The sequence below is a fragment of the Cervus elaphus genome, chromosome 12 (genome assembly GCF_910594005.1).
Source record: "Cervus elaphus chromosome 12, mCerEla1.1, whole genome shotgun sequence".
NCBI classification, from domain to species: Eukaryota; Metazoa; Chordata; class Mammalia; order Artiodactyla; family Cervidae; genus Cervus; species Cervus elaphus.
Window position 1 is genome coordinate 26,869,890 of NC_057826.1, and position 576,716 is coordinate 27,446,605.

The 576,716-nt window shown below is 37.4% G+C and overlaps 1 protein-coding gene and 1 non-coding gene across 2 annotated transcripts; both read left to right on the forward strand.

Annotated features, from left to right (window-relative positions):
* The first annotated feature begins 58,338 nt into the window (after positions 1-58,338).
* On the forward strand, positions 58,339-58,464 carry LOC122706019. Its single transcript, XR_006344278.1, has one exon. It is a non-coding gene; the product is annotated as a small nucleolar RNA SNORD22 (small nucleolar RNA).
* A 27,216-nt stretch (positions 58,465-85,680) lies between these two features.
* Positions 85,681-434,168, forward strand: KCNH5 (potassium voltage-gated channel subfamily H member 5). Its single transcript, XM_043920302.1, has 11 exons — positions 85,681-86,501; positions 116,763-116,886; positions 127,745-127,851; positions 132,795-132,923; positions 144,487-144,602; positions 152,651-153,043; positions 177,303-177,729; positions 300,510-300,709; positions 342,141-342,393; positions 365,138-365,334; positions 432,283-434,168. Exons 1-11 carry the CDS (start codon positions 86,429-86,431, stop codon positions 433,228-433,230), a joined length of 2,967 nt encoding a protein of 988 aa, XP_043776237.1. The 5' UTR covers positions 85,681-86,428; the 3' UTR covers positions 433,231-434,168.
* The last annotated feature ends 142,548 nt before the right edge of the window (positions 434,169-576,716 follow it).

Here is a 576,716-nt window from a genome sequence, read left to right on the forward strand (position 1 = left end):
CTCTCTAGTCCTGGCTCAATTACCTACTAGTCGTCTGTGCTAGAGCCTTTAACCTAAACCTCCTTTCCTCATCTGTAAACTGGGTGCTATAACAGTACCTATGTCATGAGGATGACATATGTTATGACATGGTATAATATTACAAAACTTCAAATAGAACACCCAGCAGAGGATGAGTGTGCATAGTGAATGGTGCCTCCATGTTGGAGGAATTCCCTATTTTCCTACAACACAATCTGGTATTCCTGTCAGCAGAGCTTCTCAGCTATCCAAAGAATTCTGAGCATTTTCATTTTTGAACCTTCTGGTATATGAAGAAGTGAAATGCAAAAGCAGATATGTAGTTTACATAACTATATCTAACAAATCAATTCTGGTAGCACATGCACGTACACACAAAAAGTATCATGGAACATGATTGTACTATTCATGGGATCCTGGTGCCCTACAGGGTGGTCTGGAAGGGATCCAAGTTTGAAGTTGTGTGGGAAGTGTCTTTTAGTTCGGTTTATGTCTTTCTGTAACTGAATGTTAATCTTAATCAAAGATAAAGTGAAATAGTGAAGTCTAAATTTGAGTCTTGGGCTCATGGCCCTCCGAACCCTTCACGTGATAAACTCCAGCAGTTAGAGAAATCTGAGCTGTACAGATGATGCTGTTTGCTTCTGCTGGTGGAAGTCAGAGTGTCTGCTATTGTTCAGAGCAACAAACAGACAAAGTGCAGGCTGAACTCAGTTTTATTTCAGGAAAATTGTAATGTGGAATGAGCACTGGACTAGGACGAGGAGCACTGCCTTAAGATTTGAATCCATCCATCAGCACTAGAAGATGCAAGGGAAGGTGCTTTCCTTCCTTAGAGTTCGATACCCTGTCGTTTGAATGACAGGGCTGAGATTAGCTCTTGCCAAGGTCTTCACTCTGAGTACTGTGATCCTGTTTATGTGTGGAGTATGCACATATGCATGGGGCTTGCTTTCTTAAAGGTTGAAATATCTAACAGAATAAAAGATTTGATCTCACAATTTCCAGGCCAACTAAGTTAGTTATAGAAGGTAATAACCTGGTAGTTAATAAATCACTAAGTTACCTATAGGAGTTTTTCCTTGAAATAAAGTTATTGCTTATCTTTAGTCTACTGCCATCTTTACAAGATCTAAAACATCAGGGAAAGCAGTGAATCTGGAGATAGAAGGAGTAAGAAATCAATTCTGAAAAGACTTATGGTTAGAAAGGGATGAGCCTGGGATACAAATCAGCAAAAAAGTCTTTAGATACAACCCCACGACCCTGTTAAATGTTTTTCCATTCAGTCTTTACTTCTTTCATTTTCTCACTGTGTTTCCTTTTTAGCTTTATAATCTTTAACTAATTTTGCCCATCCACTATTCCACTTTATCTTTTCATTTTCAAAATAACTTTAAAGTGTTAATCATAATGGCATATTTATTTTGAAATGATTACCTTAATAAGTTTAGTTAAGATCCCTCATCTCATATAGTTATAAAAATTTTTTTCTTATAAAAAGAACTCTTAGGATTCACTTCTTACATTTTTAAAATTTATGTAAGATTTAAATTGGCAGAGCTAGAATATTCTTGGACAAGAAGAAAATCCTATCTACGAAACAATAATGACTTTTTATTTTTCCTCTCTGCAAACAGTGATTAACTGTAAAGTGGGAAATATTTTCCAATAAATAACTCACACATTTGGACATGTTTGGATGAAGGGTGAGAAAATAAACATATAACTTTTCTTGAAGAGAAAGTTAAAAACCTTTATTTAAAGTCTTTTGTGAAAGTGATTAATTCATTAAAATTAGGAGAGATGTATTAGAGAAAAACTTTAGAAAGGAAAAGAACAAAAATTATATTGTGATTTTAAAAGTTTGAAAGACAAAGAACATAGCAAAAAGGAATTTAATAGAGTTAATTTTTAATAAAATTTACCTGAATAAAAATGTCTTTTGACTAGAGGAACAAATTTCTTTATAAAATACTATTCACATAAGCTATTCAAGATAGCAGCAAATTTACTATGATTCAGGTCAAGACAGATTCTGGGTGAGTTATGGGTGTGCCAGTCATGGTTCTCAAATTTTACCCTTGAGAGTTTTCTCACTTTTGATTTTAAAGATCTTTTGTCCTTCCGAGGTCCCCAGTAAAAATTCAAACATTTCTGAAGGGTATGGTTGTGTTTTTGAGGGGAAGGGTGGTATCTGAGTGTGGTACAGGGCCTGGAAAATGACTCATGGGGTGTCCTCCCCTTTATTTCACCCATGGAGCAAGAACTATGTTACCAGTGCACTCAAGGCTGAGAGGCAGAACAATAACTCATTAATTCAAATTCTGAGGGTTATCTTGATGAGAAGGGCAGGGAACTCATTCTTGCAAAGTGAATGCACAGATTCCAGGGAAAAGAATGACCCCCAAGTGCATGGAATACTTGGCATCACCATTCATAGAGATTTCCTTTGTTCGTAACTGAATCCGACCTACTATTTAGAAAAATCACTAAGTGAATCTGGGAAACTAAAAATTCAGTTCATGCCTTTAGCTAGGGGGTCACTTGGTATCTTTCTCCACCTAGTGGCCAATGGCTTCCAACCACAAAACTAAAAGATGATTGGTTATCACGGCAACGAAACCAGCAAGGTTTCTTGTTTTGAGATACTAAGCTATCAAATCCTAGAATGAAGAAGATATTTAAGCATATGGTTGGAAAAGCCAGTAGGCGTATTAATAATGAGGTTGGCTTGCATAACTTTCATTGTTCATCTGACATGCTTTGCATTCTAGTGTGGAAAGAGCAATCGGGAATGCTTGCTGATTAGCAATGCACACAAATAGAGTTAAAGCTTGAGGCCAATTTCATGATATCAAATAGTCACATTATAAAGCTCACTTTTCAAGGACAGAAAAAGATAAGAGATTCAAATAAACTTAAATTATTAGTTTTATTTATTTATTTATTTTTTAGTTTTACGTGATTTTTGGATACTCAGTTTCAGTTACGCTCTGGGCACACTGTAGGTGAGTAGTAAAAATCTTTTGTATTGAATTGAATTTGATAGATCTGCTTGTGTCTCAGTCTTTAAATTGCCCTGTTGTTTCTATTTTTCCCAGCTAAAAACATACTCCATTAAAAAACAAATACATATTTTAAAATATGTATGTAATGAGCATTTTTTGATTGTTTTCATGTTGATCTCTGCAGTTTTTGACCCTGTTGGATACTCCCTCCTTCTGGAAACTTTACTCTTCTTCTCTGCTCTGGTTTCCATGACACCAGCCTCTCCTGCTTTCCTCCTACCTCCCTGGCAGAGTTATTTTGTGTTTGCTTTCCAGTGTTGCCCTCTTTTCACAGTCTCTTAAATGCTACTATGGCTTAAGGTTCTATTCTTAGCCCTCTTCTTTTCTCCACTCAGCTTGTCTTTCTCTATGATCAAATATTAATATTTGAACTCTAATGTAGATACGGGTGGTCCTAGAGTCTCCATCTCCCACTCTTATCTGTTCTCTCCTAAGTTCCAGACCCAAATTCCTATCTGCCTGTTAGTTATCTTCACCAGAGTACCCTGTAGGCACCTAAAACCCTGTGAAGTCCTAACTGAGCTCATTATTTTTGTGCCCTTCTGCTAGTTGCACTCTTGCTGGCATTTCCTATCTGGGTCTGTGTCATTATTATTCAGTATTCAGGATCCAAAGGATGAATAGGGTTTGTCTTTCTATAGCACAGAGTTGATTCTGATAACATAATTGATATTAAGAACTATGATTTATTCAGGAGTTACTATTTTCCAAATGCTGTGCTTGATGTTTCACATATTGTGCTAGAGAGTTTCTGAACCTATTGCCATTGGTGTTTAGTGCAGCCAAGATGAAAAGTTCTGTGCTTGTTGATATCATCTCACCTCAAGGATATGCCTCAGCTGTCCTGCCTCTGGGCTTCCTCTGAAGCTGAGGAAGTCTGCTCAGTCAGAGAATAAGCCAGCCAGCTTGCGAGGGGGAAGTTAAGCTACTGGCAGTGAACCGCTACAAATGAGGAGTAGGAGTTAGCGGACTAATGCCTCCAGCTTCCTATCCTTTGAAGGTATAACTTTGAGGGTCATTCTATTAATATAAGGCTCTTCAGAAGTCTCCCTGCAGGATTGAGCCAAGTGACTTGGAGCACAAACCAGTCCTAGAATGAATGCATCTGAATGGACTTGGAGTTTCTCCCTCTGTTGTCTTACAATCTCTGCTCCCTGGGAGCACCTCCCAGACAGGCTACCTGAACCCAAACCCACTTCATTCTCAATTTTGAGAGGACCCAGTTTGAGACACACACGTTTAATCCTCACTGTAGGCTTCCCTGGTGGCTCAGACGGTAAAGCGCCTGCCTACATTGCGGGAGACCTGGTTTCGATCCCTGGGTCGGGAAGATCCCCTGGAGAAGGAAATGGCAACCCATTCCAGTACTCTTGCCTGGAAAATCCCATGGATGGAGGAGCCTGGTAGGCTATAGTCCATGAGGTCGCAAAGAGTTGGACACGACTGAGCAACTTCACTTCACTTCACTTCATAGACCTTCCTGTGAGCTGATACTAGTCTTAGCTCCATTTGATAGAAGAGGAAACTGAGGCACAGAGAAGGTTACTAAACTTGCCCAATATTATTCAGCCTTCTAGTTGAAGAACTGAAATTTGAGCATAGGCAGACTTCAGAACCTTTTGTCAAATCAGTGATCTGAGGGGCAAGTGAGAAAATAGCTGGGAAGGATACCTGATTGGCTCTGATCACTGGCCCTACATTGTCAAGAGATTTTTTTTTTTTTCCTCAGCTTTTTCTCAGTAGATTTTTGGTTTGATGAAGAAAGGAAAGATTGACAATTTTAAATGTCTGTACATCTAAAAGAAAGATAAAGTAGACTTGTATTTTTTTTACAGATATAAAGGATATTAATGTTTTATAAGGGAAAATATGAATGATTTCTGGAACTTTTTGGCACTTTGGGTCAGGAAGATGCCCTGGAGGAGGGTATAGCAACCCATTCCAGTATTCTTATCTGGAGAATCCCATGAACAGAGGAGCCTGGGGAACTACAGTCGAAGGGGTCGCCAAGAGTTGGACAGGACTGAAGTGACTTAGCACACACACATGTACTTGAGGTTAATGCTTAGATGTTCTTGTGAATCTCTGTGCTTTAAAAACAGGCATCTAAATGTTTCCATAAAATGAGTACTCAGCTTCATTGTAAAAAAGCATTTGAAAATGTAGATAAAATGCTGATAAAAATTTTAAAAAACATTAATGGTTCCTTGTATGATCATACTGAATCAGACAAAGGAGAAATCAAAGAGGGAAATTCACCTTAACTCAGAGTAGGAGATGGATTTTGGAACTTTTTTGAAATTGGAAGCAGAATGATGAAAAGGAGCCATTCTTTGCCCCAGGCATTTAAGATACATGATCTTTCACTTCGAAGCAACTCTGTAAATACTCCTGTCATTTTTCTTGTCTTGCAAATGAAGAAATAATTTTAAAGAATTTGACAAATTCTCTTTAAGTTACACAGGTATTAAGTGGGAAGCTGGGATTAAAGCATGGTTTGAGTGGCTGTCTGTACCACACTCTCATTACACTGCCTGGGAAATAGAATAAATAAACTAGATGAAAAGATTTTGCAGATGTAAATGTATCATGAGAAATCACTATATATAAGTCTTTCCAGATTACATGATATGCCTCCTGAAGACAGATGATGTGTTACAGGATATGTATAAGTATATTTTGTTGTACGTTAAATTAAAGTAGACAGTGACCTCCTGTGGGATAGCTACTTCCAATTTCCTCTGACAATGTTTATAGAAACAATCAAGAATTTTATATATAATATAATCTCAAAAGTATTCTAATTTAGAAAACTGCCAAACTTGGCTGAATTACTACACCAAAAGGAGTTAACCTGCATTGCTTTTATGAGAAAACTGTCCAATGTGAGCTGTTTCTTTTATTTACTTATATGCTTATTTTTTAAGTAAAATATATTTGGTTTACAATGTTGAATTCATTTCACTTGTATAGGATAGTGACTAAATATTTTTTATAGGTTACACTTCATTTAAAGTTATAAAATGTTGACTGTTTTCCATGTGCTGTACAATATACCCTTGTATCTCATTTATTTTATACATAGTCATTTATACCTTTTAATTTCCTACCCCTATTTTACCCCTCCCTCATCTCTCTTCCCACTGGTAACCACTAGGTTGTTCTATTGCATCTGTGATCTGTTTCTGTTTTGTTGTATTTATTTGTTTTATTTTATTTTTTTAAGATTATACAGGTAAGTAATAATGTACAGTATTGATCTTTTCCTGAAGTTTCACTAAGCATAATACCTTCCATGTCTATCCATGTTGTTGCAAAATTTTATTCTTTTTTATGGCTGAGTAATATTCTATTGAATATGTATACCACATGTTTATCCATTCATATGTTGATGGTAACATGGATTGCTTCCATATCATGGCTTTTGCAAATAATGCTGCTATGGGCATTGGGAGTACATCTATCTTTTCAAATTAGTTTTCATTTTTTTTTTTTCTGGATACATACCCAGGAATGGAATTGCTAGATCATATGGTAGTCCTATTTTTAATTTTTTGAGGAACCTCCCTACTGTTTTCCATAGTGACTGCCTTAATTTATATTCCCACCAACAATGTACAAGGTTCCCTTATATCCACATCCTCTCCAACATTTGTTATTTGTAGACTTTTTGATGATAGATAGCCATTATGGCAGGTGTGAGGTGATATCTTCTTGTTTTGCTTTGCATTTCTCTAATATTTAGGGATGTTGAGCATCTTTTCATGTGCCTTTTTGGCATCTGTATGTCTTCTTTGGAAAAATGTCTATTAAAGTCTTTGCCACAAGTGGTAAAGAATCTGCCTGTCAGTGCAGGAGATGTAAGAGATACATGTCCGATACCTGGGTCTGAAAGATCCCCTGAAGGAGGACATAGCAATCCACTCCAGTACTCTTGCCTGGAGAATCCCTTGGATAGAGAAGCCTGGCTATGGTCCATAAGATCACAAAGAATTGGACATGACTGAAGTGACTTAGCATGCACACCCACTTAAAAAATATTTTTTTAAATAAATTAAGTTGTACTAGCTGTTTATATATTTTGGATATTAACCCCTTGTTGGTCATATAATTTAAAAATATTTTTTCCTATTTGTAGCTTGCCTTTTCATTTTGTCAGTGGTTTCCCTTGCTGGGCAAAAGCTTTTAAGCTTAATTAGGTACCATTTGTTTATTTTTGTTTTTTTCTTTTGTCTTAGTAGACAGATCCAAAAAGATATTGCTATAACTTATGTCAAAGTGTATTCTGCCTATATTCTCTTTTAGGAGTTTTATGGTTCGAGGTCTTAAATTTAGGTCTTTAGTCCATTTTGAGTTTTGTATATGGTCTGAGGATATATTCTAGTCTCATTCTTTTTGCAGTCTCATTCTGAACAGCTATAGCTGTTCAGTTTTCCTAGCACCACTTATTAAAAATACTGTTTTGTTTCCATTATGTATTCTTGCCTCCTTTGTTGTGGATTAATTGACCATAGGTGTGTGGGTTTATTTCTGGGCTATTCTGTCCCATTGATCTGTGTTTGTTTTGGTGCCAGTACCATACTGTTTTGATTACTATAGCTTTGCAGGATAGTCTGAAGTCAGGATGCCTGATTCCTCTAGCTTTCATTTTTCTCAAGATTGCTTTGACAATTTGCAGTCTTTTGTAGTCTCATATGAATTTTAGGAGTATTTGTTCTAGTTCTGTGGAAAATGTCATGGGTATTTTGATAGGGACTGCATTAAATCTGTAGATTGCTTTGGGTACTATGGCCATTTTAACAACATTAATTCTTCCAATCCACAAACACTGAATATCTTTCTATTTATTTGTATAATCTTCAATTTGAGATGTTGTCTTTTATACTAGGGGTTGGCACATTGACCAAATCTGGCCTGACACCTGTTTTTAGTACATTCCATGGGCTAAGTGTTTTCACATTATTAAATGGTTTCAAAAATCAAAAGTAGAATAATACTTCATGGTCATTTAAGAATAATGTAAAATTCAAAATTTCAAGTGCATAAGTAAGGTTTTATTGGAAAACAGTCATTCTCATGCATATGCATATTGTTTACAGCTGTTTTTGCAATCTGAATTGAGTAGTTGTGATACCAGAGATCATATGGTTTGCAAAGCCTGAAATATTTACTCTATTCTATACTATTTAGTGGCTGAAAGCAAGACTTGGATCATTGGTTTCCTACGGCTTAATTTCCTAAAAATCATGAAAATATTCAATGCAAATATACTCTATGCCAAAATACCAGTGTACATGTACATTTTGTTTGTACATACTATATTTTCTTATCCAATTTCATGATAACACTACCTGAAACTTTGTCTTTCACAGCCAGCTCCAATAATAAGTAACTACAGGAAGTGAGGGCTAAATCCATATGGGGACTGGGTCATTCTTTGGAAAGCCATTTACCTTGTAGGAATCATAATAACAGTGATTATAATGGTGACCTAACACTTTAGAGTTTAGAAATCACCTTTACTTACCAATTCACATTTAATCTTGATATTTAACTCTGTGAGATCATGTTATGATTACTTCTCTTTTGTTTACAGATAAGTATACTGAGGCTTTGTAGGATTAATTGACTTGTCCAAGATCCCCAAATCAGTAAGCATCAGAGCCCAGACTCAAACAGTAGCTATTTAATTTTCTTTTGTAGGGAGAGTTTTTATTGTTAAAAGGAAACATTTATGTTTTTATATCTCTAACAAATAAGAATGTTTTGTTATCAACAAAGTGATGGAAATTTACTTAAAAGAACCGTTTTTAGAATTCTGATTTTATTTTTGGACTGCTTTACTATATATGGTGTTCTTCTAAACAACATCCTTTTGTCACCGTAACTGCCAATATCTATTTTATGCCAGTTAAATTTTCAGCAATGAGGTAGATTTCATAAATAGTGATAAATGTGAATGTACACTAAAATTATTTTTATTTATATGAGAAAATGTTCATTTGATTATAGAAAAATTCCCTTTTTAGTATTTCTCTGAATGAAAGCCAAATTTCAAATGAATAAGATATAATTAAAAGAACCAGTGTCCCAAGACATAAGAATGAATGAACAGGGTCCTAAAAATGGTTTATTTGGATTTGTAGTTTGCTAAGATATTAGTACAGAATAGTTCCAAGCATTATGTGAGGTATTGGTGAAAGGGAGGGTGTCTTTAATAAGTTCATGGTTTGTGAAGAAATTAGCATGTGAAGCAAAAGTTACAATATAACTCAGGTTGGTATGTGCTATCTTGGAAGTCTTTGTAAAAGTGCTGTGGTTACTAATTAATTTTGATTGTAAAATGAGAATATTGTCAAAGAATGGGTTGAAGAATTGAGTGAATAAATAGTTTCATCTGAAGCAGAAAATACAGAAGAAGGGAAGTTTGGGTGATGGAAAGTGAATGACTGGGTGAGTGAGGCAGGGGTGAGGAGAAGTTATTGAGCTTGGCTTGGACATGCTGAACCATAAACAGTCTAGCAGGGGCTAGCAGAGGAAAACAGATGGTTACAATATTCTGTGAAAAGGGATGTCTTCAATATCATGATGTTCCAAAGGAGGACAGAAGACAGGTCATAACTTTGATCAAGAGGGGAAGTCCAGAACTTCCTGAAGAAAGGGAACTTCTAGCAATGACAACCCACTCCAGCAACACGACTGAGCGACTTCACTTTCACTTTTCACTTTCATGCATTGGAGAAGGAAATGGCAACCCACTCCAGTATTCTTGCCTGGAGAATCCCAGGGACGGGGGAGCCTGGTGGGCTGCCATCTATGGGGTTGCACAGAGTTGGACACAACTGAAGCACCTTAGCACCAGCAGCAAGCAGAGACTTAAGGAAAGAGCAAGAACTGTATGGATAACACTGGTGGACCAGAGCTATCATGTATGACTGTGTAGACCTATCATGTAGACACTACAAAGGTCCAGAGGATGGTGGTCATATAGACTCAGATGTGAATGGAGTTCTGGAGTTGTTCAGTCCACAGCCTGTACAACCATATGTGCTGGACCTGTATGGGAATTGGGTGTTCTGAGTAGAAAATAATGAAAGAGGGAGAGAGTTTCAGGCAGAGGAGTCCAGCAGAGAGGATAAGGGTTCTGAGGCAGGAGGAAGCATGGAATGGTCAAGGAACCAAAAATGGACTTCAGTTTCTGTTGTGGAGTCAAGAATGGGATGGAGAGGAAAAGTTGTTACTGACCCTTTCAAGTCCATCCTCAGCAAGGATCCTCCTGCTTGGTGTCACTAGAGCCAATAGAATAGACCAAGTCCAGGTCAGAAGTGAAGGAAAACTCTTTTCTTTTGATCAAAGAATGAAGAGGTGCGACCTCACGCTCTAGAGCACACACTTCCCGACAGGCAGGCTGTGGGTGGGGCTGCCTCCTAGGGTTCTTGTCAGAGGCGGGGAGGGGGAGCAGCGTTCTCCTGGGGGCAGCCGCAGGTGAGCTGCTCAGGCTCCAGGTGGTGGTGCTGGATGCAATGTCTGCACACGGCCCGCTGCCGCCATTTTGAATGGCCTGCGCTACTGAGGTGTCGGCACAGCAGCTTTGCACCAGGAACTCTGGTCTGAAGGGCCAGGTAAGGCCTCAGTGTGGGCTCCTACAAGCAAGTGAAACTAGACAAGGCACCAAGGGAAATTTAAAAAAAAAAGGTTAGATGTTATTTTATTTCCCAGAGCCTATCTTTATGAGAATTATTAATGGGCTTTGCCGGTGATAAATCCCTTCTCTGTCTTTTGTCCTGATCCTTGTTCTTGAGGGCACTAAGGGACATGGGTCTGTCTTCCTGATGAGTTTGGGTGTTGTCAGAACCCCAGGTGGAGGGAAAGAGTTTCTCCCCAAATGCCTTTAGATGTGTGTGATGGTCACCAGGCCTCAGTCCAGACTCTATCCCTAGGGACCACCTTTGGGTGGTTTCTACTTCAGATGAAACTATTTAACCTTTGGGAGACAAAGGACACCAGACAATTTCAGATGCTTGGCCCATGTATTAGCAAGAAAATAATAGTCACAAGTCAAATTTTTCCTGAAAACAAAGGGATCTAGGTCTTTTGCCTGAAGGCACAGTTGTGCCCTGCTGTTGGGCTCACTGCCCCGGCCTGAGTATCCCTGTTCACATTTTTAGTGGTTTTCAGGAGAGAAGCTTCAGGTCAGAGAGAGGGTCACACCAGTAGTGTTGGGGTTGTTCATTGTGTAAATGGGACATGTCTCAACTATCTGACTGACTGTACTTTTAATGCCAGGAGTTACCATGACCTCAACTAACCAGTTACATAGGGCCTCCTTCCCGTAGTGAGCTCCTTGATGAGCGTCCGTGATGGCTTGAGAAGCTGCAATTTGAGGAGAGCAGTATTGCCATGTTCATTAACTAGCCACACTTGGCCTCTTTGGTCTCTGTTGAAGTTCTTTCTTTGGGCTTTTTCTAATCTTCCTTTGTGTGGATTGGATAATAATTGGATGGATCTGGCTTTCAAGGTGTGAGTGGATGTAGCCAAGTTGCTGGTTCTTGGGTTGCCCTGTTGGTAGTTTGGTCTGCTGTTTTGTTTTCCTTTATTACCTCTGTACCCCCATTTAGCGGCCCCCAACGATGAATCACCACCACCTAGTTTTGAAGCTGTACTGCTTCTGAGAACGTGAATATCCTTAAGCCACGTTTCACCTGTTTATTCTGTGCAGTAAACATCTCTCTTTTCTTTCAAATAGCCCCGTGTGTGTGTTGGGTGACATACACCTACAAAGAGTCTGTGTAAAAACTTAAGAGCTTCCCTGTCCTGAACATTAAGACTCTGGCAAGTACTGCCAGCTTGGCCTTTTGGGCAGGAGTCCCTGGAGGTAGATTTCTTGTTTCTGTGACTTAGGTCTATGAGGTTACTGTGTATCCTGCCAACCTTTCCCTGTCTCTGATAAAACTGCTTCAGCCTGTGAACCATTTTTCTTTGGCATTTGGCAGAAGCTCACTTCCCAAGTCAAGGTGACTGGACTAGATTGTGTCTATGGTTTCTGTACAGTCATGCACCAGGGGCTCCATTTCTGTGGGTAGCAGGGTGGGAGGATTTGGTGTGAAACAGGCTTTTATGGTAACCACTGGGTTATCTAAAAGCAGAGCCTGAACTTGAATCAAACTTCCAGGAGATAGCCATTCCATTTCCTTAGAACTCAGTACAGCCTGACCTGGTATAAAATCCATTTAATGACCAGCTTACCAAACTGCTTAACTTTTTGGCTTCCTTTAGGACTGTAGTGGCTGCTACTTCCTGTGGGCAAGGAGGCTATCCCTTTGTGGTTTGATCTAATTGTTGAGAGAAATAAGCAACCAACAGAGTAAGGAGTCCCAGTTTTTGAGCTAATACCCTGAAGGTGATTCCCCTTTTCTCATGAATGTAAAGGTCACAGGGTTTAGCTAAATCTGTGAGGGCCAAGGCAGGGGCCTGAAGTAATTGCTTTTTCAATTCTTGAAAGGTCCCTTTACATTCTGAATTCCACCCAAAAGGATCATCATCTTTTTCCTTAAATTTTTCACATGAAGGCTAGCTATTAGACCATAGTTGGGTATCAGATGCATCAAAATCTGATCATCCCAGGGAACCCCTAGGTGGTCTCCTAGTTTTAAGAGAGGTGACATTGCAAAAATAGCTTCTTTCCTTTCCTGGGGTAGGGTTCTCTTACCTACTGTGAGAACGAAGCCTAGGTAGGTCACCTTAGCTTGTGATATTTGAGCCTCTTTCTTGGGCTTCTTATATCCTTTATTGGCTAGATAATTCAGAGTGTTAATAGTATTTTTGTCAGAGGCCCCCTTAGCAGAACTTGTGGTCAGAGTATTGTCCACATACTGGCAGAGGGTTCCCTCCTCCAGATGTAGATCTTTTAGGTGTTTAGCTAAAGTTTCCTCAAAAATGGTGGGGAAATTTCGAACATTTGGGACAAGACTGTCCAGCAAGATTGTTGTTTGTGTTGCATGTTTGGGTCCTGCAACTCAGAAGCAAATGTTTCTTGTGACACTGAGGCTAATGAATACAGAAGAAGGCATCTTTTAAATCTAGCACAGAATACCACATTCTGGTGCTAGTAGAGTAACCAACACGGTATGGGGATTAGAAACTACTGGATGTATATCCTCAGGAGCTTCACTGACTGCCCTAGGTCCTGTATCATCCAGTATTCCCCACTGGGTTTTTTTAACAGAAAGAATGGGGGTGTCACAGGTCTAATAAGACCATGGTCAGTTAAGCCCTGTATAACAGAGGCAAGGCCAGCAAGGTGTTCTGATGGAGAGGGTACTGTTCCTTTTGGGCCATGTATGTTAGATATTAGATGGACTAGCGTGGGACTGGCTCCCATAGCTTGTTTTATCTATTTCTGACTCCAGGGAGGTTGACTCATTCTGTCTGCAGAGGTCTGTCCTCAGCCATTAAACATTATCTGGTGCCCTTTGTCTAAGGGGGCACCAATCTCCAATCTGTCTCCCATCATGTGAACACTAGCCCTCAATGTATGTAAGATAGCTCTTCCCAGCAGGCGTATAGGGCATTTGGAGACATACAGGAAGGAATGGGTAAGCATGTGTTAATCCAGTTTACATTCTGATGGCTCTATGAATGCCCATTCTTGGGCCTTCCCTGATACCTCCATAATTTTACAGCTCTGTGACTGAGTTTACCTGATCTGGTATTCAGAACCAAATAAATGGCACTAGTGTTGACTAAGAATTTAATAGGCGCACCCCCCTACATCCAGTGTCAATTGGGTCTCCTTGAGGGTCAATTGGACTGCCAGCTTAGGAGGCCCTGGCTTCATCTTTCTTCCTTTATTTGGACCATCTGCCTTCAAGAGTGGAAGCTGGGATCTGCCATTTCCATTCCCCTTTGGGGGCGATGAGGGCCTTCTCCTTTCCAGTGTTCCCTCTTGTTTACATAGGTGCATGCACTGACTGTTCCTTGTTCCTTGGCTTGCTATCCTTTGGTGGGGGCTGAGGGTGGCTCACCAGACTCGAGGGTTTCTGTGGGCAGTTAGTCCAGATTCCCTGTGCCAACCAGTTGAGGATGGAGGGCAACAGTAAGTAGGTGGGCTTACCTCTGGACCTTTTAATGCTCTGACTTTTCCTCCTCTATATCTCAGTTATTGAACACCTGGTAGATAGCCTCAACCAGGTGAGAGGTAGGGGTATATGGTCCTATTTCCAGTTTCTGAAGTTTACACCTAAAGTTGGGGGCACTTCGGGAAATGAAATATGACCTCAGGATTGCATTCCCTTCCAATGACTCAGGGTCAGTGGTGGTATGGATTCAGAGGCATCCTCTGAGTGTTGAAGAAATGTGGCAGGGTTTTCCGTTGGCTCCTGGTTGACTATCTCTTTCCAATAGAGAGATTTCTTTCCTGCTGCCTGTACTCCCTTTAGGACCATATTTTTATACTGGGTCAGCCTCTGTCTTCTACCATCTTCTCCATGGTCTCAGTGGTCCATGTTGGGTTTGGTATCTGGGACAACTTGTTCTCCCCCTCTGATAACAGCATGACCTGCACTGTTTCTGTTCTCTTTCTTTGCTTCATCTAGGTCTTTTGAAAAGACTGGTCTTTCCTCCCTGTTAAGAGTAACTTGAGGAAGCTCTGGATGTCAACCAGGTGGAGTCATTGATCTGAAAGATCCTCTAGTAAGATTCAGGAACCCCTCTGGATTTTTCCTCAGTCCTTTACCATGACTTTTCCAATTATACAGATCAGAAGTTGTAAATGGGATGTGTCCCTGAATAAGCCCTCCTTCTCCATCAGTACTTGCCCCAAAGGGCGTGCTTTTCCTGGTGAGCTGTTGGACCATGGTTGGCAATTAGTTCTGCTTTGTGTCATTTCTGGACTGGGTTCTGAGAGTGGGGGCTAGTATGGAGGGGACCCAAATTGGGACATATGAAGGAGGGGAGTATGGAGGGAGTGAAGAGTGACTGTACTGGAAACAATTTGAGAAGAGTTGTCTAGAGGGTAGCACATCTCAGATTGAAAAGTGAATGGGAACTAGATATATGGAGAGAGCCAAGGTATATGTTGATGGACATGAACTAGAGAAAAAAGTTTGATCAGGAGGGAAAAATATCTCTTTTGGGCTGGTCTGAGGAACTACCCATCATATAGCAGAGCAGGTTTATACCCCTGATATAATTAAAAAATGCATTTCAAGTTCTAGATTGTTACCATTTGGGGTAAGTTTCATTTGGATGTTGGAAATTCAGTGTTTGTTGTTTGTGCATTGTTGGTGTATAAAATACTTTGAAATATGTTCTCTTTGTTAAGAAATCTTATAATAATGTTCATCCTATTAATCCTAGTTTTGATTATTTAGTAAAAATTTAACCACCAAGAACACCAGGCCCTCAGTCTTCTTGTTTAAATCTGCTTTATTATGGCCTGCTCAATTGGGTAGCATTTATGCCACAAACGTTCAGAAATCAAAACTGGCCTACAATGTGCCAGGACAATCAGGGAGGTACTTTTCGGGGTGAACATTTCTTTCCCCTTCAGGTAACACTATCCAGGCAGCCATTTACAGAGAAAGGCTGACTTGTGCTCTATGTAAGTGTGACAATTTTCTATTGTCTACATGGTTAAGTCTTTTATCTGGATTGAGTATGTGGTGTACTGTAGGAAAAAGCAAAACATGCTCAGCATTTTAGCAATTTAAAACACGGAGGGAAAAATATCTATCCATCTATCTGTCTATCTAGTGTGGTCACCAAGGTGATACGCTCCACAAGCTCTGGATCAGCAGGTAGGTTATTTTTGATACCTGTTGTGTATTAGTTTCTGGAAGAATCAGAGTGTCATCTTTGGATGTACCAAACAGAAATGGCTTTCAACTTGCCCACCTCAAGTGTGGCATGCTTGAGGGGGAAGATTGTGCCTGGAAAGCTATAGGAAGCCCCAGAATTTGCTCAGAGAGTTATTCCTTCCTTTTGTTACTGAAGATCCACCTCACTGTAGTTTCTGCCTTGGTTTCCTTTTCATTTGGCTTCCCTTTCTCATTTTGTTCCATTCAGACTGTTTACTGTGTAACCAACTTGGAAACTCTATAGAATACATTATTTCTGGCTACACCCCCTGTAATACCTGCATTGCAAAAGGTCCCCATGGCACTGCTGGTGAGACTCGTGGTTCTTCTCACAAAAGAAAGTGATGAGTCACTGAAGTCACTTCTATTAATAGGTGTGCTTAGAGACTGATGGGAAAAACCCTGTAGGAAGGCGATGCTTTGTCTCCTTGATTATTGAACTCATTTCCAGAGCCTTCTAAAATCCTTATATTTTTCTCTTACTTTAAAAAATTATATTGTTGACTCATAACAGTAGGGAAAAAAGCATACAAAGAAAATGTATGTCTTTCCTCAAACTCTGTTCTATCTCCGTCTCTCTTTCTCTCATTTATCTACCTTATGTTATGTTATTGAAAACTAGCAGCACTTTTCCCATAAGTAGTAGCTGACATCTTGTTTTTAGGAAAATGTTTTTGCTCTGCAAATTTTAGCAGTTGATGCTAGAAAAAGAGAGATTTGTAAAATTAGAGCCTGTGATTCTATTAGTCTAGAAAGGTTTGTGTTAAAGTTTTAAAAATTATCTCAATAGTGTTAGAGAAAGAGAAATATCATATGATATCCCTTACATGAAGAATCTAAAAAGATATGATACAAATGAACTTATTTACAAAACAGAAACAGACCCACCAATGTAGAGAATGAACTTATGGTTACTAGAGGGGAAGGGGAGGCGGGGAAGGGATGGTTAGGGAGTTTGGGCTGAACAGGTACAGGCTGCTATGTTCAAAGTGAATAACCAACAGGGTCCTACTCTATAGCATAGGAAACTGCTCAAGGTCATGTGGCAGTCTGGATGGAAGGGGAGTTTGGGGAAGAGTGGATACATGTATAGGCTTGGCTGAGTTGCTCTGCTGTGTATCTGAAACTATCACAACACTGTTAATCAGATATACTTTAATATAAAATAAAAAGTTAAATTACTTCATGTAGTCTTCTACAGTGACAATCAAACACAAAGAGATTCCTTTTGTGACTATTAAAATGGTCAATTATTAATTACCAATATTAGATATTTATAAAATGTGTCTTTGAAGAGGAATTAGCAAAACTCCCTCAAGTAAGGACTTGTTTCTCTTCTCATCTATTTATTCATTCTGCTTTGCACCTTTTCCCGCCACCCCCATGACATAGTAAAATGACTGTATACATTGTTTAGTCGCTAAGTTGTGTCCGACTCTTTGTGATCCCAGGGCTGCAGCGTGCCAGGCTTCCCTGTCCTTCACTGTCTCCTGGAGTTTGCTCAAGCTCATGTCCATTGAGTTGGTGATGCCATCCAACCATCTCATCCTCTGTTGCGGTTGTTTATTTGTTGTATTGAGTTTCTGTTTTAACTCATTCATTTCTGCTTTTGCCTGTGTTATTCAGTGATAGGAATTGGCCCATGATATTCTGCTGTTGAACTCACACATCACAGATACCAAAATCAGACAAGGTCACAAGGTAGTGTAAGACAAAAAGACCACACTGTAATAATGATGTGTGAACAAAGGCAAAAGTAAATGCGTGTGTGCTCAGTCACGTTCAACTCTTTGCGACCCCATGGACTGTAGCCTGCCAGCTTCCTCTGGCCATGGGATTCTCCAGGCAAGAATTCTTGAGTGGGTGGCCATTCCCTTCTTCTGGGGATCTTCCTGACCCAAGGTTCAAAGCTGGATCTCTTATAGCTCCTGCATTGACATGCAGGTTCTTTACCACTAGCGCCACCTGGAAAGACCAGGGGTATATAAATCTATCTATAATCTTTTAGTCCTGGCTTTTAATTTTTTAATTTTTTTTCCATTTATTTTTATTAGTTGGAAGCTAATTACTTTACAATATTGTAGTGGTTTTTGTCATACATTGACATGAATCAGCCATGGATTTACATGTATTCCCCATCCCAATCCCCCCTCCCACCTCCCTCTCTACCCGATCCCTCTGGGTCTTCCCAGTGCACCAGGCCCGAGTACTTGTCTCATGCATCCAGCCTGGGCTGGTGATCTGTTTCACCATAGATAATATACATGTTTCGATGCTGTTCTCTCGAAACATCCCACCCTCGCCTTCTCCCACAGAGTCCAAAAGTCTGTTCTGTACATCTGTGTCTCTTTTTCTGTTTTGTGTATAGGGTTATCATTACCATCTTTCTAAATTCCATATATATGTGTTAGTATACTGTAATGTTCTTTATCTTTCTGGCTTACTTCACTCTGTATAATGGGCCCCAGTTTCATCCATCTCATTAGAAGTGATCCAAATGAATTCTTTTTAATGGCTGAGTAATATTCCACGGTGTATATGTACCACAGCTTCCTTATCCATTTGTTGATGGGCATCTAAGTCCTGACTTTTTAAATGTAGTCCTTTTTGCCTCTTTCTATTTTACTTTGTATTTTGTTTGATTTTCTATCCTCTCTATTCTTACTGATGGTGTCTGTTCTTCCTTGTATTTTTTTATAATTTAGTCTTTATTTCTGAAATGGCTTTGTCATTTTTTTTTTTTTCTTTTTCTTTTCTGAGCACTGTCAGTTCATCTTGCCTATCCTCCTGTTATCAACTATTACTTCCTCTTGTCTGATCATCTCTTCTTTGAGCTTTGGTATTTCTCCTTTACAGTTTCAGTTGGTACATAAAGGTTTAAAATTCTCAGCTGAAATGTTAAGTTGCGCTTCTTAACCTGTTTTGTGTCAATATTTTTCTGGTGTTTTCACTATCTGTAAGAAAGTTATCATGCTCTTTTTCATCTTTTTATATTTCCTTGTTATTGTTACTCATATTTTAATGAGATGAGATGTTTTGTGGTTAGCAGGAAGCTCCTGTGGAGGTGTACGGCTAGGGTAGATTTCTAGGCTTCACAGCTCTCAAGAGCGCCCTCTCCTGCTATCCTAGCAAAAGACTTAAAGCATGAATACAGTTTGTGATTTCTTGGCAGTTCTTTCGTCTTTTATACATTCTCACGGGGAGATACACTCAAATGTTATGTTTTAGAGTCACTTGAAATAATTCTTCTCTATATATTCATACTATTAATTTTATTTTACAGAGCACTTTAAAAAATCTATCTTAAAAATTATGTAAGATCATTTACATGGCTCCAAAATATAAACAATAAACAAGGTCCATTCAGAGATGTAGCTTTCATCCTTGTTGCCTGCACTCTATTGTCTTCCTGCCCTGTATGGAGCAGTTTATTTATTTTTGGTTTATTCCTCAATTGTTACTTTTTGATAAATATACATATTGGTATCTCCCTGTCTCCATTCTTAGATAAAAGTGTCATGTCATAAATATTGTTCTGAGTTTCAATTTTTTACTTGACACCATATCCTGGAGATCACATCATCACGCCACAGCAATATGTAAAGTTCTCCTTCCCTCCCCTTCTCTCCCCTTCTCTTCCTTTCTCCCTTCCTCTTCTTTCCCCCTTCCTTCCTACTTTTAAAATTGAGACATACAACATAAATACAGTAAAGTGCACAAATCCTAAGGGTTCATTTTATTGAATGTTTTCACGTGTATATGCCTGTGTAACTGCTATCAGATCAAGAAAGAAAGTTTAGTTGCTCAGTCGTGTCTGACTCTTTGCAACCCCATGGACTGTAGCCTACCAGGCTCCTCTGTCCATGGGATTTTCCAGGCAAGAGTACTGGAGTGGGTGGCCATTTCCTTCTCCAGAGGATCTTCCCAACCCAGGGATCGAACGCAGGTCTCCCACATTGTAGGCAGACGCTTTACTGTCTGAGCCACCAGGGAAGTAAGGCTTTCTCTTTCTCTTCCATCGGTACTCCTCAAACAAAATCATTATTTTGATGTCTGTTTTCATGAGCTAGTTTTACCTATTGTAGACATTCATATAAATGGCATCACACGAGTATATAGTCTTTCATGTCTGGCTTCTAACATAATGTCTGTGAAATTTATCCATTTTCTTGAGTATTTAGAAATTTGTTCTTTTCTAGTCATGTGTAATATTCAATTGAATGAGTACACCACAGTTTATCCATTCCTCTTCTGATGGATGCTTGGTTATTTCTCATTTCTTGAGAATATTTTATTTTCATACACATGTCCAATTGTTTAAATGACTATGTCTTCTGCATTGAATTTCCTTAACATCTTTGTCAAAAGTCTATTGGTCTTGTTTCCATGAGCCTATTTTTGGAGCCTTTACTCTGCTATGTTCATCTGTGTCTATTCTTTCACTTGTACTTCCGCTGTCTTGGATACTAGAGTTTCATATTTTCTTGAAATTAGGTAATAGGAGTTCTCCAGCTTTGCTCTTCTTTAAAAAAATTGTTTTGACTGCTTAACCCTTTGCCTTTGACATAAATGTTAGAAACAGTTTGTTGTTCTTTACTAAAAATACTAGGATTTTCACTGAGATTTTGTTTTGTTTTTAGTGGCTGAATCATGTCCAAACTTTTTGTGACCCCATGGACTGTAACCTGCCAGGCTCCTCTATCCATGGAATTTCCCAGGCAAGAATACTGGAGTGATTTGTTGTTTCCTTCTTTAGGGGATCTTCTCAACTCAGGGATAGAATCTGTGTCTCCTGCATTGGCAGGTGAATTGTTTACCACTGAACTACCAGGGAAGCCCTTCACTGAGATGATGTTGAGTCTAAAGATCAATTTGGGAAAAATTGACGACAGTCTTCTGATCAATGAAAAGTGTGTGTCTCCATTTGTTTAGCTGTGCTTTATCCTAAATGTGATTCCTTTAATCACTGTTGTATATTTTTCAATATAAAATAACTATACTTATTTTGTTAGATTTGCTCCTGAGGTGCTATTGTAAATAGTATGTTTCTTTAATTTGTTTATAATTGTTAATTGTTTGAGTATGTTCAAATACAATTGATTTTTGTATCTTATGGTCTTGCTAAGCCCACTTATTGGTTCTAAAGGCTTTTTTTTTTTTTTAATAGATTTAGTGGAATGTTCTAATAGATGATCACATTGTCTGAGACTGGATGACAAACTCAATGGCTTTTCTTTCTTTCTTGCCTTACCGAATGTGCTAGAAATTACCTCTTTTATGCTCAAACTCTTCAATGTGAAGTTCAGGTGTTAGTCAGTGACTTGAGCGGGATTTCTATACAGATCGTGGGGTTGCTTTCCTGAGGCTCCTTATCTTCTGTGATTTTAATCTTCAAGTGCCAGCTGCGTTGGCCACCTAACCCCCAAACTCTTTCTCCATAGCCCGTTTAGACCTCCATATTTCTGCTAGGGGTTTACCTCTGTTTACAGGAAACTAGAAAGCAACCTCAAGGAAAGAGACAGATGAATATGATAAATCTCACCACCCGTTCCTTTCTTCTCACATGTGCCAAAGTTCCATTCCCTCCAATGCCCATAGTTATTTAAAAATATTGTAATTCATTCGTGGGGTGATTAGTTTGATTACCAGCTATCCCATTATGGTTGCTATTGAAGGGTTTTAAATATACCTTTAAGTGAAAGAAACAACAACAAAAAAAGAAGCTGATATCAAGGATTTGGTTGTACAAGTAATTTTCAGAGTTTTAAAATATGAGTCAGGCTCATGTGTAGGTATTTAAAAGTGTTATGCAACACCAACCAGATTGAGGAGGAATTGCCTTGAGATTAATCACAGAAGGTATGCAGCAATGATATTGTTTGCTACTGTTGTACAATGGTTGGAATTTCTAAAGTGGTGGCTCAGATGGTAAAGAATCTGCTTGCAAGGTGAGAGACCCAGATTTGATCCCTGGGTCAGGAAGATCCCCTGGAGAAGAGAATGCAACTAACTCTAGTATTCTTGCCTACAGAATTCCATGGACAGAGGAACCTGGTGGGCTACCATCCATGGGTTGCAACAAGTCAGACATGACTGACTGACTAACACAAACACCCACCATTGTACAATAGTTAGAATTTCTAAAATGGAACCCCAAAGTATGAATATGCACACATGATACTCCAAGCTCCCTAGGTTTTTCCAGAATCTCTTGATAACCTGAGTGCCTAGCGTCGCCACCCTTATCTTTCCCCCGAGAGTCCCAGTCCAGGTACCTTGAGTATCTCTATACTTTTCTTGCCCCAAGCAGTACCCAAGAAGTATTAATCAGAAAGAGTCTGTCAAAATGCCTATCTCCATCTGATATTTCTATTGCCCTTTCCAATTTTTGTATCCAAACTTGAGGCCTTTTCTACTATTCCATAAAATATTTTCATTTGTTACATCTTCCTTCTAAACAAGCTCCCCTGAGTATGTGCCATACACGTTTAACCCTTTCTGGTTTGTGTCATACCTTCCTTTGATCGACTCTTAGAATGTACATTCTCAATTTGATTTCAGGTGAGTTTATACCTTTCCTTACCAAACTACAGCATTTTCGTCTATGCTCTGGGCCCTATGTAGAGTGTTAGTTTTTTTTTTGAAGAAAAGGACTTTGTCATCTATATATTTTGTGCCTACCTCAAATCTTAATAAAATCTGTTGATTTACAGCTGTTCTCTAAATGTGCTCCCTAGCTAAATTACAGCATCATATCACATTGCCTTTTAGTTGCTATTTGTGTAGTTTTTCAAGGTTATTCTTTTCAGGTGTTATTGGTATTCAACCTAAAATTAGCTCCTTTAGTAAACAATTTGAAGCACAAAAGCTGTCCCAAGAACACCACAAATACTGTTGATATCCACTGCCCATTTAGGGCTATAGGACAGACTTTACCAACATTTTCCCATGACCCTTAACTGCAGGGATTTATAATTGCAAAAGTGAAAAAGAATATAAATAAAATTTCAGGAACACATAATGCCAAGCTGTATTGGAAACAGAATTAGTGCCACAGTTATGTGTTGCAATTTGTTGTAGAAGAACTGAACACTTAGGTCATGCGGTGTCATGACTGAGGTGATGATGGTAGTCATTCTATCATGTACAGCAGCCCTCATTTGTGATCCATTAATCTTCTGTATTTGGTTTTCTTGTGAACAGATTAATTGCAGTAGAAGAGTGTGGATATTTTATAATGAGGCTCAATTTATTTTGGAAATGAAGACCATAAGTGAATGTTTTTCTTTTTGTATTTCCTGATAGGACTTCAAATTGAAAGACAAAAATAAATGTTCAGAATAGCTAGAAGTTGGTCCTAGAAATTGAAAATGATCATGAGTTCTTACATTTCTGTTAACATTGTGGTCTATTCCTTATTCTCCCCACACTGAAGCTTCCTTTTGTTTTGTCAGAGATTAACGTTCCTTCCGTATTCACACAAAAGATTAAAGAGAATATATAAATATGAAACATGTTCTTTTCATTAATCAAAGTTTTAATTCATCTTCTTGATAAACATCAAAAGGCATAAATTGCTGTGTTCGAATTATATAATACAACTAATATGAAATATGTAGCTTTATTTTAAATATGAGAAGTATTTAATATATTTATTTATTCTCATTTCAGGTGAGTTGTGTGGTGGGTGATTCTTTCCCCACAAGAATCACCCTGTTTTTTTTTTTTTTTCCCCTACAGCAGGCTAACCTTTTCTTCTCTTGATGGAAATGACAAGGGTATTTGATTGAAAGCAGTAGCTGGGTAGAGGGGGAAAAACTGTGTCCAGGTGAAGGAAAATGGAGCTAATTTATTGTGATATACAGTTAGAATTGTAGTGCTGTAAAAGACATTAGAGATGATCTACTCAAGATTCTTACAGACGATGAAAACTAGTATCTGGAGTAGAAGTGAATTTGCATGAGATAACATCACCAGTTGGCTAAGCAGGAATATAGCTAGGAAAAATGCTCTTTATCATATCGTAATGGTCGCTCAGCACTCACACTCCTCTTCCTTGGTGGAGAGCTCCCCCAGCTTCAAGCGTTCATGGGAGGAAGTCCTGCTTGGGCTGTTTTGTGACCCAGAGAAAATAGGGCATTCATACTTCAAAGATCTTTAAGATAAGGTCAAATAAGTACCTTTAATGGAGGCTCATTCTCATTCAGGCTATCTGCCAGCTCCCCTCCAGCTACCGATTCTCACACCTGGTGAGCCAGATCGCATCTGCTAAACCAAAACCACAGTTCAGGTGAGATTTGTTCAGAGGGAGAAGTAGAGGTCAATGCTACAGCGACTCAGACATTGCTGACTTTTGTGATTAGTGCCAGGTGTTTTGACATTGAAGATAAAGGCAAAATGGTTAAAAGTTGGAATGTCTGGTATTTTGGAAATCTGGGAAAATTGCAAAAGTGATACTAAACCAAGCCAAAAAATGATTGAAAAGTATTTAAATAATACCAAAGAAATTTCCACTTATTCCATCCTCCCTTCTTTGCTCCATGGTCCCCACTGGATGAGATTCCACTTCATTTCCTACCATTATACAAACAAAAAGAACTAGGATTTCATCTTGTTTTTACAAAAATGAAGCTGTGCCCTGCATACTAGATTTTTATCCCCCCGAATCTTTTTTGGATTGCATTTCATAGCAGTGGCCAGCTACATAATATTACAAAGTATGCATTATAACATTCCTGTGCTGAAGGATGTATGTCACTTCTGATTTTTTTTAATTTACAAGTCATACTGGAATGAATCTTTTATGCCCATGTATGTGAACATGTGTGAGTATTTCCTTTTGCTAAATCTGTGGAGGTTGATTTTCTTTGTCAATTCATTTAGGTATTAAAAAAGTTTCTAGATATAGTCAGTTCAATTGAGAATTTGATATGTAAGTGAAAACCAAGAAAAATAGATTGTATAAAATTTCTAAATGTTTTTAATACCAAAAATCAACAGGGATTAAAAAAAGCTAAAATACTTGGCTTCTTGTCCTTGGTATTCACTCAAAGTGGCTCTGAATCAGGGTTCCTCAAGATCATACTCAGACTTGATGATTTGCTAGAAGGACTTGCAAGGATTCAGAAAAGCTGTTACATTCACAGTTATTGTTTGTTACAGTGAAAGGATACAGATTAAAACCAGCAAGGGTAAAATGTGAACTGGTGAAGGCTCTGAGATTGTCTCCCAGGAGCTGACCAAGAGCCAGGTCCTCTCAGATCAGACTTTTCTTTAGAACATGCTGGGGCTGGAACAACCAGCCTGAGTTAACCCCCTTCTGTAGAGGCTGCTTGAACTTTCTTGGAATGATTCTGTCAAAATAGGTCTTGATCTATTAGCAAGAAGGAGATATTAGGGTTAATTGGAGGATGTTTGATCATTTCTTTATTTTAGGACTGAGCAATTTTTACTTATGATGTGGAACCATACTACATGTGGTAGTGTCAGTGTCTGATCAGAGCTGACATGACTTGATTTGAGTCCTAGTCTGGGCAAGTCTTGAATTTGAATCTGCAGAGACTCATGTACTCCCATAAAGATCAGGGATTTATACATGGGAGCAAAGTAAGACTTTTTAAGGATGGAAGGGCAAACATGTGAGCTTGAAAGAAGATATAATTTTGGGGTATTGGTCCTTGGCCTGGTAAGGAAGGAGTGACATTAACAAATATATACTATCCAACACCAGTTGATATTAAAAAAACACAAACATTTGCTATATACTTACTGTATGCAGATACCATGATATCCAAGTGGAGACAGGACAAATAATTTTTCAAGGGGGTATGTGTTTAGCCTGATAAAACTTTGGCAACCCAGTATCAGTGACCCAGTTCCAAGGAGAGTGAAGTCCAGGACAAGAATATACTTCTTGTTCATATGGAGATAGCAGGCAGAGAATTCAGAAATTGTAAATCCTACTCTTAAAGGGGAAAACAAGAATCTAGCCATGAGATCCTGGGCCAGAAATTAGGAAGAAGAAAAGGTAAGGATTCAGTCACAGACAGCCTGGATCACAAATCAGGAAATCAATTACTGACAACCTGAAGCTTTCTATTAGTGTGGAACCAGAAGTATAGCTCAAGACCAGACTCTTACATTCACTGTGTATTAGTAAGATTGGATTCAGAGCCTAAGACTGACTCATTGGGTCCATCTGTAGATTAGAGATATTCAGGGACCAGTTATGAAGGGCTTTATGCCAGTCTTGTGCCTGTGTATGGTAACTTTGGTTTTGCTTTATTAAGAAGGAATGTGCTTTATTTACTAAGTGACAAAATATTCAATTAGATAGGAAAATATAGATCCAGTTGATTTATGAGAGGAGAGGAGTTGGATAATGTGAATTAAGTAGTGATAAGGCAAAAAATATGAAGGAAAGAATTTCTTCATGTGACAGTTTTAAGTGACTTATTAAAGAGATATAAGCTTTACTCATTGGATAGCAGGTGGCACCAATTCTATGCTGGTCCATTCTTAGGAAGGGCCATCCCTCCTGTTACGGGTTCAGTTGTGTCTCTCCCCAAATCCCCCAAAAAGAAAAAAAAAAGATATGCTGGAACCCTAGTACCTCAGAATGTGAACTTTCTGGAAATAGAGTCTTTAAAAAGGTAATCAAGTTAAAATGAAGTCATTAGGGTGGGCCTTAATCCAGTATGACTGGTATCCTTATAAGAAGGGGAAATTTGGATACAGAGTCAGTAATGCACGGAAGGAAGAAGATGCGAAAACACACAGGGAGAAGATGGCCATCTACAAGCCAAGAGAGGCCTGGAACAGATCCTTCCCTTATGGCCCTTGGAAGGAACCAACCCTGCTGACTCCTTGATCTCAGACTTCTGGCTTCCACAGCTGTGAGATAACATAGAAATGTTGTCTCATAGTGTCGTCTGTTGTTTAAGCTACCCAGCCTATAGCACTGCCTTGCAGCAGTCCTAACAAACTAGAGTACTTTCCATGTGGTATTTCTCATTCTGCACTCTACAGGGGCATGGATGATCCTTTCTACCTTTGCTCCTTATGTTATATTTTCTTATTAACCAGTTCCCCTTTAAAATATTTGAGTCAAAACAATAGGTCAATAAGATGTAATATTAAGTACGTAATTGGATAGGTGGTAGGTAGAATATAGGAAGACATGGTAACCTGGTATGGTATTCTTACCTGGAGAATCCCATGAACAGAGGAGCCTGGTGGGTTACCGTCCATGGAGTGGCAAAGAGCCAGACATGACTGAAGTGACTTAGCAAGCATGCACAGTTAAGAGTATAGCCTGGGTGTAGTGAAGAAGAAAAACAGAGAATACAGTAAGTAGAACAAAGACCATTGTGAAAAGATAGAACCATTCAAGGCTATTCAGTTTCAAGTAGGTTGCTGATTAGGATAATAAAAGGTAGGAGAGAGAACTAATTTTGAAATCTTCATCCTGAGGTGGTTTTTCTTCCTCCACTGAATAAATAACTAGAACAATTCTCCAGTATAAATAATTATATTATGTTACTGATACATTTTGACAGGTAGTGATTTTATTTTTGTTATTGTCAATCTGAAATGATAGTTTTGATCAATTTTTAGAAGTTATAATAGTTTTTGCTCTGCATAGTTGATGTAAACATTTATGGTGGCTTGTTCTTTTTGTTAACATAAATGCCTCTCTTTGCTGGTTAAATCTTTGTAATTGGTTTGTGTCTCTTATGTTTTTGTTTCTTTGCCACCTGATAAATATATCTCCATCTTCTTATTTTTGTTATGAAGGGCTTCCAATTTGCTTCCTAATGTCTGGAAGGCATTCATGTGGTGTGGTAACTGCCTGGTTGAGGTAGGATCTTATTGTGTTTCCACTGCTTCTGACTCTATGAATCACTGTGGCAGGTGAAAAGTCATTATCCCCAGCATTGACTTCATCCAGGGCTCTTCCTTTCTCTACCTCCCTCCGAGGTTGTACACCGAGGACTGCACCTCATGCCCCTTCCCCCACCTGCCTACTTAGCTGGTTCCTTGAAGTTGTAGCCTCCCGGTGTGTGTGTAAAGTCAAAACAGGTGTAGTACTGTCTGAGCAATCTGGGGAGTGGTATTTCCGAATAAATTCCCACCACAGGAGAGGGACTTGCTCAGTTTTTCATTAGTGCAAACTCAGAATTTCTATCCTGAGGGAAACCAAGAGTATAATGGACCTTGTTTTTGCCCTCTTTTATGTATTCGTCCTTCTTTTGGTATCAAATTCAATTTTTTTGAGAGACTGCTCTTTTTCTATTCTCCAGAGCTGACATGAGATGGGAATAAGGAAGCAAGTGTTCCACTCGAGCACATTTTTCCAAAGTGATTCTGTCTCAGAAAATTGAATCATTTGAGAAAGTGGCCAAGGTGTAGCTTTGTATGTCCTCACTGCCCTGTAGGTAGAAACTGACAATAACTGATGTAATTCCACTCAGTTCTTGTTGTCGACTTAAAAAATAGTCACAACCTGAAAGCTGAGAGTTGTTTTATTTGGTGGGAGTTTTTAGGATTTCAAACCCAGGGGACAGCCTGTCAAGTAACCCTGAGAGAACTGCTCTGAGAAGGTGAGGGGAGGAGCCAGGTTTTATAGATGTTTAGCAACAAAGGGTAGGTAGTGTAAACATCAAACGATTACTGTTAATTAAAGAAAACCAGATATCTCAAGGAATTTAGTGCATAGTGTCCCAAAGAGTCAGAAGGGTGAAGCAACTTGGCATATGTATGGGAAGATGCAACAGCCTGGGCTCACTGAAATCATTCCTTTCACATGCATCTCAGCTATCCTGGGGCCAGTATCCTGCGCTTTTCATATCCTGAGCTTCCTTGGAAGGACTGATGCTGAAGCTGAAACTCCATACTTTGGCCACCTGATGTGAAGAACTGACTCATTGGGAAAGACCCTGATGCTGGGAAATATTGAAGGCAGGAGGAGAAGGGGATGACAGAGGATGAGATGGTTGGATTGAATCACCCATTTGATGGACATGAGTTTGAGCAAGCTCTGGGAGTTGGTGATGGACAGGGAAGCCTGGCTTGCTGCAGCACTTGGGGTCTCAAAGAGTCAGACACGGCTGAGCAACTGAACTGAACTGAACTGAATTTCCTTGGGACTCACTGTAGGGAGTGGCTGTAGCCTGTTGGCTGGCAGCTCAGGTATTGTTCTCCTTCCTGAGTGCCCTTAGGGTTCACATCAGAGGGCTTCAATAGCTGATGACTGTTACACTCTTGTTTACTGATATGACAGTAAACACTCCATTTCTCAAGGTATTTTCAAAGGGACTCCTTTTCTGGTTCTAGGGAGGAGGCAGGTGGCTCTGGGATGGGAAATCGGAGCATTGCATGTTTCCTTGGTCACAGTGATTCTTTCAAAGATAGGATATAATGCAGGCAGAGCCAATGAGACATAATTTTCTGAGACTAAGAAAGAAAGAGATGTTCTTTTTCTTTGCATTTGAGCCCAGGAGAATATGATTTGTAGCTGGTGCAGGCCACCTCATGGAACCTGAAATCCATTCAATACAGTCAATGTGAGAAAGCACAGAATCAAAACATGAAGAGGAGCTGAGTCTTAATAATGTAGTTCAAGCTCCTAGATTGCTCTCTGCCTGAATTTTTATGCTAATTTGTGTTGAATTTCTATTATTTGAAAACAAGCACTGGCTGATATAGTGGCAGAGGGACAGAGTGTCTGTCTACCTTCTTGTTACCTATGCTTCTGATAGCAAAGGATGACCCATAGGTCACCAATTATTTTTCATTCCAACTTTAATGGCCTCACACTTGGTTGAAATTCCTTTTCAAATTCTTAGGATACATTAACAGTCAGCCCTAGTTTTCCTTTATGGTCCTTGTGCATGCCTAGTGGGTGGTTGAATGAGAATTAATGAAGGACTCTTTCAGATGCGTTTTAAGCTGGACTGGTGACACTAAACTTTATCATGTTCTTGTTTGACAATCTTTCCTGGTCTTCTCATGTTGATCCCTTATTAATTAGACTTTTTAAGTTTGGCTGCGTGGAGCAGAAAAATCAAAGTGAGAGTAGTTTGGATATAATCTAGCTATGTTTTCTGTTTTCCTCACATAATGAAAAGCTGGAGGCAGGCAGGGTAGGGATGGCAATGTGATCAAGGATGTCATCAGGGACCTGACTTTTATCTTTCTGCCAAATATCTCAAGCATGTTTTCTCAGCCTTCAGGTCTCAGGGCCTTGACACAGAATTCCAGATGGGGGAGAAAAAGACTGAGGAACAAACATCATGTGACGGAGTGAATTCTTTAATAAAGTCTTCTTGGAAGCCATGACTTATATTTACTTTCATTGGCTCAGACTGCCACATGGCTGCAAAGGAGGCTGGAAAGTATAATTTATTAATTGGGCTCAGGGTGCTTCCAAGAATAGCAGTGTCCTTTTAGCAAAAAGGGAAGGGAGAATGGATATTTGACAGGTAATTGACAGACTAATCTATAGGGAAAATAGGTATTGGGTGGGTAGGTAAAAGCCTAATCTGTGATACTTTTAATGTAACAACCCTTTCTAACATACTCAGTGCTTTGTATTATATCTACTCCTATATTTTTTTGATTGTTACAAATAGTCTCTGTAATTTTTTTTTAGCCTTGTGTCTCTTTGCTATAGTGCTCTGTTCTCTGAAGTCTCTGAAGCTCACACAAACTCACATGTTGGAGGATACTAGTAGGTTGCATGTTACTCTGTTCAGAATTGTATTTTACATATATAGGCTGTGGCTGGACCAGTTGTGTGCTAGAAACTGCTTTACTGTCCCCTGAGAGTTGATTATTAAATTTTTGGGATTTTGCAAGCTGGATGTTAAGCATTGTCAACATGAAATTGTGTAAACTTACAATTAAATTATGTAAACTTACAATGAAATGAGTTATATTAAAAACAAAGGAAAAACTTGTTATTTCTTAATTATTTCATACTGTAATTATCCCTATGCTCTTGAGGTTATTTGTATTTATCTGTGTGATGAGAATTAGTTAATATTAAGCTACTGTGTATCTCTTCCCAAGTGTGCATTCATTGGCATTCTGTTGGTAGCTGGAGGGATTCATGGTGAGAAAACTTACACAATGGAAATCAGCAAACACTAAAAACTAAGGCTTGAGCTATTATTTTGTTAATTGTCTATCTAGACCTAAGAAAGTAATGAAGGAAAAGCTAATAATGAAGATTAAATATAAATATATGATGTTTGTAGCTGTTTCATTGTGAGTAGCACAAAAGAGGAAAAAATATTCTTCCATTGTTAGAAAATTATCAGAAGTTCAGCAAAGAATGTGTTCACATAATCAGCAAACTGGTAAAGTTTCAACTTAAATATTTTAAATTCATCTTTCTCTCTAACAAAAACCAAAACATCAACCAAAATGCAAGTGAGAATTACACTTAGAGAGCTGGTTGTTAAGCAGTTAACTCGCATACCATCGGAGAAGGAAATGGCAACCCACTCCAGTGTTCTTGCCTGGAGAATCCCAGGGACAGGGGAGCCTGGTGGGCTGCCGTCTATGGGGTCGCATAGAGTCGGACACGACTGAAGCGACTTAGCAGCAGTAGCATACCATGCCTGGAGCTTAAAGGGGAAGGAAGTTATGTTCTTGACTTCTACAGTTATTTTATGTTGGAAAGTAACAGAGTACTTGCTTTACTTGACTTCTAGACTAGAATTAGTTTTTGTTGGAAAAAAGCATCAGAGAACTGGCTTCACTCGCAGGTGTCAACACAGCTTGACTAGACTCTGACTCTAGCTTCTGCCCGCCTCTTATGCTGAAATAGAACCTGTCTTTATACCAGGTTTGCTGATTTACTTTGATAATATTCTTTACTTTGTGTGTGGTTTTTTAAAATTCAGTTATGCTTATTTGAACAGAGGGCTGGTTTGGAGTTTACCTGTATTCATTCATGAAGAACAGAGATGACTAAATGAATAGTCAAATAGGAAGAAGGAAGCAAGAATTTTCAATTTGTGAATGGTTTTATTTGCTGATATTGCTAATTAGCTAACCATTAACGCCAATCTTGTGGACCTCCGTTTGGCTGGGTTGTATCAATCACTTGGTGTGTTCAACTCACTAAAAAGTAGTGTAATTGTATATCCTTAAAAATCACATATGATTAAGACTTTTCACTAATTCAGATTTTTCAAGTAGACTAAAATGGGTATAATGGTATGGCGTTAGGCACGGTTCTCAAATATTATGCAGTAACTTGCATATAAGCTCATTGGAATGCATTTCTCACTGTTATCAAAGTTTTAGCATTTTTCATCCCTTGAGAGTCATCACCCTCTAGTATCTTTGTGTAGTTGTGTGTGTGTACAAGCTCAAGGAGAGAAGTCTTGGATCTTCTCCTCCTCCATTCACTGGATCACTGCTCTTCTGAGTCTCATCTTCCCACCTACCACTATTTATTCTACTGCTGGACATGGTTGTTGTTGTTAAGAGTGAAATCTAACAACCAATTGTCCATAGTACCTTTAAGACAGTGTTGTTCCTGTCTCAAGGCCACTGTGGAGAGGGTTGTGGAGGAGGTAGAGATATCGAACATTTGGCTTGGCTCACTTCTCTTCATGCGCTTCCTCATTTTGTTTAAGGACTTCAATGTGCTAAGTTGTCTGAACAACAAGGATTATATTAAAGGAAGACATTTAAAACTTTCTTCAAAGCGCTGTCTCATGACTCAATAGAAATGTATCCAAGAGGTTAAACCGTTGTCAGCCACTTTGTGGGCAGTTGTCATTCTGCTGTAATATTTCCTAACTTTATTTATTTATTTTTAAATGTAAAAAGCAAAACTTAAACTTTTATTTTTTATAATTCACTTTTTTTAATTGAAGGATGATTGCTTAACAGTATTGTGTTTGTTCCTGCCATATATTAACATGATTTAGCCATAAGTATATGTATGTCCCCTCCCTCTTAAACCTCCCTCCCGCCTCCCATCCTGTCCCACTCCTCTAGGTTGTCACAGAGCACTGGATTTGAGCTCCTTGCATCATACAGTAAATTTCTTCCTGCTATCTAAATTTACATATGGTAATATATATGTTTCAGTGCTACTCTCTCAATGTGTCCCACCCTCTTCTAAATTTATTTTTGTGTCCCCAGGTTTACCTTCTCTCCTAACTTCCTCAGGGTAAATCTCTGCTCATCTTTTGGAAACCTTTTCCATAGGGTCAAGTATGACTTCAGGATCTCTCCTTTTAACCCAATAGTATATTTGTCAAAGTTGGAGTAATGTAGTGTAGAGATATGCCTTAGGGGCTCTAGGAAGACAGTGTAGGATGGCTTTGGAATGGAACCTTCAGTCTGGAGCCTAGTCCTTTCCCCTAAATCTCTCTATTAAGAGTGCAGATTTTATATTTCGTTACACTCCTTGTTGAGTGATAAATGGTTCCCTCTCAAATATCACATTACAACATACACATACTCCCTAAGGACACATAAATTCTCAGAAATTAGTTTAATATAGTATAAACTTACAGATGAAGAAATATTCTCTACTACATTATAACCTGTGAGGTCACTTATCTCAAAATATAATATTTCACACTTTTATGTACAGCATAATTCACTCATCTTCATTCATTTCTCTCCATTCCTTTCTAATTGTGCTCTTTGAGTTTCACTGAAGATTAAAAACCAACAAGTGGTGTGGTATATACATCTTAAAGAAATCATTTAGTGACAAAAGCCCCAGCTTGTGAGATCTTCATTAAGCTTTCAGGTGAGCTGTCAGCTATTTCTTTAGATTCTGTCTAAGCTGGAGAAAGTTTGTTTTTCCATTTGCACCACTTTTCCCCATCATGCAGTCTTCTACTCATTCTTTGTGACCAAATATTGGAAGCTTTTCTCACCACCATAAACAATTGGTCACTCACTTCTCTTTGCTCCTAATGTTACTTTATATGTATCTCTTCAACAGTCTTGGTTGCCTGGTAATTATTTCTTTATATAATGGTTTATATTATGTTGTCCAGTATGGTAATCACTAGTCAAGTGTGGCTATTTAGATTACTTAGAATTAAAGAACATTAAATATTCATTTCATCAGTTGCATGAGTTATAGTCCAAGTGTTCCATAGCCACATCTGGCTAATTGTCACTATTTTGGCAAAAGAAACTGTAGGACATTTACATAATCACAGAAAGTTCCACTGACCATGTTGGTCTGTACTTTAGACTATAAACTCTTATATTACTAATCTTTGTGATCCCTGCTCTTTGTATGGTGCCTGTAATCAGTGCTCAGTAAGTGCTTGTTGAATAAAATGAATGATGAAGAATTCCTTTATGTCACTTCTGAAGTCTAAGATTAGTTTTCTACAAATGTTTAACCTTTTTATTTTTCAGATTGGACTGAAGGATCAAGAGTTTATTTCTGGAGTATTAAGAGTCCAGTAGAAGTCACAAAGAATGAGTAGGAGACTGCTTGATAGGGAAGACTGGTACTAATAGAAAAACTAAACTTTCTCTAACCCAGAGCAAATGTTAAGAAGTAGTTGATAATGCATCTGAAAGCTTAGAGTCCTCACAAGCTAGGGCTCTTGAGTGACTTTTGAACAGTGAGGATTTTGCCTCGAAAATAAAATGAGGAAGGGGATTTGAGGAAGATGCACAGAGACGGAACAAAAAATCAGGTTCAAAGAAACTTGGAGTGGTTTGTCCATGAGACAGTAACTAGTGTTGGGCTAGGCAGTGTTTCACATACTTTGCATATATTACCTCACTTAATTTTCAGGGTATATTATTTTATAGATGGGAAAACAGAGACACATAAATGTTAAATTGCTTGTTCAAGTAATTAAGGAAGTGACAGAGCCAAGATTCAAACTCAGGGAGTCGAACTTCAAAGTTCTGGACTCTCTCAGTAAGACTCCTTCTCCTCATGAGTAGGAAAGACTTAGAAATTAGGCTGGAGACAAGTGAAAGTGAGACTGTTAGTCACTCTGTCCTGTCCAGCTCTTTGCTATCCCATGGACTATAGCCTCTGTCCATCGGATTCTCTAGGCAAGAATACTGCGGTGGGTAGCCATTCCCTTCTCCAGGGGATCTTCCCAGCCCGGGGATCGAACCTGGGTCTCCTGCACTGCAGGGAAATTCTTTACCATCTGAGCCACCAGGGAAGTCCAGGCTAGAGACAAAGTGAGGACTAAATCATGGTGAAACTTTCAGGGTCCGCTGAGGTGTTGAACTTTCCACAGCTGTGGGAAAAAATTGTAAGAAAGAAAATAACTTTGAATGTTTATTTTAGAAATATCATTGTGGTTGAAGGAGGGAGGATTGACTATCAAGGGGAAGATGTACTACCATGGGATTTATTACAAAAAACCTGGCCAAGAAATGATGAGGGTAGAGGGCAGTGGGTAGAGTGTAAAGGAGTTGGTTTAAGAGAGATCTGATGTTTTTTCATTAATAAAAGGAGCTGAATGGAGGAAAAACACTCCCGTGGTTAGCTGGATGTTGTCATCTACCTGTGATATTTGAAATTCTCTAGTTTTTTTGTGACCATTAGGGGATGGGCCTGCTCCTGCATGCTGAGCATGCAGAGCAGAGAGAAGAACAGAAATTGGAGGCTTTAGGATGTTATTCTGAAGCTAAAATAATTGGTCAAAGCTGAGTCAAAACTGTCCTTTCCTTGGTTTTCTAGTTGTGTGACATAATAAAATTCTTAATGATAGACCTCTGTTCTCAATAGACCTCTGGTCGTTGGCTCCTCCATTACTTATAGCTAAAAGGATCATAATAGATTGAACTATTCTTTTGGCATAAAGGTGATGGTCCTCAGAACTCATTAATTATTTTATATATTTAATAAACATTAATTGAACTAATTAAACATGTATGTGCCAAGCATGGCCTAGGTGCTGAGTATGTAGTAGAGGAGATCACAGGTATGGAGCTGATGAGCTTGTAGAGACAGAGTGAAACTTGGTGTGTCTGGAGCCAAGTGAGTAAGGGGAAAGAATGTTGTGGGATGCAGTTAGAAAGATGGGTAGGAACTAAATTATGCATGGTACTATAAACCAGGGTGAGGATTTTAAAAAATTTTATTTTAAAAGGATTAGAAGGCATTGAAGAATGTAAAATGGAGGAGACATAATTAGATTTGAAGTTTTAAAACAACACGCTGGCTTGTGTAGAAGCACAGAGTAAAGTCTAGAGTAGAGGCAGAAAGGATAATTATTCAGGTTAGTCCAGTGAGAGATGAAATTGGATTGAACCAGGGTGGTTGCTATAGAAATGGACCTAAATATGTGACTTCAAGTTATAATTTAGTGGTAGAATCATTGGGACATGATGATCATTTAGATCTGAGCAGTAAGGGAGATCATCATTAAAGTTGACTCCCAAGTTTCTGGCACTAGGTGAAGAAATGCCCAATTTTTTAGGTAAGGCACACTAGAGAAAGAGCAGTTTGAGGTAGCATAAGATACAAGAGTCCAGTTTGGGATATGTTAAATACGAGATAACTGTGAGACGTTTAAGTAGAAATTTTGAGAAGGAAGGTGGAAGTCTAAGTCTGGATCTCCAAAAAGGAGGCTGACAACTAAACTCATGTGACTGCAAGACATCTGCGTCTAGGGTGTTTAGCCAGGAGAGCTTTAACAATGAAGAGGAGCAAAGTTAATAGGAAAGTGAGCTTATGCTCTCAGCCTCATTGTGGTAAACTTCTAATAACGTGAAGTAATCTGCATCTATATGTCATAGACATTCCCGCTGACACAGCTCTCAAAATATATCCCAGACTACTTCTTTCATCCATCTTCACAGCTATCTGTATAGTATTTCAACTGGATCAATGCCACAGACTCCTAATATCTCTTGGTGGAGATGAACAAGTCAATTATATGTATGGTTTTGGGAATCAGGAGAGAATCTGGGAGTAGAGATTTGAATTCAGAGTCATTGGAGGGATGAGTTAGTAGACAACAGGTCAGGGCAGGGAGTGTTTTAAGAAGGAGGATAATGTGCCAAAGCACAGAAGCATAAGGTAATATTAGCTGGGGGAACTAAATTTTAAAAATGAAAATTAACATAGAGAACCAATTATTCATTGAAATAAGCACTTATAGGGAAGATAAGTAATATGCTGAAGACTTACACAATTTGTTCTTTTAAAATAATATGTACTTAGTCGCTCAGTCATTTCTGACTCTTTGTGACTCCAGGGACTGTAGCCTGCCAGGCTCCTCTATTCTCCAGGCAAGAATACTGGAGTGGGTTGCATGCCCTCCTCCAGGGAATCTTCCCAACCCAAGGATCGACCCCACATCTCCCACATCACAGGTAGATTCTTTACCATCTGAACCACCAGGGAAGCCCTAAAATAACATGGTACATTTTTCTTTGAGGATTGCTGTTGGCTCAGTGGTAAAGAATTTGCCTACTATTGCAGGACTTGCAGGTTTAATCCCTGGATTGGGAAGATCCTGGGGAAGGAAGTGGCAACCCACTCCAATATTCTTGCCTGGAAATCCCATAGACAGAAGAGCTTGGCGGGCTACAGTCCATGAGGTCTCAGAGTAGGACATGACTTAGTGGCTAAACAACAGCTTTGTTATTTAATCAATATAGCTTAAAATATATATGAGTTGGCACATAGTTCTGGGTGGATGGAAGAGATAGGGCTGAAAAAGGGACAAGTATATGGCCAGTCTTGTATGCTACACAAGGTATTTAGATTTTGTGTTGTAACTCAGTTTGCTTGAACTGGTGTCAGAGGAGGCTTGGATGAAAAGGAAAGAAGAATTTTGGTTCAAATTCAACAAATAATTATTGAGAACCTATTTTGTAAGCTTTGGTTGATATAATACAAGGCCTGACTTGGTTCTGACCTTTGAAATGATCATCTGGTAGGGAAATGAGACATGCAAACTAATTACATTAAGAGGTGTAATGTGGGGACTGAGGACTTTAAAGTCAGGAAGTAAGGGAAATAAAGATGTTCCAGGGAAGGTGGGTGAAGAATGATGGGCAGAGACAAAGCTTCCGTGCATATGCAAGTGCATTTGTTGTCTGTGCAAAAGAAAAAAGGACTGGGATTGTCATAGATCATGTGGCACAATCAGAAAGGGATGAAGACGGAATTTGTGAGTAAATGAAATTCATTCAGTGAAACCCAACAAATAAAGATCCAGATTTAAAACAGATAAATAAGAGGAAGTTTAACTGTGTCACCAAGTGATATTTGGTTTTATGAAAGAATTCACTGTAGAATAAATCAGCAGTGTTCTCCGGAAAGACAAGAGAGAATTTTATTAAAAATTTTTTCTTTATACATCTTTCCAGCTCTAACTCAATGCAAGGTCTGTCAATTTCACACAGGCCACTAGCATTTTTTCTCTTTTAATGCATGTGACTCTACTGCTACATCTCATTGCCTGAACCTGTAAACTGTACGTGTGTGCATGCTAAGTTATTTCAGTCATGTCTGACTCTATATGACCCCACCAGGCTAAACTGTATCAACCCCAAAACAACTAGGGGCACACACAAAGTAGAATAAAAATGTGGGTAATGAAAATAGACTAATAGCCTAAGCAGGTAGTTTGGGTGGCTGCTCTGGGGGAGGCTGATCACTTTGCTTTACAAGATAAGGTCATTGTGTAATGTTGGTCAAAATCTGCCAAGGGGAAGCAGACCACTTTTATCTGCACTACTGCTGGTTGGGAAACCATTAGGCTGATTTTCGTGTTTGTTTGTTTATTAATTCTCCATTAAATCTGGATAATACTATAAGCATAAAGCAGCAAGCTTAAAATTAGAAAAAAAAAAGGGTTTTACTCTGAAATCATGGCAATACATGTTAAAGGAGAAGGGAAAGCAAAACTGTCAAAGCTAGACATTTTGCTAGAAAAAATTGGGAGATTCATAAGGTAAAACAAAAGTTTTATTTTTATAGTCTGAGATCCAGAGCAAACAGGAAGAGAAAAAGAACGCCGAGTAATCTTAATATTTATTTAATAACTAGTTTGATATCTATTTAAAAAATTGCTGAATTAAGACTTGCATGCTGAAGAAGTGTGCTTTTTTGGAATACAGACCTATGTTTCCCTTTGGTTCCCGTTCATTGTGAACTTCCCAGGTCAGAGGTACACTGTATTGTGCATGCCTGTGTGTGTATTTAAAGCTTTTGCTAAATTGGATTTTTTTCATACCGATCTTACAGGAGGATTTGTGGAATCCTTTCCAGATATAATATTGCATTATTGTAAAAGCTTTACTCCTCTTATCTTTGTGGGCAAAGGGTCAGAAAGGACTGCATATGAGGATTAAAATCAGCCTGTCCTAGAGTCAAATAAACCGGGATGGATTACACAAAACATTTTAACAAATGCTGGAGGTCCTGGCTTGCCTTTATTTTTTTCCTCTGAGATTTCAGAACATGTTCCCAGAACATCGTTTGGAGGAGAAGAGAAATCAGATAAAAAATTTCAGCAGCCATGAAGGCTAAACTTATGCAAAACATTGATCTTAGTTTTCAGGAACCACTTAAATCCTTCTGAAAAATAGTAGAAATATTCTTAGCTCTTTCTGCACTGGGGAGATGGGGCACTCCAGAGTCCTGCCCTGTGCTCTTCTCTCCCCACTCTCTGTCAAGGGAGCTTGTTGCTGTTTCCTGGTTTCCGTTGTAACCTACCAGTGAGGGTCTGAGCAGTTTCCAGCTGCATTTCTGAGCTCTCCTCACATCTGGGGCCATCCCACTGCCTTGGAAGTTCTGGAACACCTCTCCTTCCATGTAGCTAAAACATAGACCCGTCCCTTTGTTACAAAACTGCTATTGCTAAAGATTTTGTGGAAAAATATTAACTAAAGAGCATTTTAATAGCATGGTCTGGGATTAATAGAATACTTTTTCTCTAAAGTGTTATCGTCTAAGCACTGTACTGGTCTGCCAGTGACCTTAGAGAATTAGTAAGAGCACCTCTTGCTACTCCATTTGAAGAGACAGATGTTTTCTGTGTAACTAAATTATTAGTAAGTTATAAGTAACTTCTTAGTTAATGTTAGTAAGAGCACTAAAAAAAAAAAAAAAAAACCCTGAATACAATGAAAAGCATCTGACTTTCAAAGTAGGTAGAATAATTTACATGGGTGAGAAAAACGAACCCCTATCTGAGAGCTGATGGGGGAGGGGGAGAGAAAAGAGAGGAAAATGTCCTCTTCTTCTGGACACATAAATCAGGGAACTTGGAGAAGCTGGTCTGTTATTGAGCAAAGCACATGAATGAATCTTAGAAAAGCAGTGATGCCCAAGCCAAGCCACAGTGGGCAGAGCACCAAAGTGTTCTGCAAAGAGGATTCCCAAGGGAGGAGAGCTTGGGGAGTAGAGAAGCATGGAATTTTTGGGGGAATATCTAGTGTTCAAATTTCATTTGCCTTGCCATACATGGTGCTCAAACTTCATGCCTTGTGTTTTGGGTAGGAATCAAATAGGTGTTGTGTTCTTTCTCTGACACAGAACTCAGAGGACAGAGAAAGTATGACTCTCTGTGTGTGTGCTAAATTACTTCAGTCCTGTCCGATTCTTTGCTAACCCATGGACTGTAGACTACCAGGCTCCTCTGTCCATGGGATTTTCCAGGCAAGATACTGGAGTGGTTTGCCATTTCCTTCTCCAAAAGTATGACTAGAAAAGACAAAAGCATCCTTTTTAAAACAAAAACAAAAACAAACCATTTTTCTTTCCATCCTGCCTCACTTAGAGGGAATCCCTGGTGGGGATGATGGGCAAGGTTGCCTGTTTCCACTGCCTGGGTATCAAGAATCACCTTCCTGACCTATAAGGGCATCTGAGTTACACCTGGCTTTGTTTGGTATTTTCAAAGGGAATTCTAGAAATGGTAGTGAAGAGCATACTTAAATAAGATCTTTGGAGCTACCCTGATCTGGATTTGAATCTTGGATTTGAACATGTATAAAGTGTATGACTATGGATAGATTTTACGACTTATGAATTTTAAGACTTTCATCACCTCTGAGTTAGGGGCAATGATCCTTGCCCCAGGATGTTGTACTGAATTCTATAATATTTGTCAAGCAAGTGGCCCTGAGCCTGGTATGTGACAGGCATGCACTACACAGCATCTTATATTAATGTCAGCAGATTAGGTTTTTATACTGAAACTTAAGGATTAACCAAAGCTGAGGCAGGAGGACTCAAGGCGGTGACTCACTGATTTCTCTTCTCTCCTTTTTAATTTTCATCATCATCTGTTCTCCCCGCTCTGAACTGGTGGTGAAATGATGTAAGAATTGAAGTCAGGAGGTAGTTCCAGGTGAGGAAGAAATTGCTAGCAGAGAGCAAAGCAGAAAGGAAATACAAAGATGAGTATTTAGCAGAAAAGAATTTCCTTGGTCTTCTAGTCAGGACAGCACTTCCTGCGCTCACCTGGCTGACCCAGAGGGATGCCCGCCTCTGCCAGACCCTATCTCAGTCCATCCACTTCCCTTTGTAACTTTGTCTCGGGTACTTCCTTTTCTCACGGGTGCTTCTCACAGTTGTCACTACTGGACTCTAGGGAGGAAGGATTATCCTGTCCTTTGGTGCCTACTGCAGCTGGCTGATTACAGGTTGGTGCCACTCATTTGTTATACAGAGCATGGCGGGAGGTAAAACAGCTTCCCATAGCCTGTTTTCTGTCCATGGTTCCTGGCCATCTTCTGTTCTGAGCAGCCATTTTCTGTACCTCTGGGTCCTAAATTCTGTCCTCACAGAGGTTCCTACGGTTTCAGGTCTTCTGAGTTCTGTTAGCTTCTTCATGGTGTCTGAGCATCTCCAAAGCTCAGTTCAAGGATGAGAAGGCTCAGTTCTGTGTGTGTTATCTCTTCCCACAACTCCCTTTGGGAATTTTTTTTTTTTTTTTTTGCATCTCTGATTCTGCTCAGATGTTATTCAGTGTATTAGAAACTTTAATTTTATAATAGGTCTTTTGAATCTGAACGAGTTGATTCAGTATTGTGAAACCTTGGTTACACAGATTAAGTAGGAAGGGAGGGTGCCATTGATTTCAGATAAGGAGAAAGTCTATTAGGTGCTCATTCTGTGTTTTGGAAAAGTTGTTAAATGCATGTTTTTAAAAGTACTTGCAAATTGACCCAAAATATAATTTGAGAAAATGGCAGAGGGTCAAGCTTATCATTGAATTCTGCAGGAGGGACATCATCAGACTCATCAAGGTAGAGCTGTCTTTTTGTTTTAAGATCACAATAAAATATTCTAGATTCAAGATGGAATAAGAGATAATAAGAGCCTTCATTGCAACATGCAAATAAGCTGTCTCAAGGGGTGAAGAATGTTGGCAATTTGGCTCGTTTTGTTTCCTTTCCTGAGGGAGGATTTGATCATCTGAAGGCATTGGGTGAAGAAAAATATTGTAACTGCAAATCATGTCTTTATGAGAAACAGTGAAAAGCCTATTCAAATTGGCTTATTTGCTACATCAGCTTCTTTGTGCTATGGAACTTCAAAATGTAATTACTGGACCAAGCAAAGACAATGAATTAAAAAAAAAAAGACCATACAATCAAGAAAAATCACACTCCCCACTGCTTCCACACAATAAACCATCCTTTGGGCTTTTAAAGCTTTATTAATATTACAGCAAATTGAATATCCTCAGAAAATGATTATTTTCTCTTAATGAGTAATAATAATTGTTCTGCGCTGGCTTACCCAAGGCCACTTTTCTCCAAAGAATTGATGATCTCTGTACTTCTGTTACACTTTTGTGTTTATGTTTGTGATTTTATTTTTATCCTAGGATATTTTAAAATGAGGTCATTACATATGCTGTATCTGTACCATTAAGTGAACTTGTGAGATTAGAGAAAACAACACTAAATGTTACCTGGACCATTTACTAGCTGTGTTGTCTTGGTCAGGATAATTAATCTCTTTTACTTCCATTTTTTCTTCTGTATGATATGACACAACATATGGTATTTTTTGAAGACTTAAAAGAGACTATGAATCTGAATGTAGTTGTTAAACATAGTAAGCAACTCTGTAGGTGCTTAAGTTGCTTCAGTCATGTCTGACTCTGCGACCCCATGGACCATAGTCCTCCAGGCTCCTCTGTCCATGGGATTCTCCAGGCAATAATACTGGAGTGGGTTGCCATTTCCTTTCTCCTTGGGATCTTCGTGACCCAGGAATTGAACCAGTGTCTCTTATGTCTCCTGCATTGGCAGGCAGGTTCCTTACCAATAGCACCCCCCGGGGAAGCAAAATATTGTTATTAGTTGCTTTAATTATTTATAATTGTAACAATGTTAATCATAATAACAATTACTAATTATTGAAAACATGTGATAAACAGGTTCCTTTCATATACTGAGTATTCTGATTTTTGGAACGTTTCTGCCTCAGTTTGATGAAATCTTTGGATCAAGATGAAGTGATAAAAGTCCTTATTTTTAGTTTGAGCTTCATTCATTTACTTATTTTTATTTGACTGTGTCAGGTCTTAGTTGCAGCATGGGGGGTCTTTTGTTGTGTCGTGTGGACTTCTCACTAGCTGTGGCATGTGGGCTCAATAGTTGTGGCGCCCAGGCTTAGCTGCCCTGCAGCATGTGGAATCTTAGTTCCCCAACCAGGGATGGAAGCTGTGTGCTCTGCATTGGAAAGTGCATTCTTAACCACTGAGCAACCAGGGAAGTCCCACTAGTTTGAACTTCTGTAGTTAACTTCCTTTTTATCTCTCAGGAGTATATACCACCAATGAATGGTCTCAGGGAAGAGAAACTTTGACCCTACCCCATATACCCTATGACCTCTCTCTGGTGTTTCCATTCTTCAGTGTGTGCATTAACTGTTAAACAAATAATTTGTTGCCTTTTATGAAAATTATCCAATTTATTTGACTCGAGCTATCATTAAGACTCCTGCTGGGCTTAAGCCATTATGTCCACTGATAGATTTACAAACCAACATTTTACCATTATCTTCTGGACTCTGCATTCATGCTTTGTATGATTCAAGTGGTTCCCCACATAGCATATTTGCCCTTATCTGTGATCACTGTATAAAGAAAGAGCACCAAAGACTTAAGTCACTCAGCTTAGAAGGTTAAATTTGGTTTACTCCTTAGGTAATTTGTTTGTAGGACAAATGGCCTTTAAAAGATGTCTATACCAGTACAAGTTACTTTATTTTATTCAATTGACCTCACCCATTTTAGATAGTTCTCAAAAGGTTTTTCTATGAATTTTATTGCTATGATTTGACTGTGCACCTCTAGAGCTTATAACAAGGCTCTTTTGAAATGATGGAGGCCCATCTGTCTGACCAGGTTTAAGTCACTCCAGGCCCAAGTGTAGGCCCAAGATTCACAGAGGCCTGAAGATACTACCTGGCCTAATAATTATATGATCCCCAAAATATCATACTTAGCTGGAAAATGAAACTTGATATGCTGTTTCATAGTTATCATTTATGTTCAATGTCATGACTTTGTAGAATATCTTCTCTCTTTGATAATTCTGTAAAAATTATGTTACAGATAAAGTCCATGCGTTCCCATTTGGATTTAAGAGGTCCTTATGCTACCAGTTTCAAGTTGATGAAATTTCAACTCTTTAAACCAATGCCTTAAAGCAAAACGTCTCAGAGATAAATTCCTAAGAAAAATACATTTCAAACTGAAACTTATAATTCATTTTCATAAGACAGCTAGGGTTATTTTGATTTTAGATCATTCTGAATTTGTAAATATTCCATATTGTTTTCCAGGCACTTATATGTTTTGCCCTCCATATAATTGTCAGTAATTTTTGAAATATGAGTTGGTGGCCTACCTTTGTGACCTAATGGTGCCTCTGTTCTTCTTAGACAGAGACTTTCATTGATATTAGCTCCTGGGTGCTGTGCTGGGTGAATTACCTGCATTATTTTATTTATTCCATAGAGTGTTATTATGAGGAAATGTATTATTGTCCTTATCAGTTCAGTTCAGTTCAGTCACTCAGTTGTGTCCGATTCTTTGCGACCCCACAGACTGCAGCACGCCAGGCCTCCCTGTCCATCACCAACTCCTGGAGTGTACTCAAACTCATGTCCACTGCATCGGTGATGCCATCCAACCATCTCATCCTCTGTCGTCCCCTTCTCCTGCTGCCCTCAATCTTTCCCAGCATCAGGGTCTTTTCAAATGAGTCAGCTCTTCTCATCAGGTGGCCAAAATATTGGAGTTTCAGCTTCAACATCAGTCCTTCCAATGAACATTCAGGACTGTCCTTATACAAATGAAAAAAAAATGAGAAAAAGAGAGGTTTAGTAACTTGTTCCAGCATAATAGCAAACAAACTAGTAAATGACAAAACTTCGATGAGAGGTCAGACTCTGAAGTTTATGATCTTTATACTGTACCAGGTAGTGGTAAGAATGTTTTAAAGCGTCCAAGTATAGTAAATCATCACAGAGTGCAGATTTAATAGGTAGATGTGTATGTGTGTGTTTGTGTGTGTGCACGTGTGCACATATTCAGTGATAGTCTACCAACTTGCAAATCAAGATTTGAAGTAGTTTGGAATCCCAGCGTATCTAGAGACCACAACTGCAGAGCCTAAACGTGGACGTGGTCTAGCATTTGCCTGAACTGCTTAGTCAGCATGGACACAACACATAAACACATCACTTTGGAAGCAGAGATCTTGCCTTTGGGTGTTTTTCCCCGATGACATCTAGTGCAAGGGTATCACTGCTAATGAATTGCAATAAATTTAGAAAACTGAAACTTAGAAATCTCTAAATTATTATAAAATTCAGTGCAAGCTGCTGGTGGGACTTTGAATCACTATGAGACTTAAAGTTAATTTAATGAGCATGAGATGAAGCCAGAGGTTTGGTAATAGACAGTTTTAGAAATTAGCACTCAGGACACAGTACTGGCAGTGATTCATACTTCTATCTCTCTTGGAAGGAATAGGAATCATGAATGCTGAACAATTGGAAGATTAGATCTTTTCATGATGACTCAGATTTTATAGAGAAGATTTTAATTCCCCAGATGAACAGAGACTTGGGAAAATGTAGGCTTCTCTATGACTCTATATTAGTAAAGTGGCATATAGATAAAATTACCTGGCTTATATGTGGCTCTACAAAATTATTAAAAAATCTACATTTGCTTGAATATGGAGGAACTGCTCATGTAAAGTATAACAACTTCCTATGAAGGGGAAATTGCCTATGCATATATGTAGATAGAGGGATATATCCATTGATCTATCCATGCATGCATGCATGCATGCATACCATAAGAAAGTAGATTATATTAGATTAGTAATCTAACAGTAGATTATGAGATTTAACTTGTCTTCTATGACCAGTGGAACAACTTCAGCAGTAAAACGGAATCAGCAATACTAATATCTGGATAAAAAAATCCTCAATACTTTCAATGACTCCAGTCAAGAATTATCCTGGCTTTGTGTTGCTATCTTCATCAGCAGAACAATGATGTCTATGTCTTCTCAACTCTCAGAGTCAGGAATCAGAAGTTCTACTTTAAGACCTTTACTTTTTCCCACATGTAAAACAAGAGGGTAAATTTGATGATCTCTAAGATTGCTATGAGCAGCTTAGGATAAAGAGAAAGAACTAATTTTTAAGTCTGACCTATGTTTGAATTCTGGCTTCATTCCTTTCTAGTTATATAACTCCTCTCTGCCTTGAATTTTGTCTGTAAAGTGAGAATGTAATATTTTTTCATATGGTTGATGGGAATATTAAATTAGAATAACAAAAATGGTTTGCTGCACTTTAGATAAGCAAGGGATTATTTGTTCTCTTTCTTTGACTATAGAGACTAACCAAAATACTAAAATTTAGCTATTATTCTGGCTCTTTATTTTAATGGTTCAGATGAAACTGGTAAAAAGTATAATATTGCATGGGCCAATAGACAACAATTGCATTGCAATAAGCTGTGGTTAAGAGAAATGTCTCACAGGGCTGCTGTGGAAATTATGTAAATTGAACATTTTAAAATGACTTGTGGTTTCTTTCATTCAAAATATGTTTACTGAAGGACTCTGTGTGCTGGCACTATGCTGCATCTACGTGGGTGTGCAGAACCAGATGAGGTTGCTGCTCTTGGGAAGCTGAGAGTCTAGAGTGTGGAGACTGTCATTATTCAAACAAGCACCCTGAAGAACCACTCTGTAGGCTCTTCTCTTTAGAGAATAAATCTACCTGGGTTCCAAAGAGATACTGATTATGGTAGGCTTATGGTTACTTGGTGGTAAGTCAGAAATAGTGCAGGTAAAGTGCTTTTTAAAAAAATTGAAATATAATTGCTTTACAATGTTGTGTTAATTTCTACTGTACAACAACGTCAATCAGCCATATGTATACATATATCCTTCCCCTCTTGAGCCTCCCACCCACCCCCTGATTCTACCCATCTAGGTCATCACAGAGCACCCAGCTGAGCTCCCTATGCTACATAGCGGCTTCCCACTAGCTGTCTGTTTTACACATGATAGTGTAGACGTGTCAGTGCTACTCACTTAATTCATCCCACCCTCTCCTTCCCCTACCGTGTCCATAAGTCTGTTATTTATGTCTCCATCTCTATTCCTGCCCTGCAAATAGGCTCATCAGTACCATTTTTCTAGATTTCACACATATGAATTAATATACAGTATTTGCTTTTCTCTTTCTGACTTCACTCTGTATGACAGGCTCTAGGTTCATCACTACACCGACTCAATTTTGTTCCTTTTCATGGCTGAGTAATATTCCATTACATTTCTACATATACCACATCTTCTTTATCCATTCATCTGTTGATGGACATCTAGGTTGCTTCCATGTCCTGACTGTTGTAAATAGTGCTGCAGTGAACACTGGGGTACATGTATCCTTTTGAGTTACGCCTTTTGCCTGGGTATTTGCCCAGTAGTGGGATTGCTGGGTCATATGATAGTTTTAGGTTTAGTTTTTCTTTAAAAGGAACTTCCATACTGTTCTCCACAGTGGCTGTATCAATTTACATTCCTGCAAACAGTGTAAGAGGGTTCCCTTTTCTCCATACCCTCTACGGAATTTATTATTTGTAGATTTTTTGATGATGGCCATTCTGGCCAGTGTGAGGTGCACCTCATTATGGTTTTGATTTGCGTTTATCTAATAATTAGTGATGCTGAGTGTCCTTTCACATGCCTTTTGGCCATCCGTATGCCTTCTTTGGAGAGATATCTATTTAGGTCTTCTGTCCATTTTTTGAGTGTATTGCTTGTGTTTTTTTATATTGAGCTCCATGAGCTGTATATATATCTTGGAGATTAACCTTTTCTCTGTTTCTTCCTTTGCAAATGTTCTCTCTCATTCTGAGAGTTGTCTTTCGTCTTATTTATGGTTTCCTTTGCTGTGCCAAAGCTTTTGAGTTTAATTAGGTGGCAATTGTTTATTTTTGTGATTCTAGGAGGTGGGTCAACAAAGATCTTGCTGTGGTTTGTGTCAGAGTATTGTTCTTGGTGAAGTGCTTTTGATACAAGAAACTCACAGTCGTGCTCATCCCCGTTTATCATGAGGGTGTCTGTGAGCAGGTAAAGGAAAGCAGCCGAGAACTGAGATCATCTTACAGACCAGGGGAGACTGTCTCTTCATGCTCTGCCATAGTCTCTGTGCTCGTGGCGTCTTGTTTCTCTCTGTGGTTTCTTTTCTGCCTCTTAACTTTGGTTTTCTGTGATCTACCATGGCTCTGACAAGATTTCATGACTGCGCCAGTTTCTGCTCTCTTGCAGCCTCATTATCTTAATAATGTCTAATTAAAATTTCTAAGGGAGGCAACTTGGATCATATCACCTTTTTTCTCCAAGTCACACCAAGTCCCTGACCAGAGCGGAATGCTGCTTCTGATTCAGATCCACACTCATGATCCTGTCAGTTGTGGCCAGGGTTGGTAGATAACCCACAGGAGAACGGGTGAGTACAGAGGTCCTGGGTTGTTTAGTGGGGGTCATCAGAAATCTACAAAAAACTTGGATGAATATATCCTCAGGCCATTGGTTTCATATACTTACCAAAACACTTTCTGTTAACTCACATTTCTTCTCAGGTACCTGACCTTGGGAACATGGGGCTGTGGATAAGTTATGAATGCAGTGGTGGCAGAAATGTCGTGGTCATGCCATTGAAAATTAGTACATGGATATTTGGCCTGTAGACCTCTGGTTGGGCAGCGACCGTCCATCTGACCAACCTTAGGTGTAATGACAAAACTAAATGTGCAAAGTGGAGAACTACATATTAGGATGGTGACCTCTTCAAGAGTCAGATTTGGTTTTGGAGTCTTTAATCTCACAGCATTTGGGCATGACCACAGTCATTAATTTCAAATTTGAGAATTAATTTGTTGGTGTATAATATTTGAAATTACCTGTTTATATAAGGGAAACAGAATAAACATAAACAAAATACAGGTAATAAAAATAGCTTTAATCCTGCTACTGAACAGTAACTGCTATTTATATTTTTATGTCAATACATCCTTCCCCAAAAGGGGAAAGAATGTGTACAAGATAAACATACTGCTACATTTATAAAAATGGGATTATACTGTTTATATTTTTGTGGTCTGTCCACCTCACGATATTTCTGGAATTTATTTCTACTTCTGTAAATGGTCTTTTAGTATATCGTTAATGGCTAATGGCATCCTGCAGTATGAACAAAATATATACCTCCTAAATTTTTAGGAAATTAAATGTAGTTCTTGTTATTACAAACAATAATAGGATGAATTATTTTCCTTAAATATTTTCCAACTTTCATGAGAACTCCTTTGGGATGACTAGTAGACTGGATGATGCTGTGCCCAGATCCCCTGTACTGGACCAGTGCCTTCATCTCTTAGGGGCTGTGTTTTGACCGCTAATGACTCACAGCTACTGGCTTTCACCAGATAGATGGCAGCTCTCAGCTAGTGGGTACCTGCTGCTAAAAGGTTACAACCTCAACTGCTGGTGGTGGCTGAAAGCCAAAGCCTGACTAATATGAGGATAATAAGACCAACCCTCTTGATTCAAAGTGGACTAATTCTACAGGGGCAGTTTAGGCTCCAGAACTAAACTTGGTCCATGCCTGACTCTTTCCTCTTCTAGAACTGCAGTCCTCACTCTCTTGAAGGTTTTCCTCAAGAGCAGTCCCTCAGTACACTATATGCATTAGAATCCCAGACTCTCTCTGCTGCTAGGGAAGATGAGCTAAGATAACGTGAATTTTGAGAAACAGAGCATGCATATAGGACCATTGAATTTTTAAATTATGTCTTTGCTGAGAATAAAATTCATTTTATTGGCCCTTTTAAAGAAATCAGATCAAGGGTTCTAGAATATTCATGGATGGGTGTGGCCATCACCACAGTTTTAGAATATTTCATCACCTCAAAAAGAAACAGTTTAGCCATCATCCCTCTCCCCAACCATCCTCCCCAACTCTAAGCAAGCACTAATCTACTTTCAGTTTCTGCAGATTTGCCTAATTTGGATATGTCATATAAATGGAATAATATGATTTGTGGTCTTTTGTGGCTGGCTTCTTTCACTTAGCATAATGTTTTCAAGATTCATCCATGTTCATATTAAAATTTCATCAATTGCCCTTGTCTTGATCTTGGAGAGAAAGCATTCAATATTTCACGATTGTGTATCGTGTTAGGAGTTTTTGGATGCCTGTCCCTTGTTAGGTTAAAAAAAAGTTTCCTTTTGTTTTTAACTTGCTAAGATTTATTATACATGACTATCGAGTTTTGTTAAATGCATATTTTGTGTCTATTTAAATAATCATATGGTTTTCTTCCTTTATTTTTCTTTAACATGATGAATTATACCAATTGGTTATGGAATGTTAAACTAAACTTACATTTCTAGGGTAAACTCCACTTGGCCATGCGGTATGTTCCTTTTTATTTTACTGGATTTCATTTCCTAGAATTTTCTTTCTTTTTATTTTTTTCATTTCCTAGAATTTTCTTAAGGAATTATGCAACTTTGTTTCTGGAAGATGTCAGCCTTGATAAAGCTAAAAGAGACAAAGCTGAGACCATATTTTTAGTTATAATGACTACAATTAATGACTTGAAAAGCAGTGTTGAAAATTTTGAGTTTGTATGAATTTGTATATATATAAATCCTTTATCGCAAATTGTCAAATAGATTAAGTTCACAAAGAATAAAACTAGAATTTGAGGCTTTTTAGCTTTCTTCTGTGTAGCAAATAATAATAATAATCTGTGTCCAGATAACAGAGATTTCTTTTATTAATAAATTGTTCTAACTCTGTGCTTTTTGAATACTCTTAAATTGCTTTGCAAAAGGATTATTTTCTTAAAATTATTAATAGTTATGGTTACATATTTTTAAATGTTGCATGTAATTGTTTGTCTTTGGGTATTTATGACTTATCTTCTGCTTTGGCCTGACAAGTCACTTGGATTTTGCCTTTCCCAAACTCAAACCCCAAATTCATAACAATAAAATTATTAAGATGAACTTTATGTCTAAATTATATTTGGGTTTCCTGGAATAGCCACCAGGAAACTCAAAGATTTCCTCCTCCTTCATCCTTATAAAAGAAAGTATATAGGAATAATTATGCTTGCTGGGCACTCTCTACGTTTTAATTAATTCACAACTATTGTGAGGGTTCTTTTGTTTACCAAACACAAGATAAAAGAACAATACATGAAATCAGCAAATCAAAAGAGAATTTTGGTCTTCTTAGGGTATTGATGTATAAATAAAATGTGTTAATATGAATAGATCTCAATTGTATCTTTTATTTTAAAATAAGCATTATCATGTTCATGTACAAAGGCTGAGGCTATCTCCAGGAGGGTTTTGTTTCTTGGTTTTAACAGTCTTGTCAATCAGGGGCAATTATAATGCAGTTTATGGGATAAGTTAAAGGCCTAGAGGTATGCAGTTCTCTCACTTTTCATAATGTAATTTTCTCCTGGAATAATCAGTGACTACATTTTTATGAAATTGATTATGTGTTATAGCTCAGTAGAAGGTTTCATTTTCCTTCATTCTGATATTACTAGCTGTTGCAATAAATTAAACAGAGCATTTCGTTTTATCATTCACAGGGGTTTTTGCTTCTTTTTTTCATTCCCCTAAAGTCCTCTGATTGTAAGATTAGTATCTGGAATGTGTCTTCTGAAAGCAACACTAAAAGAATCTGAGTAAAGGACTGCAACAGTCTCTCTCTCCCTTTCCATCCCTCTTTCCCCTCCTCTTGGGATGCTCACTCATGGAAAATTGTCACTATATTGCCAGGAAACCAGGCCATACAAAAGTGTTCTGGCCAACATTGCCAGATAAGGTCTCAGCCCACAGCCAGCATTAGACATGAGTCAAGTAGATGGGCAAGATTTCAGGTGATTCCAATTCTATCCTTCAAGTCATCCCAGCTGGTGCCCAGTAAGGCAGGGATGAGCTGTTTTAACCAAGCTCCGCTCAGATTACAGACCCATGAGCAAATTAAATGTTGTTCTGAGGCTCTAAATTTTGTAATAATTTGTTATGCAGTTATAGTAACTGGAATTGATTTTTGTTCTGAGATGCAGTAAGTGGAACAGATAGTATAAATGAAAATATTTGTAGTTATCATTGCCCTCACCACCACCAACAGGTGACTGAGTCAGGATTTCCATAACTATTTGGGTTCAGAAACAGGCAACAATGTAAAGCAGGTTGTTTCCTTCCCAGATCATGGCACCCGACTCCTAGATTGCAAGAGCCGCTCATTGCCATGAGCTTCCTGGCAGATTTTTAGTTTTTTTATGCTCTTTGTTATTGTTACATCTTTATTTAAAAGTATTAGTAGGTAGCCCTGTTCTTTAGTCACAATAGTCCCAAATGCTTTATCCTTGACGATTATGAGATATGTGACTAATTCTTCAAATGCTGCAAAGCTGAGCAACTCATACCCAAAGAAAAGGAAAGGCTAATTGGTTATCTAAGGAGGATTGAAGTAGATTATGGGATATATGGGTATGTTTCAAGCTTTAATAATAATCTTTGTTGCTGGAAGCAGATGTCTACAAAAGTGATTTTGATGTATTGGAAAATTATTGCTCAGGGTAACTACTACCAGAAACAAGTGAAGGATCATTTCTACATACTTGAATAAATTTTTTGTTTATAATATAGAAATATCTTAGTCAATCTGATAAATAAAAACAGATATCAATATTTTTTAAAAAATTTAATGATAGTTGATTTACAATCTTATTTTGGTTTCAGGTGTGTAACACAGTGATTCAATGTTTTATAGATTATACACCATATAAAATTACTTTAATATTATTGATGATTTTTCCTATGCTATACATTCTGTGACATTAATTTTGTAACTGGAGATTGTACTTCTTAATCCCCTTCACTTGTTTTGCGCGTGCTCCTCCTTTCTGGCAAACACTAGCTTGTTCTCTGTATCTGTAGGTTTGTTTCTCTCTTGTTACATTTGCTCATTTGTTTTTGTTTTTGTTATTTTTGGATTCCACATATAAGTGAAAACATACAGTATTTGCCTTTCTCTGTGTGACTTATTTCACTTAGGTCCTTCTATGTCACTGCAAATGGCAAGATTTCATTCCTTTTAATGTCTGTTTAATATACCTTTGCAATGTAAATGACCTAGTTTGGGCAAAATGTATTTTAATACGTATAAAAATGTTTTTTGAACATCAGTCTATCTTGAAATTACCAAATACAAATGTATCAAAGTTTAAAAAAAAGCCATCTGGTGATTTAAAATAAACGTCTAATCCTATATGTCATGGAGAAAATTATAAGCTTTAAAATGAAAGCTACATATAGAACAGGTATGCTCTCATTTATATTTAATGACAAAAAGAATGACTGTCTTTATTTGTAAAACTCATACAAAAATATCATAGGATGAATCATAAATAATGACAACATTGGAATTTACTCATGTACACATTTCGTATACAATATATTTGTTCCTGCTAGAAATTGATTTGTTAAATCAATTATAGTAATTACAGTATTTGTAGCTCTATGTGTTTCAATGTTTACAAATAATTTGAGACTGTGTTGACATGGAAATATTTACAGTTTCTCTCTGTAGTGCAATTCTTAAGTTTCCCGAATTGACTTTTGCACCTATTTGAACCGCTGAAATCCTGCCCATCCTTTAAGGTCCTGGTTATTTTGCATCCAGTGTCAGGGGTCTCCAGGACCACACTACGATTTAGTGATTCACTAGAAGGTCTCATAGAATTCAGAAAAGTTGTTATACTCATGGTTGCAATTTGTTATATGAAAGGATAGAGATTGAAATCAACAAGGTACCCAGTTGCACAGGGCAGAATCCAGGTGCGACTAGGTGCAAACTTCCAGTTGCCCTCTTCCAATGGAGCTGTCTGGACAGTGCTTATTTCTTCCATCAATGATGTATGACAGTGTGTACAGAGTCCTGTCAGCCAGGAAAGCTTCCCTGAGCCTAGGTCTGCAGAGATCTAATTGTAGGTGAGGGAGTTGGTGATGGACAGGGAGGCCTGGCATGCTGCGATTCATGGGGTTGCAAAGAGTTGGACATGACTGAGTGACTGAACTGAACTGAACTGAACTGAGGTAGGTATGGATCATCCTTTGTAGCTGACCTTAGTTACTCAGTCTCCAGCTCATCAGAGGTTAAACTGATACAGTGTAGTCTCTGTCCCACATCCCCAATAATTCAGATTGTTGGCATAAACTACTTGTCATTGGCCCAAAGCCCAGGTATACAAAGATGATCTCATCAAGTATGATATTCCAGGTTATATCCCAGGAACTAGTCAAGAGTCAGTCATTTCTTTCTAATGTGCAGATTTGAACCACCCAGGCCTGCTGAGTTAACCCTTTTTCACACACGTCCCATATCTGACATGCTGAAATCCTGCTCATTCTTTGAGATCCAGATTAGTTTGTACCTATCCATGAAGCTCTTCCTGATCCTGTCTCCTCCACTGAGTGGCAACAACTCCTACCAGCATTATATGTTTCAACAATACTTTTCATTGAACTTGTCTTATTGTAATACATAGTAATGTGATAGAGAGTTATAAGTTAAGCTAGTGCAGAGTGTTTCTTCTCAACACCTGGGACAAAAGTTTGCATATAATAGATAGGAGCTACATGTTTACTGAAAAGAATTACTGTTATCTCTATTCATGCTTTGGTGTTCCTACTACCTGGTGAATGCCCGATAATTAGGGGCCACCTTGTGTTCATTTACTTGTTTTCCACAGAGTTTAAGGCCTTCCATGAAATGTGATAATTATTTTTATGTGTCAGCTTGACTAGCCCAAGGAATGCTGGGATAACGGGAGAAACATCATTTCTAGATGTGACTAAAAGGGTGTTTCCGGAAGAGATTAGTATTTGATTCAGTAGCCTGATGAAGAGGCACCCCCTCATCAGCGTGGGCAGACATCATCCAGTCTGTGGCAGGCCTGACTAGAAGAAGAACAACAAAAATACACAGAAGGGCAAATTCTTCTTGAGCTGGGATGTCCATTTTTTCTTACCTGTGGACATCAGAGGTCCTAGCTCTTGGGCCTCTAGACTCCGGGCTTATATCAGTGAACCCTAGTTCTCAGGCATCAGCCTTGGACTGAATTGTGTCATTGACTTCATGGTTCTTCAGTTTACAGATGGCAGATTATACAGAGTATTCCATAATCACATTAGCCAATTTCTATAATACATCTCTTTATAGGTATGGCTATAGATATCTATAACTATAAGCATCCCTGGTGGCTCAGTGGCAAAGAATCCGCCTGCCAATTCAGGAGATCGGCTTCGATCTCTGGGTTGGGAAGATCCCCTCGAGAAAGAAATGACAACCCACTACAGCATTCTTGTCTGGAAATCACAGGGACAGAAGAACCTAGTGCGCTACAGTCCAGAGGGTCATGAAAGAGTTAGATATGACTGAGTGACTAAACAACAACAACAAATAGATATAGATATAGATTGTTCAGCCGCTCAGTCATGTCTAACTCTTTGCTACCCCATGTACTGGGGCATGCCAGTCTTCCCTGTCCTTCACTATCTCCCTGAGTTTGCTCAAACTCATGTCCATTCAGTCTGTGATACTGTTCAACCATCTTGTCCTCTATCTCCCCCTTCTCCTCCTGCCCTCAATCTTTCCCAGCATCCGGGTCTTTTCCAGTGAGTCGGCTCTTCACATCAGGTGGCTGAAGTATTGGAGCTTCACCTTCAGCATCCATACATAACTACTGGATAAACCATAGCTTTGACTAGATGGACCTTTGTCAGCAAAGTAACATCTCTGCTTTTTGATATGATGTCTAGGTTTGTCATAACTTTTCTTTTGAGGATCAAGCATCTTTTAATTTCATGACTTGCAGTCACCATCTGCAGTGATTTTGGAGCCCAAGAAAATAAAGCCTGTCACTGTTTCCATTGTTTCCCCATCTATTTGCCATAGTGAAGTGAAGAACTGGATGCCATGATACTTGCTCTTTGAATGTTGAGTCTTAAGCCAGCTTTTTCACTCTCCTTTTTCACTTCCATCAAGAGGCTTTTTAGTTCCTTTTTGCTTTCTGCCATAAGGGTGGTGTCATCTACATATCTGAGGTTATTGATATTTCTTCCAGCAATCTTGATACATATAGATATAAATAATTTCCTATTGGTGCTGGTTTCTTTGAAGAATCCCAACTAATACATGGAATAAGGGATTAATATATATGTATTGAATGGTATATTCATGCAACAGTGGTTACTTATAAAATGTTATTTAATCCTCACAAAACCCTTTGTAGTAAGCACTGTTACCCTTTTCACTTTACAGATGAAGGTTAAATCCGTGGCCACTTAGCCAGCAAGCGCCAGAACTGGGACTCAAGCCTGACGATCTTGCTCCAAGGCTCTTACCCTTACTTGCCTCAGAGACTTCCTATTCTGACCGCAATGCTATCAGGCTGCCTGTGACTTTTAAAAGCCTGCCTTACCTTTCAGAAATATTAAACGTTAGTTTTGACTTATTTCCTAAGCTGTAATTTTCTTATCTAACTACTCTCCAGGACTACATTGTCTTAGTTTAAAAACATGCATCGGTGACATTTATTAGTCAAGTAACTTAATTTCACTATCTCTGAGATTTAACATCCCACTAAAGTAAACACTGTTAAATGTTGGTGACTGAAATTACCGTGTTGTCTTTCAACAGTGGAGGCAGCAATCAGAGCAGAATAATAATTTTATTTTCTGTAAACCCAGCATTATCACTAGCTGTATTAGTAAACTGAAGCACAGACTTAATCATTCTCAAGAAAAAGGAATTTAATATAAAAGATAGTGCAGAAGACAGGAAGGTTCTTTCCACTCAGCAGCTGTTATGCTGTTATAATTTTTTAAAGCTTAGCCTACATGGGTGGATTAACACCTGACGCTTTCTACTTCAATTAAATAAAATGAGTCATTTTCTTTCTACCTCATGCATCAGAAGGTAGACACTTTTATGGTTGACAGAAATCCTTGCATTTGAAAGTTTCCAGTAATTGTTGAATATTCTTTGAACCTTCCAACTTCAACAATATTTCACAAAAGTGTGCCATTGGCTTTCCAGGTTTTAAAGCAGATTACACATATAATGTGATCGTCGACCGTCTCTTCTCTGCAGACACAAGCACCTTCTCTCTTCACTGGCAGTATGCTAGATAGATAGACCATAGGGTAGAGACCATAGCATAGAGAGCCTAGTGGTTTCTATTGCACCATGGTTTTTACTTAAATCATGGTTTCTTGCTCCTATCTCACTGTCAGACTGATTTCTCTTAAGAAACAAAAGCAAAAATGATAACACTGCTAAAAGTCAAATTTTGGCTCACCCCAGGCCCCATACCTATTTAAAAAGAGGCAAGATGTATATTAATATCAATATTTTCCCCACTTCTCTCCATTACATAGCAGACCTCTCCAGTTTCATTTTGTATTCCTCTATTTCTCTGACCACACCCTGCCCCTGAGTCTTTTGCTATAGCCAGTCTTTGGTGTCTCGAACACTCCAGGCTCTATTTCGCTCCTTCCCTCTTTCCTTCTCTCCTTTTCTTCTTCTCTACTCCCTCCCTCCTCCAACCCCACCTTTCTTTCTCTCTCTCTTTCTTTCTTTTCAGTGCTGTGGCTTTTGCTTTGACATTTCTTTTTTCTCTTCTTTACTTATTCATTCTTTGAGTCCCAGGATCAACCTGCTTTATGAAACTTTTCTTTTACTCGTGCACTCTAACTTCTATATTCCTGTCCTACTTTGTTCATTGCTCTGTAAAAGCAGGTTTAATTCCCAGTGAAGAAATATTCACAAGTCTTACTTCCTGTCCTAGTCCCAGAGCCTGTAAAGGTGAACCCACTGGGGCTGGCTGGGGGAGAAGAGGAAAGCTCATTCCAGAGGGAACTGTCTGAGGGATCATGAGAATTTCTAAACAAGAAAAAGAGGGGAATAAATGACTGGTTTATTTATCTGGGGGAAAAAAAAAAGCAGGTTTAAAAAAAATCATATTTTTTTATTTGGCTGCATCGGGTCTTAGTGCAGCTTGTAGGATCTTTTGCTGTAGCAGGCAGGCTCTAGAAGACACTGGCTAAGCTGCCCTGTGCCATGTGGGATCTTAGTTCCTTGACCAGGGATCAAATCCATGTTCTCTGCATTGGAAAGCAGATTCTTAACCACTGGACCACCGGAGAAGTCCCTGTAAAAGCAGTTTTTGTGTATTGTGTATTTTCCTCAGTGAGACTGCATTGTTTGAAGGCAGAACCTTGTAAAAATTGTCTTTTGCATTCCCATCATTGCGTATCACAGTGACATGCAAAAATTATTTTTATTTAATGTATAATTCAGAAGTGCAATTTTAATCATTAAACATGGGCTGGAATCTCAGCTCTATGACTTACCTGTGTGTAAACCTAGGCATGCTCCATATCCTCTCTGAACCTCCTTTTTATTAATTAAAATGAGGCTGTTACAATCTTTCCCACAGGGTTATTGTGTAATTTAATGAGATTATGTACATAAAGTTCCTAACGGAATTTAGCATGTATTTTTCTTCTAATAGATAAAGTAGTTTCATCCCCAACATTTCCAAAATATGTGCTTGATTATGTCAAAAGGATCAAATATAGCAACTGATGATGAAATGTGAAAAAAAAAGTTATGTTGGAATTGGATATTTGCTACTGGGATTTTATAAATTGAATCATATCAGTTCAGTTCAGTCGTTCAGTCGTGTCCAACTCTTTGAGATCCTATGGACTGCAGCATGGCAGGCCTCCCTGTCCATCACCAACTCCTGGAGTTTACTCAAACTCATGTCCATCGAGTCAGTGATGCCATCCAACCATCTCATCCTTTGTTGTCCCCTTCTCCTCCCACCTTCAATCATTTCCAGCATCAGGGTCTTTTCAAATGAGTCAGTTCTTCGCATCAGGTGGCCAAACTATTGGAGTTTCAGCTTCAACATCAGTCCTTCCAATGAATATTCAGGACTGATTTCCTTTAGGATGAACTGGTTGGATATTCTTGCAGTCCAAGGGACTCTCAAGAGTCTTCTCCAACACCACAGTTCAAAAGCATCAATTCTTCAGGGCTCAGCTTTCTTTATAGTCCAACTCTCACATCCATACATGACTACTGGAAAAACCATAGCCTTGACTCGATGGACCTGTTGGCAAAGTAATGTCTCTGCTTTTTAATATGCTGTCTAGATTGGTCATACCTGAATCGCCTACATGTTGTTGAAAATTGACCATCCAAGGGTAAAGGTGGGAATTAGGACTATTGGGTAGATTTATCTTAATTTTATCTTGTGGGGGAAATTGTGAGCAATTTTTCCCTTTTTGAGTAACAGATTGCAATCTTGTCCATGGTGCATGCATATAGAATATGCCTACGGCAATCTTTCCCCTATACCTGCTAGGGCCGGATGCCTGGCTTATCACTTCTTTCATTCATTTTTTTCCCACTTAAGTTAGAGATCTTTTGGTTGCAAATGTCAAAAATCACAATTCAAAAGAGCTTAAAAAATTAAAGGAATTATATGTCACCCTGACGTAATAATCAGATCTAGATACATGGATGCACGTGTGGGTGTCAGTTGGAAGCTCCATTTGTTGACTCATTATAGCCCCAGGCTCTTCTAGGTACCAACAATCACCGCTTTAATTCTAGGCTTCATAATCCACTGACTAGGAGAGAGAGAGAAAGCTTCTTCTTCCCAGGAGTGTTCAATAAAGTCATTTCACATCTCTTTGGTTCTGACTAAGTAATATGCTCATTTTAAAAACAGTAATGGTAGATAGGAAATGCTGACTGACCTAAGCAATATAGACTTCTTTCCCAGAGTTGGTCGTGCAGTCTATACCATATGACTGAAATTGGGAGATGGATGCTACCAAAGGTACCTTGGGTACAATTGAGAAGGGAGAGGGGGCAATAGGGGAATATATTTCACAGAAGGAGCAAACAAACATCCCCTACACATGTACTGATAATCTACTCTGTACCTAGCACTGTGGTGGTAAATGCTGCTATTTTTTTTGGCATCCCTGCTCCCTTCCTTTTTCATGGGTAGAATCTTGCACAAAAGAGAATGCAGAGGAGGTAGGAATGGAATAGTCTTTTTTTCAAGTGTTCTCAGTTGCATATGTTGATAGCATTAACTTGGATATTGCTGAGAAGGTGTGACTTTGCTTGTAATTTATTTGTCTTTCATTTGATTTTTGTTACCATGGGCAGCTATAATATGTTTGGTGTTTGCTCAGTTAAATCTCTTGGGAAACCCTCTTTTCTCCAATGAAGAGGTGCTTTCTTTTCCTTTCATTTGGCATTGTTTAAGGCAAAATGGATTTTGAGGATTCCTAAACAAAGTGAGTTGATTTTTTGAACATGACTTAGCTATTGTTTGGTTGCTAAGTCATTTCTGGCTCTTTGCAACCCCAGGAACTGCAGCAGGCTAGGCTTCCTTGTCCTTTACTATCTCCTGGACTTTGCTTAAACTCATGTCCATTGAGTCGGTGACACCATCCAACCATCTCATCCTCTTTACCCCTTTCTTCTCCTGCCCTCAATCTTTCCCAGCATCAGGATCTTTTCCAATGAGTTGGTTCTTTGCATCAGGTGGCCAAAGTATTGGAGCTTCAGCTTCAGCATCAGTCCTTCCCATGAATATTCAGGACTGATTTCCTTTAGGATGGACTGGTTTGATGAACATGACATATAGAAAAATATTTTTTAACTCTTAGAGGTGGTTCTAGCTTTTAAATTCTTGATTTTATTTCAGTCTGATTCTCCTCAGTGCATATAAAACAAAGTGAATTGAAGAGTTATTAACAGTTTATAAAAATCTATTGTGTTAATAGACATAATCTCACTCACTGGAAATTTTATTCTGAATACTTCTATTCTAGGTTTCATAGGTTCCAGAATGAAAGCTTCTTTGTCAAATTTCTTTTTTTTCAAAGTTAACTGCAGACATCAGCATATAGTCTGTAGTATTTATTTACAGTTATTTTCATTTACAGTAAAATATACATATTACAAAGAAATGCACAAATCTTAAGTATATATTTATTGTCTTGACAAATGCAAACCTCTGTGTGATGCAAATACCTATCAAAATATAGAAAATTATCAGCATATCATGCCTTTTCCCAGGCAACCTCCACTTTTGTCAAATTTCTTTGTCTTGTAAATTTTTATACATCTTAAACCTAAAACATAAAGGTGAATGTGTCATATATTAATAGTATCTAATCATTTTATAGGTCTTCCCTGGTGGCTCAGATGGTATAGAAGCTGCTTGCAGTGCAGGAGACCTGGGCTCGATCCCTGGGTTGGGAAGATCCCCTGGAGAAGGGAATGGCAACCCACTCCAGTGTTCTTGCCCAGAGAATTCCATGGACAGAGGAGCCTGGAGGGCTATAGTCCGTGGGGTCACAGGGAGTCAGACATGACTGAGTGACTAACACACTTTCAATCATTTTATAAGAAGACAGAATAATTTTCTTTAGCTGATTATTATTATTTTGTAAGATATTTCCAAGTATCTGGTCCAGATTTTACAAAGAAAATTTAAAAGACATCAGAGTGAATCACAAAATAAATAGCATTCTTACAACTGACGTTTTAATTTTGTGGATCCTTGTTATGGGCTGAATTGCATCACCCCAAGTGGAAGTCACTCAGTTGTGTCCGACTCTTTGAGACCCCATGGACTATACAGTCCATGGAATTCTCCAGGTCAGAATACTGGAGTGAGTATCTGTTCCCTTCTCCAGGGGATCTTCCCAACCCAGGGATCGAACCCAGCTCTCCCACATTGCAGGCAAAGTTTTTACTAACTGAGCCATAAGGAAAGCCCAAGAACCCTGGAGTGGGCAGCCTATCCCTTCTCTAGGGGTCTTCCCAACCCAGGAATTGAACCGGGGTCTCCTGCACTGCAGGTAGATTCTTTACAACTCATATGTGAAAGTCATAACATCCAATACCTCAGAATATGATTGCATTTAGAGATAGGGTCTTTAAAAGGTGATAAAGTTAAAATGAGGGTCCTAAACATGGGCCCTAATATGATCTGACTTATAAGAAGAGGAAATTTGAACACACAGAGATGCAAGGGATGCCCCAGCACAAAGGAAAAACTATGTGATGGCACAGAGAGAAGGTGGCCGTCTGCAAGCCAAGGAGAGAGGCCTCAGGAGAGACCCAGCCTGCCAACTGACCCCTCGCTCTCGGACTTCCAGTCTCCAGAACTCAGAGCAAGTAAATTCCTGTTGTTTCAGCCACACTGTCCATGGCATTTTGTTACCCTAGCAAAATGATACAATCTTCTACAACTGTGTATCTAAAGCCAGGTTGTTTCCTTGTGAGTTTATTGAGGTCACAAAATATGGTGGAGTGTGGCTCAGAATAGGTGCATGGGAAGTGTCTGTTGAATAAACACAAACTGTATTTTGATCACAGCTGTGACAGAGCAGCTGGCTGCCAGTCTGGCTCTTTCCAGTTTCCATCTGAAGTTTACAGACTGTTGTTTGTTTCATTTTCCCTAAATAAAAATGACTGTTTTGTTCTTTGACTATAAAGATGTAAAGCATATACATATAGAAATGTGTATTCATTGTAAAGTATAACCTGGTAATGTATCAAAGTATGAAGAAGAAAGTAGAACTCACCCAGAATTTCAACACCCAAAGTAACTATTTAAATTTTGGAACATATATTTCTCAAGGCTTTGGGGCGGTCATATCCATGTGGTTATTAAATTATCTCTAACAAATACATGACATGACTTATATACTCTTGTTTTTATAATATGCCTTTTCTGTATAACACAATTAGTATATCTTACATATTAGAAAATAAATATAGATTTATGGTAGTAATTTCTAGTGGCTGAATTATATTTCATCTAAGGAATGTGCAATAACTTATTTAGCCTAGTGCCTACTGATGGTAATTAGGTTTTTCTAGTGTTTTCCTAATATGACTAGTGCTGTGAGAATTTAGTCTTTTTGTTGTGGTTCTTTTCTTATTGTACCTCTTTCTACTTCCTTTTTTTAATTTACTAAGACATGAAAGGTATAAAACAACATACTCTGTAACATATGTGTGCAATTGTGGAACTGGTAATGTAGACACAGAGGTAATGTAGATACCTTAAGAGGAAATCCTTGTAGAATTTCCTTCTGGGATAGTTCCATCTGCTCCCAGAACTTCTCTGGTGGCTCAGCAGTAATGAATCCACCTGACAATGAAGGCGATGCAGGTTTGATCACAGCTCAGGAAGATCCCCTGGAGCAGGAAATGGCAACCCACTTCAGTATTCTTGGCTGGGAAATCCCATAGACAGAGGAGCCTGGTGGGCTACAGTCCATGGGGCCACAAAAGAATCAGACGTGACTTAGCGATTAAACAACATCATCTGCTCCCAGGAGTCAAAACCTTTCCTGTGAGCTCCACAGTCAACTATCAAGTGCCTTCCTTGACATTTCCACTTTGGATATATCAGATTCAAGGTGTCCAAAACGCATCTTCTGATTTCTCTTCTGAAACATGTCTTTCACTAATAGAACTTTCCCATCTCAGCCAACAGCGCCATTGTTCACCCAGCTGCCAATGGCAGGAACAAATTTATCCCTTACTTTTCCCTTGTCCTTTCTTCCCACAGGCATTTCATCCATGAGTCCTTGTTGATTTGATCTTCTAGTTTTATCTGCACCCTGTCCTCTTCTTCCTATCTCCATTGTCCATTTTGCAGCAGGATACTCACCTCTTGCCTAGATGATGGTAACAGCCTTCTCATTGGTCCCACACTCTCTCCTGTTTCTTCCTGCTGCAGAGTGATCATGCTGCATCCCACTTATAAATGCCTTGATGGTTCCCCTTTGTACTTTGCAGGGAAAAGTTCTACCTCCTTACCTTGGTCTACAAACTGAATGATATTGCGTTTGTTATGTCCAGCATCACTTTTCTTTCCTCTCCCCTGCGCTACCCCACCGGAGCCTCCCTTTCTTATGGTTTCTTTAACATCCACCCTTAGCGGCACTTGCAGCCTGTTACGAGCACTTTCCCCTCTGCCTGGGCTGCTCTTCTTTCTGCTCCATTTGGCCTATGTTCTCTCCTTCCCCTTAGTTTGCAGCTTAAACATGACCTTCACAAAGAGACCTCCTATAAACATTTAATCTAAAGAATGTCCCTTTTCCCTTTACGTCTCTCTTTGATCTCCATCTTTTGTTTTTTCCTTTCTTAGAACTTTTTTGGCGTTTACAAATGTTTCACTTCTTTTTTGGTCTTCTTACTCAATCTGTCTCTCCTCTACTAGGAGCCATGCTCGGATACCAGTGCTGAAGACCTTCAGTCTGCAGGCTTGACTCCACTCAGAGACTGAGCCCATCTCAGGACCTAAGGAGGTATGTCCCCATCAGATGTGATTTTGCTGCCAAAGTCCAAGGTTCAGTGACTGGGGTGCTAGGATCTTGTGGTGTATTTAGCTGCAACTTTCATCCCATCCTCTTCCCCCAGGCAGCTGTTCCATATGATGGGGTTCTACCTCCAGTTTGAGTTTGAATTTCAGTTGCCAACTAGCATTGACAGTTCCTTGAGGACAAGCATACCTTGGAGATACTGTAGGTTTGGTTTCAGACCACTACAATAAAGTGAATCTCAGAATAAAGCCAGCGACAGGAATTTTTTGAACTCCCAGGGTATATAAAAGTTATGTTTACACTATACTGTAGTCTATTAAGTATGAAAAAGGATTATGTATAAAAAGTATATACCTTAGTTAAAAATACTTCATTTCTTAAAATTTGAATAATCATCTAAGCCTTCAGCAGATTGTAATCTTTTTGCTGGTGGAGGGTTTTGTCTCAATGTTGATGGCTGCTGACTGATCAGGTTGCTAAATGTTGGGGTGGCGGTGGCAATTTCTTTAACTATGACAGTAATAAAATTTGCTGCATTGACTGGCTCTACCTTTCATGAATGGTTTCTCTACAGCATGCAGTACTATTTGATAGCACTTCACCCACAGCAGAACTTCTCTCAAAATTAGAGTCTATCCTCTCAAAGCCTGACACTGCTTTATTGACAAAGTTTATGTAGTATTCTAAATCCTTTGCATTCATTTAAAAACTCTTCATAGCATCTTCACCAAGAGTAGATTCCATTTCAAGAAATCACTTCCTTTGCTCATCCATATGAAGTAACTCTTCATCTATTAAAGTTTTATAGTAAGATTGCCACAAGTCAGTCATATTTCAGACTTCATTTCTAATTCTAGTTCTCTTGATATATATACCATATCTTCATTTTTTTTTTCTATTGAAGTATTGAACCTTCAAAGTCATCTGTGAGGGTTAGAATTAACTTCTTCCAGACTCCTATTAATGTTGATATTTTGACCTCTTCCCATGAATCACAAATATTCCTGATTCCATCTAGAATGGTGAATCATTTCCAGAAGGTTTTCAATGTACTTTGCCCAGATCCATCAGAGAAATCACCATATATAGCAGTTTAGTTCAGTTCAGTTCAGTCACTCAGTTGTGTCTGATTCCTTGCGACCCCAAGGATTGCAGCATGCCAGGCCTTCCGGTCCATCAACAACTCCTGGAGTTTACTCAAACTCATGTCCATTGAGTCGGTGATGCCATCCAACTATCTCATCCTCTGTCGTCCCCTTCTTCTCTCGCCTTCAATCTTTCCCAGCATCAGGGTCTTTTCAAATGAGTCAGCTCTTCGCATCAGGTGGCCAAAGTATTGAAGTTTCAGCCTCAACAGTAGTCCTTCCAATGAACATTCAGGACTGATTTCCTTTAGGATGGACTGGTTGGATCTCCTTGCAGTCCAAGGGACTCTCAAGAGTCTTCTCCAACACCACAGTTCAAAAGCATCAATTCATCAGGGCTTAGCTTTCTTTATAGTCCAACTCTCACATCAATACATGACCACTGGAAAAACCATAGCCTTGACTAGACAGACCTTTGTTGGGCAAAGTAATGTCTCTGCTTTTTAATATGCTGTCTAGGTTGGTCATAACTTTTCTTCCAAGGAGTAAGCATCTTTTAATTTCATGGCTGCAGTAACCATCTGCGGTGATTTTGGAGGCCAGAAAAATAAATCTGCCACTGTTTCCACTGTTTCCCCATCTATTTGCCGTGAAGTGATGGGACCGCATGCCATGGTCTTAGTTTTCTGCATGTTGAGCTTTAAGCTAACTTTTTGACTCTCCTCTTTCACTTTCATCAAGAAGGTCTTTAGTTCTTCTTCACTTTCTGCCATAAGGGTGGTGTCATCTGCATATCTGAGGTTATTGATATTTCCCCTGGCAATCTTGATTCCAGCTTGTGCTTCATCCAGCCCGGCGTTTCTCATGATGTACTCTGCATATAAGTTGAATAAGCATGGTGACAATATACAGCCTTGACGTACTCCTTTTCCTATTTGGAACCAGTCTGTTGTTCCATGTCCAGTTCTAACTGTTGCTTCCTGACCTGCATACAGATTTCTCAAGAGGCAGGTCAGATGGTCTGGTATTCCCATCTCTTTCAGAATTTTCCACAGCTTATTGTGATCCACACAGTCAAAAGCTTTGGCATAGTCAATAAAGCAGAAATAGATGTCTTTCTGGAACTCTCTTGCTTTTTTGATGATCCAGCAGATATTGGCAATTTTATCTCTGGTTCCTCTGCCTTTGCTAAAACCAGCTTGAACATCTGGAAGTTCACGGTTCATGTATTATTGAAGCCTGGCTTGGAGAGTTTGGCAGTTAAAGCCTTACAAACTGTAGTTCTTAAATGAGAATACTTGAAGGTCAAAATTACTCTAAGACCATAAAGTGCAGGATGGATTTGTGTTAGCAGGCATGAAAATAGCATTAGTTTTGTTGTACACCTCCATCAGAGTTCTTGGGTGATCAAGTGTATTATCAATGTTTTGAAAGGAGTATATTTTTTTCTGAGCAGTAGGTCTCAAAATTGGGCTTCATATATTCAGTAAACCATGTTATAAACAGTGTATGTTCTGTTATCTATACTTTGTTGTTCCATTTTACAGGCACAGGCAGAGTCGATTTCCTAGAATTCTTAGGGGTGTTAGGATTTTCAGAATAGCAAATGAACACTGGTTTCAACTTCAAGTCCCCAGCTGTATTAGCCCCCAACAAGACAGTCAGCTGTCTTTTGAGGATTTGAAACCAGGCATTAAGCTCTCCTCTCTATCTGTGAAAGTCCTTGATGGCCTCTTCTTCCAGTAGAATGCTGTTTCATCTACATTCGAAATCTATTGTTTAGTGTAGTGACCTTCATTAATTATCTTAGCAAGATCTTCTGGATAACTTTCTGTGGTTTCTACATCAGCTGCTCTACTATGTACTTTTATGTTATGGAGATGATTGCTTTCCTTAAACCTTTTAAAACAAACCTCTTCTAGCTTCAAACTTTTCTGCTACAGCTTCCTCACCAGTCTCAGCTTTCACAGAATTGGAGAGAGTTGAGGCCTTGCTCTGTCTTAGGCTTTGACTTAAGGACGTGTTGTGGCTGGTTTGAGCCTCTGTTCAGATCACGAGAACCTTCTCCATATTAGCAGTAAGGCTATTTCACTCTTATCATTTGAGTCCACTAGAGTAATGCTTCTCATTTCCTTCAAGAACTTTTCTTTTGTATTCACTTCTTGGCTAACTAGTACAAGAGGCCTAGTTTTTGACCTGTTTTAGCTTTTGACATGCCTTCCTCACTAAACTGAATCATGTCTAGCTTTTGATTTAAAGTGAGAGATGTGCAACTCTTCATTTGAACCCTTAGAGGCCATTGTAGGGTTATTAGTTGGTCTAATTTAAACATTGTTGTTTAAAGAGGGGATAGAGAGGCTCAAGGAGAGGGAGAGAGATGGGGTATTGTCTGTCAGTGGAGCAATCAGAGCACACACATTTATCAATTAAGTTCACTGTCTTATGTGGGTATAGTTTGTGGCTTCTCAAAGCAATTACAACAGTAACATCAAAGATCACTGATCATAGATCACCGCAACAAATATAATAATAATGAAAAAGTCTGAAATATTGCACAAATTACCAGAATGTGGCACACAGACATGATGTGAGCAAATGCTGTTAGAAAAATGATGCCAGTGGACTTGCTCAATGCAGGGTTGCCACAAACCTTCAATTTGTTAAAAAAAAAAAAAAAAGCAATATCTGTGAAGCACAATAAAGTAAGCCTGTATAGCCATACCAGGCTCTCTCCCTGGACCTGGACTTGTTCCCAGGTCCATCCCTAGCCATTGGCTAAGATCCTGCATCTAAGATCCTGAATCAGATAGAATATTCTCTTCTACTTGTCCTTCTACTCTTCCTGCTTGTTTCATGACCTGACTGAAAATATTGCCACTGTCTAGAGCTTTCTGCTGTGCTTCACTCCCAGGTATAAACTACAGCCTACACTGGAATCAAGCTCATCACTGTCCCTTTGGATATTAGGATTTGCATTTGCTTGCTGTCCAGTTTCATTGGAACCAAATTGTAGGAAGAGGGGTTTGGAACCAGAGTTCTAAATTTGAATTCTGGTTCTAACACTTTTTAGCTGTGTGATCTGAGACAAGTTATTGACTTCTCTGAGCCTTCGTTTCACCATCTGTCATTTGGGGGTATATAATACCTATCTTGAAGAGAAGATTACTGATTTCCTATGACAAGTAGCTAAAGCAGAGCCTCACATATAGCTGGCACTCAAGCCTCCCCACCCTGCCTGCTCTAGCTCCTCTGTCCCAGCTCCTTTCTCCCATTCCACTAGCCCAAGACACAGATTCTGTCCGTGTAGAGTTGCGTCAACTGTTTCAGGCTGTTTTTTCTCTCTTGATTTGAGCTGAGTTGACTGCTTTACCTTCCTGAGCTTATGTTTTCTTTTTGGCCTATATCCTTTAAACAAAAACTCTTTTTTAACTGCCTCTAGTTTACACATCTGAGCCACTTTGATCTATTTCTTTCTAGCATAAGAGCCATTTGTTCTCTTTTGGAAGTAAGTAAGATGCATTTTCAAAGAACACTATAGTCATCTCCAGAGAAGACATTGGCCTGATCTCCCCAAAGATGAGGTATAGGGTGGATGGCATTCATTATGTTCACATGCAAAAGATGTTCTTACAATAGGAGGACATTTCTTGTGCATTTTTAAGGCTCTAACAGTGCTTTGAACTGCAAATAGGATGTAATGTGATGGCCCTTTGTGATAAGAGTATTTTTGTAATGATTTCCAAGTGCACAATTCATTATTTTTTTCAAGGTTACAATTAGAATTACATGACCATATGACTTTTCTGGAAGGCATAAAGCTTCTCTCTAGAGCCTGGCCCCCTCAGACACCTTAGCAGGAATAATTTGAAGAATGACTGGGATCCCATATGTTTCTTCATTCCTCCTAGACAGCACTGACATTTGGGGATTTATTCTTAGAGTTTGCCTCTTTGAACATGTTTGGTTCAATTAGTCTACTGAAGCTGAGGTGGCATAAACTGTTTTTTAAAGAAGTGATACCATATTCAGAACAGGATGTTTGAGACACAACAGATGGGCTTGTGATCAAGCTAAACTGCCATTTATCAAATTTAGAGTAAACTTAAGTAGTTCTAGAGTACCTAACCCAGTTCCTTAAAAAGTAGAAGGTCAAGAAATGCTGGTTAGAGGAAAGAATAAATCATAAACAACTGGTGGCTGAAAACCTATTGGCGACTTAGGGAAAGGAGAATATTTAAATATGTTGCAGGTTATTTAATCTTAGAGTGTCAGATGTACTACTGCATGAATAAACTGTCACTAATTTTCTTTCCTGAGATTAAAAGGCCAGAGCTGCTTTACGTGATAGTGAGTTACTATTTAAGGAAGACCTACTGTAATGGGCATCTGCTGGTTTTGTTTGTCCAGTATCTTTGTTCCTTTTGGGGAACTGTACCTGTCTCTGTAGTCAGAGAGATTATCAAACATGGTATTGCCTGGCATTTGCCCCATGTTAAATCAGTTCCTGTACTATGTACACTGTGCAACCATCCTTGGTGCAAGCACAGACGTGTAGATGTGTGACCCAGTTGGACAGATGCTTAGATAGTGAAAAGAGAGCTTTCTATTTAAACTGGGACTACTAAACTCAGAATTGATGAGTCTGGACATTAGCATTCAGGTAGAGTTGACTCATTGGAAAAGACCCTGATGCTGGGAGGGATTGGGGGCAGGAGGAGAAGGGGACGACAGAGGATAAGATGGCTGGATGGCATCACCGACGTGATGGACATGAGTTTGAGTAAATACTGGGAGTTGGTGATAGACAGGGAGGCCTGGCGTGCTGCGATTCATGGGGTCACAAAGAGTCAGACAAGACTGAGTGACTGAACTGAACTGAACTGAACCGAAACGTTTAATGGCTATCTCTGGCTGACTTCCAAGAAATGCATATATATGCATATATTTAAATTTATTATAAAGTCCACTGATATAAGAGGTGTATAGCACAAATCTTAAGCAATAGTAAAATATTCAGTACTGTTTATTGTGAATTTCATATAGTCCATTGAATCTCACAGGATACTTTCACTGAGTTTTGCTTGACTCTTAAGTCTGTCGTCAACCTGTGGTTGTCATTGAGGATAATGTAGTTCCAACATAATCATTAGTTGGTATTTTCATTTATCTTAGTGATATAAATGAAACAAGATATGTGCTAGAATTTACATTCATGTTAATGATGTGAGTGACTTCTTTACTGAACTGGGTAATAGTTTTTGAACATTGGAAGAATATTTGCTTATTAGTATTTACAATGTAACAGCTATAGACACGAACACTTAAATTTAATCCTCGTTATTCATAATCTGCATCTTCCCCATCAGTTTCTGAAGTCTAGATAATCAACAAACAGTAAATCAAATCCTGATTTGTAGTATTAGCTGAGATCAATGGCTGACTTCAAGGTTCCAATATGACATCACTGAATATGGGGGTTGGAAATTAATGTTCTGTAGCATGCCAGTATAGTGGATTTCCACTATACAGATTTATCAGAAATCAATAGCCTTAACAGCAGAGATAATACTAAAATGTAGTTACACAATTAGGAAGCAAGGAGTTTTGAATATTGATTGCCTTCCTTTTTAATATGTTATTTAATTGCAAATCACTATAATTTACTTTTTGTTAGTGATTAACCACTGACTCACTAGATTCCTGAAAATTTAAAAGTGGGCTCTCACAAGCCAGTAGAAGCTAGTTTCAATGTATCACTGAACAAAAGGCTGTTGCGGTGTGGACAGTTCCTTCACTAGATAGAGTCTGTCTGTAGAATACAGGTTCCTCAAGGGGAGCACTGTGGAGAGACCTACAGAAGGGATTCTGCCCAGGGATTCTCTCCATTTCCTTTGGTTTTCTAGCTAGAAGGACCTGGATTTTTGTTGCTACCAAATATTTCTGAAATATTGAGAGCTCTGAACTTCATTACTTACATTTAAATAGGTCTTCATTTTACAGGTGAAGTTTTTTGTTTATTAAATGCTGTCTCATTTAATCTTCAGAACAATCTATCAGATGTCTGAATGCCTGTTTTTCTTTATTCTCATTTTTCCGATCCGCTATAAGAAGGGAAGTGACATGGGCTTGGGTGAAATTCAAGTCCAGTTCTGTCTGACAGCAAAACAACTTCCTCAGCCTGCCTTCTCAGCAAATGTAGGGTTACTAAACAGCAAATAGATCAGTGTCTGTAAGGTTACTAAGCTTCTGACCTAAAGAAAAGAAAACATCTGTTCACTGGCTTCTTCCACCGCTCAGCCCCCTCCCTAGTCTGCCTTTTTGGCATTTCCTGTATATTTCCCCATTTAATCCTCTTGTTCTCTCAAGTCTAGAGATGTTAACAGCTTAGGGGGAAAAAAAAGTGTTTCCTATTCACCAGAAGGAGTCAGTCTAACTTCATTTCACAGATAAGAAAACTGCGTTACCAAAACTTGAGCTGAACCCCAAGAACTGCAGGCAGCGTTGGATCCAGAGTCCCCACCCCACTTTCCAACTGGGGATCATTCCCTCTGGCTGTCTCTTGGTGAGAGAAGAATTGAAAAATACCACTGTGCCTCCGTCAACAAATTCTGCAAATGCCAGAAGGAAATTATGTTTTCGTCATTATTAATGCCCTTTGACAATAGCTATCAAACTTTAGTGTACATGGAAATCATCTTTCTAGTCACATCCACAAAAATGTACCTGAATTTTAAAGTAATTATCCTGAGTGAAAGAAGACAAACAACAAAAAAAAGAGTACCTATGGCATCATTTCATTTACATACCATTCTAGAAAATGGAAACTATAGTGAAAGAAAGCAGGTCAGAGGTTGCCTGTGGACCACGAAGGAGGCATGGATTGCCAAGGGGCATCAGGAAACTTTTCAGTTTTGGTGATGGTTTAACAAAAGTTGGCTTAAAGCTCAACTTTCAAAAACTAAGATCATGGCATCTGGTCTCATCACTTCATGGCAAATAGATGGGGAAACAATGGAAACAGTGATAGACTTTATTTTCCTGGGCTCCAAAATCACTGTGGATGGTGACTGCAGCCATGAAATTAAAAGACACTTGCTCCTTGGAGGGCTTCCCTTGTGGTTCAGCTGGTAAAGAATCTGCCTGCAATGAGAGAGAGCTGGGTTCAATCCCCGGGTTGGGAAGATCCCCTGGAGAAGGGAAAGGCTATTCTGGCCTGGAGAATTCCATGTACTGTATAGTCCATAGGGTCGCAAAGAGTTGGACATGACCAAGCAACTTTCACTTTGCTCCTTGGAGGAAAAGTAATGACAAACCTAGACAGTGTATTAAAAAGCAGAGACATCACTTCGCTGAAAAAGGTCCATAGAGTCAAAGCTATATTTTTTCTAGTAGTCATGTACAGATGTGAGAGTTGGACCATAAAGAAGGCTGAGCACTGAAGAATTGATGCTCTCAAAATGTGGTGCTGGAGAAGACTCTTGAGAGTCCCTTGGACTCTCAAGCAAGGAGATCAAACCAGTCCATCCTAAAGGAAATCAACCCTGAATATTCATTGGAAGGACTGATACTGAAACTGAAGTTCCAATGCTTTGGCCACCTGATGCTAAGAACTGACTCATTAAAAAGACCCTGATGTTTGGAAATATTGAAAGCTGGAGGAGAAGGGGATGACAGAGGATGAGATGGTTAGACGGCAACACGAACTCAATGGACATGAGTTTGACCAAGCTCCAGGACTTGGTGATGGACAGGGAAGCCTGGTGTACTGCATTTATGGGGTTGCAAATAATCAGATGTGACTGTGAACAACAAAATGTCAAAAGTCAATAAATTTAGCTTTTTTTTAAATTTAGCTTTTTAAATATGTATAGTTTATTGTATGTCAATTATACCTCAATATAGCTTTTTATTTTTGGAAATAAGTTGCTTTATACTTATTCCCTAGACATTTTATGTGTGTGTGTATCATTTCTTTCAGGCAGGTTTTGGCTTTGGTTTTAAATGATCTATTAACAACTGACAGTGAACATTGAATAGAAACATCAAAGTCAGTAGTAACATGAAATATTATTATATGAAAAGGAAAAATAAAACCCCAATCTTGTAAATCACCATTGAGTCATAAAATCTATAGCCTTTTATCATGTTCCTGATTACAAGTCAAAATGTATATTGTAGAAATCAAAGAATATGTAATGTTTCACATTACATGTTTTTCCATTGGCCTGTGTTTTCAAAGATCTTTTCCATATTTCTACATAGTCCTTGAATGTGTCAATTCTAATGGAATTTTGCTTATAATTAAATTCACATACTGTGATTTGCTTATTGATTTAATCATATCTAAATATCTGGGTCATTTAAGTTCATTAGCAATAATGCATAGTTTAGTTTTAGCAATTTTCATAAATGTATTTTCTCATTTGGGTTATACCCTTGTCCTATATTGTTGATATTTCAATGTGACATAGAGGAAAGGATATTGAACACAGTATCCAAAGAATTGGGCTGAGTTTTGACTTGCCACATACTGGCTGAGGATCTTCTAAAAGTCACTTAATATATTTGGGGCATTTAGAAAATGTGAGCAATAGAAATAATTATACTTGTTCTATTAATCTCACAAGATGTGGTTGAGAATCATGCAAAAATTTACAATTATGGTTATTATCCATTAATTCATTGGGCTATTTGTTCATTGGAATCTTTTACATATAGATTTGTATTCATTCCAAGCAGATTTTGAAGAAAAAATTTCCCAGTCAAATTAATCATGAATGATATTTCATTCTTTCAAATTCCTCATCTCCATTATGCTTTGTGTGTGTGTGCAGGTGATATGGTTTGATGTAATCAAACCTGCTTATCTTGTTATTTATAATTTCCTATGTTTCAGAAATAACTTAGAAACCCATTTTTAAGTTTTAAAGCATTTAACTCAGTAGTATATTTGGAATTTATAGTGGTATGTGGTGTGAATTGTGGGTGGAAATTAAAATCTTTAATTCTATACTAAAAATTTTTCTCAATAGCACTGAATAATTAACAAATCAATTTATTTTGTGTTCTGCATGTTATAGGCACTTAATAAAAGCTAAATAAATATATATATGGGTGATAGCAAGAGAATAACAGTAAATATAGAAGTTGAAGGAAAACATTTACTGTTTCAAAGTATGATCTCTTCATATGCAGGAGTCTCTTATTTTGTTTCTCTAATCCTGATCTTCTCTTTCCCCAAAGCAAAAAAAAAAAAAAAAAAAAATTAAGGTATAACTCACATACAACATTATATTAATTTTGGTATACAACATAATGGCTAGATATTTGCATATACTGTAAAATGGTCACCATAATAAGCCTAGTGAACATCTGTAAAAATACATAGTTACCAAAAAAATTTTTGTGATGAGTCCCCAAAGCATCTTGTGTACTCATTACATATAGATTCCTTCTCCTAAAAAACCATGTTACTTTTTTACTCAAAACATATCTTTCGTTGTCTACAAAATAAGCCAAAGTCCCTAATAATGAGTCCCTATCCGTGTGTACAATTCTGTCTCCTGTTTGTCTTTGTTAAATCTGAATTATTCACTTTTAGTCACATATCATAAACTTTCCTATTACTGTGAATTTCCCTTTCCTAGTTCTCTCATGTAGAAAGACTTCTTCCTTCTTTCCACTGAGGGCACCCATCAGAGGGATAAATAGAAATAGAAATCCAGATCACAATAATTTCAGCAATTGATTTCCTTGCCTTGGGCCTGTGATTGTCCAACGAAGATTTCTTAATTCTCATGAAGATGCCAAAGTGGTTAGTGGCAGCTCTAGTGAGAGGATAATTAGGATCTCAACTGTATTTATAACCTTTTTTTTTTTTTTTTAATAATAGTGAAGCAAATGCTACAGCAGAAAAAGCATATGGTGGCATTGGAAGAAGACACAGGAAGGGCTCTTCACTAAGTCTTGGACAGTCAAAGAAGGCCTTTTGGAGGAAAAGTTATCTAATCTAGGTTCAGAAGGAATATGCCTGGTGATATAGGACATGGGTAAAGGAAGAAAGGGCTTTCCCTGGTAGCTCAGTGGTGAAGAATCTGCTTGCCAATGCAGGAGACATGAGTTTGATCCCTGGGTTGGGAAGATCCCCTGGAGAAGGAAATGACAATCCACTCCAGGATTTTTGGTTGGGAAATCCCATGGACGGGGAGGCTGGTGGGCTACAGTTCATGGGGTTGCAAAAGAGCCAGACGCGACTTAGCAACTAAACAATAACAAAGGAAGAAAGAGAGAGCATAGTAAGTTCAAGGAACAAAAAGGAGTGTGGGGAGCAAGGAAGTATGAGGACGTGGGTTGCAAAGGGGAATGGTGAGCACTGACACTGGGGTAAGTAAGCAAGAGTCTGATAGGGAAGGATTAGAAAAAGGCTAACTTATGGCATTGGACTTTTAGCTGAGGGCAAAGAACAACTCAGGAGTGGGAGGTAAATAGATTTATGTTTTAAGAGCTTTAGCTACAGTGTAGGGTAAAGAATGAATTGGGTGGAGCTTGGGGATGGAGGCGGAGAGCAGTACGGCAGGGAGATAAATTTACATCACTGTTACGGTAATCCAAGTGGATGATGAGACCCTGAAGTATTTATCCTGATGGATACAGATTATGAATATGCTCTAGGTACATGAAATTAAGGTAACAAGAATTCTCAATGTTGATTGCATAGGAGAAGGTCTGATCTCCAGCAGTGCCAACAGTGATAGTATATGGGAACTTTTAAGAGACCTCTGGATGGTAGAATAAACAAGATTGGCTGTCAGAGCTAGGGATAGAGAAGAACTGAAGTTATCGACTTGACAATTGGGTGGATGGAGGTGATATACACTGGAGGGAAAGAATGATTGGGCAGGCTGCAAGATGATACATTTGTTTTGGATATGTTGATTTTGGGATCTCCATGGTATCACCACATCAAGAGGGTCAGTCAGCACATAGGTAGACATGTCTAGAGTTACAGGAAGAGATCTGTATTTTGGAATTCAGAAATTTGTAGATTTCTATATATTTTTATCTCTTCTGTAAAGATTATTGACAACATTTCCTGTTATCAAACACATTAGTATCTTTGAAGCAAAACGTCAAGATTCACAGCAAGTGGGATAACGAAAGAATACAAATAGCTTCATGACAGTTCAGGTCAGACTTTTCTGGCAAATGAGTTTGTGACAAATTTATGAAAAAAAAGTTTAGGATTTAGAGTTTTCCATTAAAAAATGTGGATACAAGACTGCCCACATGTATGATCTCATTTAATTCTGTTTTTTCTTCTTTAATGATTTTTCTCACCTTTTTTTTTGGGCTGAGAAATCAATATTTTTATTATTTTTTAAATTTAATTTTTATTTTATATTGGACTATAGTGGATTTACAATGCTATGTTAGTCTCAGGTGTATAGCAGAGTGATCCAGTTATATATCTACATATATCCATTCCTTTCCAGATTCTATTTCCATATAGGTTATTACAAAATAGTGAGTAGATTTCCCTGTGCTATATAGTAGGCCTCTGTTGACTGTCTATTCTTAAAAATTTTTTTTTATTGGAGTATAGTTGATTTACAATGTTGTGTTAGTTTCAGGTACATAGCAAAATGAATCAGTTATACATATACATATATCCACCCTTTTTTAGATTCTTTTCTCATATAGGCAATTACAGAGTATTGACTCTATATCTCATTTAATTCTTCAATCAATTATATGAGATAAGGACTGTTATTATTCTCTTTTTACTAATAAAGAAACTCAAACACACATAGGTTAATTAAAATGCTGAGGTCACACAATAATATTCAAAACCAGGCAGTCTAAGGCAGGAGAACGTTTTGAGTAGACAGGAGTTGGAACAGGGTCAACCATCATAGGCAGGTAAAGTGAAATTAAGAATGAAATTGCCTCACTGGATTTGGCAATTAAAAAATCTGAACAGAACAGTGAGTAAAGGAAGCATTCTTAAAGCATATTACATGTTGAAGAGAGAGCAATGAGGCTGCTGCTGCTAAGTCGCATTAGTCGTGTCCGACTCTGTGCAACCCCATAGACATCAGCCCACCAGGCTCCCCCGTCCCTGGGATTCTCCAGGCAAGAACACTGGAGTGGGTTGCCATTTCCTTCTCCAATGCATGAAAGTGAAAAGTGAAAGAGAAGTCGTTCAGTCGTGTCTGACTCTTAGTGACCCCATGGACTGCAGCCTACCAGGTTCCTCCGTCCATGGGATTTTCCAGGCAAGAGTACTGGAGTGGGGTGCCATTGCCTTCTCCTAAGAGGAATGAGGGGGCAGCTAGTAAAGTGAATTCCTTCCAGAGACATGAGTGAATAGGATCCAGAGTGCTAGTGGAGGGATGGTGAGGGGAATTGCTTTCTGCTTACTCTGAAGAAAGAAGATAAAGAAGAGGGAGCCAAAGCAAGAAGTCTAAGGGTTGACAACATAACCTGTTCTCTGTGGCTCATCTTCTGAGATGGAGAGGTAAGAGGGTACATCTGAGGTGTGAAAAGAGAGAAGCAGCGTTGGAAAGCTACTGTAGAGAATAGAAAGATCAGTTGACTAGGGATGTAGAAGGATGTAGAAGGACGTAGAAGGATGTAGAAGGCATCCCTAGATGTCTAATATATTAAATGGAGAGGCAGATTGATTATGGAGACCTTGAGTTTCTGGTGCATCAGTCTTGGAGCTTTTGTGATTCTCTCTTGAGAAGCACAGAGGCTACAAGTATAGAGAAACTTATAGTTGGATGTATTAGCATGGAGTCTTTGCTGGGTGGTTGTACCACAGGTCTGATGCTTGACAGCTGAGGTTGCTGCTGCTGCTGCTAAGTCGCTGCAGTCGTGTCCGACTCTGTGCAACCCCATAGACGGCAGCCCGCCAGGCTCCCCCGTCCCTGGGATTCTCCAGGCAAGAACACTGGAGTGGGTTGCCATTTCCTTCTCCAACGCATGGAAGTAAAAAGTGAAAGTGAAGTCTCTCAGTCATGTCCGACTCTTCGAGACCCCATGGACTGCAGCCTACCAGGCTCCTCTGTCCTTGGGATTTTCCAGGCAAGAGTACTGGGGTGGGGTGCCATTGGAGGATCTTGGCACAATATCTGAATCCCAGAGAGTCCCATAGAGTGCAGCATTGCTCTAAGACAATGGTTCTTTTTATATGCAAATACTATGCATTTTATTAAAAAATATTATTGGCATGTTGTTGCTTTACAATGTGTTAGTTTCTGCTGTACAGCGAAGTGAACGAGTCACAGGTACAGTTATCCCCTCGTTGTTGGATTTCCTTCCCACTTAGGTCACAGAGCATTGAATAGAGTTCCCTGTGCTACACTCTCAGTAGATTGTCTACTCAGTAGATTGTAGATTCTCAGTAGTTGTCTATTTTACACATAGTAGTGTGTGTATATATACACATATCAGTCCCAGTCTCCCAATTTATCTCCTGCCCCTTTGGTGGCCATATGTTTGTTCTCAACATTTGTATCTCTATTTCTGCTTTGTAAATAGGTTCATCATACCATTTTTCTAGATTCCACATATGTGTTCATGTGCAATATTTATCTCTTTCTGACATCTCATCCTGTATGACAGCCTGTAGGTCCACCCACATTTCTTCAAATTGCACAATTTTGTTCCTTTTTATGGTTGAAAGCATAGTTGATTGTATATGTACCACATCTTCTTTATCCATTCCTCTGTTGATGGACATTTAAGATGCTTCCACATAGGACAATGGCTCTTAACTTTGCTGCACATTGAAATCACCTTGGGAACTTAAAAAACTACTGATGTATGAGTCTCACCCTCAGGAATTCTGATGCACTTGGTCTGGGGGCTGTGGCCAGGACATTGGGATTTTTATAAGCTCCTCAGGTGATTCTAGTGTACAGTCAGGGAATTATTGTTCCCCTAATTTGCTGTAGCTAAAGCAAGTTCACAATCCATATGAGTCAGGGTAGATTAGGGTATGGTACAGTAAGGAACAGTGCCAGAATCTCAGTGTCTTAACAGAAGCTTATTTCCTGCTTATATAATGTCTACCAGAGGTCTAGGTAATCCTTCCTGTAGCTGTTCTTGTGTTGTTTGGCATTCCACAGTCACTGAAGCAGAGGAAGAGGAGCGTCAAGCACTGGGTTCTGACTCTTATCTGCTTTCACCAGGAAGTAATAAACATTGCCTCTATTCACAGTTCATTGACCAGAACTATTAATAGTTTATGGCCATAATTAATTTCAAGGAAGTGGAGAAGGTGCTTGCTTATTGGTGAGCACAAGTAGTGACCACCACTTAGAGCTATTACTGTAGATGAAAATAGAAAGGGATGAAAAGGCTTATTGACAAACACTTATATGGTCCTTCTTACATGACAGATACTATTTTAATAGCTATCAAATAAGATCTTATTTCATCCTCGTAACAACTCTCTTAAGTAGAATTTCAAATTTCCATTTTTACAGCGGGGGAAATTGAGGCTAAATATTCTGCTTTCTCTTAGATTCTGGGGTGGGAGGGAGAAGGAGGAAGGTTATAAGTTTAAGTGTGGGACTTTGTGCAAGCAAGGAAATCAAATAATAATTTGGATATTTTATTGCTAGAGCAGAGGTGGGGCTCTGGGGGAGGTGGAGAGTGAGATTTGGAAAATGGATTGGTAAACCAGAAATGTTTGCACTGATACTGCAGCTAATGTCACCAATCCTGGAGGCCAGGATGGAGAACAACTTCTGGCTTTTTGTTTTCTTCTTTCCTCCCATTTCTCCATCAGTTCAGTTGAGTTCAGCCACTCAGTCTTGTCCGACTCTTTGCGACCCCATGAATCGCAGCACTCCAGGCCTCCCTGTCCATCACCAACTCCCAGAGCTTACTCAAACTCATGCCCATCGAGTCGGTGATGCCACCCAGCCATCTCATTCTCTGTCGTCCCCTTCTCCTCCTGCCCTCAAGCTTTGCCAGCATCAGGGTCTTTTCCAATGAGTCAACTCTTCGCATGAGGTGGCCAAAGTACTGGAGTTTCAGCTTCAGCATCAGTCCTTCCAATGAACACCTAGGACATATCTCCTTTAGGATGGACTGGTTGGATCTCCTTGCAGTCCAAGGGACTCTCAAGAGTCTTCTCCAACACCACAGTTCAAAAGCATCAATTCTTCTGTGCTCAGATTTCTTCACAGTCCAACTCTCACATCCATACATGACCACTGGAAAAACCATAGGCTTGACTAAATGGACCTTTGTTGGCAAAGTAATGTCTCTGCTTTTTAATATGCTATCTAGGTTGGTCATAACTTTCCTTCCAAGGAGTAAGCATCTTTTAATTTCATGGCTGCAATCACCATCTGCAGTGATTTTGGAGCCCCCCAAAAATAAAGTCTGACACTGTTTCCACTGTTTCCCCATCTATTTCCCATGAGGTGATGGGACCAGATGCCATGATTTTGCTTTTCTGAATGTTGAGCTTTAAGCCAGCTTTTTCACTCTCCTCTTTCACTTTCATCAAGAGGCTTTTTAGTTCCTCTTCACTTTCTGCCATAAGGGTGGTGTCATCTGCATATCTGAGGTTATCCATCAGAACCATCCATTTAGCATCTACAGGTTGCATCTTATACCTCTGCCCAGAAACAGTAGGGATGGAAAGAAAAACCACCCCCAGAGAGAGTAGTAGGTGGGCCATTTTCAAATAAAAGATCGAACAGTGTTAGACTGGACCTGTTTTTAATGTATTTCTGAGAGTTTACACATCATTACAGCTACTGTCAAATAAACTATATTTTAAATCCTCAAAGGAGGGATAAAAGAATCCTTCAGCAAACCTATAGTAATTACAAACCATTGCTTCCTAATGTATCATTTTCTAACTCTTCACTCTTGTACTGGTTGCTGTTAAACTGAAACACACCTGCAGCTCAGCCAGCTTTCCCTTCATTTCATAGCTGTGACTTAGGAGCTGGTGAACACCTCTGGGTATTGGAACTCTTGGCTCTCACAGACAACACCACTCTAATACCCCAAGACAGAAGGAAAGGACAGTGATTCTGCTTTAAAATGTAATCTTTGCAGTGAAATGCCCTTTGTGTGACATTGAAAGCGTGCTGATTCCTGTCTGTCTCACCTGTATATCCTGTGGCTTGGTTACAACATATGGACTCTGTCTGAAAACCACTTTTAAAATGCTGCATCGGCACCTGCTGCAATCTGCCAGCACATTCCTTAGAGCCAGTCAGTCCATACGGTGCCAGTGCTGCTCTGTTTTCCTTAATTCTGTGTTGATTAGGAGCTGTTGCAAGTGATTATCAGGGGTTTCTCTTCTCTCTAGTTCTGCAAAACCAGCGATGGCAATAGAGATCATCAGATGTTGCACACTATACCAACATCAGGTTACTTTCTATTATTTACAAGAAGCTCTCACTACAGGTTTAGAAGGCTCGATTCTAGTCACAGTGTAGCCTCTAAAGCACTGTGGCATCTTGGATTAGGCACCTTATCTCTCCAGGCCTTGTTTTCCTCTTCTGTAAATTGAAAATTTAAACTAGAGGATTAAGAAATGTGTGTAAACCAAGGATTTGACACTTTCTAATGATCATGTTTTTTTTGCAATAATCAAAATAATTGCAAGGTTATAATGCTATGATATTATGAAGGACAAAGAAGAAAGGATGTCATTTTAATTAAATCTGCAGCTGGAAATAAATGGGGAAATTCTACCAGTAATTGTGTAACTGTGTCTTAATGGAGTCCAAAAGACTTTCCTCTTTGGGAAGTGTGAGCTAATACACCCACAGAGGAGTAATTAGGAACAGGGATATTTATACTAGATGGGAAATGCTGGCAAGCTGAGATTTATATCAATACCCAGAGGCGAGATGTGGGCAGCTGACGATGTGCAAAAGAACATATAGATTTGAGATATTTCCTGTAAATGTTGATGATAGATTTATCATATGTTAGAAGTCTAGGATCACAATCTATGAAATATATTGATATTATATATGTATTTTATAGATATTCATATATTTTCTATTATATATATGAAATTAGCCTGCTTGTTCATTACCTCAGTACCTCAGACTGTGAATGGCTGATTAGTCGTGGTCTGTACAGTAGCCTAGTAGCCATAAGCAGAGGTCACAGAAGAAGCACAGCAGAATTCACAGAAGAAGAGGGGTAAAATCCAACTGTGTGTCTAAGCTGAGGTTTCCAGTTCCTCTTCTGCTTATACAGACTTCCCTGATGGCTCAGACGGGAAAGAATCTGCCTGCAATGCAGGAGACCTGGGTTCAACCCCGGGGTTGGGAAGATCTCCTGGAGAAGACAATGGCTACCGACTCCGGTATTCTTGTCTGGAGAATTCCATGGAGCCTGGAGGGCTACAGTCTAGGGGTCGCAAAGAGTTGGACACAACTGAGAGATTTTGACTTTCACTTTCCTTTTAAATCACACACAGGAAACTTCAGAAAGAGAGCTGTAACCTCAGCCACATCTCCGACTCCTGCTCTGGCAGGCTAATCACCAGGATCCAATCTGAACCTGAGCTCCTTGTTATTTAACTGAAGACACCCCAATGCATTTATACTAAAAAACACCCCTATGCGTTTATAAGACATTCTAGTTGTAGGGAAATGAACTGGCACCACCAGGAGTGCTTGGGGTAGAAATCAAGGCTGCTGCCAGTGTACTAAGTTGCTTCAGTCACGTCAGACTCTTGGAGATTCTATGGACTGTAGCCCGCCAGGCTCCTCTGTCCATGGGGCTCTTGAGGCAAGAATACTGGAGAGGGTTGCCATGCCTTCTTCTAGGGGATCATCCCCACCCAGGGATAGAACCTGTGTCTCCTGTGGTTCCTGCATTGCAGGAGGATTCTTTACCACTGAACCACCGGAGGAAGCCCAGAAAGCAAGGCTAGGCTAGTGTTATTCCCAGTCTCTTGATTTTGTGTGGAAAGAATCCTAGCAGAGCAAACTGCTTGTTACAGTGCATCAACCTTCTGGATTTGCTCAGTCGCCCAGTCTCTGGAGGAACTGGTGGAAATTTCAGAGGAGAGGGAGAAAATGACCCTAAACTAAAGCCTGGATATTGGCTGTGCATTTATGTGTCTCTTGGCTACAGGCTAGCTTCTCTCCTGGCTCAGAGGGTAAAGCATCTGCCTGCAGTGTGGGAGACTCGGATTCAATCCCTGGGTCAGGAAGATCCCCTGGAGAAGGAAATGGCAACCCACTCTGGTACTCTCGCCTGGAAAATCCCATGGATGGGGGAGCCTGGTAGGCCACAGTCCATGGGGTAGCAAAGAGTCGGACACGACTGAGCGACTTCACCTCACTCGCTTTGGCTACGGGCTACGGCCCTTACACAGACTGCTCTGGAGAGGGGGACAGTAACTTGAGACAAGTGACTGGTAATCTAGGGGTCTCCAAAGGAAGTTGAGACACCACCCCCACTTCCCAATCCCCTTGCCCAGAGTAGGGGCGGAGCAGAGGTTATTTCCTCTGACCCCTTCCAGGGAGAATCCTACTGCTTCTGAGTATAGCCCAGTTTGACCCTTTCTAGCAAGGGTTATCTAGCACAAGTCTCAGCAAAGGGGACGCCCCCATCCAACTCTCCTTTAGCCTTCCTACTTTATGCTTTGCCTCGCCACCAACCTCTGACCCAGCCGGAGCCAATTTCTGTCCTCACTCCTCGACCCTGTTTACGAAGTCGTCCTTTCTAGACAGGCCCAGGCGAAGCCTCCGGCGCGAAAGCCTTCGATCAGTTCTTCTTAAACTTGAGCAATAAGAATATTTATCTGGAGGGCTTCTTAAAGCATTGTTAGCCCCAGCTCCAAGAGTTCCTGGTTTCCGAGCTCTGGGGTAGAGCCGAATAATTTGCATTTTAAACAAGTTCTTAGGAGGTGCTTCCAGTCCGGGACCACTTAGAACCACGGCCTTAGATAAAAGGAAGTACCCTTGCTATTCTGAGCTCCCTCATTTCTTTCCCTCTGTTTCCCCAGTCCTTTCGCACTTAGGCTATTTTCCCTTCTCCGTTGCAGACTCTGAGCTTGTGGGCTTGTGGGCTCGGTTTTTTACGGTTCCCCTCCTGTCGCCGGTTCCGAGCTTTGTTGGAAACGATTCCCGCTCGCAGTCTCTGGACCTGGGCAGCTTCGCGCCCACCGCCTTCACTCTTTTTCCACCGCAAACGCTGCTTGCTGCACTCTTCTCTCGGAGGGTGAATTAGTCACCCTCTTCCTCTACTCATTTCACTAAGTGCAACCCTTCCCGCAACTTAGCAGCGGCGGGGCTCGCCGCTCGCCTCTGCGCTCCGCAGCCCTGGGAAGCATCCCAGTGTAGTCGCCGCGCCCCACCGCGCACCAGACTCAGCCAGGGGTGCAGGGGCCATTTCTGCGCCCCCAGCTCTGCGCTCGGACCTTATCTGGCTCTGGCTCCAAGGCGTGGGCCAGGGCGGATGAGGAGAGCTCCTCTGTTGAGCTTCAGGCGCCCAAGCCCAGAGGGGGGCGGTAGCAGCGTCAGGTGGCTGCTCTGCGTCCCCGCGCGCCGCCCAGTCAGTCCCCTTTCCGCTCTCAGCCTGGGCTGGAGCGGGAGATGATCAGCACCTCCGCCCCAGCAGCCGCGTTCCCGGGAGCAGTCTGGACTCGGGACCTTGGCAGGAGAAACCGAGATGTGACCCCCTCCGACTGCCCATTGCCCTCTTTGGCATCCTGCCTGCCTCTCCCCACTTCCTCGCCCTCTCCAGGGACCCACTGGGCAGCCAGCGTTAGCCTCGATCTCCGGGGAGAGAGGAGCGGCCACCGGGCGCACCGCCGGGCAGAAGTTGGACTCAGCCGGGCAGCCCTGAACCAGCCGCGCCAGAGGGGTGGACTAGCGAAGGGAGAGAGGAAGGGGCAGTAAAGGCTCTGGGAGAGAGGGCTTTGTGTGGGCTTTTCCTGCTCCCTCGGCCCCGGTGGTCGGGGCAGGGGGAGAAATGCTGAGCCCGCGCCTAGGTGACCGCCGCCGCGACAACAGCCTCAGCGGCAGCTTCAGCATCAGCACCGGCGGGACAGCGACAGCGGGGGCGGCGCAGGCGCATTGTGCCCCGCGGAGCCTGCAGTTCCCGAGCCCCGTGCGCGGCACCGCCACAGTCTGGGCAGCGGCGGCCGGGGGAGTGCTACTACCATGAACTGCCTGGTCCTTCTCCCCAGAGCTGCTCATCCGGGTCGGGCTGGAGACACAGTCAGGGGACCCCGCCGCCGCCGCCGCGCCCCCTCTTCTTTCGGCTCGATCTTCTCTTCCACCTTTTCCTCCTCTTGCTCCACCTTCTCTTCCTGCAACCCCCCCTCCCCCGCCGCGGATCCTGGCCGCTGCTCTTTAGACCCAGGATGCCGGGGGGCAAGAGAGGGCTGGTGGCACCGCAGAACACGTTTCTGGAAAACATCGTCAGGCGCTCCAGTGGTAAGAAGAGTTACAGTCAGAACACCCCTCCACCTGCATCCTGCCCACCCACGCCCCCCATCCACCTCATCTCATCCCTCTCCCAAGGGGGGAGGGGGATACGGACAGCCCTTCCCAGTGGCTTCAGTTACCAGCTGGACCTGATGTGAGGAGGGGGTGGGAAAGAGGTGGCAGAAGGAAAGTTTGTTGCAGCCCCTCCCCAAAAAGTACTCACCCCCCTCCCACCTGTCCAGAGCCGGGAGCACAGGAAGTCGAAGGGGAGCAGCGGGTAGGGAGGAGGTGCAGCTGGAGAATAGAGTTGAGTTTGTTGAGGGATGTCTTGTGTTTCTCGTTCATCTTTCCACCACATTTTTTTTACCACCTGAATCAAGTAGACTGCAGAGACTGATCAAATTTTTAATCTTGGTGGAAGGGCTTCCCTTAAGTCGGGAATGGCTGTGAAAGTGGCTCCTTAAGATTTAAGTCTCTGGAATGGCTTTCAGGCCCAATGGGTACCTTTGAAAGGAGCCGAGTTTGGGAGGATGGTTGGAGTTGAACCTAAGAAAGAGTCCGTCCTGGAAAAAGGGAAAGGCGATTATTTTGGTCAAATTTGAAGTTTCTCTTTTCTGAGGCATTGGTCTATGTTGATCTATATGATATATTTGATTTGACTTAAACAGGAGGAAGGTAGAGGGGAAGCGATAGCTACTGTGCTTTTAAAGTAACTAAAGAAACAATTTTAAAAATGCCGGCCTACCTTGCTACAGAGGCTAGGGTTTTCTTGCCTTAAAGTGACTTTAAATTTCTGTCCTTTTGTGCATTCATTTCCTCTAAGATATCTGAATGGGGATGGTTATATATTTCACCTTTTAGGACCTTGTAAACTTTGCATTTTACTGAAATATACATCTTCTACTTGTTTTCAAATCTTTTATATAATTTTTAATTTTACAAGCAAGACATGTAAAAAATGCTTTAAAGTTGCTCCTTTTTTTCCTTCAGAAGCCAGTTATTTTATCTTGAGATCCTTTGCTTGGAGATTTATGAGAAAGACATTTCTTCATATTAATTACAGTAGATCTTGGACTAATGCAGTGGAAATGCTCTATGCAGTTCCATAATCATTGTTTAATCATTCACTCATTCATTCATTCAATTAAACAATATTTATTTGGAAGCCTTATACAAGAGACACTCTGTGGGGTCCTTTGGATAAAAATGATTAAGACACTTCTGCTTTCGAAAAGCTCCCTGCTTAGTGGGCAAGACAGAGAGAGGCACAATTGTGCTTTTCCTGAATTGGTAGATTAGGTTGTGTTAATTTTTAGGATTTAATCTCTTCTAAAACTGGTTTGCAAATATTTCCCTTGATTTTGGGACTGTAATGTAAGTGTCCCAAGGTACTTTTCATCAGTCTCTGACATGGTATTAGGCTTTAATTTGTGACTTTTGACTTTATTTCTTCCTATTTTATCAATGCCTGTTTCGAATCTTGAACTGACTTTTTGGGGTTGGAAAAATGACTAATACCCCTGGTCTAGTTTTAAAAAATAACTATATTTTTAGCCATTCCAATGTGATTTCGAATGTGTGTTTGATTTTTTATGATAATATAAAATATGAACTCATTATGGTAGACAATTTATATGTTTATACATTATTTCCTATATTAATATTGTATAGAAACCTGCAGTACAAAGAGATATTACTGTTAAAAGAACTAGTTTGGGAAATTTAAAGTTTATTGGAATTAGCTATTTAAGATATAGCTTTTAAGATAAAGCCCTTTTTTTCAGCTTTCTCATCCTCTTGGGTTATTTCAACACCATGCAATTTGGTCTGCAAGAGGACTTTTAAGAGAAGGCCTTAAAATTTGGAGGGTTCTCTATTGCTCTGCATGGTAACTAGAAAGTAGATGAGAATTGACTGAAGTTTACTCATATAGCATCTTTGGATGAAACTTCTTATACAGACTGAAACTATGAGCCAGTTTGCAGAATATCTTTTATTTCTGATATACCATGAAACTATGACTTACTTTATGTGGCTTAGAAATAGCTGCTTCTATTGCCTCCATTTTAAATCCACTATCCAAATTAATGAACGTTTTATCTTTTTTACACTTCATGTTATAATTGCTTCACTGGTTTAATGTTTCTTTCCATGCATAGCACCAAGTACAAATGAAAATTCATCTGTTTTCGCATTTTAAATATCACCTCTAATTGCTTGTGGCTAACTTACAATACAGCTACTCAAAACTCAGCTTTGTTTGAAATGTGTTAGATATTTGAGGTAAGTATATGTCCTTGTGTATGTAATCAGTACTGGAATGTCTCAATGCCACTTACAGAGGAAGTACCTCAGAAATTGAAAATTACAGTGTTATATTTTGTGGGAATATCCCACAATTGTTGTCACTTCTATATGATTTGGCAGAGAAATAAAAAAATTTATTCTGAGAAATTGCTTAATTGAGATTAACAGAAAATACCCGTCAGGGTTCTCACAGATGGATCGAGTTTGTCACAGTAAAGATTTCATTACTCAATAACTTAACAACATTGAAAGTGATGTATTGGCAGAGCTTTAGTGGGAAAAAAAGGAAGCAGTACTCCCAATATATTTAAGAATTGAAGGAAGATGGTTTGGGACCGGCTATTTACCTGTACTCCATGAAATTTTTGTCTTTCTGACACAACCTCATTTTCTTCTTATGAAAAGATCAGATCTTTTAGTGAGAATCAGATGGAGTAGAAACACATGTAGAGATGCACACAGATAAAATACAGACAGGTATCCACTCAGACACAAAGATAGATGCAGAGGAAATAAATTCTTTCACACCCTCAAGGGGCAAAAGAGAGATGTAAAAAGTAGCAGAATACAGAGAGGGAGGGAACAAGAGGTGGGGGAGAGAGAAAAGGAGGGATACACGGTTTTATTTATTAGGCTATCGCTAATGAGCTGAAATCTCAATTAGAAATCCATCAGAATACTTCTTGATGAAGAACAAAAGAGCAAGAAGTGTGATATATTTGGGTATAGTTTTTAAACACGAGGATTTCCTAATAAAGTTCCAAACGCCTCAGTTGCAATTTTCTAGAATAACCGTGCTATATTCTTTGCCCTAGAGTGGTACTATAGCCTATTTGCTGTTATTTTACACTTCTCAAGATTGGATTTTTATTTTCCTTATTTAGTTGATTCAGTCTGTTATGGGAAAGCATTTCAAATTGTTATTGGTGATTCAAAGTCTATAAAATAAAGTAATGAGGGCCATTGAGTAGGATGGATACAAACATACTATATAGCCAAATACCCAAATGGTAGAAGTAGGAAATTCCTCTTTTTAGTTTTAAGATAAAAGATAAGATCATTTTTAGACAAATAAAAGGAATTACAATCATTACATGTGATTCTAATAGGTAGAGAGTGCACATTATTTACTCCAAGAAGTTGTAAAGGTCAAGAGCATAAATGCAGTAGCGAGATTTAGATACATTTTTGGCTAGTAAAATCAAAATATGTAGTTAGGAAGATAAAGTTTAGGAACTATGTGGCCAGTTCGTTACAGGCATGCAATGTCTTATGGAAGGCTTCCATCCAAAGTGCTTACTGACTGAATCTGTGTCTGAAACATTATTAGGTTAGTTTTCCTTATTTAAATTTCAGTATTTTTGCAAGCTCTTCATCCATATATTTTGGGCTGTAGGGAGCTGTACCCTTATGGGTAGAGGGTAGGTACCTGAAAGAAAGTAGGTTTTTAAGGACTTTTAGGTGGAACTTTAGATTTAAACAAAACGAGATATTTCCAAGGCCTTCAATGTGATTATTGCTTTGGGCAGTACATTTTTGTGTATATGTTGTCTTTGATTCCTTAGCAAATAGGCAGGCATTATTACTTTGAGTGACAGTAAACTAGTTGCCATTTTGAAATTTTTAACTATAAAAATAATTTCTTTTAAATTAGAATATAGCTATTGTTCTTTAATCTTTTAGACATTAGGAAAAACTAGAAGTGTTTTCTTTTTAGAGATAAAAAAGGGGCTTAGGAAAGAAGAAAACAGAAAAAGCAGTATTTTATGAACTGCTTAACCTTCAAGAGAAGCTACTTAGTAAACTCAGTTTTCCATTTTACTTGAAATACCTCCCCAAATACTTTCTTTGCTCTTACCAATAGGAAAATCTAAAATAATTTTTGTGCTATAGTTAATATTTGTAAAAACTGAGACCTTAAATGAGATCCTATAGGAGAGAAAGTAGAAAGCTAGTGATTTAAAAACAAAAGAAAGAAATAATGACTCATAAGTATCATCCGATTTAAAAAAATGATGAAGGACAAATTTTTTTTTGGTATAGAGTACTTGATATTTTTTCTTGAAAGATCTAAAACATTCTTCAGGATATATTGATAAAACCACTTAGAATTTCTGAAGCTTTGGTTCATCCAAGTCTTATGATGTATCAGTTCTATTTTTATAATATCATAGAGGTTGAAATTACACTGACCACTTCCTAAATTATATTTATAAGTAACCCAGAGGATTGTCCCATCCTTCAGGGTCCACATTGCCTTATATAACAGATGCAGTACTTTGTTGACTAGGGAGTTGCTTATCCCAGGACATCCTTGTGTTCACTAGAAATTGCTCTGTTTGTCTATCTTTTGCTTGATTCCAGAAGTAGTTCTGTTCAGTCGCTCAGTTGTGTCCAACCCTTTGCGACCCCATGGACTGCAGTGGTAGAGTATATAAGAAGTAGAGGGTATAAGAAATCCACATCCTTGGCCATCTGTCAACTGCCCTACTAAAAGAAACCTATAGCACAGTATTTTATAGAGTAGAAGGGAGTAGCTATGATTGTTTTGACAGTGACTGAGTAAATTTCTGTAAAGGAGTCTTTTAGTTTAGTCAATATTTATCTTTTGCTTTCATTGTTAATAACAGCTGCTTGCTAGCATGGAGGAACAATGCTTCCACATTCTCCAGCCTTTAGTCTAGGAAAAGGTTGCCCTGTTCTCCAGAGCCTGTAGTTAAGATTCACCACAGGAGGGCAGTATAGGTTCTGCCACAGCTAAACTAATTTATGTCTGTTTCTCTTTTCTGTCCTTTTCCTCAAGTTTGGGGGTTAAAAATTAATGAAGTTAGTTGTTACTCTTGGCAGAAAATATCTAAAATAGAAGACCTATAAGAAAGTGAAAAGAAGAAAGGAACTGCAATCTTATATTGGTTGATGATAACCAACATTTTCTGATTAAATGAATGTGATATTAGTAAAAACAGTTTATGGAAACAAATTCAAATTTTAGGTTAGTATAACTTTCACTTTAGCAGATGAACAAAATGTTATTGTAACCATCTCTGTGTGGTGATAATATATATAAAATATAAAGTTTTGCAGAATAATTATGTATAATTAATGTTCACATTAGAAGGATGAATACATATTTTCTGTTTCAACAAAAAATTCTCTCATCAGATGTCTTAATATAATTTTGATTAAGTTTGATCAAGTAGAATCAGTTCATGATAGTGCTTTGATTTTATTAAAAGATACTTTACAGATTTATAGATACTTACCTAGGATGTTACATGATTCTAGTAGTTCAATGTTATACAAACTTTAAAAATAAAATACAGAGCTAAAATAAATATTCTTCAAAGTTTTCCAAACTTATTAAACTCAAAAAATATGATTGGAGGTACAGTACTACTTTAAGAGGTTTTATTTCTTGTCCATCATCAAGTTTGAATCTTGGTTATAGGGATTTTTTGTTTTCTTTTTGGTAGGGTTAGAAACCATATTTTGAGAGATGCTCTGAAATGTCCCAAAGAAAGTCAGTTTTAGTGGGGAAAATTAAAATGTGTCATACAGTACTTTTATGAATAACATAGACATAGTGTGAAAGCAAGTAAACCTGAATAACAAGTCACAAAACCAGTGGTAATTATTGTTGTGGAAATCGAGGTCAAAGAAAGTAGTCTTTATGTGTTGTAAGAAATGGACATTTGTAAAATATTTTTCTTTAATAATAGAATTTTAAAAACTCCAGTCTAATTCTTGCCACACACCCAATAAAGCAAAGTAGTAACTATGTGAAATGATGGACATGTTGATTAGCTTGATTGCATGTGATATCAAATCATCAAGTTATATACTTTAAATATATACAATTTTTATTTGTCAGTTATACCTTAGCACGCCTGAAAAAACATCCTCAGTGTATTTCACTAAATATGCTAGCTTAATAATGTAGGATATAACTCCTTTTCATCATTGAAGAATGACTAAAAAGAGTCATTTGAATATTCTCATTTTATATAATGTAGATATTTTAATATTTGAAAGACTTGGTCTTGAAAGATAGTTAATCAAATGAACACTGACAATATTGTCACATATTTCAGAGTGCATTTTAGACACTATTTTAGTATTTGGTTGTTTATGAATATTATTACTAACACAAAGAAGTATTTGGATACATTCTAGATAATGGTTTTTTGATATATTAAGCTTTCACATGGGAAAAGATAAGAAAATTAAATAAAAAGTGAAATAATTTATAAAGGAAGAGTGGTTGAAAAGCAATTTGAAATCTTATTGAAATGGATTTCTTTCTTTATTGGGTCTGGTCCCATCAGCGAAACGTAAGTACTGAGTCCTATTGATTTCCCAAGATATATGATTTTAGGTCTGAGCTTAGGTGCACAATCAGCAGTTTCTAGAGATAATGACAGATAACTGGGAAGTCAGGGAAGTGTTGGTATATGGGCTAAGCTTCTTGAGGATATGGGTTATACCTTACACATACTTTTATATCCTCCACTGTGAAGAGCACATAACACTATGTACTAGTTGAATAAATGCTTTTAATTTTGTCTCCTAAGTTAACCAAGTCTAGAATTGATTCTTTTCTAAAACACTGCCGATTAAATCTATTAGGTAAGCTTGTATCAGTAACTGCATAGTTCAAAATATTTAGATAACCAATGTGTAGATCTGAACATGGAAATCACATTGAATGAGGAATATCAGATGCAAGTCATGAGAGCTTGAAAGGTGAATGTGTGAGTGATCTCACATTCATCTCTTATTGCAACTGGATATTCAGCTGAAATATTTCCTATCATTTTTTGTTCTGATCTCCAAGGCTTAAAATATAGGCTATAGGAAATAACTGTTTATAAATTTTTTGATTCTAATTAATTCCTTTTGTAAAACGATTTTGCATTAGGAGTTACTGATGGTAAGTTTTATCCTTGGGAATTGATCTATATCAATTTATGTATCTTCCGAGTGAGTTCCACCTTGAGAAGCAGCTTGCAGTCCTGTGCAGTAATCAGAAGAAGAGGCAGGATAGATTTTGGCTTGTTAGAGCCTGCAGGGTCAGCCTCAGGTCACCAAGTTTAACTGGAAAATAACTTGCTTAGATTAAGAAAGAGCAAAAGTTCATCTTTATCCTCATCTTTTCTGTAAGCCTTTTCATGTCTCCTGGCATATTTTTAATTTGGGACAAATTATAGCACAATGAATTTACTTTCATGGTGTTGAGAGAATAGAGAAATTTTTCAATGAGGGTTAAACAGTCTGGGAATAAACTCACCTAAAATAGCTCCCATCCTTTTGCTTGACCTTCATACTCTTTCTAGTTAATCATTCACTAATTTGATAATTTGACATAAATTTGTTGAGTGCCTACCATGTGCTAGACTCTGAACTAAGCACTGGGGATGCACATTGAACACGATGATAAAACTAACGTTCCCCCCCGCCTTTTTTTTTTTTTCTGTGATGGGCAGTGTACACACTGGTTAGGCACCACAGGTTCTGGAGGCTTGCATTAAGGTCCTAGCTCTGATGCTTACTAGCTCTGTGACAAACCTGTCTGTCCCTAGTTTTCTGCTCTGCAAAATGCAAGTAATAATAGTGCCTGACTTACGGTGCTGAAGTGAGGATTAAATGAGAGGACATGTGCAAAGTGCTGAGAACAGAGTCTGGCACTTAACAAGTTCCATATCAGTATTAGTGTAGCTAGTTATTGTTATTATTTAGATGTTTAACACTTTAGATGTTCAACACCATTTGTAGTTGATGCCTTTAATTCTTGGTCACCACTTCCTTTTGAACCTACTTTCAGTGGACTTCTGACTAAACTGTAGTGTTGAGACTTCCTAGAAGGTTACAAGTGAGCATTCTTGTGAATCCAGAAACCTTTCATTTGTCCATATTTTTCTAGTTCTGCAGGATTTAAGACTCTGCTCCCCTATCCTCTCCACACTTTTTTTGGCTTTCATGACTTTGTATTTTCTCTTGCCCCTTTCCCTTTCATTTTCTATTCTCTTTCCACTCCCCTTCCCTCCTATCCCTTCCCTCCTCCCCGCCTCCCCCACCCCCCCACCAAGGGTGAATGGGCATTCAGGTTCAACTTTGAACTGTCTTCCTTACATTTATACCCTTCTTTTCAGAGCAAGTTTGTCCTCTGTCATAATTTAAACTTTATCCTTTCTGTTCTCTAGTCACATGTTACCAGGGGCCTACAGAATTTCTCCTGTACTCCCCACAAGTTATCTAAAACTCAGTGTGGACACAGCATTGGTTTATCATTGCTTTTGGCGTCAAGCAGACTTGCTTCCTTTGGTATTTCCCCATTTCTGTCAAAGGTGTCTTTAATATTTTAATCTTTTAGTCTAGAAATTTTAGGGTCATTTTTGGCTTCCCATGCAGTATAATACTAGTCTTATTTCCTAACCAGATTATTAACCTCCAGGGGTAAGAATTTTGCCATATATTCCTGCTGTACTCTTTATAAGTGCTGGGTGCAGAGTAAGTGAATTCATGATAGTTCACTGTACTGACCCATCTCAGGGCATGAGATGTGTCCATAACTGGCGTCATGTATGGCCAACGTGTACAAGTATGATGGACTAAAGTAGGAGTTACAGGTTGAAAGAAGAGTTGTGTAGTTAACTGGGCCCAGAAACAAAAGATCTCTGAGAGTGAGGAATGAAAGGAATGTAATATGTTCTTGTTCATTCCCAAGCAGCCTCATTTTCTACTAGAGCAACCATAGTCAAGGTAACCCGTCATCTTTCTGGAACTCTGTAGGGCAGAAAACAATGCTCTCAACAGATAAAAGGCATTTCTATCTTGTCTCGACACAGACTTCCATCCTGACTCTAGCCATCACTCTAGATGACATCTAGGACTCTATAGGATTACAGTATTAATGATTACCTTGCAGGGTTGCTGGAAAGATACAGCAAACTCACAAATGTGGTGGCTCTGGCACAGTGCCTCATCAAGGGCTTAAAAAATATTCACCTGTTCCTATTTTTTCTCTAAAGTAGGGGTGATTTTTCTTTGTTTTTAACCTGAACAAAGCAAAGTATTAAATTGCTGAGACTTTCCTAAGTTTTATCCTGGTGGATCTTAGCTTAAAGGCATTTGCCTTCACTTTACCAAGGACGTACTTATTTGGAGAAAAAAACCAAAACAAACAAACACCACTCTTCCCTACAATGACAACAACAAAGAACTACTATTTATAGTCAAAGAAGCATCAGTTCTTTTTACCTCAGTAATTGTTAATGCTTGGATAAGCTCAAGAAGAAGGCAGAAATTTAGCCTCTTTTTGTAACCGGCTCAGTTAAATCTGGCCAAAGGAGAGAAAGTTGAATATGTGATCTATATCTTTCCTTTGAACAATTAGCTTCTATTGCATAGATAGTAGAAATTTTAAAAAAATATAGGACAAAGCTTTAGCAATTAATTGGATTATAAATGTATTAAGAAAAGCCTCACTTCTATTTTTCTACCAGGTGTGGAGGTTAGACTAGTCTTTTAATTGAAATTCTTCATTAGTTATCTTGCCATTAGTATTTGATAGCCTTAAAAGGTAAACTCTAAAGGAAATAGAATCTCTTCATAACAGCTGCAGTTCATTTGCAAAAACAAGGTTTATTTGCAAGATAGAAAATGATGCTTAAACATTAAAAATGTAATACTTCTCCCCCCTGATAAACCTAACTTGACTGATTTAGCTTCTATCCAAGATTATATAACTAGTGAATGTTTTACATCCTTGTGTATTTTAAGAAATATCATTGTAATAAAATTCAGTAAAAATTTGTTTTTATCTACATGGGTGAGGATTTTCTGTTGTACTGTGAGACTACAAATCACATAGGCCATCATTGCAGTTATCTTTTATTTTTAATGATGCTGACGAGTGTACTTTTAAGAAACATATCTTTCATGAAGAAAACACCAATTATTAAAAGTAGAAACCTTGAATTGTTGGACATTCTTTTATATGTGTGTGTACATATATATTTTCTATAACAAAATTGCTATTTTCCTACCATTAGAATTTCAGGAATATATGTTAAAATAGCTCGTGAATCCTGAACCACTTTGGCTGGATGGAAAAATGAATTTAATGCCATCAAAGAAACACAGAAACTTAAAAATGTACCTTTGATCTTGAAGGAGATGAAGAGTGGAGGCATATTTTTATCTTTGATGGCAGCTGAACAAGTTTGAATAAATTAACAGATTTTTTTTTGCATATTTCAAACTCCCACAGTGATGGTCTGCTTAATGTTGCCAATATTATTATATAATAATTAGTCTCATTGTGGAAGGTACAAAGAGTATGTGTCTACACACACACACACACATACTCGCACACACACACATTTCTTTGATACAGAGCTGTAAGATAAAGGTATATTTGTGAGGACTGAAACATACCAGTCTTATATTCTATTATTGACATAATAGAAGTGGATAATGCACCTACCAGAAATCAACATTGTGGATGTGGGCATGACATATAAATTATTTATGCTTTTGTTTAGCCATCTGTGCCAGGATTTTATTTAACCCAAATAAAATGTGCTGTATGTGCCTCAGGGATTGTTCTGCTGTTTCTGTTCTCTGAAACTTAAATATATCTATAGACACCCAGAAGACAAGTTTAAAAAGTAATATATGCTGCATGATTTAAATTCACAAGTTTCCAGAGTTCAGGGAAATCTGTGTTGGAACACCTAATTTTTTTTTTTAAACAAAACTATTCATTCTTTGAAAAAAAAGTACCTAGCACAATCCTTATCTATATTCTTGACAATGTCTAGCATTGCTCTAATAATTATTTATTGACTGTATGACTTTAGGAATAAGAATTTTTCTATTTGATTTGCTCATTCAATAAGCTTTTGTGGGTATACAGTGGTGAACCGACAGATGTGGTCTCTGCCCTCATGGAACTTGCAGTCTTGTGGGGAAACAGGCATTTCACCAATCCAAACCAAATATAAATTATAAATTGTGGTAAGCATTTTAAAGGAAAAGGGGAGGATGCTGTGGTCAGGTGTATTAGAGACTACTTTTGACCGGGAGATGGTGTCTGGGAAGACATTTCTGAGAAAGTAGTGTTGAATTCAGACCTAAAGTAAGAGGTAAATAGATGATGAATGGACAGAAGAATATTTCAGACAGAGAAAACTTGTGAACAGTCCTAAGAAGAAAGAGAAAACGAGTGGCTGAGTTTGTGAAGCTTAGAAGCCAGTGTAGTTGCATCGCAGTGGACAAAAAAAGAGAAATGTGGAAAACCAGGGAGGAGAGACAGAAGCCTGACTACTCAGGGAAAGGATTTTGCATTGTATTCCAAGTCAGTGGGCAGATCTTCTGGCTACAGGGTTCACTTGCTGTATAATGGCAAGTTGTGTTGGAGGAAAGAACAGTGCTAGTAGGGGAACAGCCAGGAGACTCTTGTGATAGTCCGGGCAAGAAATGATGGAGTATTTTGCCTGGGATGGTACCTGTAGAGTTTAAGGGAAGTGGGTGCTTCTGCTGGTAAAATTATGAGGGTTAAGTGTTGAAGTTTGAACCAGTCCATTATTCCATGTCCAGTTCTAGCTGATACTTCCTGTCTTGCATATAGGTTTCTCAGGAGGCAAGTAAGGAGGTCTGATAGTCCAGTCTCTTCAAGAATATTCCATAGTTTGTTGTGATCCACACAGTCAAAGGTTTTAGCATAGTCAATGAAGCAGAAGTAGATATTTTTCTGGAATTCCTTATGATCCAGTGTTGTTGGCAGTTTGATCTCTGATTCCTCTGCCTTTTCTAAATCCAGCTTATACATCTGGAAGTTCTCAGTTCATGTACTGCTGAAGCCTAGCTTGAAGGATTTTGAGCATTACCTTGCTAGTATGTGAAATGAGCACAATTCTATGGTAATTTGAACATTCTTTGGCATTGCCTTTCTTTGGGATTAGAACGAAAACTGACTTATTCCAGTCCTGTGTCCACTGCTGAGTTTTCCAAATTTGCTGGCATATTGAGTGTAGCACTTCCACAGCATCATTTTTTTAGGATTTGAAATAGCTCAGCTGGAATTCCATCACCTCCACTAGCTTTGTTTGTAGCAATGCTTGCTAAAGCCCACTTGACTTCACACTCCAGGATATCTGGCTCTACGTGAGTGACCAACTACACCATTGTGATTATCTGGGTGATTAAAACCTTTTTTGTACTGTTCTGTGCATTCTTGCTGTCTTTTTTTAATCTTTTCTGCTTCTATTAGGTCCTTGCCATTTCTGCCCTTTATTGTGCTCATCTTTGCATGAAATGTTCCTTTGGTATCTACAGTTTTCTTAAAGAGACCTCTAGTCTTTCCTATTCTATTGTTTTCCTCTGTTTTGTTGCATTGTTCACTTAAGAAGGCTTTCTTATCTCTCCTTGCTTTTCTCTGGAATTCTGCATTCAGTTGGGTATATCTTTCCTTTTCTCCTTTGCCTTTCACTTCTCTTCTTTCCTAAGCTATTTGTAAGCCCTCCTCAGACAACCACTTTGCCTTCTTGTATTTCTTTTTCTTGGGAATGGTTTTGGTCACCACTTCCAGTGCAGTGTTATGAACCTCCGTCCATAGTTCTTCAGGCATGCTCTCTACCAGATCTAATCCCTTGAATCTGTTTATCACCTCCACTGTGTAATCACAAGGGATTTGATTTAGGTCATACCCAAATGGCTTTCTTCAATTTGAGCCTGAATTTTGCAAAAGGATGAATTGCAATAGTGATGAATTGGATAGCATGAATGAAGAGGTGTGAAGCATGGGATTTTGGCTCGAGCACCTGGGAATAGATGGAGGTAGGGATGGAGATGGGGAAAACTGAGATGGAGAAAATTGGAAGATTACCAGGTATAGTGTGAAGCTCTAGATATCACCTGCATTATCACTTTGCCTTCTAGCTCCCTTTTCATTCCTTGGAAGAAAATAATGCAGCCGAAGAGAGCTTTGTTCAGTGTGATTGTGTACAGAAGTGATTTCTGTATTCTTCTTTCAGAGGTCTAGAAAAGAGTATCACAGGTCAGGTAATTAACCTGATCAGTCTGGTTGTCTTGTGGATTAGAAACATGTAGCTTCAGATTTTAATAGGAGGCCGGCTCATATGAAAGAAAATTCTGAGGGGTATGTATGTATGTTTCTTAAGTGGGTTTTTTAAATTGAAGTAAGTATCATTGATTTATAATATTATATTAATTTCAGAACTATAATGATTAAAAATTTTTTTAGATTACACTACATTTAAAATTATGATGAAATATTGTCTATACTCTCTGTGCTGTACAACATAACTTGTAGCTTATTTATTTTATACAGTATCAATAGTTTGTAGGTCAATCTCCTATCCTTATCTTGTCCCTACTCCCTTCTGTCTCCCCCGTGGTAACCACTGGGTTGTTCTCTCTATCCAAAATAAAATTTTAAATAAAACCAAAATTCTAAATCAAATGTAACTTTATAATGAATATTTGACAGTCAGTAGCTCAGCTGGTAAAAAATCTCCTTGCAATGCTGGAGACCCCAGTTCAATTCCTGGGGTAGGAAGATCTGCTAGAGAAGGGATAGGCTACCCAATCCGGTATTCTTGGGCTTCCCCGGTGGCTCAGATGGTAGAGAATCTGCCTGCAGTGCAGGAAACCTTTCAATTTCACTTTTCAGTGTTGAAATACCCTTTTCAATCCCTTTTAGAAAACGTTAGTAATTGGCTCATGAATTTCATTTTGTTGCTTTCAAGCTCCAAATTTCCCTTCTTGGCCACTGATCTTTGGAATTTGAATTCTCTTGCTCTTTGAATTGGAGGATTGTGGAGGGCAGGGTAATACTTGGAGTTGTGAGAGTCTACACTCCAGTCCTTCCCTTCCAGTGCTCAAATTATGGGTTTCACCTCTGTTGGAGGAGCTTTATGCCAGGGCTTTCAGAATAAGAGTGATGACTTCTAGGTGATGTATTCTCCAAGGTTAGGACTAAATGAATGTAATCAGAAGGAGAATCTGGTTGACTTTCCTCAGAAGCAGCTCTAGACCTTGGAAAAAGTATAAATTTGTGAGCAAGTTTTAGTCAGTGTTTCTGGCTTCTTTTTGTGAAGGCCTTTCCTTTCCTACCTCCACTGCCTATTTTCTCTTTTCCTCAGGACTCTATAGAATTCCTTTGTGTCTTGTGAAAGCAGAAGTGTTAGTCTCTCCATTGTGTCTGACTCTTTGCAACCTTATGGAGTGGGACCCACCAGGCTCCTCTGTCTATGGAATCTCCAGGCAAGAATACTGGAGTGGGTGGCCATCCCCTTCTCCAGGGGATCTTCCTGACCCAGGGATCAAACCCTGGTCTCCTGCGTTATGGTAGCACTTGTTAAAATAGCTGAAAATTTCTCTGTGCTTGTGTGGTGAAATACTTCTCTTTAGGGTAATTTGCATAAAAATGATGAGAGGAAGAGAGAGAAGTTTAACCCCCCAACAGGTATTTCATGCTTGTTATTGTTTATGAAATTTCTGGATCAGAAAAGGGTGTAGTTTTCATTAAAAGCAAAATAAATGAAACAAACACCTCAATAAGCATCTAATCATGCCAGATATAGCTAATGTTGCAGTAGAGGAAAGGCATCATTTTCCTAGAATTGCTATGGAAGGGGAAAAACATCTAATATGCTTTTATATTGTTTTCATTGACTGAATATAACCTTTCTTCTTCCAGAAACTTCTGTCAGCAAAATTATTGACCTCATGGTTTGTACACGATCTCCTTTAGGAATGGGATTCATGTGTAGTGGTGTTAAACTGAATGTAGTTATTTTCCTTGTTGTCTGAAGAAATAGCCCTGTAAAGAGGAAGGGCTTCCTTTTTATTACATGAAAACAAAAGTTTAAACAGCAGTTCAGAAATATAATGGCGGAAGAGAAAGTCTCAGACAGTGAGACCGAATTCTATCTTTCTGCCCCATTAAATTCCCTTTACCTGTGTTTGCCAAGTCTTCTAACGTCCCTGGCCAGCTTTCCTGTCCTTAAAAGTAAGGAAAGCATGCACAAGATGAGTGTATTCATGAGCTTGGGGAATCACTTGATGACCTCACTAAAAAGCAGATTCTGATTCATTCGGTCTGGGGTGGGTCCCAGATTCTGCATTGCTCATAAACTCCCAGGTGATACTGGTCCACACTTTGAGTAGCAAGATATGAGAGCAAATTTTTCCAAACCTGACAGCATTAGGCTGACCTTTGTGGCTGTGTTTTTGTGTGGCTGCCAGCATTTAGGATTTATTGAAGTAGATCAGGACTTCTCCACCCTGGCTACATGTTAGACCACATGAGAAGATTTAAATATTGATACTTATTCCTGTTTCTCACTCCAGATCCATGAAAATCACTCTTTTGAGAGGTGGGGCCCGGAATGAGTAACTCCTGTGATCGCTTTCAATTCTCCCCAACCTCCATCCCAAACAAATGAATAGTCAAAATTGAGAAACACTCGTAAAGATTTTGGTGGTCTTGTGATTTAGTTTTTGACCTTCCAACCCTTGAGGAAAAAAGTGTTTCACTTCATGTCCATCTCTGGGAGGATATTGGATGGTCTTGAAAAAAATACAATGAAATGTTTTTGAGCCCCAGTCTCTTGCAGAGATCCATTTGAGAATCTATTCTTATGTGCGATTATTGCTTCTGAAGTGTTTTACCGGACTACTACCACCCGTGACAGAAAATTACCCAATTCTTAGATGCCTCAAATAGGAACATATGTGTATTTAAAACATTTGGATATGATTGTTGCTAAATCACATGGCTTATAACCAACAAAAATTTATTTCTCACAGTTCTGGGGTCTGCAAAGCCATGGTCAGGGTGCAAGCATGGTCAGATTCTGGTGAGAATGCTCTTCCTGGTTGCAAACTGCTGACTTCTCATCATATCTTCCTCATGTGATGGGAAGCCAAGCAGAGGGAGCAAGCTCCCTTGTCATTATTATAAGTGTCCTAATCCCAGTCATGATGGGCTCCAGCCTCATGACCTCATTGAATCCTAATCAAATCCCCAAAGTCCCACCTCCTAATACCATCACACGAGGAGTAGGGTTTCAACGTATCAGTTCTGGGAGAATGCTTACATTCATTCCATAATAATCAGGATTGTGATGGTCACTCAGAGTTATGGGCAATTTCTTTAATGGCTTTGTGTTTTCAAAACTTCTGAGGTGGTCTTGCTTTTGAGATTTTCAACTATCTCCTTTGCAAAAGACATTATCCTTCAGTAACCAGGTTGCTTTTCCCTGCCATGTTTTAAAGCCGAAGGGAATTAAAATTTTCTGGAAGCAATTTTAATTACTCTGCTATCTTGTTCTTAATATTTGTTAATAATGCCAGATTTCACATTTATTGCAATAATAATTTTCATGACTATAGAGAAATGGAGCAGTTGTGTGAATATTTCATATATACATACTGAGTTTCAACAAATAGACCAGTTTCCAAAAGAAGCTCCTGGACTATTTATTTAATACGTAGTAATTTCCATTTAATTTAGCCTTTAAAATAAAAACAAGTTTGTCTTTATCTTTCTTTCCCACTTTCTCCTAATATTTTATTTTGTAGTTTAGCTCTGAGTATAATTTTATAGGTTTTGGTTTGCAGGGTCAACATTTAAATTTTTATTTTTCCTAGGGTATTTGTTTATACACACACAGAGAGAGCTTACATATAGCTCTCTCTGCGTATATAATACAGTTGTAAAAGAATCTTGTACACAATAAACAATAATAGTCTATAGGCAATTTTTACTCCAATGGTTAGCTTATAAAGATTTTGCTGACATTATTCTAATCTCCATAAACTATCCAGAGTGGTAGGCATTGTTATGAGGAAACCAATAACCTAACTAAAATTCCCCAGGTTTTTCACAGTAGCTCCCTTGATTGTATTGAGACAATCCAAGTGTTGGCAGAAAATTTGTGGAAAAGGCTTCTAGGAATAATTAAAAAACAATTTTTTTTTATTGGAGAATAGTTGCTTTACAATGCTGTGCTAGTTTCTGCTGTATAGCAAAGTGAATCAGCTGTATATATGCACGCATCCTCTTTTTCAGATTTCCTTCCTGCTTAGGTCACCACAGAGCTTTGAGTAGTTTGGTGATAATTTGTAATGAAAGTTTACTAGTTGACCCCTTGCTATGTGAAGGACCTGGCACTGTGGTTAATTTTCCCAGTTCAGTTCAGTTCAGTCGCTCAGTCGAGTCCGACTCTTTGCGACCCCACGAATTGCAGCACACCAGGCCTCCCTGTCCATCACCAACTCCCGGAGTCTACCCAAACCCATGCCCATTGAGTTGGTGATGCCATCCAACTATCTCATCCTCTGTCATCCCCTTTTCCTCCTGCCCTCAATCTTTCCCAGCATCAGGGTCTTTTCCAATGAGTCAGCTCTTCACATCAGGTGGCCAAAGCATTGGAGTTTCAGCTTCAACATCAGTCCTTCCAATGAACAACCAGGACTGATCTCCTTTAGGATGGACTGGTAGGATCTCCAGCAGTCCAAGGGACTCTCCAGAGTCTTCTCCAGCACCATAGTTCAAAAGCATCAATTCTTCGGTGCTCAGCTTTCTTTATAGCCCAACTCTCACATCCATACATGACCACTGGAAAAACCATAGCCTTGACTAGATGGACCTTTGTTGACAAAGTAATGTCTCTGCTTTTTAATATGCTGTCTAGGTTAGTCATAACTTTCTTTCCAAGGAGTAAGCATCTTTTAATTTCATGGCTGCAATCACCATCTGCAGTGATTTTAGAGCCCCCCCAAAATAAAGTCAGCTACTGTTCTCACTGTTTCCTCATCTATTTGCCATGAAGTGATGGGACCGCATGCCATGGCATTAGTTTTCTGAATGTTGAGCTTTAAGCCAACTTTTTCACTCTCCTCTTTCACTTTTATCAAGAGGCTCTTTAGTTCTTATTCACTTTCTGCCATAAGGGTGGTGTCATCTGCATATCTGAGGTTATTGATATTTCTCCTGGCAATCTTAATTCCAGCTTGTGCTTCAGCCAGCCCAGCGTTTCTCATGATGTACTCTACATATAAGTTAAATAAGCATGGTGACAATATATAGCCTTGACGTATTCCTTTTCCTATTTGGAACCAGTCTGTTGTTCCATGTCCAGTTCTAACTGTTGCTTCCTGACCGGCATACAGGTTTCTTAAGAGGCAGGTTAGGTGGTCTGGTATTCCCATCTCTTTCAGGGTTTTCCACAGTTTATTGTGATCCACACAGTCAAAGGCTTTGGCATAGTCAATTCTCAGTTAGGTTTTATAAAATATTCAGAAATGGTAGAAGCAGTTCTTTTGTTTGCCTTCCTAAACCCAGAGCACATATTGCTAACATGTAATCATTAAGACCTTGAGGTAAGGGCTGGTGAGCACACAGTCTAGTTACTTTGCTCTCTGTTGGTCTAAATTAATGGAATCAAACTCCAAGCATAAAGATGAATGGAGAGAATATTTCTTTGACTATTTTTTTAATACTTTAAACTCTAGTACAAGCAAATATTCTATTATGTACCTAGCATATATCTGGATTATCCATATTCTATATTATTAGTTAAAATTAAGTATATTTATTTTAAAAATAAGATTTAAGTCAGGAAATATTTCAACAACTCACTTTTTAAAAAAATTTATTTTTAATTGGAGGATAATTACTTTGCAATATTGTGTTGGCTTCTGTCATACAATAATGTGAATCAGCCATAAGTATACATATGTTCTCTCCCTCTTGAAGACCCCTGTACCCCATCCCACCCCTTTAGGTTATCACAGAGTACTGCTTTGAGCTCCCTGTGTTATACATCAACTTTCCATTAGCTATCATTTTACATATGATAATGTATATTTTTCCACACTACTCTCTTGATTCATTCTACCCTCTCCTTCCCCCGCGGTGTCCAAAGTCTGTTCTCTATGTCTGCATCTCTATTCTTGCCCTGCAAATAGGTTCATCAGTACCATTTTTCTGGACTCCATAAATGTGCATCAATATATGATATTTTAAGAAGTTGTGGTACATATATGTACAGTGGAATATTACTCAGCCATAAAGAGGAATGTATTTGAGTCAGTTCTAGTGAGGTAGATGAACCTAAAGCCTGTTAAACAGAGAGAAACAGCTTGCTTTTGATTCCAATGTCTGTATTCTTTTTCCCAAACCACTCTGCCCTCAAGCTAATATAAGAATTAGTCTTCCTTGGCGTGAATTGTTTTAAGACTTGCCTTTCATTCCTAGTCATATTTCCCATAGAAAATGTTTGAATTTGCAAATATCTCAGTCAAGAATTGTAATTTAAGGAGCTTTGTGCTGCCTGCTTCTGACCTTCTGGGGCACTGGGGCTTTGTGAGTCTCTCACTCATCGCTGGATGGAGTTGTACATGTGACATATGGTCCAAGACCTGGCACAGAGCAAGGGCTCTGCTCCTGGCCGCTTTTGTTATTAATTTTTTTACACAGTAATACTAGGATACAAGTGAAATAACATATCAACAGCAAATGGATCATGATAGCTAGGCCCTGCTGAGCTGGAGTCTTCATTTTCCCATGTGGAACTATTGAAAGTAGTATATTGGGGCAGGCTAATGTTTTTAATAACAGACTTAACTAGGGACAGTAAGAACTTCTGATCTAAATCTTAAAAAATGTCTTGAAAACAAGTCTATTTATGAGAGAGGCAGACGTGAAAGGCCTTTGAGGATAGTTTTTAAAACCAAGAGATATGACGCTTCACAGGGCATAGATCGATTTAATGGGTCTTGACTGGCACAGTAAAAGATTGAAATAGAACAGAAATGGAGTACATCTTGTATAGTAAGAGCATTTTCTGAGAAATATTTTCAGTTGTGTGTACATGTGTACATGTGTGTAAACACACTGAGTCACTGTGTAAAATTTATTTCTTACTATGAGCTTTAATTAAACAAAATTGAAAAACACTGATTTGGATAGTTTTGGGGGAAAGAAGGCCCTTTAATGTTTATGGTCTTTCTATTTTAGAACTGTGAAATTCCCTTTCCTGGGATACTGGGCAATTCCTCTAATCAAAAAAGTAATTACTGTATTGGGACTTTGTATGCACAGTAGGCATAAAATTTATAATTCTGAGGACTATATCATTCATATGATAAGACAAAAATTACCATAGATGAAAGCATACATGAAGTATTTAGGGAGGTACTTCACACTAATTTTAATGATATTAATTATATAAAGAGATCCCTGTAAGAATCTATGAATATATCTGTTTATTGATATAGTCAGGGCTTCCCAGGTGGAGCAGTGGTAAAGAATTTGCCTGCAGTGCTGGAGATACAGGCTCAATCCCTGGGTCAGGAAGTTCCCCTGAAGAAGGAAATGGCAATTTACTCCAGTATTCTTGCCTAGGAAATCCCACGGACAGAGGAACCTGGCGGGTTATAGTCCACAGGGTTGCAAAAGCGTTAGACACAACCTAGCAACTAAAACAACAAAAAAAAACATTGATACAGTCACTCAATTAGCAAGCATATGTTATATGCTAGGCACTGTGTTAGGTATTGGAGGGTCAAATAGGAATTTACAGCTCAACAGGCAGGTGTGTGTTAATCATGTCATGACACAGATAGGTATAAAATTGCAACCTTGATAAGGGCTGTGATGGAGAGGTACATTGTGCCTAACATTATTAGGGATGACCTGGTCCAAAGGTCAGGGAAAGGTTCACTAGGGTCATGACAATTGAGTTAAGGTCAAAATAAATGTAGATGTCAACTAGATACAGAGGGAAATGAATGATGTTTAGACAGCGAGAATGTCAAGTTAAAAGGCCTCCTGTGATGGAAGAGGATAAAACTTACAAGAGAAAGGAAAAGTCAGTGTGGCTATCATGCTCAGGGCAAGGGGCAGAATGCTGAGAGCTGAGGCGTGACAGACTTTGAGGTCATTATAGACCATGGATACGTTGGAGGGTTCTGATAAGTTACTGATGGATGTTATAGCAGGAAGGGGACGTTGTCTGGTTTGAATTTTAAAGAGACCTACTTGGCTTCAGTGTGGATAATCCATTGAAAGAGTCCTTCATTGAGAGGGTCTGAGTAAACCAATTAGATAGATCTTGGCATGCTCTAGGGGAGAGATGATGGAAGCTGGGAAGGAAGATGATGATGAGGATCTAGAGAAATTGTGAGATTTAAAAGGGTTTTAGGAGATAGAATTAATAAGATTTAGTAATACATTACATATAAGGGTAATCAGAAGGATGTTGAAAGATGGCTCCCAGATTTCTGGTTTACATAATTGCATTGTTGTTGTTGTGCAGTTGCTGAGTCATATCCGACTCTTTGCGACCCTGTGGATTGCAGCATGCCAGGCTTCCCTGTCCTTCACCAACCCCACGGAGTCTCCTCAAACTAATGTCAATTGAGTTGGTAATGCCATCCAACTATCTCATCCTCTGTCACCCGCTTTCCTCCTTCCCTCAATCTTTCCCAGCACTAGGGTCTTTTCCAATGAGTCGGCTCTTCACATCAGGTGGCCAAAGTATTGGAGCTTCATAATTGCATAATTCCTCTAAAACAGGAAACATTGGGAGGATATCTGACCTGAGGGAATGACAGGTCATATACATGTTACTAAGGTGCATTTAAGCTATCTAAGAGGAGAGGTCAACCTGGGTATAAAGATCTAGAGTTTATAGAAGAGGTCTGGTCTGGTGATATAATACAATTATAAGTTACTGAATCTATGGAGATCGGTGAAAGCATAAGAGAAGCGGACATGAAAGAACTTGAATATATACTCACTGGATAAAGAATGTTGAGCCTGCAAAGAACAGGAGGAGTATATAGAAAATCAGGGAAATGTTTTTCTATGTAAGCTAAGGATTGAGACATTTTTAAGGAGGGAGTGGTTACCGGTGCTTCTGAATTAAGCGGAAAGAGCAAAAAGTGTCCTTTGGGTTCAGTGACGTGAGAGGTAATTAGTGACCTAGGTTGTCTTGGAGTGGTGAGGACATAGCCAGATAGGAGTGGGTTGAGTGAATAGGAGCTGAGAAGATAGAGCTTGTGAGAACAGACAACTTTTATGGAAAGTTTGTCCTTTGAAGGTTTGGACACACATATTGATAGCCAGAAAATGTGGGTTGACTGGTAACCACTAAATGTGCCATAGGGAATGGATAGTTGAACTGGTTTTTAAACATTTTGATAGGCGAAGGGATAGAGAAAAAGTGTGGACAGAGGGCATCATGAAGATTGTCTTTTGGTGACATAATGAGGAAAACTGACTTAAAGTATGGACTTTAGGAATAATGAGAAATATGTTTGTACAGGCAGAGAGGCTGACGCTTATTTCAGAGGACTTTGTAAGTCTGGAATAGGACCCAACGATATAAGCAGTTGTGAGATTTGATCTGAATGAAGAGTAGTAGGAAGGAGGCAGGGTTTGAGGGGGGCAAATGAATGTTAGTTTGAAAATCAGCCTGAACGTCAGGATGAGTTGAGACAGGGAGACCTTGTATGACAAGCTGTATGCACTGCCACAGCTACCTAGGCATGAAGTGGGGAGCATGTGAATTAGGGTAAATTGGCTAGGACTGACCTGGGCTAAAAGGGGAAAGAGGTTAATTTTAGGTGATCCTATTACAAATCTTTATAATTAATGTTTTATATATATGAAAATATTATATATTTATAGAAGAATTTATATTTTATGAAGCATATATATAGAAATAAGCTTATTTTAATCTCTAATCACTATATGTATCAGAGAAAGGTAGTATTACCATTCTTACAGCTAGAGGACAGCTTAAATGACACTGGTGTCCTAAAATTTGTGATCCTCTGGCCCTTTGTGCTCCTTGTGTTTTCTTTGAACTTTGAGGTCTACTTTATTTGAAGTGAAAGATATAGATCTTGGGTTCAGTTCAATTAGTTTGGACAAATGTATGTATATACCTCAATATTTTGTATCTCTATAAAGATAGAAAATGACCTTCTCCAAAAAGTTCTTTTTGCATCTTTCCTGTCAGTCCCTATTCCATCCGTCCCCCTCAGAAATCATTGCTCTCATCCCTATCATTGTAGATTAACCTGACAATATTTAAACTTCATTTGAATGAAATCATAGTTTCTGACTTCTTTTAGTCATCATAATGCTTTTCAGATTAATTTGCAGTATTGAAATCTATCAGTATGGAGAAGGAGGGAAAACACACGTGTGTGTGTGTATTAAGTCACTTCAGTTGTGTCCAACTCTTTGCAACACCATGGACCATAGCCTGCCAGGTTCCTTTGTCCATGGGATCCTCCAGGCAAGAGTACTAGAGTGACTTGCCATGCTCTCCTCCAGGGGATCTTCCTGACCCAGGGATCAAACCCACATTTCTTATGTCTCCTGCATTGGCAGGCGGGTTCTTTACCACTAGCTCCACATAATGTTTTTCAGATTAATTTGTATTGTTGCAATCTATCAGTAATTTCATCATGAGAAATGCTGGGCTGGATGAAGCACAAGCTGGAATTAAGATTGTCAGGAGAAATATGAATAACCTCAGATAGGCAGATGACACCACCCTTGTGCAGAAAGTGAAGAACTAAAGAGCCTCTTGATGAAAGTGAAAGAGGAGAGTGAAAAAGTTGGCTTAAAGCTCAACACTCAGAAAACTAAAATCCTGGCATCTGGTCCCATCACTTCATGGCAAATAGATGGGGAAACAGTGGGAAGAGTGGTTGACTTTATTTTTTTGGGCTCCAAAATCACTGCAGATGGTGATTGCAGCCATGAAATTAAAAGGCGCTTACTCCTTGGAAGGAAAGTTATGACCAACCTACACAGCATATTAAAAAGCAGACACTAATTTGTCAACAAAGGTCCATCTAGTCAAAGCTATGGTTTTTCCAGTGGTCATGTATGGATGTGAGAGTTGGACCATAAAGAAAGCTGAGCACAGAAGAATTGATGCTTTTGAACTGTGGTGTTGGAGAAGACTCTTGAGAATCCCTTGGACTGCAAGGAGATCCAACCAGTCCATCCTAAAGGAGATCAGTCCTGGTTGTTCATTGGAAGGACTGATGTTGAAGCTGAAACTCCAATGCTTTGGCCACCTGATGTGAAGAGCTGACTCATTTGAAAAGACCGTGATGCTGGGAAAGATTGAGGGCAGGCAGAGAAGAGGATGACAGAGAATGAGATGGTTGGATGGCATCACCGATTCAATGGACATGGGCTTGGGTGGACTCTGGGAGTTAGTGATGGACAGGGAGGCCTGGAGTGCTGCAGTCCATGGGGTCGCAAAGAGTCGGACATAACTGAATGACTAAAGTGAAGTGTGATCAATAATTCATTCCATTGTACAGCTGGGTAGTGTCCTGTAGGAATATACCATAACTTTTAATCCATTCTTTTTTGATGGACGTTTGCATTGTTTTTGATTTTTGGCTACTATGAATAAATCTGATGTGAACAATTTTCAAGTCTTTTTGTTAACAAATATTTTCATTTCGCTTGAGTAAATGCTTCGTAGTGAAATTTCTGGGTCATAGTTGAATATTTAAACTTTACTTGAAACCGTTTTCCAAAGTGATCATACAATTTTATATTCTCATTAGCATTTTATAAAGAATTTCAGTTATTCCACATTTTTGTCAGCATTTTGTATCATTAGCCTTTATAACCACTCTAGTGGTTGAGCAGAGATATATCATTGTGTTTTTAGTGTGTATTCCCCCATGATGATGGTGAACATCTTATTTTTGTGCTTATTGGCCATTGTGTATCTTCTCCTGTGAAATGTCTGTTCAAGTCATTTGCCCATTTTATCAGTTGGGTCATTTGCCCTCTGGTAGGATTTTTGGGACTTGTTTTGGATAGAATTTCTTTCTTGGGTATCAGCATGTGAATATTTTCTCTCAGTCTGTGGATTTCCTTTTCATTTACTTGACAGTATCCTTGAATGAGCAGTTGATTTTAATTTTGATAATGTCTAATTTATTTATTCTGGTGGCTCAACAGTAAAGAATCTGCCTGCAATGTAGGAGATGTGGGTTCAACCCTTGGGTTGGGGAGATACTCTGGAGAAGAAAATGGTAACCCATTCCAGTATTCTTGCTTGGGAAATCCCATGCACAGAAGAGGCTGGTGGGCTTCAGTCCATGGGATCACAAAAGGGTTGGGCATGACTTAGCCACTGGACTTCCATGGTGGCTCAGAGGGTAAAGCATCTGTCTACAATGAGGGAGACCCAAGTTCGATCCCTGAGTTGGGAAGATCCCCTGGAGAAGGAAATGGCAACCCACTCTAATACTCTTGCCTGGAAAATCCCATGGATGGAGGAGCCTGGTAGGCTACAGTCCATGGGGTCTCAAAGAGTCGGGCACGACTGAGTGACTTCACTTTCACTTTCACTTAGCCACTAAAACAACAATTTATTTATCAACACTTTATTTTATGGTTATTACTATAAAAGTCTTGAGCTTCCTAGGTTGCGCAAGTGGGAAAGAATCTGCTTGCCAATGCAGAAGACTCAAGAGGCGCAGGTTTGATCCCTGGATTGGGAAGATCCCCTAGTGTAGGAAATGGCAACTTGCTCCAGTATTCTTTTTTTTTAATTTTTTTTTTTTTTTTAATTTTTTTATTAGTTGGAGGCTAATTACTTCACAACATTTCAGTGGGTTTTGTCATACATTGATATGAATCAGCCATAGATTTACACTTATTCCCCATCCCGATCCCCCCTCCCATCTCCCTCTCCACCCGATTCCTCTGGGTCTTCCCAGTGCACCAGGCCGGAGCACTTGTCTCATGCATCCCACCTGGGCTGGTGATCTGTTTCACCATAGATAGTATACATGCTGTTCTTTTGAAACATCCCACCCTCACCTTCTCCCACAGAGTTCAAAAGTCTGTTCTGTATTTCTGTGTCTCTTTTTCTGTTTTGCATATAGGGTTATCGTTACCATCTTTCTAAATTCCATATATATGTGTTAGTATGCTGTAATGTTCTTTATCTTTCTGGCTTACTTCACTCTGTATAAGGGGCTCCAGTTTCATCCATCTCATTAGGACTGGTTCAAATGAATTCTTTTTGACGGCTGAGTAAAATTCCATGGTGTATATGTACCACAGCTTCCTTATCCATTCATCTGCTGATGGGCATCTAGGTTGCTTCCATGTCCTGGCTATTATAAACAGTGCTGCGATGAACATTGGGGTGCATGTGTCTCTTTCAGATCTGGTTTCCTCAGTGTGTATGCCCAAAAGTGGGATTGCTGGGTCATATGGCAGTTCTATTTCCAGTTTTTTAAGGAATCTCCACACTGTTTTCCATAGTGGCTGTACTAGTTTGCATTCCCACCAACAGTGTAAGAGGGTTCCCTTTTCTCCACACCCTCTCCAGCATTTATTGCTTGTAGACTTTTGGATAGCAGCCATCCTGACTGGTGTGTAATGGTACCTCATTGTGGTTTTGATTTGCATTTCTCTGATAATGAGTGATGTTGAGCACCTTTTCATGTGTTTGTTAGCCATCTGTATGTCTTCTTTGGAGAAATGTCTGTTTAGTTCTTTGGCCCACTTTTTGATTGGGTCATTTATTTTTCTGGAATTGAGCTGCAGGAGTTGCTTGTATATTTTTGAGATTAATCCTTTGTCTGTTTCTTCATTCCAGTATTCTTACCTGGAAAATTCCATGGACAGAGGAGCCTGGTGGGCTACCGTCCATGGGGTTGTGAGTTGTGAAGAGTTGGATGTGATGGAGTATGCACATGCACACACACACAGACACACACGCACCCCGTGAAAGAATCTTAGAAATTTCTGTCTCCTCAGAATTGCAAAGATCTCCTCCTATGTTTTCTTTTTAGTTTTCACTCTTGTATTTGGGTCTATGACCTGTTTTAAATTACTTTTGTGTGTGTGGCATGAGGTAGGGGTCATGGTTCAGTTTTGCTTGTGTGGATAGCCAGTTGTTTCAGCATAGTTCATTGAAGTTGTTTTTATTAATGAAATTGCCTTGGCATCTGCCAAAAATCAGTCGACCATATATGTGTCTATTTCTGAACTCTTTAATCTGTTTCATCGATCTATTTGTCCTCACTCCAATTTCATACTATATTAATTACCTTAACTGTATAGTTCTACAACTTGGTTCTTCTTTTTCAGAATTTATTTTGGGTTATTTTTGGTAATTTGTATTTTCACATTCTATAATTATTTTGTCAGTTACTTCAAAAAAGCCTGTTGGTAATTTTGTTGGAATTGTTTACAACTGTAGACTAATTTGAAGAGAATTGAAGTCTTAAAATATCTAGTCTTTCAGTTCTTTCACATGGCATAACTCTCCATTTGTTGAAGTCATTTGAGAGCAGCCTTTTTTAGTTTTCACTCTAGAGGTCTTGCATGTATCTTGTTAAATTTATTACTAAGTACTTTATATTTTTTGATATCATTCTAAGTAAAATTGTTTTTCATTTTCCAATTTAATGTTAGTTAATGGAAATAAAATATACTTTTATAGTGACTTTATATCTGGTAACCTTGCTAAATTCACTTAATAATTTTAGATATTCTTTTGACTATACCTTAGGATTTTCTATGTAAACAGTCATATCATCTGCAAATAGAAAAAAAGTGCATTTACCTTTTTAACATTTTTATGTTTGGTATTTTTTCTGTTTCTTTCTTTTTCTTTTTTTTCCTTTTTATTTCATTAGTTGGACATCCAATAAAATGTTAAGTACATATCATTGACTTTTTCCTAATTTTGAGGGAAAAATGTTCAGTGTTTCAGCTTTAAAAATGATATTAACTATGGATTTTTTAGTAGGTCTCCTCTATCAGTTTAAGGAAGTTTTATTTTATTCTGTTTGTTCAGATATTTTAATCATGAATAAGTATGAATTTTGTCAAATGCTTTTTTCTACATCTATTGAAATATAATCATATGGCTTTTTTCTTTTATTTGGTTGATGGATCACCTTGATTGATTTTATAATGATACATCAAATTATGTTTATGAGATAAACCCCACTTGGTTATGATCTATTTTCTTTTTATGTACTGCTAGATTCTATTTGCCATTATTTTCTTCTGGATTTTTACAAATACATTCATAACATCTATTGGTCAGTAATTCTTTCTTTAATAGTTCACTTTCCTTTGAATGTTTTTTGTTTCACTCATCAACATTCCAATGCTTATTTATTTTCTCCTATTTAATTTCGATTTAATAGCTATTATTTTTCTAGTTTTTTTTCCATGTAAAAGTTTAGATCATTGATTTAAAACTTTTTGTTAAAAATAAACTTTTAAAATGAGAAATTTCTCCCTAAGCACTGCTTTAAATATATACCACAAACTTATTATCCAGTTAAAAATATCTTTTATATTTCTTTTAATTCTACTTTGACCCAGTGGTTTAGAAATGAATTGGATAACCTCCAAACATCCAAATGCTTTAGATTTTTTCTAGATAATTAAAAGATGACTTCTGATTAAATTACTTTGAGGTCAGAAAATATCAATCAGTTCAGTTGCTCAGTCGTGTCTGACGCTTTGAGTCCCCATGGAATGCAGAATGCCAGATTTCCCTGTCTATCACCAAACTTCCAGAGCTTGTTCAAACTCATGTCCAACGAGTCAGTGATGTCATCCAACCATCTCATCCTCTGTTGTCTCCTTTTCTCCTGCTTTCAGTCTTTCCCAGCATCAGGGTCTTTTCTAATGAATCAGTTGTTCACATCAAGTGGCCAATGTATTGGAGCTTCAGCTTCAGCATCAGTCCTTCCGATGAATATTCAGGACTGATTTCCTTTAGGATTGACTGGTTTGATCTCCTTGTAGCATGTGATTGAAAATAATGTCTTTGAATAATTTTATTTTAAAAAGAGGCTTTAAAAATTTTAAGTTAGACTTCTGTAAATCAAGGAAATCAGTCCTGAATATTCATTGGAAGGACTGATGCTGAAGCTAAAACTCCAATACTTTGGCCACCTGATGTGAAGAACCGACTCCTTGGAAAAGACCCTGAAGCTGAGAAAGATTGAAGGCGGGAGGAGAAGGAGATGACAGAGGATGAGATGGTTGGATGGCATCATCAACTCAATGGACATGGGTCTGGGTAGGCTCCGGGAGCTGCCGATGGACAGGGAGGCCTGGCGTGCTGCAGTCCATGGGGTTGCAAAGAGTTGGACATGACTGAGCAACTGAACTGAACTGAAATAAAGGAAAGGAAAGGAAAGGTTTGTCATTCAGTCATGTCTGATTCTTTGCAACCCCATGGACTGTAGCCCTCCAGGCTCCTCTGTTGATGGGATTCTCCAGGCAAGAATACTGGAGTGGGTAGCCATTCCCTTCTCCAGGGGATCTTCCCAACCCAGGGATCGAACTCTGTTCTCCCACATTGCAGGCAGATTCCTTCCCAACTGAGCCTCCAGGGAAGCCCTTCTGTAAATCAAACTGATGTACAAAGAATTTGTCCCATCATGTTAAAATTACATTAATACACTTTTTGGAGGAGTCATCCAAAGTTGCCTCTGCTTTTAAGTTTAATATTCTCAATTTGTGAAGAAGTGACTGTAGCCTTAGTCTTAAATTAAACTATTTTTAGCTGTGATTGTTATAGTTATTAACATTTATTTAATATTAACCATACTTTATTTTCATAGCATAGTATTTACTTGAATGCAAGAGTATTGTAAACTAGCTTCTTTTCAATGGAATTTTTAGTTCATATGCAAATCTCGTACTTGTTGCAGATCTCACTTGCTGGTTATGCTATGCTAATAATAATTTCAAGGATATATTTTATTATTCATGCTATAAAAACCACAGTTACATTTATTTATTTTTATGAATTTGTATTTTTAATTACTTGAAAGATGTACATTGTTAAATGAAGCTCAAAAACTTCCCTTTTCTTTTTTCTTCTTTAGAATCGAGTTTCTTACTGGGAAATGCCCAGATTGTGGATTGGCCTGTAGTTTATAGTAATGACGGTTTTTGCAAACTCTCTGGGTATCATCGAGCTGACGTCATGCAGAAAAGTAGCACTTGCAGGTAGGTAAAACAACAGCTCAGGAATGTTTTCTAAAGTTTAACTAAATGTTGAAGGTGATTAAAAGACAAATTTAGACTCACTGTGATATCATGATTTGTGATAAGAAATACATATTTGGTCTTCCACCCTGGCACAGAGCTCTGTTCCTGGCACAGAGCTCCTCAATTCTTGGCTTTTCTTGTGATATGTTAATTAGGTGACTTTTGGAAAGCCCTTAGATAACCTAAGGATGGGGTTGACTGCCAGAGAAATCAACCATGTGATTAGAAGCGCAACTTTTCCCCAGTCTCCTGGAGAGGGGCTGGAGGTTGAATCAGTACCAGTGGCAATGATTCAATCAGTTATGACTGTGTAATGAAGCTTCCATAACAACTCAGAGGACAGGTTCAGAGACCTTCCAGTTTGGACAACGTGTAGAAGAGCCAAGAGTGGCATATCTGGTAAGGCCGTGGAAGTCCCCTACCTTGCCTCTGCATCTGTTCCATGTGCCTGTTCCTGAGTTATTTCCTTTTATGATAAACCAGAAGTCTGGTAAGTGAAATGTTTCTCTGAGCTCTGTGAGTTGCTCTAGCAAATTATTCAAACCAAAGGAAGAGGTCTTGGGAACCTCTGATTTATAACTGGTGCTGAAGTCTAAGGGTGGTATCATGGGAACCAATCTGAATAGGTGGATCAGAAGCACAGCCAACACCTAGGCTTGTACTGATGCCTGAAGTCAGCAGGAGGGCAGTTATGTGGTACAGAACCCTCAATGTTCAACCTGCAAAATCTGATGCTGCCTCTGGATAGATAGTTGGAATTGGAATTCCAATTACCCTCTCCCCCAGATTGGAATTGAGAACCTATTGACTCATGTAAAACCTATATGGCAAAAGGTATATTAGAATGTTAAGGATATTAAATTGTCAGTAGAAATATATAGTTTAAGAGGCACTGGTGAGAGCTTTTGCTAAGAGAAGTATTTTTGCATAGCTGTGAATGTATCAATTCATTCAATAAATATTTTTTGATCACCCTCTATGGGCCATGAACTATTCTATGTGCCAAGTGATCAATGTTGTTGTTGTTCAGTTGCTCAGTCGTGTCTGACTCTTTGCGACCCTGTGGACTGCCACACGCCAGGCTTCCCTGTCCCTCACCATCTCCTGGAGCTTGCCCAAACTCATGTCCATTGAGTCAGTGATGTCATTCAGCCATCTCTTCCTCTGTCATCGCCTTCTCCTCGTGCCTTCAATCTTTCCCAGCATCAGGGTCTTTTCTAATGAGTCAACTCTTTGCATCAGATGGCCAAAGTATTGGAGCTTCAGCATCAGTCCTTTCAATGAATATTCAGGGTTGATTTCTTTTAGGATTGACTGGTTTGATCTCCTTGCAGTCCAAGGCACTCTCAAGAGTCTTCTCCAACACCACAGGACTGGAGAAACAGACTTATGGAGGGCACAAACAAAACCTTGTGCTCACCAGGACCTACAAGAGACTGAACCAGACGTGCCTGTGAGTGCCCAGGAGTGTCTGGCAGAGGTGTGGGTCAACAGTGGCATGCTGCAGGGTCAGGGGCACTGAATACAACAGTCCTGGGGCCTGTGGATTGATGGCATAGGTCCTTTTGAAGGAGGTTGCCATCTCCTCCATTGTGAAATTTGTTCAGTCATGTCCGACTCTTTGTGACTCCATGGACTATACAGTCCATGGAATTCTCCAGGCCAGAATACTGGAGTGGGTAGCGTTTCTCTTCTGCAGGGGATCTTCCCAACCCAGGGATTGAACCCAGGTCTTCTGCATTGCAGGCAGATTCTTTACCAGCTAAGCCACCAGGGAAGCCCATTATTGCCATTACCCCTACCATAGTTTGGCCTTACACCAAACTACAAGGAGGGAACACATCCCTGCCTATCAGCAGAAAATTGGATTAAAGATTTACTGAGCATGGCCCAGCCCACCAGAGCAAGACCCAGGTTTACCCACAGCCAGTACCTCCCATCAGGAAGCTTCCGCAAGCCTCTTATCCTCATTCATCAGAGGGCAGACAGAATGAAACCACCATCACAGAAAATTAACCAAAACTGATCACGTGGATCACAGTCTTGTCTAACTTGAAACTATGAACCATGCCATGTAGGGCCACCCAAGACGGATGGGTCATGGTGGACAGTTCTGACAAAATGTGGTCCACTGGAGAAGGGAATGGCAAACCACTTGAGCATTCTTGCCTTGAGAACCCCATGAACTGTATGAAAAGGCAAAAATGAAAAGTGATCATTGGAGTAGCCTATATCAGAGACCCACTGGTATCATCAACATTTTTTGAGTTGCTGAAACTGTCTTGAACATAGTGTCAACAACCCTCAACCAAGTAGGACATGGTTTTAAACATTTAAAGAGATCAAGATAAAGTTCTTTCATCTTGAATAAATCACACATACTTTTGTCATGTTGGTATGTTGTACCACTGCTATTTTGTTTGACTTATGTAAAACAGAATCTGGCATTTATATTATTTATAACAATGCTTTTAAAATATTCTATATCTGTGAGCTTAAAGAGAGTATTACCAAAAAAGATCATAAAAAAGAAAAGGAAGCTCTATATAAGGAACCAATTTAGAACTGAAAACTTTTCACAATATTTCAGTAAGACCAGATGGGATGTTTTTTCCTTGAGTTAATTTTTCTTTACCGCTCCCACTTAACTAAGTACCAAAATCATGTTATTTTAGAACTGCAGGGTATATGAATTATTTTCTACTCCATATTCTTTATTTTTCAGAAGAAAAAACTTGAGGTAGAGTTAGGTTAAGGGATTTGCCCAGGGAAACAGTGATTGATTTTTTTCTACCTATTTTTTTTTTCCTTTTTTCCTACCCATTTATACTGCAAAACATTATATGCATGTACAAATATATATATATTCTACATCTTCATGGAGGGTAGGGATTTCATATGGAGTCTAAACCTGACTCTTCATGGAAATCACTTAGAGAGGTTTAGCAAAACATAGGTTCTCAGACCTCACCTTAAGCCTATTGAATCAGGATCACCCCAGGTGGGTAGGTGGGAGCCGGAATCAGTACTTTTAACCAGCAGCTCAGATGGTTCTGATGCTTAGTGAACTTTAAGAAATTATCTGTTCAAATATCCTCTTCTTCCACTTATCCTCTTCCAGTGATCCTCATTTTCTCTCTATTAAAGTCATTCTCACATTCAGCCTTCAATTCCAGGCGTGAAATTGGTAAGTGGGAACAATGAAAAACGGTGGCCCCTCTTTGAGAGACTCCCCTTTTGAGCACTATTGTCTCTTGTGCCTTTGATCTGCTGGGTGGATATTAGCTCTTGGCCTAACACTCTCATTGAGGTGTGTGTTCTAAGTTCTGGGAGGCTAAGGTTTGTATGGACCATTTTCGCTCCCTTAGGTCTCAGCAGGGTTTAGATTAAATGTTATTATATAGTTCTGAAATCACTGAAGTCTAGTTAAATATGGACACAAATAATTTCATAGTGAGGGTAGCCTTGTAAACAAATCAAAGAATTTCACTGATTTTAATAATGACAAATTTTAGACAGAATAAGAAACTACACATCAGTGAGTATTTGTCTTTCCCAATCCTTCTCTCATTAGACCAGGTGTATAGAGTAAAAAGTTAAATATATTCCTCAGTTTGTTCCAATATTATCATTGTGATTACTCTGGATAAAGTCTCTATTTTATTTGTTTCATTTTATTTCTTCTTTTATTTCTTTTCTCCTTCATTCCATCCTCCTTCATCTTCCATAGTTATTCATTTTAGTGTATATATTTTATGTCTTTCTAACAATTCCATTTGTAAAATAAATATGTGTATTCTTGTAATGATGTTGCCTTATATGCATTTGTTTCTAAGTCCTGCCTAATTTATACCATGCATTAAAATATACAATTTCTTGCTCTTTTCATTCACCATTATGTTCTTGAGATTTTTTTTTTGTTGCTATATCATAATCTGTGTCATCATGTCTGACCATTTTATAGTGTTCTCATAGCCTTCATTTTCGTCATCCACTTTACTAGTCTTGAATTCCAACTTCTGCCACTTTGCTACTCCAACAACTTGGAGGTAAACATCCTTATAGCCATCTTCTTGTGGCCCCATGTGAGAAGTTGTCTGTCACTATGCCCAGAAATAAGATTGCTGTACAGTAGAATATATGCAGAAATTGTAAATTAACTGCTGTCAGATTGCTGTCCAGAATGGCCCTCTGTTTCCACTTTCATCTGCCATGAGGGAGGGTTATAGACTTCCCTGGTGGCTCAGACGGTAAAGCGTCTGCCTCCAGTGTGGGAGACCCGGGTTCAATCCCTGGGTCAGGAAGATCTCCTGAAGAAGGAAGTGGCAATCCACTCCAGTACTCTTGCCTGGAAAATCCCATGGACAGAGGAACCTGGTAGGCTATAGTCCATGGGGTCACAAAGATTCAGACATGACTGAGTGACTTCACTTTCACATCCTTATACTTTATAATAGCAGCTAAATTTCTATTTAAAAAATCTGCTGTGTGCATGTACTGTCTCATTTTTATTTCAGCTAAAATTTCAAAAACTATTTTTTATGAAATTTCTGGATTCCTAGGAATTTCAAATGTTCATTTTATTATTTAATAATTGCGTTTCCAAGCTTTTGAACTGTTGCTCTATACTGAAGGACATAAAACACATTGTGTGTTGGAAAGAGATTGTATGTAGGTTTTGGGGGAATGGCATTTAAAAACGTCTGATCTTATCTCAGGACCCTTATAAAGCCCTGACATTAGAGACATACTGTCATAGTTCAGGTGAAAACCACTTTAGCATTCTACTTTTGATTAATCTGAGCCTTTTAAAAACCTGTTCTGCTTTTTAAAAATTATTTTTATTTATTTTTACTTTTTAAGATAGAAGGGTGGGAAGACCAATCATATAGGTAGGGAGGATAGGAGTAGACAGATGCATTTGAATACAATTTTTTTCCCCCCATGAAGACACATTAATAATCCTTAACCAGGCTATCAGATTAGACAATAAAGCAGAGATGTTAAATGACACTTTGTTTTCACGAGTAGTTTTATTAACACAGGGTTACCTCAGTGAACAAGAGAACATTCCACATGATGGATGTCAGTCAGTCCTTTCCATTTGGCTGAGGGCTCTGCTTCACACTGAGAACAGTACTGGAGGGCAGAGTGCCTCAGTGATCATGTCACACTCTGAACATTAAAGATGTCTGATTCTAGTCCTGGTTTCCCTTAATTGCATGTCATGGATTTACCTTTTATGACATGATCTAAATCCTTTTAAGCTCATATAAATTAATGGGCTATGAAACCTTTTATGATCCATTGTAGAAAGTATGTAATGCTTTGATTTATTATGAAATTACTTCTTTCAGATTTTGAAAGTTGTTCCTATTTATTTCTAAATCCTTCTCCTCACTCGCTCTTAGGCTTCTTTTTGATCCTTTGACTATAGATTTCAGCCCATCCTGTGATTAACTTTCATGATGATTTTACTTTTGCGGCTGATTCTGAGGTGGAGACCACATATTTTTAAGTCACTCTGTGTGGTTTCTGTGATGAAGCATTTGCTAGGCTGTGAACTACAGCCTGTATGTAATATTATCCTTTACTTGTGGGGACTGAATGTTTATGTGCTTAGTCCAAGAACATTGTTAACCCTTAGCAGATACTTTGAAGTTAATTTTTATTGGAGTATAGTTGTTTTACAATTCTGTTAGTTTCTACTGTACAGTGAAGTGAATCAGCTCTGCATCGCAGTGGATTCTTTACCATCTGAGCTACCAGGGAAGCCCTTATGTATACATATATCCCTTCTTTTGTGGATTTCCTTCTCATTTAGGTCACCTCAGAGCCTTGAGTAGAGTTCCCTGAGCTATACAGTAAGTTCACATTGTTGACCGTTAGCAGGTTAGGGTAGATAGGCAGTATTTATGATTAGCTTATATGTTTTCTCCATGTGCACTCTGCTTTCTCCCATGGAAGTCTGTCAGCATGGTAGCCATCCTTCCTCTCTGGTATCATAATGAGGCTCATTTGTGAGATTATGATGGCAGAACAGGGGATCCAAAAATAAGTCAATCTTGCTATAAAGCAAAGCCAGTGGTCCCTAGAAGTTTCCGGGGTAGGATGTACATGAAAGATACACTGTCAAATGCTCAGGCAAGCTGGGTATGGCCCAAGCTAGCCTTCAGGAAATCTCCCTTACTCCCAAGATCAGATCTTCCCTCGAGTTAGTTGTATGGCAAGATAAGTGGCCAAAGGATCCAGCAGCAGGCTGTGGGTGAATTTATACCTCAATGTCATGGGCTCACAAAGAAAGAAGACACACAAAATGATGTGTGTATCTCTTTCAGACACAGTGATTCTGCCCAGTAGCAGGAATGAACCAGCTCTTGCCCTCAAATTGTAAAGGATCAGGGGAGTAGGGTTGGGGCTGGAAGGGCCCTCTTCTAACCCCACCCATGAGAAGCATTCCAGTAATAATTCAGTGATTGTATAGTACATTATAGTTTATAACTTCATGTACATTATCCTTTTTAATTCTCACTGTCTGAGTTATATTAACATTATCATCTCTGGTGGCTCAGAAGGTAAAGAATCTGCTTGCAGGGAAGGAGACCCCAGTTTGATTCCTGGATGGGGAAGATCCCCTGGAGAAAGGAATGGCTACCCACTCCAGTGTTCTTGCCTGGCAAATTCCATGGACAGAGGAGTCTGGTAGGCTACAGTCCATGGGGTCACAAAGAGTTGGACGTGACTGAGCAATTAACATTTTCACTTTTCATGGATGAAAAAACTAAGAGAAGTTAAACAACTTGGCCATGGATTATACAGTTTATAAGTGGTCCTCTAAGTGCAGTGGTCTTCTGTTATATCATGGCTGCTCCATAATATAGCAGGGATAGATTGCTCTGTGCACCTAATTTTATTTTCTGTCCAATAAGACAACAGTGCAGTTGCGGAAGTCATGTATCATTACTGAAGGGAGTTTGGTGATTCAATAGAGTAATTTGAAGTTCTATAGTTTTTTAGTATTCCCATTATATATTCCTGGAGGATAGTCAATCAGATACATAAAAGCTGTATAAAGTTATTTTATAGATATGTGGTTTCTAAAGTCTGATGATTATCATTTCTAAATCTTGTTTCCATTCAAATGCCATTAACCATTCAAAGACTGCATTGAGCTTCAGTCATCTGGAGTCATGTTGCAGGAAACCTCAGTAAAGAAATTCAGCATTTACACATAAGGAAAACTGAGCAAGTAAGCAAATATGCCATACCCAGAGTACCCATAGTATATGCAGAAGCACTGGTTTAGTCATTTTGGTTTGGACAGTGCTGGTTGGAAATACTTTCAAAATTTGAATTACTTTCTAGAACACTTGCCTTGGAAGAATGGATAATACATTTCAGACATTCTTTTGGGTCATTTTGAAATACCTTTTACTATTTAACTGTTGCATTTTACTGCTTAAAATATGTGTTCTGTCACTGGAAATACATAGTTTAATAAGCTTAAAATAAAAATATGAGATATAAGATATAAAATATTATTTTTGAAAAATTATTCAGAGTATAATAATCTGGGATTTTTTTCTTAAAATGCCCCTATTTTTCTTAGAACAGGCTATTTTAGTACTGGGAGAGCTAAAGAGGAATGGGTTATAGAATTTTCAGAGTTTATTTGAGAAACTGCTGTTTTCACCTCTTTAGAATTTTAGCTGAATCAAACTTGTATTTCTTCTTAAGTGTTACTGTTACATCAGTTTCCAAGATGGTTTCTTTGAATTTTTTTGAGTTGTAATTTATCTTTAATCCTATTAGAGTTAAATTTTCACCAACTTTATTCTAGTTCCTTGTTAGATTTTAGTTGATTTCTTTTTCATATTTTTTTGTTGGCCAATTGTGAATATTGTGTTTTGGTTTATTGAATCATAGACTCCGACATTTAGTAATAGGAGTAAATGCTTTTTCTTTTCTTAAAGACCACAAGCATTTAGTAGCTTAATTACTGATATCATACTTTTTGTTTTTGTGTGTTTTAATATTTTCTCTTTAGTAGAATCTTTAGATTAAAAATATCAGTCAATAAAAAGTTTACCTGTCTGTAAAAAAATATTAGCAGTGTTAAACTAGTGTTTTGTTTTGGTGGAGGAAAGGAGGGTGACTTTCTTCACTTTAACTGAGAAATTCTAATTTAATTGTGATGCCCTCAGGAGATTTTCATAAAACTCACATGATGGTAAGTCAGGCTTTGACAGAACAGTGGCTTTTCATTGCCCTCTGAAGCATCATGCGCTAGTCTGGCTGTAAGATTATGGAGTTAGAACCTGTCATCCTATTCTAAGATTTTCTTGCTTATTTAATATTATAATGACAATTAACTATTCCTTTTTAATAAAAAATAAAAGTAATTGAAAATTCAGGATACAGATTGGAGAACATTTGGTTGGCCACATCTATCAGTGGCCTTTCCTAATGGCTCAGACAGTAAAGAACCTGCCTGCAATGCAGGATTTGATCCCAGGGTCCAGAAGATCCCCTGGAGAAGGGAATGGCTACCCACTCCAGTAGTCTAGCCTGGAGAATTCCATGGACAGAGGAGCCTGGTGGGCTACAGTCCACGGCATCACAAAAAGTCAGGCACAACTGAGCTACTAACACTTTCAGCTTCATCTATCAGTACTTTTTTAGTTTCTAGAATTTTAGTTGCTCAGGTTGGTGTTACCATAAGATGGGTCTTTACTCTGTAATTTTTAGCTGTGATATGGTATCATTGTTGAATCCTGCTAGTTTTGCTGGGTTTTGCTAACGAACTATGCTTTTCATGTTGTAAACTTCCTAGATTGAGATATTCAGGAGCAGATTTCCTATGAAGATAAAAGACCTTAACCTTTATGCCTTTCCGTGAGTGTATGGCTTTCAAGGCTCTGTACTTAATTTTGTTTTATAAATTTAATATTCTGCTCCTTAAAGAGGGCCTCTAGAGCTGTATAGGCTTCGGGTCCCACCCCACTTGGATTTACTGCTGGCTAATAAGTTAATTTCTTGAAAATTCTAAGAAAAACAATGACAAACATATACTTGAGGTTTCAAAAACTGTCAAGTCACACATATTTTTCCTGGTGGAAGAAATGACATGGACAATCATAGCAACTAGTAGAACTAGGTATTTGAAACCATATGCACAGCTTATGATTGCAAAAGCATCAAGAATAGTTTTAGAGTCTTGTACTCCTTTGACTGAGTTCTGTTTAATTTGCAGACTTTTGGTGAAGTTCTCTTAAAAAAACAGATAATTTCAAATGTTAGGAAATGTTTGTGAGATGTGGAAGTTTACTCTTTGATCTCTGTTTTTATGCTCCTCTAGCCACAGTAATAGTGTATGTTTCCTTCAATTTCTCTTCTTTATTTTCCTTCCGTTAGGTCTACTTGTATGTATTTCAAAAAAATCCTCATAAGTAACGAGAATGCCAATTCAGTAATGCGTATAATACTGAATCTTCACATTTCATTGTAGTATAGGAATGTGAAAAATCCATATAAGCTGAAAGCATGTAGTGTGATCTTAATACTCAATGAAAAAGTATGATTGTTCCATGACCTTTAACAATGTTGGTCAAAGCATTAAATAAATAAAATCTCTTCCTGTTGGTTTTAAGTGCAGGGAAATGAAAACAGTAGTAACACTAATATTTATTTAGTACATTACTTAGTGATCTATAACATTAGAAACATTGAGATTAAAGTGTTTCATTTCTTTGCAAAAACCTATCATAAGTCATTTGAACAATTCTTGCATTCTTGTAATATATTTTATGATATGAAGAGAGCATTTTTTCTACCTCTTAGCAAACAGTGTACTTCTTTTAAGTTTGAATCCTCTTCAACTTTCAGTACTATCCTTTTACTTTCAGTACTATGAATTACTTCCTAGTACTCCTTTAATGTGAAGGGTTTTTTTTTTTTTTTTGTAATGGTATTACGTCCCCTTGGAAATGTTAGTCTTTTTTACAACAGTCCTTTTCCTGATTTATGTTGATAGGTTTGTCCTCACTAGGTTCCTCTGGCTGCATATTTCAAGTCTCTCAAGTACAGCAGTGTCAACATCCCACCATTCTTTCAGAAGAAATAACTTCTTTTATGTTTAATTTGAATTTCACCTCCACCATGATCACTTTACATTTCTTTGGTGGGCTTTAATCTTTGATGGTGAATTCCTGCTTTTATTTCTCCATTTTTGTAAAATGGCCCATGAGTGTACCACTGAGACAAGGAAGCAATACAACTGCACACTTTGCTGTCTATGCATGAGCTGAGTGGTGGGTGCACTGTAATTCTGACAGGCTTTAAAGCAAGTAGTGAAATTGATCACTGATTGTTATGTGTACCTGTTATTTATTCGTGACTTGTAGACTGATGATATAGCAGCAAAGTTTATACTTTATGGTATCGATCATAGTTAGTATACTATGAAAACCAAAATTTGAACTGTGTTGTTGGGAAACTGGTATTATTTAACAACAGGAATGTTTAAGTAACTAAAATTGATGCATACTGGACTTGTGTAAAGTAAGGACTGTTTTCTCTCTTACTCTTTCTCACTATATGTTCAAAATCACTTAAAAAGCTAGCTTCTAGCAAGAGTTTAATAGTCATGATTAAAACATGGTTTAAATATTTTAGTTCATTTTGTGGAAGCAATTATTTTGTAACTAACTTTGAATACTTAATTTAAAAAAGACAAGTGTATGATTTTGTGTAGCATTTGAAAAGCAACCCCAAACTGAAATGGATTGTTTGGTGTTTTTTTATTTTTTTCTTCCAGTTTTATGTATGGAGAATTGACTGACAAAAAAACCATTGAGAAAGTCAGGCAGACTTTTGACAACTACGAGTCAAATTGCTTTGAAGTTCTTTTGTACAAGAAAAACAGTAGGTATCTAAGTCATCAATAAGATGTGTCAACTCCTTATTAATATTATATATTGGTAAGTGGTAGCTAAGCTATAGTGTAGAGAGAATATAAAAGATTTATTGCTTCTCTTGGCAGGAGGTATTTGTAAAAATTAGATAGTAAAATTAATAAATAATGCTTATGAAAAACAACCTTTTTAGGAATGAAAGAAAAAGATAATGCATTTTGAATGTGATTTCTTTTGTGTGTCAGACGGCAGGTTGTTTTGTGACTAATACCCATGGTAAAGATCCTATAGTTATGTGACAACAGCTAAAGATGACTGAGAAAAACCACTACAATATTGTAAAGTAATTAGCCTCCAACTAATAAAAATAAATGAAAAAGAAAAAAGAAAAAAAAATCACTGAGAAATTCGTTCATTTCTTCTTATGGTTAAAGGGAAAGTGGATTGTTATCAGTGAGTATGTTATCTTTCAACATATACATAGATGACATGTGAGTGTATGGTATCTACCTGAGGTGAATCTTTACCAATATGGTTGTTTGCTAGACCAGGCTGCTTTGTGGGAAGACTGGTGAGAATAGTTGTTACTTTCGGAAAGTACCATTCACATCTGGTAACTTTGTATTGATTGTATGTGCTGTTGTCTAATGATGGGAGGTATGAGTGGTCAGTTGTCCATTATATAATCACATAATACGTCATGATATGGGTCTTAGGTAATTATGAATGAGTTTGATGAGACTCTCCAATAGAGTTTGGAGGAAACAAACAACAAACAAAAAACCAACTAATACACTCATCAACCAAGTCTCCTTTCTAATTTGTTTTTTATGAATAGTCACTTACTTTATTTCTTTTTTGCTGCATTTCCAAATGGGCCCCCTTTTTTTTTCTTCTAAAGAGCAGTCACTGCATAAGATGAGTCAGCTTATTTAGTGTTAATGGTTAAACGATAGCAAAGCCAATTATTATCTTTAGTGAAAATTGATGGTTACTAAATTCTTCCCCAGTTCAGGAAGCATTCTAGCTTCAACAGGAAATGCTTGTATCAAGTTTAGTGCTGGTTGGGTTTTGTGAAGCATAGTTTATCCTCTCCATTGTACCTTAAACATTTGTTCTCTGTTGAATATTTAGGTTTTCTTTTTATTAATAGGCCATCATAGGGATAACGACAACCATAGGCATTGCTTCACATTAGTAGTGAAGTTCCCATTACCAGGTGCTATTGGCAATGGAAGAATTAGTTTCAGTGGTTTTACATAAGGAATGTTCTGTCATCTTATTTTTCATTATAGAATCAAGACTGAAAATATATTTCTCTTTGACATCATATCCAAATGTCTATTGGCTTGTCAACTAGAGAACAATCCATTCTGAATAATCAGCTCTGTCTTCTATAAGAGAAAAGCCAGTTTCTAGGTGCTTTCTGGGCTTTTTCACTAGATCCAAACACATACTGATATTTTGTAGCCAAAACTTGTATGCCAATACTCCCTTTCTTTCTTTTTGCCTCACCACAAGGGAGGATCTTAATTCCCTCACCAGGGATTGACTCATGTCCCTGCAGTGGAAGTGTAGAGTCCTAACCTCTGGACCACCAGGGAATGCCCCCTTTCATTTTTATACAGGGTTGTTACCCCTTGAATGACTTCAGAATATACCTCAAGTTTAGCAAATGATTTAATATTATTCCATATTACTAAGATCATTTTAGGGGCTTCCCTGATAGCTCATTTGGTAAAGAGTCTGCCTGCAATGTAGGAGACCTTGATTTGATTCCTGGGTTGAGAAGATCCACTGAAGAAGAGATAGGCTACCCACTCCAGTATTCTTGGGCTTCCCTTGTGGCTCATCTGGTAAAGAATTCGCCTGCAATGTGGGAGACCTGGGTTTGATCCCTGGGTTGGGAAGATGCCCTGGAGAAGGGAAAGGCTACCCACTCCAGTATTCTGACTGGAGAATTCCATGGACTGTATAGTCCATGGGCTCGAGGAGAGTTGGACACGACTGAGTGACTTTTACTTCATTAAAGTCATTTTTACCCTGAGATTTGAACAGAATAATCTTTTTTTTTTTCTTTCTGATTTTAAAGCTTTAAAGTCAGATCCATAGTTTCTGACTGTCTCAAAAATATCTTGTGGAAATTTTGTTTTGTTTATATCCTTTAAATCATGTTAGCAATAACTTTAATATTTCATTTCTAAAAGTTTCCTGTGAAGGTGGTTTGGATAGTTTGCTTTACTTTAATAGCTTGTAATAATTGTCTGGCCCTTGTTCAGGCCTATCTGGTTCTTTTCAGATAACTTATATATGCATAGTTGTCTGTTTGGAGTCAGTAGGAGTTATGGCACATAGCACTCTATATTAAAACTCCTGTCATTTCTGGATAGTATCTGCATTGAGTTTTTTCCTTAATATGAAGAATAGATATTGTCCATGCACTATAATGGAGTTCTACTATACTTAAAAGCAGCTTTAAAAAATCTTGTAAATAGTTAGCTAAAGGCTTCTGAACATCAACTGAAAGAATTGTGCTCTTATGATGTTTTTTAATGTTAGAAAAATTCACACGTCTGTAGAGAACTGTTTTGGGAATGCCAAAATCTTGGCCTGAATGCCAAGTCCTCCCAACATTTCCATTAAATAGTTAGCTAAACACCATTTGCAAATGGGGAGGTTGAGATATCTGGTTTAATATGTATCACAATTGACATTTCAGTTTGCAACCTCAATTCTTTAGGTCCATTGCCCTGATTATAGCGGGTTGCTTATACTGTTGAGAAAAAATGCAGTGACTCTGGGAGGATGACTGAAAATGGATCTTTCTGTTTGCACAAACGCAGAACTGCGATAGCTAGGGCAACTCAAAATAATCAATGCCAGGGCACTGCATTGAGTTTCCAGAAGCTACAGGTCTCTCTACCTAACCCTCCCAGACTTTCCATCACCTTGAACTCAAATCCAGAATATAGATATTCACCACCCATGCAGCAAAACTCAGCCTCCTTGGAGAAATCTGAGCCTGTGACTAAACTTGAAAAAAGTATACTGTGATTTCTGAAAGCAATTTTAACAACAGCTCTGACTCAATGCCGAAATTTGAAAAGTTGCTGTTTTCCTTGGAAGGTCTGAGCTGTAACATCATCTCTTTCTGTTTAGATTTCTAGCAGACCTTGGAAAACGACTTATTTTTAATGCCCTTTTCTCTCTGTTTATGACCTACTGCCTCAAGCTCACTGTGTTGGAACAGCCACAGGCCATGTATCTGCGAGCGTCTGGGTCTGGTGATTTGTCAAACTGTGCACATCACTCACAGTTCGTGGACACACTGTGTAAAATAAGAAGCAGAAAACAAAGAACAAACCTTTCTGGGAGATGGTGGGATTGTTTTTGAGGTCCCTGTCTCATCCTGTAATCGTTTTGGAAAAGACTGTGTCCTTCTGTAGGCTCCCTGGGGTTGCAAAGGACCTGGTTGTCAGAACAGAATATTTATAAAAACCTCTTCTTTGGAATTCTTTGACTTCTAGCATCCGGTAGTCAAGTCACCTATTCTGTGTAAATGGCAAATTTCCCTTTATGGTTATATTATCACCGGACAATTTTTGACCACAGATATGGAGATGCTTCTTATGGGTTTTCATTGAAAGTCACTAACAGGCTGTTGACTTTCCTCTAAAGATTAAATATTAACAGCTGCCCATCTCACTCCCCAAATCCTAAACCTGACAAAAGACCATATGTCTTTAAAACAGAATATTCAGAGAGGCTTTACTGCACTGTGCCTTGGAAGGACTGTAATGAAAAATGCATCATTTTGATTCTCATGGAAAATTCCCTCAGTGTTTTATCATTTAGTGAGTAATTACTCCTTTGAAGACATTTCTTGTGTCTTCAAATATTTATTATTTGATGTAATGCCAATTTCTGATTTGTCCAAATCCTAAGGCTTGAATACTTTAAAACACTGTGTGTTCTGAAGTGTGCAGGAGCTATTGTTTGAAGATCATTGTGACAGAGTCCAGGCTCATGCTTTGAGCAAGGAGGTTGGAAGCAGTGTCTCATGAAGAGGTCTGAGACTTTCAAGGCCTGGGGACATTTTTTTCTTTAACACTGCCTTAAAGTCTTCAGGTATAACTTTCTGTACATCAGGCTTGTAATGTTGCTGACATCCTATCTCTCTGATGTGGGGATGTGGTCAAAGCTGAAGAGTTTAAGTCTGTTTGACTGATGAGAGAACCTTGAGGTAGAAACAGCAATTCGGAAGTTCCTACAAGAGAAATACTTATCAAAGCATCAGGTATTGATGTTGAAATCGACTGGAAACACTTCTTGATGTAACACGGAGAAGCACATAGGAATGCTCACACTTGGTGAGAATATGGAAGGGAGTTGGTGAAAGCAGCAGTGGTGTAGAGACCCAGATCTAAAGGCGACACTGAAAGAAACGTGGACGTTAGTCCCTCAGTCATGTCCAACTCTTTGTGACCCCAGAGACTGTAGCTCACCAGGCTCCCCTGTCCATGGAAATTTCTAGGCAAGAACACACGAGTGGGTAGCCATTCCCTTCTGCAGGGGACCTTCCTGACTCAGGGGATTGTCCTGACCCAGGCCTCCCTCACTGCAGGCCGATTCTTTACCATCTGAGCCACCAGGAAGCCCCATTAACAATACTTAAATAGCAAGACTGCCTATATTCCACTGTATTATGAAATGATGCCCTGTGCTTTATTTTCAAATTTTTATATTTTGAGTTGAAAAACATATTCATTAATTTTTGAGCAACTGGTAGTTGATATAAAATGAAAACTTTACTGATTCTTTTCAGTAATTAAAATACTGTTGTTTTGGTGCTGATTCCTGGCATAGCAGTTTGTGGCTGAAGGAGGAGGGAAAGCAGGAGACGAAATCATTGTGGTGGCTGCATCACACTGTTGTCCTTTCTCTCTTTTACAGGAACCCCTGTTTGGTTTTATATGCAAATTGCACCAATAAGAAATGAACATGAAAAGGTGGTTTTGTTCCTATGCACTTTCAAGGATATTACATTGTTCAAACAGCCAATAGAGGATGATTCAACAAAAGGTAATTTTCTTTTTTATTTTTTTTCCATTTATTTTTATTAGTTGGAGGCTAATTACTTTACAATATTGTAGTGGTTTTTGCCATACATTGACATGAATCAGCCATGGATTTACATGTGTTCCCCATCCTGATCCCCCCTCCCACCTCCCTCCCCATCCCATCCCTCTGGGTCTTCCCAGTGCACCAGCCCTGAGCACTTGTCTCATGCATCCAACCTGGGCTGGTGATCTGTTTCACCCTTGACAGTATACTTGTTTCAATGCTATTTTCTCAGAACATCCCACCCTCGCCTTCATACTTAAGGATTAGCCTATCATTTAAATATAGTATTATTATTTTAACAATATCCATGGGTTGAACTTTTAAAACAAAATTTTACTACGTGGCCTTTCTTTGGCTTTATATTTATTCTAGTAATTGTCCAGAATCAATTTTATTCAATCATATGGTTTGAATGGAAATAGGACATTGAAATATTAGGTGGTTAACTTATTATAAGAGAAATTGAGATGAACTATAAGGAAAGAGATTTCATGGAGCATTATAAATTTTGAGTCAATATGGGAATTTCAAAAGTATTCACTTTTCAACTTGTACTATCTGTTGCTCTGATTTTACTTGTAGACCCGGTATCTAGGAAGTTTAATTGTAATACTATTTTTAACAGAATAGTTTTCTAATAGTGTTTAGGTTTATTTCACCTTTGTTTTGAAATTCAAGGTGCTCCATCCAACAGCAGCAGAATGCATATTTTTCTCAAATTAAGTGGAACATTCACTAGACAGATCATATTCTGGCCATAAAACACACTTTAAAAGCTTTAAAAGAGTATAAATGTTGCAAGGTATGTTCTCAGATCACAGTGGAGTTAAGCCAGGAATCAATGAGAGGAAGACAGGTAGAAAAATCCCCAAATATTTGGAAATTAACAGATTTCTAAATACCCCACGGGTCAAGGAAGAAGTCTTAAGATAAATTATAAAAATATTTTGAACTAAATGAAGATTTAAATATGACATATCAAGTTTCTGAGATGTAAAAGCAGTGCTTAAAGGGAAATGTATATCATTAAATGCATATATTTGAAATGAAGAAAGATATGAAACTAAATAGCTAAGCTTTCACCTTAGGCAACTAGACAAAGAAGAGTAATTTAAACCAAAGCAAGCTGAAGACAAGAAGTAATAAACCTTAGAGTAGAAATCAATGAAACAGAAAAAAATTAGAGAGAATCACTGCAACCCAAAAGCTGATTCTTGGAAAAGAATGTTAAAGTTAGCAAACCTCTAGCCAGGATAACCAAGAAAAAGGGAGAAGGCACAAATTACCATTACCAGAAATTAAAGAAAGGCCATCACTACATATCCCATGAGCATAAAAGCACGTAAAGAAATACTTTGACTGATTTGATAGCCACTGAATCGATAACTTAGTTAAAATGGACCAATTCCTTGAAAGACACAAACTACCTAAACTCATAATAGGAGGAATAGATAAGCTGAATTGTCCTGTATCTATTAAATAAGTTAATAATTAATACAGTTCCAAAATAAGAAGTGCAGATAGTTTCATTGGTGAATTCATAGTCTTTCCCAGAAAACAGTGGTAGAGAAAACTCTCCTTACTCATTCTATGAAGCCAGTTGTTCCATCATACCAAAACCAGAAAAAGATATTACAGACCAGCATTTCTCGTGAGTGTAGATATAAAAGTCCTCAACAAAAATAGATTGCGAGGGTGTGTTAAAAGACTAAGTGAGATTTATTCCACATGGAAAGATGTTTCAAAATTCAAAAACCTATCACTCTCATTCGTAGTACTGATATCAGGTTAAAGAAGAAATTTGATTTGATCATATCAGTTGGCATAGAAAAAGCATTTCGCCACACCAAATAGTTGCTCATGATAAAAACTCACAGCAAAGTAGGAATAGAGAACTTCCTTAATTTGACAAGAAATATTTATGAAAAACCTGCAGCTCACAGCTGTCTGTATCTGAAAGTGCCATATATATATATATTTAATTTTTATTTTATGCTAAAATAAAATGATATATGATATGTTTGTAGAGTTGATTAACTATGTTGTATTATTAATAGTTTCAAGCGTACAGCAAAGTGATTCAGTTATATATAAACATGTCTATTCTTTTTCAAATTCTTCTCCCATTTAATTTATTACAAAGTATTGGGCAGAGTTCCCTATGCTATACAGTAGGTCCTTATTGGTATCCATTTTAAATATAGCAATGTGCACATGTCAATCTCCCAATCTGTCCCTCTCTTTACCTTTTCCCCTTGGTAACCATAAGCTTGTTAGTCTGTTTCTGTTTTGTATATATTTGTTTGTATCATTTTTAAACATTCTGCATATAAGTGATGTCTTATGATATTTGTCTTTCTCTGTCTGACTTACTTCATTTATTTTGATAATCTCCAGGTCCATCCATGTTGCTGCAGATGGCATTGTTTCATTCTTTTTAATGACTGAGTTATAGTCATATATATATATATATATTATATATATATAATATATATATATTTATACCACATCTTTATTCATTCATCTCTTGATGGACTTTTAGATAGCTTTCATGTCCTGGCTATTGTAAATGGTGCTTCAGTGAACATCGCAGTGCACATATCCTTTCGAACCATGTTTTTCTTGTGATATATGCTCAGGCATGGGATTGCTGGGTTATATGGTAGCTCTATCTTTAGTTTTTTAAGGAATCTCCATACTGTTTTCCATAGCGGCTGCACCAATTTACATTCCCACTGACAGAATGGGAGAGTTGCCTTTTGTCCCCACCCTTGCTTGTATTTATTGTTTGTAGACTTTGATGAAGGTCATTCTGACAAGTGTGAGGTGATATATCATTATAGTTTTGATTTGTTTTTCACTTATAATAATTAGTGATGTTGAACATCTTTTCATGTGCCTCTTGGCCATCTGTATGTCTTCTCTGGAGGAATATCTATTCTTGTCTTCTGCCTATTTTTTGATTGGATCATTTGTTTTTGTAATATTGAGCTTCAGTGAATTGTTTGTAAATTTTGGTAAAGTGCTATATTCTAAAATAAAAGATAAATGATTGGCATATGACTTGTGACCCAACATATTCTTCAGATGAATTTTACTTGCCTTCATACATGAATGATAGCCAGACTGAGTAAAAAACCACAGACTTTTCCCCTCAAAAATATTTATACATTTTTAACTTTCATATTTAATGGTTATTGTTTTTCTCATTCACTTTAACTGACTTCATGGCACAGCTAAAGTTGGCCAAGAAAAGTACAGTGCTTTCTCACAGGTTTGACCTGCTGAGCATTAATGGTGGTAGCTGTTTATGGAAACTAAAAGTTGGCAGCATTTTACAATGAGGTTGGGAGAAAGGGTGCTCATATTGAAAGACTGACCTTTATTTCTCAAGCTAATTGCTCTCCATTTATCTGCCTCTACATCCATCTCTCTGCATACTTTCATCAGACTCATAGAGCTCTTTCTCTTTTGAATGCATTATTTTATTCTCACAAAAATGAACTCCATTTAAATAAACTTGAGACAACTTAGACCACTTGATTTCTGAGTAATCTGTTTGATAGACCTGTAAATTAAAGTTTATAGGGAAAATCAAACTTCATTGTGAAAACCTTAGAGTAAAATATCTCTTTCCAAACCAGAATTTGTAGTGGAAGAGCTTATTTTAAATAGATTTTTATTTTGAGACTCCTCCACACCTTTCAAATACATAACAGATTTCTAAAAAAGTATTGCACAATGTAACTGTGAATGGTGTATATGAGCTACTTTCTATTATTCATGTGAGTTGTAAATTTAATATGAAAAATTCAATAGAACTAAAATATTTATGCCATTAAGCAATCATCCTACTGTCCCTATGAAACTAGCATATCAGAAAGTATATTTTGAAAACTTGGTGCAAAAATGCATCTTTCAACTTTTTGAGCAAAGGGGACCATAGAACTTTTGGGAAAGAGCAGATGAGCTTTCATGATAACACCAGAGTATCAATATGATTCGAGTATAGATCATTGAACATGGAGGCAGCAATCTTATTTTTTTATTGGAATATAAATGCTTTGCATTTTGTGTTAGTTTCTGCTGTTTGATCAAGTGAATCAGTCATGTGCATACATACATCCCTTCCCTCTTGGAGCTCTCCCTCCCACAGCCTCCTCTCACCCCTCTAGATCATCACAGAACACCTTGCTGAACTTGTGCTTATAGAAGCTTCTCACCAACTACCTATTTAACACACAGTGGTGTATATATATGTTAATCCTAATCTCTCTCTCTCTTCACCCGACCCTGCCCCACCCTGCACCATGCCCACATGTCCATTCTCTATGTCTGCATCTCTCTTCCCACCTTGAAAATAGGTTCATCTGTACCATTTTTCTAGATTCTACATATATAGTAATGTTACTTTAGATTCAACCTTGGGCACCAGAGTTACTTAACCTGAGCCTTTTTGTGACTCTTCTAGGAGTATTTTTTCTTTTTGTTTATTTTATTTATGTATTTTTCCCCAACCAAGCATGCTGACTGAGCACACAGTATGGTGCTGGCACTGTTAACTAGGTCTTGGAGATACTAAGTTCCTTCCATTATATCCTAATGGGGAGAGGGGTGGTGTGAAAAAAAAATAGATATATAATGGAAGCTTTCTTCCGATTACTCTTATTTCCTCAGTAAAAGAGGAAACATGGTTATCAGCTGAGAGTAAGGATGGTGAGGCGGTAAGGAGGGGCTGAAGGGGAGAGGAGGAGGAGGTGTGAATCAGTTGTGTAGAGAGTGGAGCAGTGAGTGGCTAAGGTGAAATTCAGCAGGTTTTCAGTGCAGCACTGAGGTCCATGTGAGACTTGTGACCATACATTTTGTTCGTATCTATGAGTGTGATTATGTGCTTACTCCACCCTAGTATAGTCAAAGGTGTGTAGATGGTAAAGTAGGTGAGTTGGATCTAACCAGAGTTGGGATCTGGTTAGGTGAGCAAGATGAAAAGAATCAGGGAGCTCAAGGATCAGGGAGAAGGGATCAAGGAGCCGAGGATATTTGCAACAGAGTAGGTTGAAGGTGTTTGCAAAAATTGGAAGCAATACTTCGATAATAAAAGCTTGGCTGGGGATATAGAAAATAGTGTTTTAAATGCAGAACAAACAAGTGAATCCACACATAGGAAAGCCAGGATATAACTTTTAAAAAAATTTCTAGAACAAGGCCATTTTACCTTTTTTAATGTGGAAAAGGGCAGTGATTGGAACAAAGGCCCATATCTTTTAAGAATGTGTCAAAATTCATTGAAATTGGTATCAGTCTCCTTTCTTATCTTGGTATTTTTACCAAGAAACTCAGACATATAGGTCAAAAACATGAGTAAATTGGCTAACTGTGAATTGTACTTCTAAGTTGTATCTGGAATGGTAACTAGAGTGTTATGGCAGCCAACTAACTTGAGAGTAGTACTTCCTCATAATGAATCTTATGATCATCAAAACTTCATTCTAGATGAATTTCTGCCTTTAAAATGAATGGCACTGAGTGATGTCAACTTATATATACATGATGGGTGGTAGAAGAAACTATTGAAGGGGAAGAAACCAGTCTTGATGAAGCAGTTAATATGTGTCAGGAGCTTTGTATTCTTTATAGCTCATTCCTATAATTTTGAAAATTAGTGTTATTACCTCCATTTTGCTGTTGAAGATTCTGACACTCAAAGTCTGACTGATTTTCAATCCAGTGTTCTCTCTATTGGACCATGCTGCCTTATCCCTTTCCAGTGGATACTTACTGGAGTTTGGCCATCTTAAACCCTCTGCTCTCCTTTTTCCCTAAAAGATGAAGCACAGGTTGAGAACAGTCTGATTCTGACAGGGCTGTACTGTTTTGAATCAACAGAATTTACTGATGATAATTCAAGGAGGGAAAGGTTTTTTTGTTATCTTTTGTTTCTGATACTGAGGTCCTGGGACTGTTGCTCAGATTACCAGTCAGTGGTACCTGATACATCATTTATAATAATACAGTGGGGAAAAATTACAGCCAAGAAATTCATTCTGTTGATTATCCATATGTGTTCTAAAAGCGATGGTTCAAATCTCTGCCCATTTATACAGTACAGTATTTTCAAACAGATTCAAAAACTGCCAAGACACTTAACAGTGTGAAATATCCTGTGCCAAATAGTTATGGCATCTTTGTGCCAATAATTGAGACAAAAAAAGTTCCTGTAGAATGAAAATAACAGCAAAAATAGCAGCCTTCCCCTTGTAGGAAGCCAATGGTTTTCTTTAGAGAGGAAACAACAGATGAAATATGAGTAATTATACCATGCAGTCTCTTTGGCCAAGAGTATAATTGTTTACCTAAGCTTTTTTCTTATAGATTAGAATCTTGTGTTGCAATCTAGTAGACTGATTGAACTGCTTCTGTGACTTCCTTTTATTTTTAAGATTAGGCAGTCCATGACAAAGAGGTTAATTGCAACCCAATAGAGCTAAACTAATGTTTTATTAAGAAGGAGTTGGCATCCTAAGCTTTTAGGAGAACAAATGTTCTCATAATGCCATGAACAACTTATAGAGCAAGTATTAGGCTCTTCATACTCAGCTGTCTGTTCACATTACCCCATATCGACCACATCTAAGTAACGTCAGCGAACTGTGCTGAATAATCAGTCATACCAGTTAGGTCTCAGTAAAGGTGAAATCAGTAAATGTATCGCTGGGGAAAGTTAGAACTGCTGATATGCCTTTTTTTCCCTCTGACCTAGACAGTGTGACTGCTTAACTTTTTCAAAGTTTGACTGTTTAGTGGGGGCTGCTGACAGATCAAATAAACTAATTCATTTAGTCACACGGGCAATTCCAGATGTATCCAAGAGCACAAAGGTATATAGGTATAAGGAAATTCACTGTGGCGTTGTTAGTGATAGTGAAAAATCTAAAAGTCACTTAAATGTTCGTAAGTAAAATATATATTGATCATCAGAAAAGAGCAAATGCCTAATTCTCTGAGATAATAAAGGTACAGGCAAGAATCAGTTACTATGGTTGGGTGGAACTTGAGATGGAGGGAACAGAAGGGAGGTTGAAGGCTGTTGTGTTTCTTCTCTCTTCTGTTTTTTCAATAATATATTTGATAAGGTAATCTGCTGAGAGTGAAAACAGAAGGACAGCATAAAGAAAATAATGCTGTTTAGAAATGAGGACTGCCAGAAAGCTCTCACCAGAGACAAAAGATCACTGAGCAATTTAGGGAATGCATCTTTGAGTGCTCCCTTTGATTTAAATGTGAATCAAAACACTCCCCGGCTTTGCATTGGTTTTCTAGCTCTGCGAGCATTTTGATATTGAAGTGCTTAAATGGTTAAATGATTAGACAACTGCCTTTGCTTTCTCTAGGAAGAATCCTTACCAAGTATTGATATTTCCTTCTAAACATTTTCTCAGTATGTCTGAGTCAGTTTGACAATTGTCACCACCTTTTTTTTTTTTTTTCTGTTAGCAACTTCCCAGTTTTCATTTTGAGAGAAAAATTATAGTCCTCCACACTTCCTCCTCAACCCTCTACCATACCCTTTCTAGCTTCTCCAACCCAAAGCCCTTGCTTCACAAGACAGAGTTGTATTAGTATCTGCTAAGAGCTGAACATAGAAAACCAGAAGATTTGCTTCTTTATATTCTAATTTTAACTATTAATACATATAATCTGGATGCCGTGTTAATTTCTATTTAACTTTTTAAAATGTTCTCATTCATTCAGAAATGTGTCTAGTGCCCACTATGTGACAGTCATGGAACTAGACAACTAGGGATAGAAAGAATAAAATCTGGCACCTAAAAGTCATATCATGCAGTAAACTCCCTTTTCATCTATGTTTAAGGGTTGTCTCACTCAGAATACACTGTGTGAAAATTTCAGAATGAAGAATTAACGTTTTTCTTTCTGTTTCTTTCTACTGTTTACCATGTTTTATTTTCACAGTTTTAACATTTTGTCTTCCTCCAGAACATTGAAATAAGGTAAAGGGATGAAATAGTTCTTGATTACGTTGACTTCATGTGTATGATGAGATACACATACACACAGGCACAGTTGTTTTATGTTTAAATGAGGAACTGCTGCTTCCTCATTAAAAAACTGTAGTGTGTACTCATGATTCTTGAAATAGAAAACCAGAGGATGACAATAAACATTCATTATTATGTTTATCCTTCCTTCCGCATTTGCTTCTTTGTACTATCCTAGGAAAGGAGTGAACACATGGTATTTGATGATTTGTATTCTTCCATGTGTTATTGAATTTATTCCTTTGATGTCTCCTTTAATTTTTTAAAAATACTTTCTGAACAAACCGTTATCACACACAGGGAATAAAAATTATCTTCTGTTTTAATCCAATAATCAGATGTACTAATAGGTGCAACATTATTCATCTTAGAAATATGAACCTTGAGTTAGTATAAGATTGACTTGCAGTAATTCTTGGCAGTCCAGTGGCTAGGATTCTCTGCTTTCATTGTTGAGGGCCTGAGTTTGATCTCTCATCAGGGAGCTAAGATCCTGCAAGACTTGTGGCCCAGCCAGAGAAAAAGAAAAGAAAGGAAACTGAATCAATGTTGACTTGGAAGTTTCTAAAAATATTCACTGCAATTATAATACTCAGTTGCTGTAAAAAGAGAAATGATCAACAGGAAATATTTTAATATACCTGCTGCCAATATAGTTGCTGTCATCTGAGGACATCCTTATCATTTTAACCCAATAAATCAAAAACCAAACCAAAATCCAGTGATAATAATATGTGACAATATTTCATGTTAATGTTCATGCTAATAAAAATGCAGCTTATTTTTAAATCCTATTTTTAAAGTTACAAATAACTCTTGATTAGTTAGTCAATTAAAGGTCTATTTTATGGCAAGCCTCTACCAAGTTCTGAGAATGGAGAGATGAATGGCAACTTAATGGGAGTGACTGACATGCTTATCAATGACTGCATTAGTATTGTTAGTGCCATGTGAGGTATGTATCCTGTAGTGTGAATGCACAAAGGAGAGTACATCTCTCATGGGTGCATCCAAGAAGCTTCCAGTGGATCCCAGGATGCTTTGAGTTTGGAGGTACCAGTAAGCATTAGCCAGAATGATGGGAAGGGAAAAAGCATTTTGAGCAGGCAGCATGATTATAACGTGTGAAAGCATGAAAGCATTGAATGTCATAGGGTGAACAAAGAATTCCTAATGGATTTAGTTTTGTTTTTCAATTTGTCATTTTAATTTGGTAGTGATTTGAGTACAGAGTGTGTATGAGAAGTAGAAGGAGATGGATGCAGAGCAAATCTTTAGGGTCAGAGACTAAATGACACATATACCAAGGATAATCAGTGTTATCCTGAAGGCCTCTAGGGATCTCTTAAAGAATTTAAAATGGGAGAAGGGCATAGTAAAACCTGTGCTCTAGAAAGAGCTCTGGCATCAATGTGGAAAATATGTGGTCAGAGAACAGAATATAGACTATAGTTTTTAGGAGCTACTGTCTAACTCAGGTGAAAGATGATATATATGACATGACATATTAGAGATGGAGAAAGGAGATTAAATTTTAGGATATTTATGGAAGGAATTGGATGTGTGTGTGTGTGTGTGTGTGTGTGATGTGATAGTGAAGGAGGCTGGTGAATCTCAAGTTTCTGATTTGGACAGCTGGAAATATTGTTGAGTCATTCACTGAGACCAAGAATCCACGATAAAAGCAGAGTTGGAGATGTGGGGAGAAGGTGATGATAAGATCAGTTTTGAACATGTTAAGAGTCATCTGAGTAAGAGGTGACCAATGGCCAATTAGACATAGGTCTAGTACTTGGAAGAAAAGTCTAAGTTGGTGATATCGATTGCTTGATAGTGTTTTATGTTGATGTTTAGTTCTTAGAGTTGATGGCATATCTGGTACTTCCTTGTTTTTCTAGCATATTGCACAGGGCAAACTTTAGGGTTGCATGCAATTTCCAAAACCTAACATTCTAGTCACTAGGATGAGCACCATTAAGGAAAAAGAATAAAAATCTTCTATCAACCAGTACCAGTTTACTCTTTTCCCCAATCCAATAGTTGATATCATAGAGTGAGCTGAATTGATGGGCCAATATAAAGCCTAAATGAAGCCAGAATTAGATTGAAAAATAGCAGTAAAGTATGATGTCATCTACCTTGTGTGGCTTGAAAGACATTTGGTTGTGTCTGCTCAGGATTTCTTCCTTCATTTTTTGTCACATTGTCTGAAATTTCATCAGTTCCATTAGAGTCATTCCATTGGACCATCATGAGTTTTCATTTTTAAGGAGTTGTTTGGTAAATACCCTAGTTAAAGGTAATAATGTGGAAATTATCAAATGATCTTACTGGAGTTTGTAATAGATTAGAGCTTTTGGGGATAGCTAGAGAAAGGCTGATTGAGATAGGAGCAGACTGGTTGGTTTTGTTCCACTTGGTCACATCTCATTGACATTTCCTTAAAGTTAATTAGCTTAATAATGAAAAATTAATGATTTTAATAATGGAAATAATGGAAGAAATTTCTTTTTTATTAAATTCACATTCCTTCCCCTCAGAAGTTAAAGTTGCTACACTTTTAGAAAACATTATTAAAGATTCTATATAGTCCCAAAATAATCTTTAAATACCAGTGAAATTGTTAGTAAGAGAGAAATAACATTTTGCTATGTTACAAAGAAGATGGAGGTCTGTGATATGAACTACAGTATGTGAGATTTGTTGAAGTTGCACTTTATTCTCTTATGTATGTATATCTTCACATAAGTATACAATAAGACTGTTTTTATTATGGTAATGCTACCTTCTATAATAAATACCCCCCAGCTTAAGTAGTTTAACACAATAGAAGCCTATTTCTTGCTCATATAACAATCCAAGCAATTGATCCTTGGCATATGGCATTCTTCTGTGCTCTGATTCAGTGGCTGTGCCATCCCCTGGGGCCTTATTGTCATTTTCATACAGCTAGCAGAAGGAGAGAGAAAGGATGGAGAAGTTTCACTTGCTTCTTAAGTTATTGCATGCATGGAAATGACACACATCACTTTTGCTCCCATTCCATTGGTGAGAACTAGAGACATGCCCATACCTAGAGGCACAAGAATGCTGGAAACTGCATTCCTGGCTGGGCAACTGTTTCCCAATAACAAACCTATACAGTGCAAGGGGGAGGACAGAATTTTATGGACACCTAGCTGCTTGGACTATACGATATTAATAGATTTGCACAAAACACAAAGATCACACATAAAAGTTACTTATTATTTTATAACTGCACTTGAAGTATATGATGATGCCTGTGTAAAAATAAAACGCTTTAGGTTGATACTTTTCAATAGTTCTGCATTTTTGTTAGCATGAAGTGCTAACTTTTCATTACTTATGTTATTTCTGAGATCCCTTGAATATGAGCAAGAATATTGACTTCTATATTCATTATGTGTGAAAAACTGAGAGTTTCTTTCCTTATTTTTAAGGTTGGACAAAATTTGCTCGATTGACACGGGCTTTGACAAATAGCCGAAGTGTTTTGCAACAGCTCACGCCAATGAATAAAACAGAGGTGGTCCACAAACATTCAAGACTAGCTGAAGTAAGTGCAAGATTAACTTTACCTCTCAACATGCTGGTGGTGGCACATTTCCCCTGTCCAAATGTCTCAATATTGATATTTCTAGCTATTATTTTACAAATACTTATGTGTTAATTGATTTTCCCTTGTAGAATTGTAGAAATTTCATATATTTCTTTTTATGCTCTCCTGCTTTGAAAATGGGGAGGTACTTTACAACATCCCAGGTGATGTCTGTAGAATATGAGGGTTTCTTTGAGCAAATGAGATAGAAAGTTCATTCATTCACTTGTGTGTGCAGCATAGACTTATTGAGGGTTTGCTCTTTGCTTGGTGCTATGCAAAGGATATAAAGATGAATAGGCCATGGACCCTATCATCAAGGAGTTAAATATCCAGCAGAGAAGGGAGGTGGTACCTGAATGAGATGATACATGGGCTAAGTGAATTTTTTTTTTTTAGTTTATAGTTGATTTATAATGTTGTGTTGTTGGTTTCTGGTATACGGCAAAGTGATTATATATATATACATATAATATAGTATATATATTTTGATATTCTTTGAATCATAGGTTATTATAAGACATTGAATATATAGTAGTTATTATAAGATTTTAAATATATGTTGTTTATCTATTTTATGCATAGTAGTTTGTATCTGCTAATTCTAAGCTCCTAATTTTTCATTCCCCCCTTCCCCTTTGGTTACTTTAAGTTCGTTTTCAAAGTCTGTGGGTCTGTTTCTATTCTGTTGTTTATCTATTTTATGCATAGTAGTTTGTATCTGCTAATTCTAAGCTCCTAATTTTTCATTCCCCCCTTCCCCTTTGGTTACTTTAAGTACGTTTTCAAAGTCTGTGGGTCTGTTTCTATTCTGTAAATAAGTTAATTTGTATCATATTTTGTATTCTATATATAAGTAATATATCATATTTGTCTTTCTTTGTCTGACTTACTTCATGTAGTTTGATAATCTCCAGATCCATCCATGTTGCTGAAAATGGCATTATTTCATCCTTTTTAATGGATGAGTAATATTCCATTGTATATATGTACCACATCTTCATCTATTCCTCTGTCCAAGGACATTTAGATTACTTCCATGTCTTGGCTATTGTAAATAGTTCTGTTATATTGGGGTGCATGTATCTTTTCAAATTAGAGTTTTCTCCAGAATTATTGGGCTGAGTGAATCTTGAAGGAAAAATGTAGTGAAGAAGAGATGAAGGTCATTTATGCAAGAGAGGCCAGCATGTCCAAAGACTCAGTGATGCGATAGTATGGTGCCTTTGACTGTGAATTCAATGTGGATGAAGTCAGGTAGGAAAGGAAAGGTTAAGGTGGTATATAGTGAACAGTGGTGGTTGGTGTCCCATGTGCCAGGGAAATGACATTGTCATATTTGTGCTTTACAAACCTCTCAAAGGGAGATTGGTCTCAATGGTATTTGTAATCTTGTTTTAACTGTATTAATTTGAAAACATTATTCTAAGAAGTTGACACCCATAGATGTCACCAGATTCCCGAGAGACCCATGGCACAAAAATGGTCAAGAACCCTTGTTTGACCTAGTGGCTCTATGTTGAAATGGTAACTAGAGAAACAAGTTAAGAGGTTCTAGTAGTAATTCAGCTAGGACAACTGTGACCTTAAGCAAGGGAGCCAGTAGCAGAAGAGGGCAGATTGCAGATGTACTAAGATTAGAGTCAACACATTTGTTGATGGGTTAGAAATGAATGTGAGAAAGGGGATGAGTCAAGGACAACTCTATGTTTTTGGCTTGAACAACTGGATGGACAGATAGTATTGTTGTTGTTGTTCAGTTGTTACGTTGTGTCCAACTCTGCGATCCCATGGACTGCAGCACGCCAAGTTTTCCTGTCCTTCGTTACTCCCAGAGTTTGCTCAAATTCATGTCTATTGAGTTGGTGATGGTATCTAACCATCTCATTCTCTGCCTCCCTCTTCTCCTTTTGCCTTCAATCTTTCCCAGTATCAGGGTCTTCTCCAGTGAGTTGTTCTTCCCATCGGTTGGACAAAGTATTGGAGCTCTAGCTTCAGCATCAGTACTTCCAATGAATATTCAGGGTTGATTTCCTTGAGGATTGACTGGTTTGATCTCCTTACAGTGCAAGAGACTCTCAAGTCTTTTCCAACACCACAGTTTGAAAGCATCAATTCTTCAGTGCTCAGTCTTCTTTATGGTCCAACTCTCACATCTGTATATGACTACTGGAAAAACCATAATTTGACTCCGTGGACCTTTGTCAGCAAAGTGATGTCTTTGCATTTTAATATTCTTTCTAGGTTTTTCAGAGTTCTTCTCCCAAGGAGCAAGTGCCTTTTAATTTCATGGCTACAGTCACCGTCTGCAGGGGTTTTGAAAGCGAAAGCGAAAGTTGCTTAGTTGTGACCAGCTCTTTGCAACCACATGGACTACTACAGTCCATGGAATTCTCCAGACCAGAATACTGGAGTGGGTAGTTTTTCCCTTCTCCAGGGAATCTTCCCAACCCAGGAATCAAACTGGGGTCTCTTGCATTGCAGGTAGATTCTTGGAGCCCCCACCAGATAAAATCTATGACTACTTTCATTTTTTCCCCCTTGTACTTGCCATGAAGTGATGGGACCGGATGCCAGGTTGAGTTTTTTTTTTTTTTTTTTTTTTGAGTTGAGTTTTAAGCCAGGTTTTTCACTCTCTTCTTTCACCCTCATCAAGATGCTCTTTAGTTCCTCTTTACTTTCTGCCATTAGGGTAGTATCATCTGCATATCTGAAGCTGTTGATGTTTCTCCTGGCAATCTTGATTCCAGCTTATTACTCATCCAGTCCAGCATTTCACTGATGCACTCTGCATATAAGTTAAATAAGCAGGGTGGCAACATACAGCCTTGTAGTACTCTTTTCCCAATTTTGAACCAGTCAGTTGTTTCATGTCTGGTTCTAACTGTTGCTTCTTGACTTGCATACAGGTTTATCAGGAGACAGGTAAGGTGGTCTGGTATTCCTATCTCTTTAAGAATTTCCCACATTTTGTTGTGATCCACACAATCAGACTTTAGCGGAGTCAATGAAGCAGAAGTAGATGTTTTTCTGGAATTCTCTTGCTTTTTCTATGATCCAGTGGATATTGGCAAAATATTTGATCTCTGTTTCCTCTTCCTTTTCTAAATCCAGCTGGTACATCTGGAAATTCTCAGTTCATGTGTTGCTGAAGCCTAGCTTGAAGGATGTTGTGCATAACCTTACCAGCATATGAAATAAGTGCACTTGTATGGTAGCTTGAATGTTCTTTGGCATTGCCCTTCTTTGGGATTGGAATGAAAACTGACCTTTTCCAGTCCTGTGTCCACTGCTGAGTTTTCCAAATTTGCCGGCATATTGAGTGCAGCACTTTAAAAGATGATGGCTACTGTTGGTTAATAAAATCTCAGATAGAAGAGGAAGAAAAGGAGGTTTGGGAACAATGATAGTAAATTTACTCTTGGGCATGCTAAGTTTGAAGTTACTGACAGGAAATTCAAGTGGAGATCTTTAAAAGGAAGTGAGATTTATGGGTCTGCCTCTCAAGGGGTATCTGGGTTTGAGTTGCAGGCCTTGGTATCATCCTCACAGATATGGCTGTTAAAGTCAGAGGACTGGGTGATGTTACCCATACAGAGTGTATTGAAACCAAAGAGAAAAGGAATGAGGACAGAACTCCAAGGCAGCTAGAAATTTTGCTGTTGACTTGTTTTACATAATCATCTTGTGTCTTATGGGTACAAAAGATGACAAAATAGCTAATCAAGTTACCAAGACTCTGCTGAGCACTTACTGGGCACTCACAAAATATTCTGAGGTAACTAACTAAGGAAGACAAAGATACAGTTAAATATGTAAGTTCATCAGTTTGTTTTGCTGGTGAAAAGTTAGCTGAATTTCTCCAAAGTAACCTTCTTAACTTGTTGCAGATACTAGATCTCATTTGGAGAAAGTTGGGGAGCAAAAATTCTTCAAATTGGGAGAGTTTTGGAGTTTTTCTTGGAATATAGCTAACAGGGCGATGTGTCTGATTTTCTGGCACCTTTGAGGAGAGAGTAATACTTTAATGTGTAGAAATGTTTTTAAAAGCCCAAGTAAGACATTAACATACCTAAATGTTAAATGATAATAGTAATCGTAATATTTTAAAAGATAATATGCAGTTGGCACAAGATTTAATGCACTCAATCAGATACAACTTCCTTTTTCATATAATGTTTTTTATTAAGTACTACTTGACTTTGAAGCTACTTTCTTTTCTGCCTTTGGTTGTTTGTTTCTTTCTATAAATCAAGGTAAAGTGTAGGAGCTTATTTCTGTGACTACCGACTTTTTTGTCGTGATTCTTTCTAGGTCTTAACTATACCCTATCCAGTTTTTCTTTCTTTGTTAATACAACTGGGAAAGCACATGAGGAAAGAGACTATAGAGAGGAAAAATTTCTACCTTAGCACCCCAAATCACTGAAGATGGTTTTTTCCTCTGCCTCAAATGGAGAGTTCCTATCCCCTGGACAGCTCATCACTTTTCATTTTTACTCTTGATGAATTTTCATTCCTGTTTCTTCCCATCTGATTTTTTTCTTTGTTTGCTTTGCCTTTTGGTTATTGTTCATTTCTTTATCTGTCATCCCTAATTTATAAAGCTGATTCAGATACAAAACTGCTTTATGTCAGATCTTAGGCCTTGATTTCAGAGAACATGTGGAAATAACAAGTTTTTCTACACAGATAGTCTATGTATACTCTCAGGTTTTCAAAGACTGACCGAAAAGAGGCACCAAGTTAGCAGAAAGACTTTTTCCATCTGTAGTCAGAATCATGTAATTTGCTCAGCTTGAGTATTTGGATTTGCTGTTAAATTTCAGGCCCTTTTACTTTTTCCAACGCATATACATTTTATCTTATTTCCACTAGGCCTCCTAAATTTAGAGCTGATCCCCGGTTTCAAGGATTCTGGTCTCTGTGTAGGCAATTCATCAGTTTTCAACATGCTCTGACATTCTACTGATTGAATTCAGCTTCCACTTGCATTTGTGGTTCTGATTCCTTTAGAGTCAGTGTTCTCCCGATATTCAGAGAGAAAGAATGTGTCTGTATCAGTACAAAAATACATCAGGGCATGTGATTTCATCCCCGTCTATCCAAGGCTTACTGCTCCTGAAAGTACAAATGAAATAAAGTGAACAGTTGTTACTCACTGCTTTATAAAAGCCCCAGTGACGGGGCTGAGATTAAAGCAGTGCTCTACCTAGGAGAAACATCAAAACTGAAGCACTGGTGTGTCCCGTCCCTTTCTTTGTTGGTGTTGCCTTTCTTCTCCTACTCTTCCTGCTCCTCCTTTTTCTCTTGGAGCAGTTTTGGATTGCTTTAAAAATTCAAGTCACCGTCTGAAGAACTGGGTTATGAATGTTTAAAGAAATAGAAGACAAGGATTTTTATTTTGAGCTATACACTATCATCACCTGGAAAGATTTTGAAAGTACAGATTCTCTGAATTTAATTTAATACACAAAATGAATTTAATTATTTTCTGGCATGGGGTCTAGGCATGAGTATACTGTATTTTTAACAACTTCTCTAGATGATTCTAGTTTGTAGCCAGATTTAAGAAATACTGAACTCAAGAGTGAGTTCATCTCTAGAGGAGACACCTCATATTAATCCAGGGTGCTGAGTGGGACCAATTTGTCTATTAGCACAGAGTGTAGCACCAATAACACTTTCAGGGGTCCACCACGATGCCTGAATTTCTACTAGCAGTTGAAGGAAACGATGAACTTTTAGGTAAAAAAATAAATAATTAAATATTCATCTTTGTAATAATGCTGTTAAAATAAAAATATAATTTTAAATAAAAATATAAATATTAAATAAACTATATTTTTATTTAAAATGCAATTTTAAATAAAATTTATACATTTATGTTGCATTTATATTTAAATAAAGATAAAAATATTAAATAAAATAGAATTTTTATTTTATTATATTTAAGGAGGAAGGGGTCCAGGAAGGCAAAAATCCCAAGTGCCCATAAAGGTCCTAATGCAATCTGGCACTGAGTTTATTTTTTAAGTGTGTTTCTTTGTGCTCAAACTACAGAGTGTATAAATACATATGGTATAATACTAACAATGAGTATGAAGGAAATTTTCATGTTTAACACAGTGATGTTGGAATGAATAGATCTGTGGTTGAAAGGTGAAAGAGAAGCCATGATTCTATAGGAGTCTGTACATGTAATTCTGTGTCTCAACATGAAACTTAACTTACCTGTAGGATAATTTGTTGCTAAGTAATTTAAGATCTCATGGAAAAAGTATTACTGGGGTATTGATAATGAGCATAAATATGTAAAAATCTTTATAAATAATTCTTATAGCTCCCAAACTTAAAACAATAATTATAATATACATCTAAAGAGAATATCAGTGATTTTTGCACATTTCAAAATAGCAATGATTATATTATATGCTGTTTTCAGCCGTATAAGTTCTATGTCTGAGAGACTTCAGGGTAAGTCTCAAATTTCAAAAAATGCTAGTTTACTTATTTTGCTTTGTGGCATATAAATTACAGGCTAACAGGTATTTTTGTTTACATCTATTTGTGCATTGACATAAATTTAGTGCATTTATGATTTTATAATTTGAACTTATTGACTCCTATTTTCTGGGTCCCATTAGTCTTAGGGGCACTGAATAATTGAATGTGTAAGTGGTAAAGCTGCTGAAAATATTGTTCATCAAAGTCCCACTTATATACTCCTTAATACACAGGTTTACTCAGCTATAGCTTCATTGGTGGCATGAAGCAGAGGTCTTCAACCTGCTTCTTCAACTCCTTTTCACAATTTCCATGTTCCAGGTTCTGGAAGGAGGTGCCAAGTCCTGTTTGTTACCTTTTCCCAGGGTTGCCCAGACCTCTGCTCTTGCACTGTCATCTGCTTTTTCTCATTGTCTCTTTAATGAGACCTAATCAGTATAAGTCAGGGTTCGTATAAATTTGTATGAAAAATTGTCAAATTGTCCAAAAGGTATGGAGAAACAAACCTGACTAGAATTTTTTTCTAAAGGAAATTTGCGTCTGGGCAGGAAATCCAGTATTCTTTAAATCTGATTGAAAGGGAAATGGGGGAAAGCAGGCTATAACATTTATAACTCTGATACTGCTGTGCCCATCAGTAGGGCCCTGGTTGAGTCCCATGCAACAGCAAGATCATGAATAGTGGGGCCCTGGGGTTCAGCAAAGCCTTTAAAATCAAAGTTATGCTCCTTCAAAGCCCAAATATATAAAGAATGGATAATGGTGAGCCATGCAAATAATAGCTGGACAGTCTGTGAGATGTGTGATTCTAGGCACCTTTGCCTAGTGAATGTGTAGAAGGCACTTCCAGTAGTGGGTGTCCAGCCGTGCTGTGGATCAGTGTTGGTGTTGGAGGAGGTCATCAAGAGGATGGGACTGCCAGGTGATCCTTGAGCGGGACCCAGGCACTTGGAAGCTCCTCACCCCCTCCCTTGTCCTTGAAATGTACTTTCTGCCCACCATTCCCATTGTGAGAGCTTTTCAAGGATACAATCTTGAGAGAGTTAGCTGTGGTTGAGACCATCTGGACTGTATATATGACTGAAGCCAGTTAAACCTCTGTATAAACTTTTAAGATTTGGTGGTGGGTTCTGAGACCTCTGGTTTTATGGTTACCCAATAAAACCTTGTAAGTTCCCTTGCCTATGAAAACTGCCACCTACCAATCTGGAGTGGTCTGCCTTTTTTTGGTCTCTTTCTGCCCTCCGTGTGTGGGGACCAGTTTCTGAACGAGTTGGCCACGGGAGAGGAAGTTAGAGGGAATGGCAGACAGATCAACTTCTTTAGAGTGATTGGACTTGTAGTGACTTTGGATGAACCTTGATACAACTCTGGAGAAGAGATATAATTACAGAGCATGGCTGGCTTTGAAACCAGTGGTTTGCCTGCAGAAAATTTGAATTCATTACTACCTTTGCAGAGATGTACAGGTCACTTATAAATACATTTTGTCTCTTTTAGGTTCTTCAGCTGGGATCAGATATCCTTCCTCAGTATAAGCAAGAAGCGCCAAAGACACCACCACACATTATTTTACACTATTGTGCTTTTAAAACAACTTGGGATTGGGTGATTTTAATTCTTACCTTCTACACCGCCATTATGGTTCCTTACAACGTCTCCTTCAAAACGAAGCAGAACAACATAGCCTGGCTGGTGCTGGACAGTGTGGTGGATGTTATTTTTCTGGTTGACATTGTTTTAAATTTTCACACAACCTTTGTGGGACCTGGTGGAGAGGTTATTTCTGACCCCAAGTTGATAAGGATGAATTATCTGAAAACTTGGTTTGTGATCGATCTGTTGTCTTGTTTACCTTATGACATCATCAATGCCTTTGAAAATGTGGATGAGGTAAGTTTCTTTTTTTTTTAGTACTTTAATCACATGTTTTGAGAAAATTAGGATAAAAGAAGTTTATAAATAGCCTAAACTTCTTTATAGTCACCACTTTCAACCTTCATCCTACTAAATACCTTCCATAAATGATCATATTTTATTACTTTATAATTTTTATTCACTCTTTAAAAAATTTCTGGTTAAAAATACTAGGAAATGGCTGTGGTTGAAAGTTGTGTTTGAAGGAGGAGAAGAAAAGCCACAGCATTTGAAGTCAAATATGGTTTATGAACTAGACAGTTGATTGAAAGATAATGAAATAGATGTATTTTTTGGGGAAAACAGTAGCATTTTAAAACTCTGTGCACCCACAGATGTTTTAATTCCTCCTCTCCAGATACATATGGTAGCAGTGCTTGTGTTAACAAAAAGATCCAGAAAACCTTTATGGTAGAGAAATTCTTGAAGTTTTGCCTTTTTGGTTTCTCTTTTTTATACTTTTTTCTTTAAATTTTGCCTAATCATTTGTGGTTACAGACTGTATTAGATGACTTCTGATATCTGGTCTAATTCAAGATTTTGCTTATTCAGTGTCATCTGCACAACTAGAAATGTTAAAACATATGTAATGTCTTAACGACCATTTCATCCAAAGCTTCTCAGTTTCTAACTTAGTTGTGGATGATTTTCAACTTGCTATACCAAGGATGTATATAAATGAATCAATATAGAATGTATCTGTTTTTAAAATGTGTTCATAATAGTAATTGCAAACTTAATTTCCCTAAAGATTCTACTCTGTCCTCATAGATTGTTCAGATAGGAAATTCTCCACTACATTCATTCATTCTGTGTGTGTAGGGAGGTAGATTGCAACTTTTCTTCAGGATCTTTTCCCATAAAGATTTCTGCATTGAATCAGCTTTAATGATACTAAAAAGTATTTCCAGAAAGTTTAGTATAGACATTGTATTTTGATCCTATACACATAATTGTTACTTTAAAAATTCAAGGAAAAAAGAATCATAGTAATTTGTTTCTGATTTTAAATCCATCTACATCAAGCTTTTAAGGTATATTTCTTTCCTATTTCCCTTCTGGAAGGATTGATATGGGTTAATTTTGAAAATGCTAATCTTATGATAAGAAGATAATAAGTAGTATTTATATGTTCACTTACTGAATAGATTAATATATTAAGATCAATGCATTAAGATTTCCATTATTTAGAACATTGGCATAAAGATTTTAATACAAATAATCAAAAGATTGGTTTAGTTTACAGAAAAGAAAATAAATTAGATTGCATTATAATAAATGCATCTAAAATACTATATAAATATATGACAATATCCTCAGACTTATTAAGGAAAATGCAAAGTAAACTTATAGACTATACTGACATGCCATCAGTTATCACACACACTGGGTTGGAGAATATGGTGTCTGAGAATGTGTGCTGCTCAGATCTTCCTTCATGGAAGCCTGCTGCATGAAGCACAGTTAGGGGCTTCCTGGAAGTGGCTCCTGGTTTGGAAAAGACTTTCTTTAGCATCCCTTTCAAACTCAGCATTCAGTGATATCACACTGTCACCCTGGTACTTTGAAATTGGCCACAGTGGGAGTATTTACACCCTTAAAGTGGCAAATGCTATAAATAAGGGCTTAAAAAAAACTTTCTATGGCATTAGTTGTTAATCATTTACCAATATACCACTGAATACAGTTGACTGACACTTGCTATGGCTTTCTGATCTGCTGCGGGTCACAGTTCAAAGCTGTTTCCCCAAGGCTGCACTCAACCAATGCCTAGGAATAGTGGTAATATTATGATTGGGCTTATCAGGTGGCTCAGTGGTAAAGAATCTACCTGCCAAGCAGGAGACATGAGTTTGATCTCTGGGTCGAGAAGATTCCCTGGAGAAGGAGGTGGCAATCCACTCCAGTATTCTTGCTTGGAAAATCCAATGAACAGAAGAGCCTGGCACAGTCCATGGAGTCGCAAAGAGTCAGACATGACTTAGTGATTAAACCACCACCACCAATATCATGATTAGTTACTCCTGCTCAAGAAGAACTCCTCCGCTAAGCAACTTTTGCCCTGGAACTTCCCATTTACCTGTGCTGTGGTTGAGGCTCTTTCTACACAATTCTTCCTTCCATCTTCAAAGGTTTCAGATGTGCACTGTGGTCTGAAGACTCCTCCCTCCTTTCTCCTTCATAGGCATTTATCTCAGTGAAAGTCTTGCATATCTAACCCTGACTTGGCATCACTCGGAAAGGGATCTGAGTTGATGCAGTGGTGGTGTGAAGTCTCTTATACATTGCTCAAGGGAATACTGGTAAAACTTACATGAAGAATAATTGGCAATATCTAATTTTTTAAAAGAGAAGACCCTAGAGACAACCGCTTTCAGACTGTTTAGGGGATTCTTTTAATATTTGCTCCCATCACCAAACAGCAAGACTGTGTACAACAGCTTTCAGACTGTTTAGGGGATCTTTTAATATTTGCTTCCATCACCAAACAGCAAGACTGTGTAGTTACCCGTTTTGGGACTTGTCTTTGATGTCTCACTATGAAATTGGAGGTTTCAGCCTCTTTCTCCCTGCCCTCACTGTATCCATGCACTTATTTCCATCACCTCATTCTCACACTATAGATATATCATCCTTTTGGTTGCATAAATAGTGTTTATATCACCATGTCTACAAATAATGCTATTTATAACTGAAAGTGAAAGTAAAAGTCGCTCAGTTGTGTCCGACTCTTTGTGACCCCATGGACTACACTGTCCATAGAATTCTGCAGGCCACAATACTATCGTGGGTAACCTTTCCCTTCTCCAGAGGATCTTCCCAACCCAGGGATTGAACCCACATCTCCCTCATTGCAGGCAGATTCTTTACCAGATGAGCCACAAGGGAAGCTCATTTGTAACTGAACCTTCAACATATTGTGATTACTTTTCCTCTTCTGCACTTTCCATTTTCTTGAGAGTTGATAATTGTCTGGTTTTATCATTTGCTTTCTTTTATGTACTCATCACTCACTCAACCACTAAACTCTGCCAGTTGTCTAAAGCTCCCTTCCTTACCTTGATGCAAGCAATATCCTATCAACATCATTTTCTTAAACAGATCTCTCTTCATCCTACCCTCCTACCTGATGGATAGTTTGACTATCTATAATATTCTAGACCATTGATAATTTATCCTCAGATTTTGAAGGACACGGTGCCATTACAGTCTACCTTCTAATAATTCTCATAAGACACTTGGAGGCATTGTGACCTATTTTCTCTTTCTGGAAATTTGATATATCTTCTCTGTCTAGGGTTCTGAATCTTTCCAGTACTATGCTTTATTGTGAGTCCATTTTCATCAGTTTTGCTGGGCACTGTCTGGGTAGTCTTTTTCAATCTGGAAAAGCATGTCTTCTGTTTCAATTTTTTTTCTTATAATTTTTCTCCGTCTCCTTTCCCGCTCTTCTCTGTTCTCTCTCTTGTTGAAACTCCTTTTATTCTAATACCTACTAGACTTTTCTAATTCCTTTTTCTCTCTTTCCTTATTTTCCAATCCTTTATCTTTTTGCTATACTTTCTGGAAAATTTTCTCAACATTATTTTCCAGCTTTTCTTGTAACTAATAATGCCTTTGTTTTCCCCTTAAAGTTTGTTTGGCTTGATACTAAGAGCTAAACTAGCATTTGTATATTACTCGATATATGTATTTCTATCGTTTAACTTTTAATCATTCTAGATCATTATACTCTAGTTGTGTCTTTTGTAAATAGTCTATACATACTGAGAGTTTCTCTGACTGGGAAGGTCAGTCTGTTTACATTTATTGTGATTAATTACTTTTTGATTTAGGTACAGCATCTTATTTTCCACTCTAAAATGTGTCTTATTCACTTTTCTCTCTCTTTTTTACTTTATTTTTCTTCTTTTCTTCCATTTTTTGGATTGACTGAATTTTTAAAATCTTCTGGATTCCCTCTAATGGATTGGAAGTTTTTGTATTAATTGATTGCTCTTAATATTTTTATCTTCAGTATTTGACTTATAATTGTCTTTGCCCTTCTAAATAAATCAAGGGCCTCTGTTTGCTTTCTCATTTTGCAAACTAGCGTTGTCTTATATTTCAGTTCCACATTTTTTTAAAGTTTCTCTTTTAATTATTGGGTGACTTCTTTAGGACTTTGTTTATTGTGAGCCTTTGGGATGGTGACTATAGATTTCAGTTTGCATATCTGTAAAAAAAAAAAAAGGGAAGGGATGCTTGACTTTTTTACTTCACAAGATGTTTTTAAAGAGTCAAAGGAAAAATAGATATGAATGATTTTTATTTGTAGAATTGTGCATGTCTGAAGGGATATTATTGTTTCGCTTGTGTGTGTCTATTTCCTCAGCTTGGTGACAAGCTCTGTGATGGTTAGGAAAGCATTCCATCTCCTTGGCAATTCTTCACTGCTTACTGCATATTGGTGACTCACTGACCTGAAGCAATAAAGTGTTAGTAAGGTTTTAGTAGATTGTACCAGGACATAAAACAAAATAGAATTTAAAAATGAGGAATTGAGCTACTGGTAGCTTGGGAATAGGAGAATATGACTCTGAAGATCACAGTTTACTCCTTTAACATGATATGGTGCAAAATAATTTAGGATGTAATGACATTTTCATATTCAAGAGTGTCTCAGATGACATGCTTTCTGAAGACAACTTGATTTACTAGGAATTCACGAACTGGATATGTCATTCTTTAAGATAACTGTGAGGCTGTGAAGATAGAGTCCATTGAAGGAAAGAATTCTGTTTGAAAAGAAAGAACGTCAATTTCCTAGATAATATAATGGGGGTAAAAGACATTATCACAAGGAATCTAAGGAATAAAAACAAACTCCTTTGTAGTAAGTATTTGAATACAGCTCTAGGAAGTCCAGGGAACTTGATTTCTGGGAGGTAAGGGGGAACTGAATTATAAGACGTCATAGAAATATGGGGCAGCTACAGGTAACAAACAGTTTGGTGAAATAAATGGAATTAGGAAACATGATACTTGGGGAATTCAGGGGACAATGAGTGGTATTAGTAAGTGGTAAACACAATAAACCAGGTAAAATTGGAAATTTAAAAGTGATCACTAATGCACTGTTTGAAGAGACAAAATGATTGAGCCAGAAACTGCTGGGTGGAAGTATTACGAATATTTTTAATTTCCAGAAAAGTTTAGGAAAATCATTTTCTAAATTATAATTTTTCTTGATTTATGCTTGTCAAATGGGCACATACATCATTTCATTTTAGCATATCTGTTTATATATAAAGTTTTTATCTCTTATCTAGACATCAAAGCAAAAAATTGGATATCAAAGCTAATTGTATTCATATATTTATTTTGTCACTTTTGAGAAATTTCAGACCCTCCATTAAGGATATATTGGAAATTGCTATTTAATATAATTTGATCACCATTACTTTTTCATTAATACCTTTAGATAATTGAAAATCATGTTTGAGTGGTATAGGAGAGGATTTCATAGTATTTGTTTTTAGTTTTACTAGTTTGAATCTTATTAAATCCATAGAAACATTGCCAAGTCACCTTATAATTATTGATTTTTCTTATTAGTATGATAATAAGACTGTTTTAAAGAGCCATTTTAGGTTCACAGCAAAATTGAAAAGAGCTGCAGAGACTTCCCATAACAGAGGTTGCCCCCACACACGCATAACCTCCCCTGTTATCAACACCCCCCACCAGAATGAAACTACATTGACACATCATGTTGTTCAAAGTCCATAGTTTACAGTAGGGTTCACTCATGGTGTTCTGCATTTTATGGATTTTGACAAATGCATAGGGGCATAGTGTAGTATCATACAGAGTAGTGTCACTGTCCTAAAACTCTGTGCTCTGCCTCTTCATCCTTCTTCCTTCCTAACCTCTAGCAACCACTGATCCTTTTACTATCTCTATAACTTTGCATTTTCCAGAATGTCATATAGTTGGAATCTACAGTAGAAAGCCTTTTCAGATTGACTTCTCACTTAATAATATGCATACATTTAAGGTTGGACTGCAAGGAGATCCAACCAGTCCATCCTAAAGGACATCAGTCCTGGGTGTTCATTGGGAAGGACTGATGCTGAAGCTGAAACTCCAATACTTTGGCCACCTCATGCGAAGAGTTGACTCATTGGAAAAGACCCTGATGCTGGGAGGGATTGGGGGCAGGAGGAGAAGGGGACGACAGAGGATGAGATGGCTGGATGGCATCACCAACTCGAGGGACATGAGTTTGGGTAAACTCTGGGAGTTGGTAATGGACAGGGATGCCTGGCGTGCTGCGATTCATGGGGTCGCAAAGAGTCAGACACGACTGAGCGACTGAACTGAACTGAAATGAAGGTTCTTCCATGTTTTTTTCATGGCTGATAGCTAATTTGAGTGCTGAATAATATTCCATTATCTGGACATATCAAGTTTATTTTTCCATTCACCTACTACTGAAGGATATTTTGGTTGCTCCCAAATTTGGGTAATTATGAATAAAGCTGCTATAAATGTTCGAGTTTAGGTTTTTGTGTAGGCAAAACCTTTTGGGTAAGTTATCAACTCATTTGGGTGAATATCAAACAGCATGGTTGCTGGATCATGTGGTAAAAATATGTTTAGTTTTGTTATAAATTGCCAAACTATCTTCCAAAGTGGTTTTCACCATTTTGCGTTTCCACCAACAATGAATGACAGTTCCTATTGACTCACATTCTCGCCAGTCTTTGGCATTATTAATGTTTTTGATTTTAGCCATTCTAGGACTTGTGATATCTTGTTTTAATTTGCAAATTTCTAATGATAGATGAGGGGACTTCTCAGTTGGTGCTAGTGGTAAAGAACCTGTCTGCCAGAGCAGGAGATGTAAGAGACGTGGATTCGATCCCTGAGTCAGGAAGATCCCCTGGAGGAGGGCATGGCAGCCCATTCCAGTATGCTTGCCTGGAGAATCCCATGGGCAGAGGAGTCTGCTTGGGCTATGGTCCATGGGGTCACAAAGAGTCAGACATGACTGCAGTGACTTAGCATGCACGCACAATGATATATGAACATATTTTCATATGCTTATTTGCCATCTGAGTATCTTCTTTTGTCAGGTGTCTGTTGAGATCTTTTGCTCATTTTTAATGGGGTTGTTAATTTTACTATTGTTGAGTTTTAAGAGTTCTTTGCATATTTTGGGTAATGCTCCTTTATTATTTGCACATGTCTTTTGCAAATATTTTCCTCTAGTCTGTGGCTTGTCTTATTCTTTTGACAGTATCTTTCACAGAGCAACATTTTTAATTTTAGTGAATTCCAGTTTTTTATTTCTTTCATGGATTGACCTTTGGTGGTATATCTGAAAAATGATTACTCAAGGTCACCTAGGTTTTCTCCCATGTTATCTTCTTAGAGCTTTACAGTTTATGTTTTATGTTTATGTCTATGATCTGTTTTATTTTATTTTTTGAAGGGTATAAGGTCTGTGACTAGATTCATTTTTTTTTTCCATTTGATGTCCATGTGTTCGATCAAGATTTGTTGAAAGCTTGTCTTTTCTTTATTGTATTTCCTCTGCTCCTTTGTCAAAGTTGAGTTGACTCTATTTATGGGGTTCTGTTTCTAGGCTCTCTATTCTGTACCATTGATCCATTTGTTTATTTTTTTCCCACCAGTACCACACTGTCTTGGTTACTGCAGCTTTATAGCAAGTATTGAAGTTGAGTGTCTATCCTCTGACTTTGTTCTCCTTCAAATATTATGTTGGCTATTTTGCACAATTTTTATCCCTCCATATAATCTTTACAATCAGTTTATTGATATATACAAAACAACTTAATGGAATTATGATTGAGATTACATTGTAGCTTTAGATCAAGTCTAGAATAACTTACATCTTCACAATATCGAATGTTTCTGTCCATAAATAAGGCCTATTGCTCCATTTATTGAGTTCTTTGATTTCTTTCATCAGTTTCATAGGTTTCCTAGTACACAGCATGTACATATTTTGTTAGATTTATACCTAAGTTTTTTATGCTAATATAAATGGTATCGTGTTTTTAATTTTAAATTCCACTTGTTCATTGTTGGTATATAGGAAAGTGATTGCCTTTTGTATATTGACTATATATCCTGCAAACTTCCTTTAATTGCTGATTAGTTCCAGACTCCTCCTCCCTCTCACCACCCCCAGGTCAGTTTGTTTGGATTTTCTGTGTCCGACTATTATGTCATCTCTAAAGAAAGATATTTTTTTCCCTTCCTAATCTGTATACCTGTTATTTCCTTTTTTTTTTTTTTTATGATATGAAATAATCTGTAGGGTTTTGTAGATGTTCTTTTTCAAGTTGAGAAATTCTTCTCTGTAGCTAGTTTTTTGAGACTTTTTTATTATAAATAAGTGCTGCATTTTGTCAGATGCCTTTTCTGCATCTGTTGATGTAAACATATAACTTTTTCTTCTTTAGTCTGTGATGTTATGGATTACATTAATTGATTTTTGATTGTTGAACCAGCCATGCATTCCTAGGATAAATCTTACTTGGCCATACTGTATGATTATTCCTATATATTGTTGGATTTGATTTGCTAGTGTTTTGGTGAGATTTCTACATCTATGTATTAGAGATATTCATTTGTAGTGTTCTTTTCTCATACTGTGTTTGTGTATTTGAGTATTGGTATTTGAGTAAAGCTGGCCTCAAAACTGGGTTAGAAAGTATTGTTTCCGCTTCTTTTCTGGAAGAGACTGTAGAGAATTGGTACAGTTTTTTACTTAAATATTTGGTAGACTTCACTCATGAGTTAATCTGGCTCTGGTGCTTTGTGTTTTGGAAGATTATTAATTATTGACTCAATTTGTTTAATAGATATAGTTCCCTTCAAATAATTATTTTTGTGTGTATATTTGAGTTTTGGTAGACTGTGTCTTTCAAGGAATTGATCCATTTTATTTTGATTATCAAATTTATGGGCACAGAGTTGTTCATATTGTTCTATTATTGTTGTAGTTATTATTGTTGCTATTGTTATACTGTAATTGTCTATAGCATCTGTAGTGGTGTCCTCTTTTTCATTTCTCATGTTAGTAATTATGTCCTCTTTTTTTCTTGGCTAGTGTGGCTAGAGGTTTTACAATTTTATTGATGCTTTCAAAGAAAAAGCTTTTAAAATTTTGTTGATCTTCTCTACTGACTTCCTGTTTTCAATGTCATGGATTTTTGCTCTAATTTTAATATGTTTTTTTCTTCTTATTACTTTGGATTTCATTTGCTTTTCTTATTCTAGTTTGCTAAGCTTAGAAATTTAGGTTATTGATTTTACTTCTTTATTACTTTTTAATATGTGCATTCTAAATTGTAAATTTTCCTCTGAGTACTGCTTTGCTACATCCCACAAATTTTGGTAAGTTGTATTTTCAGTTTCATTTAATTCAAAGAAAAATACATTTTTCTTGAGATTTCTTCTCTGATCCATGTTTTATTTATAAATGTGTTGTTTAATTTCTACATATTTTTGTTTTTTTCTAGTTATATTTGTTATTGATTTCTAGTTTAATTTCACTGTGATCCAAAAGCAGCTGTTGTATGATTTCTATTGTCTTAAATTTGTTAAGGTGTGTTTTATAACCCAGGATATGGCCTATATTGGTAAATGTTTCACATGAGGTTATTTTTTTGCCATTACTGTATAAAGTAGTCAAAGATGTCAATAATAGACTGTTGATTGATGGTGCCATTGCCTTCTGCTCTGTCCTTACTGGTTTCCTGCCTGTTAGAGCTGACCGTCTCTGACAGAGGGATGTTGAAGTCTGTAAAGATAGTAGTGGATTAATCTCATTTGTACTTGAAGTTCTATTAGTTTTTGTTAGGTTCATGCATATAAGAATTGTTATACCTTCTTGGAGAATTTATTCCTTTATCATTTATATAGCTTTTCTCTTTATCTCTGATAAAGTTACTTAACTGCAAAGTGTAAGATGTTTCTGGATGTGCTATATTGTATTACATGTATTGTCTGTGATGAAATATATTATTTCTGGGAGGATTTTTACCTTCTCCATGGGACTTTCTCCATTTAAGTTTTTTTTTTTTTAGTTTCTTAGTAGCTTGCTTTAAAATTTTAGCTGCAATTTTAAGTCCTAGTTACCTATCAAGTCTTTACTTAAGAAAGCCCACTAATAATCCTAGAGCTTCTGATAACAATAAAAACATTTATATTTTTATTGAGGATTGGATTAGTGGTTTACTAACACTCATCTTTCATCTGTATGCTCAGGGTAAGGTTTATGGGTGACCCTATTTTTTATGCTTCAATTTTACTTCAAGTTAAGAGGTCAAATACAACAAAGATCTTTAGAAAACTGGGGTTAGGCCCTGTGCTCATTTGTGGTAGAATCAACAATAGACCTTATGCTCTTCAATGCAAAGCCTCTATCTTCCTAATATCTTGGATTTGCAGTTCCTGGAACATAATTGTCACACTATACGTATTTCTATTGAAGTGAATGAGGCATAAATCATTTCTTATTAGTAACAAAAAAGACAGGGACAAAGGCAATCTTTGTGACACAACTTTATCTGTGACTCCAAATCCTCCACTCAGAAAATCTAGCATTATCCTTTGTCTGCTCTGCTCAACTTTCCTTTCATAAGTTTCTTTTCATGAATTTTCATGTAAATAATCTTCCAGTCAGATGTCCTACCCTACCAACTTTCAATACATGTTTAGGTGTTACCAAAGGGTTTAGATCCCCAAGCTGGAATCTCCCACTATGAGTACAAAGCATTGTGGACAAGTGACTACAAAGATGTACAAGCCTTAGTCACTGAACTCAAATGTACCTACCTTCTAGCTTGAGAGTAAAACTTTCTCACAAACTATTCAAAAGTGTGAATAAAAGGGAAGTCAGTGTGAAAGAGGAGATGGGGAAAGGATTTGGGAAATGGATGAGAATCAGCCACAGATTTCAAATTGGAGCAGAGTGGCAGTACGTTGAACTTTTAAATTCTCTTCCAAGTGGGGATTGGTGGCACAGAATGTTATCAAGTTTGGGTAATGAGAAGGTTTAAAGATAGATATCCTTCTTAAATTTGAAAAAGCTGGTGATGTTCCAGGAATATATTCTTTTGCATTAATTTTCTACAGAGAGAAAACAATCTGTTTAACTGAGTAAATTAGCTTTGGGAGGATAGGAAGTTATAAGCGAAGAGGACAGCAGTGAGATTCCTTTGTTTGATTTTGTTGCTTACATAAATAGAAATTTTTATGTGTACTGATCTTCATTCATGGTAAATGCTTCCTATTGTTAAGCATTAGGAAATTATTCTGATATAAAGAACATTACAGCATACTGACACATATATATGGGATTTAGAAAGGTGGTAATGATAACTCTATATGCAAAACAGAAAAAGAGACACAGATGTACAGAATAGACTTTTGGACTCTGTGGGAGAAGGCGAGGGTGGGATGTTTTGAGAGAACAGCATCGAAACATGTATATTATCTATAGTGAAACAGATCACCAGCCCAGGTTGGATGCATGAGACAAGTGCTCGGGCCTGGTGCACTGGGAAGACCCAGAGGGATCGGGTAGAGAGGAGGTGGGAGGGGGGATCGGGATGGGGAACACATGTAAATCCATGGCTGATTCGTGTCAATGTATGACGAAACCCACTGCAGTATTGTAGAGTAATTAGCCTCCAACTAATGGAAATAAATGAAAAAAAAATAAAAAATAAAAAAAATAAAGAAGAGATGCTGTTGCAAAAGAAGAAAAAAAATAAATATATAAAAGAAATAAAGGCAAAGAAGGGTGAAATATATTACAATATGTATACTATAACTCTTAAAAATTTTGCCTTAATTAACCATGGATACTTGCTTAGAAATTGCTCTTTACTATTTGTATAATAATTATCACTATGTTGAGAATTCATCATTTCCTCATTCTTCCTTGAAGGAAGTTCTAAACCTCCATTCCTACTCCATTTAATCTTCTTATTACTTTATTTTATACTATGATTTTATCTCTGCTTTCAGAGATAACACATGCTGCCTCACAGGGAACATGGTTACCTTTATATCAGAATTTTTTTTTTTTTTTTTTTTTTTTTTTTTTTTTTATTTTTTATTTTTTTTTATTTTTTTTTATTTTTTTTAATTTTTTTATTAGTTGGAGGCTAATTACTTCACAACATTTCAGTGGGTTTTGTCATACATTGATATGAATCAGCCATAGATTTACACTTATTCCCCATCCCGATCCCCCCTCCCACCTCCCTCTTCACCCGACTCCTCTGGGTCTTCCCAGTGCACCAGGCCCGAGCACTTGTCTCGTGCATCCCACCTGGGCTGGTGATCTGTTTCACCATAGATAGTATACATGCTGTTCTTTTGAAACATCCCACCCTCACATTCTCCCACAGAGTTCAAAAGTCTGTTCTGTATTTCTGTGTCTCTTTTTCTGTTTTGCATATAGGGTTATCATTACCATCTTTCTAAATTCCATATATATGTGTTAGTATGCTGTAATGTTCTTTATCTTTCTGGCTTACTTCACTCTGTATAATGGGCTCCAGTTTCATCCATCTCATTAGGACTGATTCATGACCCAATCAAAAAATGGGCCAAAGAACTAAACAGACATTTCTCCAAAGAAGACATACAGATGGCTAACAAACACATGAAAAGGTGCTCAACATCACTCATTATTAGAGAAATGCAAATCAAAACCACAATGAGGTACCATTACACGCCAGTCAGGATGGCTGCTATCCAAAAGACTACAAGCAATAAATGCTGGAGAGGGTGTGGAGAAAAGGGAACCCTCTTACACTGTTGGTGGGAATGCAAACTAGTACAGCCACTATGGAAAACAGTGTGGAGATTCCTTAAAAAACTGGAAATAGAACTGCCATATGACCCAGCAATCCCACTTTTGGGCATACACACTGAGGAAACCAGATCTGAAAGAGACACGTGCACCCCAATGTTCATTGCAGCACTGTTTATAATAGCCAGGACATGGAAGCAACCTAGATGCCCATCAGCAGATGAATGGATAAGGAAGCTGTGGTACATATATCAGAATTTTTTATCCTTAAGAAATTTGTTTATTACACATTGTGGATAAAGGGTTAAAAAACCATTTCTCCTGCATGACAGCTTTACCTTTGGTCAGCTGTCTTCCATTCTTCCTCTGATGAAGGAAATATGCTATCTGTGTTTCTAGGCAATATTACTTATATTTAAAAATGATCTCTGATGGATAAATTTCATCTGAACTGTAAAGAACTTTTAATGAGCTATTAATAACTTGACAAGGACACCATAGCTTAAGGCTTCCCTGACTGATACAATTCTGAGCCTATCTCTTGTGGAACTATGAAAGTTATACTTGTATTGTCATTATAGGTATTAAGTTAGGTAGGGCATGAAGCATCAAAAGCTAGAACTACAAACACAATTCATTGATAAGACAAAGCTGAGTTGAGTTTATTGCTTACCATTTGATGGGAGAACACTATGTTGCAAAGATTTGGTAGTGTCTCAGACATTTGATAGTATCTTCTCAGAAAATGAGAGAATTTATTGGGAACTGGAAATTTGATTTAAGGTGGATCTTTCAAATTGGGAAAGGTTTAGGAGAGGCTTTGTTAGAATTGGGTAAGGTTTAAGAATCATGATACCATAGTCCAGCATTGGTGGAAACAGTAAGGTGATGATTTTGAGGCGAAAAGTTCAAAGAATCTTAGGGCTTAAACTGTCGATGCTTTCCACTGAAGAGTTAATGGGTCTTTGGGTAGTTCCTATATTGCATAATCAAACTATTTGCCTGGGCAGAAGTCCTGAAGAATAAGATCATGCTAAGGAAGACACGAATAGTACTAAGTCATGTCAATATAGATGGCTAGTTATGGTTTCAATTCTCTGTGTCCAAGCAAAGTACGGGGCTAGACAATTTCAGTTCTTAAGGTTTTTAGAGTAAGATGGATTCAATACTGGCCAGTTAAGTCTTATTTGCTCACTTCTTATTTGTCCCCTGGTGGGAAGTTCACAAGGAACATAGCTCTGAGGACTGCAATAAAGACTGCTCTGAAGTCAGATCCTGTGGAAAAATGCCTGGTGTTCTTCCACTCATAAGCAGTGATTTCTGCCCTATATCATTTTTTTCTTAATATATATATTTTATTGAAGTAAAGTTGACTTACAGATTTCAAGTGCATGGCAAGGAGATTCAGTTATACGTATACACATATGTTATTTTTCAGATTATTTTTCATTATAGGTTATTATAAAATATTGACTATAACTCCATGTGCTATACAGTAAAACTTTGTTGCTTGTTGCATATCTATTGTTTAAATTAGAAATCTAACATTCTATTCATGCTAAGTCAAACAAGTAGAATCAAAATGTCATAAGTTTTCTAGTGAGGCAAAAATTCATAAGTTTTCTAAAATATGTATAGTATACATAATATTTATATATATGTATATGAAAGCTTTTCTATTATGCTTGATAAAGCCTTGCAAAATAACATAAAAAAAAGAGATGGAGCAGTTGGAAAATATAAACTAAATGAAATAGGAGCATTGAATGTGAAATAGAAAAAGTGAAACAAGCTAGGTAAAGGTAGAAGATCATCATATAGTCCAGTTGTTTTTAAACATGGCTGCTCATTAGAAACATATCTGGAACTTTGGAGAAAAAAAGTAATACCCGAGCTTTGTATTTTTCAAAAAAAATCCAAGATAATCCTGATATGCATCTGGATTTTAAAAAGTGATTACAGATTTTTCCATTAAATGGTAGTTTTGGTGATATAGAATTCTATTATTTTTCTGTTGACCAATCATGATAAATTCTTGCAAAGCAAGATAGTGACATATGTCCCAACACAGAAGGTAAACTAATATCTACCAATTGTATATTAAAGTTTATTTTATACATTCATATCTTACCTATTTGGGAGACTGTCTTGTTAAAATGAAACTTCTTTATCAGTTCAGTCACTCAGTCGTGTCTGACTCTGCAACCCCATGGACTGCAGCACACCAGGCCTCCCTGTCCATCACCAACTCCTGGACTTTACTCAACCTCACGTCCATTGAGTTGGTGATGCCATCCAACCATCTTATCCTCTATCATCCCCTTCTCCTCCCACCTTCAGTCTTTCCCAGCATCAGGGTCTTTTCCCAATGAGTTAGCTCTTCGCATCGGGTGGCCAAAGTACTGGAGTTTCAGCTTCAGCATCAGTCCTTCCAATGAATATTCAGGACTGATTTCCTTTAGGCTGGACTGGTTGGATTTCCTTGCAGTCCAAGGGACTATCAAGAGTCTTCTCCAACACCACAGTTCAAAAGCATCAATTCTTCAGCGCTCAACTTTCTTTATGGTCCAACTCTCACATCCACACATAACTACTGGAAAGACCATAGCTTTGACTAGATGGACCTTTGTTGGCAAAGTAATGTCTCTGCTTTTTAATATGCTGTCTATGTTGGTCATAACTTTTCTTCCAATGAGCAAGTGTCTTTGAATTTCATGGCTCCAGTCACCATCTGCAGTGATTTTGGAGCCCCCACCGCCAAATAAAATCTGTCACTGTTTTCACTGTTTCCCCATCTATTTGCCATGAAGTGATGGGATCAGATGCCAAGTATGTATTTATTTTGCTTCCATTTTATGTCAAACAAGTATGAAATAATGTGCTCACAAATACATATGCTTTCCTCACATTTGTATCAGTTAGCTTTTTTTCCCTGCATGACCAACTACTCCAAAACTTTATGGATAATTCTATCACCATTTATTTAACTCGTTTGTCTGTGTTCTGAGTGATTCTGCTGGCTTTGGCTAGGTTTGGCTTATTTCAACTGCATTCATCCATGCATCCATGGTAGATTGCTGGGATGGCTGGTTACTAGCTGATCTGGGATGGCTCATATGGATAACTCAGAGGACTGTTCTTATGACCTCTCATCCTCCTCAAACCTAGTTGCCATTCTTCATATGACAACTTAGAATGACCATAGGTTCTAAGACCATGATTAGAGGTTATGCTTCTTGAGGTCTAGGCTTGGAACTGGCACAAATGTCACTTACACTACATTCTACTGGCCAAAGTAAATCATAAAGCCAGTCTAGACTCAAGTCAAGATGTGGAAATAGAGTCTATCTTTTGTTGGGAGAGGTTGCAAAGCAATGTGGTGAAAGGGTATAGATACAGGGAAGGAAATGACTGCAGCTGCTTTTTTTTAAACAATCTACTACACATCCTATGTGAGAGAATGTTAGATGTAGGTGGAAAACTGAGCAACTGAATATTATAAGTCTGTATTCCTGTTCTCTCACCCCCACTTAATTGTCATATGTCCTTGGACAAGTTCTTTGATCACTCCTTTTCTATTTATGAAGCAGTGGGGGAAGAAGGTAGGAAAGAATACTAGCTGAGTTATCTATTATCCTTGACTCAGATGAGAGAATTGATTTGTATTTTAAATGGATTTATCATTGCAAGGCATTATTTTTATGCTGATGACACCCCATGTACTTTTAATGTGGGAATCCACAAAAATACCTTGAAGAGTAAATAACACCGAGATATCTCCAGGATATTGTTCTTTGTGCTCTCATGGCTTAAGGGGCTTGTCAAGTAGGGAAATTGGCTAGAAGGGAAGGCAGATGATGGAAAGTTCTCCATTAGCCCCGCTGTGTTCTATTATGCATTTGATGTGTTTGATATTCTCTTCCACCAGTGGAACCCCAGGGATTTGTGAGCTAAGAGCTCAGAGATTGGGATAGAGGCAGAATGCCACTGGAGTACAGATGAAGGCACAGAAAAAATTGGAAAGCGTGCAGTGAAATTAAGCAGAAAATGAATGAGCAGACAAAACTGGTGGAAAGTACAGAATCAAGAGCTTGTTATAAATAGGTGGTAGTACAGAAGGAAGTGATTTTTATTTTGGACAATCAAGGTATCCAGTATTACCACATGGATTAAATTAAAATTCCCGACAGGGGATTAAGTATAATTTGAGACCCAATCTGAAGTTTATGAGGGTGAGTTATAAAATAAGTAAAATCTTATTTTGGATTGAGTTGAATGTGACTCCTCTTCCCCTCTCTCCAAATCATATGATGCAGAAGAAATCATTAATCCAGATTATGTACTGTGGTGAAATGTTAACCTTAACAACACAACAATGACTAATGGATTTTTCTTAACACTTTTTTCCTGCTATATAAATACACTATACGTTAAAAATTCCATCAATCTTACAATCATAAGTAGAGTTTGAGGGATTTTCACAAAGCAAACACATCTAGTAATTCCTAGTAATGCCATATTAGGAAACAGAATATTGACAGAGCCCATTCAGGCCTTACATAGTCACAATCCCTCCCCAAAGAAAGAAAGCCACTTTGACTTCTAATGACTTCTAATCCCTAAGAGTAGTTCCATTTGTTTTTAAACTTTTATAAATGGAATGCAGTATATACTCTTGTTCAATATGACACTTCTTAGATTTATTCTTGTTATTTCATATAATTATAGTTTGTTCATGTTTATTTCTGGATAGTATTTTGTCGAGTGAACATGCAATGATTTTTAAAATCAATTCTACCAGAGATGGACATTTGGATTGTTTCAAGTTTTAAGTATTTTGTCAAGTTTTAAAAGAAAGTCATTTAACTTTGAATTTTGATTATAGTGATTTCAGTAAATTTTTTTTGGATACAAAACAATGGAGAATGATATAGTTGGAAAAAAAACTTTCTAAATAAAGCAAACTTCCTTTTTTCTATATTACTTATTTTGAATAACAGTTTCTGGTTTCATAAGTAGATGAAAGGGCTATTGTGGACAAATTAAAAGGTGAAATTTTGGGGTTGTTTTTGAGAGCAAAAAGTTTGGTTTGACTGGAACATTATTGTTCAGCAAAATCATGGTTGGAAATGACCCAGCAGATTAGAGATGGGCTTGTAGACCTTGAAGGCCAGTAGAAGAGATTGTGTTTAATGTCTATGATGAGCCCCTGGAGGATACACTTGATATTCTCTTCTAGGAAGATTATTATTGCAATGATTATTGTGGTTGAGGACAGGAAGACTGCTGCCATTGGCTATTGTGGGAAATGCATGTAGAATCTGAAGGACTAGGTCTGAGTGATGCTTCCATTCCTTGCTAGCTGTGTGACTTTTGACAGGTTGTTTAACCTATCTGAGCTTCAGTGTCCTCCTATGAACAGTGGAGATAGGAGTCCTGATATTGTGAGGATGAAGTGAGTTGGTCCACGTTAGAGAACTGTAGATTCTCCAGGGCTCTAGGGCCTTCACAGACCCGTAAGGGGGTCACTGCTGTGCCTGGAGGGGAATAAGAGGGAAGCAAGCTATTTAATCTTCTTGATTCAGTCTTCTAGAGGATGCTTGTGTTTAAGCCAATACCTTGGGTACTAATATGATTAGTTAAATAATATATTATGCTCTAGATATAGTGAGGTTTAGAATGAGGTCAGATAGTGAAGTGGTTAGTAGCAAGGAGTGTGGATGAGACTGTCTATATTTGAATCCTGGCTCCTCCTCTTACTAGCTGCATAAACTTAGCCAAATTATTGTACTTAATTTTTCTAGGCTATGTTTTAGTAGTGATACCTATCATATAGGATTGTTAACTATGCTACCTCCCTGCCCCATGACACGTTCAATTCATTACACTCACAAATACTTGTGTTGTAAAAAAGTTTTTCATACATTACTGGATATATTGATTTCTTAATATATTACTGTAAGTCAAGCTTTGGAATACAATATGTTAACAAATTTGGAAAATTCAGCAGTGGCCACAGGACTGGAAAAGGTCAGTTTTCAGTCCAAAACCAAAGAAAGACCATGCAAAAGAGTGTTCAAACTAATGCACTAATGCACAATTGCACTCATTTCACATGCTAGCAAGGTCATGCTCAAAATCCTCCAAGCTAGGCTTCAACAGTACATGAACCAACAACTTCCAGATGTACAAGCTGGGTTTAATTAAAAAAAGGCAGAGGAACCAGAGACCAAATTGCCAAAATACATTGGATCATAGAAAAAGCAAGAGATTCCAGAAAAACATCTACTTCTGCCTCATTGACTATGCTAAAGGCTTTGACTGTGTGGATCATGGCAAACTGTGGAATATTCTTAAAAATGGGAATTACTCAGCCATTAAAAAGAATTCATTTGAATCAGTTCTAATGAGATGGATGAAACTGGAGCCCATTATACAGAGTGAAGTAAGCCAGAAAGATAAAGGCCATTACAGTATACTAACACATATATATGGAATTTAGAAAGATGGTAATGATAACCCTATATGCAAAACAGAAAAAGAGACACAGATGTACAGAACAGACTTTTGGACTCTGTGGGAGAAGGCAAGGGTGGGATGTTTTGAGAGAACAGCATCAAAACATGTATACTATCAAGGGTGAAACAGATCACCAGCCCAGGTTGGATGCATGAGACAAGTGCTCGGAGCTGGTGCACTGGGAAGACCCAGAGGGATCGGGTAGAGAGGGAGGTGGGAGGGGGGATCGGGATGGGGAATACATGTAAATCCATGGCTGATTCATGTCAATGTATGACAAAACCCACTTCAATACTGTAAAGTAATTAGCCTCCAACTAATAAAAATAAATGAAAAAAAAATGGGAATAAACTGTGTAAACTGACCACCTTACCTGCCTCCTGAGAAACCTGCATGCAGGTCAAAAAGCAAAACTTAGAACTGGACGTGGAACAACATGGTTCAAAATTGGGAAAGGAATGTTTCAAGGCTGTAGATTGTCTTCCTGCTTATTTTACTTATATGCAGAGTACATCATGTGAAATGTCAGGCTGACTGAATCACAAGCTGGGATCAAGATTTCCAGGAGAAATATCAGTAACCTCAGATATGCAGATGATACCACTCTTAGGGCAGAAAGTGAAAGGAACTAAAGAGCCTCTTGAAAGCAAAAGAGGAGAGTGAAAAAGCTGGCTTAAAACTCAACATTCAAAAAAGATCATGGCATCCGGTCCCATCACTTCATGCAATATAGATGGGGAAACAATAGAAACACTTTATTTTAGAAATAAATAGAAAAGACTTTATTTTCTTGGGCTCCAAAATCACTGTGGACGGTGACTACAGCCATGAAATTAAAAGATGCTTGCTCCTTGGAAGAAAAGCTATGAAAAATCTAGACAGTGTATTAAAAAGCAGAGACATTACTTTGCTGACCAAGGTCCATACAGTCAAAGCTATGGTTTTTCCTGTTGGTGTGTACAGATGTAAGAGTTGGACCATAATGAAGCCTGAGTACCTAAGAACTGACGCTTTTGAACTGTGGTGTTAGAGAAGACTCTTGAGAATTCCTTGGAATGCAAGGAGATCAAATCCGTCAATCATAAAGGAAATCAGTCCTGAATATTCATTGGAAGGACTGATGCTGAAGCTGAAGTTCCAATACTTTGGCCACCTGATGCAAAGAGCTGACTCATTGGAAAAGACCCTGATGCTGGGAAAGATTGAGGGCAGGAAGGAAAAGGGGACAACAGAGGTTGAGATGGTTGGATGGCATCACCAACTCAATGGACATTAGTTTGAGCAAACTCCAGAAGATGGTGAAGGGCAGGGAAGCCTGGTGTGCTGTAGTCCATGGGGTCACAAATAGTCGGACACGACTGAGCAGCTGAATAACATCAACAACAAGCTTTGTAATTGATACTAGGTATGTCCTTCAAGTGATTTAGCATTTCCTGACATGTTGTCACACAAACGGAGCCTTGTAATAAAGTACTATTGTGATAATTATTGTAATATAGATGAGCAAAGAATATATAATAACACAAAGGAAGAATACCTGACTTTCACAGTGGGTATGACCATGTAGATGATAGGTTGGGGAGGAACATGTCAGAGAAATGCATATGGAGGAGAGAGTCTTTGTCATAAACTCTAAGTAAGGCCCTGGCTATCAAGACAGTGGGAGGGAAGGGTGCTTTAAGCAGAGAGAACAACTTATAGTGTGGCATGAAGAGCACGGGCACTCTGGGAGCTATACATAGCTGAGCATGGCGTGAGCCGAGATAGCATGGGGAGGAATTGCTGGCGGAGATGCTGACCAGATAGACAGATGCAAGGTCCTGAAGAACTTCTCATGTCACAGTAAGGAGTAAGGAATAAACTCTTAATCCTTTATGTAATGAGCTAACACCAAAGATTTTAGGTCAGAGAGGGACATGATTTTGTGTATATATATATATATATATATACGCATATATACATACATATACATACATATATATATATATATATATGTAATATAAAACAATACCAGGCTAGCCTCTCCAGGGTGATCAGATAAGTAAAAGCAGTGAGAATGGAGTTGGGGTGACTGATGGAGAGCCTTTTTCTGTCACACAGGGAGGAACACTATGAAGCCATAACCAAGACATGACCTTGGGAATGGGAAAGAAGGGACATTTTTTGACAGATTTATTGAGATTTATTTTGAGAAGTTTGAATGCTGAGATCCTCAAAGCTTGATAACTGTCTGAGTGTGGCAGGAAAGGGGGTGGGGTTCATAGTGATATTGTTCACAAGAGAAGCAGATGAAGAACTGATTCAGGGAAAACGAGATTCCCTTTGGGACGTTTACCTGTTGAACACCTATGGAATACCTAAATGGAAATGTGCAGCAGGCATTTGGCTTCTGTATCGGGAACTTAGGGAAAGAGTTTTGTGCTAAGTTTTGTGCTGTGAATCCTTCATGTATTGAAGTCAGTTGAAAGATGGATAGGCAGTAAATCAACCCGGAGAGGTTGAGGGTAATTGTATTGAGAATCCTAATGCATAATAGAAACAGGGATAAAGCTAGCTCCAGAAAATGATTTTGCAAGAGATGTCAGTGGGGAGCTGACTAAGATCTAGGAGGAAGTGGTATCATAGAACTCTTTACGATTCTTACCAAGTATTTTGTAATATTGAAATGATATTGAACATGTCTACAGAAAATGGTGCCTTTTGATTGTTTGGAGTCTAGAGCAGGTGGTCCTCAGGGTGGATCACCTCCTCTTGTAGAGATCTGCCTGCATCAGAGGTCAAGAGAGTATGTTCTTCCCTCATTTGGCCCTAATTCTGGTAGGTCCTGATTCTTTACAGTCTAGCTGAAGGTTGTGACTATTTTTTAGTTTGATTTGGGGATAAAGTTTCTGTGTCTTTTTCCTTTGTTTTTAGAAAAAAAAATTATGGTAGAAATAAGTTTTCTCTGTAGTATTTAAATAGAAGTACCACGGTTCTTTAAAAAATTGGAGCCAAGTGGAAGAAAACATTTACAGCACTGTGTTTATTTTTTAATTTAACCCTGTTTAAGTTCATGCATTTTGACTATAGGTTTCTTTAGAGCAGAAGCAAGGCATATTTGTCTAAATGTCCCCAGGGCCCAACTCATAGCCTGACATATAGAAATGCTTGATAAATACTTATTTTGGTCTTCTTGTTCATGATTACATAGTTCCTTTGTTTTGAGAGCTTCCAGACTCTCTTGAATCTTCTTGCCTCTCAACATCTCATATCACTGAATGATGCCATTCATTATCTGAATTTTATTAATGCCATCCTCTCGAACTGTTTGAAGTTCAATATCTCCCCTCCCCCAAATGTTCAAGTGAAATAAGAATTGATTTAAGGCTGTGTATATGCCACAGCCTTTGAGAGTAGGAATCTAAATAGAGCCAGGCCTAAGGATATTGAGCTTGAGACAGAAAACTGAGACAGGATACTCCTGTTCCTCTTTTGCTTCCGCTAGGTCTCCTGTTTGTACTTCTCTTTGTTTTCACTCAATCTATTTCACATTTTTCTTTTGCAAAATTTCAAACATATACCATCATATAGAGTATAATAAAATGCGTTCTTAACCTTTTTCACTGTAACTATACAGTGCCATAATTAGAGTCTTATTAATATTTCATCTGTTCTGCTTTACCAAGTTCTTCTATATTGGTCAGAATTAAGCTCAGATTAGGTAAAGAATCTACCTGCAATTTAGAAGACCTGGGTTTGATCCCTGGGTTGGGAAGATCCTCTGGAGAAGGGAATGGCTACCCATTCCAGTGTTATTGCCTGGAGAATTCCAGGGACAGAGGAGCCTGGTGGGCTACAGTCCATGGAGTCACAAAGGGTTGGACACAACTGAATAGCTGATGCTTTTACTTCACTTTCAGGTTATGTTAGATTCCTTGTCTCCCCTCTGGGAGACAGAATTAGCCTAAGGAAGTCATGGACTCTGTGAGAACTGAGGTGATGATCAGATGAGAGGGTCCTGGGTCACTGTTTTGTCTTCCTCTTCTGCACCAGGAATGACGTTAACCTCTCTGAGTGGCTTATTGCATGCTTTGCAAAAGAAGTAACTTTGGGAACTTCATGGACTGAAAAAAGTCTATGCTGTGTTTCCATTTGGATAATTCTCTATTTGGTATTTTGAGCTTCTCAACAAAATATGAATCTTCTTGCTGCTATTCCCTTATAGTGTTCTTTTCTATGATTATTGCTAGAGGATGATAGGATTTCATAGGTATCCCATTCTAGGTTCAACTCTTCACTTTTTCACAGCTCTACAAATGTAGTGATTTTCATAACTGGCAGGAGGTGGTGGAAGCATCAGTGACATTTGCTCATTCTCCTAATATACGCAGAAATATTTCCTGTTTCTTGACAGTAAAACTAGGATTCCATTTTTCAGAAGTTTTGCTGTTCGTAGCATTTATAAAGTAAGAAATAAAATAAAATCTTTTAGAGTAGAGGAAACATTTTACAAGGAGAAGAAATGAAAGATCTGAATTTATCACCCTATTTCTATACTCTGTGTATTGCATCTGAGCTATTTTCTTCTTTGGTTTTTCTCTGTGCTATTTATACTCCCCTTATGAAAATAAACTGGGTCTTACCTAATGAAAGTTTTTTGTAAATCTAATAATTCACAAATATCTTATTTCCTGGTGGGAAGGAATCTGCATGTAAAAACTTTCTTTATCATTTAAACCTTTTTGTTGGCTTAAAGTCAGAGCTGTATTATGTATGTGTATGTTCTTAGTATATAAATTGTGCTTGAGTTCATTAAGGTGAGCCATTGTTTTGTTTTCACCAGCCTTTGCTTTTCTGAAAGCGTTGTATCATTTCCTTTCTTTGATTCAGGGAATCAGCAGTCTCTTCAGTTCTTTAAAAGTGGTGCGTCTCTTGAGACTGGGCCGTGTTGCCAGGAAACTGGACCACTACCTGGAGTATGGAGCCGCCGTCCTTGTGCTCCTGGTTTGTGTGTTTGGACTAGTTGCTCACTGGCTGGCCTGCATATGGTACAGCATTGGGGACTACGAGGTCATCGACGAAGTCACGAACACCATCCAAATAGACAGTTGGCTCTACCAGCTGGCCTTGAGCATTGGGACTCCATATCGGTACAACACCAGTGCAGGGATGTGGGAAGGAGGACCCAGCAAGGATTCCCTGTATGTATCCTCTCTCTACTTTACCATGACAAGCCTTACAACCATAGGATTTGGAAACATAGCTCCTACCACAGATGTGGAGAAGATGTTTTCAGTGGCCATGATGATGGTTGGCTGTAAGTATCTTTTCTTTTTTTTTTTTTTTAAAGTATTATTGTTGGCAGCTCTCCAGCTCCAATCTTGGATAGAAGTAAAATGAAACTACTTTGTCTTCAGAAGGATATTCAATCCATTTCATTTACCTTGCTTTAATTTTTATTCAGCCTTAGAAAAGAGAAATGCAAACTGATATATATTTTACTCTTTAGGATGTATTAGCACCTGAAAAACAGTATGAATGGAGTGATAAAAAAAATCAGAATGGTATCTCTTTGATTTAATTCTGTTTATAGCATTGTACCCAGCATAGCTATTTCTAAAGGAAGAGCAACATCAAGAAAAACAGTGTCTGGCATGTTCCATAGGTTTTGTTGGCAGTGCTTTAAATTCTGAAAAGTAGACAGGATGTGATGTGAGATAGCCTATTTAGAAATGTTTTAGTTAACAGTCTTATGTAGGTTTGTACAGTTTAGACTAATAAAAGTGTTTATAAATCTAGTCTTCATTACAGAATTCTAGGTGGAATATATGCCAATATGAGAGAATGAAAGGATTAGTGATTGTCAGTGCATTCGGCAATGATGAATGTGTCTAGGATGAGGCATGCAGACCTGAGTACTAAATGACTTGATGATGTTCTTGGGAGTAGGATGCTTCTCTACAGGAGTGAAGGACCAGGTATTCTATCACCACCATCAGACTGAGATTGGACAATACAGGAGATCAAAACATTAAGGAAATATATACAAAAGAAGCTGTTGAAAAAGGAGATTTTGAGGGGGACTTCACCACCATATACACCATGTGTCGCATTGACTTGGATGATTTATCCAAGCCTAGTTCTGAGACCTTCAGGACTGAAGTTATGATTAGTGTTACTATGTAGCCTCTGGGTCATATTAATTGTTTTTGGTCTAAGCCATCCTTTTTGAGATTCCATGTTATACAGTTTTATATTTTGACATTAATGGGTGATGAACAGGGAGGCCTGGCGTGCTGCAGTTCATGGGGTTGTAAAGAGTCGGACACGACTGAGCAACTGAACTGAACTGAACTGAATGGGAAAAATGTTAGAGTCTAGGAATGTCAGTTGATTTGTGAAAGGTCAGTATATTGGGTCTAAACAAGGTAATTTGCAGAGTTCAGAATGTCTGCAAGTTATTGGACACTGATGTTAACAGTGTTTTGTTTTCCATACTCTTTTAATTGGGTACAGAAACAAGAACACACAGGTTCTCTTTGCTGCTTAAAAGTATGAGAGGTAGAGTGTCAGTTCCAAGGGATGTTTGCTCCACAGGCTTTTAGGAGGAAAATGTTCTCACAAGAGATCTTGATGATCTCTTAATTGAACTGCTGCCTACATACTGAAAGTGATAAGATGTATTGGCAGAAGAGGTGCTTTATAAATTCAGAAGACAACATTTTGTCAGATGTAGTATTTATTATTATACTACTTTTTAATATTTATATAATGCATTTTGCCTTATACTTGAGCATGGTTAAGTAGAAAAAGAATTCATTTTGAAGTAATTATAGATTCACTGAAATTTGCAAAGATCGTCTAGTGGAAGGGAAGGATAAGACAAATTGGGAGAGTAAGAGTGACATTTATACACTGTGTGTGTTACGTAGGTAGATGGTGGGAACCTGCTGTATAGATCAGGGAGCTCGGTTTGGTGCTCTGTGATAACCTAGAGGAATGGGATGTGGGGGTCGGGAGGTGGGAAGGAGGCTCAAGAGGGAGGGGATGTGTGTATACGTACGGCTGGTTCTTTTTGTACAACAGAAGCAAACACAACATTGTAAAGAAATTTAACTCCAGTTTTCTTTTTTTGTTTTAGTTAAATTTCTTTACAATGTTGTGTTTGTTTCTGTTAGAGCCTCCTTCCCACCTCCCTACCCCTTCTGGGCATACACACCAAGGAAACCAGATCTGAAAGAGACACATGCACCCCAATGTTCACTGAAGCACTGTTTATAATAGCCAGGACATGGAAGCAACCTAGATGCCCATCAGCAGATGAATGGATAAGGAAGCTGTGGTACATATACACCATGGAATATTACTCAGCCATTAAAAAGAATACATTTGAATCAGTTCTAATGAGATGGGTGAAACTGGAGCCCATTATACAGAGTGAAGTAAGCCAGAAAGATAAAGACCAGATATACTAACGCATATATATGGAATTTAGAAAGATGGTAACAATAACCCTATATGCAAAACAGAAAAAGAGACACAGATGTACAGAACAGACTTTTGGACTCTGTGGGAAAAGGCGAGGATGGGATGTTTTGAGAGAACAGCATCGAAACATATATATTATCAAGAGTGAAACAGATCACCAGCCCAGGTTGGATGCATGAGACAAGTGCTTGGGGCTGGTGCACTGGGAAGACCCAGAGGGATGGGGTGGGGAGGGAGGTGGGAGGGGGAGTCAGGATGGGGAATACATGTAAACCCATGGCTGATTCATGTCAATGTATGGCAAAAACCACCACAATATTGTAAAGTAATTAGCCTCCAACTTATAAAAATAAATGGGGAAAAAAAAGAAAAAGAAATTTAACTCCCCCCCCCAAAAAAAAGATAGAATAGTGAGGACTTTTGTGCTCTTCCCTTAGTTTCCTACAATAGTTATATCTTATAGGGCTCTAGTACAACATCAACACTGGCTGTGATACAGTGTGTGGATAGCTCTGTGTTGTATTATCACATTTGTGGATTCCTGTAACCACCACTGATATCAAAACACAAAATTTTTCTGTTACCTCAAAGATCTCCTTCATGTCACACTCACCCCTTCCCCCAAGCCTCCCTAACCCTGGCAACTGCTGATCTGTTCTTTATCTATATAATTTTGTGATTTTGAAAATGTTACATAAGTGGAATCATGCAAAATGTGGTTTTCTGAAATTGGTCTTTTCCACTCAGCATAAGTCTCGAAATCCATCTAAGTGGTTGAATGTATTAATAGTTTGTTCCTTCTTATTCCTGAGCAGTATTTCATGGTTTGGATATATTGCTGCTTAATCATTCATCCATTGAAGGGCATTTTGATAATTTCCAGTTTTTGGTTATTATAATAAACAAATTCACTAAATTCATTGCTAAAGGGCTTTTGTGAAAAAGAACATTTTCAAAGTTTAGTTCTGAAGCAGTTGTGGAGAATAGCATACCTTGTTTGTGTATAGTTTTTTGTTTGGACATAACTTTTCAGTTCTCTGGGGTAAAAATCCAGAAAAGAGATTTCTTAGACAAGTAGTGTTCTGTTTTTCAAAAATAACTTGTCAAACTATTTATCAGAGTGGACATATTAATGTAGTTTAATTTTTCAACAAGACAATAACAGAAAAATAAAATCTATATACAGCTGAAGGACACTATTATTCACCTTGTTTCTCAGACCCCAAACCTGGGAATCATCTTAGATTCCTGTTTTTCTTATGTATTACATCTATTCATAACAAGTCTTGTTGACTTTACCATCAAAGTATATTTGATTATTTCGCCCCACTTCTGTAGCTTACCATCCAAGATCAACTAGTAATCTCCTATATGTTGCTCCTATTTTTACCCTTGATTCATAATCTCAACTCAGAAAGTAAGGACATATTGTTCCTGTGTTCAGAGTCTTCCAGTGTTTTACAATGCATGTAAAATAAAATTCTGATCCCCCACCCCTTCAATCAAAGCTTTAATCGTCTGGCCCTCACCTGCTTCTCTCACCTCACTTTTTACCATTCCCACTCTTGCTTGTCCTACTCAAACCATGCCAACCGTATTGCTGTACACGTCAGAAAACAGTACTGTCTCAGGCTCCTGTACTGCTTCCCCCACTGCTTATAACCCCCTCCCCTGACTTATGCCCCAATTCAGGCAGGTCGCCATTCAAACCACCTCTCCAGAAATTCTTCTCAGTGCTACCCACTGCCATGCCAATCACTCTTATTCTCTTCCCTTTAATCTATTCTTTATTGTATCTACAAGGCCTGAAACCATGTTTACTCTGTTTTCCTTTTCTTCAAAATGTAAACTCCATGACAGTATGGCCTTTTTTTTTTTTTTTGGTCTCTATATCAGTTCACTTCAGTCACTCAGTCGTGTCTGACTCTGTGACCCCATGAACCGCAGCACGCCAGGCCTCTCTGTCCATCACCAACTCCCAGAGTTTACCCAAATTCATGTCCATCAAGTTGGTGATGCCATCCAACCATCTCATCCTCCGCGGTCCCCTTCTCCTCCTGTCTCAATCTTTGCCAGCATCAGGGTCTTTTCAAATGAGTCATCTCTTCGCATCAGGTGGCCAAAGTATTGGAGTTTCAGCTTCAACATCATATACTCTCTATATACTCAACTTCTAAACAGTTCTTAATGCTGTGCCCAATCAAAATTTGTTTGTATGATGAATGAAGTTGAAGATGTCCCTGATGATCATAATGAAAACCTCCAGTCCTTGAATCCACCCCATTTGGATCGCTGATGAACCCACATGCCAGAAGAATGCGCACTGAATTTTAGCCATGACTCCTTTGTGAAAGCCTGCTGAGCTCACCTGCATTGTGGGCCTGTGGTGGGGAGGCAGCTACTTCAGCTGGATTGCTGCTCTTGTTTTTTAGTTAAGTCCTGTCCGATTCTTTCATGACCTCATGGACTGTAGCCTGCCAGGCTCTTCTGTCCATGGGTTGTCCCAGCCTTAAGTTTCTCATGTGGCCTGATAATAAGTTCTGAGAGGTGAGGCAGTAGAATCACCAAGAACCATTTCTCCCACCGTAGTTTTTGTTTTCTACCAACTACCTTCTGAAACTAGCATCTCTAGAAATTTTCACATAGATTCAGTTGAGTTTTCAAAACTTCATTTAGTTCACTGTTGGCCTCCTTCTTCCCTAATTCATGTATAGCCAATTATATTGCTGTGTCAACATTTCTTTCTCCTGTCTCCTCTTCAGTTCCTGTCTTAATTTCAAGATGAAGATCTGGGCAAAAAGTGGATTCTTTTCCTTCTTGAGTTTCTGCTGTATCTCCTTTCAAACCTGAATAAACCAATTTCTGATATCTTTTGAGCTTGGTTTTCTTTTTGTGCCTCTGAAAAAAAATCCATCTTCTGTAGCCAGAGTGTTCCAAGGAGATGCCTTTTAATTTCCTTCTTAGTCCTTGGGTCTTTGGTAATTTCATGGCATGCTTCCTTTGAAACAACCCAAGAAGATGATTGAAAACTGTTAAGCGCCATGAAGTGTTACAGTAACTTCCCACAATTCCAAATCTTATTAGACACACGTGTACAAAATATCAGCCAAATCCAAATTTGGCTGTTGCAGCTGTTTGTGTTCTTAGCATAAGTTTTTTCCAATATAATTATTTTCCTGTGACAGCACCAAGGAAAACAGAGGAAAACAAACCTAGGAAGTGTTTTTAGAACCTAAGAAGTGTTATCAGCCTCAGACTTATCCAGAGATTGTATGCGCGTGTGTGTGTGTGTGATCGACAAGGGGAGGAAGGGAAGAAGGAGATAAAAAACAGGTTTGTGCTTTAAGTTGTGCTAGGATTCCAGTCAATCTGTGCTGGCTGCTTGAGAAGTACCACTTGTAACATTATAACTCAATAACTGACAAAGATGTTTTTCAGAAGGTTGATGGAGATACCAACTGCCTATTTTCTGTTGAGAAAGTAATCACTACTTGTAAATGATAGATTCTTTTTTTCTGGAGAAAGCCACCTGAAACTTTTGTGCCTTCCAGCAAAGTTTAAAAATTTAAATGGCAGCAATTCCAGTTCCTAGAACCTTTCTGAACCTTCTTCTTTCTCTAATGGCCTGTCTTCTCAGACTCCTCAGTTCTTTCGCCTTGATGCTGAATTTTGTGAACTCTGTCCTGGACCACAGTCTCAAGATTCTCCTTGTTGATATCATAGTTTATGACCATGGCCTCCCTTCAACCCCAGGCACCTTCTGTTTCCTCTTGATACCTTCTGTGTCAGCAGTGTCCCAGGGTATTTCTCTTTTCTGCTACCTAGGGATTTCTTAGGCTTAAATCTAGTGTTCTTACCTTTGCTCCTGCTCAGATTCCAGATCTGGAAGGGTTGTTTCTTACATAGGTCTACTACCATTTGTTCTTTTTCTCAGGTTTATCTTTTCGGCTATGCTGTCTGCCTTGAGTGTACCCCTTGGTTCTGGTAGCAGCCATTACTACCCCATGATGGTCAGCTCCTCCTCATTCCTCTGTCTAATCATGAACGAACCTAACTACTCTGCTAATATTCACTAATCACCACTAAAGGGCTTTTGTGGAAAAGAGCATTTTCAAAGTTTAGTTCTGCAGTAGTTGTGAAGAATAGCATACCTTTTCTTTTTTAGATCAAGATGTGGGTAATCTCTGCCAATTTGCTCAGTAAATACTTAATGATGCCTTCCTTAAATGCTTTCTATTCCATTTCATTCACATAATCTTATTATTGAGCCCCTATTAACTTTCTTTTTCTGAAGATTAGCAGACTAATTTTGCTTTTCTATTCAGAAAACACCTTCGTATGCTAATGACTTGTTTTGATTGCTATAAAACAAAGAAATATGAGTTATAGAATTTTCTGATATAATTATCCTTTTTGCCTAATATTTTTATGGATCCTCTTTTAAAGATGTGTTAGGTAGTTAGAATAGAAAAAAGGACTCCAAAATGGCTGTGGCTAAAAGACAAAGAAGGGAAAAGCCCGTGAAAATAGAACAAAGGAAGGTCTGAGGACCATAGTAAGGACCTCAGGTAAAACAAACAGCCCTCTTGGCATCCTAATTTACATAGGGCAGGCTCAGGGGGAGGATAAAAACATGAAAAGAGGAGCCAAAATTGAGCCAGAGCTTCTCTTCTCTTTGCGTCTTTTGGGTCAGCCCACCCACAGGCCTCAAGGATGTATTTTCCTTTGCTTGCCAAATAAAACTGAGCTATAACACGGAGCTGTAACACTGGTCTGTCTGTCGCTTCAAATTTTTGCTGTGGCGAGACAGAACCAAGGAAATTACACACTCCCCTGACAGATGTATCAAGAAAACAATTGCTTAGCTCTTGCTTCATTACTAAATAATCACATAAATTGTGTTTTAGCTTATTACAACCATTGTAAAAAACTATACACTTGTGTTTTTCATTCAGTTCAGTTCAGTTGCTCAGTCGTGTCCGACTCTTTGCGACCCCATGAATCGCAGCACGCCAGGCCTCCCTGTCCATCACAAATTCCCAGAGTTTACTCAAACTCATGCCCATTGAGTCAGTGATGCCATCCAGCCATCTCATCCTCTGTCATCCCCTTCTCCTCCTACTCCCAATCCCTCCAAGCATCAGGGTCTTTTCCAATGAGTCAACTCTTCGCATGAGGTGGCCAAAGTATTGGAGTTTCAGCTTCAGCATCAGTCCTTCCAATGAATATTCAGGACTGATTTCTTTTAAGATTAACAGTTTTGATATCCTTGCAGTCCAAGGGACTCTCAAGAGTCTTCTCCAACACCACAGTTCAAAAGCATCAATTCTTCGGTGCTCAGCTTTCTTCACAGTTCAACTCTCACATCCATACATGACCACTGAAAAAACCATAGCCTTGACTAGACGGACCTTTGTTGGCAAAGTAATGTCTCTGCTTTTTAATATGCTATCTAGGTTGGTCATAACTTTCCTTCCAAAGAGTAAGCATCTTTTAATTTCATGGCTGCAGTCACCATCTGCAGTGATTTTAGAGTGCAAAAAAATAAAGTCTGACACTGTTTCCACCGTCTCCCCATCTATTTCCCATGCAGTGATGGGACCAGATGCCATGATCTTAGTTTTCTGAATGTTGAGCTTTAAGGCAACTTTTTCACTCTCCTCTTTCACTTTCATCAAGAGGCTTTTTAGTTCCTCTTCACTTTCTGCCATAAGGGTGGTGTCATCTGCATATCTGAGGTTATTGATATTTCTCCCGGCAACCTTAATTCCAGCTTGTGCTTCTTCCAGCCCAGCGTTTCTCATGATGTACTCTGCATATAAGTTAAATAAGCAGGGTGACAACATACAGCTTTGACATACTCTTTTTCCTGTTTGGAACCGGTCTGTTGTTCCATGTCCGGTTCTAACTGTTGCTTCCTGACCTGCATACAGGTTTCTCAAGAGGCAGGTCAGGTGGTCTGGTATTCCCATCTCCTTCAGAATTTTCCACAGTTTATTGTGATCCACACAGTCGAAGGCTTTGGCGTAGTCAGTAAAGCAGAAATAGATGTTTTTTTGGAACTCTCTTGCTTTTTCGATGATCCAGCAGATATTGGCAATTTGATCTCTGGTTCCTCTGCCTTTTCTAAAACCAGCTTGAACATCTGGAAGTTCACGGTTCATGTATTGCTGAAGCCTGGCTTGGAGAATTTTGAGCATTACTTTACTAGCATGTGAGATGAGTGCAATTGTGTGGTAGTTTGAGCATTCTTTGGGATTGCTTTTCTTAGGGATTGGAATGAAAATGGACCTTTTCCAGTCCTGTGGCCACTGCTGAGTTTTCCAAATTTGCTTGCATATTGAGTAGAGCACTTTCACAGCGTCATGTTTCAGGATTTGAAATAGCTCAACTGGAATTCCATCACACCCACTAGCTTTGTTCGTAGTGATGCTTTCTAAGGCCCACTTGACTTCACATTCCAGGATGTCTGGCTCTAGGTGAGTGATCAAAAAGAAACAAAATAAGAATGTTTTAGATAACTTTTTGCCATAAATTATGTTCAACCAAAAATTTGTTTTCATTTGCTTTGTTTTGTTTTAATATATTATAAAATGTTTTACATGTTAATAAACATGTTAACAGCCTATTTCAAAGAACTATAAATGCTTGAGTATTTATTTTATGTAAAAACAGTTTTCACTTTTTCCATTGTTGCCTGCTTAGTTGCCAATTGAAGCAGCCTGACTCATGGGGTCTATAATGATCAGAATCTGTCCTGGTAGGATGCCATGCAAAGTAAGTCTTTAAAAGTAAAACAAAGGAAAACAAAAACTACAAATGTGAAAACGGCCTGGGTTTAATTGGGAGAGAGGAAACCCAGTCATAACAATGCTACTGTAATTTGTAAATGGTCTGTAATTGATGATAGCTCCAACAGTCTAAGAACTTTCTATAATTGACTGGTATGGTTTATAATGCATCAGGCAAATGGTTTAACACTTTTAGAAGGATAGCAGGACCATCTGCCAGTGGGATATCTATAACAGGAAATTCAGATCTCCATGAAGGTAGTTAAGAGTCACCAGTGAGCACTTAGTTACACACTGGTCACTCAACATCACGCAGAGGAGACAGATGCCACACATATTCTCTAGTACATGGACTCATTTAGCACCCTCAGTGGAGTTCAGATAAAAGCCAATCTGAGAGTGTGGCGCTGCACTTACCCCGCTCCATAGGAAACAGAAATAAATGCAAGATGGTGAGACTCAGAGATTGTGAAAATATATTAATAGAATAAGCTGGAGCAAAGGTCTGTGTGACCTTGGATGGCTTTGGATCTCTTTGGATTTTAATTTTTTCAAGTGTAAATTGCAGAAATTGAAATAAATAACTTTTAAGGTCCTTTTCAATACTAACGTTCGATTTATCTGAGGTTCGGTTAGTATGGTTATGATCCTGTTCTTAGAATTGGACTGGTTATTGGAGATGAGGTTAATATGGAAAAAGAAGAGGTGTCACTTAAAAGTTTAGGACTTTGCATATACAGTGCATACTTTCTTTTTACAGAGAGTAAGATATGTCTTGTACAGAATATATTCAGTAAAGAGTTGAGAGGGAAGACTGCCAAGGAATATTATGGAGAAAAGAAATTAAGCTTTTGGAAAGAACAGCGTTTTACCCTATAGAATGTAGGCAGCTTGGAAGACTGAGAGACGTTTCCCTCAGGGTAAAGAAATGGGCCCAGGGAGAATGCCCAATGGGGGTTCTGAGGGATATTTGGTCTGAATAGATATCTAGTCAGGGTTAAAAGTTGTTAACCTTCTAAAAGGGTTAAGAGTTGTTACACTTCTCCAAAAGATTAAAAAATTTGTTTACAAATCTTAACATGAGACTTTAGGTGACACCGATATAATAATAAGTTATATGTTAAATTTTTTCTTTACTGTTGTGTTGTAGTTAGGACATAGAGTGTGGACATGCTGATTTTCATTTCTGGTTTTAGTTTAGCCAGATGGAGAGAGCTTTAAGCTTAATGTTTATTTTGGAAACTGGGTCAGTTCTTTGTATCTGCTTTACCCTTGGTTGTAAAAAAGACTTTTTTCTTCCCTTTTCTTTAATGAGCTTTAGTATCCCATGAAGAAACATATTTCGTGGAGCCCAAAGTTCAGGGTTATGGGCATCTTTTTTATGGTTTAGTAGTTTCAGATGTACAGTCCAGTAGATTGAAAACTGTTTGAAAACTGTCCTATTTGTCATGTGTTTAGTACAAAGTATTGTGCCTAGTTGATGAAAGTGAAAGTATTTGTTGCTCAGTTGTGTCTGACTCTTTGCAACACTATGTACCATAGCTGACCAGGCTCCTCTGTCCTTGGAATTCTCCAGGCAAGAGTACTGGGGTGGATAGCAATTCCTTTCTCCAGAGGATCTTCCCATCCCAGGTATTGCATCCAGGTCTCCTGCACTGCAGTCAGATTCTTTACTGTTTGAGTCAATAGGGAAGCCCTAGTTGGTAGATGTGCTCATTGAACATATGTTGAAAAAAAATTAATAAAAAAAGTTCACCTAGTTCAGTCTGAGGAATCCAGGAAGGTTTCTAGGAGGAATTGACTCTTGAGCTTAGGATGCAAAAACAAGTAGGTAAATGTGCAAGACTAAGGTACTTTTCAGGGAAAGGGAACTTATGTGAAAAAACAGGAATGAACTGACTTGACCTTTCTGCTGTTCTCTGAGTATTTCACTTTAGCTTGAATAGAAAGCAGGAGGAAGGTGGGGAAGAAAGGTACCAAGATGCCAAAGGCCTTGTATAGTTTTAGAAGGATTTTGTCATTTTTGCTAATGGTTATGAGCTAAATAAGGATTTTATTCTTTAGTGTGCAAGATAGATTGAAGGAGATGGAGGCTGTGGGCAAGGAAACTGGTTAGGGTGCTCTTGGAGTAATCCAGGAAGGCATAAACTGAGTTGGTAGAGATTACGATGGATGATACAGCTTAGAACTGGCAAAATCTTCTTTTCTATAAAGGGCCAGATAATTGTCTTAGGCTTCACAGGCTATAATGTCTCTTTTGCAACTACTCATCTCCGCTGTTGTGGTGTTAAAGCAGCCATAGAAAGAACACAAACAAATGAGCATGCCATGTTCTAATAAAACTTTAAACAGATATAGATGGCCAGACTTGGCACATGGCCCTTAGTTGCCCATGGTCTAGCATAGACAGTTTGGCTTATGAAAAGACCTTGAACTTTGGAATCAGACAAATCTAGGTTCATTTTTTATTTCTTATTAAGAATTTGCATTAATTATCTAAACTGTCATCTATAAAATGGAGATAATAGGCCCTACATACAGACTCATTTGAAATGCTAAATAAGAGATTGTATGTAAAATTCCTGGCATGCTGCAGTCCATGGCGTGGCAGAGTCAGACAGGACTGAGCCACTGAACTGAACTGATGTAAAGTTCCTGAAACATTTAAGTTGTTTTGTTGAATCAATGAATGAGTGAGAGAGTAGAAGGAAGAGTTCAAAAGGACTTGTAGATTTCTGGCTAATTCCAATGAGTGAATGACAAAGCTCTTTCTAAGGTGGGAAAGAAGGGGCAGGTAATACTGGGACAAGAGGGCAGTTGGTTTTTGGACATGCTGAGTGTGAGGGATTTGCAGGTCATTTGTTAGAAATGTCCACTAGGTTAGAAGTGGTAAAATTTAGAAGTGTGGCTTTGGATTCCACTTTCAAGTTCAATAAAATATATTTCTACTAGATTATTTGGTGTTTATATATGCATGGGATTTCCTTTCATGTTACAAAGTAGAAAACAAAAACTTGATTTTGAGAGAAATTTTTAATGAAAGTCTGCTTTCTAAGAACAGATATTTTAGTCAGGGGAGAATTTTATTTTATTTTTAATTGGAGGATATTTGTTTTACAATGTCGTGTTGGTTTCTGCCGTACAACAACTCAAATCAGTCATATCCCTTCCCTCTGGAGCTGTTCTCCCCTTTCCCAGTCAAGGGAGATTTTTATTTACTGATGACTACAAGGTGCTTTGGGACCTTTAAATAAATTTAGTTTTGATTTCCATGATTGTATATATTGCTTGGGGCAGGTTGTTGCTTTAAAGGGAAAGTGGTGCTCTGCTATAGAAAAACATTGAGGACTTAATGATCCTTACATATGTAGTATCAAGGATCATTGTACATATGATTTAAATTTTGATGGAGATAAAATAGTTAGATTTTTTCCCCCCATATATAGAAAGATTAACAAATCCATAGATGGCTATATTTAGAACATGTTAAGATAAAAATCATTCCAAAGACCTTTGTTGTTGTTCAGTCACCAAGTCACGTCTGAATCTTTGCCACCCCATGGACTGCAGCATGCCAGACTTCCCTGTCCTTCACTATCTCCTGGAGTTTGCCCAAATTCATGTCCATTGCATCGGTGATGCCATCCAACCATCTCATCCTGTTGCCCTCTTATCCTTCTGCCTTCAATCTTTCCCAGCATCAGGGTCTTTTCCAATGAGTTGATTGTCACATCAGGTGGCCAAAGCTTTGGAGCTTCAGCTTCAGCATCAGTGCTTCCAATGAGTATTCAGGGTTGATTTCATTTAAGACTGACTGGTTTGATCTTCTTGCTATCCAGTTTAGTTCAGTTCAGTTGCTCAGTGGTGTCCAAATCTTTGTTGACCCCATGGACTGCAGCATGCCAGGCTTCTCTGTCCATCACAAACACCCAGAGCATGCTCAAACTCATGTCCATTGAGTCGGTGATACCATCCAACCATCTCATCCTCTGGTGTCCCCTTCTCCTCCTGCCTTTAATTTTTCCCAACTTCAGGGTCTTTTCCAATAAGTCAGTTCTTTGTATCAGGTAGCCAAAGTACTGGAGCTTCAGCTTCAGCAATGGTCCTTCTAATGAATATTCAAGCCTAATTTCCTTTACGATTGATTGCTTTGATCTCCTTGAAGTCCAAGGGACTCTCAAAGATCTTCTTCAACACCACAGTTCAAAAGCATCAGTTCTTTGGTGTTCAGATTTCATTATGGTCCAACTCTCACATCCATATGTGACTACTGGAAAAACCGTATCTTTGACTAGATGGACCTTTGTTGGCAAAGTAATGTGTCTGCTTTTAATACTCTGTCTAGGTTTGTCATAGCTTTTCTTCCAAAGAGCAAGTGTCTTTTAATTTCATGGCTGAAGTCACCATCTGCAGTGATTTTGGACTCCAAGAAAATAAAGTCTGTCACTGTTTCCATTGTTTCCCCATCTATTTGCCATGAAGTAATGGGACCAGATGCCATGATCTTAGGTTTTTGAATGCTGAGTTTTAAGCCAGCTTTTTCACTTTCCTCTCTCACTTTTATCAAGAGGCTCTTTAGTTCCTCTTTGCTTTTAGTTTCTCTTCGCATATGGTGTCATTTGCATATCTGAGGTTATTGATTTTTCTCCCAGCAATCTTGATTCCAGCTTGTGCTTCAACCAGCCTGTCATTTTGAATAATTTGCTCTGCATATAAGTTAAATAAGCATGGTGATGATATACAGCCTTGATGTACTCCTTCCCAATTTGCAACCAGTCTGTTGTTCCATGATCAGTTCTAACTGTTGCTTCTTGTCCTGTATACAGATTTCTCAGGAGGCAGGTCAGATGGTCTGGTATTCCCAGCTCTTTCAGAATTTTCCACAGTTTGTTGTGATCCACACAGTCAAAGGATTTGGTGTAGTCAATAAAGTAAAAGTAGATGTTTTTCTGGAACTCTCTTGCTTTTTCTATGATCCAACTAATGTTGGCATTTTGAACTCTGGTTCCTCTGCATTTTCTTAATCCAGCTTAGACATCTGGAAGTTCACAGTTCACATACTGTTGAAGCCTGGCTTGGAGAATTTTGAGCATTCCTTTGCTAGCATGTGAGATAAGTGCAATTGTGTGGTAGTTTGAGCATTCTTTGGCATTACCTTTCTTTGGGATTGGAATGAAAACTGACCTTTTCCAGTCCTGTGGCCACTGCTGAGTTTTCCATATTTGCTGGCATATTGAGTGTAGCACTTTCACAGCATCATCTTTAGGATTTGAAATAGCTCAACTGGAATTCCATCACTTCCACTACCTTTGTTCATAGTGATGCTTCATAAGGTCCTCTTGACTTCACACTCCAGGATGTCTGGCTCTAGGTGAGTGATCATACCATCATGGTTATCTGGGTCAGAAGATCTTTTTTGTATAGTTCTCCTATGTATTCTTGCCACTTCTTCTTAATGTTGTCTGCTTCTGTTAGGCCCATACTGTTTCTGTCCTTTATTGTTCCCATCTTTGCATGAAACATTCCCTTTGTATCTCTAATTTTCTTGAGGAGATGTCTAGTCTTTCCCATTCTATTGTTTTCCTCTATTTCTTTGCATTGATCACTGAGGAAGGCTTTCTTATCTCTCCTTGGTATTCTTTGGAACTCTGCATTCAGATGGGTATATCTTTCCTTTTTTCCTTCTCTTTTCTCAGCTATTTGTAAGGCCTCCTCAGACAACTGTTTGCCTTTTTGCTTTTCTTTTTCTTGGGGATGGTCTCTCAAGAGCCTTTTCCATCATCACAGTTCAAAAGCATCAATTCTTTGGTGCCCTGCCTTCTTTATGGTCCAGCTCTCACAACCATACATGGTTACTCTAAAGACCATAACCTTGACTACAGACCTTTGTTGGGAAAGGAATGTTTTTGCTTTTTAAATACTGACTATGTTTGTCAAAGACCTTTATGCATGGATTTAAGTATTGCTTTGGAATGCTCCAAGAGACTTTTCTTTGGGACACTTTCTAATCCAATTAGTTCCCAAGTGGCTGCTTCTTACCTCTGTATTTGTTGTTGCTATTGTTAATTTTTACAAAAATTGTGATGACTGAGGTAGGCCTCCCTTGGAGTTCAACTGCTAGAATTTAAAAAATTCTCTTTGAAGCTAGCTCTGGAACTACCCTTTTAGATCCTATCTTCTTTCAAGTTGAATTTATGTTTAACAACCCCCAAAAGTCTTAATCTGTGGAAGTCTAAATTGGGAACCTTACAGGTTTAAAATGAGTTAAAGGAAGGAAGCTTAAACTCATGCCTCTGGTTAGACTTTAGGAAAGGAGACAGATCTAGTGTTAACTCTTTCAATGAGACTTTGGAGTGGAAGCTAATCTCAGGAACTTTTCTCATATTAAGCTGCTTATGTGTTTGTCAGATTCCTTACAAAAGGCTTTAAAAGACCTTCATAGTAGGTGAGTTTCCCCAACTCCTTTCCCAGAGGAGGCCAGTCTGGAGAATAACGTCACTTCCCTGCATCTCCCCCGCTATTACACACACAGACACTGTAGATTCCTTTATCCCTAAATAATTCCCAACCTGGATCTGTCTGTCTCTTTTGCTCCTGTTCCAAGATTGCTGAGTACTGGCTGAAATAAACCACATATCCCTGTGAATAGGCACCACTAAAATGCACGGTTCACAACCTTAGGAATCTTTTCTTATTTCTGGTCATCTCCTGCTCATGTTTGCGGAGTAGCTATTCTTATGCAACTTGCAATATATTTTCTTCCCACTTCTTTAAACCTATGACCAGTGTTTTTCATCTCAGCAGCTGGCCCTCCTTTTATTTCTTTGAAAAAGAAAGGACAATTATAGCAGACGTACATTATTTTCATTCCTGACCCCTTTCTGACAAAGGCAGGCTACAGGAGGGGAAGGGGTGAGATGAGGTGAGTAAAACACACAGACAGTTAAGTTATAGGCCAATGTAGTGGCTTTTCTTCTGACTTAGATGGCAATACTTTTGAAAGTTTGGGGCCAAAGAATGGCATGATTTGTCTTATAATTCATAAAGATAAATTTGGCTGCTTCATGGAAAATGGACTATAAGGGTCAAGGATGGAAGCAGGCAGACAGGTTAATAGTTAAGGTGAGAGAAGATGGTCGTGGTAGTTGGAATTGGTTAGATTCTGGACAATTGGTTAGTACCAACAAAATGTGAGGGTTTGAGAGAAAGTGAAGGTCAGGATTTACTTTTAGCCTTTTGGTGTTAGCAACTATGAAGCTAAATTGTGCATGGGCATTTGTCATGTCTAGTGGGCAATTGCCTGTATTCAGTATGAACCTAGGGTTCTGTGAAGTGGTCTAGGATGTAGACATAGATTTACTTTGTCTCTTGGTGTTTTCTTTCCTCCAGAGTTTTTTTCCCTTCTTTTTTCTGTGTTGTCCATCTAGCTTTCTACTGGCTCTTTCTCATCACCCTATAAACATGCTCATGTCTTTTCAATTCTAAAAAAATATACATATGTAAATAAAACACTTGACTTTGCACTCTCTTTAACTATTGACAATCTATCAGTTCTACCCTTAAGCAGGCTTCCTAAAGCATATGTCTTTACTTTTGTAACTCCACTTTCTACCTATTGACTGTGGACTTCTGTACCACTTCTCAAAATACATTTGCTAAATTTCACAAACACCTTTTCACCCATATAGCAGCACCTTCCTTGGTTTTGTCAACCTGAAAAACAAGAATCCAGTTCAAGAGGCAAAATGTTTATTTGGGATCAAGGAATCACAGTTGAGCGTATACAGATATAGGTAGAAACCCAAACAGTCTTCTGATCAAAGGAGAGGGGATCAGGGTTTTTTCTCAGGAGAAAGAGGAAGATGAAGTAAGTTGTTTTTTTAGATATATTCATTGGTACAAGATGATATAAAGCTAGATTTCTACTTCATCGATTGGTCAGGTGACATGGTCACTAGGTAAAAGTTCATTTATCTATCCTTTCAACAGAAAGAATATTCTGGTTTATTTTGCAGCCTTCTTAAAATGGTGGCAGATTGGTCAAGGTCACAAGTATAGGAAATGGGATGTGCAAGGTTGTTTCTATGGAACGGTTTCTCTGCTCTGTTTTAAATGTCTCTACTAATGTCATCTTTCACAGCTTCTTTGATGTTTATTTCTCCCTGGTACCCTCCCACTGCTCTGGGTATTTCTCCTCTGTTTGCTTTGTTGGATCGTTGTACTCTGTCTCTTAAATATTGAACACCGTGATACTGGCAACAATTTATTGAAAGATCAAAGGCAGCTCTCCTGATAGACTGAGCAGTGTCTCCTTACAAGGAGTGATTTAAGGGAGTCAGCCAACTTTAAGATCTATTCCTGATTGTTTCGCCTGATGATCTTTTCTTTGCATGTCCTTCCCTGCAGAAGGCCCCTGTGAAACTGCCATTTTGTTCTCTGAAAGGTGTAAGTCTAGCCTCTATCACCATGTCAGCTCAGACTGAATTTCAAAGTAGTTCACTGTCACAATGAAGAGAAAAGAGATGCCGAGATTTCAGAGGAGGGTGAAGAAAACATTTGGAACATGGGGTACTGTTTGGCAGGCAGGCATGGAAAGGAGCTAACGTGATGATGCCAAGAGTGAAGACTCTTCGAGAAGGACATTTTTTTCTTCCTAGCTTTAAGTTGGGAAAATAATCAAGGATTGATGATTCACGCCCCTTTTCTCTGGTTTCCTGCCATGAGAACTTTCTTCCAAAGCCTGTCTAAAGTATCCCTGTCTTCTATTTATATCTCATTATCCCTTTATTGTGGTCTGTAGTTATACTCTTTCCTTCTTTATATACTTATTGCTTGTTTCTCCAACTAAAATGGCAGCCAAGAAGATTGGAATCTTGTCTGTCTAATTCAACTCTGTATCCCTGGCATAATAGGAACATAGTAGGTGCTCAATAAATTCTTCAGAAATGAATGGATTTTGATACTCCATATGTGAAAAGTTGTAAATTCAGAGCAAAGCAAAACTGCACTGGTTCTCCAGACCTGAGTTTTTAGTGGTGGGTTTAAACAGATATTGAAACATAGATACATGAATATATGTGGCTGATTCAGTTTTCTGTAACAGAGCTCACAAAGTTGGTGACCTCCCTACTCCTGCCACCCCGACTCTTTTCTACCCTTGAAAGTACCCTTTAAGGTTGCGTCTGTCCTGTGGTTGCTCCTGTCTCTATGTGTCTGGCAAGTCCCAGAATTCTGGATGGGAGAAGGATGCACTTCTCTGTTGTTTTCAGTTTTCCCTTTTTACCTATTTTAGGTTTCTTTTTTCACCTATATTTCTTTCTGTTCTGCCCACCTGTGTTTCACTGCTCCTTCCTCTGACCCCATGTTTTCTGGAAAAGAACTAAGGTTTAACCTTAAAAACAAAGTGCAATAAGAATAACAACAAAAAAAGCTATTTGCTATCTCAGGGGCCTGGCACTCGCCAAGAAAATCTATGCTTTCAAGATTACTGTTTTGGCTATGGGCTTAAAAAATGTCTAATTTGAAACTCAAAGCCATGCTGTTTTCTTTGTTCTTAGCTGTCTTTGCACTTCCTTTGAAAAGTGACTGCTACCCTTTCAGTGGGAGGACAGCAGAGGGGCCATTAGGAAGAACAAAGAATTTGAGGGACGAAAATGCTGTGTGTGCGTGAATGTGCGTGTGTATACACAGGCACACACAATCTCACAAGTTCCTCATCCTCAATCATAACTAACTGCTAAGTCAGTTAATACTTGTTCTTCCAGCTTTAAAAAGTTTTCTTTGCTGTTTTCTCCTATTTCCTTTGTCCTTGTAGGATCATGGTTAGAAAATCTATTTACTGTTATTTTGTGGAATTTTGTGAAGCAGCAGAGGCATATAAATGTAAAGAATCATTTTGACCATATTGGCTGGGCCTTTCTGTCTTTTTGCATGCTTCTATCAGTTATACTGGTTCTTATTTCTGTTTCCTCTGTTTATTATCCAGATTTGTACAGCCCTTGATCTAAAATTTTGCACTAGTATTTGCCATTTGTCTCAATCAACTAAGTAGGGAATTCCCTACTTAGTAAGGAATACCACATCCTTACTAAACCCATCAGAAGTCCATTGATATAATATCTGTTTATTTAACCTGCAAGTCCACTTCAATGTTTGCTTGACTTCTCAGCTATGCCGTATGGTCCCTGATCTTTGGCGTTCCTGTGATGTTGACAGTCTCTACTCAGTCATTCTCTTTTGCATTCTTTTCCTCTGCATGCATTGGTGCCAAGCTTTCTGTTGCACCACATCAGTCTTCAAGCCCATCTCCAGCAGAATATCTTTTCCCAATCCCTTAAATATATAGAATGACACTGTAAAAATGATTAAACACTTTGTCATTAGCTAGATTGAGTTAGGTGGATGGAGTCTAACCTTTTCATGTAGGTTTATACATTAGCGTTAAAGGGAGGCATCGAATTTACCAGTGTGATGAATGAAGCCAGACCAAAATATATTCAATTTCTTCTTTTTTTTTTTTCCTTTTTTTTTTTTCCTGTCATCTTATTAATTTTTTTTAAAATTTATTTATTTATTTATTTTTTTTCCAGTGGGTTTTGTCATACATTGATATGAATATATTCAATTTCTTAATGTCAGGATTCTTTTACATTCTTAGGACTAGATGTGGTCAGCAATAAAAGGTGAAAGGAAAAACCACCCTTAGTATGAGGGGCTAAATTTAAGTCAATCAGGGCTAAATTCCTCTCCTATCAGCCTTTAATAAATAGCATGAAATAGACTATAGTGAATTTAGCACAGTGATGTTTGGATTTTTTGAGAAACCTATTATAGGTGTTTCTCAGTTTGTGTTTGCTCTGAAATGCTGTCAGCTGGAATACTTCACTGAGGCAGTCAGTGTTGGATGGGAACATATGTGCCTTTGATGAAAGCCACTTTGCCGTGAAACTCACTGGGCTTCCTGTGAAGCTCTATCTTGTGAACATTGTTATACAAGCGCTACCTTTAAAGTCTTGAGCTTGAGTCTGAAATCCTAAATAGGTTTATAGAGTACAGGCTTACCAGTGGAGCAGTAGTAAAAATGAAATGTTTTCCTATTGTGATATATTGTCTGATAGAACTTTAACACAGAGAAATTTACATCAAGAGGAGGTTTACTAATAAAAATCATCATGGTTACTGGTGAAGCCTTAAAGATGTTATGAAAAGGTTGTATCCTCATTGTAAATCAAGTGGCCAGAATTTCTGGAATAGAGAATGGAGGGAATGGTGTAGGGTGAGGTTAGAAAGGTAGTGGGACCTGATCTTTCAGCCCAAGAAGCAGGCACTGTGGACAGAATTGTTTCTCCCCGAAATACATATGTGGAAGCCCTCACCTCCATGTGACTGTACTGGAGATAAGGCCCTTACAGAGATGATTAAGGTTAAATGAGGTTAAATGAAGTCATAGCACGAAGCCCTGATCTGATGGAACTGGTGCCCTTATAAGAAGAAAAAGGGACAATAGGGCTTCTCTCCCCTGTGTGAGGACACAGCAAGAAGGTGACCTGTTGGAAGCCGGGAAGAAAACTCTCATCAGAACCCCATGCTGGAGCCTTACTACCAGCCTCCAGAACTATGAGAAAATAAGTTTTTGTTGTTTGAGATACCCAGTCTGTGGTAATGGTTATGGCAACCCAGATAGACTAAGATAGTGGGACTCTGTTTTTGTTTTTGCTGCTACTTATTTTTGGCATTTTTTTCAAACATTAGTTCTTTGGGGACTTTAGATCTCCTAAAAATCTAGTTAACAATCTAGTTAACTGTCTGCATAGCAATAACTCCCCATTTAGGCTTTGAAATACTGGCGGCTCCTTTAACTCCATCCAACATAGTACTTTGTGCTAAAGAACCTCTAAAAGTTTCATACATTTATCAGAGCAGCTACAAAGGTGCAGTTCTAGCTTGTCAGGCTCCTTTGCACTGAAATACTTTAATTTCCTAAAATTAAAGGTTGAGTTGCTGATGCAAGCCTATCTTTCTTGCTCCCCTTGCATACTTTTCTTTCCTCTTGCCCTCTTATTTTCCTTCTGTACTAATCACTTGCAATATTTTCTGCCTGAAGCATTTTGAAATGTTTACTGTATGGTATTCCAGGATTTATGAAACATTCATCTGTTCTTGATCAATATGTAGTCTTTGTAATTTTTAAAGCCTTTGCAATCTGAAATGGCAAATCTGTTTTTATCTGTTCCTCTGGTTTATGTATTAGCAACAACAAAAAAGCCAGTACCTGTGAGGTCTTTTCTGTAATTCTTCCAGATTTTATTTTTCTTAATATGGGCATTTCTTTCTTCTTTAATAGTTTTTCAGAAAACACTAAAACATTAAACTATTATATGCAGTCTCTGGAAATCCGTAATTGGAAATCTAACTTCAGATTCCAGAATTATGTCTACAAGAGTTGATTATAAGCCGCACTGTGGTTATGTGATACAGGCTACGGACCATCTCTGTAATATAGGCACAAAAGAGAATGGCTACTCACTGGGAATTTATGGTTTAAAGATACCAGGTAGATACCAGGGGCAATGGAGAGGTTGGTTAATTCTTTATCTTCTACCTGTGAAATGCAGAATGAATATATAATGTCTAAGCTTCCCTAGTGGCTCAGAAGGTAACGAATCTGTCTGCTATCTGGGAGACCCAGGTTTGATTCCTGGGTTGGGAAGATTCCCCTGGAGAAGGAATGGCACCCCACTCTTGTATTCTTGCATGGAAAATCCCATGGGACAGAGAGCCTGGTGGGCTACAGTCCATGGGGTCACAAAGAGTTAGATGTGAACTGAACACACACACACACACATATGCATATCCTATGTAACATTATGTATCTTATTATGCATAAATATATATTGTAGGCTGACACCAAATATAATGTTGAAGTACCATAATTCGTTATGGTACTCAAGGGAGAAACAAACAGTATACTTGTGGAGAATTTTCAAAGAAGAGGAAACATTTAGATGAATAGTTAAATATGCAAACTACAGTTACACAAAAGAAAGCCATATGGTTTAATGTCATACATTAATTTGTTTTAAACCTTTTGTGGTTTATTTTCAATTTAAAATGAATTTGTGCCTTAATTAGTCTTGAAGTGGGATAGGGAAACATATGTTTTTTAGTTAAACACAGAGTAATTTATACGGTATTCTCTCTCTTATTGGTGCTAGGTGTAAATTCCAGTTAACAAAAAAATGTGTGGTTCAGAGACCCAGTTTCAGCCCATCTTTATTATGTTAGTATATGTCTTTTTTCTTCTCGTTATACTTTGCTTAACTGAAAAGAAAGAATTTCTAGGTCTTCATTTGACTATTAATCAAACACTTATGTAAGAAATTTCATATTTATGTATATCTACTATTTAATACAAATTTGTATGCCCCAGTGCCTTAATTTCTTATGTCTTTGCCTGGCTATCTTTTTATCTATCTATTAGCATGCATCCTAAGTTGCTTCAGTCATGTCTGACTCTGCAACCCTATAGACTGTAACCTGCCAGCCTCCTCTGTCCATGGGATTCTCCAGGCAAGACTACTGGAGTGAGTTGCCATGCTCTCCTCCAGGGGATCTTCCTGACTCAGGGGTCAAACCCACATCTTTTATGTCTCCTGCATTGGCAGGCGGGTACTTTACCACTAGCACTACCTGCGAAGCCCATCTATCTATCTAATAGAGATAGCTATAGATATAGATATCTAGGCCCAAGGATACAGAATGAGGTAAAGTCATTTTCCTGCTCTCCAGACCTCAGATATATTCAAGAAAAACTGCCTCATAAAGTTGAATATGGAAGAAATAAAATTTAGATATCTGAATGCACTCATGTAAGGTGGAACCCAGAATATATGTCCTCTACATCATTATCTCTTGGAATAAACCAGAAAAAATGTCTGCTTATAGATATAATCATATAGCCCTATGTATGTCATAGAGTTGTTATGAGGTCAGACGAAATAATGCATCATGAGCATGTTTTGTTATAAATTTTTAAGCACAAAAATTATTGTTGATTTTCTCAATATACTCAAAATCCAGCCCCTGTGTGTCTGTTCCTATCAAAATGAGGCAAATCAAGATGTATTTTATATATCACATCTGAGCCCAGAAGGCTGAGAGGTGGAAGAATCAGTGCTTGCCCATCCTGAAATCAGGTCACAACCAGCCTAGTGGATACTGAGAGGGAAGTGGGTCCTGATTCACTGGAGACCTCAGGAACAGCCAGTGAGATGTGTATAGAACTGTTTCCGTGTGGTTCTGTGGCACAATTCTTTCCCCAGATGGTGTGTGTGCTTTAGAGAGTTATTTGTAGTCATAAAAAGTCATGTGTCTTCATGGAGATTTCTTGGGATATTGATGACACAAAACTTGATCAGAACAGATGGAGTTGTCTCTAAACCTTTCTCCACCACATTCAATTTCTGGGTATAAGACACAGCCATTGTCTTTTTACTAATGGTCTTTCAGACATGACATATTCGTTAGGATTTTGAGATTCTATCCACAAAGTCATGAAACACAAATCATACTTTCCTGTGTTTCAAAGAACAAGCTTAATTTATCTTCCATTTATTCAGAGAAGTGATAGGTTTTTAAGATTCTATTTTTGATTTGCTTTGGATTAATAAGGAGTTTTTTTGTAGCAAGAAAGTGAAAACAGAGCCCTGTGTCCTTGCAAACGTGTTTAATTATGGAACATGCTGCCACATTTGACCATTTTTTTTTGTTGTTGTTTCTAAACTAATGTCAACCTCTCCAGTCTGCTATGAAATGTGTTTTTCAGCTCTGCAACAAAGGATAAAAATAAAATAAATGTTTGGGAAAGCACCTTGAAATATCTAAAAGAGAGCCACACAAAAGCATACAGGCATTAATAGAATGACAAATTAATTGTGCTGCTTTTAAGTGATAACACTGAACAGTTAATGTACCTAATTGCTTTATTGAAACAGAAAGCTCTTTTGTAGTTTGCAGGATTTCTTTTATGTAATGAGAATGTTCGCAAGTTTATAAATGAATACATGACCTCCGTTTTAGGGGAGTCTTGGTAATATATTTATGTTTTTTAAATTTTCAGACAGCATTTTTCTTCTTATGATATACATTCAGAACTGAGTTCCCTAATGAGATAAATGATTATAAATTGTTAATGAGGGAAAGGGAAGAGAAATTATTTTTCAGAAATTAATAGCTTTGAATAATTTATTGGTGCTTTAGATTTCATGTTTAGTGAATTTTATTTTCAAGACTGTAATTTTTATTTCTTGACAAAATAACCTAAATAAATTTATTGTGAGGAATTTTTAAAAAAGCTATAACAACACTGAGTCCAGTGGTTTTTAAATTGCACTGGAGGGTTGAAGATTTCTTAGGGTCACCCTGGAACTGGAAGAGGGGTAAGAGAGGTGAGCTGGCAGGGCACCACACTGTATAACCCATGAGGCTTTTGCATCTCATTGTAATCCGACACTTAAAATGTCTGTACATCAGAATAAATGGATGAACAAATTAAACCCCACCCCTCCAACCCCGCTTTAGCTTGAGAGGCTCAGTTTTTCTCATTTTCTTCATTGCACTCAGAGTAAGCATTCCAGATTTCACTAGAGGAGTTCCAGAGTTGATGTAAAATATTATCTGGGGTGTCCTGCCCTATTGCTGCTACTCACACAGAGGAGTATCCTGGCTCCGCTTCCAGTCATCTGCCTCTTCTTCCACATTTTTCTCCACCATTGTTCCTAGACCTCCAGCTCTACTGTACCATTTGCCCCAGTGGGAAATGGTGTCCTAAAGTGCTGGTCAAGCGTCAGTCTCCATTTCCACGTTGGACTGGCACAGTGATCAGAAACACTGCCAACCCATTATGGAGATGGGCAAGCTCCCTGAAAACTGTCATGCACTGTGTAAATGCAAGGTATTAGTAACAGTTTTTTTTTTTTAATAGGACTTTATTGATTTGTCAGAGTAACTGATATCATCTTGCCAAGACTGGACACCCTCAGATACCCTGGGACCTTGGCTGTCTGGTCTGCCTTCCTAAGCCTTCATTGACCTCTCTTTCTACCTTTGGTTTGGTGATATTATACGTAAATTTAATCACGTTCAAAAGACTGTTTGACCTTTGGTATTCTGAGACAGAGAAAATGATTCATCCTCTCACAGTGTCTGTGGGTGACGCATTGTGAGCAGGTAGATGATAACAACAGTAAATATTTCATGTACTTCCATGACAGGGAAGAATGATTCTTTAGAGGATCTCATTTTACAGTGAATAGCTGACAATTTTTTTTAGGATGTCAAGTATGAATCTAAGTGCTTTACATAATTTGACTCATTTCATCCCCATAATAATCTTCTGAGTTAAGTGATATTATTGCCCATGTTTCACAGAGGAGAGAAATTGAGCACAGACAGATTGAGTCACTTGTTGAAAGCCACCCAACTCATAAGTTATGGAACTTGGTTAAGTTTCACTCTAGTCTAGAATGCAAGATGCTTTCAGTTTAATCATCTCAGCAATACTGTAATTTCCTTTTATTTTATTATTATTTTTTTTTCATCCCTGTGGATCCCAGGATGCTTTTCTAACCTTATAAAGCTTACAGGAAAAAAAAAAAAAAGAAAACCTAGAGCAGTTATGTTGTTATTAAAACATCATTTCTAGGGAATTAGCTGTAATATTTGTTTGCTAATAAGATGAAAATAATTTCATTTTGTTCTGAATATAAAAGTAATGCACACTTTTGAAGAAAATTGAAACCATACAGAAAATGTAAATGAGAGATCATAATCACCTGAAGTTCCACTCAGTTCAGTTCAGTTCAGTCGCTCAGTCGTGTCTGACTCTTTGCGACCCCATGAATCCCAGCACGCCAGGTCTCCCTGTCCATCACCAACTCCCAGAGTTTACTCAAACTCATGTCCATCGAGTCGGTGATGCCATCCAGCCATCTCATCCTCTGTCGTCCCCTTCTCCTCCTGCCCCCAAACCCTCCCAGCATCAGGGACTTTTCCAGTGAGTCAACTCTTCACCAAAGTATTGGAGTTTCAGCTTCAGCATCAGTCCTTCCAATGAACACCCAGGACTGATGTCCTTTAGGATGGACTTGTTGGATCTCCTTGCAGTCCAAGGGACTCTCAAGAGTCTTCTCCAAGACCACAGTTCAAAAGCATCAATTCTTTGGTGCTCAGCTTTTTTCACAGTCCTACTCTCACATCTATACATGACCACTGGAAAAACCATAGACGTATTTGGGTGAATACACTTTCTGAAATTTCTCCATTGTACATGTGAAAGTGAAGTGAAAGTGAACATCTGACTCTTTGGGACCTCATGGACTGTAGCTTACCAGGCTCCTCAGTCCATAGAATTTTCCAGGCAAGAGTACTGGAGTGCGTTGCCATATCCTTCTCCAGGGGATCTTCCCGACCCAGGGATTGAACCTGGGTCTCCCACATTTCAGGCAGAAGCTTTACTGTCTGAATCACCAGGGAAGTACGTATAGCTTTTTATTAAGTAACACAAAACTATACATATTGTTCTGTAACCTATTCCTATGCTCACAATGTATTAGGGATGTCTTTTCTGTGGCCATGACAATAAGTATATACCATGTTTTATAATGGTTATATCGTACTGCTTTATTTGGGTTTCCCTTGTGGCTCAGCTGGTAAACAATCTGCCTGCAGTGCGAGAGACCTGAATTTAATCCCTGGGTTGGGAAGATCTCCTGGAGGAGGGAAAGGCTACCCACCTCAGTATTCTGGCCTGGAGAATTTCATGGACTGTATAGTCCATGGGCTGGCAAAGAGTCGGACACGACTGAGCGACTTTCACCTTATATGGCTTTAACATAATATATTTAAGCAGTCCCATTTTGAAGAACAATCACTTCCAATATACATTATAAACAATATTATAATAAACATGATTTCCACAAATCTTTTGGTATGTGGACAATTGCTTTTTTGGAAGCAAATTCCTGGAAGTGGGATTGCTGGCACAAAGGGCCTTCTTATTTTTATTTGGCTATATAGTGCCAAACCAGAAAGGCTGTAACAACTTAACAATCTACCAATATACTTTGAGTAGTCTCATTTCTTTTGCTTCTTTTCAATGTTGATTTTGTGAGTTTTAAAATAACTTTGCCTGTTTGAGAGTTGAAAAAATTTTGTTTTTATTTCTTTTTTTTTTAATTTTATTTTTTTCATTTATTTATGTTAGTTGGAGGCTAATTACTTTACAATATTGTAGTGGTTTTTGCCATACATTGATATGAATCAGCCATGGATTTACATGTGTTCCCCATTCTGAACCCCCTCCCCTCTCCCTCCCCATCCCATCCTTCATGATGAGTAGGTTTGAATATATGCATTATGCTTATTGATCATTTATACCTGTATATGTGTGTATTTTGCAAGTTATGTACCTACTAATGTCATCTATCCATTGTTTTTGTTCATGTGTAGTTTCTTTTTTACTAATTCTTTTATATATGAAAGATATCTGTTTATTCAGTGTTACAAATAATTTTTTTACAGTTTGGGAGTCACTTCTTTAGCCTCATTTTATAGTTTATGATTTGTCTATTTATTATTTGCATTAAAATTTAAAAAAATTTTTTGCACTCAAACAAGTTTTTAATGGATTTTTCTGGATTTTTAGGCATTCTTAATAAAACCTCCTTTACCCCAACACTTAGAAATGACTTCCTCTAATAGGACACAAAACCAAGCTATGTAACTCATTTATTAGTCAATCTCTTTTAAGTTTACTAGGCTTTCACAAACACTTTCTCATTTATTCCAGTTCCTAATATAATGTTACTTTTAACATTTCTCAAATGAGGGAAATCAGAAGAAGGGGATAAATTACTTACCTCAAATCACACATCTGGTAAGCAGTAGAATGTCTATTAGTCTGATGCCAAAGCCATACTCTCAGCCATGGCCCTTCACTATGCCCTCTTACACAGATAAGAAAGCAGAGGAATAAAAAGGTTAAATGGCCAGCCTCCAGCTGAAAAATATTTCCCTCTTTTGATAGAAAGATTAGGAATTGAATCCTTGACTGTTAATATGATGCTTCTTCTAGTAATCGGATTCCATTTGAGTCATTTGAAAGGAATTTCAGTGGAAAAGCAATTAGACATTAAAAGAAAAGAGCCATAGGAATGTTAAGATTAAGAATAATGTGGGGTATGCTTTGGATTTTAAGAATTAAGAGGATGATGTCCAAGTAGTTAAGTGAATTTGTAAAAATGGGTCAATAAGAGAGCCCCACGTGGAATACTTGGTCCATTTTCAGGCAGGCATATTGAGCAAACTCTTCCTTCATCTCATTTCCAGTAAATAGTCAGAGCAAGTATTAAGCAGGATTTTACATGTACAATTAGAAAAGGTTTTATCCCTGGTATTATACTGGATTTTGCTGCAGATAATTTTCTCATTCACAGAACATTTTCAGTCTTCAGATCAAAATTTACTATTTAAGAGGTGTATAGATTTCAGTTGATAGTACATCATTAACTATCAGTACATGTATGAATGCACTGATATTTTCAGCAAGCACTGTATTTAAGGCAATGCAAAAAGTAAACATTTTTTTTTGCCCTTTTGTCCCCCCAAAATACATTTAAATAGGCTGCTGCGGCTGCTGCTAAGTCACTTCAGTCGTGTCCGACTCTATGTGACTCCATAGACGGCAGCCCACCAGGCTCTGCCGTCCCTGGGATTCTTCAGGCAAGAACACTGGAGTGGGTTGCCATTTAGTAAGTGAATAGTTTCTGTTCTTGCAATGAGATGAACAGAGCTCAGTCTCATCAAAAATGTTAGGACATTTAATGCAGAACAAAAGAAGTTATATGACAATGTAAAACCATATAATAGGAGTAAAGCAGATCTTGTGCTGATTATAGCTTAACAAAATATAACTTCCTTCCTGGTAGTTAAACATATTTTAAACTATAGGGTAGGCTCCAGTTTTTATGCTAGTCTGTATTCCTATTTTATTGGTATGAATCCTCAAAACCCAATTTCTCAGATTTCTAGAAAATGAACCGCATTACCTCCCATATGAACTGCTTCTCAGTCTTTCAGGATCCTGCTCAGTGATTAAGTGGATAGAAAATTGCCTCCCTGTACAATGTGAGCTCTGTTATTTTTACCTTCATCTGGACCTCTTCTCTTTCAGCTGAATTGTCAGTCACTTGTTGGGAGTGAGAGCCTGAAAGGACGAGAAGCTGTTTTCTGAGGCTCAGCATGTGTTTGCACCTGTACCGCCTTGTGAGCATATTGGTGTGAGCTTCCGTTGAGTTGTGCTTCTCACCTATCTAATCAAACCTTTCAGTTCCAGAGCATCTCTGTGTTCTCAAATCCCATTAGTTGTGTTTTCTGGCCTGGAGGTTTTCAGAACAGAATCCAGAGTTTATATAGCAACAGGGAAAGAGTTTTTTTCTCATCAGAAAAACAGAAAAGGCACCTCAGTGGTACAACAAACTTAATTGTTTCAGTGTTCTGATAAAAAGGCTTCATTGAACCAGGGGCTTTCCCCTGAAGTTAATTACTTCTCACATCAGGGTTGTTCTTTCTAATATAATAAAACTGTAACCTTAAGAAGAAGTCTATTTTTTGACATATTTTAAAAAATAGCATTAAAGAATTTGGGTGCTTAAGAAATGTACTGACCTTCTTTTTAGCTATGTCTTCCTTTCAGTAGTGATCCCCCAATCAGTTGATCACTCCAGAGAATGTATACATCAGCCACACTTGGAATAAAAACCTGGCTTTGGGCCAAGAATGACTTTGGGCAAGTTGCTTGTTTCTAAACCACAATTTCCTCATTTGTCAAGTGGGCATTATAATGCTTTTCGGTTATTGAAGTTGCAATTTAAGATTAAATGAGATAAAGTACATAAAATGCTTTCATAGCACCTGACATCAAATAAGTGTTCAATAAAGAAAGATTTAGTACTACAATTAGGTATGATTGTTACCAAAATGGTGGTACTTTCATAAATAGCTAACCTTTAGAAAATGACTTTTGAGATAATATTTTCCCAATTTACATATACTTTCACTTCAACATCAGTTGAGGACCTGCTATGTTTCTAACACTGGGATATAGATACAATAGTACATGACTCTTGGAAACTTAGGAGATTATGAGATAATTCCATGTTTACTTTTACTGCCTTCACTTGTTTAAATCAGTTCAGTTCAGTCTCTCAGTCATGTCCGACTCTTTGCGACCCCATGGACTGCAGCACACCAGGCCTCCCTGTCCATCACCAACTCCCGGAGCTTGCTCAAACTCATGTCCATCCAGTCAGTAATGCCATCCAACAATTTCATCCTCTGTTGCCCCTTCTCTTCCTGCCTTTAATCTTTCCCAGCATCAGGGTCTTTTCTAATGAGTCAGCTCTTTGCATCAGGTGGCCTAAGTATTGTAGTTTCAGCCATCAGTCTTGAATATTCAAGATTGATTTCTTTAGGATTGACTGGTTTGATCTCCTTGCAGTTCAAGGGACTCTCAAGAGTCTTCTCCAACACCACAGTTTAAAAGCATCAATTCTTCAGTGCTCAGCTTTCTTTACACTTGTTTAATTATCATGTGTAAATTTTTATGGGATTTGTAACCCTTAAAAAGTCTACTGGGAAAGAATAAAAGCCTATACCCCCAAGAGTTCCATATTTTGCTTTGGTGTTTCTTCTTTAGATTTCTTTAAATGACAGTAGTTCTGGAACTTTACAAGCCTTAAATATTCTATTAAATGAAGTGTACACCAGAACATATAGTCCCCACTGTCAAGAAATAGGGAGAGAGTTAGAAGAATATGCATATTTACATAGTGGGTTGATGACATTAATTCAATGCAGAAAAATTACAAAAGCACAACTAGTTATACCCAAATAATTGGTGGGCACCTCTCAAGAATTTTGGCCAGTTACAAAGTTAGAGAGTCAATTAGATAAAACAATTGTTATTCTTCGTATACTGCTTAATTGAAGCAAGGAGATCTCTGGTTGAGACCTGCGGTATACTGATCTGATTCCATAAACATTTCTTAAATGTTTGTTCTGTGCCAGGAACTGACTCAGCTCTGAAAATTCAAAGGTTAATAAGACAAAGAACCTGTTCTCAAAGAATATAAAATCCAATATCTAGTGGGAATTTCCCTGATGATTTTTTCCTTAAGAATTCACTTCCTGTCTTTTTTCACTGCTCAAATGGCAAGATGTGCACATTTAAAGTTTGAATATTCTCATAAGTATTTTATCAAAGTATTCACTCTTTGTAGCATCTCACATGGCAGTATTGCATATGACCGCCAGATTATGAGGGCCATGTGTGTACTTCTACAAATAAACACTACTATTTTTAGAAACATCATATTAATACAGTGACAGGGGATTCCTTAAAAAGTTAGAGAAGGGTACATAAAGAAAATATCAAAGCAACTAGTTCCATGATAATTTCTAATAGATTTTTTTTCCCAGTGGAATCATACTTTGTACTGAAGCTGAAAAATGACACAAATCAAGAAAGGTCAGGTTAAAAACATGTCATTTATTTCTAGATTATCAAATTTAAACTGTAATCTATGGCTGATTCATATAAATGTATGACAAAACCCACTGAAATGTTGTGAAGTAATTAGCCTCCAACTAATAAAAAATTTAAAAAAAAAATCAATAAAGTGAAAACATCTCAAAAAAAAAAAAGAAGAATTAAGGTAGCTTGTAATATGTAGGCTGCTCTTATTATGACAGATGGGTTATTCTTCTACTTGACTTTCTTAAGGATGGTGGTCTTGGAAAATTGACTATTAATTTGCAATATTGTTCCCATTCATAGCTTACTTTTTGAAAATCAGAACTGCTGATAATGGATAGGGATTTTGACCTGTCCCTTCTCCTTCCTTTCTCTGCTATGTTTACTGAGCACTTAATGAACACCAGACACCATACTCCTGGGGAAAATGATGAGGTATGTGTAGAACTGATGTTATATTTGAGGTCAAAGTAGCAGGTGTAATAATGTAAGTAATAATAATGCAGTAATAATTCTGTACTTCCTGGTTGTGTCACCTTGGATCACTTATTGGTCTTTATGAGGTTTGTTCCTCATCTTAAATTAAATGTGACACCTATCTTGTGGGTCATTGTGAGGGTCAGAGACATGTTCATTTGTTCATTAACCAAGTATTTATTGCACACTAATTTTCAGATGGTGCTAGTGATAAAGAATCTGCCTGCCAATGCAGGAGATAAAAGAGATTTTTTAAAATTAATTTATTTATTTTAATTGGAAGCTAATTACTTTACAATATTGTAGTGGTTTTTGCCATACATTCACATGAATCAACCATGGGTGTACATGTGTCCCCCATCCTGAAACCCCCTCCCATCTCCCTCCCCATCCCATCCCTCAGAGTTGCCCCAGTGCACCAACTTTGAGTGCCCTGTTTCATGCATCGAACTTGGACTGGTGATCTATTTCACATATGATAATATACAAGTTTCAGTGCTATTCTCTCAAATCATCCCACCTTCGCCTTCTCGCACAGAGTCCAAAAGTCTGTTCTTTATATGTGTCTCTTTTGCTGTCTCGCATATAGGGTCATTATTACCATCTTTCTAAATTCCATATATATGCATTAATATACTGTATTGATGTTTTTCTTTCTGGCTTACTTCACTCTGTATTATAGGCTCCAGTTTCATCCACCTCATTAAAACTGATTCAAATGTGTTATTTTTAATAGCTGAGTAATATTCCATTGTGTATATGTACCACAACTTTCTTATCCATTTGTCTGCTGATGGGACATCTAGGTTGCCTCCATGTCCTAGCTATTGTAAACAGTGCTGTGATGAATATTGGGGTACATGTGTCTCTTTCAATTCTGGTTTCCTGGGTGTGTATGCCTAGCAGTGGGATTACTGGGTCATATGGCAGTTCTATTTCCAGTTTTTTAAGGAATCTGCACACTGTTCTCCATAGTGGCTGTACTAGTGGCTGCATTCCCACCAACAGTGTAAAAGGGTTCCCCTTTCTCCACACCCTTTCCAGCAGTTATTGCTTGTAGACTTTTTGATAGCAGCCATTCTGGCCAGTATGAGATCGTACCTCATTGTGGTTTTGATTTGCAATTCTCTTATGATGATTGATATTGAGCATCTTTTCATGTGTTTGTTAGCCATCTGTATGTCCTCTTTGGAGAAATGTCTGTTTAGTTCTTTTGCCCATTTTTTGATTGGGTTGTTTATTTTTCTGGTATTGAGCTGCATGAACTGCTTGTATATTTTAGAGATTAATTCTTTGTCAGTTGCTTCATTTGCTATTATTTTCTCCCATTCTGAAGGCTGTCTTTTCACCTTACTTATAGTTTCCTTTGCTGTGTAAAAGCGTTTAAGTTTAATTATGTCCCATTAGTTTGTTTTTGCTTTCATTTCCATTACTCTGGGAGGTGGGTCATAGAGGATACTGCTGTGATTTATGTCAGAGAGTGTTTTGCTTGTTTTCCTCTAGGAATTTTATAGTTTCTGGTCTTACATTTAGATGTTTAATCCATTTTGAGTTTATTTTTGTTTATGGAAAGTGTTCTAGTTTCATTCTTTTATAGGTGGTTGATCAGTTTTCCCAGCACCCCTTGTTAAAGAGATTATCTTTTCTCCATTGTATATTCTTGCCTCCTTTGTCAAAGATAAGGTGTCCATAGGTGCATGGATTTATCTCTGGGCTTTTTATTTTGTTCCATAGATATATGTTTCTGTCTTTGTGCTGGTACCATACTGTCTTAATGACTGTAACTTTGTAGTATAGCCTGAAGTCAGGCAGGTTGATTCCTCCAGTTCCATTCTTCTTTCTCAAGGTTGCTTTGGCTATTCTAGGTTTTGTGTATTTCCATACAAATTTTGAAATTATTTGTTCTAGTTCTGTGAAAAATACGGTTGGTAGCTTGATAGGGAGTGCATTGAATCTACAGATTACTTTGGATAGTATACTCATTTTCACTATATTGATTCTTCCGATCCATGAATATGGTATATTTCTTCATCTGTTTGTGTCATCTTTGATTTATTTCATCAGTATTTTATAGTTTTCTATATAAAGGTCTTTTGTTTCTTTAGGTAGATTTATTCCTAAGTATTTTATTCTTTTCATCTCAATGGTGAATGGAATTGTTTCCTTAATTTCTCTTTCTTTTTTCTCATTGTTAGTGTATAGGAATGCACGGGATTTTTGTGTATGAATTTTATATCCCACAACTTTACAATATTCATTGATTAGCTCTAGTAATTTTCTGGTGGTGTCTTTAGGGTTTTCTATGTAGAGGATCATGTCATTTGCAAACAGTGAGAGTTTTACTTCTTTTCCAATCTGGATTCCTTTTATTTCTTTTTCTTCTCTGATTGCTGTGGTTAAAACTTCCAAAACTATGTTGAATAGTAGTGATGAGAGTGGGCCTCCTTGTCTTGTTCCTGACTTTAGAGGAAATGCTTTCAATTTTTCAGCATTGAGGATAATGTTTGCTGTGGGTTTATCATATATGGCTTTTATTGTGTTGAGGTATGTTCCTTCTGTGCCTGCTTTCTGAAGGGTTTTTATCTTAAATGGATGCTTAATTTTGTCAAAGGCTTTCTCTGCATCTGTTGAGATAATAATATGTTTTTTATCTTTCAATTTGTTAATGTGGTGTGTCACATTGATAGATTTGTCAATATTGAAGAATCCTTGCATCCCTGGGATAAAGCCCACTTGGTCATGATGTATGATCTTTTTAATATGTTGTTGGATTCTGTTTGCTAGAATTTTGTTGAGGATTTTTGCATCTATGTTCATCAGTGATATTGGCCTGTAGTTTTCTTTTTTTGTGGTATCTTTTTCTGGTTTTGGCATTAGGGTGATGGTGGCCTCATAGAATGAGTTTGGAAGTTTACCTTCCTCTGCAATTTTCTGGAAGAGTAGGATAGGTGTTATCTCTTCTCTGAATTTTTGGTAGAATTCACCTGTGAAGCCATCTGGTCCTTGGTTTTTGTTTGTTGGAAGATTTTTGATTACACTTTTGATTTCTGTGCTTGTGATGGGTCTGTTAAGATTTTCTATTTCTTTCTGGTTCAGTTTTGGAAAATAATACTTTTCTAATAATTTGTCCATTTCTTCTAAGTTTTCCATTTTATTGTCACATAGGTGCTGGTAGTAGAAGAGACATGGGTGTTATCCCTGGGTTGGGAAGACCACCTGCAGGAGAGCATGGCAACCCACTCCAATATTCTTGCTAGAGAATCCTATGGACAGAAGAGCCTGGGGATTATGGTCCATAGGATCACAAATAATTGGACATGACTGAAGTGACTTATCACACACACACACATGTATCAGATACTGTTGTGGGCTTTTGGATTATAAGAGTGAGCTAAACAAAGATTCCTACTCTCATGGAGCCTACATTCTAAAGGGGGAAGACAGGCAATAAATAATGGACACAGTAATTAAGGGAATTGATAGTATACTAAATGCCAGGCTGGATGAGTCACAAGCTGGAATCAAGATAGGCAGGAGAAACATCAACAACCTCAGATATGTGGATGATAGCACTCTAATGGCAGAAAGAGAAGAGGAACTAAAGAGGCTCTCAGTGAGTGCAAAGGAGGAGAGTAAAATGCCTGGCTTAAAACTAAGTATTAAAAAAACTAAGATTATGGCATCAAGCCCCATAACTTCATGGCACATATAAGGGGAAAAGGTAGACATACTGACAGATTTCCTCTTCTAGGGCTCTAAAATTACTGTGGATGGTGAATGCAGCCATGAAATTAGAAGACGATTGCTTCTTGACAGGAAAGCAATGACAAATCTAGACAGTGTGTTGGAAAACAGAGACAATACTCTGTCAACAAAGGTCCATATAAGTCATGGCTCTGGTCTTCCAGAGGTCACATACAGTTGTGAGAGCGGGACTGTAAAGAAGGCAGAGCCCCAAAGATTTGATGCCTTTGAACTGCAGTGCTGGAGAAGACTCCTGAAAGTCCCTTGGACAGCAAGGAGATCAAACCAATCCATTTTAAAGGAATTCAATCCTGAATACTAGTTAGAAGGACTGATGCTAACACTGAAACTCCAGTATTTTGTTCACCCGATGCTAATAGCTGACTCATTGGAAAAGTCCCTGATGCTGGAAAGAATTGAGGGCAGAAGAAGAGGGCGTCAGAAGATGAGATGGCTGGATGGCCATGCAATTGACATGAACTTGGGCAAACTTTGGGCGATAGGGTGGTAAGAGACAGGGAGGCCTGGTGTGCTACAGTCCATGGTGTTGCAAAGAGTCAGACATGACTGGGCGACTGAGCACCAACAAGCAGATAATCATTACTAGGCAGAAAAAGGATAAGTAGAGCAGAACCTGGGTGTTTGGGAGTGTGGGGGCAGGGACAGCTTCAGGTATGTTCACTAAAATGGTGATGTTCAAGGAAAGGTGTGAAGGTGATGAGGTTACCTGTGCATTTCTTGTGAGAGCACCTTCGAGATGGAAGCAATAGCAGATGGAAAGCCCTTTGGTGGGATTGTGGCTGCTGTTTTGATGTCTGAGGAATAATGACGAGGAAGCCAATGTGACTATAGCAGTGTAAGTGGGATGAAGGAAAACTACATATATGTGATCTGCCCCACACTGTGTCTGACGAATAACAGGCACTCTTTAATGATATTACTGCAGCAGAAGCCCATGATCTGAGGTAGGCATTGAACTGGTTTTGTGGAATCAGTGGTATTTAAGATGTAAATTAAGGCACAGATAGAATGTAGACAGAGCATGCAAATTGGTCTGAATTTCGTTATTTAGTCCTTGTGACAAAAAAGAGGTTAGGACTTTACCCCAAACTGTTTTATCATCCCAGTAACATGATCTAAACCAAGTCTCTAGTTTTCATTGCCAAAGGTTGGGCATTCTACTACTTTTTTCCCCACTGATACTCTGCATGTCCCTTACATATCTTCAAAGAAACATGTACATGTAATATGTGTAAATGGACACATAACATGTTTTATGTACATGTAGATTATATGTAGGGCTTCCCTGGTGGCTCAGTGATAAATAATACACCTGCCAATTCAGGAGACTTGGGTTAGATCCCTGGGTTGAGAAGATTCCCCTGGAGGAGGAAATGGCATCCCAAGCTAGTATTTTTGCCTGGGAAATCCCATGGACAGAGGAGCCTGGCAGGTTATAGTCCATGGGGTTGCAAAAGAGTTGGACAGGATTAGTAACTAAACAACAACAAAGATTACATATAAATGTAAGAAGAGAGAAATGAGATTATTTCCTTTTCTTGAAATGAAAAATTCCCAGAAAACAAATAATTCTAGTCACTTATAAAGCTACCTTGTAACCACCCTGTTAAAATTAGGTTTCCTATAAAATCCTGATTCTAATGTTCTGTTTTCAACTGTGTCTCTGTTAGAGGCTAGTTTTATTTAACTTGTTCATGAAGTTCTGGATAACTCATAGCTAGGAGTTTCATGGTGATACAGATCCCTATGCCATTCTTTACTTCTTTCCCCTCATTGTATCCCTTCCAATTTAAAAGAGTGGCTTGGGGGCCTCCAGAAAATATAATCATGAGTGAGACTCTCCCAAACCACATTAGGTCAACATAAATGATGACTCACAATGAGTAACTCAATTGAGATGGTGATTAATGATTTCTATTTTTTGGAGAAGGAATATGGTTAATATCTGAGAGCTCTTTATACATCATTAGAAAATTTAATTTTTATAATAACTCCTAATATATTTTTCTATTTTAAGAAAATAAATTAGTGTTCATCTACTCCTAAAAATCCATCCATTTTCACTCTGTTTATTTCCATTACCAGAATTTCTGTGAATGTGTTTTTTGGTCAGATGTGAGGATGAAGTGAGAATTAATTCCTAATTTTTATACAAGGGTGAGGGATTTTAGTTGGGGAGGTTTGAGGCTAAAATTGTTGCTTCTCTCTCTATGACTCCAGGAGCTTAACATAAAAGGAAAGCCAAGAGTAAATTTTTTTTAGCCTTAGGGAAGTGTTACTGCTCTACGGTTACTTGAAAGATGAATAAAATTCTTTGACAAACTAAGTTATTTTAGGTGATGATTATGAATCATTAAGAAACCAAAGCTTTTTCCAGTATGCATTAAAAACCATTTTGCCTTAGATTTTATAGTGTTCGTGCTCTTTAACTTCTCCTGAGTACCGTAATTTTCTAGGTGGTTATATAAAATGAATTTAGAGAGTCTCTGTAAATGAGACAAACCGTTGCTGAACCTATTGAATCAGTTGCCCACCAGTCCGTGCCATATATAGAAGTTTCAGATTTATTTTAACATGCGGTCTGTCCTTGATTTATGTCACCATTGATCATTCATGGCTTATTTTATATCCTAAGCCACAAAGATGCATTTGATTTATCCTGTGGCTTCATTTGTCTTGACAAATAACTGCTGTAATCCCTCCTCACTTACATTTTTACCCCTTGGAAAGAAATTTTTAACTAAGTATCAATTTAGAAGTCATTTTTCGAATAGATGTTATTAAAAAAATATAAATATATTTGTTAGGTAATTCTCCACAGTTTGAGGGAAGAAAAACTTAACCATTTTTGCTCTCTGTAGCAATTTATAATCCCAGCAGGGGATTAGATTTAAGTAGATAGGTGTACCAAACCATGAAACTTAAAGGGAAACATACCTTGCTTCTTTGTCTAAAAAACAAAACAAAACAAAAAACAGCTGAAGCTTTCTAGTCCCTCTTAATTTCACACTCAAAATGGCTTTATATGAGTGGTAAATACAAGATTTAATTGTGCTGTACTTGTGCATGGAAGATTGCTTTTCTAGCTAATTATTGAAATAAATCAATATATAAGAGAAACTAAAAGATAATAGACCAAGGTAAGAAAATAGAGGACTAGATTCTGATGTAATTCAACAAACATTCTAAGGACTTAAAAAGATAAGATTTGATTGTTGCCATCACTCAGTTTTCAATTATTATTATAAAATTATAAAATAATTCTTAATACTTAATTTACAAGCTGTTATTATATGAAAGTTATCTTAATATACTTTATTATTCTTTTACAAGTACCATTTCATTTGATTCTCACAGCGCTAAGAGGTAGGCAGGCTTAGGTATGAATAATCTTTAGTCATATATATTTTTTCAGTATATTTTTCTCCCTACCTTCACTGAGATATTGTTGACATATAATGTTGTGTAAATTTAAGGTGTATAATGTGATGAATTGAAATAGGTATATATTGTGAAATAAACAGAGGAGTATGTAAAGCACTTTATATTTCCTGAATTTTTAAAAAGTATTTAAAAGCCTTTGCCCACTAACCTGAAATACTGATTCCTCTTACATACAAAATTTTCACAGATAATGGTCCCACTTATTTATCTTCTATTTTATTGATCAAGATATCAGTTTCTGAACCACCAAGTTTTGGCTATTCCTGAGCATATTCTCTTTTATATGCATTTCAGAATTATCTTGTCAAGTTCCATAGAAACATTCTATTTGACTCTTGATTAAGATTACAATAAACTTATAGGTTAAATTGGAATAATTAATATATTTATAGCATCAACACTTCCCTTCCATGCACCAACCATCCCTTCCATGGTATATCTCAATTAATTCAGGTATTATATGTCCTTCACACAATATTTTTTGGACACATACTACTTTTAGGGTACTGTTATAGGTATTAGGGATATAAAACACCCCTACTTCTAAATAGCTTAATGTAATGGAAGAAGAGAGGAAACAACAAATAAGATTCAAATATATGTATAGTATGTTTCATTGTGATAGGCACTCAGAAGAAAAATAAAGTAGGGTATAAGGAGAAAGAACCATAGAAATGTGTTTGTGTGTGTACATGTGTGTATACCCTGTTGAGTTAGGGAAATTTTCACTAATAAAGCAATAGACCTGAATTAGGAGAGTAAGTGAGCCATGTGTATATTTTTAGAAAGAGCTGCTTTCCAGAACAAAAGATGCAAAGCTGTGAGGTAAGAGGCCTGATACGACTGTACTCTGTACTGGAAAAACAGTACTGAGTCCAGTGTGGTTAGAATAGAGATGGAGAAACATTTGCAGTTGTCACCATGAGGATCTTGAATACTGCTTGTTAAGTTTATTCAAGGTATTTTACAGTCTTGCTCTGAATATCTTTTTTATGGTCTTTCTAAAATTACCTAATTGGTAATTGTGGATGTATCAGAGAATTTCTGATTCTGGTATGTTGATTTTATATCCTGTCACATTACTGAATTTAGTCCTTGTATTTTAACAGTTGATTTCACTTAATTTTCTATAAAGTGACAATCCTGCCTAGTGACTGTCTCTTCCATCCTAACTATGTGTGTGTGTTAGTCCCCCAGTCATGTCCAGCTCTTTGCGACTCTATGGACTGTAGCCCACCAGATTCCTCTGTCCATGGAATTCTCCAGGCAAGAATACTGGAATGGGCTGCCATTTCCTTCTCCAGGGGATCTTCCTGATCCAGGGACTGAACCTAGGTCTCCTGCATTGTAGGCAGATTCTCTACCATCTGAGCTACAGGGAAGGCCCATCCTAACTATATGTTTTATTTATTTTTCCTTGTCTTATTACATTTCTATGATGCTCAATAAAATACTTGGCAGTATCTATGAAACTGAACATTTTTTCCTTTCTCTAATTTTAACGAAATGCTTCTAATTTCACAATAAAACATCATGTTTGGTTTAGATGCTAAGTCATGTTTGACTATGACCCCATGGACTCTAGTCCACCAGGATCCTCTGTCCGTGGGATTTTCCAGGCAAGAATACTGGATTGGGTTGCTATTTCCTGCTCCAATCATGTTTACTATGATTTCTTTAATGAAGTCGGGGGATTTTTTTCCTGTTTATAATTTGGTAAGACTTTTTTTTTTTTAACTAAAACTTTTCAACATATATTTTGAACCTCTTATGGGTTTGTGTATGGGTGTATGTGTGTTTGTGACCTGTTAATGTAGTAAATTGCCTGATTATATTAGCCTTTTAAAATACATAGGGCAGCTTTTTACATGTTTGGGAGAGGTTTGGATGCAATGAGTTTTCTAACTACATTTTTGGTGAAGCATGCTCAAAAAGTCACTTGGACTTTCGTCTTTTTTGAGGTAGTGGAGAGATGTGTGTGGGGTCTCCAAGACCAACCCCAAGTTTGGTGATTTGCTGGGACTCACAGGATTCAGTATTTAGTTGTTCATGTGGCTAAGATTTACTTCAGCAAAGGGTGCACAGCACAGCCAACAAAGAGCAAAGGTATATCGTACTGTGTATGCGTCAATCCCAATCTTCCGACTTATCTGCCCTCACCTTCTGGTAACTGTAAGTTTATTTCCTATATCTGGAACTCTATTTCTATTTTGTAGATAAATTCATTTGTACCCTTTTTTAGGGTTCCACATATAAACGATATCATATGATACTTGTCTTTCTCTGACTTCCTTCACTCAATATGATAATAAGGACCTACTGTAGAGCACAAGCAACTCTACTCAATACTCTGTAATGGCCTATATGGGAAAATAATCCAAGAAAAGAGAAGATGTAGGTACATGTATGGGCTTCCCTGGTGGCTCAGCGGTAAAGAATCCCCCTGCAGTGCAGGAGCCTGAGGAGATGTGGGTTGGATTCCTGGGTCGGGAAGAAACCCTGCAGGAGGAAAAGGCAATCATTCCAGTTTTCTTGCCTGGAGATCCCATGGACCAAGGAACCTGGTAGGCTGTAGTCCATAAACTTGTGAAGAGTCAGACATGACTGAAATGACTTAGTATGCACTCATGCATGCACATGTATCAGATTCACTTTGTTGTATAGTAGAAACTAACACAGCATTGTAAATCAGCAATACTCCAGTAAAAAATTTATAAAAAGAAAAGAGCAAAGGCACATGGCATGGGACAAAGTTTGGAGGAAATCAGATTGATTATATTCTTCGCAGCTGAAGATGGAGAAGCTTTATACAGTCAGCAAAAACAAGACTGGGAGCTGACTGTGGCTCAGATTATAAACTCCTTATAGCTAAATTCAGATGTAAATGAAGAAAGTAGGGAAAACCACTAGACCATTCAGGTATGACCTAAATCAAATCCCTTATAATTATACAATGGAAATGACAAATAGATTCAAGGGATTAGATTTGATAGACAGAATGCCTGAAGAACTATGGATGGGGGTTGTGACATTGTACAGGAGGCAGTGATAAAGACCATCCCCAAGAAAAATAAATGGAAAAGGCAAAATGGTTGTCTGAGGAGGCCTTACAAATAGCTGAGAAAAGAAATGAAAGGAAAAGGAGAAAAGGAAAGATATACTCATTTGAATGCAGAGTTCCAGAGAATATCAAGGAGAGATAAGAAAGCCTTCCTCAGTGATCAATGGAAAGAAATAGAGGAAAACAATAGAATGGGAAAGTCTAGAGATCTTTTCAAGAAAATTAGAGATACAAAGGGAACATTTCATGCAAAGATGGGCACAATAAAGGACAGAAGCAGAAGCAGAAGATATGAAGAAGAGGTGGCAAGAATACACAGAAGAACTATACAAAAAAGACCTTTATGACCCAGATAACCACAATGGTAGGATCACTCACCTAGAGCCAGACATTCTGGAAGGGAAGTCAAGTGGGCCTTAGGAAGCATTCCTATGAACAAAGCTAGTAGAGCTGATGGCATTCCAGCTGAGCTATTTCAAATCTTAAAAGATGATGCTGTGAAAGTGCTGCACTCAATATGTCAGCAAATTTGGAAAACTCAGCAGTGGCCACAGGACTGGAAAAGGTCAGTTTTCATTCTAATCCTGAGGAAGGGCAATGCCAGTGAATGTTCAAACTCCCGCACAATTGCACTCATCTCACATGCTAGTAAATTAATGCTCAAAATTCTCCAAGTTAGGCTTCAATGGTATGTGAACCGTGAACTTCCAGATATTCAAGCTGGATTTAGAAAAGGCAGAGGAACCAGAGATCAAATTGCCAACAACCAGTGGATCATCAAAAAAGCAAGAGAGCTCCAGAAAAACATCTATTTCTGCTTTATTGACTATGCCAAAGCCTTTGACTGTGTGGATCACAAAAAACTGTGGAAAATTCTTCAATAGGTGGGAATAGCAGACCACCTTTCCCACCTTCTGAGAAATCTGTATGCAGGTCAAGAAGCAACAGTTAGAACCGAACATGAAATAATGAACTAGTTCCAAATTGGGAAAGGAGTATGTCAAGGCTGTATATTGTCACCCTGCTTATTTAATTTATATGCAGAGTATATCATGTGAAATGCCAGGCTGGATGAAGCACTGCTGGAATCAAGATTGCCAGAAGAAATATCAATAACCTCAGATAAGCAGATGACACCACTCTTACGACCGAAAGTGAAGAGGAACTAAAGAGCCTCTTGATGAAAGTGAAAGAGGAGAGTGAAAAGACTGGCTTGAAACAAAACATTCAGAAAACCCAGATCATGGCATCTGGTCCCATCTCTTCATGGTAAATAGATGGCAAAACAATGGAAATCATGACAGACTTTCTTTTCTTGGGCTCCAAAATCACTGCAGGTGGGCTGCAGCCTTGAAATTAAAAGATGCTTGCTCCTTGGAAGAAAAGTTATGATCAACCTAGACAGCCTATTAAAAAGCAGAGATATTACTTTGCTGACGAAGGTCCGTCTAGACAAAACTATGGTTTTTCCAGTCGTCATGTATGGATGTGAGAGTTGGACCATAAAGAAAACAGTGCTGAAGAATTGATGCTTTCTTTTGAACCAGCCCATTGTTCTATGTCCAGTTCTAACTGTTGCTTCTTGACCTGCATACAGGTTTCTCTGGAGTTAGGTGAGGTGGTCTGGTATTCTCATCTCTTTAAGAGTTTTCCACAGTTTGTCATGATCCACATTGTAAAGGCTTCAGGGTAGTCAATGAAGCAGAAGTAGATGTTTTTATCCCTAGCACTCACTAATCTTTTTTCCTTTCCTAAGAATTTTTATTTCGAAATATTTTTTTCACTCAGCATCATTTCCCAAAGATTCATCAAAATTGTTGTGCCTTTCAATAAAGTGTCTCTTTTTACTCCTGGATGATATTCCATGGAATATATAGATACCTGGCTATTATGAATGAAATTGCCATGAGCTTTTGTTGACAAGTTTTTGTGTGAATATACATTTTCCTTTCTCTGGGATAAATGCTCAAGAGTGCAATTGTTTGGTCTTGTGATAATCGTGTGTGTAGTTTTATAAGAAACTGCCAGACTGTCCTTTGAACTGGTACCATTTTAACTTTCCATTAGCCCTGCATGAATGAGGCAGCTTCCCCTCTCCAGCCTCTGATGCTTTAACTCTTTCTTATTTTATCCATTCTGATAGGTGTGTGATGATATATTGGTTTCAATGTTTGTTTTGCTGGTGACTAATGAATTTGAACAACTTTTTATATGCTTATTTGCCATCTCTCTGTTTATTTGAAAGCAACTTCTTTCAATTAGTTGATAATTTTATTCTTGATTTAATTAAACTTTTACCTTTGTATTTCCTTTGAGTTTACTTTGTTTTTATCTTTAATTGAAAATGTACATCTTTTTGTTTGTATTTTTATTTTCTTTTAAGCATATCTAATTCTGAAAAATTCCTTGGAGAATCTCTTTGGATATACACCACTGGTTTTGATATATAATGCTCTCATTATTGTTAAATTCTCTATTGTCAATTTGTCTTTAAATTTATTTCTTAATGCATGAGTTATTTTAAATTACTTTATCTCCAAGTCAAAATTTTTGCTTTGCGTTTTGATGTTTCTTTTAGTTGCAATTTTCTTTCATTCTGTCTATTGATTGTGACTATTATGAAATAAGTTCTTTTGGAGTATGATGTATTCTAATAGCTTTTGAGGCTGTTTCTTGTATGTTTGAAAATGATGCGTATCCTCTGTTGTGTGTGTATATATATATATAAATATATATATAACTTATTAATACTAATCAAATATTCTAAATCCTGTTTAAAGATGTTGATTTGTTAGAGAGGTATATTGAAATCCCAATATATGTTTAGATTTATCAGTTTCTCTTAATTTTATTGCATTTATAAAAATATTATGTTGCTTGCTTCTTCATGTTTCTTTGTTGTTGATTGTTTCTTTTATTAATTCTAAATACTCCCTTTGGTTTCTGTTCTTCCTGCTTTTCATATTGCTAGATTCCCCTCCCTCTTCCCTCTTCCTCTGCTTCTTTTTTACCATTGCAAGCATCCTGATTTTTATTAACTTTTTAAGTATATTATTTTTCCCTTCTAATTTCTACACTTGTGTGAAATTTTGCTTTAGGTGTATTTCCATTTAACAACATTGATGAAAACTTGTAGTTTAAAATTATGTTTAATATAGTTCTGTTTAGTTTGAATTATGCAAAATTGGAATTGTTTTATGTTTCTCATGTTTCTCACTCTTTCCCCACATTTTTTCCAGCCTTTTGCTGAATTGACTGTCTTGTTGTGTTTGCTGTTGTAGTTGTTTTTAAAATTTATGTCCCCTTTCATTATTTGAAAGTTTATCTGATTGGCATTCTAAAATTTTAATGCACATATTTGGTTTCTTTTTAAAATAAATTTGTTGAAATACATTGATATGTAATAATATATAATATAAAAATAATAAACTATATAATATTTAAAATGTAAATTCTATATTTTGAAATATATTTCCAATATATATGATTTATATATAATTATATATTTAAAACACAAATATTTGACTTATAAAAATATAGTTTTATTTATGACATATAACCAATTTAGAGCCCTACTAAGTATGCATTTATTTTTAACATATAATATATTTAAGTATGCAGCTTCCCTGGTGGTTCAGCAGTAAAGAATCTGCTACTAATTCCTACTAATGTAGGAAATGCAGGTTTGATCCCTGGGTCAGGAATATCCCTTGAAGTAGGAAATGGGAACCCACTCCAGTATTCTTGCCTGGAAAATCCCATAAACAGAGGAGCCTTGAAGGCTACAGTCCATGGAGTTGCAGAGTCCGATACAACTTAGAAACTAAACAACAACAGCAATTATTTTTTAGAAAAAAAATACATATTTTCTTTCAAATTTAAGTTCAAGTGTTAGTTGCTTAGCTGTGTCTGCCTGGGGTAACTATGTGGACTATAGCCTGCCATGCTCTTTTGTACTTGGGATTCTTTAGGCATGCGTAGAGGAGTGGGTATCCATTTCCTTCTCTAGAATATCTCCCCAACCCAGGGATCAAACCCCAGTCTCCTGCATTGCAGGCAGATTCTTTGCCATCTGAGCCACCTGGGAAGCCATATGTTTATATATATAGTGCCAGGTGGCACTAACGGTAAAGAACCTGACTGCCAATGCAGGAGATGCAAGAGATGTCGATTTGATCTCTGGGTCAAGAAGATTCCCTGCAAGAGGAAACAGCAACCCACTCCAGTAATCTTGCCTGGAGAATCTCATGGACAGAGGAGCCTGGTGGGCTGTAGTCCACAGGGTTGCAAAGAGTCGGACATGACTGAAGGGACTTATATATATACATATAAATTGATATACATGTATTTATATAAATATATATGCATATATATTTAGCAGAGCTCAGAATTGATTATGTTTCTCTACCTTGCCCAAGAAAAGACCTATAGTATTCTTTTAATTTTCTCCTCTCCTTCCCTATCCCCTGTCAACCACCATGTTGACATTATCTAGAGTTTGTTTCAAACTGTTGCAGTTATTTCAAATGGTTGCAGCTATTATTAGCAATCTCTCCTTATTTACCACTGTTGAGTTCTAGTCCATTCCTCTGGATGTTCTGGTTTCATTTCTTTCTTTGTTTAGATGCTGTTTCCTATCTTGGATGGATTCCTGAAAGTTTCCCTGAATATGGGGTTTGCTTAGGTTTCCTCATCTAAGTTACAACAGGCTATTTTGTAATAGGAATTTGGGGTAGGAAGGAGAGACCACGGCGTGTTCTAAGGCTGCCATCTTGACCAGCAATTCAGGAGGCACTTTTTGTGTGAATAGGAAATAGACTTGTGAATAGGAGGCAGGCAGGTGTTTGGAAATCAGACTTGTCTGTCATATGTCTGCTCATCTCTGCTTCCCTGACTACTAAAAAAGTAGTCAACTCAAATGAGCTTTAGTTTCCTGACCTTTAAAATGGACATCATAGCAGTCTTGTAAAGATGAAATGAGTTGAAGAATGACAAATAAGTTTGTATCACCACATATTCAGTGTTTAATAAGTATTGATTTCTTTTTAGGTTAAATAAAATAAAATATGATACTTTTACTAATATGATACTAAGTTGTAAATATGATACCGAGTTGTAAACATGTAGACACTATCACTCCCAAGAGTTTGTTTAGTCTGCACACATAAGTATGTTTGATAATCATTTAAAGATGACTTTGTTGATGTATTGATCAAGGGTATACCCTTGGGATGTCTGGGAATGTATCCCCAATATTTTGAAGACACTGTTGCGGTAGATGACTCTGCCTTGCACAACGCTCTTATGTGGATCTAGCCACAGGAGGGCACTGACCATCAGATGATCTCTTGAGTTTTTATGATGCTGCTACATAGGGGAGGTGTCCAGAGTAAGGTCCAGATGCTGCTCTGCTTTGGACCTATCACTTGCCACTCCAGCAGACAGCTCACTGGAGCTTGAGAACTGCTTCCTATATTACAGAAAACATATGAATAAACATGACATGACAAAGAGATGTAACTTAGTATTGAGATTTGGCTTACTTTTAATTTGTAATACTTGTTACTTAGACTCCTTGTTCAGCTATCAATTCCCAGATTCTACATTCTGTAGGCATTCCTGGATTGAGGCTACTTTGCTGCTTGTCCCAGACACTGATCTCCTCGAATTCCAGGCCCCTTGTTACATACTAACCTTGGCAGTTGCCCTCTACTTCAAGGCTTGCATGAAATTATCAATAAGACCATTCTGTGGGAGAGAATATGAATGTATGATAAACTAGGAAACAGCGTGGCACTGTGAAGACAAATCATGGTAGACTTATTTCATTTTCTTCTCTGATAGAGTGACAGGCCTCATAAACAAGGCGGAGTAATGGACAAGATCTATGTTGCTTCCCTGTAATTACTCCTGAAACACTCCAGGTATGACAGGCCATATTTTATGTTTCCATACAGTTGAGAAACAGGATCTTTGTCACCAAGCCTGATTAATCTGTCCAGTTTTTCTGAGAGTCTGCATCCGAGCCAATATGCTGAATAAGTTGTGCTAAACAAAAATCAGGGCAACGGAGCTAAATAAAGAATTAAACTAACTCTAGAAAAGACGATTAGAGGCTTCCTACATGTGGAAAGTTGTAGTTAGAATAGCAGGAAGAGGTTGAGATTGTAATGTTAAGAAAATACACTGGGGCTTGAAGATGCAAAGTGTATTTGAACAAAGAATCCAGGAAGAATTGAGAGAGTGTTGTAAATTTTTCAGTGAAGGATACAACTTCTGTTTTTGAGACATTTTAGATAAAGTGTCTGAGAATGCTTTGGCATGGGCTGGCTTTGGATCCCTTCTTCTATCCAGTGCAGTATTTTTACATATGTACTTTCATAGGGAAATTGGAATGATAAAGCATATAGATGTCACCAGAAGATGAGACAAGAACAAATGCTTTGTTATTAAAGGAAAAAGAAAACAGACTCTCTAATTTGTATCCTACTTGGGGTGCATGAGGAACATGACTTTTACATGTGAAGGGTGGTCTATTCAATTTTTCTTTATGGATTTCACAGTTTCAATGGGAAAGCAAAGGGTAAAAGCCTGACTGAGTTCTGTTTATTGTTTAACAGAGAGATAAATGGGTTTTATATTTTCAGTATTCAACCTTTTTCTTTTAAAGGGAAGATGGATTATTCTCATTTTTAGTGGAAACTGTGAACAGTGTTGATCCAACTGAAATATATGGATTTGTATAAAAGAGAGGAAAGTGGTTTTGTTACAGAATGAACTTTGGTGTTTTCTCTACCTCTCAGTTCGATCAGTGTTTCATTAGGGAAGTCTTCTTTGACCTCTGGACAAGGCTGGCTCCGCCTTTCATATATTCACAGCACTGAGTATATGTAGGAGTCTCTGTGTGACACACATCTGCATACAGAGGTCCTATTTGTGACTTTTTAATTTAATATTCCACAGTAGATAGACTGTAAACACCTCTAAACTTAGGAAATGTGCAAGTTCTGGCTCACTGTTTTCTAATTGAAGCCTAGTATCTGACACCTATTAGACTCTCAGTAAATGAGTGAGACAGTGAACAAGTGGATATAGTCTAGATACTAAAATAATTTGAAAAAGAAAAAAAAATTATGAGGATGAATAAAAATGTGGTCATTGCCCATGAAAGGAGTTTTCACTTAAAAAGTTTTATAGTAAGTGTGTTACCTTTTGAGTAAGGAAGCAAATTTCCAAACATGGAAGAGGCAGAGTGGTGGGTAGGAGGCCATACTGTTACGTTCTGGGTGGGTGGCAGATGGAGGTGAAGTGGGTCTTATTCCAGCCTCTGTCTCGACCCAATTTCGACAACTGTTACTGAACATGTTTCTCTTTCATCGTGCAATTGAAAGCCCCATTAAAAGCACTCTGCAGGTCCTTTTGATATAGCAAGAGAGAGTGATCAAAGCCGGAAGAGAACTAAACCCCCTTGGCTCACCCTGGAAGGCTGGTTTTTTCACTCCCCTCCACTAACAGTTGGTTCACGGAACAGAACGGTGGTTCATTTACTGGAGAGCAGTAAAGGAAATAGCAGTTTTCACAGCAGCTGAACACATTTAGCAGAGTAATTTTCTAACTTTTGGCAACTTCATGAGTTCATGGCTTCCTCTTTGTTGGGAAAGTCCAGGACTCGTATCTTACATCTGTCATTTTGTTTTCTCCTAAAGTTAAAGAGAAAAAGGAAAAGAGATCTTAGCAAGAAAGGGGAAAATAAGATGGAAAAAGTCCAAACTTTCATCTTATAGTCCCTATGAAATCAAATCCAGAATGATGGTGGTTTTCAGGGCAGACATGCATGATTCCAGCCTCCTACAGCCTTTTCCCTGTGACTCATTAATTTCTATATTCACTAATAATTTTTGGTATTAAGGTTATAATGCAAATGTTGCCAAGTGTTTTCCTTTTCATTTGAAACAAAGAGTCTTGATTGTCATTCAAAGGATCTGATGAACTGGTGAGGTTTTGAGATTTGGAGATAAGGAGGGAAGTTGTGGTTATTTATTTGGAGTTCATTAGAAGGAGATATTTCCTTAGTCTAGTATGGGTTCAATTCCATCTGAAGCCAGGTAACTGGCTTGGTGATTTTTCAATGACTCCTTAATCGCTTTGATTTTGTGAACACTCTAAAGAAATAAACTGACACTCAGAAGTGCATCTAGATCAGTGGTGGGTAAATTATGAATTTTATAATGAATGTCCTTTAGATTGTACTCTCTGTTTCATTTCCTTTTTTAAAATTTTTAATTTTTTGGCTGTGCTGGGTCTTCGTGGCTGAGCGGGTTTTTCTCTGGTTGTGGAGAGTGAGGGCTACTCTCTCGCTGTGCTGCACGGGCTTGCCATTGTTGTACACGGGCTCGTCATTGTGGTGGCTTCTCTTGTTGCGGAGCCCAGGCGCTCAGCGCTTGCAGCCTTGAATAGTTGCAGCTTCTGAGCTCCAGAGCACAGGCTCAATAGTTGTGGTGAATGAGCTCACTTGCTCCTAGGCATGTGGGATGTTCCCAGGCCAGGAATAGAACCCATGTCTCCTGCATTGGCAGGCAGATTCTTTACCACTGAGCCACCTGGGAAGCCCTTCATTTCCTTTTAAGCTTCCTTTATCTCAAAAGCAGAATTTGAACATGTGAACTGACAATTATCACCGGTGGGTTAACAGAAGTCAAGCCTAATCAAATTTCAGATGTAAGACCTCAATTTGGCTTGTTGTTTGGGGCAAAATGAGCTGAGAAATACATCCCAAGTTGGAATTCAGGACCTTTGTCAAAGTCTGGGCTAGAGATTACCACTTAAGCCTCAGTTTAAGATGATTATTATAATGACTAAGATGATAAATGTATAAAAATATAAGAAATGATAAACATGTCTAAAAGAAAACTGTTTTTCTACCTTTGATGAGGGCTAAATTTCTGTAGAGTGTGTATGTGTGTATATGTGCTTGTGTGTGTGAGCATGACAAGTTCTCTAGATCAGAGAAGGTGTAGTTTATGAGGAAACCTTTGAGGACTATGGGGGACCTGCGTGGATTAGTGTGTGGGTGGGATTTTGCTAAAGATGAGAGGATCTCTGTGGTTGGATGGGAGAAATCAAACATACCACTCTCTCCATTGTAATTAAATAGGCAACTGCTAACTAGGTTTCCTCCTCTTTTCCTTCTATAACAGTAGCATAAAAGTGGGAGAATGTGCTTGAATTCAATGTGGTGGAGAACCTTCACAGTGTGGAATAACAGATTCTTGCCAATGAAGGAAAAACATGTATAGTGATTAAGAGAAAAAATTCTGATAATCTCATTCTTGATATATAGAGATTGCTTAGACTAAAATTATTTATATGCAATGTGGAAACAATTACTTTTTCGAACATTATTAATGAAGATGGTGTGCGTTTCTGAGGGAGTTGCATCTGTAACAAATTCATCAGGGTGTCCTCTTAAGGTATTTTTATAGGAATGCCACCATTCTGACACATTGGAAAACCCTACTCTCTTAATTGCACATGAAAGTTACAATTCCTTAAGAAACTGGTGTAAGAATGATATTTTTCATTCAAGAAAAAAAGACTGTGGTCACCTCACAATATTTTCTGAAAAGTAAACAAACATGATTTACAGTATAGTGAACTTTTTAATATATAGAGTCTGATAAACTTTTTAATATTAAACTATTAAAATAGCAGTAGTAATCATGCATTTTATATAACTTGACAGCCCTAAGAATGGGACCAATCATCCATCCATCTACACATTTATTATTTTTCTAGCTATTTCCTCAGGCCATATGAAGATGCAGTCTAGTTTCATCTTTGTCATTGTGAAACCATCTTTTATTTGTTTATCACTGAAACCCTGGCACTTTCCCTGTCACTTCTAGATGATTTTTTCTGTGTCCACAGGGACTCAGAGTTCTTCATGGGCTAGTAGAGTGTTAGAATTGAAGGGGACCATAATGTGTTGTCAATGAGACTGAGGTCTAGAGATCAAAGTAATAAAATTGATGATATCTAAACTATTTCTATATTCATTTTAACTGTCTGCATTTCCAGCCCATCTTTCCCTTTAACCTCAGAAAAAAGTTCCTCCTTATTTATTCAGGAACAGACTCAGTTGATTCCCATTCCTTATCTCTCTGGGAGGAACTTTATATATTAAACATTAAACATTATATTAAACATTTGACATATTCTCAGGATGAGAATGAGAATTTAGCTAAATGGAAACCAATAATGGATTGAGAATTGGTAGTATAGGAGTATATGTGTGTGTGTGTGTGTGTGTGTGCAGTGGTGATGGTGGTGGTTTGAGGATTCCATCTTTTGACAGGAACATAGGGTGGAGTGAAGAGGAAGAAGGGAGCTCTTTTTTTTCCACTTGTAAAACATTAACTGAAGGACTATAGTATTCTGCTCAACTATTTATTATGGCCTAATAATGAGACTGACAGTTTTTAATTTTCATAACTTATGAAAAATCATATAATTTTCATAAATGCATTTATAACAGTTTTATGAAATAGATATTATTATCCACACCTTTTTCAGATTAGAAAATTGTAGCAAAGAAAAATTAAGTGATTTGTGTTAAGTCCTACTGCTAACTAGTGGTAGAGCTAGGATTTAAGCCATGTTTCTCTGACTACAGAGTTGGACTCTTTCTTAAAAAATAGACTATACTGCTTCTATCAGACCCAACCTAGGCTGGTTTTAGAGAGGTAATTAAGTCATAGTTTCCAAGAATGAGGAGATAAATATGCAAGTCATAAAGTGAGTGTGAAACCTCATACCCACTGATTAGCAAGATTCAGTTATGCAAAATGAGTAAGTATTACAAATCTGCTGTGCAATGTTGTGCCTACAGATGACGATAATTGTGTTGTACACTTAAGAAGCTATTAAGGGGAGACCTCATATTAAATATTCTTACCACAGTAAAATTTAAAAATTGTATATGGATTATAAAGTACACATATGTTTACACATACTTTTAACAAGTGTTATGGATTTGGATGAGGGAAGAGATTATAAGTACTTTATTAAGATTTTTTGTTGTGTGATGCATCATACATCTAAAGAGTATTTATTAAATATGTATATAGGGTATCAAAGCAGTAAATGTACTTAGCATGTAGCTTAAAGAAAAAAAAAGAAAACTCTACCAATCCTTCAGACTCCCTCTGCCCTAGAAACCACTATCCTGGTTTTGTTTTCATAGCAAGAATGTCCACATACAATGTATTCTTTAGTCTTGCCTGGTTTTTTTTTTTATTTGCATTTAGTGTAAATGGATTCCTGCACCATGTATGACTTGATGATTTGCCTCAACACTATGTGTTTTAGATTCGTCATCTTGATATGTGACATTTCCCACTGCTAAAGTATTCCATTGTTAGACTGCTGCAATTCTTTTCTTAACCAGTGCGTGTGGTAGATATCATGATTATCTGTAGTTCTATTTTTTGTATAAACAATGCTTATATAAACATTTTTGCACACATCTCTCAGTGCACATGTGCACTAAATATTTATACACCTGTGAGTCGAATTGCCATGCACTTGGTCAATTTTATAACATGATGTGAAATTTTACTCCATTACCACCAAATTGCTGGGAATGAAATAGTTGCATTTTCAGATTACATTTCTCTGACTATTAATAAGAATTGTTTAAAAGAGAAGAATCATTTCATATGTCTCCTACTATAATGGATCTCTTCAAGTCTTCTGTTCATTTTCATTGACCTGTCTTTTTAATTGGTTCATAAGCGTTCTTTCCATATTCTGAATATATCCTTTATTGTTTACCTGTATATGTATTGCAAATCTTCTCACAGTATGTCAGATATCTTTTCATTTTCATTGTGATATCTTCTTATGAATAGATCTTCATTTAGTGTGGTTAAGTCAGTTGTTCATGGTTTATGCTTTTGCCATCTTTTTGAGGTCATAGAAATATTCTCCTATGTTTCCTTCTGCATATCTAAAATTGTTTCTACTTTTGCTTAAATTCTAGACAAGTCTGCAACTTATTTTTATTAGGAAACTTCTTTTCACTTTACTTCATGTGGCTAGTCAATGATTCCAGCACCATTTACTGAGTTGTTCACCTCCCACTCCCCCAGCCATCTGTAGTACTACTTGTTTCATATATCAGGCTTTCATATATGCATGGCATTGTTGGGAGTCATCTATCTTTCCATATAATTTAGTGTTATAAACCACAGTATCAAATATGTATATATGTTTACCACATGCCAGACACTGTTCTAAGCTAACATACAATTTTTATAAGGAAGGTACCCTTAATATCCTCATTTTATTAGCAATCATAGTACAAAGGTTAAGTTAACTTATCCAAGGTCACATCCAAAAAGTAGCAGACCCCAGGTTCCAGCACAAGCAGTCTGGCTCTCTACACTATGCTGCCTCTCCAATACTTACTTGTTGTCTTTAGTATTAGAGATTTATGATTCATATTAGCCTTAAGTACGGCAGATCTTCCAATCTGGTACTGCTTATTGTCAGAGTGTTATGACCTTTCTTGGTATTTTTCTCTTTCCATAAGTTTTAGAAACACCAAGCAAATTTATACTCCTCCCCCCACAGCAATATCTAAAAAGATTTAACAGATTTGATTAATAAATTTGATACATTGAAACTGTAGATAAATTGGTAGACAACTGGCATCTCATGATATTGAGCATGGCTTATCTTTCCATGTGTTTATAATTTTTTCCATAAAAGTTTTACCTGTCTATTGTTGTTTATTTCTACAAGTGCTCAGGGCTGGTGCACTGGGAAGACCCAGAGGGATGGGATGGAGAGGGAGGCGGGAGGGGGGATCCGGATGGGGAACACATGTAGATCCATGACTGATTCATGTCAATGTATGCCAAAAACCACTACAATAAAAAAAAAAAAGCACCCCACATCTTCCCTACCACATGTCAACTATCTTTTGATAGGTTTTACTGCCAAGCCCTGATAAATGCTTTCTGAAAGTCTAAACAAATTACGTTTTCTGGCACTCGTCATACACATTTGAATCTAACCTTTGAGAATAACGGTGACTACTGTTTATACTCTACCATGTACCAAACACTGTGCTAGGTTGTTTATACTATCTTACTTAATTCTGAAATTCTGAAATGTAAATGCTATTATTTTCATTTTACATTTAAAAAACTGAGACTGAAAACTCAGAAAATGTTCCCAAAGTTATATTACATATATAGGTGGTGAAGGTCAGAATTCATATCCAGGTTTTTCCAAAACCTAAGTGTATTGAACAGGCATAATTACCCAATTACCTAAAAACAGAATACTACTTTCTTCCAGGTCATACTGATTTGAGTGTTTATTATAAATTAGGCCCACCCTGAAGGGGATTAAGAGGTACAAACCTCCAGTTACATAATAAACAAGTCTTGAGGATAAAATATACGGCATAAAGAACATGGTCAATAATATTATTATAACTTTGTATGGGGACAGATGGTTACTAGACTTATGGTGGTGATCATTTCATAATGTATGCAAATATAAAGTCATTATATAGGACACCTGAATAACATATGTCAACTTTGTTTCAATAAAAACTTTTTAAGTTAAAAAAAAACTCATGTATAAAATATATGATATATTATACGTTAACTTATTTACTTAGTTTGTGAGCTTCAGAAAGACAGAACTTTTTGTCTTTTAATTACAAAACTCCAGTACATGAACTAGTGTATGATACATAATGGTCACTTTATAAATACTTCTTGAATTAATAAATTCTAATAGTATTCTTTAAAATTGTGTCCTTCAACCATTTATAGATATTGAATACGAAAGCCCTAAATCTTTTTTAATTAAACTTATAGCCAATTATAATGACAAACTTTTATCATTTCTAAATATTTGTCTGAATATTCTTTTGTGATTTGTATGTTATTAAATACAGCATAATTTTTCTTTAAAATCCTAACACTTCATTTTCTCTTCTTATTGGAACCAGCTAGAATCTGTAGTTCAGTATTGAGAGTGAATATTCTATCTTGTTCTTGCTTCCAAAAGAAATATTTCTCTATTTTACCATCAAATATTATTTTTGCTCTAGGGTTTTTAAAATAACCTTTGTCATGTTAAAGAGGGGTCCTTTTACTCTAGTCTGCTTATAATCTTGTAACAAATAGTCAAATATTATCAAACCATTATCTGTATTTATTAAGAGGATTATTTTTTCTCTTTTAATCTGTTAACATAGTGAATTTGAGCAATACTATTTATAATGATGATTCAATATTGTGTTTTCAGAATGAACTTGTTTAGTTATTATGCATAATTATCATATAGATGCATAACTTTTTAATAGATTATGGAGTTATTTTTGCTAATACTTTATTGAGAATTTTGCATTTATATTCAAAAGTGAGAGTGGCAGTAGTTTTTTTTTTACGTACTGCTTTTGTCTAACTTTAAAAAATATTTATTTTTATTTGGCTCTGCTGGGTCTTAGTTGTGGCACGCAGGATCTTTTAAGTGGCATGTAGAATCTACTTCCCTGACCAGGGATAACCCAGGCCCCCTACATTTGGAGCGTAGAGTCTTAAACACTGGACCTCCTGGGAAGTCCTGTGTCTAATTTTTGTATTAAAGGAAACTAGCCTCAGAAAAGACTAGGACTTTTCCTAACTTTTGCAGATTCTGAAGGAGCTAATGATAGACAGTTGTTGATGTTCAGTCACTAAGTTTTGTCTGACTCTTTGTGACCCCATAAACTGCAGCACTGCCAGGCTTCCCTCTCCTTCACCATCTCCCAGAGTCTGCTCAAACTCATGTTCATTGAGTTGGTGATGCCATCCAGTCATCTCATCCTCTGTCATCCCCTTCTTCTCCTGCCTTCAATCTTTCCCAGCATCAGGTTCTTTTCTAATGACTCAGCTCTTTGCATCAGGTGGCCAAAGTACTGGCGCTTCAGCTTCAGCATCAGTCCTTCCAATGAACACCCAGGACTGAACTCCTTTAGGATGGACTGGTTGGATTTCCTTGCAGTCCAAGGGACTCTCAAGAGTCTTCTCCAACACCACAGTTCAAAAGCATCAATTCTTCAGTGCTCAGCTTTCTTCATAGTCCAACTGTCACATCCATACATGACTACTGGAAAAACCATAGCTTTGACTAGATGGACCTTTGTTGGCAAAGTAATGTCTCTGCTTTTTAATATGCTATCTAGGTTGGTCATAGCTTTTCTTCCAAGGAGCAAGAGTTTTTTAATTTCATGGCTGTAGTCACCGTCCACAGTGATTTTGGAGCCCAAGAAAATAAAATATGTCACTGTTTCCACTTTGTCCACATCTATTTACCATGAAGTGATGGGATTGGTTGCCATGATTTTAGTTTTCTGAATGTTCGACTGACTTAATCTGTTTCTTGAATGTTTCATAGAATGTTTCTGAAAAACCATCTATATTCGTTGATATTTTTTGTTCTGATATTAATTCTAATTCAGTTTTTTCTAGATTTATAGTACCATTTATAATATTTATAGTATCAAAGAAAATTTTCTTTTTTTGAGCTGCTTTGCTATATTGAAAGTGAAAGTGAAAGTCGCTCAGTCGTGTCTGACTTTTTGCAACCCCAGGACTATACAGTCCATGGAATTCTCCAGGCCAGAATACTGGAGTGGGTAGCCTTTGCCTTCTCCAGGGGATCTTCCCAACCCAGAGATCGAACTCAGGTCTACCGCATTGCAGGCAGATTCTTTACCAGCTGAGCCACAAGGGAAGCCCAAGAATACTGGAGTGGGTAGCCTGTCCCTTCTCCAGTGGATCTTCTCAATCCAGGAATTTAACCGGGGTCTCCTGCATTGCAGGCAGATTCTTTACGAACTGAGTTATCAGGGAAGCCCTTTGCTATATTAAGTTCCGCTAAATTACATTTTGTAATAAATTTTTAAATTTACTATCATACAGTTTTCAACCCTGACAAAAAGTTGTTAATATCTGCTGTATCATCATTTATGTTTATTTTTAATTTTATTTTTATTCATTTCTTTTTTTCCTTTGACACTAGGATGTTAGGTATTTTTATTCTTTTTTTTTCCAAAGAACCAACTTTTGGTTTGTTTATTGTCTTCATCCAATTTTTGTTTTCATCTTTGTTAGTTTTTGCACTTGGCTGTTTCATTTATTAAATTTCATTTTATTTTTTTAAACTTCTTCATTTGGATACTGAGCTCATTTTCAGCTTTTCATTTCTGTGTTGTAAGTATTCAATACTTATGTTCTCTTAGCTTTATCTTATAATTTTCATATGTGGTACCATGTTCATTACCTGTTATAAGCATTATTTTATATAACACTTGGAAAAATACAATGATAACATAATGGCTTTTCATAATTTCTAATTTTTATTTATACTTGTTGAAAGAGTCTTTAAATATTTTAAAACATAAGCTTCCCTACATATGAAATAAAATGTAAAACTAAATTGGTTAAGATATTTAATAAACTTCTTCACATCCAGATACAGCTCTTCTGAATCATTTGTTGATTCAGAATCATGGACTCTTATTTTTGCTTGCATTATGTCATCCTCTGTGCTATCAAGAGCTTTTATTATTTTCCCTGGAATTTTCTTCCAAAATACGAGTTTTGATGCTGGTGCTTTTTTGATCTTCCCATAAGTATGTCACTGGATCATTTTTGGTCAACAAATGGGATTTTTATTTCTTCCTCAAATGGTTCTAAACATTGTGTACACTGAAATATGGAGGGTACAATTTTCTTGTTAAGTCACCAGGAATAGCAGTTAAATGCAGTTAATGCAATTATGTCATCTCAAGTAAAACTGAAAGTCATCATTGATTATAAGATACATTTTGATTTCTGAAATATTAAAATATGAAAAATGTGGATTACATACATGATATGTACATGCCTTATATGTACATGCCTTATATGTACCTGCCTTATATGTACATGCCTTATATATGAGATAGTGCTCAGCTCTAAGTATTTTCTAATTTCTATTTTGATGTCTTCTTTCTTCTTTGACCAATAGGTTATGTAAAAGCCTATTTTAACATTTCCAAACTCATGAGTATTTTATTTTTGGTATTGGCTGCTTATTTGTGCTTTCAGTAAGAAATATATTCTGCATTGTGTTAGTGTTTTTGAAATTCGTCAAGACTTGTTTATGACCTTGATATAGTCAATTTTGTCAAACATCTTTATGTTTGAGAAGAATGAAGTTCTCCAGTTTTTGTGGTTTTCGAATTGTGTTTTTCAATATCTTTACTGATTTTTTTTATCTTCTTGATAAATCAGTTGTTTGGTAAATCAGCTGTTTTAATAACTCCAATTATCTCTGTGAATTTTTCAAAACCTCTTTGTATATTGGCAATTTGCTTTCTATATTTTGAAGTTATGTTACAAGGTGCATACCATTTAAAATTATGTCTTCCTAGGTGATGGAAATTTTGATTAATATGTAGTTGCTCTACATATCACTATTATGCATCTCATGTCTATTATGTATTCATTGTATGTCTAGCAATAATTTATATCTCTATCAATAATTTTAAATAATTAGATCTCTAGCAGTATTTGCATTTATCTCTAACAATGATATTTAGATGAATGACTACTTTATCTGTTATTAATACCATAATTATTTCAATTATGCTTTATCTGGCACATAAATTTAGCCTTTAATGTTCAACCTTTCAATGTTCTTACACTCTTTTGAATCTTTTATAAACAATTCATGTTGTATTTTTAAAAAGTTCACTTCAACAATCTGGCTTTTAATCAAAGATTTTTGTTTACTTGCATTAGTTTTAATTACCAATATTGTATAAAATTTATATCTATAATCTTACTTTGAGTTTTCAATTTTTGATTTTTCCATTTCTTTTCCTTCTTTTCTGTTTTCTTTTGGATTGAGTTTTTCCCTGTGTATTATTTTGGCAGTTATAATTTCCATGTCTATTTTTGTAGTGATTTCTCTAGATATCTTAATGTGTATGTGTAATGTGTAACAAAGTATACTGTTAATGAGTATCTTTACTTTCTTTCAGTGCAATGTAAGGGATTTAAAATCAACTTCACTCATTCCCTTCTGAGATTTTTACTATTATTCTAGTTTTTTATTTCCATCTATTTTTTAATGCCAGAAATTAGGTATCATAGTCACTAAAATATGCATAATGTGACTATTTTTTCTCTTATTTCTAAAATGTAACCTTAGAATTTAATCTTTATTTTATTATATGATAGATTATATTCTCCATTATGTGTCTCTAATATATCCTTTGTTCCTTAAGACCAGGTATCTGACTTTATTTTTTATTAATTCACAGTGCTTGAGACAATGCCATGTACTTAGTAGGTAGTTAATAATTTACTGGCTAATTGACTTAACTTCCAATTATACTCATGAGTTTTCATTAACTGAGAAATTTCACATTCAAGTTAAAACATTTAGAGATTTTTTTTTTTCTGCTATGGTTAGTATTGGTTTTTAATGCTCCATTTCCATGGGACTGATTCAACTGGATGTTTCAGTTACCAGGTCAAGTTGGTATCCAAAGTATTGGGTAGAAATAGAGATAAAAAGAAACAATGAGGAATGCACAAAATATTGTTGCATTTTGTGACTATGTGAAAAGCAGTAAAACTCATATAGTTCCATTTTTTCATTTTCTGTTCTTCTTCCGAACTATATTCTTCTATATTCTTTTCTTTCAAGTTATTGACCTCTATGAGTTCTCTTAATGTTCCCATGCTGTAGATGAGACAGTGATAACATTTTATTCCTTGGCCTCCTTCTGCATCAAAGCCATGATAGACCCAAGATAAATGTACATCTGTTTTCTTCTTATCCATAATGTTCTTTTTTTTTTTAATATTCTAGTATCTTTCAGATAAAAAGCCTTTTTCTTCATTATGTGATAAACACCCTTGTTAATTTTTTAGCCTTATCTTTTCTATTTGGTTCATCTAGAAAAACATTTCTTTCCCACTAATAGAAATACTTTTCTTGCCTTACAATATCTGATTCAAGAATAGCTTAAAAATAAACCTGAATTTCACTTAAGATAATGTAATAAAGGACTCCAGATCAGACATCTGTTACTCATTATTTATAACCTCTGGCTAAAAGTCATGCTAATCAGGAGTTATTGCTATTTATTTCTCAGACTGCTTGCTCAGAAGACTCATTCATTGTCTTTAGTCATTTTCAATTTGCTTTTGATGTCAGTAAAGTGTAAGTAGAATTTAAAACACCTGTTGTTAGTGGGGGACAGGGTACCACCACCACATAGCAAGTTAGTGATCAAAATTTGTCAGTTCTAACCACTGCCTCAAAGTGACTTTTGTCCCCTTATTCAGTTGCTGCAGAGTAATTTAGAATTAGTTGTTGTTGTTGAGTTGCTAAGTTGTGTCTGACTCTTTGAGACCCCGCTGACTGCAGCATGCCAGGCTTCCCCACCCTTCACCATCTCCCAGAGTTTGCAGATGGACTCATGTCTATTGAGTCGGTGATGCCATTAGTAGTTTCAACAATTGTTAATTTTTTTTTTCTAAAGAGAGGCAAGGTGCTTTTTACATGTATTCCTCATACATGACCATGTGATATTATCTAGATATGATCTTAAACAAATTTTAAATCTTTCATTGATGTTATTTGTTGCTGTTTCGTTGTTGTTTAGTTGCTAAGTCATGTCTGATTCTTTGTGGCCCCATGGACTGTAGCCTGCCAGCTCCTTTGTCCGTGGCATTTCCCAGGCAAGAACACTGGAATGGGTTGCCATTTCCTTCTCCTGAGAATCATCCCAATCCAGGGAATGAATCTGCGTCTCCTCCATTGTTAGGTGGATATTTTACAGCTGAGCCCCAGGGAAGCCCAAAGTTACTGGGACTGAAATGGATTAAAAGAGGGCTTCTTAAGAACTCATGAAGATCTTTGTTTGAAACAAAAAAAATCTTTGAATTCTGATCAAAATGCCTATAAAAGAAAAAGGAATTCATTTCATAGTCTTTAAGTCAAGAAAGAAGTTTTTTGTGTAAATTCTGTTGATGACTGTGCAACATATACTATATTGATCATAAAATTGAACTCTGAATATACCTCAGAAAGATTTTTGAAACATATGGATCAGTCTACTTTTTATTTTTCCTTTAGGGATACTCCCCATAGTAAGAGGGAGGTAGAAGGAAGATTCCCTCACAATGCCCAATATTCATTGGCAATGCAAGATGAAGAATTGAAGTAACTTTACCACGAGTAGGCCTCTATTTTGAGCTCTCCTTACCTGTGAAAATTTATGTCAGTTATCTACTATTTGCTGGCAAAAGTAAATCAAACTGTTTCATTGTATTGCTGTAGAGGCCCTTTGCAGTCAAAACAGAATGTAATTCTGGTTGATTCATAGTTTATAATTGCAGTAACCTATTGACATTTCAAGTGAAAAAGAAGGATGTGCTTGCTGCCACTAACGACCGTGACTTCTGCCCTTCCCCTCATAGTTCCAGAGAATTGCCATCAGGGAGAGCAACATCCTTGAGATTGTTGTTGTAGGTTCCCTGTTTCTGGATATACCTATGGACTGTTGGATTGAATACACAGCAGATGTTTCTACCATTTCTTCCTACTGGCATAACTTGTGATGTGAAAGCAATTTCTTCTTTCTGTGCCCACACCCTTCATCATCTTTTTCCCTACTAGGAGAGTGAATTAAGTCTTTACCCAAATGGAGTAAGGGTTACACCTGCTACAGGAATTCATAGAAAGAACTTGATGTAGGCTATTCATGTATGCTACACAGAGGTATTCTTTAGTAATGCTGATGGATCTTTATAAGACATCTCTTTGTAGCATAAGTTCCATAAGTGGTGCATTTCAATTTGTTCTTTGCTTCCATCCTGACTCAAAAAAAATGATTTGCTTTATTCACATCATTATGTTGAATGAGCTAATGTTGACTAATGAGTTCCTTCATCTGTACTGGTAACACAAGGATTAAATTTGTGGGTGCTAGGTTATCAGAATCATTGTATAATTTCCTAGGAGACTGAAGTAAATAAAACATCAAATGACATTTATAATTAACATTAGCACTCTAAAATATCCCAAATAGAAAGTAGGAAAGAACCTTGTCGTCTCACATTTCCAAAGATTAAAAGGCTTATTTAAGAATTAACTGAACACATGGGAATTACATGTTATTTGTAATTTTGTTAACTGAGTCTAAAACTGAGTCTAAAACTATATGAAGTCAAGTTTCCTTCCATTATTATGAATTTAAGGTATTTTGCTCCGTTTCTCAGTTACCAATTAGAGTAGATTATAGGCTTGGTCATCTATAGATTCCTAGCTGTAGAAGATGAGGAGAATGCATTCATTCAGAATTAAAGAAATTAAATTGAGGAGTTATCTTTTGAAATATCTGAAAAGTTTATTGAGCCTTGGTGAGTTTAATTTCAGCACATTTAATGAAAATCAAAGGTGGATCCATTTAGTTAAGGCCATTAGGTGGAAGAAACTGTTCTGTGCAGAGGCTTAAGAGTGGAAAATGACTTACAATGAACTTTTGGCTTATAATTTAGCAAATAGACAAAAATTTTCTAGAGTTGGCTGGATGTTAACCAATGTTAGACAGCTTTTGTTATGATATAGAGGAAATCATTAGTAATGTTGACTTTTAGGTATTCTGAAGAGTGTGGTTTGAGCATTCAGTTTAAATATACCGATAAAAGTAAAGATAGAAAAATTTGCTGGAATAAGAAACTGAGGTTGATTTAGTGTTGTCGCTACTTGATATGGAGGAAATTTATGAGATATTTGAATACAAATGCATTTGCAAACACGCAAGAGGACAATAAAATGACTTATACCCCTAAGTTGATGAGCGCATTTATTACTTACGGATCTGAGTGCTTCCTTTCCCACTCCCACACCTCCTAAGATACAGATTCCTTCTGTTTGATACTTAGATTCTGTATGCATGCATGTTTTGTGGCGTGTGTGTTTGTGTGTGTGTTTCTGAGTACAGGGTTATGGAATTAGGGGCATAATGTTTAGTTTCAAGTTTTGGTAACTCATGTTGGCTTGATGATTTGAAGCCCATTTAATCCATGACATTTTTATAACCTTCAGCTTCTAGGTTTTCCACTTAACCTTTTAATGCCTTTTTGAACAACTATCTTCAATACTTGTGGATAACTAGCTTATCTCCTATGTAGCTATATACCCAACTAAAACACATAGGCACATATGCATGCAAAGTTGCTTCAGTTGTGTCTGACTCTTTGCGACCGTATGGACTGTACCTCGCCAGGCTCCTCTGTCCATGGGATTCTCCAGGCAAGAACACTGGAGTGGGTTGCATGCCTTCCTCGAGGGGATCTTCCCGACCCAGGGATCGAACCCATATCTCTTATTTCTCCTGCATTGGCAGGTGGGTTCTTTACCACTAGCATCACCTGGGAAGCCCCAAATACCAAGAACTATGCAGGATAATTTATTACCACACAGAATTGTTACTGTGCAGAATTTGGTACTTAATGAACCAATTTTGTCTCATATCCAAAACACTGTGGTATGGAAGTAATCTGAATGTCAGAATCTGTCCTGGCTTCTCACCTTGTGAAGATTTGATTCTCAAGACTCAGAGCAATGGGAACTGCGCCTGCATAAAAACCCAGCCCTGCCCTGTCAGTTACTGTGATCATGGGCTGCTCTCTAGACTACTGTATCATCTCTCCCCCGGATTCTGGGTATCTGACTCTTGGTTCTTGTCTCTCTTTACTTCTTGTTACTTGGTTGTACTATTCTTGATACACTGTTCCCCTGTGATTGAGTTTCCTTGGTGCAATCTCTGTCTTCCCTGACTGGATCCGCGTGTGATGTTCTGCTAGAATGAAAGCTCCACAAGGGGAGGGTATTTCTCTATTTAGTTCAATACTATGTCTTCAGTGTCTATGTTAGTGCTTGGCAGGGGAAAAACTTTCAATTAATAAGTACACATTGATTTAAATTTACTTTCTTTTGTCTCTATAATTTTGTTTTCCTCAATTCTCTCACCTTTGCATTGCCATGAGTGATCTTTTACATCAGGTACTGAACTTGCGTTATCTATGGGGTAATAGAGGAACTTGAACAAAATCCCCTCTTTCCTACAGCTTATGTACATCTACTAGCCAACTTCTAGGCCATGGCCATACACTGCATGATATAACCAAAGATGTTAATATGGAAGGTGTTGTCACCCATTAGACTGTTGAAACTGGGACCTGAGGATAAATTAGTGGCTCCAAGAGACTCTGGCCTCTCCCAAATTAAATGTTTTAATGACTAAGAAGTTCTTCAGTTCAGTTCAGTTCAGTCTAGTTCAGTCACTTGGTTGTGTCCAACTCTTTGAGACCTCATGGACTGCAGCATACCACGATTCCCTGTCCGTCACCAACTCCCAGGGCATACTCAAACTCATGTCGGTCAGGTCGGTGATTTGATTCAACATCTCATCCTCTGTCATCCCCTTCTCTTCCTGCCTTCAATCTTTCCCAGCATTAGGGTCTTTTCAAATGAGTCAGTTCTTTGCATCAGGTGGCCAAAGTATTGGAGTTTCAGCTTCAGTATCAGTCCTTCCAATGAATATTCAGGACTGATTTCCTTTAGGATGGACTGGTTGGATCTCCTTGCAGTCCAAGGGACTCTCAAGAGTCTTCTCCAATATCACAGTTCAAAAGCATCAATTCTTCGGTGCTCAGCTTTCTTTATGGTCTAACTCTCACATTCCTACGTGACTACTGGAAAAACCATAGCTTTAACTTGATGGACCTTTGTTGGTAAAGTAATGTCTGTGCTTTTTAATATGCTGTCTAGGATGATCATAACTTTTCTCCCAAGGAGCAAGCATCTTTTAATTTCATGGCTGCAGTCAGCATCTGCAGTGGTTTTGGAGCCCCCTAAAATAAAGTCTGTCACTCTTTCCATTGTTTTCCCATCTATTTTCCATGAAGTGATGGGACTGGATGCCATGGTCTTAGTTTTCTGAATGCTGAGTTTTAAGCCAACTTTTTCACTTCCCTCAAGAGGCTCTTTAGTTCTTTGCTTTCTGCCATAAGGGTGGTGTCATCTGCATATCTGAGGTTATTGATTTTTCTCCCAGCAATCTTGATTTCAGCTTGTGCTTCATCCAGCCTGGCATTTCACATGATGTACTCTGCATGTAAGCTAAATAATCATGGTGACAATATACAGCTTTGACGTAGTCCTTTCCCTCTTTGGAACAAGTTTATTGTTCCATGTCCAGTTCTAAATGTTGCTTCTTGACCTGCATACAGATTCTCAGGAGGCAGGTCAGGTGGCCTGGTATTCCCATCTCTTTCAGAATTTTCCACAGTTTGTTGTCATCCACACAGGCAAAGGCTTTGACCTTTCTGTTAATAAAGCAAAAGTAGATGTTTTCCTGAATTCTCTTGCATTTTTGATGATCCAGCAGATGTTGGCAATTTGATCTCCGGTTCCTCTGCCTTTCCTAAGTCCATCTTGAACATCTGGAAGTTCATGGTTCACATACTGTTGAAGCCTGGCTTGGACAATTTTGAGCATTACTTTGCTAGCATGTGAGATGAGAGCAGTTGTGCTGTAGTTTGAACAATTTTGGGGATTGGAATGAAAACTGACCTTTTCCAGTCCTATAGTCACTGCTGAGTCTTCCAAATTTGCTGGCATATTGAGTGCAACACTTTCACAGCATCATCTTTTAAGATTTGAAATAGCTCAACTGGAATTCCATCACCTCTGCTAGCTCTGTTCATAGTGATGCTTCCTAAGGCCCACTTGACTCTACATTTCAGGATGTCTGGCTCTAGATGAGTGATCACGCCATCATGATTATCTGGGTCATGAAGATCTTTTTGTATAGTTCTTCTGCATGTTCTTGCCACCTCTTCTTAACATCTCTGCTTCTGTTAGGTCCATACCATTTCTGCCTTTTATCAAGCCCATCTTTGCATGAAATGTTCCCTTGGTATCTCTAATTTTCTTGAAGAGATCTCTAGTCTTTCCCATTCTATTATTTTTCTCTTTTCTTTGCATTGATCACCAAGGAAGACTTTCTTATCTCTCCTTATATTCTTTGAAGGTCTGCATTCAAATGGGTATAACTTTTCCTTTTTCTCCTTTGCCTTTAGCTTCTCTTCTTTTCTCAGCTATTTGTAAGGCTCCTCAGACAGCCATCTTGCCTTTTTGCATTTCTTTTTCTCAGGGATGGTCTTGATCCCTGCCTCAGGTACAATGTCACAACCTCTGTCTGTAGTTCTTCTGCACTCTGTCTATCAGATCTAGTCCCTTAAATCTATTTCTCACTTCCACTGTATAATCATAAGGCATCTGATTTAGGTCATACCTGAATGGTCTAGTGGTTTTCCCCACTTTCTTCAATTTAAGTCTGAATTTGGCAATAAGGAGTTCATGATTTGAGCCACGTCAGCTCCCAGTCTTGTTTTCACTGACTGTATAGTGCTTCTCTATCTTTGTCTTCGAAGAATATAATCAATCTGATGTCGGTGTTGATCATCTGGTGATGTCCATGTGTAGAGTCTTCTCTTGTGTTGTTGGAAGAGGGTGTTTGCTATGACCAGTGCATTCTGTTGTCAAAACTATGTTAGCCTTTGCCCTACTTTGTTTTGTACTCCAAGGCCAAATTTACCTTGTAACTCGGTTAGCTCTTGACTTCCTACTTTTGCATTTCAGTTTCCTATAATGGAAAGGACATCTTTTTTGTGTGCTAGTTCTAGAAGGTCTTGTAGGTCTTCATAGAACTGTTCAACTTCAGCTTCTTCAGCATTACTGTCAGGGCATAGGCTTGGATTACCGTGATATTTAATGGTTTGCCTTGGAAATGAATAGAGATCATTCTGTCATTTTTGAGATTGCATCCAAGTACTGCATTTTGGACTCTTTTGTTGACTGTAATGGCTACTCCATTTTCTTGTAAGGGATTCCTGCCCACAGTAGTAGATATAATGGTCATCTGAGTTAAATTCACCCATTCCAGTCCATTTTAGTTCACTGATTCCTAAAATGTCAATGTTCATTCTTGCCATCTCCTGTTTGACCACTTCCACTTTGCCTTGATTCATGGAACTAACCATAACAGGTTCCTATGCAATATTGCTCTTTACAGCATCAGAATTTTCTTCCATCACCAGTCACATACACAACTGGGTGTTGTTTTTGCTTTGGCTCCGTCTCTTCATTCTTTCTGGAATTATTTCTTCATTGATCTCCAGTAGCATACTGGGCACCTACTGACTTGGGGTGTTCATCTTTCAGTGTCCTATCTTTTTGCCTTTTCATACTGTTCATGGGTTTCTCAAGGCAAGAGTACTGAAGTGGTTTGCCATTCCGTTCTCCAGTGGACCATGTTTTGTTAGAACTCTCCACCATAACCCATCTGTCTTGGGTGCCCCTACAGGGCATGGCTCATAGTTTCCTTGAGTTAGACAAGGCTGTGGTCCTGGTCCATGTGATCAGTTTAAGTTCTTTGGCTTTATCAAAGAGCAATTTAAGGAAATTCTTAGATAAGTGGACTTATTTTTGTATACTGTGTATTTGGTTGGGGTCAGTGATTTTTTTCTGTGGCATGAAAAGTAAATATTGCAAACAAGGACACAGATCCAAATGGATTATGTGGATAGGCAACAGGAGTTCTGCAATCTTAGAAAGTCTACAAGTAATAATATTGTTGTGTAGGTCAAGATGTACACTGACACTTGCTTCTAATATCTAGTGGCTCTATTTCTGCCACTGACAATTTAATGTAGTTCTCTGAGGAGAATTATAGGAATGTATATCAAATTATTTTCTAACTTAAAACCACAGAAATATAGATATTAAAGCTGAAAGCCACCTTAAGAAATCATCTATTTTAGATGCCTGCCTACAGGCAGGTTAGGTGTAATTCAAATTTCACACAAAGCATACATCTGAGACCCAAATAGGTTGAATGATTTTCCTGCCAAGGGTGACATAGCAAAGCTTTGAAATAAAATAAATCTCACTCATTGGTTATAGTCCAAAAGGTAATATATGTTCTCATAATTTCTGCTTAAATTTTCCTTTCATAGAAAGCTTCTGAAATAATCTGCAATGTTATAAGCACATCTTTCTACAACATGTACATGGCTTTTGAGTCTTTGTAGTTTTAGCTAAATGGGATTAGAGAGTAAAATCCAAGGTTTTCTTCTTTTTTTCACAGCAGAGGGTTTGTGCTCTTGGTAAGACAAAACACAATGCATTGAGTAAAATACAGAAGATTCAAGATCATCTGCAGAACCTCAGACTCTAGCTTGAGAATGTTCATGCCAACAATTTTCATCATTCTTAGGTAAAGGAAATGTAAAATGCTCTTAGAAGCACATGCATTAAAATTAGTAGAAAGGTTTAATAAAATTTCATAGATAAGTGAGACTAAAAGCCATCTCACCTGCAACTTCCTATTTTAAAGAGGAAGAATTGGGTCCTAGAAAGTGGTGAGGCTATATATTTGACCACAATTAAAGAAAAAAAACATTGGACTTCCAAGAGTTTTATGCTGGACCCTCAAAGGCAAAGCTGATGGTAGAATACAGTGGTTCTGACCCCAGTTCCAAGGCTTTTTCTGTTTTAATGAAGTCAATTCCCTTCTAGGATCTTCAAACCTTCTATCATGCTCAGCGTTGTTTTATCTGATGTCTTCAGTACCAAGCTTTAGGTTGAAAGCTTACTTCTACAGTTCTTTTTTTTATTTTAATATATCCAGATGATTTCTGAAGCATTGATAAGAGGCAATTTTGTCTTGCTTTTTTCTCATACTCTGTTTTGCCTTCTTACATTTGGAAATATTCATCACAGAACTTTAAAATCCTAACATTGAATTGTGTGGGCCATACAGCCCTGACCTGAAGTCTTGGGCAGTCCTTATTTGTAACTACAGTGTAGTAGCACCAGACTCTCTAAATACTGCTATGTTGCTCTTGCCTCAATTGAGAACCGAGTTGGCTTGCACTCCTTTCCTGCTGTTGCCAGAAAGACCACACAAGCCAAGTAGTATCGTTCGGAAGTCTACTTGGAGTCCAGGTGTAGTATGTGGAAATGATTAGAACCATATTTTGTCCAATTTCTTCAATGATAATAGTAAAATAGCCATCTCATTTGACTAAGATAGCATAATAACAATTTATATCAGGAGAAATAGGAGCAAAGGGACTAATTATGTATTCTTCTTTAGAATGCCCTTTCTGTTATTGTCAGAGATGGAGGATTAGGTAAGACAAATGTGGCATTTTCTTAGGTTTAGAAGTATTATTTTAAACCCCTGAGAAGTATAGCTTCCTATATCTTCACACTACCAGTTCTCAGTTCAGTTCAGTTCAGTCACTCAGTTGTGTCTAACTCTTTGTACCCCATGGACTGCAGCACGCCAGGCTTCCCTGTTCATCACCAACTCCCAGAGTCTATTCAAACTCGTTATCCATCGTGTCAGTGATGCCATCCAACCATCTTATTCTCTGTTGTCCCCTGCTCCTCCTGTCTTCAATCTTTGTAACCATCAGGGTCTTTTCCAGTGAGTTGGTTCCTTGCATCAGGTGGCCAAAGTATTGGAGTTTCATCTTCAGTATCATTCCTTCCAGTGAATATTCAGGACTGATTTCCTGTATGATTTACTGGTTGGATGTCCTTGCAGTCCAAGGGACTCTCAAGAGTCTTCTCCAACACCATAGTTCAAAAGCATCAATCCTTCAGTGCTCAGCTTTCTTTACAGTCCAACTCTCACATCCATGCATGACTACTGGAAAAATCATAGCTTTGACTAGATGGGCCTTTGTTGGCGAAATAATGTCTCTGATTTTTAATATGCTGACTAGGTTGGTCATAACTTTTCTTCCAAGGAGTAAGCGTCTTTTAATTTCATGGCTCCAGTCACCATCTGCAGTGTTTTTTGTATTGTTGTTTTTTGTATTTCCCCCAAAATACAATATCTTACTGTTCCTATTATTTCCCCATCTATTTGTCATGAAGTGGTGGTACCGGATGCCATGGTCTTAATTTTCTGAAAGCTGAGTTTTAAGCCAACTTTTTCACTCTCCTCTTTCACTTTCATCAAGAGGCTCTCTGGTTCTTCTTTGCTTTCTGCCGTAAGAGTGGTGTCATCTGCACATCTGTGGTTATTGATATTTCTCCCAGAAATCTTGATTCCAGCTTGTGCTTCATCCAGCTCATAAATCTTGATTCCAGCTTGTGCTTCATCCAGCTCAGCATTTCTCATGATGTACTCTGCATATAAATTAAATAAGCACAGTGACAACATACAGCCTTGACATACTCCTTTTCCTATTTGGAACAAGTCTGTTGTTCCATGTCCAGTTCTAACTGTTGCTTCTTGACCTGCATACAGATTCTCAGGAGGCAGGTCAGGTGGTCTGGTATTCCCATCTCTTGAAGAATTTTCCACAGTTTTTTTGTGATTCACACAGTCAAAGGCTTTGGCGTAGTCAATAAAGCAGAGGTAGATGTTTTTCTGGAACTAGCTTTTTTGATGATCCAGAGGATGTTGGCAATTTGATCTCTGGTTTTTCTGCCTTTTCTAAATCCAGTTTGAACATCTGGAAGTTCACAGTTCATGCACTGCTGAAGCCTGGCTTGGAAAATTTTGAGCATTACTTTGTTAGCGTGTGATATGAGTGCAGTTTTGCGGTAGTTTGAACATTCTTTGGCACTGCCTTTCTTAGGGATTGGAATGAAAGCTGAATTTTTTCAGTGCTGAGGCCACTGGTGAGTTTTCCAGATTTGCTGGCATATTGAGTGCAGCACTTTCACAGAATTATCTTTAAGGATTTGAAATAGCTCAACTGGAATTCGATCACCTCCACTAGCTTTGTTCGTAGTGATGCTTCTTAAGGCCCACTTGACTTTGCATTCCAAGATATCTTGCTGCAGGTGAGTGATCACACAATCATGGTTATCTGGTTTGATGATCTTTTTTGCATGGTTCTTCTGTGTATTCTTGCTACCTTTTCTTAATATCTTCTGCTTCTGTTAGGTCCATACCATACCAGTTCTACTCATATCTAAATGTTCTGTTATTGAGTAGTCTCATCTAACAGTCTTAGCTGTTCTGGCGTTCAATTCAGTTCAGTTGCTCCGTCGTGTCTGACTCTGTGACCCCATGAACCTCTGCACGGCAGGCTTCCCTGTCCCTCACTTCCAGTTCTGGCCTTAAGTCCTCACATTTTTTTTTTAATGCAAAGATGTAGTAATTTACCCATTTTATATTTTTTCAAGATGCTCCATAAACTTCACAAGCCTATTCCATTAGCCAAGTGTTTGCAGGCAAATACATTTTCAACCAGGTGTGTATATTATCTTAATGCTCATGTTGAGAGGAACCATATTTTTTCCTGAAAAGCATGATTGAAGAAGTCAGTTTTGCAAAGAGCTCATGATCAGTTTCTTTCAAGGTTCAACTCAAGTTTGACAGTTTGAAGAATTTCATGGAGCAAATGGCCAACTATTCTTTTAAAAATTTCAACTGGTATTATAGTCATTATGAGTTTCCAAACATACTCTCACTCCACTCCCAGTTAAAGCCACAGGAAGCCTTGCTGTGCCACAGCTTTTGTGCAGCACAACCATGAAGGATAACATGTGATCATGTTCTTAAAACCCTGTATCCAGCAGGATCCTGTTTTATTTTTTGTTAGTTTTTCATGCAGACCACGTGACATAATACAAAAATGAAAGCACAGATTTTACATGCAACAAGCATAGTTTTTGATGAAATTGCTTCATGCTTGGATGTTATCTTTTGGGTTAATGGGTTCCACAGGAAACCAGCTTATAATTAGAGATGTCTTGGCATGTCTGTACTTAAGTTGTTCAGCCTAAGGATGTTCAGAAGAGAGATATTCTTGTGTGTGTGTGTGTGTGTGTATGTGTGTGTATGTGTGTGTGTGTCTGTGTGTCTCTGTGTGTGTCTGTGTGTGTGTGTCTGTGTGTGTGTCTGTGTGTGTGTCTGTGTGTGTGTATCTCTGTGTGTGTGTGTGTGTCTGTGTGTGTGTGTATGTGTGTGTGTATGTGTGTGTGTGTGTGTGTTCTCTCTGCAGGTGCTCAATTTTCAAGGAGAGAAATGTTCAGCTTGAGCAAACATGACTAATAATTGTGAGATGTTTATCTGCAAACAGACAAGTGTTGGCAGCACAGAATCCAAAGCAGAAATTATTACATTAGAGAAGTGCTGTGGGATTTAGGGCTTCATTTTCCCTTTTCTTCTAACAGTCTTTCTTTGAAACGTCAACATTTTATTTATTTGTATAAAAATACTATATATATATATTCTCCATCTAACTTTGTATTTAATTATTTCTCCCTTCTACTCTGTGATGATAAATGACAACTCTGAAACACAAAGGGATACTTTGACAGTGATCTTCACCATTTTGTCAACAAACTTTATACCCATAATATTTTGAACTTGTTTAACTACTTGCTACTTCCCCTGGAATCTAACACTCCCTAAAGCACAGGCCATGTAATTTTGTCATTGTCTCCTGTCAGAAGTATTTTAACTATGATTTTTAAATTATTATTTGTGAGCCTGGCCAATGATAGAAACTGATATTCTTAGTTATAAATCTTTATCTTTTCATCACAGTCTGGGAAAATACTTTCCCCTTATATAGTCTCCTGTAACATTATATGCTTACTATATTCTTGAAATATGGGATATAATAATAATTATAACTAACATAATTGTCTTTGAACTTAAAAGAACTTTAGACAGCATGTCATCCAAGGGAAAAACATGAAGTTAAAGTGCATGGGGATGACCTGATTTGTCTAGTACCCTATGGGTAGGTATTAGTTTCAGTTGTGGATTGCTTGATTTTATGTATTATATATATTTAGTCAGTGGCATTTCAAGAATCTTTTCCTAAGCATTAAGGTCAAACATGGAAATATAATTACTATCATCATCCACTTCATTCTTCAAGATCTAGTCTTTGCATTTTTATTCATTAAAGTACAATACTTGATTTTTTAAGGATTTGAGATCATCTTTGTTTTTTTTTTTTTGTATACTGGCACCCTACTAAGCTGTACAAATAATTCATAAATTGATTATGTGTCTTTTTCAATGCTTTTTATAAAAACATATAGTTTGTTTCAAAATTTATTCACTTCATACTGGAATTGATATAATTGTGTGTTATAGAATTCAGATAAACCTTTTATGGACTGTGAACTTGTACTAACAATTCAAACAGAATTTTAATGTTTATATCATCGATATTTTTCACTTACTAGCTTATGATCTAGTTTTCTATTCTTTTGTGTTTGTCATTTGTGTTTTTAGAAACATCTGGCATATTCATGGCATATTTATATTCTTTGCATATTTGTACCTTAAAGCTGTGTGAATGGCAAGCCTAGAGTAATAATTTTCATTTCTAAGTCAGTTGTTTGGAATACAAATTACAGACCCAGGGAAATCAGATTTTTAAGTGTATAAATAAAACACATTCTGAATGTTATTAGTATTATAGGTATATTACAAGTTAAATGGGATTTTGTGAGCTCTTGTCCAGTTTTATTATAATTTCAATTAGAAAAAAATATTTTTAATTCTAAAACAGAACTTTATAAAATGCCCTTTCTTCAGTATTGGTGACTCTCCAAGTGGCAAAAAGGACTGTGGTTATCAGGTAGATTCTCTTGGGATAAAACTTGTTAAATGTCTGTGTCTGGGTAAGAGAAGGCAGATGACTATGTATATATCCAGATATTCTAACTTGGGAGCAAAGGACATTATCTTCCATGGCTTAAAGATTCTTAGCGCTTACTCCACCAAATTTGCTCTTTACACCCATTTTTAAGTTGTTGTAATTATTATTGCTGTAATACGTATCTATGGTAGAAAAAGAACAGCAGGGTGTAAAATGAAATGTTAATGTTTCCCTCCGTCATTCCAGTCGACGAATGCAATTAGTGTGATTAATAGCTTTCTTGTGTATTTAATGGAGTTTTTATGTACCTACAAGTACATTTCATTAGCTTATCTCAATCTCAGTTTTTCTCTTTGAATATACCATTTACAAGTCTGACCTTAATGAACCAGGCATCTCAAAGTATCCTAGAATTTTGATGTTTTAAAATTTACATTCCGTATGTCAAAGACCTTCCCTGGTGGCTCAGTGGTAAATAGTTCGCCTACCAAGCAGGAGATATGGGTTCGATCCCTGGGTCAAGAAGATCCCCTGGGGAAGGAAATGGCAACTCACTTCAGTATTCTTAGCTGGAAGATCCCATGGACAGAGGAACCTGGTGGGCTACAGTCCGTGGGGTCACAAAGAGTCAGACACAACTGAGCAACTCAGTATGCACACACAAGTTTGTCAAAAGCTCAGAAATAGCAAAAGTAAAGTCAGGGAATTACTGAAGTAGTAATTAGTAAACTTTTATTTTGTTTTATTATTTTATTCATAATATTGTACACATACCAAAGAGACAATTTGCAAACTGGGGGCACTCAAACCAAAATGTAGGAGGTTTGGGGATATATGGTTATCAAGCAGCTTATATAAGAAAGTAGTCACTGTTTATTATTCCAGTGATTGGTTATAATATTAGAATTGTCTTAAATGATAGGGAATTGGCTAGTGGTCACCTCATATCAACCTTGGGAAACTGTTTACTTATGATTTCCCAAGGCATAAGCAAGGCTAAGTTAGTCTCGCAAAAACAAAAAAAAGCTAAATTAAGCTTTGCTTGTTTGATTAAACTGGTTTTGTCTGCTTAGGGAGTCATTCAAGTCTGGTCTCTATTGGTGATTTTAAAAATCCCGCCCTCTTTTGGTTATTCTCTCAGGAGGCTGAGAGTAAGACCAGCCAGTGTAGCCTTCCTCTCAGTTACCACTGTGGATGTAGTCAGGGCCAAGAATCACATAGTTGTTTTTTCCATTAGGTTGAGTCATTAGGCCAGAGGGCTGTCTAGTCACTGTCTTCATCATTTATGTGTTTTTTGTTGATTTGATCCAGTTGTCTGATTGTAATAGATACCATTTCGCATGTGAGTGGCTGGAGACAAGCTTTTAAACCTTTGAGCAAATACAACACACTAAAAAGGTTAATATGATGAGTAAAAGGAGAACAATAGCCAAGAATCAAAATATTTCCTGGAGCAGAAATTCCCGGGAGCCAAGATTTAACCAATTAAATAACTTAAATGGGTTATAATTCCTTAAAGTTATTTACATGGCACAGCCTGATGTATTGGCAGTTACATGTACTCATGATTACTTAGAACAGGATGAATGTGAAGATACTTTATTTCAGGAGGTGGTGATGCAGATAAGCTTCCACCTTAATCAGGCTTCTGTATGATGTGAGCAATCAGATAATTTAATGAGAGGTGTTTCTATGGTAACAAAAGAAAAACAAAGCTTGGTAGTTTGAACAAATTATAAATTTAGCTTCTGAGTTTGGAGAGAAGTTAGTTTAAAAAGTTTCTGGATTGAAGTTCGAAGCATCTCTAGATGGTGGAATAAAGATGACAGTTTCTGTCTGATGAATTTTTCTGGTTTGCAGTTTGAATGTCTTTGATGATATCATCAGGTGTTCTACAGAGTTTATTTGAGTGGCCCATAGAGCAACAGGGATAAAGTTTGTCCATATGTAACCTGTTGTGTTTTTGTTTTTGTGAAGTTTCCAAGTAGATAAAACCTCAAAGACAGGATTAGAATTTGATAATGGATACACTATAGGTTTTTATTAAAACACACTTTTTGATATTAATTCCATTTTAATCAAATAATACTTGTAATGAAACTGATTTGTTTATGAAATAAGCTTCATTTTATTGAACTGACTTGATTATATACCTAAGTGGAGTCAGAACAGTAATTCTATGCATGTTCTCACATATGACATTTCAAAGTTTTGGTAATATACAAGAAGTTTTAATTGACTCTATAAAGTCAATTTTGGCTCTTTAAAATTGCTTGGTAATAGGGAAGCTCAGATTACACCTTCAGCATCCCTTTAGGCTAAGAAAGTCATTGAGGACTTGTCCAATTGAGTTTTTTTAATAAGAGAATAGATTCTTATTGAATTCTTGTAGATATCTATATTGTCATGAACAATAAGAATATTTAATAAGTTTCAGAATTCTAGAAGTATCAGGTAAAGAAGAAAGATAAGTGTTTCAATCTTTGTTGCAAAGACATACTTTACCAAATTGTTGTAAGCTATAGAAAACTTAAAAGACCAGAGAAAAAGAGGTTACTTAAATCTGGAAAATAAAACATTAAATTAACTAGCAATGTTTTAAATGAAGTCACAAAAATTATAATCATCTTTATATGTTCATTTAGTCTTATGTAATTAATTCTTATTTTCCTTGACCTTGGGTTAGTGGCTTTATGAATCAGTTTTCCATTAAAGACTCTTTCTCTATGGATCTCTTTGAAGATGAAGCATTTTTGTAGGGATACTTTTGCAAATGCTTCAAAAGAAAACAATAACTGTGAGTGTCAACAGACCTAAGACTAGCCATGGTTAAAGATCTAGTAAGAGTTCATGATAATGCAATTATCAAGGACATTTGGTTACTTTTGTGATATAAGAATACTTCAAGATAAAGTTTAAATTTTAAGATGGAATTATGATATGACATTAGAACATCTCAGATTCTAAGTGTTTCATGTAATTTCTGAATTTATTTATAGGGCAGCGATGGAGAAACAGACATAGAGAATAGATTTATGGACACGGGGAGAGAGGAGGAGAGGGTGAGATGTATGGAAAGAGTAACATGGAAACTTACATTACCATATGTAAAATAGATAGCCAACGGGAATTTGCTGTATGGCTCAGGAAACTCAAACAGGGGCTCTGTATCAATTTAGAGGGGTGGGATGGGGAGGGTGACAGAAGGGAGGTTCAAAAAGGAGGGGATATATGTATACCTATGGCTGATTCATTTTGAGGTTTGACAGAAAACAACAAAATTCTGTAAAGCCATTATCCTTCAATTAAAAAAAAAAAAAAAGAAAAAAAAGGTTACATAGTTCTGAAAAAAAACCTTAGTTCTCTTAATATTGAAAACACCATTTTTCCCCTAAGTACCCAAAGGCCTGACATAGACAAGGTGAAGCGTAGGAAATTTTTTCCATGATATACAAAATTTTCTGTTTCCTAGGCAGATTACATTAAAGGTGAAGAAAGCTCTTGTTTACAGTTTCTTATTAAAAGCAGATCAATAATTTAAAATATCTGGGATATAACAGAGAAAATAAAATTCTAGTTTGCTCCAGCATACTTTTAATATTAAAACTTTTTAAAATTCAATAGAGGGGGGATCGGGATGGGGAATACGTGTAAATCTATGGCTGATTCATATCAACGTATGACAAAACCCACTGAAATGTTGTGAAGTAATTAGCCTCCAACTAATAAAAAAAAAAAAAAAGAAAAAAAATAAAATTCAATATAGCTCATTTACAATATTATATTAGTTCCAGGTATACAACATAGTGATTCAATATTTTTGTACTTTTTAGTTAATTTAAAGTTATTAAAAACAATGGCTATATTTCCCTATACTATACAATATATCTTTGTTACATATTTATTTTTTACAGAGTTCAATTCAGTTCAGTCGCTCAGTTGTGTCCGACTCTTTGCAACCCCATGGATTGCAGCACGCCAGGCCTCCCTGTCTATCACCAACTCCCGAGTTTACTCAAACTCATGTCCATCGAATTGGTGATGCCATCTAGCCATCTCATCCTCTGTCATCACCTTCTCCTCCCACCCTCAATCTTTCCCAGCATCAGGGTCTTTTCAAATAAGTCAGTTCTTCTCATCAGGTGGCCAAAGTATTGGAGTTTCAAGCTTCAACATCAGTCCTTCCAATGAGTATTCAGGACTGATTTCCTTTAGAATGGACTGGTCGGACCTCCTTGCAGTCCAAGGGACTCTCAAGAGTCTTCTCCAACACCATAGTTCAAAAGCATCAATTTTTTGGTGCTCAGGTTTCCTTATAGTCCACATTCATGCATGACTACTGGAAAACCATAGCCTTGACCAGATAGACCTTTGTTGGCAAAGTAATTATCTCTGCTTTTTAATATACTGTCTAGGTTGGTCATAACTTTCCTTCTAAGGAGTAAAGCGTCTTTTAATTTCATGGCTGCAGTCACCATCTGTGGTGATTTTGGAGCCCCCCCAAAACAAAGTTTTCCACTGTTTCCACTGTTTCCCCATCTATTTGCCATGAAGTGATGGGACTGGATGCCATGGTCTTAGTTTTCTGAATGTTGAGCTTTAAGGCAACTTTTTCACTCTCCTCTTTTACTTTCATCAAGAAGCCCTTTAGTTCTTCACGTTCTCCCTTAAGGATGGTGTCATCTGCATATCTGAGGTTACTGGTATATTTCCCGGCAATCTTGATTCCAGCTTGTGCTTCATCCAGCCCAGTGTTTTTCATGATGTACTTTGCATATAAGTTAAATAAGCATGGTGACAATATACAGCCTTGACGTACTCCTTTCCCTATTTGGAACCAGTCTGTTGTTCCATGTCCAGTTCTAACTGTTGCTTCTTGACCTGCACACAGGTTTCTCAAGAGACAGGTCAAGTGGCCTGGTATTCCCATCTCTTTCAGAATTTTCCACAGTTTTTTGTGATCCACACAGTCAAAAGCTTTGGCATAGTCAATAAAGCAGAAATGTTTTTCTGGAACTCTCTTGCTTTTTCAGTGATCCAGCGGATGTTGGCAATTTGATCTCTGGTTCTTCTGCCTTATCTAAAACCAGCTTGTACATCTGGAAGTTCATGGTTCACGTATTGCTGAAGCCTGGCTTGGAGAATTTTGAGCATTACTTTGCTAGCGTGTGAGATGAGTGCAATTGTGCAGTAGTTTGAGCATTCTTTAGCATTGCCTTTCTTAGGGATTGGAATGAAAACTAAGCTTTTCCTGTCCTGAGGCCACTGCTGAGTTTTCCAGATTTGCTGGCATAGTGCGTGCAGCACTTTCATAGCATCATCTTTTAGGATTTGAAATAGCTCAACTGGAATTCCATCACCTCCACTACCTTTGTTCGTAGTGATGCTTCCTATGGCCCGCTGACTTCACATTCCAGGATGTCTGGCTCTAGGTGAGTGATCACACCATCATGATTATCTGGGTCGTGATGATCTTTTTTGTACAGTTCTTTTGTGTATTCTTGCCATCTCTTCTTAATATCTTCTGCTTTTGTTAGGTCCATACCATTTCTGCCCTTTATTGAGCCCATCTTTGCATGAAATGTTCCCTTGGTATCTGTAATTTTCTTGAAGAGATCTCTGGTCTTTCCCATTCTATTGTTTTCCTCTATTTCTTTGCACTGATCACTTGAGGAAGGCTTTCTTATCTCTCCTTGCTATTCTTTGGAACTCTGCCTTCGAATGGGTACATCTTTCCTTTTCTCCTTTGCTTTTCACTTTTCTTGTTTTCAAAGCTATTTGTAAGGTGTCCTCAGACAGCCATTTTCCTTTTTTGCATTTCTTTTTCTTGGGGATAGTCTTGATCCCTGTCTTCTGTACAATGTCACGAACCTCCATCCATAGTTCATCAGGCACTCTGTCTGATCTAGTCCCTTCAATCTGTTTCTCTCTTCCACTGTTTAATCATAAGGGATTTGACTCAGGTCATACTTGAATGGTCTACTGGTTTTCCCTACTTTCATCAGTTTAAGTCTGAATTTGGCAATAAGGAGTTCATGATCTGAGCCACAGTCACCTCCTGGTCTTGTTTTTGCTGACTGTATGGACCTTCTCCATCTTTGGCTGCAAAGAATATAATCTATCTGATTTTGGTGTTGGCCATCTGGTGATGTCCATGTGTAGAGTCTTCTCTTGTGTTTTTGGAAGTGGGTATTTGCTATGGCTAGTGTGTTCTCTAACTAGACTATTAGTTAGTTTCAGGCTAACTCTATTAGCCTTTGCCCTGCTTCATTCTGTACTTCAAGGCCAAATTTGCCTGTTACTCCAGGTGTTTCTTGACTTCCTACTTTTCATTCCAGTCTCCTATAATGAAAAGGAAATCTTTTTTGTGTGTTAGTTCCAAAAGGTCTTGTAGGTCTTCATAGAACTGTTCAACTTCAGCTTCTTCAGCATTACTGGTTGGGTATAGAGTTGGATTATGTGATATTGAATGGTTTGCCTTGGAAATGAACAGAGATCATTCTGTCATTTTTGAGACTGCATCCAAGTACTGCATTTTGGACTCTTTTGTTTTACAGAATTAGTTTGTCTTGTAATTGCATACCCCTATACCACCCCTTCCTATATTTCTCTTTTTTAATTTAAATTCATTTCACTTTTTAGCTTGACCACACATAAGATTTTATTTCTCAAGATTCCTACTCCACAAACCTTCTGTCACTTTCTATATTCATTTAGGTTTATTCTTTTTCCTTTCTTATTCTAGAATACTTATTTTAATTTGGGACAAAATTATTTTCTATTTTGCCTTACCAAAGACAAAGAAACAAATAAACCCCAAATCCTTGTCCTTCATACCTTTTCTTATCAAAATAACACATTCTATTTTTCTTTCCTACTTTTTATATAATGCATTTTTTTCACCCTTAGTATATCTAGTACTTTTATTTTTGCATATTGACTATGAATTTTAACATTTGTAATCTTTTCTTTCCAGTGAAAACAAGGAAGGGGGAAATTTTGAATAATCATTATCCTCCTGTATTAGATTAGCAAATTCTAAATATGTAATTATAAAAACATTTTTCAAAGACATGTTTTTATAGTATAATTTTTTTAATGTAACAAAAGACTTATGTATTAATAGACTCAGATATCCTCATCTCTCTATAAAAATTAAGAAGCCAAAGGTGGATAAATTTATCATGACTAATTAATGTTTCAGTATTTTATCTTATTTGAAATTATTTCAATGTTCAATGAATATATATTATTTAGTTTAACTTAATATAAACTTTTATCTTATTTCCACTTATGTAAGTTACTTGTTTTTAACAATTATGCTTGGATCAGAGATTAAACAGCTATCATCTTATTTTTGTAGTGAACAAATTTGAGGGAATGCCTGCTTTCATTAAGCCAAAAAACAAACTAGTTTTCATTCATGAAAAATTACCCCAGATCATGTGAACTTGAAAGACATTTGTGTTATTTTCTGTATTTCTGAGAGTTTTAGGAATACCAAATTTATATAAAATTTTTTCTTTAAGCCAATTAAATGGAGCTCTTTAGAAATAAATTTTGACACCATCATCTGAAGGTGGAACAATATCACATATCTAAAACATGGACATAGACATACATAAATAGACATGTAGATGCAATCAGGAGTCCTGTAGCTTTTGTTTTAAAAATTCTAGCTATGTCGTAGGTATAAAACTCAAATTATACCTGGATCTAAGTTATATTTCTTGCAGATGCACTAAAGTTAATTTTACCTGCTCAGCCAGCCAGAATTTTTCAGTAAAGATTTTTATTTGCATACTGAGCTGTTTTTGGTGTCATTTTGTCTTTTAGAAGCTTCTACATGTACGTGCTCATTTGTGTCCGACTCTTTGAGATCCCATGGACTGTAGTCTACTGGGCTCCTCTGTCCATGGAATTTTCTGGGCAAGAATACTGGAATGAGTTGCCAGTTCCTTCTCCAGGGGCTCTTCTGAACCCTGGGATTGAACTCATGTATTTCAGGTTCCCTACATTGGCAGTCAGGTTCTTTATGATTGTGCCATTAGGAAAGCTCTGAGAAGTTTGGAATCCTCTCTTTTAAGGGTGCTCTTTAAGGTGGATTTACCTAAGATAAAAGTTCCAAAGCAGCAGTTCCTGAAAGTTCACTTGTTTCACCAAAGGCACAAGAGCCTTGCCCATAGACCAAGTGGTACCTTTTTTTGTCTTTAGATTTTCTAAAACGTCTAACTGTGAGGGGCGTTGTTTTTTTTTTTTTCCCCCATCAGTAGTTCCAAAACACAGGGAATCACATATTTTCTCCCTTTTTGAACAGATTAGGATGACTTACCAAGAAACAAAATACAGGTGTGTGTAATATAGTCTAAGAATTCAAAACAAAATGAGAGCAGAGAGCTCACATCCAAGAGACTTACTCTCAAATTCTGGAGTCACTGAGAAAGCTGTGAACTCAGGGAGCCCTGTGGATATCAGGACCTGTTAGCTCACTGCTCAAGAGTCATTGAGAGTCTTCTTTAGATCTCAATTCTGATGCCATAAAATGTCAAAAGTTTAAAAATAACAGAGGTAAAACCAATGAATTTACCAAATAGTAATTAGTGAAAATTTATTCTGCATAAACCAAAAGGACAGCTTGCAAACCAGGAACACTCAAACCAAAACATGGAAGGAGGCTAGGGGTATACAGTTATAAAACAGTTTATAAAGTAAGAAAGCAGTCATTGTTTAATTCTTCACAGTGATTGGTTATAATACCAGAGTTTTCTTAAATGATGGGAAATTTTTTTGTGGTTACTTCTTATCAACTTTGGGAAGCAGTTTAGGTTAGCTTATGATTTCCAGAAGTATAAGCAAGAAATGACCCAGGCTATGTTAAGCTTGCAAAATAAGGTAAATTCAGCTTTGCTTATTTGACTGGTTTTGTCAGATCGGGGAATGTTTCAAGGCTGTCTTCAGTTGTTTTTTTATTTTAACATGAAGCAGCAGAGTTATCACTGTCCTGAACTTAGAATCAGTCTCTAGTTAATGATGATACTCCATACTGAGAAAAACTTCTGTTTTTTTCAGGTGAAATAATTACATTTCATGGAATACCTAGGGAACTAACTCATTTACTAGTGTTCTAAACTGGGCAGCTAAATTTTCCTAGATATTGCCTCGGTAATTTGTTTCTATTGAACTTGGAGATACATCTAATTCTTACTCACGAAGTTGTCCTGATTGGATCAAATAGTTATATGGACCAAAGGATGTTGGAGAAGAACCGTACTTCAGAGAGCAGAAAGCAAGCATCTGCTGTTTATCTCCCAGATTAATGAGTGCAGCTCTATTGGAAGAGTGAGTACTAATTAACTCATTAAACAGTTCCCACTGTGATTCTTCAGTGTAATTTCAGGCTAATCTGATGTCAGAGACTTAAAACCTAACTGCAGAAGCTTATCACTGTAAACTATTGATAAAACTTTTAGGCACATTAGAAAAATCTCAGGCCAAATAGTAGAAAGGAAGTAATGGAAAGCTACAAACTCTTATTGTCCAGAAAGTCCTTAAATTTTTTCTTTAGCTTAGTTTCCTGAATATTAATTCATTTGACCAATACGAGGCTGAAGTTGCATGTTTTATTAATAAAAGCCTTGATTGGTTGTAAATTTGCATCTGTGTCCAATCCTGAAGCCTGAAATGCCACTCAGTTAAAATCCACCCAAGAAGCATGTTCAGCTTGTATTATAATAGTAAAACAGATTTATTGAGCTTCATGAAGAAAGAAAAGGCAAAAAATGAATATTCCAAACTCAGCTTTGAAGTGACTGTTGTGTGAGTGAGAACAGTGGCACTGTTACTCCAGGGCACATATTACACTATAAGTTACAACCACAAAGGCATGCGGCCCTGCTCTATAGTCTAGGGCTATATTGTCAACACTGTCAAGTTATTAGTGTTACATATGAAGCATGATTGCTGAGTGTGTAGCACATTGCTTGTTGTTGGATCACAATAAACTGCAGGAAACTCTTAGAGATGGTAACACCAAACCACCTTACCTGCCTCCAGAGAGATCTATATGCAGGTCAAGAAGCAACAGTTAGAACCAGACATGGAACAACCAACTGGTTCCAATTCAGAAAGGAGACGTCAAGGCTGTATATTGTCACCCTGCTTATTTAACTTCTATGCAGAGAACATCATGAGAAACACTGGGCTGGATGAAGCACAAGCTGGAATCAAGATTGCCGGGGGAAAAATCAATAACCTCAGACATGCATATGACACCACCCTTAAGGCAGAAAGTGAAGAACTAAAGAGCCTCTTGATGATAGTGAAAGAGGAGAGTGAAAAACCTGGCTTAAAACTCAACATTAAAAAAACCAAGATCATGGCATCCAGTCCCATCACTTCATGGCAAATAGATGGGGAAACAATGGAAACAGTGAGAGACTATTTTCTTGTGCTCCAAAATCACTGCAGATGGTGACTGCAGTCATGAAATTAAAAGATGCTTGCTCCTTGGAAGAAAAGGACCAACCTAGACAGCATATTAAAAAGCAGAGACATTACTTACTCAAATGAGTGAAGAGCTGACTCATTTGAAAAGACACTGATGCTGCGAAAGATTGAAGGTGGGAGGAGAAGGGGACGACAGAGGATGGGATGGCTGGATGACATCACTGACTCGATGGACATGAGTTTGAGCAAGCTCCTGGAGTTGGTGATGGACAGCGAAGCCTGGAGTGCTGCAGTCCACGTGGTCTCAGAGTTGAATATGACTAAATGACTGAATGGAACTAAAATGAGTACATTGCTTATGAGACCTGACTGAAGTCACGTGGTGCTGCATGTCGTGGAACACAGAAATAACAGCATGAAGCTCAATACTGATTCTGTAACTCACATTCACCCCCCCTTAGAAGCAATGATTATTTTCCTGAAAAAGACTTTTAACGTCTGGTCCTCCCAAGCTGACTAGGCTGGAAAATGAGATTGAAGAGTTTTCAGTGGATTCCAGAAGGTCCTTAAAAGATGCTTAAATGTCTAAAATAAAAGGTTTCTGAGGGTGGTAAAAATATAGTGAACCATCAGAGTTATTTTAGAAGAATATATCTGATCAGGAGGCAGGATTTTGAAAGTAGCCTGAAATTAATTTTAACTCAGCCTTCAGGGCTCGCTAACAATGTAACTTTGAGAAGTTATTTAATCTAGTGAATATCCTTCTTCTTCATCTAGATCTGTAAAATATGGGTATTTATATCAACTTCACAGAGTATTATGATACAAAGTGCTTCTTAAATGGCACTATTACTAGCAATATATACAGTGATAATGAGCTATTTCCATTTATTACAGGACAAGGCATTTCAGAGACTTCAGAAGTGAGACCATCTTGTCATGAGAATTTATCAACAGTGGAACTAATGTAATCTTCCATGGACATCTTTAGACAAGTGATATGTATTTGTTTCTTTTGTTCTTGTGTACCTCACTGTTGCTTATTTTAGAATATAAGCTCTTGGAAGCTAAGCACCATGTCAGTGTAGCACTGATCACCTGTACTGCCAAATATGGGTAGAAAAATGTGCTCTGTTAGGACATCTTATATTTGTGCATGCTCAGTTGTGTCCAGTTCTTTGAGACGCTATGGAGTGTAGCCCACCAGATTCCTATGTTCATGGGATTTTTCAGGCAAGCATATTGGAGTGGGCTGTCATTTCCTCCTCTGGGGTATCTTCCTGACCCAGGGATCAAACTCACATCTCTTGCATCTCCTATATTGGCAGGTGTATTCTTTACCACTGACCACCTGGGAAACCCATTCAGTTCAGTTCAGTCACTTAGTTGTGTCCAGTGCTTTGCGACCCCATTCACTATAGCACGCCAGGCCTCCCTGGCCACACCAACTCTCAGAGTTTACTCAAACTCATGTCCATTGAGTTGGTGATGCCATCCAACCATCTCATCCTCTGTTGTCCCCTTCTCCTCCCACCTTCAATCTTTTCCAGCATCAGGGTATTTTCAAATGAGTCAGTTCTTCACATCAGGTGGAAACCCATTAGGCAACACAAATATCCCCTAATGCATATGAATTTTTATGATGCCTTAATGGTATTTCTATGCAGTGTCAATTTGACTGTTGAAAAGTGACAAATTTACATATGTCAATGTTACTTTTTCAGTTCACCCCCCTCTCTTCCCCCCACTGTGTCCACAAGTCCATTCTCTACATCTACACCTCTGTTAAGTTCAGTTCAATTCAGTTCAGTAGCTCAGTTGTGTCCGACTCTTTGCAATCCCATGAACTGCAGCACACCAGGCCTCCCTGTCCATCACCAACTCCCGGAGCCCACCCAAGCTCATGTCCATTGAGTCAGTGATACCATCTAACCATCTCATCCTCTGTCATCCCTTTCTCCTCCTGCCTTCAGTCTTTCCCAATCAGGGTCTTTTCAAATGAGTCAGCTCTTCACATCAGGTGGCCAAAATACTGGAGTTTCAGCTTCAACAGCAGTCCTTCCAATGAACACCCAAGACTGATTTCCTTTAGGATGGACTGGTTGGATCTCCTTACAGTCCAAGGAACTCTCAAGAGTCTTCTCCAACACCACAGTTCAAAAGCATCAATTCTTCGGTGCTCAGCTTTCTTTATAGTCCAACTCTCACATCCATACATGACTACTGGAAAAACCATAGCCTTGACCAGATGGACCTTTGTTGACAAAGTAATGTCTCTGTTTTTTAATATGCTGTCTAGGTTGGTCATAACTTTCCTTCCAAGGAGGAAGCATCTTTTAATTTCATGACTGCAGTCACCATCTGCGGTGATTTTGGCCAAATTCAGACTTAAATTGAAGAAAGTGGGGAAAACCACTAGACCATTCAGGTATGACCTAAATCAAATCCCTTCTGATTATACAGTGGAAGTGAGAAATAGATGGAAGGGACTAGATCTGATAGACAGAGTGCCTGAAGAACTATGGACGTGACATTGTACAGGAGACAGGGATCAAGACTATCCCCAAGAAAAAGAAATGCAAAAAAGCAAAATGGCTGTCTGAGAAGGCCTTAGAAATAGCTGTGAAAAGAAGAGAAGTGAAAAGCAAAGGAGAAAAGGAAAGATATCCCCATTTGAATGCAGAGTTCCAAAAAATAGCAAGGGGAGATAAGAAAGCCTTCCTCAGTGAGCAAAGAAATAGATGAAAACAATAGAATGGGAAAGACCAGAGATCTCTTCAAGAAAATTACAGATACCAAGGGAACATTTCATGCAAAGATGGGCTCAATAAGGGACAGAAATGGTATGGACCTAACAAAAGCAGAAGATATTAAGAAGAGGTGGCAAGAATACACAGAAGAACTGTACAAAAAGGATCATCATGACCCAGATAATCATGATGGTGTGATCACTCACCTAGAGCCAGACATCCTGGAATGTGAAGTCAGCGGGCCTTAGGAAGCATCACTACAAAGGTAGTGGAGGTGATGGAATTCCAGTTGAGCTATTTCGAATCCTGAAAGATGATGCTGTGAAAGTGCTGCACTCAGTATGCCAGCAAATCTGGAAAACTCAGCAGTGGCCACAGGACTGGAAAAGGTCAGTTTTCATTCCAATCCCAAAGAACGGCAAGGCCAAAGAATGCTCAAACTACTGCACAATTGCACTCATCTCTCACGCTAGTAAAGTAATGCTCAAAATTCTCCAAGCCAGGCTTCAGCAATACGTGAACCGTGAACTTCCAGATGTTCAAGCTGGTTTTAGAAAAGGCAGAAGAACCAGAGATCAAATTGCCAACATCTGCTGGATCATCGAAAAAGCAAGAGGGTTCCAGAAAAACATCCATTTCTGCACCTCTGTCCCTGCCCTGCAGTCGATTCATCAGTACCATTTTTCTTAATCCATATATACAGTGTAGTATATGATATTTGGTTTTCTCTTTCTGATTTAGTTCGCTCTGTATAATTCACACAGGGAGCTCAGCTTGGTGCTCTGTGATGACCAGGAGGGACAGAATGAGAGTAGGCTTAAGAGTGTGGGGATATGCATTTACATATTGCCGATTCACAATCCTCTACAGCAGAAACTAACACAACATTGTAAAGCAGTTTTGTTTCAATAAAAAGGTGACAAAGTTCATTAAACTCAGCTCTTATAAAGTGCCTGCTGAACTGAATTGAACATAGTCGCACAGTCACATATGACTTTGCGATTCCATGGACTGTAGCCCACTAGGCTCCTCTGTCCAGGAAATTCTCCAGGCGAGAGTACTGGAGTGGGTTGCCTTTTCCTTCTCCAGGGGATCTTCCTGACCCAGGGATTGAACCTGGGTCTCCTGCATTACACGCAGATTCTTTACCAAACTGAGCTACTGCAGTTTGTAGCAATTTTTGCCACTCCATGTCAATTAAAGGGAGGACTGAGCCATATATTAGTGGCTGGCTGGATCTGTATGCGGAACCTTTGTTAGTTCCAAGTTCAACTTGGCAAAAAACATATCCAGAACTTATTTTCCATCTTTTCCTAAAAATAGATCTAGCTTTCTCAGATATTTTAAAATGGACAAATAGTACACCAGATCTGTAATGGCTGTTTCTTATTTAAAAAAAGAGGTAATAAATGAAAGTTGTGCACAGTGATAAAATTGCCACTAATGTAATGAAATTCTTCAGAATCTTCTCTTTTCTGTCTGCCTACAACCGTTTCTTTTATCTTTTGCCCTTGTCCCCCAGAACATCTATACATCATTGTTTTAGTATCAGCCAAAACCTTGCAATTGCATGTAGTTCTGGACCATAGTTAGTACTAATTTTTTTTTTTTTTTTTTGGAGTGAGAATCTCCTTTTGATTTTAGAATGCGAGCGTATCCTAACATGTGTGCCGAATGAGATCAAACAGTTTCTCATTATACCAGCATTGAAAACCAGATTCTGCTTTCTAGTTTTTTACATTCTGAAAAGATTTTTTATGCTCTGATAATTAACCGTATGAAAATAGAATGTAAATTCCAAATCAAATTGGTGAAGTTGCAATAAATTTTAATGCCTGATACTGGATAGAGAGCAGAATGAGACATCTGTATCACAGTAGAGATGGGAATATAAATTGCTACAAGTTTCCTGGATAGTATTAAGAAACTTCAAGGAACTTAAAATGTGCTTAAGTTACCAGAAATGTGATTGAAGGTAAAAGTTTACCTTTACACTGAAAATAAACTAAATGTTCAATAATAATGAACTTGTTAAAGAAATGCTTTCATTTATTTAGTAAATATTTTGTCTATATTCACTGTATGCCACACACTGTTCTAGACTCTGGGGGTATTGCTAGGGACAGATGACATGTACGTGATTTGATACTACCTATAGATTAAAATATTAGAGCTTAATCATATGGATTACATGGTGTTGCTGGTTGTATGGTAAATATGATACTGCCAAACTTTTTTCCCCAGTAGTTGTACCACTTTGCATTTCCATTGGCTATGTATGAGAGTTTTCGTTGTTTTATGTCCTTTTCAACATGTTGTGTAATTAGTCTTTATAATTTTACCCATTCTGGTGGGTGTGTAGTAATATCTCATTGTGATTAATTTATATTGGCCTAGCTATTAATGGTTTTGAGAATTAGTTTTGTTCTTATTAATCATTCTTTTAGTTTCAGTTCACCCATTTATTCTAACCCCCCACCCCCATCTCTAGCAACTACCAGTCTGTTCTCTTTATGAACTTGTTTTTTTTTGTTTATTTTCTTAGATTCCACATATAAGAGAGATCACATGTTATTTGTCTTTCTCTGTGTGACCTATTTTCTTAGCAAAATGTCCTCCAGTCCATTCATGTTGTCATAAATGGCAAGATTTGATTCTTTCTTATGATTGAATAATATTCCATTGTATACACATACCATATTTTCTTATCAGTTCATCCATTGATAGGCACTTAGGTTATTTCCATGTCTTGGCTCTTTTAACAATGCTGCAATGAACATGGGGGTGCATACAACTTTTCAAGTTAATGTTTTTCTTTTCTTTGGGTGAATATTTAGGAATAAATGTACTGATCATATGGTAGTTCTATTTTTAATTTTTTGAGGAACCTTCATACTGTTTTCTACATGACTGAGCCATTTTGCACTCTCACTAATAGTGCACAGGTTTCCCTTTTCTCCATGTCCCCACCAACACTTGTAATTTACTGTCTTTTTGATAATACCCATTCTAAAAGGTGTGAGGTGATATTTCATTGTGGTTTAATTTGTATTTCCCTGATGATTACTGATGTTGAGCAATTTTTTACATGTACCTGTGGGCCATCCATATTTCTTCTTTGGAACAATGTCTGTTCAGATCTTTTGCCCATTTAAAAAAATTGTTTGCTTTTTACTATTGAGTTGTATGGGGTCTTCATATATTTGGGGTATTAGTCCCTTATCAGATTGATGTACAAATATTTTGTCCCATTTAGTGTGTTGCCTTTTCATTTTGCTGAGGGTTTCCTTTGATGTGCATAAGCTTTTTAGTTTCGTATAGTCCCACTTATTTATTCTCTCTTTTGGTGTCAGAATGAAAAAAATCATTGCTAAGATCTATGTCAAGGGGCTTACCAACTGTGTTTTTTCCTAGGTGTTTTATGGTTTCAGGTCTTACATTCAAGCCTTTAATCCATTTCAAGCTCATTTTTGCATATGGTCTAAAATAGTGTTGAAGATTCATCCTTTTACATGTGACCATCTAGTTTTCCCAACACAGTTTATTGAAAAGACTGTCTTTTCCTCATTTTATCTTCTTAGGTACTTTGTCAAATTAACTGACCATATATGCATGAGTTTATTTCTCAGGCTCACTTCTATTCCCATTGCTCTATGTCTGCTTTAATACCAATACCATTCTGTTTTAGTCATTATAGTTTTGTAATATAGCTTGAAATCAGGGATCATGATTATTATTCATTACTATAGATATATATTTTTAATGAAAGTTTTATAGGCTAAATTGTGCCCCCAAAATTCATAAGTTGAAGTGTTTAATACCTCAGAATGTTACCTTATTTGAATATAGATTCTTTAAGGAGGTAATTAAGTTAAAATAAGGTAATTATGGTAGGCTCTAATTCTTATGACTTATATCCTTGTAAGAATAGAAAATTTGAACAGAGACATGCACAGAAGGAAGATCATGTGAAGACACAGGGATACATGATGTGTAGACCAAGGAGAGAGGACTGCTAATACCTTGATCTCAGAATTCTAGCTTCCAGACTTGTGAGAAAATAAATTTCTGCTTATTTTTAAGTCATTCAGTTTTTGGTACTTTCTTATGGGCACCATAGCAAACTAGTACAAAGGGGCTTTGAACTTTTTGGCCATTTTAAGTTAAGATACTGGTTTAAAACATGTTCTTTGTACATTTTGGATATACATATATCCACATATACTTGTATATATGTATTGGAAACATTTTCTCCCTATTTGTAATGTGAATTTTTATTTTCTAATCAAAATACTTTGGAGTGCAGAAGGTTTTAATTTGTAAGAAGTGCAGCTTATCAATTTTGAAAATATTTAGTGCTTTTGGTGTTCTGTAGAAATACTTTCTTAACCTTAATGTCAATAAGATTTTGCCTGATGTTTACTTTTAGTAATTTTGTAGCTCTAGTTTTACCTTTAAGTCTATGATTATACTTTGAATTTTAAAAAATACATGATGTATGGAATGAGTTAAAATTTTTTTTTTCTTTTGTGTGAAAATGCTATTTTTCCACCTCTGTTTACTGTGGACTACTGTCTTTTCTCTGTTTAATTACCTGAACAAATATAAATTAACTTTCTGGACCCTATTTTGTTCCATTAATCTATATATCTTACCCATATGGCAATACAATATTATCTTGATAAAGATCACTATATAGTATGTAATATATACTATGTTTGTAGAATTTTATTGTTCAGTGAGTATATTTAAACTTATTTTTAAGTGTTTTACACTATTTGATTTTGATTTTTAAGTATTATTGCTTTACAAATTTAATTTTTGTGTTATTTATTGGTAGTATATAGAAATAAAATTAGATTTTTGTTTATTCTTTTTGTGTCTTGCACATGACTATATTCACAAATTTTTGTTCTAATAGCTTTTGATAGATTTCTTGAGATTTTCTATTTGTATGATCATGTTATTTGAAAATCAGTTGTTCTTCACCTTTCCAACTACTGTGTCTGTTCTTTTTCCTGCCTTATTCCACTGGTTAAGATTTCAACATAATATAAAATACAAGTGTTGAGAGTCAATATGCTTTACTTCCCATCTTAGAGGAAGATCTTAAATCTTTTAATATTAAATATATCACCAATGTTTTTGTAAATTACTTCTATCCCTTTGAAGATATTCCCACCACATTCTACTTTTCTGAGAATTTTCATCATTAATGGGTATTAAATTTTATAAAGTGCTTTCTTGGAATCTATTGAGATGGTTGTATGATTTTGCTGCTTTAGTCTGTTATTATGGTGAATTAGGTTAATTAATTTTCCAAATGTTATATCAACATTGCCTTCCTAGGATAAATCACACTTGGTTGTGATACTTATCTTTTAAAAATATTGCTGAATTAAATTTGCAATTATTTTATTAAGTACTTTTGTATTAACCTTTACGAGAGTTATTGGTTTGTAGTATTCTGTAGTGTATGCTTGATCAGTCACAAAGTTGTGTCCAATTGTTTGCAACCCCAAGAATTGTGGCCTACCAGGCTCCTCTGTCCATTGGATTTTTCAGGCAAAAATACTGGTGTGGGTTGCCATTTCCTTCTCCAGTTCTGTAATATTAGTATTCTAGCACATTTGACTAGTTTCAGTGTCAGGGTAATGCTACCTTCATCAAATAAGTCAAGAATTATTTTTTAAGAATCTATTTTCTGAAAAAAACCTTGCTTAAGATTCCAAACATCTTTTCCTTAAATATTTGAGAAATTCCCTAGAAAAGCCATCTGGGTAGAGTCTTATTTGTGGGAAGACCTTTAATTTCAAATGTTGTATCTTCAATATGCTATTCAAATTTTCTGTTTTCATGGCAGTGTGTTAGTTTGTGTCAGTCATGATTAGTTTCATCGTATGGTGTATGGTCTAGCCAGGTGAATATTTCATATACACCTGAAAATTTTGTATATTGTGACATTGTTTGGAGTAATGTTTTATAGTTAGTTAGGTCAAGTTGCTTGATAGTAGTGTTCGCTTTTACATTTTTAAAATTGATTTTCTCATACTTGCTCAATGAATTCCTGAGAGAGGAGAATTAAAATCTCTATTTGGAATGTTGACTCTTTCCAAGCTTAATTCTTATAGTTTTTACTTTATTTATGTTGAGACTCTTTTCTAGATGCATACACATTTAAAATTTTTGTGTATTCTTAATGAAGTAATGAGTTCATTATCATAAAGTATTCCTCTGTTAGTATATCTTGTACTGAAGCATCCTTTGATAAATTTATCCCACTTAGCTTTCTTATGTTTACTGGATTTTTGGCCATTTTAAAGGGTCAAGTTGTGTCTTTATATTAAAAGTGTACTTCTTATAGTTTGGTCTTGCATATTTATTTAATGTGACTTTCTCTGCTTTTTAATTGGAATGCTTAGAATATCCTCTTTTAATGTGTTGTCACTATGGTTGGGTTTATATGTACTATTTTGCTATTTGTTTTTATTGTTTTTCTTTTTTTCTCCCCTTTGTCTTGATATTTAGTGAGGATTTTTACACATTCAATTTTATTGCTTCTGTTGGTTAATTAGCTAAACCTCTTTGTTCTAATTTTTAATGATTCTTCTATGGTTTACAATATGTAACTTTAATTTATCATCATATTTTACCTTCACATGATGCTTTATCACTTTACATATTGTGTGTGTGTGTGTGTGTGTGTGTGTGTGCGCACATGCACGTGTTCAGTTGCTCAATTGTGTCTGACTCTTTGCATCCTCCCTCATGGACTGTAGGCCGCCAGGCTCCTCTGTACATGGAATTTTCCAGGCAAGAATACTGGAGTTAAGTTGGTAGTTCCTACTCTAGGGTATCTTCTTGACCCTGGGATTGAACCCACATCTCTTCTCTCTCCTGCAATGGCAGGAAGGTTCTTTATGATTGTGCCATCTGGGAAGGCTCCTTTACATATAATGTAAGATGTTCAAATTCTATCACTTTAAAATTCAAATTTAAATTCTATCACTATTCTTTTGCTATGGCTATAATATACGTTACTTTTAAATATGTTGTGAACTCTATAATGTATTATTGTTTTATTTTAAATAGTCACTTTCCATTAAATGAATTTAAAAATGTGAAAATGTCTTTTATACTTATCCATACATTTATTCTTTCCAGTGTTCTTCATTCTTTTATATAGGTCTGATTTTTCATCTGGAGTTATTTTCCTTCTGCCTAGAAAACTTTCTTTAATATTTCTTGTTGTGCAAGTTTTCTAGTGATGATATTCCCAATTTTTATTTTTGTGAAGATATTTTTGTCTTTATTTTTCAAGAATATTTTCATGGGATATAAAATTATATGTTGACAGAGTTTTCTTTTACCAATGGTTTTACAATTTGATTATGGTGTACTTTTTTTTTTGTATTTTATCTTGAGTCGTGTGCTTAGTTGCTTAGTCATGTCTGACTCTTTGCGATGCCATGGACTGTAGCCCACCAGGTTCCTCTGTCCATGGGGATTGTCCAGGCAAGAATACTGGACTGGGTTGCCATGCCCTCCATCAGGGGATATTTTATCCTGCATGAGGATTATTGCACTTTTTCAATCTATGTCTTTTGAATTTTCATTAAATTTGGGAGCATTTCATCTCCCTTTCCTTAAATATATTTTGCTATCTTCATTGTCTTCCCAGGACTCTAAGTAATGCATGTAAAAAGATTTGCCATGTCTCATGGGTTATTAACTTTCTGTTGATGAGTTTAAGTCTTTTCACTCATTCTTCAGTTTGGATAATTTCTATTGCTATGTCTTCGAGCTTACTGTTTCTTTCTTGTGAAAGTATTTAATCAGCTATAAACCCTATCCAGTACATTTTTTATTCTAGATTTTGTATATTTCTCTCTAGAAGTTCTGTCTGGTTGTTTTTATACCTTCCCTTTCTCTCCACTTTATGTTCATATTTTTATTTAAATACGTAAGCATATTTATAAAAGTCATTTAAAGTTATTGTATGTTAGTTATATCATCTCTTTTAATCTATTTATATTGACTATTTTTTTTCTGTCTGTACATCATGTTTTGTTCTTCATGTATCTAGTAATTTCTGAACAAATGTTGAGCATTATCAGTTTTGTGTTATTGATTAGATTTTATTGCCTTCACTTGAAGTGTTTTGAATATTGTTTTTATACATGGCTTGATAATTTGAAGATAATTTTGATTCTTTCAAGGCTTGTTTTAAAGGCTTTATTGTCGTTTAGTTGCTAAATCATGTCCAACCCTTTTGCAACTGTATGAACTACAAACCACCAGGCTCCTCTCTCTATGGGATTTCCCAGGCAAGGATATTGGAATGGGGCTGACATTTCTTTCTCCTGGGGATCTTCCTGATCTAGGGATCAAACCCGTGTTCCCTGCACTGGAAGGCCAGTTCTTTTAGATGAGTCTAACAGACTCCCCTTCATGGATCACTGCCTTGTTGTTATGAAGGGGCTTGCATTACCTCATTGAAGCTATAAGCCGTGCCATTCAGGGACACCCAAGATGGACAGGTCATATCAGAAAGTTCTGACAAAACATGATCCACTGGATGAGGGAATGGCAAGCCATCCCAGTATACTTGCCATGAGAACCTCATGAATTGCATAAAGGGCCAAAAAGATACGACACCAAAAGATGAATTCCCCCAGGTCTGAAGGTTTCCAACATAGCACTGGGGAAGAGCAGAAGAGAATTATCAATAGCCCCAGAATGAATGAAGTGGCTGGGCCAAAGTGCATACAACACTCAGTTGTTGATGTGCCCGCTGATAGAAGTAAAATCTGATGCTGCAAAGAATAGTACTGTATGGGAACCTGGAATGTTATGTCCATGAATCAAGGAAAATTGGATGTGTCAAGCAGGAGATGCTAAGAGTAAACATCGACATCCTAGGAATCAGTGAACTAAAATGAATGGGAATGGGTGAATTTATTTCAGATGACCATACTTCTACTACTGCCACCATTTTGTGGGCAAGAATCCCATAGAAGAAATGGAGTAGCCCTCATAATCAGCAAAAAGAGTCTGAAATATAGTACTTGGGGGCCACCTCAAAAATGACAGTATGATCGCAGTTTGTTTCCAAGGCAAGTCATTTAACATCACAGTACTCCAAGTCTATGCCCATACCACTGATGCCAAAGAAGCTGAAGTTGTTCAGTTCTATGAAGACCAAGGAGACCTCCTAGAACTAGTGCCTAAAAAAAGATGTTGTATTCATCATCGGGAATTGGAATGCAAAGTAGGAAGTCAAGATATACCTGGAGTAAAACCAAAATTTGGCCTTGGAGAACAAAATGAAGCTGGGCAAAGGCTAACTGAATTCTGCCAAGAGAATGCACTAGTCATAGCAAATACTCTTTTTCAACAACATGAGAGATGACTTTACACATGGACATCATCAAATGATCAATACTGAAATCAAATCGATTACATTCTTTGTAGCCCAAGAATTGTATACATTCAGCAAAAACAAGACCTGAAACTGGCTCATATCATCAGCTTCTTATAACAAAATTCAGGCTTAAACTAAAGAAAACTGGGAAAAAAACACTAGGCCAGTCAGGTATGACTTAAATTAAATCCTGTATGAATTTGCAGTAGAGGTAAAGAATAGAGTCAAAGGACTAGATCTAGATAACAGTGTGCCCAAAAAACTATGGACAGAGGTCCATAACATTGTACCAGAGGTGGTGAGCAAAACCATCCCAAAGAAAAAGAAAAGCAAGAAAGCGAAGTGGTTATCTGAGGAGGCTTTCTGAATAGTGGAAGAAAGAAGAGAAGTGAAAAGCAAGGGAGAGAGGCTAAGATACAACCAATTAAATGCAGAGTTTCAAAGAATAGCTAGAAGAGACAAGGCTTTCTTCAACGAACAGCGTTTAATAATAGAAGAAAACAACAACAGCAGAAAGACTAGAGATCTTTTCAGGAAAATTGGAAACATCAAGGGAGATTTCCACCCAATGATGGGTGTGATATAGGATAAAAATGGTAGAGACCTCAGAGATGCTGAAGAGATCAAGAAGAGATGGAAGGAATACATGAAAGAATGAATAAAAAAGATCTTTATGAACCAGATTATTACAATGGTTTGGTTAATCTCCCAGAGCCAGACATTCTGGGATAGGAAGTAAAGTGAGTGTGAAAGTGAAAGTTGCTCAGTCTGTTTCTGACTCTTTGGGACCCCATGGACTGTCCATGGAATTCTCTAGGCCAGACTACTGGAGTGGGTAGCCTTTGCCTTCTCCAGAATATCTTCCCAACTCAGGGATCGAACCCAGGTCTCCTGCATTGCAGGTAGATTCTTTACCAGCTGAGCCACAAGAGAAGCCCAAGAACATTGGAGTGGGTAGCCTATCCCTTCTCCAGGAGATCTCCCCGACCCAGGAATCAAATCAGGGTTTCCTGCATTGCAGGCATATTCTTTACCAACCGAGCTATCAGGGAAGCCCTAAGTCAAGTGGGCCTTAATAAGCACTGCTGTTGATAGAGCTAGTGAATGTGCTGAAATTCTAGCAGAACTATTCACATTCCTATAGGAGGATGTCAACAGGGTTTCCCATTCATTATGTCAGCATATCTGGAAGACCCAGCAGTGGCCATAGGACTAGAAAAGGTAAATACTCATTCTAATTCTCAAGAAGGGTAGTACCAAAGAATGTGCTAACCATTGGACAAATGCACTCATCTCCCATGCTAGTAAGGTCATGCTTAAAATCTTGCATGCTAGGCGTCAGCATTGTCTGAACTAAGAACTTGCAGATGTCCAAGCTGGGTTTAAAAAGGAAGAGGAATGAGAGATCAAATTGCCGACATTTGTTGGATTATAGAAAAAGCAAGGGAATTTCAGAAAAACAACTATCTCTGTTTCATCAACTACACTAAGGTCTTTGACTGTGTTCAGTTCAGTTCAGTCACTCAGTTGTGTCTGACTCTTCGTGACCCCATGAATCACAGCATGCCAGGCCTCCCTGTCCATCACCAACTCCCGGAGTTTACCCAAACTCATGTCTATCGAGTTGGTGATGCCATCTAACCATCTCATCCTCTGTCGTCCCCTGCTCCTCCTGCCTTAAATCATTCCCAGCATCAGGATCTTTTCAAATGAGTTAGTTCTTTGAATCAGGTGGCCAATATTGGAGTTTCAGCTTCAACATCAGTCCTTCCAATGAATATTAAGGACTGATTTCCTTTAGGATGGACTGGTTGGATCCCCTTGCAGTGCAAGGGATGCTCAAGGGTCTTTTCCAACATCATAGTTCAAAAGCATCAATTCTTCAGTGCTCAGCTTTCTTTATAGTCCAACTCCCACAACCATACATGACTACTGGAAAAACCATAGCCCTGACCAGACTGACCTTTGTTGGCAAAGTAATGTCTCTGCTTTTTAATATGCTGTCTAGGTTGGTCATAACTTTTCTTCCAAAGAGCAAGCGTCTTTTAATTTCATGGCTGCAATCACCATCTGCAGTGACTTGGAGCCCCCTAAAATTAAGTCTGCCACTGTTTCCATTGTTCCCGTATCTATTTCCCATGCAGTGATGGGACCAGATACCATGATCTTAGTTTTCTGAATGTTGAGCTTTAAGCCAACTTTTTCACTCTCCTCTTTCACTTTCATCAAGAGGCTTTTTAGTTCTTCTTCACTTTCTGCCTTAAGGGTGGTGTCATCTGCATATCTGAGGTTATTGATATTTCTCTGGGCAATCTTGATTCCAGCTTGTGCTTCTTCCAGCCCAGCATTTCTCATGATGTACTCTGCATATAAGTTAAATAAGCAGAGTGACAATATACAGCCTTGACATACTCCTTTTCCTATTTGGAACCAGTCTGTTGTTCCATGTCCAGTTCTAACTGTTGCTTCTTGACCTGCATACGAATTTCTCAAGAGGCAGGTCAGGTGGTCTGGTATTCCCATGTCTTTCAGAATTTTCCACAGTATATTGTGATCCACACAAAGGCATTGGCATAGTCAATGAAGCAGAAGTAGATGTTTTTCTGGAACTCTCTTGGTTTTTCAATGATCCAGCAGATGTTGGCAATTTGATCTCTGGTTCTTCTGCCTTTTCTAAAACCAGCTTGAACATCCAGAAGTTCATAGTTCATGTGTTGCTGATTCCTGGCTTGGAGAACTTTGAGCATTACTTTACTAGCGTGTGAGATGCGTGCAATTGTGTGGTAGTTTGAACATTTTTTGGGATTGCCTTTCTTTGGGATTGGAATGAAAACTGACCTTTTCCAGTCTTGTGGCCACTGCTGAGTTTTCCAAATTTGCTGGCATATTGAGTGCAGCATGTTCACAGCATCATCTGTCAGGATTTGAAAAAGTTCCACTGGAATTCCATCACCTCCACTAGCTTTGTTCATAGTGAAGCTTCCTACGGCCCACTGACTTCACATTCCAGGATGTCTGGCTCTAGGTGAGTGATCACACCATCATGATTATCTTGGTCGTGAAGATCTTTTTTGTACAATTCTTCTGTATATTCTTACCACCTCTTAGTTAGCTTAGTCTTCCCTAAATTCTGATCTCAGTCTCATGCTCAGCTTGATCCCTCTCATCAACTTGAAATCCATTTTCTCTTCACTCTCCTCCACCCAATTTTTGTCTCCATAAACATATTCAAGGTAGTTGTTTGGCTCATCTCATTACTCCCTGTCCCTCAGTGTAATAGTTATGTCCTTTTCCTTCCTAAATTTTAAATCAGTTGTTTCATGTGTTTCGTTTATTTTTGTTCTCTCATTATTTACAATGAGATGATATGTCTGTTATCAATTACTTTATAATGGTTGGAAGAAGTTCAGGTTTCATTTTTAGGAAATCATTTAATTTTCCCTAAAACATATCTACCATAATTTCAACTTGTTCAGAGATGAACTTAATGGGAAACAAGAAGAATTACAGAAAATAAATCTTTCTAGTCTAAATTAGCCTTATTAGCTTTTCATCAGGCAATACTCTTAAAAGCAGACTTGATACCTTGCCATCTTGTTTATTTGCTTTATAGGATTTTTAAAACAATAGGTTACTATTTAAGACTAATACATAAAAAATCCAAAATGCATTTCACATAGCAAGAAAATCTTAGAATTTGGGATTTTGCTGATCACCTGCACTCAAGTTCTTGTCATGAAAATGCTTAAGAAGTGTTTTTCTGGCTTCCAAAATCTTTATGTATGTCTATATGATATTAATGTCAGATTTCAATTTTCTCATTTAACAACATACAAAGAGCTGACTTTTGGACTCAGTGGGAGAATGCGAGGGTGGGATGATTTGAGAATAGCATTGACTCATGTACATTACCATATGTAAAATAGATGAGCAGTGCAAGTTTGATGCATGAAACAGGGCACCCAAAACTAGTCCTCTGGCACAACCCAGAGGGATAGGGTGGGGAGGGAGGTGAGAGGAGAGAGGAGGGTTCGGGATGGGGGGACACATACACATCTGTGGCTGATTCATGTAGATGTATGGCAAAAATCATCTCAATATTGTAAAGTAATTATCCTCCAGTTAAAATAAGTAAATATTTTAAAAAAATTACTGTTTCTTATTTTAGAACTATAGCTCACTTTTCTTGAGTGTTTGTATGTGCAACCTCTGTACAGACCATTTTATACACATCATGTCATTCAATTCCCTCCCCAAACCATATAGAAAAGGCAAGGCCATATTATTATTATTGTTATTTTTTAACTGAGGAAACAGTTTAGAAAAATTAAATAAATTTAACAAGATTAGAAACTAGTCTGTAGTAATTTTGGGACTTGTACCCATATTCACCTGATTCAAAAATTCCATACTCTTAATCTTACCAGCCATTTAAAATGAAAGAAGCACATTTATACACAACACTTTTATAAATTTTTATTATGAACTACTTTGTGAAGTTCAGGTCTTCTGTGGTAACAAACACACAAGCAGAGTCTCCAGAAAAAAAACTTCATGTCTTCAGAAATGGAGTATAGGAGATAAGCTTTAGTCTGTACTCTGCTCCTTCTTCTATGGAAGGATATTTTTAGTTTAATTATGGTTTTTCCAGTAGTCATGTAGGAATGAGAGAGTTGAACCATAAAGAACAATGAGTGCCAGCCAAAGAACTGATGCTTTTGAACTGTGGTGTTGGAGAAGACTCTTGAGAGTCTGTTGAACTGCAAGGATATCAAACCAGTCAATCCTAAAGGAAATCAACCCTGAATATTCTTTGGGAGAACTGATGCTGAAGCTGAAGCTCCAATACTTTGATCACGTGATGTAAAGAGCTGACTTCTTGGAAAAGACACTGATGCTGGAAAAAATTGAAGGCAGAAGGAGAAGAGGGCAAGAGAGGACGAGATGGTTGGATGGCATCACCGACTCAATGGACATGAATTTGAGCAAGCTCTAGGAGATACTGAAGGACAGGGAAGCCTGGTGTGCTGCATTCCACGGTGTCGCAAACAGTCAGACATGACTTAGGAATGGAACAATTAGAATATTGGTATAAATTGTTTTCATCATTAGCCTTAGGAGTTTCAGGTTTCCTGTTTGCTTAAGAGTTAGTAGGTGTTAGCCCCTTAAAATATCCTCTTATGTTAGAATTCTGGGTTTAAAATTAAAAATAGAAAGCTCGAGATATATCAACCCTTGGAGGTGAGCTGTCAGTTGACATCCACAGAGAGAAAAATCACTTTGCATCTGTCAGAAGCAGACCGGTGACAATCACTCATGTGCTTTGCAAAGTCTAAGGGCTGTTCTCATCTCCAACTACTTCTATACCCTGCCACCTGATCCTTTTAACTGGGAGAAAATATTGAGTAGGATTTTTGGATTTATGATAAATAGATACAAAATTGTAGTATTTTCTTCTACTCTAAATCTCAGAAAAGAAAATATTAGTGTTCACTTTTTTAAGTGCCTCCAAACAATAGTTAATGAAATTCAAAATATCAGGACATTAGACAACCATCCTCCCCAAATATACAGTCTGTGATTTAACCAGTTGGACAACTCATTATCAAGGGCCCAAGGCTGTATAGCATACAATATGTGCTTGAATCTCTGATTTGTTTATAATTTTTATTATCAGATAAATTCTACAAATTTGCCTAATGACTTAATTACAAAAGGCATCCATTTCATTCAGAAAGAGCCACATTATAGGCCTTTAAGCTGGTTACAACACAGAGAACTCTGTGATCCACATCCACCCTGTAGTTGTGAACTGCAGGTAAAAATTGGTTATTGTTAAGCAACTGTATTTTCAGATTCTTTTCTCCCCTAGAAAAGCTTAATATCATCCAGTTCTTACAACTGGAACATGATCTTTGGCAAGGCTGTCAGTCAGGGGGCTGAGAGGTGATAAGTGCTTAACCACAGCAGTGGTAGTATGGGTGGGGAGAAGAGGCAGATTTCTTATCTGTAAATGGGGGGAGTAAGGCCCAGGCCCATATTTGTTAGAAGGATTAAATGGGATTGTGAAAGCACATGTAAACTGTGAAAGCCAGGGAATCTTAGGTAGCATATTTCTTCTTCAGATTGTTAATGACAGCTGTCAGCCTCATTCACCCAATCTTTTCATGTAAATGTTCAGTTTTAACCTACTGTCAGGTTATGTACTACCTGATGGGAGCCCTGAAAATCTTTTTCATCACATGTTTATTATAGCTGACATTTCTGCCACAGTGAAGTGCCCAATAAAATGAACTTGGTATGGCTTTATTCCATACATGTCAGACTTTGGCAGTAATGATTTATTGAAAAAGTGAACGTTTCATACCTAGTGTTATTAGAAAAAAATGAAACCTAGTCATGTGGGAGATAGAGAAGTTTAGTAACGTATCATGCACTGTTTTATGGATACACAGTGTTTCATGGGCTATACCATCTTGAAAATTAGAAAGATGAAGATAATTTTATAGTATCTAGAATTAAAACCTTTGAAATGTTTTAAATCAATGTTATTTTTATAGACCTAACAGGTTTGTGTTGACTCCATTCATTATAAGCAGTTAACTGTTACTCTTTAGCCAGCTCCTAATACAAAGACAGAGGTTACAAAGTTTCTGTAGATAGAATGCTCAGAGTTTCTAGGAATGATAGTTCCCAGGAATCATAAGTGAAGTAATGCATTCTGCTTTTTAAGTTTCCAGCTGATGGATTTTTTCATGTTTTTATATATTATTACATGAATTTGTTCTTTGAATTTGATGATGATATGACTGTCTTACACATTATAATCTCTTGGTGATTACTCACTAAGAGATCCAATCCTGTCTAAATATAGGATGAGATATTATCATTAAAAAAAGTTAGGGAAGTACCCTATCATATATAAAATACATGCTTATAGTGCTTGCTTAACATCAGTTAATTTGTTGCTCCAATCAGTGTACAAGATTCTCCTGGGAAATGTTCAATTCATGGAAAATATGTTTTCTTATGCCTAATCAATTTACACTTACGTGGAGATGCTAAAGATATACAGCAGAAGTGATTTACAAAAAGAAAAAAAAATGAACTTAGAAGATACAGATCAACATAAAGGAAAAAACAGACTGATTAGTGTCAAGTTATGGCCAGTCCTTCTCAGGTTCTCCAAGACTGTAAGAGCATAACTGTGTCAGAGTCCACTGACTTAAGTTCGGTTGCTCTGCATTGCTGAATCTTCTTCGTGTCTTTTGGTTTATCTTCCAAATCCTCATCATTTTCGCTTCACAGAGATGGTATCCAAGCTGGTAGCTTGTTTGCCTGTTGTAATCTTTTCCCACTCTAGTAAGCTTGTCTAAAATGATAAAAAATGTGCCTTTTTTCTGCCTTTTATCCATTATTCATCAAACATTGACTCAAGAGTCAATTAAGGAATGCCACTTTAAGACTCACATAGCATAGTGACAGGGCACTTCAGGAAGTCTATGCCTAGAACTTCAACAAGCTTTGGCTAGAGAAAGTAAGGAGCCCAGTCTGCTCACACATACTCTTCTTCACCTTGCTGTCTGCCATTTGCCTAGGTTATTTTTTGACCAATTTCGAGTTTGACTTCATCAGCTGGCACTTCTACTCTTGCTTTTCCTACAGATTGGTATTACCTTTCATGACTAGTTCCTTCTCTCCATCAACCTGTGACATGGGTTGATGTAGCACACCAGTTTTTAGTTTTGCTAAAATGGCTTCCTCAGTTGCTGGCATGTATTAGCATCCTGGGGTTGTGGCAACAGTTTCTCCTGTGCTCCAATGCCTGCATCTGCTTCTTCCTATCTACTGCAATGATTGTGAAATGGTTTGCATGGAGATCTGCAAAATGTTACAAGGTTTTTAATGAAGAAAAAGGGTTCTAAGAACAAACAAGTATGAAGAATGGTGTCTTTACTGCAAGGCTTCTTGAAGCTTTTGATATGCTAATATGCATTGTGATATGCTAATGTGAATTGGGATTCTAGGAGGGAGAACTAATGTAAAACTTATTGATCCAGAAACTTTTTTTTAAAGACAAACATCTGTCACCATCACAGGGAATTATAGTGTTCCAAAGAATAAATTTTGCAAATTTTGGACTGCATGTCAAATCTAATTCCTTATACCTTGACCAAGTCATCATTCCTTCTCTAGAAAATATTGTTTTGATATCACTCATATTAAAGAAAATTTCACTGTTCATTTTAAACTCCCATGGCCAGTTATATTAGTTCTGTATACAGTCTCAGCAAAAAAAGCAGCATAGTGGTTTTAGCTTCTAGAGCCTTGGTTTTATGCTTCATGCCCATTCCAATGAATGTAAAGAGCAGTTTGGGGAAGAGTAGTATTCTAGGCTAGGAGGAAATGGCATGATTCCTTTTAGGCATTGCATCAGGCAGTTTGATAGATACAGTTATCCAAATAAAGTGATTGTGTAGGCCATTAAAGTCATGAGATGATACAGCATGTAATCAGGGAAGACATATGAGTTCAGATGTTAGTTGAGATCCCATGAATGAACAGAATTTCATAGAGTGAGCTGTGATGCAAGGGATTATTACAAGCTCACAGACCTTGTCTCTTGTAGTAAGGGAAGGGGCCATAGAGAAAGGAATTGGAATAAACATGGAGTCACCCATGATGTGTCTGGTTTACCTGGGATACCTCTCCTTACCCTTGTTGTCCCAGCATAACTAATAAGATTGCCCTCTTTCACTCTCAAAAAAGTGTTGGTTTGATTGATTAATTCTATAGACAGTTAAGATAAGGGAGAAGATAAGAATCAATGTGTACTAAATGTGAAGGAGATAAACATTACTTAAAGGGAAAAGAATAATGAAAGTTGTTAAGGGCAATGTTAAGTCAGCGATGATGAGGCTGACCTAAGATTTTAATGTAGAATAGTTTCAGTAACAAGTAAGTTACCTGTTTAGTTTTGACCTTATTGACCCTTCAGGACATTTTGCCAACTCTATTATTATTAAATGATCAAGCCTCTTATTGTGATATTTTGTCAGATTTCTGATACACTGTTTGGAAGATTTTTAAGAAATATGAGAAAATTCATAATCATTCTTGAGCATAGAGTTTTACAACTAAACTGCTTTAAGTATTAGTCAAAAAATAAAATTATATATATAAAACTGCATTTCTCATATCTTTCACAGGGCTTAGTATTGCATTTACACACAGTAAGCACTTAATAAATGTGTACTTGAATGTTAATGCATAATCTAATTATTGGCTAATACCAAAAAGACATAAATATAATTATAAAATAGCTAAAACAACTTTTTAGAAATTTTGACAATGTGCATACAATTTAAATGAATTTAAATTTGGACAGACTGTTCAAACTACTGCACAATTGCACTCATCTCACACACTAGCAAAGGAATGCTCAAAATTCTCCAAGCCAGGAATCAACAGTAAGTGAACCATGAACTTCCAGATGTTCAAGCTGGATTTAGAAAAGGCAGAACCAGAGATCAAATTGCCAACATCCGCTGGATTTTTGAAAAAGCAAGAGAGTTCCAGAAGACTTCTGACTACTGCTTTATTGACTACACCAAAGCCTTTAACTGTGTGGATCACAACAAACTGTGGAAAATTCTGCAAGAGCTGGGAATGCCAGATCACCTGACCTGCCTCCTGAGAAATCTGTATGCAGGTCAAGAAGCAACAGTTAGATCAGGACATGGAACAACAGACTAGTTCCAAATCGGGGAAGAGGTTTGTCAAGGCTGTATATTGTCACCCTGCTTATTTAACTTATATGCATAGTACATCATGAGAAATGCTGGGCTAGAGGAAGCACAAGCTGGAATCAAGATTGCTGGGAGAAATATCAATAACCTCAGATGTGCAGATGATACCACCCTTATGGCAGAAAGTGATCTCTTGATGAAAGTGAAATAGGAGAGTGAAAAAGTTTGCTTAAAACTCAGCATTCAGAAAACTAAGATCATGGCATTGGGTCTCAACAGGTCATGGCAAATAAATGGGGAAACAGTGGAAACAGTGTCAGACTTTATCTTCTTGGGCTCCAAAATCACTGCAGATGGTGACTGCAGCCATGAAACTAAAAAATGCTTGCTCCTTGGAAGAGAAGTTATGACCAACCTAGACAGCGTATTAAAAAGCAGAGACATTACTTTGTCAACAAAGGTCCATCTAGTCGAAGCTATGGTTTTTCCAGTGGTCATGTATGGATGTGAGAGTTGAACTATAAAGAAAGATGAGTGCCAAAGAATTGATGCCTTTGAACTATGGTGTTGCAGAAGACTCTTGAGAGTCCCTTGAACTGCAAGGAGATCCAACCAGTCAATCCTAAAGGAAATCAGTCCTGAATATTCACTGGAAAGACTGATGTTGAAGCTGAAACTCCAATACTTTGGCCACCTGATTCAAAGAGCTGACTCATGTGAAAAGACCCTGATCCTTGGAAAGATTGAAGACAGGAGGAGCAGGGGATGGCAGAGAATGAGATGGTTGGATGGCATCACCGACTCGATGGACATGAGTTTGAGTAAGCCCTGGGAGTTGGTGATGGACAGGGAAGCCTGGAATGCTGCAGTCCACGGGGTCGCAAAGAGTAAGACATGACTGAGTGACTAAACTGACTGATACAATTTAATGTCTTCTGTAGAGACACAAACTAATTTTACCATTTCACCATAAGGTACAGAGTGTAGACTAGCTGTTTTAATATTTTCATGTTAGTTGACTGCTTTTGTCAGTAACCCACTTTAAAAAAATAATTTATTTTAATTGGAGGATAATTACTTTATGATATTGTGATAGTTTTTGCAATATATCACCTTGAATCAGCCACAGGTACACATGTGTCCCCCCATTCTGAACTCCTATCACACCTCTCTCCCCACCCCATCCCTCTGGGTTGTCCCAGAGCACTGACTTTGGATGCCCTGCTTCATACATTGAACTTGCACTGGTCATCTATTTTACATATGGTAATACACATGTTTCAATATTATTCTCACATATTGTCCTATCCTTGCCTTCTCCTACATAGTCCAAAAGTCTGTTCTTTACATCTGTGCCTCTTTCGCTGCCTTGCATATAGGATTGTCATTACCATCTTTGAAAATTCCTTGCTGCTGCTGCTAAGTCACTTCAGTCATGTCCGACTCTGTGCGACCCCATAGATGGCAGCCCACCAGGCTCCCCCGTCCCTGGGATTCTCCAGGCAAGAATACTGGAATGGGTTGCCATTTCCTTCTCCAATACATGAAAAGTGAAAGTGAAGTCCCTCGGTCGTGTCCGACTCTTAGCGACCCCATGGACTACAGCCTACCAGGCTCTTCTGTCCATGGGATTTTCCAGACAAGAATACTGGAGTGGGGTGCCATTGCCTTCTCCGTAAAATTCCTTATATATGTGTTAATATACAGTATTTGTGTTCCTCTTTCTGACTTACTTCACTCTGTATGGTGGGCTCCAATTTCATCCACCTCATTAGAATTGACTCAAATGCGTTCCTTTATATAACTGAATAATATTCCATTGTGTATATGTACTACAACTTCCTAATCCATTTGTCTGCCGGTGGACATCCAGATTGCGTCCATGTTCTAGCTATTGTAAACAGTGCTGCAATGAACATTGGAGGACATGTGTCTCTTTCTTTTTTTTTTTTTTAGAATTTTATTAGAAATGCATTTCTTTTTTTTTTTTATTTTATTTATTTTTTTTTTTCCAGTGGGTTTTGTCATACATTGATATGAATCAGCCATGGATTTACATGTATTCCCAATCCCGATCCCCCCTCCCACCTCCCTCTCCACCCGATTCCTCTGGGTCTTCCCAGTGCACCAGGCCGGAGCACTTGTCTCATGCATCCCACCTGGGCTGGTGATCTGTTTCACCATAGATAGTATACATGCTGTTCTTTTGAAATATCCCACCCTCACATTCTCCCACAAAGTTCAAAAGTCTGTTCTGTATTTCTGTGTCTCTTTTTCTGTTTTGCATATAGGGTTATCGTTATCACCTTTCTAAATTCCATATATATGTGTTAGTATGCTGTAATGTTCTTTATCTTTCTGGCTTACAGAGTGAAGTAAGCCATGTGTCTCTTTCAATTCTGGTTTCCTCAGGGCTTTTCCTCAGTGGTGGGATTCCTGGGTCATATGGCAGTTCTATTCCCAGTTTCTTAAGGTAGCTCCACACTGTTCTCCATAGTGGTCGTACCAGTTTGCATTCGCACCAACAGTGTAAGAGGGTTCCCTATTCTCCACACCCTCTCCAGAATTTATTGTTTGTAGACTTTTTGATGATGGCCATTCTGACAAGCATGAGATGATACCTCATTGTGGTTTTTTTATTTGCATTCCTCTAATAATTAGTGATTACTGTGATATTGAATGGTTTGCCTTTGAAACGAACAGAGATCATTCTGTCGTTTTTGAGGTTGCATCCAAGTACTGCATTTCAGACTCTTTTGTTGACTATGATGGCTACTCCATTTCTTCTAAGGGATTCCTGCCCACAATAGTAGATATAATGGTCATCTGAGTTAAATTCACCCATTCCAGTCTATCTTAGTTCGCTGATTCCTAGAATGTTGATGTTCACTCTTGCCATCTCCTGTTTGAGCACTTCCAATTTGCTTTGATCCATGGACCTAGCATTCCAGGTTCCTATGCAATATTGCTCTTTATAGCATCGAACCTTGCTTCTATCACCAGTCACATCCACAACTGGGTGTTGTTTTTGCTTTGGCTGCATCCCTTCATTCTTTCTGAAGTTATTTCTCCACTCATCTCCAGTAGCATATTGGGCACCTACCCACCTGGGGAGTTCATCTTTCCTTGTCTTATCTTTTTGCCTTTCATACTGTTCATGGGGTTCTCAAGGCAAGAATACTGAAGTGGTTTGCCATTCCCTTCTCCTGTGGACCACATTCTGTCAGACCTCTCCACCATGACCCGTCCGTCTTGGTTGGCCCCACACGGCATGGCTTAGTTTCACTGAGTTAGACAAGGCTGTGGTCCTGTGATCAGATTAGCTAGTTGTCTGTGATTGTGGTTTCAGTTTGTCTGCCCTCTGATGCCCTCTGTCAGCACTTACCATCCTACTCGGGTTTCTCTTACCTTGGATGTGGGGTATCTCTTCACGTCTGCTCCAGTGAAGCACAGCCTCTGCTCCCGACCTTGGACATGGGGTATATCCTCACAGCTGCTCCAGTGAAGCGCAGCCACTGGTCCTGACCTTGGACGTGGGGTAGCTCCTCTCAGTTGCTCCTGTGCTGTGGCAGCTGCTGCCCCAGCCAGTAATGCTGAAGAAGCTGAAGTTGACTGGTTCTAAGAAGACCTACAAGACCTTCTAGAACTAACACTCCCAAAAGATGTCCTTTGCATTATAGGGGACTGGAATGCAAGAAACACCTGGAGTAACAGGCAAATTTGGCCTTGGAGTACAGAATGAAGCAGGGCAAAGGCTAACAGTTTTGCCAAGAGAATGCACTGGTCATAGCAAACACCCTCTTCCAACAACACAAGAGAAGACTCTACACATGGACATCACCAGATGGTCTACACTGAAATCAGATTGATTATATTCTTTGCAGCAAAAGATGGAGAAGGTCTATACAGTCAGCAAAAACAAAACCGGGAGGTGACTATGGCTCAGATCGTGAACTCCTTATTGCCAAATTCAGACTGAAAATGAAGAAAGTGGAGAAAACCACTAGACCTAAATCAAAGTATGACCTAATTGAGGTATGACCTAAATCAAAGCCCTTATGACTATACAGTGGAAGTGAGAAATAAATTTATGGGACTAGATCTTATAGACAGAGTGCCTGATGAACTATGGACAGATGTTTGTGACATTGTACAGGAGACAGAAATCAAGATCATCCCCAAGAAAAAGAAATGCAAAAAGGCAAAATGACTGTCTGAGGAGGCCTTAGAAATAGCTGTGAAAAGAAGAGAAGTGAAAAGCAAAGGAGAAAAGGAAAGATATACCCATTTGAATGCAGAGTTCCAAAGAATAGAAAGGGGAGATAAGAAAGCCTTCCTGAGTGATCAATGCAAACAAATAGAGGAAAACAATTAATGGGACAGACTAGAGATCCCTTCAAGAAAATGAGAGATATCAAGGGAAAATTTCATGCAAAGATGGACTCAATAAAGGATAGAAATGGTATGGACTTAACAAAAGCAGAAGATATTAAGAGGAGATGGCAAGAATACACAGAACTGTAAAAAAAAAAAAAAAGATCTTCGTGACCTAGATAATCACGATGGTGTGATCATTCACACTCACCTAGAGCCAGAGATCCTAGAATATGAAGTCAAGTGGGCCTTAGAAAGCATCACTACGAACAAAGCTAGTGGAGGTGATGGAATTCCAGTGGAGCTATTTCACATCCTGAAAGATGATGCTGTGAAAGTGCTGCACTCAATATGTCAGCAAATTTGGAAAGCTCAGAAGTGGCCACAAGACTGGAAAAGGTCAGTTTTCATTCCAATCCCAAAGAAAGGCAATGCCAAAGAATGCTAAACTACCACACAATTGCACTCATCTCACACGCTAGTAAAATAATGCCCCAAATTCTCTGAGCCAGGCTTCAGCTTGGAGAAGCTGACCTGTGAACTTCCAGATGTTCAAGCTGCTGTTAGAAAAGGCAGAGAAACCAGAGGTCAAATTGCCAACATCTGCTGGATCATCGAAAAAGCAAGAGAGTTCCAAAACAACATCTATTTCTGCTTTATTGACTATGCCAGAGCCTTTGTGTGGATTACAATAAACTGGAAAATTCTGAAAGAGATGGGAATACCCGACCACCTGACCTGCCTCTTGAGAAATCTGTATGCAGGTCAAGAAGCAACAGTTAGAACTGGACATGGAACAACAGACTGGTTCCAAATAGGAAAATATATGTTCCAAATATATGTCAAGGCTGTATATTGTCACTCTGCTTATTTAACTTATATGCAGAGTACATCATGAGAAATGCTGGGCTGGATGAAGCACAAGCTGGAATCAAGATTGCCCAGAGAAATATCAATAACCTCAGATATGCAGATGACACCACCCTTAAGGCAGAAAGTGAAGATGAACTAAAAATCCTCTTGATGAAAGTGAAAGAGGGGAGTGAAAAAGTTGGCTTAAGCTCAACATTCAGAAAACCAAGATCATGGCTTCTGGTCCCATCACTTCATGGGAAATAGATGGGGAAACAGTGGAAACAGTGTCAGACTATTATTTTGGGCTCCAGAATCATTGCAGATGGTGATTGCAGCCATGAAATTAAAAGACACTTACTCTTTGGGAGGAAAGTTATGACCACCCTAGACAGCATATTAAAAAGCAGAGACATTACTTTGCCAACAAAGGTCCATCTAGTCAAGGCTATGGTTTTTCCAGTGGTCATGTATGGATGTGAGAGTTGGACTGTGATAAAAGCTGAGCACTGGAAAATTGATGCTTTTGAACTGTGGTGTTGGAGAAGACTCTTAAGAGTCCTTTGAACTGCAAGGAGATCCAACCAGTCCATCCTAGAGGAGATCAGTCCTGGGTGTTCACTGGAAGGACTGATGTTGAAGTTGAAACTCCAGTACTTTGGCCACCTGATGCAAAGAGCTGACTCATTGGAAAAGACCCTGATGCTGGGAAAGATTGAGGGCAGGAGTAGAAGGGGACAGTAGAGGATAATATGGTTGGATGGCATCACTGACTCAATGATCATGAGTTTGGGTGGACTCTGGGAGTTAGTGATGGACAGGGAGGCCTGGTGTGCTGCGGTTCATGGGGTCACAAAGAGTGGACACAACTGAGTGACTGAATCGAACTGAACTGAATAATGAGTGATATTGAGCATCTTTTCACGTGTTTATTAGTCATCTGTATGTCTTCTTTGGAGAATGGTCTGTTTAGTTCTTTGGCCCCCTTTTTGATTGAGTTGTTCATTTTTCTGGTATTGAGCTGCTTGTATATTTTGGAGATTAATACTTTGTCAGTTGTTTCATTTACTATTACTTTTTCCCATTCTGAAGGCTGTCTTTTTACCTTGCTTATGGTTTCCTTCAGTGTGTAAAACTTTTAAGTTTAATTTTGTCCCATTTGTTTATTTTTGTTTTTATTTCCATTACTCTGACAGTTTTTCATAGAGGATCTTGCTGTGATTTATGTCAGAGAGTGTTCTGCCTATGTTTTCCTCTAAGAGTTTTATAGTTTCTCATCTTACATTTAGATCATTGATCCTGAAAATATAACTAATAAATGAATTCAGTCAAGTTGCAGGACATGGGATTAATATGCAGAAGTCTGCTATCTTTTTACATACCAATAATGACCTATAAGAAAGAGAAAATTATCCTATTTAAGATTCTATCAAAAAGAGTAAAATAACTAGGAATAAAATTAACCAAGGTGGTGAAAGAACTGAACTCCGAAAACAACAAAATACTTAATGGAAGAAACTGAAGATGACAGAAGTAAATTTAAAGAGCCCATTCTCTTGGATTGGAAGAATTAATATTGTTAAAATGATCATTCTACCCAAAGCAATCTACAGATTTCGCAGAATTAGGATGAATAGTCCTAAAATTAATATGGAACCACAGAAGATTCTTAATTGTCAAAGCTATATTGAGAAACAAGGACAGAGCTATAAGTATCAGACTGTTTTCAAACTATATTACAGCTTCCCTGTAATATAGATTCTTTGTTTCCAGACTGTGTTACAAAGATATAATAATCAAGACAGTATGATTCTGCCACAAAACAGACACATAGATCAATAGAATAAATAGAAAACTTAGAAATTAACCCACACACATAAGGTCAATTAATCTTAGACAAAGAAGGCAAGTATATACAATGCAGAAAAGACTCTTCAGGAGGTGGTGCCAGGAAAACATGACAGTTAAAAGAATGAGATAAGAACATTTCTTCATGCTATATTCAAAAATAAATTCAAAATGGACTAAAGACCTAAATGTAAGACTAGAAACCACAAAACTCCTAGAAGAAAACAGGCAGAACACTTTTGGACATAATATTTTTTTTTGGATCTGTCCCCTAAAGTAAAGAAAACAAAAGCAAAGCTAAACAAATGGACCCTAATTAACCTTAAAAGCTTTTACACAGCTAAAGAAACCATTGACAAAATGAAACAACAACACACTCAATGGGAGAAAATATTTACAGATGATATGGCTGGAAAGGAGTTAATATCCAAAATATATAAATAGCTCACATTGTAGTGAGCAGTGAAAGTTGCTCAGTCATGTCTGAGTCTTTGCATCTCCATGGACTATATAGTTCACGGAATTCTCCAGGCCAGAATACTGGAGTGGGTAGCCTTTCCCTTCTCCAGAAAAATCTTCCCAATCCAGGAATTGAACCCAGGTCTCCTGCATTGCAGGCGGATTCTTTACCAGCTGAGTCATAAGGGAAGTCCAAGAATACTTGAGTGGGTAGCCTATCCATTTTCCAGTGGATCTCCCTGACCCAGGAATTGAACCAGGGTCTCCTGCATTACAGGTGGATTCTTTACCAACTGAGATATCAGGGAAGCCTGCATATCTGAGAGTATTATGTAAATTAATTACACTTCAATAAAAATAGTAAGCATTGCCGTATAATTATTGCAGGCTTCTCAGGTGGCTCTAGTGATAAAGAAACTGCCTGCCAGCACAGGAGATGTAAGAGACACTGGTTTGATCCCTGGGTTGAGAAGATACCTGGAGGAAAGGAAGGCAACCCATTCCCACATTCTTGCCTGGAGAATTCCATGGACAGGGGAGCCTGGAGGGCTACAGTCCATGGGGTTGCAAAGAGTCAGACACAACTGAAGCAACTTAGCGTGCACATGTGTAATTATTGAAACTAGTTTGATGTAGTCAGTTTTCATGATGATCATGGTATCCGCTGAAAGCTATTGAAATCTTTCCAATATCTTGCTATAATTTGATAAAGTTAACAAATGTTTTCTTCTCTGTGTCAACTTATCTTACTAGTTGAACATTGATTCTAATGATGATTCAGTCAATTCATTGTTTTACCTGGAATTCCTCCTTCAAAATGCCAACATCCCTAAGAGAGATAGTGTATCAAACAGTTTTCAATATTTAGTACTTAACATCAAGTAATTAATGAAATTAATTTCTAGCAAGATAGTTGGCACGGTTCAGGTACTAGGTGAAAGGGACATGGATTAAGTGAATACTGGGAAAGAGAAAACATCTGGTTCATAACTGATGCCTGGAGGGTGCTTCCTTTTATGGGTCATTGCAAAACAGCATCCAGGGAAACCTGAAGCCATCATGAGACAACTGAAAGGAGAATAAAACTTCGAAATTGGAGCCGGATGATCAGCTTCACTTTGTTCAGCCACTTGGAGTGATTTCAAGTGTTTTAACAGGCTATGTGATACATATACAATCATATTTTGGTGGAACATTTTCCTTCCATGTCTTAAATTTCATTTGTTAAAGGTAGACTTTAGTAAATAGAAATAGGAATGGAAATGATGGTTGAACCACTTATGTGGCTTTAATGCTTACCAGAAATGCATTCTCACGTAAGTATTTTAAACCACATAGTCTAAGGCTAATGATTACTTGCCAAGATTTGTAAAAGAAAGATAACTAGGAAAAATAAATGTTTGATGTCAACATGAATGCGCACAAAAAGTCTAAAAAATATAAACTGTTCATAAGAAGGTGAATGGCTGCAGCGTGACCTAAGGAGCAAACAAAATGAAGTGACTGAGAACATAATTTATTCAGAGAACTGGATATCATCATCTGATCTGTTATTCTGTGCAATTTATAAGAGTGTAGGTAAAGTTACAATTAATTAGCTCAATACAGATTGTTTGACTCTGCTGGTTGTTTAACCCTGAGAAATAAACTATACTTAATTTATATACTTGGTATCAGTATAAGTTCGTTTGTAAATTTTTGTAAACTATGAAAAGGATATGATGATCATTAGTTTTCTTTCAAAGGATATGATTTTGGAGAATTAAAGATTAATACTTCTCCTTTGGAAGTAGTGAGTACTACTTGAGAACAGAGATTATGTTTTATCCTTAGTGACTATTGTTGTGGAGGCATATAATAGATGTTCAATAAATATCCATGGAATTAAACAATGCATGAATGGAATCTGGGATTAAGTTATATGATATTATTAAATCATTTAAACTTTTTTCTTTTTGAAAACATTAATTCATGACTTCAATGTTTATATTATAAAAATAATGAATGTTTTTGAATATTAAAATATATTCAATAAAATATATTAAAATTTCTTTTTCCTAAATATGCTACTAGACTGAAGTGTATCCTAAGGAACTTGCTACTCTCCTCTCTCAGGTTTACTAATAAGTTGAGAATCAACTATTAATAAAACTGTTTATTAGAATATTAGAGTTGCATAACTAATCAAAATTAGTGGCTCAAAACCAGAATAGCCATTTATTTCACTCATGAATCTATAATTTGTGCAAGGCTAGGAAGTCATGACTTATTTCTGGCACATATCTTATCACTGGGTTTGCTTGAGTGGGTCTGAAAAATTCACTTTTTAGTTGGCTCAGCCAGATATGTGGCTAGTAAGCTGATGTTGTCAAGCTATGTGTTGCATATGGAATCATAGATTGATAGGACATTTTCCTTCCTGTCTTAACTATCATTATTAATTATGAATATAAATAGAAGGGGAAGTGATGGTTGAACCATCCACCCTGCCTTAAGTGTTATCAGAAATGTCTTCTTATATCCCTGTTTTAAATTGTTCAGCCTAAGGCCAGTGTTTAGCTGGGAGTTCAGCCAAAACTCTTGGCCAGGGACCTTGATTTCTCTCCATGTGGGCCTTTCCAGAAGAATATTCAGGCTCTCTCACAACACAGAAACTATATTCTAGTTATTTTAGAAGGCATTTTAGTAGTGAGTAATTAGAAATTTCTAGTTTCTTTTTTTTTTTTCCTAGTTTCTTAAGGTATGGGCCCAGATATCAGCATGTGATTATAGTTACCATAGTCTGTTAGTAAAATAGTTAATAGAGTATGCCTAATTTCAGGGGAAAGGAAAAAAGACCCTGGCTGTCTATTGAAGGAATGTCAGAGAATTGTAGCCATCTTAAATCTAACATAATTCTCTTTAAAATAATCCCCTTGTGGTGAATAAGGAAACTATAAGACTTTTTAGATAAGACATTTACCAGTATATATGTCAGAATTACCAAGTCTTTAAATATGACGTGAAAATCACTCATTCACGTCCAGCTCTTTGCCACCTCATGGACTATACAGTCCATGGAATTCTCCAGGCCAGAATACTGGAGTGGGAGCCTTTCCCTCCTCCAGGGGATTTTCCCAATCCAGGGATCGAACCCAGGTCTTCCATATTGTAGGCAGATTCTTTACCAGCTGAGCCACGAGGGAAGCACTTAAATATGATAAGCTAGTAAAACTGGCTTGTCTTAAATTGACTTAAGCTTAAAAGGCTACAGGAGAGCATATAAAAAGAGGCTTAACAAATTTTAACTGGTCAATCAAATTATTAGTAGTAAAGTAGGAAAATTACCTCTGTGGCATCCCATTCAAAGTGTAAAATTATATAATAGTTCCCTACAAACCTTGCCAGGCCAAGCAAGAGCATTCGTGCTTGATGAATGACAATAGGCCTTCCCAATGCATTTAACTATCTTAATATGGCCAGGACATGTATCACCTTAGCTTCTCAACATTTTATTCTCTCATGTGCATTAATAATGTGTACTTCTATGTTTTTGTGTCACCAGTAGTGAAACTTTGACTTGAAAAAAAGAATGTTTCTGAAGAAAATGTTTCCTAGGTTTTTGGTGTGTCAGCTCACTGAAAGAAAGTATTTAAATACCTATAATGTTTCAGGAACTGATCTTTGTTCTGGAAATACAGCAGTGAGCAAAAGAGAAAGGACAAGGCCAGGCTAGTACTTACGGATTTTGCATTTCTAATTGGGAAGGTAGATATCAACAGATAAATATGTCATATAAATTAAAGTAGTGATGAATAAGTTTAGGAACAAAGACGTAATACAGGGTGGAGACTGATGCTGAAGGAAGGGTTTGTTTTTTCTGCTGAGTGAAAGTCAATTGTTTGGAAGCTATTTCCATGAAGATGATGATGATATATACATAACATTTGATGGATGCTTACTCCCTATTGGACTCTTAAAACTATTTTATATGAGTTATCTTACTTAGCACAACTCCTTTGTAAAGAGTCTAGAGTAACTGTAAAGCTGTAAGACAGGAAATAGAATTCTCGAGAGCTCTAGGAACTGGTCCAAAGACACATCGCTAGTCAGTGGGAAAGCATGTCTTAAAGGAGACAAGGATGCTGGTAGAGGTGGTGAGAAAAAGTTGAATTGAGGCTCTATTTTGAAGGTAGAGCCAATAGGAATTGATAATGGAGTAGATTAGATGAATCAAGGAGTGAATTGAAGAAAGACTCTGTAGCTTTAGTCTGAGCAAATAGGTATGGCTTTGCAATTTAATGAGATGAAATATGCACTTGGTTGTTGAAGAGAAGGTAGTGTTAAATGAATTCTCTTTTGAACACATTAGATTTGAATGGCATTAGACATTCAAGAATATCTGTATATCTGTAATTCAAGAGAGAGGTTATTACTTTGGGAGTTAGCAGTATAGAGCTAGTTTCTATTGAGATCGATTTCTTTCTTTGTCAGGTGTCATGTTCCAGGGTCACTTTCCTTAAGGATGTACTCATTTATCCTGTGAACACAAACTGTGGTGGGAAGCAGTATTGTTGCTTGCCATGGAATGTCATACTTGCTGTCACCATATTTTATAAAATGTGCACTAGTCCTAAATGTTGAAAATATTTTTAAAGAAGAACTGATTTCTCTTTTTAAAAATATACATATATTACATAGATTTGTACAGATGATAGAACTTATATAAAGTTGTATACCTCAAAAATGACTGCATGTAAAATACTAGTTAAATATAATGTCTATTTGTTTTTGTTGTTCAGTCACTAAGTCATGTCCGACTCTTTGTGACCCCATGGACTGTAGCCCTCCAATTCTGTTCATGGGATTCTCCAGGCAAGAATATTGAGTGGGTTGCTATTTCCTCCTCCAGGTGATCTTCTCGACCCAGGGACTGAACTTGCATCTCTTACATCTCCTGCATTGGCAGGCAGATTCTTATAGTTCTGTTCAGTTCAGTTCAGTTGCTCAGTCGTGTCCGACTCTTTGTGACCCCATGAACCACAGCACACCAGGCCCCCCTGTCCATCACCAACTCCCAGAGTCCACCCAAACCCATGTCCATTGAGTTGGTGATGCCATCCAACCATCTCATCTGTTGTCCCCTTCTGCTCCTGCCCTCAATCTTTCCCAGCATCAGGGTCTTTTCCAATGAGTCAATTCTCCACATGAGGTGGCCAAAGTATTGGAGTTTCAGCTTCAATATCAGTCCCTCCAGTGAGCACTCAGGACTGATCTCCTTTAGGATGGACTGGTTGGATCTCCTTGCAGTCCAAGGGACTTCAGGAGTCTTCTCCAACACCACAGTTCAAAAGCATCAATTCTTCGCTCAGCTTTCTTTATATTCCATACATGACCATACATTCATACATGACCACTGGAAAAACCATAGCCTTGATTAGATGGACCTTTGTTGGCAAAGTAATGTCTCTGTAGGATGTCATAACTGAAAGAGCTACATGTGGGTATATGTGAGCTTTCTGCTAATTTTTATAACATTTCAAAGTAAAAAATTATATACATAATTATGTATGTATTATGTATGTATACACATATATGTATTACACATATTACAAATACGTATGTACAAATATGCATGCATATTTATACATATAAATTACATATATTACATATACATATATGTATACACATAATTATATGTATATAGTTGAATGTCTTACCTTAATTTATGACCTTGATTAGTCTTACTCAGTGTAGGACACCACACTCACATGAAAGCTAGAGGCAGAAGATATTTTTGTAATATATCCAGCTTAATGGGATGCTGATTATATCCTTCATTTATTAATGTTGAAAACTGCAAATACATTGACAGTTTTATTCATATTTCAGTGCTTAAGCTATTCATATGACTAGAATGTATGCATATTTAATGTACCCCAAAAGATGAAATGTGTAGTAATTTGTTTAACTAAAAGGCAGTGGTAAGACACTTTGGCAAATATAGCGTATTACAAGCATCTTAGGGAGCCAAACAAGTTGAACGTGTCAAGATAATAGTTCTGTAATATTCATTGACATCTTAAAGTAGCTGGGGGCTATTAAAAAGCATGACTGTAGCATTATTTAATTAACCTGTGAAAAGCTCATTATTTTAAAAACATAAACTCCCTTCATGTCACCTTCTTGGAAATTCAAAATTCCATATTTGTTATATGATTCTTCTACCATTAGTTTGTTCACATTATTTCTGCTCTTGTCTTTCTTAATACCAACAATGAGGAATAGAGTTTTAAGTCTGTGATTACCTCTACTTTTTTGTTGTTTGTAAATATAAATATTCAACAATTTAAAGATCTTGTTGAGAAGTGTCAGCATTATAGTCTTCCTACTTAGATTTAACAAAATATTGTCTATCTTAAAAATTGTTCTGTGCTGACACCAACATCCCAAAATAATAGCAAAAACTCCCATAAAAACAAACAAACAAAAAAACCCCTAAAAAGTGATTTAAAAAGAATCTGAGTAACTGCTTGTAAAATCATAACTTCCTATTGTGCAATTTTAATTTGTTATGCTCAAAGAGCCACTGTTCTTAAAGAAAACAAGTGATTTTCTGAAAATAGATTGAGGATCTTAAGTTGCTTCACTGGTTTGATGTTATACTCTTTCCATCAAGTGGGATTTGATTGATGAAACTGTGAAATGAAACAGTTTGTACTTTTTGTTCAGAGGAATAATTTTTTCAAATGCTTAGAGGAATAAGAATGGAAGTGATCATTGTCTGATATTCTACCTGTTTGTGAAATGCTTTTGGAATGAGTATGGTTATTAAACATAGTTTTACTGAATATTAAAGGGAATAAAATACTGCCTTCTTTTCAAAAGAGCTTACTGTTAAGGGATAAAACTAAAAGGACAGGATAGGTTAGAAGTGGTGTGTGATTGAAGATGTGTTGATTTGGCTCTGAACTCATCTGCTTTTAAAAGTTTTTTCAAGATCAGGTCAACATTAGTAACCTGATAAATTTGGAGAAAGAGGAGTTGGTAAATTATTGGTTGATGGAGGAAGTAGCAATCAGGGGCATTAAAGCACCTTATACTTTTCTTTAGCTCTTATAGATAGATAACAGTGGTTTGCAGGTTACAAGTTACTTTATTCTTAATTAAAATAATGAAGTAGAAAAATCCTTACAGTACTGGATTTCTGACATAAATTTAATAAGTGTAAATTATAGGCACTCCCAAAGTTTTATTTTAGCTGTTAATTCCAATCCTGTTTCTTCCTAGAATCTTCTAGAAATGAAACACCTTGATTTGTCTTTTCATCCTATATTTTTGATATTCTGTCAAAAATATTGATAAGCAGGAAAATATTCCAAAAGCTGGAAGAAGCATGCAATGAGAATGAGCATATATTTCTAAAATGAATCGTCAATTCCTCAAAATTTTAAATTGATTAAGCTTCATTCAGGAAGACAGGGCTGGAGGATAATTTTAGTGATAAGGCTAAGAGGCAAATCATAAACTTGGATCATCTAATTCTTCATGAAATCTATCAATCACCATCATGTTTTACTAAATTGACTAGCTGGTGGTCACTCATAAAATCATGTTTATCATATTAAGATAAGATTTACTGAGTGAACACCAAATTCTAGACACTCTTCTCAGGGGGTTATCATGCATAATCCTGAAAAGTTTGTTAAGGTATCTCTGTCAGATAATTTATTGATCTGACCAGTATTCATATCATTTATTTTCACTTGGGATATTTGTTTTATTTTCATCATTTCTTCTCTTTCAGCTCTTCTTTATGCAACTATTTTTGGAAATGTTACCACAATTTTCCAGCAAATGTATGCCAACACCAACCGATACCATGAGATGCTGAATAATGTACGGGACTTTCTGAAACTGTATCAGGTCCCCAAAGGCCTTAGTGAACGAGTCATGGATTATATTGTCTCGACATGGTCCATGTCAAAAGGCATTGACACAGAAAAGGTATGGATTATTATAACCATTTTGTTACTTATTTTATGTTTCAATAGGATTTTCAGATGCATGTAACTGTCACTTATGTATTACTTGTATATTATTGTTATTCTGTATTTCACAAGCAAATATCAATCAATCATATTATTTAGCACTTAGAAGATAGAAAGCGGTCAACCATTAATCATCAATTAGTACCAGTAGTCATCACACTTAATTTAGGGATTGTGGTTCCTGAAAACAACTAATTACTTCATTTGCCTAAAACACTCTCATTACCACTCAATAATTTTCCAAATTCCTCAAAAATGCTAGCAGTGTTGACATTTCTCCTGCTAGATTTTATTCCTGATTTCTCTTTTCATACTTTGCCCACTTAAAATTTGGAAACGTCCTTGCTTATAACTAAAAGATTATATGTCTTCTATTTTATCCTCTACTTAAATTCCTCTTCTCTCTCTTCTATGTTTTATAATGCAACTTAAAATTCTTTGTTTTCCCCATTTCCTTACAAAACTTATGAAATGAATACCACCTCTGTAATCCACCTGACAGTCCTAATTTCTTTCTTGTCTTTTCATGGAATCTCTAAATTTTTCCCATCTAACTTATACCAGGGTGAAAGAAGAAATCAAAGTTCTCTCATGATAAATAAAGTCAAATTAAAAAGTCCTCACATCCTATACCCAGCTGATTCACATCTAATGTAGAGAATGACAAGTAGGGCTTGCATATAAGAATTTTAGAGAAAACTGATCTTGAGATATTTCACTTTATAAGCATTGATGAAGGCTTTATTTTTAGCTACTGATTTTTGCCCTATGGTAATCAGTACATTTGGTAATCAGCACATTTTTGACATATGGTAATCAGCGCATAACTTGGCCAACAGAAGTCCATATAGTCAAAGCTATAGTTTTCCCAGTAGCCATGTATGAATGTGAAAGTTGGACCATAAAGAAGGCTGAGTGCCAAAGAATTGATGCTTTTGAACTGTGGTGCTGGAGAAGACTCTTGTGAGTCCCTTGAACTGCAAGGAGATCCAACCAGTCCATCCTAAAGGAGATTAGTTCCGAATGGTCATTGGAAGGACTGATGCTGAAGCTGAAGCTCCAGTACTTTGGCCAGCTGATGCAAAGAACTGACTCATTAGAAAAGACCCTGATGCTGGGAAAGATTGAAGGCAGGAGGAGAAGGGGATGACAGAGGATGAGATGGTTGAATGGCATCACCAACTCAATGGACATGAATTTGAGCAAGCTCCAGGAGACGGTGAAGGACAGAGAGGCCTGGCATGCTGCAGTCCATGGGGTTGCAAAGAGTTGGACATGACTGAGTAACTGAACAACAACAAACCAGCATATAATCTTCCTTGCCATTTCCCACAAATTTTGTGTTTTTAATCATAGGAGGTTGACGTAGTATTTCTGTCACTGTCATGGTGAAAGAACCAACGAACAAAGTAGATGTTTAGTTAGGGGAATTTCATGAAGCAAATAGGAAGTTTTAAGCCAGAACAGGTGTTGTTAGGGGCAGAACGGCTGAGGGGAGTTGAAGGGAATGGACTTGAAAAGTAAGAGTTGAAGAAGGGAAGCCTGCAGAGAGTGCAAGTGAGATTCTGGAGGATAGCTGTGTGGAAGAATTATGAAAGCAGGTGAGATTTGCTCATTTCCCCACAGTTTACAAGATGCAATTAAATGGTCCCTTAATGTGAAATATGTGACCACAGAGGGGAAAAGGACAGATTGCACATCTGTGGAATTTGATTAATGTGTGCATGAACCGATATAAGGATATTAGTGAGGGAATCCAAAGAAGGAAAAGAATCTTCCTCAGAGGTGCATGTGAGAATCAGTGTTTAAATTGCCAAATGCAGAATATTCTTTGAGGTCCACACTCAGTGAAACTGCTCTCAGAGGCAACCATTTACCTTGTCAATCAGTATCTTGGTCAGAAGCTTTTCTTTCCAGAAAATTCAGTGGGGTCTTATGGTTGCTGACAGAAAACACCAGTAAAATGTTGGAATGATAGCTCTTTACATAAACCCAGAGCCTATGCCACAGATCTGGTACAGATCTGATCTTTGAGTTCCTTTCTCTTTCTCTGAATTCCCAGATGCTGGGTTAGTTCAATAATGGAATCAACAGATTCTCGCAAGCCTCCCCTCGAGTACCTACTTACCTGTCTGCTTCCTGATACAGTTAGGGCATTGGTACACTGGCATTGGGTGTGCATGGAAGGGCATCCACAATGTAGTTCTTCCTGATACAGTTAGGGCATTGATACACTGGCATTGGGTGTGCATGGAAGGGCATCCACAATGTAGTTCTTAGTATGGACATTGTTTTGGTTGTTTGCTATTCACTATTTGTGGTCACAGAAATGTACTTCTGATTGGTAGAATATTCATGGAAAATGGAGTGTTAGGGAAAAAAGATGAAGTTAATATTAAAATTGAAATAAAATTTTTATTCACATGAAAATATTTTTAAAGAAATAAGTAAAAATATTTACATGAATTAGCTGTTGGATAAAACAAAATCATGGATGTGCTTTCTCACCACCTCCATTCCTATTACTTTGTTAAAGTCACTCTCTTTTGTCCTATGTGAGTTATTTTGTAGCCAAGTGATTGATCTGTGCATCCTCCCCTGTCCCTTTATAAATTATTTTCAGAACAGCAACCAAGCTTTCTATATTTTCTGTTTCTCTGTTGTATCTCTTTTCATCTTATTTATCTAATCCATCCATCCATCCATTTATCCATCCATGTATCTATCTGTTATATAATTCATCTTTACTTTTCATAATAGGAATGACATTGCTTGAGTCTGTTAAAATAAGATAGATAAAAGAAAATGAAAGTTTGATGACAGTAATCACAAAAATCTTATAGTTGTAGAAATAATCTTAGAAATATGGATTTACTTGAAGATAGCTTTAGTAAACAACATCTGGTTTTTAAGAGTTATGCTGTTTGATACTGGGCTTCTCTGGTGGCTCAGATCTTAAAAAAATCTGTCTGCAATGCAGAGACCCAGGTTTGATCCCTGGGTCAGGATATCCCCTGGAGAAGGGGATGGCTACTACCCACTTCAGTATTATTTTCTGGGACAAAAATAATGTGTAAAACAAAATCTTTGTTCTAATGCTTCTCTTGTTGGTTTTAAAACAGCTATATTATTTTTAAGCTGCTGGTACTGTAGAATTTAATGATGCATTGCAGCTAATTAGAGAAAACCTTCACCCCAATTACTGAGATTTCATTCTACCACTTCCACATATTTTGGTTTATAGATTTTTTTTTTTGAATTCAGCTTTAAACCCACAAGCAAATTGATCACTTGTGATTTAATTCAGTCTTAACTTGTCTTTTGTGAATAATGCTTTCTCTAACACAAGTTGTGGCATTAAGATCAGTACTGATGTGAAGTTGTAGCATTTTTATCATGAAAGGTTGCCTTAGGAAATTTAAAAATATTGAACAGTATCTAGATTAATTTTATTTGGTTGAAAGTATTTTATTGACTACTAATTACTATAATTGCTTCAGTTTCTTTTAAAATTCAATAACCAAAATCCATCCTCTGGGCTTTGCTACTTGGTAACATTCTGTGCACTTAAAAGACAAGAGAAATGGGTGGAATGAGAGGATTTAAAAGGGAAAGAGCAAATCATAGGGGGGAAATAGAAATGATGATAGTTAAACCTAAAAAAAGTCTATCCGACAGTTTGAGGTAACTTTTCTGAGAAATGATTTAAACGATCTAAATGCCTAGAGAGTTTATTTTCAGCTTTAGGACTATATGAAAAAATATATAACTTGTATTATGTTGGGACCACATATTTCTCATAATACTGGATTTATTTTCTGCTTGTTTTGTAGAATAAAGTTTAAAACCTTACCATTTTTTATTTTCCACTGTCTTAACACATTTTTTCTAATATATTCTTTGAAAAATCTTAATAAGAAAAAAGTTCTTTGGTCTTCATTTCTTGTTTCACGTGTTTTGTAATAAGCATGAAGTATCAGTAAGCAGATCCCATTATATGAAAAGTTCTGGCAGAATTATGCAAAACATTCAGGCAGATTTATGCCTTTAGAATATAAAGAAATTGATTTTGAATATGTTAAAATCTTGGATTATTTTAAAAGCATACCTATCACAGAAGCACTTTACTTCTTCCAAATATAGTAGGCAATATATATTTTTTTTCTACAAATTCAGTTCAGTTCAGTTGCTCAGTCATGTCCAACTCTTTGCGACCCCATGAATCGCAGCACACCAGGCCTCCCTATCCATCACCAACTCCCGGAGTTTACCCAAACTCATGTCCATTGAGTCAGTGATGCCATCCAGCCATCTCATCCTCTGTCGTCCCCTTCTCCTCCTGCCCCCAATCCCTCCCAGCATCAGGGTCTTTTCCAATGAGTCAACTCTTCGCATGAGGTGGCCAAAGTATTGGAGTTTCAGCTTCAGCATCAGTCCTTCTAATGAACACCCAGGACTGACCTCCTTTAGGATGGACTGGTTGGATCTCCTTGCAGTCCAAGGGACTCTCAAGAGTCTTCTCCAACCTCACAGTTCAAAAGCATCAATTCTTCGGCGCTCAGCTTTCTTCATAGTCCTAACTTTCTTTTAATTTGTTTACTTATATATATGTGTTTTTCAATTTAGAAAAGCCTGTCTAAATATTTCTTTGTACTCCTAAATGTGAAAAACAGGGATGACATTCTTATTTATTCATGGTGTCATTATCTTGGTTCAAAATTTAATTTATTTAAATACTTCAAGAAGTTTCTATAGCAAGGCATAGCTGAACCCAAGTGAAGGCACTAACTTTCTAAGAAGAGCCTCGTGTGGTTGAAGATGCCATATAAGCATACACATGTGAAGATAGTTAAACAAAACTGAATTGATCTTAACATGAATTAATAGGACTTTTGCATTTGGGTCAAGGGAGGTAACAATCATCCCAATATAGTCCATGCCATTCATATCATAGGCAAAATATTATGTTTAGCTGAATATTTTAAAGAAATATTATCAAATGACAGTACCCTTATGAGAGATAATCATGATAACATAAATTTCTGGGAATCTTGTTATAAGATGAATAGTTGAAAGAAATATGAATACTTAGTTTGGATAATTAAAGATTTTGGAAAGAGGTATGATGGGTAACCTGAGATATTTGAACTATTTAAAGATGCAGTGCTCTGTCTGCATCAGGCAGAAATTAACTCCCTGCCAGTAAAGGATATAGACAGAACACAGTGCAAAGTGAATTTTGAGGTCCTGACCCTAAAACTACATGCTAATTGTATCTGAATGATTTAGAGTACCATTAAATATCATAACCATTTTACAATTAAAAAACATATATTCAAGAGATCCTTTATTGAATATTATATAATAAAATACAATAATGATTCAATAATTATTTCTCAATAATTTTTATTAGTACATCTATGGCTGTAGTTTTACACATGAAACTAACTGGCTTTTCCAATGTGGCATAACAAACACCATCCTAAACATAATCTTGAGAATTCAGAATCTCTGATGGGGCTAAGACAGGCCAAGCCCATGGGACAGCTAGCATTTTTTTCCTGTGGTTTTTAAATAAACAGCTTGTTGAGCAGAAGAGACTTTGGGTAGTCTGTTATTTTAGGAAACTATACTTCAGCCTGTTGTGTGAAAGTAACATGCTCCAAATATCTGAAAACTGTGACTTTTCTATCTATACCTTAACATGGCAAGGAAACTTAATTATTGTCATACGTGCATGTGCTTCTCAGTTGTTACTTTTTGAAAAATTACAGGGTAAGCATTCACACTTTTCTAGCTGACCTGAAGGCATTATCTGAAAAGGTAGACTTTATCTAAAACCTCAATTATATTTTTCCTTTCATGAATCAGAAGTTAAACAAAATAACATTCAAGAGTTTATTAGAAACATTGTAAGTGGATAGGAATTTTAGGTAATATTTTCTGTGATAGTAATTTGAAACATCAAGTTATGTTTGATGTGTCATGGCTTTTGAAATATTTTAAGAGTACTCCAATGCCAGCTTTATTTTATTGTTAGCTAATATAATTAGTAGTAAATTTTGTGTGTGTCAAGTAGTAGGCAGTATTATTTTCCTCCAGGAAGGGTAGGGAGACATTGTATAACAGGTTAAAACCAGAGTGGCTCAAATCATTCCCTAAGAATAATATTTAGTGCACTTTTTATGTATCATGTTGAAATTACCTTAGTGCATTAGAGTGGGCTAGTTTGTATTTCATTTTCTCAACATTCTTGTCATAGCCTCTGAGGAAGGGACTAAGGAATCATTTGATAGCTGTAGTCCAGGAGTGAGGAGTTGTTCATGTAAGACCACTGATGACTTGCTCAGTAGCCTGGATTTATCTTGATGTGAGAATTGCTTTCGATGCTTTTATGAAACTCACATCCACAATGGACATTACCATCACTTAGTTGGTTAGAGTATGAAAAGTGTGCACATAGGGCTTGCATAAGATAAGCAATAATACACGATATCAAATAATTTTATTTATTGTGGTTACTTTTGATTTCTTCCTTTACCAATCATAAATTATAAGAATTAGGTTATACATGGCACCATTTTTAATTGCAGTCTTTGCTTGTTATTCACTGCATACTGTTGTCTTTAAATATAGATGAAAATAGAACCTCAGTTGGAGGACAATTTGAATGAATAAAATATTTTTATGTACATACACCATTAATGAAAATAAATATATTTTGGACTTTGGTGAAAAAAATTAAATGATGAATGAATCCATGGATGCTGTAGGTGGTGTTACAGTATGAGTAGGTGTTTGTAAACAAGTTATTATTTTGTACTAAGCCACCTTGATTGCTCTGTTTTTAAACGCTCTAAACTTACTACAACAAATCTGTAGAAATGGCCATCAAAATACTTACTTCATGAATGATATTATACTGTTTCCCACAATTTTTGCAGTCTATTAGATAAAGGTAGGATTGTTTAAATGGCTGGATTTTATAAAATAAGCTTAAAAAAAAGCTTCCACTCCTGTTATTTCTGTTGTTGATACTGTTGTTGTTCAATCGCTCAGTCATGTCCAGCTATTTGCAACACCATGGACTGCAGCATGCCAGGCTGCCCTGTCTTTCACCATTCACTGAGCTTGCTCAAATTCATGTCAGCTGAGTTGAGGATGCCATCCAACCATCTCATCCTCTGTCATCCCCTTCTCCTCTTGCCTTCAATCTTTCCTAGCAACAGGGTCTTTTCTACCGAGTTGGCTCTTTGCATCAGGTGGCCAAAGTACTGGAGCTTCAGCTTCAGCATCAGTCCTTCCAATGAATATTCAGGGTTGATTTCCTTTAGGATGGACTGGGTTGATCTTATTGAATTTCAAGGGACTCACAAGAGTCTTCTCCAACACCACAGTTCAAAAGCATCAATTCTTTAGCCTTCTTTATGGTCCAACTCTCACATCCATACATTACTACTGGAAAAACCATAGCTTTGACTGTATTGACCTTTGTCGAAAAAGTAGTCTTTCCAATATACTGTCTAGGTTTGTCAGACCTTTTCTTCCAAGGAGCAAATGTCTTTTAATTTCATGGCTGTAGTCACTATCCACAGTGCTTTTGGAGCCCAAGAAAATAGTCTGTCACTGTTTCCATCATTCCCCCATCTATTTGCCATGAAGTGATGGGACCGGATTCCATGATCTTAATTTTCTGAATTTTAAGCCAGGCTTTTGACTTTCCACTTTCACCTTCATCAAGGGGCTCTTTACTTCCTCTTTGCTGTCTGCAATTAGAGTGATGTCATGTGCATATCTGATGTTATTGACATTTCTCTCAGCAATCTTGATTCCAGCTTATGTTTCATCCAGCTCAGCATTTTATATGATGTGCTCTGCATATAAGTTAAATAAGCAGAGTGACAATATACAGCCTTGATGTATTCCTTTTCCAGTTTGGAACCAGTCCATATTTCCATGTCTGGTTCTAACTGTTGCTTCTTGACCTATATACAGGTTTCTCAGGAGGCAGGTAAGGTTGTCTGATATTCCCATCTCTTTAAGAATTTTGAGTGCAGAACTTTAACAGCATGATCTTTTAGGATTTGAAATAACTCAGTTGGAATTCCACCACCTCTGCTTGCTTTGTGATGCTTCCTAAGACCCACTTGACCTCACACTCCAGGATACCTGTTTTATTTTTTATTTTTATTTCAGGACATGTGATTTTCTATACTTCATTCACTTTCCCATCTCTTTCCTGGTTTTTATGATAATGGCTTAAAAAATGCCTATTTTTTGGCTCAGGCTGATAGCTTTTATTTTGATCATTCATAGTTTATGAAGTATGAAAAGCTACTTTTAGCTTCTTTATTAGTAGTGCTGGATAACCATGATCATCCCTGTCTGGCACAGCAGAAGGCAGCAAGAGGGTGGAGCAAATAGAGTAAATACATTACAAGAAAATGAATATTTGTTATTTAAGAAAGAAATTCCTGTAGTTGTTCACTGACAATTGCCTGAGATGCTGCTTCATTCCCTCCTCTGCACATGTTCCTGGAAGTTAAGGAGCGAGACGTATTGCTGTGCAATTTAGCATCTTTCTCTAAATTTTACTTCTTTTGGGTACTGATCTGTTTTGAGACATTTTAACATTCTCTTCTTTTCCTATATTAACATACTTTCTTATTTATTTATATCTCAAACTTCCTTGTGGAAGTTTTTGGTTCCCTAATTTCTGCTGGTCTATCTCCAAGACATAGAAGACATCAATTAAGGAAGCATTGATGCTATGGTAGAATTTACGAAAAGGAAAATGGCTATCTTTTAAAATTTACATCTGCATCAAAGGGAAACATGATTTTACATTCTCCAAGATGGATAATATGATAGTTCACAAAACTTTCAGTAAGTTTAAGAGGATTGAAATCACATCAAGCATCTTTCCTGACCATAATACTTTGAGACTAGAAATCAACTATAAGATAAAATTGCAAAAAATACACAAACACAGGAAGTCTAAACAATATGCTACTAAAGAAGTGAATCATGTAGAATTCAAAGAAGAAATAAAAAAAAATACCCTGAGACAAATTAAATGAGTACATAGCAATCTAAAGTCTATGGGATACAGGAAAAGCAGTGGTAAGGGGGAAGTATATAGCAATACAAGCCTACTTCAGGAGACAAGAAAAATATTAAATAAACAACCTAACCTTATACTGGTAAAAGAAGAAAAAACAAACTCCAAAGTTAGTAGAAGAAAAGAAGTCATAAAGATTAGAGCAGGAAAAATTAGACTGAAAAAATATTTTTTAGTAAACGAAAAGCTGATTTTTTGAAAAGATAAGCAAAACTGATAAACCTTTAGCCAGTCATAGCAAGAAACAAAGAAAGAGGGCCTGAGTCAATAAAGTCAGTAATGAAAAGGAAGTTACACCCAGCATCACAGAAATGTAAAGGATCATATGAGGTTACTACAAATACTTATATGCCAATAAAGTGGACACCTTAGAGGAAATGGACAATTTCCTATAAACGTACAATCTTCCAAGACTGAACCAGGAGGAACTAGAATATATGAACAGGAAAATTTCCAGTAATGAAACAATCAGTAATAAAAGAATTCCCAGCAAACAAAATTCCAGGACTAAATGACTTCACTGCTCAATTCTACCAAATATTTAGAGAATGTTCAGGTGTTAATCTATCCTTCTCAAACTATTTCAGAAATTTGCAGAGGATGGAATGCTTTCAGATTCATTCTATGAATGAATTCAATGAATTCATCCTATGAATCAAATTCAACCCTAAACCAAATTCAACAGTATATAAAAAGGATCATATACCACAGTCAAGTGGGATTTATCCTATAGATGCCAGGATGGTTCAGCATTCACAGATCAAACAATGTGATCTCTCACATTAAAAAATTAAAGAATAAAAAGTCATATGATGATAATCTCTATAGGTGTAGGAAGAGCTTGTGAATTCAACAAAATTCAACATCCATTTATGAAAAAACTCCAAAAAGTTGGTACAGAAGGAACACCTCACATATTAAGGGCCATTATGATAAGCCCACAGCTAACATCATACTGAATGGTAAAAAGCTGAAAACATTTACACTAAAATCAGGAATAAGACAAGGGTGCTCACTTTTTCCACTTTTATTCAATATACTATTGGAGATTCTGGCCAAGGTCACCAGGCAAGAAAAAGAAATTATAGGAATACAAATCGGAAAAGAGGTAAAATTGTCACTATTTGCAGATGACATGATACTATATATAAAATCCTAAAGATACCTGCAAAAAATTACTATACCTCATCAATGAATTTGGTAAAGTTGCAGAATACAAAATTGATATACAAATATCTGTTACATTTCTATTCACTAACAACAAACTTGGACAACAAGGTCATCAAACCAGTCAATCCTAAAGGAAATCGGCCCTGAATATTCATTGGACGGACTGATGCTAAAGCTGAAGCTGAAGCTCTAATACTTTGGCCACCTGATGCAAAGAACTGACTCATTGGAAAAGACCCTGATGCTGGGAAAGATTGAAGGTGGGAGGAGAAGTGGACGACAGAGGATGAGATGGTTGGATGGCATCCCTGACTCAGGGTCAATGAATTTGAGCAATCTTTGGAAAATGGTGAAGAACAGGGAAGCTTGGCATGCTGCAGTCCATGGGGTCACAAAGAGTTGGACATGACTGGGTGACTGAACAACAACAACAAACTATCAGAAAGAGAAAATAAGAAAGCAATCCTATCAAAAAGGACAAAATACCTAGGAATAAATCTAACTAAGGAGATGAAAGATTTGTACTTGGAAAATTTTAAGATACTGATGAAAGAAAATGAAGATGACTCAAACATACCATGTTCATGAATTGAAAGAATTAATGTTGCTAATATGACCATACCATCCAAAGCAATATACAGATTCAATGCAGTTCCTATCAAAATACCAAGGGTTTTTTTTTTTTTCACAGAACTAGACTAAATAATCTCAAAAATTTGTATGGAAATGCAGAAGACCCAGTAGACAAAACCATCTTGAGAAAGGAAAACAGAGCTGGAAGTATCACACTCCTTGAATTCAGACTATACGACAGCTACAGTGATCCAAATAGTATTGTACTGGCACAAAAACAGACACGTAAATCAGTGGAATGGAATAGAGAGCTTAGAAATAAACCCACACCTCTATAATAGGTTAACCTACAACAAAGGAGGCAAGAACACACAGTGGATGATCTAGAGGGGTGGAGTTGGGGGGTGGGAGGGAGGCACAAGAGGAAGAGGATATATATATATATGTGTGTGTGTGTGTATATATATATATATGTGTATCCAATTCACAATATTGTACACCAGAAACCAATGTAGCATTGTGAAGTAATTATATTCCAACAAAAATAAAGTGAACTCTTAAGCAGTAAAAAGCTTAAAAATAATATATAATGGGGAAAAGGCAGCCTTCAGTAAGTGATGCTGGGGAAACTGGTCAGTCACATGTAAAAGAATGAAATTAGAACATTTCCTGACACCATATTAAAAAGTACTCAAAACGGTTTAAAGATCTATAAGACTGGAAACCATAAAACTCCTAGAATAAAACATAGGCAGAAAACTCTTTGATATAGGTTGTAGCGATATTCTTATTGGATCTGTCTCCTAAGGCAAATTAAACAAGCAAATATTAACAAATGGGGCCTAATTAAACCTGAAAAACTTTACATACAAAAGGAAAACATTAACAAAGTGAAAAAATAATCTACTGAATGGAAGAAAGTATTTGCAAATGATATGACTGTTATATATCATATATACCCAAATATATATGTTTGTTATATATATTTATATACCCAAAATATATTAATAGCCTATACAGTTTAATATAAAAATATAAAACAACTTTATTAAAAAGTATATGAAGATCTGAATATACATTTTCCAGAGAAGATGTATAGGTGACCAGCAGGCACATGCAAAAATGCTAATCATTAGAGAAATGCAAATCAAAACAGCAATGAGATATCACCTCATACCCATCAGAATGGCTGTTATCAAAAAGACCAGAAATAACAGAAGTTGGCAAGGTTGTAGAGAAAAGTGAACCCTAATAGACTGTTGGTGGGAATGTAAACTGATACAGACACTATAAAAAACAGTATGGAGGTTCCTCAGCAAACTAAACATAGAACTGCTATTAATATATGATTTAGCAATTGTTCTCCAGGGTACATATCCAAAGAAAAGAAATACACTTAATTTGTAAAGATACATGTGCCTCAGTGTTTATAGCAGTACTACTTACTACAGCCAAGGTATGGAAGTAATCTAAATGTTCATCAACATGTGAATGAATGAAGATGACATGCCACAGACACACACACACACACACACACAATGGAATACTACTCAGCCGTAAAAAGATTGAAATTTTACCATTTGCAGCAACATGGGGGTACCTGGAGGATATTGCACTTAGTGAAGTAAGTCAGACAGAAAGAGACAAGTACTGTATGTTTTCGCTTTATATATGCAACCTAAAAAATAAAGCAAATGAATATAACAAACAGACTCATAGAGAGAAAACTACTTTTACTGGTGGGGAGAGGGAAGACTGGAGGGGAAACATAGCGATAGAAGATTAAGAGGTATAAACTACTATGCATAAAATAAATAACCTACAAGGATGTATTATAGAGCACAGGGAATATAGTCAGTATTTTATAATAACTTTAAATTGAGTATAATCTATAAAAATTTTGAATCACTATGTTACACACCTGGAACAAATATGATATTGTAAATCAAGTTGATAAAAAGAAAGAAAAAGAAAACATAGTTTTGTAGGATATTGTAATTGCTATGGAGTAGTAAATAAACATAGTTTCTGCTTTTGTGTTGCTCTGAGTTTATTGTGAGAGGAAAGGCTTAAATAACCACAGAGATAAGTGTGTGATTCCAAATTGTGAGGACTCGAAATACAATACAGGGAGCTATGGAATATTTAAAAATAAAAGGAGAGAGAGTAAATCTACTTTGGATTGGAAGATGTGGTTTAAAGAAGGCAATAGAGAAAGAAATAAAATTTGGACATAAAAGTTTGTTACAAAAGGAAACTTCATGAATTTTATAATGAAACTCAAATTAGCTTTGCGCTTATCTTCAATTGATTGGTCAGAAAATGGGGGAAAAGAGAAGAAAAAGCAAAGATCTAGTTAGTCCATTAATTACTCAAATCAATAATTAACTTCACCTAGATTGTACATTATATGTGCTATCAAATAGTTTGAACTGAACATTCATATTGACTATAAATCTTATTCTAAAAGCAGTAACAATGCATATGGGAACATATTGACTCCCTTGGTTTCCCAATCCTGATTAAATTAATTAGCATATATTTGCTTATAAATAGGCCTGCTGCTTTTGTAGACAAATATTAGAGAATACATTCATGACCAGAGTAGACGTTAAACATTCTGTTATCATCATTTCTACCATGAATGAATAAATGTTAGAAGAAAAATATTTTTCTAACCATTTTTCCCCAAATGTTTAATAGTGATGCATGACTGTTATATAAAATAAGAAATGAGAGCTAGAGAAAGAATCAGTTCAGTTCAGTCGCTCAGTCATGTCTGACACTTTGCGACCCCATGAACCGCAGCTGGCCAGGCCTCCCTGTCCATCACTGACACCTGGATAAACTATTATAAATCACCCATAATCCTATCATTCACAGGAATATAGCTTGCCACATTTATTCTGTGTGATTTTGTGAAACGCTTTATGTTATATGCTACCCATTCCAGTATTCTGGAGCTTCCCTTGTGTCTCAGCTGGTAGAGAATCCATCTGCAGTGTGGGAGACCTGGGTTGGAGACCTGGGTTTGAAACCTGGGTTGGGAAGATCCCGTGGAGAAGGTAAAGTCTACCCACTCCAATTTTCTGGCCCGGAGAATTCCACGGACTGTATAGTCCATGTGGTCGCAAAAAGTCAGGCACGACTGAGCGACTTTCACTTCACTTATACGCCACCTACCCATTTGTAGTCTGTTTAAAGAATATGTCATATTTTAAGAATATTCTAGTATTGGATATTTAAGATGGCTAAGAATTATATTAAGGTAAACACTGAGAATGGAGCTTGTCAGTCAAAGGGTACGCACATTTTAAAGTTTATATTATTTTTATTGTTTATTTCTTCTAAAAGATCAAATGAGCTGTAACCAACATAAGTTTATGTGTGTCCTTTTTCAGAATAGCATTGTTAAGAGCAGGCATTGATCTTCTTTTAATCTTCATGAATTTAATAGACAGTTTTATTATGTGAATTTTTATTCTTTCCAACACGTAAATACCATAATCATTCTCATTTATTAATATGGAAACTATGCTGTAAGAGAGTAAATGACTGCTTTGAAAGTGAAAGCGAAAGTCACTCAGTCGTGTCCGACTCTTTGCAACCCCATGGACTACACAGCCCATGGAATTCTCCAGGCCAGAATACTGGATAGTCCTTCCCTTCTCCAGGGGAATCTTCCCAACCCAGGGATCGAACCCAGGTCTCCTGCATGCAGGCAGTTTCTTTAGCAGCTGTGCTTTAGATCACACATGTTGAAACTTGGATTTGGACCAGATCGGTATTACAGATGCTATGCTTTTAGCCACTGTATCCCTTGTTGCATATTGTTATCTAGTAGACAAGGATCTCCTTATCACATCTTATCTGTTCCTATTTTTTCACATGTTTACATTTCCAAGCAGTGTTTCCCTATCCTTTCTACTTATCATCTTCCACAGATAAATCCCCTTAGCTTTTTATTGGAGTTGCATTGTCATAATCTCAGAGTTAAAACATACCACAGAGGCCATCTGAAAACTTGTACAGGTTGTCAGATGAGATATGGTGAGCTCATGAGAAGCAATTAAAGATACAGGAAATGGGTCTTCTACTGCAGAGTTAGAGGTTCCACTCTTAGAAGCCAATGTGAAGATAAAAATTCTGTAGTTTGGGTGCAAACTGGAGGTAGTGTAGGTGAGTATGAGGAACAAAATGCTAGATCAGCAGTAAGGAGACTTGAGTTCTAGTCAGCTGGCCTTCCAGTCAAGTTGCATTTTCCAGCGAATGACCAATCACTTAAACACATTTGGTCTCAGAATATATATTCTTTCATGATCTTTAAATTGTTTTTAAATTTAGGTATATTTGTAAAAGTTCAGTATAAGTTTTAGATGTACAACCTAGTGATTCACAGTTTTTAAAGGTTATACTCTATTTATAATATTTTAAATATTGGCTATATTCCCTGTGCCATATAATACATGCTTGTAGCTTATTTATTTTATACAAAGTAGTATATTTTTATTATTTTATACATAGTAGTTTGTGCCTCTTAATCCTTTTCCCCTGTCTTTCCTCTTCCCCTCTTCCATCTTCCCACTGGTAACCACTAGTTTGCTCTCTACATCTGTGGGTTTGTTTCTTTTATGTTATATTCACTGGTTTTATTTTTTTAGATTCCACATATTTGCAACAACATGGATACACTTAAAGGGTATTATGCTTAATGATCTTTCCATTTCCAAAATTAAATTTTGGAAAGATTTTTTGAGAAATATCAGTAGTTTCTTTTTATCAGGAAAAATCAGAAAATAGGGTCTCAGTTAATAGTTTAATATTGTAATCCTTGTATCTAACTTTAGCTTGACAATAAATGAGAAATTAATGGAAAGCAAAATTGAAATTATTGGAAAGCAAAAGCAGTTTTCTGAGGGAAAAAACAGTTACTCTAAGAGGAGAAACAAGCCAGCCTAGTCACTCAGTTATACCCATTGTTTCCATTAAGATCCCTCTTGTTTAATGGCACAATTTAAATGCAAGAACCTTCAAGAGAACCATGCCCATTTAATCTGACAGTTATTACTTGACTTCAGAGTACCTTGAAAAGTAGTTAAATCAATGGTTGCATAATTTTAGCATTTTTAAATGGTTGATATACTTCAATAAATCACAGTATGATTAGAAGTAAGTTATTTATTTAGCCATTCTCAAGACCATTGAGAACCATCCTTCCATATGGTAAGGAAGGAAGCAAATGAAACTAAAACCTCAAACTCAAAATCCTCTTTACTGTTCATGGTAACACTTCATTATCATTTAAATGCTCTGTTAGAGGGATTTTGATTTAATAATGGCTTATTAACTGTAATAAAATATTGTGTGGTTAGAGGGAAAATGGAAAATTCTTTTTAAATGGAGGTGAAATTCTGAGAAGTTTAGTTAAGAATGCATAAATATTTAGAAACATATTGATGTGTAGGTTGGATTTATCAATACATTAAAGATTTGTTTCCTGCTCCAGTATTTAATAATAACTGTTGATTAAACCTCTATTTATAATAAAGACATTGTTCTACTCTCTGGAATTTCAGTGGTGAGTGGGAGAGTGCATATCCTACAGGACTCCAAGTCTAGCAGACTGATCAAGTCAATTTCACTCTCTTTGACCTACTGACAATCTTTTATAATTACACAAGTGGCACTTGGCCCCCAGGTCTGGAGAACCTGGAAGAATGTATAGACTAAGAATTGAAGGGTAACAGAACACACATTTATGAATATAATGGCGAGTCAGAATTTGATTCTGTTTCTTAGGGTTCTAATTCCAAATTTCATGCTCTTTGCCCTGCACCACTCAATCTAAATTTGTGTTCCAGACACTATACCAGGCCCTGGAGATGAAACTGAACAAGATAGGTAAGGTCTCTGCCTTACAAAACCTATGGACTAGTGGGGGAGGCAGAAAAATAATTGTGTGAATTATTAATATTTTCTAACCCCTAATAAAAATCTAAATAATTTTGAAGTGTTAGCATTCAGTGTAAAAGAAGAAATTAAAAAAAAAAAAATCTTTGGTATTCTTTCTTAACATAGAGAAGGCTGATTCTGCTTGCATTGAGAATGGTGAGTGAATGTGCTACTCCTAAATCTACTGTGCTCTGTGATTTAGCTGAATTCTTATGTACATGTTGTGCTGTGCTGTGCGTAGTTGCTCAGTCGTGTCCAACTCTTTGCAACCCCACCAGGCACCTCTGTCCATGGGGATTCTTCAGGCAAGAATACTGTGTGGGTTGCCATGCCCTTCTCCAGGGGAATCTTCCCAACCCAGTAATCTTTCCAACCCAGGTCTCCTGCCTTCAAGTTGGGTTCTTTACCCTCTGAGCCACATATATACGTGTTATAATGAGGTGATTTTCAGCTACTACCTTGTAAATACCCTGAAGCAAACTAATAGCATTATTGTGACCAGTGTTGTTTTTAATTATCAATAGGAGATATGTAATTTTATTAGACTGAATTGGTAAAACTACAGCAAAGAACAATGAAAATTGGAATTTTAGTGAGCTTATGCTGCTTAAAATGGGATGAGTGTTAGATTAATACTGAAACACAGGTTCAGTCTCTGGGTCAGGAAGATCCTCTGGAGAAGGAAATGGCGCTTTCTCCAATATTCTTGCCTGGGAAGTGCCATGGATAGAGGAGCCTGGTGGGCTACAGTCCATTGGGTCACAGAGATCCAAACACAACTTAGCAACTAAAAAGCGGCAGCAGGGTTTTCAATACTGAAACAAGAGATCTTGTATTCTTGTTTGTACTGGGGTTAAGAAAAACTGCTTTCATTTGTGCAGATGTTTAGTATGTACATTTTGAAAAAAAACATGCAAATTTTATTTTCTTAAATTCCTTTAAGAGCTTCAGTTCCCTTAAAAACTTAATGTTTTGCAAATCAAAACTACAATGAGGTACCATTACACACCAGTCAGGATGGCTGCTATCCAAAAGTCTACAAGCAATAAATGCTGGAGAGGGTGTGGAGAAAAGGGAACCCTCTTACACTGTTGGTGGGAATGCAAACTAGTACAGCCACTACAGAAAACAGTGTGGAGATTTCTTAAAAAACTGGAAATAGAACTGCCATATGACCCAGCAATCCCACTTCTGGGCATACACACTGAGGAAACCAGATCTGAAAGAGACACGTGCACCCCAATGTTCATCGCAGCACTGTTTATAATAGCCAGGACATGGAAGCAACCTAGATGCCCATCAGCAGATGAATGGATAAGGAAGCTGTGGTACATGTACACCATGGAATATTACTCAGCCATTAAAAAGAATTCATTTGAATCAGTTCTAATGAGATGGATGAAACTGGAGCCCGTTATACAGAGTGAAGTAAGCCAGAAAGATAAAGATCATTACAGCATACTAACACATATATATGGAATTTAGAAAGATGGTAATGATAACCCTATATGCAAAACAGAAAAAGAGACACAGATGTACAGAACAGACTTTTGGACTCTGTGGGAGAAGGCGAGGGTGGGATGTTTCGAGAGAACAGCATGTATATTATCTATGGTGAAACAGATCACCAGCCCAGGTGGGATGCATGAGACAAGTGCTCGGGCCAGGTGCACTGGGAGGACCCAGGGGAATCGGGTGGGGGGGGGGCGGGAGGTGGGAGGGGGGATCGGGATGGGGAATACATGTAACTCCATGGCTGATTCATATCAATGTATGACAAAACCCACTGCAATGTTGCGAAGTAATTAACCTCCAACTAATAAAAATAATTGAAAAAAACAAACAAACAAAAACTTAATGTTTTAATGAACAGATTTCAGAAAGCCATAAGGTCTTATTTTAGCTAAGAAACATATAGTACCACAATAAGAAAGTACAGAATGAATATATTAGTCGTGGTACTATCATCGAACTTGTTACTTATGTATAACACTTAATAAAAAAGACCTGATTCTGTAATCAAAATTTAGTGGAGTACTAGAGCTAGTATATTTGATAACAGATTTATCTTTAATTGGTTTTAAGAAAGTTCTTGTAGTAAAATCTTCCTACAAATTCACAGAGGAAGAATTTCATTTATCTGACATTTTGAGGGCTATTGTAAAAGGTTCAAAAGTAAGACAACAAGATATTCAAAAACAAAAACCAAAATAAAAAAGCAAATGAAAAAAAACCCAGTCTAAGTTTTCCTTTTTGATAGCTTAGTTTTAAAATATATTATAGAAGATTCAGAAGAACTGATAGAAAACCCCAAGTCTTAATTATATGACATTTACTTTCTAACTAAGAAAACATGTATCCTGATATCACTTAATCTTAATATACTTTTGTTCACTATTGGCAATGATACATAAAAATGTCAGTGTGAAAGCATGAGTTATTTCACAGAAATGTATTTTCCAGATAAATAATTCCTGCACAATTATTTAAACAGAAATGTGAGAAAAGTCTTTCAAATGATACTACATATTTTCTTTATAGTGTATATTATATATTATATAAATTGAGAAAATATTTTCATCGCCAGGAGCATATACCTCCTCATGAATTTGGACACGTACTTGTACTTGTTTAACCCCTTAATTCCAAATTCCATAATAGGGTAAGGCAGTTTTGTTACTATAATCTTAAGGGTAACCTTTTAAAATAGTGTATCAAATGTATCCTTGTTTGTTCATATATGCATACATTTTCACACAAAATTAAACTTCTCATAAAATTAAAACAAATATAAAACAAGACAATGTAAGGCATGCATAAACACTTCCACATACATTTACAAGGAAAGGATTAAACACAATAAAGGTGTCCAACCACCTGAAATCTAATTTTTGTTAAACTTGCTCTTATTGAGATTTTGTTTTTCCGGGAAGCTGAATTAGAAAAGAGAAATAATGTCTATTAAAGGAAGAAAACATATTTGCCTAAACTCTAAAATACTTTCTGCTGCCATTAGACCCAAAGAGGACTTTGTTATGCAAACCTTTTTGTTTGCAAACAATAGGGTGTATTGATTAAGATAGGAATCAGCAAAGTTTTTATGGAAAGGACAGGAAAGTGCAAAGTTGAGAGTTTGTGGGCCAAGTGGTCTTTGTCTCAACTACTAAGCTTTGCAACTGTAGCATGAAAAGAGCCACAGACAAAATGTAAATAATGAACATTGCTGTTTCCCATTAAAATCTTGTTTATAGTCACATTAATTTGAATTTCATGTATTTTTACATGTCATAAAACATTACTTTCCTCTTTTTTTTTCACTAATCACTTAAAAATGTAAAACCCATTCTTAGCTCACTGGCCATTCAAACACAGGTGGCCGTCCACATTTGGCCCTCAGGTCTTAGTTGGCTGACCTCTGCTTAAGATTACTACATCTCTAGTAGAATTGCAGATTTCTATCCTATTTAAAATTGCAGCATCTCTACCCTTAGAGTCTTTAGGTACCTTCTATTATTTAATTTTCTTCACAGAACTTATCACAACCTTAAGTACTATACATATAGTTCATTTCTTTATTTGTTGTGTCACTATTAGAATAAACATTTCACACCGGCAAGGGGTTTTGTGTCTTTTGTTCATTGCTAAATAATTACCACCTAGACTAGTGATTGGTACATGTTATATGATCAGTAAATACTTATTTTATCAATAGGTATAATTCTGATGTTTATAGGACATACAAATTTGGAAGTCGTTAATATATAAAATGCCATAAGCACTTTGCTGTGATAACTCAAAATGACACTGTAGCTAGGAAAGAGAAAAGAGAATAAAATCAAGCTTTGAGAAGCTCCTACATTTAGGTGAAATAGATGAGAAAGGGCCTGAAAGAATATTGAAAAGTGGTTGATGATATCAGATCAAAAGCAGAAATATTTGATTTCATGGAAGTCAGAAAATGAACTATCTTGAAATCTCCAGAAATGTAAATGAAATGTGAAAAATTCTGCTTGAATTTTTCAACATAGAACATATTGGTGGACTTGATATAATAGAAGCAGATTTATTAGAGTAGTGGAGACATGCATCATAGAAGTGAGGAGCAGTAATGTATAGTAATTAAGAGTGCGATTTTGGCATAGGGATGATCAAATTAACATATGGTAATGGTGTGTGTACATACTAAGTCACTTCAGTTGTGTCTGGCCAGGTCCTCTGTCCATGGAGATTCTCCTGGCAAGAATATTGGAGTGGGTTGCATTTCCTACTCCAGGGGTATTTTCCAACTCAGGAATCGAACCCATTTCTCTTTGTCTGCTGCATTGGCAGGTGGGTTCTTTACCACTAGCGCCACAGTGGCACAAGTTAATAAATCTAAAAAATAGTCCCAAACATATGAGGAGGCATTATATATGACAGAGATGGACCAACATATTAATACATAAGTGGGAAAGGCAAGACCATAAATGTTATTGGGCTTAATAGGAAAACAAAGTTCAGTTTGACCTTGTTTATCCAGTTTCATTATGGAACCACAAAGGACTTCAAATAGCCAAAGCAATTTTGAGAAAGAACAAAACTGGAGACATCACACTTAACTGATAACAAAATAATTTAAAAATATGCAGTCGTTAGAATATGTGGTGCAAGCATAAAGACAGACATATAGACCAATGAACAGAATACAGAGCCCAGAATTAAACTGGCACATAGATAGTCAACTGATCTTTCATAAGGGTGCCAAAAATTCACAATGGAGCCATTAAAAAGAATACATTTGAATCAGTTCTAATGAGGTAGATGAAAGTGGAGTCTATTATACAGAGTGAAGTAAGCCAGAAAGAAAAACACCAATACAGTATAATAATGCATATATATGGAATTTAGAAAGATGGTAATGATAACCCTGTATGCGAGACAGCATAAGAGACACAGATGTATACAACAGTCTTTTGGACTCTGTGGGAGAGGGTGAGGGTGGGATGATTTGGGAGAATGACATTGAACATTGAAACATTGCATTGAAACATGTATATTATCATATGTGAAGCAAATCGCCAGTCCACGTTCAATGCATGAGACAGGGTGCTCGGGGCTGGTGCACTTGGATGACCCAGAGGGATGAGATGGGGAGGGAGGTGGAAGGGGGGTTCAGGATGGGGAACACATGTACACCCGTGGCGGATTCATGTCAGTGTATGGCAAAACCAACACAATAGTGTAAAGTAATTAGCCTCCAATTAAAATAAATGAACTTATATTAAAAAAATTCACAATGAGGAAAGGGTAGTGATAGTGAAGTTGCTCAGTCGTGTCCGACTCTTTGTGACCCTGTGGACTATAGCCTACCATGCTCCTCCATCCATCCATGGGATTTTCCAGGCAAGAATATAGGAGTGGGTTGCCATTTCCCTCTCCAGAGGATCTTCCCAACCCAGGGATTGAACCTGGGTCTCCCGCATTGTAGGCAGATGATTTACCATCTGAGCCACCAGGAAAGGGTAGTCTTTTCAATAATTGGTGTTTGGAAAATTGGACATTTGCATGCGAAATAATGAAATCAGGTTCTTACCTGATACCATGCACAAAAATCAACTCAAAATGAATTAAGAAATTGCTAAGACCAAGGTCAAGAAGCTTTCCCCTGGGTTTTCTTCCAAGAAATTTAAAGTTTCGGGTCTTATGTTTAAATCTTTGCAGTGATTTTTTTGGATATAAACAATAGCACAGGCAACAAAACCAAACATAGTAAATGGGACTATACCAAACTAAAAAGGCTCTGCACAGCAAAGGAAGAAAATAACCGGTGAAAAGACAACTTATAGAATGGGCGAAAAATATTTACAAACCCTATATCTGATGAGAGATTAATATTCAAAATATATAAGGAACTCACAAAACTTAGTAGTGAGAAAACTAAATAACCCAATTAAAAAACAAACAAAAGTCATGAACAGACATTTCTCCATAAAAGACATACGAATAACCAACAGATATAAGAAAATGCTATGTTACAGAAAGAACAAAGAAGCTTTAAGTCACCCAGACCGTGAATTTATGATCAACTTTCTAAGATGGAAATGATAAGATCTGCTTTGTATCATTTTCATAAGGATTAAAATAGTGGTGTCATTTTCTATTTCTTTCAAAGTGCAAACCAATTGAATCTAAGAAAACAATATTGAAATCCCCGCAAAGCTATATTTGAACCTTAGAAGAGGGATATTTTGTTTCCTACTCACTAGATACTGCGATTTCAAAAATAGGCTGAAGGCTGCTGACTATTCAGGGTAAGATAACTTCTGAGTCACTCAGGTCTTTGGACTTTCCCAGAATTTTACTCATGTTTCATTGATAAAATATATTAGTTTTAGTTACTGTTGTTGCTAAACTATCCTAATCAGAAAATTAGAACCTTCTGAAGGTAGTGGCTATATATGTATTTTTGTCTATATCTGAAAGACAAATCATTCATTCTAGAATTCATAGGTGACCATCAACCAATGAGCAAATGAAATAGCAAACTGATAGAATTGTGAATTTAGGGAAGGAGTTATTCCCTTTACTTCTTTGATACTGCTTTCTCAGTTTATTAGATTAGTTACAATTTTCTAAGCTAATATCATTAAAGGATTCACTAAATGAAAATAAAATAATTGCATAAAGATTTTGTTCAGATATAAAACATCACTAAATACCAAATAAATTCTTTGTCTAAATGAGAGTTTTCAGTACAATTTTGAAGGGTCTTGGCATTTAAGAAGGTGAAACTGGAATATTTTATAGAGAGCTCTGTTATAAATTACAGAATTACAGCTTGATTTCCCAGAGCAAAGTGTCTTTTGGCTAAAGATTTTGGCTTTGTGCTGGAGACTAATGGCTCAGGTCAGAGGTTTGGCATTGAGTTTACCCTGGGGCAGAGGGACAAACTGTAGTTGTCTCTGATGAGATTAAGCTAATCTTCCAGCCAAGCTGGCTCATGTAAATCCAGAGCATACAGACAGTTCTCCTACTGAGGGGCATTCTCAAGTATTTTTGGCTTCATGAAAAGTAATGCTTAATAAAAGTGTATTAATGTCACCAAATGCAATACTCTGTTATTAGCTGATGTTCTAGAGACAATGGTTGTTTGAAGGGATAGTTGTCCCTTCCTGGAAAGGGAGAGAAAAAAGCTTTTAGTTTTTGTTAATACAAAACTCGTAACTTTATTTAAAAAAATTTATTTTGAGATAATTGTAGATCACATGCAGTTGTAAGAAATAACAGAGAGAATCTATCTTTCACCCAGTTTACCATATAAATAGGAAGTTGACGTTGATATGAATCATCAACTTTATTGAAATTTCACCAGTTTACACACACTAATTTTGTGTAAGTGTGTGTGTGAGTGTGTGTATGTGTGATTGGTTCTACAACAAACAATTTTATCACAAGCATAAATTCATGCAACCACCGCCACAGTCAAGGTACAGGGCAGTTCCATCACTGGGATCACTTCACTTCCACAGTCACCTCCGTCCCCTGCACCTTCCTAAATCCTGGCAACCACTAATCTGTTTTCCAGCACTTTAATATTGTCATTTCAAGAATGCTGTATACATAGAACCATGTAAATTTATAAGGTTAGCTTCTTTCATTATGCATAATTCCCTTGAGATCTATCTAAATTCTTGCATGTATTGCTAGTTGTGTTCCTTTTTATTACTGAATGGATGCTATGGCATAGATTTACTACAGTTTGTTCAACTGTTTGCTCACTGAAGAAAATTTACATTGTTTCCATTTGGAGTTATTACAAATAGAACTATAAACGTTTGTGGGCAGGTTTTTGTGTGGACATTAATTTTCATTTTTCTGGGATAAATGCCTAGAGTGTAATTGTTAGGTCATATGTTAAGCACATGTTTAGTTTTGTATGAAACTGCCAGAGTAGATATACAATTTTGTATACTCACCAGCATTATATGGACAAACTAGTTTCTTTGCATCTTCTCATCATTTGGGGTCATCATGTTTCTTATATTAGGTGTACAATGATACTACATTGTGGGTTTCATTTCTATTTTCATAATGGCTAATCATGGTGAACATACTTTCATGTGCTTAGGTTTTATCTGTATAGTCTCTTTAGTAAAACATCTTTCATGTCTTTCTTCTAAATGGATTTTTTTTAAACATTGAGTTTTGGTACTTTTTATATATTTTTGATATTTGTCTCTTGTTGGATATGTGTAAGTATTTTTTTTTTCCAGTTCGTAGTTTGTTTTTTCAGTCTCTTCAAGTTTTATAGTCTTGCATTTTATATTTAAGTCCATGATGCATTTGAGTTAAGTTTTGTGTAAGATGTAACATTTAGGTTGAAGTTGGCTTTTTTCCCCAATGTATGTCCAATTTTTCCAGCACCATTTGTTGAAAAGACTATATTTGCCAGTATCATGCTGTCTTCATTGCTGTGATAGAATATGCCATAACACTGGATAGAGTGATTCCTACTACCTTGTTCCTTTTTCAATGCTCTTAGCTATTCTAGATATTACACTTTTCTGTTTACATTTAAGAATAAGCTTGTCTATGTCTACCAAGAAACTTTGCTGGAATTTTGATAGGAATTGCATTAAACTTATAGCTAAATTTGGGGTGAATTACCCAATTCATTACTATTAATATGTTGAGTCCTCTAATTCACTAATATTGCATATCTCTCCACTACTTTAGATGTTCTTTGATTTTCTTCATCAACATCTCGTAATTTTCAGAATATAGATCCTGTCCATATTTTGACAGATTTGCTATTTTATAGATTATAGATGATACTATGATTTAAGTTTTCATCTCCACCTGTTCATCATTATGTTTTAGTTTCTTGACTATTTCTTTGGCTCTCAGCTCTCGTCTATTGCTTTTCCTCACAGTCAGCATGCACTGCCTGCAAAATTTCTAATAATTTGCTATCTTTGATTTGTCAAATTTGATCATGTTTGCAAGATCTGGGACTCTGGTAGAGTTCCTTGAACAATCAAGTGAAATCATCTGTGAAGTGGAGATGAACAATAGTGGTACCTACTTCATGGGGTGCCTATGAAAATTAAATCATAATGTACAAAAATAATAGTGTTCAATAAACATTCCATATTGAATGGTTAAAAAAAAAGAATGGTTGAATTCAATATATGGTTAAAAAAAAGAATCAAGCGACCTCTGAGTCATATATCATATGCTTGAAAGTCTTCTTTTCATGGGCAGTTTTACTTACTCTTGTATTCATGGCTGTTTTCTGGATGATGAAAATTGCAAGTTTGATTACTGACATGTCTGGTTTCTCAGCAATGAAGACATTGGTGACAAATATCGATGTAAGTAATAAACACATAAATCAAAATTAATTTTGGGTTAATTTCCCCGAAATCCTTTTAATAGTGTCAACATAACATGCTATATCAAAGAGATGATAATTTGGTTTCTGGAATATTGCAGAATACTAATGAGTTTTGACAGAATTTCTTAAACTTACAAAAAAACATGTATTTCCCCTGTGCTACTAAATGCACTCATTTAGTAAGAAAAGTAAGTAAGAAAAAAAAGTAAGTAAGAACAGTTTATTTTTGGTCCTAAAACATTGTAACAGTTTAGTCACCATGACAACATATATACTATTAAGTAGACAAATAACTAGCAGTATTTACTATTCTGTTTTCAGGTCTTAAGAATAGCATTGATACAAACTTAAGACGGTAGACATTACATTTAGTGATAGAAATTCATTATGTTCTAAAAAAAAATTCATTATGTTGCACCAATAATTTAAGAAAAGTTGTTTCAATTATGTAAAGTGAAAAAGAGGTTTCACACTCATAAGATTGATTAATTGTAAAATAGCCAAGTCTCACTTTGGTTTGGCCTTCATGGACCAGCTCACTTTCCCTCAAACATTCCTTAATTATACCCTCCTCTGAGCTGCTGCCAATTATTTCCTCTAAAGCTGGCTTCATTTTTTGCAAATTGCTTACCTTTCCCTGTAACTTTGACTGAGTAGTGAGTGTGTCTTACTTTTCTGGTGAGATAGGCAAGCAACTTGCATGCAGAAACTGTAACTATTAATGCCATCTCCTATACGTCTAACATATAAAAGACACTCTATACCAATACTATGTAATTATTTAATGAAATTAGTCGTGTCTCCTGTTCTATCTCATATGTGGTACAACTTAATTCTATCCAAATTTGTCTAATGCTAATATTTTTAGTGGTTACAAACTGGTGACAGTAATTATTTTCCATATAGTGTTTTGTCTGACACACCCATACATACACACACATAATGCATACAAATCATAGGCATAGAGATCAATATGTTTTATATATGTATATACCATATAACTGCTACTTAGATCAAGATAAAAACATTTTTATCACTCAGAAAGTCTCATCCCATGCCACGCCCAGGTAAAAGGAATGTTTACCCATTCTAGTAGTTTTCCCTGGAGAATTTCATGGACTGAGCCTGGGGAGCTACAGTCCATATGGTTGCAAATGTCGGACACAACTGAGGGACTAACACTTTCACTTTCATGTGCATATTTCACTTTCCCCACTCCAAAGTAATCAGCTTTAAAAATTGAGATATAATTCACATATAAAATTCACCATTTAAAAATGTACAACTTTTAGTAGATTAACAATGCTGTGTACCCATCACCACCCTCCAGAACATTTTCATCACCTGGAAAATAAACTTCAGCCCCTTTAGCGATAACTTTCTATTATCCCCTCCCCCAAGCCCTTGGAAAGGACTAATCTACTCTCTGTCTCTATGGATTTGCTAATTCTGGACATTTCTTATAAGTGGAATCATATTCATATAATATGTGGCCTTTTGTGACTGGTTTATTTCATTTAGCATGTCTTCCAATTTTATCCATGTTACAATATGTATCAGTACTTTCTTTCTTTTTAATGAGTAAATAATATTCTCTTGCATGAATTTACTACATTTTGATTATTCATTTATCCATTGATGGACGTTTGAGTTGTTTGTTGTAACCACTATTTTGATGCTAAACTTCATATAAGTGGAATCATACAGTATATATGTAGTATTTAATTATATGGATATATCAAAGGTGCCATCTTCATTCTATGGCTGATGGAGATGAGGGTTGGTTCTAAGTTGGGGCTGTTATATATAAACATACTATGAAATTTCTTTTAGTGAACATATTTACAGACTTCTGTAGTGTATATTCATAGGAATTAAATTGATGAGTTGTAGTATTGGTAGGAGTTTGGTTTTATTAAGAAGTTGTCAAAGAGTCTTGAAAGTGATATTATTTGACATTCCCACTAGAATACCTGATAGACCAGTTGCTCCATATGTTCTCCATGTTCTTGGTATATTCTTGGTATATTGGCAACCTTTTACATTTAAGCCATTGTAGTCTGTGTGTGTGTATATTGACATCTAATTGTGGCTTTAATTTGCATTTCCTCATATTTAATGATTTTGAAAACCTTTAAAAATCACATTGTTTAGGTAATCTCTATTGTAGTTGCCCAACTCGTAAGTTTCTTTCTTTCTTTTTTTGTAAATTAGGTTCTCTGCCTATTTCCTATTGATTTGAAGAAGTTTTTCATTTTATCTTGGATATGTCTCCTTTGAAAGATACCTGTGTGACAAATATCTTCTTTCAATCTAAGCTTATATTTCATTTTCTTAACTTTTAAAATTGTATTTATTATATAAGTTTTTAAAAATTGCTTTTAATATAGTCTGTATGTTTTTTCTTATAGCTTACTTATGCATGAAATACTGCCATAGAAAATTTAAGAGGAATACTTGAGCATGTAAATATTCAAGTAACTATACATTTTTTGTTTGTTCTAGTGGTCCCAGAGAGCTAAATACCTGAGACATGTTACTAATAGTGAAGGGTATAATTATAAGGAAGCTCTGTCTGGTATTGCTATCCCATTTCAACTATAAATAATAACAAAGCAGGCTTTATTTACTAAGAACATACTGATCTGTGTCTAGTCTGATAAATGTCAGCATATTGGGAGAGTGAGTGGAAAAGCTTGGTGTTCTTTGAAACATTTCTGGTTTTATAGTACTGAGTCATTTTACACATTCATACATTGCTATTTATTATATATCTAAGTGTTAGAGTTATAAAATAATGTTTCATTCTAGAAATAATTGTCACCATAAGTATATATAAAGCCATGTCAAATACCCTCTACCTATATTAGATTTTCTAAGGACAGCATTTTTAGAAGTAAAATTAGTGAATGAAGTACTTTTGTCATTCAGTTCAGTTCAGTTGCTCAGTCATGTCTGACTCTGTGACCCCATTGACCACAGCACTCCAGGCCTCCCTGTCCATTACCAACTCCTGGAACCTACCCACACTCATATCCATTGAGTCCGTGATGCCATCCAACCATCTCATCCTCTGTCATCCCTTCTCCTCCTGCCTTCAATCTTTCCCAGCATCAGGGTCTTTTCAAATGAGTCAGCTCTTTGCATCAGGTGGCCAAAGTATTGGAGTTTCAGCTTCAACATCAGTCCTTCCAATGAACACTCTGGACTGATCTCTTTTAGGATGGACTGTTATTATTGAGTGGCAAAGTCATGTCCGACTCTTTGCAACCCCATGGAGTGTAGCACTCCAGTCTTCCCTGACCTTCGCTATCTCCCGAGTTTGCTCAAATTCATGTCTGTTGAGTCAGTGATGCTACTTAATGATCTCATCCTCCGCCACCCACTTCTTTGCAATAAGTTGGCTCTTCACATTAGATGGCCAAAATTTTGGAGTTTCAGTTTCAGTATCAGTCATTCCAATGAATATTCAGGGTTGATTTTCTTTAGGATTGATTGGTCTGATCTTGCAATCCTTGAGTAAAGTATATACATATATGTGTGTGTGTGTGTGTGTGTGGCACAGTGGTAAAGAATCTCCTTATCAATGCAGGAGATGAGGGTTAGATCCCTGGGTCGGGAAGATCCCCTGGAGTAGGAAATGGCAACTCACTCCAGTACTCTTGCCTGGACAATTCCAATGATAGAGGAACCTGGCAGGCTACAGTCCATGGTGTCACAGAGAGTTGGACACAACTTAGTGACTGATTTTATATATATACACACACACACACATATATATATATATATATTCAGTTTTGTCAATATAATCAGGTAATTCATTTCCATCCACAACATATGAGAGGAACTCCTTCTTTTAAAGACACCAAGAACATCATTTGTCATGGGTGACTTTTAAAAAGATCATGGCCAGATTGTTTCTAGTCACTGGATAATTAATCAAATTACTTCTAAAATCTAATTTTAGAAAATATTTTCACATGTGGAAAAGTATTCTTATTTAGTTATATTCAGTTCAGCTCAGTTCAGTCACTCAGTCATGTCCGACTCCTTGCAACCCCATGAACAGCAGCACGCCAGGCCTCCCTGTCCATCACCAACTTCCAGAGCCTACCCAAACTCATGCTCATTGAGTTGGTGATGTCATCCAATCATCTCATTCTCTGTCATCCCCTTCTCCTCCTGCCTTGAATCTTTCCCAACATCAGGGTCTTTTAAAATGAGTCAGCTCTTTGCATCAGGTAGCCAAAGTATTGGAGTTTCAGCTTCAACATCAGTCCTTCTAATGAACACCCTGGACTGATCTCTTTTAGGATGGACTGGTTTGATCTCCTTGCAGTCCAAGGGACTCTCAAGAGTCTTCTCCAAAACCACAGTTCAAAAGCATCAGTTCTTCAGTGCTCAGCTTTGATTATAGTCCAACTCTCACATCCATACATGACTACTGGAAAAACCATAACCTTGACTAGACGGACATTTGTTGACGAAGTAATGTCTCTGCTTTTTAATATGCTGTCTAGGTTGGTTATAACTTTCCAAGGAGTAAGCATCTTTTCATTTCATGGCTGCAACTGCCATCTGCAGGGATTTTGGAGCCCATAAAAATAAAGTCAGCCAGTGTTTCCACTGTTTCCCCTTCTATTTGCCATGGAGTGATGAGACTGGATGCCATGATCTTAGTTTCCTGAATATTGAGCTTTAAGCCAGCTTTTTCAGTTTCCTCTTTCACTTTCATTAAGAGGCTCTTTAGTTCTTCTTCACTTTCTGCCATAAGGGTGGTGTCATCTGCACATCTAAGGTTATTGATATTTCTCCTGGCAATCTTGATTCCAGCTTGTGCTTCCTCTAGCCCAGGGTTTCTCATTATGTACTCTGCATAGAAGTTAGATAAGTAGGGTGACAACATAGAGCTTTGACGTACTCCTTTTCCTATGCACATGTAAAAGTACAGAGATGAGATAGAGAACAACAGAAACTCTAAATTTTGTCAGAGCCCTACATTTGGAAAGTTAATAGTCCCAAACAGTAGCTTTCACTAGTTAAAAATTGATAACAATTGCTATTTGTTTTTTTTTTCACTGCTCATTTTGCTGGAAAACGAAGACCAGGAAAAGCTTGGTGGGAGTGTTTTTCTGTATATTTTAAACAAAAACCTTATGTCTCACTTTTGTATGTGAAGTCTCGTCACAGAAAATTTATCTGTAAATTGAAACCTATGCATTTTAACCTATAATAATTCAAAGGTTATAGCAGTCTCCGTTGCTAAAAATGTCCTTTTACTTTTAAATAATGGAAATTAATTTACTTTGGTTTTATTTTATTACATTTATCTGAGTTAATTCTGTAGGGGTTTTGATACCCCAGCAATTGGCAGACTAACATCCAGTCAGCTGCTCTCCTTTGGTCCACGTGGCTGCTTGGCTATACTCAAAAAGTAAAAAAATAAATAAATAAAATAAGGTGAGCTTTCTTTTATTCCCATAAAGTGAATGAGAATTGAATCCCTGCAGAGACCACTGCTTCACTTGTTGGTAGTCTTGAGCTTTTCATTCCCAGGAAGGATTGTAAAAATGTTTTAAGTGCAAATGTCATTTGCTTGACATTTTGAACTAATTTTCACTAACTTAATACTAATTAAGTTGGACTGGTGAACAGAGATTAATTAGCAGGGCATAACTTAATTGCAACAAAGGTAGAAGGAATTTTGAAGAATGTGAATGACGACTTTAATGCCAATCAAAATGTCATCAATGTATTTATTCCATTGTTTTAAAAGAGAAAACTGGGAGATCATTTTCAGTAATCAACTATTATTAAAAATAACTAGCACTATATTATTACTGATTTAGATTTAAGATAAGATAAGATTTAAAATAAGATTTAAAATCTTAGATATAAGATTTTATAGATAAACAGTAAAATATTTTAAAGAAGTTAAGAGACGTCAAGAGGGAGCCTTGTTTAGTTCACTACCTTCAGGCACTTAAAATGCAATTGTACTTATTATCCCCATTTTCACATTAAAAATTTGTTGAAGATGAATTGGAAGCGGTCCATCTGTGGTCACTGAATTCAGGAGCAGTGGTAGGAGATACCTCCACTAAAACTAAAGCTCTCCAGCCCCTGTCTCAATAACTTTACAGTTCTTTTGTTTCAGATGAAATTGCCATTTGTTTCTCTTTCAAATGCAAGTAAGAGATTTTAGAGACAGATTCTAAAATCCTGTAAGATACAATCATATATTACCAGTCAAAGTGTAATTTGGTACTAATTTTCTGGGAAACAATTTGGCAAGAGCCTTAAAAATGTTTTTATACTTTGCTCAGTAATTTTACTTCTAAAATTGCTGTCCTTAAGACAATCTGATATAAAGTGTTGATGACTAGAAAAGAAAAAGGTACAGGGTATTTGTTATGACTTGATTTATGAAAGGGAAAACTAAAAATCTCAACATCCGATTATAATATAATGGTTAAGTGAATTGTGTTATAATTATATTAGGAATTATTTTGCAGTGATTCAAATTATGTTTTGGAATCAGTATTTCATGGCGTGGGAAGTGATTATAACATGACGCTGAGTGATTATAACCTGAAATAAAACTTTAGAGACTCAGGTTTTATAAAAATATTCTACATGTGTATATGTGTACTCTGTTGTGTCCAACTCTTTGTGACCGCATAGGCTGCAGCCCACCAGGCTTGTCTGTCCTTGGGGTTCTCCAGGCAAGAATATTGGAGTGTGTTGCCATGTCCTCTTCCAGGGCATCTTCTAGCCCAGGGATGGAATATCTCCTACATTGGCAGGTGAATTCTTTTCAACTAGTTCCACATGGATCTGCATTGCAGGCAGATTCTTTACCATCTGAGCCACCATGGAAGCCCCTGTATGTGCATAAATATGTATAAATAATGAAGAAATTCTGTGTTCTTTATAGTTTTTTGACTTCCCATGTTTTGTATGATGAGTATTAAAATACATTTTAAAGTATATTCACAGAATGAATTAGAGAGAACCAACCTTCTTCCTTTGACTCTAGTCAATCATTTCCTCAGAGAATCTTGATTTAACTTCTTGGTTTCTAGTGAAAGTATTTAGGTCTCTCTTCTAAGCTTCTTCTAAACACCAATACCACAAAGGATGAAATTGTTGGGGGAGGGGACCTACCTGAATGACATTTATCAAATTTTCTCTTTATGATATAATCTGGACCTCCTGGTGCCTCAGATGGTAAAGAATGTGCCAGAAAGCAGGAGATTGGGTTCAATACCTGGGTCAGGAAGATCTCCTGGAGAAGAAAATAACTACCAGCTCCAGTATTCTTACCTGGAGAATTCCATGGATAGAGGAGACTTGTGGGCTACGGTCCATGGTGTTGCAGAGTCAGACAGGGACACAACTGAGTGACTAACACTTTCACTTTCATACTAATATCTAGTTCAGATATTTCCAATACATATGCTAAAACTTATGTATGGAATAAGATGCCTTCCCTTTGGCAAATGGTAATAAGATAAACTAATAATTTGTCAGTGAATCTTCATGTCTTTACCAACACACTTTGTATGCAATACAAATGGAGTTAAAATAAAATGTTTAGTGAGAATCAGAAACAAATTTGCAAAGAAACTGAGGCTGTTCAGTGATGGTGGTGGTGGCATTACTGATTTCCTAATAAACTAGTTTGATTAATCGGACTTTGATTTTCAGAAATCAGCAGTTTTACTTCTGTAATACACTAAGAACCAGAGAACATCAGAAAGTGCCAGATGTTGCATTTTAATCCTGGTTGAGCTTTACTTGGGAGCATTGGCTTAAGAGCTGGAACTCAAAAGTTTTAGGCTTTGCTAATTTATTGAGAGGCCTTGAGCATATCAGATACCTTTCTGTAAAATGGGGCACTGGACTAGAAACAGTGATTTTTCAAACTGTTCCTGACTGGAAGCTCCAGGAAGATAGGCACCATGAGAGTTTTATCTCACAGATCTGGAGGGCCTGCATAGTAGCCTGCATGTGGCTAGTATATAACCAGAGCTTATGCTTTGAGTTAAATGAATGAATGTGTCCTCTGGAGCCCTGCCTGGAGTCAGCTTTTCTATCAGATTTTCAGCCAGCATAATGCCACATGTATCTGCTTTATATATCAGGTAGACATAAGGTAAGATTGCATTAAAAATGTAAAGGATAATTCTACTGCTGTAAATAAAAGTTTAAAAGCTTTAGGATTAAGTCTTTTCAATTCTGTGATAATTTAATGTTACTATTGTGCTATTATTTAAAAATGCAGATCACAACACCTCTTACTCTCATTTTCCCCTTCTATATGATTTTAAAATCTATGATAGAGCTGTGTGTAAATTGTATTTGTGAAACAGCAAGGGATGACATGTGTTTTGGTGGATGGATTGGAGGTGACAAGGCAGAGAGGCAGATGATGGGGTATGCCAGTCAAAGGAACAGCTTGTACAAAGGCAAAAAACCACAAGTGAGCATGGCAACTTTGAAAATGAAAGTGAAAATCACTCAGTCGTGTCCGACACTGTGACTCCAGGCCAGAATACTGCAGTGGGTAGCCTTTTGCTTCTCCAGGGGATCTTCCCAACCCAGGGATTGAACCCAGGTCTTCTGCATTGCAGGATGATTCTTTACCAGCTGAGCCACAAGGCAAGTCCAACTTTAGACAGGCAAGAAATGTGTGACTTGGGTGCAAGGTTAAAGGAAGATAGTAAGAGATGTGGCTGGAAGAGGTTCCCATTATAAAGAGCCTTGTATGATTGCTTAGGACCTGAGCTGTATCTTGTGGGGAAGCAAGTCTTTAGATTTTTAAGAAAGTGAGATATTTGTGTTTTACTATGAGTAAAACTCATATGAGTCTCAGTGTTGAGATTAGCTCTTTGGAGTCTGAGGGTTGTCTGTTAAGATACCTCTTGATCTTGGGTTTAATGAAACTGGTATCATAAATACTCAAAAATGTTATCTTTTTTCAGACCATGGCATACTTTCTCTTTTTTCATACTTGGTTTGCAGAATTCTAAAAATGATTCCTTATATATATCAATCCTAATATGTCAACCCTAAAGTAAATCAGTCCTAAATATTCATTGAAGAGACTGATGATGAAGCTGAAGCTCCAGTACTTTGGCCACCTGATGCAAAGAAATGACTCATTTAAAAAGACCCTGATGCTGGGAAAGATTGAAGGCAGGAGGAGAGGGTACAACAGAGGATGAGATGGTTGGATGGCATCACCGACTCTATGGACATGAGTTTGAGCAAGCTCTGGAGCTGGTGATAGACAGGGAAACCTGGCATGCTGCAGTCCAAGGGGTTGCAAAGAGTTGGACATGACTCAGTGACTGAACTGAACTGAACTTGCAGAATTCTAAAAATGATTCCGTATACATAGCCAGAGCTCTTCCAAAGACAAAGCTTACTGTCTTAATTAGGAATACACTTTGATTTATTATTACTGGACATGAAGACAGAGAAGAAAATGGCAACCCACTCCAGTATTCTTGCCTAGAGAATCCTGTGGACAGAGGAGCCTTGTGGGCTGCAATCTATGGGGTTGCACAGAGTTGGACATGACTGAATCAACTTAGCAGCAGCAGCAGGACATGAAGAGGGGATAAAAAAACCAACCCTGGAGTCAAACAAAAGAAGTCACTACTAATTAGATATCATCTACTGAAATGTAGCTTCACTTGTTTATGACTATTAGAGTACATCATGTGAAATGCTAGGCTGGATGAAGCAAAAGCTAGAATCAAGATTGCCAGGAGAAATATCAATAAACTCAGATATGCAGATGACACCACCCTTATGGAAAAAAGTGAAGAGGAACAAAAGAGCTTCTTAAAAATGAAAGAGGAGAGTGAAAAAGCTGGCTTAAAACTCAACTTTCAAAAACTAAGATCATGGCATCCAGTCCCATCAGTTCAGTTCAGTCACTCAGTCATGTTCAACTCTATGCAACTCCAGGGACTGCAGCACGCCAGGTTTCCCTGTCCATCACCAACTCCTGGAGCTTACTCAAACTCATGTCCATTGAGTCAGTGGTGCCATCCAACTATCTCATCCTCTGTTGTCCCCTGCTCCTCCTGCCTTCAATCTTTCCCAGAATCAGTGTCTTTTCCAATGAATCAGTTCTTTGCATCAGGTGGCCAAAGTATTGGAATTTCAGCTTCAGCATCAGTCCTTCCTGTGAATATTCAGGACTGATTTCCTCTAGGATGGACTGGTTGTATCTCCTTTCTGTCTAAGGGACTCTAAAGAGTCTTTTCCAACACCACAGTTCAAAAGCATCAATTCTGTGCTCAGCTTTCTTTATAGTCCAACTCTCGCATCCATATATGACTACTGGAAAAACTATAGCTTTGACTAGATGGACCTTTGTTGAAAAAGTAATGTGTCTGCTTTTTAATATGCTGTCTAGGTTGGTTATAACTTTTCTTCTAAGGAGCCAGCATCTTTTAATTTCATGGCTGCAGTCACCATCTGCAGTGATTTTGGAGCCCCCCAGAAATAGTCTGCCACTGTTTCCATTGTTTCCCCATCTATTTGCTATGAACTGTTGGGACCCAATGCCATAATCTTAGTTTTCTGAATTTTGAGTTTTAAGCCAACTTTTTTACTCTGCTGTTTCACTTTCATCAAATACTCTTTAACTCTTCACTTTCTGCTGTAAGTGTGGTGTCATCTGCCTGTATGAGGTTATTGATATTTCTTCCAGCAATCTTGATTCTAGCTTGTGCTTCATCCAGTCCAACATTTCTCATGATGTACTCTGCATATAAGTTAAATAAGCAGGGTGACATATACAGCCTTGATGTACTCCTTTCCTGATTTGGAACCAGTCTGTTGTTTCATGTCCAGTTCTAACTGTTACTTCTTGACCTACATATAGATCCTCAGGAGGCAGGCCAGGTGGTCTGCTATTCCCATCTCTTTAAGAATTTTCCACAGTTTGTTGTGATCCAGTCCCATCACTTCATGGCAAATAGATTGGAAAACAATGGTAATAGTGACAGATTTTATTTTTGACAGCTCCAAAAGCACTGCAGATGTTGACTGCAGCCATGAAATTAAAAGACATTTGCTCCTTGGAAGAAAAGCTATGACCAACCTAGACAGCATATTAAAAAGCATAGACATTATTTTATCATCAAAGGTCTGTATAGTCAAAGCTATGGTTTTTCCAGTAGTAATGTGTGGATGTGAGTGTTGAGATGTGACAGTTGAACCTCTCACATAAAGAAAGCTGAACACCGAAAAATTGACACTTCTGAACTGTGGTGTTGGAGAAGTCTCTTGAGAGTCCCTTGGGCTGCAAGGAGATCCAACCAGTCAATCGTAAAGGAATTCAGTCCTGAATATTCATTGGAAAGACTGATGATGAAGCTGAAGCTCCAATACTTTGGCCACCTGCTGCAAAGAAGTGGCTCCTTGGAAAAGACTTTGATGCTGGGAAAGATTGAAGGCAGGAAGAGAAAGGGACTACAGAGGATGAGATGTTTGGTTGACGTCACCGACTCAATGGACATGTGTTTGAGCAAGCTCTGGGAGTTGGTGATGGACAGGGAAGCCACTGTGCTGCATTCCATAGGGTCACAGAGTTGGACATGACTGAGTGACTGAAGTGAACTGATAAGATACCCAGTTGGGAGCTATCTGACAAGAGATTGGATATGACATTCAAAGCAGAGTACATTGAAATTGGGAATAATGGACCAGGTGTGACAGTTATCTTGAAAGTTTTATTTTATAACTTAAAATTAAATTTTGCCTTGCATAAGACATTTATTGGGCTTTCCAGTTGGCAATAGTGGTAAGGAACCGCCTGCCAATGCAGGAGACATGAGAGAGGCAGTTTCAATCCCTGAATCAGGAAGATCACCGGAGGTGGGTGTGATAACCCACTCCAGTATTCTTGCATGGAGAATCCCATGGACAGAGGAGCCTGGCGGGCTACTGTCTTTAGAGTCGCAAAGAATTGGGCACCACTGCAGTGACTTAGCACACACGCATTCAGGCAAATCGTTTATTAGCTTCCCAGGTGGTGTAGTTGTAAAGAATCTGCTTGCTAATGCAGGAGACACAAGAGATGAGGGTTCAATCCCTATGTCGGGAAGATCCCCTAGAGGAGGAAGTGGCAACCCCTCCAGTATTCCTGCCTGGAAAATTCCATGGATAGAGGAGCCTGGTGGGCTACAGTCCATGGGATCACAGAGAGTTGGACATGACTGAGCACAAGCATTAGCACAAAGATTCTTATTAAGGCTTTCATTTACAGAAAAAAATAAGATTATGCTCATATTTCGGTGACAGACACACCGTGATAGAGCACATGCTATATATAAGGGATTGGGGTGGAGCTTGTCTGTAGGTGTGACTTTGGTCTATTTAACACTTAGTTTTAATTTGTCACTTTATGACATTTGGACTTTAGTATATACTGTGAATCAAAATAATAAAAAAGTCAATGTCTTAAGGAAAGTGAAGAAAAGAAAGATGCACTTAAAATGTAATAAAAGTCCTTTTTTGATATGCTACTAAATGGAGAATATTGCTAATACTGGGAGATTTCATTTTCAGCATGAATCTTGAAAGAAACAATTAAAAGGATGTAAAATGACTCTTACCAAAATGAATCTAAAACAATGAAAATTCTGTAAGGTAACAAAAATAGAAATAGATTGATCTGTTTGACCATTAAGCCATTCAGTATAATATTTATACATGTATGTATATATTTTAAAATTGCTTTTATGGTTTTTGCTCCCCTAGCACCAATTCTATTTTCAACTTGAGGAAAATATTAACATTAGCTAAAACTTGAAATATATTCAGGCTCATGCAGAAATACTTTCTTAATTCTGCCTAGAACTTCATCAAAGTCAAGAAACAGAATTCAGGCAGGAGTGGAGAATGAAAAAAAAAGCAAACGGCTTTTAAAGAGAGCTAAAAAAGCATTACATTTTGTTGGAATACTCAAATGTTTGGTAGGGAAAACAAAGCCTAGCCTTTCTTTAACATTTACCATGTGCAAGACTAAACTGGGCTAAACTCAAATCCTTTCATTTAATTCCTACAATGAACCTATGAAATAAACACTATCATCCCATTTCACAGATGAGATTCAGAGTAATAAATACGTTGCCTTAGGTTACAAAGGTAGGTGGTAGATCTGTAACCAGACCTATGACCTCCTGAGGCTGATCTTTCATGATACCTCTAGGCACTCTTCCATGTCACCAAGGCCATTCCCCTATCATACTTTTCTCACCATGTTATAATTGTCTTTTTACCTCCTACCTCCCCCTACTTCATCGTTAGCTCCGCCAAAGCAAAGACAGCCTATTACCCTTCTAGTACCAGAAATTTAATGCAGTGAAATGCCTCACGGTAGAAGCTCAGTAAGTGCCCACTGAAAGACTAATATTTTAAGGAGTCACTGAAAGTTAATATAGTAAAGAAAACATTGTATTGTTATGGAAACTAATTGATGTGGAAAGTGCCAACTGCTTCTATAGTTCTGTTAGATGTTCCTTTTCTCAAAGATGAACTCTTTCAGAAAGATAGGAGAGCTGATCACTATTGCATGTAGGAATTCAGAAGAATAAGAAAAAAATCCGCAAAGATCCTGAAGTGATGTGACGTGGTATCACAGTATTAGGAAAGGTTAAGGGGATGGATATTGAAAGTATAATTTAATAAAGGGTCTTTACATTTATGGTGGCTCATCTTCTACACACAGAAGCAACCTGCTTTTCATGGATAGTGAGCTCCAAGTGAAAGGAATATTCCAGGCCTTAGGTCATTTTTTAAAGGTTAAAATGCAGTTAGCATAGGAAAGAACACTATTTCATATGAAAACATTATTTGGTATAATTTAATGAGGACAAATCAACTTAGACTTCAGCTCAAGGGATTCAAATTCTATCAAAGAAAAACATTTCTGATTATAAGGAAGAGTTTACCAAGGGAGTCAGGGGAGGATTCTGAGTTTGCACATACACCTTTCACAGGGACTGTCCTGACTTCTATAATCATATCTTGCTCAATGATGCTCTGACGATAATGTGATTATATGTCCATTTTAATCTGGGTCTTTAATTGCCTTGTCTGAAAGCTACAGGGGATAAAATTTCTATAACTCCGTCTCTTTAAGCATGTTTCTGCCATTTATCACCCCTTCTTTTTTTTTCTTGTTATTATTTTATTATTATTTTTTTCATTTATTTTTATTAGTTGGAGGCTAATTACTTTACAATATTGTAGTGGTTTTGCCATACACTGACATGAATCAGCCATGGATTTACATGTATTCCCCATCCCGATCCCCCCTCCCACCTCCCTCTCTACCCGATCCCTCTGAGTGTTCCCAGTGCCCCAGGCCTGAGCACTTGTCTCATGCATCCAACCTGGGCTGGTTATCACCCCTTCTAAATGGTGCTCGGAGCTTGAATTCTGCTGTTGCTCTCAGCAGTCTTTAGGAGTCAAAGACCTGAATGAACAAGGGCTACCATGCAGCCTGCAGTGCCCACCTCTGTCAGTGTGGACAATGCCAGTTTTTTAAGCCTTACAGAAGGCTTGTGAATACCCTTTAACTCCCTGAACATAAATTTATTAGTAAAATAAAAATATTTCAGAGTGAAGAAAACATATGGAGAGTGGAGTTGTTATCAGCCACGTCAAGTTGCATGACATATTGCAATGATGCTTTTGTTGATTTTGTTGTCTTGTAATTGGGTAATATGAATCCTCTCCAATGTATAGTAAGGTCCATTATCCTGAATTTTGAGATAGTTATGAAAAAAATTATAAAGTAGCAACTAGACTGAAATGAATGTTAATGACCTATTTTATTTATTTATTTTTTTGGATGACATTATAATACATTCTTTTCTGAGACTCTTCCCAGCTGTCTTAAGACCGTCTTCTCTCCATGATGTGATCCATACCCACTCAGAGATTCCCTACGTGGTGCTGTGTTGTAATAGCCCATATGCTCATCAGCCCATCTCACTGGACTATTAGATCTTTCAGAGTAGAGCTGTGTCTCGTTACCTTTTTCCTCAATACAGCATTTTTCAGACTGTGCCGTAGTCAATAAGTATTTGTCAGATTCCTTTTTGTTGGAAATAGTCTTTCTCTCTTTTTTCTTCTTACTTATTCATCTCTCACTTTCTTCAGGTCCTCTCCATCTGTCCCAAGGACATGAGAGCTGATATCTGTGTTCATCTAAACCGGAAGGTTTTTAATGAACATCCTGCTTTTCGATTGGCCAGCGATGGGTGTCTGCGAGCCTTGGCAGTAGAATTCCAAACTATTCACTGTGCTCCTGGGGACCTCATTTACCATGCTGGAGAAAGTGTGGATGCCCTCTGCTTTGTGGTGTCAGGATCCTTGGAAGTCATCCAGGATGATGAGGTGGTGGCTATTTTAGGTACTGTGCACTTTCCTAATGTAGTAGCAAACATGCAACAGTTTCAGAGGTTTTACTTCTCAGGTTTTCCTGAGAAATTTCTATTGTTGGGTGACTTTGGAAATTGGGTCACTAATGAGATGATGAATCTCAGTGACTACTAGTAATGCCAATTCAGCAAAGAACATTAGTATTGGTCATAGCTTAATGGGCTGCATGAGGGTTTGATTAAACTTTTTTGGCAACAATACGACAATGCCTTTTAGAGGAGAGGTGATCACAGCCTAGAGTGACTGAACTTCCATGTTGGTAAGCATGAAAATGGCTTGTGAAATGATTGTCAGGTTAGTAACCTACAGTATTTGTCTCAGAGGGACAACAGAACCTTTGCAGATCAACACTTCCCTTTAGAGATGTATAAACTGAGGCTTTATATATCCAACAACAGTCAACCAGTTTAGTGGCTGAACCATCAGCTAGTTACCTGAGAATTAGTACTTGAGTACAGATCACCTTTCCCCAAATCTTTCTGCTTGCTCGCAGTGGACCTAAGTAATGAGTGGAAAGTGATGAGGAGGTAGATGAATTTGACCTGTTATATTGAAATGATCACAATGCAAGTAAGCTTAGGTTTTTAAAGCTGGTTCTACCCATCTGTATTTATGAGTGAGAAAAATTATTCGGCTAGTAATAAATTTATTCTAAAATTCAGAGACCTGATATAGTTGTACTAATGAAAAAAGGCAGTGACAGTACATGTGAGTGAAAAAAAATTTAAAAATTGCATGTTTGGGGACAGTGTAATCCATTTTACATTTTATCTTGGTAAAAAATTGCTAAATGATATTTTAGATCATCTGCTCAAATATCTGCAGCATGAAGTCCACATAGATAAAAAAGGAAGCAATAATGAGGCCAGAGGAGAATCATTTCTTGTGTTTTTTCAAGTAAAATAAGTCAGAATTGTAGGATGTTGACTTTCTTTTGATCACGTTTTTCATGGCTTCTGTCTCATGAAAAATGAGCTCAATTTTTAAACTATTGGATTTTTTAGCTACTGAGGTCAACCTACCATAGCTTGAATGCTACTTATTCTCATAAGTAAAAGATTGACTGGTTTATTTTAGAAACTGCAAAAGCAAAATCCAGCCCCCAAAATGAAGGATTGGTTCAAAAAGCACGACTACCTGAAAAAGACAGAATTGAGAATGGAGAAACAATGACTCTTCCTAAGAAAACAGGTTCAATAAATTTGTAAGCGTTACAAAAAATAGTTCAAGTATGCAAATGACTGAATACTATTGTTTGTAAAACTTTCTTTAACTGTTGAGAAATAATATTACATTTATGCATAAACTTCTTTTAGAAGCTATTTTTATTTTTATTTATTTTTTTGTTTGGTTAGAAAAATGCATGCAGCTCTTAGAATCAGTACTCTGGGTGTGTTTAATGTTGCATAGTGTGTGGTCTGCTTTGTTTCCTGGAGCATAAAGGAGTTATATAATACGTATAAAAAGTGTACTTTTCACCAGAACAATCCTTCGTGGTAAAATGTAGCATATACACACTACAACAATTCTTGTTTGCTTAAAGAAGATGATAAAACACAAGCCCAAAACAGGTATATTTTTTCCTACATGTTCATGTCAATGGTAAGTGGGATAGCAGACATCAAATATATTACAATGAGTACTGTTGTGATAAATTTCCTAGACTGTGCATTCATTGTCATTTGTTTTGCCCCATTTTCTTCATCACAGCTTCACCTTGCTAGCCTCTTTTCTAAAAAGATGGATTGAGAAAGCCCTGAGTGCAGTGCCTCTGGGCTAGGTCTGCTAAGCTAGAATCATTTGCTCAGTGAAACAGACAAAATGCATTTTCTTTTCATTTTAAAATAAAATGGTAGCTAGTTTTGCCCAATGACACAGTAAAAATGAACACAGGGCCTCTGGGTATTGGTCCAGTTTCATCATATATTTGTCATATTTTATTTCTTTGAATGAATGCTTTTTGTTTATCCTTCTCAAAAATATGGATATTTCAGAGATTTTTTCATCTCTTGGTTTAATGAATTAAGTTACATGTATACCTCTCTGGCAATCTTTCTTTCCTTTATTCTGTGGGTCTCTAACAAAGATTAGCTCAGCCAAAAGGCAATCAAAATGTTTATGTTTAAAAACAAAAATTGCCCTGAAAGTGATCTTCCAAGGAAGAAATAAGTGCGGGGGAAGGGGTGTGGGAAGGTGTGATGCTGGAGAGGCTCAAAGGGTCACCTAGGTACCCTAGTGCTGGCCAAACTCACATCCTCATGGTGTCTGTGATTTGGATCATCAGTGACAAGATAGTTGTGGAGAAAAGCTTTGAGAACTCTGCCTTGGTGTTGCACCTTCTACCAATCTGGCTTTATAGGAAGGCAGTCTGAGGAGACTGTGGAGTCGGAGTGTGGACTCATAGTGACTTTCTGCAGGAGACGGTGTGTGATGTCACATGTGAGAGATGCTTGCACCACACGCCCCAAGGAGTGTGTCTGCCATGGTCCAGACACGCGCTCTTGTGCTCACATGGCTTATAGGTTCCACCTATGAGCCTGCTGAAGCCTGTGTCTGTTGCCACCTGTGCTTCATCTAAGGGGCCTGGAACCTGCCAGAAGGGTCTTTCTTAATGAACCAGCTTCTTGACTTGCAGATTGTCTCACCAGCTTTGTTGTGTGACTTCAACCTCAGTGTGGTTTCCACTGGGGATGCATGTTTTCAGACTTTTCTAAGCCAACAATACTTTATTTTATAATTAGAAAGGATTTTTGTTTTTTGTTTAACACTTGAGATGTTTAACAATGTTTTAGGGGAGGGAGAGGGAAAAGGAGTAACTCATCCACATTACTTCTGACACTATGCTGACTGTTCATTCTTTTTATAATCCTATTTTTTCTTATTTCTAATTTTTTGGTAGTCTAATTTTGAAATATGCAAACTTAATGAAAAGTTGCAAGAGTTATCAGCACAGGAAGTTTGGCATATATCAAGATTTTCAACCTTATTGAGTAAGTTAATTAGGTTTTCTGTATCTTTACTTATTTTTTTTCCTCTTCATCTATCCTGGAACTGAGCGTGACATGTTATTTTATTATTAATGTGTTGTATCTATGTCTCTTTGTATTTACTGTAGTTTGCTATTTATAATGTTTATTACTGTGTTATTTGGTACACAGATATTTGTAACTATTTTATCGTCAGCTCAATTGTGACTTTTAACATTGATTTCTTTTATTTTTCATCACAACCCTTGTTGAGGGTCAGACAGAAACTGCATCCCCTCCCCCATCTGCATATACCTCAGAAAAATGAGAATTTGTCTAAGTTGATCTGATAGGAGAAATAAGTAGGCCTTGCTCTCTCTTATGCTGATTTATTTGCCAGTTGAAAAGTATAGGTGAGGTCATTTTAAAATTAATTAAAATCTCTGAATCCAAAAACCAGGTGCAGTTCATTCTGTTGAATCTTTGCCTCTCAACTGTCTCTTGGTAGCTCCATAATTCTTTAATGTGTCAAAAGTGTTAAGGTGTTTAATGAATAAGTTCTGAGGCAGAACTAATTCGTGGAAAGATAAAAATATAGTCAATAAATACCTTCTCTTTTAACATGGAGAGATGGCTTCAAGATGTTTTCTAAATAGGGCACATGAAGATAATTGCAGTTCATGTCTTTTTCTAAATTGAAGTTCTTTCAGTTCTTACACCTCCACTTTTTTTTCTTTTGACCTTCCCGCTTTTTATAAAACACAAAGAATTCCAAATTAAGTTCATGATGCATACATAATATTGTATGTGCTTTAATATCTTCTTGCATTTTAGTTTTTACCCTATAATTACTTAATGTGAACAGATTTGTTGGTATGCCTAAATTAACCAGATTACTTTTAAGTGTCTGACAAAGTATACTGTACCTTACAGAGACTATACAAATGGCATTTCCCCACTAACTTTAGACCTGTCTTCTGAAATAGTTGATTTGCTGCATTCATATTTTGACTTTTCTCTTTTCACTGATTACTAAAATCATATGGTTAGAGTTATTAATCTAAGGCAATCTATGTCTAAGTCTGTTAAATGTAACTTTAAGTTCCCAAGAGAACCATGCTTATTTATGTAGAGTTTGAACAGAAGCTTAGATGTTGTTTTTAAGTTGAAGGAAGAAGGCATAAGAGAAGAAGAAAGAGACCGAATTAAATGAACTTAATAATATAAAATGGCTTCCCAGGTAACACAGTGATAAAGAATCTGCCTCCAATACAGGAGACACAAGTTCAATCCCTGGGTGAGGAAGATCCCCTGGAGTAGTAAATGGCAACCTGACTGAAGTATCCTTGCCTGGAAAACTCCATGGACTTAGGAGCCTGGTGGTCTATAGTCCATGGAGTCTGCAGAGAGTTGGGCAAGACTGAGCACACACACACAACACAACACAATACAACACAGTAATATGAAAAGTGTAATTTCTATTACTTGGGTAAAGATTCCATTTTAATTAGAATTGTTATTTAGAATCAGTTCATCTCTTATAAACACTTGTCTATTATCAAAGAAAACATATATTCTTCAAAAAATTTGAAAATTTTACTCAAAAAAAGCATAAGAGCTTAATATCTGCTTCTTATTTTTATCGCCCCCCCCCCCAAAAGAAATCTGACATGTGAATAAATAATATTCTTTTATTTTGAGAATCTGTGAAAATGTTACTTTAGTCTTGTGGCTAAAATTTCTTCCCATATACTTTTTGTTGAAAGTCAAGTGTTTCACACTTAAATTCTTTAAAGGGCTTTTCCCAAGCTCCACAAAATTATTTTCTTTTGTATCCACATTTCTCTGTTTTGAGATGCTATACTATGAACCAGATAAGTTTGCTATACATATTGTGATAATGATGAACTTAGTTAATTTAGACATTTTTATGAAAGTATACCAGTTATTTGCTTTAAAAAACTCATGCCTGTCTTCTTGTAAACTTCCTAAGTAGTGAGTAAAACATTACTTGTCTATGGCTTAAATTATACACTTTAGAGTTCCACAGTATGTAGATTTTAGGGTAAAATATAGTCTTTATTAACTGGCAATTTAGACTTAGGGGGTTCCCTGCTGCCTCAGTAGTAAAATAAAAAAGAAAAAGAAAGGAAAAAAGTCCTCCTGCCAGTGCTGGATACCTGGGTTTGATCTCTGGGTTGGTTGATATATAGGAGAAGGAAATGGCAACTCACTCCAGTATTCTTGCCTAAGAAATCCCATGAACAGAGGAACCTGGTGGGCTACAGTCCATGGGGTCACAAAGAGTTGGACACGAGTTAGTGACTAAACAACAACACAAAGTTTAGACTTAACTTCACACCCTCTCCCTACTATCCTTCAAAACTGATCTTGTTCATTCTATTTTCTTGGTGTCTCTTTAACCTATACTTAATGTCCTTTCTTTGGAGGGCCCCTCAAGCTAGATGGGTCATGGTGGAGAGTTTTGAAAAATGAGGTCCACTGGAGAAAGGAATGGCACACCACTTCAGTATTCTTCCCTTGAGAACCCCATGAACAGTACGAAAAATCAAAAAGATAGGACACTGAAAGATGAACTTCCCAGATTGGTAAGTGCCCAATATGCTACTGGAGATCAGTGGAGAAATAACTCCAGAGAGAATGAAGACATGGAGCCAAAGCAAAAACAACACCCAGGTGTGGATGTGACTGGTGATGGAAGCAAGGTCTGGTGCTGTAAAGAGCAATATTGCATAGGACCCTGGAATGTTAGGTCCATGAATCAAGGCAAATTGGAAGTGGTCAAACAGGAGATGGCAAGAGTGAACATTGACATTTTAGGAATCAGTGAATTAAAATGGACTGGAATGGGTGAATTTAACTCAGATGACCACTATATCTACTACAGTGGGCAAGAATCCCTTAGAAGAAATGGAGTAGCCATCATAGTCAACAAAAGAGTCTGTAAATGCAGTACTTGGATGCAATCTCAAAAACAACAGAATGATCTCTGTTCCTTCCCAAGGCAAACCATTCAATATCACGGTAATCCAAGTCTATGCCCTGACCAGTAATGCTGAAGAAGCCGAAGTTGAATGATTCTATGAAGACCTACAAGACCTTCTAGAACTAACACCCAAAAAAGATGTCCTTTTCATTATAGGGGACTGGAACACAAAAGTAAGAAGTCAAGAAATACCTGGAGTAACAGGCAAATGAAGCAGGTCAAAGGCTAATAGAGGTTTTCCAAGAGAACGCACTGGTGACAGCAAACACCCTCTTCCAACAACACAAGAGAAGACTCTACATATGGACATCACCAGATAGTCAACACCGAAATCAGATTGATTATATTTGTTGCAGCCAACGATGGAGAAGCTCTATACAGTCAGCAAAAAGAAGACTGGGAACTGACTGTGGCTCAGATCATGAACTCCTTATTGCCAAATTCAGACTTAAATTGAAGAAATGATAGAAAACCACTGGACCATTTAAGTATGACCTAAATTAAATCCCTAATGATTATACCTTGGAAGTGAGAAATAGATTTAAGGGGCTAGATCTGATAGACAGAATGTCTGATGAACTATGGATGGAGGCTTGTGACATTGTACAGGAGACTGGGATCAAGACCATCCCCAAGAAAAAGAAATGCAAAAAAGCAAAATGGCTGTCTGAGGAGGCTTACAAATACTATGAAAAAGAAGGGAAGCAAAAAGCAAAGGAGAAAAGAAAAGATATATCCATTTGAATGCAGAGTTCCAAAGAATAGCAAAGAGAGACAAGAAAGCCTTCCTCAGCGATCAATGCAAAGAAATAGAGGAAAACAATAGAATGGGAAAGACCAGAGATCTCTTCAAGAAAATTACAGATACCAAGGGAACATTTCATGCAAAGATGGGCTCAATAAAGGACAGAAATGGTAGGGACCTAACAGAAGCAGAAGATATTAAGAAGAGGTGGCAAGCATACACAGAAGAATTATACAAAAAAGATCTTCATGACCCAGATAATCACAGTGGTGTGATCATTCACCTAGAGCCAGACATCCTGGAATGTGAAGCCAAGTGGGCCTTAGGAAGCATTACTATGAATAAGCTAGTGGAGGTGAAGGAATTCCAGTTGAGCTATTTCAAATCCTGAAAGATGATGCTGTGAACATGCTGCACTCAATGTGTCAACAAATTTAGAAAACTCAGCAGTGGCCATAAGACTGGAAAAGGTCAGTTGTCATTGCAATGCCAAAGAATGCTCAAACTAACACACAATTGCACTCATCTCATGTGCTAGTAAAGGAATGCTCAAAATTCTCTAAGCCAGACTTTAACAATACGTGACCCATTAATTTCAGATGTACAAGCTGGTTTTAGAAAAGGCCGAGGAACCAGAGATCAAATTGCCAACATACTCTGGATCATCAAAAAATAGCATGAGAGTTCCAGAAAAACATCTATTTCTGCTTTATTGACTATGCCAAAGCCTTTGACTGTGTGGATCACAACAAACTGTGGAAAATTCTGGAAGAGATGGGAATACCAGACCACCTGACCTGCCTCCTGAGAAATCTGTATGCAGATCAGGAAGCAACAGTTAGAACTGGACATGGAACAACAGACTGGTTCCAAATAAGAAAAGGAATACTTCACGGCTGTATATTGTCACCATGCTTATTTAACTTATATGCAGAGTACATCATGAGAAATGCTGAGCTGGGTGAAGCACAAGCTGGAATCAAGATTGCTGGGAGAAATATCAATAACCTCAAATATGCAGATGACACCACCCTTAAGGCAGAAAGTGAAGAAGAACTAAAGAGTTTCTTATGAAAGTGAAAGAGGAGAGTGAAAAAATTGGCTTAAAACTGAACATTCAGAAAACAAAGATCATGGCATCCAGTCCCATCACTTCATGGCAAATAGTTGGAGAAACATGGAAACAGTGGCAGCCTTTATTTTTTGGACTCCAAAATCACTGCAGATGGTGACTGCAGCCATGAAATTAAAAGACGCTTAGTTCTTGGAAGATAAGTTATGACCAACCTAGACAGCATATTAAAAAGCAGAGACATTACTTTGCCAACAAAGGTCCATCTAGTCAAGGCTATGGTTTTTCCAGTAGTCATGTATGGATGTGAGAGTTGGACTAAGAAAGAGTTGATGCTTTTGAACTGTGGTGTTGGAAAAGACTCTTGAGAGTCCCTTGGACTGCAATGAGATCCAAACAGTCCCTGCTAAAAGACATCAGTCCTGAGTGTTCATTGGAAGGACTGATGTTGAAGCTGAAACTCTAATACTTTGGCCACCTGATGCAAAGAGGTGACTCATTTGAAAAGACCCTGATGCTGGGAAAGACTGAAGGTGGGAGAAGAAGAGGACGACAGAGGATGTGATCGTTAGATGGCATCACTGACTCAATGGACGTGAATTTGAGTCAACTTTGGGAGTTGGTGTTGGACAGGGAGGCCTGGCATTCTGTAGTCCATGGGGTCGCAAAGAGTCGGACATGACTGAGTGACTGAACTGAACTATACTGCTCCTTGGAAGAAAAGCTATGACCAACCTCGACAGCATATTAGAGAGCAGAGACATTACTTTGCCAACAAATGTCCATCTAGTGAAAGCTATGGTTTTTCAAGTAGTCATGTATGGATGTGAGTGTTGGACTGTAAATAAAGCTGTCACCGAAGATTTGATGCTTTTGAACTGTGGTGTTTGGAGAAGACTCTTGAGGGTCCCTTGGACTGCAAATTCAAAGCAGTCAATCTTAAATGAAATCAGTCCTGAATATTAATTGGAAAGACTGATGTTGAAACTGAAGCCCTGAGGGATGGGATGGAGAGGGAGGCAGGAGGGGGGATTGGGAAGGGGAACACATGTAAATCCATGGCTGATTCATGTCAATGTATGGCAAAAACTACTACAATATTGTAAAGTAATTAGCCTCCAACTAATAAAAATAAATGGGAAAAAAAAAAAAAAAGAAACTGAAGCCCCAATACTTTGGCCACCTGGTATGAAGAACTGACTCATTTGAAAAGACCCTGATGCTTGGAAAGACTGAATGCAGGAGGAATAGGGGACGTCAGAGGATGAGATGGTTGTATGGCATCACTGACTTGATGGATGTGAGTTTGATTCAGCTCTGGTAGTTGGTGATTAACAGGGAAGCCTGGCGTGCTACAGTCCATGGGATTGCGGATTCGCACATGACTGACTGAACTGAACTGAATGTCCTTTCTTATGACCACTGCTCTTAAAATTTTGGTTCTGGGTCATGGCTACCATCTGAAAGGCCTATCTACTTGCTATTTGTTGTCAACTTCAACCTCCAATTCTATGTTATGTTGCCATCATGATAATTTTTCTAAAATATAAAATATCTTTTTAGTCTCTTTGTTAGGATTGGCTTTTTAGCCCCTTCAGGATAAAAACATGACTTTTAGCCTGGACTGTGAGGCCTTTTAGGTTTTGGTCTATGCCCTGCTTTCCAGCCTGATTTGTGCCATTCCCTATTCCTACTCTCTTTTCACCATATTGAATTACAGAAAGCTTTTTGAGCACCAAGTTCTCTCTTCCTAGCAAACTATTGTGTACACTGCTTCTGTGTTTAAAACATCTTTTCTCCTCTTTTTGTCTGTCTCTTGCTTCTTCATCTTCTTTTACCCTCTCCCTTTTTGCCCTGGTCTGGATTAAGTACCTCTCTTCTGGGCTTCCATTACATGCCTATTTAGGGTTCTTCCTCTGTCTTTTACTTGTTTATTCTTCTACTGTGTTGTGAGTACTTGAAAGGTCTTATTCATTTTTGTCTCTCTGTCATCTGTGGTAAGGACCTCTAATAGGTTCTCAGTAAAGGTTCAATGAGCCAAATTATTTAGCACTTTGTTTTGCCATTAAGTTGTTTTTACAGATGTTTTAGTTCTTGTGTTGTATTCTGTTGCCATTTTCTTTGTTTTGTCTTAGATACTGACTACCCTCTATTTCTCTTTCATCTACTTGGTTTTTGTAAAATACGTTTCTCTAAGATCCTAGCTTTAGCATAGATCTAGTACAAACTGAGACGACACTTTCCTACTGTTGGTTGGGCAATTTGAACATGGAGAATAAGAAGGGATAAATGCGAAATATCTCAGACCACTAAAAACTCTTTAATAAAACACTATTTCCTTGTTCTCCATTAGCAACTCCCAGTATCAAGAAAGAATTGAATTTACACTGTGGTTGTTTGCCATGGTAGAAAATTTTTTTTCTATGGAAGGGAATTTGGCTTTAATTCCTGAAATTGGCATTGCTTTAACCATCAACTGGAATGGATAGATCTACAAATTAGAATTTTTTATTGGAATATCAATGCTTTAGAGTTAAAAGGGACTTATAGAAAGAAACATCTTATCTCTAGTTAGTAATTGAGCATGCCCATGCCCATGCTTAAGTAAAATTTAAATACCTACATATGTTTGGATTTTAAGGTTTCCTATCACAACTTTTATGGAGAAGGAAATGGCAACCCACTCCAGTATTCTTGCCTGGAGAATCCCAGGGACGGGGGAGCCTGGTGGGCTGCCATCTATGGGGTCGCACAGAGTTGGACACGACTGAAGTGACTTAGCAGCATCACAACTTTTAAAGTGTATTTTTGGGAAATACAGTCTAGACCCCTAGATTCCTTTGAAAGATTGGTTTAAATACTAATAGTTGTTAAATGCTCACTATCTTATACATATTATTACATCAAATTCTCTAATTTATCTGTGAAAAAAGTGCTTAGTATAGTCATCTTGTTAGTTGTTCAGTTGTGTCTGATTCTTTGTGACCCCATAGACGGTAGCCCACCAGGCATTTCTGTCCATGGAATTCTCCAGGGAAGAATACTGGGTGTGGGTTGTCATTCCCTTTACCAGGGAATCTTCCTGACCCAGGTATCATACCAAGGACATCTCTTGCATTGCAGGCAGATTCTTTACCATCTGAGCCCTAGGGAATTCATCTTGCAAATAAAGAAGCCAAGGCTCTGCAGTATCAGTGAGTTACCTTAGGTCCCACCTAGAAAATAAATAGTGGGTATAGGATTTGAACCCACATTTGTCTGACTCAATGTCCATTCTCTTAACCATCACATTTCAAATGTGATGCTTTCTTTACCAGGAATTTTAAAATAGAATTTTGAAATTTTGGTTTAATCTTGACAGAAATTAGAGTGCTGAATATTAACTTTACCACTTGTTTCCTTTTACTAAAAATATTTTTTTCTGGGACTTCTCTCAGGGTCCAGTGGTAAAGACTCTGCTCATCCATTCAGGGGCCATTGTTGAGGAACTAAGGTCCCACATGCCACACAGCCAAAAAAAAGCTTTTCTTCTAACAACACTGTTAAGTACCATGACAGTAATTAACACAAAATTGTAAATCAACTATTCTTCAATAAAAAAAAATCATATCTTAAAAAATGTACCATAAAAAGTAAAGTGTAAAGGGCTTCTCTGGTGGCTCAGAGGGTAAAGCATCTGCCTGCAATGCAGGAGAGCCGGATTCTATCCCTGGGTCAGGAAGATCCCCTGAAGAAGGAAATGGCAACCCACTCTAGTACTCTTGCCTGGAGAATCCCATGGACGGAGGAGCCTGGTAGGCTACAGCCCACGGGGTCGCAGAGTCGGACATGACTGAGCAACTTCACTTTACACTTTTTTTTTTCAACCCAGGTGTAAGATGGTTAAGCAGCTACTAAATGCCTACAAATATGGCCCTCCTCTAAGTAACTAGTTCACCCCATAAACATGTTTAGGTCTGGGGAGAACTGACATGAGCCCTCAGAACATAAGATGAGGATATTAAGTTCTGTCTTTCATGTGGGTATTGGAAAATTTCAGAGTCCATCTAGTTGGTAGGTATTAATGTGGAGGATGCATCACGATTGCAAGAATGGCTACAAATCTTTTCAGTTTCTTCCATGAAGACATGGAGTCTACTTTTCCACTCCTTGAGTTCGTACTGGTCTTGTGACTTGTCTCAGTTCCTGTGCTTAATCCTCCACTCTTCCCATAAGTCCTAACAGTTTCTGGATAGAGTTGGAAGGCTTGTCTTGCTTTTCCCATTGCTCTTCTGTTTTCGTGAAGTCATGGCATCCATGTATAGAAAACTTCATCTTTATTTTTCTAGATTTCTTATACCTACCTACATACCAGTGTCTTGCTCTCACTATCCTTCTCTACTCTGCCTTCCCTTAATCAAGCGCATTATTTCATATTTTCTCAAAAAGTATCAAGTGTGCTTTTGTCTTTAAGAAATTGAAAGTTTAACTAATTACAAGTTTAATAAGTTGGTTTTTTTTTGTCACTAGGAAGATCAAAGCTAGTAAATTGTAGATGTTGGTTGACTTGCTCTGTGAATGCCATTGAGAAGTCAGTCTTCTTTTTGGTATATGGAGGTGGAGGTGTTAGTGAGTAGGAGCACATCAAAACTACTAAAATTTTTTAATTTACAAACTAAAAAACAGGTTCATAAAGTACAACGATATAAACATATAACATATGTTTATATGTTATAAACAAAAGAATCTCTGTTGTTCAAGGATCCTGTAATCGTTTCACAGGTCAAGTGAAAGACCTTTTACAATCTCCATCCACCTAGGAGAAGTTACACCTTGTGGTCCATTCTAAACACCAAGTTTACTTCACCTGTTTCTGAATTTGATCTATCATTTAAAGCTCCAAGTTCCTCCTTTACCCCTTTCTTTTCTTTATAATTATTTCCTGAAGACCCTGAGCCCGTTGTCCTGGAGAGTTCCCACAGTCTGGACTCTGCTGATTGCATCCTGACTGTCATTTAGCAGGTTTCTCCATCCTCTCTATTTCCTGTCAACTGGCAGCTGGATCCAGAGGCCTGGTCAGACTCAGGTTCAATCCCTTTGCAAGACTATAAGTGGGTCTGTGTTCTTTCATCAGATGACACATATTTTTGTCTCTAGCTGTATTTTTGTTTTGTTAGCAACTGTCAATACTCACTGCCTAGCTCCATTAATTCATTGGGAGTTGCAAAAGGAAAGTATTCTAGTTTATATTTTTGTTTTTGATTGGAATGCTTTTATAGAGAGTTACCTCTCAACTAGTATTTGGTTACCCAGTGTGCAGTTCACAGGAGAAGGAAATGGCAACCCACTCCAGTATTCTTGCCTGGAGAATCCCAGGGACAGAGGAGCCTGGTGGGCTGCCGTCTATGGCAGAGTCAGACACAACTGAAGTGACTTAGCAGCAGCAGCAGCAGCAGCATGCAGTTCACATAGGAGTGACTGCACATATACTTAATACTTTCCCATTATTTACCAACTTTTAAGATAGCCTGTTGGTTTCTTGTCCTTTAAGGGTACCTAGATAGTTCCTTAAAAATATCTTTATGGACTAATGAATTTAAACAAATGATGGATTTTAGTGCATTACAATTTTGACCACTATTGAAGTGCCAATTTCCTGTCTTTGCCAGTTAGAGCCCCTTCAAGTTGGCTCCTATGTCTTTTTGATACAGTAGTCCTTGATGACTTCATTGCTATGACCAGCTCCTCATCTTGTATAATTCTGCCTCACACCTGAAATCAGTCATTAGGCATTTCTCCAAGAAGCTTGAATTCATTTTTGTGAAATTTAGTTCACAGTTTTGGTCCTACAGATATTCACAGCTACTGAATCAGTCAGGGTTTCTTGGTCCATTTAATAAATAAAATGAGAAAGACATTTGTGTGTCTGTTTCTCTGTATACATATAGGTATATACACCTATATATATCTATCTATATACATATATAGATATAGATATAGATAGATAAAAATAAAATTTCTAATGAGTTAATACAGATTATATTTAAATAAAATTCAGTATACTAGGACTTTATTTATTCACTTCTATATTACATCTTCAACTACTTCTTCCATATTGAGAATGCTGGGGATGATCGAATTAAAGTATTGCATAAATGCTCAGTTGCTTTATGTGACATTACAAATATAGCAACCTCAGAATAACAATACTAATACCATTACCACCAGTATAATTACTGAAAATACATATAAAGATTTTTGCATACGCTTGTTTTCCCATTCTTCTCTACCCATTATTTTTAGCAGCTGTACTAGCTCTATATTTTCAGAGCCTATAGCATAGCATACTGTACCCTTTCCCTTTAACCTTCATTTAGTCTTAATTCTGCAAGTAACTATATAGTTAGGGCTACCACTATTCTGTATCAGTGTCTCTCTAGGTAGTTTAGTTGTCTAAAGGATATTCACTAATCTTGGGAAAAATCCATGGGAGCAAAATCCCTAAGTTCCTTTATATTAGTGATATAGTTTTCATCCTTTATTCTTGAAAATCAGTTTTGCTGGGTATGGAATTCTTGGTTCATATTTCTTCCTAGAGTATTTAAAATATGTCACTCCCTCGATCTCACTTGAATCAATAGACAAATCATAGAGCATTTGTTTTCTACTATCATATCCTTTATATCTTTCTCCCCTCTTTAATCTTGTCACTGTCTTAACTTGTGATGAGGTGATTGTGAGGCAAGGTGAAGTCATGTATCTGTAATCTCTGAAATATCATACAGTTGTCTCACAGTGATGTAACAGTACCTCCTTTGACACTCTTCATACCATCACTAGTTCTGGTACTAAAGCACTGAATAGGCCATGACTGTCTTTACTTGAAACACTTCTGGTGGTTCTCTCTTTGAAACAGGATGAAGCAGACTGTTGCACAGTGCTAAAGTTTTTCCCTCTTGGATGCTCTTTTTTCCCTCTAGATGTGGCCTTCTCTCTATATCCCATAGGTTTCCAGTATTGGGGTAACACTGCTCATCATGCCCTGGGCAGATCATGTTCATGTTGCTCTTTCACAAGAAATACTGCTCTTCTCTCAAAGACTCCACTGTGATTCAACTCAAACACTATTTTACTTGTGTGGTCTAAACAAAATTCCCTTGAATTCAAAATAAACATTTTCACTTATGTACTTTGCCATTCCTGATCCTACAGTACTTATCTTTTCCTATATTTTTTGGACATGTCTCTTGTATTATACACTTAAAAATTCTTGAGAGCAGGATTTCTATTTTCTGCATGTCTTTTCCCCCACAGTATAAAACACATGTTCTAGCTTAAGTGTAGTGATGGAGTTAGGGTTAGGATGGATGCATTCATTGAATGGGGTGAAGTGGACAGCCTTCATTTCTCCCATTTGACAGATGCAAAAGTTATAAGACTTAGTTATAGTATGAAATTATAATAAGCTTCAACTCTGAATGCTTTCTTTGAAAGAGAAAATAGAATTGTAAGATTTAACTACTTTTTAATTTAGTCTCTTTCTTAGACATTTTAAAAATAATATGATACTAACTTCCTTGATTTGGACACATGTTCAGATTTCTGTATATAACCAATTTGTTCTTAATACTAATAACGCCAAATTCAGGATTATCAGCCTGCTTATTACCACATCTTCTACCTCTATAAAGGTAGCCACCATTGTCCTTCACTTATTCATCAGAATACTTTCTGTTATTATACATCCACTTAATGAGAACTATTTGGCTTATTCTTTGTGCATGTCAATAAAATTTCATAAGCTAAATCAGTAATTTTTTCGGTAGATAAGAATTATTTGTTTCTCTCAAGGTGTCAGATTTGCATCTGTTATAATTTTTCAACAAGATGATTTTGAAGATCAATCACTAAAGACTGGCAGGCATCAGTTCTAAATGTTTAAAAAACTCTATTCTAACACACCTAAGTTTTAGTGCTCATCATGTTCTTTTCCTTCAAAATATTACTTTCTGACATTTGCTGTTTATAAAGTCAAAGTCAATTTAAAATCACACAATTTAACAACTCTTAGCTTTGTTAAATTATAAATGAATTTTTGTGTATATGAATTCACAATAAAGTTTATGAGCCGACTACAACAATCTGTTATAGTGAAGGGCCGACAAATAAAAGTAAATAGGTGAATTAAGTCCATTCTATAGAAGAATTGTTAAATAGAGCTATCACTGTATCACATATAGTCACAGAAAACTACCTAAGTAAGCCTCAAGCACTCTATTTTTAGGAATTCATTGGCTATAGTGGATCACTGTACTCATTGATGAATAACTGAGATAATTTTTATGAATTCATTTTATCTATATCATTAACTCATCAAATGATGTGTTTCACATTAAAATAAAAACACTGTAAAATCAGCACCTCAGGGGACTGACATACTACGATCTGTATTACTCCTTTAATTATGTTGTAACTATTTGTCTCTATTTTGTCTTAAATTTTCCAGTTTTCTGCTGTATGAATTGTTAACATTTTTTTCTATTTTACAATCCGGTTTCCCGTGGTTTGGAAGTGAAATGCTTCATAAGACTTGATGCAAAGAACTGAGAAAATATAAATAGACCAAACAACAACTTTCATGTAGAGTGTGAGCTTTTCTACTAATTTTAGCACTTTGGGGGAAGGTTAGTTTTCTCAAACTCTAAAATGTTTATAGATGAAACTATTTGCACCCAGTGGGAGCTGACCTAAAAACTAACATCAAACATTGTATAGTTAAGAGGATGAACAGGATTTCCCAGTTCTAAAAGTGTACAAAGCCTTTTGTGATAAAAAAAAAAGGGGGCGCTTTTCTATTAGACAGTCCATACATAAACCTGTGTCTTCACTGTTGAGATTCCTGCAAGTTGCTCAGTGTAAATGTGCATAATATTTCCTGAGGAACATTAGTCAGGTTGTAAGTTTATTAGTTGAGTTATATGACAACCATCTTCCCACAAGTGCTTTAAAAGCTGTGAATTGAGTGACTATTAGGTGATATGGAAAACTGGATAAAGAAAAATAGTTTGATTAATGTCTGATTGATATATTGTGTATCCTAATGGAAATTCTATATTATAAAACAATCAGTATTGCTTATATGTAACATGAGTTCTCATGTTTGGAGCAGGATAATCCATGTTTGTTAATTTTGCTATGCTTCTCTGGACATTTTTTAGGGAGAGGAGCAGAGACTAATTTTACTTTGGCTGCGTCAGTTAACTTCCCATGTTACTTTTCAGCCCCATAGACTTTTTATTTCCCCATGATACTAAAAAATATAAATAATTTAAAGTTTAAAATTTTGATAGAAATATGGTGAGAATTTTAATTTCATAAGTTTAGGTAAAATAAAACATATAACAGACATTTGAATGCCTCCACAACTTAAAATGATCTGTATTGGCAAGGGGAAATTTATGTATATATTGACTATCTTTTATCTATTGATGATACACTTATTATTGATGAATATTTACTGTTCTGCAGATCTGTGTACCTACTTTATTAATTCAGTCCCACTAAAAAGTATAAGGAAAAACATCTGTGAAAATATTTGTTATTTTTAAATAAAAAATTCATTAGAAAAAATTTAGAAAACAAAAAGTAGAGAGAAGGAAAACAATAAACACATCACTTGAAGCCAATTTCTGTAATAGTTATGTGCATTTTCTTTTGTCTTATGTCCCTTTTGATTTTTAACACAATTTATTATCAATTGATAAATTAATAGTAACCTATAATATACCATATAGATTAACATAGAATAATAAAACATGATAATTTTGTGTCCATCAAGATTGTTCTTCTTTAAGAAATTAAGGAATAGTAGATGTTTTATTGGAAAATAATTGCTTTACAATGTTGTGCTGTTTTCTGCTGTATACCATCATGAATCAGTCATAACTATATATTTATATCTCCTCTCTCTTGAGCCTCCCTCCCACTCCACCCCATTCCTCCCGTCTAGGTCATCACAGAATGCCAGGCTGGGCTCCCTCTGTTATATATCGGCTTCCTACTAGCTATCTATTTTTACACGTGGTAGGATATATATGTCAATGCTACTTTCTCAATTCATTCCACCCTTTCCTTCCCCCTCTGTGTCCACAAGTCTGCCCTCTATATCTGTTTCTCTATTCCTTCTTCCCTGCAAATAGTTTCATGAGTACTATTTTTCTAGATTCCATATATATGCTTTAATATATTCTACTTATCTTTCTCTTTCTGTCTTACTTCACTCTGTATAACAGGCTCTGGGTTCATCCATCTCACTACAACTGACTAAAATTTGTTCCTTTTTATGGCTGAGGAATATTCCATTGTATATATGTACCACACTTCATTTATTTATTCATCTGTTGATAGACATCTGGGTTATTTCTATGTCCTGGTTATTGTAAGTAGTGCTGCATTGAACATGGTGGTACATATGCCTTTTTGAATTGCTGTTTTTCTCAGCATATATGTCCAGCATATATCTCAGCAGTGGGATGCCTGGGTCATACGGTAGTTTTAGTCCTAGTTTTTTGAGGAATCTCCATCTGTTCTCCATAGTGGTTTTATTAATTTACATTCCACTAACACATTGGAGAAGGAAATGGCAACCCACTCCAGTGTTTTTGCCTGGAGAATCCCAGGGATGGGGGAGCCAGGTGGGCTGCCGTCTGTGGGATCACACGGGGTCGGAAATGACTGAAGCGACTTAGCAGCAGCAGCAACAGTGCAAGAGGGTGCCCTTTCCTCCACATTTTCTTTAGAATTTATTGTTTGTAGATTTTTTGATGATGGCCATTATGACTGGCGTAATGTGTACCTCACTGTAGTTTTGATTTACATTTCTCTAATAATGAGTAATGTTGAGATCTTTTCATGTGTTTACTGGCCATCTGTATGTCTTCTTTGGAGAAGTGTCAAGAGATAGACTTTTAATAGAAAATTCTATTAGGGTTTCAGTTTCATTTTTGTGTACTTTACTATACTGCAACCATAATTGTATCTTTATTTTTTACTTAACATTATGAGATCTACATTTTTGCCCAGAATTTCTGAAACTAGTTTTAATTCTCATGAATTAATATATACATTGCTATAGATTTCTGTTGTCTTTGGATATTTTTATTCATTTACTTTTGCCAATCTGAGGTTATAATTAATAGCACTCCAGCGAATATTATATGCGTTTGTTTTAAATCTTTCAATTGAGTCCCAGAAGCAAAATTACTGAGTCAGACACTAATAATTATTGTTGTTGCTATACATGAAAATTGAATAGTTGAAAAGTAATGAGCATTTATAAATAGGTCAGAGCTTGTATTATAAGTGATAACTTGAGAAAAGGTTTCAGAAATGATTCAGGAAGAAATGTAATGATTTGTCTCTCTTCAATGTAAAACCCAGTATAGAAAGAGTAGCAATGACAATAGGGGGAAAGGAATCATAATAGTGGCTCAAAGCAGCCCTTTAAAAGTCCTGTTATTTCCATAACACTGGGGACTATAATAATATCATAGTTGATTTCTTCTGGTTAAAAAATAGCACATGTAAATTAAAAGATGTAGTAAAACTGATCCATTATCTTGATGTGAAGAGCCAACTCTTTTCCTGATGCTAGAAAAGATGGAGGGTAAAATGAGTAGGGAGCCACAGAGAATGAGATTGTTGGATGGCATCACTGACTCAGTGGACATTAGTCTGAGTAAACTTAGGGAAATAGTAAAGGCCAGGGAAGCCTGGCGTGCTGCAGTTCGTGGGGTCACAAAGAGTGGGACAGGACTTTGAAACTGAACAACAACAATTATCCTGTTACAAGAAAACCTACTATTTGATACATTTGCTTTGCGTGTGTTTCTGGGAAGAAAAGGGTGCCTAAAATGAGATAATACTATATATATATATGATTTAATATTCTGCTTTTATTATTTCACATAATATGAACCTTTCTCTGTCATTTTTATGAGATTGACACCCGGACTCCTGTGGTGAGGCAAATTCGCTGTCACTTAAAAAAAATTATGACATTTAGTGACTGCATAATATTCCATCAGTTATTTATTTATTTTTACTCACATTTATCTTGTTTCTACCCTTCTGGCAATTATAAATATCACTTCAGTGAACTCGCTCCTTCAGATAATGCAATTGGAATAAATACCTATAATTGGAATTGCTAGTTTAAAGAAAATGGAGCTCTAAAATTCATCTGTGTTAAGGGGAGGTAGAGTTTATCTTTGAAATGTCTATGGTTAAAGTCTCCTTGGATTGCTTTGATGCTGTATCACCCCAGACACCTTATTTGGCTCTCAGGTCCCTGATCATCCTTCCTTGAACAAATATATGATTGTCATACAGTTAAGCTGTTCATCAGCAGCTTAAAAGGTCATCATCACTAACTAAAAAGTGATGTTGGGAGAATCTGGAAGCAATCTCATTGCTCAATATTTATTAAATATCTATTAGGGTTATTTTATGATGATCATTTGATCACATAGTGGTTTTAACCACCTCCTCAGTGATATATGTGTTTTCTCTCTCCACTCCAGAGTGGCTCTTGGTTCTATAAGGATTTCCAAACTTCCTGTGTGGAGTGGGCAAAGAATCTATAATCTCACTTAACCTCAACCTCTCTTTCTGTCTCCCTTGTTCTCTCTCTCTCTCTTTTTCTCTCATTTTCTCTGGTTGCGTGCTATCTTCTCTCTCTGTTGGTCTGACTCCTGAAGTGTTATAAGGGATCTTTCTTCTTCTTTAGTTCTTGACAGTTCTGACTTTAATCTTCATGATAAGAGCGTTTTAATCTTCACTTTAATCTTCACTCATCTCTGTGGTTAGAGTTCAGTTAAGTTCAGTTGCTCGGTCGTGTCCGACTCTTTGTGACCCCATGAACTGCAGCATGCCAGGCCTCCCTGTTCATCACCAACTCCCAGAGTCCACCCAAACCCATGTGCATCGAGTCGGTGATGCCATCTAGCCATCTCATCCACTGTCGTCCCCTTCTCCTCCTGCCCCCAATCTTTCCCAGCATCAGGGTCTTTTCCAATGAGTAAGCTCTTTGCATCAGGTAGCCAAAGTATTGGAGTTTCAGCTTCAACAGCAGTCCTTCCAATGAACACCCAGGACTGATCTCCTTTAGGATGGACTGGTTGGATCTCCTTGCAGTCCAAGGGACTCTCAAGAGTCTTCCCCAACACCAAAGTGCGAAAGCATCAATTCTTCAGTGCTCAGCTTTCTTTATAGTCCAACTCTTACATCCACACCTGACCACTGGAAAAACCATAGCCCTGACTAGACGGACATTTGTTGGCAAAGTAATGTCTCTGCTTTTTACTATGCTATCTAGGTTGGTCATAACTTTCCTTCCAAGGAGTAAGTATCTTTTAATTTCATGGCTGCAATCACCATCTGCAGTGATTTTCAAGCCCAGAAAAGTTAAGTCAGCCACTGTTTCCACTGTTTCCCCATCTATTTGCCATGCAGTGATGGGACTGGATGCCATGATCTTAGTTTTCTGAATGTTGAGCTTTAAGCCAACATTTTCACTCTCCTCTTTCACTTTCATCAAGCGACTCTTTAATTCTTCTTCACTTTCTGCCATAAAGGTGGTGTCATCTGCATATCTGAGGTTATTGATATTTCTCCTGGCAATCTTGATTCCAGCTTGTGCTTCATCCAGCCCAGCGTTTCTCATGATGTACTCTGCATGTAAGTTAAATAAGCAGGGTGACAATATACAGCCTTGACATACTCCTTTTCCTATTTGGAACCAGTCTGTTGTTCCATTTCCAGCTCTAACTGTTGCTTCCTGACTTGCATACAGATTTCTCAGGAGGCAGGTCAGGTGGTCTGGTATTCCCATCTCTTTAAGAATTTTCCACAGTTTATTGTGATCCACACAGTACATAAAGAATAAATCTTTGGAAGAGGGACTGTAGAAAAAAAAATTTTTCCCCTCCTGGATATAGTCCCCATCTTTTCCACTTAAAAACCTTCTCTTTCCTGCAGAAGAATGTAGAACACAGTTGATGGCCCTTCACAAGACTGGGGCACAATGGAACTGCCTCAGCAGTGAAAGCTTTTAGCACTTTCTCTGAAGCTTCCTCATTTCCCTGTGTTTGGACAGCTAAGTACTCTTGACTCAGGATGGTGGACTGTTAATTTCAGGTCACCAGTGGGTGTTGCTCTGAAGTAAATAGTTGATTTCTGTGTTCTATTATTTTAACATCCACATTTGACTACAGTACAGCACTCTTGAAGGAACTGTTTATGGCATAGCGAATCTGGGCCTCTGTGTTTTAGCCAGCTTAGTTTCTTTGGCTCCGTAATTGTGAACTGGAGCTTTCTCCAGCGGCTCTGAAGCTGTGCATGATGTTTAGCTCTGTGAAGAGGGAAAGGCATCCTTGGAGAATCAGTCTTGGTGAGCTTTTGTTTGCCTGCAGCACAAGACCTAGGTGCTGAATAATTTATGTTTAATATATGTCGAGTCAGTTCCAGATTTATAAAGCTATAACAGGAGGTTCTTGCATATTGCATTTTACTGTCATTTCTACCAGAAGGAGCAGAAGAAAAGATGAAACTAAGAAGTCACCTTTGCTCCTTTTAGGCAGAATGGGAAAAGTTAAGGTGGCAGAAGGTAATGAAACTATTTCTTAAAATGAGGTTCTTGGCTTCTCTGTGGGATTTCATTTATTCATGCCATTCTAGATTTCCATCAAAGACTGAATTTAGGATGATGTTACTTTACATATTATATGAAAGTGTTGTACATTGTTATATGTATATATGTGGTGTTGCATACTTAGACTTTATGTTAGATGATCAGTAACATATGAAACTGAATTAGAAAAAAGAACATGACTAGGATAAAAAAACTAGTGTAGATACTTGAATGTATGTATCTTAACTATTTTCCAGGGAAAGGGGATGTGTTTGGAGACATCTTCTGGAAGGAAACTACCCTTGCTCACGCGTGTGCCAATGTCCGAGCACTGACATACTGTGACCTCCACATCATCAAGCGAGAAGCCTTGCTTAAAGTCCTGGACTTTTACACAGCTTTTGCAAACTCATTCTCAAGGAATCTCACTCTTACTTGCAATCTAAGAAAACGGGTAAGTTGTCTGGATCCATTTCCACTTACTAGCCTCTAGAGGGTTAATACATTATATTCTATTAGTTAAAGAGTCGTATAGTGGTATAGTGATTCTATTAGTTAAAGAGTGGTATAGTACATTCCCATCAATGTAAAGTGATATAATTTTCCCACTTTCTTTTTATTTTGCTTACTTTTTAAAGGAGTGATAAAAACCTGAATAGTTGGATAAAGGTTTGAAAATCTATTATTTAAATGTAAAGTGAAAAATGGACCTGAAGAGAAACAAACTGTGCTATAATTAACATAATTAGTTAATTCTTGGGGTTTATAATACTGCTGTAAAATTAATATCAGTGTCTCTTACTTTATTATGTGGGTCTTTTAAAGCTTCTAAGTTTAATCAAATTGGTTGCCTACTTTATATTCCTCTCTTTACACCCTCCCTCTCATTTAATAATCAATTTATAAAGCTCACTCCCCATTAATTCTTTCAAAGCACACTATCTCAAAAAATAAAAAGCCATACTGACATATCCTACAAATAGATACAGGAATCCCTTACTTTGTGTGGCTGCTGCAAATTTAATCTTCTTGCAGTTTTCTTTTTTATTGATGAGTGTGGCACAAATTTAATTTGCATGAAGAATTCTTCTAGCTCTGATTTATAGGTCATTGGACACTTGTGAGGGCTATTTTATTGCCAAGAATGAAATAGACGTTTGGATAACTGCACTTAAGGAATTTCATCTAAGATGATTGCCTGTCTGCAGTGAAGCATTTTGAAATAATAAGCCTTCCCTTCCACCAACCCCTTAAATAGAACCTTCCTGCTAGTTAACATAGAGGAAAAAAAAAATCAATCCAAGTGGCAAATTAACATCTATACTGCATCAACATAGAAATGAGCATAAGCAAATCAATATAATTCTCTACTCAGGGTTCTAAGAGAGGATAAGACTGCAGGAGTCATATTCGTACTAGTATCACAACACTTGATTTATATTTGAAAAGCAGTTTCAGTTTACATTTTGTTAACAAATAGTTATTGAGCTTCCACAACCTGAAAGATAAAATGTAAAGAGCTACAGAGAGCATGAGGCCTAAATAACACAGTCTTTATGCTCAAGGAGCTGACAGGCGAGTGTGAATGTTATGTGAAATGCAAATATGTGAAACATCTCTTTGTACAAGTAATTGAGATTTAAGGTAATGATAAACCTGGAAGACTGGTGCCAAATATGAACTAAACAGAACACCTGCTCCTGCATTAGGGAGATTGGAGTCCTGTCTATTATTACACAGAAATATATGTCTCTTCACTCTGTGCTCTAACTTTTCCAGTGACAAATTCCTCTTCTACAAGGCTGCCTGGTAGATATTTGAAACTCATATCTTATTAATCTTCCCAATATACATTTTTGCCAGTTTTAGAATCTTCCCACATACTACAAACTTACCACAACCTGGATCTGTCCTCAGAGTCCTCAGGGCAGATATTATTTGTCACTGTCCTCCTCTAAGTATTGTTGTTTATACATTATCTCATCTGATGTTTATAATATTCTTGTGGGAAAAAAGGGCAGTTGTTTTCCCTTCAAAACACATGGGAGGGATTAATATTAAATAACAAACTGATATACTTGCAGTGCAAATGATTGCATCCCTCAAAGAGGGATAATAAAGACAAAATAAACTTTGGTTCTTCCAAATGTGTTCATCACAAAGCTCTATGATCTTTTTTTCTCTTTCAAACATCTGAGCACATGCATATCACACATGTGTGGGCACACACACACACACATTGGTTATGAGAGCCAAGTGTGTGTAGCAGCATGTCTATCTCTGACAGGCATAGAAGTAGAGCAGAAAACTTGTGCTGTTTTTCAATGGGACCCAGGAATTGTGCACCTCCCTCTGTAGGTGCCCGTGTGTGAGTTAAATCAAATGACTTCTTCCCTTAACAACCTGTTCCTTGTTAAAATGTGTGCCAGGTTTTTTGTTTGCTTGTTTTTAAAAAATATTTCCTGCCCTTCTGTAATTGATGAACGGTGTCAATAACTTGAATGTCGGTTCAGGTATATTTCTCATCAATGTCACTTTGTTCTCAGATAAAAGTATTTTCATAAATAAGAGAAACTGAGACAATATCTTCCTGTGATTCATGAGAAGAGCTACCATTTTGAAAGTCTACTTTATATCCATGTACTTCAACATATTTTACATATAATTAATCGAATTAAATATTGACAACCTGCAAATGAGGCAGTATAATCTTCATTTCATTGATGAGGAGGTTGAAGTTCTGAGAGTGAGATAGCTTGATGCCACATAAATTATAGGTCACAGCCTAGACTTGAATCCATCTCTGCCTGTTCTAAAGCCCATATTCTTTAGTTTATACTATGTTGCTTTTTCAAATAGCTGACTTTTTCCCCCACAACAATATCCCACAGACACACTTCCACTAATAGTTTCCCCATTGAACTATTAACAAAAAATATTTTGTTCTTATTGCTACTATTTTTTTTTTTTTAAATTTTTTTATTAGTTGGAGGCTAATTACTTCACAACATTTCAGTGGGTTTTGTCATACATTGATATGAATCAGCCATAGATTTACACTTATTCCCCATCCCGATCCCCCCTCCCACCTCCCTCTTCACCCGACTCCTCTGGGTCTTCCCAGTGCACTACTATTTTAAGCATTCTTGAAGTGAATATTCATTGCGAATTAGAGAGTCAAGTCTATGTCCTTAGCATATCATTGATGTCTTCTAGCTATCATAACCATTAATTAAGAGTGTGCTCCTACTAAGTTGGGGAAGCATATTTGGGACCCAGATTTTCAGCCTTCATAGATTTACAGCTCTGGCCACATAAGCACTTAAGGTGTCTCAGTGGGGAGTTTTTTATAGTGTGTAGTTCTCGGTGGCTGCAGTAGGAGGAATGTGATAGCATGTTAGCTGCTTGTTTCCATCTCCATTAAAGAGAAACAAGATGCTTGTTATGCAAATATAGCTCCCACTAACCATCGTTAGGTCCCTCAACATAAAATTTCCAGAATTGTAACTAATATTTTCATCCAAAAACTAGAGGAGGAGTTGGCAAACTTTTCTGGCAAGGACAAGATATTTGAGGGCCATATAGTTCCTGTCTCAACTACTCAGCCCTCCTACTGTAGCATGATATTAGCTGTCTTAACTTGGGTTGCCATTCCAAAACACCATAGATTGGGTGGTTTCACCAATGGGAATTTATTTCTCACAGTTCTGGAGGTTAACTCCAAGATCAAGGTGCTGGTCAATTCAGTTCCCCAATAAGGACTCTTATTTCTGGTTTGGTGACATCTGATTCTTGCTGTGCCCTCATGTGGTAGACAGAGAGTTTGGAAGCAATTTCTCTAGTATCTCTTCTTGTGAAAGTAAAAGTGTCAGTCACTCAGTGGTGTCCAACTCTTTGCCATGGACAGAGAAGCCCCCCAGGCTTCTCTGTCCAGGGGATTTTCCAGGCAAGAATATTGAGTGGGTAGCCGTTCCCTTCTCCAGGGGATCTTCTTGATCCAGGGATTGAACCCAGGTCTCCTGCATTGCAGGCAGATTCTTTACTATCTGAGCTACCTGGAAGCCCAATTATGAAGGCACTAAATTTTATCATGAGGACCCTCATGGCCTCATCTAATCCTAATTATCTCCCTGAAACTCTTCAAATATCATCATATTGGGGGGATTGGCACTTCACCATGTTAATTTTAGGAGGACCCAATACAGTCCATAGCAGCCAAAGATAGTATGTAAATAAATGAGGTTAGTTGTGTTTCAGTGAAAATTTATTTACAAATACAGGTGGCTTCTGATAGGCCTTAGTGTGTCAATAGCTGAGTGGAAGCCTGCAAGTTAGATGGGAATGGCAGAAGGTATGCAAATAGAATTCTCCCCTTTATTAGAAAACAAAATCTCTATTAAGTGCCACCCACGAAGAGTGTTATCATGAAATGGAAAATGCCATATATAAGAGGTGGATGCACACAAAAACAAAATCCAAACAAACAAAACAAAAAAAAAAGTGGTGGCTATAGGAGTCAGGTAGACAACACACCTGAGTTAAGACTATGTATCTGTGAAGACCAGAGAACTCATACCGGATGTGGAAGGGGAAGCTGCTACTTACTCTGATTGTATTTGCCTTGGAATCCCAGTCAAACAAAACAGGTCTACCTGCTCTTGGTCAACAATTTGTGAACTGAATGGAATGATTTCGTGAACCTCTGATCTTATGATACTAGAAGCCTGAAATTTTTACCTGGATGTTATAAATTTGGATGAGAAAAATTATTACATTATTATTTTCTAAGTGAAATTTAGCTTTTCTTTCAATTATGAAGGTTGATACCAAACTACAGTTTTATTAGTGGTACCAAAAGAGATTATGTTTCTCATAGCATATTATTTTTGTTGAAGACATCCTGAAATGTTTATACTAATCAGTGCTTCATAATTATGATAGTTATTAGACCTGCTGCTAGATGTGTTATTGTGTTAATAACAAAGCACATAGATTACAGTCTTGTAAATTGCTTTTAATATTTTGATAATTGAATTTCAATATATTTCCTTTGCAACACTATGTATTTTATTTTGTGCATTTAAAGCAACTCTTCTGGAATGAGGCCTATTTCACAGGCTTTACCAGACTTCTGGAGACAGCACCCCCACTCCAGCTGCCCCCCCACCCCCGCCCCACCAAATAAGAGAGTGAGAAACTGGACTAAGTTGAGCAAAAGGACTGATTGGTATATAGTTTTCAATAATAATAAGGCAGTTCTATAGTTTCCAATAAATTTAAACATAATCGGAAAAGGCATAGGAAAGCAGCAGAGGAAGGTTGTCACACTTTCTGACTTTATTCATAGATTATTTCCTTTACCAATCTAAGATACCATTTCCTGGAATGACTAAATGCTTTTGTTAATTTGAGGACCAGCACTCAGTTACAGGCCCAGAAGGCACACAGCAAAACCAGTGAAGGTGATATCTAAATTTTAAAGAATTCTAATCAGACTTTAAAAGTAACCATCATACTTCTGCTCATTCTGCCTCCTGTTATATACTGATGTTTACTGTTTGTGTATAGAGTTAATGCAGCAGGCATGACTGCTAGACTTTGAAAGTCCTGCTTCTAAAGTGGGCCCTTGGCTGGCATTTTAGAACTTGAATTTCAAGATGGTTTCTAATACTTTGACTAATAAGAGTAGCTCACTATGCCTCCTGTTTGTTCAAACAATATGGTTCATGCTGGACATCTGCTTTCCTTCAAGAATTGTGGAATTTTAGTATGTGCCAGACAGAGGATACCTATTGGCTAAACTCCAGTAAAATCCTTGGGCACTGAGTCCATAATGACCATCCCTGGTGGCGACACTTCACAGGTGTTGTCATAACTCATTGCTGGGGGAATTAGAGAGAGGACCCTTGGAGGCTTGTTCATGGAGGGGAGCCCATTGGACATTGATAAAAAACGATGCCAAACAGATGCTTGCCTTTTAGTTGTAGTTGCAAAGAAATGCCTCCGTGTTGTCTCAGGGACTCCTCTTGCTTCTGGTTGATACTGCTTTTTACCATACATTTCTGTATCCTTTAGTTCAAGACAGGGTAACCTGAAACACCTCAATGATATTTTTTTAACCCTTGTATTAGTCTGCTCATAAAGCCATAACAAAATAACACAGACTGGGTGGTTAAACAGAAATTTATTTTCTCACAGGATCTGGAGGCTAGAAGTCCAAGATCGAGGTGCTGGCAGGGTTGGTGTCTGGTGGGAACTCTCTTGGGTCACAGATGGCTCCCCTCTTGCTGTGTTCTCACATGGCCAGCCATTACTCTGTGTTCGAGTGTGGGGAAAGAGACAGTGGACTCTCTGATGTCTCTTTTTATAAAAATTATAGACACAGACATAGAAAACAACATATGGATACCAAGCGGAGATGTGGGTGGTGGGATGGAATGGGAAATTGGGATTGATGTATATATCCTGTTATGTGTTGTGTATGGGCTTCCCTGGTGGCTTAGCTGGTAAAGAATCTGCCTGCAATATGGGAGATCTGGGTTCAATCCCTGGCTTAGGAAGATTCCTCTGGAGAAGGTAAAGGCTACCCACTCCAGTATTCGGGCCTTGAGAATTCCATGGACTGTATAGTCCATGGGGTTGCAAAGAGTTGGACATGACCAAGCAACTTCCACTTTATACAGTGTGTATATGCATGATATATGAAGTAGAAAATATTGTTTGACTTCATTTATATGAGATACCTAGTATAGTCAGATTCATAGAGTTAGAAAGTACATTTTTAGATGCCAGGGGTTGATGGGGAAAGGGGAAGGGTGATAGAAAGGGTGAGTGGGGAGTTAGTGTTTAATGGAGACAGAGTTCTAGTTTAGGAAGGGGAAAAATTCAGGAGACTAATGCTGGGAAGAGTTCCACAATAATGTGAATGTACTTAGTCCCACTGAACTGTACAGTTAAATATGGTTAAAATAGTATATTTTATACTGTATAACTTTTACCACAGTCAAAAAAGAAGAAAGAAAATTCCCTGGAGCAGCAGCCTACTCTTATGACCTCTTTTACCCTTCATTGCTTCCTTAGAGGTCCCACCTTTAAGTATAGTCACATTAGGTGTTAGGATTTCAATATGTGAATTGGGAAGGCAGGTAAGAAAAATTCAGTCCATAATAATCCTATTTTTTTAAATTAAATGTGAAGGAGTAATTTTTAAAAATGCTCTAAAATCAAAAGTTACAGCTGAAATAGATATGTATTACTGGGGATGTTGAGCAGTATCAATATTCAGCATTGGTTTGTTTGTTTTTTTTCCTGGGAAGTGCATAATTATCAATACTTGATAAATGTTCTTGCACTTGGAATACAGGAATATGAGAAAGGATTCTCATTTAAATTTAGAAAAATTTCCAAGAATGATCAACACAAATTCTCAATTGGAAAAACAGAAATAGAGGTCCCTGTAGTGTTCTTTTCATCCCATAAAGCCAGAGTCCTCCACAGATGGCATTGTTTTTAAGTAGAGGGCAGTTGAAGCCAACTGGCAATTTCATGGATAAGCATAGTACCAATTCTGTATTTTAATGTGTCAGTGATAAGAAATAGTTTAGACTCGCTCTTGCATTATCATAGGCTCAGAACTAAGTAACGGTGTTTCTCTCCAGACCGCATTCTTAAAATGGGAAATTCAGTGGCACAGAATGCCTTTTTTTTCTGTGAGCAATGAAGCATCTCTACAGCAGTTACCTTTTGTGGGTGGAAAACATTCTGAAATTGGATATCAAACAAGTCTAAAGTGTTTTATTGGTGTACATGTGTTGTAGCCCACAGGTATTTTAATAGTCTAGACTGGGATCTTTGAAGAAATAGTTTAGAAATGTGATAATGGGAATTCCAGCTTCACTACCTTCTTTGCCCCCCTCCTGCCCATATCAGCTAGATAAAATATGGGAGCACATTCATTTCACAAATCCATATTTCTTAATCCCATGAAAAAGACGTTGGGAAAACATTGTCCACAGTTGAAGCAAAAGATATATAAAACTCTGAAGTATTCTATATAATACCCATGTTTACTCTCTCACAGCATTGATTGTGATATTTTGGTTTCCTATCTACATTTTTGTTTTTTCAACAGAAAAATGAGCTTCCTAAAGAAGATATTTTCTGTAATCTCTTTATTGCCAGTGACCAGAATAGTACCTGTACTGCTTGCTAATTGAAGGAGTGAAATATGAATCAGTCATGCTGCCCAGCACAGAATAATCTCGGTCATTCTGAGAAACAAATGATACCCTTGACAACTTTGGCAGAGAGCCTTATGAAATAGGATTATGAAAATGAAAATGACCATTACTAATTAGTGTTAAATCACAATTACAGTTAACTTCCAGCTGTAGTTTCTAACCATTTATGTCTGTAGATTCTGTATAATGCTAGTGTTCTCAGGATAGTAAAGCAATTTTAACATCACTGTTGAATGAATTAAGATCACCTGATGCCAGGGGCTATGTTTACCAGGACAGTCCCTTAATCTCATTCTAAATAACTTCGAAGAGCAAACATTTTTTTTATTTTGCAGTTTCCTTTGAAGAATCTGCACACCACACTTGAATCTGAGCAGAGTGTTGTTATAACTCTCATGACCTCAATTGAATATCAGAATTGCAAATTCACTGTGAACTACTGGCCCTGCTGGCAATTGCTCTGCTTACATGCTATGGTTTGTAGAACTTTCACCTCTGAACTGATGTAGTTTGCACACCACAGGCATTATCTCATTTTAGCTTCAAATCAACACTATAGGGAAGTGAACAAAGAGAGATGAGATGACTCGCTTGGGGCCACAGAGCTGATAGCTGTCCTGAGGCCCCAGCCTTGGTTTCCCAACTCCAAACTGGCTCTCATTTCACTGATGTTGGTAAAAAGGAGCGGACTTTCAGCAATTCCAGAAGTTTGTCATGTGCATTTAGATGAAGCAGAAACCTAATTATGCAGTCCTCTGAGCCTTTAAGCTGCTTCTATTTAGAGCTCTATGTTGGTCTGCTTCCAGACAGAAAAGAAACTTTCCCCACATTTAGTTACCAGGACATAGGTTCACAGATCCATTGCTCTTCAATAATGCCTCCAAAGCATTAGCTAAGGACAGAGTTTCCCAAGTTTCAGAGTGGGGGCTAGATTGAATAATTTACCAATATACTTGCCAGTATGCTGTCCTTGGACCACTTTTCTCAACACTGGAATTTATTCTGATTGCAAGAAAGCATGTATTTTAGTAGTAAACAAGAACAAAATGAACAAACTTGTAGAGAGGAGTATTTAACTAACATAATAAAGGAAGGTGGATATTTTATAAGTTGTTTTTCTTGGGAATTCTGAAAGTTGCCAGCAATCACTTGAAACAATCATATGTTTTATTTTAGAGCTGAATTCTGCCTTACAGTAGTGCCTTTCTAGGAGCATTGTAACTGGATGTCAGATTGTTCATTTCCAATATGTCTACCATTCTTAATTCTTAGAAATTAATATTTGACAAGGGACCACAGAAAACCCGGTGCTATATCATGCCATCTTCATTTAAAGAAAAATACTCCTTTTGAATGTAAAAGCAAAGATTGTTATTAGTATTAAGGCTGAAATACACACATTTCTTATTCCCTAATGCCTTTGGGTATTGATTTAAATTTGGTATGCATGCAATTTCTCCTATTGTATTTTCTTTTTCTTTCTCTCTTATGGAAAAAGAAGTCAATGTATGTCAATGTATGTGGTTGAATGTAAATACCAAATCTGGATCTATTTATGGATCTGCATTTTAATGAATTTTTAGGCAGAGTTCTTTTGTGGGAATTCCTTCCTCCTCAATCCCCAAGACAACACCTGAACTTGATGATATAGCTTTTATTGTAGGGATTTTTTTCCTTCACTTTTCAAGTAAAATCTATTGACTCAGCCTTTTCTGTTCTCTGAAGTAACTGAGGAAATAGCTTAAAAGGCATGTGTTCAAAAGCCTTTCACACTGATTTTGAGAAGTAGGTTTGTAACAGTTTAATGCAGGGCATATTTTGAGAAGGGTCTGCTTATTCAAAGAGGAGTTTCAAGATGTTTATTGTGAATTCAGACTTTTTCCAATAAAGTAAAACAAACATTATAATAAAGCATTACAATTTTTATAAAACAAAGAAGAATTTTAAAGCATTGCATACATTTTGCAAATGAGAAAATAGGGAGCTGCTCTGTGGTTAGATTTACTTCTTAACAGTTGATTGTTTTGACCAAAATAGAATCTGCCGTCCATTTTTTTTCCCCAGCTCGGAGGTTCATGTTACAGATTTTGACATTCCAATCAAGTTATCTTTTCCCAAAGGAATCAAATCAAGTCGTTCTACTAAATAGCCAGAGACACTCAGATGACCCGAAGAGGCTAGGTTCTCCTGGAAAAAATCCTTCATTTTCTGCCTCTTCTTTCTGAATCAGGTTATACTTAATTCATCCAGCATTTTGAGAAGCTGGCATTTAATTTTACAGAGGTTCGTTCTCTGTCCACAGTTTTATCCTTTAGGGAGTGATGTCATCTGTAGAAGTTCAGCAGAGGTGCTGTCCCTTAGGAAGCTCACAGTATGGAATGGAGGAAACTGCAGAGTAAAAAATGTAACTGCTAAATCTGCATGTAAAATGCGCTCAGTTTTCCCTGCAGGCTGCAAACAGAGGTGGTGTGGGGCATTGGACCTTTTCCAGGAATTTGCTTCCCTCCTTCAGCAGATGCCTTAGCAACTACCTTGGGTATGGTTGTGGACTGCATCATAATTCCAGCACGTTAAATGGGTGATATGTAACACAGGTCCTTTGAAAGTAGTTTACTGTGATGAGAAGATGCGTTGTGCTCCTTCTAAGTAAGAAAATAGTGTTTCCTAATGCTTGGAATTTCAGACACCAGCATGTGGAATGACCTACTTAGCCATTGTAGGCCATGCTATTACATGGGGAAGGGTCTGTCATGCGAGCAAAAAGCGAGCAGGAAACATCAGATTCAGCCTGCTGGATTTATGACCCCATAAAATGAGGCTGACTGCTGGTTTGCTAATAGCAACATTTTCACACCTGGCAGTCACCGAGTGGCTTGTTACTGAAATCACACACGAGGAGGACTTTATCTGTAGGCTCTTTGGAATGGGTATGGAGTGAGAGCAAAGAAAACCGCCTGACAAGGCCTCATCGTCTTCATTCTAATGTAGCTGACTTTTCCAAAGAGCTTGCAAAAAGGGGACTTAATGTGGACCTTTGCTCTGGTGAGAAAACTATGAAAGTAGATTTGAATTTGGTAGTTTTGCCAAACTGAAAAATCTCTGTTTTACATTCCTAGGCCATTCTACTTGGCATACTCCTTTTAGATGGATGTTTTAATTATGAACCAGAAATTCTATGGAGGTTGGCAACAGTAATGAAGCTCAAACAATGCAGAGGGAGATGACTTTAAAAATGCAAAACATCAATCAGAGCAAGTCTGTTAACAGAAAAGACTTGCAACAAATGCAATTATACAAAAGTGTATCTGATGCTTGAAGGGTAGGCTGACTTTATATAATAAGATATTAGAGATTTGGATCTCCAGCTCTTGAACTCTATAAAACAAACACATCACTGTTTTTCTGGAAGCAAAGGCACCTCTGCATTTTTCATGGTCAAATATCCAAATACTAGAAATCAATTCATAATTGTTGCTGCAAAGCTCTAAATCATTCAGGCATTTTCTCATTTTGTCCAAATTCTCTTTGGAAAAATATGTCCAAATTAGAAAACTGATACTTTTGTGTAGATTTCAGACAGTAAAAGTATTCAACACTCAGATGTGTTCTACTTTGTCAAAGATGCAGCTGATTAATTTTGATTAAAGGATATCAGAAATGCAGTTAATACCACCAAAATAAAATCAAGCTAAAATAAATGACCAGAGTGGACTTCCCTGGTGGTCCAGTGGTTAAGACTCCATGCTTCCACTACAGTGGGTTTAGGTTCAATCCCTAGGGAAGTTCTGCATGCCACACTATGTAGCCAAAAAAAAAAAAAAAAAAAAGAATGACCGGGATTATGATAAAGGCAAATTATAACAATTCATACAGCAAAAATGTAGTTCTTTTAAATACAGAGCAAGGGCAAAAGTATTCCTTTATTGAATTATAAAAGACTTTTTTCTCAAAACTAAAAATCTGAGATCACATCTTTAGAATATGGGACAATGGAATCATCAAGATTTAGACACATACAGGAGAGCTTGGGAAAAGAATATATTATAAGGAAAAAGATATGTGCCACTTGAATTGCTATTTTATAAAAGCAATCAATCACCTATCCTCTGACTTCCGCTCCCTCCTCAAGGGTCAGCTTTGCCCCCACCTTCTCCATGGGCCTCCCCACCTACTCCAGCTCTTTACTTCTTTTACCACCCACCACTGTGTCATTTATTCAGTGTTTACTGTATGCTATTTTGGAGGGCTCTATGTACTGAACAGATGCCGTGTCCCCATGCATTGACTGTCAAGCTCTTGAAAACAGAGAAATGTCTATTATCCCTACATCCGACTGTTCTTTGTGCTCCAGCACTCCCCTGACATTCGCTGATCGAATGAGGAGTGCTATTGCAGAGTTTATTACTTTGAAGCACTGTGTGCTGCTTCCCTTTCTGGCAGCAGAGCCCAATGCCCATAGGGGAGTAAGTACTGAGAGTAAAGTAGCAGGAAAAGTGATATCCAAATTAGTATTTTTTAAAATTCTGATAACTACTGGGATCATTTTGAATACATCTTTAATAGGAATTTGCAAAGATTACATTTTTGAGAAATTAAAAATATCCCTTGGGAAATTAAAGATAAAAAATGTAGACTTGCCATTGGGTAACTCTGAGCAGATATATTTTAACTGGTTAAAATCTGTACAAAAATATTAAGGGAAAATGGTAATATTGGGGACTCTCCAAGAGGTACCTGAATTCTTTCTTTGCCAGTAGTAGGTGCTGAATTTAAGATGAATCTTTAGTTGTTGTTTTGGTGAAAGGAGAAAAAGGAAAAATATGTCCCAAACATGTGGCTCCTTCTTTCCTAAAGAACTCAGGTGAGAAAAGTGGACCACAGTTCCACCCGATTCATAACTAAAAAAAGTTTTGTTTATACCCATAGTCAAGGGACATCTATGCTCTTTCATAGAGAATGTTCCAGGATCTGTCTTTGTGAGAACTTGAGAGACAGCTTTGGGTTCAAAAGTGTGATCTTGGGCACATGAATCTACTTAGTATATCTCAGTTTGTACATCTATGAAATGAGATAATAGTAAATAAATATGCAAGAGGTGCCTCTTAAGTGCCAGATACTTTTGTAAATCAAGAATATTAGGAGTGAATAAAATGAATAGTTTCCTGTCCTCATGGGTCTTAGGGTCTTGTACCCTCCTCATAGGGTTTTTGTCGAGTGTTAAATGCATAGAGACTATCCCATGGGAGTCTTAGTGGAGATTAGTGGTATTGATGGGGATGCATTTCATGTGTCTGTGCCAGGCTGGTATGCAAGACCCTCTCAAAATTCTAATGGGAAGAAAAGGTCAATGTTTAGTCTCAGTATTACTGGAATCTGTAAGTTACTGGTGATATGAAAGTAAGAGCAATGTTAGAAAGACACCCAGATCTGATCTCTTTAGAAAGTAGAATCCCCCTCTTAAAGCCAAATATAATATGTACTGGTGACGAATTTCACATGCAGCAATGGAATAAGCTGAGAATTGTGGAAATAAGCACTTTTATGCTTGCCCAGAATAATGTTGGCTTTTCCCAAAAGAAATACCTACTTTTTTCTGTTAGCACTAAACAATATGTAGCTCTGCCTTTTCTCAACTTCACATATTTAGCATGCATAACCTCTGTTAGGGTTAAAACTTCAGCTGTGGTCCCTAACCTTTGAGGAAATGATTTTGCTAATGATACACGTTAAGAGAACAGGCAGGGGTTGTGATGCCAAGCATAGTTCCTGGCACTTTTAGCCCATGGATTGCATTTCTCCAATGTAGGTTAATGAACACACTTCCACGCTCTGTTTTGCTGTGTGTGTGAAGATTAATATTACCAATTTAACTTGATCTAAAATGTGTACTTTAGCTAAGGGTTCTAAACTCATGCTGAATTTTATCTATAAAATTTGATTGTCCGAGCACTCTGCAATCTATTGAAATACTGTCCTATTAACTATGACCCTGTGGATATAGAAATAGTTATTACATAAATGTGTTTCACTTAATGGGAAACACTCGGAAAGCACTGGGAAAAATAGAAAAGAACTTTTCTAATCTGTGCTTAGTATTAACCTCGTAGTTTTATAAATCAAGAGCTAAGTCTACTCTTATTTAGAACCTCGAGCTAAATTTGAATTGCACTTTCAGAAGTAAGAGGCAACTTCATTTTGCTTCCATAAGAATTTTAGCTTCACCTGCCCTTAACATTCTGGCATCTTTGAAGGACTTAATTAAAAAAAAAATTATTTGCATCCATTAGTCTGCTTGTGAAAAACATAATAGAGAGACCTGTGGTATGGGAAGAATGAGATATATTGCTTTAACAAGCTCATTCCACCAGTCAAATTTGTCAAAGTAAAGGTGAATTAATATCTTTCTTTTTTTAAATATTCTCTGCAAGAAAAAGTTGCTCATTTTATTCATGTTTGACATTTCATAGTAAAGGTAAAATTCATTTTTAATGAAAAACATCCCACAGGGTTATTAATTAAAAGAAATGCAGGATGAGAGAACTGTCATTTAAAAAGAGCAACTCATGAATTAGAGAAAGTCCCCAGTCAAAAATACAGCTCAGGGAAGTTCTCTCTCTAGGATCCGTGGCAGACTGGGCCACTGAAGTGAACTTCATTTATACCCTGGGTGGTATTTGTGTCATCTGGGCATGAGATGCTTTTGCATCAAAGCATAACTTAAAGAAGTTAACTTCTTTAACTTCAAGAACTTAAAGAAGTAACTTAAAGAAGTAACTTCTCGAGCTTAGTACTTAGTACACTTATTATACTTCTTACATTTAGTCCATTTTTCTCACAGAATTGTAAACTACTTGAGGTCAAAGGTTGTGAATAGTGTAATCATAGCATCTACTAGTATTTTATACTGTGTTGTTCAAATAATGTTTGACAAATGAGTGAATCAATATTTGGAGTGTATCCTATTTGCCAGAGGATTGAACATAGTTATCATGTACATGGATTTACATTCCCCTAACATAATAATATCTCTAAGAAAAGTTTAAAGAGGTTAGATTTTTTTTAAGAATTGTTTGAAGAGGAGCTTATGTCATAAAAACCTGCAGTAGAGACAAGTTGTATAAAAAATTATAATTTTTCCCTTTAATGCATTCATATCTCCCTACCACCTTCTAAAACTTCTAGTTTTGCCTCTACCCTTACTCCCCAAGGTTTATTCTCCATGTAGCTTTTTGGAGCTTAGAAACACCCACTGTTCTTTTGACCATAGCATCTTTTGGAGTGTTGTAGAGGTCTGAAGGATCTAAGATATAAAGACCTTTGTCTAATTCATATTTGCAATCAATTGAGAGATCAAAATATGGCTATTATTACTGATAAAGCAGATTGGAGGTTGTGGCTTTAGAGCTTTATCAAGTGGACTTTCTTGGAGAAGGCAATGGCACCCCACTCCAGTACTCTTGCCTGGAAAATCCCTTGGACGGAGGAGCCTGGTAGGCTGCAGTCCATGAGGTCACTAACAGTCGGACACGACTGAATGTCTTCACTTTCACTTTTCACTTTCATGCATTGGAGAAGGAAATGGCAACCCACTCCAGTGTTCTTGCCTGGAGAATCCCAGGGACGGGGGAGCCTGATGGGCTGCTGTCTATGGGGTTGCACAGAGTTGGACACGACTGAAGTGACTTAGCAGCAGCAGCAGCAGCAAGTGAACTTTCTAGTACATTAGCCCTGAATCAAGAAGATTCACTCCAAGTGATTCACATGCCCAGCATGGTTGGAAAGCCATTGCTAAAGTGGCAACTGCCTACCCAGGGTTGTGACCAGCATTTGTGATCCCTTGTTCCCTATTGAAAAGAGAGGGAGAAGATGAAGTCTTTAGATTCTGAATGAAGACTCTTCTGACACTAAGGGTAACCAGGAAAATGGCTGGTTTGTAAGGGAATTGTGGATGGTTCAAGTGTGCAGTATTTCCTCCCCAGAGATTTCTGGCACTTTATGTCTACACTAGGACATGTGGTCCATGTGAGAAGCAGGGCACTGGCTAGTATCCAGTCTGTCTGTCTTGTTTTGGGCTTCTGTGATTAATGCCTGCCCCCTGGCCAATCCTCAATAAATATCTCTCTGGCCACTGGCTCTAACCAAAGACCCTCTTCCAATGATTGCTTAAATAAAGATGGATAAAATACATGTGATTGGTTCTCCAAAACTTTTAAGCTATATGTGCTGTGTGCTCTGTCGCTCAGTTATGTCCAACTCTTTGTGGCCCTATGGACTATAGCCTGTCAGGCGCCTCTGTCATGGAATTTCCCAGGCAAGAATACTGGAGTGGGTTCCCACTTCATACTCCAGGGAATCTTCAACCGGGGGATCTACTCCAACCTAGGGACTGAATCCACACCTCCTGTATCTCCTCCATTGGCAGGAAGATTCTTTACCACTAGTGCCACCTGGAAAGCCCATTTTAAACTATATATCATATAGATTTGTTTAGAGAGTTGATCAACTTGGTGCTTTAGAACATTCCCTATGATGTTAGATATTCTGAGGAAATACTGCTTTTGTTGGAAAGTCAGACTCAATACTGATTTTAGGTTAAAGTTACCTTGTCTGGAATGACAACCACTCATAGCGTGAGGACAGCTTGTTATTCTTGACAAGTAACATGACTGCTGCTCCATCTCAAACAACACAGGCCTTAAGGTGGGGGGTGAGTGATTCTTTAAGACTTTCTACATTATGAGCTGTGATCTACATAGACAAACTGAGTAACCAGCTACTGAATTGGTTTGCCATGCAAGATCAGTTTTGTACATTAAAAGTCTGATGATTTGACTTTCACTCTTGCTGTCAATTTGTGTAATATAAGTGTCTTATAGGAAAGCAAGTGGTAAAGAACTCTCTGCTAAACTCCAGGTCAAAACAAAACGTAGAGGAGAAGACTAAATTGTGTAAGTCTGTTGATATTAATATGTCCTTGGAAGGACATACCCTTTACATTCTTCCTGGTTACTTATCTCAGCTTCCTTCCTTCTCCGTTCACTGCACCTAAGAGTCTTTTAGATTCAAAATTAGATTTTAAATTAGGCATTCTGAAAGCTGTGATATTTTACTAGTTTTTTTTTTCCAAAAATTCTGATTCTCTCTCTTTATATCTATATTTAGATATAGATAGATATAAATAGACATAGATTTATTTTTTTACTTGGTTTGATGTCAAAAAGTCCATTTGGCCATGTTCTGAGAGTATTTGTGGTAATATGAAAAAAAATATATTGACTAAGAATGAGAGAATCTATATTTAAGCCAAGGTAACATTTCTTATTTACTTTTTATATTGAGTGGCCTCTTGACATGTTGTGCCTCAATCTGGTCATCTTTAAAATTGAAATAGTTATAATATCTGACACATTTGTAGCTCTTGAAGTTTAGGAATCTATTTAAAATGCAATATTTTATGTATCCTTTAGGGATCATATCTCCATTTAATAAAACAGAAAACATAAAAAGAAAAAATAAAAACAACATGACTTACTAAGACCTCTCAATATTAAATGGAGAAATAACAGTTCTGGAACAAAAACCCATCTTCAGAGAGTCTACTAATTTTTCCCTTATATGAATATGTTCTACAGAACCCAGGGAATTATTAGGAGAAGTTAAGTGAGGTAGAGCAAAAAGGGTTTTAAAAAATCAATAGCTATACAAGGGTAAATTAATATTTAATAAAGCAAGATTGTTTTTTTAACTAATGAAACCCTTAAGATTCTTACTTTTCTCTTTAGTTCCTTGAGATTAGAAGAATTCAAAGCTCATACGAAATAAAGTTAATATAGAGGTAAACATTTGGATAGCAGGTTTTTAAAATCTATTTATTTATTTTAACTGGAGGTTAATTACTTTACAATATTGTGGTAGTTTTTGCCACATGTCGACATGAATCAGCCATGGGTATACATGTGTCTCACCATCCTGAAACCCCCTCCCATCTCCCTTCCCACCTCATCCTTCTGGGTTGTCCCAGAACACCAGCTTTAGTGCCCTGCTTCGTGCACTGAACTTGCACTGGTCATCTATTTTACATATGATAATATACATGTTTCAATGCTATTCTCTCATATCGTCCCATCCTTGTCTTCTCCTACATAGTCCAAAAGTCTGTTCTTTACATCTCTGTCTCTTTTGCTGTCTTGCATATAGGGTCATCATTACCATCTTTCTAAATTCCATATATATGTGTTAATATACTGTATTGGTGTTTCTTTTTCTGGCTTACTTCACTCTATATCATAGGCTCCAGTTTTTCATCCACCTCATTAGAACTGACTCAAATGTGTTCCTTTTTATAGCTCAGTAATATTCCATTGTGAATATGTACCACAACTTCCTTATCCATTCATCTGCTGGTGGACATCTAGATTGCTTCCATGTTCTAGATATTGTAAACAGTGCTGCAAAGAACATTGGGGTACACATGTTTGTTTCAATTCTGGTTTCCTCGGTGTGTATGCCCAGCAGTGGGATTGCTGAGTCTTATGGCAGTTCTATTTCCAGTTTTTTAAGGAATCTTCACATCGTTCATTCTCCATAGTGATTGTACCAATTTGCATTCCCACCAACAGTGTAAGAGGGTTCCCTTTTCTCCATACTCTCTCCAACATTTATTGTTTGTAGACTTTTTGATGGCAGCATTCTATCTGGAGTAAGATGATATTTAATTGTGGTTTTGATTTGCATTTCTCTGATAATGAGTGATGTTGAGCATCTTTTCATGTGTTTGTTAGCCACCTGTATATCTTCTTTGGAGAAATGCCTGTCTAGTTCTTTGGCCCATTTTTTTATTTGGGACATTTATTTTTCTGATATTGAGCTGCATGAGCTTCTTGTATATTTTAGAGATTAATTCTTTGTCAGTTGCTTCGTTTATTATTATTTTCTCCCATTCTGAAGACTGAATTTTCACCTTGCTTTTAGTTTCCTTTGTTGTGAAAAATCTTTTAAGTTTAATTAGGTCCCACTTGTTTATTTTTATTTCCATTACTCTGGGAGGTGGGTTATAGAGGATACTGCTGTGATTTATGTCAAAGAGTGTTTTGTCTATGTTTTACTCTAAGAGTTTTATAGTTTCTGATCTTACCTTTAGATCTTTAATCCATTTTGAGCTTATTTTTGTTTATGGTGTTATAAAGTGTTCTAGTTTCATTTACAGGTGGTTGACCAGTTTTCCCAGCACCACTTGTTAAAGAGATTGTCTTTTCTCCATTGTATATTTTTGCCACCTTTGTCAAAGATAAGGTGTCCACAGGTGCATGGATTTATCTCCGGGCTTTTTATTTTCTCCCACTGATCTATACTTCTGTCTTTGTGCCAGTACCATACTGTCTTTATGACTGTAGCTTTGTAGTGGGATAGCAGTTTTTAAACTTGATTTTTAGCCTTTAGACTTGATTATTTTTAAAGAATTTGTTTCTTACAAAGAATTTGTATCATTGTAGTTGATTTAAAATATTATGTTAGTTTCTGTTGTACAGAAAAGTGAATCAGTTATTTATATGTGTGTGTGTGTGTGTGTGTGTGTGTGTGTGTGTGTGTATCCACTGTTTTCTAGACTCTTTTCCCATATAGACCATTACAGAGTATTGAGAAGAGTTCCGTATGCTATATAGTAGGTTCCCTATGCTGACTGTATAGAGCTTCTCCATCTCTGGTTGCAAAGAATATAATCAATCTGATTTTGGTATTGACCATCTGGTGATGTCCATGTGTAGAGTCTTCTCTTGTGTTGTTGAAAGAGGGTGTTTGCTAGGACCAGTGCGTTCTCTTGGCAAAACTCTGCTAGCCTTTGCCCTGCTTCATTTTGTACTCCAAGGCCAAATTTGCCTGTTACTCCAAATATCTCTTGACTTCCTACTTTTGCATTCCAGTCCTCTATGATGAAAAGGACATCTTTTTTGGGTGTTAGTTCTAGAAGGTATTGTAGGTCTTCATGGAACCAGCCAACTTCAGCTTCTTTGGCATTAGTGGGGCATAAACTTGGATTACTGTGATATTGAATGGTTTGCCTTGGAAACTAACATAGATCATTCTGTCATTTTTGAGACTGCACCCAAGTATTGCATTTACAGACTCTTGTTGACTATGAGGGCTACTCCATTTCTTCTAAGGGATTCTTGCCCACAGTAGTAGATATAACAGTCATCTGAATTAAATTCACCTATTCCAATCCATTTTAGTTCACTGATTCCTAAAATATCAGTGTTAACTCTTGCCATCTCCTATTTGACCACTTCCAATTTACCTTGATTCATGGACCTAACATTCCAGTTTCCTGTGCAACATTGTTCTTTATAGCATCAGACTTTACTTTCACCACCAGACACATCTACAACTGGATGTTGTTTCTGCTTTGACTCAGCCTCTTCATTCCTTCTGGAGCTATGTCTCATCTCTTCTTCTGTAGCATATTGGGCACCTGTCGACCTGGGGAGTTCATCTTTCAGTATCCTATCTTTTTGCCTTTTCATACTGTTTATGTGGTTCTCAAGGCAAGAATGCTGAAGTGGTTTGCCATTCCCTTCTCCACTAGACCACGTTTTTGTCAGAACTCTCCACCATGACCCATCCATCTTGCGTGGCCCTACATTCTTGGTTTCACTGAATTAGACAAGGCTGCGTTCCATGTGAATGGGATTATTTCCCTTTTAAAGGGGCCTTAGAGAGTAATGCTGACATATGTACACTACCATATGTAAAACAGACAGTTAGTGGGAAGCTGCTGGATAGCACAGGCAGCTCAACTCAGTGTCCTGTGAAGATCTGGAGGGGTGGGATGGGGGGATGCCAGGAGGCTCAAGAGTGGGGGATAGATGTGGACATAGAGTTCATTCACATTATTGTACAGCAGAAACTAGCACAGTGGTGTGAAACAATTATACTCCAGTTAAAAAATTAAAAAAAGAAAAACAAACACAAACTTGGTAAGGCAAAATAGTGTTGCAAATAATAAATGTTTAATTAACTAATTGAACAAAAATATTTTATTAACAAAAATAAAAAAAATAAAAAATAAAATAAAAAATAAAAAATAAAATAACAATAAGAGACACAAGAAACTCCCTCACCCCATTCCACCATGTGAAGGCATAGAGAGAAGAGACTATGAAACAGAGAAGAGGTCCTTACTAGACACAGAAGCTGCTAGCATCTCCACATTGCACCCCTCAAGCCCCCAGAACTGTGAGAACTATATAAGCCATTTGGTTTATGTTATTTTTGTTACAACAGCCCAAACAGACGAAGACAGAGATCCACAAATATGTGGATCAATAAATAAATGCTGAATGACTACTGTGTGACAAAAAGTTGAAGGGAATGAAAAATAATAATGAAGTAAAAAACCTCTTTTGAGCATCAGTTTTATTCTGGGAACTGACTTGGTTAATTTAATTTAATTAACCAAGTTGGAGATGGAGTCCAGTGGAAAAAATCCAAATATTTACTCCTCTGAAATAAATGTAGGCAAGATACATTTGGGTGGTAAAGGACGATCCTGGCCTTAGCAGTGAGGCCAAGTTGGAGGTTTGTGTGTAAAGGCAAGTTTGTCTTTTGCTGCAGATTTCTGACTCTTGCCTTGACAGAGGAAGCTGGGATCTTGGAGTGCTTTAACGCAGTGGAGTTCCACTCAGGCTGCACTCAGAATCACCATCATTCTGGGAGCTTTGAATAAAAGTGTGATGCTGGGCCTCACCTCTAGAGATTCCAATTTAAATTGGTTTGGAACAATGCATAGATATCTTTTTCTTTTAATTTTATTTTTTATGTTCCCTAAGTGATTATAATGTGAAGCCAGTGTTGAAAACCATGTTTTAGGTCAGTGATTTTAAAACCGTGCATAAGAATCACTTGGGGGATATTGGCTAAAATTTAGATTCCTTGGGGCCTGTCCTAAAAGATTTTGATTTAGGTCATCTGAAGTAGGACCCAGGAATCTACCCTAAATGACTATAAATTGGATGCTTCTTAGAAAACACTTTGAGAAATACCACTTTTGAGCTTCAAGTGTTTGCAATCTCGTTGGTTGTTTTGTGGAAACCAGACTAGATCTTTTAATTCACTAAAATGAGTATCTAAAAAAAATCAGCTTTCTCAGATAGCTAAGGGAGAAGAGTATAGTTATTTCTTCCTTAATTTTTTAAGAATTTCTGGCCCTTCCCACTCATCTATAAAATTAGGTGTTTGTTGTGCAAGAGTATCTCCCCTTTTGGACTTAGACTCAGTCCATAAAATCTTTTAAGATTTTCTGTTTTGGATTATTATTACAATGTAATTAAATTATTTTATTCACTTTATTTGGGCTTCCCAGGTGGAGCCAGAGGTTAAGAATCCATCTGCCAATGCAGGAGACACAGGAGAAGCAAGTTTGATCCCTGGGTCAGGAAGATCCTCTGGAGTAGGAAATGGCAACACACTCCAGTATTCTTGCCGAGAAAATTCCATGGACAGAGGAGCCTGTTGGGCTATAAACTATGGGACCACAAAGAGCCAGACATGACTGATCAGCTGAGCATACACATACACACACACACACACAGACACACACACACACACACAGACACACACATTCACTTTATTTAGTATTTTTACATATTAAAATATAATTGTGTTAGCTTATTTTTAAGTCTGATAATAAAACCTACAAAAATTTGAAGATCTTTCAGAAATCTAAAATAAGTTGAGGGACTTCCCTGGCGGTCTAGTGGTTAAGACTCTGCATATCTACTGCAGTGGGTGCAGGTTCCATTCCTGATTGGGAAACTAAGATAACCACTTAGTTACACTGTGTGGCAAGAAAAATTAAAAAATAAAATAATAAAATAAAATAACTTTGCTGTAAAAAAGTAAGTTGAATCACATATTATAGGGTACCTCATACTCTCTTTTTGTGATATTAGCTAAGCTAAAGTTTCTAAATATTTTGTATGCTTTTCATGCCACTCATTTACAGATGTGATTACATTTAATCCTGCCAGGCCTTTGAGGAAGATATTGTGGTTCCATTGTATAATTCAGAAAACTGAGATCCACAGAAGTAAAGACCAAAGAGTGTAACCCTGATAAGCAGCAGAGATGGAATTAAGCACCAGGGTCTCACTTTGAGTCTGGTGGTCTTTTCTTATAGCTAAAAATAAATCACAGATAATTTTTGTAGAATTAATAATCTGTAATACTTCTCATTTAAAACACTAATTCTATTCTTTTATTGCTGGAACACAAATGTAGAGGATGTTTTTAAAATAAAAGCAGAGAATGAAACTCTATTGCTGTGTATTGCCAGGGAAGAAGATTAGATAGATAATAGAATTTTTAGAAAATAATACTAACTTCTATTAGCCAAAAGTTTCTTTATCATATTCCATTTCTCTCTCTCTGGTAATACATTTTAAAAAGTCATTCTAAGTAAGTTCCAAATATCACTTATGTGGATGAATTCTTCTCTCCAAGCCTTGTATTATTATTGGGTGGGGGAGAGGGGACTCAGAGGTTCTACAAGATATTGGAAGAGATGACAGAGTTTTTATAATCTAAAATCTGGATAACTCAATCAATTTTAACTGAAAGTTGGTTTGGCATGTTCAGTTCGTTAAAAGAATGAGCTATAGTATGCTACTATGCTAGTAGTTCACTATCTACAGGCAATCTGTGGTACAGAGTTAGAAGATCATTCTATCTGCAGTATCATGCACTATCCTTAATGCTTTTCTCCCATCTTAATCTATTGACAGAACAGGTCCTTGTATTATCAATCATCCTCTCATCTGAAAATATAATATAGTCTTTTTTTCCCTACATTTGAAGCATTAAGTACCTTAGAAAAGTTCTGAAGAAGGGTTCCAAGCCACTTCATCTGAAAGTATACTTGTTTTGCTGGGACCATTCCATTATAAGTCTTCTTCACATAGTGATCTACAGAATTTAAGATTATAATGCTTGCCCTTAAAATGTGAGAAGGATGTCTTTTATATTTATAAGCATTTTCCTTTTTTTTTAACACACAGTGAAATCAAGGCATATGTTTAAGTGACTTCTACTTAAAAATAAGGCATGTCTAGAAACTAGCAGATTAAATCTAGTTAAGTAAGTAATGGAAGCCAGAAATAAGACTATTAAAGGTTTCCCATGAGTTCTTTGTTTTAAGTTCCTGCATAGAGCTCATCAGTCAGTATTGCTCTAAAGAGACAGGGAGAATGCTTTATATGTTGGTGGATATTAATTTCATTCTTACTAAGATTTATCCAAAAATTATTTCTTGACACTGAACAATCAGCTGTGAATATAGAGTTGACTAAACTTCATTTCTACCACACTACTAAATATCATTTATGTATAGCTTGTCAAAATAGCAAGATGAGCTTACTAAAATAAACAGAAGAAGAAAACCAGATGAGGTTAGAGCATAGGAATGTTTTCTTTTGGGGATTATATCTCTTAAAAGTCACATTCTTTGAACTAGCTTCACAGAATAGTAAGACTTTTCAGAACGAGATGAAAGCAAGGAGAAATTTTGGGTGTAATGTTGGAAAAATCAGCAGGAGAGAAACATAGGGTAGGGAACTGATGAACAAGAGGAGAGCAATAGATGAAAAAGTAGATGGAATGAGGCTACCTCTGTCTGAACACCTAGGCAAGAGATATGATGGTCATTATTATAATTGCATTTATAAGATCAGATAAGACAAATACACACACATATACACACAGAAAGGTTGAACAATAGAAAAATGTGAGGAATGAAAAGAAATGTGTCTTTCTGTAGTCAAATATATCCTCACAAATGCCCATATACATACCTGCTGTATACTGTGACCACATTTTGGTTTTAAAGACATGCATTGATGTCTTAGTCCACGTAATGATTCTGTTACAAACTGACTCCTACTTGATTTTCTTTCTTCTGCTTGTTAACCAGACTTATTTAAATGTGTGATTTTAGGAATGGAAAGCAGCTTAGCTATTTATATGGTCTCTTTGTCAGAGAAAGGATTTTTAGCAGTGCTGATTCAGATTTTAAAACATTCCCATCCCACACCACCAAAAACACCATCTTACTTTGCTAAAAGGTTCCCATTTGATTATATTTTATGTTTATGGCCTATCTATAAAACACCATTAAATGCTATTGTAAATCAAAGATAATGTGCTATTGGCAATCCTTGAGCTATGCAGCAAACTTTCCCTTCAATTCTTCAAACTTCTTGCAGGTTTATATAACAAACAGTAACACTCAAATCCCACGCCCTGAGTCTATAGGAACATAAATCTTCATCCACTTAAAATGTTCATGCAGAACTTTCTCATAATATTTCAGTCTGCACAATGGTACCATGATTGAAGTTGGCGGCCCTTGGGATTTATAGTTTCAATGGGTCACAGAACTCCCTATTCTCCTTAACAGTTTTCTCTGTTAAGATGGTAAATATTGATATTTAGTAAACAATATCTTGGGCTTTCCAGGTGGTGCTAGCAGTAAAGAACCCACCTGCCAATGCAGGAGACTTGGGTTTGATCCCAGGTCTGGAAGATCCCCTAGAGAAGAATATGACAACCCATACCAGTATCCTTGCCTGGAGAATCCTCATGAACAGAGGAGCCTGGCACGCTACAGTACATGGGGTCTCAAAGAGTCTGACATGACTGGAGCGACTTAGCATGCTAACAATATCTTAGATGTCCAGCATGTTGATGCATAAGCTTTTGTTTTTCAAATGATGTGTTACCTTAGCACTGCCTCAGAACTCCCCCTCTAAGAACTCTTAAATTTACACTGACATAAAAAAGGAAACAAAAATTCCTCAAAGAGCCATGCCATTTGGACTAAAGTTTCTAAACCTTTGTTCAAATCAAACTTCAAAGAAATCTATTAAATTTTTGAAATAAAATTTTAAATGTTTCATGTCTTGGGCAATATATATTCTTGAGGGATGTTTTATAAGCCTTATTAGATTCACAAAGAAGCACATGACCTCACAAGAGATTGAACACTTCTTTCAGTTTAGTTAATAAGACATGCTATAATACCACAGCCTTTGACTCTGGAACCATACTATAATTTGTACTGGACAGAAAGTTTGCTGCTGCTATTATTAATTTCCACAGATCAAGGATGACCTCTAAATATCCACATTACTATTAAAATCTACTTACAGTCGAAGTTACCACAAGTCTGTCTAAATTCTTCCTGAAGTTGGTACTTCTCCTGATCAGGCTACTCCCACTGCCTGGCATGCCCTACATCCTCCCTACTTCTCTTTCTGTTAAGTCCTTTAAGACTCAGCTAAAATAGCACCATCTCTAAAATCTCTTTTAGAACCCTTCAGTCACTTTCCATTTTTCATAATGTGCTTTGTATGTGTGTATGAGAGAGTTCCTTCTATTAAAGGCCTTTTAGAGTTTGATTTGTACTGAGGTTTATATGGCTGTATATTCCTAAGTAGATTGCAAACTGCCATAAGAGTGAGGCTATGTTTTATTCATCATTGCTCCCTCCATCAGTCACTGCCTGACCCTCAATAGATACTTAAGAAGTGATTTCTGTTTAACTGCGAAGTGAATGTTAAGTTTATACCAGATATCCTAAGTGCTATTTTAGGATTTGATAGGAAGAGGAGCACTATACATTATCTATAGAATACTTACTTGGCAGGAATATATTAGCATATGTAAATCATAGTGGGCAAGGTAAATTAAAGAAATCACAGTATGATATTTTAAGGTGTTTTCTCTTCCCTTTTTTTATGGAGTGATACGCTTTCAGGCAATAGTGCTGAATCTCATTCACTCACAATGAATTCTTCAGGTTTCAAGAAAGTGTAAATGTCCTGGGTTCTTCTGTTCAATAACTCTTAGTAAGTAGTAGTTGTTAATAATAATGAATATTGCATTTCTCAGCTCCCACTTTAAAAAATCTTTAAGTCATGCTTGGCAGGGATTTATTTTATTTTTTTCTTTTTTAGAACTTATTTTCAGGAAGTCTGACTTCTCCACAATTAAGAATGTCATTTTTTATTACTTACCTCTTAATATAGAGAATCACTTTCACTCTATAAAACTCTGAATAGATTTATTTTATTAATAGCTCATATTTACATAGCATGGTATAAATTACATATGGACTTTTATATGTATCATCCACGTTGATCCTCAAAACAACACTGTGAAATGGATAGAGTGGATTTTATTCTCATTTTCACAGATGAATAAACAGTCAGAGATGACCCACACCAGTCCACTTACCCTCAGTAAGCGATGGGGTATACCATGGGGTATAGAACCCAGGAATTCTAACTCCTGTGGCAGTCAGTATCATTCTACTTTATGCTACCTCTAAGGAATTAGAAATCTATTTATTCACTCAACAGGTACACCTTATACATTGTGCCAGGTGCTGTATGTTCTAAGTGCTCAGTGTACATCAGTGAACAAAAAAACAAATATCAAGTCATTTTTAAGATTAAATTCAGGTTGGAAAAACAGCAAATTCAATAAAGGAAATATATAATATATTAGATAGTAATAAATAATGTGGAGGAAAATGAAGCAGGGAAGGGGGTTGGTGCATTTTCAGAGGGTTGCAACTGTACATAGGATAATTAGACCTTGTGAAAAAGTGACTCTTGAGGCAAGACCTAAAAAAGATGAAGAGTGTCTTATGATATCGAGGGGCTTTATGCAGAGGAAATAGCAAGTGCAGAGGGCTGAAGTAGGAGTTTCCTTAGCATGTCTGAGGGACAAAAAGGAGGCCAATGAGGCTGAACTGTGACAAGCAAAAGAGAGGCTAGTGAGAGATAAGATCAAAAGGTACAGAATCTAGGAGCTACTACAAGGGCTTTGTTTTCTACTCTGAATAAGATGGGAAACCATGGGAGAATTTGGAGTAGAAGGCTAGTATGGCATGATGACATACATACTTGAAAGAGTGACTCTTGCTTCCATCTTATACACTAAGAATATGTTATGGGGTAGAGAAACAGGAAGATGTAGAACTGCAAAATGAGAGACCAGTGAGGAGGCTATTGCACCTACTCAAGTGTTGGGGCTGCATTAGTTTGCTAAAGATGCCTTCAAAAAGCACCAAAATCTGGGCGCCTTAGAACAAAAATTTATTGTCTCACAGTTCTGGAGTCCCCAAGTCTGAAATCAAGGTGTCAGCAGAGCTATACTCTGTCCGATGCCTCTAGGGGAGAATGCTTGCTTGCCTTTTTTAGCTTCTGTTGAATCCTTGGCATTCCTTGGCTTGTAGGTATATCACTTCAGTCATGTGGTGGTCTTCTTCCTGTGTCATCAGATCTTTCCACTGTGTATGTCTGTCTCTGAGTTTCCTCTTTTTATGAGAAAACCAGTCATATTGGTTTAGGGTTAATCCTAAAGACTTCATTTTAACTTGATTACCTCTGTAAAGACTATTTCCAAATGAAGCCACATTCTGAAGTACTAGAGGTTAAAGCTTCAATAGATCTTTTCTGAGGGACACAATTGAGCCTGTAATAGTGGCTTAGACCAGAACAGTATTGGTATTAGTGGAAATAGTAAGCATCAATATTTACTGACTAATTGAAATAGATATTTTCAATTATTTTAGATATATATTTCAAAAGTATATATGAATACATATTTCTTTAGGTGATTCAAGAGGAAAGCATCTGAGGAACATCAGACATCAAATACCTCTCTTCAGTTCAAGGGGTCTCTAGGTAGCTCACATGGTCCTAAGTTGGCTTGCCTCACTGTGTTCCACTGCTTGCTTTGCTCTGTAACTGGGATAACTACCATTCCTGAGGCCACCCAAGGGACTTCCTAACTGCAGCTGCAGCTCCAGCTTTCTTGTTACCTCTTTATGTCATCAAAATTGACATCAACTCTCCCTGTTGAACCTAAAAGTCTGCGTGCTACAGAGTTGTCCTCCCACTTTCCAAACTGAACATCATTAAGCTTTGTTTCCTGCAATGTCTCTAACAGGGTCTCAGGTATAGTGACTATATCAGCTCTCACACGTTTTGACATGACACCTTCCTTGGTCTTGAGATGTAAAAATCCAGCCTGATCTGCACCAAGTACTTGGTTGCACTTGTCTTAATTTCAAGTGAATACATTATGTAGAACCTTATACTGGTATATGGCTACTGCATACAATATATCAATTCATGACTTTGAAAAACATTCCTATAATATATCAGAAAAGAGGTTTTTCATGGCTATCCAAAATGTTTCAATATCCAAAATGTTTCCATATTCATTTTCTAAGTAGTGACACTGATGTTAAGTAGTAATAAGAAGCTTGCAATTACTAATAATTACAGTATTCTTGCCTAGAAAATTACATGGACAGAGGAAACTGGCGGGCTACAGTCCAGCAGAAACTGAGCACATCAGCCAGCACTCTTAATATTTCTGTAAAGAATAATATTGCATAAGAACCTGGAATGTTAGGTCCCTGAATCAAGGTAAGTTGGAAGTGGTCAAACAGGAGATGGCAAGAGTGAACACTGACATTTTAGGAATCAGTGAACAAAAATGGACTGGAATGGGTGAATTGAACTCAGATGACCATTATATCTACTACTGTGGTCAAGAATCCCTTAGAAGAAATGGAGTAGCCATCATAGTCAACAAAAGAGTCCAAAATGCACTACTTGGGTGCAATCTCAAAAACGACAGAATGACCTCTGCTTGTTTCCAAGGTAAACTATTTGGTATCACAGTAATCCAAGTCTATGCCCTGACCAGTAATGCTGAAGAAGGTGACGTTGAAGGGTTCTGTGAAGATAAGATCTACAGGATCTTCTAGAACTAACACTTAAAAAAGATGTCCTTTTCATTATAAGGGTCTGGAATGGAAAAGTAGGAAGTCAAGAGCTATTTGGAGTAACAGGCAAATTTGGCTTTGGAGTACAAAATGAAGCAGTTCAGAGGCTAACAGAGTTTTGCCAAGAGAACACACTGGTCATAGCAAACACCCTCTTCCAACAACACAAGAGAACATTCTACACATGGAAATCACCAGATGGTCAACACCAAAATCAAATTGATTATATTCTTTGCAGTCAAAGATAGAGAAGTTTTATACAGTCAGCACAAACAAGACTGGTTGCTGACTGTGGCTCAGACTGGCTCAGATCATGAACTCCTTATTGCCAAATTCAGACTTAAATTGAAGAAAGTAGGGTAAACCACTAGACCATTCAAGTATGACCTGAATCAAATCCCTTATGATTATACAGTGGAAGTGAGAAATAGATTCAAGGGATTAGATCTGATAGACAGAGTGCCTGAAGAACTATAGATGGAGGTTCCTGCCATTGTACAGGAGGCAGGGATCAAGACCATCCCCAAGAAAAAGAAATGCAAAAAGGCAAAACGGTTGTCTGAGGAGGTCTTACAAACAGCTGAGAAAAGAAGAGAAGCTAAAGGCAAAGGAGAAAAGGGAAGATATACCCATTTGAATGCAGAGTTCCAAAGAATAGCAATAAGAGATAAGAAAGCCTTCCTCAGCGATCAATGCAAAGAAATAGAGGAAAACAATAGAATGGGAAAGACTAGAGATCTCTTCAAGAAAATTAGAGATACCACGGGAACATTTCATGCAAAAATAGGCTCAATAAAGGACAGAAATAGTATGGACCTAACAGAAGCAGAAGATATTAAGAAAAGCTGGCAAGAATACACAGAAGAACTATATAAAAAATATCTTCATGTCCCAGATAATCATGATGGTATGATCACTCAGCTAGGGCCAGACATCCTGAAATGTGAAGTCAAGTGAGCCTTATCACTATGAATGAAGCTAGTGGAAGTGATGGAATTCCAGTTGAGCTATTTCAAATCCTAAAAGATGAGGCTGTGAAATGGCTGCACTCAAAATGCCAGCAAATGTGGAAAACTCAGCAGTGGCCACAGAACTGGACAAGGTCAGTTTTCATTCCAATCCCCAAGAAAAGCAATGCCAAAGAATGTTCAAACTACAGCACAATTGCACTCATCTCACATGCTAGTAAAGTAATGCTCAAAATTCTCCAAGCCAGGCTTCAACAGTACATGAACTGTGAACTTCCAGATGTTCAAGCTGGATTTAGAAAAGGCAGATGAATCAGAGATCAAACTGCCAACATCTGTTGGATCGTTCCAGAAAAACATCTACTTCTGCTTTATTGATTACACCAAAGCCTTTGACTGTATGAATCGCAACAAACTGGAAAATTCTTAAAGTGATGGGAATACCAGACCACCTGACCTGCCTCTTGAGAAATCTCTATGCAGGTCAAGAAGCAACAGTTAGAACTGGGCATGGAAAAACAGACTGGTACCAAATTGGGAAAGGAGTACATCAAGGATGTATATTGTCATCCTTAATGACAGAGTATATCATGCAAAATGTCAGGCTGGATGAAGCACATGCTGAAATGAAGATTGCCAGGAGAAATGTCAATAATATCTGATATGCAGATGACACCACCCTTATGGCAGAAAATGAAGAAGAACTAAAGAGCCTCTTGATGAAAGTGAAAGAAGAGAGTGAAAAAGTTGGCTTAAAACTGAACATTCAGAGAATGAAAATCATGGCATCCAGTCCCATCACTTCATGGCGAATAGTTGGGGAACGATGGAAACAGTGAGAGACTTTATTTTCTTGGGCTCCAAAATCACTGCAGATGGTAACTGCAGCCATGAAATTAAAAGATGCTCACTCCTTGGAAGAAAAGCTATGACCAACCTAGACATCATATTAAAAAGCAGAGACATTACTTTACCAACAAAGGTCCATCTAGTCAAGGCTATGGTTTTTCCAGTAGTCATGTATGGACATGTGAGTTGGACTATTAAAGAAAGCTGAACACCGAGGAATTGATGGTTTTGAACTGTGGTGTTGAAGACTTTTGAGAGTCCCTTGGACTACAAGGACATCCAACCAGTCTATCCTAAAGAAAATCAATCCTGAATATTCATTGAAAAGACTGATGTTGAAGTTGAAACGCCAATACTTTTGCCACCTGATGTTAAGAAGCGACTCATTGGAAAAGACCCTGATGCTGGGAAAGATTGAAGGTGGGAAGAGAAGGGGATGACAGAGAATGAGATGATTTGATGGCATAACTGATGCAATGGGCATGAGTTTGAGTAGGCTCTGGGAGCTGTTGATGGACAGGGGAAGCCTGGCGTTATGCAGTTCATGGGGTTGCTAAAAGTCAGACACAACTGAGTGACTGAGCTGAACTGACTCTTAATTTATGAAAAACTTCTGTTAAATATTTGTTTAATTTAAGTAAGTGTGCTATTCAGTGTTTAAAGATGACCAAGTCATGTCCCTGGCTTAGAACACTTCAGGTTTAATAAGGTAGAGAGAGATACTAACACATAATTTTGGTATACTATTTTACATTCTCTGAGAGATTTTATTAGTATTATAGGAGCCCAGCTGTAGACAACAGAAGGACAGTGGGAAAGGCAGTTACCAGCAGATGAGAGGCTGCGTAAATATTTGCTGGAGGAGGGGTTTCTTGAAAGAAAAAAAAAAAAAAAAAACCAGTGCCAAGGCCAGAACACTAAGAACACAATCAAATAACATGATCAAGAGCATTTTGGGCAAGAGTAACAGATTTCAAATGATGTGGAGGCACCCAAGAACCAACGTTTCAGAGCTAATTCTCCAAAAAAGTAGGAACATAACCCCAAGTACAAAAATACAGGTGGCCAAAAGTCACACCAAACCCATAGACACCTCAAAACTCACTACTGGATGCTTCATTGCACTCCAGAGAGAAGAGATCCAGCTCCACCCACCAGAACACCAATGCAAGCTCACCTAACCAGGAAACCTTAACAAGCCACTCATCCAACCCCACCCACAGGGAGGATCCTCCACAAAAAAAAGGAACCACAAACTTCTCGCACACAGAAAGGCCTCCCCAAACACAACAACCTAAACAAGATGAAAATGCAGAGAAATATTTGGCAGGTAAAGGAACATGATAAAAGCCCACCAAACCAAACAAAAGGGGAGGGGATAGGGAGTCTAACTGAAAATGAATTCAGAATAATGACAGTAAAAATGATCCAAAATTTTGAAAACAAAATGGAGTTAAAGATAAATAGTCTGGAGACAAGGATTGAGAAGATGAAAGAAAAGTTTAACAAGGACATAGAAGAAATAAAAAAGAATGGATGGATGATCTGAGAGAATAGCATTGAAACATGTATATTATCAAGTGAGAAACAGATCACCAGCCCAGGTTGGATGCATGAGACAAGTGCTGAGGGCTGGTGCACTGGGAAGACCCAGAGGGATGGGATGGGGAGGGAGGTGGGAGGGAGGATCAGGATGGGGGACACATGTAAATCCATGGCTGATTCATGTCAATGTATAGCAAAAACCACTACAATATTGTAAAGTAATTAACCTCCAACTAATAAAAATAAATGGAAAAAAAAGAATCAATCAATAATGAATAGTACAATAGCTGAGATCAAAAGCACTTTGGAGGGAACTAATAGTAGAATAACTGAGGCAGAAGATAGGATAAGTGAGGTGGAAGATAGAATGGTGGAAATAAATGAAGCAGAGAGGAAAAAAGAAAAAAAATTAAATGAGAACAACCTCAGAGACCTCTGGGACAATGTCAAATGCCCCAACATTCAAATCATAGGAGTCCCAGAAGAAGAAGACAAAAAGAAAGGCCATGAGAAAATACTTGAGGAGATAATAGTTGAAAAATTACCTAAAATGGGGAAGGAAATAGCCACCCAAGTCCAAGATATAATAATTATAAATTTATATGCACCCAACATAGGAGCATCACAATATGTAAGGCAAATGCTAATGAATATGAAAGGGGAAATTAACAGTAACACAATAATAGTGGGAGACTTTAATACCCCACCCACACCTATGGATAGGTCAACTAAACAGAAAATTAGCAAAGAAACACAAACATTAAATGATACAATGGACCATTAGACCTAATTGATGTATATAGGATATTTCACCCTAAAATAATGAATTTCACCTTTTTCTCAAGTGCACATGGAAACTTCTCCAGGATAGATCACATTCTGGGCCATAAATCTAGCCTTGGTAAATTCAAAAAAATTGAAATCATCTCAAGCATCTTTTCTGATCACAATGTGGTAAGATTAGATGTCAACTACAAGAAAAAAAAAAAAACTATGAAAAATACAAACATATGGAGGCTAAACAACACACTTCTGAATAACCAAAAAATCACAGAAGAAATAAAAAATAAATCCAAATATGCATAGAAATGAATGAAAATGAAAACACAACAACTCAAAACCCATGGGATTCAGTAAAAGCAGTGCTAAGGGGAAGGTTCATAGCAATACAAACCTACCTCAAGAAACAGGAGAGAAATCAAATAAATAACCCAACTCTGCACCTAAAGCAACTAGGAAAAGAGAAATGAAGAACCCCAGGGTTAGTAGAAGGAAAGAAATCACAAAAATTAGGGCAGAAGTAAATGCAAAAGAAACAAAAGAGACTATAGTAAAAAACAACAAAGCTAAAAGCTGGTTCTTTGAGAGAATAAATAAAATAGAGAAACCATTAGCCAGACTCATCAAGAAACAAAGGGAGAAGAATCAAATCAACAAAATTAGAAATGAAAATGGAGAAATCACAACAGACAACACAGAAATACAAAGGATCATAAGAGACTACTCTTAGCAACTATATGCCAATAAAGAACTTGGAAGAAATGGACAAATTCTTAGAAAAGTATAACTTTCCAAAACTGAACCAGGAAGAAATAGAAAATCTTAACAGACCCATCATAAGCACAGAAATTGAAACTGTAATCAGAAATCTTCCAACAAACAAAAGCCCAGGACCAGATGGCTTCACAACTGAATTCTACCAAAAATTTAGAGAAGAGCTAACACCTATCCTACTCAAACTCTTCCAGAAAATTGCAGAGGAAGATCAACTTCCAAACTCATTCTATGAGGCCACTATCACCCTAATACCAAAACCAAACAAAGATGCCACAAGAAAAGAAAACTACAGGCCAATATCACTGATGAACATAGAGGCAAAAATCCTTAACAAAATTCTAGCAAACAGAATCCAACAACATATTAAAAAGATTATACATCATGACCAAGTGGGCTTTATCCCAGGGATGCAAGGATTCTTCAATATTTGCAAATCAATCAATGTGATATACCACATTAACAAATTAAAAGATAAAAACCATATGATTATCTCAATAGATGCAGAGAAAGCCTTTGACAAAATTCAACATCCATTTATGATAAAAACCCTCCAGAAAGTAGGCATAGAAGGAACTTACCTCAACATAATAAAAGCCATATATGATAAATCCACAGCAAACATTATCCTCAATGGTGAAAAATTGAAAACATTTCCCCTAAAGTCAGGAACAAGACAAGGATGCCCACTCTCATCACAACTATTCAAAATAGTTTTGGAAGTTTTTTTTTTTTTTTTTTAATTAAAAAAAAAATTTTTTTTTAATTAGTTGGAGGCTAATTACTTCACAACATTTCAGTGGGTTTTGTCATACATTGATATGAATCAGCCATAGATTTACACGTATTCCCCATCCCGATCCCCCCTCCCACCTCCCTCTCCACCCGATTCCTCTGGGTCTTCCCAGTGCACCAGGCCCGAGCACTTGTCTCATGCATCCCACCTGGGCTGGTGATCTGTTTCACCATAGATAGTATACATGCTGTTCTTTTGAAACATCCCACCCTCACCTTCTCCCACCGAGTCCAAAAGTCTGTTCTGTACATCCGTGTCTCTTTTTCTGTTTTGCGTATAGGGTTATCATTACCATCTTTCTAAATTCCATATATATGTGTTAGTATGCTGTAATGATCTTTATCTTTCTGGCTTACTTCACTCTTATAATGGGCTCCAGTTTCATCCATCTCATTAGGACTGATTCAAATGAATTCTTTTTAACGGCTGAGTAATATTCCATGGTGTATATGTACCACAGCTTCCTTATCCATTCATCTGCTGATGGGCATCTAGGTTGCTTCCATGTCCTGGCTATTATAAACAGTGCTGCGATGAACATTGGGGTGCACTGGAAGTTTTGACCACAGCAATCAGAGCAGAAAAAGAAATAAAAGGAATCCAGATTGGAAAAGAAGAAGTAAAACTCTCACTGTTTGCAGAGGAAATGATCCTCTATAGAGAAAACCCTAAAGATTCCACCAGAAAATTACTAGAGCTAATCAATGAATATAGTAAAGTTGCAGAATATAGAATTAACACACAGAAATCCCTTGCATTCCTATACACTAACAATGAGAAAACAGAGAAATTAAGGAAACAATTCCATTCACCATTGCAACGAAAAGAATAAAATACTTAGAATAAATCTACCTAAAGAAACAAAAGACCTGTATATATATATAGAAAACTATAAAACCCTGATGAAGGAAATAAAAGATAACACAAATAGATGGAGAAATATACCGTGTTCATAGATCAGAAGAATCAATATAGTGAAAGTGAGTATACTACCCAAAGCAATCTATAGGTTCAATGCAATCCCTATCAAGCTACCAATGGTAATTTTCAAAGAATTAGAACAAATAATTTCACAATTTGTATGGAATTACAAAAAACCTTGAATAGCCAAAGCAATTTTGAGAAAGAAGAATCGAACTGAAGGAATCAACCTACCTGATTTCAGGCTATCCTACATAGCAACAGTCATCAAGACAGTATGGTACTGGCACAAAGACAGAAACATAGATCACTGGAACAAAATAGAAAGCCCAGAGATAAATCCAGGTACCCATGGACACCTTATCTTTGACAGAGGAGGCAAGAATATACAATGGAAAAAAGACAATCTCTTTAACAAGTGGTGCTGGGAAAACTGGTCAACCACTTGTAAAGGAATGAAACTAGAACACTTTAAACACCATACACAAAAATAAACTCAAAATGGATTAAAGATCTAAATGTAAGACCAGAAACCATAAAACTCCTAGAGGAAAACACAGGCAAAACACTCTGACATAAATCACAGCAGTATCCTCTATAACCCACCTCCCAGAGTAGTGGAAGTAAAAGCAAAAATAAACAAATGGGACCTAATTAAACTTAAAGGCTTTTGCACAATGAAGGAAACTATAAGAAAGGTGAAAAGACAGCTTTCAGAATGGGAGAAAATAATGGCAAGTGAAGCAACTGACGAAGAATTAATCTCAAAATATACAAGCAGCTCCTGCAGCTCAATTCCAGAAAAATAAGTGACACAATAAAAAAATAGGCCAAAGAACTAAACAGACATTTCTCCAAAGAAGACATACAAATGGCTAACAAAACACATGAATAGATGCTCAACATCACTTATTATAAGAGAAATGCAAGTCAAAACCACAATGAGGTACCATCTCACACCCGTCAGAATGGCTGCTATCAAAAAGTCTACAAACAATAAATGCTGGAGAGGGTGTGGAGAAAAAGGAACCCTCTTATACTGTTGGTGGGGATGCAAACTAGTACAGCCACTATAGAGAACAGTGTGCAGATTCCTTAGAAAGCTGCAAATAGAACTGCCATATGACCCAGCAATCCCACTGCTGGGCACACACACCGAGGAAACCAGAATTGAAAGAGACACGTGTACCCCAATGTCCATCGCAACACTGTTTACAATAGCTAGGACATGGAAGCAACCTAGATGTCCATCAGCAGATGAATGGATAAGAAATCTGTGGTACATATATACAATGGAACATTACTCAACTATTAAAAAAATTCATTTGAATCAGTTCTAATGAGGTGGATGAAACCGGAGCCTATTATACAGAGCGAAGTAAGTCAGAAAGAAAAACACCAATGCAGTATATTAACGCATATATATGGAATTTAGAAAGATGGTAATGATGACCTTATATGCGAGACAGCAAAAGAGACACAGGTGTAAAGAACAGACTGTTGGACTCTGTGGGAGAAGGTGAGGGTGGGATGATTTGAGAGAATAGCATTGAAACATGTATATTAACATATGTGAAATAGATCACCAGTCCAGGTTCAATGCATGAGGCAGGGTGCTCAGGGCTGGTGCATTGGGATGACCCTGAGAGATGGGATGGGGAGGGAGGTAGGAGAGAGGGTCAGGATGGGGAACACATGTACACCCATGGCTGATTCATATGAATATTTGGCAAAACCACCACAATATTGTAAAGTAATTAGCCTCCAATTAAAGTTAAAAAAAAAAAAGACATGGAGGCATAAAATAATAGGTTGAACTGGGAACTATAAGCAGTTTGGTATTAATAACACAGAAAGCACAAGGCGTGATAATTCCAATTGCTGAGACTGATGATACAAGGTTTAACTTGGAAGAAAACACTTGTTTGCCTTGAAAGAGCTCAAGCTATAGCCATTTAAGGGTCCTATATTATGGAGTGGCATGGTCAGATGTTTCACTCCAGAATTTCTCTCTGGTAGAAGCATAACAGTAATTTTTAGTGAATCGTGAGGAAGCTGATATGGTGAGGAGTGGGGAAGAGAGAGGAGACTAGGATGACTCAGACTTCTGGTTGAATGAACGGATCCATTAGCCTTGAGGAAAAGAGAAGTTCTGAGGCATGTAGTGTAAAGACAGTGATTGTAGTATTGGCAATGCTGCACATAAAGTGTCATTAGAATGTATAGATACTTGTGTCTAAGTGAATGGCTGAATTTGGACTGTGTTGGAAATGCTTAATGTCTTGAGAGTGAAGGGCTTAACTTAGGAAAATCATATAATGTTAAAAGGAAACTAGGTCAAGAACTGAACCATGAGGAACACTGATGTTGGAAGGGATAATAGGAGGAGGAACCCAGGATTGAGATAATAGAGGGATAGCAAAAAGTGTTTGATGGGTCTAAGTATAAGGAAGTTAATTTCCTAGAAGAATGAAGTGGTCAACAGTATAAAATGTAGAAAAAATGTCAAGTAAAATATGACTGAAAGGATGACCACTGGATTTGTCTATGTGGAGGCCAGTAATAATGATCAGAGAGAAAGAAAATACATTCGATGTAGGGATGATGGGACAAAAGCTAAGTTGCATAGGTTGATAACTGAATAGGATGTGTGTGTGTGTGAGTAGTATATCAAAAGTCCCTTGATGAAGGTAAAAGAGGAGAGTAGAAAAACTGGTTTAAAACTCAACGTTCAAAAAACTAAGATAATGGCATCCATTCCCATCACTTCATGACAAACAGATGGGGAAGCAATGGAAAGAGTGACAGACTTTATTTTCTTGTACTCCAAAATCACTGCAGATGATGACTGAAGCCATGAAATTAAAAGACCCTTGCTCCTTGGACAAAATGTTATGACAAACCTAGACAGTGTATTAAAAAGCAGAGACATCATTTTGCCAACAAAGGTCCAGATAGTCAAAGCTATGATTTTTACAGTAGTCATGTATGGATATGAGAGTTGGACCATAAAAAAGGTTTAGCACCAAAGAATTGATGCTTTTGAAATGTGGTGTTGGAGAAGACTCTTGAGAGTTCCTTGGACTGCAAGGGGATCGAACCAGTCAATCCTCAAGGAAATCAACCATGAATATTCATTGGAAGGACTGATGCTGAAGCTCCAATACTTTGGCCATCTGATGCAAAGAACTGACTCATTAGAAAAGACCCTGATGCTGGGAAGGATTGAAGGCAAAAGGAGAAGGGGGCAACAGAGGATGAGATAGCATCATTGACTCTATGGGCATGAGTTTGAGCAAACTCTGGGATATAGTGAAGGACAAGGGAAGCTGGGCATGCTGCAGTTCATAGGGTTGCAAAGAATCAGACATGACTGAGCAACTGAACAACAACAATAACAAGTAGTATTGATATAAACTGTTCTTTCAAGGAAATTATATCAACTGGAACCTAGAAGGAGAAAAATCACAGACTCTTATTGGATAATTTGAGATGAGGTAAATAAAAGGTTTACATACAAAATGTGGGTAGCCCTTATGGTTTCTCCACATAAAGAATACTGCTACCCATGGAGAAGTTACAGCACACAGTTACTATCTTTTGACCTAAATGAGGTAGGAGAAAGGAGGAAGAGAGGGATAAGGAGAAAAAGAGAGAGAGAGAGAGACAGCTTGTGTCAAGAAAGTTGCCTGATAGAATCTGTGACATTTAAATAAGGAATTAAGCCAGATCATGGAGACATTCCAGGAGGAGCTGGGATAAGAAAGCCCAATCCTCAGTCTCCTTACTTCCTCAAACTCTTCCTTGTAGTGCTTCCCATTGGCCAAACCTAACTGGAAGCAAGGCAAAAAGTAGTTCCATTGATACCTCATCATACAGGCCAACATACAATGTACAGAGCAAGGTCAAGAAGGGTGAGGAGTGGATCTTGAGGGACACATGGAATATATTCAGTACAAGATTAGTTTGAGTAGAACAGTAAGAAGATACAATATTAGAGTGGCTACAGAGTCCAAGGGAGGGGTTGAGTTTTATTAAGTGTTTTCCCATTTTACCAGCATGCAGAGAGCTAAAAGCTGAGGTTAAAAACTCAGTAGAAAAAAAGTTCATTCTATTGGAATATTTAAGGATAAATGATAGAGACAAGTCTTGGAGAATTCAGGTGATAAAGAGTAAAAGTGAAGGGGAGTCTTTAAAAAGAAGGAAGAACATCTCATTCTCAGTTTTGCAAGAAAGAGAGGAAGAAGCAGAGTTGTACTGAATCTACAGGTAGTAAAGGGGAGAGGTAAGAAGTTGAAAGAATTCTCCATAGAGAGGTTATGATCATCTGCTGAGCATACGTGCATGTAAAGTCACTTCAGTTGTGTCCAATTCTTTGCGACCTTGTGAACTGGACCTTGCCAGTCTCTTCTGTCCTTGGGATTTTCCAGGCAAGAATACAAGAGGGGATTGCTGTGCCCTTCTCTAGAGGATCTTTCTGACCCAGGGATCAAACCCACGTCTCTTGAGGGTAGAATACCTGGGTGGATTGGAGGAGAACTATATATCTTTTAAACAGACACTGTGGGGAGCAGAAGCAGGAAGTGATCAAGACCTCATGTGCCCACTGAAAGCCTGGTTAATATTGGAGATCCTGAGCTCTCACATGTGCCCTATATGTGTGACTGAGGGATTGTTCTCATTATGGTGTATGTACAACAGCCTGACTATGTAATGCAAGGCCAGTTAAAGGGATGCTTCAGGATACAGGTTTTATCACATTAGTTTGGTAGCAGAGTAAGACCAAAGGAAATGAGGCCATTGGTGATAGTCCCTCAATATCCATCTCACACAACTCTAATAATTTTATTTTCTCCATCTTCTTTTGGGTGCTATTTTAAAAGTATATTGGCAACATGTATATTTAAATCCATGCTAATGGTGGCATTCTTGGAACTATTTCATAAACTTTAGATAAAATATCTACCAGTATCATGACTATCATTTTCATTCTCAGTGCAACACATTTTTTTCTGAAGGTTAAAGCAAGTGTCACATAGGGCTTATAAATATACTGTAGGTTCAATTTTAGTAAACAACTGTATAATATTTATATCTCTACATTGCCTGTGGAAACCATGAATGGTATTTGCTAATTCCATGCAGCTTATAGCTAACAAATTAATATTCTATCTCAAAATAGAGAACTACATTGAATTATTGTAGTATTTTCTTTTCTTTTTCCTGTCAATATGTCAATATGATTGAATGTCATTTCTGATTGGACCCAACCTCTACATCCTTTCTGGAGCTATTTCTCTGCTCTTCCCCAGGAGCATATTGGACACCTATTAACCTGAGGGGCTCATCTTTGGTGTCCTATCTTTGTGCATTTTCATACTGTTCATAGGGTTCTTGAGGCAAGAATACTGGACTGGTTTGCCATTCCCTTCTCTTGTAGACCACGTTTTGTAGGAACTCTCCACCATGACCTGTCCATGTTGAGTAGGCCTATACAGCATTGGTCATAGCTTCATTCAGTTACACAAGACTGTGATTCATATGATCATTTTGGTTAGTTTTCTGTGATTGTGGTTTTTATTCTGGAGGCTATGGGGTTGTGGTTCTTTCTTCTACTGTCTGCCCTCTTGTTGACCCAGACAACCACGATGGTGTGGTCACTCACCTAGAGCCAGACACCCTGGAGTGTGAAGTCAAGTGGGCCTTAGGAAGCATCACTACAATCAAAGCTAGTGGAGGTGATGGAATTCCAGTTGAGCTATTTCAAATCCTAAAAGATGATGTTAAGTGCTGCACTCAGTTCTGTTCAGTTGCTCAGTCGTGTCTGACTCTTTGTGACCCCATGGACATCCAACCATCTCATCCTCTGTTTTCCCCTTCTTCTGCCTTCAATCTTTCCCAGCATCAGGGTCCTTTCAAATGAGTCAGTTTTTCGCATCAGCTGGCCAAAGTATTGGAGCTTCAGCATCAGCCCTTCCAATGAAGATTCAGGACTGATTTCCTTTAGGATGGACTGATTGGATCTCCTTGCATTCCAAGGGACTCTCAAGAGTCTTGTCCAACACCACAGTTCAAAAACATCAATTTTTCAGGGTTCAGCTTTATTTAAGGTGCAACTCTCACATATATGCATGACTACTAGAAAAATTATAGCTCTGACTAGACAGACCTTTGTTAGCAGAGTAATGTCTCAGCTTTTTAATATGCTGTCTAGGTTGGTTATGGGCTTCCCTAATAACTCAGTTGGTAAAGAATCTGCCGGCAATGCAGGAGACCCTGGTTCAATTCCTGGGTTGGGAAGATCTGCTGGAGAATGGATAGGCTACCCACTCCAGTATTCTTGCCTGGAGAATTTCATGGACTGTAAAGTCTATGAGGTCGCAAAGTGTCGGACATGACTGAGTGACTTACACTTTCAGGTTAGTTATAGCTTTTCTTCCAAGGAGCAAGCATCTTTTAACCACTCAGTATGCCAGCAAATTTGGAAAACTCAGCAGTGGCTACAGGACAGGAAATGGCCAATTTTCATTACAACCCCAAAGAAGGGCAATGCCAAAGAATATTCAAACTACCATACAGTTGCACTCATTTCACATGCTAAGAAGGTAATGCTTAAAATCCTTCAAGTTAGGCTTCAGCAGTACCTGAACTGAGAACTTCCAGATGTACAAGCTAGACTTAGAAAAGGCAGAGGAACCAGAGATTAAATTGCCAACATCTGTTGGATCATAGAAAAGGCAAGGAAATTCCAGAAAAACATCTACTTCTACTTTACTGACTATGCTAAAGCCGTTGACTGTGTATCACAACAAATTGTGGAAAATTCTTAAAGAGATGGGAATACCAGACCATCTTACCTACCTCCTGAGAAACCTGTATGCAGGTCAAGACACAACAGTTAGAACTGGACATAGAACAACATACTGGTTCCAAATTGGAAAAGGAGTACGTCCAGGTTGTATATTGTCACCCTACTTATTTAACTTTTATGCAGAGTACATCATGCAAAATACCAGACTGGATTAATCACAAGCTGGAATCAAGTTTGCTGGGAGAAATATCAACAACCTCAGATACACAGATGATACCACTCTAATGGCAGAAAGCAAAGAGGAACTAAAGAGCCCCTTGAAGCAGATGAAAGGGGAGAGTGAAAAAACTGGCTTAAAACTCAACATTCAAAAAACTAAGATCATGGCATTTGGTCCCATTTCTTCACAACAAATAGGGGGGTAAAAAGTGGAAACAGTAAGACAGATTTTACTTTCTTGGACTCTAAAATCACTGCAGATGGTGACTGCAGCCATGAAATTAAAAGACGCTTGCTCCTTTTGGAAGAACAGCTATGAAAAACATAGACAATGTATCAGAAAGCGGAGACATCACTGTGCTGACAAAGGTCCATCTAGTCAAAACTATTGTTTTTCTAGTAATCATGTATGGATGTGAGAGCTGGACTATAAAAAAGGCTGAGGACCAAAGAATTGAAGCTTTCAAACTGTGGTGCTGGAGAAGACTCTTTAGAGTCCCTAGGACAAAACCAGTCAATCATAAAGGATTTCAACCCTGAATATTCATTGCAAGCACTGATGCTGAATCGGAGGCTCCAATACTCTGGCCTCCAAGAACAGAATCATTGGAGAAGACTCTGAAGCTAGGAATGATTGAGAGCAGGAGGAGAAGGAAGTGACAGAGGATGAGATGGTTGGATGGCATCACTGACTCAATGGACATGAGTTTGAGTAATCTCTGGGAAATAGTAAGGGACTGAGAAACCTGGCATGCTACAGTCTATGGGGTCGCAAAGAGTGGGACGCAACTTAGTGAACAAACCACAACAATTAATATGATTAGTATTTTAAAATGATCAGTTGTTACAATTTCAAAATTTCTAAATCATTAATTTTTGCCAGTAAAATCAATGGAAAAATGGTATTGTTAGAAAAGAGTGGCACATGCTTCAGCTACACACATCCTAAATCTATACTTATTGTTTGGAATATGATTAAATAACATAGTTTGATATTGTGCCTTTGTAGTTTTATTCTACCAACTTTAAATATTTGTTCTTGTGTCAGGGATGAAATCTGCCTATCAGTAAAGACAGATTTTAATTGTATATAGTGTCTTCCTAGTAAAAATAAAGATTTCTGGGAGTCTATTATGTTTCCTGATTCATTTAACAAATAAACTTTCCATGTGTTGTTCTTGATTAGATATGGAAAGAGGTTTCTTAATTCTGTTAATATTAAACAAAGTGAAATAACTTGGAGAGATTTCTTTCCACATAGTGAAGAGTAACCAAAGGAAAATAAAGAGGAGTGATGTGTCAGATAAATTGATTACTATGCCAATGATTGTAGCACTTGATTCACAGTGAACATTTTTGCTGTAAAGTTATTTATTTTGCTCTCTTGCAACTCATTTTCCCCATAACCATCAAAGGAGGTAATATAATCTTATCAACAGGAATCATTAATTCTAAAGCAATGCTTGAAGTTAAATAGCTATAGCCTATCAGCTATTTTATTTGGGCTTCTTAATAATAAGGATCAGAAGATAATACTTGACCCATATATTTCTTGTCCTTGATGTAGTCCAGTAAGTCCAGAAAGATCATTTTTTATTTCAAAATATAAAAGGAAATTCCTGGGATAAATTGCATTCTTGCATTCTGCTTTGCATGCGAACTGTAGATTATTTTAACATACTCTTTGACTTCAACAAAATATTTATATGACAATGTTTAAATCAAATTGAAAATTCACAGAAAGTCTATTAGTTTCTTTGTAAAGGAAATTCTAGCACCAAAATATCAATAATCCCCAAATTTCAGTATTTTAATAAAATTTTGATTGTTGTTTATATAAAAATCCAAAGAAAATGTTTAGTGTGTAGTCTTCAATAGAGTGATTCAGAGACCCAGAATTTTCCATCTTTTTACTCCATCATATCCTAGATGCACTGGCCTTTCACTCCCAACTGACAAGAGTGAATCCTGTATGGAAATTATTCTAGATTAGGGATGGACATGACACAACATAATTTCTGAACATGTTTCTTTAGCTAGAGCTGTTATGTGGCAACTTCTAAGTGAGACAAGAAAATGTCATCCAGCCTTGTGCAAGGGGGGAAAAAATGTTTAGTGATAAATTAGTAATCTGCAATGGATATTGACTGTATGTCTTACAGAACAGAGTAGACAATAGCAAGTCTCATCTAAGCACTGTATCCAGTTCAATGTCTGGGATCTCTGAACAGTGTGCAGTCCTCTTTCTCACATTTGAATATGAAGAATTTGTTTTGAGCCACGTTGAGGTGTCTATTGACTATCTAAGGGCAGATGTTGAGTCAGTAGCTGTATATATGTGGTGTCCATATGTTCTACTTTGCCCAGGACAGTCCTGATTTATGCTTCTTATCTTGGAATAATTGTTAATAGGAACTTCTCTATCTAAAATATATTCATTTTAGATGATATGTGAATATGAAAGCTTGAAGTTTAGACTATGACTACAGAAATTTTTTGGTTATTCTTTGGGGTATGGCTGTTATTTAAAATGGTGGACCCTCAGGCACTCTGACATTTAGAAATCAGGAAGATGAGGATCCAGATAAGGAAACTAAGGCCAGTGACTAGGAAGTGAACCAGGAGAATGTGGAGGTCATGTGATTTGGAGAAAAGGTAGAAATGATGACTATTCTCATGGAAATCACGTCTCCAGTGGATCTTTCCAACCCAGGAATTGAACGGAGGTCTCTTGCATTGCAGGCAGATTCTTTACCAACTGAGCTATCAGAGAAGCCCTATAGAACTCACAGTCTTCTGAAAAAGAATGAAAAATTTTAAAAGTAAATTTAAATTACATTTTTAGATTAATGTTCCATCTTTTAGTCCCAAGAAACTTTGACTCCAAGTCAAAGTTTGACTAAGTTTCTTTTTATGCACCATGATCTTAGTCTTCTGCATGTTCTACCAGATGAGTCTCTCTGCCTACAATTCCTTCCATTCTACTCATGATTAAAGATCCTGCTCAAAAGTTTAGGAAGCTCTCCCTGTCCACATCCAAGGCAACATTAGTGACTTCACAAAATTAAATATCCTTAGTTATTCCTTCCTCCCCAGATCCAACCTAAACAAGCTTATTTTAATCATCATTTTATTCTCAGCTCCTACAAACCTATCATGCCCTTTAGAATTGACTGGTTTGATCTCCTTGCTGTCCATGGTTCTTCTTCAGTACTACAGTTTGAAAGCATCAGTCCTTTGACACTCAGTCTTCTTTATTGTTCAACTCTCATATCCATACACGACTAGTGGAAAAACTATAGCTTTGACTATATGGGCCTCTGTCAGCAAAGTAATGTCTCTGCTTTTTAATATGCTATCTAGGTTTGACATAGCTTTTCTTCCAAGGAGCAACTGTCTTTTAATTTCATGGTTGCAGTCACCATCTGAAGTGAATTTGGAGCCCAAGAAAATAAATTCTATCCTTTTTTCCACTGGATGCACCAATTTGCATTCCTACCAACAATATAAAAAAGGTCCCCCTTTTTCACATCCTCTCCAATATTTATATTTGTAGTCTTTTTAATGACAGTCCTTCTGACAGGTGTGAGGTGATATTTCATTGTTGTACTGATTTGTATTTCTCTGATAATTAGTGATATTGAACATCTTTTCATGTGCCTGATGCCTGTTGCATGCCATATTTGCAAAAATATCTACTCAAGTTTTCTGCCTGTTTTTAATCTTTTTCTATTGACTTGTATGTACTGGTCATATTATTTGCAAATATCTCCTCCCATTTAGTTGGTTATACATTTTTTTGTTCATGGTTTTATTTGCTGGGGAAAAGTTTTTAGTTTAATTAGGTTCCATTTATTTATTTTTGCCTTTGTTTCTTTTTCTTTCAAAGACAGAGCCAAAATATATTGCTACAATTTATATCCAAAAGTGTTCTGCCTATGTTTTCCTCTAGGAATTTTATAGTGTCAGTCTTAATCCATTTAGGTTTTTAATTCATTTTGAGTTTATTTTTGTGTACCATGTTACAGACTATTCTAACGTTATTCTTTTACACGTAGCTATCCAGTTTTTCCAGCACCATTTATTAAGGAGACTGTTTTTTCTCCATTATTTATTCTTGTTTCATTTGTCATATATTAATTGACAATAAGTGTGTGGGTTTATTTCTGGGCTCTCGATTCTGCTCCATTGATCTATGTCTCTGTTTTTGTGCTAGTACCATACTTTTTTGATGACTGAAGTTTTGTAGTTGAGTCTGAAGTCGGGGAGCTTGATTCCTCTAGCTTTGTTCTTTCTTAAGATTGCTTTGGCCATTCAGGATCTTTTGTGTTTCCATACAGTTTTTAAAATTATTTGTTCTAGTTCCATCTGTGAAAAATGCCATTGGTATTTTGATAGGGATATCACTGAATCTATTGATTGTCTTTGGTAATATTGTCATTTTAACAATAAGAGGGCTTCTGATGCAATAATATATTATATCCTTTCATCAGTTTGTGTCATCTTCAGTTTCTTTCATCAGTGTCTTACAGGTTTCTGAGTACAGGTATTACATTCTTAGATAGTTTTTTTTCCTAGGTATTTTATTCTTGTGGATGCAATGGTAAATGGAATCATTTCCTTAATTTCTTTTCTTGATAGTTTGATGTTAATATATAGAAATGCACCAGGTTTCTGTATATTAATTTTGTATCTTTAAACTTTACCAGATTCATTGATGAGCTCTAGTAGTTTTCTGGTAGCATCTTTAGGATTTTCTATATATAGCATCATGTCATCTGCAAACAGTGACAGTTTTACTTCTTCCCTTCCAGTTTATATTACTTTTGTTTCTTTTTCTTTTCTGATTGCTGTGGCTAGGACTTCCAAAATTATGTTGAATAAAAGTGATGAACATGGACATCTTTGTCTTATTGCTGATCTTAGAGAAAATGCATTCAACTTTTCACTATTGAGTATGATGTTGACTATTAGTTTGTTATATGGCCTTTATTATGTTAAGGTATGCTCCTTCTATGCCTATTTTCTGGAGAGTTTTTAATTATAAACCTATGTTGAATTTTATCAACAGCTTTATCAACCCACTCCAGTATTCTTGCTTGGAGAATCCCATGGATGGAGGAGCCTGGTGGGCTACAGTCCATGGGGTCGCAAAGAGTCGGACATGACTGAGCGACTTAATTTTAACTTTATTTGCCTCTATTGAGATGATCATATAGTTTTTATTCTTCATTTTGTTAATGTGGTGTATTACATTGACTATTTGCATATATTGAAAAATCCTTGCACTCCTGGGATAAATCACACATGTTCATGGGGTACAATCCTTTTAATATATTGTTGGATTCAGTTTCCTAATATTTTCTTGAGGATTTTTACATCTATGTTAATTGGTGATATTGACTTGTAATTTTCTTCCTTTTTGTGATATCTGTGTCTGGTTTTGGTATCAGGATGATGCTGGCCTCATAGAATGAGTTCAGAAGTGTTACTACCTCTGTAAATTTTTTGTGGAACAATTTCAGAAGGATAAGTGTTAACTCTTCTCTAAATATTTGATAGAACTTACCTATGAAACTGTCTGGTCCTGGACTTTTGCTTGTTGGGACTTTTTAAATTACTGATTCAATTTTAGTACTGGTACTTGGTCTATTCATATTTCCTTTTTCTTCCTGGATCAGTCTTAGGAGATTTTACCTTTTAAAGAATTTTTCCATTTCTTTTAGATTGTCCTTGTTATTGGCATGTAATTGTTCATAGCAATCTATTATTATCCTTTTTAAGGTGTTCATGGTTGTAACATTTCAAATTAAATCTCAAGTGTTAGTCGCTCAGCATAACACTATGTGACTGTACCCCGCCAGACTTCCCTGTCCATGGAATTCCCCAGGCAAGAATACTGGACTCAGTTGCTATTCCTTTCTCCAGGGGATCTTCTCAATCCAGGGATCAAACTCAAGTCACCTGCATTGCAGGCAGATTGTGGTCAAGAGTTAACTACTGTTCTGACTTCTGACTTTTAAAACTTTGATTAGTTCCACCTCTTTGATTTTTAGAGTTATACAAATAGAAATACATATTTCGTACCCATTTGTATCTGGCTTCTTTCATTCAATATTGTTTTGTTGGAATCATTCATGTTCCCTATAGTTGTTCACTAATACCCACTGTAGTTTTCTACTAAATAAATATACTTCAACTTGTCTGTTCTACTCTCGATGGACATTTGGGTTTCCAGTTGGGATTATTATAAACTATATTGCTACAGACATCTTGTGTATGCCTCTTTATTTACATTTGTATAAATTTTTTGAGAGGAGATATACACCTAGAAGTGAAATTTCTTAGAATATGTTTATCTTTAGCTTTAGTAGATACTCATCAAACAAATTTTACAAGTGTTTGCATGAATTTGTACACCCACCAGCTGTTTATGAGCATGCAATTTTTCTACATCCTCACCAATATTTTTTATTTTCTTTCTCATTTGAGCTATTCTGCTGAGTGTGCAAGGGAAACACATTGTGGTTTTAAATTTCACCCTACCTTGATTCTTATTTAAGATGAGTACTGTTCCATATAATTAATAGCAATTTATATATAGCTTTTTTTGGTAAAATGTTCATTTTTCTATTGGGGTTATCTGTCTTTATTCTTAATGATTTATAACAATTCTTCATAAACGTTGCGTGTGAGTCCTCTATAGGGTATAGGTATTGAATTTCACTCTGTCTTTTGATTCCCTTCATGGTGTCTCTAAAAGAACAAAAATCTTTAATTTTAATGTAGTTAGTTTCATTTATTCTTTTCCCCTCTTTTGATTCCCACTTTCTGCTTGCTGTTTAAGAGATCTTTTCTTATCTCAAGGTACTGAAGATTTTCTCCTATATTTTCCTTTAAGAGCTTTATGGGTATGGTTCTCCTTATTTGGATCTGCAATCTATCTCAAGTTTATTTTTGTGTTATAATGTGAGATAAAGGGCAAGGTATTTCAGGTATTCCATTTATCATATACCTGTATTGAAAAGATTATTTCCCCCTATTTACTATACTATTACTTTAATCATAATTTAGTGTACAAATATGTATGGGTCTATTTCTGAACAGTCTATTCTGTTCATTTGTTTGTCTATTCATGTGCTACTATAGAGTGAATAATTATGTTCCCTCAAAATTCATGTCTTGAAACTTACTCCCTAATGTGATGGTATTTGGAAGAGAGGCCTTTGGAAAGTGAGTAAGTCATTTGGTAGAGCCATAAATGGCATTAGAATCCTTATTAAAGAGGCCCCAGAGAACTCCCCTTGCCTTTCAATGAAAGATGAGCCAGGGCTTCCCTGGTGGCTCAGAGGGTAAAGAAGCCACCTACAATGCAGGATACCTGGGTTCTATCCCTGGGTCAGGAAGATCCCCTGGAGAAGGGAATGGCTACTCACTCCAGTGTTCTTGCCTGGAGAATCCCACGGATAGAGGAGCCTTGTGGGCTATAGTCCATGGGGTCTCAAAGATTTGGACATGACTGAGTGACTAAACACACACGTATATAAACCAGGAAGTGGGCCTCACCAGATACCAAATCTACCAATATCTTGATCTTGGATTTCCCAACCTCTAGAACTGTGAGAAATAAATTTCCAGTGTTTATAAGTCACCCATGAAATTCACGCAGCCATGAAATTAAAAGACGCTTGCTCTTTGGAAGAAAAGTTATGACCAACCTAGACAGCATATTAAAAAGCAGAGACATTATTTTGCCAACAAAGGTCCATCTAGTCAAGACTATAGTTTGTCCAGTAGTCATGTATGGATGTGAGAGTTGGACTATAAAGAAAGCTGAGCACCAAAGAATTGATGCTTTTAAACTATGGTGTTGGAGAAGACTCTTGAGAGTCCCTTGGACTGCAAGGAGAGCCAACCAGTCCATGCTAAAGGAAATCAGTCCTGGGTGTTCTTTGGAAGGACTAATGTTGAAGTTGCAACTCCAATACTTTGGCCACTGATGCAAAGAACTGACTCATTTGAAAAGACCCTGATGCTGGGAAAGATTAAAGGCAGGAGGAGAAGGGGACGACAGAGGACGAGATGGTTGGACGGCATCACTGACTCAACAGACATGAGTTTGAGTAAACTCTGGGAGTTGGCAATGGACAGCGAGGCCTGGCATGCTGCAGTCCATGGGGTCACAAAGAGACTTGACTGACTGAGCGACTGAACTGAACTGAACTGATAAGTCACCCAGTCTATAATATTCTGTTGTGGCAGCCTGAGAAGACATATGCTATACCACAGTATCTTAATTACTATCAGTTTTAATAGGAAAATATAGGCAGTGTGTCTTCTAGTATTTTTCCTATCAATTAGTTGTGATTTGGCTATTGTATACATTTTACATATCCATATAAATTATAAAATTACCTTGTTAATCTTCAAAAGATCCTGCTAGGATTTTGATTTGCATTATAATAAATCTATGAATCAATTAGGGGAGAGCTTCTTCCATTTTAACAATAGTCAGTGTTCCAATTCATACACATGGTCTGTCTCTGCATTTATTTGTCATTTATGTTTATATTCTCTATGCAAAATTTTCCCAGAACCCAGCTGACCCTCAAAAACATAAAGTCTCATACTCCCTCTCCTTCCCTGATTATGTCCTCAATCAACTATGATCTCTCATACTTCTCCCTTTTATCCCATTGATTCTCAACTAAAAATAAATAGCTTACTCCTCAGAGATTATCTTTCATTCAGATCCAAAATTCTCTGAAGTCTCAGATAAGCTATAGTTCGTGCTTTCTAAGAAAACAGGGCAAAGATTCTTCTTAAGTTACATATTATTTTACCTGTGTTGTTAGGAGACAATACTTCCAATCACAGTAATGTATGGAATATGATGCCCTTCCACATAAGGGTAACACAACTAGCTAACAATAAATAATAGCTAATAATAATAATAGCTAAGAATAAATAGAAAATGATACTGGCAGACCTATCTTGACTGTAAGCATATTTGTAAACATATGTCCAAATAGAATAAATCACAGATATATGTTTTAATTAATGAATGGCAATTTGGTACCAATATATGAATATATTATTATTGGAAGCTTCAGGTTAGGTTATCATATATTCTAATGCCATCTAATACTCACATATAGTTTTTCAAAATTTGTGCCCCAGAGCCTAGATCCTTTTAACCAGACCTTACAATGATGAGAGCTCAAACTTTACTTCCAGGAGACTCTGTTGACTCTGCAGTGTGTGTATGCACATGCATGTTGGTGGGAAACTGAACTGACACATCTCAATCACTCAGTCAATCCACAGCTCTGTTCTTTTTAAAACTGTAGTTTCCAACTCCTGACAACTGCAGCACTAAGGAAACAGCCACAGAGCTTCTCACTCGTCTTTGACTAGAATAACTAATTACAGTTTAGCACTGTGGGAACAAAGTTATTAGCTATTACCCAAATCTAGACACTGCAATTCAATTACTGGCCCACACTCTTTAGAAGCACAACCTTGGTAATTAGCAGCAAACTTTCATCTTATCTCAGCACAGCATGTGAGCAGTTGCCTGTGGAGGAAACGGAATCAAAACAAAAATAAAAGCAGCACATGTATGTATCCTGGCTCTGTAATTGTTACTGAGGGTCATAGGAGCCTCAGCAGAGCCAGGGTTTGATGAAAAGAATTTTGACACTTGGAAAATGTGGCAAGGGTGCAATCTTCTAGCAAGAAGTTATGTTAGGAATAATTTAAAGAGAGTAAAGTAGATTGTCTGTCTTATTTCATGTATCTGAAGATAGTTAAAGCTGAAAAGACCTAAATCCAGCCTTGTCATAAGTGAAGTGAAAGCCGATAGTCGTGTCCGACTCTTTGTGACACCATGGATGACACAGTCCATGCGATTCTCCAGGTCAGAATACTGGAGTGGGTTGCCTTTCCCTTCTCCAGGGGATCTTCCCAGCCCAGGGATGGATTCCAGTTCTCCCTCATTGCAGGTGGATTCTCTACAAGCTGAGCCATCAGGGAAGCCCAAGGGATAAGTATTTAAGTAAAGAACCTAAAGTCACAAAAAGATTATGGGACTTGTACACAAGGTCACATAGCTAATTAGATCCCTGGCTAGCACTAGAACGTCAGTCTCCAAATGACCCATCATTGTTCTTTCCACTGGATCCTCTAAACATCAAGTCACTTGCAAAAGGTTTTTTAAGTTGGAAGGGGGCACTTATCACCAATTCTGTTTCTACCAGCCTTTTACTAGAATGTAAAATATTGAAAGTATCATATAGCTATTCAAATGGAATAGAGATGGTCCAAAGAGGCAGGGCAAAATTACTTGCACAATTAATTTAGCTTTTATGGAAAGTTCAATAATCCAAGTGGTGAATGAAAGAGGAGTGATTTCTACACAAGAACTTGGTTATTTTGCAATCAACAAATACTTACAGACACCATTTTGAATTCAACTGGGTCAACATATGCTATATTTATACCACTCATTAGATTCAACATAAGCAATTTATGTTTGTTTGATATAGAATAGCTAAATCAGCCTGATAAAATAGAGAATTAGTTACCTGTATAAATAGATATTTAAGTACATCTGATGTTTAGTCCTGGGTGTTCATTGGAAGGACTAATGCTGAAGCTGAAACTCCAATACTTTGGCCACCTCATGTGAAGAGTTGACTTATTGGAAAAGACCCTGATGCTGGGAGGGATTGGGGGCAGGAAGAGAAGGGGATGACAGAGGATGAGATGGCTGGATGGCATCACCGACTCAATGGACATGAGTTTGAGTGAACTCTGGGAGTTAGTGATGGACAGGGAGGCCTGGCGTGCTGTGATTCATGGGGTCGCGAAGAGTCGGACATGACTGAACGACTGAACTGAACTGAACTGATGTGTAGAAAGACTGAGTGGCTTGGTCAACTTTATACAGGTAGTCGGAGATAGTATCCAAACCCTAATCTCCTGACTCTCAGAGACATCTTTAAAAAAAAAAAATTGATGCATCATTTTAAACTACAAACAAGAGAGTGGACTTAGTTCTGAATCTAACTAAACGGTTGGCTATCCATCCAAGTGCCCATTCACTTGATTCCTCTTGAGTTTCAGCTGTCCAATTCCACAAAATAAAGAAATATTCAAGAATTATTTTATGTAAATTTGATTCCAAATGTAAAAGACTGAAACAGTAAGATAGCATCTAGACTAGATATACATTGCTACATCTTTCTAGAAGATAATACTTCAAGAGATAATTATTTACCTATCAATCTATATTTCCTAGCAGCAAAGAATTTATGTGTCATAGTAACTAAAAGCTGAAACATTCTTTTAGCATCAAGGCAAAAATTAACACATATTTAAATATACTAGAGTTGGTTTTTCAGACAAAACTGTAGAAATTTTCTTTCATTGAGAAAATATTTTTTAAGGTATTGTTAACTGCCTTACTTCAATAATGGTTCTTCCTGAGGCACAGCAATTATCTTACAAGGCAAATGCTAAAGCCACATATTAGATGTGTTTCTGGGGACAAAGAAATAGTATCAAATGAGATCTAGTAGAGTAATATAGCTGAAAGTACATTGTAAACTATAAAACAAAATTATACATAGCATTAGGAGTGTCAGCATGGAATAGTGAAAGGAACACTGGAGTTGGCAGTAGAAAATATATTTCAGTCCCAGCTTGGCCATTTGCTAGCTAAATGAATTCAGGCAAGTCATGTAACTTCTCTGACCTTCATCTGTCAAGTAGGGATAATAATAATTGCCCTGCCTGACTTGTAGAGTTTGGAGAAGGGGGATGAGGCAACATATGCTAAAGTGTGTTATAAAATGTATCACATTTGACAAATGTTAAGCAGTGTTATTTTCTACTTGCATACTGAAGAGTCCTATTACATATTCATATGTCTGTATCTCCCTCTGTGTGTTAAACTTTCAGCCCAGTCATGACTTTGGTGTATGCTATTACTAAAGTGATTTAACCTCATTTATCATTTAATTTCCTCCCCCCTAGGCCTTTGATCCTTTAGATCTTTTGGATCTCTCCTAAATTTAGATCAGACATTCTTAAATCAGAGAACTCTAGTTTCTGAGTTCAACAGAATCAGGTTAGAAACCTAGTTTTGTCTCTCGTTAGTTGTGTAGGCTTGGGGAAGATTTTAAAATATCTATAAGCCTCAGTGTTTTAGTCTATAAAATGGATTATTGTTCAATTTAGATGAGCAAATAATCCATGGGAAATAGTACAATTCCCCCAATCTGTTTTTTTATTGCAGCTATTCCAAGATAAAGACATGTAGACACAATTGCTACCATGATCAGAATAACTATGTTATCAAAAACATTGTGATCTAATGGTCCATTTATGGATTTAAGCAAATACTAGTGGCTTTATTCTTACATTGTATAGCAAGCAACATGTAATGGTGATTTCTTTTTTTTATCAATTTTGTTCCTTTAAACCTGAGTGTGCTAAAAATTCTATAAGAACTTAAAAGTAAAATAACTTTATTCTTCTGAATCTTCTTCTAAATGTCTAAATGCTTACAAATAGTTGCAGTTGAAAATTATAACTCTTTAAGAAGTATCCTTTTTTTAATAGTATATGTATATTGTGTTCAGATTCTGGGAAAATAAATTTTAGCTAATTTTTGTTTAGCACTGCCTTAACAATTATTTCCTTTTTATGACTTGTTCCCCAAAATTAATTTCATTTTTGTTTTTATCTATATATCAAGTATAGAGCCCCCGGTGGCTCAGACAGTAAAGGGTCTACCTGCAGTGCGGGAGACCTGGGTTCTATCCCTGTGTCAGGAAGATCCTCTGGAGAAGGAAATGGCAACCCACTCCAGTATTCTTGCCTGGAGAATCCCATGGCCATGGGCTGTCAAAGAGTCGGACACGACTGGGCAACTTCACTTTCTTTTTCTTTCAAGTATGTAAATGACAATTTTCTGTTCAGTATGCTTGAAACTGTGATGTTGAATTCAAATTTGAATCTCCCATATATCTGTTGCCAGTAAAACTATGTGAATATTTGTTTAATTATTACCTCTTCATTGTTCTTGTCTTATGTAATTTATTTTCCTTCTTGGTTAATAATCAGTGTTTTAGTTTGTCTTGACCAGTAGTTATGGAAATAGTCTTAATTTCATGTCTATTTATTGATGAATTTATATTTTTTTGGTGCAAGAGGACTTTTTTGAATTGAAGGTAGTTTTTCAAAAAGTTTATGATTCTATTTTTAGATGTTATTTGAATTCTTAATTGTTGGAGAAAACATAACATAAAAATTTACCAGCTTTATTAAGTCATATGGTCCACTGTGTTAAACATATTCTCATATTTGTGTTCCTGGAAATAAGTTGCAATACTGTTGGGTATCAGCTTAAGTTGATACCAAGAGTGAGACTCTGCCACCATTAATTATAAAATATGAAGCAGTAACTTAACAGGAGTAGAAATAAGTAAGGAAATTGATATTTGAGACATGAAAAGATGGAAACCAATATTTTCCAGGGACGAAACATGTGGTATAGTGGACACCTGTAATTGTGTTCCAATGCACTAGTTCTTTTGGAAAAGTTTGGAAAGCAGAATACTAGTAGTGAGTGGGGGTTGTGACTGGTTACATTTAGCAAGGCATGAGAAGAAAGAGGTGATCACAGATAAGAATTGGCTGGCCTGTAAGCAGATAGGGAAAGGATTTAGAACATGAAATGTAAAAATAAGACAGAAAAGTTTTTGTACAAAAATGACTTTTTGGTACAAAATAAGTCTATTTAGACAGTTTTATGGCTTCCCTGGTAGCTCAACTGATAAGGAATCCGCCTGTAATGTAGGAGACCTGGGTTCGGTACCTGGATTGGGAAGATCCCCTGGAGAAAGGAAATGGCCACCCACTCCAGTATTCTGGCCTGGAGAATTCCTTGGACTGTATAGTCCATGTGGTTGCAAAGAATCAGACACGGCTGAGTGACTTTCACATGACAAAGATCAGATAACAGAGATGTGGCATCCCATCAAACATGATGCTTTCAATGTAGTTTCCATCATGGAGAAAGAGACAGAGGCAGAGACTGAGAGTAACAGAGACATGGTACCAAGAAAGTAAAGGATTAAACCAGACTTGAGAACTATATCTAGGAAATAACTTTTTGTGAGGTTGCAGGAATATGGAATCAACTATAAACAGATCAGAAGTTAATTTTTTTTAAGATAATCATATGGCCAAAGAAACCATCAGTTCAGTTCAGTTCAGTCGCTCAGTCATGTCCGATTTTTTGCGACCCCATGAACCACAGCACTCCAGGCCTCCCTGTCCATCACCAACTCCTGGAGTTAACCCAAACTCATGTCCATTGAGTCGGTGGTGCCATCTAACCATCTCATCCTCTGTCATCCCCTTCTCCTTCTGCCTTCAATCTTAAACTTGGTCTTAAAAAATCATTTTTTTTTTTAATGTGGGCTCAAAACCAAACCTCAGGCCCCTAACTGCAGGTAGGAAGAAGCTGAGGAAGCTCTACAGTCTTGAGATAGGATAAATTTTCCAACCCCAATAATAGGTTTGAACCATAGAGGGAAATGGACAAAAATGAGCATCCAAGGAAATGGAATCATGAGCCACAGAGAACAGTGGATGATAGAGCTTATCCCACAGAGCAGACTGAGAAACTAATAAAGGACTTTACCCCACTACCAGGGCAGAGGGCCATCACAGTGCCTGCCTGGCAGATCTCATCATTGCAGTGGACCAGTGATGGCTGAGCCTCTCAGCTGTGATTCCCTACAGCTTTTAATGGGAGTGTTAAGTCAGTTATACTGCTTTTGTTCCACTTTGATACATTGTGCACATGTTTATATATGCATGTATGTACATATGCATGCATCTGTGTGTGTGTGTGTGTGTGTGTGTCTAGGGGGACAGATAGCTTGTCTTTCTAGTTTATAGGATACCATATCAAGTTTCATCATCAGAAAATGGTACTGCTATTTATACTTTTGTGTAGCCTAAAGAGAGACTTTGAATTTTTTTTTTTTCCTAAGATTGTTTATCCAGTGTATCTGCAAACTCCATTAGTCTTACAGGCAAAATAAATTCAGAATTTGACCACTTGTCACTACCTCCATTTCTTTTCTTTTTTTTTTACTACCTCCATTACTATCATTTCTATTTGCCTATTCTAAACATTTTATATAAGTGAAATCATACAATGCATGACACTTTGTATCAGGCTTGTTGCACTTAGGGTAATATTTTCAAGATGTCACACGGATCAGTACTTTGTTCCCTTTTATGGCTAGGTAATATTTTTTATATGAGTATACCACATTTTGTTTGCTGATTCACTCATTATTAGATATTTGAGTTGTTTCTACTTTTTGGCTATCATGAATAATGCCACTATGAACATTCATGTACAAGTTTTTGCATCACTACATTTTTATTTTTCTTGGATATATACCTACTAGTGGAATTGCTGGGTTGTATGGCTACTCTAAGTTAAATTTTTGAGAAACTGACAAGCTGTTTTCCACAGAGGCATTTTTATATTTGCACCAGCAGTATATGAGGGTTCCAGTTACTCTACATCCTCCCAACACTTGGTATTTTCTGCTATTAATAATACTTGTTATCTTTTTATTATAGCCATCCTAGAGGATGTGAAATTGTGGTTTTGGCTTGCATTTCCCTAATGACTAATGATGCTGAGCACCTTTTCATGTGCCAATTGATAATTTGTATATCATCCTTAGGTGAATATCTTTTCTAATTCTTTGACTATTTTTATATATTTTTATTGAAGTATAGTTGATTCACAATGTTGTATTAGTTTCAAGTGTAAAGCAAAGTGACTTACATTATTAATTGATCCCTCCCCCTTACTGTTTTTCCTCTGGTAAGCATAAGTTTGTTCTCTATTTCTATTGGCCTATTTCTCTTTTGTATATAAGTTCATTTGTAAAAGCTTTTTGAGATTTCATATATAAGTGTTATTATATTCATCTTTCTCTCTGAATTACTTTGCATGATAATCTCTAGGTTCGTCCATATTGCTGCAAATGGTATTATTTCATTCTTTTTTATGATTAAGTTTTGAATTTTAGTGAAGTCCAAATTATTTATTTAATATTTTTAGTAGCTTGAGATTTAGGTGTCTAAGAAAGCTTTGCCTAATTCAAGGCCACTAAGATTTATGTCTTGGGTTCTTTCTAGGAATTTTAGAGTTTTAGCTCTTACATTTAAGTCTTTGATACATTTTTGAGTTGAATTTTCTATATGGTATGAGGCTGGCATCTGTATCTATATACATCTATATATTTTTTCTTTTTTGTGAACATGCAGTTGCTCCAGCACCATTTGTTGAAAAGGTTAATCTTTCCTAATTGAATCCTCTGGGCATTCTTGTCAAAAAGCAATTGACCATAAATGCATAGGTTTATTTTTAAACTCTTAGTTCTATTCCATTGATGTATATGTCTGTCCTTATGCCAGTACCACATTGTCTTGATTACTAAAGATTTGGAATAAGTTTTTAAGCTGGGAAGTATGAATCCTCCAACTACATTCTTATATTTTGATAATTTTAGATATTCTGGGTCCCTCGCATTTCCACCTATATTTTAGGGTCAGCTTGTCAGTTCCTGAAAAATAAAGTTTTTATTTTAGTTCCTAATTCATTTAGGAATTAAATCTACAGATGAATTTGGGGGATATTGTCATGCTAACAATATTTAGCCTTTCAATTCATAAATATGAATATCTATCAATTTGGGGCTTTAATTTATTTGAGCAATGTTTTATAGTTTTTGTGTATAAGTCCTGTGTTTCTTTTGTTAAAATTTTTCCTAAATATTCTATTTTCTTTGATGCTGTCTTCTGACATTATTTTCTTAGTTTTATTTTTAGATCATTCATTACTAGCATAGAAATACAACTTTTTTTTCGATTTTGTATCCTACATTCTTGCTGAAGTCCTTTATTAGCTCTACTAGTTTTTTTGTCTGTGTGTTTGTGTGTGTGTGCATGCATGCACAGTTGTACATGGATTCCTAGGATTTTCTGTGTACCTAGTCATGTCATCTCCAAATAGAGATGGTTTTAATTCTTTTTCTTCTTTTTCATTCTGGATGTCTTTTATTTCATTTTCTTAACAATCTCCCTGACAGTTAGCTTCAGCACAGTGATAAATAGGAGTGGCAAGATGGTACGTACCTGTCTCTTTCCTGAACTCTTGAAAGAGCTTTCAGTATTTTACCATTAAGTATGATATTAGAGGCCCTGAATTTTTATGTTGTATTTGGCCCTGCATATTGTATAGCCGGGCTTCTCTGGTGGCTCAGATGGTGAAGAATCTGCCTGTAATGCGGGAGACCTGGGTTCAATCCCTGAGTTGATCCCCTGGAGGAGGGCATGGAAACCCACTCCAGTATTCTTGCCTGGAGGATCCCCATGGACAGAGGAGCCTGTTGGGTTACAGTCGATGGGGTCACAGAGTTGGATATGACTGAGCAACTAAAAAAAAAAATAAAAAAGCACATTGTTTAGCTGGTCCTGCCTCATAAAGAAGAGCAGAGTGAGCTGAGGATTAAAGGATAAGTAGGAGCTCCCCAGCAGGTGAGGGGGAGAGAGAACACTATATGCAGTGTTAGAGTCTAGATCTCAAAGTGACTCAGTAGCTGGTGTGTGAAGGTCAAGTGAGAGTGAAGGAAAACAGAAGCTGGAAAGGAAGGTGAACTAAACCACTGTAGGCTTGCTGACTGCATTAAAGAGCTTTGATTTTACTCTGATTTTTGTGTGTGGGACACGATCATATTTGATATATGATAGAAAAGAATGGAATAAAGGGAAATAAAGGTAGAAATTGAGACAGGGAAGACAAATCATGGATTATTGCAATCTTTGAGACTGAATCTAAACTTTGCCAGCTTTACCTTGGACTACCTATATTCTTGGCTTTGAAGACTTTGGCTTCCTTCTTTTATGTTTTTTTAATGAAAAAACTTTACTAATAGAAATGTGTAATTATATCAGTTAAGTCTAGAATGTCCTGCATTTGCATCTTATGGAGAAGGCTATGGCACCCCACTCCAGTGCTGTTGCCTGGAAAATCCCATGGATGGAGGAGCCTACTCCACGGATGGAGTAGGCTGCAGTCCATGGGGTCGCTAAAAGTCAGATACGATTGAGCGACTTCACTTTCACACATTGGAGAAGGAAATGGCAACCCACTCTAGTGTTCTTGCCTGGAGAATCCCAGGGACTGGGCAGCCTGGTGGGCTGCCGTCTATGGGGTCGCACAGAGTCGGACACGACTGAAGTGACTTAGCAGCAGCAGCAACCACACATATTCGCATTAGGCATTTCCCAACACATTAACAAAATCAAACAATTTTCTTTTTCTTTCATTTCCTTACTTTTTCCTTTCTACTCACCTCCCTTCCTTCCTTTTTCTTTGTATTAATCACTTAATTAATTAATTCCTCGAAGCTCATTTAGGACCTAAGGGGCTGAACTAGATCTATAGCACATTCCTTGCCCTGGAAGAGCCTGTGGATGGTTGAATGAAGCAAGGCAGTTGTATTTCAAATCCGAGTATGGTGTATCATTGTTATCCTTCAGTCACACATGGTCACCCGCCACAGCTCTGTCACCCCGGCCTTTGTTAAAAGAAGTTTATAGCATCTGGTATATACACAGTAGTGATTGATAAGTACTTCTTTGTAGTATTAGTTCAGGTTGGAATGGTTGGAAAGACTAGAGTTAAAATTAGTGACTAAGTTTATAGAAACAGTAAAAGGAACCAAAGCACCAAACCAACTAGGTCCTTAAAGAGAGTCAGATAATCTGGAGCTGGTGTTTGATTGTATAAGTAGCTATAAATTCCTAGTCAATTTTGTAGATTCACAGATCTGGGAAGTGATGAGCCATTTCAGAGAGTATACCTCTATCCTCCAAATTACATAATACTAAATCCATGTCATTAAATAAATGATTCTAACCCTTTTTTTCCCCCTTGCCTTTATTGGATTTCAAAGTTCAGTACACATTCAAATTATTCAATTTTGATATCCCTTTTATTATCAGATGTCCTACTTTTGAAATGGAAAGCTCAGTTGGCCATGTTCCCTGTCAAGTTTAAGAAGCTTTTATCATTTAAATAAATTAAACCTTCCATCATGGGCTCCACAGAACGTAATGAAGCAAGGAGAAGAAAAGCTTAAATGAAATAAACCCCTTTACTCATAGAAATAGCACAGGCTATTGTGCAGTCTACCAATAAATGTGTGGCTCTAATCATAGTCTGATTTGTGATTTTTCTTTTCTAATTTTGTCCTAAATTTTTTAGTGTTTATTAGCAATTTGACTTGCCATTCAGCAAAAGAGAGACACAGGACATATCAAGTGCAAGAGGTTGTAGGTTATTAACACTAAAGAAAAGAGCAAATTTTCATTTTTAAAAGCTGATTTATTTTAATCCAAGTTTTTTCTTTACATGATTTAATTCTTATATAGGTTGATCTCCTCTGAACTTTACTCAGATCCTTTCATTATTTTTTAAAATAATGTTTTGGGGGATTTTGTTTTTTAATCTTTGTTTCCTAAGGAAAAATAATCATAATTTCCATGTTAACATTTGGCAGAATTAATGTATATAGATTATGTATTGAATTATTGAATTATAGGAATTATTATATTCCTATATTATTATATTACAAATATAATAGAATTATTACTTTCTGTATGACACATTGCCAATGTAAGAATCAACTGGATAATGAAAACTCTTATTGTTTGAAGACTCTTTCAATGCCAAAAAGTAGCCTGCAGACTATTTTAATCTAAAATAAAAACACACTGTTTTGAAGGTTTAACTAACTAAAAATTATCAATCTTTCTCTTCCTTATGAATTTAAACCATTTTATTCTACGTGATTAAAATGTTGGAGGTAAGAAGCACTTCTTTAGAAGGAAAGATTTAGCATGGACTCAGATAATTTATATCAGAATGTTCATGCTTGTAATGGTAATGTAGAATAATTTCCATCCTAGTTTTTATAATGAAATATCTTCTTCATAATAAAAACATGTTGTTATTCAAAGCTGGGGTTTAGAGTCATAAAATTATGTTCAAACTATAAGCATTTATTATATTTAATGTTACTACATTTAATGTTTTAGAAATATGGTGACTTTATTTTCTTATTTGTTATATAACATATTTTTTATAAGTCATAGCAAAGTCTATCAGGCTTTGCATGTGAGACATGGGCCAACTGGTTGTGACACCTCTGTAATTTTTTTTTTAATTTCAGGGCCTATATTCTCATACCTTGCATTAGGAAAGTTTTGCTTTGTCATCAGCTAGAAAATACATTCTTAATGGATGTTATTCTATTCTTACAGTTCAAGGATTCTTTCTCAAGTTCTTTAAAGATTGATCTGTGGGTCAAAAATTTGAACTTGATTCTACTCGGCAAGTGTTTGTCAACTCTACTTATTCAACATGCACAGAGCTTTAGTTGTTTATTCATTTCACCACTTCGAGGGATGGTTCATCATGACAAATGCTCTGTGAAGGGTTACCTTTTGGGTGTTAAACTGCTGTATCACTCCCTACTTCATCCATTCACCTGTCTGGGTACAGGTAGAGGAGGTGATATCAAAGTTATCCTGAAGAACTGCATTAGACTGTAATGGTTAACTGTTTGGAATCTGACTCCATGAATCTGACTCCTGGCCATTTACTAGCTGTGTGACCTACTGCAAACCATTTAAACTTTTTGTGCTTCAGTCTACTTTTCTGTAACATGACAACAATAGGACCTATCTCATAGAGGAGTAGTGACAGTTAAATGAGCTAATACACCTGTAGAAGTGACCTCTTTTTTTATAAGTATTTTTGATAAGTATTTTTATAAGTATTTTTGAATAAGTCATAATTTCTGTTCTACAGTCAAAATAAATAAATTTAGTCTCATTCAGCAAACTCCATTCAATTTAAACTTTTTTTTTTTTTAAGTGACCTCTGACTTACAAGTCTGTTTATGCTAAATAGTTGATGAAATCCAGGTATGAATTCTTTGGATTCTGTTTTTCATATAGAAAACCTCATTCTTTCTTTTTCTCATTTCCTTTTACATCTTCTTGGTGACAAAATATGCCAACCCAGTTCTATCTCATTTGTCCCTGGTTGCAGAGTGGCAGCCTGCCCTGTCACAGAACTCACCTTGTGCTCAGTAGCATGGCATTAGGAGTCTTTGTTCTCCACTTGGTGGGAGCAGTGTCAAAGGCCTTTGTTGGCTTTTGGCTGATGGGGAGGGCCTGGCTGGTAAAGGAAACTGGAGAAAGAAGGCTTTTTTTTTTTTTAACTGATGTTTTACTTGGGCATATTACATCCTTAAATCACAAAGCATCCCAAATTTGGTAAGCACTCAATAATTATAAGCAATTATTAGCCATTGTATTGAAAATTTAAAGCACAAAGGTATGGGTTAAGATGCCCACAGATTCTCAGTCTCCAGGAATCCCAAATCTTTCATCTGTGAACCTCACATGGCAGTATAAATTTATCCCATTCAGATAAATAATGTATGATTTTTTAGTGTGTCCTAAATATTGCATGGATGTCTTGTATTTTATCTGACATCCCTGTGCGCCAAGCACTAGCCCTCCTCCACTGTTCATTTGACATAGATGCATTTCCCCACCCCCTAAATGTGAAGGGTAATCTCAGATATGTCTTTCCAAGGCTAAGTAACTACATTTAAAAACAAACAAGGCTGGAGTCCAGTGGAAGAAGGATGTGACCTACCATTTACATTAATCCCTTTATGTCAGTGCATGGAATCAAAGTAACTGCAATTACAATGAAAGGGAATGATCCAGGAATAGAGTATCTTCATTTCCATGTTTGGATTTGTCTGGTCTCAAAAAGTGTTAATATCTTGAAGTTTAGCACAAGCCTTGTTTACCTAGGAAGCATGAGAAACATGTCAACCCTTTGAGAGACTTCTTATTAAACTGCTGGAGCTTTGATGTCAGACTAAAGAGATTAGAATTACATTTGTCAAAAATATCCATTTCATGTACTAGTAGAGAAGGGAAAATATGCTGGTCTTTATAGACAGTAACTGAATTTAGAGAATATTTATTTTAAAATATAAATTATTACTTCTTGATAAGCTATATTTAGTGCATCAATATCAATTTAGAAAATGTGCTTTTATAGGGAGAATTGCCTCTCCCTGACTTCTCTGTTTACAGTCATCATCACTAGTATTGGTTCTAGCATAAGATCAATGCCTATACGGAGACAGAGGTGATGAAAATGGTATCAAACAGAAAGTGTTTTATGAGAGTTCAAGGGAGATAATCAACATATTCTGAGAGTCTATTACATGGGAGAGACTATATACTTCACATGTATTTCTAATACAACCAACAACTTAATAAGAGAGGGTGATGGAGGCAAGTAATTTTGCTAACATCATAAAATTATCTGATTCTGAAAGCACATTAATATAACTCCCTTATGAATATTCCTTATAACCCTCATCTGTAGTTATTTTGTTCTTTAGAAGACTGAGTAAAAAATCTCGCACTTTCCAAATTCACCTCTGACTCTGATAATATAAGTGGTAATAATTTCTTACATAGTCAGTCTTTTCTATTTTTCTTGATGGGGTTGTAACTTCTTCACAATATTATTTTCAAAACATACTTTTAATAAAATCTATGCTTACTTATTTGTGAGTGCTCATCTAATCCTGCATGTACTATGTATGTAACTTTACATTTGAATTTTTAAAATATTGGAATTTGAAGAGTCCATCCTCCTACTCAGTGAAAGTATTACATGGACAACATTCTTATTTCTATTCAAATATTTCAGTGGTGTGAGTTTCATGAGTTTTTGAGGCAGTGTAATCAGTTAATGTGTAGTAGATTGAAATGAAGTTTGTATACTGACCTGGTATTTACCTTCCCGAAGCTTCTATATATAAATCCTTGTTCTGGCCTCAGAGCCACATAAATAAATTTAATCCCTCCTTCCACCCAACTCACAGTGCTATATTGGTAGACTGCCTAACTTTTCAGTATTTTTATAGCTTAGAACACTTATTATTTGACATTAAGAATGGGTTTGAATCATATTAATATGATCAAAAAGAAAAAAGAAAAACTTACAGAAAATAGTGATCTATTGCAAAGAGAAATATGTTTTCTTGCACATGCATGTATACATATATACATATATACTAACATATTAATAGATGTTTATATTTATGTATTTGTATATTTTCTGTGAAATGGGAATGTGAACAAGAAAGCAAATAGCTCTATTTAGTTGTCTCTTTACTACATTCCCCCTCTGATATGCAAGGAAGTGGGACAAAATGAGCTGAGCAAGCTTAGTCAGTGTTTCTATGTCTGATTTCAAGTGTATTGTACCTGTTAACTGCCACTGGACTGTTTCTCCCTTCAGAAGTGGTCTTGCTTGCCCTATCTTCACTAGTTTCCTTTGGAAAACAGAATATACCGGGTATCTTGTCACACAAGTATAAAGTCATCTGCTTTTATAGTCAAGTTTTTAATCTTTCTGCCCCTCCACAGATCATTTTCCGCAAAATCAGTGATGTGAAGAAAGAAGAGGAGGAGCGCCTCAGGCAGAAGAACGAGGTCACCCTCAGCATCCCCGTGGACCATCCGGTAAGAAAGCTCTTCCAGAAATTCAAGCAGCAGAAGGAGCTGCGGAATCAGGGGTCAACGCAGAGTGACCCCGAGCGGAACCAGCTGCAGGTAGAAAGCCGCTCATTACAGAATGGCGCGCCCATCACCGGCACCAGTGTGGTCACCGTGTCACAGATCACACCCATTCAGACGTCCCTGGCCTACGTGAAAACCGCCGAGTCCCTCAAGCAAAACAACCGCGACGCCATGGAGCTCAAGCCCGGTGGCGGCGCCGACCCCAAATGCCTCAAAGTCAACAGCCCCATAAGGATGAAGAATGGAAATGGCAAAGGGTGGCTGCGACTCAAGAATAACATGGGAGCCCATGAGGAGAAGAAGGAAGACTGGAATAACGTCACTAAAGCTGAGTCGATGGGGCTACTGTCCGAGGACCCCAAGGGCAGTGATTCAGAGAACAGTGTCACCAAAAACCCATTAAGGAAAACGGATTCCTGTGACAGTGGGATTACAAAAAGTGACCTTCGTTTGGATAAGGCTGGGGAGGCACGAAGTCCATTAGAGCACAGTCCCATCCAGGCTGATGCCAAACACCCCTTCTATCCCATCCCCGAGCAGGCCTTACAGACCACACTGCAGGAAGTCAAACATGAACTCAAAGAGGACATTCAGCTGCTGAGCTGCAGAATGACTGCCCTGGAGAAGCAGGTGGCAGAAATCTTAAAAATACTCTCAGAGAAAAGCGCACCCCCAGTCTCTTCTCCAAAATCCCAAATGCCTCTCCAAGTACCTCCTCAGATACCCTGTCAGGATATTTTTAGTGTTTCAAGGCCCGAGTCACCTGAATCTGACAAAGATGAAATCCACTTTTAATATATATGTACGTATATATTTGTTAATATATTAAAAACAGTATATACATCTATATACATATGTGTGTATATACAGTATATACATATATATATATATATATTTTCACTTGCTTTCAATATGATGAACACAATATGGATTTTGATGTGTAAATATTGCATGTCCAGCTGGATTCTGGCCTGCCAAAGAAGATAATTATTAAAAACGTAGATATTGCTTGTATATTATGCAGTTGACTGCATGCACAATTTACATTTATTTATAATCTCTATTCTGTAATTTTAAAAAGTATGATTTTTGTTAACCAAGACAGTGTAATAGTTGAAGAATCAGGGTCCAACCTGCCAATGTTGCCATGACAAATTTGATCTCAGGCTGAGTATACTGATCTGTCATTTCCTCACTCTTCTGTTAAGTTAAAATTATAATTAATGCCAAGGAATCATTCAACCTTTTAAACTATTAGTGCCATTTTATGGTCTCATTCCATAGGATATTTTTCTGTAACATAGTGTTAGGTTATTTTCCACAACAGGCAGTGTTTGCTCCATTGAAATAACTGTTTTGTTGCCTCAGTCAGACATCGACATGGGATATGGAACTTATACTCTGGGGTTTGTGCATGAATTGCATTTTTGCTCAACTGTACTTCTCCTTGTTTAACGTTTACTTAGATAGTAATCATTAACTCTTATGTAAGGATATCCCTACTCCCTTCATCTTGGATAACAGCCACCATCTTATAAGCTCATGTTTTTCAACCCCATAAATACTGAATTATTAATATAGTGTATATTATTATAGGAATACTGCACCACAGGGTAAAAGGGTCTTTTAACAATTTACATTAGAGATGCTGATTTTCCAAAGGTGATGAATGTTCTGAATTTGTTTTTTTTTTTAAACTTGCTCAAAGATGAACTTGAAAGTTTCTTAGCAAAAGAAAACCAAGCAAACATATACAAAATTTAACTAGAATGATGTAAAATAAAAAAGAATATAAAAATATAAGGTTTGTAGCATATTTGTGACTTAGAAAGAATGAAACACAGGTACAGAATTGTTCACACCTGATTCTTACTGTTTGTAGAGGTACTACATGAAATGTGGTTAGAAAAAAAGACAAAACACTAAAAAGTAGATGTTAAGTTGCTCAACTCAGAAAACTGCTTTTCTATAATATTATTATAGTTACAATTTTCTAAAGCTTTTTTTGCACACAGTTCTACTGCTGGACTTCTTCTGAGTTGATACAATAGACTACTATGGCTCAGGCAGATCTGCTTATGAAAGGAGGGTACTAAAGACCAAATTTCAGAGTCTTTTGGGCCACAAATCCTCTTCTTAGAAAGTGCCTATTATCAACTAAAAAAAAGTAACAGAAGATCGTGTATAGCTAGACTCTCAAATGCTATGTATTGAGAATAAAATGCACATTCATTTGTAAGAACTTAGAAAAGTTTATTTCTTTTGACTAAAGTTTATTTTATAAAGTTGATCAGAGAGGCATACTTTTAAATTGGTGCATGAATGACATTTAATAGTGGAAGCAGGACAGTTATTGTTTGCATTGAGTTGAAAATATGTAACAGTAATTTGTATATTATTGGACCATCTGTACATATATATTAACATACACGAGGTGACAGCAAAATCAAAATAGATATTTTGATGTATTGTACCCATTTTTATGAGCTTTTTAAACTATCTCCCAGGATCCCCAAACAAAAACAACACAACTAAAGGACAAGTTACGACCATCTGCCTGGAGAAGTATAAAGCAAAGTGATTTGTAAAAACAGTTGATATTTTAGAATTTCTATTAGAGCTTCTTCACATGTCCACAAGATGTGCCTCTTTAATCTAGGAATTTCAGGACAGATGTTATGTGCCATGGGTTTCATTTTCCTATTTTTGTGCCCACAACTTCCATTACTCATAATGGAAGTTTTCAGGGTAGCACGTCATCATGCTATGCTACAATAACTACCTACCATAGGCACAGGACAATGAAGTAATCATGGTGTAAGAAATCAACGTTGAAAGTGGGACTCCACTGCTTTCATGATGAGGATGGTACTTTTCCTTGACCTCTGATATTTATTGAAATTCAGGGTATTTTCTAAATAACCATATCTGAGACAAGCTTGCCTAAGCTTTCAGCAGTGAGTGGTAAAAAATAATCTGAGTACAGAAATGGTTAGTTTAACTTTAGCCACATGCTTCAGAAATAATGGTTGGTGTAAAAGTATGAGTAACTCTGAAACATCAGAGTGGCTTGTAGTTGGCAATCCATACCTTTGCTTATTAGTATTGCTAACATTTACTGTGTTCTAACATTGACTTTATCTAATTGGCCTACAATACTGATGTTCATGTATTGGGAAAAGAAACATATGGCTTGGAACTACTTTAGTGCAAAGGAAGGAAGAGTGTCAGTTGCTTATTTATGGTGCGGTTATCACAATATTCTTTTCCAGCCACCCCTGTTTCTGTGTGCATGACATTATGTGGTGCTGAATATGCTCTGCTGTTTTCAGCAGGAATGCATGTGTTCAGCAAACATTGTATATAGAGTAATCTTATAGGTTCCCAGAATCCACAACTCTTTCCAGTCAAACTTACTCAGACTTGGGTAAAGGGTGAGCGCTTACTTTAATATGTCCAATAATGACACAATCATGTTCTGTGTTGCCTCAACCAGCACATAGACAGTAGGTTCTCTTTTGGGGGACCAGAGGACTGCATGTTTTATTCTTAAGCTGTATAGATGCTCTTGGTGCATCCAGAATAAATTTTTTTTTATTATTATCTTTCTGAACAATGTAATAATAGGAGTAAATAGATATGTATTTAAAATTGGAACATTTTCCAAAGCAACTTACACATCTTCAATATTCTTCTATGATAATGTATAAGATCAGATGCTGTACCCTGGACAGGTGGTTGCAATGTGATAGCAGAAGTCAAACAAAAAAAAATGTGAGCTGCATATCAGGATGATAAGTTTTATCAGTCTATATTAGGATATTATTGCACTACATTGATCTAGTAGAGGAGCTTATGATAAAGGCAAATAGGAACACAAAAGGCAGATGACAGTTTCAAAGCAGTTCATGTACCACGTTGACATAAGCAGTCTTTAGAATGGTCTGGGCATAGATGTTGAATAGAGACACAGACTTCATTGTTAAAATGGAAATTTTTTTGTTGTGACACAGGTTTCATCTTACATTAAGTATAGCAGTACAAATATCCTTTCTAATTCTCTGGCTCTGATCTATGGGGTCGCAAAGAGTTGGACATGACTCACCAACTGAACACCAACAGCAACGCAAATGTCTGAAGTATTCAGTGTAAAAAAAAAAAAAATGTAGATCACAGCAGGAGATTTAGAAAGTTTGGAGTTTTAAATTGTTCCTAAGAACAAATATATATTCCCAGAGTACCCAGCACTTTAATAGGAATATCAATTATGACTGCTAACTAAAATGCATTTTGAAAGCTAATCTTATTGGAGCCTAAATGAAAATCTCAGTTTTCTGTCCTTAACTTTAAGGAGATTTGGTTCACTTGTTCTATTTTAAATAACTGAATTCTTTTAGAAAATCTTTACTTTTAAATTAGTCTTCAGAGCAATGATTGTTTATGAAGTGTGCAGTGGCTGATACTAGTGAAATTATTTGTCATGTCCCTAATAAATTCCACTATCTTGTAAAATTTTTATCTTTTAAGTTATTTTATGTCTCCTTTCCAAAATTTCATGTAGGTAATCAGAAAATTTGTCTAGAGTGTACATACTATACATGGATAACTTTAAAATATGAATATTTATAATCACATGAATGTTGTGTTTCATACTTTGTTACATATAAGAGTATTTCTCTTGTGGTCTAGATGGAAAGGGAGAGAAGAAAGAACAACTTTTTGGAAAACTAGGATTCAATCCTAGGATGAATATCTGAGCTCTGTCTTGGCTTCTGAATCTGTGTCTTTGTCATAATCACAGTAACTATGGGCAAGTTAGCTGTTTTTTAGTGTATCTGGGCTTCAGTTTCCCAATCAGTAATTAATAAGATAAGAACTGTCCTCTTCTTATATCAAGATGATGTTAGGTCAGTGGAAAATCATCTTCCTCTTTGATGAAAATAACATTAAAGACAAATTATCATTTTGTTTTGTTTTTTCTTTCATAGAAAACCAGCCAAGATGCATTTTCTAAATATTCTAGGTTTTAGAGAAGACTTCTCTGGTCAGAGGGTGGTGGAGAAAGACATAAGTGGCTAAATAATTATTGGTCACTGACATGTGAACATAAGATTTGAAAATTATCTGGGGATATAGAGCTACTAATCAAACATGAGAAGAATGAAGAACTTTTAGAAAAGAAGAGAGAAATAAGAGAAAAAGTCACATATAAATATTATGATTTTTCTTATTCTATTTAATCATATAGCTCAGCAGAAATTCTCAATTTTGTGAGAAAATGTAAAACAAATTGAGTATTCAAGGTATATTTCATCTTCAACCTTTTGTATGAAAGTAATCATGATTTACTCAAAATAGTGGCTCCACATAGGTAGATGCTCTTTCACCAAAAATTTTAACTATGAAAGAATCCTTTCCAATGACCAATCAATGTTTCAATGTGTATCTTGAACTGGAAAAAGAACAGGTTTAAAAAAGGAAAACCATTTGAATTACATTAGAGAATTACTCATGTTTTATCCTAATGAGAGTGTTTTAATTTTAAACAGTTGTAGTTTATAATTAGTGATATCGATAACTCAAAGAAGCCACTTATAGTATGTAAAAATTTATTTTCAAAAATGAGATTCATTTTCTTAATGATTGTTCATTCTGCAAAGACAGTCTTGAAAGCTAAGAGAGACACTCAAACCTGCTGTACTACATTTGCTATGACCCTTTGAGCAAAGAAAATAGCAAAAGCATGTAGCAATAAAGGGGAAGTTTTAATGTACTATAAGAGGTATTTAGATCTCTATTGGATTTTCTAATCTTTCCATCAAATCAGAATTTTAAAATTGCTATTAAAAATTAGGAATTAGGTGTTATTTTGAAAACAGGCACACATATCTCAAGTTAAAGGAAGAATAGTTACAAATGTCTGAAACTTTCAAGGAGTATTAGAGAAGGTTTAAGGGGATAGATAGATAGATCATCACTGACCATGACTTTTTGCTATGCATTGTAAGCCTTATGAGTTATTTGCTAAGTGGTCAGTAACATATTTTTATCTACTGTGATGGGTCTGTGGCATTCCAACTCACAGCCTTACTACATATGTATTTGCATATGTGAATAAATGGTTTCAATCAGCTTGCTCTCAGTGTAAACTGGTACTTCCTAAATGTTAGCAGCTTCAGTAATAAAGACTCTTCCAAGTATGGCATGACATTTATTATTTTTTAGAGGGTTGATATATATTAATTTGACATTATAGGAAAATTCTTCTCACCTTGATCTGAGAAAACATACCAAGAAGTGATACATGGGGGACTACAGGGTCAGAAGAAAAACAGAGTAAGGTTTTAAGTAGGATAGTCATGCCAGACTGCATGATTTCACAGGAGTCCAAATCAGGATTTGCATTTTCACATTTGGAACAAATCTACAAAGAATGTAATGGAGATTGCAGTTTAGTGCATGGAGATGTAAGTGTGGTCTTTGGCAAAGCTTACAGGTACAATCAGATCAACTTTGGTGAGTTTACGTAGAATTTTTTTCTTTTTTTTTTTTTTTACTTCCCTGAGTTTTAATGGTATACATTGCTTTACATTACTTTTATTGACTGCTCTGTGTAAATATGTGCAGCCTTCTCAATGAGAAGTGGTAGCTAAGTCTGAATCTTTCATTAATCATCATGTATATATGGTTGGAGAGTGGATGAGGAAGCTTGTCAGGATAGCATAGCTTTTGAGATTTTAACACAGGCAGGCAGACCCTGGAAAGGAAACTTTATTTTACAAACTACTGTCATTTCAAGGGCTATCTAGTCCAACCACAAATTTCAAATATTTCAAGACATGTACTTTATGTTTCCTAAAATTAAAATAATTTTAAAAACTTCACTCTATGATATAAATGTAGTTTTTTAATTTTCCATAGTAGATTAGAATAAATGACAGAGACTGAAGTCATAACTGTTGCAAGCACAGAGTGCCTCATCCTAATAATGAACTTTTCCTTTATTTCTCCCAACAATTGATAGGTATCAGTAGAGGTAAGTTGACAAATGTGGTTATAAGTAAGAAGCAAGTTGTGGTCACTAGTATTAATATTTCCTTTCCCAACTTTATTTTAACATAAAGAGGTAATGCATGATATTCAAGAAAAACAAGACATATTCAGATTTTTTTGTCTATAATCTCTCTTACTTTTTATTATTGGTGTTTGAATGAGACTATAGAAATATTTTATTTTTAAAATTTATTTTGACCCACTGAGCTCTAAGTAGATTATGCAGATCTTTTCTTCTTTTAATTATACCACTGTTGGCTTCTTGGCCAAACCACTACTAAATGCATTATCCAAATGAACTATTTCAGCTTAGAATAGCAATTTGTATTATTTCCAAATTTAATTAACTTTTTTATGGGTATTTACTTCAGAGAGTTTAAATAGTTTTCTCTAATGAAAAAAATGTTAATTTTCTTAGTGTGATTTATTTATTCTATCCTTTGAAATTTTTTTAAGCTAATGTTTTGGTATAGGAGGAAAAGTAAGGTATTACATTATACTCTGGGACCCTCAGCCCAAACCATTTTATTTTCACTTTGATGATACTACAGTGAGAGGTAACCATAGAAAAGATCATGGTTGTTACCTTTTTCGTAACAACTGGAGAGGACCCCGATGACACTGCATAAAGCTTTTATAGTTGGCTCACTTTCATCCCTGGCTTTTACATTATCACTGTTTTACTATAGAAATAAGGTCATAACTTGTGCTACATCTAAATATATTTGTTCAAGGAATAGTTGACCTAAAAGTGCAACTGGGCCAGAGTTATAACTGAGGAAAATAAAAAAGAGGAGAGGGAATAACAGTTACTTCTTCTTAATGTGTTTTCCTCTGTGTGATGCTTTTAGATGTTTATTTATTTATAGATTATATGTTGTCAAAAAACATCGTTGAACCTTTAATGAAACACAGGAAGCAATGTGAAAGTTTGTCAAGTGCTATAGTTTTAATACATATATAAATGAGTGCTCCCCCATCAATTGCATTTAGAACCTCTAGCTCTTACTGAGAAGCCGAGGCCCATAAGTACCTAGCTGGTTGGGTTCTATCTTCATGGAGTAAAACCAAGAGGATCTAATCACTCTCTCACTCATGCATATGTACTGACTGTTGAATGACTAGCCCAATCAAGCTGAAAATATCTATCTACACTGATGCCTAAATAAACCATATTGTGTATTCATAGTAACCAAATTAAGTCATTCACTACCAAATAATTTATCTTCCTCTGCTAAATCCTCTTCGATGACATGAAATTTAACCTCTTCCTTCCACAGTCAGACTCTCTACTGGGAAACTGGACTTTGTGATTAGGGCAACATAAAGATTACTGTAGGTCACAGAGATGTTTGTATCATGAATTCCTCATTTGTTCTTCAACTTTTTCCAACCAAAGTATGATGGGAAAGATTCCCGATGAGACCACAATAGAGTAAAAAGGAAGAACAGCTAGCAAACTATGCAAAATCATGATCAAGATTCATTTTGAATTTCATGTCAAAGACATTTTGATAGACCTGGGTATTTAATAACAATATATCATAGTCATGCATGGCCAGTTTATTAAAAAAAGCTCACTGTGCTTTCATTTAAAATTAAGATTATTTAAAATATTCCATATTTAAAAAATAGTGGCAAAGATTGGTTTTTGATCTCTTCAGAAATGTTTTCATGTTATGATTCTCAGTGTTCTTTTGCAAAAGGGTAAAAATGTCTTGATGTCTTGTTCCCACCCGTCTTATTGGCAGCACTGCCATCTTCCACTGAGCAATCATCTTCCTCCTTAGATTCTATTCACAGTTAAAGTGAGCTAGAACATGAATTTGATGTTCAGAGCAATGTGATTGTTACTGCACTGAAATTGGAAGCCAATTTAGATCTATTTCTACCCAAAATGTCCATTGTAGTTTATGGGAAAAGCAATGATCCCTAGAAGTGCTTGGTACTCAGACAAAACAAAGTAAAATGTGCATATTTATGATATATCAGAGACTATAGATTTCTTTCTATTCTATGCTCTAGTGACTTTGTTTACATTAGTTGCAGTGTTTTGTATATTATACTGCAGATTCCTGACTAAAACACTAATGTTACTATGGAAATTCACTTTTGCAAATTTGTAAATGTTTTTGCCACTGCAACCATACTGATGGGAATTTGGGGTATTAAAAATGTCTGTATCTATAAAGGTTAATTCACTGAAAACAACTAATTTATGTATTGGCCAAGGAAATAATGGAAAAACTTCTTGTGATGTTTTTAATACCTATGCTAAGCAGTACTAGTTTGTTCTGTTCAAAATTTAATTCATGTTTAATAGATCATTTTTTCTACTTAAAGGTATTGCAGTGTGTAATACAGAAATTTTGTATGTACTATATTGACTTATAACTGATTGCTGAGAGAATGTGTGAAAATGTTTTGAACGCTTGTGATCAAAATTTAATTATTTCTGGGAAGTTTGTGGTGATTATCACGTTACTTAAGATTTGTTCTCAAGAAAAAATCATTTTTAAAAAGCGAATTGGCAGGTGGAAGTTTCTAACCCAAAAGAATTCTGGGTTTCAGCACAATAAACTGTATTTCATCAGGGAGGATTAACTTTCATTTTTTCCCACTTTATTTAAATGTGAATATTTTTTCATGATACAGAATAAAATGTGCATTTTATGGAACTTGTTTGAGTTGAGTCTTTGTTGAAAACTATTGTCTTGAATTTAGTTTAGTAAATGAAAAGTTTCACATTACAAACATATGAAGCAGTGGGTTCAAAGAAATATCTTTTGATATTAATATATTAGCTTAAAATGTTATTTTAAACTTCTATAATACCTTTCCTCCGATAAACTGTAGTGATGAGAGAAGTAATAAAATTAAAGTCATATCTGAAATTGACTTTTAAACCCCAGTGGTAAGTGTGTTTGAATTAGAAGATGTATCTGTTTTATGAAAGATAGAAAATAAAATCTAGATCGAATTTTGGAGAAAATTTTATTTTTAAGAGATTTCTTAATATTTCTTCATTCTATCAATATATAAAATGTTATTATTTCCCAAACATTATAGGTTTATCCCAGTCTATGAAGCATAAGGGTAGAATGTATAATACACAGAAAAATAGAGTACTTTTATTTTTTGGAAACATTCATAAATGGTTCTGCCACTAGTCCTTGAAGCATCAAAAGGTAAGGGTTGAATATATAATAAAGATTGTTATTTGAGAATACAACATTTTTTTTTCTAATTGAAGAAATCCAGTATAAGAGGTGCATTTTTGAATGTCACTGAATGTTGTTGTTCAGTTTAAGTTGTCTCTGACTCTTTGTGACCCCACGAACTGTAGCACCCCAGGCTTCCCTGTCCTCCACTGTCTCCTAGAGTTTGCTCAAACTCATGTCCATTGAGTTGGTGATGCTATCTAACCATCTCATTCTCTGCTGCCCTCTTCTCCTTTTGCCTTATATCTTTCCCAGCATCAGGATCTTTTCCTATGAGTCAGCTGTTTGCATCAGATGGCCAAAGTATTGGAGCCTCAGTTTCAGCATCAGAGTTGATTTCTGTTAGGGTTGACTGGTTTGATTTCCTTACAATCCAAGGCTTCTTAAGAATCTTCTCTGGCACAGCAATTTGAAAGCATCAGTTCTTCAGTGCTCAGAACTCTTTATGCTCCAGCTCTCATGCCCATACATAACTACCGGCAAAACCATGGCTTTGACTGTACAGACCTTTGTTGGCAAAGTGATGTCTCTGCTGCTTAATACCTTGTCTAGGCCTGTGATAGCTTTCCTCTCAAGAAGCAAACATCTTTTAATTTCATGGTTGCAGCCACCATTCACAGTGATTTTGGAGCCCAGAAAATAAAATCTGCCACTGTTTCTATTGTTTACCCATCTATTTGTCGTGAAGTGATGGGACCAGATGCCATGATCTTTATTTTTTTGAGTGTTGAATTTAAAGCCAGCTTTTTCACTCTCCTCTTTCACCTTTATCAAGAGGCTCTTTGGTTCCTCTTCACTTTCTGCCATTAGAACGCATATATACACATACGAGTTTGTTGATATTTCCTCCAGCAATCTTGATTCCAGCTTGTGATTCATCAAGTCTGGCATGTCACATGATGTATTGTCACCCTGTTTATTTAACTTATATGCAGAGCACCTCATGGGAAATGCCAGGCTGAATGAGTTACAAGCTGGAATCAAGATTGCTGGGAGAAATGTCAACAGCCTGACATGTAGATGATACCACTCTACTGGCATGAAGTGAAGAGAAACTAAAGAGCCTTTTTATGAGGGTGAAGGAGAGTGAAAAAGGCAGCTTAAAATTAAATATTAAAAAATACCAAGATCATGGCATCCAGTCCTATCATTTCATGGCAAATAGAAGGCAAAAAGGTAGAAGTAGTGACTGATTTCCTTTTCTTGGTCTCTAAAATCACTGTGGATGGGGACTGCAGCCATGAAATTAAAAGACAATTGCTTCTTGGTAGGAAAGCTATGACAAATCTAGAGTGTGTTAAAAAAGGGCATCACTTTGCAGACAAAGGATCCTATAGTCGAGGCTATGGTCTTTCCGATAGTCATGTACGGATGTGAGAGCTGGACAATAAAGAAAGCAGAGCACCAAAGAATTGGTGCTTTCATGCAGGATCTTTTATGACCCACCTCCCAGAATATTGGAAATAAAAGCAAAAATAAACAAATGGGACCTAATGAAACTTAAAAGCTTTTGCACAACAAAGGAAACTATAAGCAAGGTGAAAAGACAGTCTTCAGAATGGGAGAAAATAATAGCAAATCAAGAAACAGACAAAGGATTAATCTCAAAAATATACAAGCAACACCTGCAGCTCAATTTCAGAAAAATAAATGACCCAATCAAAAAATGGGCCAAAGATCTAAACAGACATTTCTCCTAAGAAGACATACAGATGGCTAACAAACACATGAAAAGATGCTCAACATCACTCATTATCAGAGAAAAGCAAATCAAAACCTCAATGAGGTACCATTACACGCCAGTCAGGATGGCTGCTATCCAAAAGTCTACAAACAATAATTGCTGGAGAGGGTGTGGAGAAAAGGGAACCCTCTTACACTCTTGGTGGGAATGCAAACTAGTACAGCCACTATGGAGAACAGTGTGGAGATTCCTTAAAAAACTGGAAATAGAACTGCCATATGACCCAGCAATCCCACTCCTGGGCATACACACTGAGGAAACCAGATCTGAAAGAGACACATGCACCCCAGTGTTCATCGCAGCACTGTTTATAACAGCCAGGACATGGAAGCAACCTAGATGCCCATCAGCAGATGAATGGATAAGGAAGCTGTGGTACATATACACCATGGAATATTACTCAGTCACTAAAAAGAATTCATTTGAATCAGTTCTAATGAGATGGATGAAACTGGAGCCCATTATACAGAGTGAAGTAAGCCAGAAAGATAAAGACCAATACAGTATACTATGGCATATATATGGAATTTAAAAAGACGGTAACAATAACCCTATATGCAAAACAGAAAAAGAGACACAGATGTACAGAACAGACTTTTAGACTCTGTGGGAGAAGGCGAGGGTGGGATGTTCAGAGAGAACAGAATTGAAACAAGTATACTATCAAGGGTGAAACAGATCACCAGCCCAGGTTGGATGCATGAGATGGGTGCTTAGGGCTGGTGCACTGGGAAGACCCAGAGGGATGGGATGGAGAGGGAGGTGGGATCAGGATGGGGAACACATGTAAATCCATGGCTGATTCATGTCAATGTATGGCAAAAACCACTACAATATTGTAAAGTAATTAGCCTCCAACGAATAAAAATAAATGGAAAAAAAAAAGGAATTGGTGCTTTGGATCTGTGGTGCTGGAGAAGACTCCTAAGAGTCCTTTGGGATTCAAGGAGATCAAACCAATCAATCTTAAAGGAAATCAAACCTCAATACTCTTTGGAAGGACTGATGCTGAATCTGAAGCTCCAGTACTTTGGCCACTGGATGCAAGAGCTGACTCACTGGAAAAGACCCTGAAGCTGAGAAAGTTTGAAAGCAGAAGGATAAGAGGGTGACAGAGGATGAGATTGTTGGATTGCATCACCAATTCAATGGACATGAACTTGGGCAAACTCCAGGAGATAGCGAGAAACAGAGAAGTCTGACGTGCTGTAGTCCATGGGCTTGCAAAGAGTTGGACACTACTTGGCAACTGAACAACAGCTAAAATATGCATATATGTTAAATGAGCAGGGTGACAATATACAGACTTGGCATACTCCTTTCCCAATTTTGAACAAGTCATTCCATATCTGGTTCTAAATGTTGCTTCTTGACCTGCATACAAGTTTCTCAGGAGACAGGTAAGCTGGTCTGTTATTTCCATCTCTTTAAGAATTTCCCACAGTCTGTTGTGACCTACACAGCCTTAGCATAGTCAGTGAAGCAGAAATAGATGTTTTCCTGGAATTCACTTGCTTTCTCTATAATCCAATGAATGTTGGCAATTTTATTTCTGGTTCCTCTGCCTTTGCTGAACCTAGCTTGTACATCTGGAAGTTCTCAGTTCACATACTGCTGAAGCCTAGTTTGAAAGCTTTGAAGCGTTACCTTGCTAGTGTGTGAAATGAGTGCAATTGCATGGTAGTTTGAACATTCTTTGGCATTGCCCTTCTTTGGGATTGGAATGAAAACTGACGTTTTCCAGTCCTGTGGCCACTGCTGAGTTTTCCAAATTTGCTGGCATATTGAGTGCATCACTTTAACAGCATCATCTTTTGTGATTTTAAATAGCTCAGTGGGAATTCCATCTCCTCCACTCTGCTTCCTAAGGCCCACCTGATTTCACACTCCAGGATGTCTGGCTGTAGGTGAGTGACCACACCATCCTGGGTATCTGGGCATTAAGATCTTTTTTGTATAGTTCTTCTGTGTATTCTTGTGACTTCTTAATCTCTTCTGCTTCTGTTCCTTACCATTTCTGTCCTTTATCATGCCCATCCTTGTATGTAATGTTCTCTTGATATCTTTAATTTTCTTGAAGAGATCTCTAGTCTTTCCCATTCTATTGTTTCCTCTATTTTTTGTATTGTTCACTTACAACATTAATGACATCACTGAATAGTTGTTGATATCTATTTCTTTTCTCTGAAATGTAACATTTTGATTGAGAGAGAAGTAAATAAAGCTTTCTCTTTGGTATGGATACATTAGGGTATATTTACAGAGGGCAGAGGTTCTAGAGGAGTCAGCTCTCATATGGAAGCCAAGGATACAATGATTGCACGAAACTAAATGAACATCAAAGTTGTTGCATACTTTCTGCTCAAAATATCAGTAATTAATGCTTCCTCCACTCCTTCCCCTTTTTTTCCCTCTTTCCTTACACACACACTGTCAGCAACATATTACAGTCTCTCCATGCAGGTTTGGTGGTAATATCTTAATAGAGAAAGACATCTTTTCAAAATGTGATAAAACATATTATGGATTTATATAAGATTAAAGAGGAGGATGAGACATAAATTTCTCTCCCATGAGACATTTTCTCCTGAGTGTGTGTGGCGAAGAACAAAGCTTATATGAACCTTTAGATTCTCCATCTTATATTAGCACGTTTCTATTACCAACCAGCAAGGAAGGTTTTGCTTTCTATAACATTGTTGAAAGCAAGTCATATCCATTTTGCTTAATCTAGGTAAACAAGCATAATTTAACTGGATTAAATAAAAATGTGCCCAATGTGAGCAAACCAGAACTGACATTTTACAGCTGGAATGGACGTTGGAAATGAATCTGTACCACACTCACTTCAAGAAATGGAAGATACCAATAATTGGAGAGGGTAAGTGATTCTCTAAAGTTATATGTATAGTTATTGTGATTACATAGGAGTTGGGATTGAAATTCAGGTATTTTGCTTTCACTATATCACATGGCTGTGTTCATTTTCCACAATGAACACTTGTTTACTCTGTCTCCCACACACACATTTCAGCTAATGCTACTAAAAACATTGCTAGTCTCATCTCTGAGTGTTGTTGAAATAACAATTGTCTGACTGTGCTATTTACTTAAAGCTTATTTCAATTTTCTTAAAATGGTATCTCACAAATGATGTAATGTACTCTCCCTCTGATATTATTATTAATGTCCTACAATCATAATACTCTCTTTATTCCTACGAATTTTAGAGTCAGAACTAAATAAATCAAGTTTGTTGTATTTGGCTAATGATGTAAGTTGGGAAAGAGTTCAAGAAGATGCAAAAACTTGGCTGGTTGCTGAGCAACCCAGATCATTGTGTGAGGAGCAAAAGCTAGAACTTCTGGACCTTTTGTCTCCCGCAGTCCATGTGGGTGCATCAAACATCACTTTCCATCGTGCCTGATTCTATTCTCTCCTGGTACCCAAACTTAAGTCTTTAAATGTGTGTATGTATGTATATGTGTGTGTATAGGGAGGGTATCTTCCTTGATTCTTAAAGCTCACTGGGACTGTTTCAATAGAAAGGGAAAGTATATGTCTATATAACAGTTTATAAATGAAAGTGTTCAATATGGTCAGTGGCTGGTAGAGGCATGCTGGCATCTTGTCACCTGGAATCATTGAACCCATCAACAAACATTGCTTCTGTGTATGATATGATGACCATATTGATCAAATACAGCTACACCTGAGGTAGGACTTTAAGGTTGGCTGTCTTCCAGAGCTGTGAATGTTCTGTTCTAACACCCACAGCAAGATTCTGTTGAAATGCTTATGCTAATGACTTTTGAGCTATTTAATTTACTGATTGGCGGGAGTGCCAAGAATGATTCCTGGGTTTAGAGAAAAGGAAGAATGTCAGCTTTCTCATGTTGTTGTCGTTCAGTGGCTAAGTCTCGTCTAACTCTTTGAGACCCCATGGACTGCTGCTCAGCAAGCTTTCCTGTCCTTCACTGTCTCCGGGCGCTTGCTCAAACTCAGGCCCATCGAGTCAGTAATGCTATCTAACCATCTCATCTCTTTTCTCATACCTTCTTTAAATTTCTACCCTCTTCACCATTCCTCTCGCTCTGAACAATCTGGGCAAAGAGAGAAGAGAGCAGATTTTTAGAATCCTGTTTCTTTCACTGCTGCCCATATGCACGACCTGCTGTTCCCTGTAGTTTTCCACTGGGCTCTAAGCAGGGGGAGGAGAAGAAACACTCTGCAGGTGACCTTGAGCTGATGTCCTTGGGACTCCCTGCCTGCCTCAGGAAAAAAAAAAGGGAGGACTAAAGCAAGATATCCGACAATCACCATTAAACCTTCTTAATGACAGGGTCTGGCAGGATGGCGTGCAAGGAGGAGAGCTGCTTTTCAGCGCACCAGCAGTACATAAGACACTTCTGTAAATCCATGGCTGATTCATGTCAATGTATGACAAAACCCACTACAATATTGTAAAGTAATTAGCCTCCAACTAATAAAAATTCCTCTCCTCTATGAGTCGGTACTTTATTTTTTGTGCAGCCTGGAGTAGGTAGGCATGATCAAATGAGATAATAAGTGAAAGTACTTCGAAAAGGTTAATGGGTTATACAAAACTTTGTGTGTGTGTTCAGTTGAGTTCGACTCTTTGCAACTCCATGGACTACAACCCACCAGGTTCTTTTGTCCATGGAATTTTCCAGGTAAGAATACTGGAGTGGGTTGCCAGTTCCTACTCCAGGGGATCTTCCCGACCAGGGATCGAGCCCGTTTCTCTTGAATCTCTTGCATTGGCAGATGAATTCTTTACCACTGCACCACCTGGGAAGCTGATACAAAACTTGAGGTTCTTTATATTTACTATTAATTTTCCAAGTACTCAAGGGTAGATTCTATAATTTATTTGAGGAGTCATTAATATCAGTAACACACATGACACCCAATTTCTACTGATGTTCCAGATTTTCTAACCTTCTTTATAGAGAAAATCAGACAAGATCAAAGTTTGTTCAAGCATGGCTAGCTGCTAGAGTGCTATTACTTCCCTATCGACCGTAAAGGCAAACACATACCCCACACACGCTCTCCTGTCCTACCTCCCACTTCAGGAAATAAAATATGTTTTTTAAAAACCTCATTAACTTATGGGCTGTATAATAACCCTAATTTAATTAATTTGAAATTCTCAAGAAACAGTACCATTCAACATTTTTACTTTCAACGAAAGTATCTTATGAAATCTCTGTTACACCAGCTGGACGTTAGGTACTGTTTCAGCATCCTTTCTGATGTATGATTCAGAGCTGTAAGATAAATTCCCAAAGTTGAAGGTAAAGTAGTAGAGAGGCCCCTAGATGTTGAGTTAGTTTAGGACTCTCATCCAACTTCTTTACCTACAAGTGAGTGTGGCAATTTAGTGCTTATACTGAACATGACACAGGGACCAAAATTCAATACCAACAACTATATCCTCCTTTATAAGCCTCCCTTCCATGCCCTGACAGGGTATCTGCAGCTTATACAGAACTGCATCTTTTGTGCTTTTGCCCCTATTTTTACTGTTTTACTCGAATTGATTTTTTTTGTAAAACCAAGATTCTTACTCTTTTGTATGCTGTATATAGATGGATGGATGGATAGATAAATAGAATTTTCTATCATTTTTTCCATAGAGTCCTAATTACTTTCATATGTAATGCCCTAAGTGACCCCATTACAGACTCAAGACCGCAGGTTCTAGGTGACTAGGAGACTTTTCTAAGCTCATACTCTGGAAAGTATCAGAGAAAGTTTTCAAAGCCAGAGCTCTGACACCAAGTTTATATTTGCCTCAAAGTGTTTCTCAGATTTGCATTAGATACCTGGTTTTTACATAAGCACTTGAAGGCATAAAATAAATGTTAGTGTTACTCGGGGGGGGACTCTTTAGTGTTTCATGGTTCTCACAGGAAGTTATCATCTGATCTCAGAATTTCAAGCTTCCCAGGTGGCTCCATGGTAAAGAATCTGCCTGCCAATGTGGGAGATACAGAAGACGTGAGTTTAATCCCTGAGTTGGGAAGAACCCCTGGAGTAAGAAATGGTAACCCACTCTAGTATTTTTGCCTGGAAAATTCCATGGACAATGGAGCCTGGCAGGCTATAGTCCATGGGGTTGAAAACCAGTAAGGCGCTACTGAGCGCACACACATGCCCAGATTTCAGGGTTTGACCTTTTGTTGTTTCTAGGGCATAAGACAGTGTAAGGGTTCACCATCACATGTGGGCTGTGTGTGCATAGGTGTGAAATACTGCAGTCCATGGCATCACCTTGGTTTCTCCTTTGCACGGTAATCTGTGTGGAAAAGCCCCACAGGAGCATTGAGATCAACGCAAAATTATCTGAGGATGTAGACCTGAAGCTATTTAAAGAAAAAAAAAAATCTGTGTTTTCTTTTTCCTCTATAGCTTCCCTCAGTGCTCAAGTATGCTTTGGACACAGTGCAGGTCTTAAAAGGATGCTGGAAATATCACAGGTCTATTATTTTTAGATTCACTTCAGTTTGAAAAGGTTTAACATAGCTAACTCACACAGGAAAAATATACCTATCACATGGTTTTCTCTTTGCATTCAGGATGAGCAAGGCATCATACATCACTTCCACCTGTCAGAGGTAACCATGAGTTCCCTGTTCTTGCCGTAGGTGCATGAACAGCCCCATTTAGCATGAAAAGCTCCCCACCTGGCTAATTCTCTATCAGCCAGAACAGCTGTGTTCCTCTCAGTCCTCAACTAAGCAGATTTCACTTCCCTGCCAGCCCATGAGTTTTTCAAACAAGCCAATCACATCCTTAGATGGGAACCAAGGGCCGCTCCCACCCTCTTGTTATTACAAAGCCTTCCCCTCACAGCCCTTGCTTGTTCTGCTCTCAAATGCAACCCCAGTGCAGCCCTTCATGGAACAGAGTTTCGTTCTCCCCCAGACTGTGAGTATATGTGACTCTAACTGCTATTTCACCTTTCCAATGTTGGGTGTTGTGTGTTTAACCATCTTGCACCATTTGGAATGGTGGGTTCTTCCATAACCAACAAAGCAAAAAGGTTGCGGTTAGAACAGAGTGTTAATTCAGTTTACTGAAGAGAATTTTAATGTCTATCAATAAACACTGCTCTTCAAAAATAAGCACCTTATATCTCCTCTCATTTTAATTAATTGACAATCTCTATATACAGTGGGGCTTTGTAGTCAAATGTGGTGATAAAATTTGATTGGGTATAATTTTGGATTTTGTCTTTTGACTCTTTGTTTACATTTCATAATAAAGGCAATTTATTTAGCATAATGGGGATCAGCCATGTAGTAAAAATCAGTCTCTTTTTATGTAGTTTGAAAGTTTAGAACAGACCCATTTACCTCACTCACTATCCTTGATGCTGCCATTTGCTGATGTAATAAAACATAACTAATGATACTTTCCTTCTTGCAAATGTCTAAACTTTCCAAGATACTCACTCTGCATTGTTTAGGTATCAACAAATTTATAGTTTATCTGGATAATTTATTGGAGAGAGACATTATATTTTTTCCAAATTCATATGCAATCTTGACTAAAGAATTTGGACTGATTATTTAGACCATTAATATTTAGCTATGGATCATTTTGCTTCCAGGGGAAATTTGTCAGTTTCTGCGACATTTTGGTTGTCTAATTGGGGCAGAAATGCTATGGGTGTTTACTGGATAGAGAACAAAGGGGCTTCAATCCATTCTGCATCGTATAGAATAGCTTGCCATAATAACAAATTACCCAGCCTAATATATCCATAATTATGAGCTTGAGTTGTGATACTGCAATTTATAAGAAAAAATATATATATTTGGTCCTTGTCCCTGTTTTTGGAACAGAGGTCCTAAAACTCTTAGAATTCCCTACATGAGAAGAGGGATGGAGATGTCTTTTGTTAAAGAGGTGACTTTCAGATAGCATCTAAGATGGGTTCTGTTTGCCAGAGGAACCAATGATGTGATTAGAGGGTTGGAATCTTTTAGTCCCAACCCAGTGACTTCTGAGGAGGGGAGTGAGTTGGAAATTGAATTCAATCACCAATGGCCAAAGTTTAATCAGTTCTGCCCAGGTAATGAGACCAGTATTACCTGAACCCAGAAGGTTTAGGTTCAGAGTGCAGCTTGGTGTACCTGTAGAGATTTGAGGAGAGTGGCATGCCTGGAAAGAGTACAGAAGCTTCATGCTCTTTCTACATAACTTGCCCTCTGCTTCCATGTGGCTGATCCAGAGTTAATAGCTTTTTGTAATTAGCCAGAAATCTAGCAAGTAAAATGTTTCACTGAGTTCTGTGAGCCTCTCTAACAGATTAAACTCAAGGAGGTGGTCATGGTAACTTCTGCTTTATTTATACCTGGTCAGTCAGAAGCACAAGTTACATTGTGGACCTGCAATTGGCAGCTGAAGTGGAGGCAGACTTGAGGGACTGTGCCCTTAACCAGTGGAATCTGATGCTGTCTCTGGGTGGATAGTGCTGAAATTGAGTTGAATTATAGGGCACCTAGGGCACCCAGGCTTCCCGGGTGGCACTAGTGGTAAAGAACACTCCTGCCAATTCAGGAGACATAAGAGATGTGGGTTTGATCCATGGGTCAGGAAGATCCCCTGGAGGAGGGTATGGAAACCTGCTCCAGTATTCTTGCCTGGAGAATCCCATGAACAGAGGCGCGTATAGTCCATGGGGTCACAAAGAGTTGGGTACAACTGAAGCAACTATGCATGTAAGCATGCATAGGCACCCAGCTGGTGTTGTAGAATTGTTGCATATTCGAAAGACCCACTCCCACTCCAAAGACACACCCACTCACATTATAATTGACCTCATTGAGAAACTTTTTATTTAGACCATGACCATAGGGTGTATTGCTTGCTCTTTTCAAATTACAAAAAGAACAAACAAACAAACCAAAAAACTAGAATATAATGTGACTGCTTTGACCCACAAAACAGCCCCAGAATGTTCAAAACACAATAAAGACTGGGGGCTATGGTATAACCCATCAAAAATTTTAAACCGTTTTAATCTGTATATAGTCTCTATACCCAAAAATCTCTTCCTACCTGTCTAAACAAAGCAGAATTCATTCTATATTCTGTCATGATAGAATGGCAGATCTCAGTCTAATTCTGTAAATTTCAGCTCAAATATCTTTTACAGAACATTTGTATCTTTTTCATTTGATATTTAAGTTTTTTCATATATTTATATATGCTTCTTTCACTTGAAATTTGTGGATGGAAAAATATTTGAATTCCTAACTTTCATTTTTAGAAGAACTCACTGAACAATTAAATGATTCTTTGAAGTATCTCTCAAATTACTAATTAGCTTTTTAAAAAAAAACAGTACCCCGTACATTATAGCTTAAATTGAGGGAGAATAAATGTTGACAATAATATATTTTCTGGGCTCATTATGAAAAATTTAAAGAAATGCAACCTGGCTTAATTTTGTTGGGATTTCTTCCCTTCCTCACCATCTTCTTTGCCTTCTAAATTATAATAGCTTAATGAACTCATGAAATGATCTTTGGAAGGAAAGTGTGGGCTTATAGGCAGAGATGTGAACTTGCCTGTGCCTGTCAATGAGAAAACACATCGAGAGCCCTGCACAAGTTCATGTTTCTGTTACTGTTATTACAACTTCAGAGTAAATGTGATGGCTTCTACATGAGCATATGCATATGTCACATTCATGTGAGTGGAAGAAGTTTGGAAGACAAACATAATCTTAGCAAATAGCCTCATTCTCATTTCTTTTTGAATATCATGATTCCTAGAAACATTTATTGCCTCCAGCAAATATGCCTTCCTTTGTATCCAAAGTATACAAAGTTGTACAAGTGAATTTTTTCTGCTATTAGAGATTTGTTACCAGGTGAAGATCTTTTGGAGAAGGTTTATTGTCTCTTTACAAACAACTTTTTTGAAGTTGTATCGCTCTTCATCCTGTTCATGACACCAATTGTCTTGCTGTATCTCACTATGTGCACTGTTCATTGAACCCAGGGGAGGCAAGATGCGAGCTCAGAGGCTGGAAGGAGACTAAAGGATCCATAGGAACTGCAGACGTGTTTATTCTCTCCTGGCTGACAGAGCAGCCATAGCAGCAGCCATAGCATAACCTACACACACAATTTCTCTCCTGGCTGGCGTAGCAGCCATCACAGTATTGCCTCCTAGCTGAAGCAGCAGCCATAGCAGTAGACACACTATATTCTCTCCTCTGGCTGCTGACCCAACGGACACAAGTGTGACACAGCAGTAAATGCCGCCATTTTTTGGGTGGAGCTCGTGTATCCCTGCAGCACGAAGTGACTCGTGACCGAGTGAGTACCTCATGACACACGTGCACAGTGCTATCAATGCTCTCAGCTGTTACACAATCATTATTTACAAAGTACGGGGCGAGAGAGCCTGTACATGCCATCTTGGCTAATTTGCTCTCCCCTCATGGAAGTGTAATTTAAACAGAAGAAAATTCACTTATTATTATAAGTGTACAATTCTATGACTTTTAGTAAATTTCTATAGTTGTCTAGTCATCTCCACAATTCAGATCTAAAACATGTCCATTGTCCAAAAATTTCTTTGTTAAAGTCTTGATTTGGTAGAAGAGTCATCTAGTTTGTTTTATCCACTAGATTCTTTAGCAGCCTGCAGTTTTTGCTGGTGTGTGTGTGTGTGTGTTTTTTTTTTTTTTAGTTAGAAAAGATTCTTCTTGCTCTGAAATCAAGTAGACATGGCTATATAACAATGCTACATACTGATATTCTCTTTAGAAAAATCTTACTTTAGTTCTCAAGCTTAGGAAATGTAGGGGTATAGAACATACCGATCCACCCATGTTGGTTTGTATTGCAAACTCATTCTTGGAAATTTATGGAGAAAAGACATTTTTCTTTTGACTTGTTAGCCTTGATCTGTTCTTCCAGAATAACCTAATGAGAAAGGACTTGGAATATGCTGAGCAGAACAGACTTGCTCACAGTTAGAATTCAGTATTGCTCCAAACCAAGTGTTTTGGCTCAGTTTTCTCTGCCACGTCTCAAGCAACAGTGAAACTTTGAAAGAAGATGCCTATTGAAAACTGTCTCACAATCCTGGGACCTCAGACTGTGCTGCTTCTAAATGTATTTGTCCTGAAGTATATTTAGTATAGCTTATAAGTTCAAACTAGGCTTCCACTAATTTATAAAAATAAATCCCATTTCCATTGGACTGATACTGTGACCTGATTCTGTGAGGACTAAGACCACATCTCCTGGACACCATTTTTAGCTCAGAACCTGGAAAATGGCCATGCATCTAGAATATATTCAATAGTTATTTGTTGACTAAATAAGCACTGAATGTTACCTTAACACTGTCAAATGTTAACACTGAAATGTTGAGGGACTATCTAAATACCTCACTGGCTCCCTCCGAGAGAGACTGTCTTCAGCTTCAATGTTTTCAGTTTTCTTTAAATTTATTCCTTTCAGTGCAATACAATTAAAATGAAGAAACAAAAGTTATATGTTCTGATAAAATGCTAACAACATTATAGAATATATGGAATTACTGATGCATAACTCTGCCATTTTAATTTTCCTTTAATTTTGAAGAGGTATTTTATTTTACAAACGTGCATTAGATTTTTACTATATAGAACTTCTGTGCCTAGAAATGGAGAGTTACAGAGGTAAATCAGAGAGAAAGAACTTGCTTTCAAATGAGTTTAGGATTGGTATAGGAGGCACAAGTGTTAGTCATTCAGTCATGTCCAACTCTTTGTGACCCCATTCTCTTCTGTCCATGGAATTATCCTGGCAAGAGTATTGGAGTGGGTTGCCATTCTCTTCTCCAGGGGATTTTCCCGACTCAAGGATCAAACCATTGCAGGCAGATTCTTTATCACTGAGCCACCTGGGAAGCCCCATAGGAGGCACAGAGATAAACAAATGTCAAAAGACTTAGCACAGGTGGAAGGAAGAGGAAAGGAAACAGAGAAAATGATGGTTGTGGGAAGAATCACTCTGAAACTCCAAATGGGAATGTCAGTGATAAGATCTACCCTAGTTTTCACTCTGAGGCATATAGAGCTGTGAACTAAAAAGCAGATGGCCAGAAGGCACTACTCCTGAGTCCCAGAGGTGTACATAATGCTCAAAGAGCGAGCCCTGCCCCAGTTCAAGGGAGCTGAAAGTTGTTAGAATAACCTATACCGTCTTCCAGACCTATCATGCTAAGTTTTCTGAGCATAGTAGTGAGTGAAGTCGCCTGAGTCGTGTTCGACCCTTTGCTATCCTATGGACTGTAGCCTACTAGGCTCCTTCATCCATGAAATTTTCCAGGCAAGAGTACTGGAGTGGGTTGCCATTTCTTTCTCCAGGGCATCTCCCCAACCCAGGGATTGAACCCAGGTGTCCCGCATTGCAGGCAGAAGCTTTACCTTCTGAGCTACCGAGGAAGCCCTTTCTGAGCATAGATGTATTAATTTACCGTATTACCTAAGTTTCTCCCAGAGTCTATTATGAGTTAAGATTTGAAGTTTATAGAAACCAGATTATTTTATTGGATAGAAATTAGATTAAAATGCGTGTCCTATAGATACAAAGATGTACTATTTTATTTTCAGATTTGGGTGTTATACTATTCTAGATATTCACAAGTTTTGCAGAAGATACCTCCCCATCTTTATTGTCAGTGAGGGAATAAAATTCACCATCATTTAGTACTGCCTTGCTAAAAAGGCTAGTGACACTTTTTTCAATTCAAACTCCACATTAAATTCTTAACAATACATTCCAGCACTATTTTTTTTTGAGATTTGAAAGTCATAATTTACTTAGCATGAGAAAAGAAATCATAAAATTCAAAGCTTAAAGATGCTGACCAATACCATAAATATCAGAAAGTCCAGAAAAATTATATTTTATTAGATGTATGACTAAAATATCTTTTGTTACCTTTTTTGAGCTACATATTCAAAAAAATCTACTTAGATTACTTCTCCAAATGTCACCAATTTAATAATAGCTCTGCAGAGAGGAGACAAGTCAGTCTTATTTGTAGCATGTTTGTTCAATGTTTTATTCTTATTGATAGTTTAAAAATTTTCCAGTTTCACGACTCATTATTGGAAATGTTATGTAAATGTTTGCAGTTGTTGTCAATTTGGGGGAAACTTCCAACAAGATTTCTTTCGTATATGATTTAAAGACTCCAGGGCCTATTGGGTTTTTTTCAGCAGTGACTAATCTTAAACACTCTTTGAATTGAGAAATAATCATTGATTGATTAATCAGTTGGTCATCCATGTCCTTTTATAGAGGTGTATTATGAGTTGTATATTATCCTCATAGGTGTCAGTTTGTCAGTGAGGAATGTAAGTCTTTCTGTAACACAGTCATAAGTTTAACTCCTCTTCACTGACTGGATTATTAAACAATCCCAGAATCTATTCATTATTATTCTTTTGGAAAGTTAACTCTTCCACTTACTAAATTACTTCTTTTGATAGGATAAAACATTTTTTGGTAATAGTTCTATCTTTGATGTCAGAATAATTTTCATTTATTTCATTAGTTTTCTTTTTTCAGTGACTTTTTCCCTGAAATTTCTCTCAGTTCTTGAATAAATGTATTTAAAGATGACAAATGAATGTCACCTTCACGTGGGCAGTATTGGGAATCTATGGCTCTCTTATTTACTTTATTGAAATGTTCCAAAATCTTTCCAAATTGAATTAAAATGACATACTGAGCTTTATGAACTTTTAAGTGAACACTCTTCTTATTTGTATTTCAATTTCTCTTCTTGTTGCCAGTGAATTTAGTGTTCCTGCTTTGTCATGAAAAAATTTGGAGACAAAGCGATAGATTAGAAGTGGATTTATTTAGAGAGAAACACTTTCTACAGACAGTGTGGGCCATCTCAGAAGGCAAGAGAGCCTCAAAATATGGCGTGGTTAATTTTTACAGGGTGAGTCATTTCATAGGCTAATAAGTGTGTATTAGTCAGTCAGTCATGTCTGATTCTTTGTCAGTCCATGGACTGTAGCCCACCAGGCTCCTCTGTCCATGGGATTCTTCAGGCAAGAATACTGGAGTGGGTTGCCATTCCCTACTCCAGGGGATCTTCCTGACCCAGGAATCAAACCCAGGTCTCCTGCATTGCAGACAGATTCTTTACCATCTGAGCCACCAGGAAAGCCCAATGAGTAGGAGGCTTATTCCAATTATTTCAGAGAAGGGGTGGAGATTTCCAGGAATTGGGCCACTGCCCACTTTTTGGCATTTTATGATTAGCCTCAGAACTGTCAAGGTGCTGGTGGGTGTGTCATTTACCATGCTAATGTATTACAATGAGTGTATGATCAGGCTCAAGGTCTATTAGAGGTTGACTTGTCTGCCATGTTGCTTCTAACCAGTTTTGTCATGTCCTATGGCTCTGTCATTTTTTTAAAGGTTGTGCCCTGCCCCATTGCCTCTTGTTTCTTGTTCCCTTCAAAGATTTTACTCCCATATTTTTATGAGAAGCAGAAGGTCCATGGTTCATCTCCTATAACTGCTTCAAGGCTGAGAAGGGCCATTGACCCTGCCTGTCAGGGAGTTAAAATCTCTGGATGCCCGATCTGTGGGCCCAGGGGCAGGACAGCTCCTTGTTTTAAGTTGGTATCAGCTGGAATCCTTGCATAGCCGTCATCTTGATGTGGAACTGTTGTAACTGTTTCCTTAACCTTCCTATGAATCTCCTTAATAAAAGAAGCACTTTTTGTAATGGCATCAGAGTACAAAAATATAAATGACAAAAGACTGTCACATCAATGGTCACCTCATCTGTGGTTTCTCCCTTGTGATGATGACTGTCTTCTTGTGAGCCTTAGGAAGTTCCATGTCCCGTCAGTCACTGCCGTGACTGGCGTGGGGGAATTTCCTTGTTCCCTTTAGACCTGGGGGCCTCCCCTCTGTCAGTGGCCCATATTGTTTCAGGCTGAGCACAGTGTTTGGTCATAGACTGGGACCTATTTCCTGAGCATTCCTTACTCTAGTGTTCAAGACACCCCAAACTGAAATTTTCTCTTTTTCCTGGGAGAGGTCTTCTGGGAGTACTTTTGATATGACCAAGAGGTGGGTTGGAGAAGGCAATGGCACCCCACTCCAGTCCTCTTGCCTGGAAAATCCCATGGTTGGAGGAGCGTGGTAGGCTGCAGTCCATGGTGTTGCAAAGAGCTGGACATGATTGAGCGACTTCACTTTCACTTTTCAGAGGTGGGTTAGGTCTTGTCAGGACAGTTGTCAAAAGCCTGGCTTGCCATCATCTCTTCCTTCAGTCAGGCTGTTCATTCTTTTTATCCTCAGCCTGGTCTCTATTGTTAAAAACACTGAAGACTGTATCAATAAAAAGGCTGAGAGGAGTTTAGAGTGCCATGGCAAACTTTCGGCCTCAAATTCTTTGGTGAACCAGTTAAGAGTCCTCTGAGAATCTGTCTAAGTGGTGTGACATTGCTTAAGGCCAGGCAAGGAAAAAGGGGTATGGACTCTGATAATTCTCTGAGGCCCATCTACTAATTCCTGATGGGGGCAAAGAGACTGCTTGCATTTTTGAGTACAGAAGGGTAAAGAGGCTTGTATGGTAGGGGAGAGGCTGAAGAGGGTAGAAGAGTGTGGAGCCTGGGTCTTCTGTCTGGGGCTCCTGTTCTTCTAGGGCTGCCACTTGAGAGGGCTTCTGTGTAGCCTAAATGGGTCCCAGCTGGCAAAGTTCCCTAACATAGGACTTTCATAGCTCTGGGTTTTCTCTTAGGGCCATAAAAGCCTGTACGTAAGGAACTTCTGTCCATTTTCCCTGCCCTTTGCAAAAGATGTCTAACTGTAGAATGGTATTGTAGTTGAGACTTCCGTTTTCTTACCAGGCCTCATTGTCTTCAAGTTTATACTGGGATTCAGCTTTATTACAAAAGAAAATGAGCCTTTTCATTTAAAAAAGTCTGGAGGAAACTTGTCCTGATAACTCAAAATTCGCCTGAGGAGTGACTCCTTGGGAATGGAAGAGGTTCCCCATTGTTTCTTCAGGGAGAGGATGTTCCTATACCAGAAAGGAGCATTTGCATTTGGAGGTCCCATGAAGTGAAGTGAAGTGAAAGTCGCTCAGTCGTGTCCGACTCTTTGCGGCTCCATGCACTGTAGCCCGCCAGGCTCCTCTATCAGAATTCTCCAGGCAAGAATACTGGAGTGGGTTGCCACTTCCTTCTCCAGGGGATCCTCCCAACCCAGGGATCGAGCATGGGATTTCCCAGGCAAGGATACTGGAGTGGGCTGCCATTTCCTTCTCCTTGGAGGTCCCATGGGGACTCTCTAAATCAGGACTGGATCCAGGCATCCCCGTCTATCTAATCCTGTTCACTTTATCCACAGTGGGAGTAAGCTACACTCCTATGGCAGTCCTGTTGGTCTCTATGTCCTGGGACCTGTGTCTTATCCTAGCATCCATAGTACCAAGGATGACTGGCCTTCCTGAAGGCTTTTCTATAGATTCTGTAGATATGTTTCCCTGGTAAAGGCATCTTCACGGTTCTAGGACCTATTTAAGTTCCAGCTTTTTTCTCTACAAAGGTGGTAAGTTCTGGAAAACAGTCACTGGCCATTAAGGGAGATGGTTTGTGAAATGCATCCTGCTCTGCCCTAACAGGATGGGATAGGGGTGGGGTCAGGGTGAACCCTGGAGGGGGCCAGACAAACACCAGGATGTGGGTGGTGAATGATAATCTTACAGCCATGAGTCCCAGACATCCCAACCACGTGGTGTAGGACCATCCCCCATCTCCTAACACCTGGGGGTACACGCACAGACCACCTACTCTGTGAGGGAGCTCCCAAAGGGATCACAACCACTATAATCCTGACACAAACTCTAAGTAAGGCTGTATTTCATATTTTTACACAATTGACTTACTAACAGTTAATGTAATGTGGGTAAGGCAAACCCAGAGGGCAAAGAGCCTATGGGTTGTGTCCCTAGCTGCCTGTGAGGACGGCTGGAAACTTTCCCTGACATGCCCTGAACGTATGTAATAGTAAATAATGGAAGACCTAGAGGCAAGTTTGGATAATACTTGGCATAGTTCTTTTGCCCCATTTTCAGCAGAGTAAAGCATGAGATTAGAGTGGAAAGCAAGTGTGAGGTAAGGGAGAGAGTAGGAGGGTAGTGATGGGAAGTACAGAAAATACCCCCCAAGCACAGGGAAAGCGAGAGGCTGAGACTTACCCAATTCTCCTGGCTGGATTTGCCAATATGCTGCTGGTGGATTTAAAGTTCTTGATTCTTCGTGAAACAATTCAGAAATGAACAGATAGGTAAGAAGTGGAATTCTTTAGTGAGAAACACACTCCACAGGCAGAATATGGGCCATCTCTGAAGGCTAGTATCCAGTACTGACATTTTTAATTAAATTTATAATTTTGAAATACTTACAGATTCATGAGCAGCCGTCAGGTAGTTTGGAGAGGTCCTGTGTACCCACTTGTACTAGGAATTTGACATTGGCACAGTGTGTGTTTATAGTTCTAAGTCTTTTCCCGCGTGAGTAGTATGGTGGGGTAACCACAACGGCAATTAAAACACAGAACTGTTCTACCACTGTTCCTGGCGAATTTCAGGTTTTTTCTTGTCTTGAAAGAACTCGGAGATGAAGCAGAGAGGTTAAGAAAGTAAAAGTTTATTTAAGCAAGGATATACTCTCAGAGGGAGAGCAGGCAGTTAGATGAAGTGATGCTGCTGCCCTGGGTTACTTTGGCAAGCCAGTTACAAGGGACACACAAATGAAAGGGCAGAATATTCACTGGGGAAGGTGAAGTTTGGGGGTTATTTTCCCTGATTTTCATCCCAGCTCCATTTTGCCCAGGGAAGAAGAGCTTTTTGTCCTTATTTAGCTAAGATCAGGTGTCACAGCGATGGTGCATGAGTGCTTCTTATCTGTAAGGCTAATCTTCTATGTAATGAGAGTACAATGAGCAAAGGGTTACATCTGGATGCAGGAGATTCCTGCCTTTCTTTCCCTTTCTTTGTCTGCTACCTGGACCCTTATCCTTTTGCCTTTTCATATTGGCCACCTGATGTGAAGAGAGGACTCACTGGAAAAGATCCTGATCCTGGGAAAGATTAAAGGCAGGAGGAGAAGGGGCCAACAGAGGATGAGATGGTTGGATGGCATAACTGACTCAATGGACATGAGCTTGAGCAAGCTCTGGAAGATGGTGAAGGACAGGGAAGCATGGCGTACTACAGTCCATGGGGTCGCAAAGAGTCAGACAGGGCTGAGCTACTGAACAACAATGAACTCTTATCACCCAGAATGTGTGGTTTCCTGTCAGTCTGAAGCTTCTCGCTTTGCTTTGTCTGCCTATGGAACCCTGCTGTTAACAAGATGTCTGATTTCCTGCCATCTGGCCCCTGACCACATTTCTCTGCTCCTACCTAGCTATCTGCCTGCTGCCACAAAGATCTGTCTTGTTCTATTGCCTATTAGTCACAACCTCCACTCTCCCATCTCATTTTCATCTCCAACCATGGCAACCACTAATTTGTTCTCTACCTTTATAATATTATCATTTCCAAATATTTTGTGAGTAAACTTACACAGTATGAGATCTTATGAGACTGACATTTTCATTTAGCATATAACCTTGAGGTCCAACCAATTCATTGTGTGTATTAATAGTTGACTCCTTTTAACTTTGGCAGAGCGTTCCACAATATGAGTGCATCATGTTTGTTTCACCATTTAGGGTCATTTTCATTGTTTCCATTTTTAGCCTATTGCAAACAATGCTGCGGTGATCAATTGTGTAGAGGCTTTCTTGAGAACATTAGTTTCATTTGTCTGAGATAAATGTCTCAGAATGCAAATTATTGGGTCATGTGGTAAGTGTATGTTTAGTATTGTTGATTGGAAAAAATACACGTGCCTAAAAGTTGAGAGTAGGTTTATTTGGTGGGAATCGTGAGGACTTCAAGCTCGGGAGACAGCATCTCAGGTGACCCTGAGAGAACTGTTTCTGAGGAGGTGGGGAAGGGAGGAGCAAGGCTACCTAGAAGTTTTCTGCAAGAGGCAGGTAATCTGAATATTAAAAGATTACTTTTAATTAAGGAAAACCAGATCTCTTTCATTAAATGATTAGCAATCTTTTATGTACGGGGAGATTCAAGCATCCAGGCTTACTGAAATCACCTTTTTCATATTCATCTCAGCTATCTGGAAATCATCTTTTTCATATGCATCTCAGCTATCTGGGGCCAAATTGTGCTTTTTGATTGTTCTCAGCCTTAATTTGGCTACAGTCCATGGGGTCACAAAGAGTCAGACATATCTGAGTGACTGAGCAACAGCATCATTAATTCATCATTTACCTTAAGGGGTGGTGTATGTGGCAGATGACTGTCTCTTGCATTTTCTTGCCTCCCTGAGCTCTTCAGCTCAGGAGCCTAGGAAGTGGCTGATGACTGCTAGATGACAACCTGGGCTCAGAAATTTGCATGTGGAAGGCTAGAATCCCTGATGACTGTGACATAGCTGTGACATGGTATTTTGGTGGTGTTCGTTACTAAGTCATGTTTACTGGCTTAGCAGAAAATAATTCATTTCAGACAAATGTTTCATTTTATCGTATTTTAAGAAACTGCCCAAGTGTTTCTGGAGAGACTGTACCACTTTATGTTCCTACCAGCAGTGCATGAAAGACCCAGTGTCTCGACATTCTTGCCAGTATTTGGCACTGTCACTATTTTTCACTTGTTTTTGTGATCGCTCAATTTGTGACCCCATGGACTGCAGCATGCCAGCCAGGCTTCCCTGTCCTTCACCATCACTCAGAGTTTGCTCAAACTCAGGTCCATTGAGTTGATGATGCCATTCAACCATCTCATCCTCTGTTGTCCCCTTCACCTCCTGCCCTCAATCTTTCCCAACATCAGGGTCTTTTTCAATGAATCAACTTCACATCAGGTGGCTAAAGTATTGAAGCTTCAGCTTCAGCATCAGTCCTTCCAATGAATATTCAAGATTGATTTCCTTTAGGATTGACTGGTTTAATTTCCTTGTAGTCCAAGGGACTCTCAAGAGTCTTTCCAACTCCACAGTTGAAAAACATCAATTCTTTGGTGCTCAGCCTTCGTTATGGTCCAACTCTCATATCCATACATGACTGCTGATAAAACCATAGCTTTGGCTATATGGACCTTGTTGGCAAAGTAATGTCTCTGCTTTTTAATATGCTGTCTAGGTTTGTCATAGCTTTTCTTTCAAGAAGCAAGCATCTTTTAATTTCATGGCTCTAGTCATCATCTGCAGTAATTTTGGAGCCCAAGAAAAGAAAGTTTGTCACTATTTCCATTATTTTCCCATCTATTTGCCATGAAGTGATAGGACCACATGCCATGATCTTCGTTTTTTGAATGTTGAGTTTTAAGCCAGCTTTTTCACTTGCCTCTTTCACCTTCATCAAGAGGCTCTTTAGTTCCTCTTCGCTTTCTGCCATTAGGGTGGTGTCATCTGCATATCTGAGGTCACTGATATTTATCCCAGTAATCTTGATTCCAGCTTGTATTTTTTCACTTGAGTTGCTCTAATAGGTATATAATGATTTCTTATGGTGGCTTTATATTGCATTTCCCTAATGGCTAGTGATGTTGAACTTTTCATGTGCTTATTTGCCATTGGTATTTCCTTTTCAGGGAAGTGTCTCTTCATGTATCTGCTATTTTTTTAAATTGAATTTTTTATGTGTTCTAAATATGCATCTTTTGTTGGATGTGTGGTTTGCAAATACTTTCTCACAGTCTATAGCATATCTTTTCATCCTTTTAACAGAGTCTCTTGGTAAAGTCAATTACAATAATTGACAGTATTTAACTGTAATAATAACTATAATAATTACAGTATTTAACTGTAATTAACTTCAATTTGTAGATTGTTTTTAATAGATAGTGCTTTTCAAACTATGCCTAAGAATTCTTCATGATGTCTGGGACATTTTCTTCTATGCTGTCTTCTGAAAGTTTTAGATTTTTATGTTTCACACCAATCTATGGTCTGTTTTAGAGTTAGTGTTTGTAAAAGGTGTAAGATTCATGCCTTTTTTGTTTACAGATGCTCAATTATTTTAGAACCATTTGTGAAAAAGTTTATTCTTCTGTTGAATTGTATTTTCACCTTTGTAAACAATCATCTGGCCTTACTAATCTGTTCTGTTTATTTGTGTGTCTGCTACTCTACCAGGACTGCATGATCTTGCTTTTTGGAGCTATAGAATAAGAACTAAAATTACATAAAGTATTTCCTCCCAGTTAATTCTCTCTCTTCAAAATTACTTTCAACTATTTTAGTTTCTTTGTCTTCCATTTAAATTATAGAATAATTTTGTCTATATCTATAGAAAATTTCATTGAGATTTGATAGAAATTGCATTAAACCTGTATATAAATTTGGGGAGAATTAATATCTTCACTGTTTTTAGTCTCCCAATCTGTGACTATAGAGCATTTCTCAATTTATTTAGAGATATTTTGAATATCTTTATCATTTTTTAGTTTTTAGGATACAAGTCCTGTACAAGTTTTATTGGATTTACATGTAAATATTTGTGTGTGAGTGATTGTAGGTGGTGTTGTATTCTTAATTTGGTTTCTACAAGCTTGCTCCCATTGTACAGTAATATAATTTATTTTTGTATGTTTATCTTGTATTCTGTGACCTTGCTGAACTTACTCATTAGTTCTGGGAGTATTTTTATAATGTCCTTGGGATTTTCTATGTAGACACAGAATCTACAAGTTGAGACAGTCTTACTTCTTTTTATTGATCAGTCCACCATTTATTTGTTTTCTTGCCTTATTACACTGGCTAAAACAGTTGATGAGAGATTAAATAAAAAACAAAAAACAACGGTGGCTAAGACCTTCTTCAGGAAGCAACGAGAAGTTTAACTTGGCAAGAACAAAGGTTAACATCTAGGTTATCAAACTCTTGTTTTTAGATTCTTGATGTAAGAGGAGGAAGGAACTAGAGAAGTGCTTTACATTTGCAGTGGGAAAGACGCCAAATGCCAGAACAAATGATAGAAAGTAACATGACCCATAGGATATGAAGGCTACAAACCAAAGCTTTTCATAGTTGTTTTTTCTTACTTTTTTACCTCACAATGATATCACCCATATTTTACATTTTGAAGCTTATTAGAATTTATTCCCATTTAAGAGCCTAGATTCTAAGATTTTTTAAAAGTGAAGTAGCAAGTTTTCTTTTTGGCACTGGTTTTGAAGGTTTTGTGTGTGTGTGTGTGTATTTAAGACAAAAACAACTATGCTTTTCTTTTAAAATTTATTTTTATTTTTCACTTTTTATATTCCCAGCTTTGTTAAATAATAAATTCATAACTCCTTATAAATTCTTCTTGCTCAGAGTTATAAAATTTCCTGTTATAAAGAAATCTATTAAAGGATGTTTGAAGAGCTTCTTCAAACCAAACCAAGTGACCAAGAAAAATATTTCTGAATAACATATAAAGATTGATAAATTTTAATACCCATTTCTTACCATAAGTAATCATTGGTAGAAGAAAGCTGAAAATAACTCCTACTTTTAGCATATTTAGTAAAGGCTAGGTAGGGTGTAAATTTTGTTAAATGTTAAAAAACAAAAGCAAACAATAGACAAGCTGAATAATGGGATTGCAGTGGGTCGTTGAAGCATCTTTTCTATTAAATCATGTCATGAATACTTCCTTCACATTCAGACTTGCATCATTTCTTAGAAGATTTTGTTGTCATGACAACAAGTTTTACGAGACCATTTTCAGCTTCTATAGTTAGAATTATACAAAAAAGGGTTTGATACAATGAACACAGGTGAGTCTTAGATATTACATCTGGATAAAAGCCATCTGCTTTATCACAGTCATATCCTTGAAAATTTTTTAAATGTGATACTTCTTCCCTTTTCAAAAAAGGTCATTTTACTATAAAGTTTTTTTCTCTTGAGAAAATGAGTTTAAAAGGCTCCAAATTTTTCTCAGTTTAAATGCTGTTAGATTGAAAGGTAATTTATAATGAATAAGACATGACAACATCTAATACATGAAAGGACTGAAGCTGTATTCTATTTCTTGTAGAGGTAAATTTTGATGAGTAGTAATAAGAATAATATAGTTGAAAGTATAGGTCGAACATGAAAATACTGAAGTATGTGGTGGTAATCTACACTGGACATATTTTTTATCTTACTTGAAAATCTCATTAATGTAAAAAAAAAACAAACCTCTCAGGTTATCCTGTTTCTCTTTTGCAAATAACTTCAAGACAGATGGGAACTCTTTCTTTGTGTTAATTTCAAATGTGTACTCCTATTTAGTGTTCTTTAGCTATGCATTAATGTGCTTAGTCGCTCAGTTGTGTCCAACTCTGTGACCCCATGTACTGTAGCCTGCCAGGCTCCGCTATCCTTGGGATTTTCCAGGCAAGAATACTGGAATGGGTTGCTATGCCCTCCTCCAGAGGGTCTTCCCAACCCAGGGACTGAACCCAGGGCTCCCTCACTGCAAGTGGATTCTTTGCCTACTGAGCCAGCAAGGAAGCCCATATGCATTAACAGATAATCATTTTCAAATAATCAACACATAAAGTTGTATCTTGGCATGTTTGTTAAGAGGTGAAAAATCAATATTTTGTGCTCTTTAAAAGCATTTCTTTAATATTTAAATTTCTTGAAAGTTTACAAATTATCATTGAACCAAGCATATGACTATTACAGCAGCTTCAGTTCAGTTCAGTTGCTCAGTCGTGTCCGACTCTTTGCGACCCCATGAATCGCAGCACGCAAGGCCTCCCTGTCCATCACCAACTCCTGGAGTTTACTCAAACTCATGTCCATCAAGTTGGCCATGCCATCCAGCCATCTCATCCTCTGTTGTCCCCTTCTCCTTCTGCCCGCAACCCCTCCCAGCATCAGGGTCTTTTTCAATGAGTCAACTCTTTGCATGAGATGGCCAAAGTATTGGAGTTTCAGCTTCAGCATCAGTCCTTCCAATGAACTGGGCCCAAAATTTAGTGCCATATTTTTCCTTATTCATATTACTTTAAGAGTGTTTTTTCTAATTCCAGATATGTCCCCATTCTATCTTGATAAAAATACTAATATTCTGAAAGTGTTCATTTTATGATCATTCTAGCTTATTAATTATAGTATTATCTATAGTATACAGTCTATTGCAGCTAGAACTTGAGACTGCAAAGCTCAATGGCTAAGAATGCTGTCTCTGGGGTAAGCCTCACTGGATTCTAGCCCTAGCTCTATCTCTTAGTAGGCTGCAGTCTTAGGTTAGTTTTTTTCACCTATAGGCATTTTGTTTTATTTTATCCAAAATAGGGCTAGTATGACTATTGTAGAGCCTTCTGGAACTCATACTCCTTTTAGTTTTCAGGTTCATCATTTCAAGGGGGGGGACTTTAATTCTCACTATCAAAGGTGGCTCCTAGAGCCCATTCCATCTGTGTTCCAAGCAGTAGATATAGGGGAAAGAAGAAAGAAGACATGGGCCTCAAACTTTTTTTTTAAAATTAATTTATTTATTTTTTCAGTGGGTTTTGTCATACATTGACATGAATCAGCAATAGATTTACACATATTCCCCATCCCGATCCCCCCTCCCCCTTCCCTCTCCACCCGATTCCTCTGGGTCTTCCCAGTGCACCAGGCTTGAGCACTTGTCTCATACATCCCACCTGGGCTGGTGACCTGTTTCACCATAGATAATATACATGCTGTTCTTTCGCAACATCCCACCCTCACCTTCTCCCACAGAGTTCAAAAGTCTGTTCTGTACTTCTGTGTCTCTTTTTCTGTTTTGCATATAGGGTTGTCGTTACCATCTTTCTAAATTCCATATATATGTGTTAGTATGCTGTAATGTTCTTTATCTTTCTGGCTTACTTCACTCTGTATAATGGGCTCCAGTTTCATCCATCTCATTAGAACTGGTTCAAATGAATTCTTTTTAACGGCTGAGTAATATTCCATGGTGTATATGTACCACAGCTTCCTTATCCATTCATCTGCTGATGGGCATCTAGGTTGCTTCCATGTCCTGGCTATTATAAACAGTGCTGCGATGAACATTGGGGTGCACGTGTCTCTTTCAGATCTGGTTTCCTCAGTGTGTATGCCCAGGAGTGGGATTGCTGGGTCATATGGCAGTTCTATTTCCAGTTTTTTAAGAAATCTCCACACTGTTCTCCACAGCATGGGCCTCAAACTTTTAAGGAGACTTCCTGAAAATACTACACAACACTTCTGATTACATTCACTGGCCAAGACTTAGTTACAGACCCTACTTAGGTGTAAGAATGACTGGGACATTTTGAGTTTTAGCAGGGTGATAATATGGTTGGCCAAATATACTGGGTCACTTGGTGAAATAGAAACAGCAGAAAGGATTTTGGGAGATGATTTCCAAATCAAAGTCCTAGTAAAATGTTTATGATGCTACTTTACACTTAATATTCCAAAGTAACTTGTGAAATGACTGAATGCTTCAATTAGGAAAGTTCTTGGTAAACCATCTTTTTCCTCTGTGTACGAAGTCACATAGCTAATTCATTTAATGAGTTTGTGCAGAGATATTTTTTTCAAAATCTACTATTTATGAAAGGCTAAGCTTTATGCTGCTAGGGCTGTAATAGTAAGATACACCCACCACTTTTAATGGGATGATGGGTAAAATAACCATTGCTTAAAGAATGATATGGTAAGTGCTATAAAGGATCTATAAAGGTTTGGAACTCAAGGAAAAGAGAAGTGACACTGTAATTTGATGGATGGATTAGAATATAATAGAATTCCAATGGCTATTATGTTGACGGGTGGCACTGAGGGAGAGGTGAAAATAAAATGTATAGCATAAACAAAGTTATGGATGTGTGGAATAATGGCATTAATTTGGGGGGTGGAGGATGGCTTTACTACACCGTGTATTAGAGATGAAGACAAAAAGCTTAGGGAGGCTGGAATAAAGTAGGTCCTACATGCATTACTAAATGACAAATGTGTTCTGAATTCATTAAGAAAATGGTGAGCTATTGAAGGTACAAGCAAGAGAGTGACATGATTAAAGTTATATCCTAGGACAATAATTTCACTATAGTATGTAAAGTGTATTAGAGACAATAAGGAATGGAGGCAAATAAAGTAACTATCCCTGACGAAGGGAATGGCTACCCACTCCAGTATTCTTGCCTGGAGAATTCCATGATCAGAGGAGCCTGACTGGCTATAGTCCATGGGGTCGCAAAGATATGGACACGACTGAGCAACTAACACCTTCACTTTTTTCACACAAAGTAAATATACACTTACCCTAACAGAAGTGTACCAATGAGAAGTAAGCAGGAATTGGATGAGAGTGTCAGGAAAGGTTCTGGAAATGATCATCCAGACCAGGTTTACCGATGTTTATAAACCAAAGTCAAACTCTGAATTTAAATCCTCCATGGCCAGTTACTCATATTGTCACCAAGGATAGGTGAATCAATCTCGTTGTGACAGATTCGGCATGCACATGAAAATAGTACCTGCCTCACTGTGTTGTTATAAAGATATAATTTTTGAATATCAGTCGTCGGGTGGTGGTAATTTGTGTTAGTCATTATTATAATGAAAATCATTATTATTTCTTGATTGTTTAGTGCTTGTAGCATTTGAGAAGATAGAGGCTAGCAAAGAAGACAGAGGAAGGACAACAGAGGAGACCAATGGCCTAGAGTCTATAAGCAGAGGGAAACTTAGTTCCTAGGCTCATAACCTTCCTAGAGAAAGAAGACAGAAAATGCCAATATATTTGGAAAGTAGAATCATTTAGATAGCAGATTCAGTAGAGGGGTAATGGCAGATCCCAGACTTTGAGGGGTTAAGAATAAGAAGATAATGAAAAAGTGGAAGCACACTTATCCTACTTGTTTAAAAATAGTTGGTACTTAAGGAAAGGAAAGGAATAAATTTAAGTAGTCAAAGTTGACAGCAGAAGAGAGAACTTAATTTTCTTTTTTAATTTTAGGAATCTAATTTTTTAAATTTATTTTTTAATTGAAGGATAATTGCTTTCTAGGGCTTCCTTGATAGCTCAGTTGGTAACGAATCCACCTGCAATGCAGGAGACCCTGGTTCAATCCCTGAGTTGGGAATATCCCCTGAAAAAGGGAAAAGCTACTGACTCCAGTATTCTTAGGCTTCCCTTGTGGTTGGTAAAAGATCTGCCTGCAATGCAGAAGACCTGAGTTTGATCTCTAGTTTGGGAAGAAGCCCTGGAGAAGTGAAAGGCTACTCACTCCAATACTGTGTCCTGGAGAATTCCATGGACTAAATTGCTTTATAGAACGGTGTTGGTTTCTGCCAAAGGTATAATTTTTTAAAAATAATTTTCTGTCCAGTCGCTAAGTAGTGTCTGACTCTTTGCAATCCCACAGACTGCAGCATGCCAGGGTCAAGCTTCCCTGTCTTTCACTGTCTCCTAGAGTTTGCTCAAATTAATGTCCATTGTGTCGATGATTTTTAATATTTACTTTTACTTATTTGGCTGCGCCAGGTCTTAGTTGTGGCAAGCTGGATCTAGTTCCCAGACCAGGGATCTGAGCTGGATCCCCTGCATTAGGAGGACAAAGTCTTAGCCACTGGACCACCAGGGAACTCCCAAGAGAAACCTTTTTGAGATTGGTTTGCCTCTGTGTGTGGGAGAGAGGTGAACATTTCTCCTTTGAGAATTTGTATTCTCAAAGGAGGGTGTATTATTCTTACAGCTTTTTAAAAGGCTTTCCAGGATAATCTGAGAGAACCTAGATGTACATGCAGAGGTCTTACTTTTGCTTTTGTTTGTTTGTTGTTGCTTTTTTTTCCTTTTTTTTTTTTGCTATATCACCTTTTAGATGAAACCAAGGGTATTGTTTACAAATTGAGATATAATAATCTTGTGAAGTTTTTCATATGCTTGATGGTTGTTAAATCTTTATTGTCAATAACATATGGATGATAATCTATCAATGTTCTCTTTCCACACTATTCATTCAGTTCAATTCAGTCACTCAGTCATGTCCTAATCTTTGAGACCCCATGGACTGTACCACACCGGGCCTCCCTGTCCATCACAAACTCCCAGAGCTTACTCAAAATCATGTCCATCAAGTTGGTGATGCCATCCAACCATCTCATCCTCTGTTGTCCGCTTCTCCTCCCACCTTCAATCTTTCCCAGTATCAGGGTCTTTTCAAATGAGTCAGTTCTTCGCATCAGGTGGCCAAAGTATTGGAGTTTCAGTTTCAGCATCAGTCCCTCCAATGAATATTCAGGACAGATTTTTTTAGGATGGACTGGTTGGATCTCCTTGTAGTCCAAGGGATTCTCAAGAGTCTTCTCCAACACCACAGTTCAAAAGCATCAATTCTTTCGTGCTCAGCTTTCTTTATAGTCCAACTCTCACATCCATACATGACTACAGGAAAAACCATAGCCTTGACTAGATGGACCTTTGTTGGCAAAGTAGTGTCTCTGCTTTTTAATATCTTGTCTAGGTTCGTCATAACTTTTCTTCCAAAGAGCAAGCATCTTTTAATTTCATGGCTGCAGTCACCATCTGCATTGAGTTTGGAGCCCCAAATAATAAAGTCTATCACTGTTTCCACTGTTTCCCCATCTATTTGCCATAAAGTGATGGGACTGGATGCCATGATCTTAGTTTTCTGAATGTTGAGTTATAAGCCACTTTTTCACTCTCGTCTTTCACTTTCATCAGGAGGCTCTTTAGTTCTTCTTTGCTTTCTGCCATAAGGGTGGTGTCATCTCCATATCTGAGGTTATTGATATTTCTCCCAGCAATCTTGATTCCAGCTTGTGCTTCTTCCAGCCCAGCGTTTCTCATGATGTACTCTGCATATAAGTTAAATAAGCAGGGTGACAATATGCAGCATTAACGTACTCCTTTCCCTATTTGGAACTTGTCTGTTGTTCTATGTCTAGTTCTAACTGTTGCTTCCTGACCTGCATACAGATTTCTCAGGAGGCAAGTCAGGTACTCTAGTATTCCCATCTCTTTCAGAATTTTTCATTTTGTCATTATCCACACAAAGGCATTTGTGTAGGAAATAAAGCAGAAGTATATGTTTTTCTGGAACTCTCTTGCTTTTTCAATGATCCAATGAATGTTGGCAATTTGATCTCTAGTTCCTCTGCCTCTTCTAAATCCAGCTTGATCATCTGGAAGTTCATGGTTCATGTACTGTTGAAGCCTGGCTTGGAAAATTTTGAGCATGATTTTACTAGCATGTGAGATGAATGCAATTGTGTGGTAGTTTGAGTATTCTTTGGCATTTCCTTTCTTTGGGATTGGAATGAAAACTAACCTTTTCCAGTCGTGTGGCTACTGCTGAGTTTTCCAAATTTGCTGACATATTGGGTGCAGCACTTTCACAGCATTATCTTTTAGGATTTGAAATAGCTCAACTGGAATTACATCACCTCCAGTAGCTTTGCTCATAGTGATGCTTCCTAAGGCCCATTTGACTTCACATTCCAGGATATCTGGCTCTAGGTGAGTGATCATACAATTGTGATTATTGGGTCATGAAGACCTTTTTTGTATAGTTCTTTTTTGTATTCTTGCCACCTCTTCTTAATATCTTCTGCTTCTGTTAAGTCCCTACCATTTCTGTCCTTTATTGAGCCCATCTTTGCATGAAATGTTCCCTTGGTATCTGTAATTTTCTTGAAGAGATCTCTAGTCTTTCCCATTCTATTGTTTTCCTCTATTTCTTTGCATTGATCACTGAGGAAGGCTTTCTTATCTCTCCTTGCTATTTTTGGAACTTTACATTCAAATGGGTATGTCTTTCCTTTTTTCTTTTGCCTTTCACGTCTCTTCTTTTCACAGGTATGTGTAAGGCCTCCTCAGACAACCACTTAGCCTTTTTGCATTTCTTTTTCTTGGAGATGATCTTTCTCCCTGTCTCCTGCACAATGTCATGAACCTCTGTCCATAATTCTTCAGGCACTCTATCAGATCTAATTTCTTGAATCTATTTGACATTTTACTGTATAATCATAAGAGATTTGATTTATGTCATCTTTGAACGGTATAGTGGTTTTCCCTACTTTCTTCAATTTAAGTCTGAATTTGGCAATAAGGAGTTCATGATCTGAGCCACAGTCTGCTCCTGGTCTTGTTTTTTGCTGACTGTATAGAGCTTCTCCATCTTTGACTGCAAAGAATATGATCAATCTGATTTTGGTGTCGACCATCTGGTGATGTCCATGTGTAGAGTCTTCTCTTGTGTTGTTGGAAGAGGGTGTTTGTTTGCTATGACCAGTGCGTTCTCTTGGCAAAACTCTATTAGCCTTTGCCCTGCTTCATTCTGTACTCCAAGGCCAAATTTGCCTGTTACTCCAGGTGTTTCTTGACTTCCTACTTTTGCAATCCATCCCCCTATAATGAAGAGGACATCTTTTGTGGGTCTTAGTTCTAGAAGGTCTTGTAGGTCTTCATAAAACTATTCAACTTCAGCTTCTTCAGCATTACTGGTCAGAGCATAGACTTGGATTACTGTGATATTGAATGGTTTGCCTTGGAAATGAGCAGAGATCATTCTGTTGTTTTTAATATTGCATCCAAGTACTACATTTCAGACTTTCTATTAACTATGATAGCTACTCCATTTTTTCTAAGGGATTCTTGCCCGCAGTAGTAAATATAATGGTCATCTGAGTTAAACTCACTCATTCCAGTCCATTTTAGTTCACTGATTCCTAAAATGTCAATGTTGACATCTTGCCATCTCCTGTTTGACCACTTCCAATTTGCCTTGATTCATGGACCTAACATTCCAGGTTCCTATGCAATATTGCTCTTTACAGCATCAGACTTTACTTCCATTACAAGTCACATCCACACCTGGATGTTGTTTTTCATTTGGCTGTGTCTCTTCAATCTTTCTGGAGTTATTTCTCCACTGATCTCCAGTAGCGTATTGGGCAGCTACCAACCTGGGGAGTTCATCTTTCAGTGCCCCATCTTTTTGCCTTTTCATACTCTTTATGGGGTTCTCAAGGTAAGAATACTGAAGTGGTTTGCCATTCCCTTCTCCAGTGAACCACGTTTCGTCAGAACTTCTCATTCATCAACCAATAAATGTTGGCTGGTCCTTCTCTCTGCTTAGGCAAGGTATAGTGGGAAAGAAAGAAATAAAGTATTTCCGTTTCATTGTGTACAGAAGACAGTTGGAATCTGGGTAATTTAAACACACTTTCTAAAACACTAGAGAAATATGCAGGTATTTTTCAAAGCATAATTTATGTTCTTTGTTATTTTGGTAGGATGTTCATTTGGTTTTAAAGGGTTTAAATTGTTTCAGTAATGCTTCATATTTGCTTAACTTATTTCAAAGAAATTAAGAATACTATAGACAGACACACATTGTGATTCATTTGAGAAACATCCTATTAGAATTATAGGATAGTTTAAAAGTGACGTTTTTATTTTCAAATAACTAATATGATGGCAATTCACTACTAAAAGCATTGATAAGTAGATAACACACCAGATCTTCTTTTAAAATGTGATTTTACAGTTATTGTCTGTTACCTACAAAGAGTTTAGGGCTGAATTGCAGAGCTGCAAACATGGAATTACCTAAGTGACAATGGCTTGGTGCATGTTGACATGCACAAGAGAAGTGTTGTGGTTCTATCTTTGTGGGTATGACTGGTGGCAATTATCATCTGTGTGTGAGACTGTGGCTTAGATGATCGATACCAAGTGGTGGGCCTCACCACACTGTCCCCAATCGGCATTGATCTTTGATTTGTGGTTGAAACTATTGTCCACTATAATTTTGTATCAGGTAAATTGCATGTACACTCTTGTGGTTTAGGATTACTGATATTTGTTATTCAGAAACTGTATTCTCAATATTCACGCTGCAGAAGCCAGGTTGTAACCAAAACAGTCTGTTGCTAAATATTCCTTATACCTTATTGAGCAACAGGGCCATTAGGAAATCTGGAGATGCAGTCTTACTGATAACACAATCTGCTTACTATCACAATTCCTACAGGCTCACCTGAGACCCAAAATAAGGTCGTATCTTAACTTCTGTCTGCTCAGTTGACTTCTTCCATAGTCTCATGATCAGACCCAAGCCTAGAGCAACTCTTAAACAAAATATGTCTTTGGTTCTTCCAGGAGCTCTTTCTCCTCTTCATATCCTCTATTTCCTATAATTTCCAATAATTAGCCAAAGGCTTAATTTCTATAGATAAATTATTGACACTACACAGATGTATATGCATTCTTAACAAAGAACATCTTTCATATCTCTTGTGAAAACTAAATTGACCCAAATTAAAGCAAACAAAGCAAAAACGATGCTTATTTTGAGCAGGCTGTAGCTTCCCACAGGTATTTGTTTGTTGCTGTGTTTTGACAATGTACACTAGTTACTACATCTATTCTTAACCTGAAAGACCTGAATTCAATTTACCAAATCTCTGTACATCATCATAGAGACATCTTGAATATTTTCTGACCCCTTTTTTATACTTCCATCATTGATAAGCTTTACATACTTCCAAATAGTTGCTTTAAAAGATTGATATTTATAATTTTTCTTGGTCTCCATTTTTACTTGGAAACCCCTCTATTGGATCACCGAAGTATATAGAAATTCCTTTCCAGAATTTTAGGGAGGTAAACTTCTTTTATTTTCTGGACTCTTGATTCTTCTTTAGTTGAACTCCTACAGTTTGATAATGACTCCCTGGTGTCTAGGATGAATCTTGGCTTTTGGTAAGAAAGATTTGGGGCACTCTAATCTAATACCCTGGGAGACAGATGGTTACCTTAGATTCTTTTCTGATCTTGTGTCTTAATTCATGCTCCTAGACTAGGTCACTCACTGTTTCAGTTTTCTTATTCCTTAACCCTGACTCTTGGACCTGGTCTCCTGCTTTCATCCCTGCCTTGATCTTGGAACATTCCTATCAATCATGTATTCTTGCCTCCAGGCTCCTGCAGTGGTCCTGCTATCTGTTCTCAAATGTCCCACTATACCATTATCTTGTGCAAAACCTCATAGTGCTCTGTGTTGTGTGCTTTTAAGAGGCACTGTTCTTACTAGATGCTGAGGCCAATATCTTGTTATCTTTAGTCCTCCTTGTTCCTCACTTCACTTAAATAGCCACTTGCCATATTGTGTAGATTCTTTGTGCACCGTCTCAAAGGTGTCCTTAACTTATCCATGGCTGTTGCCCCGATTCAGGCTCCCATTTTTTCTTATATGAAGTATTACAATAAAAATGGACTTATTAGCATCAATGGTCTCTCCTTTCAACTGGTGTGAATCCATTCTTCTGTGATAACATCCATGATCTTCACTGAAATAAGTAGTCCCTTCCTCTTTAATATATATTTATCTAGTGTCTCTATGAGGGTAAGAATTACACTGTATCAAAGCAATATATGTACCTATGTCCAATGCTAGTCTAAGAGCTTTACAAATATTAACTCATTTAATACTTACAAAAACCTTACTCTCCTTTTATGGGCAAAAAAATCTGAGGCATAGAAATGTTAAGTCATGGGTCCAAGATTATCTAGCTAACATCACAACAGAGTCATACATAATTTGAGCTCACAGAGTCATAATTTGAACTCACAGTCTAACTTTAGAAACTTTCACAACTTCTCCAAGATTAATTATTGTATCTTTGAAGAGGATATTCATAAATATTCAACAAATTGTAATAAGGTGGCAAGAGTAATCTGGACTTACTTTAAAGAAACTTCCATTTTGAATATTGTTGTTTTTGTTCAGTCACTCAGTCATATCGGACTGTTTGCAACCCGTGGACTACAGCAAGCCAGGCTTCCCGTCCTTCACCATCTCCTGGAGTTGTTCAAACTCATGTCCATTGAGTCAGTGATGCCATCCAACCATCATGTCCTCTGTTGTCCCCTTTTCCTTCTGCCTTCAAAATTCCCCAGAATCAGGATCTTTTCTAGTGAGTCAACTCTTTGCATCAAGTGACCAAAGTATTACATGCTATTTTAGCACCTTTTTTTCTTTGCTTCAGTAGATATGAAGTATCTTTGGATGTTAGTTATATTAATAATTTTTGTACCAAATCTAGGCAAGTTATTATTAAAATCTAATAACTGTTTAGGATATACTACCTTGAAATAATGAGTCTTCAAAAAGGAGACAATGGAGTTAAGAATTTGGAGGCAGCTGTGAAATACAAGAGGGCCTTGAAAGCAAGGACCGTATTTTATGTATATAAAGAAGTAGGCAGAAAGTATCTGAGGTCAAAGAAAAGGAGAGGCAGTTCAGTTCAGTTCAGTCGCTCAGTCACGTCCAACCCTTTGTGACCCCATGAACCGCAGCACACGAGGCCTCCCAGTCCATCACCAACTCCCGGAGTCCACCCATACCCATGTCCATTGAGTTGGTGATACCATCCAACCATCTTATCCTCTGAATACCCTTCTCCTCTTGCCCTCAATCTTTCCCAGCATCAGGGTCTTTTCAAATGAGTCATCTCTTTGCATCAGGTAGCCAAAGTATTGGAGTTTCAGCTTCAATATCAGTCCTTCCAATGAACACCCAGGACTGATCTCCTTTGGGACTGGTTGGATCTCCTTGTAGTCCAAGGGACTCTCAAGAGTCTTCTCCAATACCACAGTTCAAAAGCATCAATTCTTCAGTGCTCAGCTTTCTTTAAAGTCCAACTCTCACATCCATACATGACTACTGGAAAAACCATAGCCTTGACTAGATGGACTTAGTTGGCAAAGTAGTGTCTCTGCTTTTTAATATGCTGTCTAGGTTGGTCATAACTTTCCTTCCAAGGAGTAAGCTTCTTTTAATTTCATGGCTGCAATCACCATCTGCAGTGATTTTGGAGCCCAGAAAAATAAAGTCAGCCACTGTTTTCACTGTTTCCCCATCTATTTGCCATGAAATGATGGGACCAGATGTCATGATCTTTGTTTTCTGAATGTTGAGCTTTAAGCTAACTTTTTCACTCTCCTCTTTCACTTTCATCAAGAGGCTTTTTAGTTCCTCTTCACTTTCTGCCATAAGGGTGGTGTCATCTGCATATCTGAGGTTGTTGATATTTCTCCCAGCAATCTTGATTCCAGCTTGTGTTTCCTCCAGCCCAGTGTTTCTCATAATGTACTCTGCGTAGAAGTTAAATAAGCAGGGTGACAATATACAGCCTTGACGTATTCCTTTTCCTATTTGGAACCAGTCTGTTGTTCCATGTCCAGTTCTAACTTGCTTCCTGACCTCATACAGGTTTCTCAAGAGGCAGGTCAGGTGGTCTGGTATTCCCATCTCTTTCAGAATTTTCCACAGTTTCTTGCGATCCACACAGTCAAAGGCTTTGGCATAGTCAATAAAGCAGAAATAGATGTATTTCTGGAACTCTCTTGCTTTACTGATGATCCAGCAGATGTTGGCAATTTGATCTCTGGTTCCTCTGCCTTTTCTAAAACCAGCATGAACTTGAAAAAGTTCATGGTTCACGTATTGCTGAAGCCTGGCTTGGAGAATTTTAAGCATCACTTTACTAGCGTGTGAGATGAGAGGCAATTGTGCGGTAGTTTGAGCATTCTTTGGGATTGCCTTTCTTTGGGATTGGAGTGAAAACTGACCTTTTCCAGTCCTGTGGCCACTGCTGAGTTTTCCAAATTTGCTGGCATATTGAGTGAAGCACTTTCACAGCATTATCTTTCAGAATTTGAAATAGCTCAACTGGAATTCCATCACCTCCACTAGCTTTGTTCATAGTGATGCTTCCTAAGGCCCACTTGACTTACATTCCAGGATGTCTGGCACTAGGTGAGTGATCACACCATCATGATTATCTGGGTCATGAAGATCGTTTTTGTATAGTTCTTCTATGTATTCTTGCCATCTCTTCTTAATATCTTCTACTTCTGTTAGGTCACTACCATTTCTGTCCTTTATTGAGCCCATCTTTGCATGAAATATTCCCTTGGTATCTCTAATTTTCTTGAAGAGATCTCTAGTCTTTCCCATTCTATTGTTTCCCTCTATTTCTTTGCATTGATCGCTGAGGAAGGCTTTTTTATCTCTCCTTGATATTCATTGGAACTCTGTATTCAAATGGGTATATCTTTCCTTTTCTCTTTTGCTTTTCACTTCCCTTATTTCACAACTATTTGTAAGGCCTCCTCAGACAGCCATTTTGTTTTTTTGCATTTCTTTTTCTTGGGGATGGTCTCGATTCCTGTCTCCTGTACAATGTCATGAACCTCTGTCTATAGTTCATCAGGCACTCTGTCTATCAGATCTAACCCCTTAAATCTATTTCTCACTTCCATTGTATAATCATCAGGGATTTGATTTAGGTCATACCTGAATGGTCTAGTGGTTTTCCCTACTTTCTTCAATTTAAGTATGAATTTGGCAATAAGGAATTCGTGATCTGCTCCTGGTGTTGTTTTAGCTGACTGTATAGAGCTTCTCCATCTTTGGCTACAAAGAATATAATCCATCTGATTTCAGTGTCGACCATCTGGTGGTGTCCATGTGTAGAGTCTTCTCTTGTGTTATTGGAAGAGAGTGTTTGCTATGACCAGTGTGTTCTCTTGGCAGAACTCTATTAGCCTTTGCCCTGCTTCATTCTGTACTCCAAGGCCAAATTTGCCTGTTAATGATTAAGGTGTTTCTTGACTTCCTACTTTCACATTCCTGTCCCCTATAATGAAAAATGCATCTTTTTTGGTTATTAGTTCTAGAAGATCTTGTAGGTCTTCGTAGAACCCTCAACTTCAGCTTCTTCAGTGTTACTGGTCAGGGCATAGACTTGGATTACCGTGATATTGAATGGTTTGCCTTGAAAATGAACAGAGATCATTCTGTTGCTTTTGAGATTACATCCAAGTACTGCATTTCAGACTCTGTTGTTGACTATGGTGGCTACTCTATTTCTTCTAAGGGCTTCCTGGCCACAGTAGTAGATATAATGATCATCTGAGTTAAATTCACCCATTCCAGTCCATCTCAGTTTGCTGACTCCTAGAATGTTGATGTTCACTCTTGTCATCTCCTGTTTGACCACTTCCAACTTGCCTTAATTCATGGACCAAACATTCCAGGTTCCTATGCAATATTGCTCTTTACAGCTTCGAACCATGCTTCTATCCCCAGTCCCATCCACATCTGGGTGTTGTTTTTCCTTTGGCTCCATCCCTTCATTCTTTCTGGAGTTATTTCTCCACTGATCTCCAATAGCATATTGGGCACCTATCGACCTGGGGAGTTCATCTTTCAGTGTCCTATCTTTTTGATTTTTCGTACTGTTCATGGGGTTCTCAAGGCAAGAATACTGAAGTGGTTTGCCATTCCCTTCTCCAGTGGACCACATTCTGTCAGACCTCTCCACCATGACCCATCTGTCTTGGGTGGCCCCACACGGCATGGCTTAGTTTCATTGAGTTAGACAAAGCTGTGGTCTATGTGATCAGATTGGCCTGTTGTCTGTCATTGTGGTTTTGGTCTGTCTGCCCTCTGATGCCCTCTAGCAACACCTACCATCTTACTTGGGTTTCTCTTACCTTGGATGTGGGGTATCTCTTCACGGCTGCTCCAGCAAATCTCAGCCGCTGCTCCTTAACTTGGACATGGGGTCGAGGCAGTAAGCAGTTCATAACACTGTACAGGAGGTGGTGATCAAAACCATCCCCAAGAAAAAAAAAAATGCAAAACGGCAAAATGGGTATCTGAGGAGGCCTTCAAAGAGCTGAGAAAGAGAAGTGAAAGGCAAAGCAGAAAAGGAAAGATATACCCATCTGAATGCAGACTTCCAAAACAGCATGGAGAGATAAGAAAGCCTTCCTAAGTGAAAAATGCAAAGAAATAGCAGAAAACAATAGAATGGGAAAGCCTAGAGATCTATTCAAGAAAATCAGAGATACCCTGGAAACAGTTCATGCAAAGATGGGCACAGCAAAGGACAGAAAAAGTATGGAACCTATCAAGAAAAACAGATTAAGAAGAGGTGGCAAGAATACATAGAAGAACTCTACAAAAAGATCATAGAAAAAGCAAAATAATTCCAGAAAAATCTACTTCGGCTTCATTGACTACACTAAAGCCTTTGACTGTGTGGTCACAACAAACTGTGGAAAATTCTTAAAGATGTGAATACCAGACCAGCTTATCTGCCTCTTGCAAAACCTGTATGCAGGTCAGGAAGCAACAGTTAGAACCAAACATGGAACAATGGACTGGTTCCAAATTGGGAAAGTAGTATGTCAAGCCTGTATATTATCACCCTACCTTACATGCAGAATACAACATGTGAAACACCAGGTTGGATGAAGCACCAGCTGGAATCAAGACTGCTGGGAGAAATATCAATAACCTCAGATATGCAGGTCACACCACCCTTATGGCAGAAAATGAAGAGGAACTAATGAGCCTCTTGATGAAGGTGAAAGAGGAGAGTGAAAAAACTGGTTTAAAACTCAACATTCAGAAAACAAAGATCATAGCATCAGGTTCCATCACTTCATGGCAAATAGATGGGGAAAAAATGGAAACAGTGACAGACTTTATTTTCTTGGGCTCCAAAATCACTGCAGATAGTGATTGCAGCTATGAAATTAGAAGATGTCTGCTCCTTGGAAGAAAAGCTATGACAAGCCTGTACAGTGTATTAAAAGCCTAAGACATAACTTTGCTGACAAAGGTCCATATAGTCAAAGATATGGTTTTACCAGTAGGTATGTATGGGTGTGAGACCTTAAAGACCATAAAGAAGTCTGAGCACTGAAGATTGATGCTTTTGAACTGTAGTATTGAAGTAGACTCTTGAGAGGCCCTTGGACTACAAGGAGATCAAGCCAGTCAATCCTAAAGGAAATCAGCCCTGAATATTCATTGGAAGTACTATCCTGAAGCTGAAGTTCCAATACTTTGGCTTCCTGACTCATTGGAAAAGACCCTGATGCTGGGAAAGATTAAAAGCAGGAGGAGAAGGGGACCACAGAGGATGAGATGGTTGGATGGCATAACTGACTCAATGGACATGAGTTTGAGCAAGTTCTGGGAGATGGTGATGGACAGGGAAGCCTGGCATGCTGCAGTCCATGGGGTCACAAAGAGTTGGACATTACTGAGTGACTGAAAAACAACCACAAATACGCTATATCTCCTCCTGAGCTGGTGTAATCTCAAGAGATGGGAAGAAATGACAGAAATGTATTTCTAAGGAGAAATTTTTCTAAGAAAAAAAATTAAGTAACCTCAAAATTTCTCCCATAATATTCACTCATATGATAATTAAATATGACAAGGTTGAAAGCTGAACAAAGTTCCTGTTGAATTATTTATCTAAATTTGGTCTAAAGTCAGAGTAATATGTGAAACTCTCTTGTCACCAAGAGCGAAACCTTACTCTAAATATAGCAACTGTTAATAAATGCACTATACTGTGGATAGAAAGTGTCTTTCTCCTCAATGTGTTTATAACATCTGTAAATATGATCTCTATAGTATATTATCCACCAAAACTATGTTGTTTCCTGTTTGGTGATATACTGCTTTACCTCTCATTGGCTTTTTGATTAGTAAGAAGTCGCTCAGTCGTGTCCGACTCTTTGCGACCCCATGGACTGTAGCCTCCCAGGCTCCTCCATCCATGGGATTTTCCAGGCAAGAGTACTGGAGTGGGGTGCCATTTCCTTCTCCAGGAGATCTTCCCAACCCAGGGATTGAAACCGGGTCTCCCGCATTATAGGCAGATGCTTTACCATCTGAGCCACCAGAAAATGAGGGTTAAGGATGGCAATCACTACAAACACTATCGATAATGAAAACTTGAGACCCTATCTGAACTTTGTATGGGGCATGAGGAAAGATCTTTTTAAGAAGATTTTTAATCATCTCTCTACTTTCTCTATTCATGTATAAAAGCATGGAGTCTAAACAGCATAGAAGATAAAAGAAGGGGCAAATAAATAGTAGAAGTCTTACTCTACTCAACAATGACCATGACTTCCTTTTTAACTGTTTTCCATAGGGTATCACATACTCCTATATACAAATGCAAGTATAATAATATAAAATGAAATGCTTTTGGATTATACTAATAACCATGCTTATCTATGAGGCAATCAACAGTGGCTCTAATTGCTGATTCCCATCATTAAATAAATCAACTACAAAAACAAGCAAAAATACTCCTGAATTCTGCATTTGCTCCATTTATATATCCTTTGTGTAGCAGGCATGCCTAACCTTATTATATCCTCATTCAAGGCTGATAATTAATTTTAGTAAAATAAAATAGCTCTTTTTAAAGAATAGTTCTTATTATTTATTAAGTACATATTCTGGGTCCAGAAAACATGGAATACATCACACTGAATTGACGTTGAAAAGGATGGTGGTAAAAATTACAGATGGCATGAATCACTTGTATCCCTCGATACCCCACAATCAACATTCAAGTAAGAGTTTGGGCAAGCAGGCAGCTCTGCACCTCTTCTTCTTAGATTCAGGATATCCTTAAACCACACTGGATGGTCTTCACAAAGTAACTGTGCAAACCACCTTTAATCAAGAAAGCTAGCCAGGACTTATAGGGATGGTATAGTTCTGGTTTATTACCTCTACTGAAATATATTGAATGAAGATTATTATTTTGAGAAATTTTGGATCTAAACAAAAATCAAATTATTGAGCGTTTGGAACAGGCTAACTACTTAAAATGATAAATTACTCATGGCATATCACGGAACTGATCACATCTATGCTTCTGAGGGTCCTTTCCAAGCTGGTTCTGTTTTATTTCTCTGGATTGAGTGCCTGACATGCGGGGCAAACCATAGTCTCAGAACCTGGCTTATTTTAGAGTGGTCTGTTTAGAGTATATGGTCTCTGAAGCATGTCATTTTTCTTAACCCTTTCTTCCTCTGTAGGACAAAAATATTTATGGTAATAATGCAGTAATCAAAATTATTATTTTTAGGTTCTTTAGTTTTATAATAAAAACTAATAAAAGTGAAAGATTAAAAACTAAAAAAATATTCAAATTCAGCAAATGTTTTACCTGTGAACTAAAACTAGCACCCAACACAGAAAAGTATTATATTATTATTATAATATTATCACTTCACACTTTCGGTGTGAAGTTTTTAAACTTCGGTTTCGGTGTTTTAAACTGTAAATGCAAATAAAAATAAATTACATATATATGTAAAAACTAAAAGAAGCAATGAATGAAGGATTTGTTTAGAACTTAAATGAGCGAAATAGCTTTTGAGAGATATTTATCACTAATGTGAAGAATTGCCAACTAATGGTGCTAATGAAATATACACCCACTTTCAGTTGTTTTATTATTTTTCAATTCCATAGACTCAAAGCATCCCCTTTTCCTCTTATTGCTGCACCAGGACAGACCACTCCCAACACTAGCCTTGGTACCGCTCAGCTTGAAGAAAATTCCCAGTCTCAAATTAGCATCTCCTGTGCCCTTCCACATAATTGGAAGTACTTAAGGTCAAGTGAGTACTTTCTGATGTGGAGCAGCCTGTCATTCTTTCCCCTTGTCCACACACATTTCTTTCAAATAGCAATTTAAATGATCTTCACAGGATCGGAACTTTTACTATAATTGTCTCTCTGAAACTTCCTGTGAGAACTGTGGTTCTGTCTGCTCTAACAGCCAGCCTGAGGGGAACAGATAATACTGGCCATGATGTATTTTATCCCCACATTTCCTTTAGCGATCAGTTTGGCCCAATTCTCTACTGCATACCAAGCTTCTGAGCTGAGAAACCTAGAAATTTCTCTTTGCTCATAGCTCCACTAGCAGACAGGCTTTCCTGGTCCAGATTAAATGCATTGAAATTACACATAGATGAAAGTATAATGATCTAATATTCATTTTAATGCTGTTATCTCCAGTGAAGGGGAACAGAAAATAGAATATCTAAAGAAAGGAACATGCATGAATATCTTGTTAATAGCTTTCTTGCTGGTTAGGACATAGTGAGCAAATAAAAGTAAGTATAATAATTCAGCGAGACAGAGGATATTAAAATGAATCATTATGAAAATGGGACCAAAGCCAATACTGGTGAAGTAGATTCCTTCTGCAAACTTTATCATGTCTTGACAGTGGGAGTTTTTATTCACTGAGCCTTAGAGATCTGTACTTACAAAGATTATTGCTGTTAAGCATAGAATCTAACAGTCCAAAAAGCCAGAAAACAGCCATACCTGTATGCTTTTTAAACATTTCCTTTGTGGCAATAAATAGCAAGTAATTGTGTGAGTGTCCTCTTGCACTTATTTCAAATGTCTGTTGTAAGGGGGTGGTTAGGAGGTTGTGGCAGTATATATCTGTGAACTCATTAACATTGAAATTCTATTTTGTGAAATTCTGGAAATGTTAGGACCCCAAAATTAAATTTATTCAATAAAACTGTTTATCTGCATGTTTTTAGCAAAAAAGTTTAAGAAACTGGAAGAGCATAACTTAATGTGTGATAATGGATCTCTATAACTATAGAAGAAAAAATAATACTTGTGAAATAATGTCTGTAAAATTATTTTATCCCAGTGTAAGTAGTTTAGGAAAAATCAATAGCTCTTTGAATTCAGGAAATTCAATTAATTATTAAACCAGGTCATATATGCATATATATTATTCAACTTTACTAAATATGATCATGAAAGTGGGGTCAGCATATCTTATTTACATACATTAGGGTATATAATCTGTTAAGTACCTCACATATTATACATACAAATATTATATACATGGAAAAATATATATGGAAATATACATATATATCACAAACTTTCCTGGTAGCTCAGCTGGTAAAGAATCTGCCTGCAATGCAGGAGACCCCTGTTCAATTCCTGGGTCAGGAAGATCCTTTAGAGAAGGGATAGGCGCCCATTCCAGTATTCTGGCCTGCTGAATTCCCTGGACTGTATAGTCCATGGGGTTGCAAAGAGTCAGACATGACTGAGCAACTTTCACACACACACACACACACACACACACACATATATCACAAGTAGGTTACCTAATAATCACCCATTTTAAGTTTTAGGATTTATGTGTAGTTAATACACATACTCATATATAGTTTGTTTTTCAAGTCTTACAGTTTGTGATCCCTTCTGGTTCTCTGGCTCTCCATAGCTGCAGGAGTCACTTGGCCTTGGTGTAAAGCATTGATGAGACCAGCTCTGAAATCCAGCAAGAGTGACAGAATCTCAAGGAAAAGCTTTGTGGTTCAACACCTGAGTCATTCTGATTTGCCTCTAATCTGGCTGTAAGCTTGAGTCCTCATGACTAACTGGATCTTTATCTTTCCCTTTGCATCTAAATTTTGAGACCAGATATGGACTTAGACCAAACTCCACTGAGAAGGGTTCTTGACTCAATCAAAAACCCAGATCCCCAGGCAGAAAAGGTCATTCTCTGAATTTGTCCTCCTGGGGTTCTTCCTTCTCCTTCAATCCCTAAGATCTAGTTCTCAACTATCGGTTTACTTTTTTTTGTTTTGCTCTGTTCTTCAAATTCCATGGCACCCAAATTTATCTTACATAAATTTAGATGTTTATAAAATGTTTGATCACGTGGTTTCCAAAATTCTAAAATCTTCTGTATTTGATTGCCCTCCAGACTTGGCATCTTCTGGTTCTTTTCTGGCTTATCACTTGCACTGATCTTGACTCTTCCTCCATGTTGTGAGGGTCTGTCTCCCTGGAAAATCTTACTGAGAATTTGGGACCCAGCAATTGAGAACTTATTTCCTGACCCAAAGTTTTACCCTAGCCACCTGCTTCTCAGCTCTACCCTATTATAGTCAACCTATTTGCTTCTGATCCTATCATTCTAGTCTAACTTTGCTCTGAATTCTTTACTCTGTCACCAACACCCCTCTAAATTGGCTCTTAATGTGCTTTGGCTGGGAAGAAGGAAACTTCTTCAAGTTCTATGACACAGAGAAAATAGTATAAAGCCTGCATTTGGTGCACTTTCTTTTGTGACTTCAGTAATTTTATGTACTTTTTCCTAATTTACTTAACAAGTTTTGTAAGGTTTTAATTGGACAATGTATAGCAATGCATCTATTAGAGGGCCTGGCGTACCTTCTCTGTCATTCAGAATTTTATCAGAACAGCAAAACCATCAGAAATGAGACAGAATAAGGGATTTATTAGGGGTGCTTGACATTGTGCCAGTGTGGGAGTTGGTTAAACAATTTATGTATGGCTGTTGCTTTTGCATTTGGTGCTGGACTTGAAGTGAGCAAGGAGCTGGAAAGGAGAGATGGATGGGAAGTAGACAAAAGCAAGGACAATCTCTAATCCAGGAGGATATATTGGAACTCAAAGAATAAGCTGAAAATTGAGATAATCTGTCACCACTGCCAATCCTTTAATTTAGATGAGACAGTTGACTTGTAGGAGAGATTGACACTCTTTAGAATCCTAAAAATGCACCTGACCCAGGTGTGGGAGAAACCCAAGGAGACTAGACAAAAGCCAACATGCTGAATCAGCATATTCATAACAGCATAGTGAGCAGCACTAGCATCTGACCTGCCAAGCTAAACCAGCCTCTTGATTCACTTCCAGAGTCCACTCCTTTCACAAATTTCCCATATGATTAGCCCTCAACCAGAATCATACAGAGAAGAGAATTCTAGGAAACATATTTCAAGCTTAGTTAAGCTGGCATAGTGCAGAGACTCTACATCATTTTCTTTCTTCCCATCTGTGCTTCAAGTCTATATCTCAAAAGGTGTGGTGAAAAATAATATGTAAACTCTTTAGGTCTTGTTTAAAAGACCTAATTGAATTGGCAATCTCTGATTCAATCAGCAAGGTCAGTTTATTCTATTTGTCACGAAGTCAGACATCTGGTTAACCCTATTTTAGTCTTTTCTCTTTAAGCCAGATCAAGTTATTTCACTTCTCTTTGCCATAGTTATTGTGTGTCTAGGATTTAACACTACCTTTGAGACTATAACTATACCAATTTTGTACTTTTCAAGCATGATGGGAAGATAATTGGTTTATGACATATGAAGCCCTTTTAAGCTTCTTGGGTGAGCAGGGGGGTGGAGGTATCACAGCACCAAACTTCATAAAACTGTTCATTTAATTGTTTTTACTCATCCAGGCCCACTGCTGATAATCCTGATATGAACACTGTGAATCATTCTTCCAAGGGCAGGGTTATTTTAGTTTTAGAAAGGTCTCAAAATCTTTTTAAACCTGTTTGAGCTCTGAAGGTCTGTGAGAGTAATGCATTTTTCACCACATTAAATAATACATTCAAGTGTAAGTGGCTTTCAAAGTGAGGAACTAAAGAAAAGGGCACTGGATGAAGCTGCTCTTGCTGTGTCTCCAAGGTAACAATTTGTCACGTAGCAATGGGCTGGCCCCCTGACAAGGCTGGTGGAGAAGGGCAGTGTAATCAATATAGCCCCTTTCAGAGCTGTCGTTCATAGACTAGATCTGACTAAATTCCTCAAAACATTGAGCTCAGTGGCAGAAAAGGAAAATGTATGACACTGCCCATATCAATCTTGAAATTTAAAATCAAAGATAACATATTAATTTTCTACAAAAGAAATCTCTTAAGAACTCACATTTGCAGCATTTGCAAATACATACAGGGAGAAGAATCTGGGAAACACATTCTTCAATAACTTCTAAACAACAGGAGGATAGGATTTCTAAATCCTGCTTTAGCTAATACTACTTACAGATCTCAGTAGGTTTTTTTCTGAAGAAAATGTATCATTTCTTAGAAAATTTGGAATCTCTAATTAAAGAATTTATCTGTCATCCCTTTGAATATGTGTGTTTAAGCACCCCATGGAAACGATCACTAATTTTATTTCTAGTTTCTAAATTAATAGTTTCTAAATCTTCTAGCAACAAGTCTCTAATGTGTCATCTAATCATTTATTAAAGATAGAATACTATGTTAGCAATTAATTATGTCCAAAGGCAAACCCAATTAAGACCTCTAGAAACTGTCCAGAGGGAAATAAAAGGACCTGAAATGTGGCAGTGAGGCCAGAGAAAAGAAGATGGAATTGAGATTTCCTGACTTGAGTGGTTGGCGAATGTACAAAAAAGCCAATTTGGAGGTTGGGCCATCAGGTAGATGATAATGCAGTGATCTGAGAAAGAAAATGGAGGAAGGGAAGCAGGCAGCAGATGAAAAGATCAGTTTGTAATCAATATCTGGAACTAACTGCTGCATCAATGAGTATCGCTGTGGAAGTTCTTAGTGGTTTTCCCATCAGTATCCACCCTCCTGAGCACCAACAAAATCAGTCTAACGTCTCACCATCTGCATTTAGTGAGGGGAATCACAGCTGCTTTCCATGTCCCCACAGTTGGAAAGCCACGCAATCCTGTCAGCATTTCAGAGCGGTTGGTTGGCGCTGGTTCGATTTGTGGGTGGATTTCATTGTTGATAATAATAGTTCTGTTGGCTGTTTTCAGGGCTAGCGATTTCTCTGCTACTTGGCATAGGAAGCAAAATTGCTGAATTCAGTGCACCTGGGGACCATCTTAAAATCATGCCCTTTTAAAATGTTAACTAATGAACTTCAGTTTAATGTTTTACCAGAGACCATGGGATTATGGGTGATTAAAAACTAAAAATGTAAGGTTGATGTTCTGGAAACAATGATACAATTTGCTTTTTATGCAATTTTAGAAAATGCATAAATGTTCCAGGTCAGGCGGCACAGTAGCTGTCATAATGTGTTGGCATCTTGTCACTCTTACACTTTATCCTCTGCGTAGGATTGTGTTTGTTCAGACTCTGAATTGCATTAAGTTGCTCCCTATTAGAATAAAACATACTCAGTTCCATAAATACTGAATTAAATTCACTTCAGTATTTTAATACTGGTTTTTACGCCCAATCTTAATAAACTTAGATGCACAGCTGCATAAGTGAACAATTGAGATGTACTTAACCTTCTTATATAATGAGTAGAAAATAGGGTTTCATGAATATTGACTTATATTGTGTGTTATAACGTACATTTACATTTTTCCCCTCTCTACACAGGAAAAGTCTAACTTTTAATAGAGTAGCCCTGTCCTTGCATTCTTCTGTTTAATTCAGAATACCTGCCTACATATAGAATGTATTCAGAATATTGGTAATAAATATTAGAAGAAAATGGATCAAGAAAAAAAATCAGGCTTTCTGAGATGTCAGGTTGGGAATTAAATGATGTATATCTTTTAAAATGTCTGAACATATCATCTTTTAAAACCTTAAATCAACTCCCAGTTCTTACCAGAATTATCTTATTATAAATTAAAATTGATTTACTTTAATGTTCTCTTTACTTTGGTGTTATGTGCATACCTTTGCCTCACTTTTAGATAGTCTTTATCATTTAATTTTTTCTTCAAGTGCTCTCTCAGTAAATTTCTTCATATTATTCCTCTATCAAAAACTGTGGGTTCATTTTTTTATACTATGTAGGTATGAAATTGAATCTTTTAGCACTCATAGAGTTTTCACAATCAGAGCTCTCTGCCTAATTCAATATTTGTATCATTCATCTATTCCTCTTATAAACTGGTACTTTTGCTCTTCAATGATACACCCCTCTTTTCTTCCCCCATTGTTTTTCCTTGCTGAGAGCACCCTCACAACTCCTCTGCCTTTCCAAACTATACCCACCCTTCTACGTCCTACCTCAGGTCCAAGCCCCTTTTTGACACTTCTGGCACATTCTCTGACTTAATAATCTCTACCCTACAGTTTAGTTTTGAATTAAATGCTATTTTAACATATAGAACTCTGAGGTGTGAAATTTCACTGTTTAAACACTTTAAGTTGTGGAAAAATATTTCAACAAGTGCAAAAACAGAAAATTTAGTAAAATAAGCATCTATGTATCCATTGCTTGGCTTCAGAAAGGACCAACTCATATCTAGTCTTGTTTGATCAATGCACCACCTCTTTTCCTTCCCTTAATATTTCAGAGTAAACCTCAGAAATCATTGCATTTTATTTTTAAATTTTAATAATGTGAAATAAACTTTTTGAGTTTATTTTCAGTTTAAACTATATGTATAAATAGATATATCTGAACCTGTGACTCTATCTATACCACATCTGTCTATGTCTAATATACCAGAAGGGAATTTATAACAAAAATATTTGAACAAGCTGAACTTGTGTTATGGAATGAGGAGACTTCACATTCAGCTATTCTTTTAGCACAAGTATAAATAACTATTATAAATGGTACCTTTTCCACAGTAAGTTTTCCTACTAGTTTGCTTCCTTATTAAAGAAGCTTCTTCTCTTCTTATGGGCTTCCCAGGTAGCTCATTGATAATGAGTCTGTCTGCCAGTGAAGAAGACACAAGAAATGTGGATTTGATCCTTTGGTCAAGAAGATTCCCTGGAGTAGAAAAGGGCAGCCCACTCCAATATTCTTGTTTGGAAATCCCATGGATAGAGGAGTCCAGTCCTCTATCCATGCTACAGTCCATGGGGTTGCAAAGAGTCTGAAATTATACAGATGTTCTCTGAGTATTCCATGCTGTATTTGACCCACGTTAATTTATCCTGAGATGTTCAGTGATGCAAGGGCCTGTGCTTGGTATTCTTAACTGATACTTCGACAAATACTCCCAGTTCACTTTTACACCTTCATCAACCACAATACCAAGGAAGCTTCAGGTTCTTGTAAAATGCTCTATAAATGCCTGCCACTGATTACTGTTGCTCTGAAAATGACTGCTCTCCATGTGTTTCACTGAAACCAGGGTTGATATGATTTCTTTGAAGTCTTTGGCCAGTTGTGTCTTTGTTCCACCCTACTATTTTCTATAACTGTCTTGTCTTTTCTAGTTGATACATAAGAGATACTCTTCTAGGCCAGATGAATAACTTCCTGATTGCATTCAGCTGACAGTAGTTCTCCCATTTATTGGAAGGTAGAAATATAGATGCCATACCACCATAGCTGTTTCAACACAGGGTATTCCTGCTAACTCACTAATGTGTAGACTTCCCTTAGGGGAAAAAATCTGAATGCTGTCTTCAAATCCTTCTCTAGCAGGAAAACATGTTTTATACTTCAATCCAAAGAACACTTCTGAATACCTGCGTGTGTTAGTCATGCAGTCATGCCCAACTCTTTGCAACCCCATGTTCTGTAGCCCATCAGGCTCCTCTGTCAGTGGAGTTCTCCAGGCAAGGATACTGGAGTGGGTAGCCATTTCCTCCTCCAGGGGATCTTCCTGACCCAGGGATCTAACCCAGGTCTCCTGCATTGCAGGCAGATTCTTTACCATCTGAGCCACCAGGGAAGCCCCTGGTTCTGAGTACCTACCATGTGCCAGATATTTTATTAGATATTGGGTCATTTGGGGTTTTAAAAAAATCACTTTCCCTTCTATTCAGGCCCTTACAGAAAAAGAAAATAATTTAATGGAGTATCGGTCATGCTATTTTTCTTCAATCTGTCTCCATCCTACAGTTCTGTGTTACAATTCTCCCCAGGTTCCTCTAGCCTCTCAGATCATTCCTATTTTATTCCCACTGCAGGCTCCTTTTTTTCATCAATTCCTCAAATGTTGGAGTGCTTCCATACCATATATTTTGTGTTCTTCTCTCTTGGATATTCATATTCTCCCAGAGTGATCTCATATAATCCAACCTGGTGATTGAAAGTGGTGGTTGTTGTTCAGCCACTAAATCATGACTTTGGGACCTCATGGACTGACTGCAGCATGTCAGGCTCCTCTGTCCTCCACTGTCTCCTAGAGTTTGCACAAATTCTTGTCCATTGAGTCAGTGATGCTATATAACTATCTCATCTTCTGCTGCCCGCTTCTTTTGTCTTCTGTCTTTCCCAGCATCAACTTTTCCAGTGAGTTGACTCTTTGCATCAGGTGGCCAAAGTATTGGAGCTTCAGTCCTTCCAATGAATATTCAAGGTTGATTTCCTTTAGGATTGACTGGGTTGAACTTGTTGAAATCCAAGGGACTCTCAAGAGTCTTCTCTAGCACTATCCATACAAAGCATCAATTCTTTGATGCTCAACTTTCTTTATGGTCCAATTCTCATAGGTGTACTGGGAAAGCCATAGCTTTCATTCTGTTGGCAATGTGATGTCTCTGATTTTTAATATGCTGTCTATATTTGTCATAGCTTTCCTTCCAAGGGGCAGCCATCTTTTAATTTCATGGCTATAAGCACTGTCCTTGGTGATTTGGGAACCCAAGAAAATAGAATCTGTCACTGCTTCCATTTTTTCTTCTTCTATTTGCCATGAAGTGATGGAACCTAGATGCCATGATCTTAGTTTTTTGAATGTTGAGTATCAAACTAGCTTTTTCAGTCTCCTATTTTACCCTCTTCAAGAAGCTTAGTTCCTCTTCAGTTTCTGCCATTAAAGTGGTATCATCTGCATATTTAAGGTTGTTGGTATTTTTCCAAGCAATCTTGATTCCACCTTGTGATTACTTTAGCCTGGCATTTCACATGGTGTAGTCTGCATATAAGTTAAATAAGCAGGATGACAATATACAGCTTTGACATACTCCTTTCCCAATTTTGAATCAGTCCATTGTTCCATATTTGGTTCTAACTGTTGCTTCTTGACCCACATACAGGTTTCTTAAGAGACAGGTAAGGTGATCTAGTACTCCCATCTTTTTAAGAATATTCTACAGTTTGTTGTGATCCACACAGGCAAAGGCTTTAGCATAATCAGTGAAGCAGAGGTAGATGTTTTTCTGGAACTCTCTTGCTTTCTCTATGATCCATTGACTGTTGGCAATTTTATTCCTAGTTTCTCTGCCTTTTCAAAACCCAACTTGTACAGCTGAAAGTTCCCAGGTCACATAGTGCTGAAGCCTAGTTTGAAGGATTTTGAGCATTACCTCGCTTGTGTGTGAAATGAGTAGAATTGCATGACAGTTTGAACATTCTTTGGCATTGTCCTTCTTTGCGATTGGAATGAAAACTGATCTTTACCAGTCCTGCGGCCATGCTGAGTTTTCCAAGTTTGCTGGCATACTGAATGCAGCATGTAACAGCATCATCTCTTAGGATTTTAAATAGCTCAGCTGGGATTCCATCACCTCCACTAACTTTGCTTGTAGTAATGCTTCCTAAGGCCCACTTGACTTCACACTCCAGTATGTCTGGCTCTAGGAGAATGCCCACACATTGTGGTTATCCAGATCATTAAGACACTTTTTGTATAGTTCTTCTGTTTATTCTTGCCACCTCTTCTTAATCTCTTTTGCTTCTGGTAGGTCCTTACTGTTTCTGTCCTTTATCGTGCCTATCCTTACATGATATGGTCCCTTAATATCTTCAACTTTCTTGAAGAGATCTCTAGTCTTTCCTGTCCTACTGTTTTTCTCTCTGTCTTTGCACTGATCCTTTAAGAAGGCCTTCTTATCTCTCCTTGATATTCTATGGAATTCTGCATTCAGTTGTATATCTTTCCCTTCTGCTTTGCCTTTTGCTTCTCTTTTTTCCTCAGTTATTTGTAAAGCTTCCTCAGACAACCATTCTTCCTTCTTGCATTTCTTTTTCTTTGAGTTGATTTCGGTCACTGCCTCCTGTACAATGTTGTGAACCTTCATCTATAGTTCTTCAGGCACTCTGTTCATCAGACCTAATCCCTTGAATCTATTTGTCACCTCCACTGTATAATCATAAGGGATTTGATTTAGTTCATACCTGAATGGCCTACTGATTTCCTGTACTTTCTTTGATTTAAGCCTGGATTTTGCAGTAAAGTGCTCATGAGCTGAGCCACAGTCAGTTCCAGGTCTTGTTTTAACTGACTATATAGAGTTTCTTCATCTTTGGCTGCAAAGAACATAATTAATCTCATTTTGATATTGACCATCTGGTGGTGTCCATGTGTAGAGTCATCTCATGGATTGCTGGAACATGACCAGCATGTTCTCTTGACTAAACTGTAGACTTTACCCTGCTTCATTTTGTACTCCAAAGCCAAACTTGTCTGTTATGCTGGGTAACTCTTGACTTCCTCCTTTTGTATCCCAATCCCCTATTGTGAATAGGACATCTTGTTTCTGGTGTTAGATCTAGAAAGTGTTATAGGCCTTCATAGAACTGATCAACTTCAGTATCTGAAGCATCAGTGGTTGGGGCATAGACTTGGATTACTGTGACATTGAATGGTTTGCCTTGGAAACAAATGGAGATCACTCTGTCATTTTTGACTTGCACCAAAGTACTAAATTTTAGACTGTTTTATTGACCATGAGGGCTACTCCATTTCTTCTAAGGGATTCTTGCCCACAGTAGTAGATATATTGGTCATCTGAGTTAAATTAACCCATTCCCATTCATTTTAGTTCACTGATTCCTAAAATGTTGATGTGTACACTTGCCATCTTCTGTTTGACCACTTCCATTTTACCTTGACTCGTGGACCTAATATTCCAGGTTCCTATGCAGTATTGATCTTTACAGCATTGGACTTTACTTTCACCACCAGACACATCCACTTTGGCCCATCTGCTTCGTTCTTTCTGGAGCTATTAATAAGTGCCCTCTGCTCTTCCCCAGTTGTGCATGTATGCACCACTATTATGCTATATGCTCCTGGAGAAGAGCAGAGGGCAGTTTCTAATAGCTCCAGAAAGAATAAAGCAACTGGGCCAAAGTAAAAATGATGCTTAGTTGTGGATGTGTCTGGTGGTGAAAATAAATTTCAATGCTGCAAAGAACAATACTGCATAGGAACCTGAAATGTTAGGTCCATGAATCAAGATTAAATTGGATATGATCAAGCAGGAGATGGCAAGTGTGAACCTTGACATCTTAGCAATCAGTGAACTAAAATGAATGGGAATGGGTAAATTTGACACAGATGGCCATTAGTAGTACTCTTAACTAAAATATCTCTCTTGCATTCCAATATATATCCAATTTACTTAACATCCTTCCTTTTTCCACCAAATCATTTAACTCTTTTTCTATTGACACCCTGTACCTCCACCAAAGTCTGGCTGTCAGCCCAGCATGCTTCTCTACTCACTCCCTATGTGCAGCTAGTGATAAAATCCTGCCTTTTTTTCCCTTTATCTTTTCTCTCCCATTTTCCATTAACACTTCTATTTTACTGGTTGTGGCTCTCTTCTTCTCTTCCCCAGGATATTATCCCAGGGAAGTTACCAGATCTTCCTGTCTCCTCTTGTCTTCTCCAATTCATTCTTTACACCAGAACAACCTTCTTAAACTAGCCCATAAAACATAAACCACATAAGCTCAACAGTTGCAGTATGTGGGTTTAGTTGCTCCCAGGTACATGGGATCTTAGTTCCCCCACCAAGGAGGGATTGAACCTGAGTCTCTGGCATTGCAAGGTGGATTCATAATCACTGGACCACTGGGGAAGTCCTTGTTATTTTTAATTTTTTTACCTGAACTATTTCCTTCTGCTTATGTAGATTTGACTCCTTACATATTCATATTTGTCCCTCCACTTTGCTCGATACATAATTCCATGCTACACTATTGTATTGTCTGTTTGCACATGTCTTCTACTATAATATGTTCATTGGAGACAAGAACAAGGTTAAACTCACCTCTGAACTCCTGATACCTACCAGAGCACCTAGTTTATAGAAAACACTAAATGTTCATTGAAAGATGAGATGGAAGAATGATGCAAAACTTTCTATTTATTTGATGTTATTCAATTACCTATTTGTATGTTTATAAACCTAATCTTTTGGTATATTGATATTCGATTCTCTGAAGAAACTCTCCTGGTAGGTATCAGGAGTTCAGAGCTGAATTCAACCTTATTCTTGTCTTCAATGAACATATTATAGTAGAAGACATGTGCAAACAGACAATGCAATAGTGTAGCGTGAGTGCTTTGTGGAATTATGTATAGAGCACAGTGGAGGGACAAATATGTGAGGAGTCAAATCTACATAAGCAGAAGGAACTAGTTCAGGTAAAAAAAAAGTCACTAGCAAAGTGGACTAATACTGTGATATGGACCTGGTAATTGATTTTACTCTTTCAGATGTGATATGGTCCATGTTAAAAATTAACCATTTTAAATCGAAAGGCATTGAACAAAACATAATTCAAACTTCATGTTGGGTCTTCCCACTAAGTGGAGTGGACAGACGCATGGATATTTTGACTGCCCAGCATCTGAATCTTCTTCCTGTGTTTCTACTGTGTGTCTTGGTGGGATGCAGCGCCTAAATCCTACCAAAGCTCCATAGAGCCCTGTTAATTTGGATTCAAGCTTCTCTCATGAATGAGATCTAGATTTGGTCAACAAGATCAAGATACTGGCATTTTACATTTAAGAGAGTAATACTAAATTCAGAGACAGCAGGATGCATTCATCTGTGTGGAAGCCACACCCATTTCCCGGGTTGGATGTCTGCTCCAGCAGCAGGGGAAGCAATATCTTCACATAACCGCTCCTGTGGTCCTGCCACCTGCCTGATATTCCTTGTAGCTACTTGTTTTCATTTCATTTTCTAGATTTCTGAGGAACTTCCTAAGTTAATCCATCTTGTTGATAAAATCTTTCAGCTTCAATTGACCAGAATCAATTTTTGTTTCTTTCTGCTAACAAAATTTACTAATAACTATTGATGAATTTTACTTATGCAGAACTGTTTAAGTGGAAGACTATGTGCTAGTACACCTCAAATTTAGAATGAATGTATTTAATTCAATAAATACATTGAGCAGAGTTATTCCAAGTAACAAATAGAAGCAAAATGTTCTTCTAACACAACACCAGGGAGCAGACTGTGGGTAGATGACATAAGTAATTTATGGACAATAACCATTGCTTTGCCTTCAGATATTTTTTATCTCTTTTGCATGCCATTCCCCAGGTGCCATCTGAAAGGGGAGTAGTAGGCAGCTAATGAAGGTGTTCTCTGTGGTATTAGAAGCAGTCTTAAGCATAAGGAATGGAGCAATTGTCTGCAATCATAACCAGATGTTGTAAAGCTCTACAAGCCTTAATGGCTGTTGTTTCAATACAGCTTTTTAGGAGGAAAAAAATCAATAACACTAAAATAAATTATCTCTGGGAAGCATTTACTCACCATTTTTCATGAGAAAATTACTGCACAGAGACATAATTGTGCTCTTTGGATGTAGTTTGAAAGTTGAAAAGCTAAAGGATTGTGTTTATACTTGCATGTTTGGCTTTTGTGAGAAGTTTTATGAATTATCACTGGGGCATCTATAGAGCATTTGCTAGTGAAAACTGTGCATGATGTTAGACTTTAAGCCACTTAAAATATGTGAAAGGAAAACTACATCCTGTTTAGCTGAAATCATGTAGTACTAAATGGAACAGATGTGGGGCCTTGGGATTTGAATATGTCAAAACTGTAGATCTCTTTGCTCTCTTATATTGGACTTCCGGTGGCTTCCAGAAGAGTGAGCAATCTGTGCAAAGCCATCTAGATGTTTTCATGCTACTCATACACCAGATTCATGCACAGTGCAGGGTGTAAATTAACTGGTAGATGCTGGCATCTTCGCCACATTTTGACAGTGAAATCTTTTAGTCTCTACCAGAATCCCAAAGGATGGCCATTCAACTGCATACATCAAAGTCACTTGGACTGCTTATTAAAAGTGTAGATTCTTTGGTCCCACCCTACACATTCATTTTAGGACCCCCATGGAAGTTCATGTGTCTATGATACTATACTCTCTAGTATCAATCATTGATAATGTCCTTCTCTCCTTTTAGATGCCTTCCTTAGGATCAGAGTTGTACTTCCCTCATAGCTCAATTGGTAAAGAATCTTCCTGCAGTGCAGCAGACCCAGGTTTGATCCCTGGGTTGGGAAGATCCCCTGGAGAAGGAAATGGCAACCCACTCCAGTATCCTTGGTTGGAAAATCCCATGGAGAGAGGAGCCTGGTGGGCTTCAGTCTATGGAGTCGCAAAGACTTGGGCACTACTGAGCGACTAACACTTCACTTTCACTTCAGGACCAGAGTTAATTCTAATTAACATGTGAGTAAGTACAGATGTATTAATATATGTAGAACCTTCTTTCCTGCCCAGTCCCCTCCCTTCCCAATCCATTTGGGAATCATTTCTAAGCCACTTCACTGTATTTTTCCACACAATCCAAAATTTGCTGCTTTCTTCTAATGCCATATGCTTTCTGTGACCCCACACACTCAGAATTTGGTCATCACATTCCTCACACTCTATTGATCCATTAAAACAACCATCCTAAATTTTATCCTCATTGCCAAGTCATCCACAGCAATAAGGAACTATTGATAGGTTATTCGGTAACAATATGTGAGGCCTGAAGAAAATGTCATAAATAATCCTTCCATCTTGAGTAATACTCCAGCATTTAACAGACCTCCCCTGTACAGAGCACCTCATTGGCTGGCTCTTCCAAGTAAGTCGATAATCACATAAGATTCTGCAGCTAGTATACTTTTAAAAGATATTTGTTAAAAAATGATGGAAGTTACAGTTCAGGTTGAAGGGAATGGTAACATGATGGTAAATCTATGAGAGTAATAAAGCCTCTAAAACAGGAATAAGAAGTGAAGACTTGTCAGTAGCAGGTAAATGATTTAACAGAAGCAATGTAAGAAATGTACTGTGTTCAATGCTCAAAAAAGTCATTGGCCAAGTAAAACAGAGGGATATCTACTGCATGAATGGGGGGGGGGGGGTGGATGGTGGGGACTATAGTGTATGGTATGTGAGTGGTTCATCAGGGCAGGATAATTTAAAAATACATCTGAAAGAAACTTAGATAAGAATTCACTTGTTATACCAAAAGGGATTATAGATGGAGGAAACAGCATGAACAAAGACAGAAATGGGAAAAGGCTGAACCTGGACTTGAGTTCAGTCACTAAGTTGAGTCCAACTCCTTGCGACCCCAAGGACTGTAGCCTGCCAAGCTCCTCTATCCATGGGATTCTTCAGGCAAGTACTAGAGTGGGTTGCCATTTCCTCCTCCAGGGGGTCTTCCTGACACAGAAATGGAATGCCTGTCTCCTTTGTCTCCTGCATTGGAGGGCAGATTCTTTACCACTGAGCCACCTGGGAAGCCTGAACTTGCACATGTAGAGGTCTAAACTAGAGATGGAAAGAAGAGAATTGGCATTGGAATCATTGGGGAAAGGAATCTAAAAGGGACTGAATAGGGACTTCCCTGGTGGTCCAATGGTTAAGAATCCACCTGGTACTGCAGAGGACACTGGTTCAAATCCGGGTCAGGGAACTAAGATTCCATATGCTGCGGAGCAGCTAGGCCTGCACGCCACAACTACTGAAGCCTGTGTACCTAGAACCTGTGCAACAAGACCAACAAGAAATGTCACCACAATGAGAAGGCCTCACCCCATGAGGAAGAGTAGGCCCTACTCAGCACTGCAGTTAGAGAAATCCTGCATGCAGCAATGGAGTCTCAGCAGAGTCAAAAATAAATAAATGAATAAATTAAAGAATATCAAAGGAATTGACTGCAGCTGTAGACATGTGTGTGGGAGGGGAGGGGAACTCTGCTTTCAAGTCCAGCTGACACCAAATAGGTTGGTTGAGTGTGATAATAAGACTCATCTTTCAAAATATCTTGAAACTGTTTTCCCTGAAAGTCCTGTACAGGTCGAGTGTGGTCCTCTTATTGTACACATCCTATGCATTAGTGAAAACACAATTCCTCTTTTCCATCCTTCTGTTATTTGCTGAAAGCACCCATGTGATGATTATCTTATTACTAGAATTACTCAAATAAGATGCTCAGGAAATGGAGAAAGGGTATTTGAAAAATGCAGTTTCCTTTTCCTTTGAAATGGGAAGTCTAACATTCTTAATGATGCTAGAAACCACAGACCCTTAATTTGATTTCTTTCCACCACAGATAAAGAACATCATGATTGTTTTGCTGCTTTAGTGAAGGAGAATTACCCATAGGCAAGAAACTGTAGGGGGAAAAGTCAAGAGAAACATTAAAGTTATTTTAGATAAACAGATAAAGAATCAAACCACATTTGGGAGGACCAGTCATTATCCAGGAGGCATTTACTGTTAAAGTGATAGAGTCTGTTAATCCAATAATATTTAGGGAGAAAGTATAACATCTTTTAATTTAAATAGATGTCCATATCAATTCATTTATCATTTTGTATGTTTCTGATATTTGGATTTTTAAAAATATATATGCAAATAAATTCTTTCTTTATATTAAACTTATCTTTTGCATCTCTGATAAATTTTTCTCATATCCATTTGGATTCAGTTTCATTTCTTCAAGGATCATATTATTTTTTCTGAAGAGTTTGGAATGAACCAATCATACCTGGATATCTTGGAGAAGAGTTATGGATCCACCATATCAGCCACTTGGCCTCCCTCATTCCAATTTAAACACATCTGTGTCCTGTTGGCCAGCTCATCTCCCTATTTCATTGGCTCTGCATAAAGAGATCAATTTCCCTGTAGGATTGAGAAGAGATTGTTATCAAAGTATGCATAATTTTAGGTCCTAAATTGTATGTGAAACAAGAAATTTGATTTTATTTCTCTTAACACAGTTAATCATGTCTTATAAACTCAGTAAGAACACATACGAAAAACAAGATGGCAAATAATCTACACAGAATGTTAGCACTTCTAATTTCAAGGCTGTCAACTGACACAAAAGTAAACTGAGTCTTTTAGCAATATTTATATTTCTCACTGTAATGAAAATGAATTCTTTACTTCAAAGAGTAAGGAAACAAATAAAAAGATTCAACAATGATACCAATTAAGTTTCTATAATGCTTTAAAATTGTCAAAGTATTTTTTCAAGATTTTAAACTTATTTAATTTTCAAAACACCAAATCTAGGAAATGCATGACATAACTATTTCCTTTTGATGCATGTCATAGCTGAGCTGGTAAAGGGCTACGTTTAAGTCTGAAAGCTACTAAGAGGCAAAGCCAGAACTCCAATCCTGGTGGTCTTTCGACTTCAGTGGTCAGTGTATCAAAAGATGCATTGAGTAGCATCTCCTGATTTTTATATAGGAATTCAGAATAAGACTGACACTAATGTAAAAATTTACAAATATGTTTCAACAATGGATCTGATTAATATATTCTAAGTTTTGTAAAATATAAGGTAGTAAATGCTTTAATTTAAAAAAGTATATAATTTGATATGCATTTATAGTTATTACAAAATACTGGCTATGTATCCCCCTGTTGTATAGTACATCCTTGTAAATAGTGAATAGTTTTATTTTGATAATAAAAATACAGCATAAAATTGTCAAACCGTAATGTTAGGCAATTTCTTTTCAAACTTTATTACAAAATGCTTTGCAAATTGGAAAACTGGAAATCAAGATGAAATCTTAATAACTAAAAGGTGTATACTGAATTAATGTTAAGGAATTGAACAGTAAATGTTAACAGGATAGATGGATTTAAGTATTTATTCTTAAATGGGAAAGAGTAAGATAAACAAGGAAGAAAATGCTTATTATCATATATTTTAGAAGAACACAATGCAGTAACTTCATTACAACTTTTAAATGTTTCCAACAATTTAAAATGTCTATCGTTTGTAAAACCCTAAATATAAAAATCCGCCTGAAGCTAGCAATTCATAAAAAGCTTGAGCAAAATCCTTCATATTTTAAAATTATGATATACTTTAGTACTTCTTAGTTTAAGCATGGAAAATTATTATCATAATAGATGACTTGCCTAAAGCCACTTGTATCTTTCCATTGGAGCTTTTCAGTAAAAAGAATGAATAAAACTGTGGATTGAAAATATGTTACTGTTTTATGAGAACACTAGAAGAAAAAAATTCAGAAGTTGATATGAGACTTCATGAAAGCTTCAAAAAAGCTTCATGATCAAGAGCACCAAGGCACCCTGTTAATATAAAAAGGCACATACATATTGCAAGCAAATAATACAGGGAATGATTTTGGTATCAACTTCCAATTCTTTTTATTTAAGATGACTTCAGTATATTTAGCAGAAGTGTGTCTCCACATCTCCTCAGATATCTCTTCTTCCATGATTCTAATTCTGAATTTCAGTGTCCAAAATGACCTTCACTGGAATGGACAATTACTTGGATAGTGCTAGCATAGCAATTTCAAGGAAATTCTGTCTCTCACTGAATTTTCATAAAGTTCACAGTTTAAATGCATCATGTTTAATTCTTCTTTTGCCTTTAATTTTTTCTTTAATTTTCTGAGAAATATAACTTCAGGAGGACATATAACTTAACTCCTTCACAGTGTATCTGTAAAAATGTCTACAGAGATCCTATCCCAGGAACTATAGAGAGACTGCCATGCCTTTCAGTAAAAAGAGCCTCTTAACCCCCATCCTCCTCACCTCACTATACTACAAGGGTCCTAAGAGACCTCATTACCTCCCATGCTGCACTCGGGAACCCCTATCCATCTTGAAGAGCATCTTCCCATCATCTCTTGATAACTAGCACAACAATATGTAATGAAAGGTATTAACCTTTTAAGCAAGGCTTTGCTCAGTCTAAAGAATTGAGGAACAAAATTTTAGGCATTGTGGCATGGTGAGTGGAAAATACTGATGAAAAAAAGGAAAAGCATTGCCACAAGTGGGTCACTTTCCATTCTTTCCCTAGACACCATTTTTAGAAAAACCTTCCTGGTTTTCATGGTTTTGCCTTACTAGCTATATTTCTTCATGGAAATATGAAAGGGAATATGACAGTCACTGATCTCATCCAGACATTCAAGTTCTTTTCTTTCTAGACATAGACAAGATTAAACTTTCTTACTTCTTAAATTAGAAGGAATTGTGTGACTTGCCTTGACCCCAAAACTATGATCAGAAGTGTCATGAATCACTTTCAAGCAGATACCTTAAGAATACATACAGAGTGAAGTAAGTCAGAAAGAGAAAAACAAATACTGTATTTTAACATATATGTGGAATCTAGAAAAATGGTAGAGATGAATCTATTTCCAGTGTAGGAATAGAGATGCAGATGTAGAGAATGGATATGTGGACACAGATGGGAAAGAGGGGGAGGGTGGGACAAATTAGGAGATTAGGATTGACATATATACATTACCATGTGTAAAATAGATAGCAGCTTAGTGTTCTGTGACGACCTAGATGGGGGGAGGGTAGGAGAGATGTTCTAGGGGAGGGGAATACACGTGTGCATATAACTGATACACTTTATTGTACAACAGAAACTAACACAACATTATAAAACAATTATACTCCAATTAAAAAAAGTAAAAAAGGAGTAACACACCAGCCACCATACTCCCTTTTGTCATCTTTACAATCTTGGAAATGCAGAAATAGGGCCCCTTGGCCTGGGTGCCTAAGTGTGGATGATACATGGCAAGACTTCCTCCCCAGATAACTCATGATAAACAATTAGCAAAAATATACCTTTATTGTTTTAAGCCAGTGATATGTGGGAGTGGTTTGTCATTACAGTAAAAGCTATCCTATCTTGATAAGTGTAAGAATCAAGTTGAATATAATGTAAAACTACTTCGAAGACTTTTAAGTTCACATAGACATAAGCTATCATTTCCATGAGAGATGCCTATTGTTATTCATAAAACAGGCCCTAAGTTTCATTGGCTCTTTGTAAGCAATATTTTTAAGTTTAGTCTTGATATTTGTACTTTATCAATCAAGAGTTTTGCTACTAAATATTGAAATATTAATGAACAAAGAATTCTGGAGGCTGCCTAAGTAGCTCCTTTTATCATACTTTTTATTGTTGTAACTGGTTTATAACATTCTGTAAGTTTCATATCTACAATAAAATATTCCTATTTTTGTATCCATTACAGCATGCTCACCACCAAAAATTATTTCCATTCATTATTATACTCTTGATCTCTTTTACCCATTTTACCCCTCCTCTACCTCTTCCCCTTTGGTAACTACTACTCTGAACTCTATTCCCAAGTTTGTTTGGTTTGGTTTGCTTTGTTTATTTGTTTTGCTTTTTATATTCTATATATTAGTGAAATCATATGCTATTTGTCTTTGCCTGACTTACTTCATTTAGTATAATACCCTCAAGATCCATCCATATTGTCCCAAATGGTGAGATTTCATTTTTATGGCTGAGTAATATTCCATTCCTTGTGTATACCATTATTTCTTTATCCATTTATCTTTAGACACTTAGATTGCTTCCACATCTTGGCTATTGTATATGATAATGTGATGAACATACAGATATATATTTCTTTTCAAATTAGTGTTTTTTATTCTGTGAACTGAACTGAACTGATTCTGTGGATAAATAGCCAAAATTGGAATAGCTGGATCATAGGGCAGTTTTATTATTTATTTATTTTTTAAAATTTCAAATGGGACCATCTTACCATTTTAAAGAGAAGCAGATAAAACTATTTGGTGAAGAGTAGATAGTTCCAGGATAATGGGATCATCCAAATTTTCCACTCCAAGTTTCCATCAAGATTCATTAACAGAGCAAGAAGTTGTAAGACAGCTTTTCAGCCCATCCTGAGAACCCAAGGCCATTTGGACCTCATGTGTGTTTTTGTCCCATCTCATTGCCTTCAGGTTTTTTGCTTGGTTACACAATGTGGGTCCTGATTAGGTTGGAACAGAGTTTAGAGTAAAAAGTGGTTTTAGTGGATTTCAGGACTACAGTTCTAAGCTATATTTAAAGTCCCAGATAAAAGCTATGTGGAAGCCTAGAATAGGTAAGAGTTGGGTAACTTCATATGATTGAGAATCTAATTTTAAAAAATCCTTAAGATCCATGTCAAAAGCCATAAAAGGCCATAAGATATTTTTTCCAGTATGTGCTTCTGAAAGGCTAGTATTTTTCCTTTCTTCTCCTTCTGTTATATTTCTCTTCGTGTAATTTAATTCCATCCTTCTGCTCCATTAACCTTCAAAGAAGCTATATAACAGGTGCTAGACTGAGGCAATGTCAGAGCCCAACAAAGACACATTTAGTAATTAACAAACATATAAAATTTGTTAACAATTCATCTATGCATTAAACATTCTGAAAAAGGACTGTTAGTAATTAGTGATGTTTAATGTTCAGTATACAAGGAAAATTACAGTTGTAGCTGTCACCTTGAAAATAAGCAATTTATTTATTGATCTGAACTTTAAAGTGAACTTCTAACCTAGTTAGAGTAACTGTTTTGACTCAGTCTATAATGTTTTCCTATCATCATTTGATGTTTTTAATGAAACCTCTTATATCCTAATAATAAGTGGTACCTAAACTGTAAGTAGGCCTTTTTTTCCCCTAAAAATGATCCCTAACATATGGATATCTTAATTTATACAATAGTTCCTGTACATAGAATAAAATAGTCAATAAAAGCTTTCAAGGTCTTAGAAGAGCAGTCACTTGTTTTCCTTAACCATACTCCGCTTGATTTGTAAGAAAAAAGTTATTCTGTTTGCTATTTCTTCTCCAAGAGAAATTAGTGTAACACATGGGCACCCTATTTCTGTTTTTGTTGAAGGACAATATTATGATCTCTTAGGCTTAAAAATCAGTGTTTTTTAAGGTTGGGCAAGCAATAAAAGCACTCCTTCACTGGGGTAACCTGAGAGTCCAGGGAGATCAGCTATCTTCCCCTCAGAGGCGTTCTGCCCACCCTGAAGTAAAATGTGAATTAAGAGAATAAAACTGACAGGCTAAAGCAGGAGCAAGATACACATGAGATACTCAGCTAACAAAATCAGGAGGAGAAAATATTTACACATTTTAATATGCTTAGTGTTTTATTTTTGTTTCTCACAATACAACTGTGGGTGTGGAAGGTATCTGCTCAAACAGCCATCTGGCTTGGAAAATCTAGTTAAACGTAAAATGCACAATGAGTGTATCGATATCAACACACACACACACGTACACACACTCATGTAGGAAGATTGATGTAGCTTTATTTTCTCTTCAAAAGTGTAAAATCCTAAACTCTTCAGCTCCAAGAAGCTGATAGTTTTTGACTTCAAACTTCCAGTTGACTGCCCTTCCTGAAATAGACTTTGTGCTTCTTTAGTCTTTAAGCAGCTTGTGTTTTGCTTAGCTAGTCATCCCAGTTTTTTTCGTTTTCTCCATTTTTGCTGAAAGGAAAATTGAGATGCAGCCAAGCTCAATGATTCAGGGGACTTGGGAAGAAATGTTATCACAAAAAATAGTCATTCTACTTCTTCAAAGAAACCACTGGTGGTTCATTTCAGTGTGTGTCCAAGTTGCTATTGTCTGGCCTGTCAAAATCATCTGTATTTTGAAATGAAAAAGCTTCCAAGTTGAGTACATACTAAACTTGTCTAGCTAAGAAAAGAAAGTAAAGTTGATCATGACAGGAAAGTCAGAAGACTATCATGAAAAAGGATTACAATTCCTGAAAAGCTAAGGTATCAAGCCACAGAGATTTCAGATACTGACAAGTCTCATCACAATTCATTGGCAGGATTTTACTTGTTGATTCACTGATTTTTCCCCAAAAATGATATTTCCCTACTCTAATAATGAGAGCTTTAAACTGTAAGCTTTAAGCAGTGAGATATCAATGTTAATAATAAGATTTTTGATAGATTCACTAAATTGAAAAAAAAAAGACCAAGTTACTATTAAAGTAATCAAGTTGCAAATGCAACCTAGAAGCTATCATAAACTTGATGAAACATACTGTATTTTTATTGGCTGTTGATATAGTAGGTAGGTCTGAGAAATGTGTCATTTTAAGTATATTATGTGATTACAGCAATTAAATATCTTCTGTGTTTAAAGCAAAATGCAAGCTACTGTATGCTCCATTATATGTACAAGTAAAACCCCCACAGAAATAATATAAAAGCTGGAAAGTTTACCAACGCATTCACAATCAGCATTGATTCAATACTGGCATTAACTCAACCTCAGAATCAAAATTTACTTTTCAAACAATTCTTGAAAGCAAGACCAGAAAATAATCTGAAAAGAGAGGACAAGTAACTCTGTAAAGTAAATCTACAAACTTTAATTCAGTGTAATGGTTCAGAAAAGTATTACTGATTATGATTGAACTTCTTCAAGCTAAACCACAATCATTTTACAAACAGTAGATAGAAACACCTGTTATTTACACTGATAAATAATGATCATTACTTTGAAGATAATAATTGTTCACTTACCCTCTGAGCCTCATTTTCCTCATCTATGAAGTGGGTAATGTAATAATCTCTATTCCATAGAATTATGTGAGGACTAAAGTAATTATGTGAGGCTAAAGTAATGCATGTAAAGCAATGCATGCATGCTAAATTGCTTCAGTTGTGTGTCTGACTCTTTGTGACCCTTTGGATTATAGCCCGCCAGGCTCCTCTGTCCATGGAATTTTCCAGGCAAGAATACTGGAGTGGGCTGCCATGCCCTCCTCCAGGGAATCTTCCTGATCCAGGGATCAAACCCAGGTCTCTTGCTTCACCTGCACTGACAGGTAAGTTCTTCACAACTAGTACCACCTAGGAAGCCCCATGTAAAGCAGTAAGTCAAGTGCATTGGCCATAGATATTATTTAAAAATACAATCCAAATCATTTTTATATCTTTCTAATTGCACTGAGAATAAAATCCAAACATACTACCAAGGTTTCTTAGGCTGTAAACACCTGAGACTCACCTGCATATCTCTCTTCATCGTATACCATATTCCCTTTGCTCCACATATGTCAGCCACACATGCTGGCCTTCTTTTGGAAGTTTAAACACACCAAAGAAATTCTCAGTTCAGGACCATTGCCCCTCTTGCTGCCTTTTCCTGGAATGACCATCCTCTAGGCTGCTGAGGTGTCCGCCTTTCATCAGTCAGCCCTCAAGTCAATGGCTGCAGTCTCCAAGAGATCTTCTCTGACCAGCAGGTCTAAAGCTTTCAGCCCCTCCTCCAGCCTCATTCGTCTCTGTCTCACTAACCTTATTTCCTACATAGGTTTCAGCCATTGTTAAAAAGGTAACTTTTAGAAAAAGTTAAAATCACAAGCCTCAAGAAGACATAAAACTAAACAAAGATTCCCTACCACTCCTTAACTAACGTCATACAAATCTGTGGATTAGACAAACTTGTAGGTCAGGAGTATTGAAATGAATGTGCAAATAGAGACAAAATAGGCTTTGTGTGTGTGTGTGTGTGTGGTGGGGGGGTGGAGTGGAGGAGAGTGGAGGGAGATGGAGAAGAGAAGCCAAATATACTTCTAGACAGGACAGAATTTGCAAGTGTACAAGATTTATTCTACATTGTCTGTCAGTTGTCTACAACTTATGGAACTGTAGAATTGCTGAAAGATGAATGACTAAAAGCAGATAAACTAGAGGGATATCCTCCTGACAGTGCATCATTTTCAATTAAAGCCCAAATGTTTTCTACACTATATATATAATATGCATGTATATATATATACATATATATATATACTATTATTTATTTGGCTGTCTTGAGTCTTAGTTGTGGCACAGAGTTCTTCTTTGTGTCATGCAAGATCTTTCATAGTGGCAGGCAGACTCTCTAGTTTGGCTCGTGGTTTCAGTAGTTGCAGCAAGCAGATTTAGTTGCTCTGCAGCATGTGGGATCTTAGTTCCCCCACCAGGGATTGAACCTACATCCCCTGCATTCCAAGGTAGATTCTTAACCACCAGACCACCATGAAAGTCCCATACTTGATATGCTAATTCATTTATTCATTTACTTATTTTCTTTTTAATCCACTTGCCCATTTATTAAAATCTGCCCTCATTGCAAACTTCCTAAGGGCAGAGATTTTGATTTGTACACTGATAAATCCCAAATGCCTATAACCATGCCTGACATATATATATATATATATATATATATATATATATATATATATATATGCTACAAATACAGGGCTTAAAAAAGGAAATATTTGATATATGGTTGCTTTCACTGCTTTATAGGTACTGTTTTCACCTTTCTTGAAATTTGTACAGTCTTGTTCACATTTTTATTCTCTTCCACTTCCCCTGCTAACTTCAGTATCCTTAGAAACATGGAAATTTAGAGCTGAGGGGGAAACTCAGAAATCAATAGACTTCAAAACACTTGTTTCATGGATAACAAAATTGTTGTCTACAGTGACTTACCAAATGTTGCTAGCGGAGCCAGGGCTAGATCCTGCTGTCATCCTGATACTCATTTCAGGGTTCTTCCCCAAACAAGATTTTCTTAAATATGAATAATAGAGTAATTCCTTTATTTATTTATTTTTTTGTTTGTTTTTTTATTTTTTTTAATTTTTTTTTATTAGTTGGAGGCTAATTACTTCACAACATTTCAGTGGGTTTTGTCATACATTGATATGAATCAGCCATAGATTTACACTTATTCCCCATCCCGATCCCCCCTCCCACCTCCCTCTTCACCCGACTCCTCCGGGTCTTCCCAGTGCACCAGGCCCGAGCACTTGTCTCATGCATCCCACCTGGGCTGGTGATCTGTTTCACCATAGATAGTATACATGCTGTTCTTTTGAAACATCCCACCCTCACATTCTCCCACAGAGTTCAAAAGTCTGTTCTGTATTTCTGTGTCTCTTTTTCTGTTTTGCATATAGGGTTATCATTACCATCTTTCTAAATTCCATATATATGTGTTAGTATGCTGTAATGTTCTTTATCTTTCTGGCTTACTTCACTCTGTATAACGGGCTCCAGTTTCATCCATCTCATTAGGACTGATTCAAATGAATTCTTTTTGACAGCTGAGTAATATTCCATGGTGTATATGTACCACAGCTTCCTTATCCATTCATCTGCTGATGGGCATCTAGGTTGCTTCCATGTCCTGGCTATTATAAACAGTGCTGTGATGAACATTGGGGTGCACGTGTCTCTTTCAGATCTGGTTTCCTCAGTGTGTATGCCCAAAAGTGGGATTGCTGGGTCATATGGCAGTTCTATTTCCAGTTTTTTAAGGAATCTCCACACTGTTTTCCATAGTGGCTGTACTAGTTTGCATTCCCACCAACAGTGTAAGAGGGTTCCCTTTTCTCCACACCCTCTCCAGCATTTATTGCTTGTAGTCTTTTGGATAGCAGCCATCCTGACTGGCGTGTAATGGTACCTCATTGTGGTTTTGATTTGCATTTCTCTAATAATGAGTGATGTTGAGCATCTTTTCATGTGTTTGTTAGCCATCTGTATGTCTTCTTTGGAGAAATGTCTGTTTAGTTCTTTGGCCCATTTTTTGATTGGGTCATTTATTTTTCTGGAATTGAGCTTCAGGAGTTGCTTGTATATTTTTGAGATTAATCCTTTGTCTGTTTCTTCATTTGCTATTATTTTCTCCCAATCTGACGGCTGTCTTTTCACCTTACTTATAGTTTCCTTTGTAGTGCAAAAGCTTTTAAGTTTCATTAGATCCCATTTGTTTAGTTTTGCTTTTATTTCCAATATTCTGGGAGGTGGGTCATAGAGGATCTTGCTGTGATTTATGTCAGAGAGTGTTTTGCCTATGTTCTCCTCTAGGAGTTTTATAGTTTCTGGTCTTACATTTAGATCTTTAATCCATTTTGAGTTTATTTTTGTGTATGGTGTTAGAAAGTGTTCTAGTTTCATTCTTTTACAAGTGGTTGACCAGTTTTCCCAGCACCACTTGTTAAAGAGGTTGTCTTTTTTCCATTGTATATCCTTGCCTCCTTTGTCAAAGATAAGGTGTCCATAGGTTCGTGGATTTATCTCTGGGCTTTCTATTCTGTTCCATTGATGTATATTTCTGTCTTTGTGCCAGTACCATACTGTCTTGATGACTGTGGCTTTGTAGTAGAGTCTGAAGTCAGGCAGGTTGATTCCTCCAGTTCCATTCTTCTTTCTCAAGATTACTTTGGCTATTCGAGGTTTTTTGTGTTTCCATACAAATTGTGAAATTCTTTGGTCTAGTTCTGTGAAAAATACCGTTGGTAGCTTGATAGGGATTGCATTGAATCTATAGATTGCTTTGGGTAGAATAGCCATTTTGACAATATTGATTCTTCCAATCCATGAACACGGTATGTTTCTCCATCTGTTTGTGTCCTCTTTGATTTCTTTCATCAGTGTTTTATAGTTTTCTATGTATAGGTCTTTTGTTTCTTTAGGTAGATATACTCCTAAGTATTTTATTCTTTTTGTTGCAATGGTGAATGGTATTGTTTCCTTAATTTCTCTTTCTGTTTTTTCATTGTTAGTATATAGGAATGCAAGGGATTTCTGTGTGTTAATTTTATATCCTGCAACTTTACTATAAACCTATGGGACACTGTAAAAGCAGTGCTAAGGGGAAAGTTCATAGCATTACAGGCTTACATCAAGAAACAAGAAAAAAGCCAAATAAATAACCTAACTCTACACCTAAAGCAATTAGAGAAGGAAGAATTGAAGAACCCCAGGGTTAGCAGAAGGAAAGAAATCTTAAAAATCAGGGCAGAAATAAATGCAAAAGAAACTAAAGAGACCATAGCAAAAATCAACAAAGCTAAAAGCTGGTTTTTTGAAAAAATAAACAAAATTGACAAACCATTAGCAAGACTCATTAAGAAGCAAAGAGAGAAGAACCAAATTAACAAAATTAGAAATGAAAATGGAGAGATCACAACAGACAACACTGAAATACAAAGGATCATAAGAGACTACTACCAGCAGCTCTATGCCAATAAAATGGACAACTTGGATGAAATGGACAAATTCTTAGAAAAGTATAACTTTCCAAAACTGAACCAGGAAGAAATAGAAGATCTTAACAGACCCATCACAGGCAAGGAAATCGAAAGTGTAATCAAAAATCTTCCAGCAAACAAAAGCCCAGGACCAGATGGCTTCACAGCTGAATTCTACCAAAAATTTAGAGAAGAGCTAACACCTACCTTACTCAAACTCTTCCAGAAAATTGCAGAAGAAGGTAAACTTCCAAACTCATTCTATGAGGCCACCATCACCCTAATTCCAAAACCAGACAAAGATGCCACAAAAAAAGAAAACTACAGGCCAATATCACTGATGAACATAGATGCAAAAATCCTTAACAAAATTCTAGCAAACAGAATCCAACAACATATTAAAAAAATCATACACCACGACCAAGTGGGCTTTATCCCAGGAATGCAAGGATTCTTCAATATCCGCAAATCAATCAATGTAATACACCACATTAACAAATTGAAAGATAAAAACCATATGATTATCTCAATAGATGCAGAGAAAGCCTTTGACAAAATTCAACACTCATTTATGATTAAAACTCTCCAAAAAGCAGGAATAGAAGGAACATACCTCAACATTATAAAAGCCATATATGACAAACCCACAGCAAGCATCACCCTCAATGGTGAAAAATTGAAAGCATTCCCCCTGAAATCAGGAACAAGACAAGGGTGCCCACTGTCACCACTACTGTTCAACATAGTGTTGGAAGTTTTGGCCACAGCAATCAGAGCAGAAAAAGAAGTAAAAGGAATCCAGATAGGAAAAGAAGAAGTGAAACTCTCGCTGTTTGCAGATGACATGATCCTCTACATAGAAAACCCTAAAGACTCTACCAGAAAATTACTAGAGTAATTCCTTTAAATTAAAAGTCTGACTCAGAGAAGCACTGACTTAACAGCTCAAAGTATCAAAATATCTTTCATTTGTGCATTACCATCCAAGAAATCAAGTTTATAACTGATTAAATATTAATTTAGGTTATCATTCAAATAAGAGCTACAGATTAAAAATCCTCTTCTCAAAAATTCTCAGGAATATATGCATGGATTCATGTGAAAAAAAAAAACAGAACCCAATATGACCCTCCAGCCAATCTAATATCACAGATTAGCAACTTTTTTTCACCATCATTGCCTTAAAATTGATTTTAATTCTATAAATGTCTATAGTAACTCATATTGAAAACAAGATACAGTTAAATAGCATATATAGAAATTAAGTTACATCCATTATATAGAGTTCCAGTTGGAATACACAGGCCTGAGAATCAGGAGAGCTGATGATGGTACAAATTCCAGTCCAGGATGGCAGGCTCGAGGTGCAAGAAAAACTGATGTTTCAGTTCAAGTCCAACATGGGAAAAGACTGATGTCCCAGTACAATCAGTTAATCAGAAAGAGTGCTCTCTTCTCATGGGAGGATGAGCCTTTTTGTTTCATTCAGTCCTTCACCTGTTTGGATTCGGGTCTCCCATGTTAAGTAGGACAACCTCCTTTACTTACTCTACTGCTTCAAATGATAATCTCATCCAAAAACATCCTCACAGACACCTAGGACAATGTTTGATGAAATATCTGCACACTCCAAGTCCCAATCGAGTTGACATACAAAATTTACCAACATGATTTGTACTTTGCAATTTAATTGTTATAAAAATTTAAAAGGTTTGAAAGAAGAGTTCATTTCAGAAAAGGAGCTATTTCCCTCATTTATGCTTCAATGCTATTGCTCACTCATATGATATTTATTGAGTAGTTACATGGGAGAGATGTTACTTAAAGGCTGGGATTTCAGCACGAAGTCCCACTCCTATAGAGAAGGTACGCTCCGGTGGTACAGGCGGCACCTGGACCACAGAATCACGCAGCACTCCTCCCTGCTGTTCCGCTAAGAGGCTGGCCTGGGTGTCTCCATTTCCAAACTTTCCACAGCTCTTTACCTGTCATCTCTCTTGCTTGCCTATGCTCCTAGCAGATTAGACACTGCATTCCTTCTCTGTTCACCCATTTCAGATATTCATTAAGAAAGCTGGTGACTGTTGGCTCAGTCTGGATCTGTGGTTCAGCCAAGCCTTTTAACGTTCACCTCTCCTTTCTATTATGCCTACTGGGCCATGTCCACATCTTGCTGTCAACCTTCACTGCACCTGGACTGCAAGGACCCTCCCAGTAGTCACTGTGGAAACCACCACACGTAGAACCTGTGTTGTCCTCAGTACCATTCTACGGCTTTTGTATTTTGGGCAGGCCCTCTATTATATGCTTACAGATATCATCACATTTTCACATCCTAGGATCCTTCAGGTTTGGAAGTTATTATGATCCCCATTTTGCATACAAGAAAATGCAAACTTTAAGAGATTAAAAAATCTTCAGGGTCATACATCTCAGAAATGATGTACCCATCATTTAAACTCACACACACAGTCCTGGATTCCAAATTCTTTGAGCCATGTTAGTCTGTCTGCTCTGAGACACCCTCATTGCTCTCCTTGGACTCTTCCTTCCACTTCTGTTTCCTTTTTCTATGTTTGCCTTCAGTCTCTTTTCTATTAACTCTTTCCTGATTTTAAATCTGCTCAGCTCTCTCTAACCTGGAGGGACAGTCCTAAGTTAAGCAAACAAACAAACAAAAACACACAACACGTGTTTCTATTCATTCAGGACAACTTTCAGTGAGGCACTGAGGCCTGCCAACTATCAGCCTACCTCTCTCCCTTCATGCCAACTCACAGAAAAGCAGCCCATTTCTATTTAAAAAAAAAAATCACATCTTTCTTCCTCTCAAACCTTGAATAGAGTTTACATTACTCTCACTCCATTAGAATTATGTCTTTTCATCTCCTAGGGTGTTCACGCTGCCAAATAGAATGGCTTTTTCTGAGCCCTTATTACATATTTTCTTAATGTTCTCTTGGTTCTGTGGACCTCAGAGTCATTTGGAATATTTCAGCATAGGTTGAATCTCTAAATAGAGCAGTGGTTCTCAATTAGGTAGAGGCCAGGGGAGGGAAATATTGTCCCCAGGGGACATTTGGAAGTGCCCACAGTTAATTTTTTTGATAGACGTGTTGAGGAGGAAAACTACTGGCCTCTAGTGGGTAGAGGCCAGGGATGCTGCCACCTGTCTTTGTAAGTCACAGACAGCCCCTCATAACAAAGGATTATCCAGCTCAAAAGTGAACAGTGCTAAGGTTGAGAAATCTTTAGACTGAGCAAAAGGGAAAGATGATTTTTGAAATTTTCTGTGGTTCAAACTCCAGGTAGATCCACCTGGTTTAAACTGTCATAATTGGGTTATAGAAATGTTTATTCAATTTTTATTTTCTACTTTGGCATCTGGCACAGACAAAGTGATAAATGCAGCAGACAGCACGTCATAGCCAAGCTCTGGGTGTGTGTCAGACTATAACAGCAGGTGCTACCTACCAGCTGCAAATTCCTAAGAGGTTTTCAACCTGGATGCCTTTCAGAATTTACCCATGTGCCGTGATATTCAGGTCAGCAGCAGTGTTCCTATTAGTGGTGCTCAAAATTCAGCTTCATGAAACTAATAACAGAGTATTTTCCACAGAGTCTTGATCTCCCTATTTTTCCTCATTTCTGACTTGATTTAAAAGAGCTTCTATTTTCTGGTCATCACCGGTCAAGCACAGAGAGATTTTAGAAGGAGGTGATTACAAACTTAAAAACAAGATTGTGTTACATTATGGAATATCTGAAAAATACTCAATAAAGTACAGAAAGCTTAATTCCTGAGACAAAAATTGCAAATGTCCCATACAGTTGATTTCCAGCAAGCATTTGTTGAATAAGCTACCATCTTTCTATTCTGACTCCATAGATTGTAACGATCGAATCCCCACCCTGAACTCCACGATCCTCTTCAGTTCCAGGACCTGTTTAGTTAGATCACAGTCTGGCTCCAACTGACCTTCAAGTTTTATTTCTCAATAATTTTGCCTATAAACCTCTGCTGTATTTAAAGCAGTGTAGTTAAAGTTTCAAAAACACTCTGTTCCCACAAGTCTCTCTAAAGTACAAGACTTCTACAATAGGAAGAAAAAACTCATCTGAAAATGTAGATTTTATGCAATGAAGCCCAATAGTTTTATTTTCATAGCAATATTGTAGTATTAAATTTTTAGAATAAGAAAATTATTTTTATAAAATGGAAATAAAAGAGAACAAATTTGAGTTTTATTCAAGAAAAAAACACAGCATAAAAAATAGACTCCTATCTAGAGATCTGATGCTAGAACATGTGAAGTTTTGCCTCTTAAGCCAGTAGAAATAGCTTGCCAAAACATCAAAATATGTTAACCACCCTTTTCTCTACCTACTGCATAGACTTCAAACAAATCCTCCTGCACACAAAGCATTAACAATGTCTGTTTTTATTATAACATCACCAACAATTAGAATCTAATACTACAAAGTTGATTTATATGTTATATTTAATACTAAATATGCTTCAAAACAATATCGTACTTATAAAAAAGTCCCAAGGACATGAGGTCTTTTTTTTTGCCTGGTGTGGAAACTCCTTATTCTCCTGAAATCTTATTGTCTTACCTGATTTATCATTCTTAATTTCTCATTGCTATATTTTCTCTGCTTTCCTCTGAAATCCTCTTCCTTTCATGAAGCTCATTTCATTCCAGCTGTGGTGAAGTGGTATACTAAAGTTGTTAAGAGCATCTGGGCTTTAGAATCAGACATTTCTGGATCTTAGTCCACATGTTGACATTTACTAGTTGATACTTGAGGCCTCTCATCCTCAGGCAAGATGGTTGCTGCTTCTTCAAGCATTGCATCCACAGACCTGGCCTAAAGGAAAGGAAAGATCCAGAGTGAAAGTCCTTCTAGCAAGGTGCTCTCTGAAAGAGATACACTCTCCAGGGATTCTTGGTATATCTGATTGGCTAGAGGAAATTGAGGGATTAAGAAAGGAGGAGGTTGTAATAATGCTCACCCTTCACTCTGCCTTGTGGGAGTTCCACAAATACTGAAGGCTTGACACAGCATCTTTATTCATTTGCTCAATTTCAGTGTATTGCAATGTATTTAAACTTGTATATTCTTGGTGAGGAGAATGTATGGGCTATATTATCTAATTATAACTGAACGAAATCTCACAGAAAAGACGTATCTTAAAATGATTTTGCAAGAAATCTATGATATGAAGACACTATTACTAATAAAAGAAACTACAATACAAGGTCATTATCACACACATTTTGAGACTAAAATGATCCAATCCAAACAGATCAGACTAGAAATCAGGCAAAAATATTGAAATTGTGCAAAAGACTTAAGGGTAAATTTCATCACTGTGATTTGTATGAAAAACATTCAGAATTTAAAACATAACCACCAAACATGTAGAATATGAAAACAAACTCTATAACTATATATAATGTTTTAATAGCAAGACAGAATTGTGTCTCAAACAATTGGTAGCAGTAGAATTGAAAATACTTGATCAGGTTCTATAAATATTTAGAAAAAATAGCCCATAAGGTTTACTCAAAGATGGAATAAATAGTGTGAGTGAATGTGACTGTGAAAGAACAAAGTCAAGGACTTGGGCCTGAAGGATTAGAAGAAAGCTGTTTCATTTCTGAGACTGGAAACACTAGGGGAGAGGCAGGTTTGAGATGAGTAAAGAGTTCACTTGAGGAAATGTTAGGTTTGAAGAGCCCTGATAGAATAGAGTGAAGTGGAAATGTCAAGTAAGCAGTTTTATATATTTGAGAGTAAAGTTCAGGGTAGAAATTGTGCTTGAGATATACATTTGAGAATCATTATCAAAGTGGTACTATTAAAACTCATGGGACTGAATTAAATAATTGAAAATATTTCTAAAAAAAGAGATGTATAAAGCCAAGACCTACCACACACAAATGCTTAGAAGACAGATGGGTAAGTGTTAATAAAGGTGACTCACAGAACAGGATGTGATATGAAAGGGCAAAGAGAATGGTATTCTGGAGGCCAAATAAAAGATTATCCACTATATCTATTAATAGTTGGCTGATAGACTGAAGAAGATGAAGGCAGAGAAGTCATATTGAAACTGATGTAGAATCTTTGTGGGGCATAGAATCTTTTTGATGAAAACCTGCTGAGAGTTGATTTAAGAAATATTGGGAGGAGATGAAGTCAAGAAGTTAACTCTAGAATTCTACTATATTAGGAATCACAGAAATGTATAGTGGCTGGGGTAGAGTGAGGGGTCAAGGCATTTTTCTATTAATGTGGGGTATATTGCTGTTTTTCAGTAGCTAAGCCATGTCTAACTTTTTGTGACCCCATGAACTACAGCATATTTCTATAACTTTGGGAATGATCCAGCAGACAGGTACAAATTGTAATGCAGGTAAAAAGTAACAACTGTGGAAGAATATGAAGTTGAGTGAGTGATTGGGAGGAGGTCATGATATTATGCTTTATAGAAGAAGGAAAGATATGGTGCTTGCAGATAGGTTTGTTGCTGTGACAGTTTAAGCATGTTGACATTTTCTTTTAGTTGCCTTTATCAGTGAAAAAACAAGGAATTTAAACTAACTGAACTTGAAATAGATAACAATATGTCCAGGAAAGGAGAGAACACATGAAATCATCTAACAGGAGAGTACATGAAAGAATAGACAAAGGAATTTAGGAAGATATTTAGGTAGCACTATAGGCTTGTCAGTAATTTATCTTGGTTGTGTGATTTCTCCTGTCATGGTCCCCTACTCTAATGCAAGTGTGGACTAAGAATTGTATTTAACTAAGTATGACAGCTATTATATGATGGTCAGCAGGAGAAATAACAGAATGGAGAGGATATAAGAGGATGATTAGAAAGATATACCACATAATATAAACTGGGCAAAGAAAGAAGTGAAAGAGAAATAGGGTTCATGAATGAAAGTGTGATAAGATTTGTGAGGATGTAGAAGAGTATTTTGAGAAATGTTTTAAAACTTGATTATAAAGGCTGTTTAGTGGGTCATAGTCAGCATTGTTAACAATAAACACAAATGAATGGGATAGAATTGAATACAAAATACCAGGTAGCATCACAAGTAATAAGTGCAAATATTATTTCACAAAATATTTGTTTTAATTATATACATGTATGTAGTGGATTAGCCAAAAAGTTAGTTCAGGTTTCCCATAACATCCTAATGGAAAACTCTGAATGAATTTTTGGCCAACCCAATACATATACATATGCTAGGTTTCAATGTAAATATATATATATGTATACACGTATACATATATATATATATATATATATATACACACACACATATATATTTTTAAAATCTGCTTCCTTATCAAAGCTCTTTGTAATATTTAAGGGCTGTGCTTGATAAAGACCTGGGACATCAGCCTCATTTGTTACTACAAATGCAGTTTCGTTGCTACAGTTTATAACTCTTCTGTTTTGGAAACAAAAGCAATAAGCCTTTCAACTCTATTAGGCTGCAAATTATGGGATTCGTATTCAATTTAGATTGCAGACAAGGACAGAGAACAGCTCTCTTAGCAGTGCCCTATTTCTTTCCATCTTGGTTTTTTGACTGGTGAGGTCTAGTTTAAGTTCATATTTCCCTATCAAGACATTATTGCTGAAAATGACAAGAAATAATCAGCATACACCATAAAAAGAAAGAAAGAAAGAAAGAAATATGGATCTCCTGCCATTTTTCCTGACACTGCAGCCTTAATAGGAACAAAGCCTGTGGTTCAAGTTGCATCAGGTGAAAAATTGGCCAAATATTCCCTCACCACATAATAAAGGTAACCAATTCCCCATGACAATATGTATGTCATCCTTCTCAAGGTCCTTATAAATCAGTTCTATATTGTAGCATCATACTTCCCCTTACTAAATTCTACTAAAGGCAGGGATAATAATCAGTCCAGTGCAGCAGAGAATACAAATAATGGCTGTTTAAACAAATGGGAATTTATCTAATTTTTCATGTAACAGAATAGCCCAGGACTGTTAAAGCAACTCTTCCTTGCTACCAATATCCCCAAATCTATCTTTCCACTTAGTTATATTTGGTTAAGTGTCTGTTTTCTACAGCTTTATGCCTATTCTTCTCGACTCTTTTCTGAACTGCTGGCAATGGAACTCTGCAATCTATGTTTCCCAGACTATTCTGGCAGCTGTCTTCTTGTTACATTTTGCCAAAAAGGAGTCACTGATGGGAGATTTTTAAAGTAGGAGGAAGGAAGAACAATGCTTATTCTGGCTCTGAAAGTGTCGGCAGTTGCTCTAGTAGCTGGTGGTTTTAAGAGTATTGGAGACCAGATGGCCATGCATTTACTCCAGCAGGCCAATACTTTCTGGTTTTCCAGCTCTGGCAAGGCACCCTTTGGAAGTTCTAGTCCCTGCATGCTATTGGCTCCACTGCAGACATGATAGTGGTTTTCTGATTTGGGTGTGACATCTTCTCTTCCTGCTGCTCCTCTAGTCCTTTTCATACTTTTTAACTCTTTTCCTGTATCCAGTTCTTTTGGCTTGAAGTATGTAGTTTTCTGTTTTATTTTCCTGAGACAATCACAATTACTTGATCTCAGGCAAAGAATTATTAAAAATAAGAAACAGAATGGTCTTGAACAAAATGTTGAAAGAATTACCTGTGGAAAATAAAACACTGATAGCCCATGACATGGTTAATTTTCATAATTACTTTAAATATAATCTGTTTGAGTTGGAGAAAGAATGTATATTGAAGACAGGGCATGGGAAACCAGCTGAACTCTTGAAGATCCTCTGAAGCAGGTGTCTTGCAGGAAGATGTTCATTCTCCCCTAGACCCATCCCACTAGTCCTTATTACTTCTAGACCCATAATACAGGAAGTTCTAGAAGGAAACTTAAAAACTTTGACTAGGATAGAATTGAGTTTGAGCTAAACAATAGAAAAAGTTGTGTAACAACAGAAACTTTAAAACTATATTGAAAAGGATTATCAGTTCTTAGGGTTCATGGAGATCATCTGTTAAATGGAATTTGCTTGGAGTCCATCTCATAGTGGATCCAATGGGTCTAACCATCATGTGGTTATTTCCTCAGTGGCTAAATACAAAATTGTGATAAACACACGTAGCAAATGGCAAAATTAACACATTGGTCCGGAACTTCCCCTTCTTTTCAGCGTGTAAACCAGAGCCAAGGCTTTGTATGTGGGAGTACTACAGAGATTAGTGCTCTCATCCAAGACTTGAAAGTTACAGGGTGATGACTCCTGCTGTGTTCTCATTCAACTGCCCTGTTTGGCAAGTAGATTCTAGAGAATGCCTATGGAGTATCATAAATCCAAGTAGGTGTAACTTCATTTACAACTGCCATTCCAGATGTGGTATATTTATTGAAGCAAATTAAATAGCCCTTGACAGCTGATATGCATATTGATCATATTGTTTTTTCTTCCATATAAACAACAAGGACCAGCAGAAACAATTTCTTTCACCTGGTGGGGAGAGGGTCCTATCAACCCTACTCTTCTCAGTTGTAATAGAGAGTGGAGAACCTTGATCCTTTTGACATCCCATAGATCATTTATTATATTGACTGGACCTGAGGAGTAGTGCAAGACAGAAATCCCAGAAGCCTAAATAAGATAAATGTGTCCAGAGGGTGGGATATAACACCATGAAAATTCAGGGGTCTGTTTCTTTAGAAACTTTTCTAAGATTTTAGATGTCTGGGATGTGTTGGAATATTCCTTCCAAAGTGAAAGGTAAGTTTCCTACCATTAAGAGAGAGGCACAATCATCTCTGAATTTTAAAAGCAGTATATACCAATGTGAGTGTGCTCTTCTCACTCATTAACTTAGCAACTGACGTTTGAGTGAGTCCTGGAGCAACGCAAGATCTACAGAAGGCCAGGCTGCAATGCAAGCTACTCTATCACTGAGGTCTTATACCAGCTGGTATAAGAATGCTGAAGTATGCGGCCATCGGGGATGTTGCTGGCTCCTGTTTGTTACGAGGCCAAGTAAAGATTTAGATACTGATTATGATGTACCATATGGTCACACAATCCAGGTTACCCAACATGAGCCAAATGATGTCTAATCCACCAAACCATAATGAAGTCTGAGGACACCAACACTGTTATTAAGTGGAGGTGGTATGTACTAGACCAATGACCTGAGTATGGTACTTTTTAATTCCATAACCAAAATGTGACAAATTCAGGAAACAAAGGGTAAAAGTGGAAGAGGTTCCTTCTGTTACTACTTTTAATAACCTACTCCCCAAAGTGTTGCTTCCTGTCCCTAAAAATGTGAACTCTTCTTATTCAGAGATATTAGTTCCTAAGAGAGTGTATGCTAGTTCGTATTAAGTGCTTTAAAGGCTCTCAATTGGTCGCTACAGCAGTCCCCTTCTTACTATTGTTGGTTTGATAATCAGCCAGAGGTCACCCAGGTTGTAGTAGGTTCTGGGACATGAACTTAGATTCTTCTATTTCCAAAGCCTGTGCTCTTTCCCACTGCATAATTTTAGCCTCAAAGATAACTGCAAAATGCTGCCCCTCATCCTTAGTGTGGTGGAAATCATGTCTTGTTGGTAATAAGCTCATTTGTTTTGGTTACTATTACTGTGGGGTAGCCATCCTAAAACAGCGACAGATTTTAGTTTGTTCATGCACCAGCAATTTAGGCAGGGCTCAGTGGGAATAGAGGCTTCCCTGGTGGCTCAGATGGTAAAGTGTCTGTCTCCGATGCTGGAGACCTGGGTTCGATCCCTTTGTTGGGAAGATCCCCTGGAGGAGGAAATGGCAACCCACTCCAGTACTCCTGCCTAGAAAATCCCATGGACAGAGGAGCCTGGTAGGCTATAGTCCATGGGGTCGCAAAGAGTTGAACACGACTGAGCGACTTTACTTACTTACTTACAGTGGGAATAGGTCCACTCCACTAATGGCAGTTTGAAGCTGGAGAGTTAGAATCATCTGAAGCCTTGTTCACTCACATGTCTGGTAGGTAATGCTATCACCTTGGATCTTCACTGGGGCCAAAGTCATAACACCTCTGCAAGACATCACTATGGATCATGGGTTACCTTACAATGTGATGACTTATTCCCAAAGATGAACATAGTAAAGAAGAGAGAGGCAGGTGGAAGTTGTATGGCCTTTGATGCCTCAATCTCAGGAGACATACAGAATTATAGTCAGCCCTCTGTATCCTTGAGTTTTGCATGTATGTATTCAACCAATCACGGATCATATTTGAGACAAAAATTCCAGAAAATTTCAAAAAGTAGAACTTGAATTTACCTCATGCTGTTAACTATTTATATACCATTTATATCATATTAAATATTGTAAGTAATCTAGAGGTGCTTTAAAGTATACAGGAGTATGTGTGTAGGTTATATGCAGATACTGTGCCATTTTTATATTAAGGGGCTTGTGCATTCATAGAGTTTGGTATCCAGGGGGTCCTGGAACCAATCCCCTGAAGATACCAAGGGATGACTGTGCTGCTACATTCTATTTATCTCACAAAATCTGGCCCAGTTTCAAGAGGAAAGGAAACTGGGTGGGAAACCTCTGGGTGGGAGAGTACCAAGTTTCTAAAGCGTGTGAGGCCAGAAATATTGCCATGGTCAGTTTTGAAAAATAGAATGTGCCACATCATTGCTAAGGCTAATTGAAAAGAACTAAAGTTCATTGGGATATGCAGAGTCAGACTATGGTGGTCTTAAGCCCATGGATGGGATCCAAAGTGAATTCAGCTATAGGAAGCTGAGAAGATGAGTCAATTGTTTATAACTTGGAGAGGAGCTTAGACTTTTATATTTTTAACTATAAGAAATCACCTCCAAGCTCACCATCCACTCTCCCTACCATAAAAAAAAGAGCCCACTCTAATCAATTTATCGTGTCGATTGAGCAGTCTGCCCAACATCTCCAAGTATAGCAATGAATCTTTACTGCCTTCTTTGAGTGGGACAATATCAAGTGTCATGAAAATAATTTTTATGAGGAAATAGCAGCATCTTGTTCCCACTCATGGTTTTATAAATGAAGTGGTTATTAATTACCAACTCATTTTATAGAGGCAAAAAAATTAAGAAGAAAATATATGAAGAAGTCATGTTACATAGAGAGGGTAAAAGCAAGTCTTACTTTGTGTCCTTATTTTCTCCCAGAAATTGAAGAAGAAATGTAACAGATTGATACATGACATGCTACATGAACCCTGACACGCTAAACAAGGAACAGGGATGGGGCAGCCGTACAAACTGGTGAATGACACTCAGGAATTACCTGAATAATTCCGTGACTTGGAGACGCCAAGTTTCCCTGGCTCTCACTAGCCCATTGACTCTTGGCAACCTGCCCCATACACTCCTTGAAGCCTGTTCCATCACCACCCTGAGTGTCATGGGTGAGCCCAGGAATAAGGGTGGGAGAGGAAGATGGCTGATGTATTTATAGATGGTTCTCTCATTGTCTACCTCCTTCCTATGAAAATACTCATTTCTACACCAACATCATTATCTACCTACCCTTTCCAAACAGCAAGACTTCTCACAGGGCCTGCGCTGTGTGATATGTGAAGCACAGGAGGGTAAATCTCTGTCAACCACCCCATCATATGCAATCACTCTACCTCTCACCAGAACTCCAGGAAACAAATTCCTTTGGTTTCCCCCTCCATTAGCCTGGCACATATCAAGAGGCTGGACTAGAAACTGATGGCAGACATAAGTGCCTCCAGACTGTTTTTCCCTTGGCCCCCCACAGGCATCACTCATCTTTTCTGCTAAGCTCATCTAAGTGAGATTCCCAGTATGGGCTCAGTATTGGGCATCTATTATAAATATTCCATTTGCAACCCTTTGAAGTCTTTGCAGTGTTCCCTAAAGGTCATGCTGGGTCATGGCTGGTGATGAGATTTGGTGAGTCAGGCAGGATTCATGGCCTGGAAGAAGAGTCTTAACTGTGGGCTCAAAGATTACTCTGGGAGTGGGGGGGAAGGTTGGAAACAAGGACAAGGTGGAGATGGGACTGCTGGAGAATGAAACTGAAGCCTGATCAAATTAGTAAGAACCAGTCACTGAATAATAACTTCCATTTCCCATCAGACCCACTGACTTTCATCATTGAAGAGCTAGATAGGGATACAAGTAGAATTATTAAGTATGAGAGTTAAATATAAATTTTATTGTATCTCTTCTTGATTTAAGTCTTTTGGTAGCTCCCCATTGTCTTCTGAATAAAAGCATAAATTCCTAAGCATGGCATATAAGGACCTCCCTAATAAATTTCTTGTCTAACTTTTTAGCTTCATCTCCTGTACTAGTCATCTAGGGCTGCCATAATAAAGTACCATAGTTTGGGTTGATTAAATAAAAGAAATTTATTTTTTTAATGATTCTGGAAGCCAGAAGGCCAAGGTCAAGGCCAAGTCATGATTGATTCTTCTTGAGGCCTTTCTGCTTGGCTTATAGATGGCCCTTTTCTCCTTGTGCCTTCACATGACTTTTTCTCTCTGTGTATCTGTACTAATTTCCTTTTATGATAGGGACAGTAGCCACACTGAATTAGGGCTCACCATAATGACCTCATTTAACCTTAATTACCTTCCAAATTCTTTGTGCACATATTGTTACTGTGTTGGAAAGCTTAATAAGTCTACTGCATGCTAAATTGCTTCAGTCATGTCCAAATCTTTGCAACCCTATGGACTGTAGCTTGCCAGGTTCCTCTGTCCATGGGATTTCACAGGCAAGAATTCTGGACTGGGTTGCCATTCTTCTCCAGGAGATCTTCCCAAGCCGGGGATCCAACCCATGTCTCTTTGTGTCTCCTGCATTGGCAGGTGGGTTCTTTACCATTAGCGCCACCTGGAAAGCCTCAATAAATCTACTAAGCTCAGCTTTTTCAAAAACTTCCACTGCAGCTCTATCCCTCAGGTTATGTTCTCATAGAACCTCTGTAAAGTCCTATCATGTTGTCTATCACTTGAAATTGTACTAAGCTATTATCTTTCCTCCCAACCCATAGAGGTAACAAAGGTGTGTTTGAGGTCTTCCTGCATATAGTAGATACCCCACAACTTTTTAAAGAGTGAATGAAAGTCTGTTACTACTTTCTGTACAATAGCTGGGAGACAATGATTAAATTAAGGAGAGTGGCCATGAGCATTATTCTAATCTCCATTTTTTTTTCTTTGTCCAGGGCTAGGGTAAGTGTTACAAGGAATAGACATAAAATGTTGCCATTAAATGCAGAGTCTGGTGACTGAGGGTATGGTAGGGTCCAAGCCTCATGGAGGCAGGAGCAGCATGAGCTCAGAGTACGTAAGTCTGGGTCCTCATGGTGGATCTACTCCCCACTCTGCTTACTTTGTAAATTTCTTCCCTAAAATTAGTTTCCTCATAATATAAATAGTATTAATATCGCCTATTTCCAGTTCGTGTTGTGGGAATTCAATGAGATACTTTACACAAATATGTAAAGTAATCATTATTTAGCCTTTGAAAATGTTTTGATGAAATAAACTCTAATGACATGAAAACATTCTAATATTTAATGTGAAGACAATAAAATTGTTAAATATTTTATAGGAACTTAGTTATTAACATTAAACACGTGTATACACAAATACAGACATTTAGAAAAACAGGGCAAATATTCCCTTATGTTTGTTGATTCTTACAAGGAGTAGATATCATGATGGAATTAGGAGTGTAAGTACTCTGTTTGTTGGGAGAGTGAAAGATAAAAGGAGGAGGAAGCAGTATGGGGCAGAAATAGCCTTTAGACCTCTATGCAGATCTGATACCTGTGACGTGGGAGACGAGAAAGACCTCTTCACAAAGCAGATTTGCCAACCCAAAAGGGAGCTCCAGAGCAAAGATTGACCTTTAGAGAGGTTCCATGTTAGGCAGAATTAGCTAAGGAATTAGTACCTCCACCATGCTCCACTATTGGCTGCAAAGAGCATGGCCTAAGCTGCAAAACTGAGGAGGCTCTCCAAGGTGTTAGGGGTTGGAGGCTGGCAGCTAACTGTGTTCCTTGCAGCTGCATTGAGGGGTCTTTCTTGAAGGGAGATTCAAGTGACTGATCTTCATACCTGCTACATCAATTACTCTGATCTGTTTTTCAAATACAGTTTTATTACTATAATAATTATGCTGTACATTAGATCCCAGGTGGTTCTTGGTTTATAACTGGAAGTTTGCAGTCTTTGACCAACATATTTCCTTTCCCTCCAGCCCCTAGCCCCTGATAAGCACCATCCTCTATTTCTATGAATTGGCCTATTTTAGATTCCATATATAAGTGTTACCATACAGTATTTGTCTTTCTCTGTCTTGTTTCATTTAGCAAAATATCCTCAAGGTCTGCCTGTGTTAATTGCAAATGGCAGGATGTCCTTCTTTCTCATGGGTGAATAATATTCCATTGCATATATGCAGTTACTCCTGGGTATCTGTGGAGAACTGGTTCCAGGACCTGCTGCAAATACCAAAATCCACAGATGCTGAAGTCCTATAGCCAGTCTTCTATATCCCCTGTTCTGTCTCCATGGATTCAACCAAACTTTGACCATATTTGTTGAAAAAAATCTGGATATAAATGGATCCACACGGTTCAAACTCATGTTATTCAAGGACCAACTTTATATATCTCATATTATATACCACATCAGGTGTATTATACTACAGATGAATCTTTATCCATTCATGTGTATTAATTTTTAAGGAAAGAAAGGGCTATTTCCATTTCCTTCCTCATTGTGTTTTCAAAATTCCTTATACTATATCATTCACTCTTTAATCAGAAATATATTTTAAATTATGCCCAGAGCAGGGAAAAACACCCTCTAAACTTCTGTTCGAAGTAATAAGATAACCTGTAGTGCTAGAACAGCAGTAGTTTTAATAATGTTGTATGTAATATATAATATTTTATTAATTGTATTTTATATACCAGTCAGTACATTAAGTGCTTAATCTGCATTTTCCTGTTTAGTTCTTGAAACTGTATTATTTTTCCCATTTCATCTGTCCATAGCTGGATGGACTATGATATATATATATATATATATATATATATATATATATAGAGAGAGAGAGAGAGAGAGAGAGAGACAGAGAGAGAGAGTGTGTGTGTGTGTGTGTGTGTATATGTGTCAGGTTATATAACCTGAGTCGGGATAGGTTAGAGAAGAACTGTGTTGGATCAACTATGCTGTGTGTGCTCAGTAGCTCAGTCATATACAACTCTTTGAGCCCCATGGACAGTAGCCTGCCAGGCTCCTCTGTCCATGGAATTTTGCAGGCAAGAACACTGGAATAGGGTGCCATTTCCTACTCCAGGATATCTTCTTGACCCAGGGATCAAACCCACATTTGATCCTGTGTCTCCTGCATTGGCAAGCAGATTCTTTACTGCTAGCATCACGTGGGAAGCCATGTTGGATGGACATGGGGCAGCTATAGAGTCTGCAGGAAGGCTGGTGGATGGGGTAGGGACCTGGTTCCCCAGGGTTGGAAGAAGGTAGCCAGCTCAGATGTTGTCTAAGGCTCCTGGATTCTCCAGGCTGCTTCTGCTGTGTATTTAGCATCATCCATTTCTCATCTCTCCTTTCATGTCTGCATTCCTCCCTCCAGAGGCAAAGCCTCAGCAGGAAGAATTGTTGGCCCCATACTGGAGTCTTAACCAACAGGATAGGGGGTTGGGGTTGAGAGGATGTCCGACCTCTTTGGCCTCCGTGGTGGGAAGTGGATGATACAATCTGCCATGCAAGTGGCAGATTCCTCAGAAGGAAGAAAAGAAACTTTGTGTGATGCCAGCTGGAAGAAAAGGAAACGAGGGAGGGAGAGAGAAAGAGAAAGAACATAAGATGAGAGAATAGAAAAAAGAAGTGGAGGAAAAAAATAGAAAAAGTTCCCCCATTCCTATATTATAGGTGAGGTTACAGAAGTTAAATATAATAATCCTACAGAGGATAAGTAGAAGAGCCAAGATTCAACACCAGGCAGCCCAATTTCAAATTTTGTGCTTTTAATCACGCTCCTGTTCTTGCACCCCAGACTCTGACAAGCCAGAAACAAAGAAGTGAATGCACAAAATACAAATTCTTGCTCTCTTAAGGTCACCTTACCTCTGAGACACTGGAACATTCCAGACTGAGTTCATAACTGCATACTAGTTTGATCTGAGCACTATCTCTGCTCCTTCCAGAAAGTTTGTACTCATTGAGAAAACAAAGACTCCTATACACTTGATGCAAGCCAGAAAGGGAAAAAAAAAAAAGGCTGATCCCAACTGCAGACTGGGCTATTTTAAAGTAAAGCGAACATGCCGAGAAGCAACTTATCTTAGGTCTAGCTCACCTCCCTTCTTTCTGTCCCCTGTTTTCTGGAGCAAAACCCAGCTGGGACTGTTGTAAAATACCTCAACTATGGTTCTTGTGTAAGCTACAAAAAAAAAAAAAGAGCTTTTTTTCCTTTAAAGAGTAAGACTTACTTTGGGATTTTATTTTTCACATTGTTACAGTAATCTAGCTTCCTGAAGTGTTTAAACTAAATGCTCAATTTTCTGAAATGAGATCTGCCACTTGGGTGGTGACTTGTAAGCTTTACAAAAATATTCTTCGTCTCTTTCACTCATTCAGTGTATTGCTCCCTATAGATTTTTCATTAAGGATTCCTATTTGTCACTTTCTATCTCTCAGTGTCCTGGACATTTATCTCATAAAGAGACTGATGCTGTCCATTTGAATTTCTCACTCATTTCTAAAAGACACTTTTATAATATCTATTCCACATAGATCACATTTTGCTCACCACCACAAGGTTCCAGAAAGAACAGAATTGTTCCTGCGGTGCTCAAACCTTAGATGGCAACTAAAATGGGGGTCTAAACAATCATCCAGGAATTGGGGAGATGAATGCGTTGGAAGGATGAACATTATAACGTGGTAGAAAGTGTTCCTGCTTTGAGTTCAGGAGTATTGGGTCTCATGCCCAGCACCATAATGTATTGCGTTGGCCATAAAGTTCATCAGGTTTTTCAGGAACCAGCTGAGCCACAAGGGAAACCCAAGAATACTGGAGTGGGTAGTCTATCCCTTCTCCAAAATATCTTCCTGACCTCGGGTCTCTTGCATTGTGGACGGATTCTTAACCAACTGAGCTATCAGGGAAGCCCTTTTCAATAATATCTTATGGAAAAACTTGAACAAACATTTTGCCCAATTCAGTATAAACTATGTGACCTCAGGCAAGTGATGTATTCTTTCTGAGCCTTGATTTCCTTGTAAGTGAGAATACTAAATCGTGCTTCTCTGGATGGATGTAAAGTTCACGCTGGATAATGTGCATGGATGAGCTCGGAACTGGCCAATGAAATATAAATGATGCTATTTTTGTTGCTGTGGACAGTCTGAAAATAGTCTTGGAAGCTGGAAGAGTAAATTTCAAGGCTTCCTGCCTTTCAAAAAATACCAAATTTTCTTTTGACAGACCTGAAAGAGACCTCCCCATGGCAGAGGCCTACCACAAACATTCAAGGGCAGGGGGCCTTCTCTGCTGTCAGACAGCAGGGTGCTCCCCAGCTGGTTCCCGGACAACACACCAATGCACCTTGACCAAAGCAGAACAATAGGCTGCTCTGCCCACACTGGGGCAGTAATTGTTAGCTCACGTCATTTCTGGGAGCACTGCCGTGCCAAGTGAAAGCTGAGGAGGAGATGGCTGCTTAACATTTTATGTTCTTGAGACTCCCCCGGTGGCCCAGTGGTTAAGACTTTGCCTTCCAATTCAGGGGCTACAAGTTCAATCCCTGGTCAGGGAGCTAAGATCCACATCCCTTGTGCCAAAAAAACCAAAACGTAAAATAGAAACAATATGGTAACAAATTCAATAAAGACTTTAAACACTGTCCATATCAAAATAACCTTTTAAAAAAAAAACCTTTAAAGAAATTTATGTTCTTACTTTCTGCTCTTTACTTCATATCCTTTATCACAAATTATAATCATGCTTATTTTGTAAAAAAAAGTGTTTAGTGCTGCTCTCTATTTGTACATTATAAGTTCATTGAAACCATGGAAGAGGTCTATTTTTATTAACAGCACTTTTGTTCTCAGTACCACACCAAGTATCTGTCATAAAGTAGTCATTTAAGAATTTAGTGAATAAGTTTTTGAATAATAAAGCATTCTTGGGAATTTAGTAATCATATGTGGTACCACAGTGACTGTTATCTTGTATAGGAATATTTTAGCATCCTGCAAGAGTGGAATCACAGGAGAGGGAGTTAAGGATTGATATGCATACACAGTTCCGTGGAAATGTATTTTTTCCATTTCCTATTTAGTCAGTTATTTGAGTAGCTAATATTGACTGAGATAATGTATGAAAAATATATTTTGTTTTTCCATTTTAAATCTCCTTTTTAATTTCTAAAGAATAATACAGCAGTGAAGTATTAAAGCTTTGCTTCTTTCTTCAGAGGTCCTTTGGGAACACTGTACCATCAGAGCCCAGAATCTCAGGGACACCATTGCATAAATAGGTGAATGACATTCATCTCTGTAGTGAAGAAAGACACCAGCAGAGAAACAGCTGGGAGCCATTTTTGAGGCATGCATAAACATTTCCCAACTCACTTCCCTTTTTCCATATTCAGACAATTCATGCAGCTAATGACAAACATAAATTTTGGAGAGTTGTTTTCTGCAAGACATTTCCAGAGACTATCTATAATTTACCTCATCAGGCAAGAAGTGTGAATTTTCTTTTATTTTTAGTTGTTAAGAACAAAAAAATGCTTTCTTAAATTCACTCTGGCATTGATTGGGAAGAAAAATGAATTTTAGTAGCTCTGAGATCCATTCTCCCCCAACCATCCGTATTAAAAACCCATCAGAAATTCAGAATTATGGTTGTTGCAGGAATTGGATTAATCATACAATCATGGCACAATGCTTTGCAGGCCTCCGGCAAGCCCAATAACTAATGGTTTACAGCTGTCATGGCACTCCAGTGGGGGCTAATAAGAAAAGCTCTAGGATGTCTATTAAAGCAACTGGAATGCAAAGTAAGAAAACCAAGTTGAGTATTCTGTCAGAGCGAAGGATCTGATTTAGTAGAAAAGCTTGAGTTTCCATGCCACTCAACCAAGGTATGTACTAGAAGAAGGCATTACATAAACAATGCTCAAACACAGTTTGGGCTTCTGTGAAAATGCAGATGGATGTGAGGAGAAGGGAGGGCAACATGTCAGGAAGGATTCACCAACTCAGTAGACATGAGTTTGAGAAAACTCCAGGAGATAATGAAGGACAGGGAAGCCTCGTATACTGCAGTTCATAGGGTTGCAAAGAGTTGGATGTGACTTAGTGACTGAACAACAATACAGATAATAGCTCTGCCTATTTGGAGATAAGCATGCTTATTTTTTAAATACTATGAGGATTTTTCATGCCTTTGAAATAATTTTCCGTATATGGATAAAGCTGAAGCTCTACATTCACATGCTTATCAAGCACAAGGAGTGTGCCTGCTACTATGTTAGACTTTGAAGACCAAAGTTTGGTCTTTGGTCTTAGAAGCTCAGAGGATAATGAAAGAGAATGTAAACAAACACTACAGCATTTGAAAGACTAAACCAAGTGCTTCATAGAGGGAAGAGGCATATATCTTATATATCTTTAGCTCTTAGTCCATTGCCTGGCACGTATATTCAGTTCTTCACAAACACTGAAATTGCTGAGAACTGAGATGTGATTATAGAGCTTTATAATATAGGAGTTCAACTTTCCAGAGGAAGTGATATTTGAACAGATTTGCTAATGACTCAGGCTAGCCAGGCAAAGAAAGAGACCATGAACATTCTAGGCAGTGGAAAAAGTGTGTCCAACAGAGTAGAGTAATTGTGATAATTTCCTAGAATTGAAAAAACAGTATTTGGTAATGTCTGTAGGACAAGATGAGTGATGAGGAATAATCAGATGTGGGACTGGACAGGGTACAGGGATCAGACCTTGGAGAATGTCATGCTAATGAGCTTGAATTTTAATCTTGAGGTAATGAAAAACCATTGAAGCATTTTAAGCAGGAAACTGACATGCCTGGATTTACAGTATTAAAAGACCACAATGATCGCTTTACACTAAAAGGTTCTCTGGTGGCTCAGATGACAAAGAATCCCCCGGCAATGTGGGAGACCTGGGTTCTATCCCTGGGTCAGGAAGATCCCCTGCAGAAGGAAATGTTACCCACTCCAATAATCTCCCCTATAGAATTCCATAGACAGATGAGCCCAGTGGGCTATAGTCCATGGGATTGCAAACAGGCAGACATGACTCAACAACTAACACTTTCATCATAGCTTTGGGTTTCCCCAGTGGCTCACTGATAAAGAATCTGCCTGCAATACAGAAGCTGCAGGAGATACAGGTTCGACCCCTGGGGTCTGGAAGATCCCTTGGAGGAGGAAATAGCTTCCCACTCCAGAATTCTCGAGTTTCCCAACTGGCACTAGTGGTAAAGAAACCACATGTCAATGCAGGAGAAATAAGAGACATGGGTTCCATCTTTGGGACCTGGAGGAGGGCATGGCAACCCACTCCAGCATTCTTGCCTGGAGAATCTCATGGACAGAGGAACCTGGAGGGCTACAATCCATAGAACTGCAAAGAGTTGAACAAGACAAGTGACTTAGCATGCATGCACACGTGATAGCTTTATGAAGGATCATTTAGAGGGGCAATAAAATTGCAGGCAGAGTGTGATTGAGAGGCTTTGGAATATTTCAACAAAAATTGATGGGGACTTGATAATGACAGTGGCTGTGAGGATGGAGATATGTTGACTATATTGAAAGATATATAGGAGGTAGAGCTGGCAAACCTGGTGATTATATGCAAAAGTGAGATAGGAAAATGTGTCAGGAAAGGTGCTCAGGGTTATGACATGAACACCTAGGAGAAGGATAACACCTTTCATTGACCAAGGTGCTGAGCACTGAAAGGGAGAGATTTGGCTGAGACAGATAATAGTGGTTCTCTTATCTATGTGATGAACTTGAGGGTCTAGGGAAATTCAAATGGAGATACCAAGTAGGTTGTTGAATATTTGAGCATATAGATTATATATCAAGACAGAGTTCTAGACTGATTATGTAACTTTGAGAGTCATTGACTTGTGTGACTTGTAACTGAAGTGTAGATACTAGATGAGATGATACAGAAGGGAAGATGGAATGAGAGGAGAATATTCAGAGGAAAAAGTAAAGTTTCTTTAAGCAGCTTGTCTAAAATAAGAGGCTGAATAAGTAGGAAAAGAAATAAGAAAACAGTGATCATCTAGTATGTATCCACTAAAGGAATCACACTCAAAAAACAGTAAAGGATCAGTCAGCATCTTTTCTCAATAAATATTGCTTAATTTCACATTTATTGTCTCCAACATTTAGCATTCCCACATCATAAACATACCAGAATTGTACATTTTTTAATCCAATGCAAGTGGCACAAAAATGTGCCTATTCAATGATAATATCATAACAGGAGAGCCCCAAAGAAAAATATCTCTCATTTGGGAATCAGAAATTACAACTCTCGCCTGTCTTTTCTGTTAAAATTCCTGCTGCTTATTTTGGGTTATGTGCTATGATGGTGGTGGGAGTAGAGTAGATGGGGTCTAAGAAGAGGAAATTCTAAAAGCTGATACGGTTAAAATGTAGAAAGATTTAAGTTTCATATGTCTTTGAAAAAGTGTATTCTTTGCAAAGGATATATTGATTTGTTTTAGCTATGCCTGAGGTGGTGGTGGGCACCACATGAGCAAAATTTCCAACATCACTTCAGACACTGGGGTTTTTATGACCTTTCTTTAAGTCTGCTTTTTGAGGCTCTGTTTTTATAATTCTCTTTCTCTAATTAACTTTTGTTATTTTGGTGATGTAAAAATCTGCTTTAATAGCCAGTGGGCATTTGCTGTGTAATTCAGGGAGCTTAAACTGGGACTCTGACAACCTAGAGGGAGGGGATGGAGTGGGAGGTGGGAGGGAGGTTCAAGGAGGAGGGGACATACATATACCTATGACTGATTCATGTTGATGCACGGCAGAAACCAACACAGTATTGTAAAGCAAATATCCTTCAGTTAAAAATAAATAAATAGTTATAAATCCACTTTACTTGTCAGCTTTGCTGCTTCATTTGGTGCCTATACACCCAATTTCAGTGGTATAGGCTATCATCTTTAAAATGGCAATCACCAAAATGGATTCAGAGTACCCACCTATTGACTGTGTGCAACCGAAGAGCCTGAAGGAACTAAGGTCAGATCTAGTGTTGGTCAAAAAAATTAATTATTCCTCCCTGATTCTATTAAGATGTAAAATGCTTGTTTATCCTTGTTTCTGGATGTAAACTTTTAAAATTTTATTATTAGTTTAACTGCTTTACAATGTTGTGTTAGTTTCTGCTGTATAGCAAAATGAACCAGCTATGTGTATAAATATATCCCCTCCCCCTTGATCCTCCCTCCCACAATCCCACACATCTAGGACATCACAGAGCACAGAGCTGAGCTCCCTGTGCCATACAACAGTGTCCCATTAGCTATCTACAACCAATTTTTTAAAACTTTTTGTTTTATATTGGCACATAGCTAGTTAACAATGTCATGACATTTTCAGGTGCACTGCAAAATGATTCAGCCATACATATACATGTTAGATATAAACATTTTAATGTACACTTCACCTACAATAAAAAGCAACATAATCTAGATATGCATTAAAATGGAATAGCAAAGCCTTGGAAATAAGAGGGAAAGAAACCTACAAATCTTCCACCAAGAAATCAACTCAAAAGTAAAAATTAAAGTTTAGGAAGCATTAGTTTCATTCTCAAATAAAGCCACATTTAAATGTTCTTTTACACTCCCTACTTTGTTGCCCTGCTACTTCATTTCCAGGCAAGGGTTATTATCTCCAATTTACAGATAAAAATCCTAAAGCAGGTAGAGTAAGTGACTTGACCAAGGTCAGAACTAGAGAAGAGATCAGAATTCAAACCCAAATCAGTTCAGTTCAGTCAGTCAGTTGTGTCCGATTCTTTGCGACTCCATGAACCGCAGCACACCAGGCCTCCCTCTCCATCACAAACTCCCGGAGTCTACCCAAACTCATGTCCATTGAATCAGTGATGCCATCAAACCATCTCATCCTCTGTAGTCCCCTTCTCCTCCTGCCCTCAATCTTTCCCAGCATCAGGGTCTTTTCAAATGAGTCAGCTCTTTGCATCAGGTGGCCAAAGTATTGGAGTATTGGAGTTTCAGCTTCAGCATCAGTCCTTCCAATGAACACTCAGGACTGATCTCCTTTAGGATGGACTGGTTGGATCTCCTTGCAGTCCAAGGGATTCTCAAGAGTCTTCTCCAACACCCCAGTTCAAAAGCATCAATTCTTCGGTGCTCAGCTTTCTTTATAGTCCAATTCTCACATCCATACATGACTACTGGAAAAACCATAGCCTTGACTAGATAGACCTTTGTTGGCAAAGACATGTCTCTTGTTTTTTAATAAGCTGTCTAGGTTGGTCATAATTTTCCTTCCAAGGAGCAAGCGCCTTTTAATTTCATGGCTGCAGTCACCATCTGCAGTGATTTTGGAGCCCAGAAAAATAAAGTTAGCCACTGTTTCCCCATCTATTTGCCATGAAGTGATGGGACCGGATGCCATGATCTTAGTTTTCTGAATGTTGAGCTTTAAGCCAACTTTTTTCACTTCTCCTCTTTCACTTTCATCAAGAGGCTCTTTAGCTCTTCTTCACTTTCTGCCATAAGGGTGGTGTCATCTGCATATCTGAGGTTGTTGATATTTCTCCCAGCAATCCTGATTCCAGCTTGTGCTTCTTCCAGCCCAGCATTTCTCATGATGTACTCTGCATATAAGTTAAATAAGCAGGGTGACAATATACAGCCTTGATGTACTCCTTTTCCTGTTTGGAACCAGACTGTTGTTCCTTGTCCAGTTCCAACTGTTGCTTCCTGACCTACATACAGGTTTCTCAAGGTCAGGTGGTCTGGTATTCCCATCTCCTTCAGAATTTTCCACAGTTTATTGTTATCCACACAGTCAAAGGCTTTGGCATAGTCAATAAAGCATAAATAGATGCTTTTCTGGAACTCTCTTGCTTTTTTGATGATCCAGCGAATGTTGGCAATTTGATCTCTGATTCCTCTGCCTTTTCTAAAACCAGCTTGAACATATGGAAATTCACAGTTCATGTGTTACTGAAGCTTGGCTTGGAGAATTTTGAGCATTTGTATGGTAGTTTGAGCATTCTTTGGCATTGCCCTTCTTTGGGATTGGAATGAAAGCTGACCTTGTCCAGTACTGTGGCCACTGCTGAGTTTTCCAAACTTGCTGCCAGGTCATCCATAATCACTGGCCAGAAACCATTCTTTATTCCATGGAAATGGAGAACTGGTGATTTGCAATTCTGTTATTTAAGAAATGATTGAGAAATTATGCACTTCCAAAGTGCATTGCAAGCCTCTGTATTACCCTACTTAAGAAACAAATCTTGTCCAAATAAAGTATTTGTGTTTTTGCATTTGGTGTTCATTAATTAAAATTTTCTTAACAATTAGTATATTTCACAGGTGAAATTGAACTCTTCTACCCACAACACTATTGATTAAATAGTGTAATAAGAGTTCTATTGTTTTCTCTTTCAAACAATGCAGTAAGCCAAACCTACAGTTTCTTTTCTCATTCGTATTTGTTTCATGAATGTATCTGACATGAATATTTCAGGACTGGGAATTTATTGATTTCACAGTGAGGTCACTCATGGCCTGTATGGTCAGGCCATCAAGATGGCTATTATCCTATTCTCTATACATCCCCTGCCTGACCTTTACCTGCACTGTACTAGTAGGACTTGCCAATCCTCTTCATTATAGGATCTAATCAGTAACTCTAATGAGGGCTTCCCTGGTGGCTCAGACAGTAAAGCGTCTGCCTGCAATGCCAGAGACCCGGGTTCAACCCCTGGGTTGGGAAGATCCTCTGGTGAAGAAAATGGCAACCCACTCCAGTACTCTTGCCTGGAAAATTTCATGGTCTGAATAGCCTGGAAGGGTACAGTCCATGAGGTTGAAAAGAGTCAGACACAACTGAGCGACTTCACGTCCCTTAATAATCAGTAACTGCCTACAGGCTTGCCCCTGCCTCAGGTTTCTCCGGTAACTGATGAGCCCACCTAACATCAATTCCCCACATAACTGGTAGAGTCTTCCTTCTCCCTCAAGAGGGAAGATGACTGCCATGTCCTGGCTGCCATCTGCCATCCATGGTGGAGTGCTGGCCTGAGACTTTTGCTTCAAATGTGTAAGATTCCCTATCCAATACATTGTAGGTATCTCTGTTGCTGTCTCTAGGCTCTTTCTTCAGTCTTATAGCTGGGAAATGACAAGACTTGTAGGCCTGCAGGGTGTAACCCAACACTTTCACTGGAACATATTTTAATAAACATCTTTTGGTAAGTGACAAATGTTTGTCTAGCTGGATGTGAAGGTTTTCTTTACACATATGTGTTATTCACATATAATATATATGTATATATTTACTTACATAAATATGTACATATAGGTAAATAAAATGATAAACATATGTAGATATATGTTTTTATATATATATATATCGAGAGAGAACAGAAACTCAAAGGCTAAATACTGACATTCTTTCTTTTATTCTGAAAAATTTATAATTCTTCTAACAGGTCAGTCAGAGCTATTCTGTTCAGTTCAGTTGCTCAGTCATGTCCGACTCTTTGTGACCCCATGGACGCAGCATGCCAGGCTTCCCTGTCTATCACTAACTCTTGAAGCTTGCTCAAATAATGTCAATTGAGTCAGTGATACCATCCAACCATCTCATCCTCTGTCATCCCCTTCTCCTGCCTTAAATCTTTCCCAGCATCAGGGTCTTTTCTAACAAATCAGTTCTTCTCATCAGGTGACCAAAGCTTTGGAGTTTCAGCTTCAGCATCAGTCCTTCCAATGAATATTCAGGATTGATTTCCTTTAGGATGGACTGGTTGGAGCGCCTTGTAGTCCAAGGGACTCTCAAGAGTCTTTGCCAGCACCTCAGTTCAAAAGCATTAATTCTTTGGTGCTCAACTTTCTTTGTAGTCCAAATCTCACATCCATCCATACATGACTATTGGAAAAAGAGTAGCTTTGAATAGATGGACTTTTGCTGGCAAAGTAATGTCTGCTTTTTCATATGCTGTCTAGCTTAGTCACAGCTTTTCATCCAAGGAGCAAGTGCCTTTTAATTTCATGGCTGCAGTCACCATCTGCAGTGATTTTGGAACAAAAACAAAAACATAAAGTCTGTCACTGTTTCCATTGTTTCCCCATCTATTTGCCATGAAGTGATGGGACCAGATGCCATGATCTTAGATTTCTGAATGTTGAGTTTTAAGCCAACTTTTTCACTCTCCTCATTCACTTTCATCAAGAGGCTCTTTAGGGTTTTTTTTTTTTTTTTTGCTTTCTGCTATAAAGGTGGTGTCATTGGCAGTTATTGATATTTCTCCCAACAATCTTGATTCCAGCTTGTGCTTCATCCAGCCTGGCATTTCACATGATATACTCTGCATACAATTTAAATAGACAGCATGACAATATACAATCTTGACATATTACTTTCCCTATTTGGAAACAGTCTGTTGTTCCATGTCCAGTTCTAACTATTGCTTCTTGATCTGCATACAAATGTCTCAGGAGGCAGGTCAGGTGGGCTCATATAGAATTTGTATTCTCGTATAGAATATAGAATTATATTATAAAATATAATTTTTAGATTATATTTTTATAACCTGTTTAAGAATTTCCCACAGTTTGTTGTGATCTACACAAAGGCTTTGGCGTAGTCAATAAAGCAGAGATATTCTAGACCAAAACTTAAGAAAGTTTAATTGGGTTCTATACTGAGTGAAATATTTATTCATTTCTACATGAAATGAGGTATACAATATATTTAGAGTAAGCTTTGTAACAAGCCTTTGTAAATTTTACTACTTAGTTCACAATGTTAGTTTAATAACTCTGAAGAGCACTAAGATCAATCCAAATTCCTGCTCATTTGACTCATGGCTGACCAGGCATTTTTACATTAACTTCTCTCCCATACCTTCTATAATTCAGGAAAATATTTTAAATTTAGCTTAAACACATTTGTGTAATTGTGTTATTTTGGTATCTTATCAAATCAATCATAAGGTATATATTGCTAATAGTTTAATGGTAGAAATATTTGTATATGAAATATCTCATTTAATGTATTTTATTAGCACATTGAAGTTTATCAATCCTGTTTCTTCAGAAATGTAATTTATTCTTGGTTGAAAATGACAGCTGTGGGAGGAGCCAAGATGGCGGAGGAGTAGGACGGGGAGACCACTTTCTCTCCTACAAATTCATCAAAAGAATAACTGAACGCAGAGCAAACTTCGCAAAACAACTTCTCATCGCTAGCTGAGGTCATCAGGCGCCCAGAAAAGCAGCCCATTGTCTTTGAAAGGAGGTAGGACAAAATATAAAAGATAAAAAGTGAGACAAAAGAGCTAAGGACGGAGATCCGTCCCGGGAACTCTTAGGCGGCATTGCTTGGGGTAGGGTCCGGGCCTGAGTGCCCTGAGGACAATCGGAGGGAGCTTCTGTGAGTTGCCAACTTGAACTGTGGGAGACCAAAAGAGAGAGAGTAAAGTAACCGGCTGGAACACACTGCCGGCCGTTCGCAGAACAAAGAGACCGAGAAAATCCAGAGAAGAGCTCGCAGGCTGTGGACCGGCCCAGCCCCGCCGGAGGCAGGAGGCAGGGGGGAGGGGAAGGTCGCGGTGAGACACAGGGCGCAGGCACCCGACCGGCGCGGGCGGGGACTGGGGCTGGGGACGCAGAGGGCGGAAGGCGCGCGCACCCGACTGGCGCCAGCGGAAACTGAGACTGGGTCCGCGGAAGGGAGTGAGTGTGCCACACCTGGGGAGAGTGCGCCCACCAAGCCCCTGGCGGCCTGGACCGCTCTGACGGGGAAGGCACAGAGAGCAGGCGCAGCTTTTCGTTCCGCGCTTTTGTGTAACACCCGAGGGCTGGAACCTCGCGCAGCGCGGGCCGCGCTCCATATAGAACAGCCGGAGCCTGAGCAGCGCAGACGGAGAAAGCAGCCTCAGCCCCTCCCGGCAGCCCCAGCCCATCCCCGCGGCGCAAGCCTGTCCCCACAGCGCCAGCTTCTCCCTGCAGCGCAAGCCCCTCCCCGCAGAGCGACGGAACTAGCTACCTGAATAAGAGTCCACCTCCGCCCGCCTGTGTCAGGGCGGAAATGAGGCTCTGAAGAGACCGGCAAACAGAAGCCAAATAAACAAAGGGAACCGCTTCAGAAAGGACCGGTGCAACACATTAAAATCCCTCTAGGAAACATTGACTACACCGGAAGGGGCCTGTAGATATCGAGAAGCGTAAGCTGGAACGAGGAGCTATCTGAAACTGAGCCGAACCCACACTGACCGCAACAGCTCCAGAGAAACTCCTAGATATAATTTTACTTTTTTCTCTCTTTTTTTTTTTTCTTTTTTCTTTTTTCTCTTTTATTTTCCTTTAAAATCCCCTATTACTCCCCCATTACTCCTTAACTTTCATTTCCATAGACTTTTACGATTTTTTAATTAGGGGAAAAAAAAAATTTTTTTTTTCTTTTTCTTTTTTTTTTCTTTTTCTTTCTTTTTTTTTCTTTTTTTTTCTTTTTTTTCTTTCCTTTTTCTCTTCTATTTTCTATTTTTCTTTTTCTCTTATTTCTTTTAAAGTCCTCTAGTACTCCTCTACTACTCCTTAATTTTCATTTTCAATACACTATAACCTTACAAAAAAAAAAAAAGAGAAGCCCTATTTTTAAACCGAAGATTATTCTCTCCCAATCTTGACTCTCTGTTTTCTACCTCAGAACACCTCTATTTCCTCCTTTCCCCTTCTCTTCCCAATCCAATTCTGTGAATCCTTGTAGGTGACTGGGCTACGGAGAACACTCTGGGAACAGACAGCTGCGTAGATCTGTCTCTCTCCTCTTGAGTCCCCCTTTTTCTCCTCCTGCTCATCTCTATCTCCCTCCTCCCTCTCCTCTTCTTCATGTAACTCTGTGAACCTCTCTGGGTGTCCCTAACGGGGGAGAATCTTTTAGCCATTAACCTAGAAGTTTTCTTATCAGGGCTGTATAGTTGGAGAAGTCCTGAGACTACAGGAAGAATAAAACTGAAATCCAGAGGCAGGAGACTTAAGCCCAAAACCTGAGAACACCAGAAAACTCCTGACTACATGGAACTTTAAGTAATAAGTGACTGTCCAAAAGCCTTCATACCTACACTGAAACCAACCACCACCCAAGAGCCAATAAGTTTTAGAGCAAGACATACCACGCAAATTCTCCAGCAACGCAGGAACATAGCCCTGAACATCAACATACAGGCTGCCCAAGGTCACACCTAACACATAGACCCATCTCAAAACTCATTACTGGGCACTCCATTGCTCTCCAAAGAGAAGAAATCAAGTTCCACGCACCAGAACACTGACGCACGCTTCCCTAACCAGGAAATCTTGACAAGCCAATCGTCTAACCCCACCCACTGGGTTAATCCTCCACAACAAAAAGGAACCACAGACCTCCAGAATACAGAAAGCCCACTCCAGATACAGCAATCTAAACAAGATGAAAAGGCAAAGAAATACCCAACAGGTAAAGGAACATGAAAAATGCCCACCAAGTCAAACAAAAGAGGAGGAGATAGGGAATCTACCTGAAAAAGAATTTAGAATAATGATAATAAAAATGATCCAAAATCTTGAAAACAAAATGGAGTTACAGATAAATAGCCTGGAAACAAAGATTGAAAAGATTCAAGAACTGTTTAATAAAGACCTAGAAGAAATAAAAAAGAGTCAATTAAAAATGAATAATGCAATGAATGAGATCAAAAACACTTTGGAGGGAACCAAGAGTAGAATAATGGAGGCAGAAGATAGGATAAGTGAGGTAGAAGATAAAATGGTGGAAATAAATGAAGCAGAGAGGAAAAAAGAAAAAAGGATCAAAAGAAATGAGGACAACCTCAGGGACCTCTGGGACACTGTGAAACGCCCCAACATTCGAATCATAGGAGTCCCAGAAGAAGGAGACAAAAAGAAAGGCCATGAGAAAATACTCGAGGAGATAATAGCTGAAAACTTCCCTAAAATGGGGAAGGAAATAGCCACTCAAGTCCAAGAAACCCAGAGAGTCCCAAACAGGATAAACCCAAGGCAAAACACCCCAAGACACATATTAATCAAATTCACAAAGATCAAACACAAAGAACAAATATTAAAAGCAGCAAGGGAAAAACAACAAATAACACACAAAGGGATTCCCATAAGGATAACAGCTGACCTATCAATAGAAATCCTCCAGGCCAGAAGGGAATGGCAGGACGTCCTGAAAGTAATGAAAGAATAACCTACAACCTAGATTACTGTATCCAGCAAGGATCTCATTCAGATATGAAGGAGAATTCAAAAGCTTTACAGATAAGCAAAAGCTGAGAGAATTCAGCACCACCAAACCAGCTCTTCAACAAATGCTAAAGGATCTTCTCTAGACAGGAAATGCAGAAAGGTTGTATAAACGTGAACCCAAAACAACAAAGTAAATGGCAACGGGACCACACCTATCAATAATTACCCTAAATGTAAATGGGTTGAATGCCCCAACCAAAAGACAAAGATTGGCTGAATGGATACAAAAACAAGACCCCTATATATGCTGTCTACAAGAGACCCACCTCAAAACAAGAGACACATACAGACTAAAAGTGAAGGGCTGGAAAAAAATATTTCATGCAAACAGAGACCAAAAGAAAGCAGGAGTCGCAATACTCATATCAGATAAAATAGACTTTCAAATAAAGGATGTGAAAAGAGACAAAGAAGGACACTACATAATGATCGAAGGATCAATCAAAGAAGAAGATATAACAATTATAAATATATATGCACCCAACATAGGAGCACCGCAATATGTACGGCAAACACTAACGAGTATGAAAGAGGAAATTAATAGTAACACAATAATAGTGGGAGACTTTAATACCCCACTCACAACTATGGATAGATCAACCAAACAGAAAATTAACAAGGAAACACAAACCTTAAACGACACAATGGACCAGCTAGACCTAATTGATATCTATAGGACATTTCACCCCAAAACAATCAACTTCACCTTTTTCTCAAGTGCACACGGAACATTCTCCAGAATAGATCACATCCTGGGCCATAAATCTAGTCTTGGAAAATTCAAAAAAAATTGAAATCATTCCAGTCATCTTTTCTGACCACAGTGCAGTAAGATTAGATCTCAATTACAGGAAAAAAATTGTTAAAACTTCAAACATATGGAGGCTAAATAACACGCTTCTGAATAACCAACAAATCATAGAAGAAATCAAAAAAGAAATCAAAATATGTATAGAAATGAATGAAAATGAAAACACAACAACCCAAAACCTATGGGACACTGTAAAAGCAGTGCTAAGGGGAAGGTTCATAGCATTACAGGCTTACATCAAGAAACAAGAAAAAAACCAAATAAATAACCTAACTCTACACCTAAAGCAATTAGAGAAGGAAGAAATGAAGAACCCCAGGGTTAGCAGAAGGAAAGAAATCTTAAAAATCAGGGCAGAAATAAATGCAAAAGAAACTAAAGAGACCATAGCAAAAATCAACAAAGCTAAAAGCTGGTTTTTTGAAAAAATAAACAAAATTGACAAACCATTAGCAAGACTCATTAAGAAACAAAGAAAAACCAAATTAACAAAATTAGAAATGAAAATGGAGAGATCACAACAGACAACACTGAAATACAAAGGATCATAAGAGACTACTACCAGCAGCTCTATGCCAATAAAATGGACAACTTGGATGAAATGGACAAATTCTTAGAAAAGTATAACTTTCCAAAACTGAACCAGGAAGAAATAGAAGATCTTAACAGACCCATCACAGGCAAGGAAATCGAAAGTGTAATCAAAAATCTTCCAGCAAACAAAAGCCCAGGACCAGATGGCTTCACAGCTGAATTCTACCAAAAATTTAGAGAAGAGCTAACACCTACCTTACTCAAACTCTTCCAGAAAATTGCAGATGAAGGTAAGCTTCCAAACTCATTCTATGAGGCCACCATCACCCTAATTCCAAAACCAGACAAAGATGCCACAAAAAAAGAAAACTACAGGCCAATATCACTGATGAACATAGATGCAAAAATCCTTAACAAAATTCTAGCAAACAGAATCCAACAACATATTAAAAAAATCATACACCATGACCAAGTGGGCTTTATCCCAGGAATGCAAGGATTCTTTAATATCCGCAAATCAATCAATGTAATACACCACATTAACAAATTGAAAGATAAAAACCATATGATTATCTCAACAGATGCAGAGAAAGCCTTTGACAAAATTCAACACTCATTTATGATTAAAACTCTCCAAAAAGCAGGAATAGAAGGAACATACCTCAACATAATAAAAGCTACATATGACAAACCCACAGCAAGCATCACCCTCAATGGTGAAAAATTGAAGGCATTTCCCCTGAAATCAGGAACAAGACAAGGGTGCCCACTCTCACCACTACTATTCAACATAGTGTTGGAAGTTCTGGCCACAGCAATCAGAGCAGAAAAAGAAGTAAAAGGAATCCAGATAGGAAAAGAAGAAGTAAAACTCTCACTGTTTGCAGATGACATGATCCTCTATATAGAAAACCCTAAAGACTCTACCAGAAAATTACTAGAGCTAATCAATGAATATAGTAAAGTTGCAGGATATAAAATTAACACACAGAAATCCCTTGCATTCCTATATACTAACAATGAAAAAACAGAAAGAGAAATTAAGGAAACAATACCATTCACCATTGCAACAAAAAGAATAAAATACTTAGGAGTATATCTACCTAAAGAAACAAAAGACCTATACATAGAAAACTATAAAACACTGATGAAAGAAATCAAAGAGGACACAAACAGATGGAGAAACATACCGTGTTCATGGACTGGAAGAATCAATATTGTCAAAATGGCTATTCTACCCAAAGCAATCTATAGATTCAATGCAATCCCTATCAAGCTACCAGTGGTATTTTTCACAGAACTAGACCAAAGAATTTCACAATTTGTATGGAAATACAAAAAACCTCGAATAGCCAAAGTAATCTTGAGAAAGAAGAATGGAACTGGAGGAATCAACCTGCCTGACTTCAGACTCTACTACAAAGCCACAGTCATCAAGACAGTATGGTACTGGCACAAAGACAGAAATATACATCAATGGAACAGAATAGAAAGCCCAGAGATAAATCCACGAACCTATGGACACCTTATCTTTGACAAAGGAGGCAAGGATATACAATGGAAAAAAGACAACCTCTTTAACAAGTGGTGCTGGGAAAACTGGTCAACCACTTGTAAAAGAATGAAACTAGAACACTTTCTAACACCATACACAAAAATAAACTCAAAATGGATTAAAGATCTAAATGTCAGACCAGAAACTATAAAACTCCTAGAGGAGAACATAGGCAAAACACTCTCCGACATAAATCACAGGAAGATCCTCTATGACCCACCTCCCAGAATATTGGAAATAAAAGCAAAAATAAACAAATGGGACCTAATGAAACTTAAAAGCTTTTGCACTACAAAGGAAACTATAAGTAAGGTGAAAAGACAGCCCTCAGATTGGGAGAAAATAATAGCAAACGAAGCAACAGACAAAGGATTAATCTCAAAAATATACAAGCAACTCCTGCAGCTCAATTCCAGAAAAATAAATGACCCAATCAAAAAATGGGCCAAAGAACTAAACAGACATTTCTCCAAAGAAGACATACAGATGGCTAACAAACACATGAAAAGATGCTCAACATCACTCATTATTAGAGAAATGCAAATCAAAACCACAATGAGGTACCATTACACCCCAGTCAGGATGGCTGCTATCCAAAAGTCTACAAGCAATAAATGCTGGAGAGGGTGTGGAGAAAAGGGAACCCTCTTACACTGTTGGTGGGAATGCAAACTAGTACAGCCGCTATGGAAAACAGTGTGGAGATTTCTTAAAAAACTGGAAATAGAACTGCCATATGACCCAGCAATCCCACTCCTGGGCATACACACTGAGGAAACCAGATCTGAAAGAGACACGTGCACCCCAATGTTCATCGCAGCACTGTTTATAACAGCCAGGACATGGAAGCAACCTAGATGCCCATCAGCAGATGAATGGATAAGGAAGCTGTGGTACATATACACCATGGAATATTACTCAGCCATTAAAAAGAATTCATTTGAACCAGTCCTAATGAGATGGATGAAGCTGGAGCCCGTTATACAGAGTGAAGTAAGCCAGAAAGATAAAGAACATTACAGCATACTAACACATATATATGGAATTTAGAAAGGTGATAACGATAACCCTATATGCAAAACAGAAAAAGAGACACAGAAATACAGAACAGACTTTTGAACTCTGTGGGAGAATGTGAGGGTGGGATATTTCAAAAGAACAGCATGTATACTATCTATGGTGAAACAGATCACCAGCCCAGGTGGGATGCAGGAGACAAGTGCTCGGGCCTGGTGCACTGGGAAGACCCAGAGGAATCGAGTGGAGAGGGAGGTGGGAGGGGGGATCGGGATTGGGAATACATGTAAATCCGTGGCTGATTCATATCAATGTATGACAAAACCCACTGGAAAAAAAAAAAAAAAAAGTAAAAAAAAAAAAAAAGAAAAAAAAAAAGAAAATGACATAATATTCCTAAGTATTTTATTCTTTTTGATATGATTGTAAACAGGATTGTTTTTTAATTTCTCTTTCTTATCTTTCATTACTAATGTATAGAAATGCAAGAGAGCTCTGCATATTAATTTTGTATCCTGAAAAAATTTACCAAATGCATTGATGAGTTGTAGTAGTTTTGGGTTCACATCTTTAGGGTTTTCTATGTATAGTATTATGTCATATGCAAACAGTGACAGTTTTACTTCTTTTCCAATTTAGATTCCTTTTATTTTTCTCTGATTGCCTTGGCTAGGATTTCCAAAATTACTTTGAATAAAAGCAGTGAGAGTGAACATTCTTGCCTTGTTTCTGATTTTGGAGGAAATACTTTCAGCTTTTCACCATTGAGAATGATGTTAGCTGTGGGTTTGTCATATATAGCCTTTTATTATGTTGCAGGAGATTCTCTTTATGCCCACAATCTGGAGAGTTTTTATCGTAAATGGGTGTTGAAGTTTGTCTAATATTTTCTCCATGACTATTGATATGGTAATATGGTTTTTATTCTTCAGTTTGTTGATGTGGTGTATCACACTGATTGATGTACAAATATTGAAGAATCCTTGTATCCCAGGGATAAATCCCAATTCGTCCTGGTTTATAATCCTTTTAGTGCATTGCTGGATTTGGTTTGCCAGTGTTGTGTTGAGGACTTTTGTGTCTATGTTCATCAGTAATACTGACCCGTAATTTTCTTTTTTTGGTAATTTTTTCTGTGGTATCTTTGTCTGGTTTCGATATCAGAGTGATGATGGCCTCATAGAATGAATTTGACAGTGTTCCTTCCTTGGCAACTTTTTGCAAGAATTTCAGGAGGGCAGGTATTAACTCTTCTCTGAATGTTTGATATAATTTGCCTGTGAAGTCCCCTAGTCCTGGGCTTTTGTTTGTTGGGAGTTTATATGTCATGGTTTCAGTTTCAGTACTTGTGATTCTGCAGTCTCACTTCTAGGCCTACATTCGGAAAAAAATCTTAATTTGAAGAGTGCCCAATGTTCATTGCAGCACTACTCACAACAGTCAAGACATGAAAGCAACCTAACTGTCCAATTGACAGAGGAATGGATAAAGAAAATGTGGTAGTATGGAAGCATAGCTGTTAAAAAGAGTGAAATAATGCCATTTGCATCAACATGGGTGGACCTAGAGTTTATCATCCTAAATGAAGTAAGTCAGGGAGAGAAAGATAAATATCATATGATACCATTACATGTGGAACCTAAAAAAATGATACAAATGAACTGAGATATAAACAGTCACAGACTTCATAAACACGGTTACCAAAGGGGAAATATGGGATGAGGGATAAATCGGGAGTTTGGGATTAAAATATACACACTACTATATACAATATAGATAATCAACAAGGACCTACTGTATAGCACAGGGAAAGCTACTTAACAATCCATAATAACATATATGTTAAAAGAATCTGAAAAAAATGGATGTATGTACATGCATAATTAATCACTTAGTTGTATACCTGAGAGCAACACAACACTGTAAGTCAAATATACTACAAAACAATTAAATTTAAAAAATGTACATGTAAAAACAGATGATGTTATTTTAAAACATGGGCTTCTTTATTTTAATTTGGGTACTGTTGCTTTGTCAATTTATCTTCATATTTCAGAATTTTTCTGGATATTCTTGTTTTTTTTTTTAATGTGAATTATAGAATATATCATCAATTTTTTTTCCTCAACTCCAAAATTTATGCTGGTGTTTTTTAGAGTTAATTTTATTGAAGGATAATTTACATAAACTGTGCAGATTTTACATGAATAGATTAGTAAGTTTTGGTAAATCTGTGTAACTATATATTTCCTTTACCCCACAAAATTCCCTGATCCTTCTTATCACCAATCTTCCTACCCTGGCCCCAAGGAACCACTGATCTGCTTCCTATCACTATAGATTAAAAATTCATGTAAATGGAATTCTAATATGTAAACTCTTGTTTCTAGCTTATTTTATTCAGCCTAATAGTCTTGGTAGTCATTCATGTTCTTATGTATAGAGTGGTTTCTTTTTATTCCTGAATACTATTCCACTATATTGGAACACTGTTCCTGTTTTTAATCTATTCTGGAGGGACAAGGAAATTTTTTTCTGATTTTTTTTTCACAAGGAGGAAATAACCAAATGGGGTTCCTGAAGGTAAATCTCAAAATGTGGGGCTCCACTTAGGAATGGGCCCCCTTGAAAATATTAACCCTCAAACTACTCTACACTGTCAAGAAGCAACAGTTAGAACTGGATGCGGAACAAATTAGGAAAGGAGTACATCAAGGCTATATTGTCACCCCGCTTATTTAACTTATATGCAAAGTACATCTTGAGAAACGCTGGGCTGGATGAAGCACAAGCTGGAATCAAGATTGCCAGGAGAAATATCAATAACCTCAGATACACAGATGACACCACCCTTATGGCAGAAAGTGAAGAACAACTAAAGAGCCTTTTGATGAAAGTGAATGAGGAGAGTAGAAAAGCTGGCTGAAAATTCAACATTCAGAAAACTAAGACCATGGCATCTGACCCCATCACTTCATGGCAAATGATGGGGGAAACAATGGAAACAGTGAGAGACTTTCTTTACTTGGGCTCCCAAATCATTGCAGATGGTGACGGCAGCTGTGAAATTAAAAGACGCTTGCTCTTTGGAAGAAAAGTTATGACAAACCTAAACAGCATAATCAAAAGCAGAGACATTACTTTGCTGACAAAAGTCCATCTAGTCCCAGCTATGGTTTTTCCAGTAGCCATGTATGGATGTGAGAGTTGGACTATAAAGAAACCTGAGCACCAAAGAATTGATGCTTTTGAACTGTGGTTGAAGAAGACTCTTGAGAATCCCTTGGACTACAAGGAGATCCAACCAGTCAATCCTAAAGGAAATCTGTCCTGAATATTCATTGGAAGGACTGATGCTGAAACTGAAGCTCCAATATTTTGGCCACCTGATGAGAAGAACTGATTTGTTAGAAAAGACCCTGATGCTGGGAAAGATTTAAGGCAGGAGAAGAAGGGGACAGCAGAAGATAAGATGGTTGGATGGCATCATTGACTCTATGGATATGAATTTGAGCAAGCTCTAGTGTTGGTGATGGACAGGGAAGCCTGGCATGCTGCCGTCCATGGGGTCCTGAAGAGTTGGACATGACTGAGCAACTGAACTGAACTGAACTGAGCCTCCAGTAGTTCATCAGTTACAGTTTGAAGTGTTCCCCCTGAAAGGTGCTTCTGCTCTGTACATGCTGTGATTCTCTGTATCTGTGTGGGGTCTGTCTTTCCGAATTTCAGAACAGTAGTTTGTCTTGTGATCTCAATTCTCTGATGGACCTGAGTTGTTGATTTACACTTTGTTTAGTTTTCTTCTTGTGAGGATGGTAATGATAATTTCTATGATCTTTACATATCATCTTGGGAGCTAGAAGTGTTCTTGTTTGCTTTTTTTTTTTCTTTTAAGTAATCCACCTCCTTATTGAGTAAAAGGGCTCTTTATATTTTGTGGATAAAGTATCTTTTTGTCAGATACATGAATTTCAACTACTTTCTCTTTTAGTTTTATTTTTTTCAATTGTTCATTGTTATTCTATACCAAAATCAGCAAAATAAAAATGAAAAATCTCACCTGCATGGAAAATTACAACAAAGGAAGAGATCATACAACGGACAAAGGGCTGTCTCTTCAATAAATGGTGTTCAAAAACCTGAACAGCCACACTTAAAAGAATTAAACTAGACTGCTTTCTTTTATAGCATATAAAATTAACTCAAAATGGATTGAAGGACTTGAATATAAGATCAGAAACTGTAAAATTCCTAGAAAAAGAAAAGTAGAGTAACCTTATTGACATTGGTCTTGGTGATGCTCTTATAGCTCTAATTCCAACGTCAAAGGAGGTAAAAGCAAAAATAAATGGGACTACATCAAACTCAAAAGTTTTGGAACATTGGATAAAACCATTATCAAGATGAAAAGACAACCTAATGAATGAGAGAAATTGCTTGCAAAATCACGTCCGATAAGGGGTTAGCATCATAATATATGAAGAACTCATAAAACTCAACAACACAAGCCAAAATGACCCAATTAAAAATTGGGTAGAGGACATGAATAGACCTATTTTTCAAAGTAGATATATACGTGGCCAACGAACAGATGAAAAGATGTTCAACAACACTAATTATTAAATCAAAATCACCTCATACCTATTAGAATGACTATTACCAAAACATAAGAAATAATAAATGTTGGAAATAATATGGAGAAAAGGGAATCCTTATACACTGTTGATAGGTTTTTAAAATGGCACAGCCACTATGGAAAATAGTATGGAGATTCCTCAAAAAAATATATGAGTAGAACTATCATATGACCTAGCCATTCTACCTTGGGACATTTATCCAAAGAACACAAAGGCATTAATTTGAAAAGATATACAGCATTATTTACAATAACTAAGACATGTAAGAGACACAGGTTTGATCCCTAGGATGGGATGACCTTCTGAAGGAAGGCAGAGCAACCCACCCCAGTGTTCTTGCCTAGAGAATCCTAGGAACAGAGGAGCCTGGCAGGCGGCAGTCCACATGGTTGCACAGTGTCAGACATGACTGAGGTGATTTAGTGCTAAGCACTTGCACGCAAGATATGAAAACAACATAAGTGACTATAGATAGATGAAAAAATAAAGAGGATGTGATTCACACACAGAGGAATATTACTCAGTCCCCCAAAAGAGTAAATTTCTTCCACTTGGGCCAACAGGGATAGACCTTGCAGGTATTATGCTAAGTGAAATAAGTCAGAGAGAGAAAGACAAATACTGTGTGATTTCACTCATAGGTGGACACTGAAAGAAAAAAACAAAAACAAACCAGAAAAATAAGCTCATAGATAAAGAGAATAGATTGATGTTATGAGAGGGCAAGTGGGAAGGGTTAGTGCTGAGGGAAATGGGTGAAAGTGTAATATTAATCCTAATATCATTTTTGTAGATCCTTTAGAATTGTTTATGTATAATCATGCTGTATAAACCTACTGTTTTGCTTATTTTTTTTTCTACCTGTAGGTATTTTATTTTTCTTAACTTATTGCAATATCCAGAACTTAGTGTACAATGTTGACATGTTAGAGCATACTTTCCCAGTTTGACCCATTTCCAGTCTTAAGGAGTTTCTCTTTCAATATTAAGTGCAAACTTTGCATGGATGTCCAAAGATTGCTGAGAGTGTTCCCTTCTATTTCTAATTTTCTGAAAGTATGGGTTTCAATTCTGACTAATACTATTTTCCTTGGTGACTCAGATGGTGAAGAATCTGTCTTCAGTGCCAAAGACGTGGGCTCAATCCCTGGGTTGGGAAGATCCCCTAAAGGAGCACATGGCAATCTACTCCAGTATTCTTGCCTGGAGAATCCCCATGGACACAGGAGCCTGGTGGGCTACAGTCCAGGGGTCACAAAGAGTCCTACACAACTGAGTGACTAAGCACACACACACATTTTTGTTATAATTTTGTTTCTTTAATGATTGATACTTTATAAAGTGTCATTTTGTTTTGTGTGGTAATCTTTTTTCTATTGGTTCTGTTTGGTATTGATATAGTGACTCCAATTTTCTTATGTGTTTTTATGATCTTTTTTTATCCTTTACTGTTAAGTTCTATATTTATATTTAAAATATGTTTCATGTAGATAGCATATTTAGGTCTTTTTTTATATCCTGTACGGCAATCTCTACCTTTTGAGTTTTTAGAGTAATTACATTTAGTGTAATTATTTACATGGCCATGTTCTAAGTCTATTACCTACCTTGATTAGTTTTCTTATTTGTCCCATATCCTTCATTTAATTGTTTTCTCTTTTCCTGTGTTCTTTTGGATTAAGTTAGTATATTTTGGTATTTCACTTTCTCTTCTTTTGGTTTATTAAGTATACTGAGTTGCATTAAATTAGTGGTTGCTCTATTGTTTAAATATACATATTCAGCTTATCATGACATACCTTCAAAGAATAATATACCATTTCCTAAACACATGAATTTAGAGTAGTATGTTTCCCTTTACCCCTCTTTTATTTGCAGTATTGTTTTTATACATTTTATTTCTACATACAGTTTTATGGCCAAAGCCAAGTGATAATTTTTTTTTTCTTCCAACAGTTATTTTTTAAAGAAATTTAGAAAGGAGAAAAAAATGCTTTTTGTGTTTACTAACACATTTATCCTTTATAGTATAATTTATTATTTACATAGATGTGAATTTTCATTTGAAATCATTTCTCTGATGTTTTAATTATTTTTTAAAATCACTAGTTCAATAATTTGATAATAACATCCCTTGGCATGCTTTTAAAGATATGTCTTTCTTGCTTGGAGTTCACTGAACTTCTTGAATACTTAGGATTAATCAAATTTGAAAAATGTCAGCCATTTTTTCCAATATATGTATTTTTCTGCCTGACACGTTCTACTTTGAGAGCTCCAATTAACCTTATATTAGACCATTTTACATTGTCCCACTGGTCACTGAAGCACTATTTCTTTTCCATCTTTTAGTTACTGTGCTACATATCCTATGCCACTTATTCCAAAATATCTAGAAGCACAAGTCCCTCTATTACTTTTATTTCTATGTATTTAAATTTTGTTTTTCCCACAAATGTGTTTAATTATTAATTCATAACAGGAGATATAAATATGAAAGAAAAAGATATTGTACAATTTGGAAACAGAAGTTGTATTCTATTCATGAATATAGTTATATGTATTTGTTAAAAATATTTTGTATTATGTATACACGGCAGTTACCACTCATTAATAAATACAAAACCAAAGATGATCAAATATTTGAGGAAAATAAACAAAGCAAAAGATATACAATATGAAGTAACAAACAAATGCCCTCAAAAATTATAACTATATAATTTATAATATAAACTACAAGAAATAAAAATAATTCTAATTGGTATCCTCAAAGTGATTTGTAAAGACACTGCATTTGAAAAGAATCGACTGATCTGAAAAAGAAGTTATCAGAAAACAAAGCAACAACAAGAAGTTTTGAAATTAAAATATGGGAAAATAGTAAATTCAATAGATGGGATTAAAAAGTACAGACGAACTATTCTAGGGTTTATTTCAGCATCCTATTAATGCCAACCACCTCGCAAATGTGGCAAAATGATCACAACAGGAGAGAGATTTAATGGTCAGCTCAGCTCAAAGTTAAAGTTTTATCACCTTTGTTTCTTGGAAAATAACCAAAAAATTTCCTTCGCTGTGCAAAGCATCAGTTTCATAAAGAAAGGACAATATATTGCAAAGTATTGTGAATAACCAAGTTTTCTGCTTGAATCCATCCTTATGCTATATTTTCTAGCTATACACTCTTTGAGCTATTTCTAATTCCATTGTCCTAGTTAGAAAAGATGAATCTTTCATTATTTAATTAATACCAGGAAAGTATTAGAATCCTTTTAAGACAAAGAGAAAGAAACTAGAATTTAACCTTATCTTGCATGTATGCTAATCAAATATCTTGATCAGCATTGCTATGCCATGAATCAGCAATTCAGATTAACTTCTATTTTTCTGTGTTTAGAGGAATAGATTTTTATAAGTAAACTTGAATAGCAGAACTGAAAATTTTGATTGTATACAATACAATTATAAAGTTAGAGTCAGCACATCCATAAATAATTGTTTGAAGGTTGACAATAGATACACTAAATGAATTTGATTGGCTGGACCAAATTATTGAGTGTGGAAAGTTTGTTTTGCATAAAATTAAATTACATAAACAAAACACTGATGAATGGTTAACACCAGGCCAATGTTTATACTAAATCAAATAAGTTGAGCTACTGTAGACACAAGCTAATAAACTAGAACAGGCTTTGTTTCTTTAGGGTGATGGGTATAAGAATGTCTATTATGTTAAGTATGATTGATAGTTACTTTTTATGAATCCTAGTAATGAGTTTAAGCCATCAAAATGTCTCATATAATCAACATTATCATATAGCATTTTATATATCTAAGATAACTTTTCAGTCAACATGTTTTTCCTTCAAATTACTTCTTTGGGTATTCTTGTGTTTTTGTTCAGTCCTAGTTACAAGGATATTTTTCACAAGTTTGTCTATAAGTCAAGGGTTTGAAAAGTATAAATGGTGTTTAAAATGGTGACTTTTTTCAAGAGTTTTCTCACCACCATTGTGAAAATAATGTGGATGAATACTAAGAATCTTATTTTGTTTCTCTTTGAGATTCAAGACTAGTGCTGAGCTATCCTAGAAAGAGTGACAGTCATGTACTCCCTTATTTCTATTGATCCCAATTACAGAGTTACTTTTATTTTAAAAGATGTTCTAAATCTAAATCTCTAAATCTTGGCTTCTAACCCAACAATGAGATATTTGGCATCAATGCCAAGTATGTGTTGGGTTGACTATAGGTTTATAAGGAAGCAACAATCTTTACAGTTATCCTTGAAACATGGATATAGTTATTTGGAATGTTGTGAAGTAAAACAAACTTGATTTTTTTAAAAATTTAATTCCATAGGGAAGGGAAGTCGAAGACATAATTTGCATAGAGAGTAGCAGTAAACCAGGTAGCTGCTGGGAGTAATCTCTTGAAGCCTCAGCCTAGGATGCTCATTTCCCTGCGAGAAGCCTGGCTGCTGGCCAGTGTCCTTCCATTCAGTCTTTTCTACAAAACTTCATCTCTCCACCTTGAATTTCCTCATATTTTATTTGCCCTCAATTCCTTCCCATTTTCTTTCCTTGACAAGTTATTTTAAATGAAATCAGACTATTGCACTGTCAGCAAATTTAATTTAAATTAAATAAGTTTTTATTTTCTTCTGAAGCAAAAACCTGAAAGCATAAATCACCTCCTCAAGTCTTTTCATTCTCCACTTGGCTTTGTTCTCAAAATCTTTTAAATATCACACTGAGGTGATTATCTTTGGGTCCTCTCCTCTTTTCATTCCTTCCACTTCTCTCCAATCTAGTATTTGCTTATGCTGTCTGTTCCTAGTTACATGGCAGAGTGCCCAAGTCACGTCTGGAAAGACTGAAAATTGGACTATCAACCCACAGAAACCAACCAACATCTTTTACTATCACAAGTATTTCATAGATAAAACATATTGTCCTGACTAATCACAATGGCAGGGTTAGAAATAATCTATCTCCTCTTTCAAATAGTTAATAGGCAGGTTAAGAAGCGTAAGAAGCTTAAATTCAAAACTAGTGAAATAGAGCATAGGATGGGAGAGCCCACAGTGATTTCAGGCTGTTAGGTAGGTAGGTCCAAATTTCCAACTTTTATATGTGTGAGAGGGTTCGTCTATGATGTTAATAATTAGAGTACTTCTATATAAAACACAAAACTAGGTGCCATGGAGAACGAGAAGGTCAAAGATGCATGGAACCTTTATCTATGATGTGCGTGCCATGTAGCTGAAACATTGAGATGTTTAGTTAAGTGGTGTAATACAATATAAGAAAATGTCAAACAAAATACTACTAGTTTTTTGTGATTTAGTAAGAACAGAATTCTATCTGGATAGCAACTGTTTTATATAATATGACTACAGAGTAAGAAAAAAAGTGAATATAAATGTAAGCCAATTGATTTGATTATAAGGAGCATGCCATGAACAAAAGACGATGACTTTTTTTTCTTGGACAAAATGACGGTGGCTCTGCTTTCATTATGGAAGTGGGAAAACACTATTTCATGGTTCCTTTCATTCCTATGTTTTAGATAATAGCTATTAATTATTTTTATTCTCATTATTTTTATTTATAGTTGTATTTTATCACTGTATCTCCATGGTAACAAATATACAGCAATTAAAATGCAGCAGTTAACCATGTCGTCTTTCTGTAATGATTTTAATTTGTAAAGCCATTAAGTACTATGTTACAAAGCAATAGACTATAAAGGGTAAGAATATGAATCATAATTAGCATTATAATAAAATAAAATGATTAGACAAATAGAGCACACTTTTAATGATGTACAGTTAACATGCTATGAATGCAAAAATATAAATGGCCCATAGTCCATGTAAATAGCAAATTGGTATTTTTTTATGTGACCAAATTGTTAGTTAAGCAATCCCATTTCCTCCATACAATTTTGAAAGCAAAAATCAAGAACTAGTGACTCTTGTAGCATAACAAGGTTGCTATCATTTTATTATTTTACATAGACATATCTAATTCTCTCATAATCTGCTCATTTTAATATATAGCTTTTACCTATTTTTATTTCTGTTACTTCCTAGTAGGTAGATGTTGAAATCTAAGGGACATGGAAATCTAATGTCTTTAGGTTGGCCAAGTAGATTTATGCTTAGTTATGATTTTATTTCTACATTAAATGCTGATTTCAAAAAATAGCTTGGAGTAAAAATGATCTAGCTTTAACAGAATAGTCTAATGATGTAAATTTAGACCAATATAAGTAAAACAGACTTTATTCTGAATATATATCTATATTTCTTGATAAATCCAAATAATTCTTAAATGTTTTTCTAAATTCTGACTCTCTCCTAAAAAGCAAGGCTCTAGTTTTGTCTTAGAGTCAAAATATCAAAATATAGAGACAAACACATGATAAGGAGCAGTGCACAGTGCTTTTGTGGTTTTCAGTATGGTTGTAACACGGTTTCCATTTATTAGAGACCTAGAATTTACTCTAAAATTTATTTTTAGAGCAAAACTCTGGACCAGCATCAAGGAAACAGGCTAAATCAAGAAAAGTAAGAAGGGTGGGAATCAAGACTGGCATCATGTCAGATTCAATGCAGAGACAGAAGTATCAGAAAACTTATCAGAGAAAAAACTGAGTCATGGCGACTGGGGTGAGTGATTTTCTGAGAGCCAAAGTAAGAAAAGTACAAAGCTCCTTAGGAAACCGATTCAAGTAAGAAAACTAAGATAAATAAAGCAGTCGTTCTGGCTTGGGTCAAGTGCTTTTATCTCTATTTCTTAGAACTGCTTTGTTGAATATGATAGCTACTAACCTCATGTGATTAATTTAAATAATATTTAAAATTCCACTTCTTCAGTTTCACTAGCCACATTTTAACTGCTCAGTAAGTGTGTGACTAGTAGCTCCTTTATTGGGCAGCAGAGGTGTAGAATATTTACATTATTGCAGAAAGTTCTCTTAGATAGTACTGACCTCAGCCAATCCTAAAGGAAATAAGTCCTGAATATTCACTGGAAGGACTGATGCTAAAGCTGAAACTCCAATACTTTGGCCACCTGATGTGAAGAATTCATTGGAAAAGACTCTGATGCTGGGAAAGAGTGAAGGCAGGAGGGGAAGGGGATGACAGAGGATGAGATGGTTGGATGGCATCACCAACTTAACGTACAGGAGTTTGATCAAGCTTTGGGAGTTGATGATGGACAGGGAAGCTTGGCGTGCTGCAGTCCATGGGGTCACAAAGAGTTGGACACAGCTCAGTGACTGAACTGGGAAGTATGAATCAATCCCATGGTGAAAACTAAATGGCTATAAAGAGGAAACTCTACTTGACATCCTCTTTTTGTAAATCACAAAACTGAACAGAATATATGAAACAGCACTCAGGCACTGTACAGCCGGTGATACAAGACTGCAATCCATGAGAGTTGAGACACCGCAGGTGAGATGTATAATCAGAACAGCCACCTACCTGGACATCATAGCCTGGCCACAGCACACTGAGCCAGAGCAGAGCATGGAAATCATGCTGAATTGAGGAATCAGATGTCAAGACCCCTAGCAACTTAAGTCGTTGGAATATATGGGGAGTTTGATCCCTGGGTTGGGAAGATCCTCTAGAGGAGGGCACAACAACCCACTCCAGTGTTCTTGCCCGGAGAATCCCATGGACAGAGGAGCTTGGCGGGCTACAGTCCTTAGGGTGGCAAAGAGTCAGACACAACTGAACAACTAAGCATCCAGAGCACTGGGGGAAGATAAAAGACTTCAGAGCTTCTAAAATGTATCAATTACAATGTTCAGCATAAAACAATATAGTAGAAGACATTTAAGAAATAGAAAATAATGACTTACAGTCAATAAAAAGTAGTCAGCAGAAACTGACCCATCAAAAGTCAGAAGTTGGATTAATCAGGCAAAGACTTTGAAGCAGCTTTGATAAACAAGTAGGTTCAGAGAATTAAAGACAAAGTTGTTTAAAGGATTAAGGAGAAAATGTAAGTCTTTCCTTAAGGTGTGCGACAGCTATCACAGTTCTAAGAGCTGGCGCTGGTGATGGAAGGACTAGAGTTGGATCCAGGTGAGAGGTAGGATTTTTCCTGTGCTGTGGCCACCACCACCCTACTGGTGGTGGGACTTGATCCAACGTTGCTGGAGCAGAGGGCTTCCCTGGTGGCTTAGATGCTAAGGAAACTGCCTGCAACACAGCAGACCCAGGTTTGACCCCTCGGTCAGGAAGATCCCTTGGATAAGGGATTCGCTACCCACTTCAGTATTCTTGCCTGGACAACCCATGGACAGAGGAATCTGTAAGGCTAAGGCTACAGCCCAAGTGGTCACAAAGAGTCGGACATGGTTGAACCACTAACACTTTCAAGGTTTACTTTTTTTTTTTTGTGGAGCAGAAGCCCTGAGGGTCATGTCCAAACTGGTTTTGTTCCCTTTAAGAGTGTGTTTTCCTTCTCCTTGAAGGGAACGCTTTGCCTCCTGGGGTGGGGTGGCAGAAAGTGCTAAAGCAACGGAGCCTGTGAAGGCTTCTGACTCCAGTCAGTCACAGGCTGAGACAGTGTATTGCCTATGCAACCTCAGGTGCCAGGCCTCTTTGTCCCTCACAGCTCCTCACACCCTCAGCTTCCACCACCTCTGCCCATGGTAGAATTGCTCTGCAGGGCCGGAAGGCCCGTGTGGGCTCTCAACATGTACTGGGGATGGGTAAGCTGTGTGGGGATGGGTAAGCTGTGTTGGAGAGGCTGCTATGAGAGATCCCAGCTGCTTCAGAGGTGTGCTGCTTGAGAAAGTGTTAATAATGGCTGCAGCCACCAACCCAGGCTCTGCGTCAGGACTGGGTTGCCTCTGGGTCCCACGGTCAAGTCCTTTCCCTTGTGGAAAGGGCTACCCTAGATCCGGTGCTGCATTGTGGTGTGGAGTGAGTGGAGCCAGAGAGTTTGCTTGGCACAGGTTGGGGTGGTCAGTGAGTTCGTTGTGGGAAACCCTGCAGTTGCTAGAGTAGATTTCTCTCTGCCCTGTCTGAGGGCAAATCAGTGAGTGTCAGTTCAGGCTTCTTCAGCCCTTCTGTTAGTCTCAGAGGTCCTCCAACTAGCCAAGGGGGCTTGTCTCCCCTCCATAGGACGTCAGAACCGCAGCACTCACTCTGTGACTTGAATCGCTCACTCCCCAGGTAAGATGTCCTCCCATGTAGCCTCTCTTTTTTTCTGAGTTCCCTCCCAGGGGCACAGGTCCCCCATAGATTGCTTTTTTCCCCTTCCAACCCAGTTACCTGTGGGTCTTTCTTACAACCTTGGTTTTACAGGAGTCTTTCTGCCAGTTTCCAATCAGTTTTCAGTGAGAATTGTTCCACATGTAGATTTATTTTTGATGTGTTCGTGGGCAGAGGTGAGCTCTATGTGTTCTTATTCTGCCACCTTGATTGGAATCCCCTTATAGCAAAGATTTAAATGATATATTTTGTAGTTCAACATCCTTTAGATGTGATATTTTGCTGTTATTGTTTAGTCCCTCAGTCGTGTCTGATACTGCAACCCCATGGACTGTAGCCCACCAGGCTCTTCTGTCTATGGGATTTCCCAGGCATAGGAATGGTAACAAACACCCAATTATGTCTCGATTCATCATTAATACATTACTTGGAGTTGCTTATTTTTACAGAAATTTTCCTATGATTTTATCTGAACGTTTGTACTTGCCATTATTTGAAATTTTTGCATTGGCTTTTCTCATACAGAGCTTTACATTTATGGCTGCCACTTGAATCCTATCGGCACTTCAAATTTTATTTACTCAAAATTGTATGAATATATTCTTTTTTCCACATCATTATCTCTCTGAAATCCCCACATTTCCTAGCATCCCATAACTAATCAATCCCTGTAATGTCTCTCAAAATCAGTCTATCCTTTCTTGTCCCATCACAGTAATTCAGGCCCCATTACTTTTTATCTGGGCCCTAACTATCATAATGGCATTACTTCCAATCTATTAATTTTCATACTGCTTTCTTTCTTTTGGGATTCATCCTCCTAATGCCCACCTTAATCATTACAGAAGGCAACACTTTCTTCTACTAGATATCTTTAGAGACTGGGTGTTATAGATATTGTCACTTGGAATCCATGTCACAATGTATGATGTGTAGCAGGAAAAGACAGGCCATTCCCATTTCTCCAAGGTACATGGCATGGCTCTAGCATTCTGAATGCTTCAGGGACATTTTGTCATTTGGTCAATTGAAAGATTTTGAAGACTCAGAAATGGCCAGTAATAGGTGAGGAAATTGAGTTCCCCAATAAGTGTGCTGAATAGTTAGGCAATAGTGAAATCTGTCTTAAAGTGAATTTTTAGGTGATGAATATTTGGGATTGTGTTCTTCTCTATCATCAGTCTTCATTTAATGGAGCAGTTCATAAGCATACCTGGTCTTATTGTGCTTCATACATGTGGCCTTTCTTTTTTTCTTTCTTTCTTTTTTTTTTTTACTAATTGAAGATTTGTGGCAGCCCTGTGTCAAACAATTCTATTGGTGCCATTTTCTTCCAACAGCATTAGCTCACTTTTGTCTCTGTGAGAATTTTGGTAATTCTCACAATATTTCAAACTCTTTCAAAATTATGATATTTGTTATTGTGGTCTATGATCAATGATCTTTGAGATTACTACGGTAATTGTTTTGGGTGTCATGAGTTTCAGCTGTATGAGATGGTGGGATTAACTGATAAATTCACGTCTGCTTTGACTACAGTTTCTACTGACAGTTTCCCAACCTCTTTCTCTCCTCAGTCCTTCCTATTCTCTGGGACACAATGATACCTAAATTAGGCCAATTAATAACTCTACAATGGCTTCAAAGTGTTCCAGTGAAAGGAAGAATCACATGTCTCTCACTTGAAATCAAACCTACAAGTGACTAAGCTTAGTGAGGAAGGGATATAAAAAATGCATAGGCCTAAAGCGAGGCCTCTTGTGCCAAACTGTTAGAAAATTTGTGAAGGGAAAGGAAAAGTTCTTGAAGGAAATGAAAAGTGCTACTCCAGTGCACATATGAATGATTAGAAGCAAAGAAAATAGCCTTATTACTGACATGGAGAAAGATTTAGTGTTCTGGATATAAGATCAAACCAGCCACAATATTTCCTTAAACCAAAGCCTAATCCAGAGCAAGCCCTAACTCTCTTCAATTCTATGAAGGCTGAGAGAAGTGAGGAAACTGCAGAAGAGAAGTCTGAAGCTATCAAAAGTTGGTTTATGAGGTGGAAACTGCAACAAGTTATCCAGGAGATCTAGTTAAGATAATCAATGATAGTTGCCACACTAAGCAATAGATATCCAGGGCAGATGAAACAGCCTTCTCTTAGAAGAAAATGTCATCTAGGACTTTCAAAACTAGAAGAAAAGTCAATATCTGGCTTTAAAGGACAGACTGCCTCTCTTGTTGGAGGTTAATACAGGTGGTGTCTTGAAGTTGAAGCCACTTACAAATAAAAAATCTTAGAGTCTTTAGAATTATGCTAAATCTACTCTTCCTGTGTTTTATAAGAACAGCAAAGCCTGAATAATAGCATGTCTGTTTGCAACATGGTTTATTGAATATTTTATGCTCACTGTGGAGATATACTGCTCAGAAAAAAAATATTTCTTTTAAAATAGACTCTTTGTGACCCCATGGACTGGAGTCCACCAGGCTCCTCTGTCCATGGAATTCTCCAGGCAAGAATACTGGAGTGGGTTGCCATTCCCTCCTCCAGGGAATCTTCCAAACCCAGGGATTGAACTCAGGTCTCCTGCATTTCAAGAGGATTCTTTACCATCTGAGCCACCCATAAAACCCCAAAATATTACTAATCACTAACAAATCCACCTGGTATTTCAAGAATTTGGATGGAAATGTGTGAAGAGATTAATGTTTTTGTCACACCAACTAACTCAACATCCATTCTACAGCCCTTGGATCAAGGAATAGTTTTTGACTATTAAGTCTTATTATTTAAGAAATACGTTTTGAGGGTCTGTATCTGCTAAAGGTGGTTGTCCCTCTGACTGTTAAGGCAAAGTAAATTGAAAACTTTCTGAAAGGATTCGCTATTTTAGATGGCTTTAAGAACATTCCTGGTTCATACAAAGAAATCTAAATATCAACATCAACAGAAGTTTGGAAGGAGTTGACGGTAACTGTCAAGGATGACTTTGAGGGGTTCTAGACTTCAATAGAGGATGTCACTGCAGATGTGATGGAAATAGCAAGAGAACTAGAAGAGAGCCTGAAGATGTGATTGAATTGTTCCAATCTCATGATAAAACTTGAGCAGATGTGAAGCTGCTCTTATGGATGAGAAAAGAAAGCAGTTTCTTGAAATTGAACCTACTCCTGGTGAAGATGCTGTGAAGACTGCTGTAATGACTACAAAGGATTTAGAATATAAACAGAGTCTGAGAGGATTTGACTTCAATTCTGGAAGAAGTTCTACTGTGGGTAATATGCTATCAAACAGTATCATATGCTATAGAGAAATTTTTCCTGAAAGGAAGAGTCAATTGATATGGCAAACTTCATTGTTGCACTATTTTAAGAATTTGCCAAAACTATCCCTACTTTCAGCAACCAACACCCAAAACCCTGATCAGTCAGCAACCATCAACATTGAGGCAACACCCTCACCCAACATAAAAGGTTATGACTCACTGAAATCTCAGATTATAGTTAGTATTTTTTTAGCAGTAAATTATTTTTTATTCATCTTGTACATTGTTTTTTTAAGACAGATTGCTGTTGAACACTTAACAGAATACACTACAGTGTAACATTTATACAGCTTGGAAAACTAAAAAAGATTGTGTGACTCAGTTTATTGTGATATTCACTGTAGTGTAATGCCCAGGAACCAACCCACAATATCTCCAAATTATGCCTGACCAGATTGTGCTCAAATGTTTTAAAATTATCAATCTGATTATGATGTTGATAGTGGTTAAAATAAAGCATTGAAAAAGGTGCTAGAGTGTTAAGAGTTAAACTCATAAATAAAAAACATTTAGGAAATGAGCTTTTTCTAAGAATCAGAATAAAAATGCAAATACCATATAAAATTTTTAAACACAAAATATTGGTAACAAGGTACAATGGAAAGGGAATATCTAGTCTCTATAGTGAAACAAAACAAAATTCTTGAAGAAGCTGTAAGAACAGGCCAAATATTGCTGTAGGACAGAGGGCACTGTATAATCAGAGTAAGTGAAGATTTGGTAAAGAACCTGGATGCAGTAGATCAGCAACTTAGGAAAAGGGGAATTTTAATCCAAATTTAATGTGCAAATCCAATCAATGGGTATCACAACTTTTAGAGGTACTAGCTACGTATCAATACCCAAGTAGACTTTAGTTTGGTAGATGTAGAACATGAATTGCAACATTGCTATATCCACATTGCCTGATTTATTTTATTATTCAGCATTGTTACAGGAAAAAAGTCAGTTCAGTCACTCAGTCATCTCCAACTCTTTGCAACACCATGGACTGCAGCATGCCAGGCTTCCCTGTCCATCACCAACCCCAGAATTTACTCAAACTCCTGTCCATCAAGTCCGTAATGCCATCCAACCATCTTATCTTCTGCTGTCCCCTTCTCCCATCTTCAGTCTTTCCCAGCATCAGGGTCTTTTCCAATGAATCAATTCTTCACATCACATGGCCAAAGTACAGGAGCTTCAGCTTCAGCGTCAGTGCTTCCAGTGAATATTCAGGACTGATTTCCTTTAGAATTGACTGGTTTGATCTCCTTGCAGTCCAAGGGATTCTCAAGAGTATTCTCCAACACTTCAGTTCAAAAGCATCAGTTCTTTGGCACTCAGCTTTTTTTACAGTCCAACTCTCACATCCATACATGACTACTGGAAAAACCATAGCCTTAACTAACGGACCTTTATTGGCAAAAATGATGTCTCTGCTTTTTAATATGCTGTCTTGGTTGGTCATAGATTTTCTTCCAAGGAGCAAGATCTTTTAACTTCATGGCTGCATTCACTATCTGCAGTGATTTTGGAGCCCCCCCACCCACCCAAAAATAAAGTCTGTCACTGTTTCCATTGTTTCTCCATCTATTTGCCATGAAGTGATGGGACCAGATGCCTGAATTAGCTTTCTGAATGTTGAGTTTTAAGCCAACTTTTTCACTCTCCTCTTTCACTTTCATCAAGAGGCTCTTTAGTTCTTCTTTGCTTTTTGCTATAAGGGTGGTGTCATCTGCATATCTGAGGTTATTGATATTCCTCCCAGCAATCTTGATTTTAGCGTGTGCTTCATCCAGCCCAGCATTTCACATGATGTACTCTGCATATAAGTTAAATAAGCAGAGTGACAATATACAGCCTTGTACTCCTTTCCCTATTTGGAACCAATCTGTGTTCCATGTCCATTTCTAACTGTTGCTTCTTGACCTGCATACAGGTTTCTCAGGAGGCAGGTCAAATGATCTGGTAGTCCCATCTCTTAAGAATTTTCCACAGTTTGTTGTAATTCGAACAGTCAAAGGCTTTGGTGTGGTCAATAAAGCAGAAATAGATGTCTTTCTGGAATTCTCTTGCTTTTTTGATGATCCAACAGATGTTTGTAATTTGATCTCTGGTTCCTCTGCCTTTTCTAAATCCAGCTTGAACATCTGGAAGTTCACAGTTCAAATACTGTTGAAGCCTGGCCTGGAGAATTTTGAGTATTACTTTGCTAGCCTATGAGATGAGTGCAATTGTACAGTAGTTTGAGCATTCTTTGGCATTGCCTTTCTTTGGGATTGGAATGAAAACTGACCTTTTCCAGTCCTGTGGCCAGTTCTGACTTTTCCAAATTTGCTGGCATATTGAGTGCAGCCCTTTCACAACATCATCTTTTTAGGATTTGAAATAGCTCAACTGAAATTCCATCACCTCCATTAGCTTTTTTCATAGTGATACTTCCTAAGGCCCACTTGACCTTGCATTCCAGGATGTCTAGCTCTAGGTGAGTGATCACACTGTCATGATCATCAAGAAGATCTTTTTTGTATAGTTCTTCTGTGTATTCTTGCCACCTCTTATTAATATCTTCTGCTTCTGTTAGGTCTGTACAATTTCTGTCCCTTATTGCACCCATCTTGGCATGAAAATTACCCTTGGTATCTCTAATGTTCTTGGAGAGCTCTCTAGTCTTTCGCATTCTATCATTTTCCTGTATTTCTTTGCACTGATCACTGAGGAGGCTTTCTTATCTCTCCTTGCTATTCTTTGGAACTCTGCATTCAAATGGATATATCTTTCCTTTACTCCTTTGCCTTTTGCTTCTCTTCTTTTCATAGCTATTTGTAAGGCTTCCTCAGACAACCATTTGCCCTTTTTCCTTTATTTTTGTTTGTGACAGTCTTGATGACTACCTCCTGTACAATGTCACGAACCTCCATCCATAATTCTTCAGGCACTCTGTCTGTCAGATCTAAACCCTTGAATCTATTTGTCACTTCCACTGTATAATCATAAGGGACTTGATTTAGGTCATACCTGAATGGTCTAGTGGTTTTCCCTACTTTCTTCAATTTAAGTCTGAATTTTGCAATAGGGAGTTCATGATCTGAGCCACAGGCAACTCCCAGTCTTGTTTTTGCTGACTGTATAGAGCTTCTCTATTGTTGGCTGCAAAGATTATAATAAATCTGATTGAGGTATCTGGTGACATCTGGTGACATCCATGTGTAGAGTTGTCTCTTGTGCTGTTGGAAGAGGGTGTTTACTATGACCAGTGTGTTTTGTTGTCAAAACTCTGTTAGCCTTTGCCCTGCTTCATCCTGTACTCTAAGATCAAACTTGCCTGTTATTCCAGGTATCTCTTTACTTCCTACTTTTGCATTCCAGTCCTCTATAATGAAAAGGACGTGTTTTTTGGGTGTTAGTTCTAGAAGGTCTTTAGGCCTTCATAGAATGGTTTAACTTGAGCTTCTTCAGCATTACTTGTTGGGGCATAGATTTGGATTGCTGTGATATTGAATGGTTTGCCTTGGAAACGAATAGAGATCATTCTGTCGTTTTTGAGATTGCATCCAAGAACTGCATTTTGGACTCTTTTGTTGACTATGAGGGCTACTCTATTTCTTCTAAGGGATTTTTGCCCACAGTAATAGATATAATGGTCATCTGAGTTAAATTCACCCATTCCACTCCATTTTTATTAACTGAGTCCTAAAATGTCGATGTTCACTCTTGCTGTCTCCTGTTTGACCACTTCCAATTTACCTTGATTCATGGACCTAACGTTCCAGCTTCCTGTACAAAATTGTTCTTTACAGCATCAGACGTTACTGCCATCACCAGTCACATCCACAACTAGGTATTTTTGCTTTGGCTCTGTCTCTTCATTCTTTCTGTAGTTATTTCTCCACTGTTCTTCAGTAACATATTGGGCACCTACTGACCTGGGGAGTTCGTCTATCAGTTTCCTTTTTAAAAAAAAAAAACACAACCTTTTCATACCCTTTATGGGGTTCTCAAGGCGAGAACACTGAAATGTTTTGCCATTCCCTTCTCCAGTGGACCACATTTTGTCAGAACTCTCCACCATGACCCATCCGTTTTGGGTGGCCCACCATGGCATGGCTTATGATTTCATTCAATTAGACATGGCTGTGATCCATGTGATCAGTTTGATTAGTTTTCTGTGATTGTGGTTTTCATTCTGTCTGCCCTTTGATGGATAAGGATAAGAGGCTTATGGAAGCTTCCTGATGGGAGAGACTGGCTAAAGGGGAAACTGGTTTTTGTTCTGATGGGCGGGGCCTTGCTTAGTAAATCTTTAATCCAATTTTCTGTTGATGGGCGTGGTTGTGTTCCCTCCCTTCTGCTTCTGTTAGGTCCTTGCTGTTCTTGTCCTTTATTGTGCTCATCTTTGCATGAAATGTTCCTTTGGTATCTCTAATCTTCTTGAAGAGATCTCTAATCTTGAAGAGATCTCTAGTCTTTCCCATTCTATTGTTTCCCTCTATTGCTTTGCATTGATTACATAGCATGGCTTTTAAAAATACCTCTCCTTGCTATTCTTTGGAACTCTGCATTCAGATGGGTCTATCTTTCCTTTTCTGCCTTGCCTTTCGCTTCTCTTCTTTTCTCAGCTGTTTGTAAGACCGCCTCAGACAACCAGTTTGCCTCCTTGCATTTCTTTTTCTTGGTGATTTGGTCACCACTACAGTGTTATGAACCTCCATCTATAGTTCTTCAGGCACTCTATCAGATCTAGTTCTTTGAATCTATTCATCACCTCCACGGTATAAGGGATTTGATGCCTAGTGGTTTTCCATACTTTCTTCAATTTGAGCCTGAATTTTACAATAAGGATCTGATGATCTGAGCCACAGTCAGATCCAGGACTTGTTTTTGCTCACTGTATGGAGCAGTCCATCTTCAGATGCAAAGAATATAATCAATCTGATTTCAGTATTGAATATCTGGTGATGTCTATGTGTAGGATTGTGTCTTATGCTGTTGGAAGAGGGCGTTTGTTATGACCAATGGGTTCTGTTGGCAAAACTCTGTTAACCTTTGCCCCACTTCCTTTTGTACTCTAAGGCCAAACTTGCCTGTTACTCCAGGTATCTCCTGACTTCCTACTTTTGCATTCCAGTTCCCTATGGTGTAAAGGACATCGTGTTTTGGTGCTAGCTCTAGGATATCTTGTAGGTCATCATAGAATGGTTCAACTTCAGCTTTTTCAGCATTTGTGGCTGTGGCATAGCCTTGAATTACTATGATGTTGAATGCTTTGCCTTGGAAACAACCTGAGGTCATTCAGTCATGTTTGAGATTGCAATCAAGTACTTCATTTCAGACTCTTGTTGACTATGATGGCTACACTATTCCTTGTAAGGGATTTTTGCCCATGGTAGTAGATATTATGGTCATCTGAATTAAATTCACCTATTCCAGTCCATTTTAGTTCACTGATTCTTAAAATGTTGATTTCCACATTTGCCATCTCCTATTTGACCACATCCAATTTACCTTGATTCATACATTCTAGGTTCCTATGCAATATTTTTCTTTACAGCATTGAACTTTACTTTTACCACCAGATAAAACCACTTTTGAGCATCATTTCCACTTTGGCTCAGCATCTTCCATCTTTCTGCAACCATTTCTCTGCTCATCCTCTGTAGTATATTGAACAGCTACTGACCTGGGCTATTTATCTTTCAGTGTCATATCTTTTTGCCTTTTCAAATAAATATATCTTACATGTGACTAATAAAACTTCACTGTACCCTTTTTCCTAACATGGTAATAGTAATGAATTATATAACAAATATAACATATTATATAGCAAATATAACAAATTATAAAACAAATATAACAAATTATAAAACAAATGTAACATGTATAACAAAACATATTAATATGTTTATAAAATATAATATGTTTATATTCATTATAATATATAATATAGTTCTATAATTATATTATTATAATTTTATATAAATAATAATAATATGCTTTAACATATTATTTAACATATATAAATATAGCATATATAACATATTATATAACAAATATAACAAATTATAAAAGTGGATGAGTTCTTAAAAAATAAAGACAAAAAAAGTTCATCTAAGTTATATTTAATTTGGTTTTGTAAACATATTTAATGATGGTGTGAGAAAACCACAGAGTATTGTTTGCAGAGATATACTGGCTAATGAAGCAATGAAACCACTAAACCTAAGTAGAATTTTCAAACAAACCATTACAAATAAATTCAAACAAAAATAGTAATTTGAAAGAAAGAATTATAAAGTCAGTGTAAGATGTTACATGTGAATATTAATAGTCTAAAATGTACTCTTTCAGTAAACAAATATAGCTTTTATAATTTTCATTTTTGATATTTTATGTTCTGATTATATTTTTGAAATATAATTCTATGTCTAATAAATATCAGGATTGAATCTAATAAAAATCAAGATTTTATAGTGTATGTTTTAATATTAATAAATTTCTTGTATACTATAATATATTGATCTCAGTGGATATGAATCACAAATAAAAGAAATTAAAAATATTCACAGATAGTTTACAAACCTCTTCTCTAGGCAGCCTGTATTTTGGCTTAGTATTTCTCAGGCTGATTTTAATATGTGTGAAAATCTCTTGTGGATATTGTTAAAATGAGTATTCTGATTCAATATATTTATGATAGATGATATTCTTCATTCTATTGATTAAAAAGTTTCCAGATGATGCTAAAGCTGCCAGTTCCTATATCACAGTTTGAATATCACATCATTATAATTTTCTCATATATTCAGTATTATCCCCACTTCACTAAACACTGATGAATATGAGTATGACTCTCCATCTCCCCCGCCCCTGCAAAAAAGAGTAGAACAGGAAGCCAATAGATATAATGGAAGTTTTGAAGTTTCATGTGACTATCTTAATTTGACTTGATGAAGGAATATTATCAAGAGATATCTGGAGTTTTCCTATAAGGGTCATAATTCTATGCAGATACCCTAAATGAAACAGTCATACTCTTTTTTCAGGCAACAAGAATATACTCTATCCAGATACAACAGTGCTTCTTCACTATAAATCTCTGACTTAAATGCAGACCCCTCTTGATTTGAAGAGGGAATCTCAGCACCCTTGGAGACTGTGGCTACTTCTATGTGCAAATAACTTCCTTGAGGATGAGATTCTGGGCCATAATCTTATTGGTTCAAGTGCTAAAACTAAACAGTAATTTTAAAAGGGGAAATAGGGTTGTATCCCTTGTTAACAAAACTAAGCATAAAATAACAAGAAGTAGATTCGTGGTGTGAATAACAGTTTCTCTAGCTTTCACTATAACATGATATTCACAAAAACTGGCAATGGGGCTCACAGATTCCAGTAATAACAATGTGGCATGCTGAGATTAAGCCTTCAGGAGATACAGCAGAAAGAGATACCTATATAAAATCCAAGACAAACATATAGCATCACCCAACTGTGTGAAGGCACAGGATAGTGATCAAAACCATCAGCTGGAGGGGGATCTTCCTTTGAGAGACAGGAAAAGTTAGATCCTGGCAATATGTGTAATTAAAAAAATTTTTTTTTGTCTGACTCACTCTCCAATCTTCCCTTGGCTCCAGACATCAGAAAACTGTTTGGTATATCAGAAAACTTCAGCTTTACTAGCTTCAGTTATTAGAAGACATTTGAGACTGGTAAAACAAATAATTAAGAGGCAGAAGATCTAGAGAGGAGGCGGTCACACAGATGGAAGCCGCAAAATCTTCATGTAAAATGTGTAATCACTGAAATCTTTGGCTAACCAAGGATCTGTGCAATTGTAGAGGAGACACCAGTGTTTACAGTAACTTGCAGATAGAAAAACTGACTAGAGATTTCAACTGCTGTTATAAATAGAAACCTGAATGTGAAGTTTGACCTAGCTGTGTTAAATGCTTCCCTGCTGCTTCACATGGTACAGAGTCTGCCTGCAATGTAGGAGACCCAGGTTTAAACCCTGGGTCAAGAATATCCCCTGGAGAAAGGAATGGCTACTCACACCAGTATTCTTGCCTGGAGAATTCCACGGACAGAGGAACCTGGTGGGTTACAGTCCATGGGGTTGCAAAGAGTCGGAAATGACTGAGCAATTAACACACACTTGAGAAAAAGGTAACTAAAGTCAAAGTCGCTACAATGTATCCATCAGAATCTTTAATATTCATGTAAAAAAACATGTAGGTTTTTTAAAAAAGCATTATAAAATATAAGATATAAGTACTAATCAAAAGAAATCTTCAGTAGTTTTATTAATATCAAATTAGTGACCTTTGGGGCAAAGAAAATTATCAGGACTAAACATGACAGTTCATCAAGAGGACAAAACAATACCAGATGATCACGCACAAAATAAAAATCTTAAAAATACATAAGGCTCATGTATTTTTGTAATATATAGAAAAATTGAAATAATGAGAGGAGAAATTTAGAAATATCCTTAAAATTTAAGAAGATTAGAATCATTCCATTTATCTTTTCCAAACACAAAGATATAAAACTAGAAATCAATAGCAAGAGGAAAACTGGAAATTTCACAAGTATATAAAAATTAGACAATATAATCCTGAACAACCAATTGTCAAAGGTATACTAAAATGGGAAGTGAAAAGATATCTTAAAAATGAAAATGGAACCACAAAATAACAAAATTTCTAGGATACAACAAAAGCACTGGTAAGAGGGAAGTTGACAGTGACAAATGAGTACATTAAAAAAATTTCAAATAAATAACCTAATTTTATACCTTTGCTGTTGCTGTTCATTCGCTCAGTTGTGTCCAGCTCTTTGAAACCCATGCATTGCAGCACACCAGGCTTCCCTGTCCTTCACCATCTCCCAGAGCTAGCTTTAACTCATGTCCATTGAGTTGATGGGCTTCCGTAGTGGCTCTGATGGTAAAGCGTCTGCCTGCAATGGGGGAGACCCAGGTTCGAACGATGCCCGCTGGGGAAGACCCCCTGGAGAAGAAAATGGCAACCCACTCCAGTACTCTTGCCTGGAAAATTCCAGACGGAGGAGCCTGGTAGGCTACACTCCATGGGGTCACAAAGAGTCGGACATGACTGAGCGACTTCACTTTTTTCCTATAGAGTCTGTGATGCCATCTAACCATCTCATTCTGTCATGCCCTTCTCTTCCTGCCTTCCATCTTTCCCAGCACCAGGGGCCTTTCTAATGAACCTGCTCTTCGAATCAGGTGGCCAAGTATTAGAGCTTTAGCTTCAGCACCAGTCCTTCCAAGGAATGTTAAAGATTTATTCCCTTTAGGATTGACTGGTTTGATCTCCTTGTAGTCCAAGGGACTCTAAAGAGTCTTCTCCAGCATCAGAGTCTGAAAGCATCAGTTCTTTGGTGCTCAGCCTTCTTTATGGTCCAGTTCTCACATCTATACATGACTACTGGAAAAATCATAGCTTTGACTAGGTGGACCTTAGTTGGCAAAGTAATGTTTCTGCTTTTTAATATGCTGTCAAGGTTTGTCATATCTTCTTCCAAGGAGTAAGCATCTTTTAGTTTCATGGCTGCAGTCAGCAATTGCAGTGATTTTGGAGCCCCCCAAAATAAAGTCTGTCACTGTTTCCATTGTTTCCC

Coding starts and splice junctions, on each gene's coding strand:
- KCNH5 (XM_043920302.1), top strand. CDS start 86,429: ATGCCGGGGGGCAAGAGAGGGCTGGTGGCACCGCAGAACACGTTTCTG. Junction 153,044..177,302: donor CCTTTGAAAATGTGGATGAG/GTAAGTTTCTTT, acceptor TCTTTGATTCAG/GGAATCAGCAGTCTCTTCAG. Junction 342,394..365,137: donor TGAGGTGGTGGCTATTTTAG/GTACTGTGCACT, acceptor ACTATTTTCCAG/GGAAAGGGGATGTGTTTGGA.